The sequence below is a fragment of the Notamacropus eugenii genome, chromosome 2 (genome assembly GCF_028372415.1).
Source record: "Notamacropus eugenii isolate mMacEug1 chromosome 2, mMacEug1.pri_v2, whole genome shotgun sequence".
Lineage (NCBI taxonomy): Eukaryota > Metazoa > Chordata > Mammalia > Diprotodontia > Macropodidae > Notamacropus > Notamacropus eugenii.
The window spans coordinates 529,383,631-529,960,346 of NC_092873.1; the positions used below are offsets into that span (position 1 = coordinate 529,383,631).

Genomic DNA, 576,716 nt, shown 5'->3' on the forward strand with positions numbered 1-576,716 from the left:
AACTCAAGTCACTTACGCATCTCATAATTTCCAAGGGCACAAACGCCTTAACTGCAATTGATCTCATTAGACCATGGACTTCACGTACTGAAAGCTAACCTCACACAAGATTCCTACAGAGGGGAAGGCCCTCTAATGAGGGGTACAACTGTTTCCCATGAGCATATCTAGCTGTAATCTTCCCTTATGTACCTATTTATAGCTATGTCTACTTAGAATTGGAGAGCTTTCCACTGAATTTTAGCTTCCTGTTGGAAGTCACAGAAAATAACAAAAGCAGCAACTAAAATACCGCTGAAGCTAACAATAATAGCTTTGAAATCATCCAGTTTAGAGTTCTGAATCTATTCATGGGGAGCCTGGATTGGAACCCACGTCTGCCTGACTCCAGATCCAGCGCCCTTGCGTCCTGGGCTTTACAGATAAGTCAGAAAGCTCTCCTCAGACTCTACAAATCAATTGATTAATTAATTAGCCAATTATTCAAAAGTATTTATTAAGCAGCTCCCATGTGCCAGGCACTGTATTCATTGAGGATATAAAATAATACCTGCCCCCATGGAATTTCGAACCTAACAAGGGAGATCATATATGCACATATCAGAATATACAAGATAAACACAGAATAAATGGAAAATCGAGCTCAAAGGGAAGACTGAGCCTGGGGTAGAGCAAACTGCCTTTTGCTCTGAGTCCTGAGACATCAGACATGACCTATTTAAGGGCTAATTTTTGAGTCTATGACAGTTGGTTCTGATTACTGAGGCAGAAATCAGAAGGAGGGTCCATCAGAAGGAGGGTATAGACAGAATTCATGTTTTGACTTGGAAATTGATTTTATTGGAAGTCTTAATAAAGAACGACAATAGGAGCAGCACCAAAAATATCAATACTGGCCACTATTTCTATAGTGCTTCGGCATTGTGGAGATCAAGCATGAAAGCCCTGAAGCACTCAGAAACGTCAGCATTGCTTGTTGAATCAAACCCCACCACGACTAGGATTTGAATTCCGATCATGTGCAACATCTCAGAATTGGTTTTTGTTAGTTTAATGCAGTAATTACAACTTTAAAGTGGTTCACATTTGTACATGTAATGACCCTATAGCTCAGAAAATTTTGCTCCAAAGGGGCTCTCAGTGGCTGTTCATCTAGTAAGTGAAGAGCTAAGCTTGCATAAGGTAACTAGAGATGGTGGGAAGCATTTATTGCAAAACGTCAATACACCTGTGGACTCCAGTGGAGATTCAAAGGGTGTGTTTGGATGGGGGACCCATGGGAGGGGAGATTATCATTTGTTTACCCATGGAAGATTCCATGGATGAAGAAGGATTTCAGGAGCATTTTTAATGAGACTAGTTTGGCAAAAGAAGAGCTCTGGAGGTGGAGGAAACCCTGAGAGCCGACTTCACCTCTATGCAAAGGTGGGGAACATCTTTCCCTTCCTTACTCCGTATTACTTTTTCGACCTAGATACCATGCCTCCCACAACATGTTCGTTTTCATATTTACAAGTTTCCATTTCTTCCTTCCTTTTTCCTTAATTCCTTCCTTCCTTTCTTTCACTGAGGGCATAACTACAAGCCATGTATGTGTTTTATAACTATACATACAAAGACATAATTACTATGAACCTGATGAAGGAAGGAGAATAGACATAAGGAGGATGGTAGAGTTAGGGTTAGAATCGACACGCACACACACACAGAGTCCCCACACCCAGGCTAAGGATTCCTTGACCTATAAGCTCCTTAAGGACAAGAATGATGTTTTATTAATATATGTACTGTCGACAAAACCAAATGATCACCGTTAATGAATTATTCATCCGTGGAGTGCTCCCTAGAGCTAGAGGCACCATGCTGAACACTGGAGATGCATAAAAAAAAGGAAAGAACCCCTGTCCCCAAGGCACCTCGTTGAGTGTCTCATTCAAGATGCACTAGGTACTAGCTATGGTATAGGACTAGATAAATGGACGAGGACTAGATAAATCATAGTGCCATTTAGTGTCTGGAAGGAATAGCAAGTTGGGCATAGTAGATTTGCAGTTTCATGTGCAGTCATCCTTTTTATGGCAATATGTTATAGAAATGCTTGATTATATAAATCAAAAATAAAAAAATCTTGCTGGTTGGAGAGTTAGAAGACTTGTTTTTCACCTATAGACTATACAACAGTGGACAAATCTCCTTATGAAAGTCACATAGTTAGGTGGCTCAGTGTATAAAACACTGGACCTGGAGTCAGGAGGACTTGAATTCAAATACAGTCTCTGAGACTTACTAGCTGTGTGATCCTGGACAAGTCATTTAGCTTCATTTGCCTCAATTTCTTCATCTATAAAATGATGATAATGATAGAACCTACCTTCCAGGGTTGTGAGGATCAAACAAGATAATAATAGTAAAGTAATTAGCACAGTGACATGTTGGTGCTATGTAAAAACTGGCTATTATTATTATTATTATTATTATTAATACTATTGAGGAAGACAAAACATATATACAAGGAAATATACAAAATATATGCAAATTAACTCTAAGGTAATTTATAACAAGGAGGGGGGAAATACAGAAGAAGTTTCCTGGAGAAGGTCCAGCTTGGTGAGGAGGGACTGTGGTCCATAGCTGAGTTCTCCCTAAGATCCTCTCTACTCTATGATTCCATCTCAGATTCACAGAATCCTCTGGGTCCTGCTGATGATTTAGTGAATAACTTTTTGCATGTGCGTGCGTGCGTGCGTGTGTGTGTGTGTGTGTGTGTTTGTAGTTGCTAATGTACTGGCTTATTTAGCTGGGGTTTTTAACAGAGAAACATAATGATTAAAAAACTCTTTGGATTCTTCAATATTTCAAAGGATTTGTGAGTTTGTCAAGGTGGACACCCTTTTCAGAAATAGAGGCTACCACCTCTGCATGCTTTTAAATTTGGGCTTCCTTTATTTATTTACTTGAAGATACTCCACAGAGGCACCACTAAGGGCTGGAGACTTTCCTATAGATGGTTGATATTCTGTGACTTCTAATGGAACACATGGCTTCTCCACTGATTGGTCCTCACTCTTTCTCTAGGATTAGGCTTTTTGGCACTTTGATGATGATGATGATGATGATGATGATGATGATGATGATGAGTTTATAATTCCGGGTGACTTTAATGCTAGAGTAGGCTCAGACTACCAGATCTGGCAGGGAGTCCTAGGGAGAAATGGAGTTGGAAACAGCAATAGCAATGTCATTTACTGCTGAAGACTTGTGCATCACATAACCTTCTCATCACCAACATTGTCTTTCATTTACCTAAATGCAATAAAACTTCATGGATGCACCCTTGCGGCAAACATTGGCATCTAATAGACTATGTGATTGTAAGGAGAAGAGACAGACAAGATGTGAGAGTAACAAAGGCAATATCAGAGTGGTGGTGCAGAGTAGTGCAGAGTGCTATCCTTTCCAAGCTAAATATTCACATTCATCAAAAGTGCTGCCCCCAAGGCAAAATGAATACCAGAAGAATTAATGTCAACAAATTAGAGCTCTTCTCTGAGTGTGAACAGTTTGCTGCTGACTTGGAGGGAAAGTTGAGCCAACACACAGCTGGCAACAGTGGAGCAGAAAAGGAGTGGGCAGCTTTCAGAGATTTGGGGTACAGTACTGCATTTGCTCATCTGGGTCAGAACACTCGCAAACACCAAGACTGGTTTGATGAAAATGATGGGGAAATTCAGAAACTGCTAAATGAAAAATGAGAACTCCACAGGATTTACCTGCAAGATAGTTCATCCACCTCTAAGAAGGCAGCGTTTAATTCTATCAAAAGCAAAGTACAAGCAAAGCTTAGAGAGATGCAGGATTCCTGGCTCAGTAGAAAGGCAGATAAAATTCAGTTTTATGCTGATAGTAATAATCCAAAGTGCTTTTATGATTCCCTGAAAGCTATTTATGGACCAAAACCTATGGTGCATTACAAGTACTCAGTGCTGATGGAGCCACATTGATTAGTGATGAGGACATGATCCTAGAGAGATGAACTGAACACTCCCACAGTGTTCTCATTAGACCATCATCAATCAATGCTGAGGCCATTTAATGTTTACCTCAGGTTGAAGTCAATCCCTCCTTAACTGAACTTCCAACTGAAGAAGAGGTTTTCAGGGCCACGAGGCTCCTTTCATGTGGCAAAGCACCTGGTGCTGTTTCTTTTCCAGCAGAAATTTACAAGGTGGGGGGTCCATTGCTCATACAAAATCTGACTGAAATCTCCCAGGTTGTATGGCAAGAGGAGGTTATCCCCCAGAAGTTCAAGGATGTCTCTATTGTTCATCTCTACAAGGGTAAAAGAAATAGATTGTCCTGCGACAATGACAGGGGAGTCTCTCTCTTAGTCATTGCAAGATTCTTGCCAGAGTGCTGTTTAATAGGCTGATCCTTCACCTGGAAGATGGTCATATACCTGAGAGTCAGTGTAGCTTCAGAAAGCGCCAAGGAACAGGTGATATTCTGGTTGCTGCCCCACAACTCTAGGAGAAATGCCAGGAGCAGAAAAGAGGTCTATACACAACATTTGAAGATCTGACCAAGGCCTTTGACTGTTAGTTGTGAGGGCTTATGGAAAATTATGTCAAAATTTGGTTGCCCAGAGAAGTTCATTGGTATTGTACATCAATTTCATGATGGCATATTTGCCTGGGTTCTGGTTAATGGACAAAGCTCTCGTGCCTTCCCAGTCACCAATGGAGTGAAACATCACTTTGTGCTTGCTACCATGCTTTTTAGCATGATGTTTTCAGCCACGTTTTCAAATACTTTCAATGAGGATGAACATGGCATCAACTTCAACTACCATACTGATGGTAAGTTGTTGAATTTGAAAAGGCTACAAGCCAAGACCAAAGTGAAAGGAGTGTTGGTGCATGATTTTCTGTTTACAGATGATTGTGCACTCAATACAGCCTCTGAAGTTGAGATACAACAAGTATGGATCAATTCTCTGCTGCCTGTGAGAATTTTGGCCTAATAATAAACACCAAGAAAACACAGGTGCTCCATTAGCCACCATCACACCATCTATAGGTGGAACTATCAATTACAACAAAGGGAGAAGTTTTGAATGCTGTGGATAAGTTCTCTTACCTTGGTAGTGTAGTTTCAAGGGACGTGCACATGACAATTAGGTTGACACAAGCATTACCAGAGTTAGCTTGGTGTTTGGGAGGCTCTGAAGAAAAGTTTGGGAGAGAAGAGGTATTAGACTGACTACAAAACTGAAGGTCTACAGAGCCATTGTGCTGACCTCATTGTTGTATGCCTGTGAAACATGGACAGTCTACAAGCACCATGCCAGGAAACTGAATTGCTTCCATTTGAACTGTCTTAGGAAGATTCTGAGGATCACCTGGCAGGATAAGGTACCAGACACTAAAGTGCTTCCTTGAGCTGAATGGCCAAGTGTTCAAACTATGCTTCAGAGAGCTCAACTCCAATGGACTGGCCACGTTGTTCAAATGCAAAATGTACACTTGCCAAAATGGCTATTTTATGGAGAACTTGCACGGGGCAGGTGATCACATGGTGGCCAAAAGAAACGATATAAGGACACTCTCATGATCTCTCTCAAGAACTTTGGATTTGACTGCGTGACTTGGGAGACACTGGCATAGGACCGCTCATCATGGCATGCCCACATCAGAAAAAGTGCTGTGCTCTATGAGCACAGCAGAATTGAGACAGCACAAAATAAACACAGGATGCGCAAATTGTGAGTAATCATTCCAAATATCCATATGGACTATCTGTGCCCACTGTGTGGTAGAACATTCCAAGCTCCTATTGGTCTGATCAGCCATAGTCAGACACGCTGAAACTTCACTTTATCATAGTGATGTCACTTTGTTCCTCTTCGAGAGTGAAGGACAGCAACCAACCAACCATGATTATTCCTTTTTATTTCTCCAGTAAAGCATGTCTTTGTTACTATATTTTATGCTATATTTTTCCAATGTATCCCTGCTCACAATCAACTTGAGTCCCTGTATTGCTCCTTGGGTGACTGGCAAGATTTATTCTTTTGATTTTTAAGAATTGATTCATCTTCTTTTGACATGATAGACACTATGCTGTAACAACCTCCTTACAAAGTACATTCCCAGAAAACAATGAAACACAGCTACCTTAAAGAATGGCTGACCTAAAGGAAATTGACTTGAGACTTTGACCTGAGTTTATTTGCTTTTAGAATTTTTATTCACATTGCACTATATTCTCCAATTTTCTCCCACTTCATTACTTTATACAGGTTTGTCCATATTCTCGAATTCTCACTTTCATTATTCCTTCTACAACAATAGCTTGCATTCTTGTGGTGCTTTAAGGTTTGCAAAATACATCTCATTTTATCTTGGCCACATCTTGAGAAGTCAGGGCTATTCTTTTTTCCACTTTACAGATGAGGAAACTGAGGTAAAGATTAAATGCCTTGCTTAGCGTCACCAAGCACAATCACATACACACATACACACACATCTGAAAGTGGCATCTAGGTGGTGCAGCGGATAGAGTGCTGGCTTTGGAAGACATCTTCCTGAGTTCAGATTTGACCTCAGACTCTTATTAGTTCTTGTGTGACTCTGAGAAAGTCACTTAACCCTGTTTGCCTCAGTTTTCTAATCTGTAAAACAAGCTGGAGAAGGAAATATCAAATCACTCCAGTATCTTTGACACACTCAAAAATGGGTAACGGAGAGGCAAAGTATGAATAAAAAGCAACAATTTCTGGAATTAACATCTTTAGGGTGTAAACCCAGTTGTGATATCTAGTAACATCCTGTTACTCCTTGGTCATCTTCTCTCTAGTCACCTTGTTGCACTAGAGGACTTGCCCTCACAGTTCCTGAAATCCTTCCCTCAAATTGCCTATCCTAAAAGGTGATTGCCCAAATGCCTCATTCTACCCAGAAGATCCCAAAAAGTATGTCCTTCCAGCAGCAAGCTGGTTCATTTACCTACTCATAGATATGTTTTCTTGTATCTGCCAATTTTATGAGTGTGGACTGTTAAGTCTTAACTGTTTTTCTGCCAAACTACTTTTCAATTTTCCAAATCTTTCTCAAAAGAAGAGCCTTTTCATCAGTATATTTTCCTCTCTGGAGTTAGATGGCACAGTGGGATACAATGCAGAGCCCAAAGTTAGGAAAACCTGAGCTTAAATCTGACCTCAGACACTTAGTTGTGTGACAATGAATAAGTCGCTCCACCTGTCTGCCTCAGTTTCCTCAACTGTAAAATGTCAATAATAACAACATTTATCTCATAGGATTGTTGTGATGATCAAACAAGGTAGTTTTAACATACTTTGCACAATGCCTGTCAAATAGTAGGAACTATATAAATATTATTATTATTATCAATTATCATTATTAGGATACTTGATCATAAAACTGGCTCCAGATATTTACTTTTAGATCTTATCTTTCTGTCCCCTCTGCTGATAAAGTTTTATATGTTTATGCATTATCAGATAGTTTTTTAAATGTGGAAGTGTAATAAAAATATTTTTTGATAAAATTGAAAATCTTAAGAAGTAAACATTTTCTTTAATGACTTTTCTAGAACCTTAGAACAAGTCCTGTAGAAAAAATATGACAAAGACAAAAATGCTTTTCATAGGGACATGGATGTAGGGTGATAACCAGCTATAACTGTATTATCTCCCCAACCGCTTCAAGTGATTGGCATTAGGGCTTTTCCTTCTTTACTGTGAAATCATTAAGCTCTCAATGGAAGGAAGTGAAGGGGAATGGTCCAGGAGCATCGTTAGCTCAGTTCTGGATGATTAATGCAGGCTGTATTTTAAGATTGATTTCCTTGTTCAAAATTACTATGAATTTTATCCCAAATAAGGACAGAGAGTCGCGTCTTAAAGCACGGGATACTCTGCCAATTTGGGAATCTCTCCGAACTCCAAATGACTCGAATGTAGTAATTTAAATTGATCACTCCTGATAACAAATGACCAAAGAGTCCCAGCTGCTCTGCAACTACTATTAACTCTTAAAACAAAAAAGCAACCCAGAGAGTTCATACAGGTTAGCATAGTCATAGCTAAATCTAAAAATAAAATGAAAAAAAAAACATAAAATAAAACTAACGTAATAACACTGATCATAAGCAAAACATTTTCTTTATTCCATTGGAGAAGGGTAACTAGATACACATACATAGGGGCCCTATTAGTAGGAGACTTCTGCAGTGGGGGCAAATCTCGATTCTTACACCAATGCCTATGCAGTGAGCTGTGGCCCTGACAATGGAAGGGCTACAGTAACAATGAGACAAGTTTGATTTATGGCAAGACGTCATGACAGGTACGACAGGTACTTGTCTGCTCTCAGGTACTTCCTGGTGCTGGTGTAAAACAGTTCTGGGATTTTGCTGTGACTGAGATCTTCCAGAGGGTGAGCTGCAAAAGATTGTTGTTATGTTAAGTTCAGGACACAGCTTGCTTGCTAGGCCTTAGCTCTGGAAAACGGTGTGTCCTAAGTAAAAAGAGAGGAGAAAAAAAAACAGAGGAGTGATCTTGACATGGGGATCCCGACAAATTCAATCCAATTGTTTCTGAAACACAAAACAAAGCACATTGGTAGTATTAGTGTTTTTCTTTGATAGTTGATAGTATTACTAAGTTCTGCATTTAAGAGCTAGCAATATGAAGCCCCTTTCTTTCTTCCTTTTTTTTCATTTTTCCCCTTGAATTTCTTGTTTTTTCTTTCTTCTGTATGAAATTTCTTACTATTCTAATTAATTTAAAATTACAATATATTTATTGAATTCTACAAGGAAACACTTGGCAATTTGATTTGCATAACTCTAAATCTATAGCTTAATGCTATTTTTGTATATTGGTGTGGCCAGTCATGAGCATTGAATATCTCTCCAACTACTTAGGTCTTCCTTAATATTTGTGAACTTTTTCAGGTTTGTTTACATAGATAATTTCTGTGATTCTAGGTAGATTATCTCCTATATATTTAATACATTTTATATTTGTTTTAAATGAGTTTACTCTTTTTATCTATCTTTCCTGATCTTTGAAAGTTCCTGGTAATGTAAAGAATTATTGATGACTTCTATGAGTTTATTTTGTGTCCTATTAACATTTGCTATGGGTAGTTTGCTGATACTTTTATAAACAAATTGTACATCTGCGGGTAGAGTCTCTGCTTTGAATTCCTCCACACTGAAGGAATCGCAGGCCTGGACCAATCCTCAATCCTGCTATTGTGCTGAAGTTATTAAATGTCTTAATTAATCTGCACTGCTGCCTGTACTTAGGATTTGTTTCTGTCATTCTCTTTGCCAGAATGAATGTCCACTAATTTATTTCAATTTCCTAGCCAGTTTTAAAAGATCAATTCTGTTTTTATTTTGAAATTTTCATTCAGTTTTCCCTGTTATTTGCTCTATTTTTTTAAACACTGATTTTTACCTTTAAGGTACTTGGGAATTCTTACGTTCTCATTTCTGAGGATTCTGGTTATTTCTCTTTTTTAATATATAATTTATTTTTCAGTTCTTAACATTCACTTTCACAAGAATTTGAATTCAAAATTTTCTCCCCATCTCTCCCCACCATCAACCATGGGACAGCATGTACCCCATCTACCCCCTTCCTCCAATCTGTTTTCCCTTCTATTACTCACCCTTCTTACATGCCCCTTCCCCTCTATTTTCCCATAGGGCAAAATAGATTTCTATACTCCATTGCCTGTATAGCTTAATTTCCAGTTACATGCTAAAACAATTTTTAACATTCATTCTTTAAGCTTTGAGTTCCATATTCTCTCCCTTCCTCTCTCTCCACCCTCACTGAGAAAACAACCAATTCAATATAGGTTATGCATGTGTAACAATGTAAAGCACTTCCATAATGGTTATGTTGTAAAAGACTAACCACATTTCCCTGTGTCCTATCCTGCCCTTCATTTATTCCATTCTCTCCCTTGACCTGTCCTCACACAATAGTGTTTGCTTCTGATTATTCCTTTCTCCAACTTGCTGTCCATTCTATCATCTTTCCTTCCCTATCCCCTTCCCCTTTGCCTTCCTGCAGGGTGAAATAGACTTCCATATCCAATTTACTGTGTGCTATTCCCTCCTTAAGCCAAATCCTATGAGAGTAAGCCTCAATTATTTCCTTTCATTCCCCCTTCCCTTCCCCTCCATTGTAAAAGCTCTTTTCCCCCTCTTTTATGTGAGATGATTTGCTGCATTCTACCTCTTCCTTTCTCTTACTCCTATTCAACAGTAAAGTTTATTTTTTTTAGATATCCTCCCTTCATATTCACCTCACCCTGTGCCCTCTGTCTATGTATTTTATATATGTATATATGTATACATATATATCCACACACACATGCACACACATATATACATACATATATACATACATACATACACCCATGTACATATCCATACCTCAACACACATATAATATACACATACATACCTACCCATATATACCTACCTACATATATATATATATATTTCCTCTAACTACATAATACTGAAAAAGGTCTCATGAGTTACAAATAACCTCTGTCCATGTAGGAATGTAAAAAGTTGCTTAAGGCTTCTATTTCCTGTTTACCTTTTCATGGTTCTTTTGATTCTGAAAGTCAAATTTTCTATTCAGCCATTCATTTCAGTCTTTTCAACAAGAATTCTTGGAAGTTCTCTATTCTATTGAAATTCCATTTTCCCCCTGAAGTATTATACTCTGTTTTGCTGGGTAGGTGATTTTTGGCTTTAATCCTATCTCCTTTGACCTCAGGAATATCATATTCCAAGTTCTTCATTCCCTTAGAGTAGAAACATCTAAAGCCTGTGTTATCCTGATTGAATTTCCACAATATTTCAATTGCTTCTTTCTGGCTGCTTGTAATATTTTCTCCTTGACCTGGGAACTCTGGAATTTGGCTACAATATTCTTAGGAGTTTTCCTTTTGGGATCTCTATCAGGACATGATGAGTGAATTCTTTCCATTTCTATTTTACCTTCTGGTTCTAGAATATCAAGGGCAGTCTTCCTTGATAATTTCTTGGAAGATGACGTCTAGGCTCTGGTTTTGATCATGGTTTTCAGGTAGACCGATAATTTTGGTAGACCAATAATTTTTAAATTATCTCTCCTGGATCTATTTGCCAGGTCAGTTGTTTTTCCATTGAGATATTTCAAAATGTGTTCTATTTTTTTCATTTTTTTGGTTTTGTTTTGTAATTTCTCGGTTTCTCATAAAGTCATTAGCTTCCATCTGCTTCATTCTAATTTTTAAAGAACTATTTTCCTCAGTGAGGTTTAGAACCTCCTTTTCCATGTGACCAATTCTGCTTTTTAAAACTTTCTTCTCCTCATTGGTTTTTTAGACCTCTTTTTGCAATTGAGTTAGCTTTTTTTTTTTAAATTAATAAATTAATTAATCTGACATTCATTTTAACAAAATTTTGGGTTCCAAATTTTCTCCCCTTTTCTCCCCTCCCCCCCCCAAACACCAAGCATTCTAATTGCCCCATGACCAATCTGCTCTCTCTTCTATCATCCCTCTCTGCCCTTGTCTCCATCTTCTCTTTTGTCCTGTAGGGCCAGATAACTTTCTATACCCCTTTACCTGTATTTCTTATTTCCTAGTGGCAAGAACATTACTCGACAGTTGTTCCTAACACTTTGAGTTCCAACTTCTTTACCTCCCTCCCTCCCCACCCCTTCCCTTTGAAAGGCAAGCAATCCAATATAGGCCAAATCTGTGTAGTTTTGCAAATGACTTTCAAAATAGTTGTGTTGTATAAGACTAACTATATTTCCCTCCATCCTATCCTGTCCCCCATTTCTTCTATTCTCTTTTGATCCTGTCCCTCCCCATGAGTGTCGACCTCAAATTGCTCCCACCTCCCCATGCCCTCCCTTCCATCATCCCCCCCACCTTGCTTATCCCCTTATCCCCTACTTTCCTGTATTGTAAGATAGGTTTTCATAATAAAATGAGTGTGCATTTGATTCCTTCCTTTAGTTGAATGTGATGAGAGTAAACTTCATGTTTTTCTCTCACCTCCCCTCTTTATCCCTCCACTAATAAGTCTTTTGCTTGTCTCTTTTATGAGAGATAATTTGTCCCATTCCATTTCTACCTTTCTCCTCCCAATATATTTCTCTCTCACTGCTTGATTTCATTTTTTTAAGATATGATCCCCTCCTCTTCAATTCACTCTGTGCACTTTGTCTCTATGTGTGTGCGCGTGTGTGCATGTGTGCGTGTGTAATCCCACCCAGTACCCAGATACTGAAAAGTTTCAAGAGTTACAAATATTGTCTTTCCATGTAGGAATGTAAACAGTTCAACTTTTGTAAGTCCCTTATGACTTCTCTTTGCTGTTCACCTTTTCATGCTTCTCTTCATTCTTGCGTTTGAAAGTCAAATTTTCTTTTCAGCTCTGGTCTTTTCATCAAGAATGCTTGAAAGTCCTCTATTTCATTGAAAGACCAATTTTTCCTCTGAAGTATTATACTCAGTTTTGCTGGGTAAGTGATTCTTGGTTTTAGTCCTAGTTCCTTTGACTTCTGGAATATCCTATTCCATGCCCTTCGATCCCTTAATGTAGAAGCTGCTAGATCTTGTGTTATCCTGATTGTATTTCCACAATACTTGAATTGTTTCTTTCTAGCTGCTTGCAATATTTTCTCCTTGACCTGGGAACTCTGGAATTTGGCCACAGTGTTCCTAGGAGTTTCTCTTTTTGGATCTCTTTCAGGCGGTGTTCTGTGGATTCCTTGAATATTTATTTTGCCCTCTGGTTCTAGAATCTCAGGGCAGTTTTCCTTGATAATTTCATGAAAGATGATGTCCAGGCTCTTTTTTTGATCATGGCTTTCAGGTAGCCCCGTAATTTTTAAATTGTCTCTCCTGGATCTATTTTCCAGGTCAGTTGTTTTTCCCATGAGATATTTCACATTATCTTCCATTTTTCATTCTTTTGGTTTTGTTTTGTGATTTCTTGGTTTCTCATAAAGTCATTAGCCTCCATCTGTTGCATTCTAATTTTGAAAGAATTATTTTCTTCAGTGAGCTTTTGAATCTCCTTTTCCATTTGGCTAATTCTGCTTTTGAAAGCATTCTTCTCCTCATTGGCTTTTTGAACCTCTTTTGCCAGTTGAGTTAGCCTATTTTTCAAGGTGTTATTTTCTTCAGCATTTTTTTGGGTCTCCTTTAGCAGGGTGCTGACCTGTTGTTCATGCTTTGACTGCATGTCTCTCATTTCTCTTCCCAGCTTTTCCTCCACCTCTCTAACTTGATTTTCAAAATTCTTTTTGAGCTCTTCCATGGCCTGAGCCCATTGGGTGGGCTGGGATACAGAAGCTTTGACTTCTGTGTCTTTGCCTGATGGTAAGCATTGTTGTTCCTCATCAGAAAGGAAGGGAGGAAATACCTGTTCACCAAGAAAGTAACCTTCTATAGTCTTATTTCTTTTCCCTTTTCTGGGCATTTTCCCAGCCAGTGACTTGACCTCTGAATATTCTCCTCACACCCACCTCACCTCCTGATCCTCCCAGCCAGCACTTGGGGTCTGAGATTCAAATGCTGCTTCCCAGCCTCAGGGCTTTGGGCGGGGGCAGGGCTGCTATTCAGTGTGAGATTAAGTTCAGGTGCACAGGTGGGGGCAGGGCCACCTCACGGGCTCAGTTCCCTCAGGGGGTTTATGCAGAGACCTTCAACAATGGATCCAGGCTCCTGCCTGCTTGGGGAGCCCCAGTCTGCTCCCATCTCCGCTGTTGCCTCCCGTGGGGGCCTGAGTTATGGGGGCACCCCACTCCCCTCTCGACCCGCCAAAGAGACCCTCTCACCAACTCCCATCACCTGTGGGTGGAGGGACCCGCGTGGCCGCTGGAGATCCCATCCCTGAAGCCTGCTCGGATCTTCTCCTCTCGGTGCTGCAGGGGCGGCAGGGCTGTGCTTGGCTCCCAGTTCCGGCGCCCAGTCCGTGGCGCGAAGGACCTTTTGTGAGAAGTTTGCAGGTCCCTCTGGAAGAGAAATCTCCTTTGCTCCACTGTTCTATGGCTTGTATTGCTCCAGAATTTGCCGTGTGTTCCTTTTTACAGATGTTCTATGGGTTGTGGGTTTGGAGCTATGTGTATGTGCATCTTTCTACTCCGCCATCTTGGCTCTGCCCCCCGAGTTAGCCTTTTTTTAAAAGGTATTAATTTCTTCAAGCATTTTTTGAGTCTCCTTTAGCAAGCTGTTGACTCACTTTTCATGATTTTCTTGCATTGCTCTCATTTCTCTTCCCAGTTTTTTCTGCACCCCTCTTATCTGATTTTCAAAATCCTTTTTGAGCTCTTCCATGGATGAGACCATTGCACTTTTTTTTGGAGATTTTGAATGTAGAAACCTTGACTTTTATGTCTTCCTCTGATGGTATGCTTTCTTCTTCCTCATCCAAAAGGATGGAAGAAAATACTTGTTCACCAAGAAAGGAATCTTCGATAGTCTTATTTTTTTTCCTTTTTTGGGTATTTTCCCAGTTAGTTACTTTATTTTTGAGTTCTTTGTCAAGTGGAGGGTATACTATTCAAGTTCTCAGTTCCTCCAGGGTGACACAATAAAAGGAGAGGGGTTTACTCCTCTCCCAGACTGCATTTTGTTCTGTGAGTAACCACAAGCACTCTTTTGTCACCAGAATTTGTGAGTAGGATTCCTTCTCTACAGTCACCACCCGCTCCTCCACGACAGGGCTCTTCCTCACCCCAGGACTGCCACTCACAAATGAGACCCAAATCAGCTGCTCGATTATCCCAGGGTCTTTAGGCTGAGGGTACCAAAAGTGGATGCTGCTCCCGCAGTAGCTGCCACCATCCTGGGGTCAGGACCAAGGCTGGGCCCTTGTCCCTCTCTCACTTTGGTGAAATAACTTTCTTATTGACATTTGAAGCTGTCTTTGGCATTTTTGGGTTGAAAAATCTGGGAACCATAGCTACTACCCTGTGATTCCATGCCCTGAAGCCTGCTCCAGTACTGTCTGTGCAGTGCAGCACAGCCAAGGTTGAGCTGTGCTCTACGCTGACTCCAGGGTGATAGACCTTTCCTGTCAGCCTTCCAGGCTGTCCTGGGCTGGAAATCTCTTTCCCTCTCTCATGTGGCTTCTGCTGCTCTAGAATTTATTTAGAGTCATTTTTTGCAGGTATTTTATGGGCTCTGGGGGGAGAGCTAGAGTAGGTCTGCCCTTCTACTCTGCCATCTTGAGTCCACCCCCTGATTCTGATTATTTCTAATGGAGTACTCATTTTTTATTCTTGAGATTTTGATTCATGTACTTTCTTCCCACCCAACTTGTTAATTAGATTAGAGCCTCTTTTTAAATATTATTTCCCACCTCTTAGCTGGTTTTGCAAGATTTTCCTCATAAAATCTTCTCTTTCTTTCTTGCTATTCTTTAATTTTACTTTTTAAAAAATAATTTTATTTGACTCATTTCTTATTGCTTGGAGTTTATAAAGGGGATCTGTGAATTAACATGACTCATGACTGACCTACCTTGACAGTAATATTTCCTGGCTTCTTCTTGTAGATGTTTAATGTTGTTTCATTTTGATAATTCTAATTTTGGCTACAATTTTAAGCCAGAGGTGAGAGAGCTGTGGCTTCTACAAGCAGACATAAATGGTTTTTGGCCAGCTCCCCAAAGACAATGAGTTTTAAAGGTTACATTCTGGGACCGTGTGGAAAGAGGTTTTAGTTACTGCCATGGGCAAGAAGAGTGATTTCATAGAAGAGAGTACAAGAGAGCAGGTAGCGGTAGTAAGGAAGTGGTCTTGGATTACTGAAGCAGCACTGGGCCTTTATTTGTTATTGTCCATGGGGGTGTGGTCTGCGGTGGGAGCTCAGAAGGAGCTGGGATGAAAGTGGTGGTGAATCGTCCACCCCAAGCCCAGGACAGTGCAGGGTCTGTCCTTTGCCACCATGGTTCTCTTCTTTTCAAACACCTGTCACCTCTCACTGATTCTGTTTTGCTAATATCCTGGAATGATCAAACTAGAAGATGCCTCTTTCAGTTCCAGATCCTTCCTCCATAGTTTAAAGGGAAGAACAGTGGGCCTCAATTCAGGGACAGATTCCTCATCTTGCTTCTCCATAACTGTGTGACCTTGAGCAAGTTGCTTAATCTTATTTTTATTGTTTTATTTTAAAAAATCCCACTAAAAACAGGGTCTATGAGATGCTTTTGTCTTTGTAGTCATCATAAATCATGAAAAAGGGAGCCTCGATTAGCCGAGAAAATGAGAGCCAGCCAAATTATGTGAGCGTATGCTTGTCCATGTGCATGTGTATAAATTAATAAAGAAGCTTATTTGTGGGTGCTGCAAGGAAAAACAAAACTTTTCCATGTGCATCTATTCCTGTGCAATATTTAAGGGAGTGTTCTAATTAGTTCCCTTTGTACCAGAGCATGTCTAGAAAGGTGCCTAGTTAGAACTAGTTTATGACCTTTGGCAGGTTTCTTTTCTTCTCTAGGACTCAGTTTCCTTTCCTGCAAATCAAAGGGGTTGGAATACATGATCTGTAGGGTTGCTTCCAAATCTATTTTCCCAGCATTCAATACCCCAATCCAATGTTTAAGCCATCTTCAGTGAGTGATGGTCACAAGAGAAAGGTTTAGACTCTTTCTGCTAACACATAGAACATGGTTTTAGGAGAAATAGGGGAAAATTATCAAACAAAGGTAGGCTTGATGTATTTGGAACATTCAGTGTTTCCACTCAACTTACAGAGTAGGTCCCCTAAACAGGGTTACCCCAGGTTCAGGATAGTCCTGTGACCCCTCAAAGTAATCTTGAGCCATCACTAATATTTTTACCTTTATTTGTCAAAGATTCAATTCAATGTGACATGGCATAGTAAGAAAAGTAGCAGTGCAGCTTTCCCCCAATAATCCTGTGGCATACACTCATAAAAACACAGACTATAATTAGGAAGAGTGGACCCATCTGGGTCTGGTTAGAGGGAAACACACATGAGGCCAGTACATCATTAGAGAGAGATAACTCAAGCCTATGAAGCTGTAGGACCCTTGCTGTCATCATTCCAGTTCCCTGCTGCCATGATTTTAGTCTCCATCTGGACCTTAATGGAGGCATTATTCCTGCTGGACTGTCATCTCTGCAGGTTGATATCCTTCTGGTCCCAGTCACTGTTGGATGCTACTAGTTTCTGTTAGGTGAGGCTCCACTGGGTACCTGGTTGTAGTGCTCCTCTCTGCTTCCTACTTCTCCCTTCAGCTGGAGCACTATTTCTTCCTCCTGGGAAGAGTGGGCTCTGCTGTGCTCATTCCATTTAAAGCCCCAAGGCTTCCTACAGATCTTTCAGAAAGCAGCAGCTCTTAACACACTTAACCACAAGAGCAGTAAAAGTTTCTTAATGGAAAGAACCAACAATAATAACCACATCTCAGTCTATTCTTTGGGAACTTAGCTAGAATAGACTGTAGACTCTATCCCTTTGGCAGAGAATTCTTTGCCCCAGATGTTAAGCTCAATCAATTCATATTCAGTCTCCATTAAGGATAGAAATTTGGGTTAGATTCTCATCTCTAATATGTACAATCTGTGTGATGCCAGGGAAGTAGTTTAACCTTTTACTACCCCCAAGGGACTCTTTGATATTCTAAGTTGCAGAACAGGTGCTGAACTGCATTTATAGAAGAAATTTCCTCACTGAGAGATAATACCAACAAAATAACAGATTTGAACCAAAAAAAATAAATTGTTCTAGGAAATATACTCTTTATTTTGCTCATTGTTTTTGCTGTACAGGCCATGAATTCTGCTGTCATAGCTGTCCTTTCTTTTTTGAACCACTTAAGTACAGTATGTTATGGCTCCATGTTCTCATATTCCACAGGGTTTTTTGTCTCATCAAGTGCTGGATCAATTTTCTTTGTTTTGATGCACTTATTCATAGATGCCTGAGTACATTTATGAGATCTAGAGATCATATTTCCTTCCATTGTTATTGTTTTCCCTGTTGATTTATCTGTTTATGTTTAAAGTCTTTCCATTTTCCTCTTGAAATCTTTGATAATTTCCATCTTTTCTCCCCCTTATTTTTTTCTATTGCTTACTTTTTGCCTCCTTCCCTTCTAATTGTGGTTTTATTGGGGTCTAAATCTAAAAGCATGTCAGTGTCCTCACATGCTGGCCAATTCATGGTTCATCAGGCTAGGTTTCTGTCCCAAATGAATTTTGGGGTGCTCAGAATTTGTCCCACTTGAACTTTGTACATTTTCTCTCAGGTTTGAAGTGCTGCATTTCTTCACCCCCAGCATATGATATTCTGTCCGCCAGCACAAGATTTTCTGCCTTGGTGCCCTGTTTTCTTTCTCTCTCTATTCCTTAGTTCTTTTACCCAGAACCAGCAATTTGAAGCTTTGCAGCACTGATACTATGGTGTGGTGGCTCCAGGCAAGATTTCACTCCTGAAGGACTGCAGCTGAGACAGCTGTCTGATGTGACCATGGCAAATTTCTGCAATCTGGATCTAGGTTTTCCAAAGAACTGGAAAGATGCAGTGAGAACCACAATGTTGGGGTGGGTTTTATTGTAAGTTTGTGTCAGGTCCTTAATTTCGCTAGTGTGGCCTTGCTGTCTGTAGAATGAGAGATGGAGGAAAAGTGCTGAGTGAGCATTAGCTCATTTTTAAACCTTCTTTTGGATTCTAGGTGTCCTAGACCATAGAGGCATGTGACACTGCATTATTTGTAGCATATAATTTCTGTTTTGGAGAGGTTTGAAAAGTTGTGGAAATCAGAGTCCTGTGTCTGGTTGCACATGTGACTAGCATCATACTGTTTAAGTACAAACCAGAAACTAAGAGCTAATTAGTCTTTTAGGCTCTATTTTTGTAACTATATTTCCTTGTCACTGGGGGCTTAGTTATGCATTTGATTTCCCCACTCTAATTTTGGAGAGGAATTCCTTCTCTTTCCATGTTTAATTAGGACTTTGATTCAGGAAGATTTGAGTTCAAATCCAGCCTCATATACTTGCTAGCTGTATGATCCTGTGAATCACTTAATGTCTGTCTGCCTCAGTTACTCTGTCTGCAAAATGGGGGTAATAATATTACCTTCATCATAAGGGTGTTGTGAAAATCACATGGGATACATATCTAAAGTACTTTGTAAACTTAAAAGTGTTATGTAAATGCTAGCTTACTATTATAATTATCAAGCCTCAATTTTCCTCTGCCGTTTTTTACCTCTTCTTCTGACTTTTGTTTTCTGAAGTCCAGCAGATTGAATCTATTTCAGGGGACAACTCCCCAAAGTCTTTTAAACAGCTGTCAGGACTCCCCTAAATTTTTTTTCTTTCAGGCTAAATATCCCCAGTATGACCCATGAATTCTTCTATGGCATTTCCTTGATGTTTTTCCAATACTTGCCAACCTTTGGATGCTTTCTCACTTACAACATGTATTAGTCAAAAGTGAGCACAGAGCTCCAGATGTGGTCTGAGCAGAGAAGACAAGATGAGCTTTTCTGATTGCTTTTCTTCTCTTTTGCCTCCTAAGTTGCCTTAGACATTTTTGGCTACTTCTCATACTGCTGAGTTAGTAAAATGTAGATGTCCCCATGGTTTATTGGATTTTGCTGGGGCTATTTTAGTTGTTCTGACTTTTGTGGGGTCTTGGGTAAAGAAATGGTAGAAATGCTAATATTAATCATAAAGATAATAATGATAATAATGGATTATGGTGGAAGCTACAACATGTCATTGAAGTCTGCAAAATCCCTCCTGCGTCAAGACCTGGTGGCTGGAATTCTGTATAAGATCATAGATTTCAAGCTATAGAGGTCTGCCCAAGCCCTTCCTTATATAGCACAAGGAGATTAAGTGTCTTATTTGTCTGGGGTTACACAGCTATTAAGGGAGGGTATGGGGCAAGATTGGAAATCAAATCTCCCAAGTCCAGGATTCTATCCTCTCCATCACTTAGCTTACTCACCAAAAACTTGTTATTTTTCATGTTCTAACATGTGACATTTCCATACCACAAATACAGAGCTCAAAATATTCAGGACAACTCAGCAACTAAAATATACTGGAATTACAACATTAGTACAGGCTAAATTACTGTCACAAATAGGCCAGGAATAAGACAACAAAACTATAACATTTTTTTTAACAGAAGTTTTCTCACAAAACATTCATGATCTCCACATTAAGTGGAACTAAAAGTTCTCAAAGTATCGAGACCCAATGGAAGAAATCACAGCCAGATGAGAATAGAATTAAATGGTCATTATCCCTGTCATCCTTCCTGTAACCAAATTGTCCAAAAATGATTTCAGTGACACCTACAGAGGATGTTTACATGTATGCTATATCTTTATTGAATCACTTTTTAAAACTATATCTACTTATACAGGTCATTGCATATAAAAGAATAAAAGCAGGACAGTGACTTCTCTGAGGACTATTTCTATTTGAACTGTGTTGGTCAAGATGAAAATAATGATGATGACAATCTTTGTTCAGTTATTTCATTCATATCTAACTCTTCCTGATTCCATTTGGGATTTTCTTGACACAGATAAAATATTGGAATGGTTTGCCATTTCCTTCTCTGGTTCATTTTTAAAAAAGTTTATTTATGTTTTCAACATTCATTTCCACAAAATTTTGAGTTCCAAATTTTCTCCCCATCTCTCCCCTCTCCCCACCCCAAAATGCCATGCATACTGAATATTCCTTCCCCCAATCTGCCCTCCCTTCTATCACACCCCTAACTTCACTTATCCCCATCTTCTCTCTTGTCTTGTAGGGCAAGATAAATTTCGATACCCTATTACCTGTACTTCTTATTTCCCAGTTGTATGCAAAAACAATTCTCAACATTCATTCCTAAAACTTTGAGTTCCACCTTCTCTCCCTTCCCGCCTCCCCACCCATCCCAACTAAGAAGGCAAGCATTTCAGTATAGACTATATGTGTATGGTTTTACAAATGACTTCCATAATAATCATGTTGTGTAAGACTAACTATTTCCCTCCATCCTATCCTGCCTCGCATTTATTCTATTCTCTCTTTTGACATTCTCCCTCCCCAAAAGTGTTTACTTCTAGTTGCTCCCTCCTTCCATTTGCCCTCCCTTCCATCATTGCCCCCATTCCACTTTTCCTCTTCTCCCCTACTTTCCTACAATGTAAGATAGATTTTCATACCAAATTTAATGTGCATTTTATTCCTTCCTTAAGTCAAATGTGATGAGAGTAAGTTTCACTTTTTCCCTCTCACCTTCTCCCTCTTCCCTCCATTAAAAAAGCTTTTTCTTTCCTCTTTTATGAGAGATGATTTGCCCTACTCCATTTCTCCCTTCCTCCTCCCAATATATGCCTCTCTCAGCACCTGATTTTATTTTTTTAGATATCATCCCTTCCTATTCAACCCACCTTTGCTCTCTCTCTCTCTCTCTCTCTCTCTCTCTCTCTCTCTCTTCTCTCTCTCTCTCTCTCTCCCTCTTTCTCTCTCTCTTTCTCCCCCCTCCCCTCTCTTCCCCAACTCAGGGCTGAGATACAAATCAGTGGCTCAATTCCCCCAGGGCCTTTAGGCCAAGGGTCCAAAAATGAATGCTGCTGCTCCTGCTGCTGCTGCTGTCACTGTTGTCTGGGGCCAGGGTTAGGGTAGGACCCTTTTCCCTTCTCACCCAGGTGAAAAAACTTTCTCACTGACCTTTGAAGCTGGCTTTGGTGCTTGTGGGTTGAGTGATCTGAGAACCACAGCTGTAGCTGGTGATTCTCCTCTCCCACCCCCCCACCCCCAGGCCTGATCTGGTCCTTTTCCTGCCAGTGCTAGGCGGCCAAGGCTGGGATGTGCTGGGTTCTGTGGGCTGTGCTCCACTCTGTGCCCCATGCGATAGACCTTTCTAGTCAGCCTTCCAGGCTACCTTGGGCTGGAAATCTCTTTCACTCTGTTATTTTGTGGCTTCTGCTGCTCTAGAATTTGTTTAGAGTCATTTTTTACATGTCTTTTATGGACTATAGGGGAAGTGCTAGAGTAGGTGCATCTTTCTACTCAGCCACCTTGGCTCCGCCCCCAGTTCATTTAACAGATGAGGAAACTGAGGCAAACAAGGTTAAGTAACATTCCCAGAGTCAGTGTCTGAGACTAGTAAGTGTCTGAGGACAGATTTGAACTCAGGAAGATGAGTTTTGCTGACTCCAAGCTTGGCAATCTGTTTACTCTGTCACCTAGCTGCCTTTGATAATGATAATAAATATAGTACCTCACTGTTACCATTCACTCAGCACTTAACAGTCATTGTCTCATATGTTCCTTACAATGATATTGTAATACTGGTAGTTTGATGATGATGATGATAATGATGATGGTAGTGGTGGTGGTGATGGTGACTTGCCTCCATCCTCTGCTACCATGAGAAAATTACTACTAAAAATAGACCTTTGTGGAGCCCATAAGGATTGCATGCCATCTTAGGGAGGAAGGGGAGAGGAAGGGGGAGAAAATTTAAACCTTATGGAAGTGATTGTTGAAAACTGAAAACAAATATATGAACTAAATTTTTAAAAATTAAAAAAAAATCCTAGCACAAAAACTCGAAACTTTTTCCTACCAATACAAATGATCATTCTCTCTTTTAGAAGGTTGTTTGTACAATAAGATGTCAAATGATTTACCAGGGTCACACAGACAGTATGTGTCAAAGCTGGAACTTGAACCCAGGTCTTCCTGACTCCTACATAGGCTTTCTATCCATTATGCCACTGACTACTGTCATAATATACATAGAAATACACTCACATACATTGACTTGTTTTCTCTTCCATCAAAATGTGAGCTTCCTGAGGGTAGGGATTTTTTTTTGACTTTCTATCCCCAATGTTTAGCATTTAATCACTTTTAATAAATGCTTCAAGTATGACTGATAGTTGAAAAAATCATGTTTGTAGCATATATTCAGAAAGAAAAAATAGTTATTGATCTTAAATACAATATAATAAAGAATCATTTACTAAATTCTTTGGAAATGCCCAAAAGCATGTAAGTTGTTCATTCATTAACAGAACATTTAGTAGGTGCCTACTGTGTACTGAGCATTGTGTTAGATGTTGAAGGAAATATGAAATCTAGAGAAGACAAAGTCCTTGCTCTCAGAAGTTTATACTCTAAAAGGGGATAAAATGCAAATATGTGATAATAACAGTGGGGAAGCAGGGAAGTCTCCAGACAGGAGGTTACATCTGAAGGGACGTGTAAAGGTCCTAATAATTACAATGAGAAGGTGAAATGCACCTGTCTACTTTTGGTGAAGAGGTGAAAGGATGTTACAGATACCTTGGTGGTGCAGTGGATAGAGCACTGGGCTTGAAATCAGGAAGTCTCTTCATAAGTTCAAATTCTGCCTCAGATACCTACTCACCATGTGATCCTGGGCAAGTCACTTAACCCTGTTTGACTCAGTCTCCTTATCTGTAAAATGAACTGGAAAAGGCAAATCATTCCAGTGTCTTTGTCAAGAAAACCCTAAATGAGGTAACAAAGACTCAAACATGACTAAATGACAACAGATGTTTTTTTTTTTTTTTTTTTTTTTTTTTTAAATAGGCCTTTGTTCCAGCTTGGGGCCTATAGAAGTTCTCCACCACTTCCCCTAAGCTGTATAAACACATCCACAGATTAGACCAGGGGTGTGGAACCTGTGGTCTTGAGGCCACTTTTGACCTTCTAGGTCCTCAGGTGTGGCCCTTTGAATCCAAACTTCACAGAAAAAATCTGCTTCATAAATGGATTTGTTCTATAAAACTTGGACTTAGTCAAGAAGTCTCCCCCTTGAGGCCACAGGTTCCCCACCCCTGGATTAGATTTTCGTTGGTATACCATGATCTGAGGGAGGAACTTTATTCGATGATACATGTTAACCCATTCTCTGCCATATAGTCTTTGAGAGATGTCTGGGGCACTAAGATGTTTGATGAATTACCCAGAATGGGTTCGGAATGAATCAGAGATGGAACTTGAATGCAGGACTTCCTGATTCCAGTGCTGACTCTCTATTGATTGTACTACACTATTTCCCTTCTGTATAAAAAGGACTATTTCTAAGATAGGGATAAGTGTTGGACAGAATGGACAGGCATGGAAGGTTTGTAATCTTCATGGTTGGAGGGGACCTTTCCATTCCCCAAATCATGGATCTACTTGGGTATTTCAGTGCTCATGGTAATCCACAATCACATAGTGTGTTAAGATTTTCAAAGCATATACAAAATGGTGAGGTAAGAAAAGAAAAGCAAGTATTAGAATATTATAGTGCCCACTTTATTGAGTAAGAAACTGAGGTTCTGAGAGGTTAATACACTTGCCCATCCTCCTACAGTAGTGAGCTAGGACTTTTATCTCAGATGCCTATTGTGGAATTCATGCATTGGAAATACAAAAAGGAATAAGCATTTATGAAGCACTTAATAAATGAGAAGGGGGGAAGGAAGAAGAAAAATAAATTTGTATGATAATTTGTTGTATATTTGAAAGGAATATCAAGTTGTGCATAGTAGATTTTCAGTTTCCTCACAATCATCTTTTTATTGTACTATGTTATTCTATAAATTAAAAATAAAATACATTTTTTAAAAAGCACCTACCTTGTGCCAGGCTCCATGCTAAATGTTTTTCAAATCAGCTTCACCACAGCCCTGGAAGGTAGGATAGTATTACTCCCATTTTACAGATAAAGAAACTGAGGCAGAGGTGAAGTGACTTGCCCAAGGTGACACAACTAGTAAAAGTCTGATGTTAGATTTGAACTCAGGTCATACTGACTCCAGGACCAGCAGTTGAGCTACTGAGCCCAATAGCTACCTTGTCATAAATTTAGGGAATTGAACCCAGTTGCTGGCAGGGCTAGGTGTGTGGAAAGAATGAGGGGATGGAATGTTAAATTGAAGGAAAATAAGCAGAATTGTTCTGACTTCAATTTGGCTGTACTAAGAATTGTTTCCTGATCTTTTCTCTCCTGCCTTCTCTTCCTTTCTCCTCCCTTCTATTACCCAAGCCTCCTCTTTTTATCTTCACTCTCCCTTTCTTCATTTCCTATTTTTTCTTTCTCTTCCTCCTCCTTCTCTGTCTGTCTCTCTGTCTCTCTCTCTTTCTGTCTCTCTGTCTCTCTCTATTTCTCTCTGTCTCTCTCTCCCCTTTTCTCTCCTCTAACCTCTCCTGTCCCTTCTTTCTCCTCCCCTCTGTCTCTTACTTCATCTCCGAGGGAACTGACTAGAATAACTGCTGTCAAATTCCCAGGGTGAAGCCAATTGATGACCAGCCAACCCAGTCAAGAAGCTCACAGGAGACTACTGAGTTTCTCTCTTTGGTTTCTTGCTCATGTTATCTTAGTCTCTGTGGGTAAGACAGAGCCCTGCAGCCTGGGCTGGCATTTTTCTGAAAAGCCCTGGGAATGTAACTGAAGCCTCCGCACTTTTTAACTGCTGTCTAATAGTGGGGATGGTGATTGATGAATGATGATGGAGTGATGGAGAATAGAACAGCTGGTATAATGAATAGAGCACTGGACTGGGAGGCAGGACAATCCAGGTTCATCCTGCTTCAGGCTCCTACTAGCTATTTGACCCCAAGGCAAGTAATTTAATCTCCTTGTGCCAATAGACAATTTTTTATAGTGAGTTAGAGAGAGTGGCCAATCTGTGTCAGCACTGGGAAGTTACTGGTTCCCCATATTTGTAAAATTACAAGTTCTGAGGCATGATTGGGATGATAATACTTGTAGTACCTGTTTTCTTAGTGTGTTGTGAGGATACAATGATGTAAGATGCAAAAGCTTAAGAAAGTTTTAAAATGTGATTATTGGGGATCAGCATCCTCAAAGAACTGCTCCTCCATTACGCTTCTGCTGAACCCACCCCCAGTTGCTAGTGAGGCTCCTCCCAAATTACCTTGTCTTTCTTTGGCATATACTTAAATGTGTGTGTGTTATCTGAACCAATACAATCTCCTCAAGGAATGGGACTGTTACCTTTTTTCCTTTGTATCCCCAGGGTCTAGCACAGGATTTGTGCTTAATGAATATATTTTCTTGATTGACAGTCAGACTAAAGAACAGGGAGGGGGTCAGATTGCATGGCCTCCGAGGTCCCTCCCAACCCTTTTAATTCTCCCTTAGAGTCATGATAAAAATAATGAGGCACTAATCTTTATGTTCTAGGGTTCTAGACCAAAGCTTGCCTCCTGACACTTTCCAAAGCACGAACTCCCAGTTTTTTTGGGGGGTGGATTGGCTCATGTAGCATGTCAACCCCTCGGTACTCCATTCTGCACTGTTGTGTCCAGAGTTCTCTTGTCTAGGAACAACTCTCCATCTGTCATTCATAAACTCATCTACTCTTCTTTTTACTCCTTCTACCTCCAGGGCTCTTTCAATCATCAACTCAAGGACATGATTAAATAGCTAGTTTAATTAGGTGAGCAAATGGATGGGAAAATACTGACAGTGCTGACCCTTGTGCCATAAAATGTGACATCCCAAACACCTCCCAGCTCTAACCCTCCAGAAATAAGGATCTTTTAGCTTGGTCTTCAGTTTCTTCTTTGTTTGCCTCCCAGTCATGTTATGGACATGGATGAGAGCCAGAGAGGTGATGTTTTAGAATAGTCCTCTAGCCTTCCAGGAAAGAGAGCATGATAGAGGTAATTAACTCAGTAAAACCCGACTTGGTAGAATTTGGAGAGGGTTTGTGAAGCTTTGGGGAATTTTTTTGCCTGCAGCTAGTAACACAGGCAAACAAGGCAAGAGCATTGCTTGGTCTGAGGTCTTAGGAACTGTGCTGTGGGGGTGGATGGGGTGGACTTCTCCACACCACTTGTGTGTCTGAAAGCCCAGCACTGAACAAGGTGCTGCTTAAATGCTGATCCCTGGCTCCCCAATAGAATGGTCTCAAGGCAGCCCAGAACTTGACTTCTCTGGCTTTCTGGATCTTTCAAAGTGCTTTGGTTGTTGTGGGGTCACAATCTAACCATCTGGGCCATGTGGGCAGATCGGTGATCCGGTGCAATGGACAGAAGGGTGCTGAATCAGGAAGACCCAAGTTTGAAACTCACCTCAGATTCTAGCTGAGTGTCCTTGGGCAAGTTATTTCATCTCACTCTTCATCTCACAGTTTCCTCACTTGCACAGTGGGGGTAATAATAATATATTCTGCGAAGATCAAGTGAAATAGCATATGCTAAGTGCTTTGTTAACTTTAAAATGCTATATCATTGTTAACTATCATCATGAATAAGGCAGATGTTAGAGTAGAAAGAGCAGTGGAGGGCCCAAGGGCTCTAGAATGAGAATGCTCCAGGCTTAGAGTTCACATCCTATCTCTGATGTTGACTATTTGTGTGATCTTGGAGAAGTTATTAAAACTCCCTGGGTCTCAACCTCCCCATCTTTAACACGAGGCAGTTGGACCAAATGGCTGCTGAGGTTCTGTCTGATTCTATCTGTGTATGTCACTAAGATTCTGATCTAGCTAGAAATCACCCCGAACTCACACTCTGTGGGAAGACCATCCCCAGTGGGGGCATTCTCTGTACGTGTGTGGTCTGGTCAAGGTCAACTTGGTAGTGACCTTGGGTCACCTGGTAGTGGGACAACCTCTGCACCTTGAAAGCTATTAGGATATTGCTAGTAAAGTCTTTTAAAGCCCAAATGACTATAATTGTGCAAATGCAACGTGGGTTTAAAAGTCTTTACAGACAGTGTTCTAAGAAATAAGATGGAGAAGCTCTTGAATCACTTTACTGAATAGAGAAACAGCAGTGATGAAAGATAACAACAACTGACATAGGGCCTACTATGTGCCAGGCACTATGCTAGGTGCTTTATGAATCTTATCTGATTTGAGTCTCCCAAGAACCATGCATGGCATATAGTAGGTGCTTAATAAATATTTATTGAATTGAATTTATTTGAATAGCCCTGGAAGATAATTGATCTTGTTGCCCCCGTTTTCCTGATGAGCAAACAGAAAGTCAAGTGTCTTGCCCAGGGTCACACAGTTAGTAAGTACCTGAGGTTGAATTTGAACTAAGGTCTTCCTAACTTTAGACCAACTGCTCTATCCACTGCTTCACCTAGCTAAGGGAGGAATAGAAAAAAATGGAAAGAAGAGAAAGAAAGAAGAGGAAAAAAGAAAGAAAGGAAGAAAAAAAAGAAAGGAAGAAGGAAAGAAAAAGAAAGAGAAACAAGAGTTTAGGCAAATTCAAAGAACTTGGGATGAGCCTGGAGTCAGGAAAGCTTTTGTTAAAACTCACTAAAAAGCCTGAGCAAATTGGAATGAGGTGGAGGGAAGAGTCTGTGGGGAAAACATCCAAGAAGTGTAAGCGCAACTAATCCAAAGGACAAAGTACTGACTTTAAAGTGTAAGAGGATGAAAATCAATACAAAAGAAATAAAGGGAGAAAAACACAAGCTGAAGAATCCCAACTTTCAAAGTGAACGTATGAAACAATTCAATAAAACACAGGAGACCAGATGAGAAAACCAACTCCAATGATCTGTTCCATACAAAAGATACATCCGAAGAATAAACATACCCACAGAATAAGGCAGAGGGCTTGTCCTGCTCAATTACTCCCCCAGTTCTACTTCAGGCTATTATCAAACCAAGGTCTGGTGTTAGATCACTTTGCAGCAGTCAAGACAATGAGCTAAGCCGCATTGCAGAGAAACAAACTGCTAAGAATTCTGTGAACCCAAGATACCCCTACTCCCAATTGTCCTCTGACAGTTTATTTAGACTATTGGGAGCCCCATAACAGCTTTGTCCTGAGCCATTGACTGAAGCCTGTGATGCTGAGAAGAACCAGCAAAGGTCTATCTATATCAGGGAACAAAAAGGGGACAGATGTCCCACAACACAGGGGCCTGCTCTATGATGGCGTCAGTCCCAGAGGGGCTGCCATGGCTTGTTCATTTTTATTTGGTTATTTGTGTTTCTCTGGATCACCTCTTTCTCCTTCCTCCGAAATTGTATCGTTCATTTAAATCTTACTGTTAAGAAACTTTTATTATTGACTTCTTATACATATGCCAACTTTCCATTTCAACTGGAAACAGCTGAGGGCAGGGGCCAAAGGTTATTGATCTTTTATCGTCATTACCAATATAAAACAGAAATATTCAATAAATATTTCTAGGGACTGTTATTGCCACAAAACAATGACATATGATAGAACTGGCCTAGAGTCAGGAGGTCCTATCTTCTAATCCTGTCTCTGATAATTTACTGGTTGGGTGATTCTGGGCACATAACTTAACTTACTGCTGTCCTCCCATAAATCACAGAACACATGTCATCCAGCTTTAGTGGGGGGGGGGGATTTCATCAGTTTGATCACAGGGTCACCCTCCTCCAATGGTGGAATATGATTTTTGTGGGTTTTTCTCTTGCCCAATAACTTTTTTTTAAATGTATTTTTAACACAGTTTATAACAGATAAAGCAATTCAGACTTTTGGTCAGGTGATACATCTTTTTAAAGCATTTCCAATATGGACCACAAAAGAATTTTGTTTTTAAACATTAACCGAGACACAGATAATATTTATGTTGCAAACTTCACATGCTCTTGACCTAATTGTCTCCTCAGTATTACTAAGAATTAAAGGACCCTAACTTATTGTTGTTGGTCTAAAGCTCTATGCCTAATAGCTTAATTTTAGACAACCTTGAATGTTCCCCTATCCATAATCTATAATTGAATAGATCTGGTATTTAGCTTACAAACCTTTTGACTACAGGAAATTGCCACCAATAGTAAGGACATTGCAGAGGTACCATATCTCCCTAACTTCATGTCAATTCCAGGCAGGATTAGATTATCCACTTTTTTTGCCCAATAACTTGACAAAAAATAAGGTCCGGTAGAAGAATTAAAAGGGTTATCCCTGCTAGCAAGACCTTGTAGTAGAGAATGATGGAAAATCCATTTCTTTCTTTGTTATTGTTAAAATGCTGTAGTTGGACAAAACTTGGTAGAGAATTTATCTTGAAAGTTCCAAGCTCAGAAAGGGGATCCAAAATCAATTCTTCCTTGGGTGAATTGGGGGGAAAATTTTTACATTGCTTCTACATGCACAAGTTTATTGTATCAACTGATAAAGTTTTGGTGCCTTGAGACCATCACAAGATTCCCTACATAATGTCTGATATTTCCAGTAAGACCAGACAGAAATGTGAGGTATCACCAGTGAACAATTGAAATTATGGTCATCTGAGTCACTGGATACTTCTCACTTCAAGGGATCTCTCTGAAGCAGCTATTCCTTTTAATGATTCAGAACCCAACCATTCTACACCATCCATGATAGCTGCCCATATCTTCTGTAGACTCTCCTGAATGGGTCCTCCTAATATGTGTAGGTCCCAGTGAGGCATGTGGATCATCCCTTCAGTTACCTCACTGACTCATCTTTTTCTGGTCACATGTCCCTCTGATAACATCTCTGAGGACATTTCTCCCATACAAGTCCTCACTGGTACTAGATTACAGCCTATTCATGCCCAACATGTGCCTCTATTTTTAATTTTCAATTCTGTCTTCAAAAATTGTCATATTGGATGCCTTAACACCACTGAAGACTAGAACTTAATTGTCTTTGGCTTCCATATTAATAGTGGCCAAGATATGAATTACTCTATATTAGGAGTTTGTGAATTTCACAATAAAGAAGATGGCTGTCTCTCAGGACCTCAAGATAAAAGAATCACATAAGGCAAACACTTTAAGCAAGTATTCACAGACAGGTGTGCCATCAGGTCTCTATAACTGAGGTGTTCTGAGAGAGGGAGGTTTTTTTAAATTTTTATTTATTTATTTTTTGAAGATGAACATATCTCTGAAATTGCTAAGCTGTTGTTTTCAACTTCCAGATTGCTATTTTAAAAGACCAGATTCTAAGGCCAGTAAGTCAGTGCTCTTCACTAGTACCAACACTCTCTTTGAGTGTCCTAATTATCATGAAATTCAAAAGCTGAGACTTCCACACCCTTCTCATATGACCAGTTCATTAAAATGAAGGTGAGATAGTCCCTAAAGTAACTTCCAACTCTAAATCTTATGATTCAATAATTGAAAAACAAAAAACAAATAAAATTCCAAATCCTCTCTTTCACTTGAAACAAAGTACTTCAAGGTTGTTGTATTTTTTTAAAATGCAGATGAGAAGAAATTAGTCTTTTACAATAAGAATTTTAAGGAAAATCCTTCTCTCCTCTTGGTCCAAATTATAAAGCTTCCTTTCTGAGGTGGGATATGTGATTATATTATATCATTTTGGGTAGGTGGGGGGAGGATATGTCCATACTTGCAAATTCTTACATGTAGGAAATATAGTTGAGTTATAACTTCTGAAGTTTTGAGAGAGCTTTCTGATTAGACAAGATAAATGTGAGGTAATATACATATGTCTACGTCTAGGATACGTATGATTGGTCAGTGAGTAGTAAATGTCTTTATGACCCAGTGCACAGCCCGTTCAGCCAGTACACAGCTGGTTCAAACTAATAAGTTCTATAGGTGCAACTGGCTGCTGTATCAGGAAGGGAGATAAATGGTTGATGCTGCGGCAGGTTGTGTCTTTGGATTGGGGAGTAACTGCCTGGGACAGTATTTTGGAACTAGGAAGAAATATGATTTTTAAAGAGAAATGTGATTTTAGAAGTGGGTCCCAAGCACATGTACCCCAGCACCCCATCAATATGACCAGAACCTCCTGGACCACTTCTTCATTTGGGGAAGGAGGGAGACAACAAAAGAGAACAAAAAAGCCATAAGAACAGACAAAGCAAATCAACTCCAGGTTCATTATTATTCATTCAACCCATGGCGAAGAAACCATTTTCTAATAAGTTGATTATTTACCTTTAGATAATTAAGTCTTAAGTGACTACCATAATCATTGGAAATTAATATTTTCCTAGTTGACTGAAGGTTAGATTTGTCCCTTTCTTTTGAAGAACGAAAAGAACTTGGATATATTTCAGAATCTTCTTTCAGCAGTAGGGAATGTTAATGATTCCTGTGCAGATATTCAAGGGGGAGATGCTTCAGAACACCTAAACAGTACACTATTTAGCAATACATTCATGAGATCCTATCTGGAAATTAACATACAGCTTGAATTACTGTATTACCAAAAACAAAGAGGGGAGGAAATCAGGAAGGAGCAAAAAGATGAAAGTAACTTCTTCTGGACTCCCTTCCCCTGTCTTTTCCCCTTAGGACCATGGGGTTTATGGCTGGTAGCTTACCTTACAGAACATCTTGTCCAGTTCTCTCATTGTACAGAAGGGGAGATGGAGACCTAGAGGTATGAAGAGATTGGAGAGTTAGAGCTGGTAGGGACCTTAAAGGCTATTAAGGTCCATCATTCACTTGACATATGAGAACACTGAAGCATAGTTAAATGTTAAATTTAATTAAATGTTAAAGGTTAAATGAATTGCTTGGGGGTCTTACTTTTGGAAAGCATTTGAAACCAGCTTTTCCTGATTGCCAGCACAGTACCCTATCAATCATACTACTTTGCCATGTAAGCTTTTTCTCAGACCTGGGATTTGAACTTGGGTCCTCCTTCTTTAAAGTGCTTATATCCTGTCTGAAAAGACATGACAGTCTTTTTCCTTGCCAAAATTAGTCCCTCTAATTATCTTTTGATTGTATCCTTTCCTTTCCTTGAGGCAGCTAAGTGACAAAGTAGATAGAACACTAGGCCTGGAGTTGAGAAGACCTGAGTTCAAATCCAGCCTCTGACACTTAGTAGCTGTGTGACCCCAGGCAAATGATAGAACCTTTGCTACCCTCAATTTCCTCAACTATAAAACGGAGACAATAATAGCACCTACCTTGCGAGGTTGTTGCAAGGATCATGTGAGATATTACTAGTGCTTTGAATAGTGCTAAATAAATGTTTGTTCCACTTCCTTCTGTCCTATTTAACTTTGCTCCATCAATCATCCCTCTCTTGTAGATGTTTTCAATATTTTTTTGTTGTTGGAACTTTCCCTTCAGGACACCAAATCAAGAAATCATTGGAAGATTTGGTTGGAAAGGGAATCCCGCTTGCGCATTAACTTGACTTCTTCTAGACCATTCCTGAGGGATCATCCAGTTTCCATTTGTTGTTCTTCAAATGCACACTGTCTCCTGAGGAAACTTGTTGCACCTCTGGCTATTTGTAAAGTTTTCATTTGTTTGCTTGTTTTTTTTTCCAATACTAAACTGATATTTCCTTTCTTTTTTTCCCCTTTTTTGGAAATTCTACTTACTCTTTCCAACTCTGTCCTTTGGGGCCAACTAGTACAAGCGCAACCTCCCTCCCTGACGATTGCCTCCAAATGTCTAAGGAAAGTTCGCTCATCATTTTAAGTCCTGTATGATCTAATTCCTTAAAACAATCTTCATAGGACGTATTTCCCTATCACCTCACCAACTTGTTTGCTTTTCTTTGTACATATCATGGTGTGACCATTTCCTTCTCCAAAAATTCAACTAAATACTTTAGGTACAGCCTGCCCAGGATAGAGCAAAGAGAGACTATCTCTCATCCTAGAGACATAAGCTCTCATTGTAGCCCGAGTTTGTATTAGTTTTTTTTACCACTATGTCACAATGTTGACTTGAAAATTGTGCATTAGATTTGTTTTGCATTTCTATCTTTTCATGCGTTGCAAGAATAAGATTGATGTGCTATATTACTGATGAAACGTGTGCAAGGAGAGTCATCAAAGATAAAATCTAGAAATGACAGAGAATCAGAAATAATGGAACTCAAAGTACTCATATTTGACCTTCCTCAACATATAAATTACCTAGAAAATGACTCCCTGTTTAATAAGAACTTCTGGGAAAACCATAAGGTTGTTTTTCTGGCAGAAATTCAATTTAGACCAATGTTTTATAATGTACCCCACAATAAATTAAAAAATGAATTTGGGATCTGAATGTTATCATATAAAATAAACATACTAGGGCATATTATGGATATGGAGGACAGACAGTATAAATGAACAAAGATAGAAGATGGACTGTTTTGTTTAAAAGACCTCAAGTCAACCAGCATAGCTTACTTGTTGAAGTGTATGTAGGCGATTTCGATATAAGAAGTCTAGAAAGGTAGTTAGCCACATCATGAAGAGCTTTAGAAGTGTTGTGGGCTTCTAGATCATGTAACCAAAAATGTGATGATATTTTTTTCTCTTATCTTATTTAATTCTGGTTGAATCTGTTGACCAACAAGATGAAGAAATAGACACTTTCTTTGATCCTTGTGAAATCTCAGACTTCTCCAACATAAGAACCATGAACAAGAGGAAAATGATCTGCAGCTGTTCTCACAGGCTAAAAACCCAAGAACCTTAATGGGGTAACAGTCTGATGAGTTAACAGAAGAGAAGGCTAATCCCCATTCCCTAGTGCTCACCCAGCACTATCCTCCCCAAGTGCTCACAATCTGGCAAGGATGCACAATGTAATCTATGTGTTGTGCCCTTGGATCCATTCAGCCATTCCCTTGCTGCTTCTGCAGATTCTGCTAGGTCATCTCTCAGACCCTTCTTTCATTCCACCAGTCAGGGACAATAAGTAACAGAACTGCAACCTCCTCTGACCTCATCCTATCCCACCCCACCCCACATACACACCCAGGGTGTATTAGGTGGAGAGGTTACAAAAAAGTAGCAGGTTGCTCTGCCTGAGGAGGCAGCAGTACTCAGTCAGATAACAAATGAACAGAAGGAACTGAGTCACAATGTCTACCACATGTGTATGTATCAACCAGGCCTGAAGAAAAAGTGACTGGCATCCAACTGAAGCCAGCTCTGTCCCACCCCACAGAAATTACTTGGGAAAGAAAATGAGGCCATGGAAAAGACAATCCCTCAGTTTTGGAGAGGATATTGAATAACTTTGATGTTGAGTTCTCAGGAGATTTTCCATGAAAGGGGAAGGAAACAGAAGGTAAACCGTAGGAAAACATGAAGAAAAAAGACTATAATAAGCAAAGCATTCAAGAGGAAGAAAATTCAAGTTAAAACCCTTGATCACAAGCAAAAAAACAAAAGAGAAGAAGTCAAAAATAGAAGAGAAGATGGCCTATAAACCATCTTCTTGAATAAATCCAAATAGTTTTTGAATAAACATTGCAAAACAAAGGAAAATAAATCAACATATGATACGGTAGTAGACCTTGTGGATTTCCAATATACCATGAACACTGGCAGGATGTTACTAAATGGTTGATGAATGGTTGAATGGAATCAGCATGGAAGAGAGGAAAGAAGAATTGTGGAAACACAGTTTGTCTCCTGGAAAGCACAAATAATTGGTCTAATAGAAAACTTGAATCCACACCAGAGGAAAAAGAGGAGAGAATAACAGATTGCTGTTGCACAGGAGTAAAGGACAATCCTAAATAATATAAGTGGTGATGTAAAAGAAAGCATGTTTTCTATTATGAACAAAGCATTAATCTTAAAGACAGGATAATTGGGGGGGGGGGTCAGCAACTTAAAGATCATAGGTTCCTTGAAAGAATATGACAAATAAAAAAAATGAGCACCACAATACAAGGAAAAAATAACATAGAAAACCAATAGGAAGAATCTCTGATTGCCTACAGAAAACAAACAAAAAATGTTGCTAATTCCATGGCAGATAGTTCCTAAATGGAAAAATTCCACTGACAAACAATATGCTCTACAAATGACCAGGAGAAAGAGCTTCAGATATAAAGGAAAGGAAATGTGCATAACACAAGGCTATTCTGCAGTCACCACAAAACCTAGAATGAATGAAATAATTTGTTCCAAGAGAAAAAGCATTCAAGATACAACATAAAGCGACACATCATACAAACCTGGATCCAACAATCAATGAAAAAAAGCAATGGCTATTCAACAAAAGAGAAGTATTTGAAGGATTCCTGTCAAAAAAATGTGAACAAGTTATTTGTTTTACAAATATTTCAGTGAGCAGAAACAAAAGATAGGTAAAAGAAAAAATGACAGTGGCCACATAAGGAAATACATTACCCCAAGAGGGGAAAATTAGAAAGTGAAAGTAATCAATGTTGTTGAAAATAAAGAAACAAACCAAAATAATAACAGGGAATTATAAAATATTTCTCTCCAAAAGTAAGCAAGGAAGCAAAGATGAAAATACAATTCAAATAAAAGTAATAATGGAAAAACTAGTTAGATGCACTGTGAACTAAATATTAAATACTCCTTCCATAAGTGAGTCAACTTTTTTTCTTTCCTTTTTTTGTATGGGACTTAACAATATGATATTAGGGTGCAGAAAAAGGGAAAATATAAGGGATATGTAAAATGGACAGATGCCCTCTAGTCTAACACTCTTTAAGACAATAAGACTGGCCAAATTACTATGATTGGAGATGAGTAAATTGTCATGTAAACTTGTAGATTTTGTCTTTAAAAACCCAGACTCTCAGATCAATAAATGGAGTTGTCCTATCTTCTTCCTCCTGCTCGTGTCTTTCTTCTTCACCACTTCACTGAGTCATGTGGGGACACTGGCTATCTGCTACAGGTAATACGGTCTTCAAAACAATGACATGGAAAATGTTTAGAAGACAGGACTCAAAATGATAATTTAGAAACTTTAATTCCATGTGAAATATGAAATCTAAATAATGGAAAATTAGGTCTAAGAACCATGAATTAAATAATAAAATGTAGAATAGGCAGAAAGAGAAGTAATGAACAAAATGAGGAAAAGAAATTCTTCTTTTTTTGAAGGTACAGAAATAGAAAAATAGCAAGGAAAACAAAGTTGAAGAGGAGAGACTCATTTAACCATTTGATAGAGAGTAAAAAGAGGGGAGGAGTGTGATAACTGGATAAACATAAGAAAAAAATGATTTAATAAGTTAAGCAAAACTCTAAAACTGGAGAAATGGGTGAGGAGGAGCTGGTGTGGGGGACTTGAGTATGAAGGGAAGGCAGCCTGTGGGATTAAGGTGGAATCAAAGTAGATTAAGCAAAAATACTTTAAGAGACACAATATAAAGGAAGGACAAAAAATCAGAACTGAAAAAATGTTAGAAACATATGGAGAAAAATAGAATCCTAACTCTCATAGATTTAAATATTAAACAATCTGATAAAATGAAAGAATGAGAGATTGGATAAGAAAACAAGCCCCTACAATTTGTTGTTATAAGAAACACACCTAGAAGGCAAAGACATATATATATAATAAAAGTGAGGTTCTGGAACAAAATTTGCTGTGAATCAAGTAAATCTCAAAAAAGCAAGAGTTGCAATCATGCTATCAGACAAAACAAAATACATTTCACAACACAAAAAGAGATAAAGAATAAAACTACGCTACATTGAAAGGAACTATAGACAATAATATTATTATTAAATTGATGTTTTTCAAATGGTTTAACATCTAAATTTATAAATGAAAATGAAAAATTGGATGAATTACAAAAAGGCACAGAGAGTAACATAGTAATAGCAGTAGACTTTAATGTCCTTGTCTTAGTATAGGACAAATCCAACAGAAAGATAAATAAAGAATTTAAGAAGTTATTGGAGAAACTAGAAATGTTGTGAACATATCAAGAAGACTTGGCAAATTAGATATGCAGAGTAAGAACGAAGAATTAAAGATGATGCTCACTCTGAAGATGATGGTACCCTTCATGGAAACACAAAGTTGGGAAGAGGGGAGGGTTTTTAGGAAAAGAAGATGAGTACTATTTGGACATATTGAGCTTGACATGTCCATGAGACATCCATTTAAATATTTGCAAAAGGCAAAGGCATTTCTATAGTGTTAACTAAGCAGAAAAATGAGGACTGGATAGATCTGGGAGTTATCTAAATCTGTGTGTGCTGATGAGATCACCAAATGAGATATCAAGTGAAAATAGAAGGTGGCCCAGGACAGAGTCTTAGGGAGAGCCCATGTAGACAGTAGGAGAGCTTACTTCCACATTGTGGTTGATTTCTACAGGCATTGAGATTTGAGGAGCAAGATCAAGAGATGATTTGGGGATCATTTGGATGGAAAAATGCTCATATGCTTTTTATGAAAGAACACTTAAGAAAAGAAATATTAGTTTAGTGTCTGCTCATATAAAAGGCTTTGTGCTTCTATGTCTGTTTTCCTTTTTGTTGTAAAGGGCCTATAAACTATAACCCTTCCTGGTGATGGGGTGACCACTATAGCCTTGGACTCCTAGTTGTCAGTCTTTGACTCTATGGCTCTGGTCATCTCCACCAGGTTGTATAAATAGTGGCACTTAGTGTACTTTGTTAAATGAATCTATCGAATGTTTAGCCTAAGGAACTAGTCCTTTTTATAGAATAGGAAACTGAGGCTCAGAGAAGTTAAGATATTTACCTATGATCACACAGCTAGTAAATGCTTGAGAAAGGTCTTGTCTTTAAATTTAACGCAATAATCCATCCACTGCTCTGGGCTGCCTCTCATGTCCCACATTTATCCTGTTAGTCCCAGAGTAGAATCAGATGGGAGTCTGGGGTTGGCTTATTGCTCCGCCATCCTCAGCAGTATAGACACAACTCAGATCCCCAAGCCTATGCACTCACGTTGCAGTGTTGGAGAGGAAGGACAGAGCTCTGGATCAGGATGAGCGCAGTTAGCAATTGATAAATACCACTTTTTTTCTTAGAGGTCTTTCATCATGCTGCTCATGAATATATTTCATATTATATACTGTTCTGATATTAACAGGAAGATTCATAGCCCATGTATACCAATGATGCATGGAACTATTAACGTTTTTCATGAGCAAAAGAAATCCCATCAACATCCTTCATGGTGAAAAATGGAATCTCCAACTTCTGAAGCATTATACATTAAAGTCAATGTGTTGGGTGTGTGTTTCACAGTGGATCAGAGTCAAAATGTGGCAGATTACACAGGAACATTAGGATTGCCTCTTGTGTTGAAGTCTTAGCCTGCCCAGCTCTCCAATGACAGAAGAAAGTCAGGCAGAATGTAAACAGTCACAAGTCCATCCACTAGACATATCTTACATATCAACTTGATCTTCTTCATAAGAAAAAAACAATGCCCTTCCCTGAATACAGCCTCTCTATGGAAGTTGGGGATTCTAGAATGCTTAAACTGTTAGCTTCTCACTTACATTTGCATAAAGTCTTCTTGATCAATGAAATTAACAATGTCCAATAGAATAGGATGGCACCTCAGCTTCCTGGAACTTAAGAGAATCAAATGAGTTTTTTTTTTTTTTTTTTTTTCATGTTCAACTCTTTTTTTTTTTTTATTTAGCTTTTAACATTCATTTTCACAAAATTTTGGGTTACAAATTTTCTCCCCTTTTCTCCCCTCCCCCCCCAAACACCAAGCATTCTAATTGCCCCTATGACCAATCTGCTCTCTCTTCTATCATCCCTCTCTGCCCTTGTCTCTGTCTTCTCTTTTGTCCTGTAGGGCCAGATAGCTTTCTATACCCCTTTACCTGTATTTCTTATTTCCTAGTGGTAAGAACATTACAGTTGATCCTAACACTTTGAGTTCCAACTTCTTTAGCTCCCTCCCTCTCCACCCCTTCCCTTTGGAAGGCAAGCAATTCAATATAGGCCAAATCTGTGTAGTTTTGCAAATGACTTCCATAATAGTTGTGTTGTATAGGACTAACTATATTTCCCTCCATCCTATCCTGTCCCCCATTACTTCTATTCTCTTTTTATCCTATCCCTCCCCATGAGTGTTGACCTCAAATTGCACTCCCCTCCCCATGCCCTCCCTTCTATCATCCCCCCCCACTCTGCTTATCCCCTTATCCTCCACTTTCCTGTATTGTAAGATAGGTTTTCATACCAAAATGAGTAGGCATTTTATTCTTTCCTTTAGTGGAATGTGATGAGAGTAGACTTCATGTTTTTCTCTCACCTCCCCTCTTTATTCCTCCACTAATGAGTCTTTTGCTTGCCTCTTTTATGAGAGATAATTTGCCCCATTCAATTCTCCCTTTCTCCTCCCAATATCTTTCTCTCTCACTGCTTGATTTCATTTTTTTTTAAGATATGATCCCATCCTCTTCAATTCACTCTGTGCACTCTGTCTCTATGTGTGTGTGCGTGTGTGCATGTGTGTGTGTGTAATCCCACCCAGTACCCAGATACTGAAATGTTTCAAGAGTTACAAATATTGTCTTTCCATGTAGGAATGTAAACAGTTCAACTTTAGTAAGTCCCTTATGACTTCTCTTTGCTGTTCACCTTTTCATGGTTCTCTTCATTCTTGTATTTGGAAGTCAAATTTTCTTTTCAGCTCTGGTCTTTTCATCAAGAATGCTTGAAAATCCTCTATTTCATTGAAAGACCAGTTTTTCCCCTGAAGTATTATACTCAGTTTTGCTGGGTAGGTGATTCTTGGTTTTAGTCCTAGTTCCTTTGACTTCTGGAATATCCTATTCCATGCCCTTCGATCCCTTAATGTAGAAGCTGCTAGATCTTGTGTTATCCTGATTGTATTTCCACAATACTTGAATTGTTTCTTTCTAGCTGCTTGCAATATTTTCTCTTTCACCTGGGAGTTCTGGAATTTGGCCACAATGTTCCTAGGAGTTTCTCTTTTTGGATCTCTTTCGTGCGGTGTTCTGTGGATTCCTTGAATATTTATTTTGCCCTCTGGTTCTAGAATCTCAGGGCAGTTTTCATTGATAATTTCATGAAAGATGATGTCTAGGCTCTTCTTTTGATCATGGCTTTCAGGTAGTCCCATAATTTTTAAATTGTCTCTCCTGGATCTATTTTCCAGGTCAGTTGTTTTTCCAATGAGATATTTCACATTATCTTCCATTTTTCCATTCCTCTGGCTTTGTTCTGTGATTTCTTGCTTTCTCATAAAGTCCTTAGCCTCCATCTGTGCCATTCTAATTTTGAAAGAACTATTTTCTTCAGTGAGCTTTTGAATCTCCTTTTCCATTTGGCTAATTCTGCTTTTGAAAGCATTCTTCTCCTCATTGGCTTTTTGAACCTCTTTTGCCAATTGAGTTAGGCTAGTTTTCAAGGTGTTATTTTCTTCAACATTTTTTTGGGTCTCCTTTAGCAGGGAGCTGATTTGCTGTTCATGCTTTGACTTCATGTCTCTCATTTCTCTTCCCAGCTTTTCCTCCACCTCTCTAACTTGATTTTCAAAATTCTTTTTAAGCTCTTCCATGGCCTGAGCCCATTGAGTGGGCTGGGACACAGAAGCCTTGATTTCTGTGTCTTTGCCTGATGGTAAGCATTGTTCTTCCTCATCAGAAAGGAAGGGAGGAAATGCCTGTTCACCAAGAAAGTAACCTTCTATAGTCTTATTTCTTTTCCCTTTTCTGGGCATTTTCCCAGCCAGTGACTTGACCTCTGAATATTTTCCTCACACCCACCTCACCTCCAGATCCTCCCAGACAGTGTTTGGGGTCTGAGATTCAAATGCTGCTTCCAGCCTCAGGGCTTTGGGCGGGGGCAGGGCTGCTATTCAGTGTGAGATTAAATTCAGATGCTCAGGTGAGGGCAGGGCTGCCTCTCAGGCTCAGTTCCCTCAGGGAGTTTATGCACAGACCTTCAACAATGGATCCAGGCTCCTGCCTGCTTGGAGAGCCCTGGTCTGCCGCTGTCCCTCAGCTTCTGTCTCCCGAGGGGGCCCGAGCCATGGGGGCACCCCACTCCCCTCTCGACCTGCCAAAGGGACTCTCTCACCGACCCCCGTCACCTGTGGGTGGAGGTACTTGTGAGGCCGCTGAAGATCACGTCCCTGAAGCCCGCTCGGATCTGTTCCTCTCGGTGCGCGGCCACGGCAGGGCTGTACTCAGCTCCCAGTCCCGGCGCCCAGTCCGCAGCACGAAGGACCTTTTACGAGAGGTTTGCAGGTCTCTCCGGAACAGAAATCTCCCCGGCTCCAATGTTCTGTGGCCTCTGGGTGCAGAATTCGCAGTGAGTTACTTCTTTGTAGTTGTTCTATGGGTTGTGGGTTCGGAGCTATGTGTATGTGCGTCTTTCTACTACACCATCTTGGCTCCGCCCCCCCAAATGAGTTTTTAAGAAGTCTTGGAAGAACATGTGCATGGATGGAGGGTAAAAACATAGGCACTGAGTGAATCTAGAAATGCAGGAAGTATTTCTGAATGGTTACTTCCACGTTTGGAATTTGAGATCTGCGTTAGGCTGGAGCCTCTGAAACACTGTGTTGCATGAGAATGACTTCAGTTTCAGAAAGTGTTTATTTTCTGATGCCCAGTGCCCATCTCCATGAGAGGCTGAAGCATTTTCAAGGGTTGCAAGCTACTCCCTTGATAGATTTAATCTCTGGGTTGCAAACCTGGAATAGGGGAAAAGGAAAGAAAGAAGCATTTATTAATATCTACTATGTATTGCATTTCAATAACAAATGCTGAGCCAGTAGCCAGAGGACACAGAGGAGCCCTTGCTTAGCCAGTATCAGCCTGAGGTTTGGAGATTAAAATTGCACCAAAATTTCTCATATGAAATTAATCAGGCTTTTGAATAAGGGCATTACTTCAAGTTATTTGGGAGTACACATTGACACTGGTTTATTCCTTTGGATAACTTTCTAGAGGTGAGGAGGCAGAGCCCTCCCTGTATGTCTGTCATCTACTGTTCTCCCTTCAGGACTGTTCACATGCCACTATGGGAACTGGAGTTGGGAGTGAGAGAAGAGAAGGGTAGGGCTTGACTGTGCTTATGGGAATAAATGATCCACAACCAAAAATAAAAGGTTTGAGTTTGGGGAATACTTGAGAGATTAGTGTGGATAGCACCCTCGTATGTATCTGATGTGAGATCATATGTCATAGAAATTGAAAACTTCAAAGGATCTTAAAGGTAACTTAGTTCAGTCCTCTGTTTTTATTGATAAAGAAGCTGAGAACCGTGGAGCTTAAATAATTGGTCAAGGTCACACAGGTATTTCAGTGGTAGAGACTGTTGGAACCCAGGTCCATGACTTCAAATAAAGGATTCTGGGTTCTTTAAACCCAACAGACTAAGACCTGAAGCAATGAAAATATAATGAGTGGGATGTTGACCAGGAGGTTAGTATTTTTGGATAGGAGGTTTTACCTAGTACAACATTTAATGATCATGGTAGACAGTGATAGACAGCCCTGGGGACCCCTTCTTTTTTATGAGTTCCTCTAAGAACCTCCCTTTGTGAAAAGGCCCAGACCAGCCACCCATCCTCAGTGTCCCAGTTGTCTCCTGACTGGACCCTCAGATGGATACGATCTCCCCTCCTTTTATGTGTTTTCATCCATTAGAAGGCAAAATCCTTGCAAGCAGGAACTGACTTTCTTTTTGGCTTGTACTGCAATCTCTAGCACTTAGCAGAGGGCCTGGAACCTAGGGATCTTAGTGACTTGATGACTCAGGGTTCTCTATAGGCCAGCCCTATGAGAAGCTCAATGATTCTTTAGGCCCCTCCAGTATCTTCTCCTCTCCATGTTCCACTTTAATACTATGACCTTCATTCTGGTCCCTATCATCTTTTCCCTCCTGATCCTCAACTTTGGTCTGACCGCCTTCAGTCTTTTCTGTCTTCAACCCATCATCCATATGTCTTCCGAAGTGATAATCTTAAAACTCATATTGGATCATGTCACATTTTTCATTCAAATGTCTTCAGGTAAATATCTAGGGTATCTTTATTGTTTCTAGCGTAAAACAGAAATTCTCAGCTTCGCATTTATCAGTAATATGTACAATTATTATTAATTGTCATTCACAGTTTGGCCTGATCATTTTTGTAATAGATAAAGAATATTTGTTGCCAAGATTATAATTGAGTGCACAATTTAGAGTATGTCCATTAGGATGTATATCAGTGATGAACAATATACATTAATTTTAAAAAGTTGGACACATAATTAAATTGAAGGAGAATGGGTTGGGTGGTTTTCAGAATATTGTAAAGCTATTTTAATGACTCCATATTTTTCCCATATTTTTAATGACAAAATTTTCTCATTGTGGCAGTATTCTACCACACATGGGACATAACAGACAATGCAATGCAACAAGCATTTATAAAGCTGTTTCCATGTGCCAGTCACTGTGCTAAGCACTAGGGATGTAAAGAGGGGCAACAACAGTCCATGACCTCAAAGAGTTTACATTTTGATGGAGGGGACAACATTCAGATAACTCTGAACATTCAAGATAAATCTGTATGAGGCAAATTGAAGGTAATCTCAGAGGTTCAGCACAGGTACAGGGGGGCTTCTTGCAGAAAGTTGGATTAGGAATTGAAAATAAATATCACTCAGAGCCCAGTAGAGAGGTTCACGGTGAGTGTGGGCAGGTAGAGACGTGTAACCAATGAAAAAGTTTGGAAAAGGGAAGGAGAGAGGCTCCCAGGGAATATGTGTGACAGTAAAAAAAAAAGATGGATCACATCTTGAATATTAGACAAAGAGTGAGTTTAAGGAGTTGTGGTCAATATAATGTTATTTTATTTGCTGAGCGTTAAGGCTGACAAAAGACTACTGCTCTTATGACATCTCTATGAACTAGCAAATGTAAATATTCTGATCTCCAGTTTTTAGATCGGGGAAACAAAGCTGAGGAAAGTTTTCAAAGCATTTTAATTTCATTTTATTATTTTTACTCTGAACTTAACAAGTGCCAAGTAAAATGAATATTTTCATATACATAGTAGAACAGAAAAAGAGAATTGTTACATGAAACTGCAAATCTTTATTTCGTGCAACTTGCTTTCCTAATACATAATATATTCAACTTGTAACTTTCAAAGCTGTCCCACTTGTCTGTAACTCCTGGACTTCCTGTTTTCATCTCTGGATTTTAAAAATTGCTTTAATGAGTTTCTTTTATTTTTCTTTCCCTTTTTCTTTTTGAGTGGGCAACCTTCTTCCTAATCACTTTCTCACTTCTAATAACCCAACATTGCAAAATAAAAGCAAAGCAAAGTCCTCATAAGCAATAAACTCTTACTCTGTGCCAAGCATTGTACTAAACACTAGGGATACAAAGAAAGGCCAAAGAGATAGTTTCCAGTATCTCACAAGATATAAACTAAAATTCTGACTCCAAGTCTTTCATTCTAATGAACGATGACCAAGTGGAGCTTGACCTGGAGCCTATTATTGGCCAATTAAAGAGAGTCAGAGTGATTCAAGTTTAAGGTATGTTCCTTAAGAACAAAAAAAGTTTCAGAGATTAAAATTTGCATTCCTTTGATCAGAGCACCTGCAATTAAGGGCATGATATCCTATGTGGATGGAGGGAAGGGAAAAAAGGAAAGAAAGAATGAAAGAAGGAAAGAGAGAAAGAAAGGAAGAAAGGAAAGAAAATAGGAAGAAATTTGGGAAAGAAGGAAGAAAGAAAGAAAGAGCTGTGTTGCCCAACTGACCCATCCTAGTTGGGTTGTCAGTGGGGCATCTCTAATTTCTACTCACAGAGTTTGTTGTTTGTCCTTCGTTCTCAAAGAGGACCATGACATCAGGGAGGTGATGCCATGACATGCAAGTGAATCAGATTTAAGTGAGGGAAGTCTGTAAAAAGTCATCAGTCTCACTTTCTCCTCCAGAACCATCTGGGTCCAGTGGTGCGATCAGGATGACTGGAGATAACCCTGAATGTAGTGGGAGATCTTAGTCTTTTTTTTTTTTCTGTATATATCCCCTTACCTTTTAAAATTTTTTTTAATTAATTAATTTTATTTATTTTCGGTGTTCCACAATCACTACCATATAACTTAGATTATTATTTTTCCCTCCCTCCCCCCTCCATCCCTGAGACGGCATACAATTTTATGTAGGTTCTGCTCAAACATTCTTATTAAACACATTTTCACTATAGTCATGCTGTATAGAAGAATTAAATTGAATGGGAGAAATCATATAACAAACCAACATGTAATACACACATACACAAATGATCTGCTACATTCTGTGATTGAATTCTATAGTTCTTTCTGTGGATGTGGAAGGCAGACCTTGGTCTTTTTAAGCGAAAGTCATTGACAATCCTCAATTGATTGAGGCAATGTCTATTCAGTGATTAAGGATAGGTAACAAAGGAGTCAGAGAATGGCCTCTTGACCCAATACCTCCAAAATTCAACCTGGATGGGGAAGACCCTCAGGATTTTTGAGCAGGACAAAACTGGTATTTACATTCACTTTTGGCCAGAAACCCTGAGGGTCTTCCCCTCCCACTTGATATTTTTTCTTTTTTCAGATTAAAGGGGCCATTCTTTGGCTCACTTCTTAAACAGCCCCAATCACTGAATGGGTATTACCTCAGTCAAAGGGAGAACTTAGAAGGACCTTTGTTTAAAAAGGCCAAGGTCTCCGACTGCATCCTGAACCATTTCCAGTTGTCTTGATCTATATCTTACCACAGGATCCAGATGACTCTGGAAGAGAAAGTGAGGCTAGTGACTTTGCGCAGCCCTCCCTTATTAAAATTCAATTCATTTTCATGTCATGGAATCACCTCCCTGATGTCATGGTCTTCTTTGAGAATGAAGGACGAACAACATCACCTTCACCCACTGCTTAAAATACCACATTATAATCTAAGATTTGCTCTTCATAACATCAATATATTTAAGATTTCCCAGAATAATTGATTAGTAATTGAGACAAATCCTTTTTTGTTAAAAGAACTTGTTTATTGAATCTCATATTGTACTCTATAAGTAACTAATCTGCATTTTAATTAAACATTGTTGAAAAAATAAAAACAAAAAAAAAACAAAATAAAACAAAAGAAATAGCTTAATAAAACAGACCCTTACAACGGGCATGTTTGAAAATGCATATCTTTTTCTGGAACCTGAATCTGTTACTTCTCTGTCATAAAGTTCATCAATGTTTTGGAACTGAGCTTGGTTGTTGCATTAACCAGAGTTTTGGAGTATTTAAAGATTGTTTTTTAAATAAGGTTGTTACTGTACAAATTGTCTTCTAGATCTGTTCACCTTATTCTACCTAAGTTCATGGATTTCTTCCTGAAACCATTCCCTTCATCATTTTTAAAGGCCCAATATATTACATTGACTTGCCTTAATTCAGCCATTTCATGATTGTCAGGAAACACTCTTAGTTGCTCATTCTTTGCCACTACAAAAACTTTTTAAAAATTTGTCCATATGAGTCATTCTCTTCCTTATTGTATTTTTTTGGAGGAACAGTGCTCATAGAGGTATTGCTGAGTTGAAGATTATAAATAGTTTAATGACTTGGGGGCATATTTTCTAGCATTTCTCAGGATAGCTGCACCAAGTTACAATTTGACCAACAGTACAGGATATCATCAGTTTTTTTCAAGGTCGCTTCAACAGTTATCATTCTCTTTTTTTGGTTACTTTTGTCAATCTAATGGGTGTAAGATGAAATTCCAGGGTTGTTTTAATTTGTGTTCCTCTTATTATTTGTAATTTAGAGTACTTTTTCATAAACTTCCTGATAGCTTGGACTTCTTCCTTTGAAAACTAACTCATTTATTATGCTTCTTTATCATTTAATTGTTAGGGAATGGCTCTTGTTCTTATAAGTTTGACTCAGTTCCTTTTTTATCTTAGATATACAAACTTAATCAAAGAATCTTTCTGTGGGGATTTTTTTCTCAGATAACTGTTTTCCCTGTTTTATTAATAACATTGCATTTACTTGTGAAAAATCTTTAAAAATGTATAAACTCATAAATATCCATTTTACCTTCCTTGTTTGATCGTGAAATCATTCTGGATTCACTATACTGAGAAGCATTTTCTTCGTGGATCCTCTAATTTGTTTATGACATGATATTTTATATCTAAATCACATACTAACTCTGAGCTTCTCTTGCAATATGTTGTGAAATGTCTCTACTTAACTTCTGTTGGGGCACTTTCCAGTTTTCCTACCAGTTTTTGTTGAATAGTAAGTTGAGATTTTGAAAAGGAAACTTAACTTCTCTAGATCTAGGATCCTCTAATTTGTCTGATTCTAGGTCATCTTCCTTCTCTCAGCCTCAGTTTATTTGCATGTAATATGAGGCTGCTAAACTATACAGCCTCTGAGTTCTCTTCCAACTCTGAAATTAATGATCCTATGATCGATGACTAGATTCCGATTGTGAATATTGGGGGAAAGTGTTTATTCCAACAAGCACTTGGTCCATTGATTGTAGTTGAAATAATCCCATCTGAACAAGGAATTGTGTGTGTGTGTGTGTGTGTGTGTGAGAGAGAGAGAGAGAGAGAGAGAGAGAGAGAGAGAGAGAGAGAGAGAGAGAGAGAGAGAGAGAGAGAGATTATGTGTGTGTATACATAATATTTATATACACACATACATACAAACTTACCTTCAGTGATTTAAATCATTTTTGGTAAGAATTTTATTTCAAAATTATTCTCAACTTAGTCCTTTAACATTAGTAGAATATCTGAACCTTCACTACTTTCTGGTGTTGAGATCATCTCTTTTCCATGCCTAAGTGAGAGCTATTAATCATTCACTTTGTGTGGATTCAAAATGAGGTGCTAATTGAAAAGGTTACATTCTGATCTTTTCATTTATTAGCCAAGAGACTTTCCTACAACTCTTTTGTTAGTTTGAAACACTATTAAAGTATTTTCCATTAGAGATTAAAGAGATTTTTCTTAGCTCATCTCTCTTTGACAGCTTCCTAGTTAACAATAGATTTTCCTACACTTGCTTACTGGCTAATGATGTCTTACTTTTTGGATTAGGGGAACAATCAGTGTTCAGTACAAGTGGTAAGACCCAACTGGGAAGTGATCAAAATAAAAATTGTTTCCACTCATTTGGGAAATAACAGCCATTGTGGGAAAATCCCCAATAGCTATGAATCTCTCAGCCATTTTAGTATAATGGAATTTATCCTGAACTTGGAGTTAGAAACCTAGCTTAAATTGTGGTTTTGCCTTTTAACTATATGTCATAGGAATGATGAATGAACTCTTAGAACAAATTCTTGATATATCCTTTACAGAACTAATGGTCATGGTAATTGAATTAGAGTTTACAGAGCCACCCTTGGAGAAGGAATTCCACCCTATTGGGTCCCTCATCCTTCACCTTCTTGATGTCCTCTAGTAGACAATCAGGGTCCTGCCTTGCAAGGCATTCCCAAGACTGACATTCTCGACTTCTTGATTCCTTCACTGCTAGACAGAGTCAACCACTGAAATTCCTTTGCTCACTAAAGTCCTCCAAAGCAGGATTGACCCAATTGGTCAATCAACTGAACTGCTTATTCCCTTCCTGACCCATTCAAAGAGAGCTTCAGAACTCACAAAGTCTAGACAAGGCACACATCTTATTGTCACACTTAAAATCTCCTCATCAGGTGTCATGAGCCTAATACTTCACACCCTGTTATGTCATTAGGTGAAGAAGAGTCAATAGAACCCCTTTAGGCACTATGCTAGGTATTGAGATTACAAGACAGAGTGAAAATTGATCCCTGCCTTCAAGGAGATTGCATTCCACTGGCAGGAATGTAAATTCTATAAGCACGAATGAAATCCTAATTACTCACATTAATATAGCACTTTAAGTTTTTCCCCAAAACAATTGTAGGAGACATATACATAAACTAATTGTGATGACCCCATTTTACAGATGAGACAATGCAGGTTTCAGAGAGATGAAATGACTTTCCCCTGGTCACTTAACTGGAATCCATTTGCCTTGAATTTATATAGCACTTTAGAATTTGCAAAATGTCATTACAAATACTATCTCATTTGAACTTGAATACATCCCCAGTATTCATGTAAATCTCCATTTACAGAAAAAAAAAACTGAGACACAAAGAGAAGTGATTTGCTTATGTTCACAAAACTAATAGGCATAGGAGATAGGGTTTGAACCTAGGTTCACTTCACTCCATGTCCAGGACTCTCTCCTGAATTCAAGTTCACCAGTTTTTTAAAATTAAATTTATTTATTTATTTTTAGTTTTCAACATTCACTTCTATAAATTTTAAGTTCCAAATTTCTCCCCATCTCTCCCCTCCCCTAATCCCAAGATGACATGTAATTTGATATAGGCTCTACATATACATTCATATTAAAACTATTTTTCACATTAGTCATGTTGTAAAGAAGAATTGGAACCATGAGTCAAATCATGACAAAGAAGAAAATAATAAACAAACAAGAAAAAAAAGAAAGAGAGCAAATAATATGTTTGGATCTGCGATCAGACTCCATAGTATCTTTTTCTGGATGTTGGACAGCATTTTTCATCATGAGTCTTTTGGAGTTGTCTTAGATCCTTGCATTGCTAAGAAGAGGGAAGTATCAAAGTTAGTCCTCACACAATGCTACATTGTTACTTTGTACAAAGTTCTCTTGGTTCTGCTCACTTCTCTCAGCATCAGTTCATATAAGTCTTTCCAGGATTTTCTGGAGTCTGCTTTTCATCATTTCTTATAGAACTATAGTATTCCATTACGTTCATACGCTACAACTTATTCAACCATTACCCAAGTGATGAGCATCACAAAAAAGAGGTGCTACAAACATTTCTATGCATGTAGGTACTTTTTCCATATGATCTCTTTGAGACACAGACCTAGAAGTGGTATTGCTGGGTCAAAGAGCATGCACAGTTTTAGAGCAAAGTTCACCACTTTTTATCCAGTTCCAGGATGCCTGCCTGAGCTAACCTGGAACAAAGGTGGCCAGCCTGGCTGATAGGAGTCAGGATTCAGCAGTGGCATCAGCAAAGACTTGGAACCTTTTCCCTCTCTCTCTAAACTTTTATTATGCTGCTATGAAAACAATTTTTCTCTATGACTTTCTGATTAGAGTGCTCTTGTGTCTCTCCATGTTGTAACATCATTTTAGAATATCCGAAGGAAATAATATCACTTTTAATCACAACAGCAATGCCAATTAGGGGCCCAAAGTACCCCATATCATGATTGCAAGTAGGCTCCATATTTATAGCCAATCATGGTGTGGAAAGATTCTGTGAGCAGTATGACTGTCAAACTATCTGAAAGCTGGGTAGGTCTCTAGTTCCAGATCTCTTTATCATCCACACCAAGTTCCAAGACTGTAATTTGATGATTGATTCTGAAACTTATAGGAAGCATTTCTGTAGGCAAGTTACTTGATCTCTTGGAGTCTCAGTTTCCTTACCTGAAAAAGGCAGCTTACAGAGGAATTTTATTCATAGGACTGGAATCTATTTGACATATGTTGTCTCATTTTATCCTTACAACAATCTTGTTTTGTACTATGTACATTTTCCATTTAAAGGATGAGTTAAACAGGCTGGGAGAGGTTAAGAGATTTGCCTAGGAACTCACAGATACTAAGGCTTTAAGCTGAAGCAGAATTCACTCAGGTGTTTCTGCTTTGTCTGACACACCATCAACCCTATCTGACTTGTGTTGGAAACCTGGTGTCCCCTCTATTATAATGTTGGTGTGTTCACTCTTCATTGCTGAAGAAGACCATGCCATCAGAGAAATAATGACATGACTTGCACTTGACTTTGTTTTGAGTGAGGGAGGGCTGTGCAGGTCAGCAGCCTCACTTCTCCTCCAGAGCCATCTGAATCCAGTGACCAGATATTCATCAGGATGACTGGAGATGACCCAGGATGAGGCAATTGAGGTTAAGTGACTTATTCAAGGTCACACAGCTAGTGAGTGTCAAGTGTCTGAGGTGAGATTTGAACTCAGGTCCTCCTGACTCCTGCACTGGTGCTCTATCCACTGCACCACCTAGCTGCCCCATTAGAATGTAAGATCCTTAAGAGCAGTGACTGTCTGCTTTTTATTTTGTATCCCTAGCTCTTAACATAGCTATTTGTATATCATCAATACTTAATAAATTATTTTTATTCATTCACTCATTTTTAGCTTCATAGTGGAATAATCATACATTTGATCTGTTCCAAAGCTATGAAATTCCTCTCTCCAACCATCTTCAATCTCTTCTTCTGTCTTGCCCTCCTAAATCTATTTTTCACCCTAACCACTCCCTCTATCCCTCTATGGTCTCCTTGCCTATCAACCCCACTCTGCCCTTACTTTCCATTCTTTAGGTGCTTGACCTTATGGTTGACCAGCAGCACAATTGTACATCATCAGCTATCCTTGGATCCCATCATTAGATGGCAAATCCCCATCCACTCTTTCCATTATCAACCACCTTCCCTGTTCTTGCTCACAAGTGCTCCTGAATTGGAACACTTCTTTAGCCTCAGTCCTTTCCTTCTTTATTGCAGTCATTACTGGACCCCATACTTTGGGTCTTTGTTCTGTTTCTCTTCTCTCTTTGACAGTTATCCACACTGGCCTATTCTGTTGTCTTACTTCCTACTCACTTTTCAAACCTTTGCAGTTTAGTTTCTGACCCCATCATTTAATGAAAGTGCTCTCTCGAAGTTAATGATTATTTAACATGAAATACAAGTCTTTTCTCATTCTGCATCTTTCTTGACCTCTATGTAACATTTATCTTAGCTGACACTCCTCTTTTCCCGGGACACACTTCCCTTTTAATCCTCACCCTACACTTCCCATATCAACATTCTTTCCCATTAAGTATAGAAATCCACCAAGATTCTGTCCTGGCCCCTTTGTCTTCTCTCTCTGTAATATCTTGCTTAGTGAACTCATAAGCTCCCTTGGGTTCAATGATCAACCCTATCTCCATATGTAGTCCTAAATTCACCACTGAGCTACAATCCCATATTATAAACTACCTGTTAGATATCACTATTGGCATGGCACACTGGCATCATAAACTCTATTTGCCCAAAGGAAAAGTTGTTACATGCTTCCATCCCCCCAGTCGAATACAGCCTGCCTCCAAATTTTGCCCTTTTCTGTTGATGGAACCACCATCTTTCCAATTACCTGGATTTGCAATTGTAAATTCATCCCTGAATATTCCTTTAATGCCCATATCCTGCAAGTTGCCACATCTTTTTCGTACTATTGCTAGAACATCTCCCACACATATCCTCCTCCTTACACACAATTCAGCTCTTCTCTATTTGAGGCTGATGGGGGGTACAGCAAGTGAAACACCAGACCTGAATTCAGGAAGACTTGCTGTCAGATTTGTCATTGGACACTTACCAGATATGTGACCCTGAGCAAGTCACTTAAGCCAATTAGCCTTGGTTCCTCATCTTTGAATGGGGCACTAATAATTATTGTTATTATAATAATGTCCACCTCATGGAGTTGTGAGAATTAAAATGACACTACATGTAAAGAGATTTGTCAACCTCGAGGCCCTATATAAATGATACTGATTTTTAGTTTCATCCATCATCATCATCATCATCACTTGGACTCTTGTAATGCCTTCCTAATTTGTCTCCTCTCTTTGGCCTCTTCCCTCTCCAAGAAATCCAGCTCTCAGCTTCTAAATCAATATGCCTAAATCACAGATATGGTCATCTTTCAATATTTGCTAAAATGATCATTTTAAAGCACAATTCTGACTGCATCACTCTTCTACTGAGTAACCTTCAGTGGCTCCCTATTGTCTCTGGGATCAACTTGAAACTCCTCTGTTTGGCTTTGAAAACCTTCCACAGTCATTCCCACTGCTAGCTTTCCAGCATTATTATATCCACATCGGACAGTCCAGCCATATGCCTTCTCCCCCATGGCACTCCAACTGGTATCTCCATGCCCTGACACAGCTCAGCTGCTGCCCTGACATAAAGTCTTGCCTAATCCCATTAATTCTTAATATCTTCTCCCTCTTGAAATTACTTTGTTACTCTGTATATACTTTTGCATATGCTTTATTGTTGGGATTGGAAGCTCAAATCCGTGTGGATGGTCTCGGGCGGGTAAAAGTGGGACTTCTAAATCTTAGAGTCTTATGAGGCCCTCCATGAACAGCGGGGGTTCGAGAAGGTCAGACTGAGCTAGCTCGGCTAGCTCGGGTATTTCCACCTCTCCCCGGGAGATACGTGATGGGTGGAGTCTCCCTGCCCTCGAGGTCGTCCCAGATTGGAGCACACCTAGTTACCTAACAGCACGGTATTGAGATGCAAACTGTGCGGCTGAAGGTTAAGTAGGATTGAGGAAGCCTGAAAGCTCTCTTAGCACATAAGGAGCCAAGAGGACAGTAGGCTCCGCTTCTCTTTTCTTCTCTCTCCCCTCCCCCTGTCTCCCCGCTTGTACTTCTACTTCCAATCCCTTAAGATCCTAGCCTCCTTAGGAAATCTCCCCCTCTTCCTCCTAAGGAAGACTCCCCTGCACTTGTAACCCAGACCCTGAAATAAAGCTCAACCCTTGTTCGACTCTGGAACGTCCTTTCTCTCATATGTGCATCCGGCGTGGCCAGCTGAAGACCTCGGAGGTGAGGTAAGAAAGACTCAGGTAGCCCACACAGGCTTCTAGGCCTGGCACTTTATGAGTACCCCTGTGTCATTATGCCTTCCCCTCAACTCTGCTCATTTTGGATCACTCCCTGTTCTTTGGGAGCAGAGATTTATTTCATTTTTCTAGAATCCATTATAGTTCTTAGTGAAAAATATAGGGACAAGGAGCGAACCTATGATTTGTATGGGGAATTTTCAGATGAGGAAATTCACTTTGTCAATGCAGGTTAATACATTCTCTGCAACTTATATAGACTTAGATACTTTCCTAGAGAAATGACAGACTAAGGGATTTTCCCAGGGTCACACAGCCAAAACATGTTAAAACTAGGATTTGAACCCAAGTTTTTCTGTTATTCCATGCCTACTGCACTTTTGGCAAATGGTAGGTGCACAATGTGTGTGTGTGTGTGTGTGTGTGTGTGTGTGTGTTCATCCTTTGTTGCCGAAGAAGACCATGCCATCAGAGAAATGATGACATGACTTGCACTTGACTTTGTTTTGAGTGAAGGAGGGCTGTGCAGGTCACCAGCCTCACTTCTCCTCCAGGGCCATCTGAATACAGTGACCAGATATTCATCAAGATGATTGGAGATGACCAGGATGAAGCAATTGGGGTTAAATGACTTGCCCAAGGTCATATAGCTAGTGAGTATCAAGTGTCTGAGGTGAGATTTGAACTCAGGTCCTCCTGACTCCTGCACTGATGCTCTATCTACTGCACCACCTAGCTGCCCCAAGGTGCACAATGAATGTTGAGTTGGTGCATATCCTCAAGGTACAATGTTATCTTTCTTCTCATAGTTTTGGAACCCAATCTAACCCATTTCCCTCTTCTTCCAATTGCAAGTTGGCAGTCTCCCAGGTCAGTCCCACTCAGCCCTTGGCATCCCTTCCCTCTTGCTCCTAGTGCCGATGCTGTCAAGCAGTACACAGATGCCTTTAGAATTGCCTGACACTTTTTTGATCTTTTGAATTCACTGTAGTCCCAGACTATGATTGCACTGAGTGAAATTTGATGAATTTGGCATTGGAAGTTACAGCTCCCTTCCTTGGGCTTATCAGAAATACTCACTTCTGCTTTATAAATTGTTTAATCTTGTCATCCATAAAAAAGGTGAGCAAGCTATTTCATTTATGATATGGATTATATCCTTCACTCATCACCCTAAAGATTTAATGATTGTGGAGGGGGGAAGGATAAAAACCTGTTTTATGGCTCTTCAAATAGCATCCTTCTGAGATTTGGGTTTCCAGATTGAGTGGTGGGTGCCATTTAAGCAGTCTGTTTTAAGATGAAGAATAATTGTGATGTGAGCAGTACAGCAGAACCATAATTCAGTTTAGCAGCTATCTTACTATAGTGTCAAAGGTGGGAAAGGACCCTTCAGGGAAGGCCAAAATCAGCATCTTACAGGATCCTAAGATCAGAGATTCAGAGCTCAAAGGCACATGAGATATTATTGAGTCCAAGCTACTCTAATAGTAATTTAAAATGGAAAGATCTTATTAATTAATAGACCCATGTGATCTGCTTGGATTGCCTGGAAGCCTGGGTCACATGTGGTGGGAGTAGCTTGCTAAAGAGGGGGAACAGGAAGTGGGGAGCAGAATGGGGAGGAAGTGAGTGAGTGGGGTCAGTTCAGAGGGGAAAGAACACAGGCAACTGACATAGACCAATTGACACATGTGACAGTTGATAGTGAGAAGGCCCTGGCTGGGAGAGGGGAGGTTTGAGAATGGCTTTGCCCTCTGCTGTGATCATGTTTATTAACTTCTTGGTCACCAGGATGGATTTGGTTTTCTGGTGTTTAAATAAATATTTTTCTTCTGCCTTCTATATGGAGAGTCTTTTATATTTTGCAATTGATAACTGTGCTGGCATATTTCATAATTACCACCAGTGCTGTGACTATTGCCTTGGTGATATAGCTACTTATTTTCAGGTGAAGAAATGGAGGCACAGAGAGGTTTGAGTGACATGTGTAGAGTAACATGGCTAATCAAGTCAACATACATTTATTAAACACACACCTACTATATGCCCAGCACTGTGCTAAGCACTTAGGATACAAGTACAAGCCCAGAGAAAGATATTCTCTGTTCCTAAGGCACTTACTTTCTAATGGAGGAATACTACACATAAAAAGGAAGTTAAAAATGGAGGTGGTGATTAGTATTGTTCATTCTTCATACTTGAAGGCCAATGACATCATAATGTTCGGGTGAATGTAGTAGAGTGGGAGGAGAAGGAACCATGTTGGAAATATGGAGAGTCAGGAACGTATCCTGGAGATGAAAGGAGACGTGGCTGGGTCAGTTAGTCTCCTAAAAATAGAGTTTCTGGAAGGAGTCAGTCAATCACTGGAAGGAGTTACCGAATCTGAGTGTAGGGGAGTAATTAGGCATTGGAAAAAAATGCTGGTTCAATCAATCCATCAGTCTATAAATCTTTATTCATTATCTACTCTGTACCAGGCCCTGTGCTAAGTGTTGGGGATACAAAAATAGGTAAAAGACAGTCCCTGCCCTCAAGGAGTTTACACTCTAATGGAAGAGACAATACCTGACTCTCCCTGTGTCACAAGTCCAGGAGGAGAAGGAAAAATCCAGGATATGGAGACTTCTGTGGCCCAATAGACCAAATTCAGAGTTAGAAGTGCAGTTTTAAGAGGATTTGAACCCAGGGCTTCCTAAATGCACATCCAACCTGTATCCACTATGCCACTTAGTTTTCCTGTCATTTAATTAAGAATGAAAAAAACAAACATGCAATCCTTCTCTGTTATTTAAACTGCTCAGACCCTGTGTATCCAGCTTAGACATAGAGTTGGGAGGAAGCCATACCCAGCAGTGGGGGTTCTCTGGAGACCCTTGACCTTACTAGGGGAGGCAAAAGGATTATCCTGTTGGGAAACATACATGAAATGCCATGTGACCTAACTCCAGTACCTGATATTCCCACAGAGTTTGAAGATTTTCAAAACATTTGAATAGACATTGTTTCACTGAAAACTCATTCATTCATGATTTTAATTCAAGAAGCACTTTTTATTGTTTACCATGTTCCATGTGCCAGATACCATGATAGGATGTAGGGACTCAAAGACAGAAAAGAAAGGCTGGGCTCTAAAGCAGCAGACATCACATTCTTTTGGGATGGGTGGGGCAGAGTTCATTCATAAACCAGACATTCATTCCAGAGGCATTTTTCAATGGTTTCTACATGCCGCAGGCCAATCACCACCCAAGGAGACAGAGATACAAAGACAAGAAATGAAAAAGCCCACAGCCCCAAGACACTTGCATCCTCCAAGGGAAAACAACACATAGGCACATACTATACATTCATTCAGCAATGGATTGATGTCTCTTTTGTTAGATTATAAACTCCTTGAGGGAAGCAACTTCCTTTTGCCAACTGTTTTTCATTCTCAATGTTGAGCACAATGCCTGGCACAAATGTTTAACATTTTTATTGACTAATTGATTGAATGAACATTTTTTCAATGCCAGCTGTATGCCATGCATTAGGAGCTGTTCTAAAAAGAAAGGTTACATCAGGGGTTTTGACCTGGAATAGACTTTGAGGGATTACTGAACACAGATGACCTTTATATGTGTACACACACACACACACATATATATATGCATATATACACACATATACATATATTCACACATACATATATAGAGAGATATAGCTTCCAACTGAAATTTATTCTTAAATTATGAATGTAAACAATAAAATATGATTCTTACAAGGGATCCATAGGTTCCATCAGACTGACTAATGACTTCATGACACAAAAAAGGGTTAAAAATCTTTGGGATCAAGAGACAGAAATGCAACAGTGCTTGACCTCAAGAGGATTACATTTATATTAGGGAAAATAATATATCTGCATATGGGTAACTAAATTTACATTCAAATGAATGAGCCTAAGCTTTTTGGTACCGACTCTCTGCAGTACCTTTGACACTCAGCATCAACGTCTGATGCTGCGAGAAGTCTATTAGATACTTCGGATGTCACTACAAGGGTCTACACTAGTGTGAAAGGGGGAACCTAGATTTTTGAAGGCTTTGCCAAGTTTAGCTGATTCTATTGGCTGCCAAAGGCCTCTAGCGTAATCCTGGCACACACAGGCACAAATAGGATACAGATGTAAGGCAATCTCAAAGGCAAGGCACCAGCAGGGGGAGCCAATCAGACAAGGATTCTTGCAGAAGGTGGGATTTGAGCTGAGACTTGAAGGAGGCTGAAGAAGGTTGAGACTAGCCTTGAGGTAGCCAGTTCAATTCCTCCTTATGACAATGTATGTGACCACAGACAAGTAATTTAACCTCATAATTCCTTTCTGGTAAGTCTCTAAGCCTATAAATTACCCATGAATTGCTTATGTGCATTAAAGGAGGGAGTTTCCACATTGTGAGTTCTATACAACATTAATTGATCAGGTGTTTGACATAGATATGGTATATCTTCATTTTAGCCAGGCTTTTGATCAAACATATTAATTGGTCTTTCTTCAATTCTAGTGGTCATTCATTTATTTTTCAGTTTGTTTGAGTCTTCGTGACCCCATTTGGGGTTTTCTTGGCAAAGATATTGTGGTGGTTTGCCATTTCTTTTTCCAGCTCGTTTCATAGATGAGGAAACTGAGGAAAGCAGAGTGAAGCAATTTGCCCAGGGTCACATCACTACTAAGTTATCTAAGGCCAGATTTGAACTCCAGAAGATGAGTCATCCTCACTCCAGACTCTTATCTACTGTGCCATCCAGCTCCCTACTCCAGTTCATCCTAAACACTGCTGAATAGATAATTTTCCTTAAGGACAGATCTGACCATGTGACTCGCTTATTCAATCAATACCAGTAGCTACTCATCTTTCCAACTTCATTGGACCTTACACCCCTCTCACATTATGTTATCTGGTCTAATTGGCCTCCTCTCTGTTCCTCACATAAGCCACTCTATATCCCATCTCCATCCCTTTCATGGGTCTGAAATATAGTCCCTTCCTTCTTCTGACCAGCAGATTTCTTCTCTTCCTTGAAGACTTTGAGAAACATTTTCTGCATTAAGTCTTTGTAGAACCCTCTCATCCCCAACAATTGCTAGTTTTCTCCCTCTCAAACCTCTTTATTTAAAAAGTATTACCTTTCTATTTCTTCACACTGATTCTTGCACTTGTTGCTTCCCTTAACTGAATATAAGCTCCATGCAACTAAGGATAATTTCACTCTTTGTAGGGTTCACCCATCACAGTCTAGTCCCTTAAATACTTCTTAGATTGATTTATGTCTATTTTAGATCAGCTGAAGAAATCTTGGCTAGATGAGAGCATACTCAGGTGGATTCAATGGCTCTCCTCAAGGTCTATTGATGACAAGATGCCAAATGGGAGGAAGCTGCTTAGGGGCTGTCAAGGAGTTCCAAAATGGGCTGTCTCATGTGTAACCTTCTGATCAGCAACTTGGATGAAGACACTGAAGTCAGGCTTATGACATTTTTAGATTCTCTAAAGGTGGGAGGAATAGTTAATATGTTGTATGGCAGATTCAAATTCAAAAATATCTCAAGAGATTTGGAAAAACGGGCCGAATCAAACAAGATGAACTTTAATAGGGAAAAATGTAAAATCTTGTACTTTGGTTAGAAAAATATCAACTGTAGAAGAACAGGGTAGCATTAATCAGATTTGATGTGCAAAAAAAGTTTCCCATTATTTTTAAGTAACACAATTCTTCCTGATAGTCATCTGTGTGGGGAGGTATTTTGGAAGTCCTTTCATCTTATTTAGGAAAGAAATTCATCTTTCATGTTAAGGGAAGATTTCTAATGAGCCAGTTGGACCATAGCATTGAACTACTCAATAAATTTCAGTGGCTCCCTATGGCTGATTGGATAAAATAAAATAAAAAGCTGCTGTGTCGCATTGAAGGCCCTTCCCAATCTGTCTTTCCAAACTAATCTCTAATCACTTCCCCTCATACACTATTATATTAAAGTTGAACTAGCTTCCTTACTGCTTTTTGAGTGCAACATGCCATTTCTTGCCTCCGAGCCTTTACACAGCTGTTCCCCACGGTAGAATGATCTTCTTCTTCACCTGAACCTTCTGGAATTCTTAGCTTCCTTCCAAGATCAGCTGAGGTGCCTCCTTTCGCCCTGGGCCTTTCCTCATCTTCTGCCATCAATTTGAGTGTCCCTCCCACCCCCAATGACATTGTGCTCACTAATTTGTGCACTGATCCTCCCTCCCCCTACAATTTAAACTCCTTGAGGGGAGGGGCTATTTTGTTTTTCTGTCTTTATATCCCTAGCTCCTAGCACAGGGCCCCTATAACGTCTGCAACAGGTGCTTAATAAACGGCTATCAAATTAAGTAAGCAATCAATCAACATTTTTAAAGCTGCTGCTATGTACCAGGCACTGTGTTAAACTCAGTGGTATGTAGAAAGACACAAAGCAGTCCCTGGCTATAAGGAGCCCACTGATGAATCACTAAAGACATGCAATTCCACTCCAGGCAGGATGAATAGGAAATAATTAACAGAGAGAAGGCACTGGAATTAAGAGGGATGGGGCCAGGCTTCCTTTCTAGAAGATGGGCTTTTCATTGGAACTGAAGGAAAGCCAGGGAAGCTGATAGATGGAGATGAGGAAAGAGGGCATTCCAGGCCTGGAGGATAGTCAGGGAAAATGCCTAAAGCTGAGAGATGCTGTTTTGTTCCTGCAACATCCAGAAGGACAAAGTTACTGTATGGAAGATTATGTGGCAGGAAGTAAGGCATGAGATGACTGGAAAGGGAGGATTTTGAGTGCCAAAGAAGATCTTGGATTTGTTTCTGGAGGCAATAGGAATCGTCTGGACTTCATGGAGTAGGGAGGTGATATGTTCGGATGTGCTCTTTAGGAAAATCACTTTGGTGGTTCAATGGGGGATGGACTGGAATGGGAAAGATTTGATCCACTAATGATAACAGTTTTAGGAAGCGATATGAGTGGATATAGGACAAATGGCTGGGACATAGGTCAGGGTGAGAGATAGTGAGGAGTCCACCGTGACTCCTGGATTGCTGACCTGAAGGACTGGGAAGATGGTGGTATTTTCTAGAGCAATATGAAAGATAGGAGGGGGGCAAGGTTTAGGGAGAAATTCCCTCCAGGTATTGGTAGAAATGGAACTATTCCAGTTTATTTGGATGGTATAAATCCATTCAAAATTGTTTGCATTCCAATTAATTTTTAATTTCAAGGTGGAAAAGACTACAAAAGCTATCTCTTATGATTGGTCACTTTCCAGATGAAAAATACAAGGCATGGAAGTGTTGAGTGTTTTGTCCGTGGTCACATGGTCTTGTGTGAGGCAGGATTTTATGTGAAGTGCTTTGTCTCCAGAGCCTAAGATCATGGTGCTGACATCCCACTCCAATGCTTTATTCTCAAAGACTACCCCAGGGGGGCGTCCAGATTCTCAAAGCTCCTACCAAACTGGGAAGGCTTTGAAAATAAAGGCCAAGAGAGAACTGAATGTGCAGAGATGTACATCCGTCCCAAAGTTGTCTTTAAGTAGTTTTCGAGCCTAAAAAGAGCTGGGCCAATAGGAAGCTCATGGTATTCACTGATACCTGTGCACTATTGACACATGAAGAGGAAGGCACCCAGTAGTATGAGGGAGTTTCTTATGCTGGATTCTGGGAAGGAGAAGATAGACAAGTATCTTACAGGATGCATAGGAATGAAAGTGTTTCCAGAAAGGTCTCCCATTGTGCCTAAGTAATTAAGCCGCCAAGGAAGTGTTTTACCCATAATAACTCTTAGAGCCTGGCAGGGTAATTGGGGAGCAACTGTAACCAGCACTGATGAAATAAATGTCAGAAATGTTGTGTTTACCTTTTGGCTGCAGGTTTTTTCTTCTGATAGAATGGAAGCTTCTTAAAGTTAAGGACTGTTTCATCTTTACATGCTCAGCTTCGAGAGCAGGGTCTGGCCCATAGTGAAGACTTCGTGAATGCTTGTTGATTGATTAATCCTTGGAAGAATGGTATTATAAGCTAGCTCTACTGAGACCACTATTTTCAAAATGTTGGGGAAATACATACACACACATGCGCGCACACACACACAGACACAATTAGCCTGGAACTTGGAGGTGGATCCCATCCCTGACACCTGGAGAGTATAGAACAAATTAAAAATTAAGCACATTTTAACCTGAATGCAGCATGGAATGGTGCCACCTCCCAAGCTGTTAGGGGCCACTGCCTTGGCAGGCACTGCTGGGTCTTGCCTAATATAGCCCAACTTTAATTAAATAGAACTAACTCACCAGAGTATTCGCAGAGCCAGGATTGTCTCCCTCCCCCTCCCCCCTGCACCCCCCCCCCGCCACTATCTGCACTCTCCATTTTAAGTGAAAGGGACAAATGCTTGGGAATCGAGTTGGTGACTGAAGTTTCTTTTGCAAAAAATGACAAAAAACAAGTGAATGCCTCAGTGACCTTGAGTCAGAGTGTATTTGCAACTATTTCCTACCCCAACTCAGCCTCTTGCAAGACTCAGAATGGAGGTCAGGTGATGCTGAGTCACCCAGTGCATGCATGGATGTAGCTTCCCTTATATGAAATATTCCACAGGCAGAGCCACAGTTGGATGGTACAGAAAAAAAGAGCAGCAGGATGTGCTGATTAAGCACTTTCTCTGCACTGGACGCTAGGAACACAAACACCAAATGGGAAAGAAATCCTGCTTTCAAGACACTTGTATTCTCTCTGATGCAGGTAGCGAGTGGAATCTGGATGTTTGGGCTGCTCCAAAAGCCTTAGGGAGGCTTGGAACTATTAAAACTTAATGTATGTATGTGTGTGTACATATGTGGGCATATATGTAAAGAGTCATATAGATACACACAATGTATCTATACATATGTATGTCTATATATCCATAGTGTGTATTCACATGTACGCTTCACATACATACACTGAATATATACCTACATAATGCATGTGCACATGCTTACATAACACATATATACACATACATATATACATGCACATACACATCCATATCCTTATGCATACATATAGGAAAGAAAAAAAACAGGTGTGCATAATGCCTTTTAAAGTTTAATCTGAATTAATGACAACTTTTTTCTATCACTTTCTTAAGTCCAGACAATTAATAAAACAACATACCAAGCCCTGGTTTGTAGCAGGTGCTGATTTCTAGGCACAAATGTTCACACTGAATATGTATGTACCAATTGGCTCTAGAGAACCAGTCGGTTCAAGCTGCCTCCAGCCCACTTTTGTATTTTATGTGTGTATATGTATGTGTATGTTTGTCCACACATACATACATACATATATATGTACACACAGAATATACCTATACATACAAGCATCTTTCTCTGCAGATTACATACAAAGGCAGTGGAATATAAGAGAGAGTTCTCACTAGTACTTGACAGGATCAGAAATTAAATTTTATGTAGAAGGTATCATAAGTTGCTTCTTACAGAAACAAAGAAAACACACCTCCTTAGAGTTATTAATATGTATCAATCTGAGAGACCAGGATAATCACGATGTTTCCCCTACTCTAACCTGGGATGGGGCTGGGATGACAGATAGAAGCTGAAAGATGAAAATCTCTCTGAGGCCTTTCTTGCTGCCTCCTCTGAAATTGCTTCACCTAAACTTGCTGTTTCCGATGCATGTCCTTTAGCACAGGCCCTGCCAGGTGGGACCATGGTTAGAGTTCTGGAGTTGGCATCAGGAAGACATCAGACACTAGCTGAGCGGAACCAAGCCACTTAGCCTCCAATATCCCTTCTGTCTTTAAATCTATGACGATATGATTTACCTTCTGTGGGCCTCATTTTCCTGATATGTTAAATGAGACAGTTAAGTGGCCTTGAAGATAAAGCTGGGCTTGGAATCAGGAAGATCTTGTTTAGCTACTTCTATGGACCTTATGTCCAGGGGGTTTTCTTAGACTGCCATTCCCTTCTCCAGGGTATCAAAGCAAATGGAAATTAAGTGACTTGCCCAAGGTCACACAACTAATAGGTGTCTGAAACTGGATCCACTGAGTTACCCAACTGCCTCTGGAATCGGGGAGAACTGAGTTCCAAACTTGCCTCAGATACTTTGTAGGTGCATGTAACAGCTTGTAAGCCACTTAACTTTTGCTTGCCTCAGTTGTCCTGTCTGCAAAATGAGTATAAAATATCACCTGACCTGGAAGGTTGTTGTGAGGATTAACTGAGATGTTTACAAAGTGTTCTGCAAACTTTAAAGTGCGATCTATGTGAGGAATTTGGATTTGATTGTCTCTGAAGTTCCTTTCAGCTCTCAGTCTATGATGTTTATCAATCAGTGCTTAGTAAATGTGGGTGCCTTTAATTTTAGCAATAAAGTTCAATGCCTTCCTTCTGCAAAAACATGCCCAGAATTTAGTACCATGTGCCTCAGTATCGACCCGAGGGCTTTACCTCAAAAATCCAGCCTCTTTTCTTGTTGTCTTTCAAGTATTTTCATCCTGGTTTTACAGAGGAGACTCAGAGGCACCCCACTGAACAGGAGAGGCAAGTCTGAAAGATAAGTTCTTCTGATGGCTTTTCTTCTAGACTCCGCTGCCACCAACCACGGCTGATTTAAAGATGAAGATGACAGACTCTTTGTTTGTCCTGAAAAATTTAGCAGGGGAACTAAAACATCTGGAAAGACAGTGGTAATACAAGTGCACTTTAATTAAGTCCATGGCTGTTCAGAAGCTGAAACCCTGTAACCATCAAGGAAAGACACGTATTCATTTACATTACTCTTCTTAACAAGGCAGACATTTCAAAGACTTCCATCATTAACAGGTGGAATGAAATATATATTTAACTTTAAAAGAATCTGATGGGCAACTACATGGTGCTATGGATAGAGTACTGAGCCTGGAGTCACGAAAACTCCTCTCCATGAGTTCAAATCCAGCCTTAGACATTTATTGTGTAACCATGGGCAAGACACTCAACCCTGTTTTCCTCTGTTTCCTCATCAGTAAAATGAACTGGAGAAGGAAATGGCAAACCAAGAACCCCCACATGAGGTCACAGTCTGACACAACTGAGATGATTCAATGGTAAACAGAGAATCAGATAATCCAATTCAATTCAATCCCCTCTCATTTCAAAATGCCAATCAACTAAGATGTTATTGTAAACAATATGAATAAAATTGCATACTTCAACTAATATATATGAAGTACCTACCATGAAAAAGGAAAATGTGACAAGGTGATTAGGTGGTAAGTATAAAAGATGAAAAAAAGATAAGAATCCCTGACCCCAAAGAGTGTATCTTCTAGGCAGAATAGTGTGTAGCAGATAAAATGGGATAGTATCATAATTATTAACCAGACAGAAAAGAATATCATTTGATGGCTGTTTATTGAACTCCCAATATGTGTTTTATTCCGGTAAGTGTAGCCACCTTTTAAAGGTCTTTCAGGAGAAGCATCAACACAGTTAAATGATCTAAACAACTTCTGATAGTCTCTGTACCAGTAAGAAAACTGTATGAGCCCTCAGTGTATGGACATGTCATGGGTCCACCAGATTCTAGAGTTGGAAGGGACTTTGGAGATGGAACTATCACCTCTCTGTGCATCACTTTGCTCATCTGTAGAATGAATGAGCCTCCAAGGCACCTTCTAGGGCTAAATCTATGACTATATGATGATCTAGTCCCATGACCTTTGTTTTATGGTTGGGGAAAGTGAGGTCCAGACAGATGAAATAACTTACCAGGGTCATGTGATTGAATCCAACTCAATTATTATTTATTAAGCATTTTCATTCATCTATTACTATCCTAGATACTTGATACACAAAAACAGAAATGAAAACAAGCTCTTCACTCAAAGAGTTACAGACAAAAATGGTAATTGTCCGTTTTTCTGATTTCTATTCCATTACTGTTGTGGTAAAAGGACCTCATCATGGTCAAAGCCCTTAAACGCTAAGGTAAAATCATTAAGGGACCCATTTTATATGGGCACTCAGTGATCAGCGGGGGAAATAAAGAAGAAATTCAGGATATACAACATTCCTCCCTCTCTAGGCAGAGTCCCAAGAGATGGACCACCTCATGGGAAAAGCATAAAAAGGCTTTTCAACTGGAGAATTGACGGGTCAGCTGCCAAGTATGATTTAAGAAGGAATGGAGGTTGTGCACTGAAATGGACTCAAATGAGTGGATACCAGGATAGCAGCCAAGAAGCTTAACCCTCTATCACCAAGAAATAGAAAAGAATGCTTCTGGGAAGCCATGCTGTTAACTGCCTGTTAGCTTGTCCATAATGAGCATCTAGTCTCTCTCTCTCTCTCTCTCTCTCTCTCTCTCTCTCTCTCTCTCTCTCTCTCTCTCTCTCTCTTATGTTTCGGATTAGGGACACAGAAGAATCCTCTCCTTCTTGACACATTAGGAGTCTTTATGACTGGGCTTAGCTTCAGGAGTTGGAGATGAGAAGGAGAAGAAGAGACAGGTTTTGCCTTTGGGAGAATAAAGTGCCAGTCATGAGAACTTACTGAACTCTTCCTTGGCACAGAGCAGAGAAGGAGCAGGATGTAATGTAGAACAGTATACATCTAAGCCAGAAAGATTTGGGTTCAAGTCTTGCCTCTGATCCATACTGGTTATGTGAGCTAGAGTGAGTCATTTAGCATCTCAGGGATCTAAGCATCTCTCTAGGATTGCAAGTTTTAGAGAAGCTGTTAAAGGGAGTTTCTTCATCTGGAGTTTCCATTTCTATACCGAAGAAATCACAGTTCTGGTTAATACCCTTTATTATCTGCCATGTGCTGTGTTAAGCCCAGGGGATCCAAAGAAAGGAAAACACAATCTCTGCCCTCAAGGGACTTATGTTCTAATGTAGGATATAATGTATAATAAATAGGTAAGGGCAAGATATAGAGAGAGTAGATAGAAGGTAACTTCAGAGGGGAAACCTCTAGAAGCAGGTTCAAGTTTGGTTCTTTTATACTTTGTGTATCAAAGAAACTGAAGACCATGATAAGAAAGAAGTTTAGGAAGGGAGGGTTTGGAAGGGTTAGGAGACAGATTCAGAAATGAGATTTCCTCCATATTAGGTACTTCTGGTGTGCGCATGCCCTCCATGCAGATTCATCTGTTACACAGCAGAAAGTTCCCAGTTCCTCAGTTCGAGGTACTCCCAATGTCTCTAACTTTCTTCTGGTGCCCCCAAGTCCACAAAAATAGCAGAAAGTTCTACTTATTAAATAGTTGTTTCTAAACAACTTAACAAGATTTAGGGTCCAGCAACTTAGTAGATATTTGAAAAAAAATACACAGAATTTGAAAGAAAAAGATATTTTATTTCATTCTTAAATAACCACAATTAGTTACTAATGGGATGTATTTACCTGCTCAGTACTTTTTTCAAATCTTGGAATCAGATTGGACATCAATGCCACCATTTTCTAGTCCACATTGATTTTCTTTCTTTTAATTTTTTAAAAAATGTATTTATTTATTTTTAGTTTACAGTATTCAGTTCCACAAGCTTTAGAGTTTTAAATTTTCTCCCCCTTCTTCCCCTTCCCCCTTCCTAAGATGGCATGCAATCTGTTATAGGCTCTATTTATACATTCATATTAAACATATTTTCACATTAGTCATGTTGTAAAGAAGAATTATAAGCAATGGAATGAACCACAAGAAAGAAGAAACAAAACAAAACAGGACAAAAAAGGGAGAGCAAATAGTCTGCTTCGATGTGCATTCAGACTGTAACTCTTTCTCTGGATGTGAGCAGCATTTTCCACCATGAGCCTTTTGGAGTCATCTTAGAACCTTTCATTGCTGAGAAGAGCCAAGTCTATCAGTTAGTCATCACACAAAGTGGCTGTAACTGTACAATGTTCTCCTGATTCTTCTCCCCTCACTCAGCATCAGTTCATACAAGTCTTTCCATGTTTTTCTGAAGACTGCTTGCTCATCATTTCTCATGGCACAATGGCATTCCATAACATTCATATACCACAACTTGTTCAACTGTTCCCCAAGTGATAGATATCCCCTCAATTTCCAATTCTTTGCCACCACACAAGGTTATAAGTATTTTTGTACATGTGGGTCCTTTTCCCATTTATATGATCTCTTTGGGATACAGCCCTAGAAGTGGTATTGCTGAGTCAACACATTGATTTTCTTGCAATTTTTTTTTTATCACAGCAACTGCCCAAACCCTAGCTTTGCAAAGATATGAAGGTGCAAACTGGAAAGTTTTGGAAGATACTGCCATATCCCTAAGTACAAGTAAACAAAACTGTATCTTGAACATTTGTAAATACCATCAAAAGGAATATGGCATCACCTCATGCTGCAACTTTGTCAGTCAATATGGAAAAGGTGTCAGACATCACTGTGCTTCCCCTGAAAACTGAAGACATCCTAGAGCACCCCAAGTCATGGTTTCTCAGGGCACAGTTTCAGAGCCATGACATCATGGCATTCGGATATGCCTGTGTGTGTACGTGATGTTTCCTCCTGAAGAACATAAGCTCCCTGAGGACATGGGCTACTTATTTTTGTCTTTGCGGTATTCATGTCTTTGTGTCTTTGCTTTGTGAGCAAAGAGATGGGATTAGATACAAGAGACTTTGTGCAGTTTATATTGGCAAGACTTGGCAACTGTTTGGCTCTGGAGGCTGAGGGAAAGGGAGGGGTCCAGGCTGACTCCTTAGCCATTAGCCATAATGAGTCCTGGATAATTGTTTCCCTTCCACTATTGTGCAGGGGATCTCTCTGAAGAAGCTTTTTCCCCTTGCCCAGTCTAATCATGACCCTCCCCCTTCTTCTGTCACCTGGAAATACAAGTACTTTATTTCAGTAAATTGTTGTTGAAGGCAGATCAGTTGAGTTACAGTCTTCTCAGAAATAAAAAAAAATATCCCTTTAATGCCACCTTATGAACAATTCCGTGCCAGGCTTATTTGCTGCTCTCAAGAAGGTTAAGCAATCTGCAGGGAAGTCACTGGATTGATTTTCCTCTAGCAAATCGACCCTCTCAGACCTGGGGTGAGAACTGAGACTTGAGCTTTTATGGAATAAAATGAACATGAGAGTGGAGAATGGGGTAGTGCCTGGGAGAGGAGCTGAGTCTGGGGAGAAGAGGGGGCACCAAGGGTGATAGATTCTCAGAATGTTCCAAAGCTCACATCTTCTGAGGGGTTGGCTCATGTTTTACCTTTTAAGAAACTGAATCCCAGTGTACTTCCATAACAAGGAATGGTAGAGGTTTTTTGTTTGGTTTGGTTTGGTTTTTTGAGGTAAGGAGAAGGAAAAGAGATAATATTCATAAGTGAGACTTCCTCCTCATCAGGGACTCTCAGTGTAGGAACACTATCCACGCAGATCTATCTTTAGTTTATTGTATCTATCTGTAAAGGCATACATTGCCTCCCACTGTAGAAGGGAATCATCTGAGGACAGGTACTTGTTTTTTTCTTGGTATCTGTAGTGCGTACACTTTCTGATACATGGAAATGCTTAATAGCAATGGATTACAGAGTTACCTGGGGGCACTTTGAGGTTAATTGACTTTCCTGGGGGCACAGAGCCAGCATGTGTCAGAGACTGACTCTGTAGCTGCCCCACAGCTTCCTGGCCCAATTATTCAGCCTTCTGTACTGTCTCTCAATAGGGAGGATGAGGAGGAAGATGATCACAATTCATATTTTCATCTCACTTCACAATTTACAGAATGATTCATTCAAAAGAGGCCCATGGATTATACAAAGATCATAGATTTCAAGCTGGACAGGAGGAAACTGAACCTAGGGAGGCAAAAGTGACCTGCCTAAGGTACCTCATGGGTTGCAAGTGTCAAGACAGGATTTGAACCCCACCCTTCTCACTGCAGATCCAGCATTCCTCCCCTGCAGCATGGCATCTCACTGGGTGAGTGGGGATGTGATTGGCAGCATTCACAGAAGGCCAGAATTGAGAGGTACCACAGAGACCATTTAATTGGAATGAAGCCTTCTATAAAATGCCAGGCGCCTGAATCTCTACTGTTCTGTCTCAAAGAATTTAGAATATAGGGACTAAGTGTAAGGGATTGATTAGTGAACCTCCTCCTCCCCCACCAAAAAAACAACAATAACAAAAAACAAATTCCCTAGTTCCCTTGATGGGATTACAGGTTGAGAGTTTTTGTTTAAAGAGCACCTCCCACCACCATAGGAAGTCACCTTCCACAGTGATGCCTCCCTGATCTGGGCTTCAGAGGCTGACTTCAGCTCTGGAGGGTGGCCTGCCTCTCATTAGCTGAGTTATCACTTCTGTGGTCTATAGAAGCTAGATGCAAAATGGATCCTTCTTTTTTCCTTTTTCTTTCTTTTTATCCTCAAGCTGTTTCTTCCTTATGTTTCTGGATTGGAGGGGAGGGAGGGAGGGAGGGAGGGAGGGAGGGAGGAGAGAGAGAGAGAGAGAGAGAGAGAGAGAGAGAGAGAGAGAGAGAGAGAGAGAGAGAGAGAGAGAAATGTGTGTTGGGTAGCATGGTAGATTTCTCTCTTCCTCCTTCTCCTAGGAACATAAAACAGCTAGGAGCTTGTGCAGTCTATACTGATCCAGAAACACATGAAGATCAATTCTTAAATCTCCGCTCCTGACTCTCCTCAGCCTTGTTATATCTTTCTGAACACAGAGGAGACTAACAATTCTAAGAAGGGGTGGTTTCCAGCTTGAGGGTAATTTGGGGGATGAGGATGTCCTAGAATCTCTAAGAATTCTCTGAATTTGAGAGTCAGGTACTGACTTCCCAGAGAGAGATTATCTGATCAGCAGCCTGGAAAAGGAAGAAGAAAAGGAAGCTTAACAGGGAATGACTGTGTTGTTGAAAGTTTAAAGCCACATCAAGGAGACTAAGAGGGCCTGAACCTTGACAGTCCTCTAGCCTAGAGTTGGGCTAACAATGCAGATTAAATTTGAATTGGGATAATTTGTTGAATAGTCCCCCTGAGAAGCTTTATTTTCAGTGGAGACTTTGACGGGTTCCTGGAGGACCCTGTGTTCCCACACCCATTCATAAATAACTTGGAGTCCTTAGCATCTTTGCTTTTTCCAGAATGTCATGATTGAAATAAAGGCTATCTCATTCCCAGTATCATTTTGGACCTTGTTGTGAAGAAGCTATTTTGTAAATTAGAATTGAGAACATATATAGCAGTTGGAAATTCTGCTATCATCATTTGGGGAAACCAAAGACACAAGATACATCTAAACTTCCAACATTTTCCAGGAGTTTTACTCTAGGTTGGGACAATTGAATAAATTCAAAAGAAAAAATGACCCTATTGGTGGGTCATGGCGGGGAAGGAGGAGCCTGTAGGGAATGAACCTAAAGGTCTTGAGAAGTCCTAGACATAGAAGCTTATTGGCTTTGATCCTTAGTGGGTAGAGGCTAAGGATCCTAACATGGGAGCCAAGACATCAGATCTCAGACATAGTAAGTGGGCTTTCAGGACACAGGTCCTCTAGAGTTACTGTGGCTCACCCTTTTCCTTCTACTAAATCTGGAGAGTAAGGCCTTCCCTCTGTCTTTTTGTCTCTTCTCTACTTGTCCACTAGGAGAGTGAAAAGCTTCTGCCTCTCCATTTTCAGTTCTGCCTCCCCTCTTCCCTTGGTCATTGCTCTCATTTCTTCCAGCTAAGCCAAAAGGAACTGCTTGGCTCCCGGGCTCCTCTATCTGGGGGCTGCTTGAAAGGCCCCAATGGCTTGATATGGGGATTTGATTGGTAATCAATCCACTACCGTCCTGTTGGCAGGTGTAGTTGTATCTCTCATATTTATAAGATTATTATTAAGAATTCTGTTTCTAGCATGCAGCAATCATTTTTCCTGTATTTGTATGCCTATACCAAGCCAGCACTTTCCTTTATTCTTGATGTATTTCATGGTCCCCATTAATTGCTTCTCTCTTCAAAATTGGGTCTTTATTTAGTGGGGTTCACTTCATCAGGGATCTAACTGGCAAATAAGTGAGATGCTGATAATCTCTTCCTTCCCATCTGGGGTATGGCAGGCTCAATAACCTCATTCTGATGATATCACACATCTTTGAAGTATTTCACTGTGGCAAATATCTGTTTTTGGATTTGCAGATAGGCCTCATGGGGTAACAGTCCTCTTCAGTGACAGAATTAGCTAAGATTTAGTGGAGCAAGGTAGGAGCAATCAGCATTCCTATCATCCCACCAGCTCCTTGAGTGACATGAAATAGAAAAAAAATCAAGAAAGGAGGAGAAATTAGCACTGGAATGGATAAGAAGCCTCATCTAACCCCCTATTCAGAGTGATGCTACAATCCCATCCACTTCCAGAAAGACATTTACAAAAATAAAGAACTTTAGATACCACCTAGTCTAATCCCTTCAGTTTTTAAACCATTCAACATTTTTCAGGTATCTAGGACCACAGGACCATTGATCTAGAGATTGAAGGGGCCCCAGAAGAGGCCCCCAGTTTCACCCTATTATAAAGCATCAAGGGACAGTGTGTATGAATTCCAGGCATGAGGAACAGCCCATAGAAAGGCAAGGAGGTGGAGGATAGAATGTTGTAAGCAAAACACAACAATGTGACTGGTTTTACTGGAAGATAGAGAAGGTGTGAAGGAAAATAATGTGTAATAAAAGGAAGGTCAAAACCAAACTTCCAATTGGGAAGGGTTTTGAACATTAATCTGAGCCATCTATATTTTATTCTAGAGGCAAGAGGACACCAGTGGAGCTTTTGGAGCATGTAGCGATTTGATAAAACTTTTACTTTAAGAATATCAATTTTGGTTGGTTGTTGTCCTTAGTCTTCAAAGAGGACCAAAATGACATCACCATTGTAAAGTGAAATTTCAATGTGTTCAGCTGTGGCTGATCAGACCAATATGAGCTCAGAATGCTCTACCACAGGTTGGGTACAGATAGTTCTGGTGAATATTTGGGGTGGATTCACCAAATTTGTGCATTCTGTGTTTATTTTGTGCTATCTCAATTCTGCTTTCCTCAAAGAGCACGGTATCTTTTCTTATGTGGGCATGCCACGCTGAGTGGTCCTGTGCCAATGTCTCCCATATTGCACAGTCAAATCCAAAGTTATTGAGAGAGGCCTTGAGAGTGTCCTTGCGTCATTTCTTCTGGCCATCATGTGATCACCTGCCCCATGCAAGTTCTCCATAAAATAGTCTTTTTGGCAAGCGTACATTTTGCATTTGAACAACATGGCCAGCCCATTGGAGTTGTGCTCTCTGAAGCATAGTTTGAATGCTTAGCAGTTCAGTTCAAGCAAGGATTTCAGTGTCTGGCACCTTATCCTGCCAGGTGATCCTCAGAATCTTCCTAAGACAGTTCACATGGAAGTGATTCAGTTTCCTGGCATGACGCTGGTAGACTGTCCATGTTTCACAAGCATATAACAATGAGATCAGCACAATGGCTCTGTAGACCTACAATTTGGTAGTCAATCTAATACCTCTTCTCTCCCAAACTTTTATTTGGAGTCTCCCAAACACTGAACTAGCTCTGGCATCAATCTCATTGTCAATGTGTACATCCCTGGAAAGTACACTACCAAGGTAAGTGAACTTATCCACAGCATTCAAAACTTTAATCAATGCTGAGGCCATTGAACATTTACCTCAGGTTGAAGTCAATCCCTCCTTAGCTGAACTTCCAACTGAAGAAGAGGTTTTGAGGGCCATTAAGCTCCTTTCATGTGACAAAGCATCTGGCGCTGAATCTATTCCAGTTGAGATTTACAAGGTAGGGGGACCATTGCTCATACAAAAGCTGACTGGAATTTTCCAGGTTATATGGCAAGAGGAGGTTATCCCCCAGTAATTCAAGGATGTTTCCATTGTCCATCTGTATAAAGGTAAAAGAAGTAGATTCTTCTGCGACAATCACAGGGGAGTCTCCCTCTTAGTCATTGCTGGCAAGATTCTTACCAAAGTCCTCCTGAATAGAGTGATCCTTCACCTGGAAGATGGGCATCTAGCTGAGAGCCAGTGTGACTTCAGAAAGGGCTGAGGAACAGTTAATATAGTGTTTGCTGCCCGACAACTCCAGGAGAAATGCCAGGAGCAGAACAGAGGTCTGTATACAACGTTTGTGAATCTGACCGAGGCCTTTGACAGTGTTAGTCATGAGGGCTTATGGAAAATTATGTCAAAATTTGGATACCCAGAGTTCATCAATATCAATATCAATTTTACTAGCTCTGTGGATGATTGGAGGGAGAGAGGGAGATTCAAGACTGAGAGACCAGTTAGAAAGTTATTGCAACAGTTCTAGCACAAGGTGAAGAGGGATTGAAAGGGTGGAAGCTACATGAGTGAAGAGGAGACAGACTGAAGAAATACTGTAGCACTAAGACTTGGCACCTTCTAAGATATGAGGGGTGAGGGAGAATGAAGACTCAAGGATAACGCAGAGCTGTGAACCTGGATGATTGGAAGGATGATGGTACCCTCAACAGAAATAAGGATGTTAGGAAGAAAAATCCACTTGAGGGTAATAATGATGATGTTTGTTTCGGCTGCATTGAGTTTGAGCTTTTTGTGGGGCAATCTACTTGCAAGCTGTGAGAAGCAGGTGGTGATATGGAACTTGACTTCAGATGAGAAATAGGACCAAATCTATAAGTCTGGCAGTTATCTGCATAAAAAAGATAATTGAGATTCATGGGAGCTGATGACATCCATAAGAGATGGTGTAGAGTAGAGAAGAGATCCCAAAAGAGAACCTTGGGGAACAAACACCCATAGTTAGGGCATGGTTATGAGAGCGAAGAGCCAGTTAGATTGGAGAAGAGAGATTTTGCGTGTGTGTGTATGTGTGTGTATACATATATATATATATATATATATGTAGGCAGAGGAAGAGAGAGAGAGCAAGAGAGAGCAGAGTGTTATGCAAATCCCAAAGGAGTGAGCATTTAGGGGGAGATGGCAATCAACCATGCTGCAGAGAACTGAAAGATGAGGATTGAGAAGAGATCATCAGGTTGAACAACTGAGAAATCTTTGCTAACTTTGGAGAGAGCAGTTTAAAGTAAATGATGAAGTGAGAAACTAGATTATAGGAGTTGGAGAGTTAAATGTAAGGGGAGAAGATTGAGGCTACCAGTCTAAATATGACCCTGTCATTTGACCCATAAGAGTCTGTCTGTGAAAGGGAGGAGAAATATAGAATAGTTTGGAATTATGGGAGCAGGATTGGGAAGCCATGAGCATACTTGTCAGCAACAAAAAATGAACCAGTTATTAGGAGACATTGTGGTAACTGAGGCCCAGAGGTGGGGAGGGAGCTGACTCAACTCACCCAGCTAGTTAGTGGCACATTTGCCAATGTTATCTTGCCATTTATGAAGGTGTCAGGGGATAGTAGACAGGGCACTAGACTTGGGTAAGGAAGAGCTAATTTCAAATAAGTTATCAGACATTATGTGACCCCTAGGAAATCACTTTAAATGCCATATGCCTCAGTTTCCTCATCTGTATAACAGGAGATGGTTGAGCTAGATGGCATTAAAAGTTTTTTTTTTTTCTAGCACTAAATCTATGATCCTATGAATCCAAATTTCTTTAGTCCCAGGTCTGTGCTTCTCCATTATACCCTAGGCAATTGAGGATACAGTGACATGGGGGAGAAGGCTCTCTATTTAAAGTGGGGAAACTGAAATGGACTGGATTAGGAAAGCCTAATACTTATGAATCAAGAGGGTCTCCTGAGCACAATGTTGAGTGAGGAGGGTAAGGAGACCCACCTGTGGTTTGAGAGCATGAGGTAAGATAACCCAAGCACCTGTGCCAGTCTGAATGACCTCCTGGGAATTCCCTATCTGCCACATGCCATCCCCATCTCCATGCCTCTGCACAGGCCTGGAATACACTATCTCCCTATTTCTGTCTCCAAGAATTCCCAGCTTCTTTGAAGGCTCCACTCAGGGGCCACCACCCATATTGGATCTCTCCAGTTTCTCTCTTCTAGCTTTTAATGCTATCTTCCTCTTGTTTATCTTTATAAATACTTTGCGTTAAATCAGCTGGGCATATATTGTACTCCCCTCATTCTCTACCTACTCCAATCAAATGCAAACTCCCTGATGATGACTTTTTTTCTTTGTATCCCCAGTACCTAGGAGAGCACCTGGCACCTTGTAGGCACTTAAATACTTCAAATACATCAAATAAGTTGAAGTCTACAAACATTTTAAAGAATAGTAAATAAATCTTCCTATCTACTTACAGAATCACAGAGCTGGAGAGGACTTCAGTGCTCATCTGGTCCCAAACATATCCCCCCACCCCAGAAATCTCCAACACAAAATGTCTAATAAGTGATCATCCAGTCACCTTTGCTTAAGCATGTGTAAAGAAGAATTTACTTTCCTATTGCTTTTGTGGGGCTATCTCTGATTCTTAGGAAGTTCATCCTGACATCGACCCTGAAATGACATACTTGTAATGTCTATCATTGATATTCCTTATGTATTTGGGGGTCAAGTATGAAACTTTTTCACATTATAGCCTTTCAGCTACTTGAAGATAATTATTATGTCTCCAATGAGTCTTCACTTATTCATGCTAACTGTCTTTGGTTCTTTCAACCACCTCTCCTGTTGTATGGATTTGAGGCCCTGCTCCAGCCTCTTTGCACTTGTATGGATGGTCTCCAGCTTAGCAATGTCTTCTGTAAAATGTGATACCCAGAACCGAACACAATGCCCATCTGGAACTGGATCAGAACTGGTATACAAGGACTAATTGGGCTAGTTCCTTGGAATTTTGAACAGCGTGGTCTCATTCATGTTTATTATCATTGAACCCTCACCACCACTCAGTTAAGGAAGATTATATCTGTCAATTTATTTTTGTGAGTTATTATAGGCCTCTCCTTTTTTTTAGCCAAGGAAATTCATCACCACAATCTCACCTTCTGTACATGGCAAATCATGCAGAACAAGTAGACCCTACAATGACAGCAGCAGATGAAGCACATTTTGGAGAGATATTTCTGCTACTGCTGTACTCTAAGAATGTGTTGTGCCAAATGGAAACAAATAGCTAAATCAATCTGAATCAAACAGTAGCAGGAATTGAACTAAGATCTGGCTGACATTCTCAGCCTTGGTCGTTTGTAAACTGGACTGAAATTCCATTAAAATATAATCACTCAAAATTCATGATCTACTTGAGGGCTTATCATAAATGAGGAAATTATTCCAAAGTACTATCTCTAGGATGAACTAAAATGAATGTTTCAAGCATTAGTGCCTAAAATAAATATTTTTTAATCCATTAAAATGCTAGGCATTTGTGGCTGGAAGAAAGCTAGGAAACACAGAAGTCTTTGTGTTTCTGACCATTTAATTTTTACATTTTTGTTTGATAAAAATATTTTGTGATAAGATATCAGTTTTTAAATGGTGGATAAAACTCTTTTACCCACATTGGGCCTCTGCCATAGTAGAGGATGTGACTTCTAAAGACCACAGGGGCAACAATGCCAGGAAGAGGAACTGGTTTCTCAGAATCCAAACCCTGGGCTCTTTACAGTATGCAATGAGGTTCTTCCAGAAAAAAAAAATTCTTTCTCACTGAAAACTTCCACCCAATGAGCTCTAAGTGCCATGGACAAAGGTTGCAAGGAGTCCAATATGGGCTTGATGTTGAGGTATTTCCTAACAACCCGAGTTCTGCCTGAGGGCAATGGTTCCTCTGGAGGACGTAGATCTCCCTTCAATGGTTATCTTCAAGAAAAACCTTGTCAGGTGTGTCATTGAATGAAATCTGACTCAGGCATAAAATGAATTTAATGAATGTTTTGTAAAGTCTCTTCCAACTACAAAATTCTCTCCAGTACACTCAGATAGTAAGTGGCAGAGCTGAGATTTGAACATAGATCTTTTGACTCCTAAACCATAGTTTACTCCATGAAATGAACCATAGATGTGGTTGGGAGAAAATCATTGGCGACTCCTTGGCCTGTTTGCCACTAACTAACTAGCTATGTAATCTTGATGAATGATTGCTTCCTCATGTGAAATATGGGATGATGATACCTATTGATCTCTCAAATGAGATAATATTTGTAAAGTACTTGGCACAATGCTTGGCATAGAGTAGACACCAAATCAATGTCTATTCCTTTCTTTCCATTTTCCTTCTCCACAGTCTTACTTCCTCTGAATTCTAAATCAAAGAAATAGAACTTGAGTAGGCATCCAGGAAGTAGGAACAATCTGAGAAATTTGAAGAACTATGGGACTTTTGTGAGGCTCCATGTATGCATCAAACTCCTATTTCTCTGTCGTCTACTTCTATGTCCAGACAGCTTAAACAATTGCTGTCAGGATCAAGAAAGCTGGCTTCTTCCTCTATCTTAGTTAGATGGCTAGTGACTTGGGCAAAGTTCATCACCTCTATGGACCTTAGTTTCCCCATCTGTAAGTAGAAGGCTTTGAACTATAGGAACTGAAAGGGCTGACTTAATTCTAAAATTCCATGATTCTATAAACTCTTTAGAAAGCTTAAAGCATGATGCAAATGTAAGATGTCATATGTGTTTTCTATCTCAAAATAGCCTCTTTTTAATTAGTGCCTACTATGTGCCAGGTTCTCTAATCACTTAACAAATATTACCTCATTTGATCCTTACAACAACATTACAAGGTAGGTAATCTTCTTATTCCATTTTAGAGGTGAGGAAGTTGAGATAAGTAGGAGTTCAATGATTTTTTAAGGTCACATAGCTAGTAAGTATCTGAAGGAAGATTTGAACTCAGGTTTTCCTGACTCCAAACCCAGTGTTATATCCACCATACCACCAGAAGACTGTGTCTGAGCATATGGTAGGCTCTTTTTGATTTTTGGGGTGGAAAATGTAAAGTAATTACATGAGTCTGAATTTGGTATCAGAAGACATGAAATAAAATTGCACTTAGTGCCCATTTGTCCTTTATGCAGCTAGGTAAGAAGGGACAGAGGGAGGTGGCAGGTAGGTGTTACAGTAGATAGAGTACCAGAACTTAAATCAGGAAGACTCATCTTCATGAGTTCAAATTTGGCTTCAGATACTTGTTGGTGTGTGACTCTGGACAAATCACTTGACCTCATTTTACCTCAGTTTTCTTATGTGTAAAATGATCTGGAGAAGAATGTGGCAAACCTCTACAATGTCTTGGTCAAGAAAACTCTAAATAGGTTCACAAAAATCCAGACACAACTGAATCAACTGAACAATTACAAATTACTTTATCTCTAAATCCTTCAATTTCCTCATTTGCACAATGTATGGGTTAGGCTAGAGGTGTTCTCTAGGATTCCTTCTAGTTCGAATATTATAATCTTATGAAAGATTGACAAATTGAGAACAGAACCAGGGATAATTCTTCAAGGGTAGAGGACATATCTTACATGCCTTTAAAAACTTCTCTTCAATCTAGCAGTGTCCTACATACAATAGGTGCTCAAAATATTTGCCACCCCTTTCCCCTCTAATTATAGTACTTTAGATTATTTCAGCTGAGGTTGGAGATGGTAGTGAAGGTCTTGTACTGGGAGGCAGAGCACTTGGATTCGAGTTTCTCCTTCAGCAATTATTTTCTGTTTTGCCTTGGATAAGTTACTCCATCATCATTTTCATCTTTGTTGTTTGGAATCTGTAGTAGAGAACTATGCAAGATTTCTGTCCTAAACTGAGCAAAGTAGGTCAAAGTGGGACTCTTTAACTATGTTGGTTACCAATTGCTATTCTGTCTAATATTCATCACCTGACAAATTCTCCTATATGGAGTTCCCTGATGTCTGTAATCTCAGGGTACCTGAATTGTAGATGTGAATACCTGTGCTTGGTGTTTAAGTTCTTCACAATTTGTTCTTATTAACAATAGATGTTTCTCAAGCACCTACAGAAAACTGTGCCAGAGGTTGAAAAGGAAACACTCTGAGATGTGATTTATGACCTTAAGGAACTTCCAAAATAGCTGGAGCTTTATTTTGGTTGTTAAGTTCTTTTTTAGCAATGTCCAACTCTTCATGACCTGATTTAGGATTCTCTTGACAAAGATACTGGAGTGGTTAGGCATTTCATTCTCTAGCTTATTTCACAGATGAGAAAACTGAGGCAGACAGGGTTAAGTGATTGGCCCTTAGTCACATAGCTAGTAAGTTTCTGAGGCTGGATTTGAATTCAAGTGTTCCTGACAACTGCCATATGTCATTGGAAAAACAACTGACCTGGAAAATAGCTCCAGGAGAGACAATTTAAAAATTATGGGACTACCTGAAAGCCATGACCAAAAAAAGAGCCTAGATATCATCTTTCATGAAATTATCAAGGAAAACTTACCTGAGATTCTAGAACCAGGGAACAAAATAAATATTGAAAGAATCCACCGATCACCTCCTGAAAGAAATCCAAAAGGAGAAACTCCTAGGAACATTGTAGCCAAATTCCAGAGTTCCCGGGTCAAGGAGAAAATATTGCAAGCAGCTAGAAAGAAACAATTTGAGTATTGTGGAAATATAATCAGGATAACACAAGATCTAGCAGCTTCCACATTAAGAGATCAAAGGGCATGGAATAGGATATTCCAGAAACCAAAGGAATTAGAACTAAAACCAAGAATCACCTACCCAGAAAAACTGAGTATAATACTTCAGGGGAAAAAAATGGTCTTTCAATGAAATAGAGGACTTTCAAGCATTCTTGATGAAAAGACCAGAGCTGAAAAGAAAATTTGACTTTCAAAAACAAGAATCAAGAGAAGCATGAAAAGGTAAAGAGGAAAGAGAAATCATAAAGGGCTTACTAAAGTTAAACTGTTTATATTCCTACATGGAAAGACAATATTTGTAACTCTTGAAACTTTTTTCAGTGTCTGGGTAGTTGGTGGGATTACACTCACACAGACACACACACAAATACACAGATACACACACACACACACACACACACACATATATATATATATAGAGAGAGAGAGAGAGCACAGTGTGAATTGAATAGGAGGGGATCATATCTAAAAAAATGAAATTATGGGGTGAGAGAGGAATATTTTGGGAGGAGAAAGGGAGAAATGGAATGGGGCAAATTATCTCTCATAAAAGAGGCAAGAAAAAGACTTTTCAATGGAGGGGAAAAGGGGGGAGATGAGAGAGAAAACACGAAGCTTATTCTCATCATATTTGACTCAAGTAAGGAATAAAATGCACCCTCATTTTGATATGAAAACCTATCTTACAATACAGGAAAGTGGGGGAGAAGGGAATAAGCAGGGTGGGGGGAATGGTGGAAGGGAGAGCAATAGGAGGAGGAAGCAATTGGAAATCAACACTTGAGGAGGGACAAGGTCAAACAAGAGAATAGAAGTAATGGGGGCAGGATAGGATGGAAGGAAATACAGTTAATCTTACACAACATGACTATTATGGAAGTCATTTGCAAAACTACACAGATATGGCCTATATTGAATTGCTTGTCTTCCCAATGGGGATGGGTGGGGAGGGAGGAAGCAAGGAAAGTTGGAACTCAAAGTTTTAGGAGCAACTGCTGAGTATTGTTCTTACATACAACTAGGAAATAAGAAATACAGGTAATGGGGTATAGAAATTTTTCTTGCCCTACAGGACAAAAGAGAAGATGGGGATAAGGGAAGGGAGGAATGTTAGAAGGGAGGGCAGATTGATGATAGTGGTAATTAGAATGCTCATCTTTTTTGGGGGGGAGGGGAGAAATGGGGTGAAAATTTGGAGCTCAAAATTTCATGGAAATGAATGTTGAAAACTTAAAACAAATAAATAAATTTTAAAAAGAGTCATTCAGTAAATACCTATTATGTGCCAGAAACTGTGCTATAAACTGAGATAACCTTTCATCTACACTGCCAGAATCTTATTTGTACATAGTTGTCTGCATGTTTTCTCTCCCATTAGACTTTGAGCTCTTTTAGAACAGGAACTGTTTTTCTTTTTCTTTTAACCTTTCTTTGTATCCCAAGGGTTTAGTACAGTGCCTAGCAGTCACTCAGTAAAGAGTTATTAAAAGCCTTCTGGTTTCCAGACACCATGCTCAGGGCTTTACAAATATTATCTACAATAATCTACAATAGCCCTGTGGGGTAGGTATGATTATTATCATCCCTGTTTTACAGTTGAGGAAATTTAGGTAAATAAAGGCTAAGTGCTTTAACCAGGGCCACACAGCTAGTAAGTGTCTGAACCTAGATTTGAACTCAGGTCTCCTTGACTCCAGGATTGGCACTCATTTCACTGTACCATTTATCTGCCTGTGCTGGAAAGGCAAAGAAAGATAAAAGATGGTTCATGTCCTAGAGAAGCTTCCAATCTAATGTGAAACAACATGTGAATGTGACTTCCAAAGAAGTCATATGCCCAACAAATGGGAAATAATCAACAAGTTACTAGATTTAAGGGGAATTAGAAAATCCATCCCACAGAAGGTAGGATTTTAGCTGGAACTTGAAAGAAGCACTCTCTAAATGCTTCTTTACTGACTGACTGGGGATATACAAGCAAACAAAAATAATCCTTGGTTTCAAAGAGCTTACACGGAGAAATATAGCATGTACAGAAATACTCTAATCTAAGGCATGGTGTGATGGTGCAGATTGGAGCAGCAGTTAGTGATGCAGGAAAATCTGAGAAGACAGAGAATTCTCACCGAGACCCATTAGGTAAGGCTCTGTGATAAGGAAGTATTGAGCAAGATATTCAAGGATGATAATGAGAGGGGGGAAGAACATCATCTAAATTTGCGGTTCAACTTCCTTTATTCACAGAGGTAAGAAATGAAATGTTGAGATCAAGCTACTGGGACCACTTAGATGAACAAGAGAAAGCATGAAGGGGCCTGAGTTGAAATAAGATGAGAAAAGCAGGGGGCATATGATGGAGGGCCTTTAATCTGAGTCTATAAGGTTGGGGGAGGGCACATAAGGAGGACTGTTGGGTGGCAGGGTGGAAGCCAGCCTGAGATTTAATTTTGAATACTGGAAACAACATCATTTTATCATGTGCAGGTGACTCTCCAAACCTAAACATGTGCTACAATTCCTTTTAAATAGTCTTAATGCTCAGTTTAAATAATTTTCGATCAATAACTAGTTGTTCCTTGCAGCACAATGGGTCATTAAGTGAGCTATTTCTGACAGGCTGTTAGAATAGAGTGAAATAAATATTTCGTGGTAACAAAAATATGATATAAGAAGCCCAATTAACCACAAGCAGAATGTTAAATTACAGGATTTTTTTTCCAGACCATTTAACGATGAAAGTCTGTTTTCCTTCTCAATTAAATTTCCATTTTCAACTTTGTGAGGTCTGTTACTGAAACTGAGAGTGTATGTGGAGATTCTTTTGTGTTTTCTCAAACTTTATTTGCAAACCAAGACAAGAAGCTGGGTTGATGGCTTCCATTATTTATAAGAACATGCAATTTAAACCAGTTAAGGAACACTCCTTACTTCTTGAAGTGACTTTTCTTTGAGAAATAGTTTGTATTCGAAGCTATGAATTGTCTTCAAAAAAAACAGATTTGCTTCTGGGATTGAGGCACTTAGAAATGGATCTAAGTCCATTTTCAGCCTTCTTATTCATGACACCTCCTGCTTCATGGAAAATAAGAGCCAATATTAATTGGTGGTGTGTGTGTGTGTGTGTGTGTATGTGTGTGTGTTTCTCCTTTGTGGTGTGAGAATAAGTGAGAACAATGAAATAGCCTTGGATAAGTCACTTCAAAGCAGTAATAGAAAATGTAAAAAGAAAATGAGCATCTTTTCTTTCCAGGACCATCTAATAGTAAGCACATGAACTAGAAAACTAAAGAGTTCTAAATCCTACCCATCCTTTCATTACTTCCCTGGACGCACACATACACACCTCTGAACAAGACAGTCTCCTCAGGATTTCTATTGTGCAGTCTCACCCTTCCTGAACCTAGAGCCTCACTTGCATTTGAGTAACTTTCTGAAAACAACAGAAATGGATTCAAAGCAAATCAGCAATCATTTATGAAGCACCTACTATGTGTCAGATATTGTCTTAAATTCTGGGGCTACAAAGAAAGGCAAAAATCATCACGATATCAAAAAACTCACACTCTAGTGGATGAAACACTAGATGAAACTAGATGAAACACTCAAACATAGCTCCCCAGAAAGTGACTCATAGCTCACAAATAGGGTTCACAGGTCTGTTTCCATGTCACTATCTCTGTCCAGGGTGCTGACATACACAAAAAAGGTTCATTGTAGCACTCTGCAATGATAAAATTAGTAAGATCTTTTCAGGAAACCTTTGGAGATCCAAGTTATAGAGAGGTACTTCTTTTGCTTAGATGTTGCTCAGGCTATCCTCCATAATTCTGATGAACTCCTTTGGCCAATACATTTCTTCCTGTTTAAAGCTTCACTTAATGCCAGTCTTTATTTCTGTATGAGAACATAACTCTATTTTTTTCAATTATAAACTCTGTGGAAATGTTCTTAAAGTATTGTTTCTTAAGCGTTCAAAACCATTGCCACTAGAATAATCTGTACATTTTCCTTAAAAAATATTTGAAACACTCCATACATGTTTGGATTGGGCTGTCGCTTAACCTCTATGGACCTCAACTGCCTCACTTATAAAATGAACAAGTTAAGCTAAATGAACAAATTAATCAATAAACAAGCTTTTACTAAACTCCTACTATATGTTGGGGACTATGCTAGATTGCACAAACATTCAGGCTACTCATATTTTGTTGGGGGAATAATCACCTTAATTGTTCTCTAAGGTCTCTTCAAATTCCAGATCCTGTGAAAACAGTGAATGTGAAGGAGAACTCCTTCTGGCATGTTTAAATCTTAAATGTCACAGCAAAGGCCCTGACCTCAGTGGTTCAGTGGAAGTTTGATTCCATTCAAGTTCATAGTCTCCAATGATGCAGCTTACAACCTATCCACACTTTCGAATCACTGAATTCTGGTAAGTTTAATTCATTTCAATTTAATCTAGCAAATTTGCATTCAATGCTTGCCATGGGGAAGTCTATGTTACATGCTGAGGTGACAAAAGAGAAACAAACTTTGGTCCCAAGGAGCTTATGTTACACTAGGAGGTTATGATACACTAAGGGATAAGAAAATGCAAAATTAAATGAAATAATTTCATAAGGGAGGTATTACTAATGTCTGGAGAGATCAGGAAAGGTCTCAAGTTGGGATGACACTGAAATGTGTTTTGAAGGAAATTAACAGTTATATAAGGTTGAAGTTATAAAGAAAGCATGTTACAGTAATGGAAGGCTAACTGCAGAAAAGGTACCAAAGTAGAAAATGGAATCTTATGCATGGAGGTGGGGGAGAGCTTATCCTGATTCTTTTCCAAATGCTAGCCAAGCCAGGAACACTTAGTAATTGTAACATACGGTGTCACAATTTGATTACTCCCTGCCCCCCACCCCCACCCCAGGCTTCACCTTCTAAGAGTTAGGAATTGCAAAACAATTTATTGGTGACATTTTCTCACACATACAATGCACTGACTTATTTGAGAAACATTAAGTATTGTGGAAAGAGTATGATCCTGGGCAATAGATTGGCACAGTCATTATTGTTCCAATAAGCATCCCATCTCATACACAGGGTGAGAGGTAAGACTATTTTTGTTCTATTTGAACAGTAGCAATCACACTTCTAATTAAAATGAGACACTCAATTGCTTTCTAAATGATTTTGCCAACTTCATTAATTCATAGTGATTAGCTCCTCTTATAATATTTAGTAATTTAAGAAGACGTGCTAAATTACCAAATATGGCAGGGGGAGTTGCTTGTAGGGTTCATATTTCTCTAAACACAGAACAATACTTTATACCAACTTTGTCCAAAGTAAGAACTCTGTCAGGCAGCAAGTTACATGGGATGAACAGTGTACAGCCTTATTTTTCATAGTAACTTCATAGAAGTAAAACTCCAGAGACTTCCCTGATATATTGTATTTGAGAGACATTGTAAAAGAAATTCTTGACAACTGGCCAATAGAATAGACTTACTCCAGTACTCTAAGGGATCTGTCTGTGACCTCCTTCATGTCAGTCAGTCTTCTGAATAGTGATACAGATCAGCCCATCCTGTGAAACTCTTAATGCTGACCTCCCCTAGGTATACCACCCAACATTCTGGGGAACTTTATTGAGTTTGCATGATACCAAGAGAATACTGGTGGGATAGGGGCTGTAAAAAAACTCCCACCCTTGTGTGTGTGTGTGTGTGTGTGTGTGTGTGTGTGTGTGTTTTGATTTCATTTGTGTAAGAACTGCTGGTGAGAAAAGAAAAACCTCAACTTTCAACTTATGAACACTGACAAGCATTCTGTAATGTATGATCTTTTAAAATAGATATTTCTTGCTAGTTTTTAAAAAATTTACCTAGATTTCCCCATGTATTCCTCCCTGCTCAAAGAATTATTCCTTATAAGAAAGAATGTTTTGAAAAAGAGATAGAATGTTGTTATTTTTTTCTAATTCAGTAATTGTTTGGGAGCAAATTAATTGGGATGGCACTGAATGTACAAATTAGTTTGGGTAAAATTGTCATTTTTTATTATATTGACCTTGCCTACCCATGAATAGCATTTAATATTTCTCCATTTATTTAAATCTAATTTTATTGCATAATTTTTAAAAATAATTTTATATAGTTCCTGGGTTTGTTTTGTGGGTGTATTCATGATTATTTTATACTGTCCAGAGTTATTTTAAATGCAGTGGGTTTTTTTTTTTACCATCTCTTCTTGCATATTTTTGTTTGTGATATATAAGAATGTTGTGGATTTACTTTATATCCTGCTACTTTGCTAAAATTATTAATTATTTCAATTAACTTTTCAACTGAGTCTTTGGAATTCTCCAAGAATATGATCATATTATTTGTAAAAGAGATAGTTTTATCTCATCTTTTCTTATTTTGATTATTTCAATTTCTTTTTCTTATTGCTAGATTTCCAGTGTCATATTGAATAATATTGTTGATAATGGACATCCTTGTATCACACTTGATCTTACTGAGGCCTCTAATTCATTCCCATTATCCTTGTTGATGGTTTGGGATAAATGTATTTTTAAAGGATTTAAGGAAAATCCATTTATACCAAAACTTTCAAGTGCTCTAAATAATTGTTGGGCTTTATCAAAAGTTTTCCTGCATCTATTGATATGATCATATGATTTTTAAGAAACACTGTAGTTATTGGAGTAATTAATTATGTTAATAGGTTTTCTTGGGCAATGTTCCACATACAACAACTTTCAAACTCTCTCTACTGCTCCCAATGTATAAATTCACGTGTCTTCGCACATTGCCTCTTTGAGGTCAAGCTTTTCCTTCATAATTTCACACCATTCATTTTCAGTAGTTTCATGATGGTTGCTCTTATTACTTACTTTGTTGAAGCCATACTATTTTCCTGGTTCTGCTTACTTAATTTTGTTTCAATTAATGTAAATTTTCCCAAGTTTCTTTCAGCATATTTGTTGTTTCTTACAGCACAGTAATATTCCCAGTTGATTGGACATCTGTTTATAGTCCTTGCCTGACAATTCATTGGTTGTGCCATGCTAACTTTCAGTAGGAAAGTTTTAGTGATGTCTAAAGCTGAAATGGGTTACTACTATAGATGGAGATGGTAATTTGGTATATGCCAGAGCTGATTTTTAAAGTATGAGCATTTAAACCTGCAACATCAGGTAATGCTACAAATTAGGGCTTGATTTATTGCTGTGCTGATCATCTAGACTTATGAAAGTGATGGAGAAAATGGTAATGAGGGAGATTAAATTTAAAGCATGTCATGGTTGTATCCTCTCTCTTCCAGAACTAGTTAAATATTTACCCACACACCACTGGTTGGAATCATAGAATATTAGAGCAGAAAATGCCAACTTTATTCTAGAAGATAAAATGGAAATCGTTAGAGGGAACATACTTTGTCAAGGTAATGCAGTCCTTTTTGGCTGAGGTAGAATTTTTTTTTTTATTTAACTTTTAACATTTATTTTCACAAAATTTTGGGTTACAAATTTTCTCCCCTTTTATCCCCTCCCCCCCCACACCCAAGCATTCTAGTTGCCCCTGTGACCAATCTGCTCTCTCCTCTATCCTCCCTCCCTGCCCTTGTCTCCATCTTCTCTTTTGTCCTGTAGGGCCAGATAGCTTTCTTAACCCTTTAACCTGTATTTCTTATTTCCCAGTAGTAAGAACATTACATTTGATCCTAATACTTTGAGTTCCAACTTCTTTAGCTCCCTCCCTCTCCACCCCTTCCCCTTGGAAGACAAGCAATTCAATATAGGCCAAATCTGTGTAGTTTTGCAAATGATTTCCATACTAGTTGTGTTGTATAGGACTAACTATATTTCCCTCCATCCTATCCTGTCCCCCATTACTTCTATTCTCTTAAGATCCTTTCCCTCCCCATGAGTGTTGACCTCGGATTGCATTCTCCTCCCCATGCCCTCCCCTCCATCCTCCCCCCCCCTGCTTGTGCCCCTGTCCCCCACTCTCTTGTATTATGAGATAGGTTTTCCTATCAAAATGAGTGTGCATTTTATTCTTTCCTTTTGTGGAATGTGATGAGAGTAGACCTCATGTTTTTCTCTTGCCTCCCCTCTTTATCCCTCCACTAACAAGTCTTTTGCTTGCCTCTTTTATGAGAGATAATTTGCCCCATTCAACTTCTCCCTTTCTCCTCCCAATATTTCTCTCTCATTGCTTGATTTCATTTTTTTTTAAAGATATGATCCCATCCTCTTCAATTCACTCTGTGCACTCTGTCTCTGTGTATGTGTGCGTGTGTGCATGTGTATGTATGTACTCCCACCCAGTACCCAGATACTGAAATGTTTCAAGAGTTACAAATATTGTCTTTCCATGTAGGAATGTAAACAGTTCAACTTTTGTAAGTCCCTTATGACTTCTCTTTGCTGTTCATCTTTTCATGGTTCTCTTCATTCTTGTGTTAGAAAGTCAAATTTTCTTTCCAGTTCTGGTCTTTTCATCAAGAAAATTTGAAAATCCTCTATTTCATTGAAAGACCATTTTTTTCTCCTGAAGTATTATACTCAGTTTTGCTGGGTAGGTGATTCTTGGTTTTAGTCCTAGTTCCTTTGACTTCTGGAATATCCTATTCCATGCCCTTTGATCCCTTAATGTAGAGGGTGCTAGATCTTGTGTTATCCTGATTGTATTTCCACAATACTTGAATTGTTTCTTTCTAGCTGCTTGCAATATTTTCTCTTTCACCTGGGAATTCTGGAATTTGGCCACAATGTTCCTAGGAGTTTCTCTTTTTGGATCTCTTTCATGCAGTGTTCTGCGGATTCCTTGAATATTTATTTTGCCCTCTGGTTCTAGAATCTCAGGGCAGTTTTCCTTGATAATTTCATGGAAGATGATGTCTAGGCTCTTCTTTTGATCATGGTTTTCAGGTAGTCCCAGAATTTTTACATTGTCTCTCCTGATTCTATTTTCCAGGTCAGTTGTTTTTCCAATAAGATATTTCACATTATCTTCCATTTTTCGAATCTTCTCGCTATGTTCTGTGATATCTGTCTTTCTCATAAAGTCCTTAGCGTCCATCTGTACCATTCCAGTTTTGAAAGATCTATTTTCTTCAGTGAGCTTTTGAATCTCCTTTTCCATTTGGCTAATTCTGCTTTTGAAAGCATTCTTCTTCTCATTGGCTTTTTGAACCTCTTTTGCCAATTGAGTTAGGCTAGTTTTCAAGGTGTTAATTTCTTCAACATTTTTTTTGGTTCTCCTTTAGCAGGGAGCTGATCTGCTTTTCATGCTTCTCTTTCATCCCTCTCATTTCTCTTCCCAGTTTTTCCTCCACCTCTCTAACTTGATTTTCAAAATTCTTTTTGAGCTCTTCCATGGCCTGAGCCCATTGGGTGGGCTGGGGCACAGAATCCTTGATTTCTGTGTCTTTGCCTGATGGTAAGCATTGTTCTTCCTCATCAGAAAGGAAGGGAGGAAGTGTCTTTTCTCCGAGAAAGTACCCTTCAATAGTTTTATTTCTTTTCCCTTTTCTGGGCATTCTCTCCAGCCAGTGGCTTGACCTTTGAATATTCTCCTCACACCCACCTCACCTCCTGATCCTCCCAGCCAGCGTTTGGGGACTGAGATTCAAATGCTCCTTCCTGCCTTAGGACTTTTGGCGGGGGCAGGGCTGCTATTCAGTGTGAGAATTAAGTTCAGATGGTCAGGTCAGGGCAGGGCCGCCTCTCAGGCACAGTTCCCTCAGGGGGTTTATGCACAGACCTTCCACAATGGATCCAGGCTCCCACCCGCTTGGGGAGCCCCTGTCTGCAGCCACCTCTCAGCTTCTATCTCCCGGGGGGGCCCGAGCCATGGGGACACCCCACTCCCCTCTCGACCCGCCAAAGAGACTCTCTCACCGATCCTCGTCACCTGTGGGTGGGTGGCCTTGTGCCGCTGCTGGATATCCCGTCCCTGAAGCCTGCTCAGATCTGTACCTCTTGGAGCCCCGGCTGCCGCAGGTCTGGACTGGGCTCCGCTCTGCAGCGCGACAGACCTTTTGCGAGAGGTTTGCAGGTCCTTCTGTGGGTGGAGGGACCCGCGTGACCGCTGGAGATCCCGTCCCCGTAGCCCTCTCGGATCTTTTCCTCACAGTGTCGCGGCTGCTGCAGGGCTGCCCTCTGCTCCCAGTCCCGGCGCCCAGTCCACAGCGTGAAGGACCCCCCGCGAGAGGTTTTCAGGTCTCTCTGGAACAGAAATCTCCCTCGCTCCAATATTCCATGGCCTCTGGGTGCAGAATTCACCGTGAGTTGGTCCCCTCTAGCCGTTCTGTGGGTTGTGGGTTCGGAGCTATGTGAATGTGCGTCTTTCTACTCCGCCATCTTGGCTCCGCCTCTGAGGTAGAATTTAAGTCTACAACTCCTGTATTCCAGTTCTCTTTCTTGTGCCCTTTCTAGTATAAAAACTCTCAGTAGTGATTTTTTTTAAAAAACAAAGATAGATGCCCACTTGTTGGAAATGTCAAATGCATTGAGGTTGGCGTCATTGATTTTAGATGTTCCTTCCAGCTTGAATATCTGAAGTTCATGGGTTGTATGAATTAAGAGACCTGTCTCTTTTCCCTATCACTGGCTGGTCTTTAGGGCATGTAGAAAGTTGGCTGTCTGTGGTGCATTGCTGGCTGGGATGACCCTGCATCTCAATAACTCCCATAAAGTTCCCCTGTTCTCTTTATACTTGATGTGCTGGCCGTAATTGTGTATAATTAGCATATTCTGCACGATAATGTTGCCAATATCATTGTCTTTTTCTCAGTCTAGGACACAATACATAGATTTCACCCAAATCCCAAGGTCTTCATGGGAACTAAAGTCTACAGCATAACCCCAGCATACATACATTGACACTTTTACAAAGCTCTTTCATCATGGACTCTCTGAATTGGAAAGGAGCTCAGAAACGAAGGCCAACACATGTAAAACAATTCCAAAACACTACATGGCCATGAGTAATTAAGGGTTTCCTTCAATTAATTAAACACTGCTTCATAATGATCTCCATTTTTTGTCATTTAATATGATAGGATACACACCTTCATTTTAAATAACATTGGAATGGTACATGAAACCAAGGCAATAAACATTCACTGAGAACCTATAAATGTATGAGAAACTGTGCAGGATACATAGAAGTGCTAGACACTGTCCCTCCTCTCAAGGAGTTTATAATCTAAAATGTGGAAAATTAAATGGCAGTGGAAAATTGAAATCAGAAAATGAGGCCTGAGAAGGACCTTTAAGTTTATACATGGGGAAACTGGCAGCCAAAGAGTTTAAGTAAAATTTTCAGGTTCATATGGGTAGTAAGCAGGCAGCTGGAATTCATACACAAGCCAAATCTACCATTCTCTCCACTGACCCTTAATGCCTCATAAGATATAGGTAAAGAAATGGCACAAAGTGCTGTCTAGTTAATTGTCCCATCAATCCTATAGGTAATAATTTCTGTGGAAGCAGAATGGTCTGTCAAAGGTGGGGAACCTGCAGTCTCAAGGTCACATGCAGCCTTCTAGGTCCTGGTGTGTGGGCTTTGGACTGAGTCCAAGATTTGCAGAACAAATCTTTTTATTAAGGGGATTTGTTCTGTGAAGTTTGGAATCAGTCAAAAGGCTGCACTTGAGGACCTAGAGGCCACATAAAGTATTGAGCCTGCAGGTTCCCCACCCCTGGTCTAGCTAAAAGGCCTGATTTTAAGGAGCAGCTTTGAGAATAGATGTGTCTGAGACTGGGAAAACCATCTTGTCTCTCTCTACTTCTTTCTCCTCATCTGTGTAATGGAACTAACAATACTCCATTTAATTACCCTATAGAACTTCTGTAAGAGAAGTTCTTGCAAACATCGTGTTCTCTATGGTGGTCATAGAAGCACGTGGAGCAGCTAAGTGGTGCAGTGGATAGGGCACCAGTTCTGGAGTCAGGAGGAGCTGAGTTCAAATCTCACCTCAGACACTTGACACTCACTAGCTGTGTGACCTTGGGTAAGTCACTTAACCCCAATTGCCTCATCCTGGGTCATCTCCAGTCATCCTGATGAATATCTGGTCACTGGATTCAGATGGCTCTGGAGGAGAAGTGAGGCTGGTGACCTGCACAGCCCTCCCTCCCTCAAAACAAAGTCAAGTATAAGTCATGTCATTATTTCTCTGGTGGCATGGTCTTCTTCAGCAACGAAGGACGAACACACATAGAAGCAGCCTAACTCAATGCGAGCATTGGTCTTGGAGTCAGGAAGACATCCTTTGGTACCCGACTCCAATACTTACCAGGTGTGTGACTCCAGGAAAGTCATTTAACCCCTCTAAATCTGAGTTTCCTCATGTGTAACTGGATCAATGAAATTGATTGGATCAAATGAAATGACATAAGTAAAATGAATAATTAATAGTTACATACATGCTAAGATTTTGATCATTCAGTCATTTCAGTTATGTCCAGCTCATTGTGATCTTACTTGGGGTTTTCTTAACAAAGGTCCTGAAGTGATTTGCTATTTCTTTTTCTAGCTCACTTTACAGATGAAGAAACCGAGGTAACAGGGATAAGTGACTTACCCAGGGTCACACAGTTAATAAGTGTCTGAGGCCAGATTTAAACTTAAGTCTTCCTAACTCCATGCCCAGCACTCTATCCACTGTACCACCTAGCTGCTCAACCACACTAAGCTCTTTATTATTATTGTCTCATGTGATCTTCACTATGATTCTCCCCATTTTACAGATGAGGAAAGGAGGCAAACAGAGACTACATGACTTGTCCAGGGATACATAGCTAATGAATGTCTGAAACTGGATTTGAACTAAGGTCTTCATGACTCCAGGCCCAGCAGTCTGTCTCCTGTTCCACGTAACTGCTGCAGACTGATCTGAAACCTTAATGTAAATGTGAACACCAGCTGTCAATATTCTGAAGATGAAGAATTCTCTCTTCATTTTGGCCAAGAAAGTTGTGGGGTTTTGTTGTTTGTTTGTTTGTTTGTTTTTGTGAAGCACCCATGAACTAGGTCAGCCTTGAGGAATTCAGATTGGTGGGAAGCACAAAGAAGACCGCGATTCACCAAGTTGAATAGCGCAGGCAAACGCTTACGCGACTAGATCAAAGGATAAAACCACTGATAAGGATTGCTTTTTGACTGAGAGTGAGGTTACTCCATGAACCTTCTTGGGAGCAGAGATTTAAGGTTGTAATGAACCCCAAGGTCATCATTTAATGGTGAAAAAACTGTGTCCCTGAGCATAAATGACTTACCCAACTTCATTCCGATACTAATTGGCAGAACTGGAATCCAGGGCCTTAGGTCCTTAGCCTCCAGGTCCACAATGCTTTCCTTATTATGTGCTGTTTCTGCTGCTGCTGTTTTACAGAGACTGGCTAAAAAATCCAAAAGGGGCCCAGGGGTGACTTTTGTTTGTCACCGATCTGAGATGGAATTCCAGGCCATTGGACACCACCATCTGCTAGCTGATGACTTGAAAACCATTTATTCTCATTGAAATAAAACATTTTCAGTTCCTGTCCCAAAAACCCTATAAGTTTTCTGTTTTAAAATACTGCTTGAAATATAGTGATTTGTCTTCAAAGACATCGGCTCTTTCAGAAAGCAGTCTGTGCCAGAGGCGATTATTTTTTATTGCAGACTGCCAGGGAAGTCCTGAAGGGGAGTCGTGGACAGCATGGAAATTCCAAAGACACCCAGGCAGTAACAGCTGATGGCTGATAAAAAATCAGACCATGATGTAAAAGTTGTCATTGATTCCTTCAGTCATTTGGTAGCATTTATTATGCACCTACTATGTGCTAGTCACTGTGCTAGACCCTGAGGTGCAAAGAATAAATAAATGGTAAGCAAAAGGTTGATTTAGCTGTGACTGTATACCAAGGTCCATGCTAGGCAGTGGGGGAAACATCCATGAAAAATGAGATGGTGCTTGACCTCAAAAAGCTTGTAGCCTAATAATGGTAAATTATTCAGGACTGGGAAAGTAGTGTCTCTGGAGTCAAAGGGTTGTTGAGTTGACCCATAACTCAGTCAATTTCCATGCTCTTTTTAAGAAGTATGCAGAAAGCATGGACCAGGTTTGCCAATACATTTCATAAGATCATTGTTTTTGAACCCTCCTCTTCTTCTGAGGGCACATATCAATAGGAATACTTCCCCAAATTGAGCACACCTGACCCAGGTTTTACGTAGGCCCTTGGTCATATCATAGCATTCATGTGACTAACCAATTCCAGAGCAAGGGGATGAGGCATATGGACAGCAGCAAGGCAAGGGCAAAATGGCCAGAGGGATGATTGGATAACTTTGAAAGCTTGCTCTAGTCTGAGAGTCTGCAGCTGGCTGGTTCATAGAATCACAGAATTTGACAGGTGGAAGGGACTTCAGTGGACCTCATAGTGGGTGAGTTGAAGCTGAGCTCACCAACTCACCTACGGACACCTCAGTTCCAGGTCAGGCTTCCCAGAACTGATTAGATGTCTGTAACTCCTAAGGCCTGGGACATTGTTCTGGTGTCCTGTGGTCTAGTCTGGAGGTACTATACAGGAGGGCTAGGAGGAAAGGAGGGGAGTGGCAGGATGAATAGCTTGGCAGAATTATAAAATGTCTCCAGTCCCAAGAAACTTGGTCCAATGAGGAGTGCTGGAAATACTTCTTAGGGGATGGTACCTGAATGGAACCTTAAAGAAGAAGAGGTGAACAGCAAATGTCTTGCAGGGAGCAACTTGGAGAAAAGCATTGAGGCAGGAAATGAAATGCTGAGTACAGAGAACAGCAAACAGACCAGTTTGCCTGAAGTGTCAATTGTGTGAAAGGACTAATGTGTAATGAAGTCTGGAAAGGTGGATAGATAGAAGCCAGCTTCTGAAGCACTTCATATGCCAAGGTAAGAAACTTGCCTTTTATTTTAGAGGAAGTAGGGAGCCATGGATGATTTTTAACACAGGGGAGAGACGTTCAGACGTGTGACCTAGGAGCATGATTCTTGTATTGTATTTATCATATCAGAACACAACACAACACAAATTAAACAAGTGATCATACAAACTCTGCTTGAAGACCTCCAACTTGAGGACTTCATTACCCGCAAGACAGTCAGCTTCATTTTGGGATAGCACTAATTGTTAGGAAGTGCATCTTTAAATTTCCCTTGAATTTTCCTCTTTGCTGCCTCATTGCTGAATGGCACATTTTTATTCCCCCTTAGGTGGGGATTAGGTACTTGAACATCCCTTAGGTACTTGAAGCCAGAATCTATTCTCCTACAATGTGTACAGTCCTTTGGGGGTGTATGGGGTATTCAAGGAGGACCACCATCTCTAGTGTGAGGGCTTGCTGGGCCCTTTTCAGAGCTGCTCATCCACCTTTAGTATCTACTTGGCACTCCACTTTAATCTGTGCCCCCAATAAACATGCACAATAGCATCTAGCCACATCCTAGTAAACTTTTTCAGCTGCCGTGCTAAGCCAAGTTGAGGGGAATAGATGGGTTTCAAAGCCTTTGGAGAGTTAGGGAGGTGTTTACTGCAAGTGTGTGTCATCCCCCAAAATCATTCTACTGAACTAGAAAAAAAACAATACAAAATCCAATTTGTTCCACTGATTCAATGAAGTTTAATTATTCTAGTATCAAATGAGTTAACAGATGAATAATTATTTTCTGACCTTAAACTGCCACGTGAAAGTCAGATGCCATCGTTGTCATTAATCTTTTCACAAAAGGACAGAATATGAGTCTTGGATGACCAGTCGTACATTACCACTTGCTTTTCTACTGTTCAGTCACTTTTAATCATGCCCTTTGTTGTTTGGGGTTTTCTTGAAAAGATACTGGAGTGATTTACAATTTCCTTCTCCAGATCATTTTCCAGAAGAGGATACTGAGACAAATGGGGTGACACAGTTGGTAAGTTTTTGAGGCCAGATTTGAATTCAGATCTTCAAGACTTCAGACCCAGAACTCTATCTATTGTGCCACCTAGCTGCCCTATTGTTCACTAACTGTCTCAAACAATGACACGTTCTTGAATTTTGTTATGATTAAGGTTATACTCACTGGATTATGCTTTGTAATTTCCATACTTTTCCCTCTAAAAATGAGATTTGTTCATCTCCAGTACTGCAGTGCCTCTGGCACTCCCTAGAAGGTACAGCAGAAAGGGCACTGGACCTGTAGTCTAGAAGATGACATCAAATGCAGCCTCAGACACTTACATGAGCTGTGTGATGCTGAGCACATCTATTTGCACATGTTTGGCTCAGTTTCTTCCACTGGAAAACATGGATAATAATAGCACCTACCTCTCATGCTTGTTGAGAGGATCAAATGAGATAATACTTATAAAGCACTTATCATGGTACCTGGCACATAGCAGGTGGTAGCTATGATGATAATGATTTTTCAGATATTAGTGCTAACAACTCAGCAATCACCTAAACCAGTGCTTTCAGTGTTCAAGGGCTTGATCCATGTCAGCCAGTGGCTTGAATTCATCAGAAGCTGTAAGGTGGTTTCTTAGCATCTCTTTCCTTATCTGAGGTATCAACTCTGGCCAGTTTTATTTTGCTCTTTCCAGCCCAAAGGCTCTTCTTTCTTGCAGAGAAAATGGAAACAGAATCAGAGTTGAGCAGTTCTGCCTTCTCTGTTCTCAATGAGTGTCATCCCTTCTCTCAGGAGCAGAGGCCTGATACTGTCTTTCCTTCTCCTTGCCCCAATGGGGCTCAATTACACCAAATCAAACAGAACTCACTTTTTGCTGTCCTCCAGGTTCAGCTTTCTAATGTTTGTACTCTTGATATTATATTTAGGAGACTGTTCTTTGCTTCCCACTTCCACCTTCTATGCAAACATTGGTTATTAAGTATCCTTTGCATTCACAGTCCTTTCTTCAGAAAACTCCCATTTTTCCTACTCATTAGTATTCTGTCTCTTTGTGTTCTCAGAATTTCATTCTTAAGAGTTTTCCATCTATCTTCTGGTGATATCTATTGAATTTTTGTCTAGAGAATCCTACTTAGCCTTCTTCCAAACCCACTGAAACTGACTTTCTGAAAGTCCAAAGTTGCGTATCATTAGGTAGCTTCCTTTTCTTTCCCCTTCTACCACAAACTTCAGGAGAAAATTGTTCTTTTTTCTTCATAGGTTCCAAAGATTTCTACCCAATGAGTCAATTTCTTCTTGGTTGGAAGAATCAAACCCAGAATATAATTCCTCCTTAATTCATTCCACTAACCATTGAAGGATGAAATTATTATCAAAGCAAGTCATAAAATGATTAGTTATCATACTTTTGATAAAGAGGGTGTCCCAGCAGAATCTGGATAATTGAAGCCCCTCCCCCATTGATACTATATCGTGCCTCTAGGCCTGATGTGATCTACTTCCCAAACTCCTTAGACAGTTCCTCTTTCTCTCCAGGTGGACTGGAGTATACTCTGATAAGAAAATCGCTTTTCTCTTATCCTCTACTGATTTTCATTCACATGTCCCACATACTGTTAGCAGTCTGATTTGCTGATTTCCTAAAAAGCCATACCTTTTTTGAAGGAAACAATGTAGTTCTATTGCCATAATTCACATACCTTTGCATATGATTTAAGTTAAGTAAAAATGGCCTGTCTAAAGGGTATATTTAATTCATAAAACATATAGTTCAAACATTCACTATGAAATTTCACAAATGTTTTCCCAAAGTTGTAGAATTTAACTTCTTTCTACTTAGAGTTTTCTCTTAGATTTTTAAAAACTTGATCCTTTATATTCCAGTGATCCTAATGATATCCCATTACAAAGGCAAGTAGAGTACTGTATGTTTTTTATTCTAATTTTTTTATTCATGAAAATTTCAACAAAACACGGTTTATTGTCAGTCAACAAATCTGTCTATGAACTATGAAAAACAGAAACTTTCTCAATGAGACTGACTGCAACTGAAAATATACATTAATTTTCAAAACTATATGCAACCCCTAAAATATGAAATAATAGTCTCTATTAATAAGTAAGTACTTAAATCCCACTATTGGGCCAACTTTAGCAGGAAAATGAATTTTCCTTAGTCTGTTACAATTTTTATTAACATAAAAATGCACATATGCTGTAATTCACTTGAATGTTTCTTTTTAAACTACTGACCAACATCTATAAAGTTCCTGTACAAATGTGAAAAATTGATGCATGCTAAGAAGACCGTAACTTAAGATGCAATGCTACCTACCCCCTTTCATATGCTATACCTTAGAATAAAATGGAGTCATCCAGTAGCACATTGCCATCATAGATCCTATTCCACCCAGTTCTAGTGATACATATGAGGACAAATTTGCCTCTTAGCATTGTATCTAATGCCTCTTGATCGTTGGATAAACTTTGTGAATTGTTTAGTTCAGCTTGCTCTAGTGATTGGCCAATCCCTTTTTTGGATTTTCTCTTCTGTGAGCTGGATATCTCAACTCATTCTTTTCTGCATATCATCTATTATATCCACCTTCATAGATAGAAAGAAGCAGTCTGCTCTTTCCTTCATCCTTTTCATTTTAAATCCCCTTTGATTAGATTTTCAACATACCAAGCAAATACCTTTTCCAGTCTTTATTTGGTGCTAAAAGCCTGCTGTTCCTATATTTAAAGCTGTAGTTCAGAAATTCAAATTTCACTTTCAGACATTATTTTCTTAGTTATCCATTCTCTTATTAAATCATTTATTTTCTGCTTTCTTGTGTCTTTAGTGGTCAGCAATGAGAAAAAAACAACGCAAAACAAATAAACAATACCCCTAAGAAACAAAAAACCACTACTGTTCCTGGACTGCAATTTCTTGCCTGAGAAAGCTGTAATCTTTAGGAAAGACTTCTAGGTTCCATCTGGATGTATCATTTGTGCCCATGTGAATCATCAGAAATGGATAGTTATCATCCATTTTGACAAGTCAGTGGAGGTTTTCTTATGCTTTCAATGTAATGGTTCTTACCAGGTTTATGAAGCAGATATTATTATCTTCGTTTTAGTTATGGGAAAACTGAGGCTGAGAGGGATTTAAATGATTTGCCTAGGGTCACATGACTAGTAAGTATCTGAGGAAGTTTTCAACTTAGGAATCTGATTCTAGGTACAACATTCGATCATTGTGCCCCTTAGCTGTTAACAAATAGCTGTCTTCTTACTGCTGAACAGGGAGTCAACAAATCCCCTCCCCTCTTTTTATTTGAATCTTATTGGATAGTATCTTACCTGAAAGTGCCTATGAATGTGCTTTCTAACTCCTTGGAGAACAAGGAGTTGCTTCATTCTCTGAGGACATTTGGAATCATAGGCTTATAAATTTTGAGCTGGAAGGACCCTGGAGAGCAATGAGTTCCATGTCCTCATTTTACAGATTTGGAGACTGCAGCCCAGTGACCTGCTCAAGGTCATACAGGTAGTGAATGTCTGAGGAAAGATTGGAATGTCGATCTTACTGACAAGGAATCCAGTGCCTGATCCACTACTGATTTGGCTGTTTCCATAGGCACTGATACTTCTAGAGAGTTTCCTCACACACGCCTGATCACTCTGGACCTTTTTATTGACTTCTTCTGTATAGCAGCTATTCTCCTGCTTTCCAAAAGGACATCAAACGTTCCAGATTTTTCTTGCCTTTGGTAATGGTGTTCACTATTCCTGGAATGGCTCCCATCCTTCTCTTTAAACTCATCATTTGCAGATCAATTCAAGTAACACAGCTGAAGCTTCCCCGGTCCCTTCAATTGGTAATGGCCTTGGCCCTGAACTTAAAATAGCAGTTTGTCATGCAATTCTCTAAAATGCACTTAGACAATACATTTTAAAAATATTTCTGAAATGTTTATTTTAACATTGCATATCATAATTAACTATATCTCTATCCTGTCCCTAATCTATACATTAAGGTACTTGTGGGCAGGGGTTACATTTTAACTTTTTTGATGGAAAGTAAAAAGAAAACAAATAACAAAACATTAAATCACAGAGGAAGAATCCCAAACCAGTTTTTAGCAGGCTGGAAATTAGGATAAAGCAAATAAGGTATCATTTACTTGATATAAATATAAAGACATGTTTTGGTTCAAAGAATCATAGAATAATTTAAAAGTATATAAAGTAATTTTAAAGTATAAGGAAGAAGAAACATGGTTTGATATCTGAAAAGAGATCTAGGGGTCAATTGGACTGAAAGATCAACATGAGTCAATATTAGGCTATAGCAGCTTTAAAAGCTAATAAACTTTCAGGCTTCAATAAGATAAATTTGGTTTCTAGGAAGAGGATGAAGACCATCTCGCCATGCTCAGTCCTGATCAGAGCACATATGGGAGGATTGTTTAGGATTGCTTTCCCCCCTTCCCCCCCTCCATTTAGAAGGACCAAAGCTGAACAGTATCCAAGGAGGAGCCATTGGAATATGGAAAGATTTAGGAAACAGCTGGCAACTGTCTTCCAGAATTTGAAGGGTTGTCAAATGGAAGAGGAAAGAGACTGGGGTTTTGTCCCAAAGGGTAGAACTGAGAACAAGGGGAGAGGTGAGTTAGGAAGATGCAAATTTGGCATTTCTGTAAGGAGAATCTCCAAATGATTAGAAGAGTCCAAGAGACTGCTAAGCTGCCTTCGGAAATAGTGGATTCTCCTGTACTAGCATCTTCAAGGAGTGGCCAGGTGACCTCTTGTCTGGAATGTTGTGGAGGCAATGCTGTGCTTCTGTCTCTCAGCTCTTAGCACAATGCTTCATAAACAGACAGTTATTAAGTGAAAGCTTAATAAACATCTGTAGATTGATGGATTGCCACCCCTGGCAGCCTATCTCAATTAACACCAATTACGTGGCTCTCTCTAATGCACCCAGCCCTGACCTGGGGCAATAGAGATGTCAACAGCTTTATTCCCATCCTTTTGTCTGTGTCAGAAAATTTGAGTGAAAAAAAAAGAAAGGAAAGAAAGTCTAAGAAGATGCGGACTGAGCCTCCAGTGCTCTGGATGCCCAAGCTCTTGTTGGCTTAGTATCACACCGGCCAAGTGCAGCCTGACAGCTGATCTCCCCAGGAACAGATTCTCAGCAGTGCCTGCAAAACACATCCTTTGCAACATTGAATAAGTCAGCTCCAGGTTCTCATGCTCTCATTTTCCCTGCCTTGCAGGTCATCTCCCCAGCTTTCCTCCTTCCCATGATAGGTAGCTCAGTCCTTCAGAAATCTTGTACCCAACCTCCTTCTAGAAAGGTAGGCACAGATTCTTCTTGGGACTGGAGAGGGAGGTGCAGTAGCAATGGGAAGCTGGAGAAACCTGGAAGCCACTAATGATGTATTTCAGATGCTCTCTCTATGGAGGGGCCTGCTTTTCCTTTTAGCCCCTTCTCACTTTGGGAACAATTGGCCAGCTTGATTCCCATGTCCCTCTGAAGCTTTCAGACCATTGGGAGCATGTGGACAAAGCGATCTGGCTGAATCATCGTGGGCATGTCTGCACCCTCATGCACGTTATCAAGTTAACCATTTGAGTCTTGCACAGCTGATGCTCGTTGCCTAGCTAAAGAAAGGCTTTCTGAGCTGAGAGCCTAGGCAACTGCATAGGCGATAGATCCTGATGAGCTGCAAACTAAATGTCAAAGAGAATGTCGATGAGCTGAGGATTCTGGGAAGTAGTACAGAAAAGAAGAGGAGGAGGCTGCTTCTTAGTATTATTATCCAGACTGGAGCTAATGAAGTCTATTCTCTCATAGGATCTAAGAAAGATTCTAGCTTTAGAGATGGAAGCCAATTAAGAGGCCATCTAGGCTAATCTTGTCATTTTATGAATGAGAAAAGTAAGGTTCAGAGCAGTGATGTAACTATCTCTCTCTCTCTCTCTCTCTCTCTCTCTCTCTCTCTCTCTCTCTCTCTCTCTCTCTCTCTCTCTCTTCTCTCTCTCTCCTGCACCAAATTGGGTTCACTAGTGTCTTACTGAACTCTGTCAGTGGCTTAGAATTCGGTGACCAAGGAGCTTTCTGCTCCACTCCCTCTCCTAACTCCCTACAGCCCTATTAACCAAGGCAGCTAGGTGGCATAATGGATAGAGTACTGGTCCAAGAGTCAAGAAGGTTTGAGTTCAAATCCAGCCTCAGATTCTTCCTAGCGATGTGATCCTGGGCAAGTCACTTAAACCTCTATTGACATCACTTTTTTTCATCCATTAAATGGGAAAAATAGAATTGTTATGAGGATCATGAGACAATATTTATAAAGCACTTAGCTTAGTGCCTGGTATACAGTAGGTGCTTAATAACTTATTTCCTTCTTTTCCCCTTCTTATTACAAGTCACCTATGTTGTGGTTTTCCATTAATTCCCCACAGTAACATTAAGTAAGAAAGGTAAATTAAAATGGGATCTTGTGAGACCCATCTTTTCTGCTTGGCATATAGTAGGGACTTAATAAGTACTTGCTGATGGATTGATAAATTCTCTCATGCCTTCTTTCAGGGATCTTCTGTCACAATGAAACCCTTCCCTCTGTTTCTCTCATTTCAAAGTCTTCTTTTCCTTCAATTTCATTGTGTCTGCTTCTTCCATCCATATCTATTAGGGGAAAGATCAAAAGGGATACAGAAAGAAAGGCAGAAGAATCTTCAGGAGGAATGGGGTCATTCCTTTGCTAAATTGAATTCAGCATTTGTGGAATTGGTGGGGAAGAAAGGACAGCCAAAATTCAATGGAATTTTGACAGGTCTAGTCAAAACAAGATAGAATTAGGGAAGTCAAAATCATCCAGTGAGCATGTACTAAGTGTGCTGCACAAGGCACCAAGATGGGTACTGACGATGTGAGCAAAAGCTACATGCTGTCCTCACCTCAAAGAGCTTCCATTCTTTTAGGAGATGCAGCCTCTAAGCAGATAAATGATCATGTAAGGAGGATGGTCTGAGCATATATTAGTCAATCAGGAAAGGCTTTCCTGAAAAGATGGCACCGGAAATGAACTTTGAAGGAAGCTAAGAATTCTAAGTGGCAGCATTAAGGAAGGCATACATCACAAACCTGGACAAAGGCAAGCAGGTGGGAGAGCAAATACCAATCCTTGTCCATCTGGCTGAAGGGAAACAATGTGCAACGATCCCAGAAAGGGAGGCTAGTGGCAGATTGTCAAGGGCTTTAAATACTGAACTGAGATGTGTATTTAATCCTACAGGTAATGGAAACCAAGGAAGCTTGTTAAAAGGGTGATGACATGGTTAGACGTAAGCATTAGAAAGGTAATTTGGATGGTGCAAAGCTTTATGTGTAGGAGATGGGGGACACGTGACTAGATAGCAGTTTGTTTTTTTAATGTGAGAGTTTTGGTGTATCCCAAGATCCAAAAATGTCAGAGATTAGACTAGATGGTCCCTGAAGTCTATTCCAACTTTGAAATGTTTCTTTTTTTTTTTTAATTGAATAACATTCTATTTTTTTTTGTTGCTGCCATTAGACTGATCAAGATGGGTTCCTACTCCAATTCAAGAGGTGGAATAAATTCCCAAGATAAACAACAGGTCTTTTCAAAACAGGGCATGGTTTGGGGCCTATGTGTACTCTTCTTCGAGCTAGCAGCTCTGTAGCCCATCAAGTGTTTGGGTGGCACAAATCTCAATAAAACAGATAAAGCCTTCCTCCCAAGTCATGGTATTTATTGGGATTATCAAACTGACAGACTTTCGGGGGAAATTTTAACTGCATATAAACATGTAAATGTACTAAGTATATTGACAAATTGACCTGGTCCTGCTAATGTGAATTCAAAAAAGTGGCTGAACTCTGAGCAAGCAGCTGAGCCTAGGGCAGAGATAGGAGAACAGAATTTCATCTCCCATCAAAGAAGGTGATGCAAGCAGGATCGAGATGCAATAAGCATCTCCTGCTCATCTTATCCTAGTTTTAGTCTAATTTTGCTTCTCTAGTTCAGACTGGGCCCATTACTTGGAGGAACATATTTAGGGGACTTTCTCCATGGATCTGCAGTTGATCCTACATTAGTTAATATATATGTGTGTGTATATACCTGTGCATATATATGTATATATATATATATATGCATATACACATACACATACATCTATATATAATTATATATGTGTATATATGGCTATATAAATATGTGTATTGATATATATGCATACATATATGTGTGTGCATGTGCTAATTAGTGTATGTGTATATGAAGATGAAAGTACAGGAGGCATTACTTATAAAGTTTTCCCATAACCCCAAGTGAATTGTTGTGGAGTCATTTTCAGTCATGTCTGACTCCTTATAACCCCATTTGGGGTGTTCTTTGCAAAGACATTGGAATAGTTTACCATTTCCTTCTCTAGCTCATTGTACAGAGAATGAAACTGAGGCAAACAGGGTTAAGTGACTTGCCCAGCATCCCATAGCTATCAAGTATTTGATGCTGGATTTGAACTCAAGAAGTTGAGTCTTCCTGACTCCAGGCTCAGAACTCTATCCACTGCACCACCTAGCTGCTCTCAATATGTAACCCCAAGTTGGAAGGGATTCATAGGGGATTATCAGATTCACAGACTAAAACCTCAGATAACAGAGCCAGGTTCCAATAAAAGACCTTGGCAGACTAGAATATTGGCCCAATTCTAGTTTGATAAAATGCAGTAGTTACATCTCTTTTCCAGTCTTACCATATTCAAGAAAAGTTTAGGTGTCCTGTTGGCCTACAAGAAAATGCCTGGATGTCCTGGGGGTAAGGAGACAGCATTCACCTGGAGGTTTGATCCAAAAAGTTCTCTGGATTGCCAATTCACTGTCCATACAGAAGGCCTGTCAGCAGCCTGCCTTACAGCAGAGACACTTTAGAATAGATCAAGGGGAAAGGGAGTGTGACTAATGTCTTTGTAAAGCAGAAAAGGCCGAAATGCTGAGTAACCAAATGCTCCCTAGCTTGCCATTCTCCTTTAGGAATTCTAGTGGTAAGCTGACTGACACAATTGACAGCAGGTCTCTCTCACTGGGATCTGGTTGAGCACCTGACTTCTGGGGGTCAGAGGTCCTCATGAGATCTGACCAAAAGTGAAGCTGACTGACCTGTTTCCTTGAGTTACATAAGGGAGTTAGGAAGGAAAATGTGATCTCTCTGCGAAGTGTATAGTGATACTGGCAATTAGTTTGAACATAACTTGGTAAGAGGGCTATTTATTAACATTAGACAGAGCTCAGAGTGCTTTAATTCACCATTATAATTTTTTTTGCTAACAAAATGGCTAAAAGCTTTTATGTAAGAGAAGATAGATGTGGGATAGTTCTGTTAAAAGCATGGAGTTTATCTCTAGTCCTCTCCTTTCTGCTTAGAAATATTACTTTTAGATTTCTCGCTGAGACTTGGAGAAATTCATTCACTAGCAAGGTTTTGTTTTTGTTTTAATTTGAATATTTCTGATCATCCATCAAGCTAGAACGGATAGAACTGAATCTCTCTCCATGTTAGAGATGACTTGAAGTGGCAATGGGTCTGGACACCGAATTTTCCCAAGACCTCTAACAAAGCCTTCACTATGAAATTATCTTGCCATGCCTTTGGACTGTGTGCCTGACAGCTGCTCCTATAGTGCTGCCTACGCTTCTTGTGAGCAAACTGTTGAAAGGCAGAATGGAATAGGAATAGAATCAAGAAGCATTCATGAAGCACCTACTCTGTGCCAGACACTGGAGATACACATGATTCTCCAAGATGTTCACATCTTAAATTCACTAGCTTTTTGGCTCAAGGCAAGTCCCTTAATTTCACCGAGAAACCTCAATTTCCTCTTTTGTAAAAGCAGGAAAACAATAGCATCTGTCTCAAATAAAAAAAAAAAGGATTTCAAGTTGCTTTGGATCATCTTCCATGAGTTCAATTCCCATCATGATGTAGATGACTCCCAGATCCCTCTCCAGCCCTGGGCTCCAGGACTACATCACATGCTTGACTCATGCACATTTAGAACTGGATGCCTACCAGGTATCCAAACTAACCGTGTCCAAAACAGAGCTCATTGTCCAGTCTCTCCCTCTACCTTTCCCTCACTTCCTTGCTATTGTTAACTGGCCCTCCATTCTTCCAATTTCCCAGGTTTATGACTTCAGTGCCATCTTTGACTCCTCCTCTTCTTCCTTCCCATATCTAGTCAGTTCCTGATTCTAGGGCCTGGTGCTCTGTGCCACCTCACTGCCCTCCAGTCAGTTCCCAAAGTCATATTTTCTCTTTCCACAACACCTCCTATCAGTACCCTCCTCTCCACTCACACAGCTACTACCCTCATCAACTATTGCCTTATTTCAATAGCCTCCTATTTAATCTCCTTGACTCAAATCTCTTCCCGCTCCAATCTATCCTTCTCAGTCATCAGAGTGATTTTCCTTAAGTACAGGTCTGAGCATGTGACCTTCTTACTCAATAAACATCATCAGATCCCTATTGGTTTGATGGAAAAAATATAATCTTCTATGTTAAACATTTGAATCAAGCCATCCACAAATTGGCATCAACTGCTGATTGACCTTTTCTACCCTGCGATAGAACCAAATGGGCTTTCCCTTTGTTTCTCACACAAAACTATCTGCCTGATTGTCCCATGTGCCTCATTGCAATCTCACGGAATTGTTCTCTTTCTTCAAGATGCAATTTTAGGACCTCCATCTTTCCTGATTCTCCTTCCCCAGATGGTTTGCGTCCTGCCCCGGATATTTAACCATTTTGTATTTATTTGAATTTATTCCCTTCATATTTATTCTATACCCTTTTGGGATATCATCTCCTTGAAGGCAAAGACAAAATTTTCTCCTTGCTTTGTAACTCCAGTGCTTAGCAAACTGTTTGGCAATACTAAGTCCCAAAAAATGCTTTGTGACTGATTGCTATGTACTTGTCTCCCTCATTAGAATATAAAGCCCTTGAGAGTAGGAATTATTGTACTTTTTGTATTGTATTCAGAGTGTACAGAGCCCTGCATACACTAAGTGTTTAATAAATGTTTGTTTGTTGGTAAATGTTGCTTAATGCCTCTCTAGTGTGCACCTACTTTGTTTTTTTGTTTTTTTATTTTTCTGTCTGCTCTGTCTCTACAGATCAAACAGTATTTCAAATGATAGAGTTTTAGATTTGGCAATTACTTGGGAATCATCTAGTCAGACCTTCTGTGAGAGCACCTTATCTGAGGTCACATCACATGTTAGGAAGTAAAGGAACCAGAATTCAGATCCAGATGTCAGCTTCATTTCTTCTGCAGCTGCATCTTGTTATCTTGTAAGATGCATTTCCTAAATGATATCTTAACAGGGTTGGACAGAATGGTCACCACACCTCTTTTCAAATCACAAGGTAAGGCTATGATTTTAAGTTTGTGGGAAATGGAAAATTCTGTGATTCAATGGGGAAGATAAATGAGGCAATGACAATTTCTTTGAAATTAAATGTACTCTGGAAGCCTAAGAGGGTCATCCTTTGGTTGAAGGCAGTTCCCTTAAAATAGGAGATGGTAACAGATGTTGAGAGCTGTCTCAGGGCTTCAATAAGGAGTCCTGTTCCTTTTATTTTTTTAAAGGCCAACTCTGAATTCAAAGCTTTTTGGAATTTCAAAAATCAAAATCCTGTTTTTAAAAAAGAATTGCTGAAAAAGAGAATAGCAAAGGCAACCTTTTTTTTCATTTCTTCACATTTTTTTCATTCTTTGCATTACAAACAATTCCAGCAGAGAACAATCTTCTCTCCAATAAGCCTTCCTTATGAATCTTTTCTATTTAAAAAAATAAAAATACAAATAGCCTTTGTTGAGCCCTTGCATTCATTCATGACAAATAATAGACTAAACTGAATTATTTGTGAAATCAATTATTTTTAGAAAGACAATGAGTGACAGGTAATGGGAAAGAATTATATTGCTGGTAATTTAATTAAAAAAGGACTCCTGGAAGAATTCATGCCAGGTTTGAAAATTTAACACTCAATCTTCAGCAGACTAATAGAGACTCTTGAAATGAGGCCAGTCTGCCCAGGACTTTGACAAACATGGGAAAATTGCAGGTGGGTAAGATTGTACAATACGAACCACATGAAGCCATGTGGGTTTTGTCATTTCTAAAGGGGACCCAGAGCATTTAGACTGCCCAGGAACAAGCTTACATAATTATCCTTTTCCTTGAGGAGAGTAAACTATTGTCAAACAGCAGGGGGAAAAGAGGATTGAGGTTTTGGTGTCATACCACTCTGGACTGAGGATCAGAATTTGGCCAAGAAAAATTCACCGTTATATTTTTGAAATGTCTGAGGGTGTGATGATTCTGGACTATAGTTAATCAAGGCAATTTGATAGCACCAATTATGGGCAGAACATGGGATGTGAGGGGCACTGTGGCTACATAGAAATTTGTCAGGAAAAGATCTGGTGGTTTTAGTGGACTACAAATTCACAATAACTCAACAGTGTCATTTTGACTCTCCTGGATCTATTTTCCAGGTCAGTTGTTTTTCCAATGAGATATTTCACATTATCTTCCATTTTTTCATTCTTTTGGTTTTGTTTTGTGACTTCTTGGTTTCTCATAAAGTCACTGGCCTCCATCTGTTCCATTCTAACTTTGAAAGAACTATTTTCTTCAGTGAGCTTTTGAACCTCCTTTTCCATTTGGCTAATTCTGCTTTTTAGGGCATTCTTCTCTTCATTGGCTTTTTGAACCTCTTTTGCCAATTGAGTTAGCCTATTTTTCAAGGTGTTATTTTCTTCAGCATTTTTTTGGGTCTCCTTTAGCAGGGTGTTTACTTGTTTTTCATGCTTTACTTGCATGTCTCTCATTTCTCTTCCCAGTTTTTCCTCCACCCCTCTAACTTGATTTTCAAAATCCTTTTTGAGCTCTTCCATGGCCTGAGCCCATTGGGTGGGCTGGGATACAGAAGCCTTGACTTCTGTGTCTTTCCCTGATGGTAAGCATTGTTCTTCCTCATCAGAAAGGAAGGGAGGAAATACCTGTTCACCAAGAAAGTAACCTTCTATAGTCTTATTTATTTCCCCTTTTCTGGGCATTTTCCCAGCCAGTGACTTAACTTCTGAATATTCTCTTCACACCCACTTTGCCTCCAGATCCACCCAGCTAGCGCTTGGGGTCTGAGATTCAAATGCTGCTCCCCAGCCTCAGGGCTTTGGGTGAGGGTGGGGCTGCTATTCAGTGTGAGATTAAGTTTAGGTGCTCAGGTGGGGGCAGGGCCGCCTCATGGCTCAGTTCCCTCAGGGGGTTTATGTGGAGACCTTCAACAATGGATCTGAGCTCCTGCCTGCTTGGGGAGCCCCTGTCCGCTGCTGCCCCTGCCGCTGCCTCCCGAGGGGGCCTGAGTTATGGGGGCACCCCACTCCCCTCTCGCCAAGCTGAGAAGACCCTCTCACCAACCTTTGGGGCCCGTGGGTGGAGGGACCTGAGTGGCTGCTGGAGATTCTGTCTCTGAAGCCTGCTGCCTGCTCGGATCTGCTCCTCTCAGTGCCATGCGGCCAAGGCAGGGCTGGGCTCCGCTCCAGGTCTGGGGCACGACGGACCTTTTGTCGGTTTTTCAGGGCTCTCTGAAACAACTCCGTTGTTCTGTGGCTTATGTTGCTCCAGAATTTGTTGGGAGTTCTTTTTTTACAGATATTTTATGGTCTGTGGGTTAGGAGCTAGCGTATGTGTGTCTTACTACTCCGCCATCTTGGCTCCATCCCCCAACAGTGTCATTTTGAAACCAAAAATCTAATGCAACCTTTGATCATGTTAACAGGGGTCTAGTGACCAGGATAAGGAGGGATAAGCCCACAACACTCTGCCCTGGTCAGACGATACCTGAAATATGGTGTTCACTTCTGGTTCCCACATTTTAAGAAGATCACTAATAAAGGACCACTGAAGAGTCTCCAGAGGAGATAAATCTGAATGAGAAGAGATCTGGAGTGCATGCTGTATAAGAAGAGAGTGAGAAATTAATAATGTTTAGCTTGAAGAAAACAAATGGAAAAGAATAGTTATCTGTTATTTAAGCATTTGAAGGGCTGTTATGCAAAGGTTGGAGAGTTTTTCCCTCCCCTTGTTTAGTTGATCCTAAGAAACAATGAATGGAAGAGTCAAATTTAGCCTTGATGGCAGGAAGCCAAAGCTTCCAAAAAGTGCAACACCCTTGTCAAAAGAAGGAGTGAGCTACTCATCCCTGGAAGGCTTCTCAGAAATGTTGGATGATCACCTGCTGGGAAAGTTGCCAAGGTCTTGGCAAACTCCAATTCTATTGAGAGGGAGGTAAAGAAACCCCTGCTCCTGCTCTCTGGTGAGAAGATCCAATATCTGCAGCAATGACCAGGTCTGGGCCATTTGATTTGGGATTTTCATTCCCAGGGTCTAGCATAGTGCCCAGCATACAGTCAGTGGATAGAACACTGGACCTGGAGTCAGGAAGACCAGAGTTCAAATCAAACCTCAGACGCTTCTTAGCTGTGTGACATTTGACAAGTCATTTAACTGCTATCTGACTCAGTTTCCTCAGCTGTGAACCTGGGATAATAATAACACCTACTTCCTAAAGTTGTGGTGCCAACAAAATAAGAGAATATATGTAAAGAGCTTAGCACAGTGCCCGGGACATGGTTGGCATTTAAGAAATGTTATTTCCCTTCCCCACTTCTCCAGATAGGGTTGGACTGGTGCATTATGGAATATGTGAAGCTAGAACCAAAATTAACATATTTGGTTCAGTACAGTTATGATTTAAAACTTCCCTTTAAATATTTTGAGAATTCACTTTTATGAAAGCATCTTGTGATAAATTAACGTAATTCCTATAAGCAATATAATATGCTTTTTTAACCTTTTTTCTCTTCTTTCCTCTTTCCCTATCTTTTCTTTTTCTCCTCTTTCTTTCTCTCCCTCTCCTTTGTCCTCCTTCCTTCTTCCTCTTTTTTCTTTCCTTCATTTCCCTCTCTCTATCCTTTTGTTCCTTCCTTCCTTTCTTCCTTCCTTCCTTCCTTTCTTCCTTTGCTCTATTTTCTCATTATTCTTGAGCTGTTTTGTACAAATTAGTATTTTTATAATAGACTGACAAAGGAGTTCATCACTGAGTACAAAAGCTTTGGGAGGAATGCTATTATTCTCAAAAATGTTCTATATATTAAAGACAAAAGTGAGATTAACCAGCCTCCTCCTTCTCTCCTTAGTCATCACTTATTAAGAGTCCTTTTCTACAAGAAAATACCTCCAGCGAAAGACCTAGTCATTTAGACCTTCATTTGTGACTTTTCAATACTGAGTAAATGCTTTTCACAATTGGTAACCCTAATGGTCTCTTGTGTTTGACTATTAACTACTGTGAATTGATGCTCACATTTTCCAGTTATTACTGGAATATCCAACATTCTTGGTAGAAATTATGAGAAGCCCAGAGACTCTTATACAGCTTTTGAGAATTTATGGGAAAAATAAATATCCCCTCTTTTGGAAGTATCCTAACTATTTATGGATGATCCTTTAAGAAGGGCACTGCAGGGAGTCAGAGAATTGTCCCCTCTCTCCTCACATACTCTCTGGAGCCCAAAGTGGGGAGGAAGATAATCTCTTTTCCTTCCCTTGAAGCACAGCTACCCTCCCTTTAGCACTCCCCTTTCAGTTTTCACTTTCCCCTGAATTTGTGGAATTATTTAATTCATCACATTACAAAGCAAGTACATCATATAGGGTGTTAGACCTAGGATCAGAACGACCTGAGTTCAGATCCTACCTCAGACACTAACGATCTGTGAGACCCTGGGTAAAACACAACCTCTCTCAGGCTAAGTTCCTACATAGGGGATAATAATAGCACTTATTGTTACTGCTTGAATCAAATGTAAAGTGCTTTGTAAACCTTGAATCAATATATAAATGTAAAATATTATTTTGCTGCCTGATCTCTTACTTAATTTTGATCTTCTTTGGACTTTTAAATGTCCCGCATTTCAAATAAAATGTTTGTTTCCTATTTTTAAAAAGCTTGCACTTAATAATAGAGTGCCTTTAATGGTTTAAGGTTTGCAAAGCACTGGACATATGTTATCTCTTTTGATTCTCTCAAAAACAATAATTATCATTGCTATTAATACCTAATAATGTCTATTATACTGTTATTATCCCCATTTTACAGATGAAGAAAGTGGGGCTAAATGTTTTGATCAGTTTTGCTAATATGTTGTCTGAAGAGGATTTGGAATTAAGATCTGGGGCTCTAGCCATTATAACACCTAACTGTATCAATCCTAGTCACTCTCTAAGTAAGGCTAGGTTTTGTAAATAGAACGTTCAGCATGTCCAGAGTTAAATGTGAGGAGAAGATTGATATATATTACATCTAAACCATCCTTTAAATGATCTCATGTCCTTCATTCACTGTTGCAATGACCCATCTCTTCAAATTAACACCAGTATGCTGTCAGAGGTGTTCTATGTTTGTGCATTAGAAAGTTATGTTTACACAAGAATTCAAATCATAAGTAACCAAAAGGCCAAAGGAAGACACATGATGGGTAACCATAGGCTTGGACATGCTCAGATTGGTGATTTATAGGGGGGAAGTGATAGAAAATCTTTTATCAATAATAATCATATGGACACAAAAGTAGTTGATGGACCATACCATGAGAATAGCAGATAATAACAGAAACATACTAACTGCCATAGATGTGCCCCAGAAATACTGAAACAGCCCAAGAGAGGCAGTATAGTTCAGTGGAATCACAAGACCTGAGTTAGAATCTTTGCTCTGTCCTTTGTGTGATCTTGGATGAGTCATTGAACTTCTCTTGACTCAATTTCCTCATCTTAAAAATGAGGTGGTTGGACAAGATGGTTGTAGAAGCCCCTTCCAGCTATAGACCTATGCTCCCATGCCTCTAGTAAATTGATTAGATCCTCTGCAGAAGACTAATGGTAAGACACAAGTAAGAACTATGCAGAGCAGAAATAGTCACAATAAGCACCAGAGGAAGGAACAAATGTTCTGATGAAAGCAAGGATCCACACAGATAGTAAAGTGTTGTCATTATCAGGCAGGTACTCAGTTTGAAATGGGCTCCAGCCTTTTTTCTAAATTGATCATACTTCTAAGTAGAGGATTGATCAGCTTTGTTGTAACAGTGAGCTACCTGGCAGTCCCAGCCTTTACCTAAATGTCTTCCTTGCAGTGGATAAGGAATGTTTTGATGAGAAATTAGGATCCAGAACAGAAGCTTACAATTAATGGAGATTTAAATGGGAAAAAAAAACTCAGAAGTCATCAAAAAGCAGGAAAACAAGATTTGGGGAATGTGGTACAGAGAAGAATGATGGATTTGCAGAGGACCTGGGTTCAGATCCTAACTGTCCCGTTTACTTTGTGGACTTGTGCAAGTTTTTTAATTCTCCTGGACCTCTCTTTGCACATCTATAAAATGAAGAGTTTGCCTTGATATTCTGGACTTTCTGATATTTTGTTTTCTAGCTCTAGAAAATAATTATCTGATAGTTTGATTGCTATGGTATTGAATAAGTAAATTAATTTAGGTAGAATTATCATTTTTATTATATTAGCTTGGCCTACCCAAGAGGAACTGATGTTTCTCCACTTAGGTCTGACTTTCTTTGTGCAAAAAGTGTTTTGTAATTGTGTTCGTAGAATCCCTGGGTTTTATTTTGACAGGTAGACTCCCAGATATTTTATAATGTCTACTGTAGTTTTAGATGGGATTTCTCTTGCTGATGGACTTTGTTAGTAATATATAGAAATGCAGGTGATTTATCTGGGTTTATTTTGTAACTTGTAATATTGCAATCAGCTAGACAGAAACAATTTGAGTATTATAGAAATACAATCAGGGTAACACAAGATCTAGCAGCTTCTACCTTAAGGGACTGAAGGGCATGGAATAGGATATTCCAAAAGTCAAAGGAACTAGGACTAAAACCAAAAATCACCTACCCAACAAAACTGAGTATAATACTTCAGGGGAAAAAATGGTCTTTCAATGAAATAGAGGACTTTCAAACATTCTTGATTAAAAGACCAGAACTGAAAAGAAAATTTGACTTTCAAACACAAGAATCAAGAGAAACATGAAAATGTAAACAGGAAAGAGAAATCGTAAGGGACTTACTAAAGTTGAACTATTTACATTCCTACATGGAAAGACAATATTTTTAAGTCTTGAAACTTTTTTCAGTATCTGGGTAGTTGGTGGGATTACACACACACACTCACACACACACACACACACACAGACAGAGACAGAGACAGAGAGACAGAGAGAGACAGAGAGCACAGGGTGAGTTGAATAAGATGGGATCATATCTAAAAATTGAAATTAAGGGGTGAGAGAGGAATATATTGGGAAGAGAAAGAAAGAAAAGGAATGGGGCAAATTATCTCTCATAAAAGAGGCAAGTAAAAGACTTTTCAATGGAGGGAAAAAGCGTGGAGGTGAGAAAGAAAACATGAAATTTACTCCCATCACATTTGACTCAAGGAAGGAATAAAATGCACACTCATTTTGGTATGAAAACCTACCTTACAATACAGGAAAGTGGGGGAGAAGGGGATAAGCAGGGTGGGGGGAATGATGGAAGGGAGGGCAATGGGAGGAGGGAATAATTAAAAACCAACACTCTTGGGGAGGGACGAGGTCAAAAGAGAGAAAATGAGAAATAGGGGCTAGGATAGAATGGAAGGAAATATAGTTAGTCTTACACAACACGACTATTATGGAAGTCATTTGCAAAACTATACAGATATGGCCTATATTGAATTGCTTGTCTTCCCAATGAGGATGAGTGGGGAGGGAGGGAGGAAGAGAAGTTGAAACTCAAAGTTTTAGGAACAATTGTTGGGTATTGTTCTGGCGTACACCTAGGAAACAAGAAATACAGGTAATGGGGTATAGAAATTCATCTTGCCCTACAGGACAAAAGAGAAGATGGGGATAAGGGAAGGGAGGGACGTTAGAAGCGAGGGCAGATTGGTGATAGGGGTAATTAGAATGCTTGATGTTTTGGGGTGGGGGAGGGGAGAAATGGGGAGAAAATTTGGAATTCAAAATTTTGTGGAAATGAATGTTGAAAACTTAAATTAATAAAAAATTAATAAAATTTAAAAAAAAAAAGAATGCTTGAATCCTTGAATTCACTCCAGAGAACCTTCTCCCATACTCCAGTGTTTGGGGTGGGTGTCCCTGAAAAAAAAATAAAAATAAAAAATAAAACCAACTCAGTTTTATTTATTAGTTCAATAGTTTTCTTAATTTCAATTTAATTAATCTCTTCTTTGGTCTTTAGTATTTCTAATTTCATATTTAATTGGAAATTTTCAATTCATTCTTTTTCTAGCTTTTTCAGTTGCATGACTATTCATTGATCACCTCTTTTTCTATTTTATTCATGTAGGCATTGAAAGATATAAAACTTACTCTAAGAAATGTTTTTGCAATATCCCATAAGACTGGGTAAGTTGACTCATTACTGTCATTCCCTTGAATGAAGTTGTTGATTGTTTATCTGATTTGTTGTTTAACCCACTCATTCTTTAGGATTAGATTATTTAGTTTCCAATTAATTTGTAGTTTATCTTTCCATTGCCTTTTATTATATATAATTTTTATTGCATTATGATCTGAGAAGGATGCCTTGCATATCTCTGCCTTTCTGCACTGGATTATGAGGGTTTCTTTGTCCTAGTACATGGCTTATTTTTGTATATGTGTCATGTACCACTGAGAAAATGGTTTATTCCTTTCTATCCCCATTCAATTTTCTCCAGAGAGCTATCATATCTACATTATCCAGAGTTCTATTCACCTCCTTAACTTCTTTCTTCTTTAAGGTTAGATTTATCACGTTTAGAGGAGGGGTTTGAGGTCCCCCACTAGTACAACTTTGCTATCTATTTCTTCCTGTAACTCTCTTAACTTCTCCTCTAAGAGTCTGGATACTATACCACATGAACCATATATGTTTAGTAATGATATTACTTGGTTGTCTATGGTACCTTTTAGCAGGGTACAGTTTCCTTCCTAATCTCTTTTGATTAGAGTTATTTCTGCTTTTTCTTTGTCTGAGACTAGGATTGTTACCCCTGCTTTTTTCACGTCAGCTGAAGCACAATATATTCTGCTCCAACCTTTTATCTTTACCCTGTGTATGTCCCCTTGTTTCAAATGTGTTTCTTGCAAGCAACATATTGTTGCATTATGGTTTTTAATTCATTCTGCTACCCATCTCCATTTTATGAGTGAGTTCATCTCATTCGCATTCCCAGTTATGATTATTTTCTATGTCTTTACCTCCATCCTCTTTCCCCCATTTATGCTTTTAGTTCTCCCTTCCCCCTTCCCCTCCACAATAAAGTTTTAATTGTTGAGATCTCCCTCCATCCCTCTTCTCTCCTTTCTTTCAGCCCCCTTTCCTTTTACTCCGTTTTCCCCTTACTACTTCTTCTCTCCTTTTTCTTTCCCCTTTCCCCTCCTACTGCCTATAGAACTGGTTAGATTTCTATACTTCACTGAGTTTGTTGTTCCCTCCTTGAACTAAATCAGATGAGAGTAAATCTCAAACAATGCTCATCTCCCTCCTCTTTTTCCTCTACCGAAATATATTTTTGTGTCTCTTCCAGTGATGTATTTTACCTTTTCTGCCTCCTCCTTTTCACATTTCTCATTATAATCCTTTTCCACCCTTAAATTACATTTTTATCATTACATCATTTACTTTACATCTACTCCATCCATCCATCCATCCATCCATCTATCTATCTATCTATCTATCTATCTATCTATCTATCTATCTATCTATCTATCTGTCTGTCTGTCTGTCTGTCTGTCTGTCTGTCTGTCTGTCTGTCTGTCTGTCTGTCTACCTATCCCTTTTATATATCAATAAATATAGAATTTTCAAGATTAACAAGTATCATCTTCCGTTATAGGGATGTAAATAGTTTGCTCATGTTGAATAACAAGTTTTCTTTTTTCCTCTGTTTATCTTTTTATGCCTTTCATGTGTTTGAAGATTGAATTTTCCATTGAGCTCTGACCTTTTCATCAGGAAGGTCAGAAAATCCCTGATTTCATTTAATGTCCATCTCCTTGCCTGAAATATTGATCCTTGGTTGTAGTCCTAGCTCCTTTGCCTTACACAATATCATCTTCCAATCCTTCTGATATTTTAATGTAGAAGCTGCAAATTCCTGTGTGATCCTGACTGCAGATCTTCGATATTTGAATTGTATCTTTCAGGCAGCCTGCAGTATTTTCTCCTTTACTTGATAGTTCTAGAATTTGACAATGATATTCCTTGGTGTTTTTAGTTTGGGATCCCTTTCAGGGCGTGAACAGTGGATTCTTACAATGAGCATTTTGCCGTCTAGATAAAGGACTTCTGAGCAGTTTTCCTTGATGATTTCTTGGAAGATATTGTCCAGGCTTTTTTTTTCTCATCATGACTTTCTGGTAGACCAATAGTTCTTAAATTTTATCTCCTGGATCTGTTTTCCAGGTCAGTTGTTTTTCCAATTAGGTATTTTACCTTTTCTTCTATCTTTTAATTCTTTAGATTTCTGTTTGACTGATTCTTGATGTCTCATAGAATCATTAGCTTCTATTTGCCCAATTCTAATTCTTATCAAATTGTTTTCTTCAGTTAATTTTTACATCTCCTTTTCATCTGTTCAGTTTTTCCTTTTAAGTATTTATTTTCTCCAATTAGTTTTTGTACTTCCTTTTACATTTGTCCAATTTTCCTTTTAAATTCTTCCATGATTTCTTTTTTTTCATCATTGGCCTATTTTTATTCTACTTCCCCAATTTGGCTTTCAAAATCCCTCTTGAGCTCTTCTAAGAGTCCTCTTTGGTCTTGAGACCAGTTCATGTTCTCTTCTGAAGTTTCATATGGGAGTACAGTCTCAAAGCTGACCTCTTCAGTATTCGTGCTTTGTCCTTGTCCACATAGAAAGATTCTATGGACTTTTTTTTTCTGATTTGCTTCTTGCTCATGATGATTGCTCTGTTCCTGGCTTTTAAAGTGGATCTCTGCTTCTGGGGCACAGAGGTCTCTGTCCTACAGTTCTTGTGCTTAGAACTCAGAACTTTGTGTATTGTGGCCTCTAGTTCTTTCAACTAGAAGCTAGAATGTTATAGCTTACCTGGTGCTGAGCTGGCTGGTGTGCCAATGCAGAGATCAGATGAAGTCTTTTTGTGTTTCCCTGGAGTTACCCTTGAGTTAGCTGTGTTAAGTGTGAGGGAGGGGTGGTCTGGCCACAGGAGGTCTCCTCTCCTGAGTAAGGCAGACTCAGTGGTTAGTCAACCTCATTTGCACTGGTGTTTTCTCTATTCCCCTGGAGTATTGAGGCATGCCGGGGGTCCTGGTGGTGATGATTGGACAGCTCTGGTCCTGAACTGGTCCTCTTCAGCAACAGCAAGAAGGACCCTTTTTTGCAATTTTCCTGGCCTTACAGGCTAAGAGACTGTTTTCCCCTTCAGCTGATCACACTGTTCCAGGATTTTTCCTGGGGAAATATTCTCTGAGATTTTCAAGGTCAACAAGGGGATAGATGCAGAATTTACAGATCACTTCACCATCTTGACTCCCAGAAGTTCAAGGAGATGATTTACAGACATTTAATCTGATGGCTGATAGTCTCAGGAGCAGCTTCTGCAGTTACTTGGGGTTCTGCTGTTCTCTCTCCCTTACTTCCACTGAAGTCCCATCCTCGACTGATACGTTTGAGAATCCACAGTGCGGCTGCTGCTCCAGACCTCCTAGGGCTTCCTGCTAGTCTTTGCTATGGCAGGTCCACACTGGTACAACCTGTGTGCTGTGCGCTCCTCCAGCCCTGTGCAACAGATCCTTCCCATTGATCTTCCAGTATGTCCTAGTTTGAGAATCCAACACAGTCTGTCTCCCACTGCATTGTGCCACTCCAAAAAATTTAGACTCTCTTTTTAGAGATATCTGAAGGTGTTTGTCCTGGAGCTTAGGTGAGTAGTTGCTCTCACTCCACCATCTTGGCTCTGCCTCCACAAATATAATTTCTTACAAATATCATTCCTTCTTCCTTTGACTTTTAGAACTTACTCAAAAGTATGGGTAAAAAAAAGGCTACCTTCATTGCTTAAAAGATGATAACATTAGATATAGAAAGAACCTTAGAGATCATTTTGTCCAATCTTGTCCCTTTACAGATAAATAAACTGAGGACCAGAGAGATGAAGAGATATGTCCAAAGACTCATAGCTAATAAGCAGCAGAATTCAAATTCAAATCCAGTTTTTCTGACTCCAAATTCAGCACTCTTTTCATCATACCATGTGATCATATATTAGCTGACTGTAAGGTTTCATACATTAGATTATGTTGGTGAGACTGTAAAGACCCTTCTAAAACTTGTGTTCTATGATTTTATAATGCTTTGGTGTTATAGGTAAAAGATTTTCTAATTAAATTCTAAGATTTATATTCTTGTGTTCTAGCTTTATGACAGTAAACCTAGTAGCCAAAGCAGTGATTTCTAATGAATAATATTGTTGGCTATATCTGAATCAGTATCATGGATGGATGAGTAGGGAATCAAGAGAAATGGGGTTTTGCTGAATCATTACATTTAATACACAGTATCATGAGGAAGTAACTAATGTTGGTCAGGCAAGGGTTAACAACTGAGCTGACAGTGGTCGGCAACAGTTTTACATTGCATGGGGAGAGCAGCTGAATATCAGAGTACTAGCACAGCTAAGTAAAACAGTGGTTATAGGGCAGGGCTAAGGTTCAAACCAGAACATCAGAGAGAAACAATCACTATGGCAACAGAGACAGAAAATGAGGAAATCAGAAAGTGTGGGCCAGGTTGAATACACAGGAGTAAGCAACCAGGAATGGGAACTGAAATTGGAACAAAGCACTGAGACAAAATCAAAGATTAGGGAAGCCAGGACAGGAACATAGGACTATCAATATTGAACCCACACACTAAAATGGTGCCCTTCTATGTTATGCTTGCCACACACTCATATCCTTATTGCAATAATTGTCAGGGGTCCCAAGACCTCTGACTGCAGAGATCTGTGACAATCAAGAGAATAGGGAAGAGCTCAGAAGAGGTTGTCAAGGACGCAGTCATTGCTGACCTTGTGATGCATTCCAAGCATTTTAGTGTTTGTTATTTTTAGGAATCCCACGGAAAGGCAATGAAGTTTTTTAGCCAGAGTCATTCAGTCAATAGCCATTTCTTAAGCACTTTCTCTCTACCAGACAATGTGCATAGAGGACTGGCCACCTTGAGATCAGGAAACACTGGGTTTAGGTTCTGCTTGTGATACATGCTATCTATGTGATCACGGACACGTTTATTAATCTGTCAGCACCACAAGTGACACTGCAGAAGTCAGAGACAAAAGTCAAATGTCAATTAGTGTTGATTAAGCTCTTACTATGTACCAGGCACTGTGTTAATCTCTGAGAAAGAGAAAGGAGACAGACAGATGGACAGAGAAAGGAAAAACAGCAACAACAAAGCCCTAAAACAAAACCAAACCATTCTCTGTGGTCAAGGAGCTCAGTTTAATGGGGGAGACAATGTGCAAATAACTCTGTGCAAACAAGATATAAACAGGAAAAATTTGAGATTATATGAGAAGAAAAGAATTAACATTAGGAAAAACTCAAAAAAATTCCTTGAAGAAGGTGGGGTTTTAACAGAGACTTGAAGGAAGCAAGGGTAGCCAGGAGTTAGAGATGAGGAGGGAGAGAATTCCAGGAATGAGGGAAAGCCAATAGAGATGTAGAATTTGAAGATGAAGTGGCATATCTGAGTATCAGTAAGTCATTAAATTGCAGACTAGAAGGTGGAGAGCAAAGTGTAAGACCAAGTCCTGTGGAACACCCACCCATGATTCGTGGCTGTAAAACTGATGAAGATCCAGCAAAGGACACTGAGAAGGAGTACATAGATATATAGGAGGAGAACTAGAACAGAGTAAGGTCCTGAAAATCAACCTAAGGAGAAAAGAATATCAAGGAAAGGACAGTAATGGAATGTGTTAAAGCCTGCAGAGTGGGATGGAGTGAAGATAGCATAGAAAAAAGACTCACATACTCTAGCTCTTCCCCCACAGCACATAAAATACCTGTAAGAAATGACTCTAAACAAATTCTAGAGAACCAGAAGCCACAAAATGACAGAGTGAAGGAGATTTCCAGCCCAAGGTAGCCTGGAAGGCCAACAAAAAAGGTCCATCACATGGGCTGCAGAATGGAGCACAGCCCACAGAGCCCAGTCTAGCTTTGGCCATGCAACACTAGCAAGAATAGGACCAGAACAGGCCTCAGAGGCAGAATTCCCAGCAGCAGCAGAGGTTCTCAGATTCCTCAATCCACAAACTCCAAAGACAGCTTTAAAGGTTAGTGAGAAAGCTTTTTCATCTGAGTGAGAAGGGAGCAGGGTCTTCCCCTAGCTCTGGCCCCAGGCAGAAGCAGGGGCATCCATATTTGGAGCCCTTGGCCTAAAGCCCCTGAAGGAATTGAGCTGCTGATCTGAGTCTCAGCCCGGGGATGAAGAAGAGTGCTGGCTGATGGGGTGGAGGTGGTGGAGGACCTGAAAAGGGAATTCTACTTGTAGATCCTGGGTAGAAAAGCTTTGGTAGCTCCCAGGCCAGAGTGCAGGCCAGGAGAGGAGTAAATTCCTCTCCCTTGATTGTGCCACATTGGAGGAACTGAAAACTTACAGGTCCCCAGGGTATACACCTCTTTTGCCAAAGGGCTCAAAAGTCAAGTAACTGACAGGGAAAATGCCCCAAAAGGGGAGAAAATAAAACTATAGAAGGTTAGTTACTTGGTGAACAGGTATTTTCTTCCATCCCTTAAGATGAGGAAGATCAATGCTTACCATCAGAGGCCTCCAAAATAAATATGCAGTGGTCTCAGGCCATGGAAGGGCTCAAAAAGAATTTTGAAAATTAAGTAAGAGAGGTGGAGGAAAAATTGAAAAGAGAAATGAGAGCAATGCAAAAAAATCATGAAAAGTGAATCAACAGCTTGTTAAAGGAAACTCCCAAAAAATGCTGAAAAAAATAACACCTTTAAAAATAGGCTAATTCAATTGGAAAAAGAGTTCCAAAAAGTCAAAGAGGAGAAGAATGCTTTAAAAAGCAGATTTAGCCAAATGGAACAGAAGGTTCAAAAGTTGACTGAAGAAAATAGTTCTTTAAAAATGAGAATGGAGAAGAGAGAAGCTAATGACTATGAGAAACCAAGAAATTACAAAACAAAACCAAAAGAATGAGAAAATGGAAGATAATGTGAAATATCTCATTGGAAAAACAACTGGCCTGGAAATTAGATCCAGGAGAGCCAATTTAAAAATTATGGGACTACCTGAAAATCATGATCAAAAAAAGAACCTAGACATCATCTTTCATGAAATTGTAAAGGAAAACTGCCCTGACGTTCTGGAACCAGAGGGTAAAATAAATATTGAAAGAATACACCAATCATCTCCTGAAAGAGATCTGAAAAGAGAAACTCCTAGGAGTATTGTAGTCAAATTCCAGAGGTGCCAGGTCAAGGAGAAAATTTTGCAAGCAACTAGAAAGAAACAATCAAGGAATTATTGTGGAAATACAATCAGGATAACAAAATCTAGCAGTTTCTATATTAAGGGATCAAAAGGCTTGGAATAAAACCAAGAATCACCTACCAAGTAAAATTGAGTATAATACTTCAAGGGAAAAAATGGTCATTCTATGAAATAGAGGACTTTCAAGCATTCTTGATGAAAATACCAGAGCTGAATAGAAAATTTAACTTTCAAACACAAGAATCAAGAGGAGCATGGAAAGGTAAACAAGTAGTTTCTGAGGCTAGATTTGAACTCGTCTTCCTGACTCCAGGACCATTGCACCGAGACATCTGGCTGCCTCTTTTTACTCCCTATATATCTCAAAAGCTTAGTCTTATGGAGTGTGACAAGAAAGTCATAACTGTTGGGATTACAAACCTGTATATTCCAAAGTAGATTCTTCCCCTAGTTATGTGTGTGACCTTGGCAAGTCTATATTTCTATTGAGTTTAGTTTCCTTACTTAGAGAATGAAAACTTGGGACTAAATGTTTTCTGATGTCCCTTCCAGTTCTAAAATTATATTCTATCCTTCCTCTTGGTTGTTCTCTAATTTCATAAATTAGCTAAATTGATTTGAATGCAAGCATAATCATGCTAATATTCACAAAAGCAGCTTCCTAAATGAGTTTTTGGCTATCTTTAATTTGGGTCTGGAAATTGCTGTCTTACAAACTTTCATCTTTCCTCCTTTTCCTACCTTTCTTGAAACCAATTCTGTGCTGCTGTTCAGCTCCCTGTGTCATTCCACTTTTTCCTTGTGATCTGGGAAGTTTGGAGTGGTGGTGGTGGTAGTGGTGGGGAAGGGAGGCTTTCTCACTTTTCAGGATGAAAGTGTGTGGTCATGGATTCAGCCATGCAAATGCCCTGCCTGACCTTTCTGAGTATATGTGCCATCCAGCTTTCAGCACCAGCAGAGCTGTCCATCCAAAACCTGTCATTCTTTGTCTGCAAGCACCAAGGGAGCATTAGCAGCCATTCTTCGTTTGAGATAATGTGAGCGTTTTGCCCTATGTAGGGATTCCATCCAAGTACTGCCCATTCAGTCCTAATAAGAAAGCCCTGTGCAGCTTCCAGATGGGTGGATTTCATCTCCGGAATGTGAAGATTCTTATTTGAAAAACCAATTTCACAAACAATAAAATGTCATATTTTGGTCCTTGCAGAGCATCAATGCTCCTGATTTATACAGGGCTTTTTGCAGCCTGTTTTCTACAACATATAGAACAAAGCCACCATGGAGCTTGGAGAGCAATAGCAGCTGCAGTCCCACAAGGAGGACTCTTGTGATGCCATCTCTTTACATCTGAGACAGTTGAATATTTGAATTTGTATTGGGAGTAATTTTTGCTTGCAGCTGTGACATGATTTGTTTTCGTTAATGGAAAGTATCTGTCCTCATTCTGGCCTTTTTTCACTTTTTATTTGACCCTTGAAGCCGTATGCTGAAGGTGAGCCAATAGGCATTTTAGGGGAAAATAGAACCCCTTCTGGCTTGTGATGGGTTAGGAGATTTATTTTGAGTGACTATGCAAGGGTATATAGATGCATATCCATATTTATATCATGTTTAGCTATACCTGTATTTATATGGTCCATATTAATACCTATTCTTGGATCTTTACTTTTATATCATCTATTCTACCTCCAGAAGCACCACGACAGAGGAAAATTAGATAGAGAGCTTGTCTCAGAATCAAAAAGGCCTGGGTTCAAGTTCTGCCTCTGACCCAAAGTGACTATATGACCCTGAGCAAATCACTTCTCCTCTTATGCCTCAAACAACTTTCTGAGCCTGTACATGGCAGGTGCAGACCTTTTACTAGTGGACGTTCCCTCAATGAGATTTAGCTATGTTAGTGAAATCATATATTTTGATGTATATGCATAGGAATATGTACACACACAAACATATATGCATATGCACACATATATGAGATAGCAGGGCATAATGGATAAAAAACTGTCCTTATAGTAAGACAAACCTAGGTTCAAATCCCACCTTAGCTACATACTAGCTGTGTGACTCTGGCAGGTTTTTTTAATTTAGTATTTTATTTTCCCCCAGTTACATGCAAAAACACTTTGTAAGATTAATTCTTACAGCTTTTATTTCCAAATTCTCTCTTTCTCTCCCTACTTCCCTTCATTCAGAAGGCAAAAAATTTGATATAGATTGTTACGTGTGTAGTCATGCAAAATATTTCTAATTGTCATGTTGTGAAGGAAACATGGACCAAAAAAAAACCTCAAGAAAAATAAAGGTTATTAAAAAGTATGCTTCAATTTGTATTCAGACACCATCAGTTCTCTATCTGGGAATGGATAGCATTTTTTTAATCATAAATCCTTCAGAGTTTTCTTAGGTCATTGTATTGCTGAGAATAGCTAAGTTTTCAACCTAATCATCTCACAATATTGCTGTTATTTTGTACACTCTACATTTAATTTTGCATCAGCTCATAGAAGTATTTCCAGGTTTTTCTGAGAACATCCTGCTCATCATTTCTTGTAACACAAAAGTATTCCATCACAATCACATACCATAATTTGTTCAGCCATTCCCCAATTGATGGATATTCCTTCAATTTCTAATTCTTTTCTCCCAGAGAGAAAAAAAAAAACAGTCAGTGATGTATATATCCTTTTTAATTTTGCTTTCTATCTCTTTTGGGATATGGAAGTGGTAGGTTAAAGAATATGTATGATTTCATAGCCATTTGGACATAGTCCCCCTATTGCTCTATAGAATGGTTGATTCAATTCGTAACTATACCAATAGTGCACTAAGGTCTAATTTTTCCCATATCCCCTTCACCATTTCTCAGTTTTCATTTCTGTTCTATTAGGAAATCTAATAGGTATGAGGTAGTACCTCAGAATTGTTTTAATTTGAATTTCTCCAATCAATAATGATTTAGAACATTTTCATATGGCTATATATAGCTGTGATTACTTCATCTTAAAACTGTTCATATCCTTTAATCATTTATCAAATGGAGAATGTTCCTTTTTTGCTTTATAAACTTAACTCAGTTTTCTACATGTTTGAGAAATGAAGCCTTTATCAGAGAAATTTACTTCAATATTTTTTTGAAGTTACTATTGCTAACTGTATTTCCCTCCATCCTATTACCCCCATTTATTCTATTCTCTCTCTTTTCACCTTGTATGTCCTCAAAAAGTGTTTTACTTCTGACTACCCCTTTTCCCAATCTCCCCTCAATTATACACCCTACTTCTTTTTCCCTCTTCCCCTGCTATATTTTGGTAGGGTAAGATATATTTTTAAACCCAATTGAGCCTGTGTTATTCCCTCTGAGTCAGTTCTGATGAAAGTAAGGTTCTCTCACTCCCCCTCACCTGCTCCCTCTTCCCCTCCATTGTAAAAGCTTTTCTTCCTTTTTTCTTTTTTACAATAAATATTAATTGTTATAATGTGTGATAGGTAAGATCTCTCTAATACTTTAATCTTCTATTTATTTATTTATTTTTAGATTGCAACATTCATTTCCACAAAATTTTGAGTTCTAGTTTTTCTCCCCATCTCTCCCCTCCCCCTACCCCATAACACCTTGCATTCTGATTACCCCTTCCCTCAATGTGCCCTCACTTCTATCACACTCCACCCTTCCCGTATTCCCATTTTCTCTCTCTCTTCTTGTAGGGCAAGATAGAATTCTATACCCCATTACTTGTATTTCTTATTTCTCACTTATATGCAATAACAGTTCTCAACATTCATTTCTAAAACTTTGAATTCCAACTTCTCTCCCTTCCTCCCTCCCTGCCCATCCCCACTGAGAAGGCAATAAATCCGGTACAGATTATATATGTGTCATTTTGCAAAAGACTTCTATAATAGTCATGTTATGTAAGATTAACTATATTTCCCTCCATCCTACCCTGTACCCCCTTCATTCTATTCTCTCATCTAATCTTGTCCCTTCCCAAAAGTGTTTACTTCTGGTTACTCTCTTCTCTCATTTGCCCTCTCTTCTAGCATGCCCCTCACCCCATTTGTCCCCTTCTCCCCTACTTTCCTGTAGTGTAAGATAGATTTTCATACCAAATTTAGTGAACATGTTATTCCCTCCTTAAGCCATATGTGAAGAGAGTAAGCTTCACTTTTCCCCTCTCACCTCCTCCCTTTTTCCTCCACTGAGTGATAATTTGCCCCATTTTATTTCTCCCTTTCTCTTCCCAAGATATTCCTCTCTCACCCCTTAATTTTATTTTTTTATAGATATCATCCCTTCTGATTCAACTCAACCTGTGCTCTCTGTCTCTCTCTCTCTCTCCATATGTGTGTATTTGTGTGTGTGTGTGTGTGTGTGTGTGTGTGTGTGTATGTGTATAATCCCTCCACCTACCCAAATACTGGGAAAAGTCTCAAGAGTTATAAATATTATCTTTCCATGTAGGAATGTAAATGGTTCATCTTTAGGATTTCTCTTTCTTGTTTACCTTTTGATGTTTCTCTTGATTCTTGTGTTTGAAAGTCAAATTTTTTCTTCAGTTCTGGTCTTTTCATCAAGAATGCTTGAAAGACCTGTATTTCATTCAACATTCATTTTTCTTCTGAAGGATTATACTCAGTTATGCTAGGTAGGTGATCCTTGATTGTAATACCAGTTCCGTTGACCTCCCCTCACATATTATCATATTTCAAACCCTCCAATCCTTTAATGTAGAAATTGCTAAATCTTGTGCTATCCTGACTGTGACTCTACAATACTTGAGTTGTGTTTTTATGGCTGCTTGAAATATTTTCTCCTTGACCTGGAAGCCCTGGCATTTGGTATAATATTCCTGGGATTTTTCATTTTGTCATCGCTTTCAGGAGGTGATAGTAAATGCTTTCAATGTCTATTTTACCTTCTGGTTCTAAATTACCTTCTGGTTCTAGAATATCAGGGCAATTTTCCTTGATAATTTCTTGAAAGATGTTACCAGACTCTTTCTTTGATCATGACTTTCAGGAAATCCAATAATTTTTTAAATTATCTCTCCTGAATCTATTTTCCAAGTCAGTTGTTTATTTTCCAATGATATATTTAACACTGTCTTATATTTTTTCTTTGTTTTGTTTTTTATTTATTTTTCTTGATTTCTCACAAATTAATTAGCATCCATTTGCTCAATTCTAATTTTTCAGGAATTATTTTCTAGGTCAATTTATTTCCTTTTAGTTTTCAACATTCACTTTCATAAATTTTAAATTTTCTCCCCATTCCTCTGTTCCCTCCTCCTCAAGACAGCATTCAGTCTGATATAGGCTCTCAATATAAATTCCTATTAAGCATATTTTTCACAGTCATGTTGCATAGAAGAATTATAAGGAATTACTTTCTTCAGTGAAATTTTGTACATCCTTTTTCATTTGATCAATTATACTTTTTTCTTTTTAGTATATAATTTTTTAGTTGTTACCATTTACTTCCACAAGAATTTGAATTAAAAATTTTCTCCCCATCTCTCTCCACCACCAACCATGGGACAGCATGCATCCCCATCCACCCCTTCCTCTAATCTGTCCTCTCTTCTATTACCCACTCTTCTTCCATTCCCCTTCCCCTCTATTTTCCTGTAGGGCAAAATAAATTTGTATACTCCATTGCTGTTTAGCTTAATTTCCAATTGCATGCTAAAACAATTTTTCATATTCATTCTTAAAGCTTTCTCCCTTCCTCCCCACCCACCCTCACTGAGAAAACAAATAATTCAATATAGATCATACATGTGTAACAATGCAATGCACTTCCATAATATTTATGTTGTAAAAAAACTAACCACATTTCCCTCTGTCCTATCCTGTCCTTCATTTATTCTATTCTCTCCCTTGATCCATCCTCCTACAATAGGGTTTGCATCTGATTATCCTTTTCCCAAATTGGCTGTCCCTTCTATTATCTTCCCTCTCCCATCACCTTTCTCTTGCCTTCCTGCAGTGTAAAATAGACTTCTATATCCAATTGAGTGTTATTCCCTCGTTAATCCAAATCCCATGAGAGTAAGGCAAATTATTTCCTTTTACTTCCCTCCTTTTTCTCTCCATTGTAGAATCTTTCTTCCCTCTTGTATATGAGATGATTTGTTACATTCTACCTCTCCCTTTCTCTTATTCCTAGTACATTCCATTCAACAGTATATTTTTAGTTATTCTCCCTTCATGTTCAGCTCACCATTTGTTCTCTATGAGTATATATATACACACATGTACATACACACATATACACATGTACATATACATATCTACATATATATATATAACATACACATGCATACATACCAATACACACCTTCATATATATTCCCTCTAAATGCTCTAATACTGAAAAAGGTCTCATGAGTTACAAATAACATCTTTACATGTAGGAATGTAAACAGTTCAACTTTAATGAGTTCCTGAAGGCTTCTCTTTGCTGTTTACCTTTTCATATTTCTCTTGATTCTTGAATTTGAGAGTCAAATTTTCTATTCAACTCTGGTCTTTTCAACAAAAATGTTGTAAGTCCTCTATTTCATTGACATTCCTTTCTTCCCCCTAAATATTACACTCATTTTTGCTAGGTAGGTGATTCTTGCTTTTAGTCCTAGTTCCTTTGACTTCTGGAATATTCTGTTCCAAGCCCTTCAATCCCTTAATATAGAAGCTACTAAATTCTGTGTTATCATGATTGTATTTCCATGATATTTGAATTGTTTCTTTCTGGCTGCTTGTAATATTTTCTCCTTGACCTAGGAACTCTGGAATTTGGCTACCATATTCCTAGGAGTTTTTCTTTTGGGGTCTCTTTTCAGGAAGTGATCAGTGAATTCTTTCTATTTTTATCTTAGCCTCTAATTCTAGAAGATAAGGGCAGTTTTCCTTGATAATGTCTTGGAAGATGATGCCTAGGCTCTTTTTCAATCATGATTTTCAGGCATACCAATAATTTTTAAATTATCTCTCCTGGATCTATTTTCCAGGTCAGTTGTTTTTCCAATGAGATATTTCATATTTTCTTCTATTTTTTCATTCTTTTGGTTTTGTTTTATAATTTCTTAGTTTCTCGTAAAGTCATTAGCTTCTGTCTGTTTCATTCTAATTTTTAAAGAACTATTTTCTTCAATGAGCTTTTGAACCTCCTTTTCCATTTGGCTAATTCTGCTCTTTAAAATATTATTCTCCTCATTGGCTTTCTGGACCTCTTGCCATTTAGGTTAGTCTATTTTAAAAGGTATTTTTTTCTTCAGCATTTTTTGGGTCTCCTTTAGCAAGCTGTTGACTCACTTTTCATGATTTTCTTCCATTGCTCTCATTTCTCTTCCCGATTTTTCCTTCTCCTCTCTTACTTGATTTTCCTCTCCTCTCTTACTCCTCAACAAAATCCTTGTTGAGCTCTTCCATGGCCTGAGACCATTGCATATTTTTTGGAGGTTTTTGGATGTCGAAATCTTGACTTTTATGTCTGCCTCTGATGGTATGCTTTGTTCTTCCTCATCTAAAAGGATTGAAGCAAACACCTTTTCACCAAGAAAGTAACCTTCTGTAGTCTTAATTTCCCCCCTTTTTTGGACATTTTCCAAGCCACTTACTTGACTTCTGAGTCCTTTGTCAAATCGAGGGTATACTCTAGGGACCTGTAATTTCTCAGTTCCTCCAAGGTGGTACAATCAAGAGAGAGGAATTTACTCCTCTCCTGGCCTGCACTCTGATCTGGCAGTAACCACAAGGTTTTCTATCCAGAATCAGGGAGTAGGATTCCCTCTCCAGAGCCTCCATCAGCTCCACCAAGCCAGTACTCCTTCTTTCCTCAGGACTCGCCAAACTCAGGACTTGGACTCAGATCAACTGTTCAATTTCCCCAGGACCTTTAGGTGCAGTGCTCCAAAAATGGACACTACTTTCACAGTGGCTGCTGCTGCCCTGGGGCCCAAGCTGGGTCTGTACCCCACTCCCTTCTCACCAAGGTGAAATAGCTTTCTCACTGGCCTTTGAAGCTGTCTTTGGTGTATGTGTGTTGAGAAATCTGGGAATGGCAGCTGCTACCTGTGATTCTGTGCCCTGAAGCCTGGTCCAGTTCTGTTCACGCACAACCAAGCTGGACTGCACTCTGCTCTGAGCCTGGTGTGATAGAACTTTGCTGAAGGACTTCCAGGCTGTCTTAGGCTGGAAGTCTCTTTCACTCTGTCGTTTTGTGGTTTCTGCCACTCTAGAATTTCTTTAGAGTCATTTTTACAGATATTTTGTGGGCTATGGGGGGAGAGCTACAGCAGGTCAGTCTTTTTACTCTGCCGTCTTTGACCAATTCTGCTTTTTAAGGCACTCTTCTCCTCATTGACCTTTTGTACTTCTTTTACTATTTGGTCTAAGTTGTGTTTTAAGGTCTTCCCTTCTTCAGTACTTTTCATGTCTCCTTTACCAAGCTGTTGATTCATATTTTTTAATGATTTTCTTGGATAACTCTCACCTCTCTTCCCATTTTTTTCTCTACTTCTCTTACTTGAGTTTCAGAATCCTTTGTGGACTCTTCCATGGCTTGAGACCAATTTCTATGCTCTTGGAGGCTTTGGATGTAGGAACTTTACCTTCATTGTTTTCTTTTGAGTATATATTTTGATCATCCTTTTCATGATAGTAACTTTTTATGGTTACTTTGTTGCGATTGTTTTCTGTTGTTTGCCCATTTCCCTAGCCTATTATTTGCATTTTAACTCTTTGTTAAAGTAGAACTTTGTTTCCAGGATTGAGGGCTCAATGTCCCAGGAATTTTGTGCAGATTTTTTCTGAGACACTTCTAGAAACCTGTAATTTTTCAGTTCTTCCACAGTGGTATGATCTAAGGAGAGTTGTTTGCTACTTTTCTGGCCTGTTCTCTGGTCTGTGAGGGACCACAAGAACTCTTTTCTGCCCTGGAACTGTGAGGAAAGTCCTTACTCTACTGTGGCCACAAAGTCTGGTGTGCTAGTACTCTTCCTCTCCCTGGGACTGCCACCTAGGACTGTGACCCAGATTTGAGCATGAACAAAGAAACAGAGTCCTCCTTCTGAGCAGTTATTAGACCACCTCACCGTCTATTCTCTGAGAGCCCTGGAAGCAGCTGATTCAGTAGTTGCCATGGCCTGCTTCTGGTTTGCTGTGTTGACCTGTGTTTTGCTGGCATGGCCTCTGTTCAATTGTGCTTTATTTGCACCCAGATATGACAGATCTTTCCTACTAATCTAATTTGTTTTTGGCATCTATGAGCTGAGAGATTTGGAAACCACTACTTCTGCTACTGATTCAGACACCCCAAGACCTGCTCTTGGTTTACCGGGGTCTGGACTGTGCAGGCACAGCCTGCATTTCACTGTCCTCCTTTATCACTCTAGTGCAACATACCTTTCCTACATACCTTCCAAGTTGTCTTGGGCTGGAAAATTGACTCACTCTGCCTTTTTGTGGGTTCTGATGCTCTAGAATTTGTATAGGGTTATGCTTTAAAGATATTTGGAGGGGTTTGAGAGAGAGGTCAGGCAAGTCCCTGCCTTTACTGCAAACCTGCCTTTACTCTGCCATCTTGACTCTACCTCTCTCCAACACTGGACAAGTTTTAACTTCTTCTTGTTCCAGCAAACATTAAAGATTATAAATTCCACTGAAATTGCAGATCTGCCTTGGCAGAGGAAGTTTCTTCATTCAGGAAATCACACCTTTGGTTATATATATGTGTGTGTGTGTGTGTGTGTGTGTGTGTGTGTGTGTGTGTGTGTGTGTGTGTGGACAACTCTCTAAGACTCTAGGATGACTTGCTTACCCATACCAAGAGAGTGGTTTCCACAATAGAAAGACTTAAAATTATTGCACTCACAGGTACAGAACCCTCCTCCATCACCGTATGAGTTAAAAACAGAGACAGATTATATGGCATTATCCCACTGAACATACTCATTCTCTGATGTGGCCATTGTGACCCCACTTTTCTTCTTCCTTTCTAGGTACTCATGAAGTTAATATAACTGTTCATCCAAATGAGAGACTTAGTGGTCTAAGACTTGTTTGGGGGTGGGGGGTGTGATAGAAATCCTCTGTCCCTTACCACCTTCCTTCATAAGACTACTTCTGTAATATAGAGTTTTGTTCTGGGTAGCAAATGTACAGAGGAGAGAATCCTGGAGGTTGAAAGACTTGAAATCTGTGTTATAGGCAGATCCAGAAAGAACTGGACATATTTAGCCTGAAGAAAAAGCTAAACATGACAGTTGTCTTTAAATATTTGGAGGACCATCACCCAGAAGAGGAATAAGATGTCTTCTGTTTGGTGTCAGAGAGAAGAATTAGGATTAATGGATCCAAGTTTCAGACTGATAAATTTTGTTTCAATAGAAAGGAAAATTTCCTATCCAAAACTGGAATGGGTTGTCTTAGAAGGGGATTTTTTTCCCCTCATTCAATGCCTTCAAGGTTTGAACCACTTTCTGAGCATCTTGTAGAGGAACATCTTGCCCAGACAAAGAAAAAATATTATGGCCTCTTTTTTTTTCCAAAGTTGATATTCTATGAATCTGTAATCCTTAAATTGATTGTTAATTACAGCTGCTGATGTTGTTTCCTGATTGGGTAGCCTTCATCATTAGCCTTTTACAGAGCCTTGAACATCTTTCCTGTTTTTGGCTCCATTTGCATGAGGTAATTTCTGCCTCACATGGTTTCTCAAATTGACTTGGAGTTATGATGATATGAGAAGGAAAAGAATGATGTGATAAAGACATTTTGGAAACTTAGAGAAAGGTCCTAAGGTATCTGGCCTGCCCAGTACCTAACCATGACCTAAATATGACCCCTAATAAGGAAGGATCAATAACTTTCTGGGGCAGGGCATTCTATTTTTTGGGGAAATACCATTGCAAAGTTTTGCCTTGATATTTTTTAATTCTTCCATATGCATTTTGTGTTTAAAGAGTGAAAGTTGATTTTTTCCTGTACTGTAGAATACAATTCATTTATTATATATTAAGCACTTACTGAAGACCATGAAAAGTACTGGGGATACAAATGTGTGAAAGAAAGAAAGTCCCTATACTCAGGGAGCTTACAATATAAAGCAGGAAGGCAACACACAAAAAGAACTTGAGAAAGGAGGGTGCATCCGGGGGATACCCCATGGAGGGGTATGATGATTAATGGAGTCTAAATCCAAGCAGAACTGCTGATGGAAAATGGAAATTTCCCCTATAAATGAAGGCTTTGGTGTTCTGTCCTGTAGCCCCTCTCCAAACATAGGGGATAAGTGAAATACAAATACTTATATATGGACTTAGATTATGTGTAGTGTGGCATATGTAGTACAGGGGAAATACTAGATGTGGTGAGTCAGAAGTCTTGGATATGAATTCTAATGCTGACACATGAGCTGTGTGACCTTTCTGAGACTCAGTTTGCTCATCTGTGTAAAGTGGATATAACTCCTTTCTCTACTATCATGTGTTAATCTTTCACAAAGTTATTTGAGGAAGGGGATTTAGAAATTTCATATACACATGAAATACATTAGTTAAAAATGAAATATAAGGCAAGGGGAAGGAGAAGAAAGTCAGTTGAACTTTCCTCTGATTGGAAACATTTTGGAGGGGTAGATGTTTAAAATTTCTCTGCAGGATCATGTTAAATTACTTCTTCACGAGTTTTAATATATTTTCTATTAATAAACATTCTTATAGACACCTGGTGGTACAGTGGATAGCATCTTGGACCTGGAGCCAGGAAGACTGAGTTCAACCCTGGGCCCAGACACTATTTGGGTGACCCTGGGTAAGACATTTGACCTCAATGTTTTTTTAGTTCATCTTTCCTCATCCAACCTAATTTTCTCAGTTGCCTTAGAGGACAGAAAGAAGAAGAGAGGAAAGAGAAAGTTAAGTCATAGAATATTAAATTTGGGACCTTAGTGATCATGGAGGAAAGTTCCACATTTTCCAGATCAGCAAACTGAGACTTGGAGAAAATACACGGTTTAATGTGAACAACACGAACTTTACATTTCCTGACTCCTAGACCCTTACAACACACAATTTTGTTTTGTTGTTGTTCTTTTGTGAGCCTGTACCTCCCTGTGTCACCCAGACTGGAAGTGTAGCTACTACTAATGACCCAATCCGGCTCTTTGTCTTTGGAGGTGGGAAGGCAAGGCAATTGGGATTAAGTGACTTGCTCAAGGTCACACAGCTAGTAAGTGTCAAGTGTCTGAGACTGTATTTGAACTCAGCTCCTCCTGACTCCAGAGCTAGTGCTCTATTCACTGCACCCCAATCCCACTATTGATCAGCATAAAGACTTTGATTTACTCTATTTCCAAATCTGACCTTCCTCAGGCATCCTGGTTGTCCTAACCTCCATGAGTGAGTCACTTCATTGGGTTGTAGACTTATTGTGGAGATGCAACAGATGTAGCTTTCTGCTGCTCAGAACTCCTGAACTCAAGCAGTCCACCACCCTCACCTTCCAAAGCAGCAGAAGTTACAGATGTGTGCCACCACCTTCTGCTACTATAGGCTGTCAATGGTACCTTGATACTAAAAGATGTGTGATTTCCATAGCTGGGGTGCCTTCTTCTCAAGTGCAGATCATGGCAGGAATCTAATAATTATTCTTCTACATGATATTTATTAAATGAATGGACATCAAAGAGGCAACTTTAAGCAAGTTATAAGGCAGAAAAACACTTCCTAAAAGCTGGAGTTCTCAGAAAACTGCCATTTACTTCCACCAGGATTTATCAAATGCCTTCTCTGCCCCAGGAATGGTGCTAGGCATTGAAGAGAAAAAAGACAAAAACAAAATAACCTCTGCCCTCAAGGAATTTCTATTCTCCAGGCTGAAGAGGTTGGCTGCATTGGCAGTGAATGGATTTCTTCTCTATATCAAAGGCTGTATGCTCACTAATCACCAAGTGCCATGAAGATGAGTTCTGGATGGAATTAGATTACCCTTGAAGGCAATTAGTCATGTAATCAATAAGCTTTTATAAAGTGCCTACTATGTGTCAGGAACTGTACTAAATATAAATAGAGATACAGTGCAAATAAGGACTTTTTTTACACTTAAGGGACTCATTTTAATAGGGAAGAAATAACTATACACATATGCATACAAAACATATATATTTGTGCATATATGCATATATATGTATATGTATACATACTGAATAAATACAAATAATATGAATTGGTTACATACAAAGTAGTCTGAGATTTTGGGATTCTGAGATTTTTCAACCAATGTGGATATTGACATTTTTCTCTGATACTAAATACATTTTAATATGCATATACATACAGAGTGACATTCAAAAGTCCCAGTCCAAACTTTCTAGCAGTGAACTTCCCTGGAGGGTGGTGGGATGGGTTATCTTCCTTTGACTTTCCTGTGGCTCAGGGCTAAAGGTCCCTGTGATTACTGAGTCTTGAGGAACCCTTAAACTATTTCTAGCTTCTCTCTCCTACTCACCCTCCAATTTCAAGGACTAGTATCCTGAAAATAAGAACAGTAGAAACTGTGAGACACAAAGATATTTATCTAAGGCCCATTGGGAGGGGTCAGGGGGAAAACAGGATCCCCACATTTCCACAGTAAAGGGAATGGAAGAGAATGCATGAGAGGGATCCAGATCCAAGTGATCAAGGATAATGACCTGTGGAGGACAAATTGGATCACGACTACTTAAAAGTCTCGGGGGATGAAAGGTGAAATGGAGATGAGTTCCGGAGGAGGGTAAAGCTGACAAAACCAGCACATACTAATTATACTGTGCTCAGTAAGATGGGTTCCAGGTAGTGTTCTCATCACTACAAGAAGCTGGTGACTCTGGAACCCACTGAACCCATGTTCTTCTGCTCCCTACATTTATTGTACCTCCTTGGTCACCAAAAGGACATGCTCTAAAGGAGATGTAACCAAGAAAAGAAGATCCTAGCCTCCGCTCTCTTCTCTCTGTGGATACACAGACATACATGCTTATGAACACAGACACATGGTCTTGTCTCTATTACCAGAATTCTGTTCTGGATCTTCCCTATTTCTAACTGTGTGAGATAACTAGTTGACTCAGTGAATAGAATCCTGGATTTGGAAGTGGAAACACTTGCATTTGAATAGTGCAAAATACTTGCTAGCTATTTGAACAAGTTAAGTAAGTGACTTGAGCAAGTCACTTAACATGTTTCATCCTCAGCTCCTTCATCTTTAAAATAAGGGTAATAATAGCTCCTACTGCACAGGGTTATTAATGAGTCAATAATGGGAGAACATATGTAAAGCATTTTGCTAGCCTTAAAATGCAATCCAAATTCTGGCTATTATTATTATTATCCCTCTCTGCAGAGGTGAAATTCAGGTGGGCAGAACAGGGCTTTGTCCCAGAGTGCCAATGGAAACCTCAGTTTTCCATGGAGACTGTACCTTGAGGTACCAGGAGTATCACGCCTCTCTCCTGAATCCTGCTTCCTCTCTAGTCTCATCCTGCCACGCATATCATCTCCCATTTTTTCTACTTCCTTTATGTACAATTCAGACATCATGACCATGGACAGCTCCTCTGTCTCAGAACTTTCCCTTTCAGGTATTTGGTAGTCCTTTCCTCTGAAAGTCCTTCTTTTAGGTATTTAATGACCTTTTTTCCATTTGTCCTAAGCATTGTCCTGACTACACTGTTCCTAGCCAAAGTGTACTTTCCTCTGTACCCCCACTCCAGTCCTATCCCCAGACATAGAATTTTTTATTTCATCTCTGGGATGCCAAGAATGGCAACATATCCCTACTCTAAGGATCACACAGTCTAATGGGTGGGGGACAACATGTAAATAACTATGTACACACAAGATATACATGGGATAAATCAAAAATAATCGGTGGAGGAAAGATGACTAGCATTAAGTGATTTAATCTGGGATCTGAAGGAAACAGAGGAAGCCAGGGCACAGAGCTTAGGAGATACAGCATTCCAGGCATGAGAGACAGCCAATACAAATATCTGAAGTCTGGAGATAGAATTTCTTGTTCCAGAACAAGAAAGAGACCAGGAATGTAGAGCCAGAAGGTTCTCGAGACATCATTGGGTCCATTTCCTTCTTTTTCAGATGAAGAAACTGAGATATTAAAAGACTGACCTGGGGTCACTTGGCAATAATTATCTGAGGAAAGATTTGAACTCAGATTTTTCCTGACCCCAATTCACTTTCAGAACTCCAACTTCTCTACCACCCAGCTATTCACTACCCCCTCCAAAGTACTTCCTTACAGGTATGGCAAAATTGCCCATATTAGCTTACATCTCCAGCTTCTCTTAATACTTGGAAGGAGTGGGTGCTAATGAGGTGGGGAAGGGGGTCAGACAACAAAGAAAAACAAAGTGAAGAACTTCACAGGCAAAACATCATTTCTCCCTTTTCCAAAACAGACCAATTTTACCTTCAACTGTGTTAAAAATAAAAATAAAAGCTGGGCAGAGACATTCCTATCCCAGAGGTGTTTGTGTTGGGTCAAACCACATTTCCAGCTTAGTTGGAACATTTGTTGTGAGATAAGATGGGAAAAATTTTATTGACTTTCTCTTATATAGCCATAGGCTAAAGACTTGTTTCTGTATTACTTCACATTATCTTTGAATCATTGGATTTTAGAGTTGAGATAAGACCTCACATTTCTAAGGCATTTGAGGATTTATAAAATGCATTCCTCTCAGCCACCTCCTGAGCTGGGTCATGGAAGTATTGTCATTCCTATCTCACAAAAGAGGAAACTGAGACCCAAAGTGGCTCAGTAATTTGAGTGAGAGTGCAGGGTTATATATTGGAAGAACTAGGATGAAAACATATATCTTTCTCATATCGGTATTTCTTTCTGATATCTGTATATCTTTCTGATATCTGTGTATCTATCAATCAGTGTTCTTTCTTCCATGCCATGCCAGGCAAAATGTAGTCTAGTAGTTTCTAGTCCTGGGAATGAAAAGTTTGAAAATTCATGGAGTTTAGGGCTAAAAGATGACTTTTGTGGCCACTGGTATGACCAATACCTGAACCTAAATTCCCTCTACAATATATCTGGCAGGTGATCTTTATGTATATGCCTGAAGAACTCCTGTGAAAGAGCTCACTTCTCATAGAGGCAACACATTTCACTTTAGAATAATTCTAATTATTAGGAACTACAACTTTTATCTGGTAATTCTGCCCTCCAGAGATAAGATCAATAAATCGAATCCATTTTCCACAAGGTAGATCTTCATTTACTTGGAGACAGTTATAATTCACTGCCCCACCCAATATTTTCTTCTCCTAGGCAAAAATTTCCAGTTCCTTCTCTAGATCCTCATGTGCCATTATCCCCATATGGAGGACAGATTTTGTAATCTGTCTTTTTAGATGCTTCTTCCTTTGTGTGCCTGCGCCATTTTCTCTGTAGGACTTGTTGGCTAGTGCATCCCTCCCTAAACTCCCTTGCTTTCAAAGAACCAGTTTCAGTAACCTTACTCTTGTTTCCTTACTACTACTTCCTTAGCCCAGTAATTCTTTACAGTAAATTATCTTAGTCATCCAGGTAAAACATCCCTACTTCTTTGAAACAATCCTGCTCTAACTCCTCTGGATTATTTTGAGTTTAACAAGGTCCTCCCTAAAATGTGATGCCCAGAATCAGTTTAGCTTCTATCTTGGTATCTGAGTGAATTTGAAGACTCTATTTACCTAGATCCATCAAATGAATGAATGAATAGCATTTGTTTTGTGTTGGCTATGTGCCAGGCATGATGACACATAGTCAAAATACAAGTACAAGTGAAAGACATTTGCAGCTATCATGAAACGTACATTTGAATGAAGGAGATGACATTAGGGAAATATGACCAGAGATAGGAGTTTCACAAGGATGTGGAATGGACTCATAGGCCAATCAATTGACCTCCTTTTACAAAGGTAATGTTAGTGTTGAACTGGCTACCTCAAGAAGATGATCACCACAATGTGCTTGTTAAACATAGCCTATTGGAAAGGGTGGTAAATTCAGGAAACTTGACTTAGAATCTGGGCTGTGCCACTTAATTTTTCAATTTCTTTATCTGTAAAATGAAGAAGCTGGACTAAATGATGGTTAAGGTTCCTTTTTGCTCAAAAGTCTAGGATGCTATTCTGTCTCTTGTCTTGAAAAGGTGGCATCTTGTACTCCTGTATTGCTTATAATGTACAACATCTTTTTAAGTTCTTCCCACAGGAATGTTTTTAAGGATATTCACCTGAGATTTTTTATTAGCTGTATGATTTTATTGATAAAGGGAGATTTCAACGAAGAACTTCCTCTAACAATGTGTATTGGTCTTTTCTCTTAGAAAATTGCCTATAGGTAGTAACCTTTTGAAAACTATTTTAGATTAAATGAAAGAGTAGTTATCAATTTTCTCCTAAGTGCTACATACTCAACTATAAACTGTGTGGATATTCATGAAGTCAACAACCATTCATAATCATTTGTTACACAGCTGTTATGTGTCAGGCACAATTCTTGGTACCAGGGATGCAAAGATCACCAAGAATATCCTTGCACTCAAGGAACTTACTTTTGATTGAAGGACACGATATGCATATAAATAAATATTTACAAAATCAATGCAAGGTAATTTGACAGTGGGGATAGGTACTACTAGCTGGAGCGGGTCAAGAAGTCATCACAGAGAAGGAAGTATTTGAGCTGAGTTTGAAGGAAACTCTAGAGTCTAACAGACTGAGGTGAGGAAGGAGTGCATTCTAGGCATGGACAAACTATGTAAAGGCATAAATGAAGGAGAAGATATTTTAGTTCTGAGGAAGAGCAAGAAAGCCAATTTGGCTGGACCATAGAGAGCATGAATGGGAGGGATGTGGCACAAGGCTCCAAAGGAAATCTAAGTAAGCTATGAGACCCTTTGGTAGCATAGAGGGCACTGGATTGGGTGTCACTGAACCTGGATGGGAAACTTGGTTCTTCTTTTTACTCCTTATGTCACCATGGGGCAAAGTGCCTGTCACCTTCTCACCCTGGAAGCTCCCTCCACCCCTGCAACCCCTTTCTCCCATTCATAAGATTCTCCTGGAACATCCATGTTTTTGGAAGGGCCCAGGTCACCCATCCTTTATTCTTGTCCCTACTCTACTTTTTACTCTCTGGACATTGTCATTGTGCCCCCGTGAGGATACCTTTCCCTCCTTCCCTCTACTTGTCAGTTCTCTTTCATGAGTTGTCTTCCCAGACTGTGATGGAAGTTCCATGTGGGCAGAGATTGCTTTTCTTTTTGCTTGTATTTGTATCCCTAGCATTTAACCCAGTTCCCAGAGCATACTAAGAATTTAACAATTATCTGATGGCCATTCCATGGGCTTCATTTCCCTTATGTAAAAATAAAGTGGTCAGACTAGATAACCTGTCAGATCTCTTGCAAACTGAAATTCTATGACCTTTCAAAGTTCTTTTTATTTCAGATAAAAGTGGAACTTGGGAAACAACTGAAGAATGATATTAAATCAGATTTGCAACTAGGATGGGATGAATAGAACTCTCTTCCAGGACACCAAAGTTTACATGGTAATCATCACTCTTGTCCTCCTTTAGAGGCAGAGAAATGACTGAATTTAGCACCAAGTTGGCAAGAATAATTAATTAAAATAGTTAAAATAGAAAACTACTACCAGTTAGACTTCCTCCTCAATGTGGGCCAAACTCTAGGTGAGCTGTTTTCTTATTAACCTTATTTCTAATTTCCCCAATAGGGACTTTGAGTTGATTTGTCTTTTCTCCTACCCAATCATACTTATTTTTAAAAGCTGATTGGAGATGTTTCCTGATATTTGCGCCCCATAGTTAGCACTTCTTGCCTGGGGCATCAAAATTGCAACTGTCAGTTCTTCATAGAACACAATTAAGTAGTATAGTCAGTAATTCAATAAAAGAAAACAAATGTTGGCTAAGTGATTACTGTTTTCAGAGAGCATTTCTTAGTATTTTGAGTCAAAGATTAGACAAAGCATGGGCCGTGCCCTTATAGACTTGATAATCCTGTTGAAAAAGGGAATACATGCTATAAGAATGCAGAGAGCAGGAAAAGGTCACCATGAGTTTGAATGGTCAGAGAAGATTTCATGGAAGAGTTGGACCTCAGTGGGTGGGTTGGATTTAGTAGAGAAAGAGACTGAATGAATGAATAGATAATGATAATGACAATATCTATAATAATAAAAATAAATATTAATATTGCAAACATCTATCATATGCCAGGTATTGTGCTTAGAGTTGGAAATGCCAATGCAATGTCTGCCCTCAGGCAGATTATACTGTAACGGTGGAGACAGCTTAAAGCAGGGAGTCGTGGCCAGGGAAGAGAGTTTCTATATGGGAAGAGAGAATTGCCTATACAACTGTCTGTGCCTATACATGGAGTACCTAGGGCATTTCAGCCTTAGTAACAGCTATGCATGATTGCAAAGGACTTCAGCTTACTTTTGTTTTTTCCCCCTCCACATTTTATTAATTTGCAAATGCCTTTGTTTCTTCTTTTATATTGTCTCATAGTTATCACCTCCTTTCCATTTTCACTGCCTTTTCCCGGTTATGGTCTTTCTCATGTCATCCTGGAAATGCTTCAATATCCTCTCACTGGTCTTTTAACCTTTAGTCTCTTCCCCTTCCATGTATTCTGAACTCTGTTGCTAAATTTATTCTTGCCAGACCTTATAGAATAATGCACCAAGGGTCTACAATACATCATATACACTTCATAATATATAATACACAATATCATATAAAACCCATTTACCCTGGAGTAAGAAGACCTAAGTTCAGATCTCTCCTTGAATATTTATTACATGTATTACCTTAGGCAGGCCATTTAATGTTTTGGAACCTTAGCTTACTCCATTAACTCAAAGAACTGGATTACATGGAATCTACATAGGGAAGTTTAAAAAAATAAAGTATTTGGTTCTTTCACCTCTGCCCCTCAACCCTTGCCCCCCAACTTTCTCCAGGTTTTTACTCCATCAATCATTCCCTCACTCTCAATCTCATTCCACCCCCCTTCCCACTAGTTCCTTTCCTTCTGTTTCTAAATACTTCTCAAGTCTCCATATCTCTATCTCTCCAACAAAGACCTTAACACTACTCCAACAAATCATGGTTTCCTCTCCTTCATTTACTTATCATATTTTTGAAAAAGTTGTCTAGGCCAGATGCCTTTACTTCATCACCACACACTCTGTCTTCAGCACCTATTATCTACCTCCCACAACCACTACCAATCATTAATTATCTTATCCCATCTATCAGCTGTAATTACTTTTGCTAATAGTAGTGTGTGTTCGTCCTTCGTTGCTGAAGAAGATCATACCATCAGATAAATAATGACATGACTTGCACTTGACTTTGTTTTGAGTGAGGGGAGCTGTGCAGGTCATCAGCCTCACTTCTCCTCCAGAGTCATCTGAATCCAGTGACCAGATACTCATCAGGATGACTGGAGGTGACCCAGAATGAGGCTACTGGGATTAAGTGACTTGCCCAAGATCACACAGCTAGTGAGTGTCAAGTGTCTGAGATGAGAATTAAACTCATGTCTTCCTGACTCCTGCGCTGGTGCTCTATCCACTGCACCACCTAGCTGCCACTAATAGTAATAATGGTTTCTTATACTTTCAAAATTGTAGTAATAGAGCCCTACAAATGTGAAGGATAAATCAATGTTTATCAAAGCTATAGATGAAGCATCAGAGAATGTCAGAGTTGGAAGGCATCTCCTTGGCTATCTCTTTCTGCATGTGATGGAGGCAGCTGGTTGGTACAATTCAAATCCTAACCCAGATGTTTCCTAGGAATATGAACTTGGTCTAGTCACTTTAACACTTTGAGACTCAATTTTCTTATCCATAATATGGGTATGGGATGGGGTGATCTAGATGGCTTTAGATTTGTTATCCATATAAGAAAAATGCGCATTAGGCTTTCCTTTGTAAGTAGTCAATGAGCCTTAATTGAAGACTGAGAGGAAAGGAATTGCACAAGCTTCTGATGTGGTCCACTACACTTTTGGGCAACTCTCACTGTTAGGAAACTTTCCCCTTCTATTCAGATTGAGTCTTCCTCTTTCTAACTTACCCTCATTGCTACTAGTTATCTCTTAGGTGCTAAGAAGAGCCAGTCTTCCCTCTTTCCTTTTTTTTAACATAATGTGTCTTTAAATGATTAAACACATTTGTCATAGCCACCAAAGTCTTATATTCTCAGAAGTAAGAATATTTTTTCTTTGAACTGAGAAAAACTGAGGCACAGAGTGGTGAGTAACTTCCCTAGTGCTACTTACTTTCTACATGTTAGAGTCTAACTAATGGAAAACATTATGTGATGACTGTCATAGGAGAGGTTAAAGGATAACTGTGTTTAGGGGAGGGAGAGATTGTGTTGAGATGGGATGAGCAAGGAGGATTAGAAACATGATGGGAAAAGGAGCATTTGAATTAAGTTTGGAGAGATGGGAGAGGGCTTCAAAATCTACTTCACAAGAGCAAAATGGTGGAGACAGGGATAGACAGTAGTTTTTCTTTTTCTAAAAAAATCTGCAAGTTCCAGTGCCTGCAAACCTAATATGAGTTAGTAGTATGAAGTGAAAGGAAAAAGTAAACCAAATCAAGCTCATACAATCTTGAGATGCATTAAAGGAGGCAGAGCTTCCAGCAGGAGGAAGATGATAGTGTCATGGTCCTTATCTTCCTCAGACACATCTGTAGTATGGGTTCAGTTCTGATCCCTATACATTAAAGAAAAGATAAGTTGGACAGAGTGGCCTGAGCAGGTCAACAACAATGGTGAAAGGAGGAGTGTAGGAACTGGGAATGTTTAGTTGGGAGAAGAGGAGACATAAGGTAATATGAGAAGTGTTTTCAAATATTTGAAAGGTGGTTATGTACTGGAGGGATTAGAGTGGATCTGTTTGGTTCCAATAGGAAGAGCAAGGAACAATTTTTCTAATAAATAGATTCAAACATAGAACAGGCTTCCTGAGAAAGGAATAGGTTCTTCTTCCTGGTTGATCATCTAATAGAACTCATACAATTATGTCCTAAGAATGTCAGAACGGAGATTCTAAGGTCCCTTCCTTCTAACTCTTAAATTTTGTGATTCTGTACTAGGTGGTATGGAGAGCAACATGATATCTCTAAAATGCAAATAATAATATTTGCCTCACAAAGTTTTTGAAAAGATCAGATATAAAATATGTAGTTAATTTTGCATTATCTGTGCATATACAGCATATCATAATATCATATATGATTTTATAGTCTAGTTCACTCCTCTCAATATAGAGATGATTAAACTGAGGTTGGGGAAGGAGTTGAAATGCCTTTCCCCTGGTCACACAGGTGGTATGTAGCAAAAGACAAGATTCAAATCCCTGCCCTCTGACTTCACATTATAGAATCATAAATTTAGATCATGAAGAATCTTTGAAGTCATCTAGTTCAATAATTTCATTTTATAGACAGGGAAACAGAAACCCAGAGAGGTTAAGTTAAGGAGGGGCTTGCCCAAGGTCATACAGATAATAAAAGGCATGAATTTAGGCTTTATGAGATCCAGCTCACCCTTTTTTTTCTACATTTGCCTCTGACCACCACATTTTAGTCCCTCCTTTCTGCCCCTCTAAATCACAGACTGATATAATAGCAAGATGAGATGCCTACTAGGTAGGCACTCACCTATCATGCCTACAGGTAAGGCCATAGCAACCTAGGAATGCACCAAAATCTCAATAAACTGACTCCAAAGCCAACAATTTTCTCCTTTTCTTTTCCCAGAGGTGCTTGCCTGCAGTTGAGCTGCTTAGAGACAGAAGTTGAAGAGACAGCTTCCTTAGCAACCTTCCTGAGGAAGAAAGAGAAACTCACTTGTCCCAATATGGGGATTAACTCTGACTGCACAAGACAGTAATGAATTTCAGTGTCCTCTGCTAGGCAAGAAAGGGCTGCCCTTTCATCTCCCTCCCAAGCCCTAGCTACAGCTAATGAATTTGTTGAGTCTGTAGGGATGGTTTTCATAGTGTCTCAAGGGTAAACTCAATTCTAACTTTTATTTTTCATCTAATATTTTACAAAGTCTCATTTGGGAGAACAATAAAGAGCTGGCCAGTATTCCAACATCATCTCGTTTTGTAAAGTGCTTTATTTTGTTGATCAAATGTTACCTCATGCAATCCTCACAGCAGCACTAGGAAGTGCTTAATGTTGCTAACCTCATTTTCCAGGTGAAGGAACTGAGTTTGAGAAAGAAAATAAAATGACTTCCCCAGGATCATCCAACCAAGAGATATCTTAGACAGAAAGGGGCTCCGACATTCCTGAAGAAAGCTGCACCTCTGCCTGTTTCACACCCCATTCTTCACCCAGCCTGTCTCATCTACATCTCATCTGCTCATGCCTAAGAAGGATGTTCACATTGTCCTCTTCATCCAAAGTGTGGAAGTCATGGAAATGGGGGTGGTGGTGGTCAGAGGGGATGATGCCACCATCGAATCATTTGTGTTTGGATCCCCAAAGTGATTAGAATGATTAGACCAGAGTGAGTGATTAATAAATGCTTTTACCTCCCTCCATTCTTTTTTCTTTCCTCCCTCCTTGTCTCCTTCTCACCTTCCTTCCTTTCTCCCTCCCTCTCTCCCTCCCACCTTCCTTCCTTCCTTCCTTCCTTCCTTCCTTCCTTCCTTCCTTCCTTCCTTCCTTCCTCCCTTCCTTCCTTCCTTCTTTCCTTCCTTCCTTCCTTCCTTCCTTCTTTCCTTCCTTCCTTCCTTCCTCCTCTTCTTTCTTTTTTTCTTTCTTGGGCAGCTAGGTGGCACAGTGGATAGAGCAGCAGTGCAGGAGTCAGGAGGACTTGAGTTTAAATTTCACCTCAGACACTTGACACTCACTAGCCGTGTGACCTTGGGCAAGTCACTTAACCCCAATTTCCTCATCCTGGGTCATCTCCAGTCATCCCTGATGAATATTTGGTCATTGGATTCAGATGGCTCTGGAGGAGAAGTGAGGCTGATGACCTGCACAGCCTTCCCTCACTCAAAGTCAAGTGCAAGTCATGTCATTATTTCCCTGATGATGAGATCTTCGGCAATGAAGGACGAACACATAGTTTCTTTCCATGTCTTTCTTCCTGTCCATCTCTTTTTCTTTTTTTTGTTTTCTTCCTTCCTTCCTTCCTTCCTTCCTTCCTTCCTTCCTTCCTTCCTTCCTTCCTTCCTTCCTTCCTCCCTTCCTTCCTTCCTTCCTTCCTTCCTTCCTTCCTTCCTTCCTTCCTTCCTTCCTTCCTTCCTTCTTTCTTATCACATAATTCCTTTTTTCATCCATTAGTTGAATTTTGAGATCTCAGCAATGAAAGAAGGAAGAAAAAATCATTGAAAGCCTGTGGAAGCTACATGGCATGTACAGTTGTTTACTGGTTTATCAGCTTGGAAAGAGAGAAGATGGTAATTGTCAATACCATGTTTTTTTCTTTATATTCATCCTTAACTTACCTCTTTGTAGCTTCCTCCTGGAGCACCTAATTTTGTCCTCTGATGCCGAGCAGAAGTAGTCTGATCCCACCTCCAATTACTATCCCTTTCAATATGAAGACAGTTGCCATGCCCCACTGAGTCTTCTGAGACATTCCATTGAGGTGGTTAAGTCATGCCCTAACTGGATAAAGCACTTGCTTGAAGTCAGGAAGACCAGAGTTTAAATATACCTTCAGGCACTTATTGACTGTGTGTGACCCTGAGAAAGTCACTTAATCTTTTTTTGGCCTCAGTTTCCTTAACAGTAAAATGGGAATAATAAAAGAATAAGACTTCCCTTGTTATGAGGATCAAATGAAATAATATTTATTAAGCACTTGACATAGCACCTGGCACACAGTAGGTCCTATATAAATTCTTTTTTCCCTCCTCCTCCCCCTACCTTCCAAATAAATATTCTCAGCACTTTTCAAGTTGAGAGATACTGAGCCTGAAGTGAGAGAGAAATCATATCTTTTCAGAGCACTTTTGTATGTATTTCCTTACTTGATCCCCACAGCCATCCTATGAGACACAGAAGCCAAGGGTTTCTATGCTTATTTTATACATATGAACCCTTGAGCTCTGAGAATTTGTGACTTAGTTGCCTAAGTTCTTCCAGGTAATTTTTGAGTGAGCTGCAATTAGGCTTCAGGACTCCTGGTCCCCGGATCTCTGCTCCTTTTAGTCCACCATCTTGGGTCCCCATCACTTAAGGTTCAAATAGTTAGAGGGACCTTTAAAGGAAAATTAAAGTTCATCCAGCCCTATCTGACTACTTTCTAGATATGAAGCCTGAAGCCAGAGAGAAAGGGACTCTTCTAGGATCATGAGAGTTGTAAGCTGAAGAATGAATCATAGCTCTCAATTTGAAACAGACATGCAAAATCATTTAGTCAGTCACTTCATTTTATAGTTGAGGAAACTGTGGCCCAGAGAATTTAAATGAATTTTGCAAGGCCACATGGGTAGTAAGTGGCATAGCCTGGATTTGAACCCAGACCATCTGATTTCATAGTCATCCAGTTTTCTATTTTCTATACCAGCTTGCCAAACTGCAAACCCTTTATTAGAGCCCATGCTTTTTAAATTGCAAAGTCAGCCCTTTCCCTCACTGCATCACAGTTCCTGTAAGAGAGGCCATATTTGTCAAAGAAAACTGAATGGAGAGGCACAGATATCCTTGAGGAATAGAGTGATAGTGAGAGAAGAACCAAGTTATCTGCTGTATAGAAAGAGTCTTTATAGTGTTCTCCCGCCTTTAAGTCTCACAAAGGCAAGAAGACACGTCAATAGATGCAGAGACCATTTGCATAGAAGGGCATGTTGGGCAATTAGCTAGTCCCCTAGCCCAGCTGACATTTGTCTCATTGATCCCCTGCTGTTTTGCAAATGTTTACACTTGTGTAATGTTATTTGCTTTCCTCATGTAACCCAAAAGCCTGTGTTCCCTGGGCAACAATCTTTTTGAACAAGATGAGATAACTGCTTAGAATATTTGTATACTAATGTCTCAATCAAGCCAGTACTGCAGGTGTAGCTAAGATGAGAATGACTTTGTCCCCCAGGCCATTATGATACTCTCTAATCTGTCCCTGTGCCCCTTCTCCAATCTTGTATTCTGATAGTCACCAATACGTGCTCTCTGCTACCTCTAGGTTGGTCTCCACATTGTTTCTACCCCCTATCCTCAACACTTGAGGTTTTTGCCTGCCTCTGTGTTCTAGTTTAGGAAAATCTCGGTGCCTGGAAGTCTCCTACTCCTGATTCTCTTGTTCAGGGAAAGTTATTGACTTTGTGGATTCTGTGGGGTAGGAAGGAGCAGAAAGTACTATCTGATTGCATCTGACATAGGGGAAATTGGAAGCTGGACTAAAATGCTCCAGGATATAAAATCACAATGCACCCATGAAAAATGGAGATCTTGGAACTCATTCTTGACTGTGTTGATCTCAGAGTGTTTCAGGGCAGATCCTTCTTCCTGACCCCTTAACTTTATCTCTAAATTTGTTCATCAACTCAAATTGTATTACAAAGCAGCAATCATCAAAACCACTTGGTGTTGGCCAAGAAACAGAGGGGTAGACCAGTGGAATATATTAGGTACTCAAGACACTGAAATCAATGAAATATAGCAATCTACTGTTTGATAAACCCAAGGACTCCAGCTTCTGGGATAAGAATTCACTTTTTGACAAAAATTGCTGGGAAATTGGATAACAGTATGGCAGAAACTGAGTATAGACCAATGCCTGACATCATATACAAGAATAAAGTCCAAATGAATACATGATCTGGGCATGAAGATTGATACTATAAACAAATTAGGGGAGCAAGAAATAGTATATTTGTCAGATTTATGGATAATGGAGAGATTTTTGATCAAACAAGAGATAGAGAACATTATGAAGTGCAAAATGGATAACTTTGATTATATTATTGAAAAGATTTTGCACAAACAAACCCAATGGAACCAAGATTAGGAGGGAAGCAGAAAACTGGGAAAGGATTTTTGCAACTAGTTTCTCTGATAAAGGCCTCGTTTCTAAAACCTATAGAGAACTAAGTCAAATGTACAAGAATATAAGTCATTGCCCAATTGATAAGTGGGCAAAGGATATGAACAGGCAATTTTCAGAGGAAAAAATTAAAGCCATCTATAGTCATATGAAAAAATGCTCTAAATCATTATTGATTAGAGAGATGCAAATCAAAACAACTCTGAGGTATACATTACATCTACAAGATTGGCTGACATGACAAAACAGGAAGCTGATAAATGTTGAAGAAGGTGTGGGAGAGTTGAAACATTAATTCATTGTTATGAATTAATATGAGCTGATGCAAACATTCTAGAGAGCAATTTGGAACTATGCCTAAAGGGCTACAACAATGAGTATACCCTTTGACCCAGCACTATCACTTCTAGGGCTGTATCCCAAAGAGATCATAAAAATGGGAAAGGGTCCCACGTACAAAAATATTTACAGCAGCTCTCTTTGTGGTAGTCAAGGACTGGAAATCAAGGGGATGCCCATCAATCGAGGAATGGCTGAACAAGTTGTGGCATATGAATGGAATGGAATACTGTTGTGCTCTAAGAAATGATGGACAGGAAGACTTCAGAGGCATGGAAAGACTTAAAGGAACTGAAGAAAGGAGCAGAACAAGAACTTTGTACACAGCAACAACCAGTGTGCAAGGAATTTTTCTGATAGACTTAGTCCTTCATAGCAAAGCAAGGACCTAAAAAATTCCCAGTGATCTGTTGAGGCAAAGCGCCTTCTACATCCAGAGAAAGAACTATGAAATTGGATAGCAGAATGAAGCAGATCATTTTCTTTTGTATTATGTTTTGTTTTGTTCTATGGTTTCTATTTAGCATGACTAAGGTAAAAATGTATTTAACAGGAACGGATGTGTAGAACCTATATAACATAGCACACTGTCTCGGAGAGGCAGTGGGGAAGGAGGAGAGGAGGAGTGGGAGGGAAGGGAAAAAATCTAAGATATATGGAAGTGATTGTACAACACTGAAAACAAAATAATTAAAAAAATAAATTTGCTCATCAAAGTAGGTTAAGCTTGGTACTGATGGGGGTTTCTAATTCAAATGCCACCTCTCACCTCTGGACCCTTGGCTCAATGTATCAAGTCTTTAGTAAAGGGCCCCTTCCTCTATAAACCTGAATCTAGTTTCCCTTAACCATGAAGCTCACCAATTGTTTGAAATGTCCCATTTCATAAGCTCAGAAGCTTATGACTTCCAACCTCTTACCATCCTCTCCAAAGCATATTGACATGATATTTATAAAGTAACTAGTGAGGCAGTTGGTATGCATTATCCCCTTTGAGTCTCACAACAACCTGGGGTAAATTATGACAGATAATATTTTCCATTTAACACGATAAGGTAAGTGACATTCAGGGTCACACAACTAACCATATGTCTAAAGCAGGATTCAAACCCACATCTTCTCAAGATCTAGTCCAGCCCTGTCCTCACTGCTCCAGTCTGCTCTTCCTTATCCCTTTGGGAAATCTCCCTGAATAGCTCGTTACTACTGATCTCTGGTGCTGTTCCTCTTAACCATTCTAGTAATTATTTTAGGACTCGGGCTACAATTGGATTTAACACTATATTATGGCTTGTTTTAGTTTTTTGCTTTTTTCTCCGTTCATTTCATGTATCTTATCTTCCCAACAAGACAGTCAGCTCCATGAAAAATGCCTGTGAATGCATCAGATGCAGAGGTGTGAACAGAGGTACTTGAGAAGTATTCATAGAATGACTTCTTGGGCAGGCAGAGAAGGTGGTCCCAAGTCTTGGCTTCAAGTTCCACCTCCACTGCTGAGATAAGTAGAAGTTTGAAGGACCTCATGGGTCATCCGTTCAGAGATTCTGAGCTGAAAGAAAACAAGGAAGCCACAGAGCTGAAGACTATCATTTTGCCAACTCAGTGAAGTAAAGAGATTGGTTATCATCCAATAGGGAGGATTTGAGCCAGGATTTGAACCCAAGTGTTCTGTCTCCAAATTTAGCATTCTTCCCCTGCACAAGGTCTCCACATTGATACTATGGCAACTATGGAAAAGCAATCTACTTTTCCTGGCTGTTAAATGGTAGCATGGGACATGGAGTGAGAATGACCTGAGTTCAAAACTTGACTTAGAAACTTGCTAGCTGTCTGACCCTGGACAAGTCACTTAACCTCTGTCTACCTCAGTTTTTTCATCTGTAAAGTGCATGTATATGTGTGTGTAACTGTGTGTGTGAGTGTGTGTCTGTGTGTGTCTGTGTGACTGTGTGTGAGTGTGTGTGTGTGTGAATAATAGCTCTTATATCACAAGGTTTTTGTTAGGGTCAGCCTTGTTCTTCATCTGTCATCTTCACCCCTGTATTCTTCTTGAACTGATATTTATGGTGGCAGACACAAAGGATGGAGGACTTGGGTTTAAATACAGATAATATTAATACTCTGATTATATGCATCATATTGCCTCTGTTTGAACATGACTCAAAGCACAATCTTTTCCCTATTTTCTTACAAAATACTTGTATTTTCTACGTTTAAAAGTATGTTTATTTATGTGTGTGAACCACTTTGTTCACTTTACTTAAGATTCCAGATAAATGTGAGATATTATTAATAATTTTTGTACTCATCACAGAGCCTAGCAGGAGCCTGGTATCTACTAGCTATTGAATAAACCTGTCATTGATGATGACATAGATGGGTTGTAATCTGACATTATTTTTATAATTTAAATATCAGAAAGAAATATGGTGTATGGGGAAAGTAAGTCAAATTTGTAAATCAAAAGGAACCTGGATTTGTATCCTACCTCTGAGTGACCATGGGGAGGCCAGTTCCAGAAGCTCCCTTTCCTGATGGGAGTAAAATACCTCTAGAATTGGCCTCATAAGGACACTGTGAGGACCAAGTGAGACAATACTGGAAAGCCCTTTGTGTTGCTATCTAAATGTCAGGTATTATTAGGTTGAATGAGAACAGAATCTGTCTAATTCCCCAGGTGTTTAACAAAGAGGGAATTCTAAATCAACTTCAGCTTTGTAATTGACTGATTGATTGATTGATTCGACAAACATTTATTGAGCATTAGTTATGTGTTAGACCCTGTGCCAGGTTCTGAAAGTAAGCTGACAAAAAGGAAATCATCTTTAGAGCTTCCATTATACTGGGGGAGGATATTTACACAGACTAATATGTTGCCCAAACCTTACTCCAATTCTCACTCCCTTCAAGGCTCTGGGTCATAAGTGGAGTCTAATCCTGGGGGCTGACTGAAAAGAGGCCTTTTTTCTCTTTGACTTACTAACCCCAGTGAGCATTACCCTTGGAAAATCTCCAAATATAGCTTGCTTATAGTTCGTTTCTAGATTTCCCCTGATACAGGTGAAAGGCTCCCATGTCAGGAAACACTCAGGGTAAAAGTACATATAGTTTAGAGAGTTTCTATTTATTCCTACAAAAAAAATCTAACATAAAAAGAATTTATGTAAGGAACCAAACCATGAGCAGGTACCCAAAATACAAAAGTAGCAACATTATGGTGAGCCATTTTTGAGCCCATTGGCACCATCTGAGAGTATTGACTCCCCTCCAAAGGAACTGCACTTTTTGAGTTGTCCCATCATAGCACCCATTCCTATCAGATCTGTTGTTGCAATAACTCACTAAGGCAAGGTCAAGTTTTCTCCCCACAGCTCACTCTCCAAGTCTCTTTCATTTTTCAGTTGCAGAGGCTATATGGAGTAGCCCCTTCTTTCTCCAATCCTGGGACACTATTTAGGAACTAAGTAACAATCTTTTATCCTCAAGAAAGGCAGTATCTGGGAATTATGTGGCAAATCTGCTGTATTTTTTTAGAAAGTATGGCAGTCAGCTTGTCAAATTTGGGAATCTTCCTCTATTTGATGATGTGGCATAAGAAACAGCAACCCTTACCTCTTTTCTTCACCCATGTTCACACACATATGCATGACTACAGACATACAGACATATATACGTTCATACAACATACATACACAGATAAACTCTCACACATGTTCATAGACTCATATGTACATAAACGCACACATGTAGGCTCATACAGTGCAATCTCACACACATACATACTCACACACAGATATACTCACACGTTTGCACAGTCATGCACATATACACATGATGAACAGGAGGTTAATCTTCATGAATACTCTCTATCTACTCAGTACATGAAGACAAATATGTCTGCTCTTCTGGGGGCTTCTGCAGAAAGGCGAATCTCAGTCATCTGATCAAGGCCTCAGGTGTTCCTAGGGCTGGGAAAATCCATTTTTAAGAACATTAGTGGTCATCCAGCCTCCACTTAAAGCTTTCTGATTAGAAGAATCCACTACCGCCACAAGTCATCCATTTGACTTTTACCTATAATTTTATAGTTATTAGGAAAGGCATTTGTTGTTGTTGGCTTCTAATCAAGTTTCAGTTTTCTTCTTTGCCAGTTCCACTCATGGTTTCTGGTTCTTCCCTCAGTATTCAAATAAAACCAGTTTCACTGTCCTGGTTGTATTCACCTAGTTACTCTCTGGCTTGTTACTGTCCTACCAAGACTGGGAGGTTCACAGCTATGTACAATACCACCAATGTGCTGTCCAGGGCAGAATGCCAGAGGAAGAGTCAACTTTTTATTCTTGGAAACACAGCCTCTTGTAATATAACCCAAGGTGACATTGGCCTTGTGGATTTGCTTCGAGGCTACATTCACTTAAGCCCTTGGATTCTTTTCAGAGAAATTGCCTTCTAAAGGGACTACCCTTGCCTTATGGCACTTTTGGCATGTCATCTTCCCGTTCTGTATACTTTTTCTGGCTGTTCTTCAGGCCTGGGATGTTCTAGGTCATCACCTTTGTTGCCTGGCTTCCCTTACCTTCCTTCATAACAGTCGAAATTTAAGACCTACAGGTCCTGTCTCTACCCCGCACCTTCCACTTTCCAGCCCAATGATGCTAGTACCTTCCCCATGAGATTTTATCTTGTATGTACAATGTATGTAAAATGTGAGCTGCTTGATAACAAGGATTATTTTTGCTTTTTTGTGTCTATTCCCAATATTTAGCCTAGTTCTTGATTCCAGATTAGATATTTAATAATAAGTCTTTATTGATTGACTGACTGAACCTAAGTAAAAGACGTGGCATTTGTTGTTATTGAATTTCATGATTCAGTCTAGCTTAGTCTTAAGCAATGTCCATCTTAGATTCTGGACTTTCCATCTCCTTCATTTCCTTGGAAACCTACAAACTCTGATTTCTTGACTTTGAGCATGTGAAAGTCTAAGTCTAGCAGTCTGTGGTGAAAGAGTCAAAGACCTTGAGCCCGGGGTTGGCAAACCTACTTTGACACTTACTAGTTATATGACTTTGGCCAGGATATATATCATCTTGTGCTCAAGATTCTCATCTGTAAAATGGGGATAATGATGCTTATAATAACCTACATCACTTGGATTTTGTGTGAAAATATATTCTATAAACCTTAAGACATTTTAGAGACATAATATGTTAATCTAATCACCAACACAGACCACACTGAGTGGTGGGGAAGGCTTATTCTAAGGTTCAAAACTCATTCCAAGCCAAGTTGGTTTCATAGGGTTAAATGTAGATATTGGAAATCAGTGCAGTTGAGTTGAGGAAGGGAATGAGGTCCGAAAGGTCAAAGCCTAGCAGGGATCTGGTACAATGGAGCTAGTCTGACTGGGAGTGTAGAAGACAAGGAAGGATAGAGAAAATAAAACAGGAGGAACATCCAAAGCACTTTTCCACAGACAAGCCAAGAGTTGAGACACAGGAAAATCAATAGATGCCTGCTTGAGTGTGGAGATAGCTGGCATCCATAGTTGCACGGTTATTATGTGCTTGTTAGGGTTATTTATTTATAAGCTCTGTCTCATCCCCTGTCTCAGAATCACAGGGGCACTCAACTCAGCATAGACCTGGCCTGTCTCCTCCTGATTGGTCTGCTTAATCTAAGCCCCCCTGAGCCTGAACATTATGACCGGCTTGAAACTTAGAGGTAAATGCAGAGGAGAAAACAAGTATTTATTAGATAGTTACCTCATGCCAAATACACTTAAGACCTGAGGATACAAATATAAGGAAAAAGAAAGACATTTCCTACCTCTAAGGACCTTTCATTCTAATGAGGGAAGATATCACTCAAAAGGGAACAGAAAAAGCAGACGGAGGATGGTACTAGTGGGCATGGTTTTGAAGTTTGAAAATCAGGTTCAAACACATTTGAAAGGGGAATGAAGGCTGTCTTGGGCCCTCAACAAAATGTAGCCACTCTTCCTTCCACTGACCTAACCTCCAAACCTGACTTTCCCCAAGCTACTTCCAGTATGAAGTTTCATCCTAGAAAAATAATTTTCTTTAGTTCTTCCCTCCAGTTCCTAGTGGCTTGCTCTTAGTTCCCGTCTCATTGGTTAACCTGACAAGTGCTTGATAAACACTCTGCATACAGTGGGTTCTTACTAATTGTTCCCTGGTTGAGTGAATGAATGATTTGTCCCTAGAGCTAATGGGCACTAGATACCCAGGTCTATTCTTAGACAATGACTGTAATCACTTACCTATTTCAGGACTGAACAAGACCCACAACCCTATTCTCAAGGATTGGTCATCCAGGATTACAGAAAATGAAGAAGAAAAAACCCTTAGATGAGCAGTACATTTAAAAGAGTTCTTTTTCCTAGAATAAACCCCTATGGCTCCTTCTCACCTCTAGGAGCAATATAAGTTCCTCCATTTAGCTTTTCAAGGCTTTGTCAGCCTCCCTTTCCAACCTCATTGCTCCCCTTCCTACACTCTCTGGCCCAAGTCAAATTGGTCTCTTCCCAGAAGTTGCTCCATTCCCAACCTTCATGCCTTTGCCTGGGTTGTACCTCATACATGGAGTGCACCTACACTTTCCACTTCACCCCTATTAGAATCCCTTGTTTGCTCCATATATCTTATCCAACATTTTCTAGAAATACCTTCTATTTATTTTGCATAAAATTGTTTATGAAAATGTTGCCTTCCAGAGGGGCGGAGGCAAGATGGCGGAGTAGAAGGATGCATTTCTAGAAGCTCTCCTCCCACAGTCCATAAAATATCTGTAATAATGACTCTAAACAAATTCTAGAGCAGCAGAAGCCACACAATGACAGAGTGAAAGAGATTTCCAGCCCAAGGCAGCTTGGAAGGCCAACAGGAAAGGTCTACCACATGGAATGTGGAGTGGAGAGCAGCCCACAGAGCCCAGCTCAGCCTTGACCTCTCACCACCAACAGGAACAGGACTGGTACAGGCCTCATGGACTAAATCCCCAGCAGCAGCTGCAGTTCTCAAATCCTTCAACCCACAAACACCAAAGACAACTTCAAAGGTCAGTGAGAAAGCTCTTTCAACTGGGTGAGAAGGGAATGCAGCAGTCAGGCCCCAGCCTCAGGTGGTGGGAACGTCCATTGTTAGAGGCCTAGCCTAAAGACCCTGGGGGAATTGGGTTTCTGATATGGATCTTAGTCCTGAGCGGCCTCCCTGGGATGAGGAAGACTGCTGATGTGGTGGAGCCAATGGAGGCTCTGGAGAGGAAATTCTACTCACACAAAAGAGTGCTTGTAGTTGCTCCCAGATCAGAATACAAGTAAAGAGAGGAATAAGCTCCTCTTCCTTCATTGTGCCACCTTGAAGGCACTGAGAACTTATAAATTCCCAGAGTATATCTTCCTCTTGACAAAGAACTCAAAAGTCAAATAACTGACTGGGAAAATGCCCCCCAAAGGGAAAATGAATAAGACAAGAGAAAGTTACTTTCTTGATGAACAGGTATTTTCTTCCACCATTTTGGATGAAGAAGAACAATACATACCATCAGAGAAAAACCTAAAAGTCAAGGCTTCTGCATCCAAAACCTCCAAAATAAATATGCAATGATCTCAAGCCATGGAAAAGCTCAAAAAAGATTTTGAAAATCAAGTAAGAGAGACAGAGAAAAAAATGGGGAGAGAAATGAGAGTGATGCAAGACAATCATGAAAAGTGAGTCAACAACTTGCTAAAGGAGACTCAAAAAAATTCTGAAAAAATTAACATCTTTAAAAATAGGCTAACTCAATTGGCAAAAGAGGTTCAAAAAGCCAATGAGGAGAAGAATGCTTTAAAAAGCAGAATTAGCCAAATGGAAAAGGAGGTTTAAAAGCTTACTGAAGAAAATGACTCTTTAAAATTAGAAAGGAGCAGATGGAAGCTAATGACTTTATAAGAGACAAAGTAATTATAAAATAAAACCAAAAGAATGAAAAAATAGAAGACAATGTGAAATATCTCATTGAAGAAACAAGTGACCTGGAAAATAGATCCAGGAGAGACAATTTAAAAAATTATGGGACTACTTGAAAGCCATGATCAAAAAAAGAGCTTAGACATCATCTTTTATGAAATTTTCAAGGGAAATTGCCTGATATTCAGGAACCAGAGGATAAAATAAATATTAAAAAAATTTACCAATCACCTCCTGAAAGAGTGTGTTCCTCCTTCACTACCAAAGAAGACCATGCCATCAGAAAAATAATGACATGACTTGCACTTGACTTTATTTTGAGTGAGGGAGGGCTGTTCAGGTCACCAGCCTCCTTTCTTCTCCAGAGGCATCTGAATCCAGTGACCAGATATTCATTAGAATGACTGGAGATGACCCACGATGAGGCAATTGGGATTAAGTGACTTCTCCAAGGTCACACAGCCAGTGAGTGTCAAGTGTCTGAGGTGAGATTTGAACTCAGGTCCTCCTGACTTCTGCACTGATGCTCTATCCACTGCACCACCTAGATGTCCAATCCCATAAAAGAGAGTCAACAAGAAAGCTCCTAGGAATATTGTTGCCAAATTCCGGTATTCCTAGGTTAAGGAGAAATATTGCAAGCAGCCAAGAAGAAACAATTCAAGTATGGTGGAAATGCAATCATAATAACACAGGATCTGGTGGCTTCTACATTAAGGTACTGAAGGTCTTGGAATATGATATTCCAAAAGCCAAAGGAACTAGGATTAAAACCAAGAGTCACCTACCCAGCAAAAGTGAGTATAATACTTCAGGGGAAAAAATGTCCTTTCAATGAAATAGAGGACTTTCAAGCATTCTTAATGAAAAGACAAGAGCTGATTAGAAAATTTGACTTTCAAACACAAGAATTAAGAGAAGAATGAAAAGGTAAACAGGAAACAAAAATCATAAGGGACTTACTAAAGTTGAACTGTATGCATTCCTACATGGAAAGACAATATTTGTAACTCTTGAAACTTGTCTCAGTATTTGGATAATTGGAGGGATTATACACACACATATGCATATGTACATATATGTGTATGTATATAGACAAAGGGCACAGAGTGAGTTGTATAGGAAGGGATGACATCTTAAAAAATAAAATTAAAGGATGAGAGAGAAATATTTTGGGAAGAGAAAGGAAGAAATGGACTGGGGCAAATTATCTTTCATAAAAAGGGCAAGAAAAAGCTTTTTCAATGGGGGGAAAAGGGGAAGTGAGAGGGAAAAAGTGAAGCCTACTCCCATCACATTTGGCTGAAGGAGGGAATAACACACACACTCAATTTGGTATGAAAATCTGTCTTACACTACAGGAAAGTAGGGGAGAAGGGGATAAGTAGGATGTGGGGGGAAGATAGTAGGGAGGACAAATGAGAGGAGGAGGGTAATTAGAAGTAAACACTTTTGGAAAGGGATAAGGTCAAAAGAGAGAATAGACTAAATGGGAGTGCAGGACAGGATGAAGGGAAATATAGTTAGTCTTTCACAACATGACTATTATGGAAATCTTTAGCAAATCTATACATGTATAGCGTGTGTTGAATTGCTTGCCTTCTCAGTGGGGATGGGTTGGGAGGGAGGAAGGGAGAGAAGTTAGAACTCAAAGTTTTAGGAAGGAATGTTGAGAATTGTTTTTGAATGTAACTGGGAAATAAGAAATAGAGGTAATGGGGTATAGAAATCTATCTTGACCTACAAAAAAGCAGAGAAGATGGGCATAAGGGAAGGGAGGGGTATGAGAGAAGGGAGGGTAGGTTGGGGGAAGGAATAATCAGAATGCATGGTGTTTTTGGGTGGGGGAAGTAGAGAGATGGGGAGAAAATTTGAAACTCAAATCTTGTGGAAATGAATGTTGAAAACTAAAAATAAATAAATAAATTGAAAAGAAAAGAAAGAAAGAAAGAAAGAAAGAAAGAAAGAAAGAAAGAAAGAAAGAAAGAAAGAAAATTATGCCTTCCCTGATAGAATGTGAGCTTTTTGAAGACTGGGATTTTGTGTTCCCAGAACTTATCACATGCCTAGCATATTGTAGGCACTTAATAAGACAACTGGCTTATAGAAGGGATGGGTTGTTGGACTTGGAGTCTGGAAGACCTGAGTTCAAATCTGGTCTGAGGCATTTACTACCTGGACAAGCCACACAAACCAAAGTTAACCATGCAGAGAATGAGTCTCAATGCAGATTAAAATATAATTGGGAAATATTTGACAAAATAAATAAAATTATAATAAAACATAAAATTAACATGATAATGTTAATTTGTGTTGTTTTCCTAAGTCAACATGTAACCTGTAGTCTTGTTTCTATTTGAATTTGACATCTTTGACTTAAATCCTTTCAGGTTTAATTTCTTCTTCTATAAAAAGATAATAATAATAATAGCACTTGCATCATAACATTGTTGTGAGGATCAAATGATATGATATTTGTAAATATTTTGTCAACCTTAAAATTCTATGTAAATGATTGGTTTTATAATTACACATGCCTATTGATTGTTTGATGTTACAACAACAGTGTATTGCTTGGGAATATAAATCCTAACGTGGAAGGTATTTTAATGGTCTTCTTGAACAAACCTTTCACTTTTAAATAAACTGAGGCCAAGAGATGTTAAGTGACTCATACAAGGTTATTCATGAAGCAACAGAGTTGGGATTCAAGCTCTGCTGCCTTGGAGCATAGGAGTTTAGTATGGAAGGGTTATTTGAGGTCATCTAGTTCAATCCCTCTTATTTATAAATAAATAAGGAGCAGAGAGGCTAGGTCATAAAACATAAAACTAGTAAGTGGTAGAGGCAAGCCAAGTCTTGGGAGGGGGATTGATCTTTTGGAGTTGGGAAATCCATGGCTCTCTGAAGCAGATGGCACTTAAAAGTTTGTGGTTAGAGAAGACTGAGGATCAGTTCTTTTCTAGGACATGAACGTTTCTCAGCAAAAAGAGGAGTAAGGACAATCAATGGGAGTTGTGAGGAGGCAGAAGTTGACTTGACATGAGAAATGACTTCCTATGAATTAGAGCTATTCAAAAGAGATTTAAATTGTTTTGAGTTAGAAGATTCCCCTTCATCTGACATCTTCAATCAAAGACTGATGGTTAGTTATCAAGGTGACCATTGGTCAGGTAGGAATTAGAGTAGATGACCTCTCAGAATCCTACTTATTCTAAGTTCCTAAGATCTACTCTCAAGGAGCTTCTCTGTTCAGTAGAGATGCTCTCAGATGAAAAGGATGGGCCACCAATCTGTACATATGGATCCCTATGAACTGCGAATTTACCATGATAAGCAGATATTGCCATTATATTCTAGTGTATACCTGTTTATACTGTTAGATATTTCCCAATTGCATTTCAAATGGGTTCAGGAAGCACTGGGAAGTGTTTTCATCACAATGTGGTCTGCGGGGCAGCATTTTTGACATCTGCTCAAAGGTATTGTCCTGGGACTCCAGGTATGGAGGCAGAAAGTGACAGAAACTTTTGAGGACAGTGAGTAAACTCAGTTGTCTGGAAGATTCTTAGCTCTAATCTGCTTACCTGGGGATCCATAACATGACCATGGTACATGACCCTCTTGGTCAAAGTAAGTCCTTGAATCCTAAAATGGGAGCACTGGAGGGGCACTAAGAGGTCATCTAGTCTACCCCCCTCATTTTTTTTTTCAAATGAGGAAATGGAGCCCCCAAAACTTGAACTGCCTTGGCATAAGGTCACACAGGGAGTTTGTGGCAGTCAAGCCATGTCTAGCCCAGTACTCTTTCCAGTACTCCAAACTTTCCTAGGCTAGAAGAAGGCTGAACACAATTGTGCCTCAAGAGATGGAGCAAGGTACTGCCCACTGCCTTCCTCATTACCATCTAAGTCATGGGCAGCTCTCAAGTATTTATTAGACATTCCAAGGGACCTCAGCTGAGGGCAGAGGTGAGAAGCCCTGACCTTCAGTCTTCAGAGGGCTCTGCTGCATCGATAATAGTCAAGGGCAGGTACCTAGAGCAACTTTCATGCTTTTGAGCAATGAATCATGGGCAAGATTCAGCTTAGGCAGCAGGCACAGCAGTGATGTATTCTGTGTGCTCCCTCTGAGAGGAGCTCATTTTTCCCCACTCACTGCCTGCTCTGAGGTAAACATTCCCGCTTTTGACAGATGTTCTAATTCAGCAATTAGCAGCACCGGTGACATGCAGAAATTACCAGTTACTAAAGCCCCACTTAGCCAAATGGGAGGCAGAGAGTATTTTTATATATAGCCAACAGCCGCCTGCTTCACATTGGGGGTCTCTCAAACATAGGCAAGTGCCGGGCATTTCTTCCGTGTGTGTATGTGTGTGATCACTAACTGTATTTTATTTTTAAAATTTCTAAAAATGTGCCCATCACAAGAGTATCTGAATGCTCAGGAAGAGAAAGCAGAATGTAACATAGGGTGGAACAGAACAGCATAAAATCTTTCCTTTTCCCAGACATCCTTAACTATTTATCAGCAGGTCCTGACCCCATAGGTCAACCTTGAAAGGGAATCTAAAACAGTTGGGCTTTGGAACATCTCCCCCCAGATGCTTTCCTGTAAAACCCACCTTTCCAAGCGGTTAGTCTGGTGGAGAAAAAAAATACACTGGGGGTTTTAGTAGGCAGCAGGCTCAGTGTAATCCAATCATTTGATGTGCCATAAAAAAAAAAAAAAAGTTAATGAGATCCTAGGCTGCAACTTGAGTCAGCATTATGGAATTGCTAGAGTACTTGGGATTGGGAAGATTTAGGATGATGTGGCCCTAGATAAGTCTCTTAGAAATCTCCAAGCTTCCGTTTCCTTATATGTAAAATGTCATAATAGAAGTAACCTATCTCATGGGGTTATTCTGAGGATCAAACGATATGATATGGTATGATATGTTATGATATGTTATATATATGTGTGTGTATATATATGTATATATATATATCACTTTGCAAACCTTAAGGTGCTTTACAGATGTAGGTTATTGTGTTATTATTTAGTCAGTAAGTCAATAAGCATCGATTAAGTGCTTACTATGTGCCAGCACTGTGTTAAACTCTGGGTTACAAAGGAAAAGCAAAACCAGTATTTGCCTTTGAGAAGCTCCCAGCCTGATAGAGAAGATAACATACAAACAACACAATACAAATAAGGTAGATACAGGATAAATGGAATATAAATAATCTAGGGGAGGCATACAATGAAGGGGGATTGGGAAGGATTTCCTGTAGAAGGTAAGGTTTTAGCTGGGACTTGCAGAAACTAGAGAAAATAGGTGATGAGCTGAGGAAAGAGATAATTGCAGGCAATGAGGACAATCAGAGTAATGCCTGAAAGATGTAGTCCCTTTGTTCTGGCCAGACCAATTTTGGATTGTTGTCTTTGCCTTTGGATGTTATGTTTATGAAGGGCATTTCTAAACTGGGAGGTGTCCAGATGTAGCTAACCAGATGGTGAAGGGCCTTGAGTTCATGCCATATGACGATTAGTCGAATGGAGACACTTAAGACTGGAGCAGAAAAACTTTAGGGAGACAAGATGATAGCCTTCTTATTGTAAGGCTTGAAGGACTGGCATGTAATTGAGGAACCAGTTTGATTCTAGTTAGCTTCAAAGAGTAGAACCCAGAGGAATTTATGCAAGTTATTCCCCATCAGATTAAAGTTTGATGTCAAGAAAAGCTTCCTAAAAGCTAAAGATCTCCTAGAGTAGGCAGCAGTGGGGCAGCTGGAGGTCCAGTGGCTGGCTTCATCCTCCAGGCCAGGCCAGATGACCTATCCAGCTATGTGTAGAACTAGGTGGTCCTTCCAACTGTGAGAATCCATTGTCCTTCTTGGGGGCAGGAATGGGCTTTGGGATTTCTTTGGTGATTCAGTCAAATGAAATTTGGCTTCAGGGGCCTCAGCATCTTATCACTTTTTCTTCACCAAACGGTTGGCTCCTCCTTGAGGTCTCTAAGGTGCCCCTGGGCTTAAGGATTTCTTTCCCTTCTCCTCTGCCCTCAGGACAGATCTCAACTTTCATGCATTTGTGAGTATCAATATAGCTCGGAGCTCATTGACACCTCAGGGTGACTATCTCCAAGGTCTATTTGCATTTTAATTCAGCAAAACAAACAGTTCAGTGAATTGAGCTCTTGAGTGCCTACTGTCCTTTAAGAGAACACCAAGGGGACATAAAAGAAAAAAAAAAGGAAAAGGGTGGGGCTCTCAAGGAGTTCATAAGCTAATGGAAAGAAGAAGCGGAGGACAGAAGTCAAATAATTTTGATAAAAACTGAAAAGAAACTAGAGTAAGGAGAATGGAACTTTCCCCAGGACATGAAAGTCAGGAGGGAGGAGGGCAAGCTTTCTCCCTGCCAAGTCTTGAACTCCTCTTATGACAATCCTTGTGATAGAGCAAGCTTTTAATCAATTTTCTCTGTCTCCCTGTTTCTGTCTCTCTCCTACTCCCTTACTATGTGAAACTACAAGTTTTTTTTTTTCCTTTTCCCATAAGGTTGTTAGCCCCTGCTTGCTATATGACCAGTCCCTTTTGTCTCCTTTTGAAAAGTTACCCTTCCTAACTATGCCTGAGATGGCAGGATTGTCTTTTGAGACACCCCCACCCTAACTGAATCTATCTGGGGCACTAGAATGATTAGCTATGACTTTGGACTCTTCTGTTCCTACCAGCCCATCTTTCACACATCTGCCAAAGTACTTTTCTTTTTTTTTTTCCACCACAATTCCAAAGGACTTTTATTTTTCTTAGATTTAATTAATTTGTTTTCAGTTTTCCACAATCACTTCCAAAAGTTTAAAACTTCTCCCCTTCTCTTTCCCCTCCCTCCCTGAGACAGCATGCAATCTTATATGGGTTCTACACATAAATTCTTATTAAACACATTTTCACATTAGTCATGTTGCATAGAAGAATTAAAATGAATGGGAGGAACCATGAGGAAAACCAAACCAAAACAAAACATAGCACAAGAGAAAACAGTCTGCTTCATTCTGCATTCTGATTCCATAGTTTTTTCTCTGTTTTGTTTTTGTTTTTCCTCAAGAGTCCTTTGGGTATGTTTTAGGTCCTTGCGTTGCTGTGAAGGATTAAGTCTACAAAAAACATTCTTTGCACACTGTCGTTGTTGCTGTGTACAAAGTTCCAAAGTTCTCCTGGTTCTGCTCATTTCACTCAGCATCATTTCATATAAATCTTTCCAGGTTTTTCTGAAGTCCGATTGTTGGTCATTTTTTATAACATAATAGTATTCCATTAAATTCATAATGCTACAACTTGTTCAACCATTCCCCAACTGATGGGCATTTCCTCAATTTCCAGTTCTTGGCCACTACAAAAAGAACTGCTATAAATATTTTTGTACATGTGGGACCTTTATCCATTTTTATGATCTCTTTGGGATACAGTCCTAGAAGGGATATTGCTGAGTCAAAGGGTATGCACATTTTTGTAGCTTTTTGAGCATAGTTCCAAATTGCTCTCCAGAATGGTTGGATCAGCTCACAGCTCCACCAACAATGAGTTAATGTTCCAACTCTCCCACATCTTCTCTAACATTTATCATCTTCCTGTTTTGTCATGTTAGCCAGTCTCATAGGTGTGATGTGGTCCCTCAGAGTGGTTTGGATTTGCATCTCTCTAATCAGTAGTGATTTAGAACATCTCCAAAGTGCTTTTCTTTGTGTCTAAATCTGACACAATCAGATTGTTACTTTTCTAATCAATAAACTCCAGTAACTAATTACTGCTTTTAGAAGAAAACATCAACTCTTCTGTTTGACTTTTACATTCCTTCCCAGCCTGGCCATCTCATGCTCTTCTAGTGTCATTACACACTAGCCTCCTTTCCAAAGTATATGGTCCAGGCAAATTGACCTTCTCTGTCTCCTTCATACAACCTTCTCCATCTCTCATTCCCCTGCCTTTACATTGGCTGTCTCCATGCTTAAAATGTCCTCCCTCCTTACTTAAACAAAGGAGAGGCTTAGACAGAGAAAGCAGAGGGGGAGACTTATTTGAGAAACTGCAATCTGAATTGAATCTTGAAGAAAGAGAGAATTCTGTAGATGGAAATGAAAGAGGAAGGTGGCCTACTAGCCTAAAGGACCTTGGGATGGGAAGCACAGATGGGCAGTAGCACAACAGAAATGGAATGGAGAGGAAGGCACTCAGGTTGCCAGGAGTTCACAATACTGCAGGGTGCATGTGTGGTGGCAGAAGAGAGAGAAGGGGACATTAACATGACCTCAGGCTAGCAGACTCACTGGGAAGATTGTACGTGTTAGCTCTCTCAGCACATAAGAAAAGAATCCATCACATCTAGCACTGGGACTTTAAGGACCATCCTTTTATAGTTGAGGAAACTGAGCCTTAGAAGTTCATAACTTGCCCAGAGTCACAGGGGCAGCAAGTGAAAGAGCTGGAATTCCAGTTCATATCCCCTGATATTACTTTTAGCATTCTCTTTCCACTTCATCATGAAACTGTTTTTAAAGGAAGTCCAGGCATTGGGCACTCATGCATGGGTAAATAGGAGGGGGCATGTTTTGAAAGTCAGAGGAAACCTGAAATCACACAGCTGCTGTCTTGGTGATTTGTCTTTGATTCCTTATGTTCTCTGGCTTAGTGGTGGACATATAGTTTGTAAGCTACACAGTAAATAGGTATGCAATTGGATTAACTTGAATTAGGCTGCATTGAATTGGATTGTAGTTGAGGAGCTGAATCTTTATTATGCTCTGAGCTCACCAGATTCCATGGGTACACTAGAAGGGAGAGACTCTACTGTCTGTGTCCCATATTTTCCAATGGCGGGTGGGTCCTTCTTGACTAGATTTAAGTCTCTAAAAGGTAAGGTTTAGCTTAGATCATCTCAAAAGTGCTATCCTGGCTATAAAGTCTAGGAAGAAATTGTCCTTCCCAAGGGGATCCCACAGAGAAGATTTGAGACACAATCTGGCTGCCTAGAGACAACACTGTAACTGCAGTGACCCTACGTGCTTGGTAGCCAAGAGGTAACGTCAGGAAATGGTAAAGAAAAGTTCCCTGACCCTGTGATCTGGGCTGACTTAGAGCAGGTATTGGATCAGGGCAGACTCTTTGAGTGGGTCTCATGTCCTCTCCTCCATCAGCAGTTGTTCTGCTGTCCTGGTTTGTGGTCCCTGCTCTTCTTTCCCTCACCTCTTGTGTCCTCTGCTGGCTTTTTGCTTAATGATTTTGCTGTGATGATGATGACGATGACAACAGCAATGCAGTAGCAGCAAAGAACATCTATATAGCATTTACTATGTGCCAGGCACGTGTTAAGTGCTTTGAAGTTATTATCTCATTTGATCCTTACAACAACCCTAGGAGGTAAGTACTATTCTTATCCCCATTTTACAGATAAGGAAACTGAGGCACAGGTTGAGTGACTTGCCTAGAATCACACAGCTAATACGTCTCAGGTTAGATTTAAAATCTGATACTCTTGACTCAAGGCCCAGTGATTGATAAACTACTAAAAAGAAAGTTTAATAAATAATTAATAATAAGAAGTAGTCCTGAAAGTATTTTTAAGGGAAAGTAAATTCAGTTGATAAGAGCCTTGTGATGATCAGAAAGCCCCCAACCAGAAAGCAATTAAGGTGTAATAAAAGAATGCTAAAAGTGCTATTGATACTATTGGCGTTTTGGTGGCTGTGGACCAGATGAAGCCTTGGAGATAACTGCCTCTTCTGCATCCTTCTAAAACTTAAATTGCCTCTAGGCTCTTGGTAGAGCTAATTGTAAACTCCCTGAGAATAAAGTTATTTTAGCTGATTCCCAGGCCCACATGACAAACATTTGTTAGAAGAGTGAATGGAAAAGGACTTTATGCTATCATGATGATCCCTTGGCCCTGGAGAACAAATGTGTCCTCCCTTGTTTCCTTGGAGAAGAGTGAGACTATAGGCATGACATATATCAAAAGCTGCCCAATTTCTTGCTGTGATGGTTAATTTGGCTGGAATGGTTTTCATTGTTTCAAGGATCACTCATGAGGTGGGTAGGTGATGAAACTGTTGACAGAGTCAAAACTGATTGATTAAAAATGTCACTTTTAAAGAGAATCAATGGACAGCTCTTCCCTCTAATATTGTATTTGAATGCAATACTTTCCTCAATACAAGAAGACAGACCACCCATTGAACATAGCTTCCAGTTTTTTTTTCTCATTAGGAATTGCCTGAGGCCACATAGCTAGTAAGTGATGGAGCTGGAATTTGCCCTAGGTCTTCTGGCCTCAGTAGAAAGTGCAGGATGAGATGCCAGTAGGAGAGAAGGGATAGCTATATTGGAGAAGAGTATTATATTCTAGGCATGATATTATTTTGTGTTAGGAATCTCCATTTAACAGCTGAGTGGAATACAAATCAGAGAGGAAAGAAACTGAATGTGGGGAGAACAATTAGAGGGATTAATTTCTGAAGCATAGGAGAGAAGTGACAAGAACTTGCCTTAGAATGGCAGGGTTTTGTCAGCAGAGAGAAGGATTGGCATATGACATAGGTTGTGGTAGTAGAAGCAATGGGAGGTTAGATTGAGGGGTGAGTGGGAATCCAGAAGGAAGCAAAGAGAAGGAACCCAAAATCCAGCACCCTCAAGGTTACCTGAAAGTATATCTGAGGTGAGAAATCTTCATTGCCCTTTTATAATCTCATTGACTAATCCTTCGCAGTTGAGACACAGTTTAGAGAGGATACTACAATTACATTCATGTAGTATTTTAAGGTTTACAAAGCTCTGTCTCCATAACAGTGCCATGGGGTCCATGGCATAAAAATCACTGATCACATTTGACTGAAGAAAAAACTGAATTTATAGGGAAATCTAACATTTATATAGCACCTTAGGGTATCTACATTTATTATCCTGCATGAACCTCATCATATCCCTGAAAGGTAGGCTGGACAGGTATTAATGCAAAAAGTATTATTATATCCATTTGACAGGTGAGGAGACTGAGGCTCCGAGAGATTATAGAAAAATAGAATCTTCAATTTAGAGCTGACTTTTAGAGAACCTTTTCATTTTGAAGATGAGGAAACAGGCCTGGAGAAATAGGAACCTGCTGAAGATCACAGAGCATGAGGCTACATTATCTTAATGGAAGTTCAAAGTAAGAATCGACCCCGCTTCCTCACTGTAGGGCTGATGCTCATACCTTTATATTGAAAAAGGAGGAGAAAGTGTCTTTTCTCATGCAGCCTTCCAAAGTACCTGAATAATCAGCTCCAATCCAAATAAGATTCATTTTCTGACTGACCACATGGTTGCCATTCGCCAGTTCCTAACTGCCATACAACTCAGGATAGCTTTAAATATTCACCATGTTTAGTGTTGATTACTGAATAAAGTGGCAATTATGTTTTCGTGGCATAATTTATATGTTTAGCAGGAACAGTGCTAATAGTACATTCTGTCTGTCCACTGTCTAAACTCCCACCTGTTTACTGATAATATTCTTGGCAAAAACTGGAGGCCGCAATTGCTAGGGGCTCAGTAAAGGATGATGGTAAGAGGCATGCCATTATTGGATCCAATTTCCTGGGAGGAAGCCAAAGCTAGAGGAGGAAAGGGGTAAGTCACAGGAGGCACTGAGGCTGGCTCAGAAGACTCTGATCTGGAGCCAAAATGTTCCAAAGGTGACGAGTCTCCTGGATCATCCAACATGGGTGGTCATGGAGAGGACAGAGAGATATCTCCAGGGTCACAGTAGAACCTACAGAATGTTAAAAAAAGACATAGAATAAGGCACTCAACCAATAGATATGGGTATGCCTATATCCACCTACATCTATCTATCTGTCTATCTATCTATCTATCTATCTATCTATCTATCTATCTATCTATCTATCCATCTATACATTTATTCACTTTTTGCATGACCATGTGACATCCTCCTGTAAATCCACCATTGAGTTCTATACAGCGTAGTGGGGGCCTCCTTTTCTACGAAGACCCTTTTTTGTGTCAAAAAGTTTCATGATCTTCCCCCACATGAGAGCTGATTGATAGAATCTCATTAGGAAAGTACATTCTGATAAAATAGCCAGACAAAATATTACCATGAATTAATTAACTGTTTTAAGTGAATTTATATTACACACACATTTTACATATGTACATATATTAATTAATATGTGTGTATGTATGTATGTATGTATGTATGTATGTATGTATGTATAGATATAACTACAGTGAGTGGGAATTGGAGAAGAGAGGAAGAGTGTGAGCCAGGAAATGAACTCATTGAGGAAAGAAGGAGAGTATCCAGGAGATCTGAAGATTATAACTAGAAGACTCTTAATTGGCTGGCATGTATGAATAGAAAGAACCCCAACGGTGAACAGGTGAGTACGGGGGCGGGGCTGGAAATGGTGATGGGGAGGTGGGAGCATTCTGATTCCCCCACCATTGCCAGTGAGTCAGGGAGTGTGAGTGGAAGTGTAGTCAGAGCTGGAAGGCACCCTGGTAATCAGAAGGGAGTCAAGTCTCAGTGAGTCCAAGAAAATGGAAGAATTAGGAATGGAAAGGTTTAAGATGAAAGCAAGTTTAGTACTTATGGGGGAGGCATTCCAAAGAGCATAATATAAGGGGTGTGTAGCTTTAAAGTCTGACTTTGGGGGTGGGTGGGTTGAAGTGAATAGAAAAAAAAAGAAGCAAACAATGGGAAATGGAGAATGGTTTTTGAATAACAGCTGGAGATTGGGACTCACTGAGATGGGGAGGGTATCATGAGGTGGGAAAGTGTTCATCATTGGGAAATGAGTTCAGGGGAGTCATTATCATTCCTTGGGGCTTTGCCTCAGGATGGGGTCATCCTAGGGTATCTAACAGTGGTTTCACTAGATAATAGGGAGGGAAAGGGTAACCAGATAGAGGCAAGGGACCTAATGTACAGGTGGAATTGTAGGAGACTGGAGAAAGGGAGTAAATGTATGATTGGGCCAGGAAGGCTAGGACTCTCCCCTCCTTTCTTGCAATTTTCCATTTTTTTTAAAGAGAATTTTAAAGTAAAAAGTCAAGACAAACATCTGTTACGGGTGTTTCAGGAGAAAATTTGTACCCTATACATAGAGTTTGATTTCATGATTTCAAAAGTCCCTTCTAGCTCTAAATTTGACTACTCTTTGGAATATTCAATGCAGTCAAGTACTATCAACCATTCTAAACTTAGTGTGAATTAAGTCATCAATTTAGTTAGCAGAGAATTTGGTGTGGATCTATGGTTTAATTAAAATAAGGAATTCTCATGGATGAAATTCCCTTTATTAATGCAGATAAAGAACTATTTTGTAACATAGTATTGGAGAATTACCTGGGAGCATTGAGAAGTTAAAAGGATAGCCTACATTCTGTATGAGGCAAAGGTGGGGCACGATCTAGGTCATTATGACTGAGTTCAGTATGTGATTATGCAGCAGGGTTGCTTGAAACATTTATCTTAAAAATCATATTCTTGATTTACAGAAGCTATTCCTCTCCCTTCTCTGCCCAGTGCCAAAGGCATCTTTCTAAATCCCAGGTCTCTCCACATCATGCCCAGACTCAATATACTCTAGTGGTTGCTTATTATCTCCAAAATCAAATACAAAAACCTCTGTTTGGATTTTAAAGTCTTTCCCCTGGCCCCTTCCAAGCTTTCCATGTACTCCATGATCCAGTGACAATGGCCTCCTTGCAGTTCCTGGAACAAAAGCTCTCTCACTGCTTCGAGCATTTTTTGCTGGCTGTCCTCACTGCCTGCAATGCCCTCCCTCCTCACATCTGTCTCCTGCTTCCTTTGTTTCCTTCAAAAGTCATCACAGTTCCCATCCTCTGTGAAAGAAAGGCCTTTCCTGATTTTCCTTCCTGTTCACATCTCTGCCGATATACATTGCTAATGCCTCCTTCTGATATCATCTTACATTTACATTGGATAGATATGGGTATATCTATATCCGTATACGACTATTTCTATTTTTTGCGTTACCATGTGACTCATTCTCCCCACAATTCCCCCACTGGCTCCTAATCCAACATAACAGGGGCCTCCTCTTCTATTTCTTGACATTGTGGGGCTCCTGTCAGAGCACAAAGGACTCTATCACTTCTCTCTCTTTCAATATTTGATCTCAGAGTCTGTTTTTTCTTATCATGCATTTTCCTGATGGCATGCTTTTCATGGATTCCCTTGCATAATTTCTCACTTGTAGTCTTGCGTCCTGCCCACACTCACCTCTCCTTTGCCTCTTTGGTGACCTTCAACCTCAAATATTCACAAATGGTGGCATTATTCAATTCACAATCAAGCAACATCACTGGAAGAATTTTGATAACAAAAAGATGGTGGATTTCGAAGGTGGAGGAGGGGAGGCAGAGTACTATGGGCATGAAATATTGCATGTAACATCACAATTTTTTGATATTCTGGTAAATTTTATTGAACTTCCTTCTCTCCCCCTTAATTTATTATTCTTTGTTATAAAAGATGACTCTTTGGGAGGGGAAGAGAATAAGGAATTGGTGGGAAATGCTGTTGATGTAAAGTTAAAATATAGCAATAAAATTTATTTAAAGAAAGCAAAACAGAAAAGATAAGCCTTTTTCATTTCCAAGAGATTCCTCTGAGGGCATTGTAAGTGGTCCATTATTTCCCAAGGGCAAACCAGACTACTTTACTTGTCTCATTCAATGCTGGGGTTAACTCTTTGTCCATTGGCAGAATGTGTCCTAGCTACTGATGGATGAGCTCTGTAGTTGAAAACTGCATGTTATTATTGGGAGAATCAGAGTTCTTCATTCCCTTATTGGTTCTTATGTGTATGATTAGGACAAACTCCCCTGAGGTGTTATCATTTAGGAGGTTTTACAATATTCTAGACCTTCATGTGGCCAGCTCCATGTCAGCCACACCCAGGAGCAACCGGATACCCTCAATCCCTAGAGAATCATTTTGTTCCCTAAATTTGGGCTTTTTACTAGTCAGACTATCCTTTAGGATAGCATCAAACACCTCTGTACCAGTGGCAGGAACACATCTCCCCCTTTTTTATATCTTACTTGATATAATAGAGTAAGAGTTCAAAGTAACTTTTATTGCGAATAGATTTCAAAGAATCACACCTTGAACAACTCTCTCTTGTTCAAAGGAAAAATATCCCAGTGTTTCTTAAGTAGGAAGGAACACTGAAATCCGCCAAAAATGCCTCTGTCAGTGGTGTGCTTAAAGATTTCTAATGAGAAGCTAAAGCAGCTGCAGTGGAAAAAGAAATGGCCCTGGAGTCCAAAGACCAGGGAGCAAAATCTCACCTGTGACCTGTCTGATTTTGGGCAAGTCACTTAATGTCAAGGGGCCTCAGTTTCTTTATCTGCACAATGAGAAGATTATAATTAATAACACCTAAAGTTCCCTTTAGCCTCAGATCTATGATCCTATAATCCATCGAAATGTAAGTTCCTTGAGGGTATCCCGAATGTGTGCCTTGCACAGTCACTGCCTTTTGATTGATGATTGACCAAACCTCCTTGTTGATGTGACTTGATTGTGAGCATGGGCTTATATAAGCCCCCACATTATAAAGAGGTCTGGATGAAGGTCTGTTTCTAAGAACACTTGATAACACCAAATATATATTTTATCAGTAATAGAGGTAGCTACAGCTGACCAAACTCTGAGTCTCTGCTCATTTCAAATGTGCTCACAGCTTTACCAACAGGCCATCCTACCCCCACAACTGAAATCATCAGGCAAGACAAAAGTGTTAATGTGGATGAAAATGATTACCAAAGGCCAGAGAAGAGACAGGAGGCAAAAGTTCTTGAAGGAGATTTATTAGGAAAGTAATTACTGGAGGAAGCAAAAAGAGACACTGGCTTATGTCATACTTAGAGTCATAGACTATGAGTGCTGATGGGGATCTGGCGCAAGGTCACATAATGGCAGAGATGGAAGTTGACCCAATCCAGATCTCGTTACTCCTAACCTTGTGTTCTTTCTGCTATGCTTACATCTGTCATGATGTCTCTTGTGGCTGCTCCCTACCCAAAGGCAGATTGGGGCACCTGTTTAACGTAGATGCCAGTTTGAAGAACTGGTAAAGCTGCAAAAGTCATCCTCCTCCAGGGAAAGAGATAAAGCCCTTCTACAGACATTGGCTTGGTCTTGGACAACACGCTACCTAGCCATCAGTAGATCTATACCCAAAGTGCCCCAGGATTGTAGGATCTCTCAGAGTTTTTACTTGACTAGGAAAACCTTTGGCAACTCGGGGTCAGTTCTATGACATGATGAAACATCAGAGGATTTTACTATAGATTCCATAATATTTGAGTGGATTAAACAGGACAAGTTCAGGGTCAGATTTGTATCCATGTGACGATTGGAGAGTCATATTATACTTCTAGTTCATAGTCTCTTAATCTGTAAAATGAGAACGTTTAGACAGTAGATCGTCGGGAGTTTTTCAACCATGGCCCAACAGGGGTTTGGTTGGTTCTTGAACTTATAAGGGAAAAGTTAAATCTCTATTTTGACATAACTAGTTTCCTTTATAATCCTATATATTTTATTCATTTAAAAGCATTACTTTGTAAAGGGATCCATAAGCTTCACCAGACAGCCAGGAGGTCCATAATATGAGTTCCTTTCATCTTCAGTGTTTTGTGAATACAATAATCATAAATGACATCCTTATAATTCCTGGAAATCACTTTAGATGCATCATTGAACAACGACTACTCTGTGGTTGGTAGGTCAGATTGATCACAGTTTTATTTATGACCTGACCAATGAGGCAGATCTTTTGTTTTTTTAAGATGTCCTCTTCAATTTAAGGGATCAAGATATATTCTAAGCATTAATTAAACAGGAAGAGAAAAAAATACCTGGAAGAAGGAAGGATATCTGTTATGTTTATACTTTTCTCAAGTTTCTTAATTGAGAAACACTGGACTTGGAGGAGTAAAAGGAAAACAAAGGTGGTTACTGATCATAGAAATGACTATTATCTTGTGGAACAAGGACAGGAAACAGTTTTAAAATGCAAATTCTTCCCCTCCACTGGCTTCTAGGCATGCATCATATCACCTGAATGTCCAACAAAACTTTGGAAAGTAGAGTAAGAGTAGATCCTGTAACTATTACCAAATCTATTTTTAATTATTTAGTTATCTATCTATCTATCTATCTATCTATCTATCTATCTATCTATCTATCTATCTATCTATCTGTTTGTCTGTGTCTGTCTGTCTGTCTCTGTCTGTCTGTCTATCTATCTATCTATCTATCTATCTATCTATCTATCTATCTATCTACCCATATTTTTTTCCCATAAATAGTATTTTGCTTTTTCTAATTGTGTAAAGAGATAGTTTTCAACATTCATTTTTATAAGAGTTCCAGTTTCAAATTTTTTCTCATTCTCTCTTCCCCTTACCCCCACCAAGATGGCAAGCAATCTGACATAGGTTATACATGTGCAATCATGTAAACATATTTCCACATTAGTCACTATCCACATTTTATACATGAAGAAAACGAGGTTCAAAGGAACACTAGAGCTGAGAATGTGTTGATCAGCCCTCAGGTATTTTGATCTGGATAGTCTTACTCTGAAAAAAGCTGGTCACCCAGCTAGAAAGTCCAATATGATCACTTGAAATCAAATAGTCCTGCCTCCATGTCAAGAGCTTTATGAACAAGCTGTCATGTTGCTTTTCTTCTGTACATATGACGCAGGGTAGCCATTACAGAATTTTTAGGTTCTCAGAGTCTGAAGTGATTGCTGATCCAACCAATACCTAAAAAGAATCTCTACCAAGACAAGTCTGACAAAGGGTCATTTATCTCTGCCTTCCATGAGAGGAAGCCAGCACATCCTGGTGCAATCCATCCCACTGTTGGATAGCTATAATTTTGGGGACGTGCCCTCACGTCTGTCCCCCAGAAATGCGCTTCAGTTCTCATTTTGGGGACCTTTGCTACAGCTCACAGTCTGGTTCCGCCCTCTCAGACCAAAGAGAATGAGTCCAATCCCTTCTTCCACTTCACAACCCTTTAAATATCTATTTTGTTTATCATGTTAAATTAAACATGTATTCATACCAGGAGGTCTAGGCACGTCAGTTGTATCACCTGATGCAAAGATTTAAAATTTTTAAAAAATAATTTGGCATAATTTATTCTACCTAGGTAAATGCGCTTTTACATGCAAAAATATAAGCTGATATTTTAATTTTAACCTTTAAATAAAAAAAGTCCTCGTCTCTCTAATGTGCATTGAGCCCATTAAATGGTACATAACAGGTACTTAAAATGTTTATTGATTGATTGATTGATGGTATGTTAAATTGTACTGTGTCAATTGATTCAACTTAGTCCTTTGAGATATTCTTAAATTGGCGCCAACTCCCATTTTAGACTCTAGGGATACAAAGGCAAATATTGGAGAAGTCCCCACCCTTGGGGGGATAGCAGATTCAACCTGCAGAAGACATTTGCATCTGGATATTCATATAAAATAGATTTTAAAAATAGATACAAAGGGAATGGTCTAGAGAGTCTCTATTTTGCAGTGAAGGAAAATTTTCTTTAAATAAAACTCCATTAAAGAAACACAGGATTCTAAGAGATGGGGCTGAGGTGATAGAAAATGACCTCCAGGAATGAATGACAGACAAGCCAAAGGCACAAAGATGAACTGCAAGAGGGATGGTGACTAATTGATGGTTACGTGTATGAAGGAATAATAAAGTGGGAAAAAACATTTGAGGCCACCTGGGTTGGGCTTTAAAAACAAAATATAGGAATTTAGAAATGATAGGGAACCATTACAGTTATTGAACAAGGGAGAGGCATAGTTAGCTCTCCACTTTGGGAAGAACCCTTTGGCAGGCATGGGAGGGATGGCTGGGGATGTACAGAGATGGCAATGAGTGGAATCAGATTGAGGTAAGGACCCAAACTTAGATAGTGTATGGAGAGAAGGGAGAGCATGGGAAAAAATCAACCAAACCCCAAATACTTGAAAATTGATTGGGTTTGTGGAGTGAGAATAACATTTATCATGAACCTGGGTGACTTGGAAGATAGTAGTGTGCTTGACAGAAATAGGGAAGCTGGGAAAAGGAGCATAGTAGTGTGATCAGAAAAGGTTCCTGATATTTTCCTGAGATGCCACTTTGCTTTTATGGAACAAATCACTTTCTTTTAAAATGTACAGATTTTTGATAATTTCTTTCACAATAGTGACCTTCCTTCTTTAAAAGGTGTTGTGATTTGCTTATGCTTATCATCAACCTCCTTGCTGACCTTTGATGGATCCTTAACCACAAGTTTCTAGAGACTGTAGTATATTGTGACCACAGCAAGACATCCCTAAGGGAAAAATGTTAGTGCTAAAAAGATGGCCCTGTGTTTGAGGGACAAGGTTCGGGTCGTCCCAAACCCTCTCCAATTTCCCTAAGACAGTACAATCTTCTGTCTGCCTTTTGGTCAAATTGGATCCCAGAACATGACCCATTTGTGTTGATCTCAGTTGTATGTTTTGATAGATGAGTGGCATAGATTGCCCCTCCAACTGTTTATTATAAGGCCTTGTCCTTAAAGCTGAAAGGGACTCAGAAGCCCTCTTATTTTACAAATGGGGAAACTCTGGCCCAGATATGTGAAGTGTCCTGTCCAAAGTCACAAATATTATAGATGTCAGATGTAGGTTTTGAACTGAGACCTTCTTATTACAGAAGCTGGGCTTCTGCAGCCATACCACAGGGACTTCTCCTCATGGTCTGAACAACAGCTGTTCTCCTTTCACTTGGTCTCCTAGTAAGGATCATTGGACAAAACTTTTGACATATAGATGTAGATTGATATATGTAGATAGAGATAGACACACAAACATAGATATGTATGTATTGTGTATATATGTATGCATGCATGCATGTATGTATGTATTTAAGAGGCTCTGCAACATTCTATTGTTTGAATATGCAATAATCATATCCACAATACATTGGGCACTATTTGAAGGCCCTTGTGGGTTTGTCCTGTGTTTGAACCCCTCCATAACAGTGGTGAACACCTTTGGTGACTGTTCATTTCCCTGTTTTATGCCGTAACTTAAAACAATAAACAGGACTGGGGAATGACATCATCACTGTTCTTACATCTTTTCAGTATCAAATAGATTTGAGATATATTCATGGAAGAAACTTTATCAAAGGGAATCAGTGTTTGTTTTGCTCTACAAATCAAATGCTTTTTTATAAATAATCAACAAACACTAAATACAATGTGGCCTTGTATTTTCTACACCTTATAGTCAATTGTATGATAGTAAAGAGTTTTCACTTGTAATAACCTGCTGGTTCCCTTCTAGTAACCTAATCAAGTCGATTTCCAAAATGTGTTCAGATTATCCTCATAAGAAACCTTTTATTGATGGGCAAGTATCTCTTTAGATTAATCAATATTTTCTTAGCTATTCTTTTGGTTGCCTTCTCTGAGTAATAAAGAAGTTTGAGATTCACCCCCCCCCACCCCCATACCTTTGACGTTATTTCTTCCAGATACTTTGGAAATTCATTACCCAGTGTCCTAGAACTGTTGTCATCTCTAACACAGCCCTCGTCACATCCCCTTGATCTAGTCCAGCTGTTATTCTGATGGTCAGTTTCTTTAGTGACATGTCTATTTCCCTGGTGGCAATCAGTGTAATGTTTGTGATGTTCAGGGCTGAATGTGGTAGCTCCACTCTGTCTTTGATAATGAAAACAATCTTAAAAATACAAACATACGTATAGATTTTTTCGTGTCTTTTCTGTGTTCATTGTCTTCTTTCCCATTTCATCTTAAAACATCCTTGGGATGATGGAGGATTGGAGTATCTTGTCAAGTTTTCTTTAGATTGATTTTTACTTTCTGTCATTTGTTGTTTTATAAAGTTACATTCCTCATGATCAACCCCTATCCTTTCTTGTAAGGTATTACATGCAAGTTCATATTCTAAACAAGTCTTGTCCTTGGCTGCCTTATCTTTTTGCTTGACAAGGAGGTAAATTGTTTCCTGGGTGTTGTTTCTAATCTTGGCCTCCTTGTTATAGCAATTGTTTTGCACTGTTTAAACCTGTACGAAGTTGTTGTAATCAATGTAAACTCTCTTCTCTCCGTGTGTTTCCCATTTGTGCATGTGTATGTGAAATTTACTTATATAGATGGTATTGGAGTTGTTTGAATTGAATATTGTATTTTTTGTTGGCTTTTATCTATTTTATTGTTAACTTGATTCTTTCCTCTACTAACACGTCAAGAGTATGACTGTACCCAGATAACTTATTCAGGAATAGCTCCCAGATCGGTAATGAATCATTTCCTGGCTGTTAGAATATGATCGATTTTAATTTGGGAGACAAGTTACTTAGTGTTCATTATATCTAGTGCTTTATGTTGTCTCTTTTTCTTCCTTGAGGAAGAAATTGGGATATCCAGGCTTCTGAGCATTTTATAAGTCTTTGGCTTCTCTTGTTCCTTAGCTCTGAACCGTATTTTCCAGTATTGTATTTGTTATCTTTCATCGTTCTCACCTTTGCAATGGAGTCACTATCATATTCCACCCCCCCCTTTTTTGGTGAGGAAGGTGTTAATATATTATTTATATGTGTGTATGTAGGTGTATATATATATATATATGTATATCTATGTATGTATGTATATATGTATGTGTGTGTGTGTATATATATATATATACACACACATGCCTACCTATACAGACAGATACATGCATGTTGTCTCCTCCAACAGAAAACAAGATCCTGCAGGGCAGGAAATGTTTTCATATCCCCCATACCTAACCCAGGTTCTGGCACATATTAGATATAATAAACTCTTATTAATAAATATTAACAAACTCCTATTATTCGATTTACTTGATTGGAATGTTCTTATCGATTGCACATTTTAATTTTCCACTCCTTTGTCTTGCACAGATGCAGTTAGGGCACGACAATTATTTTCATAGTGAACTTTTTGCGCATACTTATCATAAGCAATTCAGTGTGAGAAGGCCAAATGTCTCTTGTTTCTTGTTGCCTTAATAAAATCATGATAAAACCAATTCTACCAGCTCCTTTATTTGCTGCTCCAAGGGGAGCCTGTGAGTCAGCTTTTCATTTAGTTTCAACTTTCTTTGGTCTTCTGGTTTCATTTATGGTGAGAATGTTAAGATTCATAAAATTAAGTACCTCCACTCAACCACTGAACAAAGATATCACATTTAGAATACTGAAGACAACTTCTGTGATTTTAATACACTAAAAAGATCGTGATTTTGTAGCTCTATTTTCTCTTCTCCTCTTACCATGTCTCTGTCACCTTCACTGCAGAATTAAAATGAAAACACATAGGTCCAAAGGAACTTTTGTAAGCATTCATCCCCAAGTGGACAGACTATTGATATGGTAACCTTATTGTAATTAGCGAGGCTGGCCCTTGCAAAACAGCCACACTCTGCTTCTGGGACCAGACTTGAAGTCCTTTCAATGTGGAAGAATCTGCCACATCTCATGTTCTAGGTGCATAACCTTCAAGAAACTAGGGTCATTCTCATGGCTCAATAAAGCATTAGAAGAGGTCGTTGTGGAGGACAAATCAATCCCCCTGAAGAGCACAGGGACTAAATGATCTCACAGTATGTCTATTCTATTTTCTTTTCTTCTCATACAGCACTCACCCCTAGATCCCGTGCCTTTGTACCATCTATCCCTTATGCCTGTAGGAATCTCCTTCCTTACATCTTCCTCTTAGGGTCCCTGGCTTCCTTCAAGACTCTGCTCAAATCCAACCTCCCATAGGAGGCTTTTCCCAGCCCCTCCATGCTGCTAGTGCTTCCCTCTGAGATTACCTCTTCTCTTCTCTGTACATGTCTTCTGTATATCTGGTCCTTTCCATGTTATCTCCTCCAATAGAATGTGAACTTCTTGAAGCTAAGGGGCATGGTTTGGCTATTTTTTCCTATTCTTAGAGCTTATTACAATGCCTTGTACATAGGAAGGACTGACTACTTTTTAAAAACTTTATTCTGAATTTAAGATATAAAATAAACATTTCCATAGCATAGTAGAATGTTTAAACAAAGACAATTATAAATGAAACTGCAGGTCTGTTTTGTACAACTTTCTATTCTTTTTAAATACATATTAAAATTACCATGTAATTTTCTCTTTTTCACCTTTTTTCCTTCCCTCTCCCTCATCCCAGAGATGACTATCATTAGACATAAATACGTATGCGTATGTAAAATGATTCTATACATACTTCTATTTTATCATTTCCTTTTCTGGATACAGATAGGGTCTTCCTTCATAGGTCTTTTGTGACTAATTTGGATATCTATAACAGTCAAAATGACTTAGTCACTCAAAGTTATTCTTAAAACAATTTTTCTCTTACTCTATGCAGCATTCTCTCTGTTCTAGTCATTTTGTTCTTCACTATTTCATGCAAGTCTATCCATGTTTTTCTAAGATCATTGAACTTAACATTTCATACAGACAGTAGTATTCTATCTTTTTAAATTGATAAGTGATGGACATATGGTAAAAGGTAAAAAAATTTCATAAATACTTGAGTAACAAGCAGACATCATTTGGTAACAGTAAAGTCTTATAACAGACATACTTCACTGAATTTGTCTAATATAACTGAAAGAGTAAATGATAGGGCCAAGGAAACAGCTAAGATCCAAGAGGATGATCCAAATAACCATCATGGGGGGCCTCGGAATGAATTTGGCCAATGAGATGATCACTAGGATCACTGAACAGATGGTTGGGTCTTGCAAATTTGTTTATGGAAATAGCAGAGTTCATGAAGGAAATTCAGGACCAAGTCATGGCCACCAGAAATTAGAGAAGGTTTATTCTTAAGCATCCCAGACTTAATGATCAATGTAGATTATGCAAGGAGAGAAAAAATTCTATGACAAACAGTACTGGAGGCTGTAAAAAAAGTAGTGCCTAATAAACACCTATCTAGCAAGACATACCTGGTGGTCAAAATTTTAAATCAAAAGATTAGTATATTTCAGGGATTAACAAATGGCAAATTTATGCTACAAATGCACATCTCCAATATCCAGAAGAACGTCTAAATGTATTAGCATCAACAGTGTGCTCATAAACATTTAACAACCAGCTCTCTGGAAAAATGTATGCACAACACACTTTGCAATTTAATCTACAATGTTAACATTTCCTCCATTGCTTTTTTAAATCTAAAGAATTGAAAAAAAAACATAATTCAACCCTGATTTGTAGCATTTGTAACTTTCCAAACTCTATACATTCATAGTGAAAATTTAACAGTTAGCTCCCCAGAGCTGGTACGAGCTGGTTCTAGAGCATTCCTGATGGAAGCGCAAACATAATCACATACCTAATAGTTCCCTACAATCATTTAGCTACAATCCACAATAATGAGAACTTAAAACAATGTTTTTTTAATAGCCATCATGCCAAAGTATCCTAACCTCCAAACCGGAAGCCACATGGAATGGAGAGATTTTATGATGCAGAGATCCCCTCGAGGAGATAGAAATCATATGGGAGCAGCATGAGATGGATGTTGTTTCCATTGATGTATCTGCTACTGGAGGTGCTATTATTCACATACAAAAAGTAGTTATTTTATATACTTGCAATAGTTCAAGAAACATTAAATATAAAATATACAATAGGGTCAGTGATTTAATAAGAAGAATAAAAATGACAACAAAATTATAATTATGACAATTAAAATGCTGTATTAAGGAGAGCTGTAGTAGTAACTCCCAGGGCAGCTAGTGTAGTGGGTAGAATACTGAGCTTGGAGTAGGAAGGACTTGAGTTCAAATCCATTTTCACACACTTATTAGCTGTGTGACTCTGGGCAAGTCATTGAATCCTGTTTTCTGCGGAGGGCATTTGGATCATCTGTAAAATGAGTTGGAGAAGAAAATGGCAAACCACTCTAGGATCTCTGCCAAGAAAGCCCCAAATGGAGTCAGGAAGAGTCTAACATGGCTAACCTACTAAACAACCTTAGTAAACCCTGGGTCTCAGTTTCCTCAACAGTTATTTGAAGACAATAAAGCCTACCTCGCATGATTACTGTGAGGATCCATAAGCTAATATTTGTAAAGTCTTCATCACAGTTTCTGCCACATAGTAGTATATAATGAAATATTTTTTCTTTCTTCCTATAATAGAAATCATTTTGAAAACTCATTTAAAAGGATTTGTGAAATACTTTACATGCATTATCTCACTTGAGCCTCACAACCCCCCAGTGAGTTAGGTGTTATTATTATCCCCATTTTACAGATGGCAACACTAAGGAACAGAGAAATTAAACACTCTAGGGTCATTTGGTTGTGTGATGTTGTGACTTCATTTTATCGGCTAGTTGCTTCTCAATTTCTGTAACAGCAGGAGAGCTTCCAAAAGTGGGAAATTGGAATTTCTCTCATAGAGCATGAAATGATTCAAGAGAATAACAGATCAATAGCAAAAATGATAGCAAAAATGCTGAAATCTGGGAGACACCAAGTGAGCTGACGAAGCCATTTTAATCTTTTGGGTCTACTTAGAAAGGGGGCCTTTCCTAGGGAGAAATTCCTGGTGCTATTAAAGTGTCCCTATACTGGAGTAGAAAATTGTGGCCTGTACACTAGTAACAGGAAGGAAAGGGAGAAAAAAATGAACTCCCAAAATTCCATTTCAATGCTGTTGATTGATTTCATATGTCAAAATAATTCAGTGACTTCCTGTACCACCCAGCTGAGATTGTGATTTAACAGTCCTGATGTGTTTTGTCAAACACTGCCATGGAAAAGGAACCCCAAAGCCCAAACTACAAAGCTAGGATGTCAGGAGGCAAAGGGGCAGCCTGAAGGCCTTGGAGCTCAAAGCTTGCTAGGAAAGAGCAGGCCTGATTTCCCTCAGGCTACTTGGGGAAGGCTTCCTGTGAGCGTTTATCATAGCTAATCAACTGGGTTTGAAATCAGGAGATTCCTTGGCTTCAGTGAATACAAGATGAGCCCTGCTGGGATTAGTTATATTTCTCTTAAAAGCAGTTGGAAAAATGATGAATCTTAAGTTTTTTCTCTGCTCCCCCAGCAGGTAGGAAGCCTACATTTTAAAAGCCTCCTACTGTTTAGACAATGGCAAGACCTCCTGACTTGATTCGAGTCTTCATCATCCTAGCAGGCCAGTAATTAATGTCATTTTAAACTATCCTATGGGTCTAACTAATAGCCTTGTATGAATATTTGACTATTTGTCATGTCTGATCTCCTGCCTCCATCCTATGAAAATTTTGTGGCCTATACTTTGTCTCTAAACAGGGATGGAATGAGGTGTGAGTAGAAATCGCTTCTTAATCTGGAATGAGAGAGCAGACCCAGAAGGCTCTAATGTCTGCAGCTGTAATCTGAAAGCAAGTCCAGAACTGCCCAGAGATTTTGAAGGGCTGTCTAGACTAGCTAAAGACCCAAGAACCGGACTGAAGCCCTCTTCCTTTTCCTCATTTCCAATAGTGCAGCTGGGTAGTTCAGCAGATGGACTTTCATAAAAAGACACTTAACCTTTGCTTGACTTAGTTTCTTCATCTGTATAATGGGAATAATAATAGAAACTGCACTTCAGCATTGTTGTGAAGATCGTATTTGTAAAGCATTTTGCAAACCTTAAAGCACTATATTAATATTAGCCCTCCTCCTCCTCCTCCTCCTCATCATCATCACCATACATAGTACAACTAGCATTATTATTGTCATGAGTATGATCCTTCTTTCTTCCAACGTCCCAACTTGATCTGCAGATGCTACAACCCCATTGGGTCACCAAATAAGATAACATTTGGAAAGTGTTTAATAGTGCTCGTACATAGAAGGTGCTGTATAAATTACATTGCCAAGGCTGGGAAGAGAAAATACACACACACATATACATATACACATATACACATGTATATGTATATATATACATACCTATATACACACATATATGTGTATATAGGTATATATATATACAGAAGGAAATCTATATCATCTATATAGATATCTATATCTATAGATATATAGAAAGAGAGAGCTATAGATAGACGATAGATAATTGATAGAGAGATATGTATGTGACATACCTAAAATGACAGCGCTTTAGGCCAGTTGCTTAACCTATCTGGGTTTCAATGTCCTTGTCATAAAAGATTCTCTGTTGCTCCTCTCATCTATTTCTGCTGTCGCTGGAAAGACAGCTCCCTTGAAGGCAAGTCCCATGGCTCCCTTCAGGTTCTAGTTGCAGACCTGAGGGTTTGGGGATGATTTCCTTGGGAAAATAATGCCCACAAGCCCCCAATGGTATTTTTTCTCTCAGGATAATGGATTATATCAACTAGTCAGTCAGTTTTTAGCTCAAGGTAATATAATAAGACTAGTGGGCAGAAAGCATTTCCTCCAAAAGTCTCCACAAATAAACTCTGAGAGCAGGAGGAAAGGGGATAAAGCTTGGAAAGGACCCATTCTAGGTCAAAGCTCTGAGTGGCTAGAAGTGCCTTTCTACCTTTCCAGGGGGATCCCAATGAAGTTCCCCTTAGGCTGCCCCACTGCTTGTACAGCCTTGATACTGTTTCTCTTCAGTATATATAAGCTGTCCCTGACTCCCAATGTAGACACTGGGTCAGGTGTTGCTAGTACAAGGATACTGATGAAAATGTCCATATCCTTGGTCTTTTGAAATTGAAAAGATTGTTGGATACAAGAGAAGAAAAGGAGGGAACAGATCACAGCCAGTGCCAAGACTAGTATTTTTCTTTCACCCATCTCCCGTCTACCCATCAAGCAACTCCTTCTCAAGGTCTTGGCCAGAAATATTCTTTCCTGGCTCACTATTTGTTTCAACAACCAATGAAAATCAGTAAAATATGTTCCCTGCCTTCCCAAATGCCCCATAGAAGGTGATCAAATTCCTTAGTCAACCAAAATCGTCTTCCTTTTGCACCTAGTTGAAATGGCTTTGATTTCCTGATTAATTAATTTACTGGAATATGTTCAGGTCTTGTTCAAAACCAAGTTCAGTGCTATGATTTATTAACTTAATTGAGATGAGTTCTAATCTGAGAAACCTGCTGATGCTAAATAGGGAGGAACAATTTATGGGTTGATTAAAATTGGTTGATTAAAATACCAGCACATTTATACTATAAAATTTATTGGACTAGATTATGCCTAAGGTATCTCTTGGATCTAGAACTCTATAAGTTCATGAGTCTGAAAATAGCAGGGGTATCGGTAAAGGGAGGGAGAACATAAATATGTACAAAGACAGACTCTTACAATTTAAGGGCTGAAAAGGACATTAGAAATCGTCTTAGTCCAACTACTTCACACATGAGCAAACCAAGGCCCAGAGAGTTTAAGTGACATATAAGATCATACAATTAGTTGGGGGAAAAATATAAGCTAGATCATCAGTAAGTAAAGCAGTCTTCTAATAATCTGCGGCCAATTCACACATGCGTGTTTTGACTATGAGGCAGAACAGTGATTTGTCAGTATCTCTGGACAACCTTCATCACCCTTTGTTTTCATACCAGTCTAGGATGGAAGTCCCTTCTGAGTCCTTCTATACTTTATACTCCTAAAAGAAATCATCTGCTCAACACTGGCATGAACCCTGAAACAACTAATCTGGTTGAGAATTAGTGGGTGAGCACCTCAAACATGCTTCACTCCTCTCCAGTGAGCCAGGTCTAAGGACTCTGCTAACCCCAGGCAGATCCAGAGACTCTCATTCGGACTTGTCATAAAAGACACACTCATCTCACTCTAGCACTTACAGTTTGGCGCATGGTAGGTGCTTAATAATTTCTTGTTAACTTGACTTTCACATCTTATACTCAGTGAGAGCTGATGAAATCAATACAATTATTGCAGTAGTATTACCATTAGGTGGCAGAAGGACTCGGTGCACAGACAGACTTGGTTTGGCCTCCTACCTCTGAGACTTAGCAGCTGTAGGACTCATCTTCTCAGCGCTTATGGCAGAAGTGTCAAACTCAATTAGAAATGTGTCTCTGTGGCTGCATGTTTGCTTGTGAAACCACAAATTGACGCTATCTATGATAGATTGTATTTCTATTTTGTAAGGTGATTCAAGCCTTGTTTTGGAGTTTGGGGCCTGTTTGCAGCCTCCAGGCCAAGAGTTTGACATGACAGAGAATGTTCCAACATGAACTGGTAAAGGAAGTTTCCTCATACAATAAAATCATTGATGTATCCTTACCATTGCTGCTGGGATAGGCTGCCAGTGTTAACTTTGGTTCTACTCAGAATCCCTGCAATTCAGAGGCTTAGACCAAAGCCACTATCCCTGGCCACCAAACCCTTTTCCTTACACTCATTCATGTCATTCCTACCCCTTTCATAGTTTGATTTCACTCTATCTCAGTCAGTTAAATGATATACGAATAGACTAAATGTCGGACAAAGAGACCTGGGTTCACATACTAGATGAGTATGCTACGCAAAGCAAGCTAATTAACCTCTCCCAGCTTCATCTTACTTATCAGTAAAATGGGGATAATAGTAACATTTATATCACATACTTGTTGTCAGGATAAAATGAAAAAACACATTCAATACTTAATAGACTGTCCAGGTTAGACCTGTGCCCTCCCTCTGCAAAGGTCTATTTATTTATTCTATATTAGTGCTAATCTTTATGGGCAGATGACATTAGCAGCTTGGCATTAAACTCTAGTCTGGGAGTCAGCCTAAACCACACTGTCTAAGTGTACTTTCCCCTCTAAGAAATATCAGCATGTTGCTACCTATTAGTGTGAAAGTGAGCCCAAGTCTTGAAGAAGGGACTCAAGGCCTGTTTATGTGCTTTCAAAACTAAATTCCATGGGAGAGATAAAAGTTGGCACACTGAAAAATGAAACATGAGTTTCTGTGGAATCAACAATATTTCAGCAGACTCATCTGTAGTCCAGCCCACATTACTCAACCCCTGAGTTTTTGTTTTTTGTTTTTTTTACCCAATTTACTCTTATGCTTTTATTGCAGACATGAGGAAACTCTCATAGTGTTTCTGCTGCAGAGTGATAATCTATTTTTTAAAAAATTTTATTTATTTATTTATTTAACTTTTCAACATTCATTTCCACAAAATTTTGCGTTCCAAATTTTTTCCCCATTTCTCCCCTCCCCCCACCCGAAAACACCAAGCATTCTAATTGCCCCTATCACCAATCGGCCCTGTCTTCTAACATCTCTCCCTTACCTTGTCCCCATCTTCTCTTTTGTCTTGTAGGGAAAGATAAATTTCTATACCCCATTACCTGTATTTCTTATTTCCTAGTAGCAAGAACAGCACTCAACAGCTGGTCCTAAAACTTTGAGTTCCAACTTCTCTTCCTCCCTCTCTCCCCACCCATTCCCTTTGGGAAGGCAAGCAATTCAATATAGGCCATATCTGTGTAGTTTTGCAGATGACTTCCATAATAGTCGTGTTGTGTAAGACTAACTATATTTCCTTCCATCCTATCCTGCCCCCCATTGCTTCTATTCTCTCTTTGGATCCTGTCCCGCCCCAAGAGTGTTGACTTCAAATTGCTCCCTCCTCCTCATGCCCTTCCTTCCATCATCCCCCCCACCCTGCTTATCCCCTTCTCTCCCACTTTTCTGTATTGTAAGATAGGTTTTCATACCAAAATGAGTGTGCATTTTATTCCTTCCTTTAGTGGAATGTGATGAGAGTAAACCATGTTTTTCTCTCACCTCCCCTCTTTTTCCCTCACCTCCCCTCTTTTTCCCTCCACTAAAAAGTCTTTTGCTTGCCTCTTTTATGAGAGATAATTTGCCCCATTCCATTTCTCCCTTTGTCCTCCCAATATATTTCTCTCTCACCCCTTAATTTCATTTTTTTAAGATATGATCCCATCCTATTCAATTCACTCTGTGCTTTCTCTCTCTCTCTCTCTCTCTCTCTCTCTCTCTCTCTCTCTCTCTCTCTCTGTGTCTGTGTGTGTGTGTGTGTGTGTGTGTGTGTGTGTAATCCCACCAACTACCCAGATACTGAAAAGTTTCAGAAGTTACAAATATTGTCTTTCTATGTAGGAATGTAAACAGTTCAACTTTAGTAAGTCCCTTATGACTTCTCTTTGCTGTTCACCTTTTCATGCTTCTCTTCATTCTTGTGTTTGAAAGTCAAATTTTCTTTTCAGCTCTGATCTTTTCATCAAGAATGCTTCAAAGTCCTCAATTTCATTGAAAGACCATTTTTTCTCCTGAAGTATTATACTCAGTTTTGCTGGGTAGGTGATTCTTGGTTTTAGTCCTAGTTCCTTTGACTTCTGGAATATCCTATTCCATGCCCTTCGATCCCTTAATGCATAAGCTGCTAGATCTTGTGTTATCCTGATTGTATTTCCACAATACTTGAATTGTTTCTTTCTAGCTGCTCGGAACATTTTCTCCTCAACCAGGGAACTCTGGAATTTGGCCACAATGTTCCTAGGAGTTTCTCTTTTTGGGTCTCTTTCAGGCGGTGATTGGTGGATTCCTTGAATACTTATTTTCCCCTCTGGTTCTAGAAGACCAGGGCAGTTTTCTTTGATAATTTCATGAAAGATGATGTCTAGGCTCTTTTTTTTTTTTTATCATGGCTTTCAGGTAGTCCCATAATTTTTAAATTCTCGATCCTGGATCTGTTTTCCAGGTCAGTTGTTTTTCCAATGAGATATTTCACATTCTCTTCCATTTTTTCATTCTTTTGGTTTTGTTTTGTGATTTCTTGGTTTCTCATAAAGTCATTAACCTCTATCCATTCTATTCTAATTTTGAAAGTACTATTTTCTTCAGTGAGCTTTTGAACCTCCTTTTCCATTTGGCTAATTCTACTTTTGAAAGCCTTCTTCTCCTCATTGGCTTTTTGAATCTCTTTTGCCAGTTGAGTTAACCTATTTTTTCAAGGTGTTATTTTCTTCAGCATGTTTTTGGGTCTCCTTTAGCAAGGTGTTGACCTGCTTTTCTTGCATCTCTCTCATTTCTCTTCCCAGTTTTTCCTCCACCTCTCTAACTTGATTTTCAAAATCCTTTTTGAGATCTTCCATGGCCTGATCCCATTGAATATTTATTTTGGATGTTTGGGATAGAGAAGCCTTGATTTCTACATCTTTCCCTGATGGTAAGCCTTGTTCTTCCTTATCTGAAAGGAAGGGAGGAGACACCTATTCACCAAGAAAGTAACCTTCTATGGTCTTATTATTTTTCCCTTTTCTGGGCATTTTCCCAGCCAGTGACTTGACTTTTGAGTGTCCTCTCCACACCCACCTCCCCTCCAGATCCACCCAGTCAGTGCTTGGGGTCTGAGATTCAAATGCTGCTTCCGAGCCTCTGTGCTTTGGGCGGGGGCGGGCTGCTATTCAGTGTGAGATTAAATTCAGCTGCTCAGGTGGGGGCAGGGCTGCCACGGGGGAGGGGGGGCTCAGTTTCCTCAGGGGGTTTAATGCAGAGACCTTCAACAATGGATCTGGGCACCTGCCTGCTTTGGGAGCCACTGTCTGCTGCTGCCTCCACTGCTGCCTCCCGAGGGAGCCTGAGTTATGGGGACACCCTGCTCCCCTCTCGGGAGCCAAAAAGATTCTCTCACTGACCTTTGGTGCCTGTGGGTGGAGGGACCTGCGCGGACACTGGAGATTCTGTCCCTGAAGCCTGCTTCGATCTGCTCCTCTCAGTGCCATGGGGCCAAGGCAGAGCTGGGCTCTGCTCCGGGTCTGGTGCATGATGGACCTTTTACATCGGTTTTTCAGGGCTCTCTGGAACAGAAATCTCCTCTGCTCCATTGTTCTGTGGCTTCTGCTGCTCCAGAATTTGTTGGGAGTTCTTCTTTACAGGTAATTTTGGGGTGTGGGTTCGGAGCTAGCGTATGTATGTCTTTCTTCTCCACCATCTTGGCTCCCCCCCCCAACCCCTGAGTTTTTCAAAGAAGGATCTTGTAGGCATTTAAAAAGGAAAGTGGTGATGTCAATCAAGACAGCTTGCCTCTATCAAGAATAAATCATGCCAGACTAAACTAATTTCTTTTGAGATTAAGTGAAGACAGCTTTCAGTTGAGGAGAATGCCATGGAGAGGACATGATAGGACAGGATTGGTTGGTTGTTGCCCTTTGTACTTGAAGAGGCTCTAAATGACATTCCTATATTGGAGTCAAGGGGCAGTGTGTGTGTCTGACGGTGGCGGATCAGACCAATATGAACTTGGAACTGTCTACCAGAGGTTGTGCACCTCAGCCATATGAACATATAGGACATGATTATATGTATACACACACACAATCACATACACATTTGTGTGTGTACAAACACACACATAGATACAAACACATGTGTGTGTGTACACATACCAACCCCCTCCACCCCATGCCCCCATATATATAGTAATCATTATATATATATAATATATTATATATAGTGTATACTATTTGCAAAGCACTTTGCAAAACTTAAAAGTTTGTATAAATGCCAGCTATAATCATTATCTACAATGAATGACTTGGGAATGCAATATTGTACATTTTAATTTTGAAGAGCTAAGATCTACTATGAGAGGTAGCATAGCATAGTAGTCTCAGGGCCAAGAATAGTTGGGTTCAAGTCCCATCTCTGACATGATCTGGCCATGTGATGTGCCTTTCCTCTCTGTGTTTCAGGGACTTCTTTAAAATTACAAGTTGAAGAAGAGGTGCTGTATTTGGTGAGGGAGGTTTCTCATTGGCAGTAAGATAGTCACAGACCTAGGCATGTAAGCAAAACAATTTTCTGGAATGATTTTTATTCTGTGATTATACTGAGAAATGCAAAATGAGTGCTGAATTGAGTGACACAATATTGTTATTCACACACATCATTGCAGTTAGTGTGAGTCCCTTAAAAGCTCTAGCACAAACTATAAACTTCAGTTTAGCCTTCTATAAGCTGGTGCCGATCTACCTTTATAGCCTTTTTTTATTACTGCTCTTTATGTTCATTATATCCCTAGTTAAACTGGACTATTAGAATACAATGGTTCATTTACCACTTTGCTGAATTAAAAAAAAAAGTTTATTTTACTTCTTTCAATAAATAGGCATTCATTCCTTTCTACTCCTACTTCAATGAAAAATAAAGAAAAACAAAACATTTCCCACAAATATACATATTCAAAATATATTCCCAAATTGGTAATGTAAAAAAAATGTCTCATTCTATATCTTGAGTCCATCACCTGTTTGTCACGTGATATGTAGCATGCTTCACCATCAGTTCTACAGAATTATGACTGGGCTGATCATATGTTTTAAGTCTTTGAAAGTTGCGTCTCTTTACAATGCTGTCATTGTATAAATCGTTCTCCTGGTTCTGATCACTACCCACTACATTAGTTCATATAGGTCTTCGCATCCTTCTTTGAAACCATTCTTTTTGTATTTTTTTTTACAACACAGCCCTACTCCATGACCTTCGTATTTATCACTTTATTCAGCGATTCTCCAACTCGTGACCACCCTTTTAATTTTCATGCCTTGACTATCACAGAAATAGCTCTTGTTGCATTTTTGAAAGCCATTCCCTCATGCTTGTACTACATGCTCTCATTAATGCCACCTCTATGATTTCTTGTCTAGCCAACAGTAGAACAGTAGCACCCAGGTTTAAATCCAAGCTCAGCTACTTATTTATCTGTGTGAAACTAGTTAAACAATTAATTTGTTTCTTAATTTTCCTTTTCTTTATAATGAGATTGAATTAGATAATCTCCAAGATCTCTTCTAATTCTAAAGATGGCATCTCTGAGTTATCTGTTATTTTCTCTACTAGTACAATTGAACTTGCAATCTTGTACTTGGTTTTGGCTGATGAATTTGAGAAAGAACATTGACAAGTTAACTTCCAGAGGAAGGTGACTAGGTTAGTCAAGAGCCTTGGGTTCATGTATGAAGATGGGTTGAAGAAACTGAGGATGCTCAGTTTGGAGTAGAGAAAGCTTGTGGAGTGAGGAAGATGACTCTAAGTAACTAACGGATTGTAAACTGAAGAAGGGATTCAGATTGATCTTATCGTAGAGAGGAAAAATTAGGCTTGATGTAGGAAAAATGTCTTTCTAATAACCAGAACTATCAAAAGTAAAACCTTTATAGGTAGTGGATTCTCCCTCACTGAAAAATTTGATTATCAGCATCATCAACAATAATTTATTAACTATTACTATGGATCAATAACTGCATAATAGGGATAGAAAATTATGCAAAACAAATGAATGTAAGCTGTATTATTAAATGGATGCTTTTATAGGTATGGAGACTGAACTAGATGATCTAGGCAGGTCCTATGGTGTAATGAATAAGACACTGGACTAGAAGCCAACTAGATCTATGACCCCAGACCAGTCACTTTCTTTTCCAGGTTCCCCATCTGTAAAATGGAGGTAATGATAGATCTACCTTCCTGGGTTGTTTGAACAGGCGGTCTTTGTAAATGAGTGCTGGACTAAGAGTCAGGAACATCAGCATTCACATCCTGTCTTTAGAAGCTAACTCTCTGACCCTGGAAAAAACACATGATCTCTCACTGATCTCATTCTCACTGATCAAGGCAGCTCCCTAGGACTCTAAGTTGCAGAGAAGGTCCTGATATGCTTGGAGTTTCCTCATGGGGAGTTTTGAATATGAAAGAAATCACCAGTCTACATTTATCCTTTAGAATGATTTAAAATGGAAGTGCAAAATTGAAAGAGTAAGCTATAGGGTCACAGTTGTGGAATGTATATTAGATAATGATAATTATAAAAACAATGATGATGATGACAATGAATTGATGGTATTTACATATATTTAAGATTTTCAAAGCATTTTTATAAATATTTATCCTCACAACAACCCTGGGAGGCAGGTACTATTATCATCCTCATTTTATGGATGAGAAAACTGAGACAGAAGTTAAGTGATTTACCCAGGATTACACAGTTAGACATGGTGTGAGGCAGATGTGAACTCAGGTCTTCCTGATTCTAACCAGATCCAATGCTCTATCCATTGACATCTAGCTGCCTTGAATAAGTGAATGAATGGACAAATGAATGAAAGAATTTACTAAATTCTTTGGATCACTATGGTTGAGACTCTTCATTTTATAATGAAGAAAGGTGAGATGCAGGAAAATGAAATAACTTCATCACAGGTCACATGACTTTAGAGCCGGTGTTATTTTCCATCACCATACTACTTCCCCATGATAAGAGCAATACCTCAGAAGCACAAGAGCATATTCTTTTGCTCTGTGGCTTCATTCAGAATTGCTGCAATTTAGCATCTTAGGTTGTGTTTAAAATTGTCTTTTCATTTCCCTAGCTATGTATAATAGTCATGACCAGTGCAAGAGAAGAATAAAATTGGTAATTAGTGAAACATACTCATCAGGAAGTTGCAGTGCATAACAACTATATTATTATAATATAATATATAATAATCACAGAACAGTAGAGTAGGATTGCACCTTAGAGTCCACAATCAACAAATATTAAGAACCTACTATGTGCTAGGCATGGTTTTAAGTGCTAAGTCCACCTAACGCAGTGTGTACCCAAACAGAAATCCTCTTCAAAACATCCCCTCAAAATGGAGCCCAATCTTAGTGAGAGGACTGAGGACATCTCCTAAGCCTGGATACTTACAGATCCAGTTACCAGTCTTTGACAAGTAATAATCATTGTGATTCACTGATTTTGACCTGTAAAGATGCTCCTTGGGTAATCAAAGAGGATCCCAGAAATACCATAACGTTCATCAGGCAGAAACTATGTACCAGACTGTGTGCTAGGCACTCAATGGCAAAGAATAACTGACATTTCCATCCCGCTTTAATGTTTACAAAGCACTTTTACATCATTTGCATCTCTTGACAAGTCTGTGTTTAGGCACAACGGTACATGATCTCCATTTTCTACATTTCTACTCATTCCATTAAAAAAAAGTCTCCTGAACTATTTAATAAGGTAGAGGCCTGAGGGATAATGTTTTAAAATACCTTTATTCTCCGTGTGTTTGTGTATGTGTGTGTTATTAATTCTTCACTAGGTCTGACTGCTTTAAAGCCATAAGTGAACCTGAGAAAGTCTTTTTCTCCTTCACAAATTGTCCTCTCCCATTACTTCCTCCCGCTCTACACCCACCCCTCCAGCCTCTGGCATGTTTCCATGGTAACTGTCATGATACATACACCACAGAATTGTTTTTGCTAACCTGGAGATTTCATATTCTTAATGCTGGTAAAACTGCATTTGATAACTCTTGTGGGTGAATCGTGAAAGATAGTTTTTATAGGATAAAAATGCTGTAGTTTTATGCAGCCACACTCTATTTAAGTATTATCAAGGGCTTAGTTTTTATGGTATCCAAGAACTTAAGCTCAAGATGGCACCTGGAAACCGTCCATCTCTTAGGCAATATGCATTGTAAAATGGTGACACTCTTTCCAGGCTGATTTCCATCTCTTGAAAAGGCATGGACATTATGGGACATGGAATCTGGTAAAAAGGTCTGGAAAACTCACTTCAAAATAATCATTGACAATATGACATCCTTCAGGTACAGCAACTTGCAACTGGAAAGATCGTGACAGATTAAAAAACTCAACCCCATCATCATGGTGATAAGGATAATGAGGCCTAGAAAGGTCACATGACTTATCCAAGGCCATACAGGGAGTAACGCCAGAAGCTGATATTACTCTGTCTTTTACTCACCTATATGATGAAGAAGCAATTAAATTGGCTTGATTTTACTCATTGTGGGTCAATTCAATTAAATTATCTATCCACCTTACAGCTATATATGATTCTTTATATATCAGCACACTAGTGCTTTAAAAGTATATACAAGAAATAGTGCTTATCCTTTGGAAGCCGATAGTCTCATTCTAGAAAAAATACTTACAACTTGAACGCAGGACAATATTTAAGAGTGGGATTCAGTTGCAATATGTATGTTGACATAAAATAATTCCAGTAAAAGGGAATCTTGATGGAATGTAAGTTTCTTGAGGATAAGGACCATTTCGTTTCTACTTTTGCACCCCAAGTGTCCAGCATATAGTAGTCATTTAATAAATGCTTATTCAGGGGATTAGTGGCAGGAAGTGCAGGATGGTGGCAGTCCAGGAGGATGGGCACTAAAAAACATGAATGCCAGAATGCCACAGCATTGATAATTGTTTGTGTGTTCAACCTCTTTCTACCATCTATATGCCAGCACCAATTGGCACAGATTTCTGATATGAATATCGAAGTCCAGCACCAGAAAATTTCAGTGATTTAAACAAAATCAGGGAAGAACTTGTTGACAATAATCCAGATGAAAAGACTTATAATGACTTATTTTTCTGGTATAATGGCAGATTGGAATTGTGGAGAAGGTGTATCACCTTGCCCAACAAAAGCACACTTTGATATGGTTCTCCAGAAAAGAAAGAGTCATCTGACTTGATCATAGAATGTTCCAGTTTTACACTGTCAGAGCAATTCACGGAGAAGTATCTAGAGCCTGGAAACCACAACACTGAGACTGATCTACTTCGGACCTATCTTTGGCTCTGCCAGTTCCTTTTTCCTTTTGTTAGACTAGGTTTGATGTACTTTGGGGCTTTGATTGGACTTTGTGCCTGTGCCTGCTGGAGTCTGTGTCCAGCTATTGCCACAGAAGTCCTTCATTTCCTTGCAGGTTTGTGTATACTGAGCTCAGTAAGTTGCTATGTTGCTAGTATGGAACTATTTCAGCAGAAGCTGCAGCTGCCTGAGAATGTAAAGGGTGAATTTGGTTGGTTCTTCTGCCCGGCCTGTGTCTCAGTCCTCTTGTAGTTCATAGCTGCTATACTCTTCATCTGGGCACCATACTAATCGAAAAGAGCACACACTAATGATGGCCTATCAGGTGGCATAGAAAGGCTACAGATTCAATTAATTTGCTATACTACAGTGTTTTTTAATGTCCATCTTATTTTCTCATCTTTCTCCTTCTTCCCCTGCCTTTTTCCCCTACCGTGGACACAATTCCATTCTGGGTGTTTTCTTTGCATTGTTTTCTTACCCTCACTTTTAAATTTGTGTGATGGTGTTTGAGAAATCACACCCTTCATATGTTCAAGCAGACCTAGATCCAGAATTCAGAAAAGAGAGATTAGTGGATAAAGAGTATAAATTTAGGCAAAGAGTGTCTGTCATCTGAGTGAGGCTGATGTGAAGAACATTAAACACTTCTAAGTGACTGAGGTGAAGGTACAGTATTTATACTGAATTTGTGGCACTCCATTTTAAAAGTCTTAAGATTATCATATCTTTATTTTGCTGTTGTGTAGAACCTATTACCCATGAATATTCGTGTTGTTTTCTAATGTTTATTTAAACTTCATATGAAAGAGAAGAGATGAGTCAAATTTCCAACCTTTGAAGTGTAGCTTCGTCTAAGGTGAAATACAGCATCTCTTTAAACTGCACTGTGCATAAAATCTTTGAACAAGGATGTGAGAAGAGATATTTTAGTTGAGGCTTTGTTTATGGATTGGCCGGTACTGAAAGTTAGCTCAAACATCAGGGTATTCATTTTTTACTTCCTTTAAAGTTTCAGTGTCCTGGATCACTTCCTTCATGCACAGTCCTACTGAAAGATAAAATGCTTTCTAGAAGTTTATTGGGGTCAGGGAATTGAATGCAGCCATTTCCATCTAAGTCAGTGAAGTACCAGAACATTTATCCAGAAGAAGGTTCTTTCTCAAGATGTAAGACTTTGACTGCCTATTAACAACTGTGGTCTTTATTTCCTGTGATGGCATGAGGTGCCTTTCCTCACCCAGACCTCTTCATTGACATCTAAGCATTGTTCAATTTCTTCTAATTGAGTTATTTTTATAAATATGTATATAAACTTTTGAACTTTTAAAATCCAATTTATTTATTTATTCCATTTCTGTAGAACCTGACAGGTTTTTTCAAAGAAAACATAATAATTTCTTACCGTGTCCCAAATCTGTTGTTTAAAAATAAAACTGGATCAGCAAAAAAATAAATACTTGTTCAATTCAATTATCTTTCTGTAAGGATTCAGAAAAAAGAGAAATTTCTGAGGGCCTTATTAGTTAGAGAAAGATTCATAGAGGAGAGGAGACTGCCTAAACTTGATGGTTTTAGTAGGATTTGGGTAGTCAGAGCTCACATTTATTCCTTGCAGCAAGCCTATTAAGTAGATAAAACAGTTTTTTCCATGCTACCAATGAGGAAACTAATCCTCATAAAGGTTATATGTATCTATTTTTTAAGGGAATAGCTCTATACTATCAAAGTAGGAATAAACTTTTAGAAATTTTATGATTTAAATCATACCAGGGTGCAGAAGGAGGAGTCACTGGTTTTGGAGTCAAAAGACAGTTTCAAATCTTAACTCTGACATTTAGCATCTACCTTGGAAAATCCATTTTGAGGCTCAGTGTCCTCATCTGAAAAATGAGAGGATTGGCCTTCATGGCCTTTGGTGTGCCTTCTCACTCTAAATATATGATTTCATGATGTCATTTAAGACCTCCAACCCACAGTTTCTTCATGTGAGAAATGAAAGATTTGGCCTGGTTGATCTCCAAGGCCCTTTCCAGTTCAAAATTTATGATGCTGTGAAAATATAAGCCTGATGCCTTTCATATGGACAACAGAAAACATCAACATTAAATAGAAACACATTGATAGCATTACAGTAATACTGGTTTATGGTGAGATGGTCTAGATTCACTATCATGGTTCTTGTATATTCTGTCTAATAAATATTATATTTTTAAGAATTCAAACTTTTGGAGTTCTGGGAAGTCTATGACTACTTTCACATCTAACTCCTTTCAACTACTCCACCTGCTCTTAAGGAAGCTAAGCTGCCTAATTGTAAGTAAAACTGACCTTGGCCAAGGTCACAGGACTCAGAAGTGGGAGAGCCTACACTGGATCCAAGGCTTTCAATTCTAGTCCCTGCCACCTAGCAGTGATCAGAAGCAATGGCATCTCTGGGTATGGAGGGCAGGGACAGCAAAGTTGCTGATACCAAATTAACCTAGTGTGTGGGGAGGGGGCGGTTGAGGGAAGAGAATGATAAGATAAAAGAACCATTCTTGTATCTCTTTTCGGTAGGTGGATTCTGGTGATCAGAGAAGACAGTCTCTGCGAACTGTGTGATGATCCTTGAACTTGGAAATGAAGCTGTATGAATGCAAGTTATTATTATACACCAGCTCCTCTGAAACAAAGGAAGATGCTTAATAAGAACTCTATGTAGGAGTTAACTTAAAAAAAAGCGCCAGGGAAGAAGATTTTCTGTATTTGTGATGGGTAATGGCAGACATCCAGAAAAGAATCTTAAAGCTTCATTAACCAAAGAATTTCCAGACATGTGCTCCCTAGACCATGTCCCAGTGACCTGTGGTGAAAGAAGCGAACACAGCACAGAGTCCTAAAAGACGCCTATAGAAGAATGGAACCTATGAACTTACTCAAGGGTTATCATTTACACCTAAGCTAAAGGAAGCGAGGGTGTGCCTTGCAGGGGGAGTTGGATTATTGTTCCCTGGTGTGAGGCCTATTAGCATCACAAGACTATTCAGATCTCTAGAGGCTGGCTAGATGGCAGCCCAGCTTCCCCAAAGCTAACAATTTTCTTTTTATAAAAAATTTATTTAACTTTTCAACATTCATTTCCACAAAACTTTGAATTTCAAGTGTTCTCCCCATCTCTCCCCTCCCCCCCAAAACTCCATGTATTCTGATTTCCCCTTCCACCTATGTGACCTTCCCAGAGGAGATCCATCCAACATGCCACCTTTCTTTAGTGTCCTGATATCATACAGATACTAGTGAAACATTCAAACTGTCTAGCAGTTATCTTGCAATCTCCTAATAAGACCCAGCCATCTCCCTTAATTAATCCACCCCTCCCAATTATCTATTTCCATTTTAAAGTACCTGCTATCAGTCAGGCACTGTGCTAAGGCTAGGGATACAAAAAGAGGGAAAATTTAATTCCTGCCCTTAAGGACCTTACAATTTAATGTAGACAATATACAAACAAATATATACAAAATAAGTTCTCTTTCTCCCTGCCCTGTGTGTATATACATACATATGTGTGTATACATACATATATAAGTATATCCACACATATATAAGTATATGTATATGTGTACATATACATATATATCCACATATATATATATATATATATATATATACATATACAAATGGAGAGAGAGAGAGGAGAGAATGGAGAGAGAGAGAGAGAGAGAGAGAGAGAGAGAGAGAGAGAGAGAGAGAAAGAGAGAGAGAGAAGAATTATTGATATACTGAAGGCACTAGAATTAAATACTTCTAGGAAAAGCTTCCTATAAAAGATGGGATTTTAGCTGAGAATTAGAGGAAGGTAGGGAAGGCAGTAAGCAAAGTTGAGGTGGAAGAGCATTATAGCCATGGGGAAGAGCCACTGAAAACGTGTGTAGCCAAGAGATGGAGTCTTGTTCATGGAATTAACCAGTTTCATTATATCAAAGAATATGGGGCAAGGAATGAGGTAAAAGAGACATGAAAAAACAGGCAGGGACTAGGTTATGAAGGGCTCTGAATGCCAAGCAGAGAATTCTGTATTTCATCCTAGAGGTGATGAGTATATAGGAGAGTGATATGCTCCTGCATTTTTCCTTTTTTTTTTTAATTTAATCTCTTTTTTTTGAATTTATTTATTTAACTTTTAACATTCATTTTCACAAAATTTTGGGTTCCAAATTTTCTCCCCATTTGTCCCCTCCCCCCACCCCAAAACACCGAGCATTCTGATTGTCCTTATCACCAATTTGCCCTCTCTTCTATCATCCCTCCCTTCCCTTGTCCCCATCTTCTCTTTTGTCCTGTAGGGCCAGATAACTTTCTATACCCCATTACCTGTATTTCTTATTTCCTAGTAGCAAGAACAGTACTCGACAATTGTTCCTAAAACTATGAGTTCCAACTTCTATTCATCCCTCCCTCCCCTCCCATTCCCTTTGGGAAGACAAGCAATTCAATATAGGCCATATCTGTGTGATTTTGCAGATGACTTCCATGATAGTCGTGTTGTGTAAGACTAACTATGTTTCCCTCCATCCTATCCTGCCCCCCATTGCTTCTATTCTCTCTTTGGATCCTGTCCCGCCCCAAGAGTGTTGACTTCAAATTGCTCCCTTCTCCTCATGCCCTTCCTTCCATCATCCCCCCCACCCTGCTTATCCCCTTCTCCCCCACTTTCCTGTATTGTAAGATAGGTTTTCATACCAAAATGAGTGTGCATTTTATTCCTTCCTTTAGTGGAATGTGATGAGAGTAAACCATGTTTTTCTCTCACCTCCCCTCTTTTTCCCTCCACTAAAAAGTCTTTTGCCTGTCTCTTTTATGAGAGATAATTTGCCGCATTCCATTTCTCCTTTTCCCCTCCCAATATATTTCTCTCTCACCCCTTAATTTCATTTTTTAAAGATATGATCCCATTCTATTCCATTCACTCTGTGCTCTCTGTCTCTGTGTGAGTGTGTGTGTGTGTGTGTGTGTGTGTGTGTGTGTGTGTAATTCCACCAACGACCCAGATACTGAAAAGTTTCAAGAGTTACAAATATTGCTTTTCCATGTAGGAATGTGAACAGTTGAACTTTAGTAAAGTCCCTTATGACTTCTCTTTGCTGTTTACCTTTTCATGCTTCTCTTCATTTTTGTGTTTGAAAGTCAAATTTTCTTTTCAGCTCTGATCTTTTCATCAAGAATGCTTGAAAGTCCTCAATTTCATTGAAAGACCAGTTTTTTCCCTTGAAGTACTATACTCAGTTTTGCTGGGTAGGTGATTCTTGGTTTTAGTCCTAGTTCCTTTGACTTCTGGAATATCCTATTCCACACCCTTTGATCCCTTAATGTAGAAGCTGCTAAATCTTGTGTTATCCTGATTGTATTTCCACAGTACTTGAATTGTTTCTTTCTAGCTGCTTGCAATATTTTCTCCTTGACCAGGGAACTCTGGAATTTAGCCACGATGTTCCTAGGAGTTTCTCTTTTTGGATCTCTTTCAGGCAGTGATCTGTGGATTCCTTGAATATTTTTTTTTGCTCTCTGGTTCTAGAATATCAGGGCAGTTTTCTTTGATAATTTCATGAAAGATGATGTCTAGGCTCTTTTTTTTATCATGGCTTTCATGTAGTCCTATAATTTTCAAATTGTCTCTCCTGAATCTATTTTCCAGGTCAATTGTTACTCCAAAGAGATATTTTGCATTATTTTCCATTTTTTCATTCTTTTGGTTTTGTTTTGTGATTTCTTGGTTTCTCATAAAGTCATTAGCCTCCATCTGTTTCATTCTAATTTTGAAAGAACTATTTTCTTCAGTGAACTTTTGAACCTCCTTTTCCATTTGGCTAATTCTGCTTTTGAAAGCCTTCTTCTCCTCATTGGCTTTTTGAACCTCTTTTGCCTATTGAGTTAGCCTATTTTTCAAGGTGTTATTTTCTTCAGCATGTTTTTGGGTCTCCTTTAGCAAGCTGTTGACCTGCTTTTCATGTTTTTCTTGCATCTCTCTCATTTCTCTTCCCAGTTTTTCCTCCACCTCTCTAACTTGATTTTCAAAATCCTTTTTGGGATCTTCCATGGCCTGATCCCATTGAATATTTATTTTGGATGTTTGGGATAGAGAAGCCTTGATTTCTACATCTTTCCCTGATGGTAAGCCTTATTCTTCCTTATCTGAAAGGAAGGGAGGAGACACCTGTTCACCAAGAAAGTAACCTTCTATGGTCTTATTTTTTCTCCCTTTTCTGGGTATTTTCCCAGCCAGTTATTTGACTTCTGAGTTTCCTTTCCACATCCATCTCACCTCCAAATCTGCCCAGATAGTGCTTGGGGACTGAAATTCAAATGCTGCTCCCAAGCCTCAGAGCTTTCAGCAGGGGCAGGGCTGTTATTCAGTGTGGCATTAAGGTCAGGCACTCAGGTGGGGGCAGGACTCAGTTCCCTCAGGGGGTTTATGCAGAGACCTTCGACCATGGATCTGAGCTCCTACCTGCTTTGGGAGCCCTTCTATGCTGCTGCCTCTGCTGCTGCCTCCTGAGGGGGCCTGAGTTATGGGGACACCCCACTCCCCTATCAGAGACCCTCTCATTGACCTTTGGCTCCTGTGGGTGGAGGGACCTGCGTGGCTGCTGGAGATTCTGTCCCTGAAGCCTGCTCAGATATGCTCTCCCCAGTGCCACAAGGGCCAACTCAGGGCTGGGCTCTGCTCCACATCGGGGGCATGATGGACCTTTCGTGTTGGTGTTCCAGGGCTCTCTGGAACAGAAATCTCCTCCACTCCATTGTTCTGTGGCTTCTGCTGCTCCAGAATTTGTTGCGAGTTCTTCTTTACAGGTATTTTATGGGCTGTGGGTTCAAAGCTAGCATACATGTATCTTTCTACTCTGCCCTCTTGGCTCCTCCCCCTCCTGCATTTTTCTGATGGCATCTTTATGAAACTACTACTCTGACAATGTAGGAGAAATTTAATATTTGACAAATACATTAATAAATAAATATTGGATGAGCTGAATTGTTAAATTGTTCAAGCACAGACAAATAGTGCCAGAGTCGGGATTAAAATTCAAATCTCTTAACCTCAGTTTCCTAATTTGTAATTTCCAGTAGGACCAGAAAAAGTTTCAGTTCTTTCTCCTCTCAAGATCTATGATGTACAATTCTATAATCCTTTAATTCTTTCCAGGAGCTCCTGAATTCATTGTTGTTTTTTATGTTTTAACTACACCAAGCTTTTGAGGTGGTAATGATTTAAAAGAGAAATTAAAAAAAAAAAAGTACTTGTTAAAGTGATAAAAGGCCAATACCCAGAGCTGAGTCATGAGATGCCCTCAAGATATGAATTATATTAATTTAACTCAATAAACAGTATTCATTCAGTCTAACCCAACTCAACAACGATTTATTAATTGGCTACTTCTGGAAGGATATGGAAGCAGGAGATGGATACTGAGTACTGGGAACAGAAACTGAGACATTTTTGTGGGCATGAAGAAAGTGTGTGTAGGGTCTCAATAGCAAGTAAGTCTAGAAAGGTAAGCTAGGAAAAACTGGATTCTAGAAGTCAAGCTAAATAGTTTGTGTTTTTTCGTTCCCTTAGAGGCTTAGGGAGCCACAAAGTAGAATATCAAAGGTTTCTGTGGTTAGAATTTTGTACTGACATGTTCATTGAAGCTCAGAGCTGGACAGGTCCTCAAAAGTCAGACAAATACCTAACCAGAATTCCCCAATACAATAACAATATCTCATTACTGCATCAAATAATCAATAGACAAGCATTTATTGAGGACTTCCTACATGCCAAGTTGTGTGCTAAGAACTTTGATTTGCAATGACCAAATAAAATAGTCTCTACCCTCAGAGGGCTTATATTCACTAAGGGGACAACATGTACACATATAAGTGCGTACAAAGCTTCTATTTTGGTCTCAGACTTTTCATTTAATTATGTGAACTTCATGATGTGAAAAAAAAATCTTTCTACCAATGCATCATCACCCATTCTGCAACTTAGAGTCTCAGAAAACTGTCTGATTAACCAAGGGTTAAATGATTTGTTAATTGTCATAAAGCCTGTATTTGTCAGAGGCAGCACTGGAATCCACATCTTCCCGATTGAGAGGTTGACATTATCCACTACACTGTACTTTCTCATATACACATATAAAATAATATAATTTAATTTTTTTGATGGAATCCAAAAAAGCCTCACATACAAGGTCACATTTGAGTTGAACATTGAAGGGAATTAAGGATTCTAGTGGGTGGAAAGAGAGAGGGTCTCACAGGCATGGGGGTTAGCTAATACAATTGCATGGAGGGGAGAGAGAATGTTATAGGGGAGGAACAGCCAGGAGACCAATGTAGCAAAACCAGAGTATGATGAGAAGTAATGTATAACACTCCAGTAAAGATACATTGGGGCTAGCTTACAAAAGACTTCAAGTGCCAAATTGTGGATTTTATAGTTGATCTTAGGAATAAGAGGGAGACCCTAGAGTTCTCAACAAGGACCAATCCAGTCTTTGTGAAGGAAGAAGAAAAGATTTAAAGGGCTGTGAGAAAGATAGTTATCTTCAAGTAGTTGATGATGTTCACATAAGAGGGATCAGTCTTGTTCTTCTTGGTCTCAAAGGGAAGAATTGTAATGTTATAACTGTGAAGAAAACAAGTTCAACTCAGTGTAAGAAAAAAAAACAAGAACAACTTCCTAACAATTTTTAGAGATAAGCCAAAGTAGAATGAGCTCTCCAGGGAGATAATGGTTTTTTCCCTCATTGGAGGTTTTCAGACAAAGGCTAGATAATTACTTGTCAGTCATGTTGTCGAGAGGATCCCTGGTTAAACATTCCATTTGACTAGCTGACCTCAGAGGTCCTTTCATTCTGTGACTTCATGATTCTAGCCACCACAGAGACATTTCATTCTGTTCTACCATATATGATTCTCTAATTGTTTTCTTTTCTTTCCAGAAAGGAGAATTTCTTGATAGGACAAATTGAAGTCAAGTGGCAGCACTCCAAGTGCTTGAGAAGCATCATCAATTCACCCCCCACCCCCCCAAGGCTTCCCCTCTCCATATTCCTTGCATGAACCCTCCTATTGCAGACTCAAGACTCTTCACCATCTTAGGGCATTTAATGCCCCCTTTGGCTTATCACTTTCTTAAATTGTGCCCTCCAGAATAAGTAACAATGATCAAGGATCCAAGAATAAAAATAATTAATGGATTTAGCTCACAATACCCATGTCTAATAAGTTGTCAAGTCTTGTTGATTCTATCTCTACAATATCTCTTGTATCTGACCTTTTTTCCTCAAATATAATCAACACCCAACCTCTAAGCAAGGCAATGTTCAATAGGACTGTCATCTCCAGATTGCTTGATACAATATCTTTCAATAGACACATTAAGTGTTGGCTGTAAGTGACCTTCAAGATCATCCACCATTACTGCATCATTTTACATTGAGAAAAACAGAAGCCCAGAGAGGACAAGTATGATCTCTGGTACAAAGAATAAGTGTTATGGCAAGTCAAGTCAGAAAGGAACCAACATGAGCAACTGATGGATGCACTCTGATGGAAGATGTGAGATAGGGTCTTAGATTTAGAACTGGAAGGGATGTTAGAGGATGTCTAGTCCCATCTCCTCATCCCATATGTGAGGTAATTAAGGTGAAGTGACTGGTCTAGAGTCACACAGCTAGCACATTTCTGAAGCAGGATATAAACTTGGTCTTCCTGACTCTAAATCCTCTTCTTTATTATCTCTATAACTTTAGATGATCTTTGGATATTAAATAGACCTTTTTTCCTTTTGAAAGACAAGTACAGGGAGTTAAAGTGTTGGACTTGGAGTCAGGAAGAATTAGATTCAAATGCTGCCTCAGACACTTGTTAGTTGCATGATCCTGGAAAAATCATTTCCTCTATTCCTAAGTTTCCTTATCTGTAGAATCAGGGGCTTAGATTCAAAAGTTTTCCAGCTGTAAATGTATGATACAATGATAATATAAGTCCCATCTTCTCCATGAATTCATAAGCTCTGTGATTTCAAGCAAGTCACTTAAGCACTGTGCCTCAGTTTCCTCAACTGAAAAAGTGGGGATAGCAATAGCACTTATCTCCCAGGGTCATTATGAGTATCATATGAGACAATATGTATAAAGTGCTTCCAAACCTTAAATCATTATGTAAATGAGAGTTATCGCCATTATCATTATTACTACTTATTAATACATGTACATTCTGCCATCTAAAAATTTCTGTGGGAGAGGACCAGGTTTTGTTGGTAGGCAGTCTAACGAAGGTGAGGCATTGAATGACTGAACTCAGAGCAAAGACTTTTATTTCCATGATAACTATTCACTGAACTCAGGTAAATCTCCTAACTGCTCTGTATCTCAGTTTATCTAGTTTTGAATGAATACTCCCATGGGTGCCTCCCATTTGTAATGGTAGGGACACAATGAGAAGATAGAATTAATGAGCTTGAGCAAAAAAGAAGTTAGCCTTTTGAGTTTCCTAGGGCAAAGGAGAAAGGGCACCATATGCTTCCCTCAGTAAACCCCGACTCCCCTCTCTCCTGGCTCCCTTCAGGGTTCAAAGTCACCAAGTGAAGTTTGTTCCAAACTGTATGAGCTTAGTGAATGTTAAATGATGCTTCTGTTCATGGAGTAAACATAACTAAATAGTGGAAATAAAGAAGAAAAGGAGATGAAGTCAGAGCCTTGAGGGCAGGCATCATTTCAATGAGTTTGTTTATTGGTTTGTTTCAGTTTTAATCTTTCAGTTCCCAGCACCCAGCACAGACCATTGCATAGAGGAGATAATAAACATTTGTCAATTGAATTGGCCCGAACGATGACACCATAGAGTAGAATGAGCAGTCTAATGCTGCTGAAGGAAGTTTGCCTCTTAGTGGAGATGGGCCCTGATCCAAGAAAGCCTTCAGTTCTTCCCCTAGTGCCAGGAGTTTGGATACTCAACTTACATGGCTAGTCTGAGGCAGAGGGACGAGACTAGGGGAAAGGTGGCCATTGGGAGTGCAGCTGGGAGGCCAAAGGAACCAAAGAGGGCAGATGATGGAGGAATGATCTGCTCCCTTCTGCAGCAGGTGGCCTGTTGTACTTGGGGTCCTCCCAACTAGCAAGGGTACAAAAGGACTACTAGGTGGGCAATACAATTGGATGTCTTCTGACTCATCTGAATCTGTGGCAATAACAGGGAGAGACAGAATGATAGAATGGTGAAACGCTAGACTTGGAATGAGGAAGACATGGGTTTGAATCTTGTCTCAGAACCTTACTAGATATGTGATCCAGAGCAAACTGCTTTGCTCCTCAGCTTCTTCAGCTATAAAATGCACATCATAATACCATATACCTCACAGAGCTGCTGAGAGGCCTCAACAGAAGTAGTGTTGAGAGCTTGGCCACTTGAAGAATTAGCAGCATGACCCTGGGCAAGTCAATCATATTCTGTGACTCAGGTGATTACCTGTAAATTAGGCCTCAATGGCCTATGATCCCTTATATATTTAGATATATGATCCTATAAGGGTTTTGCAACGTTTGATTCATTATGTAAATGTTATCTTTGTTTTTATTGTTAACAATAGTGGGGGAAATAGAAAGGCCTGTGATTACTTCTGGAAGCATCCTTAACAGACCTTGATTAAACCCTTTGTAGGCTTGAACTCATGGCGTGTGGAAGCTTTAGATTAATTTTTCTTGGATGTATCATCTCCACCGCTTATTATGTTATGGAATTCTAAAATTAGCAGAAAACTTAGAGGTAATTAATTCCTTTTCCAATACAAGGATTCCATCTATGATATCCCTTATCAACAGCCATTAAACTTTTGTCAGAACATCTCTTCATTGACGAAGAAGACCATGCCAACAGAGAAATGATGACATGACTTACACTTGACTTTGTTTTGAGTGAGAGAGGGCTGTGAAGGAACATCTCTAGTGACAGAGAACTCACTACCTCATTAGACATCTCTATTGGTTTCAAACAGCTCCAGTTGTTTACAGAACTCTTCCTTAGCCTGAGCTGGAATTTGCTGCAGCAACTTTGCCCTAAGGCCCAAGAGCTCTATGACAGAGACGCTGGGCATGATTCATATATTGTGTAAGATATCATTATCTCCACTCTAAGCTCTGCTGGGTTGTGTGTTTAGAAAAGACAATAAAGATGTAGAGGAAAGAGGTCAGCCCTAGCAAGTGTATTGTGCTTTTGGGTAACAGCTTCCACAATCTCTTTTCTCCCATGTGCTGGGGAACTCTGTATCCTCCCAAGTCACAAATATGATGAATAGCCTGAGGGGACTGACTGTTGTCTTCTTCAAGTAATTAGGGCCCAGGAGATGCTTGCTAGAATGAGAAGCAGTGATGGAGCTCAGAATACATTAGAAGGCATGTGAGCATTTTTGGTTTATTCATTTCATATATTTTAGCTGGTGTTCTGAATGCTGCTCCTTGAAAGCAGCAGTGGGACAATAATGAAGGGAAAAAAGCACTGCCCTCTGATACTTCAGAAAGAGAATTCAGAACACACAAGTCATGGGACAGAGTGGCAGAAGTAGAAATGACCTGAGAGTCAGGAGACTTGAGTGTGCCACTGTGTGTCCTCAGGTAATTCACTTAACCTGTCTGGGGTTCAGTTTTCTCACTTGGAAAAGTGTTGAGCTAGTGTAGCATTTTTTAAACTATCCTGTTTGACCCTGCTGTTTTACAGAACAGGAATAGGGACTAATTTTGCTTAGCTGAAGTAGCAAGGCATCCCAAGGGAGAGGCGGGAGTCAACACTTCTGAGTGAACCAAACTGCCCCCACCATCTCCTCTTAGATTCTGCTGGAGAATCCAGGAGCCCTTGAAAGCACCAAAGACCTTAGTATTGTCCAACGGTTCAACATGAGAAGCATATATAATATTAGTGGTGGGATGCCATTAAAGAAAATGCTTCACCTTCTGTTTTGCTCCTTTACCTAAAAGGACCACAGAATGCTTTTGTCTATTGCCTGTGCTGTCTCCCTACTTCGGGAGGAGGGACTGTCTAGGATTTTGCACGTAGTAACTTTTGAATAAATGTTTATGCACTCATTCAAAGTTTTAGGGGCAGCGATTGGAGATTGTGGCTCAGTGTCTGGGAGGTCAGAGGATCTACATTCAGAATCTGTCTCTGTCATTTACTACCTGTGTGGTCTCAGGAAAGTCATTTCATTGCCAAGAGTCTCAGTTTCCCAATCTGTAAAATAAGAGGGTTGGACTAGATGGTCTCTGAGGTTTGGATCAGTGAAACTAAGATGTTTCTCCTCTAAAATCCTCAATAGGAAATTACATGAAGTACTGCAGTCTCCAATAAGCTGAGACTGAGGTTTGTCCAAAGGGCAGTAATGGATTGATTGGCACATGTTGGGCGTGAATAGACTGCAATACTTGAAAAACTTAGCAGGAAACCAAGCATGCCTTTGTGTCTTAAATTGATTAAATAACACTGGTTCTTCATCTTTCTTCCAGTTATCCTCTTTGCCACTGTTCTTCCCCACCCCACCCTTCCCCCTCTCACTCTTGCTGCAGGGACCATACCCTGAAGACCTCAATCATTTCTGTTTAGGAACTCCCAGCTTGAGACCTGCTGGCTTGCTTGGCAAGAGCTTCATGGAACCTGTTATGTCTAGGCACATTTCATCCATGCTTCACTTTATTCCCCACATAATAGATATCAAGTTTGGGAATAATAATCAGATCAACATAGCCTTTGCTACAGTGTTAGTCTATTCCCTTATTGTTCCACTCATGATTCTTGTAAGTTTCCAAATCAAAATACTGTTCCCTATTGCAGTGTAGTTTATTACAGAGTAAGCTTCTCGAGGGTAGGGATTATCTTCACACTTTATAATTTGTATCCTCAATGCTTAGCACAGTGTTTGACATATGGTAAACATTTAATTAGTGCTTTGTCATCCATCCATTCATCCATTCATCTGTCCATCTGTCCGTTCATCCACCTCTTCAGGAAAAGCACTATGAAGGATGTAATCAGAGATATGTGTTACCAAGAAAAAGACAAAAAAATGGGTTAGTCATGTAGCAAGAAGAAGTGGACCAAACACTTCACTGGTATCCATATACTGTTAAAAGAATGAGATAATGGTTCCCATCATATGGGCAGACAGATGCCCTGTGCCATATTTATGGAAGAATCTTCTCAATACTTACACAGAATGGACAGATTCAGATGGGTTCAACTCAATTCATCAAAAATCCTCACAGACACTGTGGTTGGCTCTGGGTATAAAAAGACAAAAATATGAATGAGTGAGCTTAAGTTATATTGCTAGAAAATGACATATACCCAGCTCATTAAATATATGCCTATACACACATGTATGTAATATGTATGTATGTGTAAACACACATGTATTAAACGAAATAATTTCATGGGGTTGAGGTCACTAACATCTGAAGGAATCAGGAAATATCTCTTCCAAGATATGACATTTGCGCTGATCCTTACAGAGATTCCCAGAGGCAGAGGTGAGGAGGGAGAACATTTCATGTATAGGATATGAAGCAGGAAAAGGTAAGAAGTCAAGAGATGGATGTTTACCAAGAACACATAGAACACCAGTTTGGCTGGACCTCAAAGTGTGTGAGGGGATTATATTCTGAGCCACTGGAGGAAATATTCACACAGGAGAAATTCCAGCTCTATGGGAGTATTAGAGTATGCCTTGTATATTGTGTATCAAAATGCTTCTTAAATAAAATCAATATAGTTCTTGGAATCCTCAGAGCCCTTCATAGTTCAGCAAATGGACAGCCTCCAACAACAATATCTTTCTTCATCCCTTCAATCGATAATTCTCTAACCATCCTTTGAAATTAATTAAAATTTACTCATTCTGTATTTTTTAACTTGTATAAATAGGTGCTTCCTTTACTATGTAAGCTCCTTGAGAATAAGGGATGCTTTGTTTTTGTCTAATTATTTCTCAGTGCCTAGAACAGTCTCTCACAACACAGTTGTTGGTTAATAAAATACTTTTGAATTGTTGAATTGACCTTTCCTTATTTCCCTAAAGTCTAGGTTGGTTAGTTCAGTTGGCTAGAGCATGGAGCTAATAAGGCCAGCAGATGATACAAACTCCATCTGGTCCAGTCAGCTCTACCAGGAGAAACACTCTGCTGTTCCCAGAGCATACACTTAGGTTTCAAGAAACCACATCATCTCCATGTTGGATAGGACTTCAGGGCTCATCCAATATGTGCGTGTGTTTGTATCACTCTGCATCTGTCTGTTTCTGTTTGTCTGTCCATCTCTCAGTCTCTGTCTCTTGTTTGTCTCCATCTCTCTTTCTACTCCTAAAAGGGAAGGGACTGCCTTAGGAGTAGTGGATTCTCCTTTCTCAAAGATCTTCAGACAAATTCTGGATCACTATTCCATGTGTACTGGAATTAGACCATATTTGTTTAGAACGACTATGGTATAATGGACTCCTTTATCTGAATTCAAATCTGGCCTTAGAAACTTACTAGTTGTGTGACCCTGGCCAACTCACTTCACCCTGTTTGCTTCAGTTTCCTCATTTGTAAAATGAGCTGCAAAAAGAAATGGTGAACCCCTGCGGTATTTTTGCTAAGATAGCCCCAAAGAGGGTTATATATATATATATATATATATATATATATATATATATATATATATATATATATATATATATTCCTAGACTATATATATATTTTACTAACACTGAGAGGGACAGAGAGAGGAAGAGAGAGAGAGAGAAAGAGAGAGACAGAGAGAATAGCTGAATCACGTTAGTAGTCCAGGATGTCTAAGAGCAACTGAAACCCTGATTTTGAGTTTTCCCTTTGCTTCTCTGACCTTCAGCTGGCAGACCCTGCAAGGTCCCTGCCCAGGAAGCAACCCCCTCTCTCTGAGAATGAAGAAAGCAGGGACTGCCAGGGCCCCACTGGTATCCCATCAGGAGGCATTCTTGATGGGCTCTCATGCAGGAGAGGAGAAAAGCTACCTTGAATGGCCTCGAATACTGACAGGATCCTTAGCTGGGAGGTCCACAAGATACTGAAATCTCCCCTTCTCCACTTTTTTTTCTTTCCTAAGAAGGAATCATTTAAAGGAACAGGGGAAAGAACATCTTTTTGGTAGGAATATTATTCAAGACACCTGAAAAGGTCTCCTAATTCAGAAAGGCAAATTATTTGGCTGTTCTCAGGAGTTATTGTCGGGCTAATTTTTTCCTAGCAGCCAGACTGCTTCCAAAGCGATATCATATTAAGCGTACATCTATCAGCAGACAAGCTGTGAAGATTCCATTGTGTACCTTAGTACAAACAGAGCCAAGCTTGGAAAGAAGAGAAGTGTCTGAGTTTGCTTTTTTAGAAAAGAGATAGCACGGTGTGTCTCAAAGGAAAACAACAAACCCTCAATCCCAAACTAGCATCCCTGGCTTCCAACCTTGTTCCCATCACTAACTGTGTGACTTTGGATAAGTCATTTGTCTTTATTCAGCCCTATTTTCCTTAGTCAGATAAGAATGGGGCAGTATGAAATGGATTCTAAATTCTCTTTAAGCTCTGAAATGCTATGATTCTAGAAATGCTTATTTTCCATCTTATTTATCATTCTTTATAGCTAGCTAGAGCATCTCACTTAAGGCAGTCCTCTCAACTGATCATCACAGAACTATCTTTCATCCCCAATCAAAATTTTAGATGTCTTAGAAATTGTATGAGAAGTCTGGGATTGATAGCCAATGCTGGGTAATTAGGTGTAACTCTAAGCCTGATTTAGGATAAAAAAATTCTCTCTCTCTCTGTCTCTCTCTCTCTCTCTCTCATGCTCCTTCCTCTCCTCATCCTTCTTTCCTCAAAGCCTTTTGATGAGGCAGCTTGTGGGTGCAGTAGATAGAACATTGGGCCTACAATAATAAATATATGAATTCTTATTTATCCTTCAGATATTTTCTATCTATATGACCTTGGGCAAGTAACTCAGTTTCTGTCTACCTCAGTTTCCACAGTATTAAGATGTGGATAATAACAGGACCTATCTAACAAAGTTGTTGTGAGGATCAAATTAAATAATATATTCAAGCACTTAGCAGAGTACCTGTACATGTTATATAAATATCTATTCCCTTCTCATTCTCCACGCCAGATTAGTGATTTCATTAGTGCAGGAAATCCTCCCCACCCTTTCCACCAAGAAGATTAATAGTGATTTTTTAAGTGACCTGCCCAGGTCACACATTCATTATGTGTCAGAAGTGAGACTTTAATCCAGGGTTTTCCAACTCCAAAGGCTACTCCGTCAGCCATGCCAAGTTCCTTTATACTTCCATATAAGTATCTCCTTATATGTGTATACCTTCCCAAAATGGAGATTTTGACCCATTCACACACTAGCTCATCTTGAGCAGCTCTTATCAGTGACTTTCCACTAGGGCTCCAGCCAGAGCTCTGGGCCCTTCCTCATTTGCTCTTACTGTTGGAATGACTTGCTTGTGACTGGTTAACTTTCCTTTTCACAGGGGCCCCTTTCACTTTTGTCTCATTCCTTTAATGTCGCTATTTCAATCGTGTTTTACTATCGGGCTTAAGTGGTCATTTTCTTACCTTTATTTTTTTTATAGTTTTATTTATTTATTTTTAGATTTCAACATTCATTTCCACAAAATTTTGAGTTCCAATTTTTCTCCCGATCTCTCTCCTTCCCTCACCTCATGACACCTTGCATTCTGATTACCCCTTCCCTCAATGTTCCCTCCCTTCTATCACACTCTACCCTTCCCTTACCCCCATCTTCTCTCTTTTCTTGAATGGCAAGATAGATTTCTATACCCCATTACCTGTATTTCTTATTTTCCAGTTACATGTAATAACAATTCTCAACATTCATTTCTAATACTTTGAATTCCAACTTCTCTTCCTTCCCTCCCCACTCATCCCCACTAAGAAGGCAAGCAATTCAATACTTGCTACATGTGTGTCATTTTGCAAAAGACTTCCGTAATAGCCGTGTTGTGTAAGACTAACTATATTTCCCTCCATCCTACCCTGTTCCCCTTTATTCTATTCTCTCATTTGCCCCTTCCCCAAAGTGTTTACTTCTAATTACTCCATTCTCATATTTGCCCTCCCTTCTATCATTGCCCTGACCCCACTTATCCTCCTTTCCCCTACTTCCTCTAGTGTAATATAGATTTTCATACCAAATTGAGTGAGCGTGCTATTCCCTCCTTAAGCCATATGTGAAGACAGTAAGCTTCACTTGTCCTCTCTCACCTCCTCCATTTTCTCCTCCATTGAAAAAGATTTTTCTTATCTCTTGTATGAGAGATAATTTGCCCCATTCCATTTCTCCTCTTCTCCTCCCAATATATTCCTCTCTCACCCCTTAATTTTATTTTGTTTGTATGTGTTTTTGTAGAATAATACACTTTCAAATGACAAGATCATCCCGGAGGGTCCCTCCCGCTAAGAAGTTCGTCTCCCTCCACTCAGGTCATCTTTCTCATGCCCCACTTCCCAGTGCAATCATGCTCTGCCCCTGAGTGCAGACTGCAGCTGATGAGCTTTGGTTTGTCTGGGACGAGGTTTCCACATCATTGGCGGCGGCTGCCCTTCTGAACCATTATCCCCAGCCCACTCTTCCAGCTCTCTTATTTATATTATCTCCTTGAAGGGAACTTGCTTACATATGTCCTTAGTGCTTGGTAAAGTGCCTGGCATACTTAATAAATGTTTGTTTATCTATCTATCAATCGAACTGTCTCTCTAATATTTACTTGTAAATTTATGCATTCATTTTTCATTCATTCCTTTACTTAGTATGTCTGACTCACAACAGAATGCCTTTTTTTACCCTATACTGTGATATCAAAGAATTTTAGCAATAATTTCTCAAACCATAGCTCCTGCTAATAACCAGCCCTGGTCATGTTTCTATCTGTTAATTTGCCCATGAGGATCTGATGAGGGAGAACTTCTAGATAAAAGAAATGAAGGCAAAATGTGCAATAGCTCTGGACTGACTTGGAATATTTTATTAAATTCTTGCCCAGATTTTTCTAAATCCATGGGCCACTAGTAACTCATGTAACCTTCTTAAATAAAGCCAAACATCAATTGAATTCAAGAAACATTTACTAAGGGACTACAATGTTATAGGACTATGATGAACCTAGGAATTCAAAGCATCAAACCAAAGGCAGTCCCTTTTCTTAAGGAGCTTACTGGGCTTGAAACAGGGAGAAGGACTAAGGTGAATTCTACTTTTCTCCTGAGGTATCTGCCTCCTCATAGTACCTGGTACAGGTTTCTGGCCACTGTAGGAACCCAGATAATTGAAACATCAGTGATATCACCTCCCAGTGCCAACAGCGAGATAATTGGTCAAATAAATCACCTGATTCATGGAGTACAATGAAGCCATGATGTGAAGGCAGCTTATTCCTTTGAGAGATGAACATGTTTGTCTTGAAAAAATAACATATCTTCTTGTCTCCCTGAGATGAGTACCTGGAAGCTGATACAGACACCCCAGGAAGCAGTCAATTGGCTAATAACTCTATTGTCCCTGGTCTGAGTGGAGAAAAACTCCATCCCTGGGAATCTCAGAGCTTCTTGTTTCCTTGGCAACTGCAGGTAATGCAGAACCATGATGCGCTCGACTCCCTAAAGCCCTTTCCAAATCCTCTTCAAGGCTGGATGTTTACTCAATCAACCAGAGCTCTGGAATTCTTGGTCCTTTAAGAGACTCAGGCAATCTAGCCCTCTGTTAGGTCTCTGGGAAATAATCATGTCTTTGGAATCACTGATGAACTTCTCAAGAAGTGAAGGTTTTAAAGACACATCAAACCCAGCCTTGAGAATTAGCTTTCCCTGCACTAGTGCAAAGTAGTCTTAAAGCTATAAGCTGACTTCCATCATTATTTGGAGAAAAGCTCTGACTTGGATTCCACTAATGGATCTTAATCACTAAAATTGTCTACAGCCTTTTAAAGTGATTTTTGAGGATTTTAGTTAGGTAAGCAAGGGACATCTAAATTGTGTCTTTCCATCTATTTTTAGGCTTGCGTTTCATACCTATGAAGGCTCTTCTCAGTCTCCTACTTTACTCTCAGAAGACTAAGAACTTTGAATTTTGACATAAAGCCCAATGCAGCTGTAGTTCACCTCCACCATGCCATTCTCCCACTGACTGAGAGCATCCATTTGGAACTGGTATGAACATTTGGAGGTTGATCCAACTTTTTAACTTTTACTGATGAGGAAACTGAGACCTAAAGAGGTTAAGTCATTTGTCTGAAGTGGTACAAATAGGAAATGAAAGAGGAAGGATTGGAATCCAGGTCCTCTTGACTCCCAAGCCGATGCTACTTTCTGTGCCATGCTCCCCCTAAATTGAGAATATTAATAACTAGAATTTATTGGCTCCTACTCACTAAACTTTAAGATTTGGAAAAGTGTTATAACTATTAGTTCATTTTATCTTCACAACAACTGTAAGAAAGAAATGCTGTTCTGTTATCCTCATTTTAGAGAGGAGGAAACTGAGGTTGAGAGAGTCTAACCCGACTTAACCTGAGTCACACAGCCAGTAAGTGCAAATGGCAGTATTTGAACTCAAGTCTTCCAGATTCGAGGTGCATTATTCTCTCTATTAGACTGTCCAGCTGCCTCCATTTCACTGAACTAATCATTTTTAAATGCCCTCTGTAAAATACAGAGGCAGTATTATGTAGTAGATAAAAGGAGAGCCTTGGAGTCAAGAAGTGTCCTGTCTCTGAAACATATTTAGGTGAAGGCCAAATAATTTAACTTCCTTGTGTCCCAGATATCCCTCTAAGATTATTTTACCTGTGTAATCTTGAGCAAAGTCTTTTATGACCCTCATCTTTCCAATCTGTAAAATTAAATATACTATCAAGTGCCTTCCAGACATTATTTTATGGCTATAAGATAGATAGTTCATTAATCTACACTGGTACAGGATATTTCTATGTTAGTCATTGCCTATACCAATCAAGTCACACATCCAGACCTCACCCCCCCCCCAAAGAAAAACAACAAACAAAAGAAAAATGTTAAATTAATTAAATACAAGACATAACAAGACACACACTTTTTGACTGCAGTATATCTTAGAACTGTATTACCTGTAAGATCTGGAATTTTAATTGTCCATAATCTTATTTTTTTTCATTCACTTTCTAATGTAGATACCTCAAGCTTTCAGTTTTCTTCTGAATTCCGCTTCTCCCCCTCCAGCTACCTCCAGGACATTTCCATGTTTGTGTTGTAACAGGATTTCAAGTTCAACATTCCCAAACCTGTTCACAGTATCTCTTACCCCGCCCCACAAACTGCTCCTGTTTTCTCTTTTTTTCAATGACACCAAGTTTGATGCAGTCCCCTCCTCATTTTCAAAATAGGGATCATGACGCTTAGTGCACAGACTTGGGACAAAGTTCAAATGAGATACAATCCATTGCTCAAAGGCCATTTTCATGAGTCTTTCCTTGCTGGTGGAGATTGATTACTCAATGTTCTACGACTACGTGAAGGGCAGGGTTGGAGAGCTCACAAGAAGAGAGATCCTTGTTTGACTTCCAGCTTAGATAAAGAAGACGCACAATCACAGTATCTCTGCAGGTCCCTGAAGGGGAAATAAAGTTAATGGGAATAAAACAAAATGTGGGGAATCCACAACCTTGATCATGATCATGTCCCTATTCCCAGTTTGCCACCCTAGACTCCAGACTTGGGGTAATTTCCTCTTTGTAAGACTTGGAACTTCCTTTCTTTCCTTTCTCTCTCATGTACTTTTATATTTATGCTTCTTTGGATTTCTATTTTTTGCTATTGACTTGAAGAAATGGATCTTTTCTCTATTTGGTATATGAAAATCATTGCAGATTTGAAATTTGATGGAAAAAGAGCCAAACCTTGAAATATATAGCTGAGGATACTCCAATCCTTTTCCACTTAGGGATACAGATCAGGAATGCAGCTGAAACCTAAACATTTCCCCCCTGGACTTACTTAGTGGCATAGAACATTCTAGACCAATATTCCTTTTCTCAGAGGACCAGAGGCTAGTCTCTGGTCCTCCCTTCTTCTTTCCTTTCCTGGCATGAATCAATGTCTTACTTGAAAGAGAATACTTTAGAGATACCTATTCCAGCCTCCCTGTGAGTCATATCTGAATAGGTCCATGTCAATGTACATAACGTGCACAGAACAACAAATACAGCACAACCTATCATACAAAGATAATGCCCATGAAGATCTTTGCAAACCTTATGACACTATAAATTTATTCTATTTTTTTTTTAATTTGAAGATCATCTTCCTTTATTCTGCTCCAAGGTGGCTGTTAAAAATGAGGTTCCTGCAGGGAAAAAAGCTCACAATTGGGCTGTTACCGGGATTCAGTTCCCCAGACAGAATCCTTCAGTACTCAATATTAAATTGGTTAATGGACATGCTTAGCATTGTAGTTAGCGAGCATGGTGAAACTCTGAAATGTTTCATTTTTTTTTTTTTGTCTCCCTCAAGCTGTCTCTGCAAATTTTGAAAAAAAGAATAAGGTTAACTAACATGATTCTTCAATTCTTTTGGTATAGTCCTTTCTGTCATTGGGAAGAAGGAATTAGAGGTAGGGATCTGTTAAGATATTTGGAGACCCCTTCTTTCCCAGATCGGGGGTCCAGTAAGTAGACTGAGCCCTGAGCTTTGCACTCTGGATGATCTCACCCTCTGGCAAAATGCACTGCTTTGACCAGCACCAGGTGTTCATTGTCCCCGATTTCCCAGGGACCTGAGAGCCACCCATCACACCTCTTGACATGCTCACAATTCCTGTTTCTTGTGACAGAGAACCAAATGATACATTGCACTCCTGTATCAGCCACGTTAATACTGGTTCTATATCCCCTCATGAGACGATCAACTTGGAGACTGTTCCTACACCTGCATTACCCACACATGAGCCTGCCCTGGGAAGAGATACTCAAGACCTAAGAATGATTATGTCACAGTCTAGCCCACTTGTGGTTTTCTATGCTATTTTTATCCAGAAAAATATCAGGATAAATAGAAGTATTTATAGAATAATCTTACATATATACATGCATATATATGTGTTTCATATATATATATATACACACACGTGTGTGTGTGTGTGTGTGTGTGTGTGTGTCTGCCTTGCCACAGAATGTTAAGTCCTCCTCCTCAGGAGTTTCTACCTGCAAAACAGTTCCTCACTTGGAAGTTAAACTTCTGTTTATGTCCCGACTCTCCTGCCTCTGGCCTGCTCTGTGCATTTCTGGCCACCACAGGTTAGAGGCTGGTTCCGGTCCAATTTACAGATCAGGCAATCTGAAAACCAAATCCAACATAGACTTATTCCATGCAGAAGAGTAATGGTAGGCAGTGAGAATGCAAAGGAAGATTAGAACAGTCTAGACCTCAAAGACCTTAACTTTTATTTTTCCTTGTGAGGATATCACATATAATCATAATAAATAACAAGGTGACTGGAGGAGACAGAGCATTAGAAAAGTCAAGGGCAGAAATTGGGGAAAATTTCATGTAGGAGATGATGCCTAAGTTGAGAATGAAGATCAAAGTGCCAAGAGCCACAGTTGAGACTCCAGTCAGTCACTCAGGCAACAAGCATTTATCAAGTGATTACCAGTCACTTTACTAAGTGTTAGGAATACAAATCCAAGGAAAATGAACATTTCCTGCCCTCAAGGAGCTTATATTCTCATGGGGAAGATGATACTTAAAGCTGAAAAGGGAAGAAAAGAAGGCGTGGCCATCGCTAGCAGGGATGGGAGACTAGCAGGGAATGAAGAGATGTCAGACTTGGGTGTACTCCTTAAAGGAAGGTTCTTGGAGCAGACTTCCAATCAGAGGGGTAAGCCTGGGACAGAGGATATTTTCTGGGGCGAGCGTTCCAGGGTGGAATGATCTTCCAGGATGAAAAAGGTGCCTGGACATAATGGGGATAAAAAAAAAAAAGCATTTTGTGATCATGGAGTAGGCCTTGTGTGAATGCATAGAATGAGTAATAAATTCAGAAAACTGGTGAGAGGGCAGTTTGACTGCCCTGGAGAGGGCATGAAAAGGGAGAAATACGACTGCAAGTTTAGTTGGAACTGGATGTGACTTAGCAGAGTTATCCCTTCCACACCACAGGCATGTGTGGCCCCTGCAATCTGGAAAATCCGCGTAAGATTGTTTGGCCCTCCCTTCATGCTGAAGAAGAAGTCTGAATTATTATTGCACTAAACAACAAAATATGTTGATATTATACAATACAATATCCATATTTTATGCTTTTCTGAATTTCTAAACTTTTTCTGGGTTGTCTTCTGGCTTTCATGTGTTGTCTGTGGCTTTTGCAAAACTTCCCCCAAATTCCCATTTAGTTTCTTATGCTGACCACAAGCTATTTGAACCACAATGGGGAAAGGGATATGGAAGGGATAACTATATTTACTTCCATAGTAAGACATTTACTATGTGATGCTAGGGAAATCAGTTAACTTCTGTGTGCCTCAGTTTCCTTAAATGCAAAATGGCTATAATAACACTTACGACTGAGGCATGTGAGCATCAAATAAGATACTAATTCTAAAGTGTTTACTTAAATCAGTGTCTGGCACATAGTAGGCATGTAACACATGCTTGTTATCCACTTCTATACACCCCCACCTGCTAGTGTTTCCCCACCTCCATTGACTTGTATTTATTTTTGTATATAACAGTATATGTGCTATCCCCTCACCAAATTACCTTCTGTTTATTGTATGTACCTTGTGCGCACTTATTTATTTACATATCCCACCATTAGAACATGTTTCTTCAGGGTGGGAACTGTTTTTGCCTTTGTGTCCTTAGAGCTTAGCCCAGTTCCTGTAAGCTAATAAGTGCCTAGTATATGATTATCGCATTATATTATACTGCATATATTTTTTTTGTCTAACCATTCTGTGTCTCAGTTTCCTTCTCTGTAAACTGAGGGGATTTGGTGTAGTAGCCCCTGAGGTCCCTTTCAGTTCTAAATCTATAGCTCTGTTCTCCCTTTGAATCTAGGCTATAACCTTCTTGAAGGCAAGTATTCCACTTTTGTCATGCTATCTCAAGTATTTAACACACTAGGTCCATCATAAATGATTTTTACTTGCCTTTGCCATGCCCACATGTCTGCTAGTAAATTCAAAGGTGACTCCTATTTTTCTCTTTTTTTCAGAAGGTAGTGGGTCGGTGAGGAAGGCACTTGTTATTTCATGAGTGTAAGAACCCTTCACACCCACCCTTGAGAAACTACTTTTACCAGTCATTCACTCAATACCAATCAATAAGGATTGATTTAGCACTATACAGAACTAGGATGGTGTAAAGAATGAAGTAATCTCTACTCACGATAAACTTATATTCTAATGAAGGAGACAAGAAGTACATATAAAATATGGGGGAAAACCCCACATATCTATATCTATATCTATATCTATCTATCTATCTATATCTATATCTATATCTACATCTATATCTATCTATCTATCTATCTATCTATCTATCTATCTATCTATCTATCTATAGTGAACAGGAGTATATACAAAGCAACTAGTTTCATAAACGGTAGTTTGGGAGGGAAGGCACAGACAATTACAGGGAGCAGGAGATCATGTTGTACCTTAAAGGGAAGGAGGGACTCTGAGGCACAGATAAGGAGGAAACGCAGTCCTGGCAGGTAAGACAAATAGGAAGAGCCTTATATGCCTAAGAGGTTAGAGAACTGTCCAGAGTACTGGGAAGTTAGGCCACTTGCATGAGGTCACAGTCAGTACCCATCAGAAGGTAAACTTGAACCCAGGTCTTCCTGGTACAGCAGTCATCTCTCTTCACTATATTACCATTGTCTGTAGACTCCTCTGTATACACTGGCTAATCCAATCACAGAGGCAAAGAATAATTTCCTTTCTCTGGAAGTCAGCTGCTAGGACAGCTGGATAAATTGGATATTCGGCAGGAGGCTGACATTACCAATGGATGGAACTTGCAAAGTGATAGCTTAGCCTTGGATTTTGACATCCGTTGGAATGAAAAAGAAGCCACTGAGAATGCAGATTTTATACTTGTGTATAAAAATAAAAAAAGAACTGCCTGCAGAATTTTGGAATGAACAAGGGAGGTGGAAAACAAATCAACTGCATGAGCTGGTGTTGACATGCAGTCTCATACCACACATAGTCCTACCTTGGCTTGTCTGAAAAAGAAAGTGGGAGCAAAACACAAAATGATAGTTTAAAAACAAAACACTCAAAAAACAAACTAGAGCTGTATAAGAATCATGGATTAAACAGCCAAAAAAGGCAGCCTGGTTCAAGAACATGAGAGCTGCGGTGGGCACAAATCACATGATACTTACTCTTAGACTGTGCTCCTAGCTTCCAACTCTTCAGTTCTGTGGACCTCAGTAGGCTCCTCTGCTAAGGAGTAAAGGTTTAGTAAGTATGTTGAACTGAGGTATTCTATGATAAATTGTAATAATAGTAAATTAGTATTTGTTGTCTATATGCACAAACTCTTATTTTTAACAATTAGAGACTAGATTGTGCTGAGTTAGGAGTATTATTTGGAGTGGAAATTGAGAAGGGGGCTGGCTCCCCTCGTTGCTCTTGGTGGTGTTGGGTAAGGTTGTACAGTAACTACTATATGCTGGCTAATGAGAACAATTGTTAAGTTTTCGATGTGAGCTCTTTCACTGTGGACCTCAGCAAACACTCCAAATCAGGACTAGATTTGTGGATTGTCTAGACTTAAGAAAGTGATGGAGAAAATGGTAATAATATAGATTAGACTTAAAAAGTGTATCTGAGGTACACACTTTTGGAGAGTCAGTTGTTAAACATTTACTATTGTGGGAGTAATTTTTTAGCTTGCATTTGATAATTTGACTCTTTTACACTAAGTTACAATTACCTGGAATGCATTTTTACCAAAAGATTACTTTTCATTTAAAAATGATTATTGGAAGTATTCTTGTATTATTTCCTGTGAGTAAATAACAAGTGGCGACTGGTTGGAGGAGGAGCTTGACTTACGAACACAATGCTAGTGAAGATCAAATATAAAGATCCTCAGTTTGTCAGACTTCTTGCATGCATTATTTTCCCAAAGTGATTATTCACTTCTTTCCCCAAATAAAGGGGAAAAATCCACAGAAGGAGATTGTTACTGGAAAAATTAGTACATTACTTCACTGTTGCTGGAATTGTGAACTGATCTAATCATTTGGAGAGCAATCTGGAATTATGCCCAAAGAGTTATAAAACTGCCTATACCCTTTCACTCAGTCATACTACTGCTACATATGTTCCCACAAATGATTTGGGAAAAAGGAAAAAAAAATGCCTATGTGTACCGGAATGTTTATAGCAACTTTCTTTGTGGTGACAAAGAACTGGAAATTATAGGGATGCCCATCAATGAAGGAATGGCTGAGTAAGTTGTAGTATATGATTGTGATGGAATACTGCTATGTTATAAGAAATGAGTTCAGTGATCTGAGAAAAAAACATGAATAGATTTGAACAAAACAATGAAGAGTGAGATAAGCATAACCAAAAGAACATTGTATACAGTAAAGATAATTTTGTTTTAAGATAAACTTTGAGGAAAATAGTTATTTTGATTATTATAAATACCCAAATTAATTACAAAGGTTCTATGAAGAAAGATCCTATTTGTATCCAGAGAAATAACTGATAAATAGAAGTATCTATAGAATACTCTTCCATATATACACGCTTATGTGTGTATACATATATGCATATATGTGTCACACACCAATTGTGTCTGATAGCAAACCATCCTTAGGATGGGGGGAGAAGAAAAAAGGGACAGAAAGAAAATTACATAATTTTATTATATATTTAAAAGGACTAGCAAGTTGTACATAATAGATTTGCAGTTTCTTGTTCAATCATGTTTTTTATTTTACTACATTATGGAATTGCTTGTTTTATTCCATAAATTAAAATTTAAATAAAAAGGTTGTTACTTTCAACTGCTGCCTCCCTGAGGGCAAGATATTGCTGAAAGGCACAGTATAAGCCTTTCATTTAGTAAGTCATCTTGTTATTAGTTTCTGATATATTTCCATTTAATTAAATCCTTGTCAGAGTGGTTGCATTAGCATATAAGTAAGCATCTTTTGCAAAACAACAACAACTTAAAATGATGAATGATTGATGCAAGAAAAAATAATCCTGATTCATCTCTCAGCACTAATGTGTCGTGACCTTTTAGATAAATTACAAATTTTAGATGGATAGTCCTTTGTATAATCCCAGAGTCCTTAACCTTTTTTGCATCCTAGATGCCTTTGGCAGTCTGGTGAAGCCTAGATACATCTCAGAATATTTTAAATGCATGAAATAAAATATATAGAATTGTAAAAAAAAGACAATTATGTTCATATAAAGATGAATTTTTTTCTTATTCAAATTTATATTCCCTTGAAAATCTCATCATAGATCCCATGGAGATTTGTGGAATTAGAAAGGAAGCACTTGTCTAGCTCTTTGCCTTATTGAATCATCTCACTTTATTCAACAGATAATAGCAGTAGGTTTAGGAATTGTCCTTATGTTTCATTGGTGTAAAGACCACCCAGAGGTGGAAATTCCATCTGCCTGTGGAGGTCTGCACCTTCAAGGACTTCTGAAATATTTTCTACTCATGACCCCCTTTTCAGGCAGCATTTACTGGTATTACGTGGCATGACGGCTTGCACAATGCATAGTGCATATGTTTTGTGTTCAGAACCAAGGCTGTGGCAGTGAAGTTGTGCAATATAGCCCTGCTAGAAACACTTTGGATTCATTAGACATTTGATTTTGAATTATTGTTTGGTCGTGCATTCAGAAACCTTTTACTGTTGCCCTTTTTTTTGTGATCCCATATGGGATCAAGGCCCACAATTTAAGAAGCACTGCCCACTAGAACACGGAGAAGATAAGTGACTTTCACATAGCCTCAAAGTCAACAATGGAATTAGAACTGTCATATCTACTTGGTGTGAAAATTGGTGTGGAAAAGAAACTATTTTCTAGGCTCTAGCTGACACAAATGACTCCATGTTTGACCACTGATTGACCTAGGAAATTCTTATGTGTCCAATAACTGACTTAGTCAGCTCCATTTAGGAGTGCACTTATGAGTGCAAGGTTAACAGACTATAGCTTTATCCAGCATCATTAATCTATGTATGCAAGGTGAGCAAGCTTTCATAATCACAGGGAAAGTGCAGTCTAAATCATTCATTGACTTCCCTAAAATCCTCCTCCCATTCAGTCTCCATGAATCTGAGAAGCAACAGCAGTCAGATATAATGGCAGAGACCTAGGATACCCGGGCTTTCTCTCAGGGCACACAGCCCACTGTATGTCTGAGTTATGACTGTCAAACATGCCTACGTAGGACAAGAACCACTTACATGATTGAGACTACTAAATTGACTGACCTGTGATCATTTGAGTGCTTATATTCCTTCTCAGTACTTTCTCACCCCAAATTCCCTCAATCTGGCCTCATAGTTGGCTTGCTTCCACCACATGCTTCTGTTCTCATCCTTGAGTAACAAGTATTTATTGGGCCCTTATTATGTGCTAGGTAGTACTTAGGATATTGTTTTCTGATCTACACCAGGCAACTATTTATTCAGGCAGCAGCAATAAAAACAAAAATCTATAAAATACCCACCACATGCAAAGGTCTGTGTTAGATATTGAAGGAGATGCAAAATATAGAGACATCACAGAGTTCATAGCTAATAAGGACAATAAAACATCAACACAGACATTCCAAACATGCAATATCACATGACAAATTTATTTGAAAGTAATGAAATATAAGCAGAGATTGTTTTATTTTTGTCTTTGGAAACCTACACCCAGTTTGATGGCTAGAACATACTAGGTGCTTAATAGCAGTGGAACGAATTAAATCTAGAGAGGTACAAAATAAAGCATTATGAGGAATCTGAGTGGAAATGGCTGTACCAGATGTATAGGGGCTTGAAAATTTCCAGGAGAAGGTGACCTTTGGACAGTTAGTATTTCAAAAAGTCAAAGTGAAAGAGGGTATTCCAGTATGGGTAGCAATGTGAGCAGCAGTGTGGTACATGTTTGAAGGACCACAGATGTTGGCTGGAGTATAGAGCTAGAATACAGTATAGAGATCAACAAACTATGTCTTGAGGGTTAAATCTGTCCCATCATCTGATTTTGTACAGGGCATGAGCTAAGTATGATTTTTTACATTTTAAAATGAAATAATTTCATTTCAAAATAATAAACATTCTTAGCTTCCAGTTATAAAAACAAACTGTGAGTTGAATTTTATCTAGAGGCTAAAGTTTGTAGAATGTTTGAGAGGAGTAATATGAAATAAAACTGGAAAGATAGATAATGTAGTTGGTGCCAGATGTCAGGATGCCTTGGAATACTGGGGAAAAGTACTTAAAATTTATCCTGTAATATGGAGATATTGATGCTTTTTAGTAGAGCAACGACATGATCTATGTATTCATGTGTGTGTGTGTGTGTGTATGTGTGTACCAAAAGTCTTGGTGTGGTTATGTTTTACTCAACTTAAATCTGCCTTGAAACCTTTGGAAAACATACTACGTGTGTATGTATTTATGAATGCACATATGTGTTTGTACGTTTGCCTATATTTATGCATAAGAAGGATGAATTGGAGAGGGAAGAAAGTGGAGGTGAGAAACATGGGCAGAATGCTGTTGAAATAGAACTTCAGCTATTGGATTTGACAAAAACTCCTAGGAAGACTGGAATGCATTCTGTCATATATAGATTTTTACAGACACTTTACACCAGGAGCCAAGATAAAGTTCAAAGACATATATTACTTAAATATTAAAGGTTAAATAAAATTTGGGAAGTGAGAAATTACATATATATATATATGTTATGAGCAAATGAAGGATAGAAAGGATCACAGAAAATAAAATGGATAATTTTGATAAAATTAAAGATATATTACAAACAAAACCTATTTTTTTAAATTACAAAGCAAATAGGTAATGAGGGAAATTTTTTGTAACATTTTTCTCTGATAAAGGCCTCATATCCAAGATATATAAGAACTGAATCAAATTCATAAGAATAAGAACTATTCCTCAAGTGGTAAATGGGCAAAGCATAGGAACATGAAGTTTTCAAAAGAAGAAATCTGAGTTGTCAGTAGTCATGTGAAAACCTGTTTCACATTACTAAAAATTAGAGAAATAAAAATTAAAGGCACTATGAGGTTCCATTCATTGTATCAAATGAACTCACAAGCTGACAAAAAAGAAAAGATAACAAAGGTTGGAAGGGTTGTGGGGAAATAAGACACTAATGCCCTATTTGGAGGAAAAACAAATTGCTCTGATCTTTTTGGAAATCAAGGTTGGGGTAGGCAGGAGAGATTTTTCTGTTTTCTCAGAACATATTGTAGAACAGGATATCATGGGAGGCCATATTTTGGGTTACTTGAACCACAAGCACTAGTGGAAAGAATAGACATATATATTTGTAAACAAAATGGAGGGATTCTTAAAATGGAATAGCTCTGGATAGCCAGTCTGGAGTCAGGAAGACCTGAGTTCATAATCATATATCAGAGACATAATTAGGTAGGTGGTCCTGAACAAGTCATTTTGACTTTTTCAGTCTCAGTTCTTTTTCATACACAAAATGTAGATAATAATAGTGCCTACCTCATGGGATTATTAAGAGGATAAAATTATATATGTAATGTGTTTTGTAAATCTTAAAATACTGTAATATATTGTTGTTATTGTTCTATATTTGGACCACATTAAAGGTATCGTGTTTAGTTCTAGGCAAAAAATTATAGAAAACAATAGAAAGATCCCAGAGCTCCAAGATCTCCATGTCACATTGGATAAAGATCAATCAAGAACTAGGGGCATTTATTTCAGTCAAAATGTAGAATGGGGAACATGACAATTATCCTTATTATTATAAATCCTGCCACCTGAACTGAATAGGAAATAGACATGTTCTTCTTGGTCCCCACGTGAGGAGCAATGGAAATTGCAAAAACATAATTGTATTGAAGGTAAGGGAATGCTTTATAACATTTAGCATGAACCAAGAGACAAATGAGCTTCCTTGGGAAGTTACAAGTTCTGCCTCATTGGAGGTGGCCAGAACCTAGGTGAAGATGTGTTTGCTGCATTGCACACGGGATCTTGGCACCAGATGAACAAATGTCTTTTTCAGTCCCTTCCTATTGTGAGACTCACTGTGGCTAGCATGGATGACTACATCTCTGCCTTTGTAAGTGATCCCCTACTTGATGGGCTCTGAATGTATAAAATCATTAGCATTTTCTTAAAAGTGCAAGAGAGAAAGAAACGAAACCTTAGGATATACATGGTATTTATTAGAGTATTTTGTGACATTTAAATGCATTAATCAGTCATCAGAAATTTGACATTATAATGGGGAAGGAAAAGAAGGGAGAGAGAAGAGGGATGCTGGAAAAGGAAGAAGAAGAATGAGGTTAAGGACAGCATCTATTTTTAGAAAATCATCAACTGGCTTCATTGTTCTAAAAAGGAATGGAGTGAAAATACTCATTTTCTTGTATGACTCTTGATTTTTGCCTCCATTCAAAATGTGGCAGTGATAATAATGGAGAAAAATAATATTTCCAAACTCCAATATAGGTTCTGCACTAAACTGAGGGGAATACCTGAACTTACTCTTTAAGGACAGTTTAGAGAGGAATACAGTTCAAACTTGTTTGAGTCTAGGTGGATCAACAAAATATTCAGTTCATTTGCGGCCTGAATTAAACTGGTATTGAGATTTTCCTTCCTGATAGGTTAGTAAAACTATCAACATAGCAGGGTTGGAAAGAGACATTATCCAATTATAAAGAAACCTAGAAGTCACACATTTCTTAATGCCTTAATGTGAATTTTGAGCAGAAACTTACCTTAGATAAACAGGGAAAGAATACTTTTCAAATATTCCTAGTGGAGGTAGGATAATAAAATATTAGAGCTGGGAGGAAAATTATAAAATTTCATGTTCCAATTTTATAAATGAGGAAACTGAGGACCAGAGAGGCTGTAAAGTTTGTCTAATTTTCTTCAAGTTTTCTGATTCCTAATCCAAATATGCTTCAAACTTTATTTTACTCCTATTTTACCCAGGGGAATCCTTTCACAGATAATTGTTGATTATGTGGTGTTAAATGTGAAAGAAAAAGCCTAAAATGACAGGAATTAGATCTTAGTCTCAAAATGATGCACCTAAAAAGGGAATTTTGTAGTTACGTGATTTAGACTGATTCATGCTCTGTCCAACACCAGAAAACATCATGAGTAAGCATGGCATATGGAATAATAAGAAAGCAATTACTTCCAAAACATTTGTTTCCCTTCTGATCTTTCCTAGAAAAATGTTTCAAATGGGCCCCCGATTTAAGAAGCACAAGCAGAAGAGTTATAAAGATATTCAAAGGAAAATAAGGTTAAGAGGAATCTTGGAAAAAAAGAGAAAGAATCAAGGTGACTAAATGGAAATCCAGAAATATTAAGGATTTGTTACAAGGAGGCTAGGAGAAAGAGAGAGAGAGAGAGAGAGAGAGAGAGAGAGAGAGAGAGAGAGAGAGAGAGAGAGAGAGAGAGAGAGAGAGACAGAGAGACAGAGAGACAGAGAGACAGAGACAGAGAGACAGAGAGACAGAGAGAGAGAGACAGAGAGAGAGAGACAGAGAAACAGAGAGACAGAGAGAGACAGAGAGAGAGACAGAGAGACAGAGAAACAGAGACAGAGAGACAGAGAAACAGAGAGACAGAGAGAGACAGAGAGAGAGACAGAGAGACAGAGAAACAGAGACAGAGAGAAAGACAGAGAGACAGAGAGACAGAGAGAGACAGAGAGATAGACAGACAGAGACAGACAGACAGAGAGACAGACAGACAGAGACAGACAGAGAGAGACAGACAGAGACAGAGAGAGACAGAGACAGAGAGAGACAGAGAGACAGAGTCTATTTATTAGACATTGGGACAGGTACCAGGGATAACAAGAATGAAATGGTCCCTGCCTCCATCCCAAGGATCTAATTGAAAAAGAAGGACTGAAATCAATAAATTAAAAAATATCCAAAGGAAATACAAAGGGATGTTGATAAGTGAGGGGATCACAAAGACTTCGTGTAGCAGCTGGTATCTGACATGAGGCATGAGGTGCATGAACATAGGCACAGAAACATGAGAAGGATGCTGTGTGCAGGGTTTGACAAATAACTGCCCCTTTTCAAACACAGTTTTCTGGGCATGCAGAATCTTTTGAGAAGAGGGAGCTGAAATGCTGAAGTTGAGTAGCTGTGACCAGAAGGTGTGAAGTTATGGACATGCAATGAGGACAGTGAGTCTACTCATCAACTATAAACTATGTGACACACTGCCTTGTAACAGCCCCTCATCTCTTGGCCATGTGATGCACAGAGAAGATCATGGAAATGTACCTGACATAAGGAAGTTACATAATTAATGCCATGTGATTGATTGAATAGGAATGGGTTTCCCTAACTACTTGGCTAGAACCCCACTGGATCTCAAGACCTGGGGAAGGAAGAAATCGTGGGAAAAGCAAATGCTGATGCACTTCAGTTCTAGACCCATTATCTGAGGCAATGATCACTGATCTAAAATTGGAATCAGTCCCTGAGACCACCTAATTCAATTATCTCCATTTTATAGGTAAAGAAACCGAGGTCCAGGGATGCTCAGTTTTTCCCCAAGATCAAAGATATTAAACCTCATAGAATTTAAATGTAGGTCCTCCGACTCCAGAGCTAATGTTCTTCCTACTGGACCACACTGACTTTCCAAAAAGAGAGATAACAGCAGAGAATGTAGTCAGAATAAATTCAACTTAAAAAAGAAATCACCAAAATTATTTAATGTTGTGCTGTAAATCCTGGCAATAATAATAAGACAAGAAAAATAAGGAACCAGAATAGGGAATGGCATAATAGAATAGTCTCTTTTTGCAGCTATTATTGTGATATATTTAGAAAATCCCAAAGACTCAATGAAAAATTTAGTTGAAACAATTAATAATTTTAGCAGAGTACCAAGATTAAAACAAATTTACATAAATAATCAGCATTCCTATATATCACAAACAAAGCCTTGCAAGAAGAGATAGTAAAAAATACCCCATTTAAAATAACTCCAGAGAGTACACAATACCTTGGTGTACACCCACCAAAACCAAAAACCTAAAACCAAAAAATCCCCATGGGAAATATATAAACTAAATTACATAAAAATCTTTTAATACAAATAAAATCAGATGTAAATAGAGAAATATTAATAGTTCATTAATTTATATATGTAATGTCATCCCAATTAAATTACAAAATATACTTTACTGAATTAGAAATGATAATATCAAATTTAATTTGGAAGAATAAAAAAATCAAGAGTATCAAAGGTACTAATGAAAAAAAAAGTGAAGGAAGGTTAACAAGACCAGATCTTAAATTAAATTATAAGGTAATAATTATCAAAACTATCTGTACTCACTAAGAAATAGAAACAGAAATCAATGGAGCATAGCAGACATCCAATTTACAGCAGCAAATAAATGTAGAATCTTTGTATTTGATAAGTGTAAAGACTTAGGATTTGGGATAAAAAAGTCATTATTTGGTAAAAAACAATTGTAGTGAAAACTGGACAGGAGTATGGCAGAAACTGGGCATGGATCAATATCTTATATCAGTTACCATGATAATGTCAAAACGGATACATGATCTAGATATAAAGAGTTATTACAAGAAAATTTGAAGTACATGAAACATGTTACCAGACTTATGAATATGTGAACAATTTATGAATAAACACGAGATAAAGAGCACAATGATGCACAAATGGACAATTTCGATCATATTAAATTAAAAGTTTTGTAAAAGTAAAATAAATGTTTCCAAGATCAGATGTAAAGTAGAAAATTGGGGGAATTTTTATATACAGTTTCTTAGATAAAGGTCTTATCTAAGTGTATAAGGAACTTTGTCAAATCTCTGAAAATGTGAGTCATTCTCTAGGTGATAAATGGTCAAAGGATATGAAGAGGTAGTTTTCTGATGAAGAAATCTAAGCAATTTATAGACATATAAAACATTCTAAATCATTATTGATTAGAGAAATGTAAATTAAAACAACATTAAGATATCATTTGACATTTATCAGATAGGCTATAATGATTAAAGAAGAAAATGACAAATGTTGGAGGGAATGTGGAAAATCAGAACACTAATTCATTGTTGGTGGAATTATGAGAGCATTTTAGAGAGTAATCTGGAATTATACCCAAAGATTTATTAAACTGCCTTTACCCTTTGATTCTGCTATACTACTGCTACTACTACAACATCTATTTCCAAAGATGATTAGGGAAAAAGGAAAAAAAAAAGAACCTGTATGTTCTAGAATGTTTATGGAACTTCTCTTTGTGGTGGCAAATAAATGGAAACTGTGGGAAACCCATAAACTGGGGAACAACTAAGCAAGTTGTGGTATATAATTGTGATGAAAAATTGGTATGCTATAAGAAATGATGAGCTTGATGGTCTTAGAAAAAAACACCCATAGATGAACAAAATAATGAAGAATGAAATAAGCAGAAACAAGAGAACATTGCATACAGTAACAACGATATTATTTTAAGAATAACTTTAAGAGAATAAGTTATTTAGACCATTATAAATACCCCAATGAACTACAAAGGACATATGAAGGGAGATGTTATCTACATCCAGAGAAAGAACTGATAAATAGAAGTATGTATAGAATGATTTTATATATAAATAATATGTCTCTCTCTTTCTGTCTCTCTCTCTCTCTCTCTCTCTCTCTCTCTCTCTCTCTCTCTCTCTCTCTCTCTCTCTCTCTCTCCCTCCTCTATTTGTGTCTAATTGTAACCATCTTTACAGTGGGATGGGGAAGAAAAAGAGGAAAAAAAGAAATCTACATGATAATTTTGTTATATATTTAAAAGGAATAGCAAGTTGTACATACTAAATTTTCAGTTTTACAGTCATCTTTTTAAAATTATACTGTTATGGAAATTCTTGTTTTATTCCATAAATTAAAAAGGAGAATAAAAAAATCTTTAAAACATTGGGAAATACCTAAATAATGTTACTACATGCTTGTCTTAAAAATGATTGATTAAATATCAATTCTTCATAATATTTTTCAAAGTGTATTAATTTATTTGTTTCTAGTTTTAAACAATCACTTCCATAAGTTACAAATTTTCTTCCCTTCCTTCCCCAAGATGACATGCAATCCTATACGGGCTCTATACATACGTTCCTATTAAACAGATTTTCACATCAGTCATGTTTCATAGAAGAATTAAAATGAGCAGGAGAAACCATAAAAAACAAAACAAAATATAATTAAAGAGAAAATAGTTTACTTCATTCTGTGTTCTGATTCCATAGTTCTTTCTCTGGATGTGGATGGCATTTTGCATCATGAGTCCTTTGGCAATCTTTTAGGTCCTTGCATTGCTGTGAAGGGCTAAGTCTATCAAAAAGAGTCCTTGCATACTGTGTTTGTTACTGTGTATAATATTCTCCTGCTTCTGATCACTTCACTCAGTATCGAAAATAACTTTAATTTTTTTTTTTACTTTTTAAAATAATATTTTTGCATTGTACATAAAAACAATTTTTAACTTTTTTTAAATTGAGTTCCCAAGTTCTCTTCCTTCCTTCCTCTCTTTCCCCATCCCTTCATGTTAAGTCATTTAATACAGATTATACATAGGCAATCATGTAAAATGTGTTTCCATATTAGCCGTGTAGCAAAAAGACATATAGAACAAAAAACACATGAAAAACAAAGTAAAAAATAGTATACTTCAATCTGTATTTAGACTACATTAATTTTTTCTCTGGAGGTGGGTAGAATTTTTCATAAGTCCTTTGGATTTGTCTTCTATCACTTTATTACTTTATTCACTCAATATTGCTGTTACTGTGTACAATGTTCCCTTGGTTCTGTTCATTTTACTTTGCATTAGTTCATGTAGGTCTTTTCAGATTTTTCTAAAATCATCCTGCGTGTGATTAGGAAAGCACAAAACCTCACCGAAAAAAATAGAATTAGAATTGGTCAAGTGTATACTAATGATTCCATGATACATCAGGAAACAATAAAACAAGGCAAAAGGATGAAAAATAGAAGAAAATGTGAAATATCAGAAAAAACAATTGACTTGGAAAATAGATTGAGAAGAGATATTTTAAGAATTATTGGAGTACCTGAAAGTTATGACCAAAAAAAGAGTCTAGACATCATATTTAAAGAAATAATAAAGAAAAAACTATGCAGGTATCAGAATCTGAGTACAAAATAGAAATTGAAATAATCCACCAATCTCATCCTGAAAGAGATCCCAAAATGAAAGCTCTCAGGAACATCATAGCCAAATTCCACCAGGTCAAGGAGAAAATATTGCAAGTAGCCAGAAAAAAATAATTTAAATACCATATGGCCACAGGCCAGATCAAACAAGATTTAGCAGTTGCCACTGTGAAGAGGTGAAGAGCTTAGAGCATGATATTCCATAAAACAAAGGAGTTAAAATTACAACCACCAACAAACAACAATTATTCAGCAAAACTGAATATAATCCTATAGGGGAAAGAATGACAATCCACTTTAGTATCTTTACCAAGAAAATCCCAAATGAGGTCAATATGGTGATACCATCTTATCGTCTGTAAAAAGTGATAATTTTGTTTCGTTGTTACTTATTCTTGTTCCTTCAATTTGTTTTACTGGTCTTATTGCTATAGATAGCATTTGAATGTAATGTTGAATAATAGTGGTGATAACAGACGTTCTTGTTTCATCTCCAGTATTAGAAGGACTTCTAGTTTATTGTCATAATTGCAATATAATTTATTTTATAGAGATAGAAAAATAAGAATAAATTAATTTGTAGGAGCAAAATGTAGATCATATATACATACACACATACGATATATATATAATATATACATACACACATATACATACATTAATATATACATATATGTGCATATGTATATATGCACATATGTGTGTATACACATACGGCTTGCCTTCTCAGTGGGTGGGTGGGGAGACAATTCAGAAGTGAAAATTAACATGAGAAAATAAAAAGAGCAGAGAGATTTGCTAGACATACACAAAATTTTAAAGTTATGTATAGAGCCAAATCAATGTCTGAATGGTAGGAATTTCTTTACTGTGAGCTCTAAGCTATTGTGATTATACTAGTAAGTTTTCATTCAATATGAATGCCACAGAACTTCAGAAAGAGGGATCATATTTTTCCTAGGCAAGTGATTCTCAAATTTTTTCATATCTAGGTCCCTTACACTGTTAAAAATCAATGAGAAACCAAAAATGTTACTTTAGGTGTGCTACATCTATCACTTCTTAAAATTATTGTTGTTGTTCATTCGTTTCAGTCATGTCCATCTTTTTGTGACCCCATTTGGAGATTTCTTGGCAAAAATACTGGAGGGGTTTGCCGTTTCCTTCTCCAGTTCATTTTACAGATGAGGAATGGAGCAAAACTGGATTAAATAACTTGCCCATAGTCACACAGATAGTAAGTGTTTGAGGCTGGACTTGAACTCATAAAGATGAGTCTTCCGGACTTCAGGGCCAGTGCTCTATGCACTGAGTCACCTACTTGCCCTTATCACTATTTACCATATTAGAAATTAAAGCTGGTGGGTTATATATGTATGTGTGTATGGATGTATGTATATACATACATGCATATAAACACATTTATGTATTTGTTCATCTTAGATTGTAAGCTCCTTGAGGGCAGGGATTGTCTTTTGTGTATTCTTCTCCCCAGTGCACAGTTTCTGGCACAGAGTAAGTGATTAATAAATGTGTATTGACTAATACATAAAATAACAATATTTTTATGTGAAGTAGCTATCTTCTCCCCCAAATGAGAAGAATGGCATTATTTTACATAGTTTTGCAAGTTCCTTAAATGATTAGCTTAGTAGAAGATATCTGAGCTTTTATATCTGCTTCTGCACTTAATCTGTTGAGATATAGTTAGTACAAGAAGAAAATCCAGCCCACACAAATATGTAGTTGGAAAAGAGAAAAAAAAGTTTTAGTAGATAAATAATTTCTTAGTATTATCACAAAAATAATTTTGATGTCATGCCCATGGTAAGGGTCTATGCACTCCCATGGCCCATAGTTTTGACAGCACAACCTTTGGAGAACATTGCTTCAGGCTCCAGTTGCACTAGTGGTTAAAATAGGATGTGGTTCATTAAATTGTCGGCCTTCCACGTGAAAAATAAATGGGGACAGGTTGAATATAGGCGATAGCTGAGCAAAATATGTGGAAGCCAGGTGTGATGCACCTCTTTTTCAGAATAACAGGTAGGTGTGAGCACATTCCATAACACCACCCACTGGCATTTCATAGGAATCTTCAACAGAGGTAGCAAAACACAAAGAAGCTGGCATTGATGATGCTGACAGCATCTAATCAGGCCTGGATTCTGGTTACTAAGGAGGAAGTTTCACTCTTTTTTACCCTTAGAGTCAAAGCAATAGCCAATGAGGCTATCCTGTTCTTAAAATAATATTATTTTTGTTTTTTCTTTGTATTCTCAGCACTTAGCAAAGTACCTGGCACATGGAAACCACTTAATAAATGCCTCTTGGTTGATTGATTATATAGCATGTTCTAGTTTGCAAAGCCTCGTATAAGCATTACTTTATTACAGCCATTCAATAGCACTGTGAGGGCAAGTGTTCCAAATATTATCAGTCTCATTTTACAAATGAGGAAACTGAGTCTCAGAGAGGGAAAGCAACTTGTCAGTTTCAGAGGTGAGATTTGACTTCAAGGCCAGCACTCTTCTCTGCCCTGATGTCTGTTTTAATCCCTGGGGTATTTCAGCTGCAGCAATGGGAATTTTTGGCACTTGTTAATTAGTAGGAAGGCTGTTTATATCCTGGTGGGCCTTCCCCAGGGTGTCTTGGCACTGAGGCTTCTTCAATTACTAGCTGTGCCAACCCTGAACTGCTGCTATAAGGCTTAATCCTGTTGACTTAATTCTTTGACTTCCATTAAAATGTATATAAGCCAGGCAGGGGGTAAGACTTTAAACTCATTTATTGTGACTGGCTTAATGGGAATCAAAGCTCAGATAACAGCCTTTGATATGGAGGCAAGAGGAAAAATCAAAAGATACTGGACTCTGAAGAAGAGCAAAGGTTTGTCTCCTCCTCCTCCACTTCATACTACTCAGTTCACAAAGACACAAAGTTTGACACCCAAAAACTTGTTCATTTTTTAGTGGCACTCCCACCCTCCCAACAGCTGATTTTCCCAAAACTGAGGCAGGACAACAGAGAAAACAGTGGAACCTGACTCAGAGAACCAGGGTTCAAACTTGCTTCTGATGCTTCCTACTTTTATGAGCATGGGAAAATCACTTAGGCCCTCAGGGCCTCAGTTTCCTTATCTGTAAGATGAGGGTACTAGATTTCATAGCCTCTGAGCTTCTTTCTACCTAGAGAACACTACATTTAATGAGTCTGTAATTTTATGAGTCGTTCCATTTTTTACCCCTCCCTGTTCCTCATCACCGATATCTAGCCTGTGGCCAAATTCTGGTGACTTTCTGTTCTCAACATGTCTTGAATCAACCTAATTCTCCCCACTCTCATTGTCACCACCCGGTCTATGCCCTTATCATCTCTCTCTTGGTCTATTGTAATTGGAGTCAATCAATACACATTGATTAATCATGATGAAAAATGCTAGTCACCTTCAGAGAGAGAACTGACAAACTCAGAATGCATATTGAAACATTTTTAATTTTATTTTTCTTGCTTTTTTGCCACATGACTAATATGGAGATATGCTTTGCATACCTTTATGTGTATAATGGATATCACATTTCTTACCTTCTTAGTGGGTGGGGGAGGGAGGAGAGAGATAGAATTTGTAACTGAAAATAACTTTTAAAAATAAATATTTAATAAACATTTACTAAGACACTGTCCTAAAAACTGGGGATGCAAAAAAGAGTTCAAAGACAGTCCCTGCATTTAAGGAGCCACAGTCTGATAGGTACAATGGCAAGTAAACAAATGTATCCTAGCAAGCTATATGGGGACAAGTGAGAAATAATTAAAGAGGGAAGATGCTAGAATTAATGTTGAGAAAGGCTTCCCATAGGAAGCATAAGGGAAGGAATAAAGTATAAGAATACTGGAAAGGTAAGAGGGGGTAGGTTATGAAGATCTTTAAATATCAAACAGAAGATTTAGTATCTGAGGCAACTGGGAGCCACTAGAACTTACTGAGTATATTAGTTATATAGCTGATAAGTCATTTTATTAGCTGAATGGAGAATGGACTAGACCAGGAAGAGCTTGAAGCAGGCAGACTTACCAGCAATAGTCCAGGTGGGAAGTGAGAAAGGTCTGCACCAGGTGCTCTTCACCTGTTGGGTATCCTTCAATTGACTCTGAGGCAGTCAAGAGTTATAATACAGTTATGTGGTGTCTATGATGTTTCCCCAAATCACCAATCTAATCATTGTGTCCAGAAAGAAAACGTAGCTAATGTGGCATGATTTGTATAAATAAGCACTTATATGTATATATACATGTATACATATAGATATTATATATATCATGAGATCTTAAGCTATAATATCTATATTATTTATTATTTAATATATTTATGTCGAGACAGTTTGTGGGAAGAAGCACTAGTAGCTGGTATGAAATGGGAATCATCTCATGGAGACAATGGCAACTTCTGCTGAGCTCTGAAGAAACTAGGGATTTCTAGATTCCAAAGTTGCAGGAGAGAAATGAGTACATTCCAAGTGTGTGTGTGTGTGTGTATGTGTGATCTGTAGCAGGTCCTGCACAATGGCATTGAGTTTGGAGATGGATTGTAGTATGAACGTCAGACTAAAGAGTGAGTGAAGGGCAGATAGACGTACTAAGCCTGGAAAACCAGTTTAGAAGCAGGTTCAGAGGTTCTTAAATTCCAAAGAGAGAAGATTGTATTTCATTTGAGGGCTAATTCACAACTGCAGGAGTTTATTGAGCAAGAGAATGGCATAGTTATACTTTAGGAACACTGTGTATGGATGATGGATTTTAAAGAAATGAAGAAAGGAGAGCAATTAAGAAGCTATTGATACAGGACATACAAGAGATAATGATGAACAGCTCCAACAATTTAAAAAAAATGCATGTGCTGTTTCCCAGTTATTATCTTTTTTTTAAAATAAGTCTTTATTTCTTTCTATTTTTTACATTACCATGATTCTTTTCAGCACCCTTCCACTCCCTTCCCTTCATTCCCAGGGAGTGATGGCATAAAAGAAATATAATTTTAAAGCTACCCCCTCAAAAGAGAGAAAAAAGGTTAAAATCAACATAACTTATCAATAGATCAAAAAAGTCTTGAAATATGTGCATTTTACACTTCGGGATCTCCAGCCTCTACAAAGGGGTAGGTTGGGAATGCCTTCTCAAATTCCTTATTTTAAGTCATGATTGCTATTGATAATCATGCAACACCTTATTTGATTTCATTTTTCTCACTATTCTTTTCCATTACATTGTTGTAGTCAATGCGTCTGTTGTTTGTTTGACTCCACTTATTTGGTTCGGCAAATAGTTGTAAATCTCTCCACATTTCTCTGTATTCATCAAAATCATTATTTCTTTTTTATTATTATTTATTTATTTTAAGTTTTCAACATTCATTTCCACAAAATTTTGAGTTCCAAATTTTTCACCCATCTCTCCCTTCCCCCACTCAAAATGCCTTGCATTCTGATTGCCCCTTCCACCAATGTACCCTCCCTTCTTACACCTCTCCCTTCCCTTATCCCCATCTTCTCTCTTGTCCTGTAGGGCAATATAAATTTCTATACCCCATTACCTGTATTTCTTATTTCCCAGTTATACACAAAAACAATTCTCAACATTTGTTCCTTCTCTTCCTTCCTTCCTCACCACCCATCCCCACTGAGAAGGCAAGCAATTTAATATAGGCTATACATGTGTAGTTTTGCAAATGACTTCCGTAGTAGTCATGTTGTATAAGACCGACTATCTTTCCCTCCATCCTATCTTGTCCCTCATTTCTTCTGTTCTCTCTTTTGATCTTGTCCCTCCCCTAGAGTGTGTACTTCTAATTCCTCCTTCCTCCCATTTGCCCTCCCTTCCATCATCCACCCCACCCTACTTATCCACTTCTCCTCTACTTTCCTGTACTGTAAGATAAATTTTCATACCAAATTGAGTGTACATGTTATTCCTTCCTTGAGTCAAATGCAATGAGAGCAAACTTCACTTTTCCTTCTAAGTTCCCCCCTTTTCTCCTCCATTGGAAAAGCTTTATCTTGCCTCTTCTGTGAGAGATAATTTTCCCCAATCCACTTCTCCCTTTCTTCTCCCAATATATTCCTCTCTCCACCCTTAATTTTATTTTTTTAGATATGATTCCTTCCTATTCAACTCACCCTGTGATCTCTCTCTCTCTCTCTCTCTCTCTCTCTCTCTCTCTCTCTCTATATATATATATATATATATATATATATGTATATATACATATATATGTATATATGTCAATGTGTGTGTGTGTGTGTGTGTGTGTGTGTGTATAATTCCTCCAACTACCTAGATACTAAGAAAAGTTTCAAGAGTTACAAATATTTTCTTTCCATGTAGGAATGTAAACAGTTCAACTTTAGTAAGTCCCTTGTGATTTCTTTTTCCTGTTTACCTTTTCATGTTTCTCTTGATTCTTATGTTTGAAAGTCAAATTTTCTTTTCAGCTCTGGTCTTTTCATCAAGAATGCTTGAAAGTGCTCTATTTCACTGAATGACTATATTTTCCCCTGAAGTAGTATACTCAATTTTGCTGAGTAGGTGATCCTTGGATTTTATCCTTGTTCCTTTGACTTCTGGAATATCTTATTCCACTCCCTTTAATCCCTTAATGTAGAAGCTGCTAGATCTTTTGCTATCCTGATTGTATTTCCACAATACTCAAATTGTTTCTTTCTACCTGCTTGCAATATTTTCTGCTTGACCTGGGAACTCTGGAATTTGGTTACAATATTCCTAGGAGTTTCTCTTTTTGGATCTCTTTCAGGATGTGATTGGTGGATTCTTTCAACATATATTTTGCCTTCTAGTTATAGAATATCAGGGCAATTTTCCTTGATAATTTCATGAAAGATGATGTCTAGGCTCTTTTTTTGATCATGACTTTCAGGTAATCCCATAATTTTTAAATTTTCTCTCTTGGATCTATTTTCCAGGCCAGTTGTTTTTCCAATGAGATATTTCACATAATCTTCCATTTTTTCATTTTTTTGGTTTTGCTTTGTAATTTCTTGGTTTCTCATAACGTCATTAGCTTCTATCTGTTCCATTCCAATTTTTAAAGAACTATTTTCTTCAGTGAGCTTTTGAACCTCCTTTTCCATTTGGCTATTATGCTTTTGAAAGCATTCTTCTCCTCATTGACTTTTTGGACCTCTTTTGCCATTTGAGTTAGCCTATTTTTCAAGGTGTTATTTTCTTCAGCATTTTTTTGGGTTTCCTTTAGCAAGCTGTTAACTAGCTTTTCATGATTTTCTTGCATTGCTCTCATTTCTCTTTCCAATTTTTCATCTTGCTCTCTTACTTGATTTTCAAAACCCTTTTTGAGCTATTCCATGGCCTGGGACCATTGCATACTTAATTTTAGATTTTGGATTCGGAAACCTTGACTTTTATGTCTTCCCCTGATGGTAAACTTTGTTCTTTCTCATCTGAAAGGATGGGAGAGAATACATGTTCACCAAGAAAGTAACATTTTATATAGTCTTACTTTTTTCCCTTTTTTGGACATTTTCCCAACCAGTTACTTGACTTTTGAGTCCTTTGTAAAGAGTAGGGTATACTCTGGGGACCTGTAAGATCTCAGTTCCTCCAAGGTGACACAATCGAGGGAGAGACATTTACTCCTTGGCCTTGCTCCTGGCTGAGATTTAGATCAGCTGGTCAATTCGCTCATGGGCTTTAGGTGGCAGTGGGGCCACCACTCAGGGCTGAGGTATGGATCAGCTGGTCAGTTCCCCCAAGGACTTTATGCTGAGCTCCTCCAACACTGGACCCTGGCTACTGTCCTGGCCACTGCCATATCCACCCTGCCCATTGCTGCTGCTGCTGCCACTGGCTGCCTCTGACACCTGGGGCCAGGGCTAGGGTAGGACCAGCTCCTTTCTTGCTCTGGTTGAAAAAGTCCTCTCACTGACCTTTGGTGCCTGTGGGTTAAGGGATCTGCATGGAGATTTCATCCCTAAGTCTGATCAGGTCCTTCTTCTCCCAGTGCCCCATGCAGCTAAGGCTGGGCTGGGCTCTGCTCTGTGAATGGTTAGACAGACCTTTCCATTGGCCTTCCAGGTCACCCCGGACTGGCAATCTCCACTCCATCATTCTGTGACTTCTGCTGCTCTAGAATTTGTTAGAGTCTTTCTTTACAGGTATTTTGTAGGCTGTGGGGGACAAGCTGGAGTATTTGTATCTTTCTGCTCCACCATCTGGGCTCCACCCCCCCCAAATCATCATTTCTTAAAGCATAGTAATATCCATGTTCAATGATGTGTTTAGTCATACCTCAACTGAAGAATATCTGCTTTGTTTCCAGTTGTTGTTGTTGTTGTTTTTACTATCACAAATAGTACTGCCACAAATATTTTGCTGAATGTGGTGATTACTTTCTTATTATTAATGGCTTTCTCGGGCTTATAAGCCCAGTAATGGAGCCTTCAATTCAAAGTTAATTGATATTTTAGTCACTATACATGTATAATCCCAAACTGCTTTATGGTTACACTAATTTACAGTTCCACAGAGTACTGGTGGACCTGTTTTTGAGGACCTCTTAAACATTGACCATTCCAAACTTTTTCCACCTTTGCCAATTTATTGACTGTGAGGTAAAAACTTGGAGAGGTTTTCAAGTGCATTTCTCTTTTCATGATTTGGAGCATTTTTCCTATGGTTATGAATACATTTTGATTATTCTTTTGAGAACGGTTCATATCATTTGACTGTTTATCTATTGAAGAAAGAGTTTTGGTTATATACACATGGCTTTCTCACCAAACATAAGTTTTATAGTTATATTATCTAAATGCATGTTAATACGCACATAATAATAATTTATATATTTTGGATGTCAAACCCTTATCAGAGAAATTTGATACAAATTTTTCTTTTTTACCATTAAATTTCTTCTCTTCTTATCTTAGGTGAATAGTAGTAATATTAATAGTAATAATAATAGTCATAGTTGTTATTATTGGTTGGTATATAGATTTTTGAGTTTTATGTAATGAAAATAATCCATTTCATTTTTTAAGAAATTGCTACTGTCTCTTGTTTGGTTAAGAACAAATCTCTCAAGCAAAGTTCTAAGAAATAAATGATATCTTTCTCTTCTGATTTTTCATAGTATTATTATTAATGTTCAGGTTACTTGTTCATTTATATAATATTATTATGTAATATGATTATATAATATGTCATTATAATATATTATATATATCATTATGTATTATGAGGAAACATGATGCTTCATTGGATACTGTGCTGGACATAGAGACAAGAAGATTTGAGCTCATCCTGCTTTAGACATTTAATAGTTATGTGACCCTGAGTAAGTCATTTAACTTATTCTTGTCTCAGTTTTCTCATCTGTAAAGTGATGGTAACAATAACACCTGAATTACAGGACTGTAGTGAGAATAAAATGAAATAATACTTATAAGGCACATTGCAAGCCTTAAAGCTCTATTTAGACCCTAGCTATTAATAAAATATAGTATAAGATCTTCATAGAATTTTAATTTTTGCCAGACTACTTTCTAGTTTGCCTTGTGCTTTTTATCAAATAAGGAGTTCATTCTGAAGCACTTTATGTTTTTTGGTTGATCAGAATCTGGTTATTGAGTTCCATTCTTTTCTCCCTTATCAAATCTATTCCATTGATCTGTGTATTCTTTTTTAAACCAATTCTGGATGACTTTGATGTTGGCTTACTTATATTATAGTTTGGGGTTTACACGTACTATCCAACCTCCACTTCCACCTCTTTTCATTTTTTCCCTTGCTGTTACACATCTTTGATTTTTCCATTGAATTTAGTAATTATTTTGAATTCTGCAAAACATCCCTTTTATAGCTTAATTGTATAGTATTAAAATTGTATAAAACCAACTTATATATATTATATATTGTAGCATATATTGGCAAATATATATATATATTATATGTTATATTGGCAAAGCTCAGCTTTGAGTGCTGAATACTCATATAACTCTTAAAGTTATTATTGATCTTTAAAAGAAGGTATTATAATTGAATTTATGTAAGTATTTTTTCACCTGTTAGATGGATTCCAAGATAATTTGTGCATTTTGAAGTTACTTAGAATGACACTTCTTTTTTTTCTATTATTGCCTCTAGAAATTTCTTATTTTATAGAAATGATTTTCATTTGAGGGGGGGTTTATTTTGTAGTCAACAACATCAGTGAAGTTATTTATGATTTTAACTAGTATTTTTGCTGGTTCCCTGGGGTTTTCTAAGTAAATCATCATATCAGAAAGTAAGGATAGTTATCCTTTTAAAAATTTTCATGTCTTCACTTTCTTCCTCTTCTTTTTTTGCTATTAATAGTTTTTTTTTTCAGAACTATGTCTAATAAAACCAGAAAGTGATAATTCTTTTTTCCTGTATTTTTGGCAAAATTTCTAGTGCATACAAATCGCATAAAATAATTGCTTTTGGTTTCTGAGTTTTTACGAAAAGTTCACCCTATGCCTATTGTGTAGGCTGATTTTTAGTATGAATCAGTAACTCTTAAAATAATTATGAATTTTAGGTGTTTTTATTTGAATAGTTATGTTGATTTAAAAATTTTGAATCAACCTTTAATTCTTGATATAAATCAAATTTATTCATGATGAATGGTTTCTTGAATAACATGCTAGAATTCCTTTGGCAGAATTTTATTTAACATTTTTAATCAATATTCATTAATGACAGTTCTGTGGCTTTTCCTCCTTTGGTTTAGGTATTGGGACAATATTTGCATCAAAAAATAATTAGTGGAGTACTTTCATTGTTGACTATATATATATATATATATATGTATATATATATTTTGTAGCTGTGGAACAATTTTTTTTAAAGCTTATATACAATTCTCCTGTGAATCTGTCAGGACCAGGAGGATTTTTGTAGGTTTTATTTTTATCACCTATTTCTTTTTACCTTTTCTGTGATTAGATTTCAAAGAGTTCTATTTGGCTTTCTGTTAATTTATATATTATATGCTTTTGAAAATATCATTCCACTTATTTGGTGTTCTCATATGTGGTAGCTTATAACTGCATAGTAGGTTCTATAATTCTTTTTAAAATTTCTTCTGGTTTTATTCTGCTTTCACTCGATGTTTTTGATATTTTTAATTCAATTTTCTGCCCTCTTCTTTTTAACCATATTGACTGAAGGCTTATCAATTTTATGTGTCATTTTGTAGAACTAGCATTTAGTTTCACCACTTCTATGGATTCTTGTTTCAAAGTTCTCAATATCTCTTTTCATTTAAGTGTCTCTTTTTTGTGTTTATTTTGTGCTCGGTTTTTTCTGTTGGCTTTCTATTTATTAAATGCAAATTCAGTTAATTTATCCTCTCTTTTTTCTTGACATATGATTGTGTCTATGTATGTATGTACATATGTATATATTTTCCTGAAGACTGCTTTAACTACATCCCAGGAATTTTGGTGTGTTGTTTCATTGCTGACATTTTCTTTCACATAATTATTTATTTCTAAGATTTATTCTTTGACCCATTCATTATTTAGAATTTCATTATTAAGATTCTTTTTGGGTCTGTCTTTTTGTTGATAACTTATTGGATACTATGTTTATTTCATTATGATGTGCAAAGGATGTGTTTGTTCTTTCTTCTTTCTTTACATTTGTTGTAACATGGATCTTATGGACTCAGTTGTCAATACACACACACACAACACCAATTATGTGTAATAAAGTGTTAAACAGATGTCTTAATTTAAGCAGGAAAGGGTGTGCTCTTTCCATGCATATGTCCTTTCCCACCCTATGTCATGCCTTTACATCTAGCTGAGAATGGCAATCATACTCAATGCTGCAATTCCTAGAAAAAAGATATCAATCAGTTGCCCTACAATTGCGCTCTTTATTCTTGTAGTTTCCCAGACCAACATGCTCCTCCTCTGGCACTATTCCCCTAGATGTATTAACTTCTTTTATTACAATGTAAGCTCCCAAAGTCTGGGACTTTCTTGGTAATTTTTTACATATGTCCCCAGTACATAAAGAAAAAGAAGTCCTGCTCAATTATACATATGCGATTCCTACTTTTTCATACATTCATTCATCCATGCATATATTCATGCTGAATATTATGAGTTATGACCCTTTAAGGTTAAAAAAGTATGCCTTATTAGAAAGTAACATAGGAATCTTTTTAAATGGTGGCATAATAGCATTATAGAGGAAGAGAAGTTAATGAGTACCTTTTATGTGCCAGTCAATGTGCTAAGTGCCTTATAAATATTGTCTCATTTGATCCTTATGACACTCCTAGGAGGCAGGCACTATTATTATTCATATTTTATAGTTGAGGAACTGAGGGTGAAAGAGATAAAATTATTTTTTCAGGGTCACACATCAAACAAATGCTTCAGTATCAATTTGACCTCAGATTTTTTCTGACGCCAGACGCATGCTCTATATACTGAAGAACCTAGAAGCCTCGTCAATACATACATCAATATATACTTTTTTGAGAAAATCCATGAATCTAGGCATGAGGATCAGAAAGACACAGTGAAGAACTTTTGTATAACATTCATGAAAGAAATATATGATAAAAACAATGAAGAGAAAGAATAAAAAAGGCAGAAAGAAATCCTAACCTATGTAGGGTCCTAACAGTTAACATTTATATTATTATTTGAGATTTGTAGAGTTCTTTAAACTAACACACATATATTACATATATGTATTTCTATGTCGTATACCCATGTGTATGTGTATACACATATGTATATCTCTGTGCATATATGTGTATATCTCTGTATAACTATGTGTTGAATAGATGTATACATATATACATGCATACATACATATAATGTATCCTGTGTGGTAGGGGCTGTTATTATTCCCATTCACAGATAAGTAAACTGAGGTTGCCAAAGATAAGTGCCTTTTAAGTGTCTAGGCAGAATTCAAATTGAGATATTCCTCTCTCCAAGTCTAGCATTCTACCCACTACACTACACCATACAGCTTGATTTTTTATTTTTTTTAAATTCATTTCATTTTCAATTCATAGAACAAAACAAGCATTTCCATAACCCTGTCCAATAAAAAGATGATTGTACATGAAAATGTAAATCTAATATGTACAACTTGCTGTTCCCTCAAAATAAACAAACAGTTATCATGGAAATTTCTTTCTTTCCCTTTTTTCTTCCCTCCCCTGCCTCACCCTAGAGATGGCTACCATTAGACACAAGTAGATATCTATCTGTACAATTATTTCTATACATGCTTTCATTTATCAGTTCTTTCTCTGCTTGAAGATAGCATCTTACTTCATTTATCCTTTATTTTTAATTTGTGTATTTATAATAGTCAAGCTGATTTAATCACATAAAGTCTTTCTTAAAACAATCTTGCTATTACTATATACAGTGTTCTCTTGGTTCCGCTCACTTTATTCTTCGTCATTTTAGACAAGTCGTTCCACACCTTTCTAAGATCATTGTGCTCATTATTTCCTATAGCACAGTGCTATTCCATCACAACATACAGCACAACTTGTTCAGTCATTCCCTAATTGATGGGATTCCTGCAATTTCCAGTTCTTTGCTATCACAAAGGGAGGTACTATAAACATTCATATTCAAAGTTATAATCACTACTTGTGAATTTCCTTTCATCTTATTTTTACTCACTAATTTTGTTCTCAACTTCTCTTTTTACCCTATCCTTGTTAACTTATCTTTCCCCTCCACCATTCCCCTACTCACTTCTCCTGCCCCTCTAATAGTCCCTCCAAAAGAATCCACGTTGTCTCCCTACCCTTCCAAATGCCATTCCTTTCAACCCTTTAAAAGTCTAAAACTTATGATACCAAGAAACAGTATAACTAGAAAAAAACAGAAGGGAATCTGAAACAATCTCATTAGGAAAAAAGAAAACTACTGATAAGGAGAACAGATAGCAGAGTGACAATATAAAAATTGTCAGACTGCCTGAAAATTATGATTCAAAAAAGAATCTGTGTACAATATTGCAAGAAATTATTAAGGAAAATGGTCCTGTAGTTCTTGAACAAGAGGGTAATATAGAAATAGAAAAAAATGAGCTTTCAGCACTTGAAAGACATACTAGAAGACAAACTTACAGGAATGTCATAGCCACATCTCACAACTCCCAGGTTATGGAGAAAATATTGCAAGCAACAAGAAAAAAATTAAATGCTGAAGATTTCACAAAACCTAGCATCTACTCTAAAAGACGGTGGGTCTTGGAACATTATGTTTTGAAGAGTGAAATAGCTGGGATTGAATCTAACAGTAACTTACCTAGTAAAGTTCAATATAATCTGAAATGAATATATATATATATATTTGATGAACTAAAAGACTTTGCAGCAAAAAAAGACCACAGCTCAGTGGAGAATTAGATATAAAAGATTCGGAAGCATTTTAAGGAAAACATTAAAAGCTAATTATAAGGTGTTCATTAAAGTCAAACTATTTATTACATATGTGAAAATATCATTAATCTTAAAACTGTCATAGTAAAGTGGTTTGAATGAAAGGTTGGAACTGAATTGTGTATGATGGAGTGATTCTAAAAAAAACAAAGGGAACAACCATATTATTATCATGAAAATTATATTATAAAAATGGAGCATGAAAGGAAGAACTAATACAGAGGAAGTAGGTGGGGGTGGAGGGCTGGTAATATTGGAATCTTACTCTCATCTGAGTTGAAGAGGAACCAACAGGTGCATCTGAAAGTATATAAAAGTCTTCTGAACATGTAGAGAAGTAAGAAAACTGGGGTAGAGGGTTGGGGAGATACTTATACTTTGCTTTAAAAAATCTGTTCAAGCAGGGAAGAGGGGTACATAGTTAGACAACAGTACCTCCAAAAAAGACCTGGAAATTTTAATGTAAAATCTCAAATGAAACCAATAGTATGCCATTGTAGCCAAGAAATCTCTGATGTGGTTTCTTAGAAGCATCTATGATTTCATTAATGTAGGCACATGCAATATTGCAGAGTACAATTCATTCATATAGCCAAGCCTCCTGAGTGGCTCCTGCCCATATCATCCTATAATCCCCCATGGGGTAGAGGGATGGGTGAGGTGATATACTGGAGGCTTCATTGAGTTTTCTTGCTATTTCTTGGATGACAATAGAATTTGCAGTATATGCATCGTTTATCCCTTTCTCTCACCCTATAACCCCATAACCCACTCACCTTCTTTACTGAGCTCTTTGATGACACCAATACTTGATTTCTATAACTTTTCCATGATAATTGGAAATTGTCACTGGTGATAAATTTACTATGGTCTATCCAGGCCTGCCACACACCACCTCCTTCCTCTTGATAGAAGCATGATCTGGAGCATTTTGTTCATTTATGGGTACAATATTTTAGAAAGGACTTTGTCAAACTAGAGTGAATCTAGAGGATGATAATGGTGTTCATTGAAAGAAGTGAGGATGCAAATGCTGATTTATGTATGATAATATTACAGTCCTTAACAATTTGAAAGGAAGAATCTGAAGTCAAGAAAACATCTTACTGAGTTCAAATCTGCCCTCAAACCCTTACTAGTTGTGTGATTCTGGGCAAGTCACTTAACCTTGTTTTGCCTCAGTTTCCCCATCTGTAAAATAATCTGGAGGAGGAAATGACAAATCACTTCAGTGTTTTTGCTAAAAAAAAAACCTCAAAGGGGGTCTGGGAGAGTTGGACATGACTGAAAAAATGATTGAATAGCATTAGGAAAGAGACATTCAACTATTACTATTTTCCCCCTCTTTTGATCTGGGAACAAGCGATGAACATTGTTGTGGAATAGATTTTAGATCCTTTAAAGGAACAACTCCCCAACAAGAGAAACACAGAAAGTTAACAATATGGATTTATAAGTACAAAATAAAGCCCTATGGGAGGTCCTGGGGGAAATTTTGATTCAGAAAGATTTCATGGATAAGGTAGAATTTGAGTCTATAAAATAGAAAATAGGCAAGAACTCAACTAATAGAGAGAGGGAGAGAGCGAGAGACAGAGAGATAGAGAGAGACACACACAGATAGAGAGAGAGAGAGAGAGAGAGAGAGAGAGAGAGAGAGAGAGAGAGAGAGAGAGAGAGAAAGAGAGAGAGAGAGAGAGAGAGAGAGAGAGAGAGAGAGAGAGAGAGAGAGAGAGAGAGAGAAAGAGAGAGAGAGAGAGAGAGAGCACATTCCATGTACTGATAAGAGCTTGGTCAATGTAAAGAGGAGAGAACATAACACAGTCATGACATGGGGGTCATAGAGTCGACTGCTTTTGCTGTAACATAAGAGTCCATGGGAAAGGGTTTTTATATCCAGACTAGTCCTTTCCTGCCATTCTTTCTACCACCCATTCCAACCACTGCTACCATCCATCTCAGTTCCCTAAGAAGTATTTTTTTCTTCCCCCTCTTCCAACCTACCTGTTTGCTTCTCCCCTTCCTAGCAAGTTTCTCTTGGATATATTCTTTTGGGAGTAGAAGTTTTGAAAATCCATTTTTTGAAGTTAGACTTTTAGTCTGATAAGAAAATATTCACTATTGTAGATTTGTTGGAGATCCAGCAGTTTATAGATGCTATGCTTTTTGAAGGAAGATGTCTGTGGGACAAATGAAGACACTCTAAGATCTTAATATAACCAGGCAAATCTCTCACAGGCCCAGTGCAATAACCATTTGATAATTTTGGATTGTTTTGGAGATGCCACAAAGACTCAAAAAATGCCTGGAGGAGTAGATGCTAAAAAAAACAACAGAGACCGAGCAAATGTCCTGCTTCATTTTTTCTAAATCCAAGGAGAGGTCTGATTCTGTAGTGAATAAAATCATTAGCATGCATGTGTGATCTGTCTGTACATCTGTGATCACAATAAAAACTTCAACTTTCCTAAATCTCTGTGCCTGGCTTCTCCAAAAATTACCTTGTATATATTTTGTGTATATCTATATTTTGGTTTGTCTTTCTTCCCATTAAAATGTAAACACCTTGAGGGAAAGGATAATTTCACCCTTATCTTTGCAGTCCCAGCATCCAGCTGAGTGCATGGTATGCAAGAAGAATTTAATAAACTATTATTGCTTGGTTGTTTGGTTGCATGACTGGCTGACAATAAAGACAAGAACTCACAGCATTTTTCTTCCAAGATTCTTATTTTTTTTTCTGTTTTTTTGAGGTGCAGTGGACAGAATACAGACCAGAGATTATATTTTTGTAGAATGTAATGGTGTGGAAACTTCCTCTACTCTCTCTGTAATTGAAAGTCTTTTGGAGTTATCTAGAACACTAAGAAATGAAGTAATGGTGAACATACAAGGGTGGATTAAAAATATTTAACACCCACCTTCCTGTATGTTATGTGTCTCTGTTCTGTGCACAACACACTTTAAGTTTATTCTTCATTACTCACATTTCTACATTGTTTTCTTATATTTAGGCCATCAAAAAAGCAACAAATCAAGCTCTGGTTTGTAATATTTCCTGATTTCCAATATATAAATGCTTACACTGAAAATTTAATAATTATCTCTCTTAAGCTGATTTGAACTGGCTTCAGTACACCTCTGGACTCACATGGCTAGTATACAAAGGTTTCAGAAGGAAGGGAGAGATAAAAAGGGGTAAATTATCTCACATGAAGAGGTGAGAAAGATCTGTTACAGTGGAGCGGAATATGGGAGGGTGGGTGATGGGCATCACTCACTCCCATCAGTATTGACTCAAAAAAGGAGTAATATACACAATCAATTGAATATAGAAATTTATCTTATCTGACAGGGAAATATGAAGGGATAAGAGTAAGTAAAGGTGGGGGCTGACATAAGAGAGGACAGATTGGGGGAAGTGGTGGACAGAATCAAAACATAGGTGAGGAGAGAAAGGGTGAAAGGAGAGAGAAGACAATCAGAAGGAAGAATAAGATGAAGGGAAATACATAGGTAGTAATCATAACTGTGAGTGTAAATGGAATGAACTCTACAATAAAATAAAAGTGAATAGCAAAGTAGATAAAAAACCAGAATCATTCAACATGTTGCTTACAAGAAACACATTTGAAGCAGAGAGACACACACAGAGAAAAGATAAGGGGCTGGAGTAGAATCTGTTATGCTTTGCTTCAGCTGAAGTTAAAGATCTTAGACAAAGTAAAAAATACGCCTAGTTAAAAGGTACCATAGACAGTGAAGCAATGAAATTAGAATGAGGAAGAGTTTACCTGTCAGATCTATGGGAAACGAATTCATGACCAAGCAACATGTCTCTATGATAAAGGTCTCATTTTTCAGATATAGAGAACTGCGTCAAAATATATGAAGATACCAGTCATTCTCCAATGGATGAATGCTCAAAGTATGTGAACAGGCCTTTTAAAATAAAGAAATCAAAGATATCTATAGGCATATGAAGAAGCATTCTAAATCACCTTTGATTAGAGAAATTTAAAGAACTTTGAAATACTACTTCATACCAATAAGATTGGCTAATATGAAGAAGTAGGGAAAATGATGAATGTGGAGAGGATGTAGGAAAATTGGGACACTAATGCACTGTTGGTGGAGTTGTGGACTGATCCAACCACTCTGGAGAGCAATTTGGAACTATACCCAAATGGCAATCAAACTGTGCATATATCTTTGATTGAGCAATACCACTATTAGGTCTGTATCCTAACAAGATCATGAAAGAGGGAAAATGATGTTTGTGAGAAAAATTATTTATAGCAGCTCTTTTCATGGTTATGAAATATTGGAAACTAAAGGGATCCCCATTAATTAGGGGATGGCTGAACAAGATGCTGAGTATGATGTCATGGAATATTATTGTGTAATATATGTGCAATATGTAATTATTATTAATATGCCATATATTATATAATATTAATACATAATTATATTACTATGTAATATGTTGTAAGAAATGATGAACAGGCAGATTTCAGGAAGAAGAAACCTGAGAAGTTTTGTACAAACTGATGCAAAGTAAAATGAGGAGAACCATGAAAACATTGTTCACAGTATCATCAACATCATGTGATGATCACCTATGAATGACTCACCTCTCTCAGCAACATAATGATCCAAGACAAGGAAAAAGGACTAATGAAGGAAAATGCTATCCATATCTAGATAAAGAACTGATGGACACAGAATACAGATGGAAGTATATTTTTTTAAAAAATTACTTCATTCTATCTCATGGTTTTATTTCTTTTTGATCTATTTCTTCTTCCACAACTCTGAGAAATATGTTTTACATGATAGTATGTCTATAAACTATATCAAACTTCCTACCATTTTCAGAAGAGGGGAGGGGAGGAAGGGAAAGAGAAAAAATTGAAATTCAAAATCTTGTAAAAATGAATGCTTAAGCGTTCTTAATATATAGTTGGGGAAAATAAAAATTCTATTTAATTAAAAAAAGAATTACAAACTCTGTGAACAAGGAAAAATGGTAGTTGTAATAAGAGCTGCCAACATAAACTTACTAGTGCAGACATCTGATCGTACTTATAAAGAAAAGTTCAGTGACTTCCTATTGTCTCCAGAACAAAACACAAACTCCTCAACTTGGCTTCTAAAACTCTGTACAGGCTAGCCCAGCCTGATTTTCAAAATTTTTCTCACTTAATTTTATTTTCCATATTCTTGGTTTTAGCCTAGGATCACTTCTTGTTGTTCTCTGAACTCAGTATGTCATCTTGAGACTCTGTGCCTTTATTCATGATTTTCTACATATCATCCAGTATACACTCCTCCATCACCCCTGACTTTTGGAATTTTTGGTTTCTGTCAAGGCCTATCATGGGTGTCACCACCTCCAGAAAGTCTTCTGTGATGCCTTTAGTTTTTGAGGATCTCTCTCTCCTCAAGCAATCTTGCATTTAATTATTGATGCAAACATGGCAGCTGCCAAGTAGAATATAAGTTACTTGGGGGCTGGAATGGGTTTTCATTTTCCTCTTGTGTCCTCTGTAGCAGTACCTTTCACAAAGCTTGATTCATTCATGTTGAATTGAAAGTTGAGATAAGCTCATTTCTGGGGGTGTTGTTGACAGGATCTCTGTTTAGGCATGTGTTAAGATAGATATCTTCAGAGTGTCATAACACAGGCTATGTGTATCTGTGTTTGGACCGGGAAAAGGAGGTCTTGTGTGATCCCCATGCAGGAAGGGTCACATGGGCAATAATAGCTAGTGCTTTACTTATACTGTCGTAATAGCTATAAGACTGTACTTAATTGGTTACTTTCTTGGCTCTCTTTTGAGACCCTGGCTGCCTGGCTGTACGATGAAAGTAATGAAACTGGCTGCCTAGCATTCACTAGTATAATAGCTTTAATAATTTGATTGACTCTTATAAAAGATGCTGTATAAATGCAAGCTATCATTCAGAACGATAATTGACCAGCTTTAGTTATACAATCCTCACCCCTAATGTCCATAGGTCAGAAAATTAGGTTTGATAGAAATAATTGAGGAAAACCCCTCCCCCTAGCATGGAAATATGCCTGGACTCACAATGAAGTCCATAATCTTTTTTTTTCTTTTTTACCTTTTCTCTGACTTAAAGAGAAATTGCTTCCATACACTTTAAAAAATGTCTCAAATGCAAGGGTGGCAATATGCTACAATAAGGTGCAACATTCTAAGGCAGGGTAAGTATGAATTCCCAGAACCTCTGAGAGAATTTAGTAGGGAAAGATCCATTATAATTTGTAACCCACCAGAAGTGTACACAAAAACAAAGACCAGACTGCTTTCCTGAAGAGTTTTCTGATGAAAATTTCAGTGGGTTGTCACTGATCAGCTTTCTTCAGCTCCTGCCAAGTGCTAGGGAGTCACGACTGATTAGAAGAACTAAACTGTTCAATAAAGAGATGCAAGATGTAACCTTGTCAAGACCAGGGTTTGGAACCCAGATCTTTTCTTTACCTATGTGACCTTAGATAAATCATTTCCTTTTTCTGAACCTCATATTTCACCTCATTAATGATTCTATGAATTCAAAGATCCCTACAAATTCTAAATCTATAATTTGATAACTCAATATAAAGAATGGGAGGACAATTTTTTAGAGATCAATTGTTTTCATTTTCTATAAAAATGAAACACTCAGATTACCTGAATCATTTGATAATGTTATTGAAAGCCATAGTAAGTTAAACTCTAAACCAAAGACAGCCTGACTTGGGCACTATCCTTGTATATTTATTCACTCCTTCAATTCAATTCAAATCAGTACTAAGAACAATGAGGCGTTTATCAGAGAAACTTGTCATATTTGCCCCCCAAGTTCTCTGCTTTCCTTCTAATTTAGTCTGCATTATTTTCATTTGTGAAAAAATCCTTTAATTTCATGAAATCAGAATTATCCATTTTACTTCCCGTGATCTCTGTCTTTTGTTAAGTCATATACTCTTCCTTTATCCATAGATCTGATAGATAAAATTTTTCATATTGTCCTAATTTTTTGATACCACCCTTTATGTCCAAATCATATAGTCATTTTTATCTTTTGTTTGTGAGATGTTGGTCTATGCCCAATTTATGCCAAAGTGCTTTACAATTTCACCAGTAATTTTGGTCAAATAGTGAGTTTTTCCCCCCAAAATTTAGGTCTTTGGGTTTATCAAAAACTGGATTATTATGTTGATGTGTTACTGTGAATTGTTAACCTATTCTATTTCACTGATCCACTACTCTGTTTGTTAGCCAGTAGCAGATTGTTTTCATGATTATCACTTAGTTGTACAGTTTGAAACCTGGTACTGCTGAGCCACCTTCTTTCACATAATTTTTCATTGATTCCCATGATATTCTTCATCTTTTCTTATTCCAGATTAATTTTGCTATTATTTTTCTAGATCTATAAAATACATCTTTACAATTTGAATGATAGGGCACTGAAGAAATAAATAAACTTAGGCAGTATTGATTGATATTTTATTACATTGGCTATTTTTGCTTTTATGCTCAATTCATTTATTTGCTCCTTTATCAGTATATACATTTGGAGATATAAAGTTTTCCTTAAGGACTGCTTTGACTGCATTCCACATATTTTAATATGTTGCTCATTGTTATCATTATTTTTAATTGAATTATTGATTATTTCCATGATTTTTTCTTTAAGCCACACATCCTTTAAGATTAGAATTAATTTTTAATTGACTTTCATTTTGTGCTTTCAAAATCCCTTAATGGATGCAATTTTTATTGCATTATTGTCTGAAAAGTGTGCATTTAATACTTCTTTTTCTCCATTTGTGAGGTTTTTATGCACTAAAACTTGACCAATTTTTGTGAAAGTACCCTGTACAGATGATTGATATGTACTCTTTTCTATTCCCATTCAATTTTGCCCAGAAGTTTATTGCATTTAAGTTTTGTAAAAGTCTATTGATATCTTTAATTCTGTTTTTATAAATTTTGTGGTTTGATTTACCTTAGGGGGTGGAGAAAGTTGTGGTTCCTCACTAGTATAGTTTTACTATTTCCTCTAGTATCTTATTTAACTTTTCCTTTAATAATTTGAATGTTCTGCCATTTGTAGCATGGATGCTTAGTATTATTACTTCATTGTATGTGGTACCTTTTAATAGAATGTAGTTTCCATAATTATCTCTTTTAATTATGTCTATTTTTGCTTTTATTTTATCTGAGATTCTTACCCTTGCCTTTTTTTTAACCTCAGCTGAAACAATAATGTCTGCTTCAGCCTTGTATTTTGTCCCTTTAAATATCTTTACATTCAAATGTGTTTCTTGCAAACAAAATGTTGTTGGGTTCTGATTTCTAATGCTTTCTGTTATCTGCTTCCATTTTATGTGAGAGTTCATTCTATTCACACTCTCAGTTATGGTTATTACTTGTATACTTCTCAAATCCTATTTTGTTCTGTTCATCCTTCTCTTGTTTTCCTTGCTCCTTTCAGAATTCTGTTTTGCTTCTGACCATTGTCTAATTTAATCCATCATACCCTTTATCAGTTCCTCTTTCTCTTATACTCTCACTCACCTACTTTCCTGCTGAATATGGTAGATTTCTATACCCAATTCTCTCTCTGTGTGTGTGTGTGTGTGTGTGTGTGTGCATGAATTCTTACTAGCTAGATTATTCTTGATTGTAATTCTACCTCCACTGTCTTCCAGAATATCACATTCCAAGCCCTATATTTCTTTAATGTGAAGCTGCTAAATCTTGTGTGATCCTGACTGTTGCTCCACGATATTTGAATTATTTCTTCTCTGGCTGCTTACAATATATTCTCCTTGAACAGAGAACTCTAGAATGTAGCCATAATGTTTCTGGGATTTTTCATTTTGCTCTCCCCTCAGGAGGTCATCACTGAATTCTTTCAACTTCCATTTTACCTTCTAGTTCTAAGGCATTAGGATAATTAAAAAAATTTATGAAATATGATGTCTAGATTTTTTCTTTGATCATGACTTTCAGGTAGTCTAATAATTCCTTTTTATTTATTTATTTGTAGTTTTCATCATTCACTTCACAAGATGTTGAGTTTTAAATTTTCTCCTGATCTCTCCCTTTCCCCACTCCAAAACAGCATTCATTCTGATTATCCTTACCTCCAATATACCATCCCTTCTATCACACATCACCTTCTCTTATCCCCTTCCCCTCTATTTTCTTGTAGGGTGAGATAGATTTCTATACTCCATTGCCTATGTTTCTTGTCTTCCAGTTGCATAATAAAAACAATATTTAAACAGTTGTTTTTAAAAGATTGAGTTCCAATTTCTCTCCCTTCGTCCCTTCCCACTCATCCCCATTGAGGAGAGCAATTCAATATAGGTTATACCTGTGTAGTCACACGAAACACTTCCATAACAGTGATGTGAAAGACTAGCTATATTTCCTTCCAACCTATCCTGCCCCCCTATTTATTCTATTCTCTCATTTGACCCTGTCCCTCCTCAAAAGTGTTTATTTCTAATTACCCCTCCTCCCACTTGCCTTCCCTTGTATCACTCCCACCCACTCCCACCCCCACACTTATCTCCTTCCCCCTACTTTCCTGTAGGATAAGATAGATTTTCATACCCAATGGAGTGTGCATGTTATTCTCTTCTTAAGTCAAATTCGATGAGAACAATGTTGAGTCTTTACGTCTCACCTCCCCCTCTTTCCCTCCTTTGTTAAACACTTTCTCTTGACTTTTTTATGTGATAGTTTATCCCGTTATATTTCTTCCTTTCTCTTCTCCCAATATATTCCTGCCTTCTCACCCCTTAATTTTATTTTTTTAGATATCATCCCTTCATATTCAACTCACCCTGTGCTCTCTCTTTCTTTCTCTCTCTGTGTATATATACATATATATATACACACATATTATGTGTATACATATATATGTGTATATGTGTGTGTATGTATATATATACATACACACACACACACACACACACACACACACACACATATATATATATATATATATATATAGTGTATTCTCTACAACTATCAGGGTTACAAATGTTATCTTTCCTTGTAAGAATGTAAACAGTTCAACTTTTGTAAGTCCCTTATGATTTCTCTTCCTGTTTGCCTTTTCATTCTTCTCTTGATTCTTGTATTTGAAAGTCAAATTTCCTATTTATCTCTGATCTTTTTTTATCAAGAATGATTGAAAATCCTCCATATCACTGAATGACCCTCTTTTCCCCTGATATATTCAGTTTTGCTGATCGGTTAGTGATTCTTGGTTTTAATCCTAGCTCCTCTGACTTGTGGAATATCATATTCCAAGTCCTTCAGTGATTTAATGTATAACCTGCTAGATTATGTGTTAACCTGATTGTGTTTCTATAAAACACAAATAGTTATTTTTCTGGCTGCTTAAATGATGTTCTCCTTGACCTCAGAACTCTGGAATTTGGCTCCAATATTCCTAGGAGTTTTCCTTTTGGTATTTCTTTCAGGAGGTGATTGGTGGATTGTTACTATTTTTATTTTATCCTCTGATTATAGAATGTCAGGGAAGTTTTCATTGATAATTTCTTGAAAGATGATATGTAGGCTCTTTTTTTGATCATAGCTTTCAGGTCATTCATAATTTTTTTAGATTGTCTTTCCTGGATTGATTTTCCAAGTCAGTTGTTTTTCCAATATGATATTTCACAGTTTTCTATTTTTTCATTCTTTTGATTTTGTTTTATAATTTCTTGATTTTTTCATAAAGTCATTAGCTTCCATCTGCTCCATTCTAATTTCCAAGGAGTTATTATCTTCAGTGAACTTTTGGACCTCATTTTTCATTTGACCAAATCTGCTTATTAAGGCATTCTTCTCCTCATTATCTTTTTGTATCTCTTTTGACATTTGGGTTAGTCTGGTTTTAAGGTGCTATTTTCTTCACCATTTTTGTGTCCCTTTTAATAACCAGTTGACTAATTTTTCGTGATTTTCATGCCCCACTCTCTTTTCTCTTCCCAATTTTTGTTCTACTTCTCTTACTTGCTTTTCAAAATCCTTTCTGAACTCTTCCATAGCCTGAGATCAATTTCTGTTTTTCTTGGAGGCTTTGGATGTAGAAGCTTTGGCTTTGCTGCTTTCTGCTGGTTGCTTGCTTTGATCTTCCTGGTCACTAAAGTAAGATTCTACATTTTTTCCCAGTTTTTACTCATTTCGCCAGACAATTTCTTGACTTTTGAGTTCTTGGTCAAGGTAGCTATCTGCTTCCAGTGTCGTTTGGAGGTGTACTGTTAGCCATTTGAGCCTCCCAAAATCTGTGGGCCTGTAGCTCCAGAACCAACCACTCCTGTGGCTATCACAGGCTCTTCTGCCACCTTCACTGCCTTGGGATTGGGGCCAGATTGGGCTACTCTCTCATCCTCATCTGACATTTTCCTACTGATCTTCTATGTTGTCCTTGGTGTTCATGGGTTGAGAAGTCAGGAAACTGACACAGCTGCCAGTGAGTCAGTGCCCCTAAAGCCTGTTCAGGCTCTGTCTGTGCCAGCACAGTTCTCACTGGACTGTGCTTCACTCCCAGTACAGTGTTATAAATGCTTCCCAGGCTGTCTTGGGCTGGAGATTTGCTTTACACCATCATTCTGTAGATTCTGCAGGTCCAGAATTTGTTTAGAGTCATTTTTGTAGGTATCTGGGGAGCTTGGGGGTTAGAGCTCAAGCAATTGCCTGTTTTTACTCCACTGTCTTGGCTCCATGGTCTAGTCTAATAATTCTTAAATGATCTCTCTTCTGCTTATTTTCGAGGTTATTTTATGTGATATTCTACATTTTCTTTTATCTTTTTATTCTTTTTATCCCTTAATTAATTTATTTAACTTTTAACATTCATTTTCACAAAATTTTGGGTTCCAAATTTTCTCCCCATTTGTCCCTTCCCCCCACCCCAAAACACTGAGCATTCTAATTGCCCCTATCACCAATCTGCCCTCTCTTCTATCATCCTTCCCTTCCCTTGTCCCCATCTTCTCTTTTGTCCTGTAGGGCCTAATAACTTTCTATACCCCTTTACCTGTATTTCTTATTTCCTAGTAGCAAGAACAGTATTCTACAGTTGTTCCTAAAATTTTGAGTTCCAACTTCTCTTCATCCCTCCCTCCCTATCCACTCCCTTTGGAAGGCAAGCAATTCCATATAGGCCATATCTGTGTAGTTTTGCAAATGACTTCCATAATAGTCGTGTTGTCTAAGACTAACTATATTTCCCTCCATCATATCCAGCCCCCTATTGCTTCTATTCTCTCTTTTGATCCTGTCCCTCCCCAAGAGTGTTGACTTCAAATTGCTCCCTCCTCCCTCTGCCCTCCCTTCCATCATCCCACCCTGCTTATCCCCTTCTGCCCCACTTTGCTGTATGGTAAGATAGATTTTCATACCAAAACGAGTGTGCATTTTATTCCTTTCTTTCGTGGAATGTCATGAAAGTAAACTTCCCGTTTTTCTCTCACCTCCCTTCTTTTTCCCTCCACTAAAAGTCTTTTGCTTGCCTCTTTTATGAGAGATAATTTGCCCCATTCCGTTTTTCCCTTTCTCCTCCCTATATATTTGTCTCTCACCACTTAATTTCATTTTTTTTAAAGATATGATCCCATCCTATTCTATTCACTCTGTGTGAGTGTGTGTGTGTGTGTGTGTGTGTGTGTGTGTAATCCCACCCACTACCCAGATACTGAAAAGTTTCAAGAGTTACAAATATTTTCTTTTCATGTAGGAATGTAAACAGTTCAACTTTAGTAAGTCCCTTATGACTTCTCTTTGCTGTTTACCTTTTCATGCTTCTCTTGATTCTTGTGTTTGAAAGTCAAATTTTCTTTTCAGCTCTGGTCTTTTCATCAAGAATGCTTGGAAGTCCCCAATTTCATTGAAAGACCATTTTTTCCCCTGAAGCATTATACTCAGTTTTGCTGGGTAGGTGACTCTTGGTTTTAGTCCTAGTTACTTTGACTTCTGGAATATCATATTCCACGCCCTTCGATCCCTTAATGTAGAAGCTGTTAGATCTTGTGTTATCCTGATTGTATTTCCACAATACTTGAATTGTTTCTTTCTAGCTGCTTGCAATATTTTCTCCTTGACCTGGGAACTCTGGAATTTGGCCACAATGCTCCTAGGAGTTTCTCTTTTTGGATCTCTTTCAGGGGGTGATTGGTGGATTCCTTGAATACTTATTTTGCCCTCTGGTTCTAGAATATCAGGGCAGTTTCCTTGATAATTTCAGGAAAGATGATGTTTAGGCTCTTTTTTTGATCTTGGCTTTCAGTTAGTCCGATAATTTTTAAATTGTCTCTCCTGGATCTATTTTCCAGGTCAGTTGTTTTTCCAATGAGATATTTCACATTATCTTCCATTTTTTCACTCTTTTGGTTTTGTTTTGTGATTTCTTGGTTTCTCATAAAGTCATTAGCTTCCATCTGTTCCATGCTAATTTTGAAAGAACTATTTTCTTCAGTGAGCTTTTGAACCTCCTTTTCCATTTGTTTAATTCTGCTTTTTAAAGCCTTCTTCTCCTCATTGGCTTTTTGAACCTCTTTTGCCATTTGAGTTAGCCTATTTTTCAAGGTGTTATTTTCTTCAGCATTTTTGGGGTCTCCTTTAGCAAGGTGTTGACCTGTTTTTCATGCTTTTCTTGCATCTCTCTCATTTCTCTTCCCAGTTTTTCCTCCACCTCTCTTACTTGATTTTCAAAATCCTTTTTGAGCTCTTCCATGGCCTGAGCCCATGGTATATTTATTTTGGATGTGTGGGATACAGAAGCCTTGACTTCTGTGTCTTTCCCTGATGGTAAGAATTGTTCTTCCTCATCAGAAAAGAAGGGAGGAATTATCTGTTCACCGAGAAAGTAACCTTCTATAGTCTTATTTTTTTCCCTTTTCTGGGCATTTTCCCAGCCAGTGACTTGACTTCTGAGTTTTCTTTCCACACCCCCCATGCCTCCAGATCTGCCTAGCAAGCACGTGCGGTCTGAGATTCAAATGTTGCTTCCCAGCCTCAGGGCTTTGGGTCGGGGCAGGGCTGCCATTCAGTGTGAGAGTAAGGTCAGGTGCTCAGGTGGGGGCAGGACCACCTCACGGGGCTCAGTTCCCTCAGGGGGTTTATGTGGAGACATTCAACAATGGATCTGAGCTCCTGCCTGCTCTGGGAGCCCTGGTCTGCTCCCGCTTCAGCTGCTGCCTCCCGAGGGGGCCTGAGTTATGGAGACACCCCACTCCCCTCTTGACCAACCAAAGAGACCCTCTTACTGACCCTTGTCACCTGTGGGTAGAGGGATCTGCATGGCTGCTGGAGATTCTGTCCCTGAAGCCTGCTCGGATCTGCTCCTCTCAGTGCCACGTGGCCAAGGCAGGACTGGGCTCTGCTCTGGGTCTGGTGCACACGATGGACCTTTCACGTCAGGTTTTCAGCTCTCTCTGGAACAGAAATCTCATCTTCTCAATTGTTCTGTGGCTTCTGCTGCTCCAGAATTTGTTGGGAGTTCTTCTTTACAGATATTTTATGGGCTGTGGGTTTGGAGCTAGCATATGTGTGTCTTTCTGCTCAGCCATCTTGGCTCCTCCCACCTTATCTTTTTATTCTTTAGGCTTTGTTTTTATTATTTCCTGATGTTTCATGAAGGCATTAGCTTCCACTTCCTCAGTTCTAATTTTTAAGGAATTATTTTTACTTTTATTATTACTTTTCCCTTTCCCCCCATTCGATCAATTCTACTTTTTTAAAGAATTCTTCAATGTGTTTTTTGCCTCTTTTACCCTGTGTCTAATTCTATTTTCAAGGCATTATTTTCTTCAGTATATTTTGTGTCTCTTTTTCCAAACTATGAATCATATTTTTATTATTTTCTTCAACACGTTAATTTATTTTTCTACTTCTCCTCAACCATTCTTTATCTTGTTCTTTAACTTTTCCAGGAATTGTTGTTGGGCTTGCATGTAATTTGAATTTTTCTTTAAGGTTTTTCTTGTGGATATTTTTTTCATTTTTGTCTTTTGAGTTTTTGTCTTGAGGTTCCCTGTCTTCATAGTACCTTTTTTTACAGTAATTTTTTTTCTGTTCTTTCCTCATTTTTCTAGCCTATTTCTTGACTTAGAATGTAATGTTAAAATTGGCTTCTGCTCACCTGGGTGAGAATAGACACAGTTTCACATTTCAATTTGTGTGTGTGTGTGTGTGTGTGTGTGTGTGTGTGCATGTGTGCATGTGTGTATGCTGCTAATTGTGGGGGTTTGTAAGTTTTCAGTGCTTTCAAGGTGAGTGATGCTCGTAGAAGTGTGGTCACGGCTTTACTGCTCTGTGCTCTAGTCTTTACCCAGAAAGGGTCCTAGGTCCCCTGCAGTCACAAGTGTTAGTACTCCTCTCTGACCTTCAACTTCAATGAGGGTCCTTGCTTCCTTGTGACCATTTACAAGTGCATTTTTGTGCCCTAGAACTGCAACCCAGAACTGTATTGTGCAATGGAATATCAAATATTTGCTCAGGATCCCCTGTAATCTCATTCTGACCAGTTGCCAAATCTTCTTACTGTGTTTGGTTTGAGAGCTCCTGAAGCTGCTTCTGTCACTGTTCCAACTGCTTCCAAGGCCCTCTGCTGGTGTTGCTGCAGCATGGGCTGTATGCTAGCCCCCACCCCAGTGTCACAGACTTCTTTGTCCAACCTCCTAAGTTGCCTTGCACTGGAAAAATGTCTCACCATAACCTTTTACTGGCTATGCCTTTTCAGAACTCAATTTGATGCATTATTTCAAAGTTGTTTGGAGGGGAATGTTGAAGACTTCAGGTGAGTTGCTCACTCTATTCTGCCCCCTTCAATTTTTAGATTTTTGAAAAAATGTGACTGGTCTCAGCTCCCTTTTAATTTTGGTTCTGGAAAAGAAAAAAAAAACACCTCATTGTCTTGTCCTGGTTATAACTCTGCATTGGATAAAGTGTTAATTATAAATAAGTAATCATTCCCAGCAGCTTAGGCCTACTGCTTTCATGGGTTGTCTAGGGACTGATATCCAGGGACTCTTTTACATTCCTCAGTGCTTTGCTACATTTCTCACAAAGCAAGCTGATCTCAAGCACTTGCCCATTTTTCTGGAGCTCACTCAGAATTTCAATATTTCAAATTCTTTCATCCAAAATTCAGGCTTTTACATTTTAATGGATAATTTGCTCTATGTTTTAGGCATCTAGGTGCAGTATGTATAATATCAAAAGAACTTCAGATCAAAGAAGGGGAGACAGAAGATTTTTCAATATTTGTTTGCTTGTTTGCTTATTTATTCATCCATTTGTTTGTTTTTCAGGTAGTGATACATCTATTTGCAATTTAGCTGAAAAGGATTCAGAAAAAGAAAAGAAAAATCCATGTAAATTGAGTTTTGAATATAGGGTAAAGAGAAGCAATAGCTTCTGTTTTAAATCACCTATGTGGTATAGTAAATAAATTACAAAAGTTGGAATAAGGAAGATGAGTTCAAATCCTGTTTTAGACCCTGGAAAAATCCCCTTAACTCCAATTCCACTTATAGAAAAAGAAAATAATAGTAGTACCTACCTCCAGAGATATTGTGCTATATAGTGGTGTTACACAAAACAAGGTCGTGATAAAGCACAAGACAAAGATCTGTCTTGGACCTTTGATACATAAATTCCTGCAACTCATTTCAGTCTTAACTGAGGTAAAATTTGTAAAGGGCTTTGCAAAGTTTGAAATGCTGTATTACTTTTTAAAGTGTATCATTATTTATCTTCGTAAATAGAAAAAGGTAGCATGTGGAATGTGGAGCAATTATACCACAGCAAATTAATGGAAATTTTCTAGAAGTTGTTATGTGTGTGTGTGTGTGTGTGTGTGTGTGTGTGTGTGTGTATAAATTTTAAATTTCAGAAAAAATTTTCTCTTGAATCTATTTTATGTAGAGCACTTTTCTGGAAATCTCTTTTGTCTCTACCTCAAATTACCTTTTATGATGCATATTTGTTTCATCCCCTGCCCTTCCAAATAGTCTGAAAAATCTTTCAGAGTAGAAACTATCTTTATATTGTCATTCTTGAGCAAAATGTTACATGGAGAATAGACACATAATAAAGATTGTCCAATTTGATAAGTATTGTCCATAAAAAAATAAGATCATTTGCCAACATCTTTGCCCTTTTCCTTCTTCTTCATTACCTTTCATTCAGACCTCTTTACCTACCATTTCCTCCTTTACTCAAGTATCAGGGTAAGATGTAGCAATTTTTGGCAAGGCCAACCCCTTCTACATTTTTTCCATCCCTTTCTATCTTTTCCATCAAAGTGACCCCACAATAACTCTCTTCCTCCCTCCCTGCCTCTTTCTGTCTTTTTCTGTGTCTTTCTCTCTCATATCCTATCTACTAATTCCTTCCTTTCTTGATGCCTATGAATATTATAATATCTTCCCATTCTTTAAAAATAAAACAAACAAAAAACTTTGACTTGATTCTCTGATCACTCATTTCTACTAGTTGTCAACGTCTATCTCTACTTCTATTTATTGAATGAAGTCCACACTTGAGTCTGCCTTTTCACTTCATTATTCAACAGAAACTTGTTTCTCCAAGATTACTGATGATCTTTCTTGCTCAATCTAATGATTTTTCTTGACTTCTGTGAAGCACTCAGCACCACTGATTGTCCTTTCCTTGAGAGTCTCTCTTCTCTAGGTTTTGTTAACCATATATTCTCCAGGTTCTCTATGACTGCTCATGCTCAGTCTCCTGTATTGGTTCTCCAGATACATTATACTGACTAATGGTGGATGCTTCTTAAAGCTTTGTGCTGGGCTTCTTTATTTTCTTTTTACTCTATGTTATTTTATTTAGTGATCTCATCTACTCCTATGAGTTTAATAATAATTTCCATGTGGAAGACTTTCTACAATATGCCTAACATATCATTTGTCTTTTCTTTGGAGACTGCATGTTAAAGGAAGCCCAGCTCATTTCCATTTTGATACATCTCTTATGATTAGGATGCTCCTTCTTTTTATATGAAACTTTACATAGTTTCCACAGATGGCAGGTTATTTAAAAATGCTCAGAAATGGACAGATGCAATGACAATGACTGGATAGATTGTGAAGTTAGAAGACATTCAACAGCCTTCAGATGTAAAAACACAATAATTCTATGCCTACTTCACTAACATAGAACTTCCATTACTGTTCCTAGGTAAGAATTTGACTAAGACTTTTGGAAACAATATTGCTACATGTCATTGGCTTTAACGTACTCTGGGATTTCCACACTCATAAACATATAATGAGTTAATGAAAAAGTGAATTGAAGTGTACTATATTTGCTTTGCAAGGTCCATCTCCAATGCTCAACTCACCTATAAATTGGGAAACAAGAACTTGACCTATCCTTTCAGTGACATAGGAAATTTATGGATGAGAAAACAGGGTTTTCCAATACAAGTCAGTGCCTTCTCAATATCTCTGTGTGTATATATGCATACACATGCATATGTACACATATACCCACTTACAATGCATTTATTAACATACATTATAGCATTAATATAAATAATACATGTACACGTATATCTATACATATATAGATACATACATGTACATGTGTATATAAAGATACACATATATTTGCAGTGGTGATAGATGGGCTGCAAAGAAGTGTGTGCGTGTGTGCGTGTGTGTGTGTGTGTGTGTGTGTGTGTGCATGATTAAGCTGAAAAGTGGAAATATACTTTGAGTGGTCAATATGCTGTGCTTCAATTCAGACCATGGTTAAAAATGATGTGTTATTATATCAATAGTTATATGTATAATGCTTTTCTTATCTCCATTTTACAGCTGACGAAAGTAAGGCAGAGGTTAAATGACTTGCCCAGGGTCTAGTGAGTGTTTGAGATCAGATTTGAACTCAGGAGGGTGAGTTCAAACTGACTCCAGGCTCAGTACGCTGTCCACTGTGTTACCTAGCTGTATTTGGGCAGGTAGGTGGTGCAGTGGATAAGGCACCAATGTAGGAGTCAGGAGGACCAGAGTTCAAATTTCACCTCAGACACTTGACACTCACTAGTTGTGTGACCTTGGGCAAGTCACTTAACCGTAATTGACTCATCCTGGGTCAATTCCAGTCATCTTGATGAATATCTGGTCATTGTATACAGATGGCTCTGGAGGAGAAGTGAGTCTGGTGACCTGCACAGCTTTCCCTCACTCAAAACAAAGTCAAGTGCAAATCATATCATCATTTCTCTGATGGCATGGTATTCTTCGGCAATGAAGGACGAACACACACACAGTTATACATATACGTAGATATGATACAGAGATAGAAATATTGACAGAGATATAGACATTCCAACTGTGTCTATACATATGCCAGATATGGATGTGGATATAGTGGCCTATGTCTATTACCATAGTTGTTACAGGCGATTTCTTATCATACTTCAATGTCACTTTGTTGTGAGACAGGTAGGTATTGCAGTTATAGAGCACTGAGTCAGAAAAACTTGAGTTAAAATGAAGCCTCAGAAATTTACTAGCTGTGTGACTCTGGGCAAGGCATTTAATGTCTGTTTGCTTCAGTTTCCTCAACTTACTTGCCCCTTTATAATTGTTAGTTGTTATTATTATCACAGTATACATAAGGTATTAATAATTATAATAAATAAGGTATTAATAAAGGAGCATAGATGGAAACACAAGGCAATATACTATCAAAAGAGTGCAAGGAGCACCAAAGAATTGGAGACTAGGTAGAAACAACAATACATTATCCATTTCGAAAACTGAGGTCAACTAGGGGGCACACTGGATTAATCAATGGTCCTAAAATCAGGAGGACCTGAGTTCAGATCTGTCCTCAGATACTAGTGATGTGACCTGGGCCAGTCACTTTAGCCTGATTACCTCCCTCCTCCCTCAAAAAAGATCTATATTGAGGAAGAAAAGGATCAAAGAACAGAAAAGAAAGACTCTCTGCTTAGGTAGATGGAGACATGATAACAGATGATTGAAAAATACGTCTGCTCATCTCCTTATTAATTTCTGAATTGAATTCTAAGACAATGATCTTAGAGTAGCAAAGGAAAAAAAATGGTTAATGAAGAGTTGGAACCCCAGTGGAAAAATAATTTCCCTTAATGAGTTAAGATCATCTGAATGAGATGACCTACATACTCAGGTACTAAAATAACATTGCAGAACAACTCAGAGATTTGTGAAAGCTCACAGAGAATCAAAATGACAGAGTGGATCATGAATTGGTCAAAAAGTCAGGAAGTTTGGGGTTCAAGTCCTGTCTCTGACACATGCTGGAGATGTGATCCTGGCAAGTCAGTTAACCTCTTTATGTTCCCAATAATTCTGTAAGAATGGAAGTTTTCAGTGTGACTGTTGATTGACATAGTGGTGGTGTTGGTGGTGATGATTGTCCTTCGTCTTTGAAGAGGATCAAAATGATTTCACCATGATAAAGAGAAATTTCGGTGTGTTTGACTGTGGCTGATCAGACCAATATGAGCTCAGAATACTCTACCAAAGGTTGGGTGCAGATAGTCCGTGTGATATTTGGGGTGAATATCCAAAATTTGTACATTCTGTGTTTACTTTGTGCTGTCTCAATTCTGCTTTGCTCAAAGAGCACAGCACCCTTTCTGATGTTGGCATGCCATGATGAGCTGTCCTGTGCTAGTGTCTCCCTTGTTGCACAGTCAAATCCAAAGTTCTTGAGAGAGACCTTGAGAGTGTCCTTGTATTGTTTCATCTGACCACCATGTTATCACCTGCCCCACAAAAGTTCTCCATAAAATAGTCTTTTTGGCAAGCGTATATTTTGCATTTGAACAAAGTGGCCAGCCCATTTGAGCTCCGCTCTCTGAAGCATAGTTTGAATATTTGGCAGTTCAACTTGAGCAAGGACTTCAAACTGAAGTCTCTGAAGATTAACATCATAGAAGGAAAAGAAAGCATCCTTAGGATTAAAATCCTAGTGTTTCCTACTCATGTTCTTGGAAGAACATCAGCAAAGGAAGGATCAGGGTAGGAGGGAACCAGGCAAGACTTCAAGGGATGGGGTTTTCACATAAATCTGTTGAATATAAACATTTACTATGTTCCCTTTATCAATTTATGACACTGCCATGTATTTGTGAAGAAATAAAAATGCTTTCTCATTACCAAAATGTGTAAAATAAGCCAATGATCATTGGTTATTTGCAAAGTTGGATGAAGTACCCCTATTGATAAGATCACAGATGCAATACAATATTGATATATGAGATAAACCAGGCATCAGGGCTTAGTGAAGAGAGTTGACTTGGAACCTGCAAAGACTTGGGTTCAAGACCTACTCATGATTCTTAATGGCTGTCACGTTGAACAAGTCATTTAACATTTCACTGTTCCAGACAATTCCCTAAAACTGTCAGTTGCAGGGAGATTTCCAGACTACCTTGATGGACAGATTTCTTCATCTGTGAGTTCCTTATACTAATGAAATCACTAATTCCATTCCAAATACCTATTGGATAAAGACAGAGATAACATATTCTTCAAACTTAGAGATAATAGAGAGATAGAATGGGCAGCTGAAAGGGTGGATTGTTTTTAAGCTAAGATGAGGTGGGTGTAGACTGGCACAAGGTCTTTGAAGCCTTTTGTAGCTCTGAGATTATCTGATTTGATTATTTACAATCGTTTGGAATCCTTTCTTTTTTACAGGGAACAGTCTAATAGAAACACAGAATTTTAGAGGTGAGATGGACTTCTGGAGTCAATCATTTAGTCACAGAATACACACTACAACAGTCCTACCAAGTGGCTATAGAGCCTTTGCTTGAAATATCAGTGAAGAAGAGGCTACCACTTCTTGGAACAGGTGGCTCCCCTTTGAGAAAGTTCTATCCAGAAAGATGTTTCTCCTGATATAAAATCTAAATTGTCCTCTTTGTGCCCATGAGTACTGGTTCTGCCTACTGGGGCCATGACAAACATGTTGAATTTCTCTTCCTCTTGACAGCCCTTCCAGGATTTGTAGATAGCCAGCATAGTATTAGAAAAACACAGATTTGGAACTGGAAGGAGATTGTATGGACATCTGCCTCAATCCTCTCATTTTTCAGGTGGGGAAAATGAGGAGCAGGCAAGTTTAGTCACTTCATAGGATCACATATTTAGAGCTGGAACCAACCTTAGATGATATTGACTCTAGTTTCCTTATTTTATACATGAAAAGTTTGGGGCACAAAAAGACTAAGCAACTTGTTTAAAGTCAGACAGCTAGTCATTGTCTAGGGTGGGATCTCCATCCAGGTCTACTGAGCTCCAAATCCATTGCACTTTTCCTGCCCAGGGTTACACAAATAGTAAATAATAGAATTGACACCTGAACCCAGTTTCTCTGACTCCACATTGCCCCACTCTCTGCCCCCCAAGTCTTCTCTTCTCCATGTTTTATGTCCCTATTTCCTAAGATCAAGTTTCCTAGATGCCCGATATTCATCAAATTAAACAAATAATTCTTTCACCAGTTGGGGGAAAATGGGGATATGGTGTTTCCTTTCTTTTAGTGGTTTTAAATTTCTTTCATCCAGTCCCTCAATAGTTGTGCTTTTGATGTCTATGCCACGGGTTTTTCTGATCTCAGACCACCTGAATTCCTGAGTGATTTATCAGAACCATTTCCGAAATAGCTGGAGTTGTTATCAGTTTTGTCCTTGTGTTGTCAATCAAGCATCTTTCTGCTGAAATTGGTAAGCTACAAAGCAAGGCATCTTGGGATTCCATCCACCATTCTGGCTTGTCTTATTATTATGTTATACATTGTCTCATGCAATGAGTGGCAGAACTGCAGCCTGAGTTATCATCGTTTTGTGGGCGATTCATCAATTGATAGGCAGTATCAAAAGTTTTTGTTGTTGTTATTGCTGTCCCTAGACTTCGTAGGGCTGATAAAAAGGTCAAGAATAAAAGGAAAAGATAGAAAACTCTGCCCTGGCAATGTTCAATCTTTACTTATATTTAAAGGTCATGTTCTTTTTCAGTGGATGTGTCTTGGTTTAAACAGAGCCTCATCCTAACATTTCCCACCGAGAAAACCATTCCAACTCCAAATGGATGTTTTTTTGGAAAACATACTCTTCATTTGAGAATCTCTCACATTCCATTTAGCAGGTACTTTAGGTCCTAGAACACAGATACCCTGGAAATGTTTCTAATGTTTATAATCTCAACTCATCATTTTGAAATGATAGTAATCCAGGGCTACCCAACAGTCACAGATTCTTAGACAACACTGGAAGGCCATCTAGTAGAAACCTGCCATTTAACCAAAGAAGAGAGTTCTAGTACAGTTGAATGAATTACCCAAAGTCATTCAAGTAAAAGTCCTCAGAATGAATGGCTGACCTCTGTCTCCAGAGCCAACTTTCTTTCGACTGTACCACAAGACAGAATCATGGAATTCATAATTCTCCTTAGGATGTAAGTTCCCAAATGAGAGATACGAATGAAATGACGACTTTCACTCCCTCTAAGAGAACATTAGCTATTTTTGCTTTCTTTTGCTTTAGGGGTAGGGGTAGCCTTGGCAGTTTATTCTTTGTAGCCCTAGTGTTGACCCCCAAACAACAACAAAAACAAATTTTCATTAAAAAATATGTGATTTAGCCTTAGACTTTCATTCGTGTAGCAAACTTTAATTGCCAAGCTTCCCTTCCCTGAAACATATAACCCAATTCTCCTGAGCTGTTTATTTTTACAGAGTAGCCCAGAGCACTGAAAGAGTAAATCATTTGCCCATGTTCCCATCACTAGGGTTCCCCAGAGACATGACTGCTTCTAAGGTTGGCCCCATACTGTTCCAGGCTCTTTGGCACCTTGTACTCAGTTGGTTCTAAATAAATGTTTATTGCCTGTAATTCAGGACTTGAATCCCAAGTCCTGTTCTAGAGGGATCTTTCCATGTTGTACTTCTCTCCTTTTCAGTACAAGATTCTTGCAAAATTGTCACCAATAAAAAAGGTATAGATATCATATTGATAAACTAATTAGCACTTTGCTTGGCACATAGGCATAATGTGTGTTAGCCATCATAACAATAATTGCAATTGGTGTTGTTTTATTAAGATTTCAGAATAACATTTGAAAAAGTCTCTCGATGTCACTGTGGACAAAATGAAGATAATGTGGGCTAAATGATACTCCAATTGCTTTGCTTTGGGAGGGATGAAATGACTAAATTCAAAGAATAGTCATTAAGGGTTCCATCCCAACTTAGAGGAGGTCCCAAGTGTAGTGTTACTGAGCTCTTCATGTGCTTAGCATCTTTACAGATAACATATAAAAGGCTAGCTGGCATGTTTATTAAATTTACAAATGAAATAAAACTAGGATGCACAGCTAACACCTTTGGTGATAGCATTAGGATCCAAAAAGTTCTGGAGACACATATGAATGATCAATTTCATTCAACAAAAGTGAAATAATTGCCTAGTATATCAAACAAGCAAGAAATGAAGACTTATTAGATACTTTCCGTAAGGTAGAAACTCTGCTTATCCTTGGGGAAACTGAAGCAGTGCCTTTCCTCCAAGAGCTTATATTCCATGAGGAGTAGAATGGAATTATAAGTGAGTATATATGTATGTGCTTGTGATCCACAGTTTAAGAAGTACCAAAGGGGCCATGAGAGGGAAAAGTTTAAGAAGCCTTGGTATAGACACATACATATATGTACATAGATATGTCTATACTCATGTATCTAGATATGAGAACAGGGTTCATGGGTGGCATGAATAGATGTGATCTGAAGTATGGCCTGCCTATGTGAGTAAAAAGGAGGAGGGCTGTGCCTTTATTACCAACAGCTGAGATAGAGGACAGAGTCATATAGGAGCCTTTACTGCCAAGGCTGAGGGATATCTTCTGTTTCCAAGAATATTTCATCTGTCTACTCCCAGTCAAATATCTCTAGTCTGAGGTAACAATATTTAGGAATTCAGAAAGAAAGCTACTTCTCTGGTTGCTCTTAAGGGAGGAAGTAACCCTTAGTTTATCTATACCAGAAGAGCCCTTTTCAGTCAAATGATGGTTACACAAAATATCATCAAAAATAGCAAAGACCAAATAAACCCAATTATCTAAGCAAAGGAGCCAACAAAAATCAAAGAAGTTCCCCAGATTAGAATATATCCAAGAATACAAAAGAGTAAGGAAGGTCTCCGTTGGGAATAATATAAGAGCTGAGCTAAAACTCACATAGAGTCATCTCACCCAGTGGCAGTCCACCTTCTAAAGTTGCAAGTCCTGGATCTCAAGGAATATGATGAGATTGGCTTCTGAAATAACTACTCTTCTCCAAGGATTCTAGTCCACCATTCAAAGGTCTATGTCATTCACATGACTCCCAATTACCTCCCTAACATATTTCTTCCAAATTACATGTACAACCAACTAAAGTAAATTCCCTATGGCAGGTACACAGTATTGTGCACAGCATTGACTCAGCCAAACAAGAGTTACTTCTCTCTCTGGGTAAGAAGAAGACAGCACCGGACTGTCTTTCAGGACACTGCGCAAGGGACTGTTACATATGTATATACACATTCCACTGGGGGGGAATACAACATGATCATAGACCAGTAAGTATTGGAGAGATAGAAAATAAATACGCTTAGATTAAAATGGGGATACTAGAAAATCTGGGGGAATTGGGAAAGGTTTATTGAAGGGGGTCATATTTAAGCTGATCATTGAAGGGAGCAAGGATTTCAAAGAACTGGAAGAATGAAAAGTAGTCCTGTCAGGCAAGATAATCTATGCTTTTGCACATGGGTAGGAGTTAGAATGTGCTAGAAGCAGCAAGTAGGTCAATTTGTCGAGAATGTAGAACAAGTGAAGGGGACATGTAGCATCTGCCTGAAAACATAGTCTGGAGCTAATTTGTAAGCAAGATGATTTAAATGGCAAACATAAGACTTTCTATTTGACCAAAGAAGCACTTGAGAGCCATTGAAACTTCTGAAGGTGGGGGCTGAGGGTGGAAGTGGTCTTTAGGAACATAAATTTGGTAGTAGTTTGGAGAATGGAATAGAGAGAAGCGATAGTAGATGCAGAGAGATAAAATAAGAGTCTATTGCCTCATTGGGTTGTGAGCTCCTTGAAGGCAGGTACTGTCTTTTACTTCAATTTGTATCTCCAGCGCTTAGTACAATGCTTAGCACATAGTAGGTTTGTTGATTGTCAACATACTGAGGAATCTGTAAAATCTCAATGGCCTTTCTTACCTCCCAGCCATTACTATCTCTTTTTACCAGATGTTGTTGATCTAGTCAAGGGAGAGATTGTGAGGGCTTGGACCAACATGGTTGTGGTCTGAGGAACAAGAAAGGGTTTTTTGAGGAGGTAGAACAGACAAGATCTGCTATGACAATAGCAGGGGTGTGTGAGAAGGAAGAGTTTAGTGTGACTCTGAGCCAGGTGACTGGCAGAGTAGCTTGCGGACTTCCCAAGGATCCCAGGAGGTCAGAGCTTTTGTGTGTGTGTGTGTGTGTGTGTGTGTGTGTGTGTATGTCTATTTCACACATTAGGAAACTTTGAGGAGTGAAGTAACTTGCTCCTTGTTACACCAGATAAAGCTCTGGAGTCCAGTCAGGCAGATCTGAATTCCATCCTACCACAGTTGCTATGTGACAAGGGACAGTATTTTCACTAGTACACCAGAGTCCAGACTCCTCATCCTCTCATTCAAGTCCCTTCATAATATCACCTATTTCTTGCACTCTGTAATTCATTTCAATGACTTTTCAAACAGGCAATTCACATTGCTGCTTCTTGGTCCTTCACTCTAGTGTTAATCCCTCTGCCTGTCTTTCCACACCTTCCCTTGTATAAATCCTATTTATTTTTTAAGGTCACACATGTTACTTCCTTAAGCAAGCCTTATGTGGTTCTCCTAGTGAGTGGGTAAATCCCCAGTCCTTCTGGGTCTCAGTTTTCTTATCTGTATTTATGAGTTAATCAGTTAGGTGAGATGAATTCTGAGGTCCCTTTCATCTTGAAGATCCCAGGATCCCAAGATCCCAGGATACACATGCACACACACACACACACACACACACACGTACATGCACACATATCTATATATTTGTGAAGAGAGGGGAGTCATGTAGTGCCAGTCTGAAAGGCACAATGATCTGGGTTCAAGTCCCACCTCTGATACCTACTCACTGGGTCATCCTGGGCAAGTCATTGACTCTCTTAGTGCTCTAGACAACTCTCCAAGATTCCAAAATGCAGAGAAGGGGCCAGTCAGGACAAAGAGCGGGAATTTCCTTACCTGGGAATTTTCTGGGCCAAAGATTTTATAAGACCAGACTTTATCCTTGAGATACTTACATGGATTCTCTCCTGACAGAATAGAAGCTCCTTGAGGGCAGGGACTGTTTTGTTTTTGTCTTTGCTTTCATCATACCTACCACACAGTAAGCACTAAATACTTGTTTAGTGATTGGTTGGTTGGTCATCCCTATAATCCTTTCTCCTCTGAATTTCATGGAACTACGTGAAAGGACATGAACCACAGGTTTAGAAGCCATTAGGTCCAATACAATAATTTCATAATCAAGAAACTGAGGAAAAGGGAAGCTATTCAATTTGCTTAGAGACTTACATCTATTAAACTCAGAAGGAGTAATTTGAACCCAGGTCTATTTGACTCCAAATCCCCTAAGCCTCATCATCATGATCACCACAATAATATTAATAATAAATAATGATGATGATACCAACAGTACCTATTAACATGTATCTAATGTTTTGTGGTTTGCAAAGTTTTGTTTATATGCATTATCTCAGTTCGTATCTTCAGCAACAACATAGGGGCTATAATTGGGAGAGCAGGCCCAGGATTCCCTTCCCTTCTGGATTCCCAACTCTGTAGACTGTGCCCCCATGGCCCCACCTAGGTAACTTCTCCCCCCTCTCTGATTTTCACCTCCCTTTCTTCTTCTTTTCTTGTCTTTTTTTGGTTTTCTCCCTTGTCTTCTTTTTGAAGGGAGTGGTTGTCTTTATCTTTGTTTATATTAGTATCTCTAGCACTTAGCATATTGCCTGCCCATGATAATCACTTAATAGATGTTTGTTCCCTGGGGCCACTATTTCTTCTATTTTATAGATGAGGAAACTGAGTTAGGGAGAGGTTAAGTGAATTACCCAGTTAGGCAATGGTCACACAGTTCATTCTAATCTGATGTAGGATTCCCACTCAGGTTTTCTAGATTCTATTTATTGGTATACTTTTCTTATTCTACATTAAAACAAACAGACAAATTGTAAACTCCTTCATGGAAAGAATGACATATTCTTCCCCTTTTCCTGTCCCTGGTTCTAAGCACATAATAGACACTTTTGTTGAATTAAAATAAACTGTATATACAGAGTAGGAGTTGGGCTTTGGAGGGCAATTCCTTGGTGTTTGTGTAGAAACAGAGCGCAGTGAAAGATATTGGGGCTAGTGGCCATTCAAGCTGGGCTGATGCAGACACAGCTTCAGTTTCCCAATAAGCAGAGAAGTACAGTGAAAACAAAGCAGAGGAAATAAGGAAGCGAGGGAGAGTATTCTAATTTTAGGTTTTGCGTTCTGCTGCCTAGTTTTAATCCCGCCTACCCAGATTCATTTTAAGCTCAGGAACATGCTTGTTTTTATGACTGCCCCCTTGCCCCTACCTCATCTCAGCACATCTTCAGCCTTAATAAAATGAAAGTTGTCTGCTGAGTCAGGAAAGGTCAGGAAGACTGTGTGGGTAGAGAGATATTGGGAAAAGCGATTACAGAATTGTGGAATTTCTGGGTTAGAAAGGACTTACATCAGCAGCCATCTAGGCCAGCCCAGAACTGAGCAAGAATCTCCTCCCCCTTCCCCCTTTCCCTTATAACATGCCTGACAAGTGGTCATTCAGAATCTATATAAGGACCCTGAGGGAAGGGAGCCAACTGCTTCCCAAAGTAGCCAATCCCACTTTCGGACAGCTCTAAATGGGGAGGACCTTTCCCCTGATCTCAAGTCAACAGCTGTCTTTTTGCAGCTTCTACCCTCTGCTCCTAGTTCTACCATCTGAAGCCAAGTAGAACAAGTCTAATCCTTCTTCCATGTGACATCTCTTCAAATACTCGATGACAGCTGCCTTTCCCCTGCTTTTCTTTTGCCTAAGCTAAACAGCAACAATTCTTTCCATCCATCTATCCATATCATGAACTTGGGTGGCCCCCTTCACTATGTTGAGATTGCCTCCTCTGGATACTGCAGTTTATTAAAAGGCCTTCCTAATGTGGGACATCACCAACTGAATACGCTGCTCCAGATGAGACTTGGCTATGTCAGAAGACAGTACATTTATCACATCTTAATCTTACAATATACCTCTTTAAATGTTATTTAAGCCCATTGTAATTTGAGGATCACATGGTCATAGAGTTAAGAAGACAGGCATACAGTCAGATAAAGGAAGAAAGAAAGAAAGAAAGAAAGAAAGAAAGAAAGAAAGAAAGAAAGAAAGAAAGAAAGGAAGAAAGAAAGAAAGAAGGAAGGAAGGAAGGAAGGAAGGAAGGAAGGAAGGAAGGAAGGAAGGAAGGAAGGAAGGAAAGAAAGAAAGAAAGAAAGAAAGAAAGAAAGAAAGAAAGAAAGAAAGAAAGAAAGAAAGAAAGAAAGAAAGAAAAAGAAGAAAGAGAGAAAGAAAGAGAGAAAAAAGAGAGAGAAAGAAAGAAGGAAAGAAGGAAAGGAAGAAAGAAAGAGAAAGGAAGGAAGGAAGGGAGGGAGGGAGGGAAGGAGAAGAGAAAAGAGAAGAAAGAGAGAGGAATAAAAATGAAAGAAAGATGATAGAGTAATAATGTTATGTATCAGGTACTGTGTTAAGTGCTATACATAAAAATCAAAGTAAAAAGGACAATACCTCCCTCAAGGATCTTAAATTCTAATACAGAAAGATACCACAGAAAAGAGGAAGGATAATTCCTGTATAGGGACAAAGCTTCTAGGGAAGGAGTAGAATCCTCCATAGAGTCCCAGGCAGGGCGAGGAGTGAGATGAGTAAGGATGGCCTGTCCATCTCATAAAATGGTGGTCTGAGTTAGGGACTCAACAATCAGAGATGAGGGACATGGGGGATGGCAGGGAATGGAGAAACATCTGATAGGGATTTCAGAAATTTTTAGCAATATTTAGGAAGTTTTACAAATAAAGTCTAACTTTAATTTTACAGCTGAAGAAACTGAGGCCCAGGTATTTGAAGTAATTTGCTCATAATCACACAGCTAGTAAGTGCACAAGTGAGGTTCCAATTCAGATCTGATGCTTGGCCCAACGCCCTTTCTAAGGAGCCACCTAACTAAACAAAATTCCATATTTTGAAGGAAGGTCAGAGACTACCTAGTATAAATGGTCCTAAACTGAATCTCCTCCACAGAATGCCTGGGAGGCAGATGGGGATAATAGCAACGGTCCTCCATTTAGATTTAGAAGACCTGAGTTTAAATTCTGACTTGCTGTTAGTGACCTAGGATATGTCATTTGTTTGAGCCTCTGTTTCGATGTCCATAAAATGAGTTTGATGACCTGCTTTCTGATCTTTGACCCTAAAGTAAGTCATCATCAAATCTCTACTTGAAGACTTTCATTAAGAAAGAGTTTGCTGAGGCAGCCCATTTCAATATTGCACAACACTAATTGTTATCATACTTTTCTTGACCTCAAATCTAAATTCTCTCTTTTTTTTCAATTTTCTCTGATCACCCCTGATTCTGGCCACAGGAGAAAACAAAATAGTACCATCCCTCACTTCAAATACTTAAACAAAGCTATTATGTCTCTCTACCTCTGCCACCCCATCGCAAAGTTTTCTCATCTCTTCTTACAGCTAAATGTTCTGAGTCCTTTCAACTGATAATCATTTGTGTGAACTCAAATCAGAGTTTAGAATTTAATTGTGGTGATAGGGCAAGTGGACATAAGAGATTAATAGAAAATAATAACATCATATTGTAGCATGATCCAAAATACCAAATGAATAATGAACACAATAATCTATGTCCTGATTAGTGTGAACAATGAATCTTCAGAAGTGGCCCATTTATCCAAATTCACACTCATTGAAGTTATAATTATGGAAAATCTGATAATTGGTTCCATCTTAATGGGTATATGCAGTGTGAATGCATATGATTCAGAGGTGGCAGTGAACAGTGTGAACTGTGGTGGTCCAGGCTTCCTGTAGGTTAAGGAGATTAAATTGTGCCCTCAAGGATGAGTGGAATCTGGTAGAAATAGAGAATGAGAAGACATTCCAAGTGGAGAAAACAGAGAATTTATGGATCAAGACCCTAGATTTCAGGTGACATTACCGGTCAGATTGATAAGATTTGACATTTCTGTAGGGGAGAGAAGAAGAGATGGCTTTTATAAGGAGGTAATTAGAAAGCCAGGTATGAAGCTAATTGTGGAAGGCTTTGATTTCCAAGTGGAGGAATTTGGACATTATCACATTGCCCATGTGGCATCATTAAAGGTTCTTAAGCAAGAATACAACCTGATGAAATTGGCATCTTAGAAAAGCTAATTTTTCTGTGATCAGGTCTTGAGAAGGAGGTCAGGTAGGCAATCTATGAGTCAGAATGACTGAGATTCAAATCCCACCTCATCAAAGTTGGGGCTGATAACCCAGTAATACCTCTAGGCTTTAGTGTCTCTATTTTTCAAAGGTCCCAGCACCTGGTAGCTCCTGATACCAATAAAATCCTGGGTCTAGAGGAAAAATGGTAGAAGTGACATAACTGGATCAAATTGTCTCTGTTGTTTTCCCTTCAATCTCAAAGAGGACCATGGCATCAGAAAAGTGATGCCATGACTTGAAATTGCATTGGATTTAAGTGAAGTCACCAGCCTCACTTTCTCCTCTGGGAGAAAGCCTTCTGGGTCTAATGGCAAGATATAGATCAAAACATATGGAGATGGCTCTCAGATAAAAATGAGGCAAAATATCAATGAATCAACAAGCATCTATTACCACCTACCATGTACATAATGGTCAGTCCCTTGGTTAAGCCAAGGAATCAAAACAGAAAGGAAAATTTCCCCTGCCCTCAAAGAACTTATGTTCTCTTTGGAAAGTAGTGTCAGTGCATATGAATAAATACAGAAAGATTTAGGTCAAATAAATAGAAAGTGATTGGGGAGTTCTAGCATCTGGGGGAATCAGATCAAGCCCCTTAGAGGAGATACAATTGGAACCCCATATGGGGGCATTCTAATGCAAAGTAAAGTTGGGAAACAGAACATTATGCAAATCTGTCAGCGAATAGAACATAGACGGATTCAGCGATAGGATGTAGAAAAATTAAGCAAGTATTTATTAACAATACGTCCTTGTTTACATGCTGTTTGTTCTGGGTTTTTGTTTGTTGTTTTGTGTGTGAATTGCATTCAAGTGAGGCAGAACACCAAAAAGTCATCCACCTCACTTTTCTGAAGTCCCAGTAACAAGACAAAAGTCAAGATGACTGGTGATGGCCTGAGATGTGGTGGATGACCTTGGGATCTTTGATGCTGGACTAAGATCTAAGCACTACACAGCACCTGTTTCAACCATCTTTGTAGCCACTAGAACAAACTGCTCTCATTTACCCATTCCACCAGGGGAGGTCTTCACATGCTTGGGTAGACATCCCTTTAAGTTACCAATGGGTTTGATTCCTGTCAGTTACTCTCAACCTGGTTTAAGCCCATCTGCCTAGACCACTGTACCAGCGTGTGGCTTCTTTGTTACAGCATCTTGGAGTTACAGCTGTGAGTTGAGTGACAGGTGAACACCAATGATGAATGAGCAACCCTGAATAGGGCTCAGCAGCCCTTAAACCAGAGGTGTTAGTCCTCCCTGGGCCCTCCATCCACCCCACTCACTATGTACCAGCCAGGCAGAGTGTGAAGATGGCAAAGAAAAAGGAACACCATTCCCTGCCCTCAATACTCTTGAGATGAATACTTGTAGAAAGAACATTGAGCTCTAGTGGGTGAGACACAACAGATGTCTAATGTGTACAAGGTAGACACCAAGTTGACATGAGGTAACCTTAGAGAGGAAGTTACTAGCCTTCCCCTGGATGGGGGTGGGGGGGTGGGTAGGTGCTGGTGGAGGAAACAAATGCCTCTTCAAGAAGGAAGTTTGAACTAAATCCAAAGGAAAGCAGGTATTCTAAGAAGTGAAAGTGAAAAGAGCTAGCCACTGAAGAGGCATAGACTGGAGACAGCACATCCTCTGTGAGAGTAGCAGTTGACTAGCACGTATAGGCTGCAGAGTGGGCAGAGAGTAGGGATGGGTAAGACCAGAAAGTTAAGAAGGGTCAGGGAATGAGAGGTTTGAAAAACCACACAGAGGACTTGGACTTTATGTTTGGTCCCATGGGTACTAAGGAACTGTGGGAGATAATAAAGTCAAAAAGAGTACTATGGTCACACTTGGACTATAGGAAAATCATGGACACTGTGTAGAGGAGATTGGAGAGGGATGGAAAAAAGACTGGGGGTGCCTGAGAAATGGCTTCTGCAGTAGTCCAGGGAGAAGACAGTGAGGTCCTAAGTTTGGTGATAGTTTGGTGAACAGAGAAGAGAATCTATGTGAGGGATGTCATGGACAGAAAAACAGCATACTTTTGTCAATTGACTAGATATAAGGGGTTAATGAGAGTTAGGAGTCTGGAGAATACCAAGGTGGTGAGCCTGAGTAATTGGAAGGAAAGTGGTACCCTTGATAAAACAGGAAAGTTTAGAATAAGAGTTTGGGGGTGCATGGGAAGGGGGGTAATGAGTTAGTTTTGTTTGCACATGCTGAGTTTGAAATGAGACGGGGGAGAAGGGAAGGGGAGGAAGGGAGGGAGAGAGGGAGAAAGAGATTAAAGCCACCTGCTGGGGCTGGGAGGGGGTAGAATCAAGGCTATATTTAAAGGAATCAGCTTTGACCAGGTTTCTCTTCTCCTGAGAAATGAATCATCTCAAAGAAAATGGAGTGAAGGAAATTGTTCAGAATGATGTCAGGAGCACATGAGATGAAGAGAAGGGAAAAGAGGGAGCTCTTGGTGAGTGACCTCAATATTTTAGATGATGTACGTGGTGAAGTGCTCAACTGGGACTGGGTAGTATGGGTGGGAAGGAGCTTTGGGGAGGTTAGAGGAGAAAATAGAAGGTTTAGAATGGCTACCATGTCAAATGGGATAAAGGATCAACCAGGACGGAGAAAGATTACCTTGAGATTTGTTGTTGTTCAGTTGCTTTTCAGCTGTGTCTGCCTCTTCATGACCCCAGTTGAAGTTTTTTTTTTTTTTTTTGGCAAAGATACCAAAGTGGCTTGCCATTTCCTTCTCCAGCTCGGTTTACAACTTAGGAATTGAGTCAAATGTAGTTAAGTGACTTGCCCAGGGTCACACAGCTAGTAAGTGTCTGAGTCCAGATTTGAACTCAGGAAGATGAGTCTTTTTGACTTCAGCTTGGGTGCTCTATCCACTGAGCCACTGAAGTGAAATTAGGCAGCATGATTTTCAGTGGGTCTCATCAACACTGATTCATGACTTCCTCAGGCTCTGCCCAGCAGCACATGAGTTGGGGGAATGATCAAAGATTGGGGAAGTAATCCAAGATTGAGGGTTTGGCAAGATGTAAGCCAGGAGGACAAGGGAGCAAAGGATTCAAGTAATGTAGACTTCCACATGCTTTCCAGGACTCAAAGTTGTAACTGCAAGAAGAATTGAGCCTGGAGTCAGGAAGACTTGTGTTCAAATTTTGCCTCAGGTATTTACAAACTGAGTGAACTAGGCAAGTCGCTTAACCTGTGTTTGCCTCAGTTTCCTCAAATATAAAGTGGAAACAAGATTTACCTTAAAAAGTTGTTGTGAGCTTCAAATGACATGATATTTGTAAAAAATATGATATTATAAAATATGCAGTAGCCATAATATAATTGCTCTTTCTCATTTCCCCATTTAAATTCTTAGAAAAGTAGACAGGAGCCAGACTTTTGCATTCCATGACCCTTTAACAAATCACTTAACCGCAGTTCCTTCATAAAATGGGGCTGACAATACTGTCTGGAGTATCTGACTTGCTGTAAGTTCTGAAGGAACAAACATATGTAGAAGGCTTTGTAAGCCATGAAGGGTTAGGGTTAGTTTAGGGACTGGACTTGTCAATTTATTAGTGTTACTGATATAGGAAAACCCCATATTAGGAAACTCTTTCTTAATGAGGGAAGCACCTTCTCTGCGACTTATTTTTGCTTAGAGCAGTGAGAGCTCAAGTGATTGGCCAAGGTCACATGTAGGTAGTCAATATTGTATCAAAAGTAAAATTTGAACCCAGGTCTTCTTGGCTCTGAGGCCAGCTCTCTAGCCACTGTGCAGCACTACCCCTATCCACCCAGCAGGAATCCATATATGACGGTTATTTTTATCCATCCAGGAAAGCTAGCAGGGAGCTGATTTTGTCAGACAATGACAAGGCATGTCCTGAGATGGCAGCTGGATGTTCAAGGGAAAACCAGTGTGTCTAAATGCAACATGAGAGCCATGACCCCAGAATACCATCATCCACAGCCTCAATGTTCCAGGGCTGGTGATGGGATATTTCTTGGGACAGAAAGCCTAGACATGGTGAGAACTTAAGAAATGAAGAATTACAAAAAACTTCCCTCCCACGGATGTCTAAAAATTATGTTGCTAACAGCTTTAGGTATCACGGTTGTGCAGGGAGAAAAGTATTTGATTAAGCTTCCTGGCATCTCTTTGTAATGTGGGTGTTGTGGGATCGACATGCATTTTCTTCCTGGAGTTTCAACTGTAGCAAGTGGCCCTGTATGGGTTCTGCATGGGCTCTGCATGGTAGATGGTATAGTCTATCTGCCATGAGCTGCATTAACCTTCAACTCCCAGGGCTCAAGTCATTGACTTTCACCTTGTGCTTTCCAATGGCATGACCATCTACATATCTGGGACTCTGAATCATTTGACCTTTAGGGAAATTTGCATCCAAAGAGCTGAAGGCTGACATTTGTGGAGGCTTTATGAATAGAGTTTGGAGATTTGGGATTATTTTAAAAGCTAGGGGCTGCTCTCTTTCTGATATAGGTCAATTGTCTCTTGTCCTGGTGCCCATCCTATTGTTTATCCTCTCTTAGCCTCAGTTTCCTCAGTTGGTTCAAACTGACCTTTTACATTCTTGGAAATGACTAAGAAAAATTTGTAATGAAACTCACTAATTTTCATGTAGAGAGCCAACTTGGCATAATGGATGGGGTATTGAACTGGAGTTGGGATGCCCTGAGTTTGAATCTTGTTCCCTCAGTATAACCCTGGATAAGTCATGATGTCTTCATCTATGTAATGGGGATAATAGCAGTGATAACTTTTTTGAACACTGAAAAATCTAACAGCATTTTGTATCATATCAGTGATCATGAAAAGTGAATTTGTAGGTCATAGGTCTGAAGCAGGAATTAGCAAAGTAATTGTACACGCACATATACATATCACACACAACTGTATTTGTGTGTATGTATATGTATATATGTATGTGCATATATGTGTGTATATAAACACCTGCATGTATACATACATATATGCATATTCATATATGTATATTTTGAACAACTTTCAGAATAGTTTATTTACAATTTAATTTATTCAACTTTACACATTTAAAAAATGATTCTGAGGTCTCCATAGGCTTCATCAGACCACAGCCCAAAAGACCAATGACACAAAATTAAGAACCCCTGTCTTACACCTAGAAGTGACCCCTGCAATTATCTATTCCAACCACCTCATTTTACAGAGAAGGTCTAGAGATGTAAAATGATTTGTCCAAGGTCATACAGCTAGAAAAAAAATCAGAGAGAGGATCTGATTCCAGGCTTCCTGATTCCAGATTCAGGAGCTGATTCATAAGAATTCTCATTTTGTTTATTTTAAAGCTTATTTTAAAAATATTATATTGACACTTTTTATACATTACTGTCATTTCCAAGTAATCCATACTTTCCTAATAGAACTCTAATTTGTGATAAAGAACTACAGTTAAGGATAAAAGCCCAAAGCACTGACCTTGTCTGTTAGTGCATGTCTCATGACTTACCTGGAGGTCACCACCTCCCCATCTAGTGGAGAGAGCTGTTTCCATATAACAACTCCACTATCAATACTTGTCATTGAATTCACTGCCCCCATTTTATGGATGAGGAAACATGGCCAGAGAGGTTAAAGGATTGTCCAACAGGCAGGAATTATTCAAAGAAAGATTCAAATCCATATCTCTCATGGACTCTTTTTACCTTATCATACTAATTTATTCAGAGCCATTTCAAGTATGGTGGGCATTATAGCGTAGAGCAGCCATAAATACACTTAGGTGTGAAAGGTCATATCTGTGTGTGTGTGTATGTGTGTATGTGTGTGTGACTATGTGTGTACGAGTGTGTGTATGGATGAATGTCCACACCCTTGTGTTGTACCACATCCCTGTTGACCTTGCCTCTTGTCAAAGGTCATCATGCTTTCTCCTTTGGATAATGCCTACAATTAAAAAGAAGAAGGTATAAGCAGAAGTTCTGAAAGGTGAAAGCAGACAGATCATACTAGTCATTGACTTATATGTCCATTTCTGTTATTAATCACATAAATACACTTAAAGAACAGACCCAGTGTGCCCAGACATGCTGGTATCTCTGGCCCACATGATGCCCACCAAGGACTCTCCATACAATTAGGACCAGTTAGTCATTTGTTTCTTTTATTACAAATTTCTATCAAAACAGACTTTTGAGATGAGATTGTTCAACCCCTTCATTTCACAGGGGAGGATACTATGGCCCTGGTGGTAAGGTGACTTGTTCAAAGTCACACAGGTGCAAGTGTCAGAGTTGGGATTCGAACATGAGTCTTTTGCACCTACATATTATATTCCTTCCACTGTTCACTGAGGATTTCCATGTTTTTAGGTAGATGGGAATTAAGTGGTGATTGAGGACAAGCCCCCCCATTTATGTGGTGGGGTGAGTAGGTAGGTTCTTGTGTGGTTTTCCTATGAAGAAGCGGAGATAGTAGCAGGCCTCACCCCCTCACAAGGCTGTTATGGAAGCCAATGAGAGAGGAAAAGTAAAAGTGTAAGGCCCAGTGACATGCGACGTGACAAGCGACAGTGACAGGCAAATTTCTAGCCCATGACAATCTGGAAGGTTGACAGGAAGGTTCTATCACACTGGGCAGGAGTGGAGTGCAGCTCAGCATGGGACAGAGCTGGAACAGGCCTTATAGGATTGAATAGCTGGTGGCTTCTGGAGTTTCCAGACTTTTCAACCCACAAATGCCAAAGATAGCTTCAAAAGTCAGTGAGAAGGGTCTCTGACCTAGCTGAGAGGGGAGCATGGTCCTGCCCTCGCCCCAGGGTGACAGCAGCTACTAAAAAAGCAGAAGCTGCTTCTAGAGCCCTCCACTTAACAAAGAGCTCAAAGTCATGTAATTGGCTAGGAAAATGATCAAACAGGGGAAAAAGAAACAGACTATAGATTCTTACTTTCTCAGTGAAGAAATATTTTCTAATGTCACTGGTGATGAGGAAGATCAAAACATACAACCAGAACACAATAAAGTCAAAGATTCTGCATCCAAAACCTCCAAGAAAAATATTAATTTTGGTCTCAGCCCATGGAAGAGTTCAAAAAGGATTTTGAAAATCAGGTAAGAGAAGTAGAGGAAAAATTTGAGAAGAGAAATTAGAATGATCCAAGAAAACCATGAAAAAAATGAGTCAACAGCTTGCTAAAGGGAAACCCCCCAAAGTGCTGAAGAAAATAATACCTTTTAAATTAAACTAACCCAAATAGCAAAAAGAGTTCCAATAAGTCAACGAAGAGAAGAATGCCTTAAAAAGCAAAATAGGTCAAACGAAAAAAGAAGTCCAACAGCTCACTGAAAGAAACAATTATTTAAAAATTAGAATGGAGCACATAGAAGTTAATGACCTGATGAGAAATCAAGAAATTATGAAACAAAACCAGAAGAATGAAAAAATACAAGACAATGTAAAATATCTCATTGGAAAAAATGAACTGACCTGGAAAATGGATCCAAGATACATGAAAGCCATGATCAAAAAAAGAGCCAGGACATAATCTTTCTTTTTCTTTTTTTTTCTTTCTTTTTTTTTTTTTTTCCAGAGGTGATTTTTTAAAAATTTATTTGACATTCATTTTAACAAAATATTGGGTTCCAAATTTTCTCCCCTTTTATCCCTTCCCCCCCCAAACACCAAGCATTCTAATTGCCCCTATGACCAATCTGCTCTCTCTTCTATCATCCCTCTCTGCCCTTGTCTCCACCTTCTCTTTTGTCCTGTAGGGCCAGATAACTTTCTATATCCCTTTACCTGTATTTCTTATTTCCTAGTGGCAAGAACATTACTTGACAGTTGTTCCTACCACTTTGAGTGCCAACTTCTTTACCTCCCACCCTCCCCACCCCTTCCCTTTGGAAGGCAAGCAATTCAATATAGGCCAAATCTGTGTAGTTTTGCAAATGACTTCCATAATAGTTGTGTTGTATAAGACTAACTATATTTCCCTCTATCCTATCTTGTCCCCCATTACTTCTATTCTCTTTTGATCCTGTCCCTCCCCATGAGTGTCGACCTCAAATTGCTCCCTCCTCCCCATGCCCTCCCTTCCATCATCCCCCCCACCCTGCTTATCCCCTTATCCCCCACTTTCCTGTATTGTAAGATAGGTTTTCATACCAAAATGACTGTGCATTTTATTCTTTCCTTTAGTGGAATGTGATGGGAGTAAACTTCATGTTTTTCTCTCACCTCCCCTTTTTATCCCTCCACTACTAAGTCTTTTGCTTGCCTCTTTTATGAGAGATAATTTGCCCCATTCCATTTCTCCCTTTCTCCTCCCAAGATATTTCTCTCTCACTGCTTGATTTCATTTTTTTAAGATATGATCCCATCCTCTTCAATTCACTCTGTGCACTCTGTCTCTATGTGTGTGTGTGCATGTGTGCATGTGTGCGTGTGTAATCCCACCCAGTGCCCAGATACTGAAAAGTTTCAGGAGTTACAAATATTGTCTTTCCATGTAGGAATGTAAACAGTTCAACTTTAGTAAGTCCCTTATGACTTCTCTTTGCTGTTCACCTTTTCATGCTTCCCTTCATTCTAGTGTTTGAAAGTCAAATTTTCTTTTCAGCTCTGGTCTTTTCATCAAGAATGCTTGAAAGTCCTGTATTTCATTGAAAGACCAATTTTTCCCCTGAAGTATTATACTCAGTTTTGCTGGGTAGGTGATTCTTGGTTTTAGTCCTAGTTCCTTTGACTTCTGGAATATCCTATTCCATGCCCTTCGATCCCTTCATGTAGAGGCTGCTAGATCTTGTGTTATCCTGATTGTATTTCCACAGTACTTGAATTGTTTCTTTCTAGCTGCTTGCAATATTTTCTCTTTCACCTGGGAATTCTGGAATTTGGCCACAATGTTCTTAGGAGTTTCTCTTTTTGGATCTCTTTCAGGCGGTGTTCTGCGGATTCCTTGAATATTTATTTTGCCCTCTGGTTCTAGAATCTCAGGGCATTTTTCCTTGATAATTTCATGAAAGATGATGTCTAGGCTCTTTTCTTTTATCATGGCTTTCAGGTAGTCCCATAATTTTTAAATTTTCTCTCCTGGATCTATTTTCCAGGTCAGTTGTTTTTCCAATGAGATATTTCACATTATCTTCCATTTTTTCATTCTTTTGGTTTTGTTTTGTGATTTCTTGGCTTCTCATAAAGTCATTAGCCTCCATCTGTTCCATTCTAATTTTGAAAGAACTATTTTCTTCAGTGAGCTTTTGAATCTCCTTTTCCATTTGGCTAATTCTGCTTTTGAAAGCGTGCTTCTCCTCATCGACTTTTTGAACCTCTTTTGCCAACTGAGTTAGCCTATTTTTCAAGGTGTTATTTTCTTCAGTATTTTTTTGGATCTCCTTTAGCAGGGTGCTGACCTGCTGTTCATGCTTTGACTGCATGTCTCTCATTTCTCTTCCCAGCTTTTCCTCCACCTCTCTAACTTGATTTTCAAAATTCTTTTTTAGCTCTTCCATGGCCTGAGCCCATTGAGTGGGCTGGGATACAGAAGCCTTGATTTCTGTGTCTTTGCCTGATGGTAAGCATTGTTCTTCCTCATTAGAAAGGCAGGGAGGAAATGCCTGTTCACCTAGAAAGTAACCTTCTATAGTCTTATTTCTTTTCCCTTTTCTGGGCATATTCCCAGCCAATGACTTGACCTCTGAATATTCTCCTCACACCCACCTTGCCTCCTGATCCTCCGAGTCAGTGCTTGGGGTCTGAGATTCAAATGCTGCTTCCCAGCCTCAGGGCTTTGGGCAGGGGCAGGGCTGCTATTCAGTGTGAGATTACGTTCAGGTGCTCAGGTGGGGGCAGTGCTGAGTCTCAGGCTCAGTTCCCTCCTGGGCTTTATGCAGAGACCTTCAACAACGGATCCAGGCTCCCGCCTGCTTGCGGAGCCCTGGTCTGCTGCTGCCTCAGCTGCTGCCTCCCGAGCGGGCCTGAGTTATGGGGGCACCCCACTCCCCTCTCTACCAGCCAAAGAGACCCTCTCATCGACCCCTGTCACTTGTGGGTGGAGGGACCCATGTGGCCTCTGGAGATCCCGTCCCTGAAGCCTGCTCGGATCTGCTCCTCTCGGTTCCGCGCTGTATTTGGCTCCCAGTCCTGGCACCCAGTCTGTGGCACGAAGGACCTTTTGCGAGGAGTTTGCAGGTCCCTCTGGAACAGAAATCTCCTTCACTCCACTGTTCTGTGGCCTCTACTGCTCCAGAATTCTCCATAAGTTCCTTTTTACAGATGTTCTGTGGGTTGTGGGTTTGGAGCTATGTGTATGTGAGTCTTTCTACTCTACCATCTTGGCTCCGCCCTGACATAATCTTTCAAGAAATTATCAAGGAAAACTGACCTGATATTCTAGAACCAGAGGGCAAAATAGAAATGGAAAGAACCCATTGATAGCTTTCTGAAAGAGATCGCAAAAGGAAAGTTGCTAGGAATATTATAGTGAAATTTCAAAGTTCCCAGGTCAAGGAGAAAATATTGCAAGCAGCCAGAAAGAGACAATTTGAATATTGTGGAAACACAATCAGGATAACACAAGATCCAGCAGCTTTTTCATTGAGGGAGCAAATGTCTTGGAATATGGTATTCCAGAGGTCAAAGGAAATAGGATTAAAAGAAAGATCCTCCCACTCAGAAAAACTCAGTATAATATTTCACGGGAAAAATTGTCATTCAATGAAATAGAGGACTTCTAATCATTCTTATTGAAAAGACCACAGTTGAACAGAAAATTTGACTTTCAAATACAAGAATCAAGAGAAGTATGAAAAGGTAAACAGGAAAGAGAAATCTATTAAAGTTGACCTATTAAAGTTGAACTGTTACATTCCTACATGGAAAGACTACATATGTAATTTATGAGACCTTTCTCAGTATTAAGATAGTGGGAGGGAATATATACAGGCATGTATGCATACATATATACACATAATACATGCACACATTTGTATTTATACGCACACATACACATACATATATACACATATATATACACATATATAAATACATATCCAGACACATACATACATAGAGAGAGAGTTCACAGAGTAAGCTGAATATCTAGAAAGAAAATTAAATGCTGAGAGGAATGTACTATGAGAAAGAGAAAGGGAGAGGTAGAATGTAGTAAATAATCTCACATAAAAGAGGTAAGAAAGCTTTTAAAATGGAGGGGAAGAAAAGGAAGATGAGAGAGAATAATTGAGTCTTACTTTTATCCTATTTGGCTTCAGGAGGGAATAACATACACACTCAATTAGGTATGAGAATTTTCTTACCCTACAAGAAAGCAGGGGGGAAGGGAGTAAGATAAAGGGAATAATAGAAGGAACAGTGGATTGGGGGAAGGGATGATTGGAAGCAAACACTTTGGTAGAAGGACAGGTCAAAGGAAAGAATAGAATAAATGGAGGGCGGGACAGGATAGAGGGAAATGTAGTTAGTCTTTCACAACATGACTGTTATGTAAGTGTTTTTCATGACTACACATATATAACCTATAGTAAATTGCTTGCTTTCTCAAAGAGAGTGGATGGGTAGGGGGAATGAGACATAATGTGGAACTCAGAGCTTTAAAAATGAATGCTAAAATTGTTTTTACATGCAACTAGGAAATAAGTTATATGGGCAATGGAGTATAGAAATCTATCTTACCTTACAGGAAAATAGAAGGGAAAGGAATAAAAGAGGATGGATGATAGAAAGGAGGACATACTGGAGGAAAGAATATTCAGAATATACTCTGTCCTGGGGTGTGGGCAGGGGGAGATAGAAATAAAATTTGAAATTCAAAATTTTTTGGAAGCTAATGTTAAAAACTGAAAATAAATACATTAAAATTATAAAAGGAAAAACATCATCCTTTATAGACAGGCAGTGCTGACATTAGCCTCCTTGTTTCAGAGACAATGAGATTCTTGATCTTCTTGCTCTTACTAGCCTCTGAGAAGCCTTACAAAAGACAGATTCTATGATTCTTTGAGTAAGTAGTGGAAAAAAGAGATTATTTTTGAAAGTTTTAGTTCTAATGAGCAGAACTTCATTTTTTCTCCCTCCCAAATATATCAATTTGGTAAAAAAATAAACAGAAAAATTAATTCCTTTTAATAAATATCCATAATTAAGCCAAACAAATCCCCTCATTGAGTGTTTTCAAATGTCACACTGCTTATCCTGAATCCCTAACCTCTGTTAACAGATCCATAACATGTGCCATCAGCAATCCTCTAGAATCATGGATGGTCATTTTGTTGATCAGTGTTATTACAACTTTCAAATATATTTGTCTTTTCATTGCCTGTTTGTTTTGGAAATTATTCTCCAGGTTCTGCTCATTTCATTCTTCATCAGTTTATGAAAGAAACAAAGATAGTCCCTGACCTCTTGGAGATATTCATTTAACTGATGAACAGTTAAATGAGCAGAATCTGGAGAATAATTTACAAAAATTTAGACACTTAATAAATATATTAATTTGAATTGAATTCACAGTTTTTTTATAATATTGATGTTATATTATACATCATTATCCTAGTTCTTCTCACTACCCTGTGCATCTGTTTGTACAAACTGTGTCTCTTGGAAATAATCTCTTTCTTCACTTCTGACAATTTGATAATATTAATATACACAACAATTTATTCAGTAGTTCCGTAATTCTCAGTCATCCCATTACTTCCAATTTTTTCACCTTCACCAAAAGGGCTACTGTAAATATTTATTAAACATTAAGGTTCTTTTCCTCTTTCTTTGACTTCTTTTGGGTCCAGGTGGGTCAAAGAACATGTACTATTTAATAATTTTGTGTGCGTATAATTATGAATTTCCTTTCAGAATCAAGACCATTAAATGCATCAGTGCACCTGTTTTCCCATTCCTCCTCCAACATTTGTCATTTTCCTTTTTGTTATCTTTGCCAATCTGATGGGCTTGAGATAATTATCTGGCAAATAGCTCCAAGCACTGTTGGCTGGAGGTCAACACACAGGATTGAGCAGCAATGGACAATGAGATAATGAGGTGAGAAGCAAAGTTGGGCAGCCTTTAGTTTCACACTGTGTGTCCTCATGGTTAGCAATGGAAAGGTGGTCAATCAGTCAGTCTAAAATGGAACAGAAAATATGATTTTCTCCGTGGAGACTAACCTTGATCATGGAGAAAATGTGGTACAGTGGAAAGAGCCTTGGACCAGAAGATGAAGGCATTGTGTTTGAATTCTCTATCAGCGAGTTATTACCTGTATGCCCTTGGACAAATTACTTTTTTCCTTTCTAGGTTTTACTCCTGGAAAAATAAGATATTTGGCCTAGATAAGTGCCAGGTCCTTTCTGTGGTTGAGTCTATGAGAATTTCATTTGCAGAGTACCAGAAAAGTGCTGCGCACACATGGTATGTGTGTGTGTGTGTGTGTGTGTGTGTGTGTGTGTGTGTGTGTGTGTGTGTGTGTGTGTGTGTGTGTTCAGGGCTAAACTAAATCCCTCAGATTTCCAGATCTTGGTCTTTCTTTCCCTCTTCATATAATCAATTAATCAATTGACAAACATTTGTTAAGTACTTATCATTTGCCAAGCACTATATTAAGGGGTCATGGTGAGAGGGTGACACTTTTGAATTACATTCTGTACTAGATATGAAGATCAGAATAGGTAATGGAGTAAGGGAAATAAGTTGCCTATGCTTTCAGATAAATTCTCACCCTATTGCCACTAGATAAAATGAAAATTCTACTGGCATGGAAAGCCCTTCCCATGTTGGCTCCATTCTACCTTTGGAGACTTTCCTAATGTATCGTCCACTCTATGATCTAGCCAATATTACCTTCTGATCTCTATACACACTATCCTCCATGCCTAGAGCGCACTCTTGCTTTACCTTCCTCTCTTAGAATGCATGTTTCTTTCCAATGTTCATTCAAAAGCCACCTCTTATATGAAATCATTCCTGATCCCTAAACTTTTAGTGCTCCTGCATTTGCATCATATATGCTTTATATATACTTATATCATAGGTGTTCATAACTTCTTCCTCCCTCTATACTGTAAGTTCTTTCAAGGCAGGGGCTATATCCTTTTCTTTATATGCCCCGTACCTAGAACAGAGATTGGCATATGGTAAATATTTAATATATGATTGTTATTTAAATTAAATATTTAATATATGATTAATATATAAGCAATTAGTTAATTGAATTTGTTTGTGCTAGCAATTTCAATTTCTAGGAAGTCCTCAAAGTTATGTCCATGGTGAGAACACCATAATAGTCTCCAGGGAAATTGTTTTAGGCTGAAAAGGACAGAATTAAAATTATCAATATGGAGGATAAGTATACAGATGTTAAGAGAATACTGAACTACATTTGATGAATTTAAGTCCCTCTTGTCCAGATGAACTTTAACCTTGGATACTAAAACAATTGACAGATGTGATCTCTGAGCCACTCAGTTAATTTCTGAAAGACTGTGGAAACCACAAGTGGTATCAGAAGAGATGTGAAGGGCAAAGGTCCTATTTTTTTTAAGAAGATAAAGCAATCCGCACACCTTCGACCAATGAACTTGATTTTGATCCCTGAGAAATTTCCAAAATGGATTCATAAACAGATGGTTGGTAAACATCTAGAAAGATTCGTATTGCTTATCAAGACATGTCCTGTCATGACAAACTAACACCATTTTTAAATTCATAGAACTGATAAATCAATTGATGGGGGAAAGGGTGTGGCTATGGTTTATCTATATGGGAAGATGAGAAGAAATGAACTGAACTATAACAAAATTAAATGGATTCAGAACTAGTTAGACTAAGATATTGTAATAGTTCAATATAGAAATGGTGAAATTACCCAATTAAACACACTAGAGATCTGTGTTGGCCTTCTATTGTTTCACATTTCAAAAATGACTATGTTAAAGACGTGGTCTTCTTATTGAAACTCCATGTAACCAAAAACTGACAGATCTGTCATGACAGGGCCAAGATCCAAAGAGATTGTGATAGGGTGGAGCAATGAGAAAAATCTATTAAGAAAGGAGCAAAAGAGATGAAGGATCAATGTAAAGTCTTACACTTGGGTCCAAAAATCAGCACACAGAAACAAAAAGGGGAAGGAAAGGTTAGATAGGTTTATTTGGGATTTTATTGGGCTATGATCTCAGCATGAGTCAGCAGGGTGATACTTCCTTAAACAACCAAACAAACCAAAAACACACTGCACCTACAGTTGCATCAAGGGAGACAAAGATTTCAGGAGCAGTGAGGTGATAATCCTCCTTTCTCTCCTTTTTCAGCCTTCATTGACAGTGCCATGCTCAGTACTGCACACAATGGTTTAAAAAGAATATTGATGAGGTGTAGAATATCCTCAAAAAGGCAAGTAGGATGGTGAAGGGCCTTGAGTATACATCATATCAAGACTGATTTGGAAAACTGGTTATGTTTAATCTGGAGAAGAGGAAAGCGCGGTGTGGGGATGGGGAAAATAGACATCTTCAAGTATCTAAAGGATTTTGATGGGGAGGAATAAGGGGAGATGCTTTGAGTATCCCCTGAAAGGCACAAGCTGGAGCAGAGCCTACAGCAGAGAGGAGGTGGGGTGAGGTGGGACTACAACTGGCTCCAGTTCTTTGAAGGATTGTTGCCTTGAATTTATCAGAATGTAAGTTTCTTAAGGTCAGGGACTATATCTATCTTTATTTTCATCTTCACCACTTAGCTTAGAGCCTGACCCATAGTAAGCACTGAATTAATACTTGCTGAACTAGACTTGGCATTTTTAAGATCTTCTAGCACAGGCTGAATTACCACTCATTGATTACATTATGCCAGGCATTCCTTTCATGGACATATTTAAGTAGATGACCCCCAAGATCCCTTAGAACTCCCAAATTCTTTACTTCTATGACTGGATTCACATGGGCATTTGGTTTTCAAGAGAAAAAGCAAAAGTATCACAACTCTTCTGGTCCTTGTCCTTTCTCTTCTTTGCCGAGCTCTTCCTTTCCCATGTATCATGTTTCATACTGCACTAGACATTTATTTTAAAAATCATTTTATTTTTAATATTTTTCAGTAGCAAAATTTTCTTTTCTTCCCCTTCATCCTTTCCACTTTTGGGGAGAGGTAACTAAACTGGCAAATAGGCATAATTAATAAAAATGGATGACTCCATTGGCCATTTCCAAAACTATATCTAACTTAGTATCTTGACTCCTTCCCTTCTCTGTTGGAGGATAACCTGCATCATTATTGATCCTTTGGAAACATGGCTGGTGATTTCATGGATCAAAGTTCTCAAGTTTTTCAAAGTTATTTATCTTTAAAATACTGTGGTTATTGTAAAAATTATTCATTTAGTGTTGCTGAAATCACAGCATCATTTCCTAATAATTTTCCAGGATTTCTCTGAAACCGTCCCAGTTGTGATTTCTTACATCACAACAAATTCCATTTCATTCATACTTTTTTTAACCATTCCCTCTAAATTTCCAGTTCTTTGCCACTCCAAAATGAGCTGCTATGAATTATATTACACATATGACAACAACTCCACTTGACCCATATTCCTTAACATCCATGCTGGTCATGAGTAGAGAATCAAAATCAAGGGAGAGAAGGACAAGACAATGAGAAGAATCATTTGTAAGGTGGAATCTGGGGGAAAATTATGAAACAAACTTCCAAAGTACAGGGTTTCCAAGTTGACAGCCAATGGGAGGAAGCAAACCTAGGTGTTAGCCTTATCCACCTCCAGTGAACAAATTGCTAGAACATGAAGGGCAGTTCTGGTGCTCTAGTGAGGATAAAAAGAATGTAGGAGTTGTAATATGAGTTCACTGAGGCAGTGTCTGTTCTGGTCTAATTCCAGTCCAAACAATCACTCCCTCCTTAAAGAAGGATTGAGATTCTGTTTATAACTAAGAAAGTGGTCTGGGGAGGCTGATGGGGCAGACAACAGAGATCCAGGATTGTTACAACATAATGAATGGTGGGGGCATCTGCTTCATCATTTTTTTGGCTTCTTCTTCCTTTGCAAGAAGCGTTCAGTCTCCACCCCCACAAGCCCACATATTCGCTGGGGGTGGGGGAGCAAAGCTATTTCTAGCATCCTGATAGCAATGACAAAATTCACAGATAGAGGCCAAATGGGTAGGTAAAAGAGTTCATTGTTAATACATACCATGGTTTCTCCAGACCACAAAATTGAGCCAGTATCTTGAGATGACTGTTGGTCTCTGCAGGGGCTTTTTTAATTCTCTTCTTTCTATCCTATATTACCAATCCAGTGATAGTGTTTCCTCTGAACTTATTAGATTCTATGGAAATTTCTGACAGTCACACTGTAGAATAAAGTTCTTTTCAGGCAATCAGCTGAAATGTTCCATGTGTGCTCTCCCAGCCTCTCAGCAGAAGGTCATTCTGGCATTAGGCACCTTCTATCTAGGGGCTTGGTCCTGGCCTATTGTTTTTGGATTCATCTACACTGGAGGAAATGAGTCACACTTGATTAGGGGGTTGATACCACCTACTCCCCGAACCATGTGTGCAGCTGCGGGCAGGAGGAAAGAGAGCACTATAGGATGGTTCAGGTTCATTCCCTTGCCTGAGTTTCATTTTCAGAGTCTGCCTTTCGTCATCTCTTTATCCACTGCAAAATTGTATGTACAATGTTTTGAGTTTTCGTGTAGGTAGTGTTATACATAGTGTCCTGAATTCTGTTTGCAAATGCCTTGTAAAGAGAAGCAATCTGTTGAATTTGTGTGATAGTCTCAGCATCACAATGGAAAGGAATTAATAAAGCAAGATAAGGCATCCCAGTTCCCAAACTGGACAACCAAGCTATTTGAATTTTGAATTGAAAGAAATACTGAAAGAAACAATCTTAGTCTAAAAATTACTTTGAGAAATATTAAGATAATAAAACTGGGCCCTGCCCAGGCTTCATCATTATAATATGAAGAACATTTGATAAGTCAAACCCAGCTATTTTTGGTGCATTATCATAATAGCTTATATTTACATATGGTTTGCAAATTTTTTTCATAATTATCTGTTTGTCTCTATACCTTCTACCACGGAGTCCCATTCTCATGATTGGTGACTGGCTTACTAGGCCTACTACTTCAGGCATGCCCAGTGATGCTTCATTTGACTCCTTCCTCTATGGCCGTCTTCTTGACATCTTCAATAGTAACCTTGCCACCACATTCCATCCACCTCCAGGTCTGGAAACCATGATCTAATCAACTCTGCCACTTTTGGGAAGATGTATGTCATTGGTGAGTACTCCCACTCACCATTACTAGAAATATTCAAGTTTTAGCGTACCCCTTGGCCACCTATCCTCTATATTCATTTCCTCCCTATTAGATTATAAGCACCTTGAGGTCAGAAAGGAAGTTGTATACAGAGTTCATTGCTGTGGAGCTGCATAATTTCTCAATACAGGAAGAAGCATTGCAGTTTTCATAGTCATTGACTCTCCACTCTCTTCCAGGGAAAGTTTATTCTGTTAGCATTACTGAATACAGAAATGTTTAAATCTTCAAGGTTCAGAATTTCCCTTAGCAAGAAGAGAGAATGAAAAGAAAAACTACCCACTGGACAAATGCAAGTCCGACAGTGAAGAATAGGCAGTGTTAACCAATAAGGATCCATTAAAGGACTAGAACAGAATTCAGTAACTTTTTCATGCTCATATGATGGTTTGAACAGTTAAAATTTAAACTTATAAAAAAGGATTTTTGCAAGGCTGGTAACTAATGAGCTGTTTTACATTTCCCATCTGCATTGACTGGCATTATACTGTCAGAGAGCCAAGTCTTTCTGATAGCCTACAACTCCAATTGTGATTCTTCCTTTGTTGCACATCTGATCTTGGGATTCCTGCCATTCCTGCCAACAATCAGGTAGACACTTCTCTTATCATCAACACTCCCAGGAGTCTAAGATATTTATAAGTTCAATACTAGAGAAGAGGAAACTAAACAAAAGCAAGACAGCCAGAGTACTCTAGTACAAGCCTGAGAAGTCCAGTCCATGTTCCATATGGGAAAGGATTTTTTCTCTCTCCATATCCCAACTGGAGTCACCTTATCTTCTTGGAGGTCTGATAAAAGCTTCCTGGCTCACAGTTGTATTCAATGCAATTGGTGCTCTTTCATTACCTGGGTGAACCACATCTCTGGCAGGGTCACTTTAAATAGCAGCAATAGCTCTTTGGACCTTTCCTAAGGCTGACAGCTTTTACAACAGAAAGGAACATAGCCTTACAGTTCACCAAGACTTCATCATCCCAGGATGCAAGCAGCCATGCAACTAACCTTCAAGTGGGACTTTTTGCCCAAAAATGAAATGAAGAAGAGCCCATGGCATTCTGGAGTCAGAGAATGCGGCCCATCAGATATTGGTTACCAGAGTCAGTGAGGACACATTAATTACTTGGTAACATAGAAGACATGAAACCATGTTCCCTTTGCAAAACTCAAACTAGCCAACCATAAAGGCCAAAAATAAGTCATAGATGGAATAGAAATAGATAACTTTTAACTTTAAGGAAAAACCAAGAACCCAAATTATTTTGTTTAACTCACTTTTGTTGAAGCACAAAGATTAATTAGCTAGCACAGATACATCTGTCTTTATGCTCCTTACTGGTTAAGTGGAATAGATAGAGGATTGGACCCAGGGTGAGGAAGATCTGAGTTCAAATCCATCCTCAGACACTATCTATCTGATCCTCTCAGATGCATTTGCCTCAGTATGTTCGTCTGTAAAATTGGTAATAATAGAAATATTATGGACTTGGGTGAAGCTCAATTAATGTGGAGTGGGGAGAAGACACAACAGTAGACATTGTTAATGTGGCCTTGGTACTACTAACTTGCAGGTTACATCAAAACTTGAGTTTAATGTTGACGTCTTCTGAAATGGTTATATTTTTATCGCCTTTGAAACTGGGGACTTTGAACTGTCAACCTCAGATCTTAATACCCTTACTGAGAGAACTGGTAGGAACCATGCATTGAAACAATAAAGTATTTAATCAGAATACATTTGCAAATACAAAGATACCCCAAATAAATATACCCTCATCCTGATTCCCATGAGTATGACCTATGAAGACAGTTTTCCCAAGATTTACCACTTCAATATGGAAAGCATGCATTCACCTTATCTCCTTAGCTAAAATAAACCCCCAAATATATGAAGGGATGAGGACTTCAGTGAATGGTGGAGTCATCTTGGACCCCAACTTCTTATACCCTAACTTTAACAAAGACAGAGCTCAAATATTAGCTCTTAGGAAATGTTTCCCTGATTTCTGTAGTTCTCTCTCATATCACACATACCCATTAAAATTATATTTGTATTTATAGTGTGTAGGCCTGTGTACCTGTGTGTATGTCTGTGTGTCTATGTGTGTGCCTGTGTATGCACACACATAATACATACACATTTATGTGTGCATATATGTGTGTGTGCGTATCTATCTATTTCTGCCTATATGTGTTTCTATGTATATATCTATACCTATTTATCTCTATCTATCTATCTATCTATCTATCTATCTATCTATCTATCTATCTATCTATCTATGTCTGTGCTTTGTTTTGTTTTCCCCAGTGGGAGGTTAGATCCTTAAAGGTAAAGGACTAGAACAGCTTTGCCCTTGTATTTTGCCCTGGTACATAGTTTGATGATAAATTAATGCCAGTTGAATTGAATCTTATATCCAGCAAGAAAGCCTACCGGTTCCTCCTAATCACTAAAAAAATAATTCTGTCCTCACTGCCTCCCTCCCTCTTCCCTTGAGCCTCTTCCCTTGGGGTGAAGGGAACAGTACTTGGACCCACCTTCTATTTAAATTAAATTGAACTTAATCAGAGGAGTTTGGAGGGGTTTTTTTTGCTTTTTTTTGGAGATTTTAGTTCAGTTATAGGCTCAGGGAGTCAATTAATTAAGCAGCAAGCATTTGCTAAATACCTATGTGCCCAATACTGTTCTAAGTGTTAGAGCCATAAATAGAAGGAGCCAAATAATGGCAGCCCTCAAGGACTATGAAGCAGACATATAAGTGTATGCAGAGTAAAGATAAGTCAAATAAATGAAAATTCTTTGTACAAAGTAGAAAAGAGATGGAAATAGGTTGGGCCCAAATATCCCCTGGAAAGGTTTCCAATTTAATCTTGTGGAGCACCCTGAATACCAAACATCGTATGGAAGGGTTTGCTTCAAAGAGTGTCTCTACTAATACATTTCTTATTTGGACCACAGATTCCTCAGTTTCAACAAGATGTGTGCAATTCTTTCTTTTTTGTTTTCCTTTTCACTATGACCCTAAGAAATACCAAATCCCCAAATAACTAATACTAATCATTCCTGTACTAGAAGATCCAACCATTTGCTTTTAGCATTCATAGTTGATTATGGCTCTTAGTATCTTAAGGCCCAAGTCACAGTAAATAGTAAGTACTAATAGGTTGGAAATAATGAAACTATCTAGATGAGATAATTGGGTAAAATCTGAAAGTATACTGAGCTGGCTTTAATCTCTAGACTCTCAGAATACTATCAAATGGGATAATGTGTGTGAGTGGCTGGCTTGTTGAAATAAAAAATAAGGTGCTGGCTTTTCTGAGCTAGGGATAAGTGTGAAAAATTTCCTTTTAACATTCAATTTGCTATCTTCTTAAGACAGGGCCCTACTAACATGGCCACTTTGAGATTATTTTCCTGTAGTGCTTTCCCCTTAGGTCACTCAGAAAGCCAGTGTGGATAATAGGATGAATGAAGAGAAATAAATGATGTCCAGATGAATAGATGACTGGATGAGAGAAAGAGAGAGAGGGAGAGGAGAAGAGAGGAGAAAGGGAGAGAATGAATGAAAGATCATATAATAAGCACTTACGAAGTTTCAGTCACTATACTAAACACTGAAGACACAAACAAAAAAAGAGAGAAAGTCCTTGCTCTCATGAAGTCTACCCTCTAACTGGGGGAGACAAACCAGAAAAGCAATTTTTCTAATGTGTAACTAGAAGTCTTAAGGACTTAGTGGCTGAGGTGGCTTAGTCATTGTGTGTGTGTGTGTGTGTGTGTGTGTGTGTGTGTGTGTGTGTGTGAGTGTGTGTGTGTGTGTGTGCCTGCCTCTTCATGACCCCTTTTAGGGTTTTCTTGGCAGAGATACTTGAGTGCTTTGCCATTTCCTTCTCCAGTTCAGTTTTTACAAATGAGGAAACTAAGACAAACAGCATTAAGTGATTTGCTCAAGATCACACAGCCAGTAAGTATCTGAGGCCAGTTCTGAACTGATTTCTTCCTGACTCCAGGCCCATCACTCTATCTGCCTGGTGACTGAGAAGATGTCAAAGCTCAAGGGCATTTAGACTACAAAAATATGTCAAATGAAAGTCCTGTGGATATTTTCTCTGAGCTCAGAGACCATGAAAATGGTAAGGCTAATTGTCTTCTGTTTCATCAGATGGGATAAAAAGACTCAAAGTCAGGAGGTTCAAAATTCAGATCCTACATCTGATACTTCCTAGTTTTGTCAGCCTGAGCAAGGTACCTAGTCTTAGTCTCTTGATCTGTAAAATGGCATTGATAATGTTTGCACTCCTCTCCTCAAAGGGTTGTTATGAGAAAAACTCTGATAGTTTATGGGAAAGGGTCCCACATGTACAATGGAAAAGGATCCCATGTGTACAAAAATATTTATAGTAGCTCTCTTGGTGGTAGTCAAAAACTGAAAATCAAGGGGATGCCCATCAACTGGGGAATGGCTGAATAAACTGTGGCATATGAATGTAATGGAATACTACCGTTTTGTTTGTTTTTATTTATTTTTTTAATGTTCTACAATCACTACCATAAAACTTAGATTTTTTACCCCCCCACACACCTACACCCCACCACCCCCCTCCCTCTCCAAGACGGCATGCAATTCTATATAGGATCTACATGTACTTTCCTATTGAATACGGTTTCACTGTAGTTATGCTATGCAGACGAACTAAAATAAATGGAAGATATCATATAACAAATCAAAACATAACACACACACACACAGACACACAAACATGATCTGCTACATTCTGCAAATGAATTCCATAGTTGTTTCTCTGAGTGTGGAAGGTATTTTGCCTTACAAAACCACTGGGAATTTTTTTTTTTTAGTTCTTGTGTTATTACAAAATTCCAAGTCTACCAAGAAAAAACTCTAGCACACTGTGGTCATTGCTGTGCACAAAGTTCTCTTGGTTCTGCTCCTTTCTCTCAGTATCAGATCATATAAGTCCTTCCAAGCCTGTCTGAAGTCTTCTTGTTCATCATTTGTTATAGCACAATAGTATTCCATTACATTCATATACCATAATTTATTCAGGCATTCCCCAATTGATGGGCATCTCCTTGATTTCCAGTTTTTGGCAACTACAAAGAGTGCTGCTATAAATATTTTTGTACATGTGGGACCCTTTCCCATTTCTATGATCTCTTGGGGATACAGTCCTAGAAGCGATATTGCTGGGGCAAAGGGTATGCACGTTTTTTCATCCCTTTGGGCATAGTTCCAAACCCCTCTCCAGAATGGTTGGATGAGGTCACAGCTCCACCAACAATGAATTAGTGTTCCAACTCTCCCACATCCTCTCCAACATTTATCATTTTCCTGTTTTGTCATGTTCGCCAATATTATAGGTGTGATGCGGTACCTCAGAGTTGTTTTGATTTGCATCTCTCTAATCAATAGTGATTTAGAGCATTTTTCATATGATTATAGATATCTTTAACTTCTTCCTCTGAAAATTGCCTATTCACGTCTTTTGACCATTTATCAATTGAGGAATGACTTGTATAGTTGTACATTTGAGTCAGTTCTCTACATATTCTAGAAATGAGGTCTTTATACCCGAGCTTAGCTGTAAAAATTCTTTCCAAATTTACTACAGCCCTCCAAATTTTGGTTGCATTGGGTTTGGTTGTGCAAAAATTTTTCAGTTTAATGTAATCAAAATTATCCATCTTGCATTTCATAAAGCTTTCTATCTCTTCTTTAGTAAAAAATTCTTCCCTTCTCCATAAATCTGATAGATACACTATTCCTTGCTCCTCTAGTTTGTCCATGGTATCCATCTTTATACCTAGATCGTGTTCCCATTTGGACTTTATTCATGTGCACGGTGTCAGGCATGGATCTATGCTTAGTTTCTGCCACAATGTTATCCAGTTTTCCCTGCAATTTTTGTCAAACAGTGAATTCTTATCCCAGAAGATGGGGTCCTTGGGTTTATCAAACAGGAGGTCGCTATATTCCTTGCCTACTGTGTCTTGAGTGCCAAAGTGTATTCCACTTGTCTACCCTTCTGTTTCTTAGCCAATACCAAGTGGTTTTGATAATTGCTGCTTTATAGTACAATTTGAGATCTGGTAGTGCTAGGCCACCTACCCTAGCATTTCTTTTCATTAGTCCCTTTGATATTCTGGACCTTTTGTTCTTCCAGATGAATTTTGAAATTATTTTATCCAGCTCTTCAAAATAATTATCTGATAGTTTGATTGGTATGATACTAAGTAAGTAAACTAATTTAGGCAGAATTGTTATTTTTATTATATCGGCTTGGCCTACCCATGAGCAACTGATGTTTTTCCACTTACTTAAATCTGACTTTATTTGTGCAAAAAGTGTCTTGTAATTGTGTTCATATAGTCCCTGGGTTTGTTTTGGCAGGTAAACTCCCAAGTATTTTATAGTGTCTACCCTAACTTTAAACAGGATTTCTCTTTCTATCTCTTGCTGTTGGACTTTGTTATAAATATATAGGAATGTAGAAGATTTGTGCAGGTTTATTTTGTAACCTGCAACTTTGCCAAAGTTGTTTATTATTTCGAGTAGTTTTTTTACTTGAGTCTCTGGGATTCTTTAAGTATATCATCACATCATCTGCAAAGAGTGATAACTTAGTTTCTTTGCTATTCTTATTCCTTTAATTTCTTTATCATGTCTAATTGCTACAGCTAACATTTGTAGTACCATATTGAATAATAGTGGTCATAACGGACATTCTCGTTTCACCCCTGATCTTACTGGAAATGCATCTAGCTTATCCCTATTGCATATAATGCTCACTGAAGGTTTTAGATAGATATTGCTTATTATTTTATGGAAAGTTCCCTTTATTCCTGTGTTCTCAAGTGTTTTTAATAGGAAGGAGTGCTGCATTTTCTTGAAAGCTTTTTCTGCATGTATTAATATATTCATATGGTTTTTGTTAGTTTTGTTGTTGATATGATCAATAATAGTTTTCCTAATATTGAACGAGTCCTACATTCCTGGTATGAATCCTACCTGATCATAATGTATTATTCTCATGATAAGATGCTGTATTTGTTTTGCTAAAATATTATTTAAAATTTTAAAATCTATATTCATTAGAGAATTTGGTCTATAATTTTCTTTCTCTGTTTTGTTTCTTCCTGGTTTGGGTATCAAAATCATATTTGTATCCTAGAAAGAATTTGGGAGGACTCCTTATTCCCCAATTTTCAAAAATAGTCTATATAATATTGGAATTAACTCTTCTTTAAATGTTTGATAGAATTCACTTGTAAATCCATCTGGCCCTGGAGATTTTTTTCCTAGTGAGTACATGGATGACTTGTTCAATTTCTTTTTCTGACAGGGGGTTGTTTAAGTATTCAATTTCCTCTTCTGTTAATCTGGGCAATTTTTATTTTTTAAAATACTCATCCATCTCATTTAGATTGTCGAATTTGTAGGCATAAAGTTGGGCAAAGTAATTTCTAATTATTGTTTTAATTTCCTCCTCATTGGAGGTGAGTTCACCTCTTTCATTTTTAATATTAGTAATTTGATTTTCTTCTTTCTTTTTTTAATCAAATTGATCAAAGGTAAAATTTTATTAGTTTTTTCATAAAACTAACTATTCGTTTTATTTATTAATTCAATAGTTTTCTTAATTTCAATTTTATTAATCTCTCCTTTGGTTTTCAGTATTTCTACTTCGGTTTTTACTTGAGGATTTTTCAATTTGTTCTTTTTCTAGCTTTTTCAGCTGCATGCCTGAGTCTTTGATCTCCTCTTTGTCTATTTTATTTATGTAGGCATTCAAAGATATAAAACTTCCCCTAAGAACTGCTTTTGCAGTATCCCATAAGATTTGGTAGGTTGTCTCATTATTGTCATTCTCTTGCATGAAGTTGTTGATTGTTTCTATGATTTCTTCTTTAACTCACTCCTTCTTTAGGATTAGATTATTTAGTTTCCAATTGATTTTTGGTTTCTCTTTCCATGGCCTTTTATGACATATAATTTTTATTGCATTATGATCTGAGAAGGATGGATTGATTATCTGTGCCTTTCTGCACTGGATTGTGAGATTTTTATGTCCTAGTACGTGGTCAATTTTTGCAAATGTGCCTTGTACGGCTGAGAAAAAGGTATATTCCTTTCTACTCCCATATAATTTTCTCCAGAGATCTATCATATCTACCTTATCCAGAGTTTTATTTACCTCCTTAACCTCTTTATTGTTTATTTTGAGGTTAGATTTATCAAGTTCATAGAGGGGGAGGTTGATGTCCCTCACTAGTATAGTTTTGCTGTCAATTTCTTACTCCAACTCTCCCAACCTCTCCTCTAGGAATTTGGATGCAATACCACTTGGAGCATACATGTTTAATAATGATATTACTTCATTGTCTATGGTGCCTTTTAGCAGGATATAGTTTCCATTCTTATCTCTTTTGATTAGATCTATTTCTGCTTTTGCTTTGTCTGAGATTAGAATTGCTAGTCCTGCTTTTCTTACATAAGTTGAAACATCATATATTCTGCTCCAGCCTTTGACCTTTACCCTGTGTGTATCCCCCCCCCCCATTTCAAATGTGTTTCTTGTAAACAAAATATTGTTGGATTATGGCTTTTAATCCATTCTGCTATCCTTCTCCGTTTTATGGGAGAGTTCATTCCATTCACATTCACAGTTATGATTACAATCTGTGTGTTTCCCTCCATCCTCTTTCCCACCATTTGTGCTTTTAGCTCTCCCATCTCCTTTCACCTCCTCAATAGTATTCACTTTTCACCACCTCTTCCTACAGCCTTCCCTTCCTTCTTTTAGCCCCCCTCCCTTTTACTCCCCTTTACCCTTATTGTTTCTTCCCTCCCTTTTAGCTTCCCTCCTCTTTCTTCCCCCTTCCCTCCTACTGCCTATGGAGCTATAGGATTATCTACTTAAGTTTATTCTTCCCTCCTTGAAACAAATCAGATGAGAGTACCTGTCAAACAATGCCTATCTTCCTCCCCTCTTTCCCTCTACTATAATTTTGTACTTCTTCCTGTGATGTAGTTTACCATTTTCTACTTCCTCCTTTTCACACTTCCTGTTACAATCCCTTTGCATACTTAAATCATATTTTTAACATGACATCATTTACTTTATACCCATTCCCTCTATGTATATTCCTTTTATATTTCATAATAGATGCACAATTCTCCAGATTAACAGGTATCATCTTCCCTTAAAGGGAAGTAAACATTTTGCCCAAATTGAGTAACAAGTTTTTTTCTTTTTCCCCCTCTGTTTACCTTTTAATGATTCTCTTGAGACCTGCACTTGAAGATCAAATTGTCTATTAAGTTCTGGCGTTTTTGTCAGGAAGGTCTGGAAATCCCTTACTTCATTGAATGATCACCTCCTTGCCTAAAATGTTCTGCTGAACTTTGCTGCATAGTTGATCCTTGGTTGTAGTCCCCACTCCTTTGCCTTACAGAATATTGGATTCTAATTCCTTCAATCTTTTAATGTAGAAGCTGCAAGGTCCTGTGTGATCCTCACTGTAGCTCCTCGATATTTGAATTGTTTCTGGCTTCCTTCTCCTTCACTTGATAGTTCTGGAATTTGGCAACGATATTTCTTGGGGTTTTGAGTTTGGGATCCCTTTTGGTAGGTGAATGGTGGATTCTTTTGATGACTATTTTGCCCTCTGAATCTTGCACTTCTGGGTAGTTTTCCTTGATGAATTCCTGGAATATATTGTCCAGACTCTTTTTTTCATCATGGCTTTCTGGCAGGCTAATAATTCTTAAATTTTCTCTCCTGGATCTATTTTCCAAGTCAGTTGTTTTTCCAATGAGATATTTTACATTTTCTTCCATATTTTCATTTTTTTAGATTTTTTTTGACTGATTCTTGCTGTCTCATTGAGTCATTAGTTTCTACTTGCCCAATTCTAATCTTTATCAAATTGTTTTCTTCGGTTAACTTTTGCATCTCCTTTTCCACCTCTCCAATTTTTCCTTTTAAGTAGTTATTTTCTCCAGTTAATTTTTGTATTTCCTTTTCCATTTGTCCCATTTTCCCAGTTAGGTTTTGTGTTTCCTTTTCCATTTGACCAACTGTCCCTTTTAGGGAGTTATTTTCTCTAGTTAATTTTTGTACTTCCTTTTTCATTTGTTCAATTTTCCCTTTCAAAGAGATGTTCTCACCAGTGAATTCTTTTTTTATAATTTTAAAATCATTGGTGAGGTTTTCTTCTATTTCCTTCTTCACCTGTTCTAGGAGAGCTACTTCTGTATGTGAGCAGTTCATAGTTCCTTCTTAAGTTTTAGATGGAAGGACAGTCTCAGTACTGAACTCTTCGGTATTTGTGTTTTGGTCCTTATCCCCATAGAAAGATTCTATGGTTTTTTCACCCTTATTTTGCTTTTTTATGTTCATGATGATGATTGTGTGTTGTGACTTCTGGTTCTTTCAGTTAGAAGCTGAAGAACTTGGTATTGAGCTGACTTGTGTGAAAAAGCTAAGAGCAGGTTTTTATTTTGTTTTTTCCCTGTTCAGCCCTGGGATTAGCTTGTTAATTGTGGGGGAGGGGTGGTCTGGTCATGGGAGATCTCCCGAGTTGCACTAAGGTAAAGAGTAACTCAGGGGATGGTGATTCCAGCTGCCCTATTGCCTTCCCATTTGCCCTGGAGTGCTGAGGCAAGTCTAGATGCTAGTGCAAGTTCCCACCCCTCCTAGGACTCCTCTCCTGGTGCTGAGACTTGCCTGGGCCCTAGTGCAAGTTTTCTCTGCCCTGGGTCCTCTGTCCTTCTGTTTTGCCTCCACCACAGTAAGAGGAATACCCCTTAGCTATTTTCCTAGCCTCAGTTGTTATGAGACTATTTGCCCCCTCTGCTGTTCCCACTGATACAGGACTTTTCTGGGGAAATACTTTAGGGTTCTTTCATGGTCATCAAGGGGGGAGGAGAGAGCATTTACTGATCACTCTGGCATTTTGGCTTCCGGAAGTTCAAGTAAGTGACTTACTGATGATTAATATGTAGACTGAAAATCTCAGGAGCTGCTGTGATGATATCTGGTGCTCAGAGGTCACCACTCCTTCAGCTCTGCTGGTCTCCCACCCTCAGGTGCCTCTCTGCTGGTTCTGCCTGCTGCTTTCAGGTTTCCTGGAGCCCTTTCTCTCCACTGTGCTGGATGCGCCACGCTGCTGGAATACTATTGTGCTTTAAGTAATGATGAACAGGAAGACTTCAGAGAGACCTGGAAAGACTTATATGAACTGGTGCTGAGTGAAAGGAGCAGAATCAGGAGAACTTTTTATGCAGCAACAACCACACTGTGCCAAGGAATTTTTCTGGTAGACAGTATTTCATTGCAATGCCAGGGCTTCAAAAATTCCCAATGGAATGAATATTTTGTGGAGGCAAAATGCCTTCCACATCCTGAGAAAGAACTATGGAATTTGATTGCAGAATGAAACAGACCATTTTCTTTTGTATTATATTTTGTTTTGTTTCATGATTTCTCCCACTCATTTTAATTCTTCTGTGCAACATGACTAAGATGAAAATGTATTTAATAGGAATGTATGTGTAGAACCTATATAAAATTATATGCTGTCTGAAGGAAGGAGGAGAGGGAGAGGAAAAATCTAAGATATATGGCAGTTATTGTAGAGCACTGAAAACAAATAAAATAATTTAAAAAGAGCTTTCAATAAATAAAAAAAAAAACCTCTGATAGTGACTTAAATTTACTTGGGGGTAGTATGATGCACTCAAAGAAATACTAGAATTGGAAAGTGATGACCCGATTCTACTCTGAAGCCCCTCCATTTACTAAGTATATGACTGTAAGTAAGCCTCTGAATTGCTCTGAGCCCCAGTTTTCTTATCTGAAAAATGGAGGAAAAAATGTGGCAATAAATAGAGGCCTGGAGTCACAGAGATTTGTCTTTCTGAGTTCAAATCTAGCCTCTGACACTTACCAGCTTTAGGACCCTAGGCAAGAAAATACAGATTCTCTACCATCCAACACTGCACCATCCATATTTGATACCATTAGTTACAGTAAATGGAGAAATGTTGACTACTGTGGATAAGTTCACTTATCTTGGCACCATACTTCCCAGGGATATTCACATAGATGATGAGCTTGATGCATTCATTGCCAGAGCTAGCTTCATGTTTGGGTGGCTCTGAAGGAATGTGTGGGAACGAAGAGGTATTAGACTGTCTGCCAAATTGTAGGTCTACAAAGCCATAGTGATGTCCTCATTGTTGTATGACTGTGAAACCTGGACAATCCACCAGCGCCATGCCAGAAAACTGAATTGCTTCCATTTGAATGATCTTTTGAAGATTCTAAACATCACCTGGTAACGTAAGGTACCAGATGCTCAGGTCCTTACTCAAATTAAACTGCCAAGCATTCAAACAATACTTCAGAGTGTGGAACTTGATGGGCTGGTCACATTGTTTAAATGATAAAAACAGGTTTGGAAAAAACTATTTTATGGAGAACTCACACAAGCAAAATCCTCACATGGTGGTCAAAAGAAGCAATACAAGGGTTCTCTAAGTCTGAAGAACTTTACATTTAATTGTTAGATATTGGAGACATTGGCACAGGACTTCTCAGCATGGTATGCCCACATCAAAGAAGATTCTATGTGCAGTGAGCAAAGCAGAATTGCAGTAGCTCAAAAGAAACATGAGACACTTAGATTTAGAGACATCTCTACTCTAAATGTTCATGCAGACTATTTGTGCCCAACAGGTAGCTCAGCCTTCCAAGCTCAGATCTCTCTGGTAAATCAGTTAGACATACTTTACCTTGACTCCAACATAGAAGTGTCATTTTGATACTCTTTTTAAAAGATGAATAACATCTCTGTTTTTGAAGAAAACTAATCAAATTCATATTCATATAAACAGACATTACAAAATACGAGGAGGAAAGGGTAAAAATAACCTCTACCATCACAACAAACAAGACCAGGATGCTCTCTGTTCCTTGGACAACCAGTTAGGATAAACCACAAATAAAATGTGCTTTGGGCTGAGATACATTCCTCCCTTCTGAGAAGGCAAGTAAAAGGGAGAGGAACTGGGACCATAAAATTGCTAGGTTTTTTCCTCAGTCACGATAGATAATGCTGGACTATTAATAAAAATATATATGCTCTTTTTTATTATTTATTTTTAACACAGTTTTATAACAGATAAAGTAATTCCATCTTCGGTCGGGTGAACTTCTTTTTAAAGCATTTACAATATGGACCACAAAAGAAAAATTTTTTTTAAACATTAACCAATTAAGACACAAATAATATTTATGTTGCTAACTTCACAAGCTCTTGACCTAATTGTCTCCACAATATTGCTGAGAATTAAAAGACCCTAACTTATTGTTTTTGGTCTAAAGTCCTATGCCTAATAGTTGAATTTTAGACAACCTTGGTTGTTTCCCTACCCATAATCTATAATTGAATAGACCTGGTATTAAGCTTATAAACCTTTTGCCTATAGTTAATTGCCACCAAGAGTAGGGACATTGCAGGGATACAATATCTCCCCAACTTCATGTCAATTCCAGGCAATATTAGATTATCCACTTGCATTCAGTCAGGCTTAAAGTCTGCCAAGTGTCAGTAGGGAAATTGAGTCAGGAGAATTCCACCTTGCCCATGCTGAACAGCCGCTCTCTCACCCTTCCCTTGAGATTACCTATGCAGTTCATACCAGCATCTCATCAGTTCACTGGCATCATGTATTGGAGGCTCAGATCACCTTTCTTGCTATCCATGTCTAGAGTTAGACTCAGAAGAACAGTCACTTAATAGTCCCATAGCATTTAAAAATGGCAAGTTCCAACAACCAGGTTTCAAACATGATTATAGTTTCACTTTGGCTAAGGAACATCTTTTGAGGCAAGTCTTAAGTGGCTTACCTGCCTTTCTATACATGTCCTGATTAAATGTCAATCATAAAATCAAATTTACCATTAAAACTTTGACTTTTCCATCAATGCCAAATTTTACCCGAGGTTACCTTCCTCTAGGAAATTTAGACTGAAATTCTTTTCTCCAAACTAAAGAAGGCATTGATTTATTCTCAGTAATTAATTCAGTCTATTGTTTTAATACTAATTGCTTTTACCTCACTTTGTAACATGTCCAATTTTTCTCCCCATCACTCCCCTCCCCCTGCTTCCTAATACCTTGCATTCTGATTATTCCTTCCTTCAAAGTACCCTCCCCTCCATCACACCCCACCCCTCTCCTATCCCCATCTTCTCTCTTTTCTTGCAGGGCAAGATAAATTTCCATACCCCTATCCTTGTAGTTCTTATTTCCCGATTATATGCAATAAAAATTCTCAACATTCGTTTCTAATGCTTTGAATTCCAACTTCTCTACCTCCTCCCCTCCCTCTCCAGCCCTACTGAGAAGGCAAGCAATTCAATACAGACTGAATATGTGTTGTTTTGCAAAAGACTTCCATAGTAATCATGTTGTGTAATACTAATTATATTGCCCTCTGACCTACCCTATGCCCCTTTATTTTTCCCCCCTACTATTGACCTTGCCCCTTATCAAAAGTGTTTATTTCTAGTGACTCCCTTCTTCCATTTGCCTCCCTTCTAACATTCCCTTTGCTCCACTTGTCGCCTCTTCTCCTACTTTCCTGTGGTGTATATAAATTTTCATATCAAATTTAGTGAGCATGTTATTCCGTCCTTCAGCCACACATGGGGAGAGTAGCTTTATTTTCCCCCCTCTCCCTTTCTCCCTTATCTCCTCCATTGAATAAGATTTTTCTTATCTCTTTTATGAGTTATAGCCTACCCCATTCCATTACTCCTTTTCTCTTCCTGGAATTTTCCTCCTTCACCCCTTAATTTTTATTTTGTTTTATTTTTATTTGTGTGCGTGTGTGTGTGTGTGTGTGTATCATCTCTTCTTATATAACACACCCTGTACACTCACTCTCTCTCTCTCTCCCTCTCTCTCTCTCTCTCTCTCTCTCTCTCTCTCTATATATATATATATATATATGTATATATATATATAGATATAGATATATATATAGATATATATATATATGTATGCATGTGTGTGTATGTACAATTTCTCCAACAACCCAAATACTGAGAAAAGATTCAAGAGTTACAAATATTTTCTTTCCATGTAGTAATGTAAAGAGTTCAACTTTAGAGAGTCTTTTATGATTTTTCTTTTCTGTTTACCTTTTCATGCTTCTCTCGATTCTTGTCTTGGGAAGTCAACTTTTTAAATACTGACCTGGTCTTTTCCTTAATACGAAATCTTGAAATTCGACTATATCACTGAATGTCCATTTTTTCATTTGAAGTATTATATTCAGATTTGCTGGGTAGGTGATTCTTGGATTCAATCCCAGTTCCTTTGAATTCTGAAATATCCCACTCCAAGCTCTCTGATCCCTTAATGTTGAAGCTGCCAGATTCTATGTTATCCTGATTGTATTTCCACAGTACTCCAGTTGTTTCTTTCTAGTTGCTTGCAGTATTTTCTCCTTGATCTGGGAACTCTGAAATTTGGCCACAATATTCCTAGGAGTTTCTCTGTTCGGGTTTCTTTCAGGAGATGATCAATGAATTCTTTCAATATCCATTTTGCCCTCTGATTCTATAATATCAGGACAGTTTTCCTTCATAATTGCATGGAAGATAATGTCTAGGCTCTTTTTTGATCATGGCTTTCAGGTAGTCCAATAATTTTTAAATTATGTCTCCTGTATCTATTTTCCAGGTCAGTTGTTTTTCCAGTGAGTTGTTTCACATTCTCTTCTATTTTTTCAAATTTTTGGTTTTGTTTACTAACTTCTTGGTTTAACGCATACTCATTCGTTTCCCTGAACTCAGTTCTCTCTTTCAATGAATTATTTTGTTCAGTAAGCTTTTGAACCTTCTCCTCCATTTGGTTAATTCTGCTTTTTAAAGCCTCCTTCTCCTCATTGGCTTTTTGGACCTCTTTTTCCAGTTGAGTTAGCCTCTTTTTAAAGCTGTTATTTTCCTCAGCATTTTTTTTTTGGTTCTCCTTTAGTAAGCTGCTAACTTGTTTTTTAAGGTCTTCTATTGCCTGAGCCCATTTTAAGTTCCCTTTGGAGGCAGAGGCCTTGACTTCCTCTGACAGTATGCCTTGTTCTTTCTCATCTGAAAGGATGGGGGGAGATGCCTGTTCCCCAAGAAAGTAACCTTCTGTGGTCTTATTTTTTCCCTTTTTTGGGGCATTTTCCCAGCCAGCTACTTGACTTCTGAGTTTCCTCTCCACAACCACCTCACCTCTAGTTCTGCCCAGCCAGCACTTGGTGGCTGAGATTCAAATGCACTGCTCCCAAGTCTTAGGGGTTTTCGACATGGGGTGCGTCTGCTATCCAGCGTGAGATTAAGTTCAGCTACTCAGGTTGGGGCAGGGCTTCCACATGGGGGCTCAGTTCCCTCAGGGGATTTGCGAGGAGACCTTCAACAATGGATGCGGGCTACTGCCTGCTTTGGGAGCCCTTGTCTGCTGCTACCTCTACTGCTGCCTTCTGAGGTGGCCTGAGTTATGGGGACACCCCACTCCCCTCTTGGCCAGCCTAAAAGACCCTCTCACTGACCTCTGGCACCTGTGGGTTGAGGGATCTGCACTGCTGCTGGAGATTCTGTCCCTGAAGCCTGCTTGGATCTGCTCCCCTCCGTGCTGCATGGCCAAGGCAGGGCTAGCTCTGCTCCACGTCTGGTGTGCAACAGACCTTTCCCATCAGTTTTTCAGGTCTCTCTGGAATAGAAATCTCCATTCTGTTGTTCTGTGGCTTCTGCTGCTCTAGAATTTGTTGAAAGTTTTTCTTTACAGGTATTTTATGGGCTGTGGGGTAAGAGCTAAGCGTATGTGTATCTTTTTACTCCGCCCTCTTAGCTCCTCCCCTGTGCTTCTTTTTAAGCATAAAAAATTCCATAGACGATGCTGTGGAGGCCTCTCTGGTGTCTCCAAATGTTGCGATATCTTCTCCATGCCCCTCCTATATGCTACTTCTTGGTTTTTTTGGAGATCAAAGTCATTCTCTGTTTGTGAGCCTCTGTGGTGCAAGCCTTTTTGTAGGGTCATATTTCTTCTGAACCAAAAAGTGGTATCCACATATTCCATTAGCACTCTAAATGAAGCTGGACATCCTTGTTCTCTAAAGTGTTAGATTTTTGATACTGGATTAGTTGGCACACTGCCATTACTACACTTCTGATGAAGTCATAAGCAATCTGTAGTAGCATTTCTTCCACATCTTAATCCAGCTGTTTGTTGAAATCTACTCTAACCAGTTCCTGTAATTTCTTCTTGGTGAAAACCTGATAGCTTTCTGGACCAAGATGCCCCACTGCCCCTGGGGGCCTAGCATCTTTCCCACAATGGTATTGTTGGCCATGGAACCCAGTGGGTTGGTGCTGGAAGGTTCTGGTTTTATGGATGAAAAGTTAGGGAGGCTGATCAGGGCTTAAGGACCAAAGTGGTTTATAATATTTGGGGCTTTGACCTTCAATTCATGGACCTTGTTAAGGTACCATTTTGGGGGGCAAATTGTGGGAACTGAAGTCAATCAACCAAGACTTATCTGTCCATGATGCCTGGGTTCCAAGCTCATACAAACTTGCACTCCCAACTCCATTTTGGTGCTCTTTAAGCACAAAGGACAACAACCAACCAACTCATCAACCCTGGAAAAATTACTTAATCTTATTTGCCTCAGTGTCCTCATCTATAAAATTATCTGGAGAAGAAAATGGCACACCACTCTAACACTTGTGCCAGAGCTCTAAATGGCATCATGAAGAATTAGACATGACTGAAAAATAACTGAACAACAAGAATATGTGTACAATCCACTTGTAAGGAAAGTGTTTGGGAGAACTAATTAAACAACATGCATTTACTAAATACCTATGTGCCCAATACTGTGCTACATCCTAGAGACATAAATACAAAGAGCAAAATAATGACAAACTTTAAGGATTATGCAACAAGCATAATTATATAAATAGAATGAAAATACATAAAATGGATGGAAATTATTTGTATAAAGTAGAAAAAGGATGCAAGTGGATTGGGTGTCCAAAATACTCCACAAAGATTCCCTGTTGAATCTTGTGGGGCACCCTGAACACTAAACACTGTATGAAAGTAGTCTGTTCAAACAATCTCTATAAATTCATCTACTATTCATGCCACAGTTTCTATTTGTGCTATTTCCAAATGCATTATTGTTTATTAAGCAGTCATTCTATCTATCTGGACCTCAGTTTCTCCATCTATAAAATAAAAGGGTTGGACTAGAAAACCATGAAGGTTTGTTCTCTCTCTGTCTATATGCTGCCATAGGATAATAGAATCCTTGATCAGGATTGGAACTGAAATGCATCTCAGAAATATATAAGTTGATCAATAAGTACTTGTTAATCAGTGAAGTTGTCAGGCACTATGTCAGGTGATGAAGATGCAAATGCAAAGAATAAAGCAATTCCTACTTTCGAGGAGATGACATTCTTGTATTCTGTTTCAATACTGAAATTCTACTGTTGAAGAAACTGAATCCCAGAGATGTAAAGTTGCTACTCACTCAAGGACATACAGACACAGAGTTTCCACCTAGATCTGAACTTAGTTCACAGGATTTGAAGTACAGCATTCTTTCTACTGTAAATACCCCATGAACCTATCAAAATAACAATACCACTAAACACTATCATTATACATCATTTCAAATTGGGAGTTCTTTAAATTTCAGTTATTTGAAAAAAATTATAGTTCTCTTGGGATTATATAGGAAAAGGAAAACTCTTTGGCTAACTCAATGCCCTGCTTTTCTTTTGTAATCAATTGATATATGTTGTTTTTATGTTCAGTTCCAAGTTCTCTCTCTCCATTTACTCCTCTCTTACCCACTGATAAGGCAAGAAATATGATGCCCATTATGCATATGAAGTCATTCAAAATCCAATTCTGTATAAGCCATGGTCTGGGGAAAGGGGAGGACTAAGAAAAACTAAAAGAAATGCTTCAGTCTTCAATGTGAATCTATCATTTCAACATCTGGAACATTTTTATATCACAAGTCCTTTGGAGCTTTGGTGGATTGTTGCATTAATCAGAGTTACAAAGTCTTTCACAATTGATAATCTTTACAATGTTACTGTTACTATGTACAGTGTTCTCCTGGGTCTGCTCACTTCACTTTACAACAGTTCTTACAAGTCTTCCCAGAATTTTTCTGAAACATTTGGCTTGTTATTTCTTGTAACACTACAGTATTTCCTCATTTTCATATGCCATAACTTGTTTAGCCACTCCCCAATTGATGGGCATCCTCTGTTTCCAATTATTTGTCCCCACAAAAAGAACTGCTAAAATATTTTTGTACATATAAGTATTTTTCTTGTGCTTTTTTCTTTTATCTCTCTGGGACACAGACATAGCAATGGTATTGCTGGGTAAAAGGATAGACATGGCTTTATAGCCTTTTGGGCATAGTTTCAGAATGTTCTCCAGAATCATTGGATTATTTCATATCTCCACTAACAGTGAATTTGGATGTTTATCTTCCCATATCTTTTCCAGTATTTGTCATTTTTCTTTTCTATCCTTTTAGCCAATCTAATGAGCATGAGATGGTAGCATCTCATTTCTTTTATGCTATGCATAATAATTCCATTGATTCTGTCAGTCTACTGCAAAGGGATGGGGGGAAGTACACAAAACTATTTCTCCATTATTGAGTGGAGAAACTTCAGTAAATACCTATTATTAAGACATGAGAGCAATTAGTTAGGCTACTGTCATTTCAAAGAAGTGCCAAACCTTTGTCTTTGGACATCAAGTAAACTTCTGCTGCTGCTTTTATTTCACCTCTATGTACTCATGGTTTCTTGTTAGATGTGATCATGTAGATCAGGTGTCCAAAACCTAATGAATTCTAATACAGTATCTGGAACATACAAATAATAAATGTTTTCTCTCCTGCTCCCTCTTCCCCCCTTCTTTATCTATTTAACAGCATATGGATCTTGCAAGTTAATGTTTTCCTTCTTGAATAAAATACATTGAGCTTTAATTAATTAAGTATAGGTCATGAAACTAAAGAATCTCTGATGTAGAAGGAACCTCCTAGCCAGTTTGGCCATGACACACTTAATCTCTATGACATCCTGAACAAGTAGTCATGTAGGGTTTGCACTGCATTCTCCAGCAATGGCGATATACTACCTGGTAAGGCAGCGCATTCCACCCTTATCTAATTCTGACTTTTAGAAAGATTTGACCCTCTAGTAAATATTTTTTTTTCTCTAGAATATTCACACATTGTTTCTAGACCCTGTACTCTGGGCCAAGCCCAACAAGCTTATTTCTTGTTCCAAGTAAGAGTTTTTCAAATAATATGACATTTACCATGTCTTTTCCGCAACTTAACACATATTTTTTTAAACATTCTCCAGGCTAAATGTCCCCAGTTCCTTCAAGTCATCATAATATGATGTGACCTTTGTATTCCTCATTCTGGTCACCATCCTCTGGATGACTCCAAGTTCTTCCTAAAACATGGCATCATAATTTGAACACAAGTCTCTAATTGCTGTCTGACCAGGGCAAATAATGAATTAATGAAAGAGAAAGTCTTGTTATGTAGTTGGAGAAGAAATGCATGAGGTCTTTATATCATAAAGCTGGCATATGATTGACATAAAATGTTATGAATAATGATTAAAAATGACCGCAAAAAAGGGATTTTTTTAAAGTCACATTTCAGTCAGGAGGAAGACTTTGAAAAGGATTATATGACTGTGGAAGGTTGTTGGACATATCACAGGCAACCAAGAGAGGGTAAATTACTTAATTCTGCTTCTCTCTATCAAAGACAACATTCTTTGGCCTGAGGACAGAACACCAATGGTTAACAAATAACTGAAATGTGACATGGTGAGAGAGGACCTAGGTGGCACTAAATGATCTCAAATCATGAGGCTAGGGCAAAATACCTTCCATAGTACTATAAAAAAGTCAAGAAACAGATATAATGGTGAGACATTATCAAATCAAGTCAATAAGCATTTATTAAGTACCTACTATGTGCTGGGCACAGTGCTAATCTCTGAGGACACAATGAGGTAAAAACAAGGTCTGTCCCTTTGGTACAATCATACAGATTGAGAGAGTAACTACAGATTCACAGAAAGTAAATGGAGTGACAACTTTCAAATAAAAGGAAACTCTTAAAACACTTGAATTGAGTTTCTATTAATATTCTTGAAGTATAAATTATTAAAGGGATAATTTGTGTGCTTGTAGAAAGCACACAATCAATAAAGACTTATGTTTTCATCAAAAACAAGCAATTAACCAACTAGCCTTATTTCCTTTTGTCACTGAGTTACCAAAATTAGCAGATTGAAAGATGACCATGATAATAGGTTAACTAGATTTTGGCAAAACATTGGGAAAACTGTCTCATGCAGTCTTTTTACCCCAAATAAAGAAACATGGAATATCTGATGTTTCAAGTAGGGGTATTCAGAATTCAGTAAATGACCAGATACTTAATTTTTATTTATTTTTAATTAATTTATCAATTTAAACACAAAGTTCAATGGCTAATGACAAACTTCAGAGATCGGTGTTTGGTCTTATACTGTTACTCATTTTTATCAGTGATGGGTTAGGAAATATATGCAACATTTATCAAATTTTCAAATTACACAAAACTGGGAGAAATAAACCATATGTCAGATAAGAAAATCATCCAAAAGGTCCTTAATAATTTTATAAGAATGTAGTGAATCTTATTAGATGAAATGCAGTGCGTAAATGCTAAGTCCTCCTCTTCTACACTTGAGTTTGCAAATCACCTACATGAGTAAAGGATGAGAGAAGTGTCCTTGTAAAACTACTTGTGTATGGAAAAATAATTGACTAACTGGGAGTTTTATGGAATTGTAAAAGTGGTGTGGTAACAGTGGTTTGTGAATGTCAAAACAAGAAAAGAAATAAAGAGATAAGTGAATGAATAAATAATGAAATATATGATTGTATTAAGAGAATCATAGAGTCCAAAATTAGGAAGGTGAGAGCTCTGCTTTCATTTATACTGATTAGATTACTCAGAAAGTATTATTCAATTGCGGAAGCCATTATTTAGGAAGGATTTTGAAAAACTGTGTAACTTCTACATATGGCAACTATTTTACTGAGAACACTAGAAACTGAGCAAGACAGGATCAATTGAGGGACTTGACAATGACTGTACTGTGGAAAGGAAGACATGGATACAAAGTAAGTTTTTCAAGGACTAGAAGGACTAATGTGGAAATGAGATGAGATTTTTTCGATCAGTTCTATAAATCAAAACTAATGAGGATAGATACAAGTCATGAAGACAACTTTTAGCTTGATATGGAGGGAAAAAAAAATATACAACAAAAAGTAATAATGAAAGCTGCCTCCAAATAATATTGTCTCCCTCATAAAATGTTGAGTTTCTTATCAGTAGAGGTCTTTAAGTAATGGCTGAAAAATTACATGTGAGTAATATTGTAAAGGTAATTTATGTTCAGGTATAGAATTGATCAAGTGGGAAAAAAGCATGAAACCTAACTGATGAAAATATCTCCCTAAAAATGGAATTGAAAAAATGGGAAAAAAGTTACAAAAGTTCACTGAAGAAAATAATTCCTTAAAAATTACAAATGGGCAAGTAAAATTTAGTGACTCCACAAGACATCCAAAAACAATAAAACAAAACCAAAAGAATGAAAATATAGAAGAAAATGTGAACTATCTCATAGGGAGAAAATGACCTGGAAAATAGTTTGGGAAGAGATAATTTAATTGTTATTGGATTACTTGAAAGCCCTGATCAAAGAAAGAGCCTTGACAACCTATTTCAAGAAATTTTCAAAATTCTTGAAAACTGCTCAAATGTTATCAAATCAGAAGGTAAAACAGAAATTGAAAGAATCCACCAATCACCACTTGAAATTGATTACAAAATGAAAATTCCCAGGAACATTACAGTGAAATTACAAAGTTCTCAGTGAGAAAAGAATTTAAGCAGTCAGAAAGAAATAGTTCAAATACTATGGAACTATAGTCAGGACCACATGAAATTTAGTAGTTACCTCACTAAAGGAACAGACGACTTGGAATACCTTCTGGAAGGCAAAAGAATTGGGATTACAACCATGAATAACCTATCCAGCAAATCCGAATATAACCCTTCAAGGAAAAAATGGATATTTAATAAACTGGAAAACTTCCAAGTATTTTTAATGAGAAGGTTAAGGCTGAATAGAAAATTATACTTTCAATTAAAGACACAAGAGAAACATAAAAAGGTTAAAATGAAAGAAATTATAAGGTACTCAATAGGGTTAAAATTTTATCCTTCTATATGGGAAAGAACACCAAGAGGAAATTAAAACAAGTATTAGGACTTATTTTGCCAACTATGTGCCAGCAAAACTGACGATTTGAACAAATAGATGGATATTTACAAAAATATAAATTGATTAGATTAACAGACTAGAAAATAAAATACTTAAATTATACTATCTTAGAAAGTAAACATGTCTAAATGAGCTCCCTAAGGAAAAAAAACACCTCAGGATCAGATGGATTTAAAACTGAATTTTCCCAAATATTGAAGGGGCAAACAATCCCAACACTATATGAAGCATTTCCAAAAAAAAAAAAAAAATAGGTATAGGAATCCTACTAAATTCTTTTAATTACCCAAATACCTAAACCTTAGAGAACAAAAACAGAAAGAAAACTATAGTCTAATTTCTTTAATGAATATCAATGAGAAAATTTAGAATAAAATGCTAGCAAAGAGATTATAATAATATACCACAAATATCATACCCTACAACCAGGTGGGATTTATAATAGATATGGAGGGTTGGCTTATTATTAAGAAATTATCAGTGCAATTGACTATATCAATATCTAAAGCAACAAAAATTATTTTAAAATAAATTCAGATAACTGTCAAAAGTCAATGCCTGTTCTAGAAAGTGTAAGAATCAACAGAGCCTTTCCTAAAATGACAAGTATTATCTATTTAAAACTGAAATAAGCATTATCTGTAATGGGGATAAACTAGAAGCCTTCTCAATAAAATCAAGAATGAAACAAGGATGTCCATTATCATCATTATTATTCAACATAATACTAGAATTGCTAGCTATAGCAATGAGACAAGAAAAATAAATCGAAGAAATGAAATTTGGCAGTGGGGAAACAAAACTATCACTCTTTGCAAATGATATATGATGGTATACTTGGAAAACCTGAAAGAATAAACTAAAAAAAATACTAGTTGAAACAATTAACAATGTTAGGAAAGTTACAGAATATAAAATAAACACAGAAATCATCAACCTTTCTATATATTACCACAGAACCTGGAAGAGATGGAAAGAGAAATTTCATTTAAAATAATTGTAGATAGAATAAAATACTTGGGGACCTACCTGCTAAGACAAACCTAGCAACTACATGTATAAAATTACAAAACATTCTTCAAACAAATAAAGACAGATCCAAACTGGAAAAAAAAACATTAATTTCTCATGAGTCAGCAGAACTAATATGAGAAAAATAATAACTCTGCTTGAATTAATTTACTAATTCAGTGCTATACTAGTCAAACCACCAAAGAAGTATTTTATAGAGATAACAAAATAATAACAAGATTCATCTGGAAGAACAAAAGATCAAGAAGAAAAAAAAATATGTGAAAGAAGGTGACCCAGCTCTACAAGATTTCAAGCTACATTGCAAAGTGGTAATCATCAAAGGAATCTAGTACTAATGAAAAATAGAGTAGCAGATCAGTGGAATAGATTATGTACAAAATTCACAAGGTATGATAACCCATGTGGTTTCAGGCATCTTACCAAGGGAGAAGGGTAAAACCCCAAGTAAGGGAGACTTTTTGTGTTCCTAGGTGAATAGTAAGTTATGGACAACATATCCAGAGACCACTAGGGAACTGCATCCAGGGAGAAGGAAGAGATCCTCATCCCTCCCAGTCCAATCAAGTCCTTTTCCTAACTTATTCGCATGTGAATAAGAGATGAAAAGGAGAGGGAGTATCACATATATTGGTCATATCATCAGGAGGAATACTCATGCTTAAAGATAATTTAAGTCTAAAATGGGGGGAAAGCTGCATCATTGAGATCTGCCCTTTTCTCTTGACAAATGAAGAAATCAGGATTCCAAATTACTTGGCTTGTCCTGTGTCACAGAGCTAGAAAACATCAGAGGTGGAATTCGAACCCAAGTCTTCCTGGTTCCAAGTCTGGTACCATAAATCACTAGCACAAACTCAAATGTAAATAGGAGTCACTAAATTGTACGTAAGCATCTCTGCAGTGGCATATTTACTCACAAAACCACATATTAACACTATCTCTTTTTTGTATTTTATTTTATTAAATATTTCCGAAATGCATTTTAATTTGATTCAGGCCCGACTCAAAAATGTTGTGGACCAAATGCAGCCCAGTGATCTTGTTTAATGTCTCTGTCATAAATAATGGAGTATTAAATCATGGGATTATAGGACCAGTTTCTATTGAGAGGAGAGAGCCCAAGTTTCTCAGGAGTTCCAGTGCTATCCAGAACCCTTGCAACCCAGCCTCACAGTCATCATCCAGGGAAACAAATTTAGAAAAATGAAATCTGGCAGCTGTCCCTGCAAGTGCTTCATCTCTGCCTCCTTAGTAGCCATTTGTCTCCCAGCTGCACTCTGGACTTTTCCTTCTCATCTTCCAGAAAATTCTTCATTCCCTCAATCCAGCCCTGTAAATCCATACCCTTCAAGTATGCTTCTCTTCCCATCAGCCCTACTCCCATGCCTTCCCTCACATTGGATATCTCTTTTGTGTATTTTCTTCTCTCATGCATCCAGGACCATTTCCAATTGTCCTGATCAAGATATTGTCATTGAAAACAGATGGCTCTGGAGGAGAGATTGAGGCTGGTAACTTTGCACAGACTTTCCTCTCTTAAATCCAATTTACTTACGTGTCATGGCATCACCTTTCAGTGCCATGGTTCTCCTCAAGAATGATGGACAAACAACAACAGAAGGAGCTCCCACTGGAATGTAAGCTCCTGGAGGTCAGGGACTCTCTGCTTGTGTTGTTTTCCCAGCACTTAACACACTATGTGGCACATAGTAAGTACTTAATAAATTCCTGTTGACTGACTGGCTTCTAGATTGCAGATAAGAAAGTTCTTGTGACTGAAAGCGATTGCACTGTCCAATGATTCAATGTGGGGAACAATAGATTTGATCAATGAGAGTGACATTTAAGATATATAATACCATTGGCTTTGCTTTTCAAACTTAGACCTCTCCAACTGCCTTACAGTTGAGCCCTCAGATCAGTGTGAACTCATTCTATTCCAGTGTAAGCTCCTTGAGAGTGGGGATTATTTTGTTTTTCTTTTTGCATCCCCAGTACTTATCCCATAGTAAGTACTTAATAAAAATATTTTCAATGTCAAATTCATAGGATAATAGTGTGAAAGTGGCAGTCTACTCCAGTGGTGATCTGATTCAAACCCCACGTCTTACAGATGAGGAAAATAAGGCAGGAGGGTAACTTTCTCAAGCATTCTCAGACCACAAAAAGAGTGCCTGTATTTAAATCTAGGTCACCTGAATCCCAGCCCAGTACCCACTATGTTCTACTCACGTTTCCTAGCCCAAATGATTGATGTAGCAGAAGATTGAAAATGTTAGCAGATATGGTGGCTGAGTTGCTGTAGGATAGCAACAAAATAACAAACAATAGCTAATATTTCTACGGCACCTACTCTGTTCCAGCCATTGTACTGTTATCTCATTTGATCCCCATAACAACCCTATTATTATCCTTTTCTAACCTACCTGCTACCTACAAGATCATAGAAAGTTTTCAAACTGGTCACCCTTGAGGCACCACAGACTCAACAATTCCAAAACAAAACTCATTTTACTCATACACTCTCATCTCCAAATCCATTCTCCCTGTTTTTTCTCAATTTCCCCTCAATACATTTCTTCTTCCCTGGCTATAATGTTTTCTCTTTAGTGTTATAGCAATTTAAATTGGTTTCATCACAGTTTTATTGGGAGACCCATTCAGGATTTTGATTTTTGAGGGGTTTGGGCAAGAGCTGGTAGAAATTCACACTTGATTACTAGCTTTGTAGGGACATTTCATTCCATGTTTAAGTGGGATTCTAGGCCTATGATTCTGTCTGGCAGTCAAGGATAGCCCTCATCAGTTTGCCAAGGGCCTTTGTGTCTTCCCATTACCTTCATCTACACATCAAGACCACGCATAAAACATTTGCTTTCACTTCAGAGAAAGTTCTGCAAACTATAGATGAAGACAAATTTATCATCCACCACATGGGATATGGAATTATTGAACTGAGAAAAAGAAAGCTTGTTTTGAATCAGAGGGATTTCTCTTCACTGCCTTTGATTTACCCTCCCCCCTCTTCCTGCTTTAGCAATACGCACATTTGTTTATGTGTATATATGTTTGTATATGTATTTGTATATATGTGTGTACATACATTTGTGTATATATAATATACATACATACATACACACATATAACTAAATATATGGGTCAAGTTGGAATTTTCTGAATGGCATAGTTTATTTGGGAGGAAAAAAATAAATCTACAAAGTAACTACTGGGTGCAAGTCAAAGAAATGCATTTTCCAAATTCTGGTCTTCTTCTGTTTCTCCAGTAGTAGTAGTAGTAGTAGTAGTAGTAGTAGTAGTAGTAGTAGTAATAGTAGTAGTAGTAGTAGTAGTAGTAGTAGTAATAGTAGTAGTAGTAGTAGTAGTAGTAGTAGTAATAGTAGTAGTAGTAGTAGTAGTAGTAGTAGTAGTAGTAGTAGTAGTAATGATAATAGAAATTGTAATCACTTTTACGTTAGACTCTAAGGCTAACAAAGCTCTTTACCTATTTTGCTATTTTATTTCACACTTCCAACAACCATTTGAGGTTGGTGATGTTATTGTTCCCATTTCACAAAGAAGGAAACTAAGATACAGAACATTTAAATGACTTGCCTAGGGTGACACAGTAAGTACCTGAGATGGGATCCAAATCCAAGAATTCTTGACTCCAAGATGATTTTGGAAACTTTATTAATTTACATTCCATTCTAAAAAAATGCTTTGGATTTTAACTGAGTTCTTTGAATAAGGTTTCTCCTCTTAAAAAAAATCCCCTAGGGGGTCAGAACCAAGATGGTGGAGTAGAAGGATAGATCTGTGGAAGATCTCCCCCAAAAGCCTATAAAATATCTATAAAAATTACTCTGAATAAATTTAGAGCAGCAGAAGCCACAAAATGATAGAGTGAAAGAGATTTCCAACCCAAGACAGCCTGGAAGGCTGAGAGGAAAGGTCTATCACACTGGCTCAGAGTGCAGCCCCGCCCAGCCTTGGCTGCATAGCCCAGGAGGTACAGGATCAGAGCAGATTTCAGGGAGTGGAATCACGGATGGCAGCTGTGGTTCCCATATTTCTCAAGCCACAAACTCTAAAGACAGCTTCAAAGGTCAGTGTGAAAGCTCTTTCACCAGGGTGAGAAGGGAGCAGGGTCCTGCCCCAACCCCAAGCCCAGGTGGCCCCAGGTGGTGCAGTGTTCATTTTTAGAGTCCTTGACCTAAAAGACCCTGGAGGAATTGAGTGATTGTTCTGGATCTCAGTTCTGAGTGGCAGTCCTGGGGTGAGGAGGAGCACTGGCTGGCATGGTGGAGCTGGTGGATGCTCAGGAGAGGGAATACTATTCACAGATGCTAGGCAGAAAATCTTGTGGTTGTTCCCAGACTACAGACAAGAGAGAAGTAAAATCCTCTCCCTTGATTGTGCCACCTTGGAGGAAATGAAAACTTACAGGTCTCTAGAGTATACCCTCCTCTTGACCAAGGACTCACAAGTCAAGTAACTGGCTAGGAAAATGGCCCCAAAAAAGGAAAAAAAAATAATACCATAGAAGGTGACTTTCTTGGTGAACAGGTATTTTCTTCCATCATTTTTGGATAAGAAAGAACAATGTTTACCATCAAAGGAAGACATAAAAGTCAAAGCTTCTGCATCCAAAACTTCCAAAATAAATATGCAATGATCTCAGGCCATGGAAGAGCTCAAAAAGGATTTTGAAAATCAAGTAAGAGAGATGGAGGAAAAATCAGGAAGAGAAATGAGAGTGATGCAAGAAAATCATGAAAAGCGAGTCAACAACTTGCTAAAGGAAACCCCAAAAAATTCTGAAGAAAATAGCACCTTTAAAAATAGACTAACCCAAATGGCAAAAGAGGTCCAAAAAGTCAAAGAGGAGAAGAATACTTTAAAAAGCAGAATTATTCAAATGGAAAAGGAGGTTCAAAGCTCACTGAAGAAAGTAGTTCCTTAAAAATTAGAATGAAGCAGATGGAAGCTAATGACTTTTTGAGAAACCAAGAAATTGTAAAACAAAACAAAAAGAATGAAAAAATAGAAGAAAAGGTGAACTATCTCAATGGAAAAATAATTGACCTGGAAAATAAATCCAGGAGAGACAATTTAAAAATTATGGGACTACTTGAAAAGTGTTGACTTGAAAGTTTAGTTAAAGAAATGACAGCAGGCTAAATGCATATATTTTTATTGTTTATTCTAAATTCTAAATTCCTCTTAAAGTAATAGTACATGGATTCCATGGAGCTAGATATTAAATCTAGCTACCAGGTACCAAAAACAGCCAGAGTCAAATCTGTTCTAAAATAATCCAAGGCAGTCTGTGTCCTTCAGAATTATGGTCTCCATGAATGATTAACTAGACCATTAGAAAGGAATATCTTAATTGCATAGGTTGTAAATACAATAAGATAACAGAGTTTGACAAAGTTTCAATTGAAATTATGACTCAAGTTGTCTATGTTTTCTTTATCATTAACATACCATAACATAGTATATGTCCACAAAATATTAAGATATGGAAAACGTCCCAGTATTCAGAAAAAGTGTCTTAGATTAAAGTTCTATTAAGAAATGTTAAGTCAGCCCTATCTGACTTTTATTGACATAGGAAGAGGCATTCTCTGAATTTGCTTCACAGAGAACAAAGAGTTTATTCCAAAATTAATATTAAATATTATTCCCTCCTTTTGGTTAAAGGCAAACCAAAGTCTTTGCCTGTAGACAAAGAAAGATATGAGAAGAAAAAAAAATCTCTAAGTAACCAGTAATATGAGAGTTATTCTCCATGCAAGTCCAGTCCAGGCTCTTGGGAAAGCTATTTATGTCTGATGGCATCTTCTTCAGGCCTCCTCGAAATTGGAGGACATGGTCCACTAAGGAGCAGGGGCAATGAAAGTGACAGATGGATCCAAGAGTCCATACAGAAAACCTGACAAAGTCTCCCAGAAAACATATGATTTGGTAAATGAGACGAAACTGTACAACATTGTTAACATGGATAAAGGCACATAGCAATAGTTCAGTTTCCCAGCTATGCAGGGCTAGGTTCAAACAACACAATGAAGTTTTTCTCACAGTTCACAAAACTGCATTTTTACTTTGAGTCAGATACAGATTAAAACTTAGATGACTCACAATAAACTAGTTTTGAAAGGGAGATTTATATGTCACCAAAATAAACAAGAAAATTAAACATGAACCATACAAATAAAGGCAATCATTATTTCAATGTTAATTAACATTAAGTTCCGTGTATCCCAGTAATCCATGCTTAGTTTTCATTTAAACATCACTTTTTTAATCCCAAATTTCTCATGTAGTTATCTGATATCTAGACATCCTTTCTTTGATAATAGATTTTATTCTTGGGACAGTTCAAAAAGAGAATTGTGCTTCTCTAGTTTAGATCTAGATGTTCCCAGATATTTCTGGCAATATAAATTAGTATAGTCACATAAAAATTGTTCTCTATTTTTTTTTTGAAATTTTAGGGAATTCTGGTTTATATTATTTGCTGTTTCTGTCTTTACCTAAACTCTGTAACTGGAATAAGAATCCTTTAAAATGTGAGGGTTCAACCATAAAATGAATTCATCTTCACTTTAAGTTATTGGACAGGTACTTTAACAAAGAAGAAATAATTTACCACTATCTTATAAAATTTTTGTGCAAACAACCACATTTCAGATCTTAGTATCAAAGACATGATAAAGTTTAGAAGCCAATAATATACATTTGCATATAACTCTTAGAGGAATCTGTCTGATTCTGTTGCTTTTCCTCAAAATTTGCTCTGCTATTTAATTAGATATCTATCACCTTACATGTTTGTCTTATTACTTGGTCTAATCATTTCCTCCTTTGGAGGATGTTATCTTTATATTATCTTTATTTTTATTTGGTCATGAATATAGGTTAAAGTTGTAAGCTATTCATTCCTGCACCCCATTATAATAACTCAGAGATGTTCCAATTTCCATTTATTATTTGATAGTTGTAGCATTGTACTTACAGAACTTCTTGATTATAAAGATTTGGTATAAAAGAAAAAAGAGGGACAATGTCATATCTTAATAGAAGGAAAGGATTTCCTTAGTTCTGGTTGGTTCCAAGAATGAGCCATCATCTGACAGCTTATCATGTGGTCACCAGGTGCTGAAAGCAGGGCTTAGGAGTAATCAGATGGGGAATTTCCTTTTCCAGAAAGGAAATAGCACATTTGGGAAATAAAGTTAGGAAGATCCTACCCTGGCTGTGTCCAAGGTCGTCTTCAAAACCTTTCCAAATATCCACTGTTAGACTGCAGCACATATCAATTGGCTTTATGATAACTTAGACAACTCTTCCTGTAATTAGAGTTTTAAACAATAGCAAATTGCAGTCCCAATCTCTTAGCAAAGAAATATTGGCTGATATCCTTGAGACAGGGCCATCTCAACTTTGATTGAGGTATTAATTATCAAATCAAGTTACAGAATTTTTTTTCTGTCTTCTTAAAATACTTCCTCACCCTTTAAAGCATCTGCAACTGACACAAAAGTATCCAGAACAACTCTCTAGGAACAAGAGGTGTGTAGATAACCCACATTTGTTCCCAAACCTTATCTACCTTTCATAGTTTCCATCAGAACTTAATTTATCTTTCCAAATCTCTCAATCCTATTCTTCACATTATTGTACTTGCTTTTACATTTTAACCATAAGACAAAATAGTTCATAAGTTATTACTTTTTACTAGCATAACTGTACTGGAATCCTATTTCAGCTTAACCAAAGCAAAGAGGTTAGTGGCTAATTTTTACAGTTTGATGGAATTATGTCCTTCTTTCCCAAATTTGTTTTTCTTCCCTAATTATACTTACTCTGGAAGAATGAGATACTTCAGGAATTGTCTTTTGCATATAATATGTTCAAACTCAAATTTTAACTCTGACTTAGGCCATAGAGTGACTACAAATTTAGATCAAAACAACAGGATCTCTTCTACTTTATAGCTTAACAGCTTACTTTTACAGTAAATTACTTTGAAATTTTAGTAGGCCTTCTAAAAATCACACAAGATTTTTCAAAACATTTTTCTAAAATATTTCCCTTTTGTTAAAAATAGCTTAAAATTTATTTGGATAGTCACTAAACTTTTATGAAGAAAACTCGTTGGAAACTTTTAAGTGATTGGTATCTCTTTCTTTTTCCCTAAAACAAAAATAAACCTTTAAATTTGGAATTCATTAAAGTTGAGTTGTTATAAAAATGTCCTTAAGCAACATGAATTCCCAAAGTATTATAACAAGCTGAATTCTTAATTTTTGCAGAATTTTTACATATTACAAAATGCTTAGAGAAAAACGGTGTTGTTATGGAATCTCACATTGGTAACAGTAAGAGACTGACTCACAGAAAATCACTCTTGCTTTTAAAATCCTTTTAAACAATGGGAACATCTTAAGGTGAGTCTTAAGTAGTTTATATAAATTTCTGCACATGTTTTGATTTCAGATAAAAATAATATTTTATTTCCCAGTAAGATTACACAAAAGGACTCATATGTTTTGCTGGTCACTTGCTATTGATCCTAGAAGTTTGCTGTAGAAGGAAAAAGCAGGGATATGTGACATACCAAATATGACAGGATAAAACATCCTTTTATTCTGTTTGAATTCAGAAAAGAGTAAAATTAATGCAGACAACTATACCCAAATTAAAACTCAAACAAAAACAGTTGTGGTCCAAAATGCCTTTTACCTTAAACAGCAAGTTTCTCTAATCACAACTTAGAGCCAGAAAAAGTTATTTCTACCCTCATGGAGCTACAATAAGCAATAAAGATTTTCCAGGATTCACACATATAAGGGATTCCATTTAACATCTTTCCTTCTCGAATTTAAAACTTGTTCTGATGTAAAAACCAATTGTTAAAAACCTTTTCTATTTATTACAACTTCTGAGCAAGTCATATTCATTGTTTAGGAACAATATAAAACAAGTTCCTTTCCTAGGGCTGATGACCTTGTTCATAGGGATGGTTTCCAGGGGTCTTATCAATTTTACAAAATAAGGCAAATCAGCATGGATCTCAGAGAGGAGGCTGATGTTACTGCACCTGCCTGCCAACCTTAAGTAGGACTGTTCTGAAAGGGCAGAACCAATTTAAATAGTTTTCTAAATAAAGTTTTCACTCCATTTACTCCATTCCTTCCTTTGCATACACAGTAATCACTCAACAATTTTAGGTTCCAATATTAAAACAGTAAACCCAAATAACTTAGTTAACAATGCCATAACTTCATAAGTGATAGCCAAATTGTTTTAGCTCTAACCTTTTAACAGGCAAAGGTGAAAATACCCGGTTTTCTAAATGGCAGTTACAAAACATTACAAGACAAAGTTAGCAGAACTGAAAAAGTAACATAACTGGTTTTACACAATTTTCCCAACATCTTTTAGTATCAACAGTATTCAGATTAAAAATTACTTTGTCTAACACCATTTCTGAATTACAGTTGTGACTCAATTTTTACAATCTAAGACAAATTCAGAAATGAAATCTTAGAAATACAACTTCAACACTACAATAGCTTCAGATGGTATTATTTGCATTTTCAGAAATTATTGATCTTATTACTTTTAGTAATCAAAACCACTTCAAAGTTAACAATTACATTAGAGAGATAATAATATTGTATGTAACATATACTGATCATTACGTTAAGTATTTTACCATCATTTTATCATTTTGATCTGACAACAACCATAATTATTTTTTACTTTTACAAATCATAAAATGGGTCAAACAGAGATAAAAAACTTTTTTGCAACTGAAACAGAAAATTGAAGCTTACCAAGAGTAGAGAAACTGATGTCCCAGCGGGGATGATTCTTGTAGGCAGAATTTAGGGAATGCTCGCCACAGGCCTGAAACATCTATCTCTCCCTTTCTCCACAGCTGCAGAGTTTACTGAGCCTAAGGCAGTTTTGCAGCTGCTGGGACAGGGTGAGTAGAATGAATAAGACTTAGGTGACATTTCCAAGTTTTACCTAGAAAGGTGTGCTAAAAGTTGCCCAAGGGCACAAGACTGCCAGAATCACTTCCAGTCTATGAATTGTTGCCCCTATACACTTCTCCTACATTCTCCTCTCTATAATTAGATCTAGGATGAGAGTGGTTAACATGAACTCTTGTAGGTGTAAAAAAAATCCCCGTTCTGAGATACTCTTTTAAGTCTGAGACAGAGTGGGGAATGTTAAGTGATTGGGATTAGCAAGGTGAATTTCTAGAGCTACCCACAATCTTAGGAATTATTTTTTTCCCAGTAATTTCAAATGATCAGTTCCCGGATTTTTCTTAATGATTAATCTCACAACATACAAATCTGCCAAAATGATTTTTACCTAAGATGATCTAACTTTCCATTGTAATTCCAGGTTGGTCAGATCGGAACAAGTAAAAGTTTTAAAGTTTTGTTTGTTTATTTCCCTAGCTGCAGCCCTTGAAGTCTGGCTGCTTGCATTTAAATCTTACAAGATAACAGACTTATTCACAGCACACAAGATACGGACAGGGACATGCTCTGACAGACAAACTGACGACAGGACAAATACAAATGGAGCTCACAAGAAAACAACACAGAGAGAACAATTAGAAGCTTATTAGTTCATAGGTGGATTGTAACTATCCTCTTCAAGACCAGAGCCCTTAAAGGTTAAGCAAGGAGGGGGAAGGAGGAGGCAACAGAGGCTTGGACAGAGATTGTCTTCCTCAGGGCTAAGGCAAGGGGGGAGGAGGTAGCAACTAGGTGCCATCACCTTCCCCAGATCAGAGGCCTTTAAGGGAAGAGGGAGGGAGGAAGGAGGAGAAAAGGGGAATTGAGTCGAGGGAGTGAAAAGGAAAGGACAAGCTGGAGCCCATGCCATAGAGAAGTTAAACAGTATATGGCTGGTGCTGCAGCTGCTCTGGGAGCCTGAAAGGGAAGAGTCTTCTGCCTTTCGTTTTCTCTCAGCCATGTCAGCAAGCCCAAGATGAAACATTCCTGCTGCTGGCTAGATGTTTTGTTGGCCTTTAAACTTGATTTGGTTTTAAGATAAAGGAACTTTGACTGGTCCAAAAGAGCCCTGTGGTGGCCAATATAATTTAGGGCTATCTTTGGTTAATTGACACTAATGCTGGCAATACCTATAATCATCAGGCTGATAAAGCCTTGATATATGAGAAGCATGGGTCTTGTCATCCAGATTTCTAATTCTAGTTTTTGAATGACCCATAGCTAGCTGATTTTCCTAGATCAGTCTTCAGAGGAGATGTAATTAGTACAGAGGTGACTCAATGTGAATTGTTCTCTGTCTTGTGGTTACCTTTAAAGGAAATTTTTTGGACATAAACCAAACTAGTGGGAGTCCTTTGGAAGCTGGGAAATAGAAGGACTTACCCTAACCACGTCAAGTTACAGGAGTCCAGGAAAAAAGCATCCTCTGGCACCTGAGTCCTGGCATTGGCGAGGTGAGGAAATGGCCACTCCATTCCTCAATTCCAATCCACATTTGGGCACCGTAACTGTTGACCTGAAAGTTTGGTTGAAGAAATGACAACATGCTAAATGCATATATTTTTATTATTTATTATAAATTCTAAATTCCCTTTGAAGTAACAGTACATGGATTCCATGGAGTTAGATATTAAATCTAGCTACCAGATACCAAAAACAGCCAGGGTTAAATCTGTTCTAATACAATCCAAGGCAGTCTGTGTCCTTCAGATTTATGGTCTCCATGAATGATTAACTAGACCATTAGAAAGGAATTTCTTAATTGCATAGGTTGTAAGTACAATAAGATAACAGAGTTTGATAAAGTTTCAATTGAAATTATGACCCAAAATGTCTTTGTTTTCTTTACCATTAATATGCCATAACATAGTATATGTCCACAAAATATTAAGATATGGAAAATGTTCCATTTTTCAGAAAAAGTATCTTAGGCTAAAGTTCTCTTAAGAAATGTCAAGTCAGCCCTATCTGGCTTTTGTTGATATAGGAAGAGGCATTCTCTGAGTTTGCTTCACAGAGAACAAAGAGTTTATTCCAAAATTTATATTAAATATTATCAAAGCCATGATAAAAAAAAAAGAGTGTAGATATTATCTTTCATGAAATTATCAAGGAAAACTGCCCAGAGGGTACAATAAATATTGAAAAAATTCACTGATCACCTCCTGAAAGAGATCTGAAAAGAAAAACTCCTAGGAATATTGTAGCCAAATTTCAGAGTTCCCAGGTTAAGGAGAAAATATTGCAAACTTCTAAAAGGAAAGAATTCCAGTATTATGGAAATACAATCAGGATAACACAAGATCTAGCAGCTTCCACATTAAGGGATCAAAGGACTTTGAATATGATATTCCAGAAGTCAAAGGAACTAAGAATAAAACCAAGAATCACCTACCCAGCAAAACTGAGTATAATAATAATAAATGGTCATTTAATGGGACAGAGGAGGTTGAAGCATTCTTGATGAAAAGACTAGAGCCTAATAGAAAATTTGACTTCCAAACACAAGAATCAAGAGAAGCATGAAAAGGTAAACAGGAAAGGAAAATCATAAGAAACTTACTAAAATTGAACTATTTATGTACCTACATGGAAAGATAATATTTGTAACTCTTGAAACTTTTCTCAGTATTTGGGTAGTTGGAGGGATTACACACACACATACACACACACATACACATCTATATGTATATATAGACAGAGGGCACATGGTGAGTTGAATAGGAAATATGATATCTATCTATCTGTCTATCTATGTATCTATCTATAATTAAGAGGTGAGAGAGGAATATACTGGGAGGATAAAGGGAGAAGTGGAATGGGGCAAATTGTCTCTCATAAAACAGATAGGAAATAGCTTTTTCAATGGAAGGGAAAAGATGGTGGGGTGAGATGGAAAAGGAAAGTTTACTCTCATCACACTTGACTGAAGGAGGGAATAACATGTACATTCAATTTGGTATGAAAATCTGTCTTACACAACAGAAAAGTGGGGGAGAAGGGAATAAGTGGGAAAAGGGAATAAGAAGGGAGGGCAAATGGGGAGTGGGAGCAATTAGAAGTAAATACTTTAGGGGAGGGACAAGGTCAAAAGAGAGAATAGAATAAATGGAGGGCAGGATAGAATGGAGGGAAATAGTCTTTCACAACATGACTATTATGGAAGTTTTTTGCAAAACTACGGGTATGTGGCCTCTATTGAATTGCTTGCCTTCTCAGTGGGGATGAGTGGGGAGGCAGAAAGGGAGAGACGTTGGAACTCAAAGTTTTAGGAGCCATACAAGAAAAGAGAGAAGATGAGGATAAGGGAAAGGAAGGATGTGACAGAAGGGAGGATAGATCAGGGAAAAGAGTAATCAGAATGTATGGTATCTTGGGGTGAGGGGAGGGGAGATATGGGGAGTAAGTTTGGAACTCAAAATCTTGTGGAAATGAATATTGAAAACTAAAAATAAATAAATAAATTACAAAAATAATCCCCAAGTTTTACTTCTATTAATACCTCAAAATGAGACAGGGTAAATGGGTTTCTCCTGACATAGTAGAAAGTGACAGATATGGGAGGCTGGGTTTGTGGCTCCTTGGATCCCCACCTCTCTCTTCTCATCAATAAAACACACTTAATACATTGCTCTTATGCTCTGATTATTGTACTTACATGCCCCAATTCTCCTATTAAATCCAAATTGTATTTGTATTTAAATGTAAATTGTATTTAGCATGTTCTTAGTGCTTGGATGATTGAATGCTTAGGCTGTTAAATTACTCCCAGGGATAACTCCCATGCAGTGAAATCCAGTGCTTCCCTGATGCCCAGAAAGGACTTAGATGAGCAGGAGTCACAGTCATAGCCTGAGGACAGCCAGAGAGCAACACAGATTGGATGGGATTTCCCCAATGCAAAAGTCCCATATCAGTTCCTCCACTTGAGCATCCAATTTACAGCAATGACTCTCTGTGCTGCTGTTGAAGTGTTTTTGTGAAATTCTGCATATATTGTCAAGAACTCAGCTGATCACTACGTTTTTACGCAGTTTTTATGGTTTGTGTTTTCGATGGAAACTGGCCAACACTAGCACTTATGAGTAAATTATAGCATGCTTGACTGATTCAATTCTTTTCTGGACTTTGGGGTGCCTTCACTGGATAATCTTCCTGCCACAATGCCCACATGGATGAGGCAAGAGAGCCCGATTCTGGAGAAGCATAATGGTATGTGATGGAAGTTCCTTGTTCCCCAATTTGGGGCATGCACAGACATCCTGTAACTGGTTCTGGTCTGCTAAGTGGTGAAGAAACGCACTGTTGACTGGCTTTTGAGCTCAAAATGGATACATTCAAAAGAGGTCAACTGGGCAAAGTCTATGTTGTTTCCTTCCTGCCTGCCTGATTGCTATTTAGGTGAGAGAGATGTGTTGTAAGCTCCTAAATGGGGAGAAATCTCAGGGACTCAGAGTTCACTTAGGACTGACAGATGGCACTTAAATAGAGATTACTGTTCTTTGACTCTATATGTGGCCCCATTTTTTTGCTTTTGCTTTTAAGTGAAGGGTTATTGGAGGCGGTTATGCCCTTATGAGCTTTAAAATATCATAATAGTGAGGGTCAGAAACTTTTGGAGTTCAATTCCATGCTAGAATTTTCTGGGAGATGGTAAAGAGTACAATCTCAAGCAATGAACAGGACTCAGTATAAGTCACAGGCAGTCAGTGATTCCTCCATCAGATGGACTGAAATCAGAAGTCAACTTGGTGAGGCAAATTTTTTGGATAAGCTTCTTTAAGTTTCAACTCACTTTCTTAGGAGTGAAGATAGTATAGGAAAGAATGAGTCCTTGGGTGTTGGTGCAAAATGTTTACACAAACACAAACATATATGCATATACACATATACTTATACACACATATGCATATATGTATTTATATATATATATAAGGATATGTATGTATATATGTATGTATTAGCTATCCTTTCAGTAAATATCTCTTTCTAAAAGTCAATTCAAGTAAATTCATTAAATAATTCTGGCTGTCTCCTCAGCAAAACAACTTTGGGGAGAGTACATGGAATGGGGTTACAACTGATAGTAGTGGAGAAAACCCTTCTCAAACTCCATTCAGGATCAACTCTAAATGAATCAGCTCCTCTCAGCACACAATCATCCAAGACAAGTACAAAGGACTCACAAAGGAAAGGATGGATTCTGAATGCAGATTGAAACATATTTTTTTCACTTTATTCTTTCTCATATATTTTTTCCCTTGATCTGTTTCTTCTTTTGCAACTGTGAGTAATATGGAAGTATTTTTAACATGATAGCACATGTATAAATTATATCAAGCTGCCTACCATTTTCAGAAGAGGGAAGGAAAGGGAGGGAGTGAGAAAAAAATCTTGTAAATAATGAATTCTAAAATTTGCCTGACATGTAATGGGGGAAAATGTACTATTAAACTTAAAAAAAAACTCTACTCAGGATCATGATTCATGTAAGAGAAGAAATTGGGATGAGAATATCCAAAGTATAGAAGAATTTCATAGAAGGAAATAGCAACCTAAATTTGAGGATTGCTTCTTTCTATTAAAGAAATAGATTTAGAGTCAGAGGACATGTCAGAGAAGTCCAAAAGTAGAATGGGCATCCTCCAGACATCCAGCCTAGTGATTTTTCCCATTGAAGTCCTTAATAAAAGTTAATTGCATTAGACTTAATTCAAATCAAGGAGATAATATATTCAAAATGTTTTTGTGAAATAATACACTGGATAGCATGTAAGCATTATTATTCCTAGGGAAAAGAACTATTAGTATTATTCTTTTTTACTAAACCTCAAGCTGAAATTGTAGCACTTCATGTCAGTGAATCCCCCTGTTGGTTCCAAAGTCATCTTATTTCTTCTTTCCTCTCTTTCTTATTCCTTTTCCCTTGCCCCTTGACATTCTCTAGGGTTTCCACGTAAGAGAAAAATTTCCAGGCTTGTGTTTCTTTCTCTCCCTTGTGTATTCATGACTGGTATTAATGTTTCTTAATTAGATTGATATTTATCATTCTCTAAAGACTTCCCTACTTTACCTCCAGCTCTTGGAGGGTTTTCTGAAGTCTCTTATTAATATGTACCACACATTCTTTAGGTTGCTATAAAAGACTCTTTGCCTTTAAAACATGCCATGGCCTTGTTATAATTCTTCACTGAAATTAGAACAGAAGATATGAAAAATGTCAACATGAATAACATCTGGATCATTGACAGAGAACACATGCTGTGGTCATTTAGAATATTTAGGAACAAGGAAGGTTATATCAGGAAGTTTGGTTAAGTAAAGGTCAGCCTTCCCAAACAGACAAGTCAATGAAAGTGCACCAAATTCCCTACAGAATATTAGTTGACTCATTTGTATGTTTCTATATTCTATTTTTCTCAGTTTTCAAATTAACTTTAAGCCAAAGGAGAAGACATATTTCTTGTGACAGCTTGAATTCATGTCATACCAGAAATGACTCAGAAAAACCAAAACTACTACTTACTGAAGAAAGCAACCAAGTTCTGACCATGTGGGTCAATAAAATTAGAAATAAATAGTGAATAAGAAAGGGTCAGGGGAAATTTTAATCTTAGAATTATCTTTCTTCTTTTTCCTCGTGAAATGAAAGCCAGTGAAGTTAGGATTTTAGTGAAAATTGGAAAGCATTACTTAAAATAGAGTGCAGTTAAACTCAATACAACATGCATTTATTAAGTGACTGTTGTGCTGCAGGCAGCGTGCCATACACTGAGGCTGCAAACAATGACAAAAACAAAAACGGTCTCTTCCCTCAAGGAACTTACATTCAGTTAGAGGAGGGGATAGAAAAGAAACGATGAAAATAGCCCTGATCCTCCAGGAGTTGCTATAATTAGGTAATGTAAGAAAATTCTGTAGCTTTGATTACATGTGGTCTCTTTCACTGAAAATGGAGAGCTGTCCTATTCAGTCACCTCACTGTCATCATGCTTTCACACAAGTTGGCAAAATCATTTTCTCAAGGCAAAAACTTGATCATGTCTTGGTTCTTGTCATGTCATGTTCTTGGTTCACTATTACTTTTAGAATAAAATGTAAATCCATTTGTCAATCATTTAGGACCCTCAACAATAAGGTGCCAAGGTATCTTTCATATTTTATATTAGTATTTTTTCTAACTGCTCTCTTATAAAGTCAACAAATATGTATTAATCATTTGCCATGCACCAAGAAGTGAGTAAAGTCATGTGGATACAAAGAAAAGGAAAAAAATACATTCCCTGCCTTCAAGGAGTTCCTATCATAAAAGGAGAGTCAACCTCAAAACAACCATGTACATTTGAGATATATAGAGGGAGAATGAGACGGTCTCAGAAAAAAAGGCACCAACACTGAGGATGACTGAGAAAGGCCTCTTGTAGAATACATAATCTGACTTGAGATTTGAAGGAAGTCTGTGAAGCTAAGAAACTTAACTGAGGAAAGAGAGCATTATAGGCATAGGGGACAGCCAGTGAAAAGACACTGAGTCAGGAGATTGAGTGTTCAAGAAATAGCAAGGAATCCAGTGCCACTGTGTTGTAGAGTGTTTAGAGGGGACTGAAGTATAAGAAGACTGGAAAGGTAGGGAGTGGCCAGGATATAAAGGATGGTAAAAGATAGGGACTTTTACATTTGATTCTGGAGTTCATTGGGAGCCACTTAAGTTCACTGAGTATACTTCAGTCAGGTGACATTCTAGTTTTTATGCTTGGTTCCTAGCTGCTAAGAGGGACCATTATTCTAATTTCCACTCTGATATGTAGACCAGGTCCCCCAAAGTAACTACTGGCCATTTATTTCTTCAGGAATCTAGGAGGAAAACCTGAAGGGCTATGGCTTTAGTAGTAGTAGCAGCAGCAGCAGCAGCACCAACAGCACTCATGAGCCCCCTTCAGTTCCTATTGATAATCAGCCAGACTTTATTACCTTTTCTTGCAAAGAGTATTTATTAAGATAGTATAGTAAGAAAAAGAAAATAACCTATGTGTTCTAAAATGTGTGTATCAGCTCTCTTTGTGGTGCAAAGAACTGGAAATTGAAGGGATGCCCACCAATTACAGAATGGATGAACAAGTTATGGTATATGACTGTGATGGAATACTACTCTGCTATAAGAAATGATGAACTCAATGATCTTAAAAAACACAGAGATATTTGCATGAAATAATGAAAAGCAATGAGCAGAACCCAGCAAACATTGTATGCAATAACAGTAATATTGTTTTAAGAATGACTTTGAGCTAATAAGTCATTCTGATTGTTATAAATATCCAAATAAAATATAAAGAACATGTGAAGAAAGACACTATCTGCATCCAGATAAAGAGTTGATAAATGCAAACATGTATAAAATCATTTTACATACAAAAACCTATTATGTCTAATGGTAGTCGTCTCTAGGGTGGGAGGGAAGGAAAGAAAAAAGAAGAAATTTACATGATAGCTTTATTACAGATTTTAAAAGATAGCAAGTTGTGCATAATAGATTTGCAGTTTCACGTGCAATAATTTTTATATTATGTTATAGAAATGAATGCTTATTTTATTCCAGAAATTAAAAATTTTAAAAAGATACTATAAAAAGAATAGTAGTTACAAACACTGTCTCCCTTGAACTGGCATATGCTCTCCCTTTGCAATTGAAGTCCCTAGGGAGAGTGGGCTCAGTCTTAAAATACAATGGTAACAAGGAGGATATCTAGAGAACGCATGTGGCAAAAAAACTCCTGGTTACCAGAAGATCTTTACCCTACATAGAATCCCCACATTTTGTGCTGGGATCAAAGAACAGGCATCTTTGTAAAGTCCATCAATAGCATTTCATTCTGGCAGAGGTAGTGACATTTTGGGATGCTACTTTTTACACTTGAATGACTAGGTTTCTGTATATGTTTGCGTCCATGTTTGTTGATGTTTTTCCTGAGTGTAACTTTGCAGATTTAAGTTGGTTACATTAGAAGATACTTGTACAATCTCTCCTATATTATTGTGGATGGAGTTGGAGGTGGCAAAAAAGCCTCTCTGAGCTTTTTCCGCCTTGCTGCCCTCTTCTGATAAAACATGATGCCTTTCACCAATGAACTGACTTCTAATGACATTCCTCCACTTATTTGAATCCCTCAGACTAAATGATGTTTATTTGATCAGCCAATCAGATATTCCCTTCTTGACTCAAAGAGGTTTCTATTTTGTTGAGAGAACTCATGCATTATATGAACCATAATGTTTACAAATCTAAAACTTCTTCATGCCCTCATACTGATTGCATCGATTGAAATGAGAGTGCAGAATCTCCTCTTTGCAATGGTGACAGTTTGCTCTCTTTTACCAGCTTTATGCATTATCTGAGGGCCAGTGATACCCCCTTTTAATGGATGAATCAGTTTGGAATCAAAAGTATACTGCCCTATGAACAACACATGTTGGCTCCCTCAAGTCAAACAATACTACTCATTGGATCTTGTCTATTGTTAAGGTCACAGGCAAACGAGGGAGTGGTGAATCAACACTCCCTCCTTTCTCAGAGCTAACAGGCAGCTGGGCTCCTGTAGATAATTATGATGCTGCCAAAGATGACTAAGGAGGTTGGCTCAGTGTACCATATTTATCTGCATGCATATATCCCCTTCCCCAAGAAAATAATGGCTTTTTGAGGGCAGGATAAATGTCAATTTAAAATCTTCACCTTTTTAAAAACTATATCTTTAGCTTTCAGTTTCCATTTAATGAATATCTGATGAATAGCTGTTTGCAGAATGTAAATAAAGCTCTAATCTCAGTCAGCTTTTTCTGAGGTATTTACCAGGGAAGAAGAAGAGAGTGCACAAGGATCCATAAACTCCACAAATCAATCAATAAACATTTGTGAAGCACCTGCTATGTGAGAGACACTGTGGTAAGCACAGACATCACAAAGCATACCTAATATTGCTACTTTTAGAGCACAGATCTGACCATGTCATTGTCCTGCTCAACAAGATCCAATGATTCCCTACTACTTCACATCAAATGCCTGTACCCTGCTAGACATTTAAAACTTCCCATCATCTCTTTCAGTCTTTCATTCCAAGATTAGGCCATATTATTACTCCAGAGTGATTTTCCTCCTGCTGTTCCCTACGTACAGTATTTGATTTCCTACCTTCATGTCTTTGCACAGATAATCTGTATCCCAACCATGGAATTCATCCCCTCCTCATCTTTACCATCAAGAATCCCTAACTTCTTGAGCCACTCAGTGGAAACTCCTTCCCTATCCTTACTCCTTCCTGGTTGTTATTGTGCCACACTGCCCTGCCTCTCCAAGCTTCTTTGTATTTATTCTGTACACATGCACGTGTTTTACTCTTCAGTAAAATTCCAAGTCCTTGAGGGTAACAACTACTTAATTTCTTTCATTTCTTTGTATTTCCATTGCCTATCACAGTGCCTAGAAGATAATAGGTCCCTAATAATTATTGATTGGATGAGTGAGTGGAAAGAGAACTGGCTTTGGAATCAGAAGATCTGGATTAGAGGTTAAGAGTGGGTTGAAGCCAGCTCACACTGGCTTGAAAGACCTAATTGTTCCATTTTCAGTGTGAGCATTTGAATTTTGGAAGTAGGAAAATGCTATCCATCAAAGCTTGACTTGGTGTTTTGTAGACTTAAGAAAGTGATGGAGAAAATGTTAATAATGAAGATACAGTTTTAAAAATATGTCAGATAGACATGATTTTCCCAGAGTGTCAGTTGTTAAAACATTCCCCAGCACAGGCCTGGTTGGAAGCCAGATCTACTCATTTCTAGCCATTATCGACCTTTACCTGTCTCTTGCAAGGGGTGTTAGATCACCAATTTAGAGCTAAGAGGGACTTTTAAGTCGATTTAGTTCATTTCCATCATTTAGCAGATAATTAAACTGAGATCTAGAATGCTGAAATTACATCCCTTCCCAGAGTGTTACAGATATGAGGAGCAAAGTCATGATCCAAACTCAGATCCTCTGAATTAAAATGCAAGGTTCTGTCTCACTCTATTAAATTGCCAGTATATGCTGGTATAGTAGTGAGCCCTCTGTATGTTCAATTCCATGATTTAGTGTGTCTCAGCATGTTATTTCAGTTCTCTGGGCCTCAATTTTACACCTATAAAATAGGGATAAAATTTTTGTCATTACACAGTAAGAACACACAGTAGGAACTTTAATACTTTCTTCTTGATTAACTATATGGTTGTTAGATAGGTCTACCTTGTAAACAAAAATGAACTGTTATATATACTAGCTACTATTATATTTGCTAGGGGGCACAGTGGATAAAGTGCTGGGCCTCAGGTCAGAAGACCTGAGTTCAAACTTGACCTCAGACACTTAATAGCCTGTGTGATCCTGAGCAAGTCACTTAATCCTTTTTCCCTCAGTTTCCCCATCTGCAAAATGAGGTGGAGAAGGAAAAAAAGGCAAAACACTCCCTTATCTTTGACATGAAAATCCCAAATGGTGTCATGAAGAGTCAGACATGAATGAACAACCAGAACAAAAATTATACTTAGTATCAAAGGATCCTATAATTAGATCTGGAACAAATCTAATGATAAAGTCCAACTCCCTTATTTTATAAATGAGGAAACTAAGGCCTGACAAGATTGACTTCTGCAAGTAAGAATTTAAGCCCAGGAAATTCCACACCTCTCCACTGTACCATGTTCTCTCCACAAAACTGCAAAGAAGTGGTGATATTTGGACAAGATCATTCTCTCAATTGGATGACTCATGGTCCCCTTTTCATATTGTGGTTTTCTCCTTTATATTCTTCTATAGATCCTCCTAAAAGTAGTTTCCCAAAGTGTTCGGTATCTTGACCTTCAGGATAACAGCCCTTCTCTCAAGGTTCTTTATGTTTGATTGCTAGTAGCGGAGCTCCCATCACAAGCCCCATTTCCTCTTTTGCCCATGTGACTGATGATTTCACATCTTGCACCTAAGTTACAAGGGGTAAAATGATATCCCTCATTGGTGTCTTCCATGTGTCTCACAATTGTCCTTTGGTTTGCCCACACCTGTAATTCCTCAGAGATTAACTTGTTCTGAGATTCAGGAGTGAATATCCTTGCCAGTGAATATTTGTGCTAAGAATATTGGTATTGCAGCACAATCTTTCTGCTTTATGCCTCCCTTGATGATAATAACATTGGATCATTGAGCAGTTATCCAGAAATTTTGTATAGGGTTCACAAATGCATGAGAGGGTCCATATAAAAGGAGAAACACTAAGGTCATATATTTTTTCTGTTGGTTCTTTTTTTATGACAATCAACCAACAATTAATAGAATATAGTGTTCTCTGTACCTTTCAATTACTCATGTGACTGTAAACATGTGTTTGACTACACAATGTTCTTTGCAAAAATTTTCCAATTTCCTTCTCATAAGTTCATTAAGGAGAACCACAATATATAATTAGCTTGTTCTCGTAAAGATTTTGTAAAGGTGATAAAATACATATATGAGTGATTAGCTATATTACATTTCTTGGATAAAAACCAAGGTTTCATTTTGGTGATGCTACATTCCATAGTGGATAGAATACTCAACTTGGAGTCCTGAAGACTCAATTTTAATCCTATGTCACATGACCATAGTTAAATCTCATCACCTCTTTGAACCTTAGTTTCTTCATCTGTAAAATGAAAGAGTTGAATTCAGTGACCTCTAAATCTCTGATAACATCTATTATTTTGGAGTTTTGTCTTTTCAAGAAGAAGAGGTACTCATTTAGAATTGTCTCTGCCCTGAACTATCTTGGAAAAATGATCTTTTAATCCTTTCAAGATTGTGTCACCTCCTGAACACATTTCCTTAACAAATGGTTGATTTGCCAACCTGTTCTTTTCTACTTCACTGTCTTATGTGAACCCCCTTTTTCTTTATCATATAGCATTTCAGGGATCCAGGCATAAGGGTTCAAATGCCATACTTGTCAAAGATGATTTAAATATTACCATACAGGCATTGACAAATGTGTTCCATGTCATTTCTCTTCCTTTGCTTCCTACCTGTTGCTTCATTGATTTGAGAGTCACGGGGCCCAGTTGGTTGTTATAGAATCACAGAAATGCTGTCAAATCTAGTCTTTCATTTCCACTGTTTTTACCTTTTTTTAATGAGATCACACTCCTCTTCATCTCTCATTAACTTTTCCTGCAGTGTTTTAGAATTAAATTTATATTTTAAGTCAACGTTGCCCTTGGCTGGAGTATTTCTCTCCATTTGGCAAGGAAATTAAGTGTTTGATGACCAGGGCAGTTTCTGGGCTCTTTTTTGGATCTTCTTATTGAAGCAACTATATAATATCAGTCAAATTTTCTTCATGTTATCCTGGTCATTAAAGTTTACCTTTTGCCATTTCCCAATTTGGACACTGAATGTGTCCATTTGAAGCCGTAATAAGTATCCTCAATCTTGTCTCATCATTATCTTTGCTCCTGATTTTGGTATTAGTTTTTACCCTTGTTTTAATTAGCTGATTGAGCACACATGGACAATTGATTCTGATGACCCCTAACACAATATCCCAAGATCATATATTCAGAGCTGGAGGCTGATTACACGTCATTGAGTCCAACTTCCTCATCATACAGATGAGTAAAAGGGGACCAGATGGGTTAAATGATTTAGCTGTATAATTTCCAAGGATGATGTATCTGTTGAGTGTCTAAGACAGGATTTCAGCCCAGATCATGTTGACTCCATGGTCAGTGCTTTATCCAAGAGACTATACTGACTCTACATATCATTGACACATTATTTCTATACTGTGATGATATAACTCATTTTTGTTGTTGTTTGATTTTACTCAATCATATTTGGATGAAATTAGTGATCATAAATAAACTTGAGATTTCTGGGCTCATTCTTTGGCTCATTTCATTTCCCAAATCTGAGTCATACACCCAACATATCTTTTCTCCATCCTCTTTTGGGCCAACCTTTAATATTGTTAGTTATTATTATATGAGCTATTAGTCAAACTGGGATTCTTCTACTACATTCAGTGCTATGTGTGAGGTTATCTATCCCAATGTCTACAATGTCCCAAGAGGGCAGGTTAGTCACTTTTGAGAGCTAATGTCTTTTATTTCTGGCCACCCACATATAACCAAGTAATAAGGAGGCACATGACTGGACACAACAAATACGATCACATAAATGTTTATTGATTACAGCAGTCTTTTCCATTTGATGAACAAGAATCTGGCAAAGAGGTAATGAATGACTGGGCTTTTGTCATGAAGTAAATGGATTGTAGAAATAAAAATTCAACTTGTGAATCATGATTTATGGATTGCTGCTCATCTTTCCCTCACATCTGTTGAGTGGAAACTCTTAATCCAATGCCAGAGTTGGGAAGTGGGGTCCAAAGAAAAGAGTCCTGGAAGAAGAGCCAGAGAACTTGTGTCCTATTGCTAGTTTCAGAACTAACATTTTGTGGAACATCGGGAAATTCCCTTGGATCATTTGTCAGTTTTCTTTTCTACCTAATGAAAATGAATCTACCATCCCTTTTGACCTTACAGTGTTGTAAAATTCAAACAATTCAATTTGTGAAAACATTTTGAACCATGTGAAAAGTTATTGTGTTATGACACATTACTGGTCTTGTACTTTTCATGATTCTCCCTCCTACTATACTCTCTCATTTTCTTCCATTCCTGATACTTATTATTCTCTCTGTCCTCCCCTTCTCAGCTAAATTCCTTGAAAAGCAAAATTGGTGCCCATGCCTCTCTCAACCAGTTTCAAACCCTCTTCACTCTAGCTTCCAGCTTCATCATTTGACAGAAATTACTTTCTCCAAACTCATCAATGATCTCTTAATTTCCAAATCTAATAGCCTTTTCTCAATCCTCGATTTTTCTTGATCTTCTTATTTTTGACACTATTGATCACGCTCGTCTTTTGCATAATCTCTTTTTTTTCTAAAGCCTTCTGGTTCTGTTCTTTCTTAGCTTTCTTTCTACCCAGGTGACTGCTCCTTTTCAATCATGTCATGTCAAGGCCATGAACTCTAGTTGTCCCCCAAGTTTCTGTCATTGCTCCCTCTTTTCTCCCTACAGACTATCTCACTTAATGATTTCCTCAGCTTCCATGGGTTCAATCTTCATCTTTCTAAAAATTGTTTCCAGATCTCTATACCTAGACCTCAATAGATATCCTGTAAGCATCTCTTGCTCAATATATCCAGTGAATAACTTGATATTCTGCCCTCCGCAAATCTTCCCCTCTTTCCAGCTTCTATCAAAGGCACCACCTTTCTTCCAGTAATCTTGGCTGGTTGACTGGTTCCTTTGTAGGATCTATTATTCTGTCAATTGGTCTTTCCGCATATATTCTTATCCGTCACTTCCAGTGAATGAAAAATGATAATAAATTGGGTCACCAAAGAGAGAGCTTGAAAAAAATTAAATGAAGACAGCATAACGTAAGTTAAAACAGTGTCATGGGCCTTAGTTTCCTTAACTTTAATGATGATGTTGTTGATGATGGCAATTATGATCATGATAATAACTAACATTAATGTCACTTTCTTGTCTCATTTGATCCTTCCAACAATCCTGTGAGGTAGATGCCACAATTGTCTTCATTTTAAAGAGGATGATACAGAATAAGAGAAGTTGGGTGACTTCTGGAGGATCACACGGATAATATGTGTATGAAGCAGGATGCAAACTCGTCTTCTTGACTGCAGGTGTAGTGTTTTCTCCACCTAGATGCCTATAAAATGAAAGGGTTGTTCTATATAAGACATGATATTCCTTCCAGTCCAAATCTATGATCCTGTGATTTGCCCTTTACTAACCAATGGCTTAAGTCCTGTCTAATGGTTCTTGAAAGCCTTGAGAGCTGTGGGAAAAAGATGAGTCTGGTGAAGTTGTGTTGGAAGGCATGAGTCATTAGCACTCAAAGATATTGTGACTTAAATTCATTGTGAAGTATATAAGAGTTGTAGAAATATAACCAGATAACATAATTTTAAAGTGAATAGGACCATAGAGGTCACTAAAAGTGAACCAACACATTTAAAGATGAAACTCCATCACAAATTGGTTCATCTAGCCTTTTGTTGAAAACCTACGGTGAGGGCAGCCACTTATTCCTGAGGGTGCCCATATGACTTTCAATAACTAACTGATAAGAAATGTTTCATGACATCAAACCTACATTCACTTGTTTATAACTTCTGACCATCGTTCCTAGCTCTTCCCTCAGGTGATAGGAGTTCAATTCTTTCTCCACTGGTTAGCTGAAAATCAGCTATCACTTAGCATATTCCTCCTGAGTTTTCTCTTCTCTACATTTGCAGTAAAGTGCTGCAATTCAAAATGCTCATTCTAGTTGTCATCTTATATGACATTCTCCAAGTCAGAGTCTTCCTTTGGAAACTGTGGCATCTAGGCCTGAACACAACACTGACCAGGAGTGAATACAATAGGACTATCACTTCTTTGTTCCTGGAAGCCCTGCTTCTCTTAATGCAACCCAAAATGTCTCTACCTTTCTGGCTGCCTTATCACATGGTTAATTCATATTGACTTTGCATTTCACTAAGTCTTCAGGTTGATTTCAGATGAATCACTATTTAGCTATAACTTTCCTCCATCTTCTACTTGTGAGATTGATTTCCTGTACCCAGTATAGGACTTCATATTCATCCCTATTAAATTTCATTATCTAGCCTCTCAAGTTCTTTTTGAATTCTTTCCCTGTCCGCCAGCTACCCCCTCTTTTAAGTCATATGCAAATTGGATAAAAATGCCATCTTTCTTTTTATCCAAGTCATTGACTGGAGAAAGAAAGCTAAAAAGCACAAGATCAAGGACTGGGGTATTTCCAAGGGTCCTCTTGTCAAGGTGATATTGAATTTTTGCATCTGGCCAAACACACAATTATTCATTCAACTAATTTTACAATCACCTAGTCAATATCATTCTATCTTTCCCACAAGATTAAGATAATTTATCAAGTGAGTCATTAATATAAACTATATCTAAAGCACTCTCCTGATCTGAAATGTTAATAGCACATGAGAAAAGAAGAATAAAAGGGGACAGTGAAAGAGGGAAGAATAAAGGGAAGGAGAGAGGAATGAAGAGAAGGAGAAAGGAAGGAAAGAGGAAGGGAGGTAGAGAGGGAAGGAATGAAAGGAGAGAGGAAAGAAGGGAAGGGGGAAGGTAAAGAGGAAAGAGGGAGGAGACAAGGAAGGAAGGAAAAGAGGAAGGGAAGGAAGAAAAGACAGACAGAAAGAAAAAGGAAGGAAGAAAGAAAAAGAAAGGAAAGAAAGGAGGAAGAAAGGAAGGAAGGAAGGAAATAAAAAAATAAAGAAAAGGAGCAAAAAGAAAGTCTGGTCAGACCTATCCTTGCTTAAACCTAGCTGATTCTTTGTAATTGTCATTTCCTTTTCTACTTGATCATTAATTAGTACATATATAATGTTTTCTAGACTTGTCCCTGATTTTAAAGTCAAGGTCATTGTCCATTTTTTCCCCTTTCTAAAATTTTGAAGATATGTACCTTCCTAATTTGTCAAGAGCTCTTTTATTCACTACAGTCTTTAATATGTCACTAACAGTAGCTCATTTGTCCCACCCAAAATTTATTTCAAAATAAGACTGCACTTCATGGCAATTAGGCGGTGCAGTAGATACAGCACCAGACCTGGAGTCAGGAAGATCTGAGCTCAGACACCTACTAGCCATGTAACCCTGGGGAAGTAATTTAACCCTATTTGCTTCAGTTCCTCATCTGGAGCTGGAGAAGAAAATGATAAATCACTTCAGTGTCTCTATCAAGAAAACACCTAGTGGGATCATGAAGAGTCAGATATGACTTGAAACAACTCAACAAGATTGTAGTTCACCTGAAACAAGTTACCTGAATTCATCAAGGATATTAAAGATATCTCACCATTTCTTTATTTTATTTTTTTATTTTTTAAATTTATTTATTTAACTTTTAACATTCATTTTCACAAAATTTTGGGTTCCAAATTTTCTCCCCTTTTGTCCCCTTCCCCCACCCCAAAACACCCAGCGTTCTAATTGCCCCTGTCTGCCAATCTGCCCTCTCTTCTATCATCCCTCTCTGCCCTTGTCTCCATCCTATACCCCTTTACGAGTATTTCTTATTTCCTAGTGGCAAGAACAGTACTTGACAGCTGTTACTAAAACTTTGACTTCCAACTTCTCTTCCTCCCTCCCTCCCCACCCCTTCCCTTTGGAAGGCAAGCAGTTCAATATAGACCAAATCTGTGTAGTTTTGCAAATGACTTCCATAATAGTAGTGTTGTGTAAGAGCTAATTATGTTTCCCTCCATCCTGTCCTGCCCCCTACTGCTTCTATTCTCTCTTTTGATCCTGTCCCTCCCCATGAGTGTTGACCTCAAATTGCTCCCTCCTGCCCATGCCCTCCCTTCCATCATCCCCCCCACCCTGCTTATCCCCTTATCCCCCACTTTCCTGTATTGTAAGATAGGTTTTCATACCAAAATGACTGTGCATTTTATTCTTTCCTTTAGTGGAACATGATGGGAGTAAACTTCATGTTTTTCTCTCACCTCCCCTCTTTATCCCTCCACTAATAAGTCTTTTGCTTGCCTCTTTTATGAGAGATAATTTGCCCCATTCCATTTCTCCCTTTCTCCTCCCAAGATATTTCTCTCTCACTGCTTGATTCCATTTTTTTAAGATATGATCCCATCCTCTTCAGTTCACTCTGTGCACTCTGTCTCTATGTGTGTGTGCATGTGCATGTGTGTAATCTCACCCAGTACCTAGATATTGAATAGTTTCAAGAGTTACAAATATTGTCTGTCCATGTAGGAATGTAAACAGTTCAACTTTAGTAAAGTCCCTTATGACTTCTCTTTGCTATTTACTTTTTCATGCTTCTCTTCATTCTTGTGTTTGAAAGTCAAATTTTCTTTTCAGCTCTGGTCTTTTCATCAAGAATGCTTGAAAGTCCTCAATTTCATTGAAAGACCAATTTTTCCCCTAAAGTATTATACTCAGTTTTGCTGGGTAGGTGATTCTTGGTTTTAGTCCTAGTTCCTTTGACTTCTGGAATGTCATATTCCATGCCCTTCAATCCCTTAATGTAGAAGATGCTAGATCTTGTGTTATCCTGATTGTATTTCCACAATACTTGAATTGTTTCTTTCTAGCTGCTTGCAATATTTTCTCCTTGACCTGGGAACTCTGGAATTTGGCCACAGTGTTCCTAGCACATTCTCTTTTGGGATCTCTTTCAGGTGGTGATCCGTGGATTTCCTGAATACTTATTTTGCCCTCTGGTTTTAGAATCTCAGGGCAGTTTTCCTTGATAATTTCATGAAAGATGATATCTAGGCTCTTTTTTTGATCCTGGCTTTCAGATAGGCCCATAATTTTTAAATTGTCTCTCCTAGATCTATTCTCCAGGTCAGTTGTTTTTCCAATGAGATATTTCACATTATGTTCCATTTTTTCATTCTTTTGGTTTTGTTTTGTGATTTCTTGGTTTCTCATAAAGTCATTAGCCTCCATTTGTTCCATTCTAATTTTGCAAGAACTATTTTCTTCAGTGAGCTTTTGAATCTCCCTTTCCATTTGGCTAATTCTGCTTTTGAAAGCATTGTTCTCCTCATTGGCTTTTTGAACCTCTTTTGCCATTTGAGTTAGCCTATTTTTCCAGGTGTTATTTTCTTCAGCATTTTTTGGGGTCTCATTTAGCAGGGTGTTTACTTGGTTTTCATGCTTTGCTTGCATGTCACTCATTTCTCTTCCCAGTTTTTCCTTCACCTCTCTAACTCGATTTTCAAAATCCTTTTTGAGCTCTTCCATGGCCTGAGCCCATTGAGTGGGCTGGGATACAGAAGCCTTGACTTCTGTACCTTTCCCTGATGGTAAGCATTGTTCTTCCTCATCAGAAAGGAAGGGAAGAAATGCCTGTTCACCAAGAAAGTAACCTTCTATAGTCTTATTTTTTTCCCTTTTCTAGGCATTTTTACAGCCAGTGACTTGACTTCTGAGTGTCCTCTCCACCCCCACCTTGCCTCCAGATCCGCCCAGCCAGCACTTGGGGTCTGAGATTCAAATGCTGCTTCCCAGACTCAGGGCTTTGGGCAGGGGCAGGGCTGCTATTCAGTGTGAGATTAAGTTAAGGTGCTCAGATGGGGGCAGGGCCACCTCACAGGCTCAGTTCCCTCAGGGGGTTTATGCAGAGACCTTCATCAATGGATCCGGGCTCCTGCCTGCTTAGGGAACCCCAGTCTGCTCCCACCTCCGCTGCTGCCTCCCAAGGGGGCCTGAGTTATGGGGGCACCCCACACCCCTCTCGACCCGCCAAAGAGACCCTCTCACCGACCCTTGTCACCTGTGGGTGGGGGACCCACACAGCCGCTGGAGATTCCATCCCTGAAGCCTGCTTGGATGCACTCCTTTCGGCACCGTGCCGTGGAGCCAGGGTTGGGCTCTGCTCCGGGTCTGGGGCATGAGGGACCTTTTGTGAGAGGTTTTCAGGCTCTCTGGAGCAGAAATCTCCTCTGCTCCGTTGTTCTGTGGCTTCTGCTGCTCCAGAATTCGCTGGTGGTTCTTTTTTTACAGATATTTTATGGCCAGTGGGTTCAGAGGTAGCATATGTGTGTCTTTCTACTCCACCATCTTGTCTCCGCCCCGACATCATTTCTTTATTTGTGCTCAGTTTCATCTCCCATCAGCTCCTTTTGCTCTGTCTCTATAAGTCATTATCTTTGACAGAGAAAGTCAAAGTAAATCAAATTTCCTTTATTATCATTGACTATGATTCTGTCCATTCAGAGCAGTGGACCTATATTCCTTCTCTGAACCTGCCTTTCCCTAACCACTAGAGCTTTAACATTCCCTTTCTTATTAGCCCAGATCTCCAATCTCTCTTCACTATGAGCTTCAGTACTCCTTTCAATGTCATTTTTGTACTCATCCTATACTACCTGCCCTGCCTTATGTTAGTTGCATATCAATTATTCAAAAATCTAAGTTAGTTAGTGATTCTCTGGATCTATGTGTGCATCTGAAGACAAATTCTATATCTTCTTTTCATCAAAACTATTTCCCTTTATGTCTTCATAATTGTTTTCCTGAGAACTTCTCATCCATTATGTGCAGATTCTCCTGAAGGGATTTAGTCCACAATATCCTACATCCCTGAATGCCATGAAGCCTGCTATCCCCCAGTTTAGGGGTACAGGCAAACCAAGCCCAGATTTACTCTCCTCTATCACAAACTCTAGGAGGGAATAATCATTCCTCCCTCCCTTACAAGGGTTACTATTATTCCTATCCTAACAACCAGCGCTTTGCTATTAGTGAGAATTTAATTCAGAATATAATCTCTTCCCAAATCCCAATTCCCATAAATTCCTGTACTTATTGTGTTATAAAAGTGTAATTGAAGTAAGTTAAGACACCATTAGCTCTTCCTGTTTTGGCAGTCAGAAATCTCCATCAAATGTCTTGATGATTGATGTTCTCCATCACTACCATGTCATATTGCTGGCTGCTAAATTCCTCACCTTTTTCCTCTTTCAATCAATGAATCAACACACTAGATATATAATATGTATAAGGCATTGGGATAGGTACTGGGGTATAAATCAAAAGTGAGATACCCAATATCCAAAGTCACCATATTCTAATAAGTGTATAAGAAACATATAGACTGTGGTGGGCAGGGATGTGGACTTTGGTTTAGAAAATCATAAGGATGACTGGTGGAGCTACAGTGCAACTAGGAGGTACAGTGGATAGAGTGCCAGACCTAGCCTGAGGAAGACTCATCTTCCTGAGTTTAAAGCTGGCCACGGACACTTACTAGCTATGTGACTCTAGGCTAATCACTTAACCCTGTTTGTCTCAGTTTCCTCATCTGTAAAATGAACTGGAGAAGGAAATGAGAAACCACTCCAGTATGTTTGCCAATAAAACCCCATATGGGGCCATGAAGATTCAGATATGACAGTTATAACAACAGCAACACAGTGTAATATATCATCACTTTTTTCAATAACAATGATAATAGAGATTTAATTGAAAGAATAAACTTTAATTAAAGTAGTGATTTTTGTCATTGTACCCTGATAGAAAGGTGAAAGGTTTAAGAGGGGGGTGGAAGAGAAAAAGGGAAAGGACATTCTAAAAGACTTTGCTTTTATCTCTCTGTCACATCATAACTTTGGTTACATTTATTTGTGTTCCAGTCTCAAGTACAATGGCAACTTCTTTAGGACAATGATTGGGCCATTTCTTTCCCAGTGCCTAGAATTATGCCCTGTACACAGTAGGTGTTTTGCTCTAGTTGCCCAGTTGTTTCAGTCATGCCTGAGTGTTTGTGACCCCATGTATCATAGCACTTTTATATTGTGTGCATGCTTTTCTTGGCAAAGATACCAGACTTGTTTACCATTTCCTTCTCCAGTGGATTAAGACAAACAAAGGTTAAATGACTTACCTAAGGTTACACAGCTAGTAAGTGTCCAAGGCTGGATTTGAACTCAGGACTTTCTGAATCCAGGCCCTGCACTCTGTCCATTGAGCCACCTAACTGTCCTTAATAAATGTCTATTGAGTCCTAGTCAGACCACGACCAGAATGCATTATCTAGCTCTTGGGACCACATTTTAGAAACTTTAAGAAGTTAGGTTATGAGGACAATCAGAATTATGAAGTGCTTAAGAAATACTTGTTAGTTGAGTAACAGACTGACTATATGGAAATTGGTGGAAAGAATTGGGGTTGTTTGATCTGGACTAAAGGCAACACTAGGAGAAGGAAATCATGATTGCAGAATTAAAATGTTAGGGGTTTTTTATATGTTTAATATCCTACCCCAACTCTAAATCAGTATGTGTCTTCTCCCCTTAAAACTACTTTGTGGATTAGCATCTACTTACAACTGTTTCTTATATGGCACCACTGATGCTTTTTCTTCCACTAGGCTGACCAGAGGAAACAATAGTTTAAAAACAAAATATGTAATCAAACATGATAGCAAAATAAGTGATGATAAGCACCTCATATACAGGTATACTGTTCAATTACCTGCCATATTTCCAGAGACAAGAGCAGGTAGATTCAGGGGTTATTTGAGACTTGGGACTGTGAAAGAAAAGCCACACACTTGGAGGACCTGCATTGCAAGGAGATATGCATAGCTGAGGTAATTTGTACTCTTTTATTTATTACTTTTATTAATACTGACCTTCTCTTTGCAGTTTCTCTCTGCAGTTTTCTGGTAGGCATCTTTACGGAGTGTTTCTGCTGAATTGTGTTTCTCTGCTGGTCAACAACTGTGATGTGGCTTCTCTTGAGTTGCTATGGCTCTCTATTGTCAGAAATTGGTTTTAAGTTGTAATGCAGCTTCTTCTTATTTGGGGAATGGATTGTCAACTTTTTAGGTTGATAATTCCAGGAAATATATTTAGCTCTTTTGTAGTGCAAACCCCAACCAATTTTACCCAGCTAACTTGCCATAGAAACCCTTAGGCTTTATTTAAATGTGGTTTCTGAACTTCTTTTCTTTTGCAACTGCTTGGGATCCTTCAGTGTAAACTCTTGTCAGAATTATGGTCTGCAATTTATTTTAACTGCTATCATATGCATGAGTCATTAGCCTAGTTCTCTTTCAAATCATTCCAAGAACTACTCTTAGGAAAAAAAATAAAACCTTCTAAAGTTCTCCATAAAACTGTAGGGATGGAATGACTTTAATAACCTGTAATGCTGATGGCTCTCTTTCAAATCAATTAGGAAACAAAACTAAAAATAGCAAGGTGAAGGCTATTGGATCTAGATACCTTTGTCCTACTTCTACCTAGCAATAAAAATCATTCTACTTCCTTTGTCTGGAAGGGAAGTAAGACATCTTTTCCATACAAAGTAGAACCCAGGGTCAGTGGGTAATAAAAGGGTACTAGACTTCAGGTCAACCTAAGGAAGAATTACCTAACACTTAGAGTAACCTCAAAAAGACTACCAGTGTTGTTGATAGTCTGTGCATACCATTTGACCCACCAAAACCACAACTAGGTCTGTATCTTGAAGAGGTAAAAGAAAAAGGGTAGGGGTGGAGCCAAGATGACAGAGTAGAAAGATGCACATACACTAGTTCTTCTCCCACAGGCCATAAAATATCTGTAAAGAAAGACTCTCAACAAATTCTAGAGCAGCAGAAGCCACAGAACAATGGGGTGGAGGAGATTTCCAGCCCAAGGTGACCTGAAAGGCCAATGAGAAAGGTCTGTCACACCAGACATGGAGCAGAGCCCAGTCCAGCCTTGGCTATACAAGAGGGCACCAGGAGGAGGACCTGAGAAGGCTTGGAGGTGTAATCCCCAGCAGCAGTAGGGAGAATTTGCATATCCCTCAACTCATAGGTGCCAAAGGTCAGTGAGAGGGTTTTTTTCAGCGGGAAACAGGGTCTTCCCATAGCTTTGGCCTCAGGTGGCAATGGTAGCAGAGACCACATCAGGGCCGCAGCAGCTCCCACAGCAGCCCACATCCACTGTTGGATTGTAATACCCCTGGGGTAACTGAGCAGTTGATCCTTACCTCAGCCCTGTGTGGCGACCCTGCCCTCACCAAATGCTCCTGGAAGAATTGAGGAGCTGATCTTTCTTTCACACTGAATGGCAGCCCTGCCCCCACCAAAAGCCCCTGGGGGAATTGAGCAGCTTCTCTGAATCTCAGTCCCCAGTGCTGCCTTGGTGGAACTGGAGGCCAGGTGGTTGTGGAGAGGAAACTCTACTACTCACACATTCTGGGCACATTTCTAGTTGCTCCCAGATCAGTGTACACACTTGATTGTGCCACCTTGGAGGAACTGAGATTATACAGATCCCCAGAGCATACCCTACTCCTGACAAAGAACCCAAAAGTCAAGTAACTGGTTGGAAAAATGCCCAAAAAAGAGAAAAATTAAGACTATAGAAGGTTACTTTCTTGGTGAACATATATCTTCTCCCATCCTTTTGGATGAGGAAGAGCAATACTTATCATCAGGGAAAGACATAAAAGTCAAGGCTTCTGTATCTCAAACATTCAAAATAAATATTCAATGGGCTCAGGCCATGAAAGACTTCAAAAAGGATTTTGAAAATCAAGTAAGAGAGGTAGGGGAAAAATTGGGAAAAGAAATGAGAGAGATTCAAGAAAATCATGAAAAGCGAGTCAACAACTTGCTAAAGGGGGCCTAAAAAAATGGTGAAGAAAATAACACCTTTAAAAATAGGCTAACTCAATAAGCAAAGGAGGTTCAAAAAGCAAATGAGGAAAATAATGCTTTAAAAAGCAGAATTACCCAACTAGAAAAAGAGGTTCAAAAGCTCACTGAATAAAACAGTTCTTTAAAAATTAGAATGGAACAGATGGAGGCTAATGATTTTATGAGAAACCAGGAAATCACCAAACAAAACCAAAGACTGAAAAAATGGAAGATAAGGTGAAATATCTTATTGGAAAAACAACTGACCTGGAAAATAGATCCAGGAGAGACAATTTAAAAATTATGAGACTACCTGAAAGCCATGACAAAAGAAAAGATCCTAGACATCATCTTTCCTGAAATTATTAAGGAAAGTTGCCCTGATATCCTAGAACCAGGGGGCAAAATAAATATTGAAAGAATCCACCAATCACCTCCTGAAAGAGATCCAGAAAGAGAAACTCCTAGGAACATTTTAGCCAAATTCCAGAGTTGCCACATCAAGGAGAAAATATTGCAAGCAACAAGAAAGAAACAATTTGAGTATTGTGGAAATGCAGTCAGGATAACACAAGATCTAGCAGCTTCTACATTAAAAGATTGAAGGACTTGGAATATGATATTGCAGAAGTCCAAGGAACTAGGACTAAAACCAAGAATCACCTACTCAGCAAAACTAAGTATAATACTTCAGGGGAAAGAATGGTCTTTGAATGAAATAGAGGACTTTGAAGCATTCTTGATGAAAAGACCAGAGCTGAAATGAAAACTTTACTTTCAAACACAAGAATCAAGAGAAGCATGAAAAGTAAATAGAAAAGAGAAATCATAAGGGACTTACTAAAGTTGAACTGTTTACATTCCTACATGGAAAGATAATATTTGTAACTCTTAAATCTCTTTTCAGTATCTGGATAGTTGATCGGATTATACACATACACACACACAAACACATGCACACACACATATATATATATATATACATATATTCATATATACATATATATACATATATGTATATATATATATATGGAGAGAGACAGCACTCGTGAGTTGAATAGGAAGGAATCATATCTAAAAAACTGAAATTAAGGAGTGAGAGGAATATATAGGGAGGAGAAAGGGAGAAATGGAGTGGGGCAAATTATCTCTCATAAAAGAGGCAAGAGAAAGACTTTTCAATGGAGGGAGAAAGGGGGGAAGTGAGAGGGAAAACATAAAGCTTACTCTCCTCACATTTGGCTCAAGGAAGGAATAAAATGCACCCTCATTTTGGTATGAAAACCTATCTTACAATACAGCAAAGTGGGGAAAAGGGGATAAGTATGGTGGGGGGAATGATGGAAGGTAGGGCAATGGGAGGAGGGAGCAATTAGAAGTCAACACTCTTGGTGAAGGACAAGGTCAAAAGAGAATAGAAGAAATAAGGGGCGATAGGATGGAGGGAAATATAGTTAGTCTTACACAACATGACTATTACGGAAGTCATTTGCAAAACTACACATATATAGCCTATACTGAATTGCTTGCCTTCCCAATGGGGATGAGTGGGGAGGGAGGATGGAGGAGAAGCTGGAACTCAAAGTTTTAGGAGCATCTGTTGAGTACTGTCCTTGCATACATCTGGGAAACAAGAAATACAGGTAATGGGGTATAGAAATTTATCTTGCACTACAAGACAAAAGAGAGATGGGGATAAGGGAATGGAGGGATGTTAGAAGGGAGGGCAGATTGGTGAGAAGGGTAAATATGGCACTTTGAGGTGGGAGGAGGGGAGAGATGAGGAGAAAATTTGGAATTCAAAATTTCTGGAAATTAATGTCGAAAACAAAATAAATAAATTTCAAAAAAAGAAAAGGAAAAAAACAACAGACTTTTTTTCTATACAAATGTATAAATAGCAGCACTTTCTGTGATTTTCAAGAATTGGAAATGGAGAGGATGCCCATATAATGGCGAATGTCTCAACAAGTTGTTTTATGTGATTTTGATGGAATACTATCGTGCTATAAAAATGATGACGGAAATGTTTTCAGAAAAATAAACACCTTCCAAAGACCTATATGAATTGATATGAAATGAAATGAATAGAATCTGGAGAATGTTGTACCCAGTAACAACAATGTTGGAATAGTGATTATTTGTGAAAGATTTAACTACTCTAATTAATACAATGATCTGAGACAATTTGAAAGGATTCATATAAAAAAAGTTATCCATGGAAGTGATAAACTCTCAATGCAGATTAAAGCATAATCTTTTTCACTATCTTTGTTGCTCAGCAATCCATAAAATAGTAAATGTTGAATTATATGACCTCTGAGGTCTCTTCTATTCCTGGAATTCTATGACATTCTTTATATTTTACCATTCGTTAGTGAATGGCCAATTCCAATGACTGGTAATGAGTCTATAGTTTATAGAGAGAGCACCAGGCCTAGAATAAGAAAAAAAAACTTGAGTTGAAATGTGATCTCAGACAGTTACTGCCTTTGTGACCCTGGGCAAGTCACTTAATTTCTGTTTGCCTGAGTTTCATCTGTAAAATGGGGATAATAGTAGCCTGTACCTCCCAGGATTGTTGTGAGCGTCACTTGAGAAAATAATTGTAAAGCTCTTAGCACAGTGCCTGGCACATCATAAGCACTACATAAATGTTAGTTTTTATTTTATTATCATTATTAAATATTTTAGTATCATTCTGTGTCCTCATTGATCTTGAATCATCTAGGGAGCAGAAGGGGTAGAATGCTGAGCCTGGTTTCAAGAAAAACTGACATCAAATCCAGTCTCTGACACTTACTAACTGAGTGATCCTGGGCAAAGCTCTGAACTTCAGTGTTTTTATTTATAAAATGAATCAAATGAGATATTTGTAAATTTTGTAGCACAGTACCTGGCACATCGTAAATAGTAAATAAATACTTTTTTCTTCTTTATCTCATTCTCTTTCTTCTTCACATGGTTATTTTTATCATAGTAATAGTAGGAGAAGTAGTGGTAGTAGTAGTGGTAGTGGTAGTAGTACTACTATAGTCGTAGTAATAGTAATAATACATGCTTAGGAAAATTGCCTTATTTAAAATGGAATCTTTTTATATCACTGGAAATAGTCTAAGTCTCTCTCTTCTAGTCTACATCTCCTCTTCCTGTTATCCCCATTGCTACCAGTCTCATCATACAACCCACTGAAGCAGTGAAGGCTGCTGGAGATTATGTAGACCAGTTAAAAGAGTGAAAAACTGTAATCACCCAATGAGTTTCTTTTCCCCTTCTCTGCTTCTCAAGGAGGGTGTAGCCAAGTGAATAAACACTTCTTAAGTGCTTCTTGTACATCTGCCACTGTACTCAAGCCCTGGGAATAGACACACAAGTCCAAAGAAAGACAAGCCTTGTCCTTAAGGAACTTCCATTGTAATGAGGGAAGATGACACATAAAAGGAAGCCAAAGAGAACTGGGAACACAAGATTCTCCAGGCATAGAGAACGTCTGGAGAGCAGCCAGGTGATGAACAAGGCAGGGCTGGCCTGGGCATCCTTCTAAAATGGAGGCTGTGGGAGGAGCCATGGAATGAGAGGGTAAGGCCTAGGAGGCAGAGGCTCCTTCCAGTCTGGGAATTCCAGGGCTGGGGAGATGATTCAGGATGAGATCTGGGGCACAGTGAAGAAAGTCCAAAATATAGTCTGCTATGAGGAGATCAGGAAGGAGAAGGCCTTGGGCTTCCATCCATGCTTTCAACTTTGGACTCCTACTGATGATCAGAAGCTGGCTTATGTCTTGTGCCTTTCTACATAGAAAGTGCCAGTTCTAGAATTTCCATCAAGTTATGGCTGATCCTATAAACCACACTTTGTGCCAAAAAATTGGCCACTATGTAAAGTTACTGCTACTCAATTCACTTAACTTCCAGTCTATTTGGTAAGAATTTATTAAATGTCTCCTGTTCAATATGAAACCAGTAACAAAAGTAATGCAAAGGTCCCAAATCCTCTATATTGGCACTCAGGAAGTTCACAACCTAAGGTAGATTTAATTTAGTCAGAGACTAGTAAATACAAAATAAATATGAAGTCACTTGGGGAGAAAAGAGAAGGAGGAATTCCTATCAGTAACCATTAACTTTCAAACTTTAGGCTGAATTAGGGGTGGTAAAAGATTTAAAACTTTTTGACAAAAGTCCCTCTTAAAAATAACACTTGAAAAGAGCTTTACATTTTGTTTTCAGTTGTCTACAGACTGATTTTGTTGTTTTGATTCTGAATTTCCAAAAGAGATTCGAAGCAATTTTTTAAAACTCATGCAGACATTTCTGCTTTTTGATTCTAGATTTGGGCATTCAGCTGATTTCCATACTGTAATTAGAATCAAGTAAATCATTAAGCGAGTTTCCAAAAGGACCCCCTTCCTTTGACTAATGAATAGGAAAACATGTGAAATTAACAAGCACCCATTTCCCTCTTTCTTTTTCCGGTAGAAACCACATGGGATAATTGCAGAGAGTGAGGAGACACTTTTTAGGTCAACTTTTGTTTCTTCTATCCCATGATATGCATTTCCCTTCTAGTATGAAACATCTCTTTTTTTAGTCTTCCTCTTAACTTACTTGGTTCCTAAATCTCTTCATTTTACTTTCCAAGGACATTATCACTGAAGAACTTTACAGGAGCAGACATGTTTAGACCCTAGAGCAGTTCCCCAATATCTGGAGAAAAGAATTGAACTATAAGAAAAACTCTTATTAAACATGCATAATTGGGATAACTTGCTGTTCAGTTTTGTCTAAGTCTTTCTGATCCCATTTGGGATTTTCTTGGCAAAGATACTGAAGTGTTTTTGCCATTTTACAAATGAGAAAACTGAGGCAAACAGATTTAAGTGATTAGTCCAGAGTCACAGCTAGTAAGTGTCTGAGGCCGGATTTGAACTCAGGCTTTCAGACTCTAAGCCTGTGCCACCTAGCTGCCTAGTCTGGATAATACAGCTACTTTTTCTAATTGCATATTTAAGCCTTCAGAAATCAACAAGCATTTATTTGGTGTTTACTATGAGTTAGTTAAGTTTACATGTCATAGAAACTGGAAATACAAAGGGTTAAAGGAAAGAGACCATGACCTATAGGCTCATAAGTCCCGAGAGGAGGAGGTGCCTTGTATACATATAAATATTTACAAAATCAATATGCTTGATTTTTCCACCCCACCCCTTTCTTAAATGAAACATTGAATTAAATACAGTTGACCTCATCTATAGTTAGCTTTTTTTTTTTTTTTTAAGGAAGCTGTTTTGTGACAGTTCTCTGGCATAAGGGAGTCCCTCCTGGGAGGGCAGAATCTTCTGCTTTTTATTCTTCTTTTCTAGGAGTGGACTGAGAATGCCTCAGCCTTCAAGGGAGGTCAAAAAGGAAAGTCTGTCCCAGGCCTCAATTTATGTCTAAGGGAAGAGCTGTGGCTGGCCAGACACAGGGGATCAAGCCCTGTAATGAGCTTGGATGCCCTGAATGATGTAACAACAGGGACAGTTCAATATTCAAATTTTACTGACAAATAGTAGGAAACAGTGCGGGGGGAGGGTGTGGAGAGAAAGGAACCTAATGTACAAGTCAGGCATATACTTATTAAGTAGACATTGTCTTACCACCTGCTGTTCTGATTCAGTTGTTTCCTTGAGTAAAATTAAATTCACAGTTGATTTCCACTGAATGGCTGGCCGCTGGAGTTGTAGGGACCAAGAAGGAATAACCCTGCCCTCAAGTAGCTCACATTGTGTGGCACTGCATTAAATAGGGTTAACTTTAATCAACCCTCCTCCTATGTTATCCAATATGACTTTTAATCAGACAATTGGGTTTCCAGTTCCACCCCCTCCATGTACTCCTTCTGTGGCTTTGGATGAGTCAGTCTCATGAATCTCATCTTTCCTCATCCACTCCAATTGAAAAAAGACATGGAGAAATTGGGGATCACCAAGTATTGTAAAGGGCTTCAAGTAACTGGTGGTGTGAGGCCACGCAAGAGAAGATACTGGGAGAGCTGAGAGCCCTCTTCAGTGGGATGGGTTGTCATGTGGAAGGAATCTGTATGTGTTGTTTGGGCTTAGAAGGCAAGACTAGACCTGACAAATGGACATAATGAAGAAGAGTATTTAGGCTTAATGTCCAGGGTAAAAGTACACAAACTTTCTGACAAATAAATTGGTGTCAGGGAAGAATGAGCTACCTCTGGAGGCAGGGGTTTTCTCTCTAAGATATGGTTTACCCTAGTTCATCAATGAGATCATATCCAATTCTAAAACTGTGATTCTACAATATCAGGTCACATTTCTATAGTGCTGTAAGATTTCCAGAAGTGGTTTAATGGCACAAAGTAATAGAAAAATAAGAATTTGTAATTTTCAGAGAAGGGAAACTGAGTCTCAGGTTAAATGACTTACCTAAAATTATGCAGCTAGTAAATGTCAGAACCTGGTTTTGAACTCGGGCCTTCTGATTCCAAAGTCAGAACCCATTGCATTGCATTTCATGGCAAAGAAAAGGATTATTGAAGACATTCTTCAGGTCTCAAATGACTCCCCATCTTAAGTCCTTCATAGATCAAATGGGCTGTGGATATTGTGGAGTCAAGAGGCAGCTAGGCTGTGCAGTGGATAAAGCATAAGTCTTGGAGTCAGGACCACCTGAATCAGAATCTTGTCTCAGACACATATTAACTATGTGACTCTAGATGAGTCACTTCAAGTCTATCAAACTTTCCTAATCTGAAAAATAGTCATAATAATATCACCCTCACAGGAATATTATGAAGGTCAAAATAACATATGTAAAGTATATCACAAACCTCAAAGGGTTTCATAAATGCTCAGTATTACTAATTATTGTTATTATCACTCTATGAACGAAGGTATGGAATTACTGAAGTAAACATTTGGAATAAGTCAATTATTCTGACAACCTCATTAATGTCAGTTATCATTCCTGAAAATATATTCTGGAGACTTCTGTATGAGTCAGTTTTGACAGGGAGACGCAGAAGGCAAGTCAAGAGACAAAGCAGACCAAAGTAAAACTAGTCCTCATGGTTCAAGTTCAGTGCATGGCTCTATACAGTCCTATAGATTCCTACAAGATCAATATGACCTTGAACCACTGTGTTGATTACAGAAATTGATCAAGGTGAGTCAAGACAAGAAGATGACCATCCCTATTTTCACTGTTCAGGCTATTTAGACTCTGAGAAAGTCAGTTATTTAAGTCATCCCTCTTTCAAACTTCCTTATTCCTTTTGAAGACACTACCACCAACCTTCCAGGCACTGGGCTCAGCACCTTAATGTCATCCAAAACTCCACATTCTCACTTATCCTCCACATATAATCCATTAAATATCCTACTTCTACCTTTACAAAATCTTTCAAATGTCTCCAGGAACACAGCTACAACTTTAGTGCAGGCCCTCATCAAGTCACCAGACCTATTGAAATAAACTTTGATCTCCTTTTCTCAAGTCTCTTCCCACTCCAATCCATCCTTCACTCAGTTGCCAAAGTGCATTTCATAAAGTGCGGGTCTGCTGATGTTGCCCCTTTGCTCAATAAACTCCATTAGTTTACTACCATTTCTATGATCGAATATGGTGTTAATTACACCATTTGATATTTAAAAATCTCTGCAACCTGGCTCTGATCTAACCTTTCTAACATTATATTACACAACACTCCATCTCTCACCTCCATATCCCCATGCTAGAATCTGGGAGGCACGAAGCATGGTAAAGGGTTTTAAGTAATTGGTGGTGTTTAGGCCAGAGAAGAGAAGATTCAAAGTAGATCTGAGAGCTCTCTTCAGGTATATAATGGATTGTCATGTGCAAGGATTCTGTGTGTTTAGTTCATGCCTAAACTCCTGTCAGTCCTTACCTTTGCTTCTTGGAATTGTTGGCTTCTGTCAAAAGGCCTTTTGTCCAACCCTACTTGATTTCCCATTGAAAAGAAGGAGGCCCTAGGAATTTAATTTGTCCACACCATAATTGACTTATAATAGGGGTTTAATAGATGCTTGTTGCTTTATTATCTGAGGTCACGTAATCGGTTCTTCTATATAGTATCCAACCTTCCTTCTCCTTGATCCCTTCCTATTACATTTTCCTACTTGTCATTTTCCATTTTCCAGCATGCACTAAGTTCTCTCTACTTTCTCTGAAATCTCCAATCCCTGAATCTTCATGTCAAAGTCAATTAGCTTTCTCCTAGCACTACTATCCCCCTTTCTTTCCTTGATTTCTCAGTCAACAATGACAATGCTGCCATATTTATCATGCTGACTTTCTGCAGAGCTTAGTTTTTAAGTCAAGCCTGGATTAGCCCTCCTGCCTGATTTCTCCATTCATGTTCCTGGGGCCCAGAACAACTCTGGAGCCAATAGACTTGGCTCATTCTGAATGTATACTGTCCAACCACAATTTGGCCATTGGAACTAGTTGGCATCTGCCTTTTTTATCCCTCATTGAGTTTCTGGCTCACTATCCATACTGTATGTCCCAGTCTGTCTCTCTCTCTTTTTCCTTTATTATCCCATCTTCCCTAGTACCTGTTACAGCTGACAACCATACCTCTTATTTTATTGAGGTGATGTCCCAGATCTCCAGCTAGATCCCATTTCACCCCAAAACACCCTCATCTTCTCACCTATTCTTTCATTTATTCTATAGTTTCAAAAGTGAAACCTCTCTAAAAATGCATCTTTATCATCCTGGGCAGTAGGAAGAATGGTGTATTTCAAGTCAAAGAACTAGCATTAGTATCCTACTTCAGCCACTTAATAATTATACAATCTTAGACAAGTTATTTCAGTTATTTCTGCCTCAGGTTCCTCAAATATAAAAGTAAGATTGGACTAGATGGTCGCTGAAGTCTCTTCTACCTCTCAATCTCTGAATTCATTATCAGTAAAGATTTTCTTCCTTAGATGGTGGAGTAGGAAGACACAGATCTGGAAGCTGTCCCCACACAGCCATAAAATGCCTGTAGAGAGGGACTCTCTACAAATTCTGGAGCAGCAGAAGTGGAGAATGACAGAGTGGAGGAGATTTCCAGCCCAAGGTGACCTGAAAGGCCCATGGGAAATGTCTGTTGCACAGGATGTGGAGTGGAGCCCAGGCCAGCCTTGCTGTGACACACAGCTCGTGAACAGCCCTCAGATAGAGGGGTGGAATCTCCAGTCTCAACAGCAGTGGGTTCGCAAATCCCTCAACCCACAGGAGCCAAAGGTCAGTGATGTGCTTTTTTCAGTTGGCAGGGAAGGGAGAAGGATCTTCCCCTAGCTCCAGCAGCAGGCAGCCACTGCAGAGGCCACATCAGCAGGCACAGCAGCCACATCCATTGTTTGAGTGTAAAAACCCTGGGGACACGGAGAACCTGATTCTTGCCTACACCCTGTGTGGAGGCCCTGGGAGAACTGGTCTTTGTCTCACCCTGAATAGCTGCCCTGCCCATCCAGCTTATCTGAAAATCATCCCCCAGCGTAGAGAGGTAACTCTAAGATTCTAGGCACAAAAATCCCTTCCTATACCCAGACCAGTACATTCTTGATTGTGCCATCTTGGAGGAACTGAGATGTTACAGATTCCCAAAGTATACCGTGCTCTTGACAAAGGACCCAAAAGTCAAGTAACTGGTTGGGAAAATGCCCAAAAAGGGGAAAAAATTAAGACTATAGAAGGTTGCTTTCTTGGTGAACAGATATCTTCTCCCATCCTTTCAGATGAGGAAGAACAATGCTTACCATCAGGGAAAGACATAAAAGTCAAGGCTTCTGTATCCCAAACATTCAAAATAAATATTCAATGGACTCAGGCCATGGAAGAGCTCAAAAAGCATTTTGAAAATCAACTTAGAGAGGTGGAGGAAAAACTGGGAAGAAAAATGAGAGAGATGCAAGAAAATCATGGAAAGCAGGTCAACACCTTGCTAAAGGTGACCCCCAAAAATGCTGAAGAAAACAACACCTTTAAAAATAGACTAACTCAATAGGCAAAAGAAGTCCAAAAAGCCAATGAGGAGAAGAATGCTTTCAAAAGCAGAATTAGCCAAATGGAAAAGGAGGTCCAAAAGCTCACTGAAGAAAATAGTTCTTTCAAAATTAGAATGGAACAGATGGAGGCTAATGACTTTATGAGAAACCAAGAAATCACAAAATGAAACCAAAAGAATGAAAAAATGGAAGATAATATGAAATATCTCATTGGAAAAACAACTGACCTGGAAAATAGATCCAGGAGAGACAATTTAAAAATTATGGGATTACCTGAAAGCCATGATCAAAAAAAGAGCCTAGACATCATCTTTCATGAAATTGTCAAGGAAAACTACCCAGATATTCTAGAACCAGGGGGCAAAATAAATGTTGAAAGAATCCACTGATCACTTCCTGAAAGAGATCCAAAAAGAGAAACTCCTAGGAACATCGTGGCCAAATTCCAGAGTTTCTTGGTCAAGGGGAAAATATTGCAAGCAACTAGAAAGAAGCAATTCAAGTATTGTGGAAATACAATCAGGATAACACAAGATCTAGCATCTTCTACATTAAGGGATTGAAGGGCATGGAATATGACATTCCAGAAGTCAAAGGAACTAGGACTAAAACCAAGAATTACCTATCCAGCAAAACTGAGTATAATACTTCAGGAGAAAAAAATGGTCTTTCAATGATTCAGAGGACTTTGCAGCATTCTTGATGAAAAGACCAGAGATGAAAAAAAAATGTGACTTTCAAACACAAGAATGAAGAGAAGCATGCAAAGGTAAATAGCAAAGAGAAGTCATAAGGGACTTACTAAAGTTGAACTGTTTACATTCCTACATGGAAAGACAATATTTGTAAGTCTTGAAACTTTTTTCAGTGTCTGGGTAGTTGGTGGGATTACACACACACACACACACACACACACACACACACACAAAGAGAGAGAGAGAGAGAGAGAGAGAGAGAGAGAGAGAGAGAGAGAGAGAGAGAGAGAGAAAGAAAGAGAAAGAGAGAGAGAGAGCACAGGACAAATTGAATAGGATGGGATCGTATCTTAAAATAATGAAATTAGGTGGTGAGAGAAATATATTGGGAGGAGAAAGGGATAAATGGAATGGGGCAAATTATCTCTCATAAAAGAGGCAAGCAAAAGACTTATTAGTGGAGGGATAAAGAGGGGAGGTGAGAGAAAAACATGAAGTTTACTCTCATCACATTCCACTAAAGGAAGGAATAAAATGCACACTCATTTTGGTATGAAAACCTATCTTACAATACACAAAAGTGGGAGAAAAGCATATAAGCAGGGTAGGGAGAATGATGGAAGGGAGAGCAATGGGAGGAGGAAGCAATTAGAAATCAGCACTCTTGAGAAGGGACAAGGTCAAAAAAGATAATAGAAGTAATGGAGGCAGGATAGGATGGAAGGAAGTACAGTTAGTCTTACACAACACGACTATTATGGAAGTCATTTGCAAAACTACACAGATATGGCCTATATTGAATTGCTTACCTTCTCAAAGGGGATGGGTAGGGAGGGAGGGATGAAGAGAAGTTGTAACTCAAAGTTCTAGGAACAACTGTCAAGTATTGTTCTTGCAACTAGGAAATAAGAAATACAGGTAATGGGGTATAGAAATTTATCTTGCCCTACAGAACAAAAGAGAAGATGGGGATAAGGCAAGGGAGAGATGTTAGAAGGGAGGACAGATTGATGATAGGGGTAATTAGAATGCTCAGCGTTTTGGGGTGGGGAGAGAGGAGAAATGGGGAGGAAATTTGGAACCCAAAATTTTGTGGAATTGAATGTGGTAAACAAATAAATAAATTTAAATACAGAAATCCAGCCGCTAAAAAAAAAAAAAAAAAAAAGACTTTCTTCCTTAGATCCTGCTTTGTTTTGCTCATCTCTAAAATACTTTTTTGGAGAGAAGGATAATCCAGACCTATCATTTCACTTGTTTGGGGAACTCTCTGGGTACAAAACTTGTAGTTTCTCAATTTGCCTGCAACTTTAATCTAGGATATTGGTTTGGGGTCATTGGGACATTAAATGACTCACTTTGGTCTCCGAGTAAGTAAGTATCAGAGACAGGACTGAATTTCCAGAGTGACCTAAGAATTTGAATCTTCATGAATTCAGGTCTTCCTGAATCAAGACCAGGGCTCACACCATGTTGCCTCTTATCTAATAGTTAATAATTATATAAAGTTTATGATGTGGAAGTGCTTTACAATTATCTCATTTGATCCTCACAACACAACTGAGAGGTATATATTTTATTATTATCCCTATTTTATAAATTAAGAAACTGAGGCAAATAGAACTTAGGTGAGTTTCCTAGAGTCACAAGCTAGCAAGTGTCTATAGCATTTTGTTCCATATCTCTCCAATCAATCAATTTATAAGTATTTATCAAATACCTACTACTAGTTTAAGCACTGGTTAAGGCACTAGGAATATCAAAACGGAAATGGAATAGTCCTTGACGTGAAACAAGATTACATTCTAACAAGGTATATAATAAATACTGATATAAAGCAGTTCTAGGGTGAAAGAGGGAGAGGCATTCTCCTGTGGAAGGAAGGGGATCAACAAAAGCCCCTCATGAGCTGAATCTCCTAAGGGATCCAAGAGTCAGAGAGAAGAAGAATGTGTTAAAGGAATGACTAAGGCAAAGGCACTGAGATGAGAGGTAGAATATTGCCTACAACCAGGAGGAAGTTTGGTCTGGCTGGAGCATTAAGTATGGAAGGAAGTGATGGGTAATAATTTTGGATATACAGGGCAGGAGCAGGCACAAGAGAGCTTTAAAGACCAAAAAGTCCCAGGAGTTCTCTGGCTAATCCTGCTCAGAACCAGTTGCAGTGCCTGGAATGTAGTAGGTGCCTAATAAATGCATGCTGAATTAATAAATGGGTAGAAGAAGACAGCTAAATTATTCCCTTCCTTAAACCAACTTTTGTTTCCAATTTCCCTATTTTTTTAATAAAAAAACACCTCAACTCCACTTTCATTTTGGGTCATAAAAAAGATATCATGAAAAGGAAGTTGGCTATGAATACATTAAATGTCAATCCTAAAAAGGATGACTATGTTTACAGTCTTGATTTCTACATTATCTTCTGCACAATATTTTAAAGACTTCTCAAAATAGGTGAAAACCCTGTAGTTATCTTTGACCCCCTTCCTGTCTCATATTTAATCACCAACCCCTGTGCATTCTTTCTTTGTAATATCTCTCAGTGGCACTTTTCAATGACAGTTGACTTTTAATTCTTTTACAGCAAAGATGATTCATTTTTGCCTTTATATTTCCAGCAGCTCAAAGCCTGGCACACAATAAGTATTTAATAAATGTTAGTTGAATTGACGTGAATTCATTCCTGCTCCCAGGTTATCCCAGGCCCTCTCCACCCATACCTGTATTTTTAAAATAATCTATACAGTCTTCCAACTTTATCTCTTTTCAATCTAGTCCTTACATACTTAGCCACTGCTACTCAGTTCTTCTGGAAACACTGATTTCATCACCACTTCCCATTTCTAGTGCCTCTATCTCCCTATTTTTTCTCAACTCAAATCCTAGCTCCAGAATATCCTCATTTTGCCTCAGCCTTATCTCTGAATATTCATCCTACCTACTCTTCTCCTCCACTAGTCAAACTGAGTACTCACCATTCCTGAGAATTCCCAATCACATTTCATAGTTAGAATCCTTGCCTTTATCACCATCTGGTCCGTTCAGTTTCTGAAAAAAATCCCCCTAAGCTACCTAAGAAGTGATGATCCACTCAATGCCTGAAGAGTTCCAAGGAAGTTTTCTATGAGGACCTCCAATGAGCCTTCATTGTTAAAAAGTTCTTGCTGTTTTGTGACTTCCAGCTCAATTTTTTTCCCTTAAGAACTTTAATTTATGTATTTTGTGTTGATTTAAGTATAATTTATATTGTACAGTGTTTTATTTATGTTACATAATTCATGTTCATTTAAGTTATCTACTAAATAATAACTAATTATGCCATCTGGGATCAAATAGAATAAGTCCCATTTCTCTTCCATATGGCAGCCTGGTAAGTACTAGAATGTTGATCTTGTAAACCTAGCTTAAGTTTTTGCTTTCCAGGCAATGCATCCCCAGCATCTTGTAAAAAGCATCATATGATATTGACTCCAGGAATTTCAACTTCCTAGTCCCCTTCCCCTGTACACCCTCCAGCTTATCAATCCCCACCCTTTATCTGAGCTAGAAAGAACTGAGCAAAATACTCCAGATGTGTTCAGACCAAATAAAGAGCCATCACATCGTCATTACTGAAATCTAAACTTAAAATATCCCAAGATCAAATTAACTTTCTTCAATGGCATATTGCTATTGACTTATATTGAATGTGTGGTCCAGGAACAATTTCAGGTCTTTTAAAAAGCTGCTTCATCAAGGTACTTCTCCATCTTGTAGCTATGATGCTGATTTTCTTTAACCCAAGCACAATAATTTACTTTTGTCTTCAAGCTGTATCTCATTTTTGGTCAGATTTCTCTATCCTGTCCAAGTCCTTCTTGATACCAGCTCTGTCATCCCGTATGCTAGCTGTCCATGTAGTCACCTTTTGCCACCTGCAGATTGGATAAACAAGACATCTTGGAATTACTCAAAATTATCAATAAAAATATTAAACAGGACCAAAGTGTCTCCTGAAAACTATTCAAAATATTTTAATATTTCTCAGCTTTTAAAAATTCTATTCCTCTCCCTAGAATATAATTTTCATGATTTTCTAATTTTAAGACCCAATTCCACTACAATCCTACCTTGCATACCTCACTGAGCAAAGAGGTGATTCTGGGTTCTTGAATGCTACGCCAGTTTATGACTACTCCTGGCCTATCCTGTTAAGCCAGAAGAGCTTTAGGTATGGGTCCCAATGTCCCCCTGTCATCTGAAGACCATCAATACAATTGTCAAGATGACTTATTACTACATTAGCTGCAGGGTGATGAAGCTGAGGTCACAGAAACTGAGTACCAATACAGTATTAGTAAGGTCAGACTTCCTTTATCAAGGCTTCTGAGCTTCTTTGAGCCTGAATGGATCTCTCCTTCATCTGAAGACCTACTGCAATTATCTTTATAATTGATATAACAATGAATCATGCATAGCTTTGAGACATCTTTTCTGATTGTCTCCAATTATTATTTAAACATTTTGGTGTTGTAATTTTTTACATGTTTGTGACTTTTCTCCTCAATTCAATTGTATACTTCGCATGTCCTCCCCTATAGTATCTAGAAGAGCAGTACAATGCTTTACACAAGATAGATCCTAAACATATGCATATATATTTACACACATACATGAATATGCATATAAACACTTTATACATGTGTCTATATTTTTGGTTATTGGTTTTATTTTGAAATATACTGATATATTTCATAATATATGATTGATATTATATATGTTTATAATATAAGATCTTCCATAAACTGCTCTTCATTCTCATTTTTCCAGATGCATCATTTTTTACCATCCAATGGCATGGTATAATATTTTTCCAATATACCCACTCTCAAGACAACTGATTCTAGGCCGGTCTTCTCACTCTACCAAAGATATCAGGCTGTGTGGAAAAAAGCAACAGTTACTGTGGATAATCACTCTAAAGCTAGGCGTGTCCAGGAGCCCTTGGTAGGGGCCCATTGGGGTCTCAGTTTAAGAATACAGTAGGTTTAGGGTTTTGAGAGAGGATGGGACAGGGGACAGGACAGGACAAGGGAAAGGAAGGGAAAGGAAAGGAAAGGAAAGGAAAGGAAAGGAAAGGAAAGGAAAGGAAAGGAAAGGAAAGGAAAGGAAAGGAAAGGAAAGGAAAGGAAAGGAAAGGAAAGGGAAAGGAAAGGAAAGGAAAGGAAAGGAAAGGAAAGGAAAGGAAAGGAAAGGAAAGGAAAGGAAAGGAAAGGAAAGGAAAGGAAAGGAAAGGAAAGGAAAGGGAAAGGAAAGGAAAGGGAAAGGGAAAGGGAAAGGGAAAGGGAAAGGGAAAGGAGAAAGGAGCCAGTAAAACACAAGTCAACTGGGCAAATTTTGGCTATCCAATTTACCTTCCTTTGGAGAGGAAAAGGAAGGAGAGAAGGAGGCAGGCAGGAGAGGAAGAGGTGAGGTACCCAGGGAGCATTCAGCCAGCTGCATCAGGCCAGTTAGCCTGATGTCTTTGTTTTTCTTGACCTCATTAAAGGGGCCATGCCCTGGAGACTTCTTAAACAGCCCTATTCAATGAACGGGCATTGCCTCACCCTAAGTAAGTACCTGCAAAAACCTTGGCCTAAAGGGCCCAAGGTCTTCCAGTGCATCCTGGGCCATTTCCAGGCATCCTGAGGAATATCAGGTGACTGGATTCAGATGGCTCTGGAGGAGAAGTGAGGTTGGTGACCTGCACAGCCCTCCCTCACTCAAAACAAAGTCAAGTGCAAGTCATGTAATCATTTCTCTGATGGCATGGTCTTCTTCAGCAACAAAGGATGACCACGATCACTCTACCCTACAGAAACACCAGTACTAGTCCAAAATTTTGTTCTTTCTTCAAGGTTAAGTTCATAGAAATTATAGCTAAAAGAAAGGTGGTTTAATCCACTCTCCTCATTTTACAGATGAGGAAATTGAGGCCCAGAGAGGTAATATAACTTCTTCAATTTCATAGGCTAGTTCCTAGATGAGACAGGCTTCAAACCAATTTCCTGACTTCAAACACTTCTTTTCCATTGTGCCTAATTATCATTTTAGTGCTATCTCATTTAGCATTCATTCATTCATTCATTCATTCATTCATTCTGTAAGCCACTTAATTAATTTTTATTCAGTATCAAGTATAGTATAGGAGGGCCATTGCATCACTGAAGAGCTGGTAAAAGTCAGAGGTCTATTGGAACCTAGGCTTTCATGATTCCAAGCTCAACACTGTATCCTCTGAGTCATGTTGTCTTTCATACTATGTGACTATGTGCCAGGCACGTAGTGGGTACTTAGTGCTTGATGACTTACCTGGATTAAAAACAAGATCTCAAATCAATTTATTAAAAATAATGTGCATATCTGAGAAATGCTCACAGATAATGTAATCCCACAGCTATTAGTATTGTTTGGGAACAAAAGAAAAAGGTTTTAAAATATTATCATGAAAGAGAGTCCACATTGGGTCCATTAAATATCCACGAAAAGGAATATTTCTGAAATCTTGGTTTCTTTATCATTCATCATGTAGCCTTTTAAAGGTTATTTCAAAAAGGAAAAGTAATTTTCTTGAAAGCAAAATTTGTATATCATTTCTTTAACGCATGTTAAGCCAATTATCATCTAGCTAATGAATCCTTCAAATTTAATTTGCATAATTGGTGCCAATTTTGACAAGAGGAATTTACCCTGCTGTGATAAAAGCATCGCTGGACTCACCGATACAGTAAGAATTATTTAGCCGGAAATTGGCATGGACTTCCTCTCTGAAAGATAGGCACCTACATTGATTTGCCATTCAGGGTCTGTATCACACAAACTTTGGGCCTGACTGTAGGCTGTGGTACACCAAATGCAGAAGCAATCACTCAAGTTGGGAGTTTTCCACTGGAGGTGAAGCTTTTCTTTTAAAATGCCAACTCCTACACAAAATTTTCCTCATTGATGTACACTTGGGCCTAGCCATTAGGGCCTTCCTTCCTGAAATAATTTCATATGTATTTTGTATTTCATAACTTCTATGTAATGCAGGCTACTCCGGCCCTCATTGCCTGGAAGGCAAGCTATGTTACACTTCACTCTGCCCCCAGGCATCTCTGGTACCCTTCAGAGAACTGCGATGTGCCTAAGCTCTCTGCCAATGACTCTGGCCCCCAAGGATGTTATTTCCTCAATTATAGGACAGAGGTCCCCCACAGCTAAGTTCCATTAGCCACTAAAAGTCAGATTGGCTTTCATATAGAAATGTTTGTGCATTTCTGAAGGTATAATCACAACTATACAAAGTTAGTCCTTTAACATGTGGGAAGCATAATCCTCCCCCTACTCTCACCTATAACACTTCAATCTCTAGGGTGGGAGGAAGATTAACTTAGTTCTTGTAGAGGAAAGTACCAGTTCTAATCCCTGAACCACTTCAGGTTCAACTCCCAGGCTTCCTGACTAGTTTTTTTCCTAGATTCTATTTTGGGCTGACTGGTTTGCACCGTCCCACCTGCCATCCTGATTCCAAGTTCTCTATGGCTCAAACGCCCTGGTCCCATAGCAATTTTCTCTAGTATGTGAGACCAAGACCAAACAATACAAAATGGAAACAACCATAACCAGACCCATTTCTTGGAGCTGGGCAGAGAGGAAGCAAGGGAAGACATGTACTTCCTCTCTCATCTTTTCACTTCATGGCATTCACCGTGGGGGGCAACTGGTAAGATCTGCCAGAAAAGACATGAGGAAGAGGGTAGAAAAGAGAATGTCCCTGAAAAGGAGTGAATGTCTTAGTCTTACTAGGTCTAAAGACAGTCAGTGAACCCAGGAGGCCACCCCCACCTACAAGAAAGAAGATACAGTGGAATCCCATGCCAGGCCAATGGATCATACTCTAAAAGGTCCTCCAAGGCTTTTTCCACACTTAGTCTCTCTGCACATTATCTTGTATTTCATTTATTTATCTTTGCCTCTGTCCTCTCTCAGCTGAATGTAAGCTCCTTGAGGACAGGGACTGTTTGTTATTTTGTCTTGGTGTCTTCATTGCTTAATACAACGCCTTGTACATGCACAGAAACTCAATCAATGTTTTTAAATTGAATTAAATTGAAATAAAAAAATGACTCAGCAGACTTGATTTTGTGTAAACTGTCACATGAAAGAGGAATTAGACTTTTTTGCCAGATCTCATAAGAAAGAATGTGTTTCCCCTTATGAGAGGTCTTCAGAAGAAGTTCTAGGACTATTTACCTTTAATATTATAGAGAGAATTCCTGATTCAGAATGAGCAGGATTAGCTCCCCAGTAAAATCCCCTCCCATGGTGAGATTCCATGATTGTGAAATTTCTATTTGTTGAGTAATTCTACAAAGGAAAAGAAATTAGAATGAACAAAAATATCAATCATCCACCCATTGCCTCTTCATTAAGTTTCTCCTATGTGCCACCTGCTCTGTGCCTCCATGTAGGTGCTAGGGACATAAAACAAAACAAACAAAAAAATGAAATAGCCCTTGTCTTCAAGAAACTTGTATTTTATGCCCCTACACTTGTAAATCCATTCCTCTCTATAGATAAACACCTTCTGCCTATCTGAGTCATCATTTGTCCTTTAACTAGAAACCTTAGAGTGATCTGGGGCACTGACAGGTAGGTTTGATTCTAGGAGAGACTTGAACACATGTAGGATAATTGTGGCAAAGGAAGGGAGGCTGATCTAAGTAGCTACAGTGTCATGAAAGGTATCATAAGAAGCACATTGGCACACTCTTCCTAGTAGTAGTGATTTAATTATTAATCCCAGAACTGGGAGCAAGAAGTGTGCTGGAAGTTGAGATGAATTCTGTGTGAAGGTAACATACTGTGGCAGCAAATGATAAAGTGATCCTGTTGGGCAGTCTTTGTATTCTTATGGAAAGCTAGATGAGATATGATATGGTTTCGGATTGACTAGATATGTTGCAACTGATTATAGTTAGATCCCCTTACTTGGTTGGTTGGTGGGTTGTTGTCCTTTGTTCTTGAAGAGGACCCAAATGACATCACTGTGATAAAGTGAAGTTTCAATGTGTATGACTGTGGCTGATCAGACCAATTCAAGCTCAGAATGCTCTACCAAAGACTGGGCACACATAGTCTGTGTGAACATTTGGGTTTATTACTCCAAATTTGTGCACCCTACACTTCCTTTGTGCTGTTTCAATTCTGCTTTGCTCATAGAGCACAGCACCTTTTCTGAGGTAGCCACAACATGCTGAGCGGTCCTGCACCAGTGTCTCCCATGTCCCACAATCAAATCCACAGTTCTTGAGAGAGACCTTAAGAGTGTCCTTGTATCACTTCTTCTGATGACCATGTAACTGCCTGCCCCATGAGAATTCTCCATAAAATAGTCTTTTTGGCAAACATACATTTTACATTTGAATAATATGGCCAGCCCATCAGAGTTGTACTCTCTGAAACATAGTTTGAATGCCTGGCAGTTGAGTTCGAGCAAGGACCTCAGTGTCTGGTACCTTATCTGATCAGTTGATCATCAGAATCTTCCTAAGACAGTTCAAATGGAAGTGATTCAGTTTCCTGGCATGGTGCTGGTTGACTCTCCATGTTTCACAGGCATACAACAATAAGGTCATCAGAACAGCTCTGTAGGCTTTCAGGTTGGTAGTCAGTCTAATACCTCTTCTCTCTCAAACACTGAGCTAGCTCTGGCAAGGTGTATATCAACCTCATTGTCATGTGCATGTCCCTGTAAAGTACACTACCAAGGTAAGTGAACTTATCCACAGGATTCATAACTTCTCCATTTGTTGTAAGTGATGGTTCTACACATGGATGGTGTGGTGATGGCTGATGGAGTACCTGTGTTTCCTTGGTGTTGAATATTAGGTCAAAATTAGCACAGGCAGCAGAGAATTGATCCATACTTGGTTGCATCTCAGCTTCAGAAGCTGCACTGAGTGCACAATCATCTACAAACAGAAAATCATGCACCAACCCTTTGTCCACTTTGGTCTTAGTTTGTAGTCTTTTCAAGTTGAAGAATTTACCATTAGTAAAGTAGTTGACCTTGATGCCTTGTTTTTCTTCATTGAAAGTTTTTGACAAGATGGCTGAAAATATCATGCTAAAAAGCATGGGAGCAAGCTCACAGTCCTGTTTCACTCCATTGGTGACTGGGAAGGCACGAAAGCATTGTCCATTATGCAGGTATAACTGGCCGTTATGAAATTGATGTGCAATGCTGATGAACTTCTCTGGGCAACCAAATTTTGACATAATTTTCCATAAGCCCTCACAACTAACAGTGTCAAAGACCTTGGTCAGATCTACAAATGTTGCTTACAGACCTCTGTTCTGTTACTGGCTTTTATCCTGGAGTTGTCAGGCAGCAAACATCATATCAACTATTCCTCAGCCCTTTCTGAAGTCACACTGGCTTTCAGGTATATGACCATCTTCCAGGTGAAGTATCAACCTATTAAGGAGGACTCTAGCAAGAATCTTGCCAGCAATGACTAAGAGAGAGACTCCCCTGTGATTGTCGCAGGACAAAATATTCCCTTTCCCTATATAGCAATGGGAAATGGAGGCATCCTTGAACTCCTGGGGGTTGATCTCCTCTTGCCATATAATCTGGAATATTTTGGTCAGCTTTTGTATGAGTAAAGGTCTCCCTGCCTTGTAAATCTCAGCTGGAATGGAATCAGTACCAGGTGCTTTCCCACATGAAAGGAACTAAATGGCACTCCAACCTCTTCTTCAGTTGCAAGTTCATCTAAGGAGAGATTGACTTCAACCTGAGGTAAATGATCAATGGCCTCAGCATTGATTGATGATGGTCTGTTGAGAACACTATGGAAGAGTTCAGCCCATCTCTCTAGGATTATGTCCTTATCACTAGTCAATGTGGCTCCATTAGCAGTGAGTGGTTGTGATACACCATAGGTTTTTGGTCCATAAATAGCTTTCAGGGAATCATAAATGTGCTTTGGATTGTTACTATCAGCATAAAATTGAATTTTATCTGCCTTCTTAATGAGTTAGGAATCCTTCATCTCTCTAATCTTTGCTTGTACTCTACTTTTGATGTAATTAAATGCTGCCTTCTTAGAGATGGATGAACTATCCTGCTGGTAAATCTTGTAGATCCCCTTCCTTAAAGACATATTGTTCATCTAGTGATTAGTATCAACCATTGAAAACCTGAACATTGACATGACCAAGAAGATGGAGGACTAGAAATGTTTTATTTTTCTAGTGAACACATCTCAAAATTCCTGATTGTAACAATTTCTCCCCCTTTCTTACTTGATTTTCAAAATCCTTTTTGAGCTCTTCAATGGCCTGAGACCACTGCATATTTTTTGGAAGTTTTGGATGTAGAAGGTTTGACTTTGATGTCTTCCTCTGACGGTACGCTTTGTTCTTCCTCATCCAACAGGATGGAAGAAAATACCATTTCACCAAGAAAGTAACTTTCTATAGTCTTACTTTTTTTCCCTTTTTGGGGCATTTTCCCAGACAGTTACTTGTCTTTTGAGTCATTTGTCATGTGGAAGGTATACTCTAGGGGCCTGTAAGTTCTCAGTTCCTCCAAGGTGGCACAGTCAAGGGAGAGGAGTTTACTCTTCTCCTGGCCTGCACTCTGATCTATGGGCAACCACAAACACTCTTTTCTGTCCAGGATCTGCGAGTAGGATTCCCTCTCCACAGCCACCACCAGTTCCACCATGCCAGTTAGTGCTTCTCCTCATCCCAAGATCTCCACTCAGGGGTGAGATCCAGATCAGCTGCTCAATTCCCCTGGGGTCTTTAGGCTGAGGGCTCCAAAAATGGAAGCTGCTGCAGTGACTACCACTGCCTTGGGGCAGGGGCTGGAGTCTGAGCATGTCCCCTTATCACCCAGGTGAAAGAGCTTTCTTACTGACCTTTGAAGCTGTCTTTGGCATTTGTGGGTTGAGAAATCTGGGAACTGAAGCTACTACCTGTGATTCTATGCCCTGAAGCCTGCTTCAGTCCTGTTCATGCTGGGCCACATGGCCAATGCTGGGCTGCACTCCATTCTGAGTCCAGTACAATAGATCTTTCCTGTCAGCCTTCCAGGCTGTCTTGGGCAGGAAATCTCTTTCACTCTGTTGTTTTGTGGCTTATGCTGCCCCAGAGTTTCAGAGGCATTTTTATAGGTATTTTATGGGCTCTGGGGAGAGACCTAGAACAGGTCCATCCTTCTACTATGCTATCTTGTCTCCACTGACACAAGTTTCTGCTCATTCAGTCCATCTTCCACTCAACTGCCAAAGTAATCTTTCCAAAATGAATTCCTGACTATGTTACTTTCCCTGCCTGATCAATGCCAGGGGCTTCCTATAGCCTCCCGGATGAAACACAAAATCTGTTCTTATACCCTACACTCTTACCGTGGATTCTGACATTCTGAGCAATACATGCCATCTCTAAACTCTAAGTATTTCCTTTGTCTGTTCCCCAGGCGTGAAATTAACTCCCCTATTATGTCCAGCCCTGGCACTCTTGACTTCCTGCAAGTTCTAGTTAAAATGTCATCTTCTACCAGAAGTCTTTCGTCATCCTGTTCATTCTAGTCCCTTGCTCTGTTGGTTATTTCTAAACAATCCTGTTTAGAGGATGTATGTACATAATTATTTACATGTTGTTTTTCCCCATTAGATTGTAAACTCTTGAGAGCAGGCACTTTCTTTTACCTTTCTTTTTATGCCCATGGAACAGCACAGTGCTTGGCATAGAAGAGATGCTTAATATGTGTTGACTGAGTTATTATTAACTGCCTGACTTTGCCTAGTGTTCTGTACACAATGAGTGTTTTATTCCTCTTGTGATTCCCAACAAATCAGCTAAACACGTCACTGGGAACAGAGCTGCTTTCATCAGGGACATTTCAGTAACATTCTTGGAATGTGTATGAGGCATCTGAAAGGCTAATCCTCTGGGCTTCTCAGAATACAATCTTTTTTAGTGCAAAAGCTAAGATGAATTTCCAAATGTTCTTAGCTTTTACTTATCTGTTTGTTGTTGAATGGTTCCCTTTGTGAGGTTGTATTAATAATATCATCCCTTGCATTTTGGGGGAATATTGTGCCAGGGGTGCTCCAGGAACCGAGTAAGCACAAGCAATATCCAAACTAGGACAAGGGAAATGTGATCTGTTAAAGTGAAAGTCAAGCCTGACGACCTCTGCATAGAAATGGGAAAGAATGCATTAATGAGATATGATTTTATAAGAGGTTCAGTAGAACAGGATCCATTTTCCAAGAACAAAGATGATAAATGGTTCCACGTGGTTGATCATAGTATGGGTTGTCTAACTCTTAAATTACCAACAATTCGTATGAACATTCAAATGGAATCCTTATGAAAGTTAGGGTTGATAGGAAGCTGGAAGAGAAAGATAATAAATTAGCTGACAAAAAATCAGGCATATTACAAGATTTTAAAACAATTTTGGGTTGAAAAAGTAAAATACATTAAGAATAGATGTCAACTCTTGAACTTAATATCAGAGAAATTGGACAAAAGCAAGCAGAGGAAATGTGGCTGGAAAGCAGTTCATTTTCAAAGCAACCAACCATCTAAAATAATACTGGGGATTTGAGAGAATGGTAAGGTCAGTGAGTTAGGCTTGCAATGTGATAGCCAATGAAAATAAGATAATACTTTTACTGACATTTTATCATTCTTTACAGTTTTCAAAATGCTTTTCCCAAAACAACTTTATAAAATAGGTAGTGAAAGTGTTATCATCTTTACTTTACATATTATTTAACTGAGGCTAAAAATGATGGAAGACAATTTTTCCGACTACATATCCAGTTTCACTACATTATTCTGCCAAAAAGAAAAAAAAAAGCTAAAGTGGTGAATTTGAAGACCCATCATCAGAAGTATAAAATGTCTATAAAGGCTCATATGGTCGAATCTACATTATCCTGACCATACTGTATGTGCAATATTGCATTCAGGTTTTGGTGGGGTGTTGTAGGAGGATCATTAGTAAGAGCTTGACTTTATCTGAAGGAGGATTATTTCTGTATTATAAGAGATTTGGGTGAAAGTCCCTATACGTAAGTCCTTCCCCCATGCCTCTTCTTCACATGGAGGAGATCCTGGGTTTTCAGAGATTGTGAAAGCTGAGCACAGGTTCTGAAAGTCCATATCAATATGAACTATAGGCCTATGAATGGATGATGTATCGAGGATTGACCAGGGCAGTGTCAGAAATGCTCTTCACCTTATCTGTTGATTTATTCTGAACATAATAATTCTTTGAAACTATTTACTAAGTTAGAGATGGGTGTCAATCTGTTTCAGGGGGACAAGTACCATCCCAATGGAAGGACAGATGCCAGAAGACTATTGAATCTCAAGTCTAGAATCAGTACCCTTAATTTATAGGACTATATGTAGATGACAAGAAAAGTTCACTCTTTATTAAAACATTTTTTTCACTGTAATAACTCTGAGGCTATGTTCAACTGATTATTTTGACTCATTCAACCAAGTGAGTCAGTCACAAAATCCTCCAGTCAAGTGGGTTGAAAAAAGCCAGTTTCCCCTTTTTTATCTGAATGACTAAACCAAATGTTGAAAAGCCAACCAATTAATTCCATTATATTGGCAAATCAGGGCAGGGTGAACTTAGGCAGTTAAAAGCTGATGAACTCTTGTGCTAGGCACAGTGACTCAACAAGTTTCATTAGCAGGACTGGAAACTGGACATATCCTTTCTCTCAGTCCTCCTCTACTTGTTCTCCATAATACATTGAGTTTTTTTCCCTATTTGTCTTTAGTCAGCTGCTTAGGAGATGAACATGAACTGATAACAACAGAAAGGATGGAATTTGAATGGGTGAATCTGTGGAGGGAAAAGAAGATTTGAGTATGCATATTTCTATGAGCTTCTAGAATACTTTTTAGACAGAATTATATGTATGCATGCATAATCTGTGTAACTGTGGGTACACACACATACATATACATTTGTGTATGTGTCTCACAGATTTGTTGTTGTTCAGTAGTGACTAATGCTCTATAACTCCATTTTTGGGTTTTCTTGACAGAGATATTGGAGTGGTTTGCCATTTCCACTTTCAGCTCATTTTACAGATGTGGAAACTGAGGCAAGCAGGATTAGGTGATTTACTCAGGGTCACAAAGCTAGTAAATATCTGAGGCCAGATTTGAACTTATGAAAATGAGTCTTCCTGATTCCAAGCCTAGTAGTCTATCCACTGTGGCACCCAGCTGTCCGTATCTCACAAAAACATTAAGATAAATGGATCTCTTTCCCCCCCTCCCCTGCCTTTTTTCTCTCATTGTCCTTATCATCTTTAAATCGTCTTTATCCTAACTCGCACCCACACTTCAGTAGTTGAGTTTCCAAAGTAAGGTCATATTTTCCTATTAGGTTTCTGAGGGTAACTCTGAAAGCCAAGGTGATATCATTCTTTAAAGCAATTTTCTCAAGTCCCTGTTTCAGTGCATTCTCTTTAGTGTTAACTATTAGTAATTAGGAATCCTAATTTCATTTAGTGAATTATGATGAATTAATTTTTAAAAGCAATGTTTGCTTTGAAGATATAGTAAGAAGAGGCTTTACAAAACATTTTCCCTTGAATTCTCCCACCTCAGTTCCTGAGAAGAGTGGGCTAATACCTAACCCATTTACTGCAAACCATTTGACCCATCAAGGTTACATCCAAGTGCAATAGAGCCATAGCCAATGGGTGACTCTTAATCTCTGGGACAACTGTATTGTATTGAGTCCTTAACTCTTCAATATCTTGGCCCCCCAGAATACTTGGCTGAGACTCCAGAGCCTGAATTTCTGAAACTCGTTATTCTGACCTTTCAAATTCACAAGGTCACATCCTTTCTGCTGCTACATCACCAAAAAATAGGAAGATTGAACACAACAGAGACAGGAAAAGCCGGGTCAAATATTCACATATCATATGGAAAAATCTGAAATGAGATCTAGGCCTGGGCCTTCCCTCCCCACCTGAAGCTTACAACAGTTCTGCCTCTTCACTGAACACAACCAAACACAAAAGAATGAAGGAATGTGTCTCATTTTGGTCAGTTAGTACATTTAGGACGTATCCTAGAATGTACTGTTCTGGATACAGTCATCAATCTCTCTCTCCACCATGTTGTTAGCAGGATATGGCCAGTTACAGAATTTGTCTGAGGCCTCCAAAGTCAAGAAATAGGACCTTTCCGTTATATGGGTATTGCCTTTCTAAAGTAGGCCTCGTAATATCTTCCACATGAGTTGGTGGCATGCCTGTTCTGAGGATGGAACTCCACAGGCCATGCTTCCATTATGCTCTATCTATCTATCTGTCTATCTATCTATCTATCTATCTATCTATCTATCTATCTATCTATCTATCTGTCTATCTGTCATCCGTCCATCCGTCCGTCCATCCGTCCATCCATCCATCCATCCATCCATCCATCCATCCATCCATCCATCCATCCATCCATCTATCTATCCATCCATCTATCCATCTATCCATCTATCTATCTATCTATCTATCTATCTATCTATCTATCTATCTATCTATCTACCTATCTATCTATCTATCTTATCTGTCTGTCTGTCGTGTATCTATGTACCTGCTATTCTTTCACTCTGGTTAATCTCTCTCTCTCTGTCTCTGTCTCTGTCTCTCTCTGTCTCTTAGACACACATCTATTTAGTTTTATGAGGAAAGATTTGAAGTGATGGCTTCCCATCCCTAAGACTAACACTCTCCATGCTGAATTTGTTTCCTCATTTTTGATGGGCTTGCACCTCTAAAGATAACTACGTGGTACAATGGAAAGAGCCCCTGGGCTGGGAGTCAGGAAGTCCTGAATTCAAATCCAGCCTCAGACATATAATAACAGTATAAACCTGGAAAATTCACTTCATTTCCCTGTACCACAGTTTTCTGTACTGTAACATGAACATCATCATAGTACCTACATCCCAAGGTTGTTCTGAGGATCAAATGAGATGATCCTTGTAAATCACTCAGCAGAGCGCCTGGCATATGGTTATATTAGGAGTTCATTCCTCCCTTCCACCTCAGAAATAGCCACCTATTATTTGGGGTGTGGGGGTGTGCTTTAAGTGTTTCAATATGTAACAGAGATCAACATACCCTCCATTGTTAATTGATTCATTTTTCCCAAGTAGAACACTGTTTAAAGCATTAGGTTGTTGAATGACATAATGAGATATGTTCAGAGAGACTTGAATCATGGAATAAATGTGAAAACTGGGAAATATAGAATGTTCTAATCACATTTTGTGTCGTGTTTGGCACCATGGAAAGATTTCTAGGTGTTGTGTTAGGAATAGTAGGGTTCAGCCCCCACTGAGTGATCTGATCTCTCCAAGGATCAGTTTTCTCATCTAAAAGGTGAGTATTTTGCATTGGTACAGAGAATAACCTCCTTGGGGAGTTCTCTTCATGAATGAAATCACAGACCAATGTAAAAATATAGGGATACCTGTAGGTTCCATGTGCTGAAGAAACAAGTACAACCTTGGCATCATTTTTGTCTATCTTGGTCTTGTACATGTTGCTGAAGCCCTGGGACTATACTTGGTAACTGAATCTGAGTGGGAGAAGGTACTCTGTGCAGAAAATGCCTGACTGAACTCATACCCCTGAATTCAAATCCTGCCTTAGACACATACTAGTTGTAAAACACTTAGTATCTCAGCCTCAGTTTCCTCATCTGTAAAATGGGGGTAATAATGGCACTCACTTCACAGGTTGTTGTGAGGATCAAATGAGATAGCAAATAGAGAATGCTTTGTGAACCTGAAAGCACTACTCTTGCCATCATCATCACCACCATCCTCATCCTCATCATTCACATACAACTCTCCCCCTAGAAGTTCCATTTAAGCCAGAAGTGACATCTTCCTCCACTGGGCAGGTCCCTTGGCTTTAACAACAACCTTGATGGATGTAAAGCAGATGCTTGGAGCCCCCGCGGTTTTAGGACTAAGTGGGGGCAGGAGGGATTATACTAAAGAAGTTAAGACTACTCAAGGACAGGGACTATTTTGTTTCAATTCCTAGGAATCCTTGGATCCAGGACCAAGATCCAAAGATCATAGGCTTGGACGTCACTATGTCCAACCACATTATTTTGCAGATGAATAAATGAAGAAAAATAGGTTAAGCAACTTGACTAAGGTCACAAAACTGGTAAGTGTCTGAGGATTGAAACTCAGTTCATCCCGACTTGGAGTCCAGTTTCTTACCTACTAAGCCACCCAGCTGTTTCCAAGATATTAGAGTCACTCTACAGCCCAATGAAAGCATGTATGTGAGCTGTTTTGTGAACCTTAAAGTGATATTTAAAAGACAACTGTTATTAGTAGTTCAGCTACGTCTTTCTAGAGACAAGTTTTAAAGGAGGTCTCAAGATTGGTACATTTGTTGATGTGTAATCATATATTAGTGTTTGAAAAATATTCTCCTTTTTCTGTTTTGCTGTTTCTTGTTTGACTTTTCTGTCTGGAGTTCCTTGCTAAGGAGAACAGGTCCATGCTCCTGGAATGCAATCCCTTATGAGACAATAAATTCATTTCTCCAAATGCCCTCCCCATTTTGGTGGAGGGTGGCCTTTCTCTCTATACTCTGCAGACCTGTCTTGTTATCCTCACACATTGCAACATAAACCCAGCATGGGCCAATTCACAGATAGAGATGTTGGAATTTAGGCCAGAGCATCCTTTTTAGCCCCAGCCTCACATAATGGGTAGAGTGTCTCCAGCTGGACAAGGCATAATGGAAGATTTATTAATATAACATAACGTTGCAATCACCATTGAGGTCACTTCTCACTTTGATAAGAACTAAAACCACACAGGCCCAGCAAGAGGTCCACATCCTTGAAGGGAGAAGCACAGAGATGCTGAAAATTAGGTTGAACCCACAATCTCTGCCACATGCCCATTAATAAGGTTTTCTCTACATTATTTCCATTAGAACGTATTTTACAGATGATGAACATACGCAGATTATTCTGTAGGAAAGCTTTATCATCCCAGTAGAAGCATAACCAGAACCACTAAAAAGCAGTCAAACAGGAAAATGTAAATAATAACCCTAGCCCAGAAAACAAATAAGAAAATCCAGCCCCTTAGAGATGGGCACTATGGGTATGGAATTCAGAACACATTCTTCAGACCTGGTCACAGTGTTTACTGGCTTTGCCTAAGTATTTTTCTTTGCTATATTCAATCAATCAATGAATTGATGAACATTCATTATGTGTCTACTATATTCCAGGCCTTGTGGCAATTCTATAGATACAAAAAAGGGGCAAGAATTTCCTTAAGGGATCCTGCCCTCAAGGAACTTATAATCTATTTTGAGAGACAACATGCAAGCAAATATATACAAAGCAAGTTATATACAGGTTAATAAGGAAATAATAAAAGAAAGGCACTAGAATTCAGAGGGGTTCAGCAGGGGTTGGGAGCATGTTAATACAAAAGACTGTGGTGTAAGGAAAGAAAGGCAACAGTAATCTCCCCTACCCCATACACATACAAAATATATCTTCAATGTGGAGCTAGTAAGTGTGTGGGTATATGCCTGGGGGATATACTCTGGCAGAAAAGGTAAAGTAAGCCTAGAAGAGGGAAAGGACTACTTGCCCTCTAGGAACAGAGGAGAAGACAGTCAGTAATGGAACCATTTCTAGATGATTAATGGCTGAATCAGATTGATTAATTAATTGATCAGGTGAAATGACATCTGAGGTTGAGTGTGTCTCAGATCATAGACTTTTTATTGAAAAATTTGGACTTAAATTGAAGAATATAGGGGAAAAATCAAGCATTATAAGTATGGCCTAAATAACCTTCCTTATGAATATGAAGTAAAAGTGACAAATAGATTTGATAGATTAGATCTGATGGAATGCCTGAAGAATTTTGGACAGAGATGTGCCATATTGTACAGTAAGCAGCAACAATAGTAACAACATTTCAAAGAAAAAAGAAAGCAAAATGACTATCCAATGATGCTTTACAAATACATGAGGAATGAAGGAAAGGAAAAATAAAGGAGAAAGGGAAAGAAATACCAAGCTGAATGTAGAATTTCAGAGAATAACAGAGAGATGAGGTTTTCTTAAATGAAGAATACAAAAAAAAATAGGAGAAACAATGAATGGGAAAGAAAAGAGATCTCTTCAAGAAAATTAGAGACATCAAGGAAAGTTTCTGGTAAAAATAGGCACGATGAAAGATAGTTTATGTCCCACTCCTAAAGAAAGGCAATACCAAAGATGGTTCAAGTTACTAAACAATTGATTTCATTTCACACCCCAGCATGGCTATGTTTAAAGTTCTTCAAGCTAGCCTTCAGCAATTGTGAACTCACAATTACAAGAACAGAAAGAAGAACTAGAAACCAAATTGCAGACATTTGCTGGATTGTGGAAAAAGCAAAGGAGTTCTAGAAAAAAATCCACTTCTGCTTAATTGACTGCACTGAAGCCTTTGACTTTGTGGATCACAACAAAATGTGCCAAGTCCTCACAGAAATGAGAGTACCAGGTCGTCTTACTTGTATCTTGAAGAACCTGCATGCAGGTCAAGAAGCAACAGAACTGAAAATGGAACAACTGATTGGTTTAAGATGGAAAAAGGAATACAACTAAGCTGTTAATTATCACATTATTTATTTAACTTGTATACAGAGTACATCGTGAAAAAAATGCTAGGCTGGGAAAATCAAAAACTGGCATTCAGGCTTCTGGGAGAAATATTAACCATCTCAGATAAACAGATGATACCACTCTGATGGCAGAAAATAAAGAGGAATTAATGACGGTGGAAGAAGAGAATATAAGAACTGTCTTGAAACTTAACATAAAAACAACATAAAACATAAACTAAGACCATGGGAATTAGTCCCATTACTTCCTGGCAAATAGAGGGAGAGGAATTGGGAACAGTGTCAGCTTTTATATTCTCTGACTCACAGATCATTGCAGACAGTGACTGGAGTCATGAAATTAAGAGATGCTTGCTTCTTGGAATGAAAGCTATGGCAAACCTGGACAACACACTAAAAAGCAGACACCACCTTGCTGACAAAGGTCCATATGGTCAAAGGTATGTTTTTTCCCTTAGCAATTTCAGGCTTGTTTTGTCATTTCTCTGAGACTGGAAGGTTACACACCTGCCTCTTTGTTGGCCATTAGGTCTGCTGGTTAATCCCTCTCTTCCAAGTCTATCAAGGATTTCTAGATTCCCTGGTAGAAAGTGGCAACACTCACAGTCTACCTTCTACTTGGGGCTGGTTAAAGTAAGATTCTCCTCCTTGATGCTGCCCCTTGATTCTTTTCTTTAATGTACCACTAAAAACTTTTTGAAATGTCTGTATTGTTCTCTTTTGTTTTCACTTCACTTCTATTTCCCCAAGGGCCAGCTCTTACTTGAGCCACCCCTAGCCTTTGGTAAGACAGGAGTCAAATTGTGACTTTCACTGCCCTCCACCTACAACTTCTGAGTACCTCAATATATGGTTCCTGAACTCATGATACTGAAACTATTCTCTTAGCAATGTCAACTGGACTGAAACTGGCCTTTAACCTGTGGGTGGCCAGAGTCAAACAAAGCAGACTAGAGATAGGAGAGTAAAGAATCAAACAGAAGTTTAATTTCAAAGTGAGGGTAATGGCTTACAAGCCAGGACACATGTGCTGAAGCCCTATGCCTAGTAAGGGAGACCCACTTTTGTGTGGGTGATCTCAATGCTTAACAAGGGGTGGGTATCCTTAGGCCTTGAGGGCACATGTAGCCTTCTAAGTCCCTGAGTATGGCTTTTTGACTGAGTCTAAACTGTACAGAACAAATCATTTTATTAAAAGAACTTGTTCTGTGAAGTTTGGATTTGGTCAAAGGGAAGCACTTGAGGACTTAGAGGGCCACATGTAGCCTCTAAGCCACAGGTTCCCCACTCCTGACTTATACCAATGGCTATGCAGTGAGCTATAGCCCTGGTAGCCACAGTATGATGAGTTAGATTCATATCAGGGCTTCATAACTAGAAAATACTCTGGGATGTTTCTGTGGCTGAGATCATCTGGAGGGTGAGTACATTGTTGTTATGCCAAACTCAGGACATAACTGAGCCTTAGCTCTGGAAAATGAGGTACCTCCTATTATCTTGATATTTCCCCTTTTGGCCAAAGTGAGGGGATATGAAAGACCCCTTACCCTTCTGGCTAATAAAGGAAAGACAGTTATAAGCCAAGATGTCACAAGAGGCCAGTTGGAGTAGGACAGGATGTTGCCCAGGGGCTTAGTTACTTGAAGGGACCTATTGGGAAAGTGTATCCCAGATGTCATTGCTAGATATTATTTGCTTGCATGCAGAAAAGGGGGTGGGGCAAGAATATAGGGGTAGGAAATGCTAACACACGTTGGAATCAGGACCTTGGTGAATGGGCACCTAACAGAAGAGAAGAAAAGAAAACTAGGATAGTGTACTCAACCCTTGTCTTTAATATTGGAACAGCTATCTTGTCTGGGTGCCAGCTGCTTCTGGGTCCATACTAGATGAACCTTGAGGTCTCTGGAGGGTTTGGCCATGTACTGCAAAGCAGAGGTTTTCACAGGTGTTCCAGGAGTCCAAGCCAACAAGTTTAGCAGCTGTGGGAGTAATCAGAAGGCCCTTACAGGGCCCTTAGAAGACATATGAATTGACAGTTGTGAGAAAACTTGTATGAATCCTTGGATCTGAGTTTCTGGTCAGGATAACATAGATATTTAGTTAAGAGTCATCTAAAGATGGCCCAGTTTCCCATTCATGCAGACTTAAGCTCAAAAAATACAACAAAGTTTTTTTGTCACAATTCTTATAATTGTATAATCACACTGTCAAGTACATATCAGACTACTTACGTGCCGCACAATGGACTAGTTCTGAGAAGAGAAATTTATATGTCACCAAGGTAACCAAGAAAACTTAGACATAAAAGTCTTGAAATAAAAAACCAAAGCAATACAATGGTTATCACCAATATTGACTAACATCAAGTCTCCTTGTATCCTAGTAATCCATTGTCAACATCCACTAACTCAGCACATTTTGAGCCCCAGATGTCTCATGTAGCTATGTGGTCAATAGGTATCTTTTCTTGGACAACACGCTTATTCTCAGGACAGCACTAAAGAGAGCTCTTCTTCTCTGGTTCCAAATTTAAAGATTCCTAGATAATTCCGCTAATAATACCATTTAAAATTGGTTCTCCAATTTTAAAATTTCAAATAATTTCATTTTTTATACCATTTGCTGTTTCTACCATTACCTAAATCCTATACCTGATAACAGTTGAACAGTACCTGCCAAGGGCTGGACCTGAACTGGAGGCACTGACTGGACTTGGGGGAGGATACAGCAGAAGCCTCTGGCTGCACAATGGGAATCTCAGGGGGTGGGGTTACTGGGACTAGGACCTTTCCATTGACAGTAGTTCCTGTTGGCAGGACAAAGCAGATGTTGGCTGTGCAGCCTTCTTCCTCCCAAAACAAAGCTACAGCTTTGAGACCAGGGGCTGCTGGGGCTAGGTTCACTTGCAACTGCTGGGGCAGGGTGGGCAGGATGTACTGCATCTGAGTGATTCTCCCAGGTTTGCCTAGAAGGTCAGGCTGCAGGTTGTCCAGGGGCAGAGGGCCATTGGGACCACTTCCAGTGGGGTGGCAGTGCAGCTGCTACTTCCCACCCTCTACCAGGTGGTCTGGAGGGACAGAACATAATTCAAGTGCCCCTATATTTTCCAGCATTTTTTTACATCTGTATTTGGCAATCTGATCTGGGATGAGAGGGGTTAACAGGGAACTAACTCCCTTGAACTAAGGGATTCACAAAGGATCTCTGGTTTAAGCAGTCTTTTCTCTTTTCATAGTGAGAAATATCAAGGAAGGGTTAACAGGAGCTTGCTGTTTTTTCTTCACTCTGGAATTGCTTTCAAACTAGTTGCCTTCCTTCATTGCCCTAGAACAATAAAGCAATTAATCTTTCCCTTTATTTTAATTTTTTATGAAATTTAATTCTTATATTTCTTTTAAACAAATTCCATCCAAAACTCACTAAGATATTTCCTGGAATTACCCAAAAGTCTCAGAAATTCTCTCCTGCAATCTTCAAATGATTATCTCCAAACTCCTAATCAACCAAGATGTTTTCAGCAGTTCTACAAACTTTGCTTATCTGACTTTTTTCCCCTATAATCCCAGCATAACTGATGAAAGAAAAAATATGTTGTGTAGTTGCTGTTGTTTTCTTTCTTATAGCCTAATCTCCCATGGAAAGTCTAATGTAGGAGTTAGCCCTGCTTACTGGGACTTCAAGTTTCTTCAATTATGAAAGTTCATTAGTCGTTCCCAGAATTATAAACACTCTGACTAGAGTCCTTACATGTTTTTTTTTCTGTCTGGCTGCATTTTAAAGCTTTCAAGGCAACAGAATCTAGCTCACAACACAAACAGAACATAGACTTTTTTTCCCCAAACCAAAAAAGGTATTTATTGAGAGTGATGCCTCTCAGGAAACACTGGGCTCCAGGAGAACTTGCAGTTTAGTAAGACAAGAAAGTTAATTTGATAGTGTAATGATGCTGATTACACAAACAGATATTATGAATATTAAAAAGGCAGGAGAGGTTTGTCAAGGGATTAGGTAATAGGGGGAGGGATCCCAGCCTTGGTGAAACTATGCATGCTTTTATCCAAAATCCATACAGAAAAAAACCTATTGGGTATGTGTATATATATATATATATATATATATATATATATATATATATATATATATATATATATATATATATATATATATATACATATATATATGTATGTATGTATATGTATATATATATGTGTATATATATGATAATGATATTATAATAAGCTTCTCTACATCATAACTACATTGGGCTATTACCATGTAGGTGCCTACTTAGGAGAAGTCCTTTGTTCTATTTTGAGATCCACAACCTGCTCAGGCAACCTAGGGGTGCTGCTTTCTAATTGGCTGGCTATTGTGGTCCTGTCTTTGATTAGACAGATGTGGTTGTGGTTGAGTGCATAGATCCACTTGCTATTTCTGTAGAAAATATGAGGAATGGGTATGGGGGTAATGGCTAGCTAGATATCGTGGCTGGGATTTCATCACACAGGCATGGCTTCTGTTCTAGTGGGGGCATGAATTCATGGACACACCTGTTGTTCTAGTGAGATATATATATATATATATATATATATATATATATATATATATATATATATATATATATATATATATATGAAGAAGTTAGGATATTGATTAGAAGGAGGGGCCATGCAGTGATCCCGCTGTTCAGTGAGGCCTGTGATTGAGTCTGGTGGCCTGGGGGTCAGTAGTGTGGTTAAAGTCAGGTCATGCAGTTAAATAAGGACATTCCTGCTGTTCAGTGAGACTCATAAGGAAATTAGAATATTGGGACCTGGAGCAGTTTTATTAAGATTCCATTATCCCAAGATTCTGCCCTAGATCCCTCCTCTTATTAAATTCACTCTTCTGGAAATGATGTGAGTTTTCACTCTTTTTGGAAATGATGTGAGTTCTCAAGTATTCAACTTTTATATGCATATAATTCCAAGTTCTGTGCCTCTAGCCTAGTTTTTCTTTTAAATGTCAGTAATATTTCACAAAACGTCTGGATTATTTATTTAACTCAATGAACTAGTATAGATATCTCAATCTCAATATGTCCACTATTTTTCACCTCGAACCACACCTAATTTCCTTATTGGGAGAGCAGAATACTTAATTTCCCTTATGTCCCATGTTTAATAAATCACATTCTATCTCCACTAAATTTCTCACATCCATTCCTTTCTTTTTACTCACACCGGGACCACCTTAGTTAAGGCCCTTCAGTGCCTTTTGTCTGAACTAATGTAATACTCTGCTAATTTGTATGCCTTCAGTAAATCTACTCTCTTTTTTGTTTGTTTCAGATTTTTTTGTGTCTATCATTTTATTTTTCCCCAGTGAACATGTAAAAACATTTTTTAATATTTGTTTTTAAAACTTTGATTTCTGAATTCTCTCCCTTTCTCCCTCCCCACTACACCTTACTGAGAAGGCAAGCAATTCTCTTCTCTCTCTCTCTAAATACATATACATATATATATTCTATATATTATACATATAATGTATATATATACACACACAGATATATAGATATAGATAGATACATGTGTAGTCATGCAAAACATATCCATAATAGTCATGTTGCGAAAGAAAACATAGACAAAAAAACCCAAGAAAAATACATTAAAGAAAAAGTATGTTTCAATATTTATTCAGACACCATCAGTTCTTTCTCTAGTGGTGGAGAGCATTTTTCATCATAAGTAATTTAGAGTTGTCTTAGATCATTATATTACTGAGAACGGCTAAATCACTCACAGGTGATCGCCTTGCAATATTGCTGTTCCTTTCTACACAGTACATTTCACTTTGCGTCAGCCCATACAAATCTTTCCAGGTTTTTTTCTGAGAGCACCCTGCTCATCATTTCTTACAATATTATAGTATTCCACCATAAACACATATCACAACTTATTCAGCCATTCCCCAATAGACGGTCTTCCCCTCAATTTCTAATTCTTTATACCCAGAAATGAGCTACTCTACATATAGGTCCTTTAACTTTTGTACATATAGGTCATTTTCTTTTTTAATGTCTTTTGAGATGCAGACCTGTAGCGGTATTGCTAGATCAAAGAATATGCCTGATTTTATATCCCTTTGGGGATAGTTCCAAATTACTCTACAGAATGGTTGAATTAGCTCACAACTCCACCAACAGTGCAGTAATGTCTCATTTTTCCCACATCCACTCCAACATTTGTCATTTAACTTTTCTGTCATATTAGCCAATCTAATAAGTTTGAGGTAGTACCTCAGAATTGCTGAAATTTTCATTTCTCAAATCAATAATGAGTTAGAATATTTTATATGGTTATAGATAGCTTTGATTACTTCATCTGAAAACTGATCATATCTTCTGATCATGTATCAATTGGGAATATCTCTTCTTTTTATAAATTTGATTCAGTTCTCTATATATTTAAGAAATGAGGCCTTTATCAGAGAAATTCTTTTCAGTTTTTTCCAGTTATTATTGCTAACTGTGTCTTCATAAATCCTGTCCAACTCCCCCCCCCCCTTTATACTCTCCTTTCACACTGTCCCTCCTCAAAAGTGGATTGGAGTACAGACAAGGGCAGAGAACTCACCAGATGAAGTGATGGTGGCCTCTGCAGAAATAACTTGTCAGCAAATAACTTGAGTCGATTTCCGCTGGTAGTGGAGAGTTCAATGAATAGGTTCCATGTCCAGTTTCATTTCTGACACCAATTAATGTCAACTGGACAGGAACTGGCCTCTAACCTGTGAGTGGTCAAAGTCAAACAAAGCAGGCTAGAGACAGGAGAGTCAAGAATCAAATAGAAGTTTAATTTCAAAATGAGGGAAATGTCTTGCAAGAAACAACACATGCACCAGAGCTCAACCCTTAGTTTGTGGAGGACCTGCTTTGGTGTGGGGAGATCTCAATGCTTATACCAATGGCTATGCAGTGAACTGTCACCCTGACAATGGAGGGGTAACACTCGTAATGTGGCAAGTTGAATTTATAGTAGGGCTTCATGACCAGAAACAATTCTGGGATTTTGTTTTGGTTGAGATCATCCTGAGGATGAGGGCAAAGGATTGTTGTTATGCCAAGCTCAGGGCACAGCTTTCTTGCTAGGTCTTCACTCTAAAAAATAGGGTGTTTCCAGATGTCTTGACAGTAGTCATCAGTGACCTCTTCCGTTCCAAACCCAGCGGGTTTTTTTGTGTCTCTGTCTCTGTCTGTCTCTGTCTCTCTGTATCTCTATCTTTCTCTTTCTCTGTCTTTCTTTGTCTCTCTGTATCTCTATCTTTCTCTCTCTGTCTCTCTCCCTCTCTCATTCTCCAGTCCTGTCACATATTTTTCATGGGAACTCCAAAGTCAAAGTCAACCTGTTCAAAATCTGGACTATAAGGAAAACTGAGCACTGCAGGATCAACATTTTCAAATTGTAGTCCTGGAGAAGACTGTGGAGAGTCCCTTGGAAACAAGGTGATCAAATCAGTCAATATTTAAAGAAATAAATTTAGACTTTTCACTGGAAGTTCAAATACTGAAGTTGAAGCTTAAACACTTTGGCCACATAATGAGGAGATGGGATTCATTGAAAATACCTTGAGGCTGAAAAATATTGAAGGCAAGAGGAGAAAGGAATGGCAGAGTATGAGATGGATGGAGAGTGTCATGGAAACAATGAACATAAAGTTGGAGAGACACTGATAGTGGTTCTAGTGTGCTATTGTCCATGGAATCATGAAGGGTCAGACACACTGAAGACCACAGCAGAAAGGACACTGTAGTGATGGGACCTAGTGGGGAGGGACTGGGGGTAGCATGTGGCAGGGGAAGTCTGTAGGCCCCTCCCAAGGAGGCAGCTATTCTCCATTCTGGATCTCAGTGGCCTGGGCTCCAGGGAAACTACAGTGGACTTTCAGATAATGTTTTTCAAATTCTCATGCATCTCTCCAGAGCCCTGGGATGACTAAGAGACCCACAACTCTAAAAAGAGAGTGACTGGAACTGTGATTTCATTTCTATGGTTGTCAAGGTGAAAATCTTTCTACAAATTCAGACCAATACTTTCTCCTTGGTTTATAGTTGTAGGTAGTATAATATAGTCTATAAAATATATAGCTGACATAGTCTTATATCATAGAATTACCTAGAGGAGAGATATCAAACAAGCGGTCCAGAGCACTCCCTATGCCTGAAACAGTTTAAAATGTAATCAGGAAAAAATTAACAAAAGAAATACAAATACAATAATAGACAATACCACATTGTAAAATAAAGTCAATATGCCATTGGCAGGGATCTTTATGTACAAATTAATAGCCCTGGTTTCTATTTGAGTTTGACCCAAACCCAGCTGTGACCTAGAGCCTAGGGATGTCTGGTGCCTTGTCAGGATCAGAGACCCCATAACTCACAAAGGCAGAACTTGAACTCAGATCTTTCTGGCTGCAGAGGAGTTCTATATCCACCATGCCAAGCTTCCTCTATAGTACACTAACTGTCACTGGAAAATGTCAAGTATTAAATACTTAAGAAATAAAGCAGCAAACCAAATTAATTTATTTCCTTTCCAGAGAGGTTTTAGAAATATTAGCTAATTAAATTTTACAAAAAGGAATTCATTTTCAACAAATCCAACATATGATCAAAACTAAGGGGGAAACCACAGGGAAGAAAAAACAACATCACTGCCACATACAAAAACAATGGAAATATTTGTGTTTTACTCCTTAGTAGGGTTAGTGTCATCAATACTTTTCATCCTTGGATTATTTCTTGAAGAAAGTTCATTCCAATACTGCAAAGACACAGGGATCCTTTCTAAGCGTGTGAGACTATCTTCTATGATTCCCACAATTGTCTTTAAAACAAACCATTTTTGAAATGATTGCCACCAGTCCAATTTGGAATTTAAAAATCTTTTGGTATTGGTATTGAAATCAGAGCGCAGAATATCATTTTCCTTTGTCTTGTCACATCAGATGCTTTAATGATTTGAATGCAGTCAACATCTAAGACATTCTCAAGACTTGTTCTAGATTGATCCTAATAATATTGCGGAACAACTTTATTGATAGCCTAAAAATGTCACCAGTTTTCTAGATCTGATTCATTTTTATTTTTTAAAGAATTTTACAGCGTTGTTTATTTGGATTGAAATATGGATGATTTATGAATCTTAGAAATTCAAAGGAGAATAGATACAGAAGTTTTCAAAAATACAATTCACCTTGATAATTAATCAGGGTCTCTTGTGTCTTGACTGTCAATTTTTGTTACTGTATGAGTCCATGGGGTCATCTCTTTTTTATTGTTTATTTATTTATTTGCAAGGCACAGGAGGTGAGGTGGACATTTGCTTTTATCAGAATAAGGAACTCCTGTTCTGGAAACTCCATGCACTATTGCAGAGTGGCAGCCTGGCCTACAAACAATAGTCTTAGAGAGTTGGGGCATAGAGGTGAAGTGTTTTGGTGAGGAACTAAAGAGAGCTTGGGTCATAGACCAGACTTGAACCCAGATCATTCTGACTCTTAGGCCAATCCTCTGTCTACTCTGCCATGTTCCCTCACTTGGTGACATTTTCTTGGAAAAAAGAAATAACAAAAAAGAATTTGTCAGTTGTGTTTCTTGTTCCTGTCCTCACCCCCATGCATGCACTGTCACTTTATGACTTCCTTGGGACATTAAAAAATCAGAATTCAAAAGTTTTGAATTTATCAAGTTAAAGTCTTGACATATATGTGTGTGTATCTTAATTGAAGTTTGATTAATGCCACCACAATGATTTCCTAAATATTTCTCCACACAATCTGGTCCCCTTGTAAAAAAAATGATGAGGAAAAAACTATCTAAAAAACATTGTCTTTCACAATGAATCCCCCCTTCTCTCCTTGTAGTCCCTCACCTTTCCAATGAGGAAATGGGCATGTGCTTTATTACCAAAATTAATCATTGAAATTCATCTGAATTCAGTCTTCTGGCAGACTTTTTAAGAGAAATCAACATTTTGGATGTATTTAAAGGCAGAGGACTGGACCAAATGAACTCTCGATCACTGATTCTTTTCACAAGTATGTCTGTAACATACATAGGCATATGCATACATACAATGTATATTCAGGAAAACAAAACTTATAGGGTGAAATTATGTGTTATGTAGAAAACAAACTAAAATCCTTGTTTAGAATGTCTTCCATTTAAGTCTTTAATCAATCCCGTGTGTGGCCTATTCCTTGGATGTAAGTTCTCATGCGTGTTCCTACAAAATGAGTGCAACCATGTCATTGTAAAGCTCAAGAAACATTTGTGGCTCCCTAATAATTCTAAGATAAAATGATCATTCTTCTGCTGAGTCCCTGCTTAGTCTTTCACAATCTGTCTTCACTCTCCAGACTCAATCCAGATCACTCCTTCTTTTGTACTGTGTGTCATGGCCTCATTTTCCACCTGCTGTTCACCATACACAGCCTCATGGTGCCCATCAGTACTTACAGGTCGTCTCTGTGCCTGCATGGCTATTATTTCTCCCTGCAGCTCCCTTCAAAATTCTCATTGGATGCCCCCTGCTAAACAAAACTTTTCGTGATTTCCTGTAATTTTTGTGTACTCAACTCCTCAATTAACTTGACATTTGACTTTGCATACATTTTTCATTTACTTATCCATGGCCATGTTTTTCTTCAGCAGAATGTAAGTTTCATGAGGCAGGGACTGTTTTGTTTTTGACTTTGTAGTTTTAGTGCTTAGTACATCATAGGTGCTTAATTTCATTAAATTGCATTTAAAACATAAATATAAAATGGTGCAGTGGATAGAGAATTCTACTTGGACTCAGGAGGACCCGAATTTAAATTCAACTTCAGACACTTACTAGTTGGGTGATCCTAGGTAAGTCACTTAACCCATGTCTACCTTAGCTTGCTCATATGTAAAATGGGGATAATAATAGCACCTACCTCCTAGAAAGGATCAAATGAAACCATATTTGTGAAGCTCTTTGCAAGTCTTAAAACCCTCTATAAAAGCTAGTCATTACTATGAGTATTACATATGTTATATACATACCTACATATCTATGTATCTCTATATCTAACTCTATCTCTCTATTAATCATCTATCTAGCTCTTTTTCTCTGTATCTATCCATAAATACATACATACATACATACATACATAAATACATACATACTGCCCATGTTGTTTTAATGACAAACATACACTTGATTAAAATACTATTTTATGAAGAACTCACGCAAGGAATATGCTCACATGGTGGTCAGAAGAAGCAATACAAGGACTCTCTCAAGGTCTCTCTTAAGAACTTTGAAATTGATTTTGTGACATGGGAGACACTGACAAAGGACCACCCAGCATGGAATGCCCACATCAAAGAAGGTGTTGGGCTCTATGAGCAAAGCAGAATTTCAGTAGTTCAAAAGAAATATGAGATGCACAAATTTAAAGATACCTCTACCCAATAAGTTCCTGTAGACTATTTGTGCCCAACCTATGATCAAGAATTCTGAGCTCATATTGGTGTGATCAGCCAGTTCGACACATTGTGACTTGATGCTAGCCCAATGATATCATTTTGGTCCTCTTCAAGAATGAAGGACAATAATTAGCCCAACAATATGCATGTTATAGATAGAATATATGCACAGCAGTCTTCATTTCTGAGTCTATTTGCATCACTGTCTATATTTGATTCTATTCTGTACTTGACCCGCCATCTTACTCTCACTTGATTTCACATCTGTCTCCATTATTTATCAGCTATGGGATTTTATCAGCTTTGCCCCAGCTCTCTAAGACTATTGTTTGCAGGCCAGGCTGCCACTCTGCAATAGTGCATGGAGTTTCCAAAACAGGAGTTCCTTATTCTGATAAAAGCAAATGTCCACCCCACCTCCTGTCCCTTGCAAATAAATAAATAAACAATAAAAAAAGAGATGGCCCCATGGACTCATACAGTAACAAAAGTTGACAATCAGGAGACAAGAGACCCTGATTACCTATCAAGGTGAATTGTATTTTTGAAAACTTCTGTATCTATTCTCCTTTGAATCTCTAGGATTCATAAATCATCCATATTTGAATCCAATTATGAGACTTTTAATTCGGGGTGGGCTTCTGTTCTGTGAAGTTGCAGGGAATTCTTGGAGCAAGGAAATCCAATCATCGATGGATCATGTGCCACTCTGACAGTGAAATATTTCCAGTTTTAAACTGTCCTTCTCCAAATTAGTAAATGACCTATGGTTAAGACTATATTTAGGATGTTGTTTCCTGTTATAATTGTGTTCAGTCATTTTTAAGACATGCCTGACTCTTTGTTACCCCATTTGGAATTTTTTTTTGCAAAGATACTGGAGTGATTTTCCATTTCATTCTCTAGCTCATTTTACAGATGAGGAAACTGAGGCAAAAGGATGAAGTGACTTACCCAGGGTTGCACAGCTAGTCAGTGTCTCAGCCAGACTCCAGTCCTGGTGCCCTGTGCACTATGGCACACCTGAGCTGACCATTCTCCCTTTTTTCCATTGCCCATGCTTATGTGCCTGTCTTTTCAAATCAACTGAATTCCTGGGATCTATTTTGTATTATTTTGTGTTTTGGAAAAAAGAGGAATCAGAACCAACTGGAAAATAAGCTCAAAGCTAGAACAATCTTAGTCCTGAGCTGTCATATCTTCAGTAATGAAAATGTTTTCTGCTCCCAAGGCTCCAAGACACATCTGCCTCTGGGCTAATGGTTCCCTCTCTTTCTTTTAGGAGTTTATTACACACTTTATTTTTTCTGGACTTGTGATTTCATCTACATGGAAACTCTCATCCCTAGGACAGACTAGTGACTCTTCAGCCAGGTATAGTTTAAAAGTTTACCTGGGGACCATAAGGGGTTAATTTGTGGTTCTCAAGGTCACATAACCAGTATGTGTCAGAGGCAGAAAAAGAATCCAGCTCTTGACTGCAAGGTAAGATTTTCCCCCCTACAATGCATTGGTCATCATGTAAAGACCAAAGATCTGCCCATAATCCTTCACACAGATAGAAAGGGTAAGAGATGAGATTGCCATCCAGTTTTTTGTGCTTCAAGTTCAATATCCTGCATTATCCAGGATACCTCTGGAATGCAACCATAGTCACACACTTCTTAAAACGAGTTAAATTGTACTCAGAAGGCACTGATGTGGAGAATTCAAATTCTGCCTCAGATGTTTACTTTCAGTGTGACTCTGGTTCAACCTTTAATTTCTGTACATCAGTTTCTTTATTCATAACATAAACATAATGATGTATGGAAAGCACTTTGCTAACCCTTAAAGGACATTATAAATTGAAAATTATATTATCATTATTATTTCGTTCTCATCTTTATCTCTGATGGAAATTGCCCTGGAACAAATCACAATCCTATCATTATGCCTTAATGTTTTCTATTCAACAAGTTGTTATTATTTTGCTGCACTCTCTTATTATATTAATATATTACAACATTGTATATTTATTATATAACTTATTATAGTCTATATTGTTTTTATATCTATCTTTGTTATTTATGGTTGTACAAATCTTGTCCCCTGTACTAGGTTGTAAGTGGATCAAAGATAAGAATTGAGCCTTCCTTGCTGATCCCCACATGAGATTCTCCATCTCTTATCTCTGTGTTTTCACATTTACTGTCCCCCAGTGTGAAAGGTTCTCCCTCCTCACTTTAGCATTTTAGAATTCCGATCTTTATTCAAAATTTACTCCCAAACCACCTTCTATAAGAGAACTTCTGCAGTCCCAGAAGCTTTTCTCTAAAGTTTTCTTCCGTCTACTCAGTGTGAATCTAAAATATACCTACTTATTTTCATAATTTCTCCTCCATTAGAATGCAAGCTCATTTTTCGCTTTGTTTACTGTTCCCAACACTTTGCTCAGTACTTGGCACAGAGTAAGTGTTTAATAAATGCTGGTTAATGGATTGATTCATTGATTATTTATATTTCTATCTTGCCTGCTTCTCTTATACTATATTTTACTGGATGTTTGATAAATATTTGAGGAATGAATGAATTTTTAATTGAAGACTAAAGGAACTGTGGATGTTTAAGCTGGCAAAGGGAAGATAAGGATTGTCACATGGAAGAGGGAAAATCTTTTTTTCTGCTTGATCACAGAAGGAAGAACCAGAAATAGTGAATGGAAGTTGCTGAGAGACTTCGGACTAGAGGAAAGACTTTGTAACAGTCACACTCTTTCCAAAAGTGGAATCGGAATGTCTCCATTAATAGTGTATTCAACCTCACTAGTGATCTTCAAGGAAATGATAACTGGCCACTTTGTAGGATGCTCTACGGTAAAAGGACTTTCTCTTCAGATATTGGCTGGACCAGATTTTCTCTGAGGCCACTTCCTACTCTGAAATTCTGTACTTCTACGACCAAGTTTGGAATCTTTCCTCTGCTATTTCCATCTGATTTTTATGACTTTGGATGACACCTTACTTAACATTAAGGCCTCTGTTTCCTCATCTTCAAAATGAAGGAGTTGGACTAGATTATTTTGAATGCCTTCAGATCTCTGATCCTGTAATTCCTTGTGACATAGAGACTCAATTTGATATTGCTGAGCACTATGCCATAATTCCAAATAATAAGTGATTCAACAATCATAGAAATTGCAAAGACTAACCAAAGAAAGGAAGATAACAGACAGGGACAGTGTACCTACAGCTGGTATTCAGAAGATTTAGCCAAAGCAGTGGCAGATGAACACAGCACAGACTTCATGGGTAGTCATGGGCCAAGTTCTTCATTGTTCACTCCAGTGAGCATTGCCAGTGGAGAGGAAGGCTTTGGAAGATAACGAAATCTCTCAGAGACCAACCAACAGGAGGATGTCAGTAAGGCCCATCTGTTCCAACAGGCTGGAGCTCTCCAGGATAAAAGTTCTTGTGACCAGAATTGATTGATCTCTTTTAACCCAGATTATGACACAAGAAAAATGTGAACATGACTGAATTAGAGATGAGACCAAAATCGTAAGCATAAGCCAAGAAAGTGAGAGGGGGGAAAGAAAAGGGTAATTATAAAGATTTCATTCTGAGTTCTTAGTCAGAACTCATTAAAACCATCCACAGTTCAGGACTAAGATATTTAAAAAAGCAGAGAATAGGAGTTCTAGTTTTCTGAGACATCTCTTCGTGTCCCTTTGGCCCTACGGCCATCAAAGTCAAACTAAGTATGATTTAGTATAAATTTAGCTGTAGGCCTGAGTTTAAGTTTTGTTGCTTATTAGTCTGTGTGACCTTCAATGACTTAATTATTCTTTTAGAGTTTCAGTTGTCTCCTTTGCAGAATGGGCATAATAATATTTCTTATACTTAATTCATGTTTTTTTTTTGTTAGGATCAAATTAATCCTTCAATCTGAAAGTATTTATTAAATGTCTTTTCCCCATTTTCCAACTGCTAGTAACTTCTGAGGTTACTTTCAATTCATACAGTATATATTATGTAGGTACAACTATTTGCTCATGGTATTTCCTATTGGAATGTACCCCTTTCCCTTGACCTAGCCTGTCTACACATTCCCTGTGCTTAGCATAGTGTCTGGCACATAGTAAGCATTCAACAAATGATTGTTGACTGTTGATTGATACATGGAAGCCAAACATAAGATTCCCTTTAAGAAGAAGCAATAACACCTTGGGGCAGGGATGGATGGGAAAGGCTACATGGAGGTTAAAAGGCTTCAGAAGGCAGAGATGTGAAGGGAAAACCTTCCAAGTATGGAGGGAGCTCATTCAAAGGTGTGGAGATGGGAGATAGAGCATCCTATCTGAAAAACAGCCAGGATTCTACTACCATGGATTGCTGTTTGCCTTTTGTTCTCAAGAAGCACCCTTGCCATTGTCCTTTTTCCTGAGCTTTAGGTTCATAACTGCCCTTTGGGCTGTTTTCAATCCCAGCTGACTTCAGTTCTCAGTCCTTCATAGCTTCTGGCCCTTTTAAAAATTCTGCTGGGTTACCTTAAAACTTTGTACTGATATATTATTACTGGATTATGGAACAGTTTATTCATAAGGCATCTGTGTTATAGTCTTGTTGTAACCTTGAATATGCATGTTCTTTTAAATCCTTTTCCTTAGGGAGTCCCTTGGTGTGACTGCTCCCAGTAGTAGGTCCTTCCCATCTCACTTAATTCCTTATTTCTTCTTTGCAATCCTTTTACTCCCTGGCTTTCATTTTGCCTTTTTCCCTAGTGCAAACTATCTGAAATGCCCTTGAAGGAGAGCTGGCAAAGGAAACTCCTCCTATCAGCTCTACCAGACAGCAGGAAGCTTTCTTTCTTCCTCCTCTCCCCCATAAGCTACTCAGAAAATTAAGTATTTCCTTCCCTTCAAATTATGGGCAATTACCCAGATTATACTTGTACTTGGTCCAGTTAACTCTCTCATTACCACTTCCCAAACCAGGAAGTGAGAGCCAGTCCAGCCTCTGAGGACTGAGGGGGCTCATGGGCAAACATCAGAGCAGCAGAAAAGCAAGATGAGGCTTATGGCATGATGCTTGTCTAAGAAGGAATTACCACCTTGTCATTGAAGATGACACTCTATTCATTCTGTTAAGAATTAGAATTAGAATTAGTCCAGTCTGACATTTGTTAAGTGTTGTCAGTGAGGAGAGGGGGGGGAGGGAGGGAGGGAGAGAGGGAGATATAGACAGAGAATTCTCATTCTTCAAAAGGAACATTAATATTAAATGTGAAGCAACTTTAGAAGGTTATCTAGTCTAGCTCTAGTCTAGCAGATAGGATAACTGAGGCACAGAGAGGTTAAATGACTTACCCAAATAGAGATAGAAGCAGGATTCAAATTCATATTCTTTGATTCCAAAGCCATCATACTTTCTTTTCCAGATATAAAATAGCAACTGTATCCTGAGGTCTAGAGCTAGAAGTGATCTTAGAAGATTATCTAGATAAATATTATCATTTTCCAGATGGGAAAACTGAGGCTTGCTAAGTTAAAATTTTTGCCTAAGGTAGCATAAGTCATAAGTAATAGAGGCAGGATTTGAACCCTGGTTTTCTAACTGCAAGTCCTGTTCTCTACTGTCACTCCTACATACGTATATCATATTGACACCCACTAAACAAGACTGAAGGGAGGAAGGCATTACATTGGATGGTGGGGCCAAGGAGTCAGGAAGACCTGGGTTCAAATGTTGCCTTAACTCACTTTAGAACCTCATCCTCTTCAACAGAAGGCACAGAATCTTCACAGTGTAGGACCCCTGACCTAATTCTCAGGAAGAAAGGCATTAGGCTTCACGTTGAGTTCATAGTATCAAAGATCATACATGCTAGCCTATAAAGGACCTCAGCACTCATCTAGTCTGGACCCCTCATTTTACCACTGAGGAACCAGAGGCCCAAGGACTATAAAGCAGCTTATCTAAGGTCAAATCAATAGCAAGCATCAGAGTGGGATTTGAACTCATGAATTATTGACTGCAAAAACTACCTTTTCCATTGATGTACAGTGCATCCCGGGACAGGGGAAAGACATGATGATCATCATTATCTTGAACCCCAATTGGTCTTCATAACTGTTGCTAGATGTGTTTGTATGGGAGAGGAGTAGTTGCTGTAATACTTTACCACAAAAGAGTCAAGGGTAATATGAGCATCCCCCATATTTGGAAGACTTTCCCTTCATACCTTTATCTTCTGAAATCCCTGTTATTCTCCATGTATCCTTTCATTCTCCACCAAGGTGCTATTGCCTCTTCTCGAAGGGTACCTTGTACTTGGTTTCCATGTATCTGTCAACAGTAGTAACTACTATGTGCCAACCAACACAAAAGTGTGGAGTTGGGAGATAGAGATTTCTATTTGAAAAACAGCCTAGTACCATGGATTGTTTGCCCTTTGTTGTTACAGGATCAATGATGTCAGGAAGGTGTTGTCTTGACTTTCAAATGAATGGGATTCAAGTGAAGAAGTGTTGTGCAAAGTCACCAGCCTCACTCCTACAGTGATCTATGTCTTGCCACTGGACCCAAAGAGCTCTGGAGGACAGTGTGACTGCACGACCTTCCCTCACTTAAATACAATTCACTTGCAAGTCAAAGTTAATGGAGTAAAGTCTTTGTTTTCTGGGGTATATCATGGGACAAGACATGGGGGAAATTTCAAAATAATTGAGCTATCTAAGAATTATTTTGAATGACATTGTATCCTAGACACAGATCTTTGTGCATTAATTTTAAAGTGCTTGGAATAATTAGGCTTGGGGGGGTCAGTATTAAAAATTAATTCTGAAATTGCATCTGCATCTTTTCACAAGGGCAAAAGAGAAGAAGCCGTCCCTCAGTAGAGGCATGAGATGATCAACACAGAAAGTGCAGTGGTGAAAGGCATTCTGGCTGCTACTTCTGCACTGACTACAAAGATCATGATTTGATTTGAAGGAAAATGTTGCAATCTCTAATTCTGGGGTAACAACATTGATGGATCAATTTCCTTCCTGAGGGAATTCCGTATTATCTGTTCCCATCTCAGCACATTTATACCTTCTCCTCTTGGGACATTCATATCTATGGTTTTCCAGTGTTACATAGGGGAAAAGACATTGAATGTGAAAAAAAAAAACTGAACATGGATTTTAGTACTGAATCTATTATTTAATTATTAATAAGCTAGAACAAGTTAGACTCAGCTTCTCTTGGCCTAAGTTTCATGACCCCAAAATCAAGCAATTTGAACTAATCTCCAATGTTCCCTCCATCTAGCATTGAATCTTCAAATAGTGCCTTTAAAAATAATAGTACTTTTAAATCTTTAATTAAATGAGTTGAATATTGTGGTCTTATCTAGATATCCTAATTTAGTGAGGCACCTATGGCCTCAGAGTTGTCACTGAGAATTAGTGAAACCCATGACTGGGCCATGCTTCTTAATGGGTATATCTTATTCAAAAGAAATATAGTTGGTAAAAGAGAGTGAGGTGGGTTGCATTATTTATTAAGTATTTAAATTCTTCTGAGGAAGAAAGAAAAAGAGAAAGGGAACATAACGGAGAATAATTAGGTGAAGATCAAAGGAGAAAAAATAAGTGACAGTCATTGAAGTACACTGTCAACCACTTGGATAGATGGATCAAGGAAAGGAGGAGTCTGGGCAGTAGGTCATGAGGCCAGCACCACCGGATAATATAGTAGTAATTTGGGACTTTAGTTGTCCAGGCAACTGCTATAGTTCTCTCACATCCAAAATCAGATGATCTGAGAAATCCTTGAATTGCTATAGCGATATTTTCATCCTTCGAAAGGTAGAGGAACCAACAATATGAAAATTTATTGTAGTTCTAATTCTAACATGGAGGGACTTTGATGTGGAGAAGTAACTATTCCATCTTAGAGTTTGTGATAGAGAAAGAGAGAAAATCTAGGTATGATCCAACAACTACCTAGATTTCAGGAAAACAAATTTCAGAGGGATCACTGGGAAGATAGTCATTGTGAGAGCAAAAAAGTTCAGGGGAAGTTAACACAGGAGTGATGGAATGGTTAGGAAGAAATATCTGAAGAAAAAAAGGAAATAATTCCTTTGAGGAGAGAAAAGATAGGATTTGTCTGAAGAGACTAGTGTGGGTTCATGAACAAGTCACCAAGTACATCAGATGTTTGTTTTTCTATTCTTTTTAACCTACAGAAGATTGAAGCAAGCTCAGGTAACAGAAGATACTGTATCATATTCATGTGGGAATATTGTCAGAAAGACTCCAAAAAAGCTCAGGTTGGCAAAGGAAGGGAAGAACAAAAACAACTGATTTTTGTGGTTTTTTTATGTTTTGTTTTACCTACATTGGAAGAGAAAAAAGATCTAAGACAGGATCTTTCTTTTGTTAAGAGTGAACAGGATGCTGATGACAGACGAGAGAGAAAGAGAGAGATCAGGGCTGCTCAGTATTTCTTGTTTCCATTTGTTTCTACAAGAGAATGACCTTTGCTGTTGAAATGGCAGGAGAAAAGTATCTAAGAGGGAGTTACTACTCATTAGAAGACAACATGAGAACATCCCAGTTCACCTTTTTTCAGTTCAAGTCATATGGCCCAGATAAACCACATCCTTGGGAACTACTCCTTCGCTGAACTTCCAACTGAAGAAGAGGTTTTGAGGGCCATTAGGCTCCTTTCATGTGGCAAAGCACCTGGTGCTGATTCTATTCAAGCTGAGATTTACAAGGTACGGGGATCATTGCTCATATGAAAGCGGACTGAAATTTTCTAGGATATATGGCAAGAGGAGATTGTCCCCCAGAAGTTCAAGGATGCCTCCATTGTCCATCTGTATAAGGGGAACGGGAATAGGTTGCCCTGCTACAATCACAGGGGGATCTCTCTTTTCAACATTGCTGGAAAAATTCTTGCTAGAGTCCTCCTTAATAGACTGATCCTTCACCTGGAAGATGGTCATATACCTGAGAGCCAGTGTTGCTTCAGAAAAGTCCAAGGAACAGTTGATATGGTATTTGCTGCCCAACAACACAAGGTGAAATGCCAGGAGCAGAACAGAGGTCTGTAAACAACGTTTGTAGATCTGACCAAGGTCTTTGACACTGTTAGTCATGAGGGCTTATGGAAAATTATGTCAAAATTTGGTTGCCTGGAGAAGTTCATCAATATTGTACTTTAATTTCATGATGGCATGTTTGCCCAGATTCTGGATAATGGACAAAGCTCTTGTGCCTGCCCAGTCACCAGTAGAGTAAAACAGGACTGTGTGCTTGCTCCCATGCTTTTTAGCATGATGTTTTCAGTCATGATGACAAATGCTTTCAATGAGAATGAACACAGCATCAAGGTCAACTACCATACTTATGGGAAGTTCTTCAATTTGAAAAGGCTACAAGCCAAGACCAAAGTGGAGGCAGTGGTGGTGCATGATTTTCGTTTACAGATAATTGTGCACTCAATGCAGCCTCTGAAGCTGAGATGCAACAAAGTATGGATCAATTCTCTGCTGCCTGTGCTAATTTTGGCCTAATAATTAACACCAAAAAACATAGGTGCTTTATCAGCCACCACCACATCCTCCATACGTGGAACCATTGATTACAAATGGAGAAGTTTTGAATGCTGTGGATAAATTCACTTACCTTGGTAGTGTACTTTCCAGGGACATACAAATTGACAATGAGGTTGATGCATGGATTGCCAGAGTTAGTTCAGTGTTTGGGAGGCTCTGAAGAAAAGTTTGGGAGAGAAGAGGTATTAGACTGACTACAAAATTGAAGGTCTACAGAGCCGTTGTGCTGACCTCATTGTTGTATGCCTGTGAAATGTGGACAGTCTACCAGCACCATGCCAGGAAACTGAATCATTTCCATTTGAACTGTCAATATGAAGATTCTGAGGATCACCTGGCAGGATAAGGTACCAGATGCTGAAGTTCTTGCCAAGCTGAACTGCAAGTATTCAAACTATGCTTCAGAGAGTGCAACTCCAATGGGCTGGCCACATTGTTCGAATGCCAAATGTACGTTTGCCAAAAAGACTATTTTATGGAGAACTTGCATGGGGCAGATGATCACAAGGTGGCCAGAAGAAACGATACAAAGACACTCTCAAGGTCTTTCTCAAGAACTTTGGATTTGACTGTGCAACATGGAACACACTGGCACAGGACTGCTCAGCATGGCTTGCCCACGTAAGAAAAGGTGCTGTGTTCTTTGAGCAAAGCAGATTTGAGACAGCACAAAGTAAATGCAGGATGTGCAAATTTGGAATATTCACCGCAGATATTCACAAGGACTATCTGTGCCAAACCTGTGGTAGAGCATTCCGAGCTCGTATTGGTCTGATCAGCCACAGTTGAACACACTGAAATTTCACTTTACAAAGGTAATGTCATTTTGGTCTTCTTGGAAGATGAAGGAAAACAACCCACCCACCTCTACCGCACCCCAGCCACCCACTAGAAAGTCTGACAGATGTGCTTCCCAAGCTACTGTTAGTAATATTGAGTCATCATGGGGTACAGGTAAAGAATGGGAATAAACATTTATATGGTACACATCATGTGCCAGATCAGCACAATGCCAGAAAAGTGAATCGCTTCCTTTTGAACTGTCTTTAGAACATTCTGAAGATCACCTGGAAGGATAAAGTACCAGGCACTGAGGTCATTACTCAAACTAAACTGCCAAACATTCAAACTATGCTTCAGAGAGCACAGTGCTGATGGGCTGACCACGTTGCTCAAATGCAAAATGTACACTTACCAAAAAGACTGTTTTATGGAGAACTTGCATGGGGTAGACAATCACGTGGTGGTCAGAAGAAGCAATACAAAGACCTCTCAAGGTCTCTCTCAACAACTTTAGATTTGATTGTGTGACATAGGAGACATTGGCACAGGACCACTCAGCATGGCATGCCCACATCAGAAAAGATACTATGCTCTATGAGCAAAGCAGAATTGAAACAGCACAAAGGAAAGGTGTGATGCACAAATTTGGAGTACTAACCCCAAATGTTCACACAGACTATCTGTGCCCAATCTGTAGTAGAGCATTCCGAGCTCATATTGGTCTGATCAGCTACAGTTGGACACATTGGAAGTTTATCATGGCAGTGTCATTTCAGTCCTCTTCAAGAACGAAGGATAACAACCAACCAACTATGTGCAAGACAATATACTAAGCACTTCGTACAAATATTATCTCATTTAATCCTCATGACAATCCTACAAGGTATGTTCTGTTATTATCCCCATTTTTCCTATGAGGAAATTGCGTCAAGCAGAGATTAAGTGACTTACCTAGAGTCACACAGCTATTAAGTGTCTGAGTCTGGATTTGAACTCATGTTTTTCTGACTTTGGACCTAGCACTGTATCCATTGTGCCATGCACCTCCTTCATGAGAGATGGTTAGAGGTGCCACAAGATTGTACAGGGATACATTATTTTTTTTGTCTTTGAAAAAGGGAAGAAAATAAGGTCTGATGACTATAGACCACAGAGTTGCATTCTGTTCTGGGGAAGATAGAATCAATAGATTGTTAAAGAGATGATTGGTGAAAATCTAGAAAAGTACATGATATCAAAGAGAACTAGTATTTCGTTATCCAGACCAGATTGTACCAGACTAGTCTTATTTTCATTTTATACAGGAAGAATACAAAACTAAATGAGTGGAACTCAATGGTGTAATTTACCCAGATTTTGGCAAAGTTTTTGATATCTCATGCCATGCTTGTGAAGAAGATGGACAAAACTGGATGAGACAATAATAAACTCATTTGGATTTAGAAATAATTGTATGACCATAACCAACCAGTAGGTGTTATCGACTTAGCATCAATATTTCATAATTATATAGAGATATGTGCACACATATTCACATATATATGTGCATGTGTATACATACATATACATACGTGTGTGCATATATTATGCACATGTATATACACATATATACTGATACATATATAGTGGATAAAGGGCAGGATTCAGAATCAGGAAGACCTCAGTTCAAATCCTACCTAAGTCACTTCTTAGATGTTTAATTGTTGCCAAATTCCTTAACCTCTCTATGCCTCAGTTCCTCATCTGTAACTTGGGAATCATGTATTCTTTTTATTTCTACAATACATGTGTATGTGTTTATACATACACAATATGTATATATGTTTACACACATACAATATGTATATATATGCATATATATATTTCTATGCTAAATGTCTAAGATTTGCAAAGTACTTTCTCTCTATTAACCTATTTGATCCTCACAAAACATAAGAGATAGGTGATATTATTATCCAAATGTTCCACACAAGGAACTGAGTCACAGAGAGGTAAAAATATTTGTCCAGGATCAAACATCTAAGAAGTGACTGAGATAGAATTTGAACTTAGATCTTCATGACTTAGAGTCCTGCATTATATATACACCACATAGAAGGAAAAAAGTTTCCAGTTGAGTATTCCCAAGTATCTCTTCTTGTCTCAATATTCATTATCAATTGCTATGGTCAACACATTTTTCAATTATTCAAAACTTAGAAAGAAAGCTAACAATGCCTGAATCTAGAAGATCCTGAGAGACTCAAGTATGTTGTGGAATTCGATAAGATGTAATTCAAGAGGGACAAAAACGTCCTAAATATAAGATGTGAGAGGAATGATTAGACAGTAGTTTTCTCCTGAAATGTTCTGGTGAATTTGGTGAACTGTGACCTTAGTACGAGGTAGTCTATGATGTGACCACAAAAATTACTAATTAGATTCTGGATTACAATAAGAGTCATGATTCCTGGATATAGAGACATCATGTGGAGAATAAGGTTCCATTTTGAACATAACTATATGTGAAAAACATTGATAATCCAAGGAATATGTAGAAGTGAAGACAGAATGATGAAGACTCTGAATCCATGACATAGAAGGATTAGTCAAAGAAATTGGGAATGTTCTTTTTGGAGAAGGGAAGACTCATAACACAAAATTAGTCTTCAATTATTTGAAGGGCAGTCATGCTACCAGGGATTAAATTTCCTTTATTTAGTCCCAAGGAAAAGAACCAAGTACAATTTGTAGAAAATGAAACGAAAAAATGAGGCTTACTCTCAGGAAGAAATTTTCTAAGAAAAAAGTTGTCCAAGTCTTCAAACTGGAGCTGTATTTGTGGGAAACTGAACAGTGAGAATTACACTCAGAATATGAGTAGAATTAGAAGTTAATGAGGTCACTTATGATTCTCAAATTGTGCAATTTCGTGAATCCACATATTGTTTTAAGGGAATCTGCCAAGGGCAGTGGAGGTCTTCTTTTGCTTGATTCATTGGTTGTTTAGAGGTCACCAGTACAGGCTTTCCTTATTTGATGCCTTTTGATCCTTACAAGGTGATTAGGTACAAACAACATTTTTCACATTTGACAGATGGGACTTTTCACTAATGTCTTATGGTAATACCCTATCATGGGAGAGAAGGCTGATCTCTAGCAAATCCAATGAAATAGGAGAAACCATAATGGTGATGGATGTAGTGACATCTGTCATCTGAAGTCCAGATGAATGATTGGATTTCATACCAAAGATTTCTCTGAAGTATGGGTTACATTGGATGGTAACTGACATGCCTTCTAACTTACATATTACACAATTCTGTAAGTTTTATGCCTATGCCAATTCTACTATCTTCCAATGGAAAAAGTTGTGTGGGAGGAGAATGATTAGGCCAAATTATTGACATGTTTTCTCTCCCATTAGAATATTCATTCCTTGAGGTTTTACCATTTTAGTGTGTGCATTCTTAGCATTAACAGTGTTTGGAACAAAATAATCACTTAGGAGCTTGTTGACTGACTAATGCCTGGTAAAATTCTAGAAATTATGGCCTAAGGGATAATGAGTAAACGTCAAGAAAAGAAAGCAATGATGAATTTATAAAGAATATATTATAGAGGGCAGAGCCAACATGGCAGAATGAGAGCAATGACTCACCTAAGCTCTTCAGATACCTCTACAAAGAGAATCTGACCAAATTTTGGAGGTACAGAATCCAGTAGGAGACAGACTGTGGCAGATTCACAGCTAAGAACAGACTGGAAGGTCGACAGAAAGGATCTGTTCTGCGGGGGTGAGCCCGCAGTGCACAGCAAAGCACGTGCAGCGCAGCACAGCAGGAGGGACCCAGGGAAACCTGAGACAGCAGCAGCAGGAGGAATGGCTCAGTAGCTGCTGCGGCTGATATCTGGTGCTCAGTGGCTGTTACATGCTCGGCTCTGCTGGTCTATTACTCTGGGCTGCCATTCCTGAGAACATCTCTTTAAAAAGGAAAATTGAACAAATGGAAAAGGAAGTACAAAAATTAACTGGAGAAAATAACTCCTTAAAAGGAACAATTGGACATATGGAAAAGGAGATGCAAAAGTTAACTGAAAAAAAAACAATTTAATAAAAATTGGAATTGGGCAAGTAGAAACTAATGACTTTGAGACAGCAAGAATCAGTCAAGCAAAATCTAAAGAATGAAAAGATAGAAGAAAATGTAAAATAGCTAACTGGAAAAACAACTCACCTGGAAGATAGATCCAGGAGAGAAAATTTAAGAATTAGTGGCCTGCCAGAAAGCCATGATGAAAAAAAGAGTCTGGACAATATTTTCCAGGAAATCATCAAGGAAAACTTCCCAGAAGTGCTAGACCCAGAGGGCAAAATTAGTCATCAAAAGAATCCACCATTGACCTCCCAAAAGGGATACCAAACTCAAAACCCCAAGAAATATCATTGCCAAATTCCAGAACTATCAAGTGAAGGAGAAAATACTACAGGCAGCCAGAAAGAACAGTCAGGATCACACAGGACCTTGTGTCTTCTACATTAAAAGACTGAAGGAACTGGAATCCGATATTACTTAAGGCAAAGGAGACGGGACTACAACCAAGGGTCAACTACCCAGCAAAGTACAGCATAATATGTCAGGTAAGGAGATGGCCATTCAAAGAAGTAAGGGATTTCCAGACTGTCCTGACAAAAACGCCAGAACTTAATAGAAAATTCGATCTTCAAATGCAGGTCTCAAGAGTGGCATAAAAGGTAAACAGGGGGGAAAAAAAGAAAGAAAATGTTACTCAATTTGAACAAATTGTTTACCTCAGCATACGGGAAGATGATACCTGTTAAGCTTGAGAACTGTATATCTATTATGAAATATAAAAGGGATATACATAGAGGGAATGGGTATAAAGTAAATGATGTCATGTTAAAAATATGATTTAAGCATGGGAAGGGATTGTAACAGGAGGTGTGAAAAGGAGGAAGCAGAAAATCGTAAATTGCATAACAGGAAGAAATATAAAATTATAGTAGAGGGAAAGAGGGGAGGGAGATGAGCATTGTTTGAGAGGTACTCTCATCCGATTTGTTTCAAGGAGGCAACAATGAACTTAAGTATATAATGCTAAATAGCTCTATAGGCAGTAGGAGGGGAAGAGGGAAGAAAGGCGAGGGGAAGCTAAAAGGAAGAGAAGAAGCAGTAAAGGTAAAGGGGAGTAAAAGGGAGGGCGACTAAAAGAAGGAAATAAAGATTGTTGGAGGTGGTGGTGAAAAGTTAAAACTATTGAGGAGGGAAAGGGAGATGGGAGAGCTAAAAGCACGAACAGTCGAAAGAAGATGGAGGGAAATACCCAGATTGTAATCATAACTGTGAATGTGAATGAAATGAACTCTCCCATAAAATGGAGATAGATAGCAGAATGGATTAAAAGTCATAATACAACAACAATATGTTGTTCATAAGAAAAACATTTAAAACGTGGGGATACACACAGGATAAAGGTCAAAGGCTGGAGCAGAATATATTGTGTTTCTGCTGATGAAAGAAAAGCAAGTGTAGTAATCCTAATCTCAGACAAAGTAAAAGCAAAAATAGACCTAATCAAAAGAAATAAGGAAGGAAACTGTACCCTACTTAAAGGCACCATAGATAATGAAGCAATGTCATTACTAAACATGTATGTTCAAAGTGGTATGGCACCCAGATTCTTAAAGGAGAAGTTGGGGAAGTTGAAGGAAGAAATTGACAGCAAAACTATACTAGTGGGGGACCTCAACCTCCTCCTCTCTGAACTTGATAAATCTAACCTCAAAATCAACAAGAAAGAGATTAAGGAGGTAAATAAAACTCTGGATAAGGTAGATATGATAGATCTCTGGAGAAAACTGAATGGGAATAGAAAGGAATATACCTTTTTTTAGCAGTACTTGGCACATACACAAAAATTGACCATGTACTGGGACATAAAAAGCTCACAATCCAGTGCAGAAAGGCAGAGATAATTGATGCATTCTTCTCAGATCACAATGCAATAAAAATTATATGTAATAAAAGGCCATAGAAAGATATACCAAAAATCAGTTGGAAACTAAATTATCTAATCCTTAAGAAGGAGTGAGTTAAAGAAGAAATCACAGAAACAATCAACAACTTCATTCAAGAGAATGACAATAATCAGACAACCTACCAAATCTTATGGGATACTGCAAAAGCAGTTCTTAGGGGAAGTTTTATAACTTTGAATGCCTACATAAATAAAATAGAGAAAGAGGAGATCAATGACTTGGGTATGCAGCTGAAAAAGTTAGAAAAAGAAGAAATTGAAAAATCCTAAGTAAATACCAAATCAGAAATACTGAAAACCAAAGAAGAGATTTTAAAAAATTGAAATTAAGAAAACTATTGAATTAATAAGTAAAACCAATAGTTGGTTTTATGAAAAAAAACTAACAAAATTGATAAACCTTTGTTCAATTTGATTAAAAAAAAGAAAGAAGAAAATGAAATAATTAATATCAAAAATGAAATTGGTAAGCTCACCTCCAATGAGGAGGAAATTAAAACAATTATTAGAAATTATTTTGCCCAACTTTATGCCCACAAATTCGACAATCTAAATGAGATAGATGAGTATTTTAAAAAATGCAAATTACCCAGATTAAAAGAAGAAGAAGTTGAATACTTAAACAACCCCATCTCAGAAAAATAAATTGAACAAGCCATCAATGAACTCCCTAGGGAAAAATCTCCAGGGCCAGATGGATTTACAAGTGAATTCTCTCAAACATTTAAAGAACAGTTAATTCCAATACCATATAGACTATTTGGGAAAATTGAGGAAGAAAGAGTCCTCCCAAATGCTTTTTGTGATACAAATATGCTTTTGATACCTAAGCCAGGAAGAGACAAAACAGAGAAAGAAAATTATAGACCAATTTCTCTAATGAATATAGATGCAAAAATTTTAAATAAGATTTTACCAAAACGAATACAGCATCTTATCATGAGATTAGTACATTATGATCAGGTAGCATTCACACCAGGAATGCAGGGCTGGTTCAATATTAGGAAAACTATTAGCATTATCTATCATATCAACAACAAAACTAACAAAAACCATATGAATATATCAATAGATGCAAAAAAACTTTCGACAAAATACAATACCTATTCCTATTAAAAACACTGGAGAACACAGGAATAAAGGAAACTTTCCATAAAATAATAAGCAGTATCTACCTAAAACCATCAGCACGCATTTTGTGCAATGGAGATAAGCTAGATGCATTTCCAATAAGATCAAGGGTGAAACAAGGATGTCCATCATCACCACTACTATTCAATATGGTACTAGAAATGTTACCTGTAGCAATTAGATAAGATAAAGAAATTGAAGGAATAGGAATAGGCAAAGCAGAAACTAAGTTTTCACTCTTTGCAGATGATGTGATGATATGCTTAGAGAATCCCAGAGATTCAAGTAAAAAAGTACTTGAAATAATAAACAACTTTGGCGAAGTTCCAGGTTACAAAATAAACCTGCACAAATTTTCTGCATTCCTATATATTAATAACAAAGTCCAACAGCAAGAGATAGAAAGAGAAATCCCATTTAATGCTAAGGTAGACACTATAAAATATTTAAAAGTTTACTTGCCAAAACAAACCCAGGGACTATATGAACACAATTGCAAGACACTTTTTGCACAAATAAATTCAGATCTAAGTAAGTGGGAAAACATCAGTTGCTCATGGGTAGGCCAAGCCAATATAACAAAAATGACAATTCTACCTAAATTAGTTTACTTATTTAGTGCCATACCAATTAAACTATCAGATAATTATTTTCTAGAACTGGATAAAAAAATATCAAAATTCATCTGGAAGAACAAAAGGCCCAGAATATCAAAGGGACTAATGAAAAGAAATGCTAGGGAAGGTGGCTTAGCAGTACCAGATCTCAAATTATATTATAAAGCAGCGATTATCAAAACCGCTTGGTACTGGCTAAGAAACAGAAGGGTAGACAAGTGCAATATGCTAGGTACTCAAGACATAATAGGCAATGTATATAGCAATCTCCTGTTCGATAAACCCAAGGACCCTAGCTTCTGGGATAAGATCTCACTCTTCCACAAAAATTGATGGGCAAACTGGATAACAGTGTGGCCGAAACTAGGCATAGGGCTATGCTTGACACCCTACACAAAAATAAAGTACAAATGGGTACATGATCTAGGTATAAAGATTGATGTCATGGACAAATTGGAGGAACAAGGGGTAGTACATTCATCAGATTTATGGAGAAGGGAAGAATTTTTGACTAAAGAAGAGATAGAAAGCATTATGAAGTGCAAGATGGATAATTTTGATTACATTAAACTGAAAAGTTTTTGCACAACCAAACCCAATACAACCAAAATTCCGAGCGATGTAGTATATTGGGAAAAAATTTTTACAGCTAGAGTATATAGAGAACTGAGTCAAATGTAAAACAATAAAAGTCATTCCCCAACTGATAAACAATCAAAGGATATGAACAGGCAACTTTCAGGTGAAGAAATGGCTGAATAAATTATGGTATATGAATATAATGGAATACCATTGCTCCATAAGAAATGATGAATGAGAGGACTTAAGAGAGGCCTGGAAAGATTTATATGATCTGATACTGAGTGAAAGGAGCAGAACCAGGAGAACTTTGTGCACAGCAACGACTACAGTGTGCAAGAGTTTTTTCTGGTGGACTTGGGTCTTCATAGCAATGCAAGGACAGTAAAAAAAAAAATTCCCGATGTTCTTCTGTGGCAAAATGCCTTCCACATTCAGAGAAAGAATTATGGAATTCAATCTCAGAGTGTAGCAGATCATTTGTGTGTGTGTGTGTGTGTGTGTGTATTATGTTTTGGTTTGTTATATGATTTCTCCCATTTATTTTAGTTCTTCTACACAGCATGACTATAATGAAAATGTATTCATAAGGAACGTATGTGGAGATCCTATATAGAATTGTATGCTATCTTGGGGAGACAGGGGAGTGGTAGGGGATAGGTAGGGGGAAAAAAATCTAAGTTTTATGGTAGTGATTGTAGAGCATTAAAAATAAATAAAATAAAACAAACAAAAAAAGAATATATTATACCAGAATAATCTAATTTCTTTTTTGAAATAGCTAACAAAATGGCAGATAAGGGGAAATCCATAGATATTTATTTATAGAGATCATAGTAAAACAGTTGGAAAAGTGTCTCATGTAATAACAATAATTATTTTTTTCAATTAGTTGTATTTTTATTATTGATTAATTTATTTTTAGTTTTCAATATTCATTTCCACAAGATTGGAAGTTCCAAATTTCCTCCCCTCCCCCACCCGATTATTGTATGCATTCTAATTACCCCTTCCCCCAGTCTGCCCTCCCTTCTATCTCCTTTCACTTATCTCCTTCCCCCTTTCTTTCTTGAAGGGTAATATAGATTTCTATACCCCATTGCCTGTATATATTATTTCCCAATTGCATGTAACAACAAATTTTAATATTTGTTTTTAAAACTTTGAATTCCAAATTATCTTCCTTCTTCCCTCCTCACCCGCCCTTATTGAGAAGGTAAGCAATTTAATATATGTTATACGTGTGTAATTATGCAAAACATTTCCATAATAGTCAAATCATGAAAGACTATATCTCCCTCCATCCTATCCTGCCCCCAACTTTTACTATTTTCAACTTTGACCTTGTCCCTTTTCAGAAGTTTTACTTCTGACTACCCCCTTCCCCAATCTGTCCTCCTTTCTGTCATCCTCCCCCTTATCCCCTTCCCTCTTACTTTCCTGTAGACTAAGATGCCCAATCGAGTGTGTATGTTATTGCCTTCTTAAGCTAAATCCGATGAGAGTAAGCTTCACTCATTCCCTCTCACCTCCTCCCTCCTTCCCTCAATTGTGCAACCTTTTTCTTGCCTCTTGTATGTGAAATAATTTATCCCATTTTATCTCTCCCTTTCTCTTGATATATTCCTCTCTCACCCCTTACTTTTATTTTTACATACCATCCCTTCATAGTCAACTCACCCAGTGCCATCTATCTATCTATCTATCTATCTATCTATCTATCTATCTATCTATCTATCTATCTATCTATCTATCTATCTATCTGTCTGTCTGTCTGTCTGTCTGTCTGTCTGTCTGTCTGTCTGTCTGTCTATCTATTTGTCTGTCTATCTATCTTTCCTCCAAACACTCCGATACTAAGCAAGTTCTCATGAGTTACAAATATCTTTCCATGTAGGAATGTAAACAGATTTTCTTTACTTCATTATTCTGTAGCTTTTACAGCTCCTGAATTTGTTTAGAGTCATTTTTCTAAGCATTTGCAGAGGTTTGAGGGGAGAGTTCAAACAGTTTTCTGCTTTTATTCCCCCATCATTCCCGCCAGTTTAATTATCATTACAAGACAGATAGGCAAGACAGACAGAATTAGTTAGATGATAGTAAAACTGGAGGACCTGGCAACTGGCTAAATAGATGCAAAGAGGAGCAATTCATGGTTATTATCAAAGGGGAAGAAGGTATCTTGTAAAGGGTTTCAAGGATCTATTTTTGGGTCTTCAATGTTTAATAATTTCACCAACAACTTGGAAAAAAGGCAAATCGTATGCATATTAAACATATAGACAACACAAAGCTATGGGCAGGGAATAGATAATATATTGATTGCCAGAGTCAGAATTCTCAAAGATCTTAAAAGACTAAAATATTTGGGTTGAATCTAAGGAAAACAGAGACTTACAACTGCATTTTAAAAATTGACTTCATTTTTCCAGCGGAAGAGGTGGAACCAAATAGCAAAATATAGGTAGAGACTCACTTGAGCTTTCCAAATTCTTTTCCAAATAATATTAAAATAATGCCTCAGAATGAATCTCCAAGTCGCAGAACCAACAAAACGATGGGCTCAAACAATTTTGTAGCCTAAAACAACTTAGTAGGTTGGCAGAAAAGGTCTGTCTCACTGAGATGAGACTGGAGGGCAATCCAGGGAAGTCCATGCCAGCACAGGTTACACCCTGGCAAGCCAGCAGGAGGCCTTCCAGGCAATGGAATCAGTGGTGGTAGTTTCTGGAGCTCTCAACCCACAAATGGCAAGGATGTCACACACCTGGGCAGAAGGAGATTACATGGGATTCTTTGCTGGAACTGTTACTAAAACTGTGTTTCATTGCCCATATTAATTCTAAGTTGTAGTTCCAGGGTGAGGTGGAGCAATAGCAGAAGTGGAGTCCCTGGACAAAGTTATAGAGTGGAAAAGAGTGCCTCTAGTCATTCTTCCACTGGAGTACTGGCCTGTAGAGTAATGACTATATCTCTTCTTAGATTATACCACCTTGGAAAACTTATACATCCCCAGAACTAGCTTAGAAAATATTAGCAGAAAAAAACCCTGAATATTGGGAGAATGCCCTTTCCACCTTAGGAGCAAAGCCCAACTTTAGCATAATTGTTAAAATTGAGCAAACAAAATGAATCTAAACATAGAAAGTTATTATGGTGACAGGGAAGATCAAAACCCAAACACAAAAGATAATAATGTAAAAACAGCCACATGCAAAACCTGAAAGAAAAATATGAATTGGTGTCAGGCCCAAAAGAATATCAAGAAGAGTCAAAAATGAATATTCAAAATTAAATAAGAAATAGAGGGGAAAAACTGGAAAAGAAATAAGTGATGAAAGAAAATCATAAAAAGAGGCTGCAGTTTAGTAAAAATGCAGAAAAATACTAAAGAAAATAACACTTTAAAAATAAGAAAGGCCAAATGGTAAAAGAGGTACAAAATTTAACTGAAGGGTATTCCTTAAAAGGCAGAACTGACCAAATAGAAAAAAGAAGTAGAAAAGGTCACTGAAGAAAATAATTCTTTAAAAAATTAGAATTGGGCAACTGAAAATTAATGACTCCACAAGACATCAAGGAACAATCAAACAAAGTCAAAAGAAGGAAAACATAGAAGAAAATATGAAATATATCATTGGAAAAACAACCTGAAAAATAGATCAATGAGAGATAATTAAAGAATTATTTGATTAGCTGAAAGTCATGATAAAAAAAAGAGCCTGGGCTTCATATTTCAAGAAATTTTCAAGAAAAACTGTCTGATATCCTAGAAGTAGAGATTAAAATAGAAATTGAAAAACTCTATCAATCACCTCCTGAAAAAGATTCCAAAAGGAAACCTTCCGGGAATATTATAGCTAAATTTCAGAGTGCCCAGGTCAAAGATAAAATATTGTAAGCCTTCAAAATAGAAATTCAAATATTATGAAGCTATAACCCAGATAACACAGGATTTTGCAGCTTCTACATTAAAGGTTTGGAAGGCTTGGGATATGATATGCTGGAAAGCAAAGGAGCATGGATTACAACTAAGAATCACCTAGCTAGCAAAACTGAATATAATCCTTTAGGAGAAAAATGGACATTCAGTAAAAGAGAAGATTTTCAAGCATTTCTCATGAAAAGACCAGAGTCAAATAAAAAATTTGACTTTCAAATATAAGACTCAAGAGAAGCATAAAAACAAATCAGGAAAGAGAAATAATAAGGGATTCAAGAAGGTTCCACTGTTTACATACTTACCTTGGAAGATGATACTCAGACTTGGGAAGAACTTTATTATTATTAGGGGACTTAGAAGGTATACCCATAGAAAGAGGTCATAGATATGAGTTGATGTGATGGGAAAAATAGAAGAAAAAATTAAATTAAGGAATGAGAAATAAGGATGCTTTGGAAGAAGGGGGAAGGGAAAGGTAGAATGGGGTGAATTATCTTACATAAAAGAGGAACAAAGGAGATTTTACAGTGGAGGAGAAGATAGGAAGAGGGGTGATGGGCAACATTTGAACCTTGCTTTCATTGCAATTATCTCAAAGAGGGAATAACATACACCTAGCTCAATTGAATAACGCAATCGATTATAGGAATGTATCAGAGGGAGAGTTGAAGGGGGAGACAGTGGGCAGAAGCAAAACAATTTTACAGAGAGAGAGAGAGAGAGAGAGAGAGAGAGAGAGAGAGAGAGAGAGAGAGAGAGAGAGAGAGAGAGAGAGAGAGAGAAGAACAAGAAAAACAAGATCAAGGAAAGAGGGAAGAGAAGAAAGAAGAAGAAGAAGAGGAAGAAGAAGAAGAAGAAAAGAGGAGAAAGAACAAGAAAAATTGCAAGAACAAGAATAAGAAGGAGGAAGAGGAGGAGGAGGAAAAGGAGGAGGAGGATGGAGGGAAATAAACATTTAGTAATCATAACTGTGAATGTAAATGGGATGAAATTGCTCACAAAATGAAAGCAGATAGAAAAATGGTTTACATGATTTGGACATAAATGGTGATACCATACGCAAATTGGGTGAGCATGGAATAGTTTATGTGTCAAAATCTATGAATAAAAGAATAACTTATGACCAAACAAAAGATAGAGAGTATTATGGTAACTAAAATGTATAATTTCAATTACATTAAATTAAAAAGGTTTTGTAAAAACAAAACCAATGCAGCCAAGTAAAGAAGAAAAATGGAAAATTTCTTTTTCAGCAAACTTCTCTGATAAAGGTCTCATTTGTCAAATGAGTCAAATTTATAAGAATATGAATCTTTTTCCAATTGATAAAAGGTCAAGTGATATGAACAGATGATTTTTCAGACAAAGAAATCAGTTATCTATAAAAATATAAAAAAATTTCTCTAAATCAGTATTGATTAGAGAAATGCAAATTAAAACAACTCTGAGGTACTAGCTTACATCTGTCAGATTGACTAATAGGACAGAAAAATAAAATGACGTATTGGAGGGGAGGTGGGAAAATTGGGTTTAGGTGGAGTTGGAGTTCAATCTGGTACTATACCCAAAGAACTATAAAACCCTTTGAACTACTAAAATGACTACTAGGTTTGTATTCCAAAGAGACCAAATAAAACGAAAAAGGGCCTACTTGTACAAAAATATTTATAGTATCTATGATTGTGGTGGCAAAGAATTTGCAATTTAGGGAATGCCCATTATTTGGGAAATGACTGAATAAGATGTGGTATACAATATATTACTGTGTTTCAAGAAATAAATTGGATGTTTTTGGGAAAAACTTAAAAGTCTTACATGAACTGATGCAAAGTGAAGTGAGTAGAACCCAGAGAAAATAGTACATGGTAGTAGTAATAATCTATGATGATCAATTGTGAATGATTTAGCAATTCTCAGCAATAATATCATCCAAAGAAATTCCAAAGGATTGATTAGGAAAAATTCTATCCACCTCCAGAAAAGGAATTGATGGAGGCTGAAGGCAGATTGACGCATTTTTTTTTAAAACTTTGTTTTTCTTCATTTTTTGGTCAGTGTTTTCTTTTACAACATGACTAATATGGAATTATCTTTTTTCAATGACTGCACATGTGTATAACCCATTTCTAATTACTTGCCATCTTAATGAGAGGAGAGACATGAAGGAAGGAGAAATTTTAAACTCAAAATTTCTCAGTGATATAAGCAACTCTCTAAGACTCTAAGTTGAAGAGAAGGACCTTACCTGTACTGAGGAAGAAGTTTCCACATCAGAGAGCTCCCTAACTTAATTAAATCTTAGTTATATTCCCTGTCCCTGTCTTATTCCTGTGTAATGACATCCTAAACCATGAGGATTATTACCACCCTATCATTTTGTATATGTCATTTCATCACCTGTCTACATACCTGTATGGGTCACTTTTCATCCCTGGAATTCACCCTCTCCTCCATCACATCTACTTCACTGAATCTTTAGTATTGTTCAAGGCAGAACTTAGGTAACACTTTTTACAGGAAATGCCCCCTCCATCAGCAGTTGTTACTATCCCCATTCAGAAGGTACTTTGTATTTTGTATCTCACTTTTTTGTGTGGATGTGTGTCATAAGCATAGAACTTGGCACGCTGTAGTCTATTAATAAATGCTGTTGGTTCATTGGTTGTGCTCACATTGTCTCACACCATAGAATGTAAGCTTCTCAAGGTCAGGGGCCTTTAATTTTTCATCTTTGCATCCCCAGTATCCACCAGTGCCTGGCACCTAGCAAGTGCTTAATAATGGGTGCTATCACTGCTGTTGTGGACACTATCTCTCCCCCTGCCCAAGTTCATTGGGCCTTTCCACTGTTTTTCTTCCTGTTCTGTAACTGATCATTTCTGTTATATGGATTAATGGACTGCATGGGTAGGTTTATTCCTTTCCTTCTCATTTTTACTTTAAAGCTTCCTTGATTACATTCAAAAGGAAATCTATTCACAAAATCTGAGTGAGAGATAACGTCAATATCCACATAGCTGGCTCCATAACCAGAAAAGGCTGAATTTTATAATGTACCCAGCTAATTGTCCTTCCTCTTTAACTTGCAATTGTCTAACTAGTGAACACTTTCAACCTCCAAAGGCAGTCCATTCCACACTGGGACAACTCTCAGTTTGGTGATTGTCTTTTCCTGACATGAAGCTTTTATGTATTTCGTTGAAACTGCCACCCCTTGCTCCTTATTCTGCCCTTTGGGGAAAACCAGAACAAATTGAATCCCTTTGCCACACGACAATGTTTAAAGTTTGAAACTGTCCACTATATCCGTTTCTCTTCTCTTCACCTGGGCTTTTTTTTTTTTAGGTCAAACTACCCCAGCTTCTTCAATCAGTCTTCACATGCAATGAACTCAATACTTTTTGACACTCTGGTTGCCATCCTCTGAATGGTCTTATTCTTACCAATCTTCTTGGTAAAATGTTATAACCCAAATGAAACACAAAGATTCAGATGCGTTCTGATGAAGGTAGGCACATTGAAGATGCAATATTCAGATAATCACCTTTCTGCAAATGAAAGCAAGTCTCTCTTAATGAAGCCTAAGTTCTCACTTGCTGTTGGGGTTACCTCATCATGTTGATTATTCATATTCTGTCCACTGGAATCCCCAGATTTTCTTTGGACAAAATTCTATGTAATCATAGTTTTCCCATATTGAATTGGGAAAGTCAACTTTCCTGAAACCACATTTAAATTTCTTCTTAACCCTGTTAGATACTCCCTGAGTTTACAAGCCAAGAAGCATTTATTAAGCACTTATAAAGTGCCAGGCATTGTACTCGGGGCTGATATTATAGATAAAAAATAACAGCCCTTGCCTTCAAGGAGCTTAGATTCTAATGGGCTAAGAAGACACATAAAAGGAAGCTAAAAGGGTGGAGGAGGGAGAAAAATGGTGCTCATCCTGGGGTATGCTGGAGAATTAACTCCAGAGAGTCAGGAGCACAGGGAAGAGGAGTAAACACGGATAGCTTGGGTACTCCTTAAAATTGTGGTTCTGAGAAGAACAGGTCAATCAGAGGATAGGGAGCGGAATATCCCAGGTTAAGAAGGTCACAGAGTTGAAGGCATCTTCCACAGTGAAAAGACTGATAGGACAGAGTAGCAGAGGCTTCATCCAAAGAAATAAGACTGCTGCAAGATGTTAGAAAAAGAAGTCTAGATAGGCCGGAGCAGAATTTGGAGAAGAGGAAAGTCAGAAAAAAATCAGCTAGACATGACAAATTGTGGAATCACACTGCTTGTTTTCTGTAGCCATTAAAATAGAATTACATCATTTCGGGTTTGGAAAGAACTGTCACAATTTGCCCAACCACATCTCACTATGTAAATTGTCTCTACAACATCTGTAACAAAATATAATCTAACCTCTACTGGAAGATCTAAAATGATGGGAAACTTACTCTGCAACAAGCACATCATTATATTTCTGGGCAGCTCTAATTATTAGAATGCTCATTTGTATGTTGAGCACAATGTGGTACCATGGCATTAGCATTGTAGCCATGAAGATATGAACTGGTCTGTTGCATCTCACATAACTGACTGTATGACTTTGGGAAAGTCACCACCTTTCAGGCTCTAGGTAACTCTCAACTTAAGTAAAGAAGGTGTGAATCTGCATTGGTGGGTGGAATTTCCTCACCTTGGAGCTCCTTGTAGCCATGATATCAAATGTCTAATTCTTATTCTTATCCTACATTGAACCTGAAAGCATTTCCTTTGCTTTCTTATGTCAGGCATCCAATTCTTCTAATTCTGTCTTTGGAAGGATGCAGAATAAAGAGAATCCCTTTCACATGATGCTCTTCAAAATGTACGGAGACAGCATTAATGTTGAATGTCATCCAAATGGCAACATCTGAAGCTCACACTTATTATTTAATAATCTGAGAAGAGCAAAACAAACAAATGCAAAATATCATAATACAATAGACCTAGAATTGGAAGAGATCTTTTGGTCCAAATAATCCCCCAGTTCCCTTATTTCAGGGAATTAGAATCCTGAGCAGTTAATTGACTTGTCCATCGTTCTATAGATAGTAAATAACAGAGCCTGGATTTGAATTCAGATCCCAGCACTCTCCATTGAAATATCCCTTCTTTTGGGCAAGGGAGATTTTGCCCTTTTGTATTCCCAGTGACTGGCCCAGCTTAATCAATTATTCTGTATGATGAGAATTGTATGATTCCAGTCAAACACTCTTTACAATGCACTGTCCTTCCATTGTGTCTCTGTGTACATGTATTACATCACAATTGTAGGGCTCCTTTTAAAAATGCTCTCCTTTGCTTTATGAGGTCCCTGTTTATCTGACAGTCATTAAATTGTTTCCCTTCCAACAATGAACTGCTCAAGATAAGATTTTATTTTTCCCCATTAATAGAATGGCCTCCTGCCCATTTCCATAATGGACTCAAGTCATCAAGGATTGGTTAAGATGCTCACTCCATCTCTTGCCTGGAAGGATTTTGCTGCAAGCTGAAAATCTTCCTGCCATGGAACATTAAACAAGTATTCTCCTGTTTTTCAACTTTGCGGTCTCAATTTCCTGGAGTCGTCCGATAGAAAACAGATGCAAATTAAGGGCTCAATTCACAAAAATAATAGGTAGCATTTATAGAGGCTTCCTATGGGGATGAGTCAGAAGAAGTGTGAAAGGCACAGCTAGCACTTTCCACTGAACTATGTGCTGTTACTCTTTCATAAATATTCCCCTCATTCTCTTCCAAATATTGACCTTTCTGCGCTCAACTCAGAGACAGTATAGACTCCAACAGAGCACAGGAAAAAAATGCTTTATTTACTTCAAATTTTCTGCTGCTATTGCTTCTGCATAGCCTGCTGGGTATTTTTCAGGTGTGACAGAGTAGCCTGTCAAGTCAATTTTATTCAAACCTATTGCAATTCAACAAATGTGCATGAAGCATGTAAGGCACGATTCTTACGGCTGAGGATACAACAGTTGGTCCAGTGGATGTAAGAAACTGATATTCAAGCTTTTCTTCACATGTTTAGTGATTGTGATGCAGGATGAGTCTCTTCATCTCTCTGAGGCTCAGTTTGCTCTTCTGTAAATATTCAAATGGGTCAACAGCTTGGCCATTCCCTCTATTGATTCAGGTTACCATTCCTCCATGATTGCCTATCTTGTCCCACTCTTTTCCATGTCCTACACTGGCATGGCCAGTGGGGGTGAGGTGGGGTATGGCAGAACTCAAAGTGTTGGCATCTTCTTCGCTTTCTGCTGATACTATGAGGGTGCCATCAGTTAGCCATCACTCTAATCACATGATCAGCTCTTCTTTGGAGCTTATGCCTTTTCCTGTCACCATCCTTTTCTAATCTTTCTCTTCAAAGGTCCTTATGTTGCAGTATGCTCCACCCAATTGCTCTCTAGAATGGTTGGATTGGCTCATGGTTCCACCAACAATGAATTAGTGTTCCAAGTTTCGCACATCTTCTTCAACATTTATCATCTTCCTGTTCTGTCATGTTAGCCAATCTGATAGGTGTGATGTGGTATCTAAGAGCTGTTCTGATTTTCACCTCTCTAATCAATAGTGATTTAGAGCATTTTTTCATATGACTATAGATATCTTTAATTTCTTCCTCTGAAAACTGACTCTTCATATCCTTTGACCATTTATCAGTTGGGGAATGACTTGTATTCTTGTACATTTGACTAGTTCTCCATATATTTTAGAAATGAAGCCTTTATCACAGACACTACTTGCAAAAATTCTTTCTGAGTTTTCTGCTTTCTTCCTAATCTTGGTTGCATTGGATTTGGTTGTGGAAAAACTTTTTAGTTTAATGTGATCAAAATTATCCATTTTGAACTTCATAATGCTATCTCTTCTTTAGTTAAATATTATTCCCATCTCCATAAATCTGATAAATACACTATTCGTTGCTACTCTAATTTGTTTATAGTATTAATGTTTATACCTAGATCACATACTCATTTGGACTTTATTCTTGTGCACAGTTTCAGGCATTGGTCTATGCCTACTTTCTGCCACACTTTTATCCAGTTTTCTCAGCAATTTTTGTCAAACAATGAGTTCTTATGCCAGAAGCTGGGGTCCTTCGGTTTATCAAACAGGAGATTGCTATATTCATTGCCCACTGAGTCTTCAGTACCTAGTATATTCCACTTGTCTACCCTTTTGTTTCTTAGATAATACCAAGTGGTTTTGATACTTGCTACTTTATAATACAGTTTGAGATCTGGTAGAGCTAGGCCACCTTCCCTAGCATTTCTTTTCATTAGTTCCCTTGCTATTCTGGACCTTTTCTTCTTCCAGATGAATTCTGATATTATTTTTCCAGATTATTTTTATCAGATAGTTTGATTGATCAGCATTAAATAAGTAAATTAATTTAGGTAGAATTGTCATTTTTATTATATTGGCTTGGCCTACCCACGAGCAACTGGTGTTTTTCCAGTTTCTTAGATCTGACTTTATTTGTGTGAAAAGTGTCTTGTAATTTTGTTCATATAGTCCCTGGATTTGTTTTGGTAGGTAGACTCCCAAATATTTTTTAGTGTCTACCTTAGCTTTAAATGGGATTTCTCTTTCTATCTTTTGCTGTTGGGCTTTGTGAGTAATATATAGAAATGCAGATGATTTACATGGGTTTATTTTGTAACCTGCAACTTTGCCAAAGTTGTTTCTTATTTCAAGTAATTTTTCATTTGAATCTCTGTGGCTCTCTAAGTATATCATCATATCATCTGCAAATAGTGATAACAGACTAAGAAAATTTTGATAATATTTCTTGAACTGAGTTAGCATGATACCAGAACATTCTGGAGATACATGAAAAGTATTGGTTTTATTGGTCTTTCCAGAAAAAAAAAACACACACATCTGGCTTCCTGTGGATAATCAGGTGTTATCATGCCTCACATAGAATAACTGGATGGTTTTGATTTTCATTTTCCATTTGGGTGTGTTGTAATCCCATCAGAAGGCTCAAATTGGGGAGCCTATTCTATCAAGAGTGACATCTTGCATCTCTGCTAGATTAGCTGAATGAAAAGAATGGAAACTTCCTCACACTATAAGAATGAAACTGCACGAAGATTGGAGTTAGGGGAATGATTAAAGAAAGGGCCACCCTTGGGTGGAGGACCCAGCTGTGTGCTGACTTGAAATGGGATGACTAAAGGAGACCTCGATTCACACCCAACTTTCATCCTTCTCCTCTGATCATGATGCTGTCATCCCCAGGAATCTTCTGTTACAGCCTTTCTCCTTTTGGACAGAAAACAACACAAGTTTCTAATGGTGAAGATGAAAGCACCAAGAGTTGCTCTAAATCTCTCCTATTAATCATGGTGTTTGTGAGTGAAGATTGCTTGTATTATTGCACATTGGTCCCTTTAGCACACTGGAGTCTGGGGACAGAGACCAACTGAGGTCAGAGGATTATGGGTCAAAGGCTCCAGCCCTTCTCATTTTCAAGAAATTCTAGAACACAATTAACTTTTTTTTTTTACTATTTTACTTTCCCCAATTACATGTAAAACTGTTTTTAATTTTTTTTGTTTTAAGTTCCAAATTTTATCCCTCCCTCTTCTCCCTCATCCCTCCCTGGGATGGTAAAAAAATCTGATATAAATTATCAGTGTGGAATCATGTAAAACATTTTCATATTAGTCATTTTGTGCATGACTTAAACAAAAAAAGGAAGGAAAAAAGTAAGAAAGAAAAGAAGGAAGGAAGCAAGGAAGGAAGGAAGGGAGGAAGGGCAAAATAGAATGCTTTAATTTGTATTCAGACATCAGTTCTTTCTCTGGAGGCAGAGAAAATTTTTCATCATGAATCCTTAGAGATTGTCTTGAATCATTTAGTTATGTTAACCAATCTGATAGGTGTGAGGTCGTGCCTCAGAGTTGTTTTAATTTGCATTTCTCTAATTAACAGTGATTTTAGGCACTTTTTTATGTGACTATGGATAGCTTTGATTTCTTCATCTGAAAAATGCCTGTTTATATCCTTCGACCATTTATCCACTGGGAAATGACTTGCATTCTGATAAATTTGACTCCTTTTTTCTGTATATTTGAGAAATGAGGCCTTTGTCAGGAATATTTACTGTGATTTCCCCCCCTTCCAGTTTTCTGCTTTCCTTTTAATTTTGAACCCATTAAACTTTGAAACAATGCTCTCCACAGCACTGATCCATATTAGTCATGTTGCAACACACAGATACATACACACACACATATGAAAAATAAAGTGGAAAAAATGTTTCATTCTCCTCTCATACTTCATTAGTTCCTTTTCTGAAGGTACAGAGTATTTTTCATCCTGAGTCCTTTGTAACTGTCTTGGATAGTTATCTTGATCAGAGTTACTAAGTCTTCTCCAGCTGATCATTCTTGGAATTTTGCTGTTGCTGTGTACAATGATCTCCCGGTTATGATCAATTCACTTTGCATCAATTCACCTAAGACTGCCCAGGTTTTTCTGATGATACCACCCTGCTTGTCACCTTTTTTTGCAGCACTGTAGCATTCCATCATAATCATATATCACAATTTGTTCAGCCTTTCCCCAATTGATGAGCATCCTCTCAATTTCCTTTTTTTGCCCCCACAAAAAGAGCCGCTATAAATATTTATGTGCAAATAGGTCCTTCTCCCTTTTCTTTTATCTTTTTGGTGTATGGACGTAGTAGTGGTATTGCAGGGTCAAAGAGTGCACTCAGTTTTATCATTTTTTAGGTATACTTCCAAAGTATTATCCAGAATAATGGACCAGTTCACAGCTCCACCAATAGTGTATTAGTGTACCAATTTTTCCACACCCCCTCCAATACTTGTTATTTTTTTGTAATGTTGGCCAATCTGATAATGTGAGATGGTATTGAATCTGAGCTTCTAGAAGGAACCTAGACAAACTAAGAGATAGTGGTTAGGTGCAGAGAATTTTAGGCAAGAGGGCAATGCAGTACAAAGGCAGAAAGATGGAAAATAGAATGTTGAATGTGAGGCATTGTGCTAAGCAACAGGGACACAAATACAAGAGGCAAGCAAGGTTTTGCCCTCAAGAATCTTACATTCTAAAGGGAGATGACAACACATATGGGTGGCCAAGGAAGTCACAAAAATAGATGAGAGTGATAGGGCAACTAATGACCATATTTCAAGGAGTAGGAGAAACAGGGTTGATTAGGGGAATATCTGTGCTCACTGACATTGTTGGAAGGTGATTAGATAAGAATAGAATGGGGATCCTGGGTCAGGGTAACAAATGGTAGTTTCACCAATTAGAAATCCAGGCATTGGGGTCAGAGCTGGACTGCAAGGTCATAAGTGGAGGCTGGGGTACAGAATTATGAAATGAATGAATGAATGAATACATACATACATACATACATGTGTGAGTGAATGAATTAAAAGTGTTTATTAATGATGTGGCAAACACTGTGCTAAGTGTTGGGGATTCGGACACAAAAACAAAGAAGGTTCTGCTCTCTAGGAGCTTACACTGTAAAGGGGGGAAAATTATGATAGGTTGGTGGTGGCCAGAGTGTTAAAGGGATGGTGAGGGGGGTATTGGGCAGTAAATCAATATGCCCCATCCAGGAAAAAAAAAAATATGCTGACATTGATTTGAACACAGTTCAAGACTCCCCAATTTCAGAAATGGTGTAGAAAGAAGGTGAGGGGAAGGGTACTCTTGTAGTTTCCTGAAATGCTGCTGGGGAAACTGATGTTTCAGGGTGGATGTTCTTGAAAGTAATGGTCGCTGGTACAGTCAAGAATGTGGAGAAGGTGGCTAGAGAGGCAGCTACTTCATGAAGATGGCCAGGAACAGCAGCCAAGAGTAATGATAAGAACAATGAAATAACATAGAAGAGAGGCTAGAGAAATCTCCTAGAATTCAAGAAGACCTACTTTTAGCACATCCTGGCTTTCTGACTGCACAAGTCACTACATAGATAGCTTTCTGAGAGTGAACTTGCTTTGGTACAGTGAGTTTCCTAACTGGGAAGTTCCCTATGATAACAAAATGATGGGCTCTCTCAAACAATCAAAAACCAAGTCAGATTTGTATGCTATTTGAAGATTTGGATATCACTCCTTTCAGAGAGCTCTGATAAAAGTAGTGAATGTTTCCCCACTTAGCAGCTGAAGAATTAAATTCTGAGAGGTCAGGGTTTGCTATTGTGGAGACATTGTCACATAATTAGTGTCTGAGGCAGGATTTGCACAGGCTTTTTGGACTCCCAAGTTTAGTGTGCATTTCATTCCATAATTTAAATATGAATTTGTGTTTATGCCCCCCACCATGAGCATAAACTACGGATCTATCCTTTTTCACCCTATGCACTCCTTGTCCCCATTTCCTGCAAATCCTCCTCCTCATGTACTGAAGACTGTTCTCTGCTTCTTTTTGTATCTCTACAACTGGGCTGGCTAAGGATCTCTGATTCAGTTTACCTGAAAAACCCACCTGCTTTGCCCAGCCATTCATATACTAGATAATGCTCATCAAGGAGAGATGGTTACACAAAAGAAGATACCATAATCTCAGAGGAGTCAGAACGAACTCCAAATTAACAACACGGCTCAAGGGGAGTATATCTGGTCAGTCTGAGAGAACGAGCAAGAGCAAAAAGACTACACATATTGAGGTCAACGGGATGGCTGAATCACTCATTTCATTTTGGCTTCCTCCTCAGAGGACAATGTTCTTTGGCCTGATAATAGATAGAAGGGATAAAAAAAAAAAAAGATAAACAGGGCTATATATCAACACCACCAATAACAACACTAATATGGAGTATTCATTTAGCACTAGAAATGTTTTCAAATCACTTTATATATGTGTAGTGACAATGTGATATTCACAGCACCTATAGCAGCCATGAATATCCGGGTACAATTTTGAATCGTGAAATGCCACAGACTCTCCACATGAAGACAAAACCAAAACATTTATTCAGTCACTAGAAAACCAAATCCTTCACAGGAATAAAAATCTATACACAATAACAAGGAAGGGAAGAACACCATCCCCAACCCTTCCCCCTGCTCGACTTCCTACAAACTAGTTCTCTTAAATCCCTTAAAGACTTGCTTTATACCAATACCCTTTCCACACACAGCCAGCTTCTGGCTTGCCAGCATTCTTTAGTTCTGACTGCTCTCTAATTTCCTCTCAGCTCTATCCTAGCTCTACCTCTTCCTGTTGCATCTGTTCAGCAAACTCCTCCCACCACAGGCTCCATGTTACTCATACTTCTATGTGACCCAGGCAGGTCACATTGGCCTATTAATGGATGGGAAAGATCTTGCCTGAAGAAGCAAAATTTCATTAACAATAAGGAAAAATACATTACCAATACAATATGTTATGTCATTTAATCCTCACAATAACCCTGAGAGGTTGATACCATTACTATCTCCCTTTTAGAGATGAAAAAAGTAAAGCTTTCAATGGTTAGACGACATGCCTCAGGTCTCATAACTAAAAAGTATCTGAGGCAGAAATATGAACCCATGTCTTGCTCAGTGAGAATCTAGTGCTTTTTCTACTCTGCTCAATTTAATGGGACAAACTAGTAGTTCCATTTTGAACTAGTTCAGTTTGAAATGCTTCTGGGACAGCTAAGTGGAGATGTGTAACGAGGAGTAGGAGAAATTAGACTGATGCTTAGGGATGAGCTTGGTACTAAATGTATATATAATCAGCACCTGTCACCACAGAGGGCAGAGTTTGCCTGAGTAGGCTTTTCCTCCTCCCAACTGATTGGAGGAGGAGCTGGTCCTTCTCTACCACTCCTATATCCTCCCACTGGATGAACTTTAAGTGTAACATTTCTTTTGGTTACTGTCCTCTCCTCCTTTTCACAGGTCCCCCTACATATTGAATGATTGTGTGTTTGTCCTTCATTTTCAAAGAGGACTATAACATAAGTGAAGTGATGACATGATTTGCAGTTAACTTTGATTTGAGTGAGGGAGGATGACTGAAAATTTGCTGGAGGATTCAACTTCAAAGCAACCCAACTTGATGATAGCCAGAATGATCATGTGGTTTTAGCACAGGGGCAGAGGGTCAAATTCATTCAGTTCCTTTTGTCTGTTATTTTAGGGATCTTAAATGATGATGATTATTTTTTAAACCTTCACCATCATCAGATCCTCTTCCACTCACATACTTTGTCAAGTCTTGAAGTCTTGGAATCCCTATCATTTAGCCCTAGGTATAGATCTCTGACCTTTTTGCATTCTGTGTATTCAAGCACATCATGAGCATTCCTCTTTCCCTCCCTTCTCCTACTCATTTGTTCTGTGTATATAATTAAATATAAATATCCATAAAAAATAATTAAAATTTGTCTTATCTTCTCCTCAAATCTGTTTAAATAAGCAAATAAACAACTTCAGAAGACCATAAAATTCAATTTAAACATGCCTTCCTTTTACACAGAAGTTGAAGGGAGGAAAGAAAAAGGTAACAAGTCACCAGCCACCCGTATTCTTGGCAAAGGGCAAGTTCACCGATAATAGAGAATGTCCCACACTGTGGTTCCCATGAACATGTCTGCCTTCAGTGCAGGAAGATTCTTTATGTCCTGGTGAAGTCTAGGCATGCTTAGCGTCATTCTCCTCTGCCTCTGTCATCCTGGGTACCTAGGTCTGTCTCTCGGGTCTCTCTCTCTTGCATAGTTGCTCATGTCTTAACTGTGGTGAAAACTCACCTCCAATTTGGATTCTACAATAGAATCCCACCCTCAATGTGAACTAGGAGAGAAGACTGCTGCTTTCAGAATTACAGCTCCCAAGATGCCTAATGAGCCCCTTCTTCTTGCAAAAGAGTTACCTCTCAAAAGCCACTCTTACCCATTGCTTTGACAATCAACTGATAATTGAAAACACAGGAGTACATAAAGTACTGCAAGATGAGTGTGCAGAGAGTGAAGTGAAGAAGAGGGTTCAGGTCAGATGAGGCAAATTGAGGCTCAGGATTCAAATGATTCATTAACGATAACGTAGCTAGTCAATTGGCAGAGCTAAGACTTGGAACCCCGAATCTTCCCCTTCTGAAGAGTCCTTCCACTGTAGCACCATAACAATCTGCTGCTTGTCCTACCAACATAGGTAGCTACATGACTGTGTTGTCTGTAAATGTTGATCCTTTCTGCTTGCTTCTGGCATTTAACAAAAATAGATTAATAAATATATATATTTATATATGCATTCATATATAAATATGTTATGTATTATATATGTGTATTTATATATGCATATATATATAATTTATTGACAAATAAATGAATGAATGAATTTAAGTAAGTAGATAAACAAGTGAATCAATGGATATATAGATACATAGAAAAATAAATCCATATCAGCTGTGTTCCCCAGGCTCTATAGTTTTCTGAAGGAATACACTTGTAAGGGGAGGAAGAGAAGAGTAGGCGAGATATGAAAAAAAGCTGGAAGAATTTCTAAATGTAAAACCACAAACTAATCTTGGTTACAAGATTCAGTTTGCTTGCATGGATCAAAGGTTTGGTATCAATCCTTTCTATTTGTTCTCTTTACCATGCAATTACTACCATACATTCAGCACATTTAGTATAGATCTTTGAAATGCTCTTATGATGGTGTGAGGACATTCCTTTGGATTTATTATACAGTTATTTGTTACTCATTTTGTTTGATATTATTGCATTGGGAAAGGGTACAATCAGTAATCAAGCATTTATTAAGTGCCTACCATGTGTCAGAGGGTGTAGGGTGTGTTCAGGGAGGAACAATACCTTTGGTGTGATGGCTGCTAAGCCCTTTCTGGGGCTCATTCCACCTTTGGTGTCTACCTGTTTCACCTTACTCTCACCTGTGGCTCATATGGTGCATCACAACTACTCAGTGCTGATGGAGCCACATTGATTAGTAATAAGGACATGAGCCTGGAGAGATGGGCTGAACACTTCCGCAGTGTTCTCAACAGACCATCATCAATCAATGCTGAGGCCACTGACTGTTACCTCAGGTTGAAGTCAATTTCTCCTTAACTGAACTTCCAACTGAAGAAGAGGTTTTGAGAGCCACTAAACTCATTTCATGTGGTAAAGCACATGGCGCTGATTCTATTCCAGCTGAGATTTACAAGGTAGGGGGACCATTGCTCATACAAAAACTGACATTTTCCAGGTTATATGGCAAGAGGAGGTTATCTCCCAGGAGTTCAAGGATGCTTCCATTGTTCATCTCTATAATGGTAAAGGAAATAGATTGGATTATGACAACCATAGGGGTGTCTCTCTCTTAGTCACTGCTGACAAAATTCTTGCTACAGTCCTCCTTAATAGACTGATCTTTCACCTGGAATTATGGTCATATACCTGAGAGTCAGTGTGGCTTCAGAAAGGGTTGAGGAACAGTTGATATGGTGTTTTCTGCCCTGCAACTCCAGGAGAAATGACAGGAGCAGAACCAAGGTCTGTACACAGCATTTGTAGATCTTACCAAGGTCTTTGATGCTGTTAGTTATGCGGGTTTATGGAAAATTATGTCAAAATTTAATTCCCAGGGAAGTTCATCAATATTATGCATCAATTTCATGATGGCATGTTTGCCTGGGTTCTGGATAATGGACAATGCTCTCATGCCTTCCCAATCACCAATGGAGTGAAACGGGACTGTACGCTTGCTCCCATGCTTTTTGCATAATGTTTTCAGCCATACTATCAAATACTTTCAAAGAGGATGAACATGGCATCAAGGTCAACTACTGTACTATTGCTAAGTTCTTCAATGTGAAAAGGCTACAAGCCAAGACCAAAGTGGACAGAGTGTTTGGTGCATGATTTTCTGTTTGCAGATGATTGTGCACTCAATGCAGCTACTGAAGCTGAGATGTAACAAATTGTGGATCAATTCTCTGTTGCCTATCCTAATTTTGGCCTAATAATTAACACCAAGAAAGGTCCTTCTTCAGCCACCACCACACCATCCATACATGGAACCATCGGTTACAGCAAATGGAGAAGTTTTGAATGCTGTGGATAAGTTCACTTACCTTGATAGTGTACTTTCCATAGTGGTCAGGAGAAGCGATACAAGGACACTCTCAGGGTCTCTCTCAAGAACTTTAGATTTGACTGTGCAACCTGGGAGACACTGGCACAGGACTGCTCAGCATGTCATGCCTACATCAGAAAGGGTGCTGTGCTCTCTGAGCAAAGTAGAATTGAGACAGCACAAAGTAAATGCAGGATGTGCAGATTTGGGATATCCACCCCAAATATTCACATGAACTATCTGTGCCAACCTGTGGTAGAGCATTCTGAGCTCATATTGTTCTGATCAGCCACAGTCAGACACACTGAAATTTCACTTTATCATAGTGATGTCATTTTGGTCCTCCTTGCAGATGAATGACAACAACCATCTATGTGTTTGGCAATGTGTTTGTTTCAGGGAATACATAGATAACATGGAATAGTCTCTGCCCTCAGGAAGCTTATATTTCCATAGTAGAGGCAATACCTGCATATGTAAATAGCAAATATACATATATAAAATACAGCGTGGACAGGAAAGGGGGACTAAGCAGCTAGTTAAAGTCAAGAATTACTTTCAACTTTCTAGAGGAAAACAAGACCTTGAGATAAAACACAGTACAATAGAAATCCCTCAAAGTCACAGTTGCATTGCTTTTTCTCGGTGGGAGGGAGTAAACCTCCCAGTAGGAGGCCAGCCAGAGAATGATTCTGCCTTGAATTGTTTCCCCAAGAAAACAAATTTTCATTAGCACCTGTGATTTTTTTCTTTCAGCTCTAGTTTCAATTCCTCCCTATCACCATCATCCTCATCCTCATCCTCATCCTCCCTCTCCTTCCCTCCCTCCCTCCCTCCCTCCCTCCCTCCCTCCCTCCCTCTCTCTCTCTCTCTCTCTCTCTCTCTCTCTCTCTCTGTCCTCCTCTCTTTCTTTCTCTGTTTCTCACACATACACACATACATCATAACTTAGCAGCTTCATACTTGCATTTGCTTCATACACTAGTTTGCCCATCAATGGATACTTCTTCCTTTCTGCCATGTAGCCAAAACCATTAGGGGTGTTGACCTGTTGTAACTTTGCATGCTACTGCCTAGAGGTTTTGTCTCTGACTTATGCACAATGACATCTTCTGATCTCGTGAGATGTGTCCAGATCAAGAATATCATCGGGGAAAATGGAAGGATTGGTGTGACCCTTTGTCAATCTTGATTTTTGCCTGTGAGTGATGGTAATGCTAAACTTTGGATTAGACATCTGACTGATCTCAGAGAGCATGATGACATCCCTGTGACCATGCATAACTTCGCACAAATAGTTTATTTCCTCCCTTGTCCAGGACCCAGGACCTCCCACAGCCACCAAAGCTATTCTTGTGGTCCTCAGAGATGTTTTTCAAATGTACAGTCTCTCTTCTCATCTTTCTTTTAATAAAGGTTTCTGATTTATTGTGCATTTTTGAATTGCAGTGTTCATCAGTCTACAGGCAAAAATTTATTTCTCCAGTGCAAAATGTTGCCCAAACAATGAGCAAAGGGCACTTGCTGTACTGTGGAGCAGTATTTAAAATATTATACTTCATATGATTAGGAAAACTGGTTTACCCTACTGTCCACAGTTGGATTTTGCAATAATAACAAGGTTTATTCTTCCACCCCAAACATGCCCTTTTACAATAACTACAGATTTTACCCCTGTATCTTCACTGTACTCACATCTCTCCCTGTGGTTCTGGCTGTCAAGGACAATCTAGGAATTTGGAGACAGCCTGGGGGTAATTGAAAGTGGCTGAGACTGACATACAATGTAATCTGCAGGAGGCCAAGGCTGCCTATCAATGAGTAACTGCCAGAAACTGACTGAACAGGAAGTCTATAGAATCTACAGTCAGATCTCCCCGGTGCCCCAAATGTTCATAGGGACAGCTCCTCCAGAATGCTGACCAACCAATTAACAGTGGTAAGCTGTGTTCTCATCATGTGAGCCCCATAGTCTTTGGCAGAAATTGCCCTCCTTTTTAAATATAAACTCTGATTTCTATTAGTCATTGTTACAATGAGCTCATCTCACATCAAACTTGTGTGTATCACCACTTGCTTGAGGGTGGTCAGGAGGAATTACTGTATGGAAAGTGTTGGACTGCCAGAGGCCCCATCCAGTGGCATGCTGGCATTCCAGCCTGGCATACTGGAACAGATACAGGTTCCATGAAAGGCCAGGAATACCTATATACAAAACCCATGCTTCAAAAAATCAGGAAGATCTCAACAAGATGAGGTCAGAATGTCTTGAAAGAAATAGTAGGAGGGGAAGGGCCTCCAGGCCAAACCGCCACCAGTAGGCCAGTTGCCTCCAAGAACACATTGTGCCAGCTTCATTGCATTGTCTTGATAAGGTTATTAAAGTGGCATACTAAGGTGAGGTGTAGATAAGTAGATGATAGATTGATAATTATCAAGCATTTTTTATGTCTTTTCTACATGTGAGATATCATGCTGAGCACTGAGGATATACATAAGACAAAACAAAACAAAAACCAAAGTCCCTGACCTGCCCAACATTGCACAGGTAATAAGCATCAGAGGCAAAAGTAGTACTCTTATCTTCTGACCCCAGAGGCAGGATTCTTTCCACTATCCCATATCCTGCTCCACTGAGCAACGAGTGAAAACAATAAAAGCAAGTGTATGTAGGGAATAAGGAAAGATTTCCTAGGAATTACATTTGTCTCCAAATGTTGTGGGATTTCCTCAAGAAGTCCCTTCATTCGTGGGATTCCCCTCTCCCCTGGAGGTCCTAGCACAAAGCGGGGGGATTCATTAACCGGTATTGCGGACAGGAGTTTCATTGATCAAACAGGGGATTTGGAGATTCTTTCCAATTCTCCGATTCAATTGTTTATGTAATGACCCTGCATGGGAATTGGGCTCTGACTGAACTGCTCACCTACTAATTCCCTGAATTGTGCACCTTGTTCTTCTGGTTTAGTCCCTTCTCTGATATCAGCTGAGGGAGGGATGGTGATCTGGGTGACAGAGTACAAGCAACCAAAAGGTCAGTGGACCAGGAGTTAAAATACTTGAGTCTCAACCCGAGTTTTTTATTTCACTAATTCTATTTCTTCAATCAACAAGAATTTATTGAATATCAACCATGTGTCAGGCACTGTGGCCTGAGCCCTAGAGATAGAAGGACGAAGAATGAAGTGATCATTGAGTCTTGGATTATTCTGAGAGTCTATTTTCTTATCTAGAAACTTTAAAGTTTCACCTCCCAGAATTGTGTGATCTACATAACATGACTGAAGGGAATTTGAAAGTTTTAAGGGTTATTAAAATCCAAACTAAGGCATATTTTAGTATTGTGAAAGTTGTTGTTTATGTTTCTTTCCTGAAGTGAATCAATGGCATCACGAGGGTGTCTTGACTTGCACATGAATTGGATTTAAATGAGACAGAGCTGAGCAAAGTCATCAAGCTGACTTTGTCTCCAGAGTCATCAAAATCTAGTGGCAGGACAAAAGTCAGGAAGGCTGGTGATGCTCGAGAATGCAGCGGATTCCTTTAGCCTTTCTAAATGAAGATCTCCCCAGGTCTTTTTGAATGAGGCAAAGAACATTCATTGATCAAGAACTAGGTAAGAATTGAGACAAAAGATGGCCTAATTTACCATTACAAAAAATCTCTCTGGAAAGGGAAGGGTCTAAAAGTTTCTGGCTAAAATAGAAAGTGATTGCAAGTTACACTCATTCTAAACCATCAAAACCTAAAGTTTGAGCCACAGAAGCTTAGGCTAGGGCTGTTATTGGCCATTTAATGAAAGCAAGAGTGATTTTGGTTCAAAAGTGTAGTAAAGTAGCTCCATTTGAAACATAATGGGCTTTTTTATAGCCTGTTTTTCTAGAGATCTATTTCAAGAAATATTAAAAGAAAACTAAAAAGGACAAAAAAGTAAACTGTCTCAGTTTTTTTAAAAATATAAAAAATAAATAGATAGATAAATGAAGAAATGAATGAATGAATGTATTGAAATCATTTGCCACCCAAACCTCCAAATATGTCACAAAACACAAGTGTTTTGTAATAAAACATAATTATATTTCTATGGACAAAACACTTATATACAAGGATATGACATATCAAGTGGGAATACCATGTATGGTGAGGGAGGAGGAGGAAGAGGAAGAGGAGTAAAACAAGAGGAGGAAGAGGAGAAAGAGGAGAAAAAGAGGAGAAAAAGAGGAGAGGGAGGAGGAGGAGAAGAAGAAGAAGAAGAAGAAGAAGAAGAAGAAGAAGAAGAAGAAGAGAAAAATAAGAGAAAAAGGAGAAGAAAAAGAGAAAGAGGAGTGTGTGTTCATCCTTCGTTTTGCTGAAGAAGACCATGCCATCAGAGAAATGATGACATGACTTGCACTTGACTTTGAGTGAGGGAGGGCTGTGCAGGTCACCAGCCTCACTTCTCCTCCAGAGCCATCTGAATCCAATGAGCAGATATTCATCAGGATGATTGGAGATGACCCAGGATGAGGCAGTTGGGGTTATGTGACTTGCCCAAGGTCACACAGCTAGTGAATGTCAAGTGTCTGAGGAGAGATTTGAACTTAAGTTCTCCTGACTCCTGCACTGGTGCTTTATCCACTGTACCACCTAGCTGCCTCGGGAGGGGGAAGAAGAAGAGAAGAGAAAGAGGAAAAGGAGGAGAAGGAGAAGGAGATGAAGAAGATGGAGAAGAATCCTCCAATTTTTGTTCAAATTGAGAGGTTGGGTACCCAGAGGACAGTTACTACTCCTCTCATGGTCCTAGAGAAGCCTCAGAGACTGTGCTTCCCCTACTGTAGGTCCTGATTGCTCAATGCATTTGTCTCCATTGGGATCATCCAATGGTCTCTCTTACTTTTTAACCAAAACTATTTGCTCAGATAACATAGTAAAGACTGTTAAATTGTGAATGTTACCAAACTGAAAAATAACAAAAGGCATATTTTTATATAGAAAAAATTCCACTTAAGTGGCTTTAACTCTGCATATCTAGACACTCAGCCTAGAAGTTGGGTGTAATTAAAATTGGTAGCAGAGGTTTATTTCCATTAGATTTTCAGCAACATAATAATTATCCCTTACCTTTTTCTGGACTTTATTGTTTATTAGAAAATATTGTCTCGTAATTCAGAAGAGCCAATAAGGAAATCGAAACTGAGATGGTTTATGTGACTTATCCAAGGTCACCCAGTAGCAAAGGTTAAACCAGAGTTCATTTCTCTCACACTCAGTCTAGTGCCCTTTTCATTCCTAAATTTAGCTCAGGGCATTTTTATTAGCCATTGTCCTTCAGGCCAAAGCCTATTTTACCAAAAAGCATGCTGAGTTCTTTTGCTTGGAGCTGTCCCTCACAACTGTAATCTTCCAGCCATAAAACAATTCATGGTTGAGAAGCCATGCTGAGCCAAGTGAGAACATTTTCCTGCTGGGCTTGGCTTGCTTACATAGCCAGGAAGGAAAGCCCCAAAGCACAGAATTTCAGAGTGGGAACAGAGTGAGTGTCGCTGGGGCCACCCACTCCAAGTTATTCCTTGAGAAGACTTCCCTCTTTAATACCCAAACCAATCTGCCTTTCCTTGAAATCCTCCAAAGAGAGCAAACTCAATTCCTACTTTGGCAGGCCATTCAGATGTTGAATAGGTCATATTTGTAGGGCATTTCCCTCTTACAGTGGCTGTAATGGGCCTCTGTAAACCCTATCCATTGTTCTAGGCTCTGCCCATTTCAGACCAATGAGAACAGAAAGGATCTTTCTTTCACATGACAACCTTAGAAATATTTGAAATCAGTTACCATACCTTACTTTGCAAACTATCTTTGCATACTCCCTTTCTCAAACTAACCAAACCCAAGTGGCACAAGGACTAAGAGTTGGACAGTAGGATGTATTCAAATCTTGCCTCAGACATTTATTAGCTGTGTGACTCTGCGTAACATAATATAACTTCTCTCAACTTCAGTTTTCTCATCTGTAAAATGGGGTGGTAATAAAACCTACTTTCCAAGATTTTTTTGAGGATTAAATTAGGTAATGAGCTCCATCAACTTTAAAGTAATGTATCGTACTTAATCACTAGAAGGATTAGGGGGCAGCATGTTGCCACAGTGGGTAGAGTGCTGGCCATGGAGTCAGGAAGACCCATCTTTCTGAATTGAAAACTGGCCTCAGACATTTATTAGTTGTATGACCCTGGGAAGGTCCCTTAATCCTGTTTGCCTCAGTTTTTTCACCTGTAAAATGAGCTGGAACAAGAAATGACTAATTGCTCCAATACCTCTGCCAAGGAAACTCCAAATGGGGTCACAAACAGTCAGACACAACACCAGAAGGAGTAGGTACATACAATTTTGCTTGGTCTCAAGTTATTCTCGAATTCTGGACCTTTGGCTCAGTGATATAGTAGGTAAAGGATTGAACCTGAGGGTAAAAAAATTCTAGATTTGATCCTACCTCAAACACTTACTGGCTGTATTACTCTGGAGAAGTCAACTCACTTCTTCAGACTCAGTTTCCTTATCTGTAAAATAAGCGTAATCATAGCACATTTCTTTTGTGAGGATCAAATGGGATATTTTGAAAATGTTTTGCCAACCTTAAAGTGACACATATGCACTAGCTATTCTTATTATTAATTACCATGACTCCTAGGCCCTCTTGGTTGCCCTGCCCTGATCCATGGATGGCTCTCATCAATGCACTTCCTCAAACGTGGGTCACCAAATTGAACTCAATACTCCAGGGATAATGTTTCCAGGGATGCTGCCAGTTTCCACTCTCACCTCACACTTCAGTTATCCTTCAGCTTCCAAGCTCCTGTCGGAATTTCTCTTTGCTGCCTTCAGCCTTTGGGGGAACCTAGATGCTTATCTGGGATATATATTTACAACCTCCTTCTCTGTACTTCAGTTGTTGGTGATATCAGAAGCAGCTGTCAGCTTTGATTATCCTGATAACCTGCTCCTGGCCATGTATCTAGCCTTCCCCAAAGAGAAAGAGCAGCTTTGTCAGACCTGATGCAAGTTTAATCATGTTCTTCATTTGCCTACCTGTCTTACTTTTACACCCACAGACACTAATGGCAGCACTCACAATAAATATTGCATTACAAGCAGCCTTAGTTAATGGTAGAAACAGGCATTTGTCTCCTTCATGTGACAATATCTAAATACATTCACTTCTCTTGAATCTGACCTGATCACCCCAACCTGGATATTCTGCCTTGTCTAATGGCTTAGGATCTAACAGAAAAGAGCCTTCACTTGGAATGAAGAAATGGGACTCTAGTCCTAGCTAGGACATTAACAATCTACATGGCTTCCTTCAAAAAAAAATCAATAATGTCTTCAATTGCTTTATCATATTTATTTCTGAATTGTTTCTCTCTCCCCTCAGACATAACTAACGTGAAAATCTGTTTTGCTCTGCTATGAAGATTTGTTACAATGGTTTCTTGTTTTTCAGTTGGGGCAATGAGAGGAAGACACAATAAATATTGGTTAATTGAAGAAAAAAGAGAAAAACAAAATTAAAATGGGAATGGAGAGAGGCAACTTAGAGAAACATACCAAAACATGAATCATGATTGGCAGCGTATGCACTGTGAGGTACCCAGAGTCCTCTGTCCTTACCATGAAGGGAGGCAGGTGCTTTTTCTTAACTCTTCTCGTCAATTGTACAAGATATTCCAATTATACTGGTGTGGTTTTTAGCAATCCAATTTTCTCTACATCTCTTTACCTCAGTTTCCTTACTTGTCATGTAACAATTGGACTGGAAGATTGGTAAGGTTCCTCTCAGCTCTCAAATTAATTGAATTTAGAAAAGTAGTTTAGCTAATAGAGGTTTGCTACATACATGACATAAGGATTACCCAGTATTTAGAAAGCAATACACACTCATGTGTTCCTGGCACTGAAATGAGGCCAAAAATGTTTTATTAGTCCCTTAGGAATCTGAAGGCACTTTGGACTCTTGGAATGTCCCCAATATCGTTGTGCTACAAAAGGGAGGGTAAAAGAAAGAGTGCTGGGTTGGGAAAGGGAATCTTGAACGCTGAAACAGCAGACTATGAGAGTGGTTTCTGAGAGTGGGATTTGGCCTTTTGGACCATGGACACCCTCACTGCTCTCATTGACTTGTCACCATATCTGACTCTTTGGGTCTTCTCTAGCCCTAGAAGATCTCCATACCCTGTGGTCTCCTTCTCTGATGAGTGAGTCCTTCCCAGAACATCCATTTTGCTCACTCCTAGATTCTTCTTCCCCTCATCCTTGAGTTTCTAGACCTCTCTACCTCCTTCTGCTCTTGTCTTTTGAGCCCCCTATTCTGTGTTATCTTTCCCTTATTAGAATATAAGTTTCTTGGAAGGCACAAACTAGACTATCTTTTTGCTTGTGTTTCTATCACCAACACTCAGTGGCTGACACATAGTTAACAATAGATTTGTGTGGACTTGACCATCTCTGGGTGAACTTAGGCAAGTGATCTGACTTCCCTGCGACTTGGTTTCCTCCTCTGTTAAGGGATTGGCTTGGATTATCTGTCTCCTAAAGTACCTTCCTGCTCTGAACCTATACTCATGTGGTTCTAAAAACCCAATGGGGGGAAGGGTCAATTAATTGAGAAAAACAATAGAAAGTCAGTTCCCAAAGTCACATAAGGAGTCACATGCCTGTCACCTTCAGCTTCCTTAGATCTTTTTCTTCGTTTCCTCAGACCTATTTTTTTTCCTCATTTACAAAAGAATGGAAACTCTTTAAGCACAAGTACTTATCCATCTTTATCTCCCAGAGTCACCTCAGTACTGAGCAGATAGTGAGCATTTAATATATGCCTATTGAAATGAAACACAATGGGAACTCACCCATGGCTTCATACTTCCTCTTTGCTATCACACTCTTGTCCAAAGCACAGGAAAATATAGTCAAGTACATTCCATGCTACACCCAAGACCTAGTGAAAAGAGTCCATGACTTGGGGGTGATGGAGACCAGGGTTCAAATGCTGTCTCTTATAAATTGTGTGATCTTGAGTTAGTTCATTTTTTGTAAAATGGGGAAACTGTTATATCTATGTCATAATGTTGCTATTAAACTCCTAGATGAGCATCTCACTGGGATATTATGTCAGATTATATCCAGACAGATTTTTCTTTACTCCAGGACATCTTGTCCCAACTACCTTAACTCCACTTATATACACTTCTTTCTTCCATTATGCAGTGGAACCTTTTCCCAAATGCCACTTAAATTGGAAGGTTGAGTCCCAAGAGGTAGGATGACTATTCTGAGGGCCCCAGGGGAGAGCAAGTTTCTGTCATTGTCACTCATAAGCCCCCACTAGTATGCTTTATATTGACACCAGTCAGCTGAACTGTGATGTTCTTTTTTAACATGTTTACTAAGAAGATGCTATAGACAAGAAGTAGTACTTTCATCCCCACCAATATATATATTTGTATATATGTGAGTGTGTATATATGTGTATACATACAATATGTGTGTGTTTAGAAGAATACCCTCTCCATTTGAACACACAGAAGTAGGGATACAAGTGATGGTACAATGGCAGTGAGAGAGAGAATACATGTAGATAAAATGCTTAATACCTAACTCCTGCTTACTAACAGTTCTTTCTTTAAGCTCTTCTTCCTTCTCTGCTTCAAAGGTGCCGCCCTCCATGAGATGTCTCACCCCATTGGGTGACGGTCTTTCCTTTCATCACTGTCCTTGTCTTTCCTCATGGTGTGCTCTGGATACGTTATCAGTTAGTGATCCTCTCTCCCTGATCGCGTGGCCAAAAGAGAGGAGTATAACACTCCATCTGGTCTTCCCCTCCCTGCTCCCTCCTGCCCTCTGGCACAGAGAGAAGGTTAAACCTCCTCAGAGTTCTCCTATACCTGAAGTAACCTACTGCTCAACAATTTTGCTGTTTGACCAGATCAACTCCTAAAATTCTTCCATTATTTAGAGTTTGCAAGGATTGTGGTTAGATTGTTTGGTTTAGTCAACTAAGTTCTTTCCTCCTTCCCCAATTAAAGAGGAGCACTATACAAAGTCCTCACTGTGTGGCACATAGTAAGCACTTAATAAATGTTTTTTTCATTCACACATCATTCATTAATTTATAATTTACATGAAGCACTTCGCTAACTCTAAGATCCTCTATAAAGGCCAGTTATTATTGTTTATCGAAGTCCAAAGAAAGAAGGGCACAAACGATCCGATTAGGAGAGGCATTTAGTCATCTGTCTTCTAAATCACCAAGAGTTTTAAAGTGGAGAATGGTGTTTGACTCCTGCCAGACCATGAGGACTGGTTAAAAGCCTTTGAACCATCCAAATTTAAACAATGAAAAATGTGCAGGCTAAGGGGAAATACGATGAAGAAGAGTCTGAAAATTCTCCATTTCACCTGCAGTGGAGATCTTCTGCTTTGGGGAAGAGAGAGGAGAGTTCAGGATTAGGAAAAGCACTTACCATATCAAGTGGAGAGGTACAGAGCTCCTCTAGGGAAGCATCTTCCATTGTCAGGTAGAAGAGATCCTGATATACATGCCTGGCACTGTTTCAGAGACTTCTCATGACCAGACCAGCGAAGCAGGGATGTAAGAAGATACTGATTGGATGAACACTTGGATAGGGAAGAGAGAGTAAGGGGGAGGGGTGAATGGCAGGAGTCAAGGCAGCAGCTCACTGTCATCATGCTTGACAAACTGCTATGGGATTGAAGCATCATAGATTTAAGGGCTACAAGAAAGCTCCAATTGGAGCCAGTGTAAGGGATGAGCAAAAGGAGGTCCAAGGAGTCTGACTGCACCAAGATCACACAGTCAATATGTGACAGTGCCAGACTTCTAATCTTCATGGCTTTTCCTGAGCATTGGCCTTCTGGAGGTTGTTTTTTAGTTCCTTTCAGTCATGTCAGATTCTTTGTGACCCAATTTGTTTTTTCGTTTGTTTGTTTGTTTTGGCAGAGATGCTGAAATGGTTTGCCATTTCTTTCTTCAGCTAATTTTATACATGAGGAAACTGAGGGTTAAGTGACTTGCTCAGAATCTTAGGGCTAGTAAGTGTCTGAGGCTGAATTTGAATTCAGGTTTTTCTGACTCCAGGTATAGCTCTCTATCCACTGCGCCACCTAGCTCCCATCCTGGAGGATGTCACTCTACCTATACTCTGAGGTTTTATTTGTATCTGTTGAACTTTGCTCAAGGGGAAGACACACAATGCCTCAAGATGTTCTGTGTAACACAATTTCTAACCTTAAAGTACCGTACTATTAGAAGCAGTGTAACATAAAGAACAAGACAACTGGTTTGGGAGACAGGGAGATGTGTTCAAACTCTGCCTTTTCAGAATTGGGGGAAAGGGGCCAGCCTCAGTGGGAACAAGAAGCTGCTACTCCGCTGAACATCTTTAGGATCTTACCCCACTGGGATCCTCCTTGACTTCAGCCTCCCCAGGGTTGGGGTTAGGGAGACCAGGTTCCAAAAGGGGTAAGGATACATGGATAGACAGTTTTGGAGCAACACATATGGAGGGACTCCTTGAGCAGGAAATGCCACTAACCAGACCCTTGGGGTTGGGGATGGTACTCAACAGGCACAAAAAAAGTTCTTTATAAGGTGATACCAGATGCCATAGCACCTGTGGATTACTCCCTCTCAAGGAGACTGTTTTCCAAGGTTGCTCATATTCATTCACTTTTAGCACTTACAGGACTGGAATTTAGCATTCATAGGATTGGAAGGTAGACTTGAGGTTCCTCTTCAAGTGCTGCAGAGAAGGAAATCTTTTGTCAATGACTGACCTTTTCTTCTCTAAATATTTTCTCCCCTTTTCTCATTCCCTGATCTTCTGAGGGACTAGTGTTCAAAGTCTCTTATCTTAGCTCCCCAAGTTTGCCTGCACAAAGTTTTCTCCTGTCCCTCTCTCCTGTTTCTTTGGAGTTGCCTTGGAACACAAACCCAAAATGCAAATGCAATTTATGTTTCTCATTGTTATTCTTTGTACTCAACCTCAGATTTTGTCAGCATAGAGAGTTTCAAATGTGAAAACTTCCTCTACTTGTGAATGTCTGCATCTGCTCTGCATCTCAGAGTCTGAGTCACCCTGAAATATTAAGAGGAATCTCATATTTTTCTGTGGTCACACAGCGAATCTATGGTGGAGTGAGGACCTGAACCCACCCATGACATTGTACCTCTGAGGCTGGCCAGAAATCCATTAAGCCAGACTTGCTATTCAGTCACTCTGTCATGTCCAACTCTTTGTGACCCCATGCACCATAGTATGCCAATGCTTTTCATGGAATTTTCTTGTCAAAGATATTGGAGTGGTTTCCATTTTCTTCTCCAGTTGTTTAAGGGAAACAGAGATTAAATGACTTGCCCAGGGTCTCTGAAACTAGATTTGGACTCAGGTTTTATTTATTTCAGGTCCAATGCTCTACCCACTGAGCCACCTGACTACCTTTTACCATCTTATTATTATTCCTTAAAGAAAAAGTCTTTATTCATGATATAAATAGCTAACATTTAAATAGTACTTATGGGGGGCAATGCAATTTTCATGTGTTATCTTATTTAGTCTTGATAACAATTCTGAAAAACTTTTGAGTAGGACATAACATCAGAGTTTAATGTGTACTCAGATAGGCCAAGCCAGGTCAAATGATCACAGAATCTAAGGAGGTCCTAAGAGTCCATGAAGTCCAAGTGAGAACTGGCTGAACACCAATCCCTCTGCAGCTTCCCATGAAAAAGCAAGTGGCCATCTAGCTTTGTTGGAAGACCTCCAAGGGGGATAAAGCTATTATGTCCTAACACCTACCCATGACACAGTGGAACAACTCTCAAATAGGAGAGAAGTTTTTTCTTTATATGAAGGCAAAGTTTCCTACAATGCAAATGTTAAGTGTTGTTTCTCATCTTGTCCACCAGGGTCAAGTAGAATAAGGGTGACCCCCTCTTCTCCACTGGGATGAGTGAAAGATACACTGCATGAGAAAAAGTGCTGAAAAACAAATACACCATTAGGGAAGGAGAAGTGCATTGAGGTCAAAGATGAACATAGTGAATTCAGCCAAGGGTTGCTCATCACATTTTGCATAATATACAAAATAAAGGAGGGAAGATCAAGAATTTATTAAGCACCTACTATGTGCCAGGTGCTGTGCTAGGTGATTTTAATAATTATTATCTCATTTGATCCTCAAAACAACCCTGAGAGGCAGATGTCGTTATCCTCATTTTACATATGTGGAAACTTAGGCAAGCAGAGGTTCAGTGATTTGTCAGAGTCTCACAGTTAGCAAGTGTTGGAGGCTAGATTTAAACTCAGTCCTTCCTGCCTTCAGGCACTGAACTACCAGCAGACTCCTAATGATAGATACAAGGGAATTTTGAAGGGGAGGCAGCAGTAGCTTGGGATGAGAAAAGTCTTCCTGTTGAAAGTGGGATGTGGGCTTGGTTTTGAAGAAGACCAGGGATTCCAGGAGATAGAGTTGAGCTGGGAAGGTGTTCTGGGAGAGGAGGCAGCCTGTGTCACAGGGAAGAGGGGTGACAGAGTGGCATGTGTGAGGAGCAGCAAGTCCAGCTTGTCTGGATCGTAGATTTTGGAAAGCAATGTAAGATAGTCATGAAAATGGAGGTGAGAGCAGGCTTTATGTCTCAGAGTTGGGCTCTGAAGCTTTTCTCATGTCATTTACCCCTCTGGCAGTCAATCTGGTAAAGCCTGTGGACTCCTTATCAGAATATTTTTTAAATGTTTAAGGGAAAATCGATAGAATTACCAAAGAAACTTATCAGACTGAAAAGTGCCATAGAAATCAATTAAAACCCATAGGCCTCAGGACAAGATCCCTATCGCAGAGAGCTATCTATGGTGCAAAAGGATAATTGACTCTGTAGCCAGTACCGATCAGAGGCAGAATTTCAACCTAGGACCTTTGACTCCAAAAGTTCAAGGTTCATTTCACTTGAATACGCCATCTCTTCATGAGCATTTGGGACCAACAATGCTCTTCTGGTCATCCCAGTCTCCTTAAATATATCATCTGCTGCTGGACTGTTCCAGTCTCATTTTCACTTTCTTCTGCTTCCCTCCCTCAATAGTCACATTTTCTGTGACTTCCACTCTCTCCTCTGCAAAATTCCATTTTTTTTAAGAATTCAGGAGGAGAGGCCCTGGCCTTGGCAACAGTTCTGAAATGGGAGAGCTCAAGCAATATACTGCAATACTTTACACTTAGAGCAACACTTTTCATTGAATAAGGTGAATTGCTTTGTTGATGGATGTCAGACAATGATTATGGTAAGTGTTCAGCTCAGTCATCTCAAAACAAAAGGTCCTTGGAATGTGGGAAGGCTGAGGAAAACAAGAAAAATGGGGGCCCAAGGCATTAGGTATTTCAGGAAAGTTTGTGTGATGCTGTTTAACACTTCTCAAGGTTTGATCAGCTCTTACTCTTGCGTGTGTGTGTGTGTGTGTGTGTGTGTGTGTTTGTCCTTCATTGCCAAAGAAGACCATGCCACCAGAGAAATAATGACATGACATGCATTTGACTTTGTTTTGAGTGACAGAGGGCTGTGCAGGTCACCAGCCTCACTTCTCCTCCAGAGCCATCTGAATCCAGTGACCAGATATTCATCAGGATGACTGGAGATGACCCAGGATGAGGCAATTGAGGTTAAGTGACTTGCCCAAGGTCACACAGCTAGTGAGTGTCAAGTGTCTGAGGTGAGATTTGAACTCGAGTCCTCCTGACTCTTGCACTGGTGCTCTATCCACTGCACCACCTAGCTGCCCTCTTACTCTTATAATAATACCTGGAATGTGTGTAACAGTTAAAAACTTGGAAGTCCTTTTACATATATATCACTTCACATGAACACTGTGGAGGAGGGGTAATGTATTATTTGACCCCACTTTATAGCTGAGGAAACTGAGCCTCAGAGAAATATCGTAACCCACTGAGAATCACAGCCATGAGAAGTGTCAGAGTCAGATCCCAATCCAGATTCCAGATGACTCAAAGTCCACTGTAGGCAGCCAAGGAAGGGGACTTCATCATTATCACAAAGAGTTCGTTCTGTGTTGAATTTTTGATTGCATTGCTATGTACAAAGAGGGTGATCATGTTACTTGGCACCATCTGGAGGATGGTTTTTACTTACTGGGAATGTCACCATGATGAATTGGCTCAGATTTTAGGGAATTCAAGATCTCTGCTGACATAGAAAGCAACCAGAAGACATTGTGGATAAAGTGATGGATAGTCAGAAAGAGTTGGAGATTAGAGTTTAAGTCTTGCCTTAGAGAAATACCAGCTGTGTGACTCCAGATAAATCACTTTTCTTAACTCAGCCCCATCTCCAAGGTGGGGACAATAATGGCACCTGCATCCCAGGGTGAAATGAGTAGAAAATTAGATGATATGATATCATACAATATAATACACTTTGCAAAACTTGTCACCTAGTAAATTTTATCAATCAATCAATCTATATATCTTCATCATCATCATCATCAACACCATTATTTTAATTCAGTTAACTGATGAGCATTTTCTGTATGCCAGGCATTACGCTAGGTACCAGATATATGAAACCAACAATTTAGATAATCCCTTCTTCCAAGGAAATTTTTTCCCCATTTCTTCTAACAGGGTCCCAAAAATAGTTAGTGGGAGTGGTAAAGATCAGCTTCCTGTCAGCTACAAATGGCTCCCTTACAGTTTCATTCATGTGCTTACACTCTTAGCCCAAGACTGAACCTGGTTTCCTAAGAGGTTTCTGCCTTCCTTTTATTTTTGAGAACAGGAGAGAGATCATAGATGTAAAAATGAATTTTCTCAGTCTGAAATAAACAGTGAGAAGAACAAAGAAGAACATCCTGAGAAACATATAGGGGCTACAATGCTTTCCTCCACTTGTACTGAGAGGGGAGTTCATGAATAATGGGGTCGCCAAACCCCTGATTTCTAGGGAATTTTAAAAATTTTTTAATCCCACAATCTAACCAAGGTAGTAAAAGCAGATTTCTTGGGCAACAATCTTGGGAGGTGCCTTGAGGATAATCCCAAATTGTCATTTAGGGATTTAATTTTCTAGCCATAAAAAGAGAATTTCTACATCTATTAGGGAGACAAGAAAATCACCCACATAGCCCACCCCAATACCTCAAAATGAAGGAGCAGCAAAGGATTGAAAAGTCATGACATGGGAGACCAAAAAGCTTATGATTTGTTCGCTGCAATTATTATGAGATCTACGGAAAGTGAAAGTCTTATTCGAAAGAAATTTTCTGTACTTCAGAACTCAAAAGCATTCCTCTTCTTAAGTCAAACGACCAGGTGACAAGAACCATGAAGGACCTTGGGAAGAACTATGAAGGACCCTGTGGGAAAGTCAGATCTACCAGAAATAGAGAAGAATTGTGTGAATGGAAATTTTTTTGTACCCCATTCCTTAGCATGACATCTCTCAAATAAAAGGAGTTTAATAAATGACCATTGAGTTGAACTACATTGAACTGATGATTTGGGAAAAAATAATGTCTGGTTTTGTTTTGTTTTTTATTTTTGTTTATGAGCTCCTGTTAATCCTTTGTAGATTTTGCATTTTCAGTGGAGAGCAATAAAGCTTTTCCTTTTATCTAATATATGTTTGTTTCCTGCAGTGCTTGTATAGGAGGTATATTCATATTTATGGGAATCAATACACGATGTATACATGTAATATGTTTTCCTTAGAACAAAATTTTTAATGGTACATAATGATTCAAAAAGTTATAGATCTATTGAGCAACACATCAAAATTTGATCTAGTCTGTGTGAGCCTCCAGGGCTTGGGGGCTCTGAGCTATGTATTATATTTTTCATTACCCTGAATGAGAGCTCCCTAGCTACTACCTCTTTCCTACAACTTCAAGTTCAGACTTCACAATTTTGCTTTCATCATCCGCCATTATGTAATCCCACCCTAGCTATTACACCTACTTTCTTGCTATTTTTTTCTGCACCAATTATGCTCTGGAATTTTTCCTCATGTGGTTCCTCTCTGCCCTCTTCTGTCTACCTTTACCCTAGCCATCTTTCAAGACCTAGTTCGCATCCACCATCCCTTGTCTCACAGGAAGTCTTTGAAGGCTGAAGACAAATTCTAATCATGTCTTTGTCTGTTGCATGCACGCTTAGCCACCTAGTGCTTTCTACCATTTGCCAATCATGCCAGTTGGATTGATCTTGTCTCCACAATGATATCTCATTAACTTCTTAAGAGGATGAGCTATTTCTATTCTTTTCATATTCCCTAAAGATAAGGCAGCATGGTTGGTGTGGAGAGAAATAGACCTGGAGTCAAGATGCCTGGGATTGAAGCCATAACTTACTTGTTATATGATAGTGGGAAAGCTTCCTGTGAGGGCCAATCAACTGACCTGTCAGAGTCACAATCTCCCCATCTGCAAAATGGAGATAATAATATTTGCACCATCTACCTACTTCCTAGAGTTGTTGTGTAGGCAGTGCTTTAGAAATCATGAAATACTATTGAAATGGGTTATTATTTTCAAGAAGCTCATATAGTAGAGGGCTAAAATTTAATTGGCTCTCAACTATTTCAACCAGTAATTCTGCTGAGCATTTTTTTTGTTAGTTTTCCCTCCCTGACACCAGAACAACGAATCAGAGAATATTAGAATCCAGAGGTAGGAAGGAATCAAGGATAACACTGAGTTTTGTCTACAGTTAAACAAGTATTTCCTCTCTGATATTGTCAACAAATTATTATTCAGTATTTCTTGAAGACTTTCATTGAAGTGAAAACCACTAACACATTTCATAAGGTTTCTGTGAGAGTGAAAGCAGATAATATTTGCTTCATGAGCTGGACAGGAAAACTACATGCTAATCTCAACATAACAAATCTTTTTATACCTATAACTCCATCTCTTTATCCCTATGTATCTATGCATTCATCCATCTATCCATCCATCCATCCTTCTATCTGTCTGCCTATCTATCATGTATCAACCAATCTATCTATATATCTATTTATATATCTCAGTCATTTTCAATCATGTCTGACTCTTTGGGACTCCATTTTGGATTTTCTTGGCAAAGATATTGGAATGGTTTTCCATTTCCTTCTCCAGTTCATTTTACAGACGAAGAAACTGAGGCCAACAGGAGTAAGTCAATTGCACAGGGCCCCAGAGTGAGTATTTGAGGGTAGATTTGAACTGAGGAACATGACTCTTCCTGATTCCAGGGCTGGCACAATCTATCTACTTTGCCACCTAGCTGTGTGTGTATACATGTATATATGTATATAACACATACATGTATATGTTTATAGGCATTTTAATATACACATACACATATAATATGTGACTATACATACTATATACATATACAAATGTGTGCATGCATATATGTTGTATACACACACACTTTTAAAATATTATTCTGAGAGGGGGTTCATAGATTTTATTAAATTGCCAAAGAAGTCCATGGTGTAAAAAAAAATCCTAAGAAACCCTGGATTGTGGCAGAGCTATAAACATTAGGAACTTTTTCCTGATATTGAGCCTATATTTCCCTCTCTGTAATGATACTTTCTCGAAACATGTCCATTCTGTACCAACTCCTACAGTAGTTTTCCATTCAACTGATCAGTCCTGATTTATCTATATGGATCAAATCAGAGTTAAGGCAACAAGCATTTATCAAATACTTACTATGTGCAAGGTACTATGCTAGGTTCCAGGCATACAAAGGAAGGCAGAAAGAGTCTGGGTCACCAAGGAATTCACAATCTCCTTGGAGAAACAAGATGCATAGAACTACGTATCAGTGGATATCGAGGGATATCAAGTCTCTGATGATAATATCACTGGTAGCTCCTATTTCTGCACAGTTACATTGGAGAAGAGATATGAAATATTATTGGTTCCTATTCTACAAACAATGACCAGTGGATGAAAACCACTATGGCTGCATTCCCAAGTCACTTAAAAAAATTTGAGACTTGAGCCGAGAAAGTGTGGAGCACAGCCCAATGTACCAGGGACATGACCTTGAACAGACTTCAGAAAGTCACCAGCAGCAGCAGTTCCCAGATTGCTCAACCCACAAAATCCACATACAGCTTCAAAGGTCAGTGAGAGAGCTCAATCACCCAGGAGAAGGGAGCATGGTCTGGACCCTGGAAACAGCCACTGCAGTGGCAGCTTCCATTTTGAAGCCCTTACCTAAAGCCCCTGGGGTAATTAAGCAGCTGATCTGAATCTCAGCACTGAGCCTGCCGATGACAAAGAACTCAAAAGTCAAGTAAATGGCTGGGAAAAAGTCCAAAAAGGGGAAAAAGTTTAAGACAATAGAAGGTTACTTTCTTGGTGAGCAGGTATTTTCTTCCATCCTATTGGATGAGGAGGAAAATTTTAGGTCTTCAGAGGAAGACTTAAAAGTCAAGGATTCTGCATGCAAAACCACCAAAATAAATATGAAATGGTCTCAGGCCATGGAAGAGCTAAAAACGATTTTGAAAATAAAGTAAGAGAGATGGAGGAAAAATTGGGAAGAAAAATGAGAGTAATGCAAGAAAACCATGAAAAACAAGTCAACAATTTGCTAAAGGAGACCCAAAAAAACGCTGAAGGAATTAACAGCTTAAAAATAGACTAGTTCAAATGGCAAAAGAGACCCAAAAAGCCAATGAGAAGAAAAAATGCTTTAAAGAGCAGAATTAGCCAAATGGAAAAGGAGGTTCAAAAGCTCACTGAATAAAATAGCTCTTAACAGAGCAGATGGAAGATAATGACTTTATGAGAAACCAAGAAATTACAAAACAAAAAGAAAAGAATGAAAAAAATAGAAGATAATGTGAAATACATCACTGGAAAAACAACTGACCTGGAAAATAGAGCCAGGAGAGACAATTTAAAAATTATGGGACTACCTGAAAGCCATGACCAAAAAAAGAGCCTAGACATCATCTTCCATGATATCATCAAGGAAAACTACCCTGATAATGTAGAATCAGAGTGTAAAATAAATACTGAAAGAATCTACCAATCACCTCCTGAAGGAGATCCAAAAAGAGAAACTCCCAGGAATATTGTAGCCAAATTCCAAAGTTCCCAGGTCAAGAAGAAAATATTGCAAGGAGCTGGAAAGAAACAATTCGAGTATTGTGGAAATACAATCAGGGTAACACAGGGTCTAGCAGCTTCTACATTAAGGGATCGAAGGGCTTGAAATATGATATTCCAGAAGTCAAAGGAACTAATATTAAAACCAAGAATCACCTACGCAGCAAAACTGAGTATAATACTTTAGGGGAAAATGGTCATTCAGTGAAATAGAGGACTTTCAGGCATACTTGATGAAAAGTCCAGGCCTGAAAAGAAAATTTACTTTCAAACATAAGACTCAAGAGAAGCATGAAAAGGTAAATAGGAAAGAGAAATCATAATGGACTTTCTAAAGTTGAACTGTTTATAATTCTACATGGAAAGATAATATTTGTTACTAGAGATTTTTCAGTATTTGGGTAGTTGGAGGAATTATGCACAAACCCATGTATATGTGTGTGTGTGTATGTGTATATATATATATACATACATACACATATATGTATATATGTATGTGTGCATATAGACAGAGAGCACAAGGCGAATTGAATAAGAAGGGATGATATCTAAAAAAATAAAATTAAGGGGTGAGAGAGCAATATATTGGGAGGAAAAAGGGAGAAATGGAATGGCACAAATTATCACTCATAAAAGAGGCAAGAAAAAAACTTATTCAATGTAGGAGAAAAGGAAGGAGGTGAGAGCGTGAAAGTAAAGATAAATCTCTTCATATTTGGCTAAAGGAGGGAATAACATACTCACTCAATTTGGAATGAAAATCTATGTTACACTACAGAAAAGTAGAGGAAAAGGGGATAAGTAAGGTGAGGGGGATGACAGAGGGGAGGGCAAATGTGAGAAGGGAGTAATTAAAAGTAAACACTCATGGGGAGGGACAAGGTCAAAAGAGAGAATAGAATAAATGAGGAGCAAGGTAGGATGGAGGGAAATATAGTCTTAAACACCATGACTATTGTGGAAGTCTTTTGAAAAACTGCACATATCCAGCCTATATTGAATTGCTTGTCCTCTCGGTGGGGATGGGTGGGGAGGGAAGAAGGGAGATAAGTTGGAATTCAAAGTATTAGGAACAAATGTTGAGAAACGCTTTGTATACAACTGGGAAATAAGAAATATGAGTAATGGGATATCAAAATCTATTTTTCCCTACAAGAAAAGAGAGAAGATGGGAATAAAGGAAGGGAGGGGTGTGATAGAAGGGAAGGCATATTGAGGGAAAGGGGTAATCAGAGTGCAAGGTGTTGTGGGGTGAGGGAGGGGAGAGATGGGGAGAAAATATGGAACTCAAAATTTTGTGGAAATGAATGTTGGAAACTAAAAATAAATAAACATTCAAATAACTGTAAAAAAAGTAAAAATTATTACTGGGTGAAAAAACACACAAAGTTCAGAACTAAAAATAATTGGGACACTTAATGGACTACAGTCTCAAAGCAAGAAGACAATATATCATAGTCCCAAGAAATATATTTTGGACTGCATAACGAGTGACTTTTTTTTTGTAAGTGTAATCACCTTTTATTGTTATTTCTACACCAAGGCCAAATATATAGACATACATAATCCATGTTTGTACACACATATATAGTTTTATGTAAGTGTACATTATTTACATATAGATATATACATATACATACATCCAAAGACCATCTTTGGGTCACTTTTGTAGGATATTTTGCATATTAGAAAAGGTAAAAGACTTGTAATCAAAGCTTTGAATTGTTCCTTAATTTTTTTATATTTTAAAATTTATTTATTTATTTTTAGTTTCCATAAGATTTTAAGTTCCAAATTATCTCCCCATCTCTCCCCTCTCCCCACCCCAAGACATCATGCATTCTGATTACCTCTTCCCCCAATCTGCCCTCCCTTCTATCACACCCCTCCCTTTCCTTATCCCCATCTTCTCTATTTTCTTGTAGGGCAAGATAGATTTCTGTAATCCATTACCTATATTTCTTACTTCCTGGTTCCATGTAAAAACAATTTTTAACATTCTTTGTTAAAACTTTGATTTCTGACTTCTCTCCCTTCCTCCCTCCCCACCCATCCCCACTGAGAAGGCAAACAATTCATTATAAATGTGTAGTTATGCAAAATACTTCCATAAAAGTCACATTGTGAAAGATTAACTATACTTTCCTCTATCCTATCCTGCCCCCCATTTATTCTATTCCCTCTTTCTGACCTTGGCTCTCCCCAAAACTCTTTACTTCTAATTAACTCCTCCTTCCATTTGCCCTCCCTTCTATCATCCCCACACACACTCCACTTATCCCTTTCTCCTCTACTTTCCTGTAGTATAAGAGAGATTTTCATACTAAGTTGAGTATGCATGTTATTCCCTCCTTACAACTAATGTGATGAGAGTAAGTTTCACTTTTTCCCTCTCACCTTCCCGCTTTTCCCCTTCCTTGAAAACGTTTTGTCTTGCTCTTTTATGAGAGATAATTTGTCCCATTCCATTTCTCCCTTTCTCCTCCCAATATATCCCTCTCTTCCCCCCACTTAATTTTAATTTTTAGGTATCATCCCTTCCTCTTCAACTCAGCCTGAGCCCTCTGTCTATATGTATATGATCCCTCCAACTATCTTAATACTGAGAAAAGTCTCAAGAGTTACAAATATTACCTTTCCACGTAGGAATGTAAACAGTTCAACTTTCATAAGTTCCTTATGATTTTTCTTTCCTGTTTACCTTTTCATGCTTTCTTGATCCTTCTGTTTGAAAGTCAAATTTTCTGTTCAGCTCTGGTCTTTTCATCAAGAACACTTGAAAGTAATCTATTTCATTGAATGACCACGTTTTCCTCTGATGTATTATACTCAGTTGCTGGGTAGATGATTCTTGATTTTAATCCTAGCTCCTTTGACTTCTGAAATATTATATTCCAAGCCCTTCAGTCTCTTAAAGTAGAAGTTGTTAGATCTTGTGTTATCCTGATTATATTTCCATAATACTCGAATTCTTTCTTTCTAGCAGTTTGCAATATTTTCTCCTTGACTTGTGAACTCTGGAATTTGGCTGCAATATCCCTAGGAGTTTTTCTTTTCAGATCCTTTAGGAGGTGATTGGATGGATTCTTTCAATATTTATTTTACCCTCTGTTTCTGGAATATCAGTATAGTATTCCTTGATAATATCATGGAAGATGACATCTAGGCTCTTTTTCTAGGCTGGAAATGACTTTCCAGTAGTCCCATAATTTTTAAATTGTCTCTCCTGGATCTATTTTCCAGGTCAGTTGTTTTTCCAATGAGGTATTCCACATTGTCTGCTATTTTTCATTCCTTTGCTTTTGCTTTATAATTTCTTGAATATTCATAAAATCATTAGCTGCCATCTTTTCCATTCCAACCTTTAAGGAATTATTTTCTTAAATGAGCTTTTGGATCTCCCTTCCCATCTGGCCAGTTCTACTTTTTAGGGCACTTTTTTCCTCATTGACTTTTTGGATCACTTTTGTCATTTGGTCTAGTCTTTTTGTTAAAATGTTATTTTATTCAGCATTTTGGGGGTCTCCTTTAGCAAGTAGTTGACTCGTTTTTCATGATTTTCTTGCATCACTCTCATTTCTCTTTCTAATTTTTGCTCTACTTCTCTTACTTGATTTTCAAAATTCTTTTTGACTTCTTCCATGGATTGAGACCAATTCATATTTTTCTTGGAGGCTTCTGATGAAGGAACTTTGACTTTGTTTTCTTTCTGCATACTTTGGTCCTCCTTGCCACCAAAGTAAGATTCTATAGTCTGATTCTTTTTCTGGTTTTTGCTCATTTACCCAGCCATTTATTTGGCTTTTAAGCTCTTTGTCAAGGTAGTTCTCTGCTTCCAGTGGGGAATGGGGGTGTACTGTCAGACTCCTGATTCTTTTTTAAATTTTAATGTTTTATTATTTTATTTGTTGTCAGTGTTCTAAAATCATTTCCATATATCTTAGATAATTCCCCTCTCTCCTGCTCTTCCCTCCCTATATCCCCACTCCTTCCCTGAGATGGCATACAGTTTTATATAGATTCTACAGATACATTCCTATTAAATAAATTTTCACCTTAGTCTTCATGCATAGAAAAATTAAAAGAAATGGGAGAAATCATAAAACAAACTTAAATATAATGCAAAACAACATAATCTGCTTCATTTTGTGATCGAGTTCCATAGTTCCTTCCCTGGACATGGAAGACATTTTGCCTTAAAAGACCATTAGTAATTATTCAAATCATTGCATTGCAATGAAGTACGAAGTCTGCCAGAAAAAATTCCTCGCATTCTGTGGTTGTTGCTGTGGACAAAGTTCTCCTACTTCTGCTCCTTTCACTCAGCATCAGTTCACACAAGTCTTTCCAGGCCTCTCTGAAGTCTTGCTGTTCATCATTTCTTATAGTAAAATAGTATTTCATTATATTCATAGGCTACAATTTATTCAGCCATTCCCCAATTGATGGGAATCCCCTTGATTTTTAGTTTTTGGTCACCACAAGGAGAGCTGCTGTAAATATTTTTGTACATGTTGGACTCTCTCCCATTTTTATGATTTCTTGGGAATACAGTCCTAGAAGCAGTATTGCTGGATCAAAAGGTATGCACATTTTTGTAGCCCTTTAGCCATAGTTCCAAATTGCTCTCCAGAATGATTGGATCAGCTCACAGCTCCACTAACAATTCTTTATGCTAAAATCTCTTTTAAAGTTTTTGCATCTATATTCATTAGAGAAATTGGTCTACAATTTTCTTTCTCTCTTTTGACTCTTTCTGATTTAGGTATGAAATCCATGTTTTAATTATAACAAGAATTTAGGAGGACTCCTTCCCCAGTTTTCCAAAATAGTCTATATGGTATTAGAAATAACTGTGCTTTAAAAGTTTGATGGAATTCACTTTTGAATCCATCCAGTCCTGGAGGTTTTTCCCTAGGGAGTTTATTGATGGTGTGCTCAATTTCATTTGCTGAGATGGGGTTATTTAAGTATTCAACTTCCTCTTCTGTTCATCTGGGCAATTTGTATCTTTTAAAATAATCGAATTTATGGGCATACAGTTGGGAAAGTAATTTTGAATTATTATTTTAATTTCCTCCTCTTTGAAGGTGAGTTCACCCTTTTCATTTTTGATATTGGTAATTTGGCTATCTTCTTTCTTTTTTAAATCAAATTAACTCAAGTTTTATCAATTTTATTGGTTTTTTCATAAAACCCAATTTTTAGTTTTAGTTATTAGTTTTCTTGATTTCAGTTTTTTTAATCTCTCCTCTGGTTTTCATTATTTCTAATTTGGTATATACTTGGACATATTAAATTTGTTCTTTTTTGAGGTTCTTCAGCTGCATGCTCAATTTATTGATCTCTTCTTTCTGTATTTTTTTCATGTAGGCATTCAAAGATACAAAGGTTCCCCTAAGAACTGCTTTTGTAGTATCACAAAATATTTGGTAGGTTGCCTCATTCCCTTCAATAAAGTTGTTGATTGTTTCTATAATTTCTTGCTTAACCCACTCATTCTTTAGGATTAGATTATTTAGTTTCCAATGAGGTTTTGGTTTATATTTCCATGGTCTTTTATTTCATATAACTTTTATTGCATTAGGATCTAAGAAGAATGTATTCACTACCTTTGCCTTTGTGCCCTTGATTGTAAGATTTTTATGCCCTAGTACATGGTCATTTTTTTATATGTGCTATGTACTGCTGAGAAAAATGTATATATTTTTCTAACCACATTTCATTTTCTCCAGAGATCTATCACATCTATATTGTCTAGAGTTTTATTCACCTCCTTAACTTCTTTCTTACTTATTTTGAGGTTAGCTTTATGAAGTTCAGAGATGGGGAGGTTGAGGGCCCCGCTATTATACTATTGGTCTCTATTTTTTTTTCTGTAACTCCCTTACACTTCTCTAAGTTTTCAGATGCTACACCATTTGGAGAATACATGGTTAGTAATTAAATTGCTTCATTGTCTATACTGCCTTTTAGCAGGATATAGCTTCCTTCCTTATCTCTTTTGATTAGATCTATTTCTGCTTTTGCTTTGTTTGAGATTAGGATTGCTACCCCTACTTTTCTTACATCAGATGAAGCACAATATATTCTGCTCCAACCTTTTACTTTTACCCTGTGTGTATTCCCCTATTTCAAATGTGTTTCTTGTATACCACATATTATTGGATTATAGGGTTTAATCCAATCTGCTATCCATCTCCATTTATGAGAGAGTTTATCCCATTCACATTCACAGTTATGGTTATTTTCTGTGTCTTCCTCTCCATCCTCTTTCCCACCATTTGTGCTTTTAGTTCTCCCTTCCCCTCCACAATAGAATTTTAATTTTGGCCACTATGTCTCAAAAATCTTCCCTTCTTTCTTTCAGCCACCCTCCCTTTTACTCCCCTTTACCCTTACTACTTCTTCCCTCCCTTTTAGCTTTCCCTCCCCTTTCTTTCACCCTTTCTCTCCTACTGTCTGTAGAGCTAGTTTGATTTTTATACTTAATTAAATTTGCTGTTCCCTCCTTGAACCAAGTCAAATGAGAGTAAATATTAAACAATGCTCATCTCTTCCTCCTTTCCCTCTACTGTAATATAATTTTATGCCTCTTCCTGTGATGTAAATTACTAATTTCTCCCTCCTACTTTTCACATCTCCTGTTACAATCCCTTTGCACACTAAAATCACATTTTTATCACAATATCACTTACTTTATATCCACTTCCTCTATCTCTCTCTCTATATATATTTCCCTTTTATATTTCATAATAGTTATACAATTCTCAAGATTAGCAAGTATCATTTTCCGGTTCCAGGAGCCAACATGGCTGAGTGATTGCTATCTTCCTCCCCTTGTTGACCTTTATGAGCCTAGATAATTTCTCCTATGAAAAACCCTGGAAGAATGGGACCAGCAGAAAGGGTAAACAGACTCTTAGCCCTTTAGGCTGGAAAGATCAGTAAGGAGGAATCCTCTTCCTGTGGCTGAAGGCAACCAGTGTAGGATCAGAGCTGTCCCAGACAGCCCCACCTGAATAAACTGGGAAAATATCTTGAACCTGAGGGGGGTGAATCCAGCAACTGCCAACATCAGGAACCCAGGCATGCCTCAGCACTGCAGTGAAATTGGGAAGACACTAGCACTTTAGCTTAGCTATGCTCTAGCTCAGCAGAGGAGACCTCCGATATCCAAACCACCATTCACCCACACTTAATGAGCTACCTTCAAGGCAGCTGAGGGGAAACCCCAAAAGACCTTACCTGGCCTCTGCTTTCCAACACCAGTCAGCTGAGCAAAGGGTAAGTTGGAGCTTAGATTCTAGGTGAAAGAATCAGAAGCCCCAACACACAAAGTCTCAAATTTTAGACACAAGAAATGTGGGACAGAGCTCCCTGTGACACAGATGTAGAGATCTACTTTAAAAGCCAGGAAAGGGGTTATTATCATGAGTAAGAAGCAAAGCAAAAAAGAAAAGACCATAGAATCTTTCTATGGGGACAAGGACCAAAACACAAAAGCCAAAGAGGTCAGCACTGAGACTGTACTCCCATCTGAAACCTCAGAAGGGAATATGAACTGGTCTGAAGCACAAAGAGCCTTCTTGGAAGAGCTCAGGAGGGATTTTAAAACACAAATCAGAGAAATAGAAGAAAAAGTGACCAAGGACTTTAAAAATATGAAAAAAGAAATCACAGAGAAATTTAAAAGGACAATTGAACAAATGGAAAAGGAAGTGAAAGTAACTCCTTAAAAGGAACAATTGGACATATGAAAAAGGAGATGCAAAAGTTAACTGAGGAAAACTTTTTGATAAAAATACAATTGGGCATGTAGACGCTAATGAATGGATGATACATTAAAAATCAGTCAAACAGAGTCTAAATAATGAAAAGATGCTAGAAAACGTAAAATATCTAGTTGTAAAAACAACTGACCTGGAAAATAGATCCAGAAGAGAAAAACTAAAGTTATTGGTCTACCAGAAAGCCATGAAGGAAAAAAGAGCCTGGACAATATCCAAGAAATCATCAAGGAAAATTACCCAGAAGTCCTAGACTCAGAGGGCAAAATAGTCATTGAAAAAGTCCAGTGTTCATTTCCTGAAAGGAATACCAAACTAAAAAAAAAAAAAAAAAAAAACAAGGAATAACATTACCAAATTCCAGAACTATCAAGTGAATGAGAAAATACTGCAGGTAGCCAGAAAAGAAACAATTCAAATATCGAGGAGCAACTGTCAGGATCACACAGGGCCTTGCAGTTTCTACGTTAAAAGATAGAAAGAATTGGAATACAATATTCTGTAGGGAAAAGGAGCAGGAAATACAACCAAGGATTAATTACCCAGCAAAATCAACCATAATATTTCAGGCAAAGAGATGGACATTCAATAAAATAAGGGATTTTGAGACCCTCCTGATGAAAAAGCCAGTACTCAATAGAAAATTTGATCTTCAAATGCAGGTCTCAAGAGAGGCATAAGAAGGTAAATGGGAAAAAAAAGTACTGGCACAAATGGGCAAACTTTTTACATCCCTAAAAGGGAAGATGATGCTTGTTAATATAAAAAATTGTATATTTATTATGAAATGTAAAAGAGAATTACATAGATAGAGGGAGTATGTGTAAATTAAATGACTTGATGATAACAAAAGTGATTTAAGGGTGCAAAGGGATTGGAAAAGGAGATGTGGAAAGGAGGAGGCAGAAAAAAATAAATTCCATCACAGGATGAGGCATAAAAATATACTACAGTACAGGAAAAGAGGGGAGGGAAATGAGCATTGTTTGAGAGGTATTCTCATCTAACTGGATTCAAGGAGGGCACAGAAAACTCAGTTAAGTATAGAAATACAATTAGCTTTATAGGCAGTAGGAGGGCAAGGGGGAAAGAAAATGTTGGGGAGGCTAAAAGGGAGGAAAGAAGTAATAAGGGAAAGGGGGATTGAAAGGGAGGGGGACTGAAAGAAAGGAAGGAAGACTGAGGGAAGTGGTGATAAAAATTAAAACTCTACTGTGGAGGGGAAGGGAGAAAGGAGAACTAAAAGCATTAACAAGGGGAAATGGGATGGATGTAAAGACACAGATATTAATCATAACTCTGAATGTGAATGGGATGAACTCTCCCATAAAATGGAGACAGCAAAGTGGATTAAAAACCATGATCCAATAATATGTTGGTTACAAGAAACTCATTTGAAACAGGGGCATACACACAGGGTAAAGGTAAAAGGTTGGAACAGAATATTTTGTGCTTCAACAGATGTAAAAAAGCAGGGGGTAGCAATCCTAATCTCAGACAAAGCAAAAATAGAAATAGATCTAATCAAAAGAGTTAAGAAAGGAAACTACATCCTGCTAAAAGGCACCATAGACAATGAATCAATATCATAACTAAACATAAATGCACCAAGTAGCATAGCATCCAAATTCTTAGAGAAATTAAGAGAGTTACAGGAAGAAATAGATAGTAAAAGTATGCCAGTGGGTACCCCAACTTGCTAAATCTAACCTCAAAATAAATAAGAAAGTCGTTAAGGAGACGAATAGAACTCTGCATAAGGTAGATATGATAGATTTCTGGAGAAAATGGAATGGGGATAGAAAGGAATATACCATTTTCTCAGTGGTATATGGCACATATAGAAAAATTAACCAGGTACTAGGCCATGAAAACCTCACAATCCAGTGCAGAAAGGCAGAGATAGTCAATGCATCCTTCTCACACCATAAAGCAATAAAACTTATATGTAATCAAAGGCTATAGAAATATAAACCAAAAACGAATTGGAAACTAAACAATCTAATCCTAAAGAATGAGTGGGTTAAACAACAAATTATAGAAACAATCAACAACTTCACTGAGGAGAATAACAATAATGAGACAACCTACGAAGATGTTGGAGATTTGGAACACTAATTCATTGTTGGTGGAGCTGTGAGCTGATTCAGCCATTCTGGAAAGCAATTTGAAACTATGCTAAAAGTACTACACAAATGTGCTTACTGTTTCAGCCAGCAATGTTGCTTCTGGGAGTCTATCCCAATGAGATCACAGAAATGGGAAAGGGTCCCAAATGTACAAAAATATTTATAGCAGCTTTCTTTGTGGTGGCCAAAAACTGGAAATCAAGGAGATTCCCATCAATTGAGGAATGACTGAATAAGTTGTGGTGTACAAATGTAATGAAATACTATTGTGCTCTGAGATGCAATGAACAGGAAGACTTCAAAGAAGCCTGGAAAGACTGATATCAACTGATGCTAAGTAAAAGGAGAAGAACCAGGAGAACTTTGTAAACAGCAACAACCACAGCATGTGAGGAAGTTTTTTGGTGGACTTAGTACTTCATTGAAATGCATGGGCTTAAAATATTTCTAATGCACTCTTGAGGCAAATTGTTTCCACATCCAGAGAAAGAACTATGGAATTGTATCACAGATAGATACAGACCATTTTCATTTGTATTACGTTTTCTTTTGCTTTATTTTATGGTTTCTCTTTTTCATTTTAATTCTTCTATGTAACATGTATTTAATAGGAAAGTGCATGTAGAAGCTATAGAAGATTGCACACTGTCTCAGGAAGTGAGTGGGAAGGAAGGTGGGAAGGAGGGGGAGGGAGGGGGAAAATCTAAGATATATGGAAATGACTGTAGAAAACTGAAAACAAATAAAATAATTATTCAAAAATAGACTAACCCAAATGGCAAAAGAGATCCAAAAAGTCATTGAGGAGAAGAATGCCCTAAAAAGCAGAATTGGCCAGATGAAAAAGGAGATCCAAAAGTTAACTGAAGAAAATAATTCCTTAAAGCTTAGAATGGGGCAGATGGAAGCTAACGACTTTATGAAAAATCAAGAAAATATAAAACAAAACCAAAGGAATAAAAAAAAGCAGACAATGTGAAAAGTATCATTGGAAAAGCAACTGACCTGGAAAACAGATCCAGGAGAGACAATGTAAAAATTATTGTACTACCTGAAAGCCATTATCATAAAAAGAGCCTAGACATCATCTCTCAAGAAATTATCAAGGAAAACTGCCCTGATATTATAGAAACAGAGGGTAAAGTAAATATTGAAAGAATTCACTGACTGCCTCCTGAAAGAGATCTAAAAAGAAAAACTCCTAGGAATATTGTAGCCAAATTTCAGAGTTCCCTGGTCAAGGAGAAAATATTACAAGCAGCCAGAATGAAACAATTCAAGTATTTTGGAAACATTATCAAGATAACAGAGGATTTAGCAGCTTCTACACTAAGGCATTTTGAAATATGACATTCCAGAGGTCAAAGGAGTTAGAATCAAAACCAAGAATCAACTACCCAGCAAAACTGAGTATAATATTTCGGGGAAAAAATAATTTTAAATGAAATGGAGGACTTCTAAACATTCTTGTTGAAAAGACCAGAGCTGAATAGGAAATCTGACTTCCAAGTACAAGAATCAAGAGAAACATGAAAAGGTAAAGAGGAAAGAGAAGCCATAAGGGACTTGCTAAAGTGGAGCTGTTTACATTCCTACATGGAAAAATATTTGTAACTTATGAATTCTTTTTTCAGTATTAGGGTAGTTAGAGGGAATATACGTATGTGTATATACATATTTATGTATGTATGTATGTGTATATTATATATCTGTAGGTATGTAGGTGTATATGGTTATATGGGTATGTATGTGTATATATATGCATATATGCACATATATAAATATACACATATGTTTATACATATATACATATATGTGTGTACATACATAGACAGAGGGCACAGGGTGAGCTGAATATGAAGGGAGAATACCTGAAAAGAAATTTCCTGTTCAGTGGAATGTGCTAGGAGTAAGAAAAAGGGAAAGGTAGAACGTAGCCAAATCCTCCCACCTAAAAGAGGCAAGAAACAGGTTATACAATGGAGAGGAAGAGGGGGGAGATAAAAGGGAATAAGTGAGCCTTACTCTCATGGAATTTGGATTAAGTAGAGAATAATATACACTAATTGGATATGGAAGTCTATTTTACCCTGCAGGAAGTCAGGGGGGAAGTGATAGGAAAGAGAAGATAATAGAAGGGACAGCAAATTTGGGAAGGGAATAATCAGAAGCAAACACTATTGTGGGAGGACAGGTCAAAGGAGAGAATGGAATAAATGGAGGGCAGGAGAGGACAGAGGGAAATGTGGTTCATCTTTGCCAACATAAATATTATGGGATTGTTTTGCATGACTACACAAGTATGACCTATATTGAATTGCTTGCTTTCTCAATGAGGGTAAGGAGGGAGGGAGGAACTTAAAGCTTTAATAGTCAATGTTAAAATTTGTTTTAGCATGTAAGTGGGAAGTAAGATGAACAGGCAATGGGGTATAAAAATATGTTTTGCCCTACAGGAAAATAGAGGGGAGGGGGATGCTAGAAGGCTGGTAATAGAAGGGAGGACAGACTGGAGGAAGCGGTAGATGGGCTTCATGCTGTTGTGGGGAGAGATGGGGAGAAAATTTTCAATTCAAATTCTTGTGGAAGTGAATGTTGAAAGCTGAAATATATGTGTGTGTGTGTCTGTGTCTGTGTCTGTGTCTGTGTGTGTCTGTCTGTGTCTGTGTCTGTGTAAAGAAACTGAGACAAATCCACTTCCTGTCAAGGATAGCATCTCCCAGAAACTGCTCAACCAGGCATCAATCCCTTCTCCATGGTCCATTACAAAAGCATGACCAGGAGAGTGAGGGGACAGAAGACCATTTTAGACACAGATTTATGAATATTTAGTCTTGAGAGGAGAAGGCTTAAGGGCAAATATGCAGCTGTCTTCAATTATTAGAAGTGCTGTTTTATGGACTAAAGATAATGATGCATAACATGGATGATGATAAGGAGGAGGATATCTAGCATTTATATAGTGTTATAAGAGCAAAAGGCTCTCCAAATATTATCTCATTTTATCCTGACAATAGATAATAGATGAGAAAGATAGATAAGGAAACTGAGGCAGAAAGAGATGAAGTGGTCTATCCAGTATAATACAGTTAATGAGTTTCTGAGGCCTGCTTAGAAGTTATCTTTCTAATTAGAAACTAGGTTTTGTTCCAGGGGGAGAACAAGAAACAATGGGAGAAAATTAGATTGTAAGTGGGCAGAAAAAAAAAAATCCCAAGTGAGAAATAACCTCCTTGGGAGTGGGGACTGGAAATCCCCTCCCTAGAGATGAATGGTCACCAATAGCAACCAGCTATATTTGTAGAGAGGATTTGGGTGAAGATGGAATTTGAATCCCCTTCCAACCCTCTCAGATTTCAGTATATTGAAGGCTGCACATCTCCTGTCTTGTGCTTTCTGGCTTAACTGCAATTTCAACAATCTCTCACTGAGCACTGGGCTGGGAAATCCGGAGACATCTTCTGATCTCTTTCTCACTGTGGCCATCTCAGATGACACCTAGCACAAGTGATCCATCCAGGTGGGACAAGAGTCCGAAGGTGATATCCTCTCATCTGACCTGTACAAATTCTAGGGAGGAATGTGACTGCATTTTCTGAGAGAGCCAGTAGCGAGGTTTTTGCAAATCTTTTACACTTGGTGAGTTCATTTGACATTCGAAGCTCTATATGTGGGTTGTTACTGGCACGTAGCAACGGCAGCCTCTCCTCCACTGCTAGCATGTAATTAAATGCTTTGTGAAGCATTTGGGGACATTCAGTTATGTGAAAAAAAATTATAGAAGCGCAGCTTGTTTTTGTCTTTGCTCTTTGAATCCGAGTACTAGAATTTTTACTTAGGAATTTTCTTTTCAGGTATGCCTTATCTTTGGGAATATTGGAGTTCTACTTTTTAAATATGATTTTTGGAAGAATGAATTGAAAATATACCAGAAATGCGTTGTCCAAAGAATATCTTAAGATATGAAAATAAGGAAATAGAAAGAGAGTCAGGCATTTTCCTGGCTTGTCATTTTCTGGCATCACATGTCCTATGACTCAGTTTCCTCCTCTTTAAAAAGGATAAGAACTAGACCTATGATCTCACTGGCATAAAGAACTCCCAGATGAGGAAACAGTACCTTCTGAACAATTTTGATGCTCCTAGAACATTGGGAGATTAACTAGGTCACTCGACCAACATGCATCAGAAGCCAAATGGGAACCCAGGTATTCCTAAGTCTGAGATCAGCTCCCCACCCACTTGGCCCCAACAACTTTGCACACTGATAGAAAGCAAGTGTACCTAAAGCAATAGTTTTTAACCTTGCTGGTATTCTGAACCCCTCTGGTGGTCTGGCAAAGTCTTTGAACTCCTTCTTTCAATCTTATTCCAAAATGCACAAAATATATCCGTATGAGAGGAAATTTAGACAATATTTTAAAAAATATCCAATTTATTTTAAAAATAGAATGCACAGAATTGCAAAAGAAACCTATTGTATTGAAATACAGTTATCAAAATATTATTTAAAAATTCCTGGGGTTAGAGTCTTTAATTATTCAGGGAGCTCTTTTGGCTCTAGTAATTCAGGACAGCAATAGACTTATGGCCTGGAGATGCCATCCAGAGATTCAAAACAAAAAACAAAACAAAATAAATCGTATTCTTTTAGAAAGAACATTGTTGGTCTTCTTGATATTCCTTTAAACTGAGTTTTCCATTTCCAGTCTCAATGTTTTTGCACAACGCCTGGAGTACACTTATTCCTTCCACAATTTAAAAGGTTTATTTTTGTTTTGAATAAATATCATCTCACATGATCCTTACAATAATCTTGTGAGGGAAATGTTTTTATTATTCCCATTTTGTACCTAAAGAAGCTGAGACAAACCAAGGTTCAGAAATCCCAGTGCTACCTCCCATATGAAACTGTCTGATTCTCCTAGTTTCTAATGTTGTCCTTTCCAAAGTAACTTGCAAACACCTGTCCCATTTACCTCAGTAGTGTGTAAGCTCCATGAGGGCAGGGCATGTTTTTCATTTTATTTTTATGTACCCTTAACCTTGTACATAGTAAGAAAAGAAAAGATTTTTATTGCACTGGTTTGGATTTGATTGGCTTGGCTTCAATTAGATTAGCCTGAATAAGTTTGTATTGCTTTCTTGTGTCATTCACAATTATTTAGCTCAATAGAGAATCTTTAAATATACAGCCTCAGCTATTTTCTCCATCAGGTTGTGTTTTTTTCCCAAGAAAATCCTACCCTTGACGTGAAGTGAATGTTCATATTTTATTGATATGAATAATTTAGGCAGCTGTTTACTATATATTTTAACTACAAACATTATTTTTTTAATCCCTGCTTCCTTCTTTGGAGAAGTATAATCAGGTGAATCAAAGCCCCAGAAAGAGGGAAGTCAGAGCTTCCTGTTCCTGGGTCATTGATTCACATCCATTACCTCTGATGGGGCAACTTGAGCCATTTTCTTGGGTGCAATGTAGAAACAAAAGGCACTGCCCACTTGGAAACATGTAGTCAAAAGTACAGCCAACAATATGCCAAAAATCTGAAGAAAAGCAAACAAAGGGCCAGCCTCTGCTGTGCCATGGGAGGTATAGCACTCAGTTCAAGACCAAGTCTTAATCATGCCCATTACACCAGTTGGGTATATATCATAGAATGCAATTGTCCTCTTGCTAGGCAAATTGCTGTATCTGTAAATAGCTTCCCCCTCCACATGGGTGGTACAAAAGTTGTCCACCCATTTATGGTAGAAAAATTGATTCTACTGGTGATGGTGTCTCAGTCTCAGTTCCTACTGGAGTTACCCAAATATACTTCATACAGCTGGAGATCTGGGATTTGTTGAAAGGGTGGGGATGTAGAGGTAGGACATTTTTTCTTTCCCTGGTGATACTTACCTAAAATGAGGTGATTTCTGATCTTGCTTCCTGATATTTTCCCACTTAATTCCACAAGAAGGCTGGTCTTGTAAGAGGAAAAATGTCATAGTTGGTAGAATGCTAAACAAAGGAATGAGTCAGTTCTGAGTTTCAAACCCACCTTGGACACTCACAACCTGTGTTACCCTGCTCAGGTCACTTTCCTGCTGAGTTTATGTTTTGTTATATGTGAAATGAGTGTCATCATAATACCCATTCTGTAGGGCTGTTACAAAACTCAAAAGATGTTGTAGATGGAAGGAGCTTTAAAATTTTGAATCAGCAATAAATGAAGAATCTTAAAGAAGGAATGAGAAAATGCAACTCCCTCTCTCCTTTGTTCAATTGGGGTATGTTGGGGTTGAAATGTCACATTTACTCTCACCCTCATTTAAGGCATTTTATTATTTTCTGAATTGCACTTTGGATGCTTGGTTAGAAGGGATGACTTCCTACAGAGAAGAAGGAACAGGGCATATTTGAAAATGAAAGTGATGCAAAAGCAAAACTTATCAATAAAATGATGTTTTAAAGCACTGTATATGTCTTAGTTCTTATTTCCTACCCATCCCATGCACTTGAACCCTACTGCAGAAAGAAAGCAGGTTTTATGAAAGGACCATGGAAACCTTTCAGGAAGTCTACCCTGTTTCCTGGCAAATTCCATTCATTGTTTTTCTTTTTGAGGCTTAGTCTCCATATCAAAGGTCCCATCCCACTGCTATTTTCTGACTTGATCCTTTGGTCCCTTCCTACAAAGCTTGGTAACTCCATGTTCTCAAGTCTTCACCACAGGAATTAGGCCTTTCAGGATATCTGAAAGGCCTAGTCTGTTGTAGCATATTAGTTTAAAATTTATGATCGTATAATATGGTAGGGAAGATAAAATATGTCTATAATTCATGATGAAATATGAGGAATATATAACCATGATTGGCTCCTATCAGAGTTTATTAAAGTGAAAGCTCTCCATTGATAGAGAATCAGAATAAATGACAAAGCATTTATTATTTAACTTTGTGCCAGGAATTCTTCCAAGTGCTAGAGATTAAAAAAAATTAAGATGGTGCTTATATGGCGAAGGAAGTAAAAATTTAATACAGAAAACCAAACAAACAAGCACACACACACGCAGAGGTAAGTTATGACCAGGGAAGTGTGATGGACCCAGGAAGTCACGGTTATGTTGAGTGGCACAATTGGGCTCTCAATGGATATTCCCTCTCCCAGGAGTGGTAGTGCTAACTTGATCAGCGTTTCCAGAATAAGAGATGGGCAGCTAAGGAAACGGTTGATGGAATAGTCAAAAGATGGCTGGAATCAATAATGTAGAGGGATGGGTCTGGGGAAGAGCTAGATACGTCAAACTCTCACTACTCATGAGAGCACAAGCCCAGGTTCGGTAGTGGAGGACCAGGTCAGAAGCAGATTTTGGAGTGACAGCTGCAGGGTGATCCACAAATGACCAAAATAGCTCATCAGAGAAAGCTTTGTAGAGGAAATGGTGTCTGAATGGAGCCTTGAAGGACAAGGGATAGAGACTGGAAATGAATACAAAATAAAGTAAAGCAGTGGGTGTGGGAACCACTAAACACAGCTCATATACACTGAAAAGAGAGATGGTTTTTAGAGTAGCCCAGCCAAGGTCAGTGTAATATCGAAACAATGTATCTGTTTGGTAATGGGAAAAAATATCATTTTTTAAACCTAGTTATTTGGATGGAAATTAAAAACCTTCTTTATTGCTTTACAAATTGAATTGGCCAAGTACAGTCTCTTTCACTGGCTGATCTACAACATCCTTTTGTCTGCACAGGAACCGTGGCCAACAATCTAGAGAGGTGAGTGAAAGGGCCTAGAAAAGCCATATTGTCCAGCAAAGTCTTTGTTGTTGTTTTCAATTAAAAAAATAACAGAGACTGTTTCCCATTTTGGCAAATATATTTCCAATGTAGAAAGTCAGCATGTCATAGTGGTGAGAGCGCTAGCCTCCACAAGTGGGAGGCTGGGAGTTTTCATTGTGATCTCCAAGAAATTTCTATCTATACTACTCTTGACATGTGGTCACCCAACAAGTTCTGGAAGATATCCAGTGACAGGGAACTCATCACCTATTAGGGCATTCTAATGAAAGATAGAGTTTTGAGTGAGGCGATGGTTCCTAATATGAAGTCAACATTTGCTTATCTCTGACTCCTAGTCATTGTTCCCAATTTTGCCTTCTGGGGACAGGCAGAATCAATCTAATCCCTGACTCTTAACAAGTTCTTCTCTGGCCTGTGCTCATTTTCATTCATAAATAAGAAAGTTGGTTAAAATCAGCAGTGACAAACTTAAATAGAAATGAGGGTCACTAAATGGTTGCCCCATGTTGACTTAGTTCTAAAATGTAATGTTATCTATGTTTTATTATATTTTAATTATTTCATTAATATTTGCCACTTATATTTAAGCCAGATTCGGACCCACTCAGAAGGGTTGTGAGCTTTATATGGCTTGTGGACCAGGTGTTTAACACTTCTGTTTTAGGTGAACTCCAACTCTCCTAACTCTAAACCTATGATTCAATGAATCTTTGAAATATTTGAAGTCCAGCGCACTAATAACATATGGAGCCATCACCTCTTTTGACTAAATGTCACTTTTGTCTTCAACTGACATTTATATGGTCTGATTTTTAACCCATTCTTCATCAAAAACAATATATTTATTTATTGAGAAATTAAATGACTTCCCCAGCATCTCATACATGCCAGAGGCAGGATTTGAACACCGATCTTCCTGATTTTGAGGCTGGCTCTCTCATCATGATGCCATACTGTCTTTCTACATTGGAAATGTATTTGCTAAAATGGGAAACAGTCCCAGGTCACACGGGTCAAAAAAAACAAAAGTTAGGATATATAAAATGCTAGGTACTACCTTTTCTCAGTATGCTACAGTGATGTCTAGAATTAATTTCTCAAAAGTAGAGAAGTGTGGCTGGGTTGTACAAAATAAAAACTCCTATTGAAACAGGAGCACTTTTGCAATACGAGAAGAATGATCAATTTGAAGAATGTTCTGTTCCTTTTTAAAAGACAAAGTTAAATATGCCTATGAGCGCTGACTGTCTACTTTTATGAAAAGATATGAGTCCAGAGAAAGTGACCTTGGCCCTTGGTCTCAGCTTTGTCTAAGGGGCTTCTCCTTGGCGATCCATCTACACGAGGGAATGGGAAAGACTTAAAGGTTAAAAAAGGTAAAAAAGAAGACATTGCCACCAACAACGGGAGAATCACCCATCCCAACACTGTTTGCTAAGTACTGGACAAATAATCCTTATGCAAGTTGAGCTTCCAGAGGTGAAAAGTAGGAGGAGAATGGAGAGAGAAAACTCTCTGGGAGTTAGACTGAGATCACCTGAGGAGACTCCCAGATAGTGTGACCAAACAGCACAAACGAAAGACAGAAGTTGAGATATTAAAGATTTAGTATCTTTTCTCTTTACTTTAAAGAATCAGGAAGCGGAGGTCGAGCATCACTTCCTAGGGAAATGAGAGGCTCCAAGACTCAGAGAGGAAGAAGGCAGTTAAGTCCAAAAAGGTTGAGGGAAAGGAATTGAAGTATTACTCCACAGAGACAAATTTCTTCCTGTTCTAAACAATTTGGGCTTTAAATTTAAAGAGTTTCATTAGTAGAAAATAGCTAAGAATTTCAGCAGAATCATATGCTGGATGCAGTGGAGTAGCAGCCCATATGGTAGCCCCCTCAGGTATGTGGCATCCAACACAGCAATGTCTATCTGAGTCAAGTCAAACTGCAACACCAACTTGGAACAGACCCAGGGAGAGCCGTGGGCTGTTAGCAGTGGAAAGCCTTAGCACCACTACAGCTTCAGAGGAATGGATTGACCCTCCATTCATATCCTGTGACCTTAGGTTCCCTCCATGTGACCCTGTGCAGGAGCACATCCTACCCATGCATGTTCCTTGTGGACAGATGTCCCATACTCACCTGCTGTCTCTTTCTGCTAATGATGTATGCATTCCCCCCAGGTTCGGGGGTGGGGGGACACACTACTTTTTCTTGGAAATAGTTATGTCCTCTGAATGATTACTGAATGTGAATGAGACCCAAGAAAGTTTCTTAATGTTGCCCAAGGTCATACAGTTAGTAAATGCCAGAGAAAGAGGGGCAGCTAGATGGTGCATTGGATAGAGCACCAGTGCAGGAGTCAGGAGGACCTGAGTTCAAATCTCACCTCAGACACTTGACACTCATTAGCTATGTGACCTTGGGCAAGTCACTTAACCCCAATTGCCTCATCCTGGGTCATCTCCAGTCATCCTGATGAATATCTGGTCACTGGATTCAGATGGCTCTGGAGGAGAAGTGAGACTGGTGACCTGCACAGCCCTCTGTCACTCAAAACAAAGTCAAATGCATGTCATGTCATTATTTCTCTGGTGGCATTGTCTTCTTTGGCAATGAAGGATGAACACACACGTGCCAGAGAAAGAATTTGAAACTAGGCCCCTTGATTCTAGAATCAGTGTGTTTTCTACTTCACTACATCCTGTGGCATGTGAGTGAGGGCTATGAGGAATAGGAACCCAAAGAGTACTTGGAATCTGAGGTAGCCATTTTCTAGGGAGGGAAGCCTAACCTAACCTGTGAGTTGGGCACTACCACCAGATGCTTAAAAATATTAGAAAGAACAGTTTCTTTTCTGTTACTTTTTATTTTTATGTATTTTCAGTGTTCTACAATCATTACCATATAACTTAGATTCCCCCCTCCCCCTCCCTCCCCAAGATAGCACACAATTTTATATAGGTTCTACACATACATTCCTATTAAATACCTTTTCACTATAGTTATGCTGTATAGAAGAAACAAAACGAATGGGAGAAATCATACAACAAACCAATATGTAATACAAAAGAAAATGATCTGCTACATTCTGCGATTGAACTCCATAGTTCTTTCTCAGGATGCGCGAGGCATTTTGCCTAAAAAGACCACTGGGAATTTTTTAAGTCCTTGCATTGCAATGAGTTTCCAAGTCTATCAGAAAAAACTCTCAAACACTATGGTTGTTGCTGTGCACAAAGTTCTCCTGGTTCTGTTCCTTTCTCTCAACATCAGATCATATAAGTCTTTCCAAGCCTCTCTAACATCTTCCTGTTCATCATGTCTTATAGCACAATAGTATTCCATTACATTCATAAACGTTAATTTATTCAGCCATTCCCCAATTGATGAGCAAGGCCTTGATTTCCAATTTTTGACCACCACAAAGAGTGCTGCTATAAATATATTTGTACATGTGGGACCCTCTCCCATTTTTGTGATCTCTTGGGGATACAGTCCTAGAAGGGATATTGCTGGGGCAAAGGGTATGCACATTTTTGTAGCCTTTTGGGCATAGTTCCAAACTGCTCTCCAGAATGGTTGGATCAGCTCACAGCTCCACCAGCGATGAATTAGTGTTCCAACTCTCCCACATCCTCTCCAACATTTATTATCTTCCTGTTCTGTCATGTTTGCCAATATGATAGGTGTGATGTGGTACCTCAGAGTTGTTTTGATTTGCATCTCTCTAATCAATAGTGATTTAGAGCATTTTTTTCATATGACTATAGATATCTTTAATTTCTTCCTCTGAAAACTGCCTGTTCATATCCTTTAATCATTTATCAATTGGGGAATGACTGGTATTCTTGTACATTTGACTCAGTTCTCCATATCTTTTAGAAATGAGGCCTTTATCACAGACACTAGCTGAAAAAATTCTTTTGCAGATTTCTGCATCCCTCAAAATCTTGGTTGCATTGGGTTTGGTTGTGCAAAATCTTTTCAGTGTAATGTAATCAAAATTATCCATCTTGCACTTCATGATGCTTACTATCTCTTCTTTAGTCAAAAATTCTTCCCTTCTCCATAAATCTCATAAATACACTATTCCTTGCACCACCAATTTTTCCTTAGTATCAGTCTTTATACCTCAATAGTATACTCATTTTGACTTTATTCTTGTGTATGGTGTCAGACTATAGTAAGTGTCTATGCCTAGTTTCCTCCACAATGTTATCCAGGTTTCCCAGCAATTTTTGTGGAACAGTGAGTTTATATCTCAGAAGCTGGAGTCCTTGGGGAGGTTGAGGTGCCTCACTTGCATAGTTTTTCTGTCTGTTTCTTCCTGCAACTCCCTCAACCTCTCTTCTAAGAATGTGGATGCTATACCACTTGGAGCATACACGTTTAGTAATGATATTGCTTCCGTGTCTTAAGTGCCTGTTAGCAGAATATAGTTTCCTTCCTTATCTCTTTTGATTAGATCTATTTCTGCTTTTGCTTTGTCTGAGATTAGGATTGCTACCCCTGCTTTTCTTACATCAGCTAAAGCACAATATATTCTGCTACAGCTTTTTACCTTTACCCTGTGTGTATCCCCTGTTTCAAATGTGTTTCTTGTAAACAACATATTGCTGGATTATGGTTTTTAATCCATTCTGATATCCATCTCTACTTTATGGGATGGTTCATTCCATTCACATTCACAGTTATGATTACAATCTGTGTCTTTCCCTCCATCCTCTTCCCTACCATTTGTGCTTTTAGTTCTCCAGTCTCCCTTCCCCTCCTCAATAGAATTTTCACTTTTGACCCCACCTCCCACAATCTTCCCTTCCTTCTTTCAGCCCCCCTCTCTTTTACTCCCGTTTACCCTTACTACTTCTTCCCTCCCTTTTAGCTTCCCCTCCCCTTTCTTTCACCCTTTCTCTCCTACTGTCTGTAGAGCTAGTTTGATTTTTATACTTAATTAAATTTGCTGTTCCCTCCTTGAACCAAGTCAAATGAGAGTACCTTTCAAACAATCCTCAGTTCCCTCCCCTCTTTTCCCCTACTATAATATAATTTTGTACTTCTTCCTGTGATGTAATTTACCATTTTCTTCTTCCTCTTTTTCATATCTCCTGTTACAATCTCTTCACTTGCTTAAATCATATTCTTATCATCATATCATTTACTTTACACCCATTCCTTCTATCTATGTTTATCCCTTTCATGTTTCGTAATAGATGTACAATTCTCAACATTAACAAGTGTCAGATTCTCTTATAGGGAAGTAAAGAGTTTTCCCAAATTGAGTAACAAGTTTTTCTTTTTTTCTTTTTTTTCAATTTATTTATTTGACATTCATTTTAACAAAATTTTGGGTTCCAAATTTTCTCCCTTTTTGTCCCCTCCCCCCCAAACACCGAGCATTCTAATTGCCCCTATCACCAATCTGCTCTCTCTTCTATCATCCCTCTCTGCCCTTGTCTCCATCTTCTCTTTTGTCCTGTAGGGCCAGATAACTTTCTATACCCCTTTACCTGTATTTCTGATTTCCTAGTGGCAAGAACATTACTCGACAGTTGTTCCTAACACTTTGAGTTCCAACTTCTTTACTTCCCTCCCTCCCCACCCCTTCCCTTTGAAAGGCAAGCAATTCAATATAGGCCAAATCTGTGTAGTTTTGCAAATGATTTCCATAATAGTTGTGTTGTATAAGACTGACTATATTTCCCTCCATCCTATCCTGTCCCCCATTACTTCTATTCTCTTTTGATCCTGTCCCTCCCCATGGGTGTCGACCTCAAATTGCTCCCTCCTCTCCATGCCCTCCCTTCCATCATCCCCCCCACCCTGCTTATCCCCTTATCCCCCACTTTCCTGTATTGTAAGATAGGTTTTCATACCAAAATGAGCGTGCACTTTATTCCTTCCTTTAGTGGGATGTGATGAGAGTAAACTTCATGTTTTTCTCTCACCTCCCCTCTTTATCCCTCCACTAATATGTCTTTTGCTTTCCTCTTTTATGAGAGATAATTTGCCCCATTCCATTTCTCCCTTTCTCCTCCCAATATATTTCTCTCTCACTGCTTGATTTCATTTTTTTTTTAAGATATGATCCCATCCTCTTCAATTCACTCTGTGCACTCTGTTTCTATGTGTGTGTGTGTATGTGTGTGTGTGTGTGCATGTGTGCGTGTGTAATCCCACCCAGTACCCAGATACTGAAAAGTTTCAAGAGTTACAAATATTGTTTTTCCATGTAGGAATGTAAACAGTTCAACTTTAGTAAGTCCTTTATGACTTCTCTTTGCTGTTCACCTTTTCATGCTTGTCTTCATTCTTGTGTTTGAAAGTCAAACTTTCTTTTCAGCTCTGGTCTTTTCATCAAGAATGCTTGAAAGTCCTCAATTTCATTGAAAGACCATTTTTTCCCCTGAAGTACTATACTCAGTTTTGCTGGGTAGGTGATTCTTGGTTTTGGTCCTAGTTCCTTTGACTTCTGGAATATCCTATTCCATGCCCTTTGATCCCTTAGTGTAGAAGCTGCTAGATCTTGTGTTATCCTGATTGTATTTCCACAGTACTTGAATTGTTTCTTTCTAGCTGCTTGCAATATTTTCTCCTTGACCTGGGAACTCTGGAATTTGGCCACAATGTTCCTAGGAGTTTCTCTTTTTGGATCTCTTTCAGGCGATGTTCTGTGGATTCCTTGAATACTTATTTTGCCCTCTGGTTCTAGAATCTCAGGGCAATTTTCCTTGATAATTTCATGAAGGATGATGTCTAGGCTCTTTTTTTGATCATGGCTTTCAGGTAGGCCCATAATTTTTAAATTGTCTCTCCTGGATCTATTTTCCAGGTCAGTTGTTCTTCCAATGAGATATTTCACATTATCTTCCATTTTTTCATTCTTTTGGTTTTGTTTTGTGATTTCTTGGTTTCTCATAAAGTCATTAGCCTCCATCTGTTCCATTCTAATTTTGAAAGAACTATTTTCTTCAGTGAGCTTTTGAATCTCCTTTTCCATTTGGCTAATTCTGCTTTTGAAAGCATTCTTCTCCTCATTGGCTTTTTGAACCTCTTTTGCCAATTGAGTTAGCCGGTTATTCAGGGTGTTATTTTCTTCAGCATTTTTTTGGGTCTCCTTTAGCAGGGTGCTGACCTGCTGTTCATGCTTTGACTATCTCTCATTTGTCTTCCCAGCTTTTCCTCCACCTCTCTAAGTTGATTTTCAAAATCCTTTTTGAGCTCTTCCATGGCCTGAGCCCACAGAATATTTAGTCTGGATGTTTGGGATACAGAGGCCTTGACTTCTATGTCTTTGCCTGATGGCAAGCATTGTTCTTCCTCATCAGAAGGGAAGGGAGGAGATGCCTGTTCACCAAGAAAGTAACCTTCTATAGTCTTATTTCTTTTCCCTTTTCTGGGCATTTTCCCAGCCAGTGACTTGACCTCTGAATATTCTCCTCACACCCACCTCGCCTCCTGATCCTCCTAGCCAGCACTTGGGATCTGAGATTCAAATGCTGCTCCCCAGCCTCGAGGCTTTTGGCAGGGGCAGGGCTGCTATTCAGTGTGAGATTAAGTTCAGGTGCTCAGGTCGGGGCAGGGCCGCCTCTCAGGCTCACTTCCCTCAGGGGGTTTATGCACAGACCTTCAACAATGGATCCAGGCTCCTGCCTGCTTGGGGAGCCCTGGTCTGCTGCTGTGTCAGCTACTGCCTCCTGAGGAGGCCTGAGTTATGGGGGCACCCCACTCCCCTCTCGACCTTCCAAGAAGACCCTAGCACTGAACCCCATCACCTGTGGGTGGAGGGACCTGCATGGCCGCTGGAGATCCCGTCCCTGAAGCCCACTCAGATCTGCTCCTCTCCGTGCCGTGGCCGCGGCAGGGCTGGGCTGGGCTCCACGTCCGCAGTGCGACAGACCTTTTCCGAGAGGTTTGCAGGTCCCTCTGGAACAGAAATCTCCCCCGCTCCACTGTGCTGTGGCCTCTACTACTCCAGAATTCGCCGTGAGTTCCTTTTTACCGATGTTCTATGGTTTGTGGGTTTGGAGCTATGTGTATATGCGTCTTTCTACTCCGCCATCTTGGCTCCGCCCCGAGTAACAAGTTTTTTCTTTTCTTCTGTTTACCTTTTCACCCCTCTCATGAGACTTGTGTTTGAGGATAGAATTTTCTCTTGAGTTCTGGTCTTTTTGTCAGGAAGATCTTCAAATCTTCTATTTCCTTGAATGTCCATCTCCTTGCCTGAAATGTTGTGCTGAACTTTGCTGGGTAATTGATCCTTGATTGTAGTCCCAACTCCCTTGCCTTACAGAATATCATGTTCCAATTCCTTCGATCTTTTAATGTAAAAGCTACAAGGTCCTGTGTGATCCTGACTGTAGCTCCTTGATATTTGAATTGTTCCTTTCTGGCTGCCTGTAGTATTTTCTCCTTCACTTGGTAGTTCTCAAATTTGGCAACAGTATTTCTCAGTGTTTTTATTTTGGGATCCCTTTCAGGAGGTGAATGGTGAATTCTTTTGATGGCTATTTTGCCCTCTGGATCTAGCACTTCTGGGCAGTTTTCCTTGATTTCTTGGCAGATATTGTCCAGACTATTTTTTTCATCATGGCTTTCTGGTAGGCCAATAATTCTTAAATTTTCTCTCCTGGATCTATTTTCCATGTTTTTCCAAGTAGATATTTTATCTTTTCTTCTTTCTTTTCATTCTTTAGATTTTGTTTGTCTGATTCTTAATGTCTCATAGAGTCATTAGTTTCTACTTTCCCAATTCTAATTTTTGTCAGAATTGTTCTCTTCAGTTAACTTTTTCATCTCCTTTTCCATCTTTCCAATTATTCCTTTTAAGGAATTATTTTCTTCAGTTAGTTTTTGTACTTTCTCTTCCATTTTTTCCAGTTAGGTTTTGTGCTTCCTTTTCCATTTGTTCATTTTTTAAATAGTTGTTCTTTTCATAGAATTCTTTTTTCATACTTTTAAAATCATTTGCCAGTTTTTCTTCTATTTCCTTATTCAGTTATTTCAGGAGATTTCTTTGTGCATGCAAGCAGTTCGCAGTCCCTTCTGAAGTTTCAGACGGGAGTACAGTCTCAATATTGACCTCTTTGGTATTCATGTTTTGGTCTTTGTCCCCATAGAAAGATTCTATGGTCTTTTTGCTCCTCCTTTGTTTCTTCCTTGTGATGGTGAGGCTTTGTGTATTGTGGCCTCTGGCTCTTTCAGCTAGAAGATGGAGAACTTGGTGTTGAACTGGCTAGTGTGAGAAAGCAAGGGGCAGTTGCCTTTTTTCTTTTTTTTTTCTGTTTCCCCCAATTAGCCCTGGTGCTAGCTTGTTAAGTGTGGGGGAAGGGTGGTCTGGTCATGGGAGATCTCCTCAGCTGAGCTAGAGCAAAGGCAAACTCAGTGCTTGGTGATTCTGACTGCCCTATTGTCTTCCTGTTTCCTAGAAGTGCTTAGGCACAGCTGGATCCTTGTGCAAGGCCCCACTCCCTTGGTCCTCCAACACAGTGAGAAGAATCCTCTTTAGTTATTTTCCTAGCCTCATGTGCTATGAGACTGTTTGCCCCTTCTGCTGATCCCACTCATCCAGGATTTTTCTGGGGAAATATTTTATGATTCTTTTGAGATCAACAAGGGGAAGGGGAGAGAGGATTTACCAATCACTCCACCATTTTGCCTCCTGGAAGTTGAAGTAGGTAACTTACAGACATTTAATCTGTGAGCTGAAAATCTCAGGAGCAGGTGCGGCTTTTTCCTGGGGCTCATCAGCTGTCACTCCATTGGCTCTGCTGGTCTCCCACCCTGGGGTGCTACTCTGCTGTTCAGTTTTGTTGCTGCTGACTGAGGCTGCCCTGGGGGTTTCCTGCTTGGCAGTGCTGCAGCAGGACATGCTCCCCTGCGTGCTATGGGCTCACCCCCAAGGAACAGATCCTTCCCATCGACATTCCAGTCTGTCCTGTTCTGTGAATATGCCACAGTCTGTCTCCTGTTGGATTCTATCCCTCCAAAATTTAGTCAGATTCTCTTTTTGGAGGTATCTGAAGGAATTTGCCTAAGAGCTAAGGTGAGTTGCTGCTCTCATTCCGCCATCTTGGATCTGCCTTCCTGGAAAGAACAGTTTCAAAGTAAGTTTGGAATGAAGTCAAAAACACTAAGAGAAAGAAGTATTTCTTCCTGAAGAAAAGCTCAATAAAGAACATAGAAAACAGGGGGGAATACTGGCGAAGAAAGAGTAAAAATAAAAGTAAAATGTCAAGGATCAGAATGATCCCTAGACAAAGGCCAGCTGATGAAAATGGAAAAGGATAATTAGGAGAAAAGGCCCTTCCACTGAATACCCTCAAATTTGTGAGTGGAATGCTAGGATCAGACACTGGGAACTTCAAGGCAGCTTAGGTCTCATTTTGCAGATGAGGAGGAAACTCGGGCTGGAAACATCCCTGAATTTGCCTCAATGCCACATATTTATTAAGGATCCCACCTGGGACTAAACTCAGATCCCTTGACTCCAAATTCAGTGTTCTTTATGGTGGTTCTTTAGGGTGGTCAATAAGTGGCTACCCCGAAAAGAAGATGAGACTGATCCTAGCCCTGAATACTCCAAGGAAGCACTCGCTGAGCTGCTGACAGCTAGAGTGCAACTTGGATGGGCCACTCTTCCCTTTTCATTTGTGTCTGTGAAAGTGCTCTCTGAGCTGTCCCTTGGCTGGGGGAGATAGTAGAAATACTCAGCTGAAAATAAGGATTGGACAGGTGGAAGGTTTTCCTTGTTTTACCAGAGCCATAAAGAATTTGGGAATCTAATACAATATTTCTTTAACTCCAACTGCACATACTATAAATAGGTTAATCTATAATGAAAGCTTTCTCCAAGAGTTTGCACTACTTTGGCCCATTCTTGGAACACTCTCCTTCTTGATCTCTGCCCCCTGGCTTCCCTAGAGGAGGCCTCACCTGCAATAAGAACCCTTTACCAATCCTCCTCCTCCTTTTCAGTGCATTCCCTCAGAGACTCCCCCCATCTGCCCTGTCTAGATCTCGTTTGTGCATAGTTATACAATGTTGTCTCCCTCTGTACACTGGGAGCCCCTTGAGAGCATTCTTTTTCCTTTCTCTCGACCCCCAGAACTTAGAAGGCACAGACTAGACTTTTAATAAATACTGTTCGACTGAAAGACTTTGCTAAGTTGGGAAGGAGATGAAAATCTTATCGGGAAATGAGATGGAGAGCCCCAGCCAGGCTAGGGATGTTGAGAAATTCATCCTTCCCCTTTGACCTTTCTTCTAGTGACCCAGCTCCCCAAAGTCTTCATCTCCTTCCTCACCTTTCTCCCTCCTTCTCTTCCATATCAGTTGCCTTGTATTATACTTTCCTCCCTCCACCATATGTCTCACATACATCTACTTCTCTACTCACATGGCCACCACCATGATTCAAGCCCTTCTCATCTCTAGCCTATATCAATGCCACTGCCTCTTAACTGGCCTCCCTGTCTCTTGTTTCTCCCTCCTCCAATCCAACTCCTTTACAGTGACCTAATGCAGATTTGGATCTTGGAATTGATCTGGATTTGGAAGGGGCTTCAAACATCATTTTGAGTCAAACCCCCTCATTTTACAGATGAAAATGTTGTAGCCTAGAGTAGATAAGGGAGACACTCAAGGTCACCTGAAGTAGTAGAAACAGGATTTGGATCCATAAACTAACTCCCAAGATGGTAATTTGTCTACTGAAACAGGTTCCCTCCTTGTTCCTAAAACCCAATTCCAACCACTCTAGAAGCCTCAGGTGTGCCCTGTTGTCTCTGGGGTCAGACATAAATTCTTTTGTTTGACCTTTCAGCACAGCACAACTTGGATCCAGTCTGTCTGTCCATCTGTCTGTCCATCTATCTGTCTGTTTGTCTGTCTGTCTGTCTGTCTGTCTCTCTCTCTCTCTCTCTCTCTTTCTCTCTCTCTCTTTTAGACCTGATCATATATGACTCATTCCTCCTACCCACTCCCCATGTCCTTTCATTCAGGTCAAACTGACCTATATTCTGTTCCCTGACTTCAGCGTCTACCTCAACCATGCCTCACACCCTTCCCCTCTTCAATTCCAGCTCCCCTGGCTGGCACCTCCTCATATCCCCACTCTAGCTCCACTCCCCTAACTGCTGGAGCTCCTCCCACCTGCTATTTTAACTTACATATCTTTGATATTTATATTTTGGAGGCGTGTTGTCACCCATGCCCAGTGGAATGTAATTTGGTAAAATAGTGCTGATTCTTATTAACAGCCATAGCTAACATTTATGCAGCATTTCAAAGTTTGCAAAATGCTCATCATATGTGTACTCATTTGATTCTCACAACCCTCGGAGGTGTGTACCAAGATTATTCTTAGTTTGTAGATGAGGTATCGGAAGCTGAGAAGAACCAAGTGACTTGCCCAGGGTCATACAACTAATATGTCTTTAAGTCAGAATTCAAGCTCAGGTCTCCTTGACTCCAAGTCTCACCCTAGCCATTGCATTGCACTCTCATCTCTTTGAGGTCATAAGTTGTTTCAGTTTTTGTCTTTTGTCCCCAGGGCCTAGTTTATACTAGGCCTTAATAAATGCCAGCCTGGTTTTCATTTTTGACTTTGCATCCCTAGAAATTACTAAATAGTAATTGTTTCTTTTTATCCAGGAACCCTGAGGGTCTTCCCCTTCCAATTTGATTTTTTTTCTTTTATTAAAAGGGATCAAGGTTTGAGTAATTACTTGAAAAGGCCTATTCATTGAATGGGTGTATCTCACTCAAAGTGACAATGTGACAAGATCATAGCCTAAAATGGCCAGGGTGTTCCACTGCATCCTGGGCCATCTTCAGTCTTCCTGATGAATATCAGTTCACTTGATTCAGATGACTCTAGTGGAGAGAGTGAGGCTGGTGACCTTGCACGGTCCTTCCTCACTCAAATCAAAGTCAACTGAAAGTCATGTCATCATCTTGATGTCATGGTCCTCTTTGAGAACGGAGGACAAATACAAAGGTGCTTAAAAAATGCAGGACAATGATGATGTGAGTGAAGAAATGGGATGCAGGAGATGTTGGGGTCTTGGATGACATTGATCTTGACATCTGATTCGGAGTCAAGGAGGGGGAGTTAAGGTAGATTTAAAAGCTGAGAATGGTTCTTAAATTTCTAATCTTGGCAATTTCTTGAGTTATGTTCCAGAAAATTATCAGAGTAGATAGGTTGTTTGTCCAGAAGGGCCATTGTATGAATACCAATGATTTCAATCTAATTAACCAACTCAACTTTTATTAATTTTATATATAGGACTAGCTATGTATAAGACACTGAATCAAGTACTAGGGGCTCTAGAGATGAATGAGACAAAACTGCCCTCAAGGACCTGGTTCTCCATCAAGGAAGACCAGAAAAGTCGAATTGTGTGCTGCCCAAGGCCCAGGAAGAGGGACCACCATCCGATACAAAGGAATAGGGAGAAAGATCTCTATAGATGTGAGAAGCAGAAAGGCTAGGTCTAGAAAGGACCTTAGACACCCTGGAGTTCATCCCTATCTTTCCACAGATGAGGAAATTGAGGTCCAGGGAAGTTGAGTACCTTGCCAAGGACACATGATAAGGGTCTGAGACAGGATTTGAGCCCAAGTCTTCCTGAGTCCCAGCTCAGCATTCTACTCACAATGCCATACTACCAAAACTGGATTCAAAAGAGTGTCCCTGATCATTCTTATTGTCCAGTAAGTAGAAGACGAAATTCTCTGGCCAGAACTAAGCCTGAATTTCTTTTCTCTGAAAAATGTCCCTAGTTTTCAGATCAGACACCCCTGTGCTGTGATCTGACCAATGAACACATATGATAAAACCCCACATTGGTGCAGCTATATTCATCCTCTTTTGCTGCCCTCCCTTCATATTTATCCCATCCAAAGCTAACTATTTCTATCTGTCTTTGATCCTCCTCACTTCCCTTGTCCAGTTACATTAAAATGAAATGTCCTTCAATAAAATAAAAATCTTCATTATAATGTGCTCTTAGGACTCAGGGTCACATAGAAGAATAAGAAAGCAGATTTCAGGCAAAGTGCGGTGATTCCTTTGGAGGGGAAACAAGCCTTACTATAATTTTATCACTGAACATTGTTTATAATGAAACTCCTGACGTAGTCCACTCCTCCAGCAAGTTTGGAATCATTTTGAATTTAATATGTCAATTATGAGATCAACTGATAAGTGGAAATTGAAAACCAGGTGTGCTGATCCCTCCAATCACTTGTACACATCACTGGGACTTCTGGGACCATCTTCAATAGGGCTGCTAATTACAGGGAGGCTTCGTACAGGAGATGCTGAATGTTAGTGACATGAAGAGAGGCAAGAAAAATGGGCTCCAACCCAGGCATTTTCCAATGAAAGACAAAGGGACAGGAGGTGGAAAAGCAGAGGAGTAGATACAGCATAAGGAAAGATGAATTTCCTTCATTTTTTATCTTTGTTTTTGTTTTTCCTGCATCCAGGTAATGGCCCTTCTGGTCCAGTGGTATATTCTGATAATTTCTCAGAACAAAGTTCAAGAAATTGCTAAGGTTGGAAATCTCAGCTTTTAAACGCACCTTATTTTCCCCTCCCAATCAACTGCCAAGATCAATGTAAGCCAACATTATAACATTCCCCACATCCCTTCTCCTCACACACATTACCATTGCTCCAAGTCCATTTTATTTCAACAACATTTTTATTTCCTCTTCCCCCTTTCTTTCCTAGCTTCCTCAAAGAAATGAAATGTGGGAAGGGATAATAGGAGCAGGAGCAGATATTCTTTGTTTCCTTCTTTGCATCCCCAGTAACTTGCACACTACCTAGAATGCAGTTGGTGCTTAATATATGTTTGTCTGATTGGACTGAATTTATAAAGCCACTGATAACGTGAGGTCCACTTACCCCTCCACACATTTTAGAGGATTCCATCCAAGCAATTGGCACTTGACACAAGCTGGTCACCAGAATTGATATTCTATCTCCTATCTCCAAGGCTTAGTGGAGAGATGGCCCAGGATGGGAAGGTACATTCTCCTTGTCTCTGCCTTGCAGATATCCTTAGCTTTCTTCAAGGTTTACCTTAAGTGCTCCATCCAAGGGAGCTAATTCCCCTGTGTTTGTGAGTGAACACAAGCTCCATGAGGGTAGGAATTATTTTTCAGTTTTTGTTTTTATATCCCCACAATCTGAGGCATATAATAGATGCTTGATCAATGTTAGCTGAGTTGAACTTAAAACACTATCAAAATAAGACCTGTTCCTTATTTTATCTAAGCAGGTTAATGCAATGCATTTACAAGCCTTGCACAGAATAGGAATTTGGTAAATATTTGTTCTTTGTGGTTGGCTGATTAATTGTGTTGGCTCTGGGCTTCTGCTCAGCTGCTGTGATTGGCCCCTGGGAATTACAATAACTTGGATGGCTTATGGTATAAGCTTTGGGTAAGTATTTTAATCATTACTTCATGTGCCCTTAGATAACAGTGGAGGCTCTGAGCCCAACTCAGTCTTAAAAGTTGATCCTTTCAGAGGACCTACAGAAGATTTAGCAGCACCCATAAGCACATGGGGGGCTGCCTTGCCCTCCCCATGGCCTAAACTACTCTAGTTGCCTAGTCCTTTTCCTTTAGTTAATGATGCTCACCTTTGGCTGTGTTGATCCCCTATTGTGGGCGGCCCTGAAGTGACTGTCCCTTCTCACCCCTTATCCATCTGGTGTAATCATCTTGTTCTCCTTAATCAATTCCATTCAGTATTATTCAACAAGGATTTTAAAGTATTTTCTGCATACATTTTGTATTAAGGCTCTAGCAGAGTCTAGTTGGAAGGGGGTAAGGCAGATAAATAAAAATCTGGGCTTGGATTCAGGGATTCATAGGTTTACACATGGAAGGGCCTTCAGAGGTAGAAGAAGCCCCATTTTGTAGGGCAGCTAGATGGTGCAGTGGATAGAGCACCAGTGCAGGAGTCAGGAGGATCTGAGTTCAAATTTCACCTCAAACAGTTGACCTTGGGCAAGTCACTTAACCCCAATTGCCTCATCCTGGGTCATCTCCAATCATCCTGATGAATATCTGGTCACTGGATTCAGATGGCTCTGAAGGAGAAGTGAGGCTGGTGACCTGCACAGCCCTTCCTCACTCAAAACAAAATCAAGTGCAAGTCATGTTATGATTTTTCTGATGAGATGAACCAGTGACAGTCAGAAGGGGAAGGTGATAGAACCTCCGACTCCCAATCGAGCCTTTTCTATTAATCTTCATCGGAATTCAAGGCTCATTTCACAAGCAAGCTGACCTGCCATTGGCTACCTCTGTGACCCTGGACAAGTCATTCCTCCCCAGACTTCAATCCTTCATCTATAAAATGAAGGAGACTGGACAGGATGACCTCAAAGGTCTAAGCTCCAGGTCTAAAGGTGTGATCCTCTTTAAAAAAAATCCTTGTCCAGAGAAAGCTTGAACTATACTTTGTCTGGAAAATGGGAATAATACTAGCACCTCCCTCACAGGGCTTGTGAGGAATAAATGAATAAAGCATTTGTGAACATAACATGTTGGCTATTATAATGAATAGCAGTGTTGTAATCTGGCATTCATCTTGTCTTCTTTGATCCAGTTGGGCCTTGTCCAAGTTGAAGTCCTTCTAGGTAACTCTGAGATAAAGTTTGAGATCATATATTTATAGCTGATTGAGACTTTCCAATGATCTAGTCAAACCTCTTTGTTTTATAGATGAGAAAACTGAGGCCAACAGAGTTAAGTGACTTGCTCAGGGTCCCAAACTACAGTAAGCATGTGAGGTTATAAGTGGCTCAGTTAGAACTCAAATCACGGTCCTCAGATTCTAAATCCAGCACTTTCTGCACTCCTCCATTTATGTGAAACTGTCTAATCATGTCTGGTCTACCTATCTTCAGAAGCCAAGTTTTCAGGGACCATTCCATGAATTTTCCAAGTCCTTTCCTTTTCTTAATTTCCCTCATAATTTCCATAGCATTAAGTACTCTAAGCAAGCTCAGGGAGAGAAAACCTCCAGCAATATTCGTCCTGGCTGGTATCTCAGGGAGGAGGTTTGACAGGGAAGGGATTTGAAATTAATGGATAAAATCCACTTTGAGGAGAGTAGCACAGAATCTTAACACTGGTTCTACACAGGACCTTAGAGGTCTTTCAACCCAATCCTTGCCTGATGGATCTAATTCACTTTAGTTCTCTGCACTCTGGATGAAAACAGTCAGTGCCAGGGAATTCATTGTGTGCTTTTCATTCTCTCAACAGTTTCATTGTTCTAGAGGTTTTTTTTTTTTTTTTAATATGAAGACAACATGGTGTAATAGGATAGGAAGGACAGTGCATTTAGAAACAGAAGTAACATGTTCCAATAATAGTCATGCTTCTCCAGTCCCACTTCCCTTTCACTTTCCATGATCCTTCAGTCTTACCTTCCAGCTGAGAAAACAAAGTGCATACCTGCACAATTAGCAGAAACAAACTACTTTGGAGGGGAGATCGAAAAAGGGCTCCTGAAAGAGGTGGCGGCTCCTGATTAGAATCCAGAAGAAGCTAAAGATTCTTTGGGGAGTCCTAAGTAGGGGTGAAGGGCACTACAGGCGTGAGAAGTCATCTGAGGGATTCGGCCCTCATGTGCACCTCTCCACTGGAAGGATCTCCGTAGCACAAATGGATATCATAATCACCTCCTCATTGTTCTGTGGGCCTCCAGGCTCTCTCCTCACCAATCCATCTTGCCCAGTGCTGTCACAAAAATCTTTCCAGAGCACAGTGACCAGGTCACTCCAATCCTCAACAAGCTCCAGAGCCTCCCTATTGCTTCTGGGACCAACTACAGACTCCTCTCTCATGTGGAGGAAATTGAGAGGATTAGAACAGCAAAGAGTTCATTGTAGTAACTGAATCCCACTGACTCCATCATGTGACTTAATTCTGGAGCCAGCTCAGCCCCCTTTCTATTCAGTTATGGGTCTAGTTCAATTTCTGTCCTATAAGCAAACTTTATTCAATTTTCGCACCTGGGAGAAGACCTTATTGCATTGTTTGAACCTACCTTGAGTGCAGCTGGGATGCTGAGCCATCTCTGCATGCTGCCTGGTAACTCTTGACTAAGGACCTAGCTTATGCTGAAAAGAAAACCCGCTCAGATTCAAAGATTGATCCAAGGAGTTTTCTCACTATTGCCCATCTCAAGAAAGCTGTATGTCTTATCGGAAAACTGGTCCCATACTGAGCAATCATTTATTGTTTCCGTGTTCCTTCAATCACTTATGGACATTTAGGGGAACTGGGATATGTCTTTTCCTGAATTCAGGGAATTGTACCCGTTTGCTCTCCCCCTCCCAACTTTTGCATATTTTTTCTAATTAGAAATCAGATTATCTAATACTGTACTGTTTCCTTTTAATTCAGTGACCTTATTTGCTAAATTGCTTTTAATGTATAAATCTCTCTCCCCCTGTATTTAGATGCAGGACTAAGTGAAGGAGGTCTAGCCTCAGTTTCTTGGGTAATTGACATGCTTTGCTTAGTAAACCAATATGCTCAGAACATCTAACCTTTATTTCTTCAGGCATTTAATCTTTCGCCCACCATGTCAACAAGAGATGTCAAACACACAGCCCAACACGGAGGCTCAAGGTGGCCTAACCACGTTAAAATGTAATTGAGGAAAAGTTAATAAAATAAATAAAATATAATAAAACATGGATAACATTACATCTTAAAAATTAAATCCCTATGCAGCCTGCAGGGTTCCTTGTGTGTGGATTAGTGAGGCTCCACCCAGAATCTGCTTCTTAGAATCCTCACACTCAATTCTACCACCACCACCACCATCTCCTCCAGAAGGGCTTTGGACTACTTTGAGCTTCTACCCATTTACCGCTTTCCAGACTCCCAATTTCCTTGATTTTATTGTGCATATGTTGTGCAGATCTTTAATCTGATATAATTTCTTACCATATAGAACATTTTTCAGAGTCGGGATGGTTTCATTGTAGCTTTATACCTACAGTGCCTTGAACCTTGGAGGTGCATTCTAGATACTGATTGACTGAGTGATTGAGAAAAGTAAGGAAGGCAATCAGTATAGAACCTAAATGTGTTGCCAACCTTAAAATATCATATAAGTGTTTGTTATTATTAGGATTAGGATTATTGCTGGTGTAGTTATTAGAAATGTCTCCAAAGATATGCTGAGCCAGAAGTGAAGAGTTTGCAATGCCAAGCATTGCGTATGTGTGTATACATACATACCTACATATACATATAATTTGTAAATAATATTTTTCAGTTACACATAAAGACAGTTTTCAACATTCATTTTTATAAGATTTTGTGTTCCAAATTTTTCTCCATCCCACCCCAAGACGGCAAGCAATCTATCACTGGTTACACATGTATAATCATGGTAAACATATTTCCGCATTAGTCATGTTGTAGAAGAAGAGTCAGAACAAAAGGAAAACCCACAAAAAAAGCACAAACAACAAAAAAGTGAAAATTATATGCTTAGATTTGCATTCGTACTCTATAGTTCTTTCTCTGGATATGGATCACATTTTCTACCATGAGTCCTTGATAATTGTCTTGGATCACTGTATTGCCGAGATGAGCTAAGTCTATCAAAGTCGGTCATCGCACAATGTTACGATTACTGTGCATAATTTTCTCTGGTTCTGCTCACTTCACTCAACATCACTTCATGCAAGCCTTTCCAGGTTTCTTTTTTCTAAAATCTATCATTTCTTAGAGTATAACAGTATTTCATTACATTCATATATGACAGCTTATTCAGCTTTTCCCAAATGATGGGCATGCCCTCAATTTCTAATTCTTTGCCAACACAAAAAGAGCTTCTATGAATACATATATATATATATGTATATTAGTTCTTTTTCCTTTTTTATACTGTCTTTGAGATACAGGTTTAGTAGTAGTGTTGTTGGATCAAAGGGTATATACACAGTTTGGTTGCCCTCTGAGCTCAGTTTCAAATTACTCTCCAGAAGGGTTAGATCAGTTCACAAATCCACCAACAATGCATTAGTGTCCCAATTTTCTCACATCTTCTCCAAAATTTATCATTTTCCTTTTCTGTCACATTAGTCAATCTGACAATGTGAGTTGATACATCAAAGTTGTTTTAATTTGTAATTCTCTAAGTAATAGTGAATTAGAGCATTTTTTATGCGACTATACATCGTTTAGGTTTTATATTCCAGGCAATAAGAAGTCATTTAAAATTTTTGAACAGGAGAAGTACCTGGTCAGCTGTGAATTTTAGGAAGATTCTATCGGAGGAAATGATAGAAGGGAGTGATTGGAAGCTGGAAGATTGATTAGGAGGCCACTCTGATTGTCCTGGTCAAAGATAATGAAGGCCTGGACTCCAGGACTGGAGTAGCACCTGGAGGAGTGGAGAGACCACAATGGATATGAGCAAACTGGTTGAAGGAGAATCTCTATGTTTTGGCAAGCAATGACCTACGTCTAAGGGGATCGATCAGAAACACTAATTTTGCACTAATGCTGGTCTTTGGAAGGCAAGTTCAATAGAATGCTTTCTTTGGCAAAGACTGGGCTCATGCATGAGGAAGAATAATGAAACTCATTAGCCTAAATGTTTCTTTGCTTTTAAAAAATCAAAGGTTCTAACTTGTTGAAGTGGAAAAAAAATAAAAAAACACAGAAGCATAATGTATGCTTATCATTTGACAGATATTGGAATAAATGTGATTTATGAATGTAACGGGATATTATTGTGCCATGAGAAATGACAAATAGCAGGAATGGAGATTAACTTGGGAAGACCCGCATGGACTGTCACACAGGGAAAAAAGTGGCACCAAGAGAATATTATATATAATAACCATAATATTGAAAAGGAAAACAAAGTGAAAAAGACCTTAATGGAATGGTCCATCTTGATTCTAGAGGCTGATGAAAACAGCATAGAAACACAGATTTTGAGTTAAACAAATGAAGATGATTCAGCTAAGAAGTCACAGAGCCAATGTTCAAATCCCAGACCTCTCTCTCCAAATCCAGTGTTCTTTTCCTATGCCTTCGACTGCTTCTTAACAGTTCCCTTCTCTTAGGAAAGAGGTGGGGAACTACAGGTGCCAAATACTGTTTATGCTCTCAGAAGCATTCATGTATTGTTTATTTCACAGTTTTATTCTTTGTTTTAAAGATGGAGTCTACAATGAATTGATTGTTATTGATAAAAGACATAAAGAAATAACAACCAAAAAGCATCAGTGAAGAATAAAATGCATCCAAAATTACCATTTGTTGCCAAAAATCTTTTCTCTTTCTTCCTTTTTCTTTTTTCCTTCCTTCTTTCCTTCCTTTCTTCCTTCCTTCCTTCCTTCCTTCCTTCCTTCCTTCCTTCCTTCCTTCCTTCCTTCCTTCTTCCTTCTCCCCTCTCTCTCTCTTTCTCCCTTTCTCTCTCTTTCTTACCATCCCTTCAGAGGTATGTTTAGTGACCTTTAACTATAAACATTTTCCTGATATTATATCAGGAAATAATACATATATATATATGTACTCTAAATATTGACATCTCTTTATAATTACTGTTGACATTGTAGACGTCTCAATTAAATCTTCCAATTCTATTGTATGAGCATTGCCCTGCACAGGGGCAGGAGGAAAGGGAGCGTTCTTTGGTGTCTCCTTCTATATTAAATATTTTAAAAATATATTTTCTCTGGTGAATTTGCTGCCTCCAAAATCATATTGTCCCTAGAAGACATTGGATGGGAAATGAAGAGTCCCTCATCCCATACAGAGAAGTGTAATGAGTATTAATGACATGCAGAAAGAATTGTCAGGCTTGTTAGTGATGAGCAGGATGCTTAGATCATGCTAATGGTGAAGCCTACCAGATTTCCCCAATGCCTTTCATGTGGATTTGAGAAACTTGTTTCCATGGCAACTTGCAGCAGAGTTAAGAAGAGTACCAGTTAGACTGTATTCACAATTTCGCTTAGTCTCTCAAAAAGCAAAATGTCAGGAGAAACCATTTCTTCACCCACAATTGAGATCAAAGGCATTCCCCACCCCCACCCTCTGTTTCCAACACCCCTACCCTGGCTTCTAACATCAGCCCTTGAACATGTTCTCAAGGAAAAATTATCAGAGTTTAGTTGCTGGCCTACTGTGCACTCTTTGAAACCTGGGCCCACCCTGAACCTGAGAATAACAGATGGAGACATATTTGCAGAGACAGAGCCAAAGGAAAGGATCAAAACAGAGAAAAAATGAACATCAAACACCAAGAAGTAGGAAAAATGAGAAGGGGGGAAAAGTCACTTCAGCCAAGAATCTTTGAGATGATTCTTAGATTTTAAAAAAAAAAATCATTTATTTAATTATTTTGTGTACAACATGTTCTAGGGGGACCAGACTTGCTCTTCCAGGTTCAATGATTTGCTATTCTGGGTTGCTGTATCTAAATAAAATGCATGTTTCCATTGGTCTCCAAGGCATCTGATGCACACACATCTCAGAGAAGGTGAATCCAACCACATGTGCCTTTGTTTCATCTATTCAGTCATTTTCCTGTGTCAGACAAGAAAGTAGAAGGGTACCCTGAGAGTAACTTTGGCAGATCTGTTCACAGCGGGGTACTGAATATCAGGGTTAAAAAAAGATTCTCATTTTTGGCCCATATAGATTTCAAAGACTCATCATTTTAGATCCAGGTAGGACCTTAGAGATAGACCAGTAGCACTCCATTGACCCTACTTTATGGTTTAGAGGCATGATTTGGTGAATCCCAAATCATATATCTATGGGACAACAGAGACCAGACTTAAATTCAGACTTTCTGACTCCAGATTTCTTTTAAGCCTCAGGATAACGACTGAACCCTCTGATCGATTTTTCTTGGCTGATTCAGGCTCAATGCAAGTCTTCATGACTACGTGGTTTAAAAAAGGTACCAAGATGAATGTGTAGATGCTTCCTCATCTGGGAATTTCCCTTACCAATGTAGCTACCACTGCAATAATAGCTAGCATGCATATACCACTTTAGGCTTTGCCAAGAACTTCACATGCTATCTCATTTGATCCTTGGAGCAACTCTGTGTATAGATGAGGAAACTGAGGCTAGGAGAGGTGCCCATGGTCACAGAGGTAATAAGTGTCTGAGGTAAGATTTGAATCCTGGTCTTCCTGACTCCACTACAGCATTGTATCCACCGAGCCACCCAGTCCTTATCCCTTGTTCCCTTTACCATTCTTGAAAGGTAAGATGACATCATGGAGAACAAGATGTCCTTGAAATTGGGAAAAACTGAATTTAAGTACTGCCTCTGACACCTACTAGCTGTGTGTCCTCAGGTAAGTCACCTAACCTCAGTTTGTCTCAGTTTTCTCGAGTTTAAAATGAGGATAATAAAAGTATCCACCTTCCAGGACTGATGAAGGATCAAATGAGGTCATATTTGTAAAGCACTTAGCGTAGTGCCTGGCACATAGTAGCTTCTGTCTAAACGCTATTGTTATTATTATTAATAATCTTTCGATCCATAGGCAACTCACTCTCTAAGGCTCTAGGTCTGGACTACAGAATTGGTAGGAGTTTCCACACCAGGACACCCAAACTTAACCCAAAGTAACTTAACCCAAAATTACAACCAACAACAGGAAGACATTTTCAAAACATTCTTTCATGAAACTGCCTCTTAAACTGACTCAAAGAGGGGGAGATCAGAAAAGACAAGACTATTCTGCAATTTATTAATGTCTCAGAGAGTTTATTGACTTATCTAGGGTCACACAATCAGAGCAGGACAGGGGGAGATCTTAACTTGACACATTCAGAAATCTGGGGCATCCCTGTAACCACTGTACTAACCTGACTTTTTGGCTGCATTCTGGCCTGCTACAGGGCCCAGAGAGACTTTTACAGAGAGTTTTCTGTGGCAGATCATTTCCTTACAATTCTTCTCTTCTATACAAAACAGAAGACCCTGCTGGGGCCTATTGTTCACTGATTTTTCAAAAGTATTTGACTATAGAAGAACAAAATGCAGCTTCCTCAGCTGAGACGTCTCCCATCCACCCGTTACAATCCTACAAGATTCTATGACAGATGTGACTCCAGAGATAATTCTTCTCCATGATCCCTGAAGGCCCTAGATGCCAGATAATGAGCTCTTTGTCCCATCCCAAGGAGAGATGTGTACCTCCTTGACAACAGCACAACTGGTAGGTTTTTGCCTTGCTCTGAAGCTGGGCTTTCCTTCCAACACAACTTTGTGTCTAGTGCATAAGAAATGCCTCAGGAGTGCTGCTGGGTTTTCGCTGATTGATTGGTGCCTGATGTCTAACAGCCTCCTTTGCCCTGGATTCCTTCTCTGTTGTTCCCCATGCCCCAGCCCTTGGGGGTGTTAGGCTAGAACTGGTGCCTTCCTTTCTGTGAGCAAAGCTATGCCACAATGCTTTAGACATCAGTAGGCTAGCTGATTCTTTTGTCAGTCAACTAACACTTATGAAGCACTTCCCAGGTTCCAGGCATTTTGCTAAGTGCTGGGAATATTGGAAAATCTCCCCAAGTCCCCAAACTAGTGAAAGTATGGAGACAGCCTGCTTTCTGGTCACTCATCTCTTCTAAAATGCCTGCTTATCAAAACGTTCTAGTTGAGATAGAATTTGCATTATTTTGGCTTGTTGAGCAGTATTACACTGTTTTCTTCTTTTTTTCATCTTGTCTGTCTTTTTATACATAACACTTAGCAGTGTTTCAGTGTTTTCAACATAGTAGGCACTTGATAAATGCTTATTGACTTATACTATATACATCATTCTTTCAATTGAAACATTTTTACCTCCCCCCACCCATATAGCTTTCTCATTCCAGTAAAGAATGCGACAACTGATTAAGATTTTGCTTCAATTTGGCCAATAGGTCCTTACTATGCACTGGGGGCTGTGCTAAGCATCAGAGACACAAAAACAATACAAAAAGAAATTGTCCCTGTCTGGGGGGATTACATTCTTTTGGGTGAGAAACTATATTATAAATGGAGGGAGAGAGAGAGGGAGAGAGAGAGGGAAAGAGAGAGAGAGAGAAGAATGTGACAAGAAATGTCAGAAGATTCTTTGATAGATGCTGTCAATCATACAGTCAGTGTTGTGGAAAGAGGGAAAAAACAATAGTTCATTTATGTAAGGAGGGGAGGCATTGCTATATCAATCATCTGTGAGCCCGGATGTCAGTTTCAGAAACCTACTGTAGGTTTTGGTTGAATAGACAGGATGGGGACAAAGGGATTTTACAGAAATCAGAAGGGGAAGCTCCATAACAAATAAGCCACTAATTTGCAGACAGGTAAAGGAGGAGTTAATCAGTTAACAATGGGGCTGGAGGTGATATCTCAGGCTGATTTTACAGTCTCCATCCAGCTAAGTGACCTCCCATCTTGAGTAATAGGCAGTAAGAAGGTTAAGACAGAAATTCTCTTATGACACAAAGTAATTTTTAAGGGAGAGACAGGGCAATTGCAGGTGGGGCTGTATGAAGACAATTTAATATGAAGAGCACACTGTAGACCCCCAAATGGTGGACCTCTCCAAAGGGTCCAGTGGAAGGGTATATCACAGCAGGAGATGGGGCACTGTGAGGGTGGCAGTGACATGGATCACTGTGAACAAATAAAAGCAGATGGCCAAGGGAGGGAGCTTACACGGAGAAGATACTTAATAAGGGTTTGCAGTGGATTGGCTGGTTGGTTGATTGATTAATAGGCAGAATTATAGTGACTCCAAGTGGCCCCATGGGGTTCCACATAGAATCCATAATTCTAAATTCCCATGCCCATCACAGAGGCAATGACAACATTGCTTTCAATATCACTCTCCAAACAAGAGATGAAAGCGGGGGTGGGGTGGGGAGGGTTGCAGCACACACATTTCCAGGTTCTGCTGGATGGTTGAGGCAGAGGGGCAATGAAGTCTTAGGGCCTCATTGGTTGTAGAACAAGGAGGGGTGGTTGAGGGATTCACTTTCCAATCTTCAATCACGTTAACTCTGCCTCAGGTTGCACTCCGAACTGAGGAATTATCTCCCTCTGGAGAGGAGGCAGAGGAGGGTCTTTCTTTCTGGACAGGGGTGAAGGGGAAAAGAAAAGTAATCAAGAGGACCCTGTGGCCTCTGGCACATAGTAGGTGTCTAATAACTGTTGATTGACTGCTTGGCCTGGCCTTCAGTCCTTAATGGAGAAATCTTAAGAATTTCTTCATTGTGAGACTAGTCCCATGCCAGGAATATATCCTTGGGGATCCTGTTTTGCTTTTAAAATTAAGGTTAAATGATACCTCTGTCTTCGGTTTTTACAGGCAATTTTAATTTTAATATCAACCAATCCAAAATGAGGTAATGGGGAAAAATGTGTCATTTAAAAGCAAAAGTTCTGGGTTCTAGTCTATCACTGAATAATTTTGTGTCCTCAGCCCCCTTGTCTCATCCCTCGGAGCTTCTACTGTCTTCTGCTTCTCTGCAGTCTCCAAACTTCTACCAGGATATGAATATTCATTTTTTTTTCTGATGCAAGGGAGGAAAAATGAGATGAAAGATTTTGACAAAAGAAAAACATTGCAGAGAAAACTGCTCACCACAGTCAATTGCTATGAAATGAAATACTAGGCTACAGATGGTCTCCCTTCAATTAACCCTTGGAATGCCTCCATGTTCAATTAGTGTCTGTACTTAAAGATCAACAGATCATCCCTGATGGCTCAATTGGGGTGGTTTATCCATCAAATCATTTCTATATCTTAATGGAGGGTTTCATTCATGAATTGTGAGATATGATATATATCACATATACATATATAGATACATACATATATATTGTGTTTGTGTGTAGATATAGTGATACTTCTATAGATATAGAAAGGTGAACAGAAGCAAAGGGGAGATAGAGAAGAGGGAGAAAAGGAGGTAGCTAGGAGTCATAATAGATAGCATACTGGGTTTGTAGCCAAGAAGACCTGACTGAGTTTGAATTCTGCCTTAGATAATGACTAGCTGTAGAATCCTGGACAAATCATAAAATGGTAATAGCAATTGTACTGGTCTCAAAGAATTGCTAGATAAAATGGAATACTCATTGGTGACTTGATAGATATCAATGACAATAATAACAACAAACAATCATTTTTACAGCCCTTTAAAGTAGGCAAGGTTCTCTATGGATGTTATCTAATCTAATACAACAACTCTTGGAGATAAGTACCATTATTTTATCATCCTTTTTACAGATGTAGAAACTGAGGCACAGAGAGACTAAGCAATGCCACTGAATCACACAGCTAATAAATGTCTAAGTGAGGATTTAAACGTAAGTCTTCTTAACTCCAGGGCCAGTCCCTCCCAACTGCACTAGCTAGCTGGCACCATGGTCATTTTGATCATCGCCACCATCCTCATCCTCACCATCATCACCTTCATTTGGCTTCCAATTCACCTGATCTTCAGAATATCTGACCTGAGCTTGGTTTTCCTGGGGAGTGCCCATTTCTGGGTCCATACTTGAAGGATTTCTAGATTGTCTGCATTTGATAGAGTTTGGCATCTTCTGGGCATAGCCTCCTGGAATTGGTGGTATTCTCCAAGCCAAATTAAAGTATCTGAGGAGGACTTAAGTCTGACGCTCAATTCATGCTAACAAATCCTAGGAGGTCTAATGTCACCTGAGTCTGACTTAAGGAAGGCAGAGCAATTAACCTCAGGAAAAGGATAGTCCCATCATACTCAGAACTAGCCAGACCACATTTGGGGCATTGTAGTGCTTTGGGACAGCTGATTAGTGGGAGACTGTCTAGGGGAGAAGAACCAATATGGCAAAAGGCTAGGAGTTCATGCCATGTGAAAATCAACTGGACAGAAAGAATAGTTAGCCTAGAGAATAGATTTGGACAGAACACAATGGAAGGCATTCATCACATATTTCTTGGGCTTTGGAAGTAGAATCAAGAGTAATGGGTGGGAGTCACAGAAAAGCAGATTTCCATGAAGTAAGAGCCATCCCAAATGGAATGGGGTGGGAGGAGCAGGTGAGTTTCCTTTCATCTGGGATCTTTAAGAAAAGCTGAGTAGACCACCTTATGGAGATAAGATCTAGAGAAAATTCTTTCCAAAAATCACCACTAAAGACCCTTCTAACTCTGAGGTTATGGTTCAATTTCCTATTTCCAGGAACATGAACTGGTAACACTTTTACTCCTTGGGTTACAAAGGCTACATTTGCATATATGAACTGATCTAATTGGATTCTATTTTCTTTAAAAGGTTAGGCTAATTTTGGCCCTCAAACAGAGAAGAAGAAATACATTGTCCTCTTCCCTTACAGAGGGGAGCCTGTGAAGGCCAATGCTGTATATACTGTCATGTGGTTGTTGCAGCCATCAGTTTTGCCTAACCAAGGTTCTTTCTGATAAGGATAGTCTCCCCATGTGTATGTATGTGTGCGTGTGCGTGTGCGTGTGCATGTGTGTGTGTGTGTGTGTGTGTGTTTGTAGAGGGAGGCATATTTGTAAATCACTCCAATAGAAAGCAAAAGACAAAAATACAAATTTAATTTAAAAATTCTTGGAAATTTTCCCCCTGCCATCATGTTCCAAAAAAGAAAAGTAGACTCAATATGATATTGCATCAGTACACGGAGCAAGTTTAATTCAGTTAATGCTGTCTTTGCTTGGCTTTTCCAAGGTTGTTTTGTCCTGTAGTCTGGGTCTTTCTATGGCAGCAGTCTGGTCACTAAAAAACAAAACGAAACAAAACAAATACCAGTCTTGCTCTCCAGTTCTCATACTAACTTCCTTGAGAAGGTTTCTTGCTCTCCTCATTCCTCCCTCTTCTTTCCCTTTAGTCCATGTGGGTATCTGGCAGCACTAGTGATCAGGGGTCTTCAGTTCTTTCACAATTGATCAGAGAAGTGGAAGCTGTGGGGTACTGGAGTTTGTGCTGGGTCTGGTAAATGACAAAATGTCTGGATGTACTTGGAGAAGTATCGTTTCCAGGCCTGGGGGAATGAGTGATGTTTCTACTGTGGTCTGCATGCTCACCTGGAGGACTGTGGTTGACCAATAGATCATCAAACATTTATTAGCTGCCTCTAAACCTTGAAGTTAGAAAGACACAGACAAAGTAACTCCTACCATCAAGAAACTTACCTTCTGGAGGAAGGGATACAGCCTGTTTACACAGAAGGAAATATAAAATCTGTGGAACCAAAGGTATAAGGCAATTTGAGGAAGGCACTAGCAGAAAACTTTTAGTATAGGATATACTAAAGGCCCATAGGATATGGCCCTTGAACTTACCTTGGAAGGAAGCTAAAAGGAGAAGATGAATGCAAATGCCTCCCAGGCCCAGGGAATACTGTGCCACCCACAGAACCAGAAAGGTCCTTTCATGTTGAGTAGCTGGGGGTAGCACAGTACACAGAGTGCTGAACTTAGAGGCAGGAAGTCCTGAATTCAAATCTTGCCTAACACACTTACTAGTTGTGTAACATTAAGCAAGTCACTTACCCCCTTCAGCCTCAGTTTCCTCATTTGTGTAAAAATAATAATAACATCTACCTTTCATAGGTTGTTAGAATAAAAAATGAAGCATTGAGATTAAGTGCTTTGTAAACATTAAAGCATTCTATAAATACCAGCTATTTGGAGTAGAATTGACAAAGTGGCAAATTTGGGCCTGAGGTAAGGAAAATTTTCTGAGCGATTGGAGTTTCCCTAAAGTAGAATAAACCATCTTGGAGGCTCCCTTGGTCTCTGGCTTCCTTCCCAAAGCAACCAAACTTTCAGCCAACTAGAGCCACTCAGAAGTGAGACCTTTCAGCAGGAAGTAATGCTGACCCTCACCTTTGTAGAGAGTTCAACTTGTGATTATAATAGTTACTATTACTAAACAAATGTTTTTTTTTAACCATGGGTAATATCCATTTCAAAATCCTGGCAGCACCTATAGTTTATACACACACATGCAAACATATCAAAGATACCTATTGATAGTTATAATATTGCATGCATATAGGATACATTTGCAACTAAAATTTTACTTTAAAAATGGACTTCATGAATGATAGGGTGAAAAACAATCCCTTTCTTGTCTACAAATACCTCTAAAGAAATGTATGATAAAGGAAAAAAAGGCACTAAAGAGGAGAAAAAAACTGAAAAGTAAAGGAAATAAGAGAGTGTGGACTAGTTATGTGCCAAGCCTAGAGGCCTGTACTGGGCTACCCGAGTCTTTCTTACCTGTCCAGGTCTTCGGCTGGCCACGCCGGATGCACATATGAGAGAAAGGACGTTCCAGAGTCAAACAGGGGTTGAGCTTTATTACAGGGTTTCGGTTACAAGTGCAGGGGGTCTTCTTTCTTAGGACGAAGAGGGGGAGATTTCCTAAGAAGGCTAAGCTTAAGGGAATGGAAGTAGAAGTACAAGCGGGGGGAGAGGGGGAGGGGAGAGAGGAAAGAAAAGAAGCGGAGCCCTACTTTTCTCTTTGGCTCCACACGTGCTAAGCGAGCTTTTAGGCTTCCTCAATCCTACTTAATCTTCAGCCACACAGTTTGCATCTCAATACCATGCTGTTAGGTAACTAGGTGTGCTCCAATCCGGGACGACCTCGAGGGCAGGGAGACTCCACCCATCAGGTATCTCCGGGGGAGAGGCGGAAATACCCGAGCTAGCCGAGCTAGCTCGGTCTGACCTTCTCGAACCCCTGCTGTTCATGGAGGGCCTCGTAAGACTCTAAGATTTAGAAGTCCCACTTTTACCTGCCCGAGACTGTCCACACGGAATTGAGCTTCCAGTCCCAACAGTTATGTGATGAGATCGACGGATAATGAGCTCATAGACATCCTTGGTTTCCTTTAGATGCTGAGAAATCTAGATGGTAGACCTCCTGTGGTGATTTCATGGGACTACCTGTAAATATATAGGAGTACCTATATATAACCTACAGTTATCCAAGATGAGCAAGGCATGGATTGGTTGTGATCTGTCTCCATAGATAAGACCCCTCATCACTGATATGATAGAATAATTGGAATATTGAAATAGATAGATGATAGACAGATGGCTGGATAGATGGATAGACAGACAAATAGGTAGGTAGGTAGACAAATAGGTGGGTAAATAGACATGCAGACAGACAGACAGACTCAGACAGACAGACAGACAGATAGATAGACAGATAGTCAAATATGTGGGTAGAAAGAGAGAGACAGAGACAGAGAATCACAGACAGACAGACACAGAGAGGTGGGTGGGTAGAAAGACAAATAGGCATACAGGTAGATAAATAGTTTTTACTATATGACTATTTGAAATTAAAAAGGTAACATCTCCCTGATGACTTGTCTGAGTGGTTACTAAAACAATAATTTCAGAGAAATTAGATTAGGAAGTGTTGAGCACTGTGCATAAGACTGTATTAGTGAAGAGCACGTACCACAGAACCATGGTGTCTCAATTTATTTTTAGAAATTCAAAGTCAAAACTCTTCTCCCAAGCTAAGTACCATTGCTTCGACATGATGACCACTGGGTCTGGTCCAGTTCTACCTCATCCCAAAGGCACAGAGACAAATCAGCCCAGCCTGCTTTCCAGGCATTTGAATTAGGGCTTCTTGGAGCTCAGTGTGTGCCCTAAAGAAATAAATAGTTCATCTCCCACCACTTTCCCTATATCCTTAGCTCTTTTTTATATAAACCTGGTCACTATGTTCATCATAATAATTCAAACTCACATAGCACTTTAGCAATAACACATATCATTCAAAGCAACCACTCTGTGAGGTGGTTAGGATAAGGGTCCTTTTCCTTATTTTAAAGATACAGAAAGGTGAAGAGAATTGCAAATAATCCCAATGCTGTTAAGTGTTGGAATTGAGACCCAACTCTTAAATCTCCTGACTCCAAGTCCACCATTGTCAATCGATGTCCTCTTCTAGGTTCATGAGATCACCTTATTCCTCTGTGAGCACCCATCTTCCTAAGACACAGGGCATATCACTTCGCTCCCTGCTCAGGAATGATTGGTGGCTCTCTATTGCCTTTGAGCTAAAACACAAACCCTTGCATTTGGTATTTAAAGCCCCGGACCCTGTGAATTCAAACTACTGGTAAAGATACTTTCAAATCACTGCTTGTCTCTTCCCTTAGCAAAATTCAGTCTCTAAGCCTGTGCCCAGATTGTCTCCCCCAAGCCTAGAATGCATCCCTCTTCACCTTAGCCTTGTAGAACACTTAATTTCCATCAAAACTCATTTGGGGTACTACCTGCTTGAGGAATAACAGCCACCACCACCACCACTGACAAGACCCAAACAGCCAGAAAAACAATAACCATCACATACATTATTCTTGAAGGATTTGCAAGGCACAATATGCTATCTTACCTGATCCCTAACAACTTTTTGAGGTAAGTGCTATCTTTTTATCCCCATTTTATTGGTTAAACCACTTGTCCTCCTTCCACTATACCATAGTGGATTTCCTTTTGGTACAGTAGTCCTAGTCATGCCTAAGAAGACTTTTCCATCAGTTGTTTTCCTGAAACTAGACAAAGATTCTTAATATGAGATCTGTGAACTTTAAATATATAGAGAGATAGAAATAGATGATAGATAAACAGATAGATCACAGTCAGAAAGATGGGTAGATAGATATTTGTCATAAAATTGTCAAAAGGGTCTTTGACTCAGAAAAGGTTAAGAACTCCTAATGCCATAGATGGTGATTTGTTTTCCCCAAGCAAACTCAAGTTCCATCAGCTTCCCTGATCCAAAAATTACCTCACTATGATCTCAAGCATTCTTTATCCCTAATAACTTGAACTTTTTTTCTCTCCTCCTTCTCAGGATAATACTAAAAATATACTTTGATGGAGATAAATTATACCCTTCGCAAAATGACCCACAGGGCAGGTTTTTTTATGACAATGGAGGGTTGGTATTTCCCTCTTAACATTCATGTTCCGCCTCCCCTATGCAAAAGAAAGACAGCAGACAAAAGTAACTGACGATCACCAGCACTTTTAGTTTCAAAACTGAGTATGCTCATTTTGTCTCCATTGAAATCTGAATCCCAGATGCCTCTCTCCCTCAAAGCCTGTGTTTATCATGACTAACTTGGCCAGAAGGAGAGGACCTTTTTTGTGATTTTTCCAAGCTCAGTTCAGCTGGATGAACACTACAGTCTCTATCAGACTGTCATAAGGTTCCTTTATTAATTTATCAGTGCACCAATAAGTATATAGTAAGGAAGCTAATGTTATAAATTATCTAAAATTTGGTACAGTAACTAACCATCATCCATTGCTGCCATGCCAGACTGCCTACCTGGGAAAGGAAGTAGGATGGACACCCAACAAGTTACTTTTCCCCTTATGATTGACACCTTAGTCTTGATGGAACACAAGCTTCAAATTTTTAATGATGCCTTCACTCTACCAATGTTGCCCAAAAAGGTGTCCCATGATTCTCCTCACCTATTTTAGTGTAGTTTAGAGTGGGTCTTTCATTCATAATTTAGCTTTTCTTTCTTCATTCATTGACTAGCCTCAATCTAAACATACTTTTGTCACTTTTTTCTTTGTATTTGTTAGCATTTATTTTCTAATGTTAACTATAAAATGATAGTTGTTTAGATGATCTCTGAACTCCCTTTCAGGTCTAATTCTATGATCTGAAGATCCTTAAGAACAATTTGTATCCTAGTAATTCACAAACAAAACTGTCTCAGATTCAATTCAACAAATACTTATTAAATGATTATTTTTGCATGATATTTGCCACTAATGTCCCCCTCTGTCAGACAAAATAATATCAAAAAGGTAATAGCTATAAAACATCACAAGTTCTGGCACATAATAGATGCTTATTCCCTTCCCCACCTGCCTATCTACCACCAGTATGTTTCTTCATTGCAACATCACCACATCGTTGGTGTCTGAAACACAAATTCTATTTGCTTCTCACAGCCTGGAAAGGGAAAGAAGAGAATGCCGGTTGTATGGAGATCAACCTACCAAAGTTGGGAGAGTGTCATCACCATATTAGCCACAGGATGATGAAATTTTTGGACATACTAGCAACTGAAAATCATCTGTAGAAATCATAGGGTAGGTGGAATCTGCATTGTTGAAAAAAGAAGCCATATCAATGTACCCGTTCATCTTTGAATTGCAGAAGAAACAAAAACACACCATTTTCAAATTGTCAGGGACCATCCAATCAAATTCATAGTCAAAAAGGAATAATCTCTCCATCATCCTTCACAAGTAGTCATCTGTGCCAATTCTAGCCTGCCTAACTCTAAGTTTTCTTTAAGTGTGAAAATGATGCCTTCTATGCCTTTATCCAAGTTACTGCTGTTACTGGCCCTTCTACTACTACACAATATAAAAAAGGTGAAATATTGACACATGTTCAACAATGATTGGTACTGGGAAAGTGCAGACTAAAGGACAAACAATTCCTGTCCTTGTGGTACTTAAATGGCTTAAATGTGGTACTTAAATGCCTTCCACCATTCCTAGTATCATCACTATTTTTACAAATTGTGAAACAGAGGCATGAGAAAGCTAAGGATATAGCAAGGTAGCTAGTCAGTCTAGTGAATGAAATGCCAGATTGGGATTCAGAAAGACTGAATTCCAGTCTGGCCTCTGACACTAACTACTCTCATTTCCTCATCTGTATGATAGGAATAATAATAATAAATAATAATGACAACACCACCTTACTTCCGTGGTTAAGAGGATCAAATGTGGTAATACATTGAGAGTGTTTTACAAACTTCAAAGTGCTCTATAATATTAAATACATTTTATTTTCTTCCTGACTTGCAGTCTAGCATTCTTTTTCTGAGTATACATCTACTTAAACTGGTATCTGGCAATAAATAAATCAAGGAAGACTAAGAAACATTTATTAACCACTCACTTGGTGCCAGGCACCATGCTAAGTGCTAGGGATCAAAGAAAGGGGGAGGGGAACAGCTCCAAATCTCAAGGAGATCACAAGCTACTGGAGGATAGATGATATGCAAACAGTTGCATAAGAGTAAAATAAATACCAGATAAATTTGAGACAATATCAAAGAAAAGTCATTGAAATTAAGGAGGACAGGAAAGGTGCCTTACAGAAGATGGGATCTGAGCTGAGACTTTAGGATAAGCAAGAAGTAAAGGTGAAGGAGAGAACACCTTCTCTTCCTCTGTGACATTGACAAAACTTCTCTGGACATAAAATACTTCTCCTTCTGGCCATAGGGAGGACAGAGAAGTTCCCTTGGGATGGTTCTATGAGCACTCACATCATTGCCTCATTCCACTTAGAACTTTCCCATTCCTTTAAGATGCAACCTCCTAAGTGTCAACAGAAATGGGAGAGCTCTGTATAATACCGCTCCTTGTTCTGGGCCACCACTAACCTGGTTTTTAGGTTTCCTTGAGAGCAGTCAATTCCCACTTCACTAGAGCTCATGTGTACTTGCTTCTTTGCAAAAAGATCATTTAGTCATACTGTGCTGCCCCAGTGCCAGAGGACAAGCCGTGCTTGGCTACCATGGGACCATTGATGACTCAATCAGTTAAAAAATGAACCATAAAACAGGCAAGCAAAGGGTTGATCCGTGAATTATTATATGTGTTCCTGGGTGGGTGTGATCATCTTTGTGCACTTTTATGGTCACAGCTGCTTTGGTGTAACCTCAGAATTTTTTTTTCTTTTATAAGCAGAAGTCTATTGAAAGGGGTAACAGAATGATTTATTATTGCAGCCCCCATTCCAATATACGATTCATTGGCATTTATAGACAGAAGCTACACTTTGGCCAGCACATGCAGAATATTAAAAAGTGAAATAAAACAAAATAAGACAGAAATTGAACTTCTGTTGTTCATAAGGGGGTACTAAATAAGAGAGAGCTGTTGAACAAGTTTTGGAGTGCCCTCCACATGTGCTTAGAAATCTCCATGGAATTGTATTACATTCTTCAGCCAGAAATAAATGTATGGAGAAACCAGGTAATAAAATTTTCATGCATAATCTGCAGCTTGGAACTGAAAAGAATATTATTTTTAAAATTTTATGCTTTTAAAAAATTATAGTCTTTTCCTAATATGCCAACCTACATACTTAAACACAAATGAAGCCCATTCTGTAACAAAGAATAAATATTAAACAAATCCAACTGGCAGAATAACTGTCTATGAGAGGGTATAATACATTCAGTATCCATAGTCCCTCACTTGCCTATTGAAAGGAAGGCAACATACTGAGGGGGCACAGAGCATAATAAAAAGAGACCTGCATTTGGAGTCAAGGAATCAGGTTTCAAAGCCAACTTGATTGCCAATTTCTTGCATGGCTTTAAGAAAGTTATTTAAGCTTTCTAGGATCTAGTTTCCACATTTATAAACCAAGGGAGGTAGACAAGATCACCTTGAAGGTGCCTTAAATCTATGACCACTTGTTCTCTGAGGCACAGATGGATCATTACCATTAATCAGAATTCAGCTGCCTTTCAGTGTTCTTTTCATTTATTGAAATTATTTTCCATAATGTTCTTTGGGCTCTTCTTACTCCTCTCCATTCCCACAAGCTTTCATTTTTATTAAAAGTTTTGCTTCCAAGTTCTAACCCACCCTCCTTCCCATCCCCCCTCCCTGAGATAGCAAACAATCAGATATAGATTATACATGTGCAAATATGTAAAACTTTTCTATATTAATCATTTTGTACAAGAAGACAAAAAAAACATGAAGGAAGGAAGGAAGGAAGGAAGGAAGGAAGGAAGGAAGGAAGGAAGGAAGGAAGGAAGGATATTTGACTTTATTTGTGTGAAAATTACTTTATATTTGTGTTTATCCAATCCCTGGATTTTTCTTGGCAGGTAGACTCCCAAGTATTTTATATTGTCTGTATTTATTTTAGACGGTATTTCTGTATTTCTTGCTGCTGGGATTTGTTAGTAAAATATAGAAATGCTGGTGATTTATGTGGGATCATTTTGTATCCCACAACTTTGCTAAAGTTCTTAATAATTTCAAGTAGTTTTTACTTGACTCTCCAGGATTTTCTAAGTATAGCATATCTTCTGCAAAGAGTGATAATTTTATCTTCTCATTGCTTATTCTAATTCATTTAATTTATTGTCCTTCTCTCATTGCTATAGCTAACATTTCTAACACACTATTAAAATGTAAAGGTGATAATAGGCATCCATACTTCATCCACGATTGTATTGGGAAGGCTTTTGGCTTCTCCCCACTATAAATAATGCTTGCTGATGGTTTTCAACAAATTTTGCTTATCATTTTAAGAAAGCTACATTTATTCCTATGCTCCCTACTGTCTTTAATAGAAATTGGGGCTGTAATTTGTCAAAGGTTTTTTCTGCATCTATTGAGATGTGATTTCTTGAGGTTTTGTTATTGATACAGTCAATTATGCTATTAGTTTTACTAATATTGAAACAGCCCTGCACTCCTGATAAAAATTCCACATTCCACTTCTATGATCCTTGGGATATACTACTGTAATCCCTTGCTACTATTTTATTTTAAAATTTTGTGCCAATATTCATTAGGGAAAAATTTTCTTTCTAAGTTTTGACTCTTCCTGGTTTTGGTATCAGCACAATAATTGTGTCATAAAAGGATTTTGGTAGGATTTCTTCACCTATTTTCCTTAATAGTTTATATCACATCAGGATTACTTATTCTTTAAAGGTTGGGTAGAATTTACATATGAATCCATCTGGTCATAGGGATTTTTTTCTTAGGTGACTTATTCAACTTCCTTTTCTAAGATTGGTTTGTTTAAGTGGTTTTCTTCTTTTGTTTATCTGGGTAATACATATTTTGGTAGATATTCATCATTTCATTTAAATTGTCAAATCTATTGACATATAATTAGGCAAAATATTTCCTAACAATTTTCTTAATTTCCTCTAATTTTATGATAAATTTAACCTTTTCTTTTTTGGTACTGGCGATTTGGTTTTCTTCTTTTTTTAAATCAAATTAAACAATGATTTACCTATTTTATTGTTTTTTCATAAACCAAACTTCTAGTTTTATTTATTAGTTCAATAGTTTTCTTACTTTCAAATTTATTAATCTTCTTTTGATTTTCAGAATTTCCAATTTGATTCTTACTGGGGATTTTTAATATGTTTTATTTCTAGTTGTTTTTTACTTTCATGCCCAATTCATTGATCTGCCTTTTCTGTATTTATTTTTTTTTTTGCATAAGAAATTAGACATATAAATTTTCCCTGAAGTACTGCTTTGCTGCATCCCATAAATTTTGGTATGTTTTCTCATTGTTGTCATTTTCTTTAGTGAAATTACCTATTATTTCTATTATTTGTTCTTTTTTTTAATTTTTATTTTTTGATGTTTAACAATCACTGCCATATAATTGCGATTTTATCCCCCCCACCTGCCCCTCACTACCCCCCTCCCTCCCCACGACTGCATACAATTCTGTATAGATTCTACATATACTTTCCTATTGAGTATATTTTCACTATAGTCATGCTATGTAGTCAGACTAAGATAAATGAAAGAAATCATATACCAAATCAGAACATGATACACCAACACATACACATACACAAACATGATCTGCTACATTATGTGAGTGACTTCCATATTTCTCTCTCTGAGTGTGGAAGGCATTTTGCCTTGAGATCCACCATTGGGATTTTTTTTTTTTTTGTAAGAAGTTCTTGTGTTATTACAAAAATCTAAGTCTACTAGAAAAAACTCTCACACACTGTGGTCGTTGCTGTGCATAAAGTTCTCCTGGTTCTGCTCCTTTCACTCAGCATCAGGTCGTATAAGTCCTTCCAGGCCTCTCTGAAGTCTTCTTGTTCATCATTTCTTATGGCACAATAGTACTCCAATACATTCATATACCATAATTTATTCAGCCATTCCCCAATTGATGGACATCCCCTTGACTTCCAGTTTTTGGCAACTACAAAGAGTGCTGCTATAAATATTTTTGTACATGTGGGACCCTTTCCCATTTTTATGATCTCTTGGGGATACAGTCCTAGTAGCGATATTGCTGGGTCAAAGGGTATGCACATTTTTGTAGCCCTTTGGGCATAGTTCCAAATTGCTCTCCAGAATGGTTGGATGCGCTCGCAGCTCCACCAACAATGAATTAGTGTTCCAACTCTCCCACATCCTCTCCAGCATTTATCATTTTCTTGTTCTGTCATGTTTGCCAATCTTATAGGTGTGATGTGGTACCTCAGAGTTGTTTTGATTTGCATCTCTCTAACCAATAGTGATTTAGAGCATTTTTTCATATGATTATAGATAGCTTTAATTTCTTCCTCTGAAAATTGCCTGTTCATATCCTTTGACCATTTATCAATTGGGGAATGACTTGTATGATTATACATTTGGGTCAGTTCTCTATATATTCTAGAAATGGGGCCTTTATCCCCGAGCTTAGCTGTAAAAATTCTTTCCCAATTTACTACATCCCTCCGGATTTTGGTTGCATTGGGTTTGGTTGTGCAAAAACTTCTCAGTTTAATGTACTCAAAGTTATCCATTTTGCATTTCATAATGCTTTCTATCTCTCCTTTAGTAAAGAATTCTTCCCTTCTCCATAGATCTGATAAATACACTATTCCTTGCTTCTCCAGTTTATTCATGGTATCAATCTTTATACCTAAATCATGTACCCATTTGAACTTTATTCTTGTATATGGTGTCAGGTATGGGTCTATGCCTAATTTCCGCCGCACTGTTATCCAGTTTTCCCAGCAATTCTTGTCAAACAATGAGTTCCTATCCCAGAAGCTGGGGTCCTTGGGTTTATCAAACAGAAGGTTGCTATATTCCTTGCCTACTGCATCTTGAGTGCCAAGTCTATTCCACTTGTCTACCTCTCTGTTTCTTATCCAATACCAAGTGGTTTTGATAATTGCTGTTTTATAGTAGAGTTTGAGGTCTGGTAGTGCTAGGCCACCTTCCCAAGCATTTCTTTTCATTAGTCCCTTTGATATTCTGGACCTTTTGTTTTTCCAAATGAATTTTGATATTATTTTATCCAGCTCTAGAAAGTAATTGTCTGATAGTTTAATTGGTATGGCACTAAATAAGTATATTAATTTGGGTAGAATTGTCATTTTTATTATACTAGCACGGCCTACCCATGAGCAACTAATGTTTTTCCACTTACTTAAATAGCACTTTATTTGTGCAAAAAGTGTCTTGTAATTGTGTTCATATAATCCCTGGGTTTGTTTTGGCAGGTAGACTCCTAAGTATTTTATACTGTCTACCCTAGCTTTAAATGGGATTTCTCTTTCTATCTCTTGCTGTTGGACTCTGTTGCTAATATATAGGAACGCAGAAGATTTGTGTGGGTTTATTTTGTAACCTGCAACTTTGCCAAAGTTGTTTATTAATTCAAGTAATTTTTTACTTGAATCTCTGGGATTCTCTAGGTAAATCATCATATCATCTGCAAAGAGTGATAACTTAGTTTCTTCTTTGGCTATTCTTATTCCTTGAATATCTTTATCTTGTCTAATTGCTACAGCTAACATTTCTAGTACCATATTGAATAATAGTGGTGATAATGGACAACCTTGTTTCACCCCTCATCTTATTGGGAATGCATCTAGCTTGTCCCCATTGCATATAATGCTTGCTGAAGGTTTTAGATAGATACTGCTTATTATTTTATGGAAAGTTCCCTTTATTCCTACGTTCTCCAATGTTTTTAGTAGGAATGGATGTTGTATCTTGTCAAAAGCTTTTTCTGCATCTATTGAGATAATCATGTGGTTTTTGTTAGCTTTGTTGTTGATGTGATCGATAATGCTAATAGTTTTCCTAATATTGAACCAGCCCTGTAGTCCTGGTATGAATCCTACCTGATCATAATCTATTAATCTCGTGATAAGATGCTGTATTCGTTTTGCTAAAATCTTCTTTAAAATTTTTGCATCTATATTCATTAGGGAAATTGGTCTATAATTTTCTTTCTCTGTTTTGTCTCTTCCTGGTTTGGGTATCAAAACCATATTTGTATCATAGAAAGAATTTGGGAGGACTCCTTCTTCCCCGATTTTCAAAAATAGTATATGTAGTATTGGAATTAACTGTTCTTTAAATGTTTGATAGAATTCACTTGTGAATCCATCTGGCCCTGGAGATTTTTTCCTAGGGAGTTCATTGATGGCTTGTTCAATTTCTTTTTCTGAGATGGGGTTGTTTAAGTATTTAACTTCCTCTTCTGTTAATCTGGGCAATTTGTATTTTTTAAAATATTCATCCATCTCATTTAGATTATCGAATTTGTGGGCATAAAGTTGGGCAAAGTAGTTTCTAATTATTGTTTTAATTTCCTCCTCATTGGAGGTGACTTCACCCCTTTCATTTTTAATATTAGTAATTTGGTTTTCTTCTTTCTTTTTTTTAATCAGATTGACCAAAGGTTTATCAATTTTATTAGTTTTTTCATAAAACCAACTATTGGTTTTATTTATTAATTCAATAGTTTTCTTAATTTCAATTTTATTAATCTCTCCTTTGGTTTTCAGTGTTTCTAATTTGGTATTTACTTGGGTATTTTCAATTTGTTCTTTTTCTAGCTTTTTCAACTGCAAGCCCAAGTCATTGATCTCCTCTTTCTCTATTTTATTTATGTAAGCATTCAAAGATATAAAACTTCCCCTAATAACTGCTTTTGCAGTATCCCATAAGTTTTGGTATGTTGTCTCACTATTGTCATTCTCTTGAATGAAATTGTTGATTGTTTCTATGATTTCTTCTTTAACCCAACCCTTCTTTAGAATTAGATTATTTAGTTTCCAGTTGATTTTTGGTTTCTCTTTCCATGGCCTTTTATTACATGTAATTTTTAATGCATTATGATCTGAAAAGGATGCATTGATTATCTCTACCTTTCTGCACTGGATTGTGAGATTTTTATGTCCTAATACATGGTCAATTTTTGTAAATGTTCCATGTACCGCTGAAAAAAAGGTATATTCCTTTCTATTCCCATTTAATTTTCTCCAAAGATCTATCATATCTACCTTATCCAGAGTTTTATTTACCTCCTTAACCTCTTTCTTGTTTATTTTGAGGTTGGATTTATCGAGTTCAGAGAGGGGGAGGTTGAGGTCCCCCACTAGTATAGTTTTGCTATCAATTTCTTCCTTCAACTCCCCCAACCTCTCCTCTAAGAATCTGGATGCTATACCACTTGGAGCATACATGTTTAGTAATGATATTGCTTCATTGTCTATGGTGCCTTTTAGCAGGATATTGTTTCCATCCTTATCCCTTTTGATTAGATCTATTTCTGCTTTTGCTTTGTCTGAGATTAGGATTGCTACTCCTGACTTTCTTACATGAGCTGAAGCACAATATATTCTGCTCCATCCTTTGACCTTTATCCTATGTGTATCCCCCCGTTTCAAATGTGTTTCTTGTAAGCAGCATATTGTTGGATTATGGCTTTTAATCCATTCTGCTATCTGTCTCCGTTTTATGGGAGAGTTCATTCCATTCACATTCACTGTTATGATTACAATCTGTGTATTTCCCTCCAACCTCTTTCCCACCATTTGTGCTTTTAGGTCTCCCGTCTCCCTTCCCCTCCTCAATAGTATTCACTTTTCTCCCCCTCCTCCTGCAGCCTTCCCCTCCTTCTTTTAGCCACCCTCCCCTTTCTTCCCCCTTCCCCTCCTACTACCTATAGAGCTAGTTAGGATTATCTACTTAAGGTTATTGTTCCCTCCTTTGAACAAATCAGATGAGAGTACCTCTCAAACAATGCTCATCTCCCTCCCCTCCTTCCCTCTACTATAGTTTTGTACTTCTTCCTGTGATATAATTTGCCATTTTCTGCTTTCCCCTTTTCATACCTCCTATTACAATCCCTTCTCATACTTAAATCATATTTTTGACATGACATCATTTACTTTATGCCCGTTCCCTCTACATATATCCCTTTTATCGTAATAGCTGCACAGTTCTCAAGATTAACAGGTATCATCTTCCCTTATAGGGAGGTAAACAGTTTGCCCTAATTGAGTAGCAAGTTTTTGTTTTTGTTTTTTCCCCACTGTTTACCTTTTTATGATTCTCTGGAGACCTGCATTTGAAGATCAAATTGTTTATTGAGTTCTGGTGTTTTGGTCAGGAAGCTCTGGAAATCCCTTATTTCGTTGAATGACTTTCTCCTTGCCTGAAATGTTATGCTGAACTTTGCTGGGTAGTTGATCCTTGGTTGAAGTCCCAACTCCTTTGCCTTACGGAATATTGGGTTCCAGTTCTTTCGATCTTTTAATGTAGAAGTTGCAAGGTCCTGTGTGATCCTGACTGTGTGTCCTTGATATTTGAATTGTTTCTTTCTGGCTGCTTGTAGTATTTTCTCCTTCACTTGATAGCTCTGGAATTTGGCAACTATATTTCTTGGGGTTTTGAGTTTGGGATCCCTTTCGGGAGGGGAACGGTGGATTCTTTCGATGACTATTTTGCCCTCTGAGTCTAGTACTTCTGGGCAGTTTTCCTTGATGATTTCCTGGAAGATGTTGTCCAGACTCTTTTCTTCATCATGGGTTTCTGGCAGGCCAATAATTCTTAAATTTTTTCTCCTGGATCTATTTTCTAGGTCAGTTGTTTTTCCAATTAAATATTTTACATTTTCTTCTATCTTTTCATTCTTTAGATTTTGTTTGACTGATTCTTGTTGCCTCATTGAGTCATTAGTTTCTACTTGTCCAATTCTAATCTTCATCGTATTGTTTTCTTCAGTTAGCTTTTGCATTTCCGTTTCCATCTGACCAATTTTTCCCTTTAAGGAGCTATTTTCTCCATTTAATTTTTGTATTTCTTTTTCCATTCAACCAATTTTCCCAGTTAGGTTTTGGGTTTCCTTTTCCGTTTGATTAACTCTTCCTTTTAGGGAGTTATTCTCTCCAGTTAATTTTTGAACTTCCTTTTCTATTTCTTCAATTTTCCTTTTCAGAGTGATGTTCTCATCAGTGAATTCTTTTTTTTATAATTTTAAAATCATTGGCCAGTTTTTCTTTTATATGCTTCTTCAGACGTTCCAGGTAATCTAGTTGTGCTTGCGAGAAATTCATAGTCCCATCTGAGGTTTCAGATGGAAGTACAGTCTCAGCTCTGACCTCTTTGGTGTTTGTGTTTTGGTCCTTATCCCCATAGAAAGATTCTATGGTTTTTTCACTTTTCGTCTGCTTTTTCCGATTCATGATGTTGGCTGAGTGTTGTAGCTTTTGGTTCTTTCAGTCAGAAAATACAGATCTTTTAAGTTGGGCTGCTGTGTGTCTAGGCTGAGAGCAGGCTTTTTTTGTTGTTGTTGTTGTTGTTTCCCAGATCAACCCTGGGGTTAGCTTGTTAGGTGTGTGGGAGGGGTGGTCTGGTCTCAGGAGATCTCCTCAGCTGACTTGAGGCAAAGGCAAGGTCAGGGGATGGTGATCCCAGCTTCCCTATTGTCTTCCCTTTTCCCCTGGAGGGCTGGGGTACACCTAGAAGTTAATGCGTGTTCCTGCCCCTCCTGGGGCTTATCTCCCGGCTCTGAGGCTTGCCTGGGTCTCAGTGCGAATTTTCTCTGCCCTGGGTCATCTGTCCCTCCAGATCGCCTCCGCCACGGTAGGAAGAATCCCCCCTTGCCACTTTTCCAGCCTCTGGTGTTATGAGACCACCCGCCCCCTTCTGCTGTTCCCGCTGATTCAGGATTAATCTGGGGAAGAATTTTATGGTTCCCTCACGGTCATCAGGGGGGAGGAGAGAGCACTTACTGATCACTCCACCATCCCAGCTCTTGGAAGTTCAAGTAGTTGACCCACCGAAGTCCAGTCTTCAGGCTGAAGGTTTCAAGGGCTGCTGCGCTGATATCTGGCGCTCAGCGGCTCTCATCGGCTCGGCCTGGCTTATCTCCTGCTCTGCTGGTCTCACCCGCCACTCTTGGGCCCCTCAGGTCCCCTCCGCCCTGTCGTGCCAACCACGCTGCGCTGTGCGCCGGGGTCTTACCCCTGGAGAACAGATCCCTCCAGTGGACCCTCCAGTCCAACCTGGGCTCCGAATCCGTCAAAGTCCGTCACCCACTGGATTCTACACCTCCAAAGTCTGGTCAGACTCTCCCCCCAGAGATATCCAGAGGAGTTTTTCCAGGAGCTTAGGTGAGTCGTTGCTTTCACTCCGCCATCTTGGCTCCGCCCTATTATTTGTTCTTTTACCCACTTGTTTGTAGGATTACATTATATAATTTTAATTGATTTTTAAATTTCTTTCCATTGTCCATTATTTAATGCAATTTTACTGCACTATAATCTAAAAGAGGATGTATTTACTATTTCTGCTTTACTGCATTTGGCTATGATGTTTTTATGTCCGAATTCATGATTAAATTTTATGTGGTGCCATGTACTGCTCAGAAAAAAAGATATATTCCTTTCTATTCCCATTCAGTTTTCTCCAGAGATCTATTATATCTAATTTTTATAGAATTTCATTTGCTTCCTAAACTTATTTCTTGTTTTTTTAAAATTTTGTTTTGTTTGTTTTTTAGTATTTTCTAGTTTTGAGACAGGAAAAGTGAGGTCCCATGCTCTATTTTCTATTTCTTTCTGTAACTCATTCAGTTTCTTCTTCAGCCATTTAGATACTAAGTCATTTGGTGCATATATGCAATATGACTTCATTGTCTGTGGTACTTTTCAGTAAGATATAGTTTCCTTCTCTCTTTTAATTAGATCCATTTGTTTTTGCTCCTGTTTTGCCTGAGATCGTGATTGCTACCCCTGTTTTCTTTGCTTCAGGAAAGTATAACAGATTCTGATCCAGCCCCTTACCTATACCCTGTGTGTATCTCTCTGAATCAAATGCGTTTCTTGTAAAAAAAAATATATGGTAGGATTATAGTATTTAATCCAATCTACTATCTGCTTCTGTTTTGTGGGTGAGTTCATCCCATTCACTTTTATAGTTATGATAACTGTCTATTTCCCTCTATGTTATTTTTCATTTATCCCCCTCTCTCTGACACCCTATCCTTCCTCTCCTCACAAGCATTTTACTTCTGATCACCACCTTCCCCAATATACCTTCCTTTTTATCAGCACCTCTTCTCCCTTCTGTTATCTCTACCTATTTTTATTTCATTATTGAATAAGATAGATTTCTATACTCAACTGGGTATAGGTGTTACTGCCTCTTTGATCCATTTTTGAAGAAAGATTTAAACTTTACCTGCCTCCCCTTCATCTTCTACTCCATTAAAATAACTTTCGTGAATCTTTTATGTGGGATAATTTACCCCATTTAATCTCCCTTCTCCTTTTTCTCATCCCTTTATTTTGTTTTTCTTTGGGGGGAGTATCATCCAATCAATGTCACCTTATATCAAGGTCAACCTCTGTCTCCATATGCTCCCTCTAATAGCTCTTATAGTAACAAATTTGTTAAGAGTTTCAAATATGATTTTACCACATCAAAATATAAACAGTTTAACCTTTTTGATTCTCTTTTTTTTGTTGTTGTTTCTTTTGTATTTTTTTTAAATGTTTCCCTTAAGTCTTGTATTTGGAGGTTATATTTTTCAACTCTGGTCTTTTAATTTTAAAGTCCTCTATTTTATTAAATGTCTATCTTCCCCCAGAAAGATTACATTCAGTTTTGTTGGGTAGGTGATTCTTGGTTGTAATCTTAACTCTTTTGCCTTCTGGTATATTGTATTCCAAGCACTCTGGTTGTTTAATGTGAAAGCTGCCAATTCCTTTGTAATACTGAGTGTAGCTGTATGATATATGAATTGTTTCTTTTTGCCTGCTTGTAATACTTTTCCTTTGATCTATGACCTCTGGAATTTGGCTTTGATGTTCCTGGGAATTTTCATTTTGGAATCTATTTCAGGTGGTGATCAGTAGATTCTTTTAATTTCTATTTTACTCTCTGATTCTAATATATCAAGGCAAATTTCTTTGATAATTTCTTGAAAGATTTTGTCCTAGCATTTTTAAAATTATTTGATTAATTTATTATTTAATTTAATTATTTAATTAATTAAACAATTTTTTATTACTTAATTGTATTATTACTTAATTAAATTTAATTAAATTTTATTTTCCACTTTACCCTCTGGTTCTAATATATCAGGGCAAATTTTCTTTGATAATTTCTTGAAAAATGTTGTTCCAGCATTTTTTTAATAATAGCTTTCTGGTAGTCCAATAATTCTGTTATTAACAGGGATAATTGTGGCACCTGCCTCACAGGGATGTACTAAAGATCAAAGGTGTTAATGTAAGTAAAGTACTTTGCAGACTTTAAAGTTTTTGCATCTAGCATTGCAGTGCCATGTTTTGCCTTCATTTACAAAGAAGTTAAGAAGCAGAGCCCTGATCACCATGCTTGTCATTCTGACTACAGAACTCTTTCCTTTGGGATAAGCTTTCTCCCAAGACCAGACTAAGACCTGGGAAAGAGCTTGGAAATGCACTGCATTAAAGATTACACCCAGTCACCCAGGAGAGAATCAGAGTTTTCTTTCAGGAATCCCCCAGTTAAAGTGCCATAGTCTATGAGAGAGCTTGCCTGGTCCCCCTTATTGCTAATGCCTTCCCTCTGTTTGGTCATTTCTAATTTGTCCTGAATATACTGGATTTTGTTCATACTTACATACATGTTGTTTACCCCATCAGATTGTGAACTACTTGAGGGTGGGGACTGTCCTTTATCTTTCTTTGTATCTCCAGCACTTAGCACAGTGCCTGGCGCATAGTGATATTCTAACAATTGTTAATAGTACTAATGATGGGAATACTAGGTGGTAAAGTGAATAAAGTGCCACACCTAACTCAGGAAGCCTCATCTTCCTGAGTTCAAATATGACCTTAGACATTATATGCTGTATGACCCTCACCCTGTTTGCCTCAGTTTCTTCATCTGAAGACTAAGCTGGAGTAGGAAATGGCAAACCAGGTCTCTATCTTTGCCAAGATAACCCCAAGTGGGGTCAAAAAGAGTAGGACACAAGTGAATTGAGTGAACAACAACAAAATAATGATGAATTATATGATAAATGAAATGATAAAAACAGACTGATAGATTAGTATTAGTACTAATACAACATTCATGTCTATTGCCTGAATGACTGATTGAATCTGAGAATTCATTTAGCAATTACATTTTACATTGGTATTTGGAAGATTTCAAAACTTTTGTTGACTGAAATCTTTTTTTTCCTTTCTTTCTTTTTTTACAAGGTAATCAAGGTTAAGTGATTCGCCCAGTGTGACATAGCTAATAAGTGTCAACTCTCAGAGGTGGTCAGGTCTTCCTGACCCCAGGGCCAATGCTCTATCCACTGTGACTCCTAGCTTCCCCCATTTTCTTTCTGTCTTTCTTTCTCTCTCTCTTTTTAAAAATAATAATCCAAGTTTATAGAGAGCCTTGGCACTTATTTTAGGAGAAATGACTCCAAGCAAAGAATACTCACCTGACGAGCTGAGATTCACAGATTATAATTTGGTTCATCTCAGCAGATAAAAGGGACCGAAATGACATTGAATGATATAGTGCCCTGACCAAGACTGTCCCATTATCTAGTAATTTCACTGACTGCCACCATCCTTCTACCTTGGAATTTCTCATGGAGCAAATCCCTGTTGATGCCTTAAAACAGAGCCAGAACCTCTTCCTCAGTCAATAAGAACTACCTCCCCCCACCAGTGTCTCAAAACTACCGATAACCTACACAAGTAGAACTGTAAGGAAAAATTCCTGGTCCCAAAGGATTCTCCCTACCCATAGGGAGGATGCAGTTGAAATCTCAATTATGGAGCCCAGGCTAGTGGGCCAGTGTCTCTTTGCAAGATTCTTTTAAGGTTTGAAGTATTGACTCAATGGCAGTAACTCAATATTCATCATTGCACTGGGATATTGTAACATTTTAGAATGGAAGTCCCTTCAGTGGACAGATTCTTTTTGTTGGGTTATTTGGTCCCTAGTGCCTACAGCATTCTCTAGCCCTGGGAAGATAGGAAGGGAAGGATGAATCTGTGATTCATGGCACCCATGATTCTAATGGGATAGAGAATTCCCAGTAAGGGCTTTACTTAGTAAAAATACCTACAAGTCTACCGGAAAGGACAATGTATCATAATGAATAGAGTGTAAAAAATATAGTCAGGAAGAGTTCAGTTTACAGTCCTTTGATGACCCTTGTGTGGTATGGAACCATGGGAAAATCACTGCTACTCATCCTATTTTCTCATCTGCAAAATGGGGATCATAGTAACCAGATCTTACCCCACAGGATGATTGTGAGGCTCAAATAATATAATGAAAATTACTACCTGTGTGACCTCCTCCAAGTCACTTTATACCTCCATTTTTCCAACTATCAAGGGAGGCAGTTTAGCTTAAATGGTCTCCATTACTTACTCAAGTAATGATGAGTTACTTTAAGGCTCACAAAGCCCTTCTACAGCTCTACCAGAGGCTCATTGATCTCCAGCTGAGCACACACACACACACACACACACACACACACACACACACACACACACACACACACAAAGTCCATGAAGTCGAATCAAGGAACAGAGAAAAGGGAAAGGACTTGGCAAAAGTCATGCAGAAAGTCGGTAGTAGAGCCTGGATTTAGTCGTCTCTCTTCTGCCTCAGAATCCTGAGCTCCTCCCGCTGTTGTCCCCTCTCATTGATGGAGAAAGAGCCGTTTCAGCAGAGGGAGTTTCCTACACCCTGAGGAAATGTTAGATCCTTATCATATCTGCAGATGTGTATATAATTCTTATATTTTGTTTGATCAGATGCGGTTTGTACCAGAAGATGTTCCTTTCACATCATATCAGATAACTGATATGTTCTGGTCACCTAATATTTAGATTGATTTCAGTTTATGTCTCTGCTCTGATCAAGGATATTCAATGGTTCCTTGCTGTCTGAACTCTGAAATCTAAATTCCTCTGCTTGGCCTTCTTGATATAATCCTTCCAGTTGGCTAGTTTTTAATCGTTCTTTTATCTTCCACAACAATTAGCTTAATAGTGCCCATGAGATGACACCCTCAAGGCTTCCTGCTCCCCTTTAGTCACTCACTCCATCATCTAGTCCAGAATCAAAACCTTCTAGTCATTGGTGACTTTCCTCTTTCCCTCACACTCCGCAGTCAGTTAGTTGACAAATCCTGGAAATTATTCCTCAATTCCTCTCTAATTGACCTCTCCACATAATTAAATGTTGTCTTAATCAACATGAAGCAGACATTCTGTGTTCTTCTCAGGGACAGTTTGGCATAATGCAGATACTACTGGATTTGGAATAAGGGAGGTCTTGTGGTAAAATTAATTTCTCCCTCAGACAAACATCTCTGTGGCAGTGGACAAGTGATTTCAGCCTCAGTTTCCTCATATGTATTATTAGGATGGTGATATCTCACATACAATGCAAGGGTTATTCTGAAGTTCAAATGAGATAATGCATACCAAGCACTTTGGACAATTTAAGATGTTATATAAAATTCACTTCTTACCATTTTAGATGGGAGAAATTGGTCAAAGATAATACAATAGATACAGCCCTAGGTCAGGAGCTAGAGGACCAAACCCAGGTTGAATTTCACTTCTGCTACTTACAACCTGGGTGATCTGGTGGAAGTCAGCTGGCCTCCTTCCACCTCAGATCCTCATCTGTAAAATGTGTGGCTTGTACTGGGTGGCCTCAGAGGCCTCTCCCAGCTCCTAGATCTAGGAATTTATGACCTCCTGCTGGAGGTTAAAGAGAAATGGATTTCCAGCCTCTATAAGACAAGTTCCTAACCAGAGATATACAGAACTAGAACAGATTGCCTCAGGATGTAGTAAACTCCCCATCACTAGTACTAGGCAAGCAAAGGTGGAGGTGACCACCTAGCAAGGATTCTTTTTAAATAATTCCTGCTCATAGTCTCCTGCCACTCAAAGATTCTGATTCTGTTGCATACTTCACAGTTTCCTCTGAATAAAACAATCAGAAGCCCATAATTTCCAGATTCCAAGGAATGAAGCATGGACATTGAGTGAAAATACTACTTTCAAGAGTCTTGAGACATTTTCACCAAAGGGAAGAAAGGAAGGAAGGAAGGAAGGAAGGAACGAAGGAAGGAAGGAAGAAGGAAGGTTGGTTCCATGTAACTTGACCACCTCATCAAGATGCATTCCTACAATGCTGACTTTTCACTGGAGTTACATCTCCCCAATTCAGATAACTTGAGAAGGGATTGCCAAAGAATCTAGAGATAAGACAACTATTTGGAGGCGAATTGGCCTCTAGGGCAGTGTTTCCTAAAAGTGCATATAGATTTTGACCAATTACTGATTGTAAATTGATCTTAAATTAAAAGAAAAAGCCTCTCAATGTAGGAAAAGAACTGGATAGTGGAGGGCTTGGTAGTGGGAATGGATACCAGACTAGCTTCAGGGCATTCTAGCTTGTTGGGCTCCTTTTAGGATTAAAAAACAAAGCAGTTAGGTCACAAAAGATGGTCTTCCTCTTCATTTGATTCCTACTCTTAGCAGTAATAGCTGTGATGAAGCCCAGCTGGAACACAAAATTAGCCTCTTGTGGCTGATCTATTGGTCCCTTAGCCCAGTCTCTTGGTAGTGCTGCAGAAAACGGAAAATGAAATGCTTGCGGTCAGCACATTTCTGATATCCAGGTTAAGCCTTTTGAAACAAATACATTAGTTCACGAGAAGCTTCTTGTCTTTTAATCACTTTTCAGGTTCAGATGGGCCTCAATTCTAATTAAACTTGACCTTGTTTAAAGTGAAACCAGGATACATGTTTGAACTAGCTAGCAGGACCCAGAGAGCTTTGGATATTATCTTAGAGCAGTTTTCTTAGACATAAAAATTTCCAGTATTCTCCATCATTTCCAGATCTTAGGAGGTGAGAGCTAGAGCTAAAAGCAGAAACTTAGACGTCGCTTAGTCCAGGCACTTAATTTTATAGCAGAAGAAACTGATACTACAAGATAATTAGTAAGCTGAAAGAGAACTTGGAGGTCAGCCAATCTGACCCTCGCATTTTAACAAATGAGGGAACTAAGACTGAGGGAGCTCAGGGATATTTCCAGGGCCATGCAGTCAATAACTGTCTGACACAGGATTTGGATCCCAGTCTTGTAATTTCAAGTTAGAACAAAGTGTTTACTATATGCCAGTCATTGTGCTTATAGTCAGTGATAAGATGTGAGCAGGCACCAAGACAGTCCCTGGCCTCAAGGACCTTCCATTCTAATGGGGAAGACATTAAAGAAAATGAGCTAACAAGGGGATGCTGGGATGGGAAGAGATCCATGGAGGGGCCCAGTTTGGATCTGAGAATGGAGCCAGGAAAGAAGTGAAGGTGTGAGCCCTGCTGTCCTGAGCCCTTCCTCAAAGTGGAGGCCCTGGCACAACTCACACATCAGAGGATGGGCTACTGAGAGGGGCAATCATCCCAAGCAAAGGGTCACAGATGTAGAGGGATCCTCCAGGGAGAGAGAGGTGTTGGAGCATTCCATGGAAGTCTGGAGAGCCAGGGAGCAGAGCTGGGAAAGAAGGGAAGGGAGATTCAGCAAAGAGGGTGACTAGCCCAAGGATCTACGCATCAAAGGCTGAACTTCAAAGTAGATTCTCTGACTTTAGGGACAACTAGGTGGTGCAGAGAGCATGCGGCCTGGAGTCAGAAAGAGTCATCTTCATGAGTTCAAATCTGGCCTCAGACACTTACTTACTAGTTGTGTGACCCTGGCAAGTCACTTCACCCTACTTTCCTCAGTTTCCCCATCTGTAAAATGAGCTGGCAAAGGAAATAACAAACTACTTGAGTGTCTCTGCCAAGAAAATCCCAAATGACTTGACTGAACAACAGTTTTAACTTGAAGTAATTCTTCTTGTTGCTGTACTATAACATCTCACCAAGATGCTAGGGAATGCTGTGGGTTTGAATTGAGCTAAGACAGCTGCATTCATCCTGTTAGATAAGGAAGTTCAAAGGGGAGAGGGGAAAAGAAAGGAAACAGACTGAGTGAGGAGAAAAAGAGAAAAGGGAGGGGGAAAGAGACAGAGATAGAAGAGAGAAAGAAGGAGGAGGGGGAGGAGGAAGAGGAGGAGGAGAGAGAGATTAGAAGTGAGGATAAGGCATACTGGTATACTCTAATATACCAATGGATACATCAGTCTCCAGAGTGCACATCTATTCAGCTTTTGAACTGAATTCTAGAACCAGTGGTCTTTACCTCATAAAAAACTGTTCTCCTAGAAGAGGGCTGGCAATCCGATGATGGTTGATCTGGACACTTCATGTGGCTGACCATAAAGGAATCATGGTGTAGACTGAGCATAGGAGTTGTAGGGGATGCCATCTGCACAAGAGCAGAGAGTACCTCACTCACTCTGTCATTTCCTCACCCGCCCTTGAAGTCTTGATGTATTCAGGGTAGCACAAGGTCATTTAATTAAAGTCAATTGAATCAGATATAGAGAAAATTATATTCTGCTGTCTCATTGATTAGCTTTACAAATAACTCTTCTCTTGTTAGAATAGGAGATAATTTAGAAGGAGGATATAGTAGACAGAGTATTCCAGGGATTAAAGGACAATCTATGAGGCACGGACTAACCGTATGATCTCAGATGTCCATAATTAATCTTTGTAGGGTCTCTGCTATGTTTTCTGCAAAAGTGAAGCTTAATAGTTTCCCATTTTTATCTTACAAGGGCCTAATTAGGGTTAAAAAACAGCATCTGCTGTTTCTCCCATACAAAGATGAGGCCCCTACTGCCATCAGTATCATGGGCCCATCAGATGTTGGGTATACTCTAATATCATCTGATGGGTTCCATCAGAGGAAGTGGCCCAGACCAGCTGTCCTTCCCAGTCTCCTTTCTGACCACTAGCAGCACAAACCCAGGAGGACAGAGTGGCACAATGGAGCAGAGTCAAGAGATCTGATCCAATGGAGAATTTTTTCCATGCCCTGGGCCTTCAGGCCTTGGGAATCAATCTGGTCTTTCCCTGATGGAGTAGCCAGATCTCAGATTCCAGTAGCAAGCTGGGGTTCTGAGGAAGAGTTGGTCTTAAAGTAAGGAACTACAGAGGAAAGAGAGAGAGAGAGAGAGAGAGAGAGAGAGAGAGAGACAGACAGACAGACAGACAGACAGACAGACAGACAGACAGACAGACAGACAGAGACAGTGACAGAGACAGAGACAGAGACAGAGAGGAAGGGAGGGAGAATGCCATCCTTGATCTCTTAAAAAGGAGGTTCAACTCCCAGCCCTAATCCCTTAGCAAGGCAATGACAAGGAATTTTTCAGATTTAGGACACAGTTAAGAAACAACAAACTTTTAAAAGACATTATTTTGTTGAGGAGACCTTGAGAACTCAATCACCTCTGGGACAGAGGCAGAGATCCCAGGTCAGGGAATATTTAACCTGGAGGTCAGAGGATCCCAGATTGATGTCTGGTATGAGAGTGAGAGGTTATCACATCCAACCACCCATTTTATAGATGAAGAGTTGCTCTGCAGTTAGGGACATCCCTGAGGCTGCAGTTTGTAAATGTCCATGTCCAGATTCCAAACTGATTCCATGACTCCAAACCTAGCACTCTTTCCACAGTTCTGTGCATCCTTGGTCTGGATGCCCTGGCACCCAGGGGCCCTCTTGCCTCCATGGATCCCAATGAGAAACCTATCCTCCATTAACAGTGCCACTTATTGAAACTCCACATTACCCTAGAGGTCAAACTCTATTGCCACCTCCCCCATAAATTAATCAGTCAATAAGTGCCTACTACGCACCAGACATTTTGTGAGATCCTGAGGATAGAAGGGCAAAGAATAATCTCAAATTTCCAGAAGCATACATTTCACAGGGGAAGACAAAAAAGACATATAAAAATAGAGAATAAATAGGAAGTTGTTAAACAAAAGGGGGTTTTACAGGGAAAGCCAGGACCATTTGAGATGGTCAGGAAATGCTTTGTGTAAAAGATAACACTTAAGCTGCATCTGAAAGGAAGAGGACTCAGTGAGGCAGAGATAAGGAGGGAGTTCATTCCAGGTATGAAGCACAAAGAAGAGGACAGTTTGGCGGGAGCAGAGTCTAGGAAGCTCAGTAATGTCTAGTAGAGTTGGACTCATGGGTTGGGGCCATGAAGCATCCTCCGACTCCATGATCCCTCCTCACTTTCCAGCAAAAAGCGTTCCATGTCTTCAACTGCTCTGACAATATTTTGTCTGATGCTTCCATTTGTCTTTAGAATGTTTTACCTTAAATCATACACATTGTGGACACATTCTCTTCATTCTTCCCACATGGATTAGAAATTCCTTGAGAACAAGGTCTGTGTTGTTCTGTGAATTCCCAGACCTTAGCCCAGTGCTGGACATGTGGTATGGGCATAATGAAGGGGTATTAAAGCAAAGTAACATGTCTAGAAATGGACTCCTTGGAGGGGATAGATTGAGGAATCTGAGGTGGGAAAACCAGGACTTGAAACCAGTCTCAGAGACTTTGTATCCATGTGACCATTGGTCATTTACTGTATTACCATTACAATTCTCAGACTCACTTTCTTCATCTATAAAATGTATGTGACTATATAGCACTTAACTAAAAGTGTTGTGAAATTGAAATCTTTCAGAATTTCTTAAGCACTTACTATGTACCTGACACTGGACCAGCTGATGGAAATACCAAGACAAAAATGTAGCAATATTTGTCCTCAAGTAGTTTCCATTCTATCAAGAGAAGCGTTATGTACATATAAGTATGCATAACACATACATAGTAAATATAATACAATTTTTGGGGAAGCTCTGTCAAGTGAGGATCAGAACATGATATTATACAGAAATGCCTTATATATGTGTGAATATATATATATGACTCGTGTGTGGATATAAATACATATCTATCAATCTTTCTCCATAAACTTAGAAACACACAAGTCATTGTTTGTGTATATCTGTGTATATGTATATATCCATACATATATTTTTGTGTGAATATGTATGTATGTGTCAATGCATATATGAATCATTATTTGTACATATGTGTGTATGTATGTATCCATTCATACATGAATCATTGTGCATATGTATATATGTGCATTTATCTATGTATTCATGTATCTATACATATATGAATCATTGTAGAGGAAAATTTTGTTAAGTATCTGTGTGTATGTGTCTGTGACGTAGTGTTTTATTAACCATAAAGCAGTATCTGAATGTCATTAATTCATTATTTCTTACCTTCCCTTTACCAGGTCAATAATTTTCAAAATTCTTGGCACATAGAAGACACTTAATAATTACTTGTGATGTGAACTAGCAAGATCTGCTCCTTGCTGGTTAGCGTAAGCATTATTCTAGTTGTCAACTGAGCTTACCAAGCAGGCCCATAATGGTGGTTTGCAATGGACCCAGCCCCATCTGGAATCAACTGCACTCTGGGTACCACTGACTTGCTAATTAATTCCTCACTTCCTCTACTGTCCATCTAGGATCTCACAGTAATATACATGACCTCAAAATTATAACAAAAACCTTCATCTCCTTCAGAAATTTGGCTGCATCTGTCAGATAAGCATCACTGATGAAAAGATTCTATTTCTTAAGTAGTTTATTAACTAGGATTATCTCAGCTTAGCAAACCCCCGACTGGGACAATTAAAAGTTAGTCCATGATTTATTGTCATCCATTACTCTATGAATATGAATATAATATTCCCTATTTACCCAGCATCATAACAAGCTTTCAACATCTGTCAACAAAAATTACTGACCTTATTGAATGGTTGGGAAAGTGAGTGCCAGGGACATCTGCCACTTAAAATACCACGGATTGGGAGAGGCAGAATAAATTACCTAGGGTATATAGACTGCCTATATACCCTAGGACCTTGCCTATCTTATTCCCTCTTTTATTGAAAGATTCATTACAAGGAGGACGGTTCATAGGTCCAGAGCTGCAAGGTACTTCGTAGTTTATCTGGTCTAACCTCCTCATTTTTAAGGTCACACAGGTAGTATGGACATTACGTGAGTTAGGAATTGAAGTCAGGACTACGCTAAATCAGAGAATTGCATAATCTCCGAGGTGCAAAGGTTCCTTCACATATGACATGTGTTTTTAATTTTTAAACATTTTTACTTAAAGTTTTGAGCTCCAAATTCTACCCTTCCCTGAGATGGTAAGTAATCAGATATAGGTTATACAAGGATGTAATGCATTTCCATATCGGTCATTTTATACAAGACTTGAACAAGGGAAAAAATGAAAGGGAGTGAAAAATAGCATGTTTCAGTCTGTATTCAATCAGTACCAGTTCTTTCTCTGGAGGCAGGTAGTAGGCTTCATCATTTGTCCCTTGGGATTGATTGTCTTGGATCATTGTATTGCTGAGAAGAGCTAAATCATTCAATTCATCAAACAATATTGTTGGTAGAATGTATAGCCTTCTCTGGGTTCTCTTCACTTCACTTTGCAATAGTTCATGTAAGTCTTCCAAAGTTTTACTGAAATTATCCTGCTTTCCTTTTCTTATAGCACAATAATAGTCCATTACTATCATATACTGCAACTCGTTTAGCCATTCCCAAATTTGATGGACATTCTTTTGATTTCCAGGTCTTAGCCACCACAGAAAAAGCTGTTATAAATATTTTTGTATATATAGGTCTTTTTCTTTTTTTGAATGTCTTTGGGATATGGACCTAGCTGGTATTGTTGGAGCAAAGGCCATTCACAGTTTTATAACCCTTTTTTGGCATAGTTCCAAATTGCATTCCAGAATGGTTGAATTAGTTCACAACTTTACCGACAGTGCATTAGTGCCCTTCAGATCCCTCCAACATGCAACATTTCCCTTTTTTGTCAAATTAAACAATCTGATAGGTAGGCGGTGGTACCTCAGAGTTGTTTTACTTTTCATTTCTCTGTGATGAGAATTTTGCTTTCCTCAATGGTAATTTAGAGCACTTTTTCATATGACAATCGACAGCACTGACTTCTTTGTCTGAATACTGCCTGCTCATATCCTTTGACCATTTATTGGTTGGAAATAACTTCTACTTTTATACATTTGATTCAGTTCTCTATGTATCTGGGAAGTGAGGTCTTTATCAGAGATACCTGTTGCAAAATTTTTCCAAGTTTTCTGCTTTCCCCATAGTCTTGATTGTGTCTAAAAACTTTTGAATTTAACATAACCAAAGTTATCTGTCTTTTTAGTATAGACACCCAAATAAAAAGAAAGATTAACACTTCCTTTAAATAAAGAGGAAAGAGGAATGAAAAATAGGTTAGCATAGGTCCATAACCTACCAAAATACTTTTGGAGGAAATAGACATTGCTTCACCAAACAACAAAGGTTGAAAACAGTTAAAAAGATATCTAATTTACAGTTTGCAATGCTGTCTATATTTACATTGGTGCTAAATTCTTCCCTCATACACACATCTGACAGATAAACCATTCCATACTCTGGTGTTTATGGTATCACCCTCTGTGTGTAAATCATGTACCTATTTTGACTTCATCTTCATTTGTGGTATGAGATGATGGACTATACCTAGTTTCTACCATACTGCTTTCAAGTTTTCCTAGGAGTTTTTGTCAAATAATGAGTTTTTGTTATAAAAGCTTGTATCATTGGATTTATCATATACTAGATTACTATGGTCATTTACTGCATGAAACCTCCACCTAATGCTTTCCACTGATCCACACTCTATTTCTTAGTGAGTACCAGATTATTTTGATAATAACCACTTTATGATACAGCTTCAGATCTGGTATGGCTAGACCACCGTCTTTTACTTTTTTTTTCTATTGATTCCCTTGATATTCTCAAGTTTTTGTTCTTCCAGGTGTTTTATTATTATTTTTATTGTTATTATTTTTATTATTGTTTTTCCAGCTCTAAAAAATAATTTTAACAGTTTGCTTGGTGGGGCACTTTATAAATAGATTAATTTAGATAGAATTGTTATTTGTATTATATTGGCTTTACCTATCCATGAGCAATTAATATTTTCCCAGTTTTTAGATCTGACTTTATTTGTATGAAAAATATTTCATGGTTGTGTTCATATAGTTTCTGGGTTTGTCTTACCAGGTAGATTCTGAAGTATTTTATTTTGTCTACAGTTATTTTACATGGATTTTCTCTTTCCATCTCTTGCTATTGGGTTTTGTTGGTTATATAGAGAAATACTGTTGATTTATGTGAGTTTATTTTATATCCTGAAACTTTGTTAATTTCTTAATAATTTCAAGTAGGTTTTTTGAGTTAATTCTCTAGGATTTCCTAAGTATAAAATAATATCATCTGCAAAGAACAATAATTTTGTTTCCTCATTGCCTATTCTAATTCCTTTAATTTCTTTTTTCTTCTCTTATTGCTATTGCTATCTTTTCTAGTTATATTTAATAGTAGATGTGATGATGGACATCCTTACTTCACCCCTTATTGTACTGGGAAGGCTTCTAGCTTATCCTTATTACATATACTGGTAGCTGATGGTTTTGGATAAATGTTACTTATTAGGAATGAGTGTTATATTTTGTCAAAGGCATTTTCTGCATCTGATAAGATAATCATATGATTTCTGCTGTTTTTGTTATTGATATGGTCTATTATGCTGATAGTTTTACTAATATATTATTTCATAATATATCATATAGACATATTTCTTAATAAAATCATTTTCTATCATGACACAAACCAACTTGCTTGAGACCTCAAGTGAGTGAGGACCTACTGCTTCATGAGACATCCCTTTGAATACTTGTACATCTTTGATTCTTCGACAGTTTTGCTTGACTTGGTTTTCCACTTCATATAAAGTCAACAATTTATCTCTCTATGATGACCAATTCTACCTGCTTTAGTTCTGATCTCCAGAGTCAAGCAGAGAAAAGTTTTATCACTCTTCAGAGGCAGTGAGATGATGCTGTAGACAGAATGCTGGAACTGGTCAGGAAGACTTGAGTTCAGATTCAGCCAAAGACACTTGCTGGTTATGTGACCCTGGGCTCTGTCTGTCTCAGTTTTCTCAACTGTAAAATTGGGAAAATAATAGCATCTACCTCCTGAATTTGTTGTGAGGATCAAATGAACTCATATATGTAGAGTTCTTTAGAAACCTTAAAACACTATATAGACACTACCTATCTCTACTCTGGACAATGGCCTTTTAAATGACTGGACAGCTCATATGTCCTTTTAGACTTTTCTTAGTCAGACTAAACATCTTTCCATGGAGCTGCACATGACATGCAATTGAAGTATTTTACCTGGGAGGGCCTGAGAGTCAACACAGTCTAGTAGAAAAGATCAGGAGTTGGGGGTCCCTCCTCCAAATCTCACTTCTGATACCCATTATCCATTTAACCTTGGACAACTCATTGGATCTCTGTTTACTCAGTTGTAAAATGAAAGGGTTGGACTCCAGGACCTCCAAGACCCTATCAAGCTCTAAGTCTATGAGATAATGATGATGATGATGATGATGACGGCTAGCATTCATATGCTTCTTTGAAGCTTGCAAAATACTTTACAGGTACTTTATTATTTGATCCTCAAGACAACCCTGGACTGAGTTGTACCAGAGCTGGTTCCTGCCAGCTTCAGAATACTGATTATTAGATTTCAGTGTGAAAATTTAGCTTTCAGAACTCTATTTGTAGCAGTTGTAGCAATACTACAAATCAGGGCTTGATTTATTGTTTTGTTGATGAAAATTTTAATAATGTAGATTAAATTTTAAAATGTATCCTGGTACATTTTTTCCAAATATCTGATTGTTAAATATTTACCAACACATCATTACCTGAAAGGTATGTCATATTATTTTTCAGCATTTTGTAGATGAGAAAAGAAATGTTAAATTACTTGCCTCAGGGTTTTATAGCTAATAAGTGTCCAAGGCAGGTGTGAATTCAAGTCTTTTGCACTATAATTTCAGTATTCTAACTGCTATGTGGCCTACTGGTTACTTTCCTCTGCATGTCCTCCAACTATTCAATGTCCTTCCTGATTCTTGACCAAGAAAATTGCCACAGTCTTCCCATTGTGGCCCAGTCATAGAAGTGGGGATTCTCTAAATTTCTGCTTGGGAACAAAGGGGAGTCTGGGAGTTTTTGTTTAAAATCATCCCTATCATAAACTTCTTTGGACTCCTTATTTCCTTCCCTCATGCACCTCCCCCTCGGTAAAGAACTAGGATGTCCAAAACAATCCATGAGTAAGCAGGGGATTGCTGATGTTTTCTCACCAACTGTCCAACTCAAGAGAGCCCCACATCCTTTCCATGAGAATTCTGTCTCCCTGAAAGAGAAGCAGATTAATATATACAAATACACACATATACATACATACATGCACATGCACATAAACACAAACACATATATGCATACATGCACACATATATTTCTATCACAATCACATCTCAGAACTTTGGTTAAAATAGTATTGAAGGGAAATTAAGGTACAGTGAGTTATGCTTCACATTGCACTCACATGACTCATCAAGTGTAGATGAATAGAACACATAACCAGGGAAATATGAATCAATCACATGACATTTCACCATTATGTTCTGTGCTCAAATGATATGATTTCCAGATAGCACAGAATTGTGTAAGGGCAGTTTAGTCAGGAAGTTTCTCATCCAAAAAAAGAGAAGATTCTATGTTGACATGATAACCATCTTTAAATAGTGAAGTCTGTGCCTTGAACCCTGGCCTGGCCATGAGTCAGGAGGATCTAGGTTCAGATCTCACTCCAGGTACTTATGATCTGTCAGATCCTGGACAAATCACTTTAACCCTCTGAATCTTAGCTTCCCCATCTGTAAAATGAACTGGTTGGAACAATTGTATCTGAGCTTCTTCTAGTTCTTGATAGATTATCCTCTGGGTGGACAAATCCCCTGAGGAGCCATGACTAATAGGAAGCAGTGGAATATAAGTTCCTTGAAGGCAATTAATGAATGCTTTTGAATTGGCCAGTGTCAGCTAAGAAAATAGCAACACTGGGTCGTTTATTTTCTTTTTTGTTTTTTGATTTCTAATAACTCAGTTTAAATTGGTGCTATCTAAGCCGTCCTCCAGATCAGCAACCCAACCACTGGCATGGAAGGACTTCATAGAGATTCTTAGATAGTTTCCTTCTTCACATCTGTCTCATGCTCTTTGAAATCACAAAGATCAAGGCAGAGGCCACTATTCTGGGAGGCAAAGCCTCAGCTATAGCATAAACCCTGTGCTGAGAGTTCCTAAAAGGACTCAGCCTCTACAACTCATCTGTCCTTTGAAACCCTTTGGGAAACTGGAGACAGAGAGGGTGATGTCCCTAACTGTTCAGTTTTTCTCACATTCCATCATATCTGAGGCTGTTCCAGGCTATTAACTCATGAAAGGAAAAAGCCATGCCTTGTTCTTTAAGGGTTGAGACAAAGCCTTTATATAGGCTACCATATCTGATGTGAAAGCCATAGATGAATGAAGTCTAAGATCATCTCCACAGGTGGGGTACTTTAATTTTAAAATTATAAATAAAGTAAATGATGTGGGAAAAATAATACTATAGAAATGAGGAAGCATATTATGTCAGAAAGTATATTAGTAAAGAGACAAAGTAGAACATGGGAGGCAGTTCTGAACTGCAAGAGAGGAAAGAGCTGACTCTAACATGTCCTGGCTGTGTGACTCTTGAAGAATCCCTTAACCTCTCTGTGTCCAAGGCAATTCTTCAGGAGTAGAGTTTGCAGATCAGAAGCTAAGCTCCTCATGGGAAATTCTCTGCACCAACGAAATTCCAGCCTGGAGTACATGAAGGTTTTCGGTCTGTCTGTTTGCCACCTTCCTCGGAGGTAGGACATTCAAGAATTTTTTTTTTCCCACTTTGAGGAGTAGGAATTTCCTTGATCTAGAGAACTCTCAGTTAGGAAACCTCCTCTTCCAATATGAACCACTATGTGAAAGATATCCTCTTCTCTCTCTAAGGTTAAATGTTATTTAGCTTCAGGCTCAAGCAGACAAGGATTCCCTGATGCTTTTACCTAACAGGTCTGCAGCTTCCAGGATTAAAGACCCACCTGGGAATTTAGAAAGGGAAAAATACTTGCCTAGGGTCACCCACCTAGAAAGTGTCAAAAGGGAGACAGGCGTGGGACCCAGGAGTTTTGGCCTCTGAGACTAGCTTTCTTAGATACTTTACACTACTCCTATGTACAGATGAAGACAAAATTCAGAGAAGAGAAATCATTTCCCTAATGTCCCCCCAGTTTCATGGTTTTCACAGGACTTGGAGATGACCAAATCATAAGAAGGACAGTGGACTAGAGTCCGTGCACTTTCTACCTATATGACATTGGGGCTGACCCTTAAGTTTCCCTGGCCTAGGATTCTTCAACAGTAAAATGAGAAAATTGGATGACATAGCCTCTGAGGTTGCTTCCACATCTACACCTTTGCTTCTATGAGCCTAGTTCAAGCCTGTTATCTTACACTTAAGGGGAAACTGAGGTCCAATATTGAGTTGTGAGTAACAGAAAAACGATTTGAATTGAAGTCCTCAGCAACCAAAGGAATGGTTCTTTCTAGCATAGTGGGCATGATGCCAAACTCCTACTAATTTATAATGACTCAAAAGTGAGTTTCAGTCCAATGCAAGAGGAACTTCTTTGTTGACAAAGAAAGCCATTCAACATTGGAAAGAACAATTCTTATGGCACTGAGGTTGCTTCACTGAAGATATTAAAGTGAATCATGGATGGATTTAAAAGGGTGACTTGCTTCAGGTAGAGGGTTGAAATAGATATCAATTATCAAGGCACAGCTTTAAATTCTCCCAAGCTGCCAAATAGCTATTTCCTCAGATTTCCTCAATTCAATTCAACATGTAGGACTGCAGTTTTTTGTTGTTTTTTTTTAGTATACTGTTATCCCTTCCATATCATGGAGATAGGGGTATGAAGACCCCACAATATAGAAAATCCATGTAGTTTTTTTCTTGACTCTCCCTTTGTACTAGAGAAGGCTAATTTTTTTCTCTTTTCCTTTTAGGGGTTTTTTGAGTACCTTTCTGTAAAATTTGTTTCAAGCATTTGATCATAGTCTCTATGTCATGTGTTGGCCTTTGTATGTGATCTGTGGTTTTCACAAAACTTTCCCAAAATTCCCATTTAATTTTTTATTCTGACCCAGGATAAATATCAAAATTGTGACAGGGAAAGTCATGACATAAAAGGAATAACTGTATTTATTGTACATGAACATACATATATTCATAAATACATATCAAATATATGTTTATATATTGCACATATATGGCTACAGATGTAGATGTACATATGCACATATATAAACATATATTTGATATATATCTATTATATAAATTACATGTAGACATACATATTCATACATATACATACATATATACATAAATATGCATTCATACACATACATATATGCATATATACACATGCACACATATATACAGACACACACACACATATGTAACAGCTTTCACTGAAACTGGAGAAAAAAAATCTTTCCTTTGTAGTTATCTACTGACTTTTCATTCGGCTAGGACCAATTTTTTTTTTTCTCAAAAATGTTCCAGCTATTGGCTTCATTGAGGGATAAGGATCAGAATTGGGTCCTCACTATCACAGGACAATAAAGGAAATGAAGACAGATAAGTTTTTAAAATAGAATCATACACCAATATTGAATATTTACATATTGTCTTACTCTTTACAAAATGTGTGCCATAGTTCATCCCATTTTGTCCTTGTAACAACCATTTGAGGTAGGTCCTATTGTTTCTCCTAATTTGCAAATGAAAAATTTAGGCTTGGAGACATCAGGTGACTTGATTAATGTCATACTATTAGTATGTGGGATTGGAATTCAGTTCCTCCTGATGGTATATTTGGCATCAATTCGAATAAGTGAGCAAACATCTCTGAAACATTACACATTGTAGGCACTATGCTAAAGGCTAAAGACACAAAGAAAGGCAAAGCCAAACCCAGCCAAACAAAAACGAGTAGAAAGGTGTTTTGCTCACTTTACCAAAGCACCACATAATTATGCAGCTCATACATTTGAAGTTGGGATTTTTAGCTTTTTTGAATAATGAAACCCTTTGGCCTTTGGTTGCAGTCTGATGAATCTCATGGATGCATTCTCAGAGTAATGTTTTTCAATGCAGAAAACAAACTATATACAATTACAAAGGAAACCCAAACTTAGTAAAAATGCAAATGCATTTTATTTCTTATCCAAACTCACAACTCCCTGAAATCTAACCATGATCCTCAGATTAGTCAGCTCTTTTGTAGAGACAAAAGAGACCTTTGGGACCATCAGACTTTACAGGTGAGTAAAGTAAGGCCAAAAGTGTAACTAACCCAAAGTTTCTCTGTTAATGAGTTTGACAGATGGGATTCAAACCAAGCTCCTAGAGAAGAGGATCTGAGATTTGAAAGATACGGTGAAGTTCACCTAGTTCATCCTTTATGTGAGCAAAAGTCTACTTTATAACCCCAATCACTGGTCATTCAACCTCTGCTTGAAGACCAGTGATGGGTTACTGACTACCTTATAAAAAGAAAGTCATCCATATTCCATCTTTGTTCTGAGTAATCATTAGTGAGCAAAGCTCAGAGATGGGAGGAGCTGGGTTCAAGTTTTATCTATTACATATACTGACTATGGAACTCTGGAAAAGTCTCTTCACTTATCAGTACCCCAAGCAATTCTCTAAGATAATTGGACAGGACAGGTGCCATTTGCATTGGTAGGTGGGTTATCATCACTAATTGTTGCTTATACCAATGAAATTACACAAAATGGCCCCCAAATTCTGATATTAATGAATTATGTAAGAGGATTCTTCTCTACCTCCATTCTTACCATTTTAATAGAAAAAGGAAACAAACTATTGAATCAGGGAAGCTAGTATTTGTAATCATTATTCAGTGGCCAGCCACATCATTGGAGGTAGATCTATCTGTGAGGCATAGCAGAGATCATAGCTTATACAAAGTCATTACTAAATCAAGGGAAGAGACCAAAATCATCACTAGGAATCTTACTTCTCAACCTTATGTACTTTTCCCAGAAACATGATGAAGGGAGGCTAATTTAATGCCCTCCCAAAATGCCAGTGAAATGATGGAAGAAAAAGAAAACTGATGTGAGGAAGAAAATTATATTTAAAAAAATATTCTGGTCTCAGAACATAGCTTTTTCAACAATAAAGTACAATTCAGTCAAGTCAGCAAGTATTAATTAATCACCTACTGTGGGCCAGAGTAAGAAGAAGAAGGGGGAGAACCAAGATGGAGGAGTAGAAGCAGGGACCTGCCTGAGCTCTCCACTGAAACCCCTCAAAATGCTTATAAAAATAATACTAGGAAGGGTGGAGCTAAGATGGTAGAGTAGAAGGATGGAACCGCTGGAGCCCTCCCAGAAAAGTCTTTAAAATACATGTAAAAGTGACTCTAAAAAAATTCTAAAGCAGCAGAAGCCACAAAATAAGAGAGTGAAACAGATTTCCAGCCTAAGACAACCTGTAAGGACAACAGGAAGGGTCTGTGGCACTGGGCTCTGAGTGGAGCTCAACCAAGCAGGGGCTGCATGGCACAGACAGGACTGGAGCAGGTTTCAGGGCACTGAATCATGGGCAGCTGCTGTGGGTTTCCAGATTCCTCAACCCACAAATGCCAAAGACAGCTTCAAAAGTCAGTGAGAAAGTTCTTTCATCTGGGTGAGAGGGGAGCATGGTCAGGCCCCAGCCCTAGCCTCAGGGAAGCTGCAGTCACTGCTGCATTAGCAGCAGCCATTTCTGAAGCTCACAGCTTACAGAACATGGGGGAATCAAGCAGCTTATCTGAGTCACAGTTCTGAATGGCAGTTCTAGGGTGAGAAGGAGCACAGGCATGGCCGAGTCTGGGCAGCTGTGGAGAGGCAATCTTATTCGCAGTTCCAGGGCAGAAAAGAGTGCTTTTAGTTGCTCACAGGCCAGGTAAGGAGTAAACACCTCTCCTCTGACTATACTACTTTGGAGCAACTGAGAATTTGTAGGTCCCTGGAGATATATCAGAGAACAGCCGCACAAAATCTGTCAAACCTGGGGTAGTATACCTTCCACTTGACAAAGGGCTAAAAAGTAAAGTAATTTGCTGAGAAAATGACCCAAAGAGGGGAAAATGGAACTATAGAAGGTTATTTTATTAGTGGAAAGGTATTTTCTTCTATTCTTTTGGATGAGGAAGATCAAATCATAGACCCAGAGGAAGACCAAAGCATACAACTAGAGTAAGACAACAAGGTCAAGGCTCCTACACCCAAAGCCTCCAAAAAATATGAAATGATCTCAGGCAATGGAAGAGCTCAAAAATTATTTTGAAAATCAAGTAAGAGAGGTAGAGACAAAATTTTGAGGAGCAATGAGAGTGATGCAAGAAAATCATGAAAAACAAGTCAACATCTTGGGAGACCCCAAAAAATGCTGAAGAAAATAACACCTTTAAAATAAACTAACCCAAAATTGCAAGAGGTAGAAAAATCCAATGAGGAGAAGAATGAATTAAAAAGAAGAACTGGACAAATGGAAGAGGAAGTCCAAAAGTTCATTGAAGAAAATAATTCTTTAAAAATTAGAATGGAGCAGATGGAAGCTAATGACTTTATGAGAAACCAAGAAATTATAAAACCAAAAGAATGAAAAAAATAGAATACAATGTGAAATATCTCATTGGAAAAACAACTGGCATGAAAAGAAAATTCAGAAGAGGTGATTATTAATTATTGATCCACCTGATAACCATGATAAAAAAAATTAACTTCGACATCATCTTTCACGACATTATGAAGGAAAACTATCCTGACATTCTAGGACCAGAAGATAAAATAGAAATGGAAGGAATCCACTGAAAAGCCCTTGAATGTGATCCCAAAAGGAAAACTCCTAGGAATATTGTAGCCACATTTCAGAATTCGCAGATCAAAGAAGAAATATTACAAGGAGCCAGAAAGAAACAATTTGAGGATTATAGAAACACAATCAGGATGACACAGGTTTTAACAGCTTCTACACTAAGGAATCATGGGCTTTGAATATGATATCCTATAAGTCAAAGGAGCTAGATTTAAAGCCAAGAATCACCTACCTAGGAAAACTGAGTACAATACTTCAGGGGAAAAATGGAATTTCAATGAACTCAAGGATTTCCAAGCATTCTTGTTGAAAAGACCAGAGATGAATAACAAATTTGACTTTCAAATATAAGAATCAAGAGAAGCATAAAAAGGAAAACAGGAAAGGAAAATCTTAAGGGACTTATTAAAGTTGCACTCTTTACATTCCTACATGGAAATATTATTTGTAACTCATGAGACCTTTCTCAGGATTAGGGAACTTAGAGGGAGTGTGCGTGCATATACATGCACACATGCACATATATACACACATATGTATATGTGTGTATACAAACACCTATGTATATATGCATGTACATATCCATATATATTCACATACACATGTACAGACATATGCATGTATGTATACACATACATATGCATGTGTGTGTGCATGTATGTAAAGATGAGGGCAAGGAGAAAGATTGAGCACAGTAGATTCTGTTCTAAATAGATAGATAGATATACAAATAGATCATTAATATGTAGAACATTGTTAATCATTTATTATGTACCAGCTGCTGGGTGAATCATTTGGAGACACAAATACAAGATAGTAAGATAATCCCTGCCCTCAGGAAGCTTACATTTTAATGATGAAGACATAATATGGTGGGAGCAGAAAGGGAGGGAATGGAAGGCAGAACTTATCGAGGGCATGATGTGGAGATTTCTTGTTCATTAGTGTGGAGAGAAGGCTCTCTGGGCAAGGTGAAAGTGTGGTAAAGTTGGAAATCTGGTACTCCTGGGCCCTCTTCCCCTTTTTTCCCACTATTTTTTCCTTCAGAATTTTTGCCCTTTTCTTCTCCCAGAAGTTTGCTATTATCTTTCTGGTTCTAGGAACCAATCCTTTCTTATTTTAATTGTTATGTCACTGAATGAGTCAATTAATTTAAGTCACCTATCAGAGCTCAGAAAGAGAAGGGCAGAGTCCAAGTTTCCAGATGAGGAAAGTGTGTTTGTTTATCTATTTTAATGGAACTACGAAGCTTGTACCATATTGTATATTATTCCATTAGAATGTAAACTCCTTAAAGCCAGGGACTGTCTTTCTTTTTGCTTATATCTATATCCCTAACACTTAGTGTGGTATCTGGCATATAGTAAGTATTTAAGGAATATTTTTTTCCTTCCTTCCTTCTTTCCTTCTTTCCTTTCTTTCTTCCTTCCTTCCTTCCTTCCTTTCTTTCTTCCTCGTACATGTGAAGTAGATTTTTGAACCCAAGTGTGAGAATTTGCATTACCTCTATTAAATTCCTTCTTAGATTCATTACAATTTTCTAGCCAGTCAAGATCTTTTTAGATCCTGACTCCATCATTCAAACCATTAGCTCTCCCTGCCAGTTTTGTGTCATTTGCACATTTTATGAACGTATCATATATGACTCTATTCTTTTTTAAAATCTTTTTATTACTCTTTTTATTGTTATTTTTAGTTTTCAACATTCACTAAGATTTTGAGTTCTAGTTCCTCCCTCTTTCCCCTCCACATTCCCCAAGACGGCACATAATTTAATATAGGCTATCCATGTAAAATCATATTAAACTTATTTCCACATTAGTCATGTTGTGAAAAAAGGATCAGAACAAAGAGAAAAACCATGAGAAAGGAAAAACAGCAACATAAAAGAGAATATAGTATCCCTCGACATACATTAAGATTCCATAGTTCTAGATATTTATAGCATTTTTCATCATGAGTCTTCTGGAATTATCTTAGATCATTGCATTGCTGAGAAGAGTTAAGTCTAACAGAGCTGATCATCACACACCATGGCTGTTACTGTGTACAGTGTTCTCTTGACTCTTCTCACTTAACTCAGCATCAGTTTATGTAAGTCTTTCCAGGTTTTTCTGAGATCTGCTTGATCACCATTTCTTATGGAACAATAGTATTCCATTACATTCATGCATCACAACTTGTTCAGCTGTGCCCAAACTGATGGGCACGATTTCCAATTCCTTGCCGCCACAAAAAAACTACCTTTATTCTTTATAGCCCTTGATAAAAACAATAAAAATATAGGTCTCACGTAGAGTGTTCCTAGGACACTCTACTGGTTATCTTTCTCTAAGATGACACCAAATCATTAAAGACGTCATTTTACTTCTGATCATTCAAGCAATTTCAAATTTGCTGTAGATGACAGATTGGAAATTGCTTTATTAAGGCACCATTTAGGTGTCAGCTACTGATTTTTTTTATTATTGTTGTTATCTTCTTACAGACTAAAGGAAGTTATGACCAGGGTAGTTCAAATTCATTACAAACTGGAAAGTCATAAAGAGAATGACATGGTATCCAGACATCAAGAAAGCAAAATGATTATTACTTATTTTAGTTCTGAAACCTTAAATAATTATTATTATCATTACTGGTTACTTTTGTCTTTTCATTACAGTCATCTCTGGAAATACCCAGCTGGATAATCCAACTCATCCTCTCCATTCTATCTCCCTTTCCTCTTCCTTTGGAATTTACTGGCTAGATGTCCATCTTTTCTCCCTCCCTCTCTCTCTTCCTTCCTTCCTTTCTTCCTTCCTTCCTTCCCTCCTTCCATTCTTCCTTCCTGCCTTCCTTGCTTTTCCCAAAACCTTAAACCCAGTGCACTCTGAAGATCATAGGTTCGAGAACAATATGTTCCTGCCCAAACTCCACTTAATGTCTGGCTTAGAGTGATTATCAATATTAATTCTGTTTCCCTCTCAGTTTGATTCAGTTATTTTTTTCTTGTGCTAATTAAAACAGGCATTCCCTGACCACTTCTTAAAGAGGCTTATCCACTCAGTGGGCAATACCTCTCCCTAAGTAAGTTAAAAGACCTAGCCTAAAAAGGCCAAGGTGTCCTATTGCATCCTGGGTCATCTCCAGTCGTCCTGATGAATATCTGGTCACTGAATCCAGATGGTTCAGGAGGAGAAAGTGGGACTGGCGATCTTGCACAGCCCTCCTTCACTCAAAATAAAGTCAAGTGCAAATCATGTCATCATTTCTCTGATGTCATGGTCTTCTTTGAAAAGGAAGGAGGAACACAACAACCAACAACACGCTCATTTAAATGAGAATGAAAGATACAACTGACTACTGACACTTTGATTCCCATTAATAAACTCAGTTTGCTAATTACCAAGATGAGTGATTAATTTAGAAGAAAAGAGAACTAATGACAGTCTTGGAACCTTTCTCTTTTTCTTGACTGATTACTGGGACAAAGGAGTGTATTGAAAACTGGAAAGACAAATTAAATTGTCTGAAGTCTGTGATACTTGACATCTGAAGCATCTTCTTACTTTGGAAGGTGAGTACCTACTGGTCTATTTAGGAATACTAGTCTGAACCTCAGTATGAAATCTCCAAACTCTGTGTCTTTTGTAATGGAAATTGTGAGAGCTGAGATCAAATGAGATGACTCACTTCTGGTCCCTCCTGCTGATATCAACATGCCATGGATTTGGCTCATTCTTGAGATCAGGGACTATTTTTCATTTGCGTCTTTGTATCTCCTGTACCTATCACCAGTCCAAACTTCAATATTTATTTAATAAGCATGTGTTGAAATAAATTTCTATTTCTGCCATTACCTGTTGCCTAATTCTCAACTTACTCTCTGACATCCAACTACTTAGCATCTTGGAATCAGAAAGGACATTAGAAGTCATCCCATCCAATTCCCTTCTTCAGGATGAATTTCTTTTAACAGGATATAGTTTCCTTCCTTATCTTTTTTGATTAGATCTATTTTTTGCTTTTGTTTTCTCTGAGATTAGGATTGCTACCCCTGATTTTTTTTTTTTTTTTTTTTGCTTCAGCTGAAGCATAATATATTCTGCTCCAGGCTTTTACCTTCACCGTGTGTGTATACTCCTGTTTCAAATGTGTTTCTTATAAGCAAAATATGGTAGTATAATGATTTTTAATTCATTCTACTATTGACCTCTGTTTTATGGGAGAGTTAATCCCATTCACATTCACAGTTATGATTACAATCTGTATCTTTCTCTCCATCCTATTCCCCTATTTATGCCTTTCCCCCCTTCTTCCTTCCCCTCCTCAAAAGAGTTTGACTTTTGATCACCACATCCCTCAGTCTTCCCTCCCCTCTATCATCCCCTTGCTTTTGTTTGCCTTTTCCCTTACTGCTTCTTCCTTCCCTTCTAAACACCCCCTCCCTTTTTTCCCCTTTCCCCTCCTACTGCCTGTAGTGTGCGATAGATTTCTATACTTAACTGAGAATGTTATTCCCTCCTAGAACCAAATCCAATGGCAGTAAAGCTCAAGCAATGATCATCTCTCTCCCTTCCTTCCCTCTATTGTAATATGTTTTTCTGTCCATTTTCTGCCTCCTTTTTCCTCTTCTCCCTTTGTACCCCTTAACTAGGCTTTTAATCATCACACCAGTTGATTTATTCCCCTTTCCCCTATCTATCTAACTATCTATCTATCTATCTATCTATCTATCTATCTATCTATCCCTTTTAAATGTTGTAATAAATATATAATTCTCAAAATTAACAGGTATCATCCTCCCGTATAGGGATGTAAACAGTTTGCATATTGAATAACAAGTTTTTTTCCCTGTTCACCTTTTTATGCTTCTCTTGAGTCTTATATTTGAAGATCAAATTTTCTATTGAGTTCTGGCCTTTTCACCAGGAAGATCTGGAAATCCCTTATTTCATTGACTGTTCATCTCCTTTCCTGAAAGATTATACTCAATTTTGCTGGGTAATTGATCCTTGGTTGTAGTCCAAGCTCTTTTGCCTTACAGAATATCATTCCAATCCCTCTAATCTTTTAATGTGGAGGATAAAAGGTCCTGTGTGATTCTGATTGTAGTTCCTTGATATTTGAATTGTATCTTTCTAGCTGCTTGCAGAATTTTCTCCTTGCCCTAACAATTATGGAATTTGGCAATAATATTACTTGGTGTTCTTAATGCCTCATGACATCAGAGAAATGATGACATGACTTGCACTTGACTTTGTTTTGAGTGAAGGAAGGCTGTGCAAGATCACCAGTCTCACTTTCTCCTCCTGAACTATCTGGATTCAGTGACCAGATATTCATCAGGACGACTGGAGATGACCCAGGATGCAATAGGACACCTTGGCCTTTTTAGGCTAGGTCTTTTAACTTACTTAGGGGGAGGTGTTGCCCACTGAGTAGATCTCTTTCAGGAGTTTATGAGTGTATTCTTTTGATGACTATTTTGCCTTCTGAATCTAGGACCTCAGGGCAGTTTTCCTGGATGATTTCTTGAAAGATACTGTCCGGGCTCTTTTTGTCATCACGGCTTTCCATCAGACCAATAAATCTTATATTTTTCTCTCTTAGATCTATTTTACAGGTCAGTTCTTTTACCAATGAGATATTCTACATTTTCTTCTATGTTTCATTCCTTAGATTTTGTTTGATTGATTCTTAATACCTCATAGACTCATTAGTTTCTAATTGTCCAATTCTAATTTTTAGCAAATTGTTTTCTTCAGTTAGCTTTATGCCTCCTTTTTTTAAAGAGTTATTTTCTGTAGTTCCATTTTGTATCTACTTATCTATTTGGCTCCTTATCCATTTTATTTTTTAAGGAATTGATAGTATTTTTAAATCATTGTTCAATTTTTCTTTTACCACATTAATTTGCTTTCAAAATCCTTCTTGATTTTTTTTTCAAGAATGCTCTTTGGGCTTGAGAGCAGTTCATATTCCCTTTTGAGGTTTCAGATATGGGAGCAGTGTCAATGCTGTCCTCTTCTGAATTCAGATTTTGTTCTTCCTTGTACCCGTAATAAGATTCTGTGATCTTTACTTTTCTAATTTGCTTCTTGCTCATAGAGGTTGATTTTTTCCTGGCTTTTATAATAGATCTCTTCTTCTGGGGTACAGATAGCTAAGGTCCTGGTTGTTGGCTTTGTCTTCTGTGGCCTCTGTTTTCTTTTTAACTAGAAACTATATAATGCTGCAGCTTGTCTGGTGCTGAGTTGGTTGGTATGTGCCAGGTGAAGTGTAAGTTTCCCAGGAGTTACACTGAAGCTCATGGTGTGAGATGTGGGGGACAGGTGGTCTGGCTGCTAGAGTTCTCCATCCCTAGGGCTGCACAAACTCTGCCTGCCTAGGTGTCTGCCCAATTGCCCTGGCTGTGTTAAAACACAGCTGGGGTCCTGGTGTTAGTGCTTACCAGCTCCATCCCCTTTAAGCTCAGGATCTCCTGCTGGTCCTCTCAGGTGGAGTTTGCTGGGGCATTTCCAGTCCTGCACTGGTCTCCTTAAGCCACAACAAGACAGACTCTTTCTGGTGGTCTCCTTAGCCTACTGAACTAAAAGATTCTTGACCCCTTCTGCTATCTCCACTATTCCAGGATTTGTCTTGGGGCAATATTCTCTGGGTTTTTCAAGGTTAATCACAGAGGGCAGCTTACTCTGCCATCTTGGTTCCAGAATTTCAAGTAAGGATGAATTTCTCCTAAAGAATTCCCAATAAGTGGATATCTAGTGCCTTCCTGGAAACCTCCAGTGATCCAGAATAAACCACATCACAGAGCAATCTAGGATAGGAATTGAAATCATTCAGCTTGTGTAAGAGACAACTTAGGTGGTGGAAGAATACACTCACTCTTCTTGTGGGCAGGAAGTGTTTTCCATTTGAGTTGGTATGCACCCCTTTTGAGAAGACTGGAATGTACCTCATATTTCATTGGTAAATGAAAATATTGGTGATGAGGCAAGTTGCTTCTTTGAAGGTCTATGAGCACCTACTCCACCATTAAAGTCTATAAGAATTTCTAAGACATAAGGAGGTTTATCAGCTTGTTTAGTCACTGGAAGTCTGTTCCAGAGTCATAACTTCATTCCCTAGAGACTACATCCTACCACCTTGCATCTATTAGATGCTTAATTTTTGTGTTGCATTGCCTTTCAGAACAGATCTATGCTACCATAAGTCAGGTAGACTAATTCCCTTATTTTTTGGATAAGGAAACTGAAGCAAAGGGAGCTTACATGATGCCTAAATTTGTGTAAGAAATAAGTACCATAGGAAGGAGCCAAGATGGTGGAGTAGAAAGATACACATATGCTAGCTCCAAACCCACAGCCCATAAAATACCAGTAAAGAAGAACTCCCGACAAGTTCTGGAGCAGCAGAAGCCACAGAACAATGGAGCAGAGGAGATTTCTGTTCCAGAGAGACCTGAAAAACTGACCTGAAAGGTCCATCGCATCCTGGATCCAGAGCAGAGCCCAGCCCTGCCTTGGCTGCGAAGCACCGAGAGGAGCAGATCCCAGCAGGCTCCAAGGATGGAATCTCCAGTGGCTGCTCAGGTCCCTCCACCCACAGGTGCTAAAGGTCAGTGAGAGAGTCTTTTTCGCTGGCCAAGAGGGGAGTGGGGTGACCCCATAACTCAGGCACCCTCAGGAGGCCGCAGTGGAGGCAGCAGCAGACAAGGGTTCCAAAAGCAGGCAGGAGCTCAGATCCATGGTTGAAGGTCTTCACATAAAACCCCTGAGGGAACTGAGCCCCATGTGGCGGCCCTGCCCTAACCAGAGCCCCTGAACTTAATCTCAAACTGAATAGCAGCCTCGCCCCCACCCAAAGCCCTGAGGCTGGGAAGCAGCATTTGAATCACAGACTCCAAGCGCTGGCTGGGTGGATCTGGAGGCAAGGTGGGTGTGAATAGGATATTCAGAAATCAAGTAACTGGCTGGGAAAATGCCCAGAAAAGGGAAAAAAAATAAGACCATAGAAGGTTACTTTCTTGGTGAACAGGTGTCTCCTCCCATCCTTTCAGATGAGGAAGAACAATGCTTAGCATCAGGGAAAGACACAAAAGTAAAGGCTTCTGTATCCCACACATCCAAAATAAATATTCAATGGGCTCATGCCATGGAAGACCTCAAAAAGGATTTTGAAAATCAAGTTAGAGAGATGGAGGAAAGAGTGGGAAGAGAAATGAGAGAGATGCAAGAAAATCGTGAAAAGCAGGTCAACACCTTGCTAAAGGAGACTCAAAAAATGCTGAAGAAGATAACACCTTGAAAAAATAGGCTAACTCAATTGGCAAAGGAGGTTCAAGAAGCCAATGAGGAGAAGAATGCTTTCAAAAGCAGAATTAGCCAAATGGAAAAGGAGGTTCAAAAGCTCACTGAAGAAAATAGTTCTCTCAAAATCAGAATGGAACAGATGGAGGCCAATGACTTTATGAGAAACCAAGAAATCACAAAACAAAACCAAAAGAATGAAAAAATGGAAGATAATGTGAAATATCTCATTGGAAAAACAACTGTCCTGGAAAATAGATCCAGGAGAGACAATTTAAAAATTATGGGATTACCTGAAAGCCATGATAAAAAAAAGAGCCTAGACATCATCTTTCATGAAATTATCAAGGAAAACTGCCCTGAGATTCTAGAACCAGAGGGCAAAATAAATATTCAAATATAAGTATCACCGCCTAAAAGAGATTCAAAAAGAGAAACTCCTAGGAACATTGTGGCCAAATTCCAGAGTTCCCTGGTCAAGGAGCAAATATTGCAAGCAGCTAGAAAGAAACAATTCAAGTACTGTGGAAATACAATCAGGATAACACAAGATCTAGCAGCTTCTACATTAAGGGATCAAAGGGCATGGAATATGATATTTCAGAAGTCAAAGGAACTAGGACTTAAACCAAGAATCACCTACCCAGCAAAATTGAGTATAATACTTCAGGGGGAAAAATGGTATTTCAGTGAAATTGAGGATTTTCAAACATTCTTGATGAAAAGACTAGAGCTGAAAAGAAAATTTGACTTTCAAACACAAGAATGAAGAGAAGCATGAAAAGGTAAACAGCAAAGAGAAGTCATAAGGGACTTTACTAAAGATGAACTGTTTACATTCCTACATGGAAAGACAATATTTGTAACTCTTGAAACTTTTCAGTATCTGGGTGGTTGGTGGGATTACATACACATACACACGCACATACACACACGCACACACATACAGAGCACAGAGTGAATGGATTAGGATGGGATCATATCTTAAAAAAATGAAATTAAGGGGTGAGAGAGAAATATCTTGGGAGGAGAAAGGGAGAAATGGAATGGGGCAAATTATCTCATAAAAGAGACAGGTAAAAGACTTTTTAGTGGAGAGAAAAAGAGGCGAGGTGAGAGAAAAACATGAAATTTACTCTCATCACATTTAACTAAAGGAAGGAATAAAATGCACACTCATTTTGGTATGAAAACCTATCTTACAATACAGGAAAGTGGGGGAGAAGGGGATAAGCAGGGTGGGGGAGATGATGGAAGGGAGGGCAATGGGAGGAGGGAGCAATTTGAAGTCAACACTCTTGGGGAGGGACAGGATCAAAAGAGAGAATAGAAGCAATAGGGGGCAGGATAGGATGGAGGGAAATATAATTAGTCTTAAACAACACAACTATTATGGAAGTCATTTGCAAAACTACACAGATATGGCCTATATTGAATTGCTTGCCTTCCCAAAGGGAATGGGTGGGGAGGGAGGAATGAAGAGAAGTCGGAACTCAAAGCTTTAGGAACAACTGTTGAGTACTCTTCTTGCTACTAGGAAATAAGAAATACGGGTAATGGGGTATAGAAAGTTATCTGGCCCTATAGGACAGAAGAGAAGATGGGGACAAGGGAAGGGAGGGATGATAGAAGAGAGGGCAGATTGGTGATAGGGGCAATTAGAATGCTCGGTGTTTTGGGGTGGGGGAGGGGACAAATGGGGAGAAAATTTGGAACCCAAAATTTTGTGAAAATGAATGTTAAAAGTTAAATAAATAAATTTAAACTATATAAATATGTATGTGTGTGTATATATATATATGCATATATATATATGCATATATATATATAAAAGAAATAAGTACCATAGATAGGATTTTAATCATAGTTCTCTGACTCCATAATCAGGGATCTTTCCACTGTGATAACATGATGCTTTATTTAGATACCTAGAGAACTGTCATGGAGAAGATGGAACATTTTTCCCCATGAAGTTCCAAATATAAGACACACCCAATGGATTCAAGTCACCAGGACACAGGCATTACATTAATAAATAGAAGGAAAAATTTTCTAGTAGATATAATAATCCAAGAATGGAATGAAATACTTCCTTAGCTAGTGAGTTCTCTATCACTGGAGGTGTTCAAGCAGAGACTGGATGCCCACTTCTCAGGATGTTGTATAGCGACATAATTTTTCCATGTGTAAGGTTTGAATAAGAGGCCTCTGAAATCTGTCAGATGGAGCTCATAGAAGGTGTAATGGATTATATATCTTGTACTATTGTTTTAGTTTTTTTCTCTATCATTTGGATTCAGTTTGAAATATGTGATGACATCTCCATCTTAGTGAGATGCAGTCAATCAGTTATGGCTGCATGTGTAAGAAGTATCTATCCTATGGAAAACTGGAGGTCAGATCCAAGGGGATAAAATTAGAACAGGCTCTAAAAAGAAACTTCACTGGAAGATATTGATCTGCTCATTAGTGGGCCCTCCATTTTCCAACATAATTAGAAGTGACTAAGCTGAGAAACCTCATTAGTAGAGGAAAGATATGCTAGAATGAGAAATGTATGTGGTCAAAATCATATGTCAGCACTTTGCTGTCAGAAAGGAAGGATTCTGAGTCCTCTTAGATAGGGCAAGTGAATGACTGATCTCAAAGAGACATGCCCACCCCAAGTTTCACTTTGGATTCTGTACGAATAGCTCATCTTAAATCAGGTGCCAAGCAAAAGTTTCTGAAGTGGTTCCCAATTGTCATCATCCTGTAGAATCCAGTTGCTATATTCTTTTTATTATTATTATTATTTTTTAATGCTTAACAATCACTGCCATACAATTGAGATTTTATCTCCCCCACACCTATCCCCCACTACCCCCCTCCCTCCCCACGACTGCATACAATTCTGTATAGGTTCTACATATACTTTCCTATTGAGTACATTTTCACTATAGTCATGCTATGTAGTCAGACTAAAACAAATGGAAGAAATCATATAACAAATCAAAACATGATACACAAAAACACACACACACAAACATGATCTGCTACATTCTGCGAATGACTTCCATATTCAGTTGCTATATTCTTGAAGGGAAAAATGATCTTTAATTTATGCCTCCTCATCCACCCTCCCTGAAACAGTGATTTCCCCTATTAGGTGCTTAGTAATTTCTTGTTGAATTGCATTGTACTGAGAATATCCCATTAGTGACATGGTTGACATAGGTTTTAACACAAGCATTCAGGAAGGAAAAGGGCAACCTCCACCTTGATCAAAAGAGAAGGAGTCTATATAGGAAGAGAAGGATGTATAAAATGAAAAAGTCAGCCAGCTTGGTAGCATGGTACATCAAAACACAAAGTCCTGGGCTAAACAATGTATCAGAATTAAGGGGATACTATAGTGTTAAGAGTTTTTCAGTCACTTCAGTTTGCCCATCATCCTATTACTGACTCATTGCCTAGAAGGATTTTCATTATAAATGCCCCTCCACCTTGGGAACTAGTAATAAAGTAACTTTGATTTTATTTCTTGTCTTTTCTTTTACTCAGCTTCAAGACCCTAGCCAGGGATAGTACATCTGGCAAAACACATAAATTTCAGGTTTATCCGTTTCCATTTTGTAGGGATGTATACCACTCATCTGTCTTTTCCCAACTGTTTTCCCTGTGTAGCAAATGTTGGTGATTAATGAACAGTTTCCTAGCTTTATCTAGTTCCATGTTTGATTCATTCCTTCAGGAGTTGGGTTCCTCTTCAAAAACGTTCCTTATATAACACAAGATTGATGAGCAGCATTCTTAAACGATGTTGTTCATCTTCCAATTTGGAAAAGAACAAACGATGTCACAAGTGATGTCTTGATTTGTATGTGAATGGAATTTAAGTGAGGCAGAGTTGAACAAATTTATTAAACTCTTTCTTCAAGAATCACCAAAGTCCAATGGCAAAGCAAAACTCAAGATGACCAGCAATGGCTTAGGATGGATTGGGTGACCTTGTCATCTGTGATATCTGACCAAGCTCTAAACACTCCAAAGTGCTGGCTTCAGCTGCCTTTATAACTTTGGGACAAATTGTTTTCATATGTCCATTCTATTTACAGTAGTCTTTGCAAGCTTGCAGTAGACATTCCCCTAACTCACTAATCGGTTTGAGGCATATTGGTTACCCTCAACCTCATTTAGTCTACCTGGCAAGATGGTTTTATCAGGGTGTGACCACAAGTGAGAGTTGGGTGATAATTAGAGACCAAAGGTAGATAAGGAGCCCTAAAAAGGGCCTGACAAACCTCTCACAACAAGGGTACTTGTAGTCCCTGACCACCTTATATACCCCTATCAAATAATGTTTTATGACACATGGAAGAACCTGCTACCAGAGGGCCAGGATGGCTGGAAGTTGAAGAATGTTGGAGATACTTGAAGCAAATGCCAACATTTTATAATTTTGTCCTATTTGTTTTCCACATGATGAAGGGGTTCTCTTTGATTGACAATGAAACCAAGATAGGGAGCCAAGTATATGTGCCTGATGTTATTTTTATCTTTTCTGCGTCCACTTCTTCATGATTCTGGAGAAAGAAAACTGGAGATGAGCATAACCTTTTGAGATTCAAAATGTCAGGAGAGAAAGGCAACAGAAGGTTCAAGAGCAAAATCCATCCTGTGTTGTTCAGCATCAAGATCCCAGGGAGTGACCTTTAGTACCTACTCATCCAGTATCTGTGGCATCTTTTGGGTATGAATCTGGTGGGTGCTATGTGGTTTGAGATCACTCCTCCAGGGACCAAGATATGTTATGGAAGACTGTGCCCAAAGACAGAGTTCTATATTTCAGGAGCAGAACACTGCAGGCAATGAAGTAGAAAGGTGAGAACAAGGCAAATTTATAGACAAGTCTAAAAAAGTTTTCTTAATCAAGAATAAACCAAAGTAGGAGAAACATAGCTAATGAAGGGACCCCAGATTCTAGCTTGCTGTTTTCCAGATGAAGGAGAAACCAAAGCCTGTGGAGGTGATACAATGTGTGCACAGCTAGTGAGGTTAAGGAACGAGTTTTGAATTCACATTCTGTGACTTGAGAGCCAGTGTTTTCACTTTTGTTCTGAGATGTGTCCCTGAGAAACAATCAAGAATCAAGCAATAACAAAACCTATCGTCTATTTGAATCCAGTGATTTTACAATGATGTTAATAGCTAATAATAACTAACAATTGCTGTGCCAAGCACTGTGTTAAGTACTTTACAAATATTTTCTTATTTGATTTTCACAACAATCCTGGGAGGTAGGTGGTATTATCCTCATTTTACAGTTTAGGAAACCGAAACAAACACAAGTTAACTGATGTTCCCCAGGGTCACACAGCTAGTAATAATAGCTAATATTACTATCTAAGGCTGGATTTGAACTCCCATTTTCCTGACTTTATGCTCAGAGCTTTAACCATTGTCATTTAGCTGTCCCTTTGATGTTGCAAAGATGATAGCCATCAGTCATTTTTTTTCTTCCCCTAACCCATGCTAATACTTGAAAGTCCACCACAAAAGATGCATTGACAGGATCAGAGAATCTCAGGGTTGAAAGATACTTCAGAAATCACCTGTTTCAGTATGTAGCTGAACATCAGCATCTTCTATGATATTCCTGACAAGTGGTCATCCAGACGGCTTGAATACCTCCAGCTCATTCTGTCCAAGTAATCTCTTCCACTCAGGGGCAATTTCAATTGTTAGGGAGATTTATTTTGTCTCATCTTGGGCTGAAATTCATTTCTTTTGTGAATTTGCTTCTTCCTCCCCAACCTTTCTTGTATTTCTACCCCTTGAGGTCCAGCAGAAATAGTTGAATCCCTCTTCCATATGACAGTCAATCAAATATTTGCAGACAGCTAGCCTATGTATTGTAAATCTGTTTGTGTCTAGGCTAAACACAGCATATTTCTTGAACCAGTTTGAGTGGTGAGTCTTGTCTTTGAAGTAGGAAATCCTTGGCTTGAGTCCTACATTTACCATCTTGTACCTGTATGACCTTAGGTAGATTTCTCAAAACCTCAATCTCCTCATCTTACAGCAAGAGTAGGTTCAACAGTTTCCACTGCAGATCAGAAGGCTGTGAAACAAAAGAGCAGCTAGAGCTAACCCCTTCCCCTTCCCAGTCTCCTTTGTGTTTTTGTGACTCAAGACATTATTGTTGTGGTTATTGATGGTGGTGGTAGTGGTCCTTCATTCTCATAGAGGACCAAAAAGGGTGACTTGTTGCAGTCACCTCAGATAGGGGCAGTTTGAGTGTGCTGATTCACTGATGGGTTGGACTTGAATCCCAACTCCAGCTGAGGGTCCTGGGGATAAGGAGTAGAATGACTTCTCTAGGAACAGAAAAGGAAGTTATGAAGTGCCTTGGAGGCCGCTGAGCCTCCAATTTGAATATTAGACTCCTGGCAATCAATTGCACCTGATCTATAACTCATCCCAGAGCAGCCTCAAAGGTCCCTTTCCAGCCTGAAACCTATGAGATTTTGCACATGACCCCAGTACTCAGGCCAGTCCCAAACCCCAAATTATATCTCTTAGCCCATCAGACTGTGTACCCTAGACATCTCTCTCCTGCCATTGAACTTTCTAGACCACCATATTTCCCTTGACTATACTGGATTACTTGGGACCTTTGCTCTCTGGATGTCTTGAGTCAAGCACCACAAGTATTTATGACTTTATCTAGTCAGCCCTTGGTCCTAGACCCCATTTCTCATCCCATCAGCTTTCTCCTTGTATGCTCTGCTACACCTAGGCAAACTTCCTCTGGCAAGAGGGATCAATGATTTTTCACTCCTCTATACATTTTCTTGGCCCCCCCAAGAAGGTTTTCAGAATAGGATGATCTAGTTCCCATCCTACCTAGTTCATTACTGCCCTTGTTCCCATGAATCCATGAGAGAAAATTATATATATATGTGTATTGCTTTTTAGTTTTGTTTTGTCCTGTTTGTTTGTTTCTATCTCTTTTTTGTTCTTTTATACTAGAAGTCTGTTTTCCAGTGTGTTCCCTTACAGGAAAGATCAGTTCCTTTGATACGGCTTCTGTTTAAATGCTTATGTACTGATCTCCATTGTTTTACAGCACCATTGGATAAAAATCACACAACTACTTAGGCATACTTTACAGACAATATATGGAAGTCCCAGAATAATGATGACAGCTAGGTGACATAGTGGAGAGAGTGCCAGACCTGCCATCAGGAAGACCTGAGTTCAAATTTGTCTCAGACTCTTCCTAGTTTTGTGACCCTGGGCAAGCTACTTCTTGCTTTGTCTCACTTTCCTCATCTGTAAAATGAGCTGGAGAAGAAAGCAACAAGGCACTCCAATGTCTTTGCCTAAAAAAAGCCAAATGAGGTCATGAGGAGTCAGACACAACTGAAACAACTGACCAATAACAAAATAACAATGGTGCTGGCCACTTTGTCTAGAACACACTCTGCATTAGTTCATCAGTGTTGGTTTTTCTTCTTCTTTGCTTCTAATCAGATTGAGAGTGCTTGACTTATTTTGAGATCTGGAGAGATCTATAGGATAAAGTTTTCCTGCTGTTCTAGAAACTCTGACCAATAATCTCATGTTTTTAATCTCTTTTGTAATCCTCAGGTATGTTCAGGGTTTATGTAATCCTTTCTTATTTCTTTAGGACTGCACCTGATTGTCCTTATGAGGGATGAGAGAGAAATTCTTTTTCAGTTGCCCTGTCTGGGGGGTAAGGATCCATTTGAGAAATTTGGGGTAAGTGATAGTATTCCAGAGATCCAGTGACATTTTCCAGGATTAAGTCAGTTCTGGGAATATTAGTTCAAAGCAGAGCATGAGTAAAGGCTGAATGACAGGAAAAGGTGATGCCAAGGGATAGATGCCCTTGTAACAGTCTTAATAGAGCAAATGTACCATGTAAAGGCTGTAATTATGATCCAGTGTGGTCCAATGGAAATCCTTTGTGGTGGATATGCAGGGGTCCCCAACAGCCCAAGCTTCTGTGTATTCCGAGTCCAGCATTTCTGGAGGGGTAATGAGAAACCTTCACCCTAAAGCCATCTTTCCTTTGAGCCTTTCTTCACACAGGTGCTCCATGGACTCCTTAGCCTCAATTCAGCTTGAACCACCAGTGGACCTCTAAAGAACCCAGTGGATCTCCCCAGCCCACCAAGTCATCTGGGAACTAGGATCTCAGAATACTCCTAAGATGAGAAAGAGGGACCACAAGTAGACAGGAGTGGCCATATGTGCCCCAGGCTGCCTTAGCTGGGTGGGAGAGAGTTCTGCCCCCTTTCCCCACCAGGCTTTGGATAGTTCTACATAGTCCTGCCTCACCAAAACCATAGAAGAAGAGAGGATGAAAGGATGTGCTGAGGCTCTCTTATAAACCCTTCAGTATAACCTCCAGTCATCTTTATTTTAGCCTCACAACAAATTGGAAAACTTTTTTTTGTTTTCACTCAGTACATGCCTCTCAGCAATGTATGGATGAAATCTAAGCTCCCTATAAGCTTCCATATGGTTCCTTGGATTAAAATCATATAGGGAATATATGTACATTCCCTTCCTCCATAAGTGAGTATAGCCATATTCCTTGGATTTGACTTTCTCTCTCTAAACCCCCACTCCTACATTCTGCTCCAAGTCTCTTTCACTCATATCCAAAACCTCAAGACACTGAGGAAATTTACTGTTGAGATGGTTTATTTTTAGAATGTCATATTATGTAAGGTCGCATGATGGTGTCATACCTCTCAAAACCCTCTGTTTTCTGCAAGACTTGGGATTCTAAGCGATATTCAGTAGATTTCAGCCAGAGAGAGTCGAGCCCAGCACTGAGGACGGCTCAGAAAAAAAAAAAGCAAATGCAAGCATGTCTCTTGAAGAACTCACTTCATTATTTTTGCATTAACAAATACAAAGTATATGAATCTGGGCTTATTTTCAAAGTTGACAGCCTGCACCTCTCTTTCTAGCCTCATGTTCTGTTAATTAACAATCCTGAGGGAAGGGGAAGGGAGGAGAGAAATGTATGGGATGCATTTACTCCCAGTGTCTTTGCAGAGACATATTTTCACTGAGATTTTCAACAGAGACCCTGCAGCCTTGCAGCATCCCACTACTCTCTGTAAAATGCTTCTCTCAGCCCCAAAGGAGGGATTTTGCTCAGTACCACTGACAGTGTGATCAACGTCAGTCTCGGAATCAGCCTCCAAAACAATGGGGAGCTTCTAACTAGGAGTTTACATAAAGCCAAAATGAGCGTCTTATTAGAGGGACATTTATATATATAATATAATATATGTATGCATATATATGTATAGAGAGAGAGTCTCTTTTCTGAGTCAGTGGAGTTACTTTCATATGTCACTGATTTGAAAAATAAAGATTCTTTTTCAGCTGTCAATCACAACTGTATCTTCAACAACACAGCTCCTTGGATATGAGACTGGATATAACAGGAGGAGGTTGGGGCAGAGATCCTTGAACACCACCAAAATACACATGGATAAGCTAAACTACTTATTAGCTTCATTGCCAGCCAAGGGAAAATTCTTGTGTATAATTATATGTCTTGCCAAGTTAGCAGTGGGAACTGGCAAAGACACCGGGGGACAGTTTTTCTGGTCCTCATGTCCTGAGGATCAGAAGTAGCCTGCTCCTCCCCAAAGAAATATGGAGTTGGAGATGAAATGGGCACGTTTTCTTCCTTCTCTCTTATCCCTGCAGTGTTCATTTAGACTGTGCTACTCACATGTCCCTAATATCTCCATCATGCAGAGCTGCATGTGTCCAAAGGGCCCCCAGCACCCTTTTTTTGTCAAGGGACTGCTTCCAATCTCACTAATGGAACACTCATCAGGTGTGCACTGATCAGTCAAAGCTATGGTACCAGTGATTCCTTTTATGATCAACAGTTTGTCTTCCTGCCAGATTATTTTCATAAATGAAAGTTTAGGAGACTACCAGGAATTCCTTAGAGTTTCCCCATTTTCCTGCAATAAAAGTTTAGAAGTGGAAAAGGGAAGAAAGGCTGTCAAGGCCAATCATTCCATATTACAGATGAGTAAGCTAAGGCTAAAGAGATTAAATTCTTTCCCCAAGATCATAAAAGAAGTAGATGGGAGAATACAAGTCTGGTATTCTCATAAATACAGTGTTCCTCCTACCATACTAATATTTGCCACCCACTGCTTTATATCAGGGGCGGTCTGGAGCCAGCTCGAATTGGTTAATGAAATCTTATTTGTAAATTTTCAGTATGCACTCTTATACCTCAGAAATTGGTAAACACTAAAAATCAGGACTTGATTTATTATTTTGTTGATTATTTATACTTAAAAATAATAGATAAAATGTAAATGGTGTTGTTTCCAATTTTAAAACCTGGTTACATTTTTTTAAGGAGAGATAGCTGTTAAACATTTACCTGCACATTGTTCCTATAGCTTGCCTTCAACTTATCAGAATTCACATGTAATAAGAGCTGATAATAAGTGCAAAGTGCTTTAAAAATATGATGTCATTTAAGCCTCATAACAAGTCTTGGAGAAAGGTATAATTATTATTCCCATTTTCCAGCAAACAGAGGCTGAATGACTTGCTGAGGGTCACATACTTAGTAAATGTCTGAGACGAGATTTAAACTCAGCCCTTTATTATTTTATTGTGTCACTGTTATATTTGATATAAATTTTAGTATATATAGATTTATATATAAGTAAGTACATATATGGCATAAATATAACATTGGAATATACATTATAGACACATTTATAACATTTGTACACGCATTTTATCACATGTATATTTCCATACATGTATCTGTATACATACATCTGTATATATAGTTTCCTTCTCTACCTTTCCAAAGAAAAGTAAGTTTGATGAGAATAAGGACTCTATGTTTCTGCATCCCTAGTGCCAAACAGAGGTCTTGACGCACACGACTTAATAATTAATTACTTGATTGATTAGTTGAGGACATAATCTCTTTTTCATTTTATTCTCATATTTTCAGTACTTACAAGAGGAACCTGCACATAGTGGGCACTTAATAAATGCTTTTGGGTTGACTGGGCTTTGGGAGGAAAGGATAAAATGGAATAATTAGAACCACTTGTCTCCCCCACCTCGTTGCTATGTGCTTTGGCTCATTCCGTATGCTCCCTGGAAGTGCTTGACTCCTCTCTCTTTTCGTCATCTCTTCCTGGGAACCTTGAAGTTGCCAAACCTAAATGGCTTTTATATGGTCTCTCTGATGATCTGAAAATTATACCAAAAGTCACATCTTCATTGTATTCCATCACCTCAGTTTCCCAAAGCATCTCCAATCGATGATATGTCCAGGTAGCTAAGCCTTGCCATCCTTGACATCTTTCAGGAGATCTCAGTCTCCGTTGATTGTAAAATGTTTTTTTGGGGGGTGGGGGATTATGGCTAGTGCCTTGAAGCTTTAACCAATGCCAAATGAAAATTATTGCTGGTGGGGTTAACCCTCTGGTAGTCTGGAGACAGTGTTCAGGTAAAATATCACTTGTGCATAGGGAAGGGAAAGTCCAGATAAATCATAGTCAGAGGTGACCACACAGTGGGAGCAGAACCAAGGATGACTCAACTCAAGTTCCCAGATATAGTTGTGGAAAAGAAGCAGAGCATTCATGATAATTAGACTGTTTCTAGTCCATTATCATCATCAGAGGTCTGTGATTCATTAAATGTAGGTCAAAGAGCATTCAGTTCAATGTCATATTTATGTCTCAGACAAGAGTCATGATGGGGATATCCGTTCAGTGGAAATAAAAGCTAAGAAGACTTAAAAATGTCCTTGGGATGATTGAAAGAACAATATGACTGAGTCTGAGGTATTCAAGGTATTGTAATGTAGAACAATTATCTCACAAGGATCCCATGTCATAAGAAATGTCAGTGCAGGTAACATTATTTCCATTATATAAACGGAGAAACTGACGCTAAGAAAGTCAACTTGTCCTAAGTCAAAGAGTTCCTACATGATAGTGCTAAGATGGTAGACCCAATCCAAGTCTCTTTTCACAAATTAATCATTCATTCAATCAATTAATAATTATTTATTAGGCACCTACTCTCTTGTAGGCACTGTTCTAGACACTTTTTCTTACACACAGTAATCCATGGCCTTGTCTATCTGACCTTAGGGACATCCACTACCTAGGTAGACAAGGAGGGATAAAGCCATGGGATTTTCCATTTTTTTATTTTTTTTAATTTTTATTTGTTTTCAGTGTTCTACAATCACTTCCACATAACTTAGATTTTTCTCCTTCCCTCCCCCTTCTACCCTCCTCCCTTCCCACCTCCTTGAGTTGTCATGCAATTTTATATAGGTTCTACACATACATTCCTATTAAATACATTTCCACCTTAGTCATGTTGCATATAAGAATTAAAATGAATGGGAGAAATCATAAAACAAACCAAAAATGTAATACAAAAGAAAATGATCTGCTACATTCTGCTATCAAATTCCATAGTTGTTTTTCTGCATGTGGAAGGCATTTTGACTTAAGAGACTATTGGGAATATTTTAAGTCCTTGCATTGCAATGAAGTTCTAAGTCTACTAGAAAATATCCTCACACACTGTGGTTGTTGCTGTGTATAAAGTTCTCCTGATTCTGCTCCTTTCACTCAGCATCAGTTCATGTAAGTCTTACCAGGCCTCCCTGAAATCTTCCTGTTCATCATTTCTTACAGCACAACAGTAGTCCATTGCATTCATATACCACAACATGTTCAGCCATTCCCCAATTGATGGACATCCCCTTGATTTCCAGTTATTGGCCACCACAAAGAGAGCTTCAATAAATATTTTTGTACGTGTGGGACCCTTTTCCATTTTTATGATATCTTGGGGATATAGTCCTAGAAGTGGTATTGTTGGATCAAAGGGTATGCACATGCTTGTAACCCTTTGGGAATAGTTCCAAATTGTTCTCCAGAATGGCTAAATCAGCTCACAGCTCCACCAACAATGAATTAGTGTTCCAACTCTCCTACATCTTCTCTAACATTTATCATCATCCTGTTTTGTCATGTTAGCCAATCTGATATGTGTGATGTGATATCTAAGACTTGTTTTGATTTGCATTTCTCTAATCACTAGTGCTTTAGAGCATTTTTCATATGACTATAGATAGTTTTGATTTCTTCCTCTGAAAACTGCCTGTTCATATCCTTTGACAATTTATCTGTTGGGGAATGACTTGTATTCTTATACATTTGACTCAGTTCTCTATATATTTTAGAAATGAGGCCATTATCACAGATACTAGTTGCAAAAGTTCTTTCTCAGTTTTATGCTTCCCTCTTGATCATGGTTACATTGGGTTTGTCTGTGCAAAAACTTTTCAATTTAATGTAATCGAAGTTATCTATTTTGCACTTTATAATGTTTTCTATCTCTTGTTTAGCAAAAACTTCTTCCCTTCTCCATAAATCTGATAAATACACTATTCTTTACTCCACTAATTTGTTTATAGTATCAATCTCTATACCTAGATCATGTACCCATTTGGACTTTACTCTTGTGTACGGTGTCAGGCACTGGTATATGCCTAGTTTCCACCATACTGTTATCCAATTTTCCCAGCAATTTTTGTCAAACAGTGAGTTCTTATCCCAGAAGCTGGGATCCACGCGTTTATCAAACAGTAGATTGCTATATTTATTGACTACTGTGTCTTGGGTACCTAACATATTCCACTAGTCTACACTTCTGTTCCTTAGCCAGTACCAAGTGGTTTTGATAATTGCTGCTTATAATACAATTTGAGATCTGGTAGAGCTAGGCCACCTTCTCTAGCATTTCTTTTCATTAGTTCCCTTGATATTCCGAACACTTTGTTCTTCCAGATGAACTTTGATATTATTTTTTCTAACTCTACAAAATAATTATCTAATAATTTGATTGGTATGGCACTGAATAAGTAAATTTATTTAGGTAGAATTGCTATTTTTATTGTATTGACTAAGTGCATCCATGAGCAACTGATGTTTCTCCACTTACTTTGATCTGACTTTATTTTATTTTATAGTGTCTACCCTAATTTTAAATGGGATTTCTCTTTCTCTCTCTTTCTGTTGGGGTTTTTAGTAATATATAGAAATGCCAAAGATTTGTATGGGTTTATTTTGAAGCCAGGAGATTTTCAAGGAAAGAAATCCAACAGATTATGTTGGAAACATGCTGATAGAGGGAAAAGAGGCTGAAGGTAATGATGGAATAAGTGAATAAGTGAAAAGAATCCAGAAGGGTCAGAATTTGTTGAATCAAAAAGTTGAGGAAGGGGGAAATTCTAGTATATTACATTTTAAATATCAGAATACAAAGAAACTTCCAGAATTAATTTATGGGTTTCAACTATAGAATTTAAGGCAATCAGGAGGGAAGCAATTATTGGAGGCGTTAGTGACATGCTGGAATGTAATTACATGGGAGATATGGTAGCTTTAATGGCAAAAACTATGGATATGGGGGACCTTTTGAGCTAAATAACTAAATTCAACTAGTTTGAAAGGAGGTAGCAGGAACTTAACAACAACAAAAGGATTGAGCTTGATTCTAGAAGAAGTTGATCATTCCATTGGCCTTGGGCAGGAAGGATCTATGCAATACATTGTGCTGCAAAAGCCTAAGGGAAGTGGTGACAAATGGGGAGTTCAGAAGGCTGAAGTCCCCTTCATCTACCTCTAGGCAAAGAGAAGATAGATTAGAAATAGGGAAAGAAATACATTCTTATATGTGGGCAATATGTTGATTGAATTTGTTTGAATATGTATATTTACTGCAAGGGGAGGCTTCTATATCTGGCAGAAGACAGTTACTGGGGAGTGATGCAAAAATATAATATATATAATTATAAGATAACTTATATCTTATATTATAAATATATATAAGAAAAGATAATTAGAAAAATATGATACAATTACAACATAACAATCATATCACATATGATATTATATCACATATATGTGTGTATACATATGTATATGTATATGAACATTTTTATTTTCAATCCACAGGAGAGAAAAGAATATCAAAGGGGGATACAAAATTATGTCAATTTTGTTACCACCATTCCCTTAGGAACTTCATCAGACTGCAAGATCATATCAGCCTTGATACTGGCACCTACTGAGTACCCTCTACCCCTAGGACTCCAGTGAATGGAAAATGAAATGGGGAACTCCTCTCAGACCTCCATTTAAAGATGGGGCGTGATGGCTAGCTGAAAGATGTGTTGTGTGTGTGTATATATGTATATATATATATGTGTGTGTGTGTGTATGCATGTATGTATATTATATATGTGTGTACATACAGATGTACAAATATACACATACATATGCACAAATACATGCATATATTCACATATTACAGACATATATTTGTACATATGTACTAATATGCATATTTATATTGTATATGTATGTATAGTTAGACATACTATCTTAAATTATATATGCATTTAAAATTTTAAAGACTTTCATAGTCCTTAATGCAATTATTGTTTTGCTCATCTTTGTGTATTCACATGTTTTAGTGCAGTGCCCAGATCATAGCTGGCACCTCAATAAATACTTATCAAGAGACTGTGTTGATAAGTATTATTAAGTTCATTAAAGAAAATTTTTAAAAATAAAAGAACATTCAATTTGTTGATGACTTTGAGAGTCCCTACCTGCTAAATACCTGCACCATGCAGAGAAGCCAAAGACTGATAAGATTCTGGTCCAGTCTTCTGGTAGTTTATATTTCCAAACTGATGTAAATCTTGTTTTTCAGGGGACTTAAAAATATCTGAGGAAGTAGCTCGGAAATGTTCATATTTTTTTTTTCTCATTAGAAACAGACTCACTTTCCATTTTCCTTAATCAAATGTTAATGAAATAATGTTAAGTGAGGGATCATACACTACAAGGAAATGAATGGCATCCTGGAGTCAGCAGAGTCCTGGGTTCAAATCCTCCTTCTGAAGCTGAATAGTTGTTTGGCCATTGGTAAGTCCCTTAAATTCTCTGAGATTCAATCTCTTCAGCTACAAATTTAAGATGATAACAATAGTACCTTTCAGACAAGCTCATTGTGAGGATCACACAGAATGAAGTGTTTTGCGAATCTTAGAATCCTAAATAATGTATTACCATGAACTATTATTTAGAGTTAGAAGACTTGAATTCAAATTCTAGCTCAGCTAAGCTACTTAACACATGGGTGATGCTGGGATATGTAATGTTAGGAAAATTATGTTATCTTTGAGATTACATTCCATGAGCTCTGAGCTCTCTTCTAGGTTTCAAATCTTAGGTTCCTTTTACTTTTTGTGGAGAGAGTAGTCAAAATCAGTGATTTTAACCATGTGGAATCATTTCTGGTATGGAAATTCCATCCACAGATACAGATAAGTACTCATTCATAACTCAAAATTTTAGAAAGTTTCTGCACACACTCAGACATTCTGACTTCTCCAGGATCACTGAATTGTATGTGCCCTACACTTGAACTTAGACCAAAGTCCTATTGACTCTAAGGTCCTTTATGCTCAATACTTTCTGCATCTTATGAGCTCATTAGCTATTCTATCTATCTATCTATCTATCTATCTCTCTGTCTATCTATCTATCTATCATCTATCTATCTATCTATCTATCTATCTATCTATCTATCTATCTATCTATCTATCTATCTATCTGTGTTTGAAAGGCTCCAAAGTTTGGGAGAGAAGAGGTATGAGACTGACTACTAAACTGAAGGTCTACAGAGCCATTATGCTGACCTCTTTGTTATATGCCTGTGAAACATGGACAGTCTATAAGCACCATGCCAGGAAACTAAATTGCTTCCATTTGAACTGTCTTAGGAAGATTGTGAGGATCACTTGGCAAGATAAAGTACCATACACTGAAGTCCTTGCTCAAGCCTAACTGCCAAACATTCAAACTATGCTTCAGAGAGCACAACTGTGATGGGCTAGCCATGTTGTTCGAATGCAAAATGTACTCTTGCATAAAAAGATTATTTTATGGAGAAGTCATATGGGGCAGGCAATGACATGGAGGCCAGAAGAAGTGATACAAGGACACTCTCAAGGTCTTTCTCAAGATTTGATTCTACAAAATGGGAGACACTGGCACAGGACTGCTCAGCATGGCATGCTCACATCAGAAAGGGTGCTGTGTTCTGTGAGCATAGCAGAATTGAGACAGCCCAAGGTAAATGTAGGATGTACAAATTTGGAGTACCCACTATAAGTATTCACATGGACTATCTGTGCCCAACCTGTGGTAGAGCATTCTGAGCTTGTATTGGTCTGATCAGTCACAGTCAGACACACTGAAACTTCACTTTATCATGGTGATGTCATTTTGGTCCTCTTCAAGAATGAAGGACAACAACCAACAAACCCTCTGTCTGTCTGTCTATCTATCTGTTTATCTCTATACACACATATGTAATCTACATGTTAGCTAACCAAAATTAGGCAAATAAATAAAAGGTAAAAGACAAAGGAATATAGAAAACAGACTCTGCCCCCTCAAAAGTTAACAGTTGGTTTCCTATAATCAGAAAATATCTCACAAACTTATTTTATTGAGTTCAAATTATCCTCTTGTAGAACTCAGTGAAACTGGATTTTTAATATACAGTATCCATAGAAAGCCCTGAACTTCTGACAAGTAGTACTGTCAGTAATCAAGCACGGAACTTCTGCTACTCTTAAGTCTCCAAAGCAACAATTTTTCGGAAGAAGTCGCTAAGTGGTCAAGTGTTTGGAAATTGAAGCAGGAAAATCTGAGTTCAAATCCTGCTTCAGACGAAGTACCTGTGCAATCTTGTAAAATGGGGATAATGACATCACCTACTTCTTTCTGAGAAAGAAATGAAAAAATGTACATATTAATATATACACACATGTGTATGTATATATCGTATATAAATGTCTTTATAAACTTTAAAGTTCTGTATAAGGGTTAGTTATTATTACATTATATCTAAGCTTGTACCTTTCATGACTAAGGTATCATCCTCCCTGGAAGTAGAGCATTTGAGTGAGCAACCACTTGAAATCCCTTCCACACAAAGAATTCTATTTTGATGTTACAAAATTAGTTAAAATGAAATTTTAATCTTAGGAGAAAAATGACTGGCATCATGGAGTAATGAATGAATGGAGGGCTGAATTTGGAGTAAGGAAGATCTGGATTCTAATCTTTCCTCTTACACTAAGTGTGAGAACATGAACAAGTCCCTTCATCTCTCTGAAATATTTTCATTCAGTGTTTAGTTGGCTGAGGTTGAGGTCTGCATTTATAAAAGAAGCTTTGGCATGAACAAAATCCAATACTAGTCCAAAAATCATAAATTGAGAGGTGGAAGGGACCTCACAAACCCTCTAGTTCAATATCCTTAACATTTTCAGGAACTGAATTTATGCCTGTGAAGCAAATTTCCCAAGGTCACACAAATGGTAAGCATCAGAAATGAGATCATTGATATAAAAAATAAATCCATAAAAATGAAACAAAATCAAAACCCCAACAACCTATAAAGGTGCAACTAACATGTCGGTGAAGATTCCTCCAGGGATGGTTTGTATATTTTTAGTTTGCTTTTTTAACTCTATGTGGATTTCCCTTCTGTATTTAAACACTAGCAGCAAGCAGAGGACTGGAACATAATAAGTGCTTAATAAATGTTTGTTGAATGAGACTGGTTAAAACATGGGATTCAAGTACCATCTTTTAAATTTCCAATGTAGATAGAGACTAGTTTTTCAAAGATGAAAAGCAGTTTTAAGTTTATGAATGGCATGAGCTTCTCTGATTCTGAATTCTATTTCCCTTCAATTACCTTTCCCCAAATCCATATTATTATGATTAGATCTAGCCTTACACAACAATAAGGCTGCTAATTAGCTTGTATATATATATATTTGTAAGTCAGCAAAAATGATTCAGAGCAGAGTCCAGGGAAGATTCATATTATGATATTTTCAGTAAAACTGAGAAAAAGAGTCTCCTCTTTCTCTTTCCCTGAAATATGTGTATATACATACCCAATTTCATTTAATGTTTAACATTATATTTCATAAAACATTGGATATTAGATTACTGAAATTCTAGTTCTAGCTCTTCCTATTATCTGTGTGACCTTGAGCAAGTTGCATAACCTCATCTAGTGCTCAGTTTCCTTATTCTGAAATGAAATTGTTGTCAGTGATGATTTTCAAGTAACTTCCAGCTTTAAAGTCTGAGATGGGGGAAGAGAAGCAAAAAGAGAAAACAAACATACACTTCCATGGTAACTTTGGAAGATGCAAATATCCATGACCTACCTTGAATTGATAAAATGATTGTAATTGATTGGAAAGGCAATGGTGGATTAGTTTGTGAGCTTCTGAGACATTGATTCCTGTGGAAAGTAGTTAAATATCTTCACTAAATTGCTGTAATACAATGTTAAATTACAATTAACCTGTGTGGCAACTTCATACTTGTTCCTGTAAATTTTAATTATCTAAATAAGCCCAAGTGGTTTACCTAGGCAAGAAGAAAAGAAAAGGAAAAGAAAAGCCAACACATACAGAAAAAAAATCAATATTGATTGTCAAAGAGCTAAATTAAATGCATTTTAATACATATACATTGCAGATTAAACTCAAATTCCAGCTAATGTCCTCATTAGGCAGCAATTCTTGACATTAGTCTGAATTGTTATCACATTGTTATCACAATAAAGAGACACTAAAGACCAATTA

At 38.6% G+C, this 576,716-nt stretch overlaps 1 long non-coding RNA gene and 2 pseudogenes across 4 annotated transcripts; 1 reads left to right on the forward strand and 2 right to left on the reverse strand.

Annotated features, from left to right (window-relative positions):
* The first annotated feature begins 83,194 nt into the window (after nucleotides 1–83,194).
* On the forward strand, nucleotides 83,195–198,320 carry LOC140523249 (claudin domain-containing protein 1 pseudogene; annotated as a pseudogene).
* Nucleotides 198,321–208,652: 10,332 nt separating this feature from the next.
* LOC140530311 (uncharacterized) lies at nucleotides 208,653–335,535 on the reverse strand. Of its 4 annotated transcripts, XR_011975896.1 has the most exons (4): nucleotides 335,389–335,535; nucleotides 224,391–224,451; nucleotides 212,138–212,206; nucleotides 208,653–211,942 (listed from the first exon to the last, which is right to left on the reverse strand). It is a non-coding gene; the product is annotated as an uncharacterized lncRNA (long non-coding RNA). The 4 variants fall into 4 exon arrangements; XR_011975898.1 differs by lacking the exon at nucleotides 224,391–224,451; XR_011975895.1 differs by having other exon boundaries at nucleotides 208,653–212,206.
* Nucleotides 316,128–327,123, reverse strand: LOC140522016 (transcription initiation factor TFIID subunit 12 pseudogene; annotated as a pseudogene).
* Nucleotides 335,536–576,716: the final 241,181 nt, after the last annotated feature.